General features: G+C 36.9%; 2 protein-coding genes, 2 long non-coding RNA genes and 1 pseudogene across 7 annotated transcripts; 3 read left to right on the top strand and 2 right to left on the bottom strand.

Annotated features, from left to right (window-relative positions):
- Positions 1–160,924: 160,924 nt before the first annotated feature.
- Positions 160,925–167,135, bottom strand: LOC148108424 (uncharacterized). Of its 3 annotated transcripts, XR_015727903.1 has the most exons (4): positions 165,558–167,135; positions 165,274–165,444; positions 165,017–165,089; positions 160,925–164,843 (listed from the first exon to the last, which is right to left on the bottom strand). It is a non-coding gene; the product is annotated as an uncharacterized LOC148108424 (long non-coding RNA). The 3 variants fall into 3 exon arrangements; XR_015727902.1 differs by having other exon boundaries at positions 160,925–164,330; positions 165,017–165,103; positions 165,274–167,135; XR_015727901.1 differs by having other exon boundaries at positions 165,274–167,135.
- A 9-nt stretch (positions 167,136–167,144) lies between these two features.
- On the bottom strand, positions 167,145–495,041 carry LOC123801944 (uncharacterized). 2 transcript variants are annotated; one of them, XR_006782380.2, is made up of 6 exons: positions 494,795–495,041; positions 493,566–493,660; positions 492,191–492,282; positions 386,619–386,687; positions 167,696–168,070; positions 167,145–167,297 (listed from the first exon to the last, which is right to left on the bottom strand). It is a non-coding gene; the product is annotated as an uncharacterized LOC123801944 (long non-coding RNA). The 2 variants fall into 2 exon arrangements; XR_015727900.1 differs by lacking the exons at positions 167,145–167,297; positions 167,696–168,070 and adding an exon at positions 383,913–384,420.
- LOC123802822 (U6 spliceosomal RNA) lies at positions 355,032–355,121 on the top strand (annotated as a pseudogene).
- On the top strand, positions 426,314–481,370 carry GPR149 (G protein-coupled receptor 149). Its single transcript, XM_045812251.2, has 4 exons — positions 426,314–427,330; positions 428,269–428,461; positions 433,533–433,990; positions 480,798–481,370. The coding sequence occupies exons 1-4, from the start codon at positions 426,314–426,316 to the stop codon at positions 481,368–481,370; spliced, it is 2,241 nt and encodes a 746-aa protein (XP_045668207.2).
- On the top strand, positions 495,017–547,562 carry DHX36 (DEAH-box helicase 36). The gene is made up of 25 exons (XM_045812242.2): positions 495,017–495,339; positions 502,443–502,567; positions 503,298–503,529; positions 506,451–506,489; positions 510,388–510,558; positions 512,521–512,600; positions 513,316–513,390; positions 513,536–513,702; positions 515,111–515,192; positions 518,653–518,793; positions 519,025–519,127; positions 519,508–519,595; positions 522,650–522,705; positions 524,297–524,361; positions 525,494–525,637; positions 527,609–527,726; positions 528,345–528,443; positions 536,088–536,261; positions 536,418–536,504; positions 537,519–537,602; positions 540,162–540,261; positions 540,358–540,448; positions 542,830–542,950; positions 543,842–543,994; positions 544,396–547,562. The coding sequence occupies exons 1-25, from the start codon at positions 495,085–495,087 to the stop codon at positions 544,579–544,581; spliced, it is 3,036 nt and encodes a 1,011-aa protein (XP_045668198.1). The 5' UTR covers positions 495,017–495,084; the 3' UTR covers positions 544,582–547,562.
- The last annotated feature ends 1,753 nt before the right edge of the window (positions 547,563–549,315 follow it).

Below are 549,315 nucleotides of genomic sequence, written 5' to 3'. Positions count from 1 at the left end.
TTTGGGTGGACACATTTAGTCCATAACAGATTTTCTCTTTTTGGCTCAATATTGTCTGTAGTTTCTGTTTGTTCATTCCTATTATTATATGGTATTTCATTGTGCTCACATATCACATTTTTTCCCATTTTGTAGTTGAAGTATTTGAACAATTTCCAGTACGGATGTGCTGTGAGCATGTTTTATATGTCTTTTAGTGAATACCTGAATACATTTGGAAAGCACATGAATATAATACCCATGTCGGGTATATATCTAGAAATCAAATTGCTGGGTCATGGAATATACATATGATTCAGGTTTAGGCGATGGACACTGCCGAACAATTTTGCAAGATGGTTGAACTAGTTTATATGAGCAATTTGTGAGACTTCTGATTATTTTAGACCCTTGTCAACTCAGTCATTTTTATTTTAGCCATATGTTTGTCAGACAAAATATACTCATTGAAGCCTTTAGCCCATTTTCATGTAGAGTGAATTTCTAACGACGATGTAAGAGAGCACATGGGCAAGGTCACCTATCTGTGATTGCTCATAGCCGGACTTCATTCTTCCCATTCACGAATAATGAGGGAAATGGTATTCGTACCAAAGCTCTACGGAATAAAAAATTTGGTCTCCCTAACATGGAAGGAAGACAAGAAGAACATATCAAAATTATTTAGGACCAAAAGAAGGTTTTGACAAAAAATTCAAATGAGTAATAATGAAGGCAAAAAGAAATGGCATGAAAGCTACATAAAAGCACTGTAATAATAATCATTAAAGAAAGGAATTAGCATTAACGAAATTCTAACAGATTAAATATATCATAAAAAAAAGAAAAGAACAAGGTCAAAGAGATGAAGGAAATTGCACACCGCATTAGGTCTAGCCTGGAGCCGCCATAACAAACGACCACAAAGTGGGAGACTTGAAACAACAGAAATCTACTCTCTCACAGCCCTGGAGCATGGCTTCTGGTGATTGCTGGCAATCCTTGGCATCTTCTCTATCTGTGAACCTATGAAACTAGACAACAAGTTATCTGCTTTCAAAATATAATGATAGGCCAAGCATGGGTTAGACCTTACCATTACCAAGGGAGAAACTGGAAGGAAAAAACGGGCCAATGGTCCCAAGCAAGTCTGAAACCCAACGGGGCAAATTCCCCTAGAGTCAAGGCCTGGGAATGATCGTCTAAGGCTTGACGCTCCCTGGGCCTGTAGCAGTGACCTTACTCTCTCTGGCCTCTGCCTTTGTATCTGTACCTCTGCCCTTGAAACCATCCTGTTTTCTTGAAGGTTAGCACCTATTTGCAGCCAGGTTGTTCATCAGTTTTTGTTTTGTTTTGTTTTGTTTTGTTTTGTTTTCTTCTGGTAGAATCTCAGAAATCTGACAGCCTTCCTTCATTTAGTCCCATCTCTGTCCCTTTTTAGTCAAGGCTGGTAGTGTTTCTGCAGGTATAACATTCTCAGAAGGCTTGTTGGTCTCCCATGTAATTCACAGAAGTCTATGCTATCATACAAGAAAGTCCTCCACAGATCTTTCCCGGTTTTGGTTGGGATGGTTGATTTGACCCATGAGTTATATACCTAATCTATTCAGCAAAAGGTTTTCCAGAATCCTTGGTCCTGCCTCTAGAGCATACTATCTAGGTAGGCTGAGAATTTTCCAGATCATCAAATTCTGGTTCCTTTTTGATGAATAGTTCCTTTCACATTTGACTCTCAGCTTGAGCAAGGAGACACCAGGATGAACCTAACACACTTTGCTCAGAATTATTCTCAGCTAAAGATCCAAGTTTATCACTTATAAATTCTGCTTTGCACCAAGCTGTAGAACATAACTCAGCCAAAGTTTTTGGCCCTTCATAACAAAAATGATCTTTGTCCCATCTGACGATAACAGATCCCTCATTTCCTCCTGAGACCTCACCAGAAGCAACTTTGATGTTCATGTTTCTACCCCATATTCTGTTCAGGACAATAGATGTATTCTCTAAGATGATAGAAGCTTTGTCTACCGTGCTCTTTACTTCTATCCGAGCCTTCACCTGGATTGCCATTAACATTCAAATTTCTGCCAACTATCTTTTCAAGGCATCTAGATTTTTCTTTTTTAAAAAAGATCTAATTTTATTTATTTGAAAGAGAGCAGGAGGGAGAGGGAATCTGAAGCAGACTCCTCGCTGAGCACGGAGCCCAATGCAGGCCTCAATCTCACGACTGCAAGGTCATGACCTGAGCCAAAACCAAGAGTCGGATGCTCAACCGACTGAGCCACCTAGGCACCCCAAGGGATCTAGATTTTTCTTTCTTCCAGACTCTACCTATTTCTCAATTCCAAGGCCACTTCCGCATTTTTAGATATTTGTTACTGCACCATCTCACTTTCCAGTACCAAAATTGCTATTTTGGGTAGTTTCCTAGTGCTGCCATAACATGTTATTATAAACTGGTGGGCTTTGAAAAAACAAATTTATGCTCTCACACTTCAGGAGGCCAGGAGTTCAAAATCAAGTGTCAGCAGGGTTGGTTCTTTCTGGAGTTTGAGGGAGAAACTCTCCCATGTCTCTCTCCTAGCTTCTGGTGGTTGTCAGCAGTCCTTGGCATTCCTTAGCTCAAAGAACTACTACTCCAACCTCTGCATCCATCTTCACATGGCCTTCTTCCCTATGTCTCTTTGTCTTTTTCTGTCTTGAATAAGGCAGTCTCATGGGATTCAGGACCCCCTTTAAGCCAGCATTATTTAATCTCAATTATTGGTTTAATTATATCTTCAAACAGCCTATTTCCAAATAAGGACATATTCTGAGGTTCCAGGGTGGTCCTGAATTTTGGGAGGATACAATTCAACCCACTGCACACACCACGAGAGATCTGACCATAAAAGAATTAGGCAGAACATGATTTTGGGGGAAAAAAGGCAGGGGGGATACAAAATAAAATAACGAAATAGCAGAAAGATGAAATGGGAGACTTCAGGGCTAAGGAAACAAGCAAGGTGCTTAATACAGAAGTAATGAACAAATTAGAATCAGTAAGAATTAGAATAGGCATGTCAAAAACAGAGTTTCTGAAATGGAGGAAAGGTTTGGGATCATCACAGTGATTTTATATAAAAGCGACAAAGATTAAAGCAGTTAGAGGGCAGGTCATAGATGTGGAGAACAAAAGTCAATCCCACATGAAGGTCTTCAGTATCTGCGAACAAGATAAACCAAACACTAGAGTAGAGAAAAGTATTCCAAGGTAGAATAGTGAGTATTTTTATAAGAAAAAGGAAGAACTGAAACTATGGATTAAAAGGCCCAAAGGGTGGGGCGCCTGGGTGGCACAGTGGTTGAGCGTCTGCCTTCAGTTCAGGGCGTGATCCCGGCGTTAAGGGATCGAGCCCCACATCAGGCTCCTCCACTATGAGCCTGCTTCTTCCTCTCCCACTCCCCCTGCTTGTGTTCCCTCTCTCGCTGGCTGTCTCTCTCTGTCTAATAAATAAATAAAATCTTTAAAAAAAAATAAAAAATAAAAGGCCCAAAAGGGTAGACCTTTGAATTCTAGGATAAATTGATAACAGGGTATTCATTGGCAAGGGATATTGTGAAGAATTTGCTGAACTTCAAAGACAAAGAATTCTGCAAAAGTACAGATATAAAAAGGCTACATTCAGGAAATTTCTGATTTCCTCAGATTTTACAGTGAGGCAATCTCTACTGAGCTCTGAGGAAAGAGTTAATAAAAAATTTTATGCGAGCCTTGTTATGTAAGCACAAAGGCAAAAGTATCTTCTTTTTTTTTCTTTTTCTTTTTTTAAATAAGCTTTATACCAATGTGGGGCTTGAACTCACAACCCTGAGATCAAGAATCATACGCTCTACTGACTAAGCCAGCCAGGGGCCACTACAGCAAAGGTTATCTTTAAATAAATGCAAAAATCTCAAGAAATAATCTCACTATAGCCCATCTCTCCCACTGATCACAATGAAAAAACTCTGAACAACAAATGAACAAAAATGTACTCAATTGCTCAAGGACTCTGAAAAGAAACAAAAGCAGATAGATGGTAAAAGAGCAAACACTGAGTGAAATGTGCCACGTGGGGTGAGTTTCTCATTTATTTATAAACTTATCTTTCCTCTGTGGCCCTGCTCTAAGAGAGTAGGCCCCACAGAAATCAGGGGAAGGGGGCCGTCACAAGCTGAAGAGTGTGTGTGAAGGCAAGTCCTGGGAAGGAGGGGTGTAGAGAAGGGGATTTCTGCCCAGGTACGCGATCCTACACAGGTCTCAGCCTAGCTTCTGATCTCTGTGTGCACTCCTCAACCAGCACATAGCAAAGCTTCAAGAATGGAACTGAGCTTTAAGCCATATGCACAGGTCTCAGCTTCACCCTGGAATAATACCTCCCTGGAACAATGTCTATGCAGGAAAGACCCAAACAAAGGCTTAAAAAGATCTGATCTGAAAACTGGACTACTCGAAAAGTTCTCATACCAACCCATGAATGCATGGGCCAGACCTGAAAGAGATTAGCGAAATCTCAAAATACTGAACTGAGATTGGAATTCCCACTCACAGAAATAAGACTGACCTTACTGTCGAAGTCATATTAGTTTCTCCAGAGGATTACAACAGGACCTATAGCCTACAAAACATAACTTTCACAATGTCCAGGATGGAAGAGAAAATTACTCTATATACACAGAACCAAGAATATGGGTCTAACTCTCAAGAAAAAAAAAAAAAAGAATGAACAGCTGTCATCCCCGAGATATTCCTAGGTAGTGGAACACTTAGAGACTTTCATGCAACCATTATATATTAGAACTATGCAATGTGATATAGAGAAAACACTCCTAAAAAGGATGGAATGAGACGAAGTCTCATCAGATAAGTAGAGTCTATAAAAAAGAAATAAAAGGAAATTTTAAAATGCTAAATATAACAAATAAGTTAAAAAGGAAACTTACTGATGGACTCACAAGTTGAACTGAGACGACAGGGGAGCAAGCTAGTAAACTTGAAGATAAGTCCACAGCAATTATCCAACCAGAAGAATAGAGAGAAAAAAGATTGGAGAGAAAAAACAAACAAACCACTTCAGCTCTCAGGGACTAGTGAGACAATATCAAAAGGTCTAGCATGTAAGTAGAGTCTCAGAGAGTCAGTGCAAGAGATGCAGAGGCACGAAAGAACTGGCTGAGAAAAAATGGCTGAATCTTCTCAAATGTGTTGAAAGTCGTAAATTTATAGATTTAAGATCAGCATACCCCCAAGTAGGATAAACTCAAAGAATACCATGGAAAGTAAGGGAAATAAGAAAATACTTTAGACTGAATTATACTTAGAAGATAAAAAAACAGAATTTATGAGGTAATGCTGTGCTAAGAAGGAAGCTTACACCTTTAAATGCTTGATATTAGAAAAGAAGAAATCTAGACTCAATGCCTAACATTCCACATTAAGAAGCTGAAGAAAGAACAAAATAGAAGAAGAAGAAGAAGAGAGGAGAAGAGAGGAAATAATAAAGAAAGTTAACAAAGTCAGAAGCTGGTTCATTGAAAAGACCAACAAAATGGACACAGTCTTAGGTAAAGTGATCAAGAAAAAGGAAAAAGAAGATAAATTGTCATGATCAACAATGAAAAAGAGGTGCACCGGGGTGGCTCAGTTGGTTAAACGTCTGCCTTTGGCTCAGGTCATGATCTCCAGGTCCTGGGATCGAGCCGCACATCAGGCTCCCAGCTCAGCGGAGAGTCTGCTTCTCCCTCTCCCTCTATTTCTACCCCTGCTTGTGCTCGCTCTGTTTCTCTCTCTCTCAAATGAATAAATAAAAAATCTTAAAAAAAAAAAAAGAACCACATGCAAAACAACCTTCCTACAATTAATAAAATAAATTTTAGCAAGATGTTTGGTTTCAAATTAATATACCAAAGTCAGAACCTTTTTTAACAGTAAACAACAACATGTTGGATAATAAGGAAGAAAAGATCCCATTCACAATGGTTATAAAAAGATAAATACTTAATGAGAAATGTATACAATTTATAAGACTTTTATGACTACATTTTTGAAACTATTGTGATTGATAAAGGAAATGATACCTCATTTGTGGGTAGATAAGAAAAATGATCAATTAATGCTAATTTAACTTATTAATTTAAGTCATTCAATTTCATTAAAAGACCAAAAATTTGAGGAGGGGGGAATTAAACAAAATGTTACCAGAGTAAATTTGTGAAAGTAAACATATGAATATAGAAAGGATGATCCTGGAAAAGAAAAGTAATAAGAGAAAACTGGTCTACCAGATAATAAAATGTATAATCAAGTTAAAAGAGTTTAGTACCAGCAAAGAAATACACCTAGGAAACATAATAAAGGATCCAGTGATTGGTGCAACTATTTACGGGAATTTAGCATATTATGAAGGTGCCATATCAAATCAGTCGGGGGAAAAAAGGATTCATTAATAACATTGGAAAAATTTACTATTTGGAAAAAATAGTATGAATAAATTAGGAATAAATAAATATACTTGGAATAAATAATACGTAATATGAATATCAAAATAGTTTCTAAGTACATCAAAGTTTTAAAAATAAAATAATAAAATTACTAAAAGAAAAGTTGGATAAATTTATATACAATCTTGTTATAGGGAAGCTTTCCAAGCAGGACACCAAACACCAAAGCCATAAAAATTAAAATATTATACTTGCAAGAAGATTCTAAGCATAATTTTGTAAAAAAAAAAATTTAAAAAGATTAACTTGGAAAAGTATTTGTAAGAGATAAAGCTTACAAATGGCGATTTTTCTAAATTTCCAAATGGTTTATGCAAATGACCACATAAAAGAAAATGATTGCAGAAAAACATGCAAATATATGCAGAAGAACACACATAGGTGGTAAATACTTAATGGAAAAAGAAATGTAAATAGCCAAAACCATGAAAACACACTCACTTTCTTTCCTAATTAAAGTCAACAAAAGCAAAAAATGGTGATCTTTTTCACCTTTCAGATTAACAAAATTAAAAATGTTTGCTATCCAATGTTGGGGAGGGTATGAAGAAATAGACACATTCATACACTACTGGTAGGAAAACAAAATACACCATTTCTTTGAAAGGTAATTTGGCAACAGTTATTCAAATTGAAAAAAAATGTGAAGATTCAAACTCTCTCTGGTATATAATGTAATCTGTGTAAAACATTAAACACACATGTGTGCATAAATTTGTGTGTGTGTGTGTGTGTGTGTGTGTGTGTGTGTGTGTGTGTGTGTATCTTTCCCCTTCTCCCTGAAGGATCCATAAGAAACTGTTCTCATTAGTTACCTTTGGAGAGAAGGGCTGTGCATGACATGGGAAGAGAGATATTTTCTTTTTATCATATACAGATTTTTTACAGATTTTTCCTTTTCTTTTTAAACCATAGCTCTATAACTTTAAAAAAAATTTTTTAAATTCAACTTAATTAACATATAGCGTATTATTAGTTTCGGAGGTAGAATTTAGTGATTCAGCAGTTGCATATAACACCCAGTGCTCATGCCATCAAGTGCCCTCCTCAATGCCCATCACCCAGTTACCCATTCCCCCCACCACTTCTCCTCCAGCAACCCTCAGTTACTCTATATCTTAAAATAAAAAGAAATTAGCCAGACCCCTACCCCTCACACCCTCACAGAAGATGACCAGGCTGATGGAAGAAATTCCATTACAGAAATTCTCAGCAGCTAGTTTGCAGCCTTTTTTCGGAACTTCTCTGACAGAAGCATTTGAAAGAGTAGTTGGGAAAAGCTCTCCCTTCCTGAGTGTCTGTGCACATTATCTCAGTGAAGATGAAAGCCGGCATGGTCATTAAGACAGCAACTCCATTTGACTAATTTCTCTAAACTCCTGAATTGAAATACTCTTTTGTTAAAATAATCTTTCAAAGCTAAGTAGAGTTCTTGTAAAATGACAAAATTCAATTTCAAGAAGATTAAAAGAAGTGGTTCAATAAAAGTTTAGAAACATTTAGAGTGTTCATCTCTTTCCTCATCCCAGATAGAGATAGTATGATGCTCCTGCCAGTCTTTTTTTCTCTCTGACTCTAAATGACCATACCTTTTAGCAACTTGATACATAGCCTTTGGGTCTTTGGCATTTAAGATGTGGTACTTGAGAATTTTTTTTTTTCATTTTCATTTCCTTTCTTTTCATCTCTAGCTCTTTGTCTTCTATTAAAATTGAACGCCCTCTCCATTCTTTTCATTCATTTCTCTAAGACACCGCACCATGCACTTCTAGTTAGATAAAGACCCTGGAGTTTGAAGGCAATTTCCACAAGGGCTTTGGGCAGGCTGGTACGCCTTAAATACTCTGCAAGATGAGCTGAACCACCATCTCAAAGGTAAAAGTGACAGTTGCTTCTCTTGATTACTTTTCCTTATTAGCTTTATTTATCTCATGGCAAAATCCTTCTTTTCTCTGAAAACTAAATTTATGGCTCTTTTTAAAGATAAAAAACAGTTTTGTATTATAATAAGTGCAACATAGCCTTCTGCTACCCTTCCATATAATCCCTTCTGAAAATTCTCTGCTAGAGAAATAGCCAAGAAACTAAAGACACTGTGACCTTCGTAGGTGTTTAGCTTTTGTATGATCTTCACTCTGGAATCAGGTTTAAGGACCTCCCTGCCACTATATTTACTATTACCCGCCCAGGCATTTTGTGTCACATTGCCTACTTTTACATTGTTTTATTACTTATGACCATCTGGAAATATTTTTTGGTATAAGTGTATGTTATCTATCTTGTTCATAGATTGGAGGCCAATTTCCCATGAAGTCAATGAAGTTTAAGCTTCAGAGCCACTGTCTTGCCTGGGACCCCTGTGAATCCAGGCAGTTTCTGGAAGCTATGGAGTATTCAGGTTGAAGAGGAGGAAGCAGACTGCCATCGGGAAGCCTTAGTATGTAGGCATGTCTAGTAATTTGCTTACGGATATCTCAGAAGAAAGGGGCCTGAACTTCCACCGCCCAGAAAGTGGTGGAAATTTTCCCTCTTATTCCAAATAAGTATTGACTATTGTATCTAATTTTGCTTCCATGAATTGTAGGTTGTTTTTGTTAGAGAGAGCCTGCCAAATTATCTTTACTTAAGGTTCTACAAATCCCGAGTCCGTCACTGACTCAAAGGTAAGCCCGCGTAAAGGCCACATCTGCTTTCATTATTGTAACCCCTAAGGCCTACAACAGTGCCTGGCACATAGGAGGTGCTTCACAAGTCTTTGCTGAAAAAATATTGAGATGAGAGAGATCCAGGAGAAGAGCAGTCCAAGACTACTGAGCTGGGAACAGATACGGCTTATTTCAGGAGCTGTGGAAAGTTTAATGTGGTTGGACCATGTGGAATGAGAGGGAAAAGAGAGAGAGATGTTGGAGGCGTATGTGAGGCCCAGAAAATTCTAGGGCCATTGGAATATTTTAAACATTTAGACATGCATGACTTTATTTTTTTTTAATGACATAAACATCTTTTTTTCTTTTCCAGTCTAGTGTAGTTAACATACAGTGCTATCTTTAGACATCACTGCCTTTAAATAGATGCCCTTGGTTGCTGTGTGGAAAATGGTTTGGAGGGAGAAGCAACAGTGAGAGCAGGTCTGCAGGGGAGTGGTGGTGGGGACACGGACCAGAGTGACAATCAGAGAGGAAGACTGAAGTAACGGATTCAAGATGGATATGGGAGATCAAAGCAACAGCATTTTCTGTTGGGCTAAGTGTGGAAAGGAAGTAAGAGGAAGCAACAATGGTTCATAGAATTTTGTGTTGAATAAGATGCTCTTTCTTATGTTGCACGGTGCAAGGGAAAATGCAAATACAGAGGGGGTCTACAGAACACCTAGTGTAGCCATGTTCTTTCTTTATACTAGAAATTTACATCTCAGTGGCAGATCTCCCTAAGGCTTTGAGACACGGATTCAAAATAAACTAGCATCAGCCTTGCCTTGACTTCTTTTTCAAATATAAATTCTAAACAGTTACTCAAATTTCTAAATTGTCACATTATAAGACTATATGGATGAATCAAGGTAAAATAAAAAATTTTAGTAATTTGTCCAATATATTTCATTTCAGATACAGATCTGAAAAATGGTTGGCCAGTCTTTTTCTTTTTTTGAGATAATTTTGAACTTACAAGAAAGTTGTAAGAATACTCTAAAGGAATCTTAGGTATTTTTTACCCAGTTTCTCCCAAATTATTAACATTTGCTATGTTTGCTCTATTCTGTCTCTCTCTGTCTTGCTCTTATTCTCCCTGTCTTTCTGTCTAAGTATATATGCATATATACATAATAGATGTCATGTATATACACATACATCTATGTATGTGTATATATATTTAATTTTATACTTAGAAATTCTTTTTTTGAACCACTTGAGTGTAAGTTGCAGACATGATGTCCCTTTCTCTTATTTTTTAAAGATTTTAGTTATTTTTTTGACAGAGAGACAGCCAGCAAGAGAGGGAACACAAGCAGGGGGAGCAGGAGAGGAAGAAGCAGGGTCCCAGAGAGGAGCCTGATGTGGGGCTCGATCCCAGAACGCCAGGATCACGCCCTGAGCCGAAGGCAGACGCTTAACGACTGAGCCACCAGGCGCCCCTGACATGATGTCCCTTTCGCCCTGAAAACCTCACTGTGGATTTTCTAAAAACAAGAATTCTCTTCCACAACCACTGTAAAATGATCAGGAAATTACCTTTCATACAATACTATAATTTAATCAGTCAACTCTATAGAGATTCCTTTGGACATTTTTTTTTTAATTCGAAGATCTAGCTTAGTATCTTTTCCCAACAACGTTATTGGAACACAAGTGGGCATTTTAAAACTGAGAGGTACTTATTTAGTATCAACTGACTGAACCTCATTTTAAATATGATCATTACCCTCAAGCTGGTCCCTGGTGCTGCCGCCTGGCGATTCTACTTATCTCTCTGATCTACTGAATTCTCCCTCTCCTAATTGACATCTTTTCCATTTCTGTTGCGTTGCTACAACTTCTTTGCTTCTCTTTTCTCTCAGCTGATGATCTAGCTTTTTATTTCACCGAGAAAAGAGCAGCCACCAGAAGAGGACTTCCACACATTCTCACCACAAAGCCTATCAAACTACCTTGTACCCACATCCTCTGCCTTATTTTCCTGCCACTATGAAAGGGTTCTTTTTCCTCCAACCTACGGCGCACCCTTCCTCTTGGCACTGGGTCTGGTCCCCATCCTCAAGTGCCTCTTCCAGCATTTGGGTTCTGTGGTTTTCTCTCCCACTTTTGAGTCATCAGTATATTCTTTATTAGACCGTCCACTTGACCATGCAAATCTGACTTCATCTCCCCCCACCACCATCACTCCCAGCTACTACCCATTCCCCTTCCAACAAACACTGCTAAAGAGTTGTATACACTCACTGTCTCCACTTCCTCTCCTCCCATCGTCCTCTGAGCCCACTCTGGTTGGGCTAATTCTTCCGACAGTTCCACCACAATCATTCTCACCAAGATCCTCAGTGATCTGTGCTGCCAGATTCAATGATCATTTCCCAATGCTCAGCTCATTTGATTACCCAGCAGCATTTGACACTGTTGATTGCTCCCTCTTTCTTGAGACACTTTCTTCTCTTGGCTTATACATTACTCCTTTCTTGTGGTTTTCGTCTCTCACTCATTGCCTCTTTTCAGTCTCCTTTGCTGGTTCTTCCTCATTTTTCTGAGCTTTTCTTTCTGTCTTTCCCTCCTATGGAAAGTAAGTGTGTTGGAAATTTGTTTTGTTTCCTCCGTCTCTGGCACCTGGAATGAGGCACTCAATAAATGCTCATTAACTTATTAGTCATCTATAACATAGAATTTACATTATTTTTATATTTATGTATGCTTAATGCATAAATACCTTAAACATTAAGTATATTTATATTATATGTAATACATAAATTATAATATTATTAATATTAATAAGCACACAAATATGTATTGAATGAATGAATGAACGGATTTACTCTTGAGCCACTATACACACATATACATTTTATGTTTTCTCCCTTCTTGCTATGGAAGTTTTATTTTTCCTCCCTCATAAGTCCCTGAAACAATCATCTGTCTCCATCGTTGCTTGAATGTCTTCACGAGAGTCAGCAAATGCTTAGACGTGCTGTCACATTCCCTCTCGGAGTCTACTCTAAACATAAACCATCCATTCTGGTCTCTTCAGCGCTATTATGACCCCGTGAGTTTTGCCATTCTGCTCAACGCAGAACTGCAGACAGCCACCTCTAATTGATTGGATTTGGCAGGAAATATGAAACCTGTTTGTCATCCTAGATGTAAATTCAAACTTTCTTTGGTTGTTGTTTTAGGCTTGATTTCCAAACTGACCAAGAGACACGGACCCATGGGGTAAAATGGAAATTACATGCTCTTTAAAGTTCTTCCAGCTTTGCTGGGAAGGACCGGAGAGGCAGAGAGTACCTTAAATAGTAACTACTGCATATGTTATTAAGACTCTGGGGCTTTAGTTTAAAAATAAAACTCCCAGTTCTCCTTCATCTGTGCCTTAACAAAAATCTCAATTTAATTGAATCATACCCTTTCATAGCCTCCTAAAGTCTAATCAATCACAGATCTCAAAGGCAAGTACAGAAAACCCTACACATTGTTTGCTTCCTTGTAAATAATGAGAGCCCTTTATGAGCCTCACTCCGGACCTCTTCTGAAGCGAGAGGGACTCCAGGAGGCCAGGGAAACATTGTTTCCACTCTCTTGCTCCTAAAATCAAACTGATAGCAACGGTCTTTGTTTCTAATGAGGTTTTTGAATGTAAAGTAAGATACTTACTATTACCAGGGGATTCCCACCAGGACAGGAAAAGCAAATCTGAAAGGAAAAATAAATCTTCTGCCATGTGTCTGGAGCTCAGGAATTTACTGGTGACAAGTTTCTCTGATGGCTGGGGAACCTACTGCCCAAATCCTTCTTCTCTTCCTTTTTATGATCTCTGTCACGACCCTCTGGTACTTGCTACACGGCGAAAGTGTTCCTGTTTTCACTCCTCTCCAAAGACCAGTTCGTCAAAACTTGAATCTTATTTGTTAAGTTGAGAGGAAGATGGGATTCTTAGACAGGATTTTGGAGGTCATCTTTCTCCTCTGGACATTCTAAAAACCTGCCACCTGATTCTTTAAAGCAATTGGCCAAGTTTTCTGTATATATTAATTGAGGTACTGCTCTAATATTGATGTTGATATCTTTGGTTTAGGGAATTTCTTCCAACTTAGGTGTGATTAAATTGCATATTACCTCAAAATTATTCTGGCCCAAGGGAAGAAAGTTGTATGGGATTTTCATTAACATTTTAATTAGCCTTTTGGTGGTTACTGACCTCTGATAGATTAATTTTTTTTTTAACAGGACAAAGGTATATCTGTTCATTGTATTCACTACAAACTGAATCTTGTTTTTGAAGTGCCCATGATTGCTTCATGGCAGCATTTTCTTATTTGTTTCATCTGCTATCTCAGCCTTGAACAATGGATAGAATGTTTTCACATCAACAGGAAAATGTTAGGAGATAAATGTTGGAGAGATAAATGCTGCCTTTTAATGTTGTAATTGTCTGCTATTTTATCTTTAAACTTTAGAAAAAGTTCAAATAGTCTATATCCTCATCTAATTATGAGTTTTAATTTTATTGGTATTTATATCAATAAGTATTTTAGTATGATCTTTTGGAATTCCATAATAATGAAGCTTGTTTCCACCACAGTTTGAATAAATAAATTTTGGGGGGAAATATATTAATTTGCAAGTAAGAAAAAGCTTAATATAATAGACTTAGCCTCGATGTGGACAACATTGTTTATTCTGACATCACAATGTGTTAAGAGTGTCTACCATGTTTGCTGCTTATCATGTTCACAATGGCTTAGTGAGAGAGGATAAAGAGGTAATGATATCTAATGACTGTTTTACTTCAGCCTGACTTCTGATCCTGCACTTTCGAGACAGTCAATTCATTTAGAATAATTGTACCTTCCACTTCCACTTGTTTCCCCTTCTATAAAATGTGGATAGCCTTCTTTCAAGGATGTAATCCGGCATTAGGTTGAAACACAGAAAGCAGAAAGAATAATATCTGGTCCACCGTACAGTCCCCTTGCTAATAATGTACCAGCCACACTTACTTCCTGGTTTTTCCTCATTCCTGTCTTTACATTGCTCTCCTATCCCCTCTGCCTCCAGATCTTTCCATGGCTGGCTCCTTTTCAACATTCTCAGCTAGAGAGAGAAGTAACCACCCAGTCTAACCTCCATCCCTAATTAGTTCCAATATTACACACCATCCCATTTTATGGTCCTCATAGCCCTTATCAATAGACACAATTACCTTATGTTTCTGTCTGCTTGTTTATTTTCTTTCTGTTCTTAATAGAATTGAAACTTTTGGAGAGTAGGGATATTGTCTGTTTTTCTTTTCCCCAAATTCCCAGTGCCTAGAATAGGGAGTGACACATAACAGACAATCAGATGAATGAATAAATGCTGGTTGTCACCCCTTTCCTTTAGCTGAGTCCACTGACATCCTGAAAGAGAGGCAGAAGCATCTTTTCAGGGTGGCATTGACCCACACATAAATAGATTGCTAGAAATTAGTAAATAGATAACTGAAAACAAGGCAAGGAAGTACATCTCGCTTTATTTGATTGCGCTGATGGGAAGTAAAATTACACTGTAGGTAAAAGACTCATTTTATTCATTCACTCAATAAACCTATTATGTGGGGCGCCTGGGTGGCACAGCGGTTGGGCGTCTGCCTTCGGCTCAGGGCGTGATCCCGGCATTATGGGATCGAGCCCCACATCAGGCTCCTCCGCTATGAGCCTGCTTCTTCCTCTCCCACTCCCCCTGCTTGTGTTCCCTCTCTCGCTGGCTGTCTCTATCTCTGTCGAATAAATAAATAAAATAAAATAAAAAAACAAAACCTATTATGTGAGCACCTAGTGTGTGCCAAGGATTGGGCTAGTTATTGAGGTTAAAATGCTTAAGAAGAGAGCTCATATTTAAAAAGCCCCTAATCTAATTGGCATGGTAAACCCTTTCGTTGCCTTTAAAGAGCTATACCTTTATGCTATTAAAATGCTAAAATGCTAGATAAACCCAGGCCAGGGGAGTTCCGGAAGATAGCCTAAGGCAAAGAAATCTTCGCTGCAGTGACCTTTGAGCTGGACCTTAAAGACTGAGTAGAGGTTTTCAGGGTAAAGGAAGAAAGAAGGGCATTCAGAGAATGCAACTAGCATGAGCAAAAGCCCAGAAGGCTCCTCCTCCTCCTGTGTGGTGGGGATAGGGAGGTGGTGCGGAGGAATCAGCCAGTGGCCTCAAAGGCTAAGCAAGTATATTGGGGAATGGCAAGACTGGAAAGGTAAACTGAAACCAGGAAGAACCATAAATACCTTGCCTAAGGCTTAGACTTTAAACTGTAGGCCACAGAAAGTATAAGCTGGATTAGATCTGCATTTTAGAAAGGTCATCACGATGACTATGCTGGAGAGGAGAGGATATCTAGAAGATAGGAATGAGACCGGAGGCAGTGAGAGGTTAGAGTAGGAATCCTGTCTCGTAGTGCAGGCAGGAAGCCCTGAATCAGGGAAGTTCAGGAGTGAGTTTTGACGAAAGAGATGGATTGGAGGGAAATTCAGTAAGGTAGCACTGCTAAACCAAAGATGATTCTGGAAATGGCTAAATATGTTGACGAATATTAGAAATACAAAGAGAAGAGCTAGACGTCAATTTTTGGAATGTTGAAAGGGAGGTGCCTATAAGGTATCTAGGCTTACAGACCTCCTGGGAAGCTTAATATTTGAATGACTGTTTAAGTTCAAATTACTGTCTGAGGGGTCAGATGGATAGAATAAAGTACTGGGTCTGCTGTGAACTTGTTTTATTTGAAGACATAAATGAGGAAAGAGGTAGGAACCATCCTCAATGTGCCCCTGGACATATGTGTTTCTGTAACTTTATTTACCAAGCATCACACCCAGACACTGAGGAACGAATTAGGTGGTTGCTTAAGAGGCTTATTTTCCCCACAGGGAAGCAGGAGTCTGATTCTGCCATTGCCCTTGAGCATGGTGATGATAACAACAGTTTGATACTCAAATAATAATCATTTCTTAATTGCTGACTATAAGCGGGACCTGGGATGAGCTCTTTCCATAAATTAACTCATTGAATCCTCATTTTATGAGGCAGGTACTATAATTGTCCTCTCCATTTTACAGAAGGGGAAACAAAGGCACGAAGAGGAATTGGCCCAAGTCACACAGCCAAGCAGTGGTCGAGGTGGGATTTAAACCCTGGCACCCTGGCACCCTGGCTCAGGGCAACCTTTCCCATCAGACCCACCCTGCGGCATGCCCTCACGCCCCTGCCCACGCTACCTTTTGGAGTGACACGTTCTTGACCTCTTCAGTTCTTTTAGCCACTTGATTCTTCTCACAGATGAGCTGCAGGGGCCTCCATAAACAGACACTGGCCTGGGATAGCGCCCCTTGTAAGGACAAAACCAAACGAACACCCCCCCAAACCCTAGGCGTTCAAATCCTTGCAGTAGCGATTTCTCCAGAAAGAAGCATGGGGCATGCACGCAGTGGACCAAATCAATGCAGGTGCTGCCAAAATCAGTGTCCAGGGCCACACTGGCCAGAGGGGCAGAATCTGCCCTTTCTCTCCACGTAGGCTTTCCTTTGGGCTTGCCACTATCTCTACGGGTTGCAACACTCTGATACCTGGTGACTACTAATCTCGACAAAAATCTGACGCCGCCTGATATCTGTGTTGCCTCTTCTTTCACTTACACGTTTCCCCCAGTTGCTGACTTACTGTGCACCCCGGGGCCAGGTTGCAGAAGAACAGATCGCGTGCCCATCCCAGCTGATCAGCGAAGCAGAGGCTTTGTGTCCATACTTCCTAGTTTTGTGCGTCCGCTCTGTCGGGAGACAGGGGGCCGCCGCGGCTGGGTTGTGCACCTGGTACTGTATTTCCTCTCAGAGCCCGGAGCAGAGATAGGAGAGTCACAGACAGTCTGCTCCGTTTTTTTTTTTTTTTTTTTTTTTTTTTTCAGAAGGCTACATCATCATCTGCCCCTCGGACCACACCTAATCAGCCCCACCTTCTTTCTGCAGGACAGCCTGCAAAGACTTAGAGACGGCTATTATAGTCAATGGGTCTCGTTCTCCAAGCGGAGAAATCCCACTTGGTCGGCTACTCCTCTTGTGGCATGATTTCGAGTGGCCCCATGGTCCTTCTTGAGCTTCCAAACATACTTGCTGCCATTCCCCTCTACTTCCTATACCATTAGTCAGAATATTTTTATTTATGATATAACAGTCTCTGCATTTATGGTTTGTATACATATCCGTCTGCAGCTTCATAGGAATTGTATCCTGTGACAAACATCCCTGTTCCTATGTCACACTCAAATTCACACTCAAACCCTGGACTCGAATCACCAAATCTGGGCAATTATCAGTACAGAAAGTATCAACAAAATTGCCACATGTAAATAATACCAGTTATAACAGAAGAAAGTAAAATAATATCAATAAGTAAGATTAAGACCGTGTTAAAGAATGAAATTCCACTGAGTAAATTTGAAGATCTGATTGGCTTTATTGAGCAATTCGTGAATACCTTCCAGCAAATAGATGGCAGCTAGGAAGAGTTGTACAGGATGCAAGGTTTTTATAGGAAGGAGGATGGGGCAAGAATGTTGTTAGCAAGAGAAAAGAAAGGATGGTTCTAGGTAAGGTCATCTACTTTAGGTGGTAGAGCAATGGGTCTTGTTAAGTGGATTATCTCATCTTCTTTGAAGGATGGAGAGGGCCCCTGGGACGTATTACTTTATTGGTGCTGTTCAGAAAACTCCTGGCTGACTCCTTAAGACTACATTTCTAGGGGAGGTTGAAACTGCAATTTATGTTAGGCATTAAGCCCTGGTTTGGTGACTTGGCCTAACTAGGTCCATTTAGGCCCATGGTTTTCTTTTAACACCTGGATGACATTAATATTGTCCTTTCTTTACGACTTGATTGTCTTTTCTCAAACTACCCCCCTTACTTATTATTCTTGTGCAAACAACATGAATCATCACGTAGACCAAATTAAGCATGGCGGAAGTGGGGAGGGGTGCAGATTAGAAACAGTGTAAAGAGAAATGCTCACAGTGCAGGATATATCAGTGTGGATAAGATTCCAAGATGCCAAGTAAATTGAAACAGTTGATAATAATTAAAAACAAAAAACTAAGAGGCGCATGGATGGCTCAGTCGGTTACGTGTCTAACTCTTGGTTGGGGCTCAGGTCATGATCTTGGGGTCATGGGATCCCCCGCTGAGCATGGAGTCTGCTTCTCCTTCTCCCTCTGCTCCTCCACCACTCACGCATGCTTGCTGTCTTTCTCTCTCTCAAATAAATAAATAAGTAAATGAAATCTTTAAAAAACAAAACCAAAAAAACCCTGAACTATTCACAGTCAGGAGCCTGGGCAGAACAAACTCCTACAAGTTCACGTACAATGTATCCTTGTATATGCCTTGTGTTTGCAACAAGTCACACATCCTCAGGGCGCCTCTGGCCAGGCCACTGTGGGCACAAATTCCTGTCCAACAAGGAATCCCACTCCTCAATTTCCAGCCATGACGATCAACAACCCCAATTCATGCTCAGTGTGGGGGCCACGTCATTGTCCTCGATACTGAAAACCAGAGGGCTTTTACACTCCCACCGCATTCCAGAGAGTCCCAGCTCTTGTTAGCGGAGTAATTTCTAAGAATGCCTTTGTGTTCTTATCTCAGTGTCCTGTGTGGTTGTGACTCACTGCCCTGCACACTTACCCCACATAAACAAGCAGCTGAACTGTCTTGGGGGCAGAGTTTTACTTTCCTGGCGCTCTCCGTCCCTGCACGTGATCGCTGAGTTCCCTTGTGCGATGGCCTGACACCAGCGTGTTCCTTTTCTTTGCTGTGACCTTGCTCTCCTGTCTGGCCTTCTTCAGAACGTGGAGCCTGGCTGCTGCGAGAGGGATTCTCCACAGTCCCCTTCCCCTGAAAATGACCTTTTCCCCCAGGAAACGTCTTTCGCAAGTTACCCCCGTAATGTACTTTATGACTGGACTTTTCGCTCTTTTATTGTCATTTTTAATCTGGAAACTTTTTTTTTCAAGACAAAATAATACTGAGAGACTCAAAATGTTAAAGATATACTATTGAGGGGCAGATTTAGATGGTGGAGGACTGAAGTCCTTATCCCCTGCCCCCCACCGGCCAGCAATGCTCTACCAAGAGACCCTGAAAACACTCTGAAGAGGGACAGCTTAGCAAACACCTTATTAAATGAGTATCAATCGCCTTTCTCTATTCCTTCCTCTTTCCTCCCTCCCCTCTCTCATGTCCATAAGGCTCTACTTTTAGTTTATAGTCTTAAAACTGCCTCTCTGGTTCATTCTGAAAACATTTTTTGTCTTTCCTTTTTTAACGGATCCTTTAACTTTTCCTTTGTCTACAAAAATGCCGATTTTACTGAATTCAGAACATTTTCCAGCGTTTCCATCCAGCACTTTTACTTTTTCACTAAGTGTTTAGTGAACACTTACTGTGTTCTCAGTTCTAGAAAAGCAAACATCCTTGCTTTTGGGTGGTGCAAAACAGATGGTAAGCACAATCAATAAGTTAATTATTTATTAGACATTCATAAAGAGAAGAAAGAAAAGTAAATTAGGGAGGTGACTAGGAAGTGGTGGGGATGGTTGTTTCCATTTTAAATCTTGCACTTTGAAGGATGTGAGCAGTGACAAAATCTAGGGTAACAGCGTTCCAGGGAAGGAGGGAGGTGCTCAGGGGCAAAGGCCTCGGGGTGGCTACTCATTTGGCGTGTTGGACAAACAGCAAAGAAGGCAGAGTGGATAGAGCGGTGAACAAAGCTGAAAGCAGGAGATGAGTTCAAAAGGTCAGAAGCCAACCCCGTGGGATCTTATAAGCCATTAAGGGACTTTGGCTTTTGCTTTTCTTGAGGATGGGAGTCCTGGAAAGTTCTGATGATTGTACGCTCTGGGTTATACTTTTCAAGGATGACTTGGCAGCTGAAGGTGAAGAGGTTGCAGTAGGGCAAAGGTAGACGCAGGGAAGCCAGCTAAGAGGCTGTTACTTTAGAAAGTACTTGACTCTTTAATTTATCTCAACTAATACATTGTTGACCTCTTACTGTATTCCAGGCACCGAGTTAGGTGTGAGGGGGAAGAGTGTGGGGGAGTAGGGAGAGAATGGTGGTTAACAAGACTCAGTAATTTCTTTGATTAGCCTCCCTCCACACCAAGACTATATACTAGATTACAGACCTGTATATTCTATACATTCAACAACTCCATAATTCTTTAATCCTGCATTCCTGCTTCCAGGGAAGAAATGCAAGAAGTAAGTCAAGATGGCCGCTCTCCTTAAGCCAAGGAGAGACACCTCAAGAGAAACCAGCCCTGCCAGCACTTTGGTCTTGGGCTTCCATCCTCCAGATCTTTGAGAAAATAGATTTCTGTTTTAAGCCACTCAGACTGTGGGATTTCATTATGGCAGCCCCAGCAAACTAATGCAATACAGTAAGGAAAAGCAATCACCTGGATGATGGGAAATTAAGAGGACTTTAGGACACACACACACACACACACACATAAAGAGAAAATGAAATTAAAACAATGTCTTGATTACTGCATCTTAAAAATAGCTACATGGAACAATAAAGTGTATTAAGCGTAACCTTACAATGTCACAACAAAGCTTTTCTCTGGGAAGTGAAGCAGCTTGCCCAGTGTCACTCGGCAAAAAGATGGCGAGAGCCAGACCTCCTCATCTCACTTCAGGTTCAACGCTGCTTCTGGGCTCGCCTGTAACTTGGCATGGCAGGTTTGTTGCAATTAACCCGGCAGACGGCACACTCCTATTTACTGTGGAGTCGAATTTAGTTTATGCCCATCATTTGGCGTCATTTTCCAGAAACAACAACAAAAGCAGTGAACCCTATGAGAGCAGTTTTACTCAGTGTGGGTGGCTTTCTGAAGGGCTTTGCTGTTTAGACTGCAAGGAAGTGCGAGGTAAAGGCCAGATGATAGGAATAATTTTCACCCACGGAAATCTGCTTAACTATTCATAGTAAGGGGCTTTTCTACTTGTGGCAGAGGCCAACACAGCTAGACCTACTTTTACTTATCCCCTCTGCCTTCCTTCCTTACAAAGTAACGATTGTGAACTTTGAAACGATTACTTAAATATATGTGTGTGGGGGTGGAGGATTTGCAAATCAAATCCCATAGTTCAGCTAAATATAGCCTTTGTCAGGAGAAGGAATTTGTGAGCAAATAAAAATTAAGAACTAGAATCCACTGTGAACCATAACATGGAAATAATGTCTATTGTTCTCAGAGAATTTTCAGACTGTGACCCTTGTCCATTAAGGCAGACTGACGCAGGGAAGGACAACTCTTGAAAGAAACCACGACATCTCAGATGGAGGTGTCATTTCACCTTCCAGTGTGGTTCTTACACAGGTGCAAATAATCTCATGGAGCTGGAATGACTTTGGGGCAGAACCTAGGAACAAGAGAGTTTAGTGTTTTGTGAGGGACTCATCCACACATACCTGCAAAGAAGTGACTGACATTGTCTTTCTGGTCAAGGACATGCATGAACTATCCAATATGCATCCCACTTCCTTTCTAACATAGCATTTCCGGTCAGTGGTGAATCTCCATTTTGTGAATCAGCTTCCTCTCCACTACCATGCTTTCTTTCTTCAGAATCCCAGTATCCTGCCTGAAGTTGAATCTGTTGCTCAACATTTTGAATTTCATTCAAATATCATTTTTCCTCAATTTCATGGGCGCGTCTACAGGCACTCATGCGCATGGGTTTTAGCACTTCTTAATAGTTGGCTGTCTCTCCATGTGGACATTTCTGTTTAATTTGGCCCTCATGGGTCCTTTTGCACTTTTTGTTATCACATACACAAAATAGTGGCACATAAATACATCATCAAAACTCTGATAATCAGTATTTTCCGGTTTGAAGGACAAACCCGCTCAGTCTGAGCAGTGCAGTGTCCTGGGTCACGTGTCATCCTGGCTGCCCTGGCTAGGTGAAACCACACATGCTTGCCTCTCTTCTCACTAACAGCATTAACTACGACACCAATAATTGGAGCAGACCGATAAGTAGAGTACAAACTTTAAAATTCAAATGTAGGAGGTGCTTCCTGCCTAAACATAGCATTATAAAATATTGTATTATTCCATCAGGAGACATTTATTGGGCCTCCCTACTGTGAATAGGAGAAGTTCTGGGTACTCAGTGGTGAATAAAGCATGTTTCTTTTCCTCATGGGTTTATATTTTCGTGGGGCACTAAGCAAACAAATAAGAAGGAAATCAAAATAAATAAAATAATTTCGATTTTTAATGAGCTCTATGAAGCAAAGAGAAAGCATGCAGGGTTTAGATTTTATGCTCTGTGAAAGGCTTTTATGGTGAAGAGTAACAGAATACAATTTACATCTTAAGAAAATCTCTCGCTGGTTTCCTAGCGAGAATGGTTTAGAGGCACGAGAGTGGGAGCAGGACATAGTTGGAAGCTCGCGTAGTAATTTGGGCACAAGATGAAGGTGACTTGGTACCTAGTGGTTGGAAAGATGATCGAATATGGTGGCAAGGGGATGAGGGACAGGGAGACGTCAAGATTGCTCCTGGGGATCTGGCCTGAGGACCCAGGTGGATGGGGAAGCCATGTATTGAGGTGAGAGAGTTTACGGGGTGTGATGTGATCACATTGAACATGTTAGAACTGAGGTCTCTGTGCTCAGCAATTGTCGAGCTGGCAGTTGGGTCTGTGAGCACAGAGTTCCCAGGAAATGTCATGGTGGGAGGTGCAGAGTAGTGTTCATCAGCATACTCCTTGGAATAATGACCTCACCAAAGGAGAGGAAAAGGATAGAGAGAAAGAGAGGTCAAACAGGAAGAACCAGCTTGAAGCACGTGGTTTTGAGGAGGAGGGATAGCCAGTACTGCCAAGAGACCGTGAGAGGAAAGAAAGAGAGGTATCCTTGAACCTGAGAGGTGCCTCTGACTCCTGACTTCAAATGTGGATAGCAATAGTCCTTACCTCACTGGGATTTTGTAAGGATTTAAGGACTTTATACAGATAAAGCCTTTAGAGGTGGGCCTGAAACATTTCATTCAACAAACGTCTCTTGAGTACTCACTGTGTGGCAGGCACAGGACTAGGTGCGGAGATCTGAGAGTGAACAAAACCTCTGTCCGAGTGGGCTGAGAGAGGAGGCAGACAATAAGCAATGAGGTCTTGAGGATTATAAAGAAAAAGGAAGCACTGTAAAGGGGACGAGGCAGGCACAGAGTGGGTGAATCATCTTATTTTATTTTTAAAAGATTTCATTTATTTATTTGAGAGAGAGAGGGAGAGCAGGAGAGAGAGTGAGCACACACAGCAGGGAGAGACAGAGGGAGAAGCAGACTCCCCACTGAGCAGGGAGCCCGATGCGGGTCTCCGTCCCAGGACCCTGAGATCATGACCTGAGCTGAAGGCAGATGCCTCACCACTGAGCCACCCAGGCGTCCCTGGGTGAATCATTTTAAATGGGGTAGTCAGGGTGGGAAGGAGCAACACCTGCAGATATCTGGGTGATGGGCAGCCCTGGCAGGGGGGAAGAGACAGGAGATCCCTGATCTGGTCAAAGGACAGGAACAGTCTGGGTCAGGGGGAGAAGATCAAAATCAGATTTATCATGACTATTATTTGCATTGGCAGCAAGAACATCTAAAACGACTTCGACCAGGTTCGGTGTGGTAGTGAGTGTGTAAGCGGACGGAAGGATGTTAAGAAGACACTGAAGGAGGTGAGAAGAGAAGAAGAGTAAAGCTATGAAGGAGAGCAGGGAAATGTGGTGGGGCCATCATGGTTATCAACTCTGATTTCTTATCAGCAACTGAGAGCTAGAGGAGAGCAGGAATGAAGAGCTTGAAACAGAGCTAAGAACATGTTTTGTTTTGCTCCTTTGAGTGAGGGATACCAGGACATGTTCCTATGCTGAGGAGAAGAAGCTGCTAGAAAGAGAGGTTTGTGAAGGGAGGGAAAAGTGGGTGAGTGAGGGAGCAGCACCCTGTAAAGGTGGGGGACAGAACCCAGTACAAGGGGAGGGGCTGGCTTTCCCAAGAGAAAGGGAAGGTCTAAAATGTTTTTCTTGGGAGGTGGGAGACAACATCCCAGTGAAACATGCAAGGAATTGCAGAGTCCTACTGAATACCCTTTTGAGGTTTCAGATCATGCGATTAAAATAAAACAAGTCAATATAGTTTGCTTTAATCTTCTTTGACCTCTCCTCCCACCCCAACCAGCTTCTATCCACAGTTATTCCCATATCTTTTCTGAAAGAAATCATAAGTGGCGGTTGGAGGGGGTGCATGGGACTGAAGAGTAAGAATTTAGACCGCGGGAAAAATATACAAAAGCAGGGAAAAATAAACAAAAGCAGGAAAACAAGCAAAAACTCTTTTAAATTGTTGATTTTATTTTCATAGAACGCGGCATGCATATGCTTATCCACACCTTCCATGAGTAGTAATTAAAAGGAACTTTGGTATTTCATCAGCAGCGGGCTTTGTTCTCCTCCAGTAGCTTGAGGAGTGTTACCATATGTCTTGTGAAGATAATGACATTCTCCTTTTTTTAAAAAAGCACAAACAAAACTACGACATCGCTGTTGTTTTTGGCCTCCAGCAATGAGTCTTCTTGGTCAACTGATAGATACACCTACCAATAGCACAGGGGTGAGGCCGTCGTTGAAGAGCTATTATAGAGCTTCGAGAGATTTTAGGGGGCTGTTAGGATCAAAGAAAGTGCAAGGTACTTCAGGCTGGTTTTGTCCTCACTTTGTCACACATACATATAGGACATGCTCATTGATTCTTGGATTCACCAGAACATCTACTTTCCACATATTGCCAGAGAGCAAAGAGTTTCCAGCATTTTGTTGTGGGTTTCAAAGCAGATGCAGGAGAATCATGTTGGATGGGAGAAGCTCAGGTTATGGTGAGCCTGCTTCTCCAGGCTGAAAAGAGAAAGGACATTGAACTCATAAATTAGCTACAATTACGCCTTTGTACTATGTTACTAGATTCCATCAGATGCGTATCTTTGTTATTTCCTCACAGGCTCATTCCTCACTGCTGGCAAATTTATTAGACATATTACTCAGAGTTATAAAGAATAGCATTTTTTTAATTACTATGTTTAAGGGATGGAAATTCCCTTTATTCCCCTTGTACCACATGGAGCAAATCCAGGTGAATAACGTAAGTTGATCCAGAGGGAGGTTTAAGCAGAGTTCAGACCTGAGGAGCAAGAATAAAGGTGAGAAATAGGTCTGCATTTCACTTATTGATTCAAAACAAGCTTTTCCGTTGTTTCCCCTAAAAATCCTAAACACTGCCACTTTTTGCCTTCACTCTCACTTGTTTTGCATCAAATTTTCTGAATTCTCACCCCCACTCTGCAAGATTAAGCCAACCTTAAGTTTCGAGTTATAAGGAAAATTGAAGTAAGGCTACGACGCGTCCTGATTACGCACTCTGGAGCTTTGTTTTACCATGGGCTATGTTGGAGACATAGCGAGGAAGTAGCAGCTACAATGGACCCGGGTATCAGACACAGAGTTCAGGTGAAGCCTGGCGTTCTAAGGGTGTGGTAAAGCTTGTCTGTGATTGAGGCCACACCCCTCGGGGGTCCCCCCCAGGAGGTTGGAGTCCAGTTCAGATCTCAGGCTGTTGTCAATACTTGGTTGTCGGGTCATTGGGATGATCCTTCTGCAGGCGCATGGAATGATCCAGCCCTCAGAGGAGAAGGAAAAGTGGGATGGTTGCTCCCTGGTCCCTGAGGGTGAGAGCAGGGGGCTGTCACCAGCACTCCGGGTCAGAAAAATATAAGAATAACAACAAAGCAGAGGACCAGATGGGGAGTGAGGAAGACTGTAAGTCAGGGGCACGTGGACCCCAAAGGTTAGCTCTGTTAGCCCCAGTTTCTTGTCTGATGGGCAGAAAAAGAAACACAAGGAGGAAAATAGGAGCCAGGAAAGTTTCTAGGTTATTACATTGCGCTTATGTCAAATCGCGAAGAGTGTAAGAATAAATGCAAAACAATCCCTTATCTGTTTCATCAGTGTATTTATTGCTATGGTTTAATTTTATAGAGAGATACTAACATATATTAAGGACCTAATATATTCCTGAAACTTGAAACAGCGTGACTTCTCTAAATCCTAAGTGTGTTACTCCCGTTTTACAGAAGAAGAAACTGAGGTTCATAGAAGTTAAATGAGTTGTCTAAGGTGACAAGTTATATTGTGGAGCCAGGACACAGAGCCTTGGCAAAGGGTCGTGATTTTTCCACCAAACCATGTGGACACTTTTATCTGGTCATGTTCGCTGGTTTAATTTTTTCACGCACCCAGGGTGCCTATTAATCTAGTTCATTCAATTTGTTTGAGTGTCTGCTCTACTGTGGACCGCAGTGACAACTTCAGGATGTCCTTGAGGCAGAAGTGTCCTCTTGTGTCTTCAGCCTCGCGGAAGCCAGTACCCAAGCCACGTGGCTGAGACCCAAGGGTTGACTCCGCCACACTTCAGAGCAGTTGACAAATTGCTCACAGCTGTCTGGGGTGAAAGAACTCATCTCTGAGAACTGCCATGTTCTCATTCGCTTTTTAAAGAGACAAGCGCGCCTCCTTTTCCTCTTCACTTCTCATGATCGCTCTACTTCGAAATGGTCCCTGCACTTGCTGATTTGTCTTCCGAGCGTCTCCACGCGCCCATTCTTCTCAGGCTTAACCTCCGTTTTTAACCAGGACATCTTCTCACTCCATCTAACCTGTTTCAAACGATACAAAAGAAGAGATTTCATTACTTCTCTGCTGAAGCGAGATACTCTGCCACTTGGAAATGCTTCTCGATTATTGCATTTAATTGGAATGGGTGGCCTGTTAGCATGGTTGGTGGAAATGAATGACTTCTGCCTCCAACATGAAAATGTGTTGTGTGAACTCCTTAATGTGGATGACTTATCTCATGATTGAGGGTAACTGAGGTCACTGTTTTTCAGAGTGTTGATATCAGGAATCACAAAGAAAGCTAACTTATATATGGAAATATAATTAATAAATAGATGAAAGAGAGTTTTGAAGATCGCCAGTTCTAATGAACAAATAAGACCAGATCCTAATTTTATTCTCACCCAAGCGCTTGCACCAACCTTGAAATGCCACTGATGGGGACGTCAGTTTACTAAGACAATCTTTAAAAGTTTGCTAAATAAAAATTGTTTATTTGTGGCATTATTTTTTTAATTCCTCAAAACTACTGCTGCCACAGGAGGCCGTATTTCTTTTTTCTTCGAACTGGTTATTGTAAAGTACCTAGTTTTTAATTTACTCATGCTGTATAAAGTCCGCTAAACCACAACAATTTATAATTTATCTGGCCCACAACTGGGCACAGTTTAAGGAACAAACTGTCAAGAAGCCACATGACAATAATTGAACTAGTCCATGTCACACTGTGAATTTCCAAAGTATTCAACAACTTGTTCTACATAGGCGCTAAAAAAATAAATACGTTGTTTGGACCACATCAGGCGTTTCCACCTCTTTTTTTCTTTTGTTTTTTCCCCTCTGAATAAGCTTTTAAAAGTCCAAGGATTCCTGCAGAAATAAAGTTTAAAAAATTTCAGCAGATCGTAGTAATTGTAACTGCGCTTAGGGCAGTATAATTCTAGGCAAAGTGACCTAACCAACTTCATAGTGTGAAGATGTCACACTGCTACACTGTGCATTGAAAATACAATGCCAGACGCTCATGAGATTTAAAATTTTTCTAGTAGTCCCACTGAAAAAGGCAAATGAAACACATGAAATAAATTGTAGTAATATTTTTACTTAACCCAGTGTATCCGAGATATAATTTCAATGTATGATCAACATTTTAAAATGTTAATAAAATATTTTACTTTATTTGTACTAAATTTTTGAAATTCAGTGACTGTTCTACATTTATGGCACGTCCCTCTCAGTTTGGAGTGGCCATATTTCAAGGACTAAATACCCGTATACCGCTCGTGGCTACAGTATTGGACGTGGCAGGGTTATGCTGATAGTGGAGATAATCTGTTAAAATGAATTGAGAAGTTATTCAGAGCTCATCCTATATTAAACAACATTTCTAATACACTCAATTTTATTTGATTCTACTCTATAAATATTTCTCGAACCACTGCTATGTTCAAGACAACATTCTGGGTCCACAGGGTCTAAATATATTAAGGAAATTCAACTAATTCCTGCCCTTAAGGAACCTGCCATCCAGTGGTAGGCAGAATTCTATAAACTGTCCTATGTGCTGAACCGGTGCCAATAATAGTGCTGGGCACTATTGAACTTAATTCTTCCTTTGTTGTGAAAAACATCACTTGCCCATATTCTGTATAATGTAGAACCAAAAGAAAAATATTTCCGAGCCATATCTTTGCTCAGTGTATGGCAGGAATGATGATAAATTTTCAATGTACTTTATAAATATCTAAAAGGTTGGATTAGAATAATATAATAATCAATGACATAAATAATTCTCAGGGTGCCTGGGTGACTCAGTCGGTTGAGCTTCCGATTCTTGATCTCAGCTCAGATCATGATCTCAACATCATAAGTTCAAGCTCCGCATTGGGCTCCATGCTGGGTATGGAGCCTACTTAAAATAAATACATAAATAAATAAATATGGCGCCTGGGTGGCTCAGTTGGTTAAGTGCCCAAGACTCTTGATTTCAACTCAAGTCATGATCTAAGGGTTGTGAGATCGAGCTCCGCTCTAGGTGTGGATCTTGCTTAAGATTCTCTCCCTCATCCTCTGTCCCTCCCCCTTCACTTTTTCTTTCTCCTGCTCTCTCAAAAAAAATAAATAAATAAATTTTAAAAATAAATAATTCTCTTAATTATTTCGTATTTTTATAAATTTATTTTATACATTTATTTAATATATTTAATTTGTAAGTTTATTAATGTATTTATTAGGAAATTCTAATCAAGAGGTGCAGCCTAGCTTATGGTAGGTACTGAACCAAAATGTATTGAATAAATAAAAGATCACTTTCTGGAAGACATTCTGTTAACTACTATGAGTAATAAAATAACTGGACGCAGATCCCACTCTCAAAATACTTAATTTTTTAATAAGAAAAATGAAACATGTAAACAACTAAATATTGCCAGGTAGGAGGTGATCGGTGTTATGAGAGAGACAGGAAGGTGCTATACATGTTCATTAGTAAGAAAGGAAGCAGAGGAGCAAGAAGTGTTATGTTTTGAATTTCAAAAAACTATCCTGATATTTCATTTGAAAAAGTGCAAAAAATAAATATATTATTTACTTCAGACATCTACCACCTTCCCTTGATGACCCTTTCCCTCTCCTGCTTTTCCTGCAAAGACAGTGTCTAAACAAAAGAGGATGAAGGGGACTTAAGGCGTCTTCCCAGTGATGAGATAAAGCAGGGCTGTTGTGGGCTGAATTGTGTCCCCATCCCCAATTCAAATGTTGAAGCCCTAACCCACAATGTGACTGTGTTTGGAAAGAGGGCCTTTAAGGAGGTAATTAAGGTTAAGTGAGATCATCAGGGTGGAGTCCTAATCCATCAGACTCTGTCCTCTTAAGAAGAAGAGCTACCAAAGAGCGCTCTCTCTCCACATGCACACAGGAGAAAGGTCACGTGAAGACATAGTGAGGAAGCCGCTGTGTACAAGGCAGGAAGAGAGCTCTCACCAGAAACCAACCCTGATGGCACCTTGAGCTGGACTTCCAGCCTCTAGAACTGCGAGAAAGTAGGTCTCTGTTGTTTCAGGTACCAGCCTGTAGTATTTTTGTTATGGCAGCCCTAGCCGATTAGCACAGGGGCCTGTGTTAATGTTGACTAGTAGTAGCAGTTTTCACGGGTTTACTTTTCTAGAATGGTGGTAGGGCATGATGAGAGTGAGGGCATCAGTCTCAGATTCTTGGAAACACTGGTGGGTGGGCAGCGTCTGGAACTCACCTTGTTTAGACTTCTTTTCTCTATAGATATTCTTTCAACATCAGCAGGGGCAGCATTTTCAGAATGGCTGTATCAGGAAGGAGAAGATAAAAAGGAAAGCACAAGCTAGAGAAAAAAGCAAAGGGAAAGCTAGTAAAAGCTTAATTCTTGACATATAATGACTTAAACAAAAGATGTGTGATAGCACGGATATGTGATCACTACATACAGTAGGCATGCGAAATGCTACATGACTGGAAACCTAGAGTCTTCATAAATACCCAGCCAACTCAGACTATGCTTAATGCAAAGCATTTGTATATACTAAATCTCCGTTTAATCGTGACATTTATTGAGAATTTACTATTTGCCAGCATTTGGGTCAAAGACTTTACATAGTTCTGTTCATTGAATCCTTACAAGATGCTCATAAGTGAGTCACTGTTAGCATTCCGTTTTGCAGATGAGGCCTAACGGTGTGTAGAAATTTGTCCACGGTCACAGTATCCAGTGAAGTCTGAAGTCTAGGCCACTACAAAATACATTCTTCCAGAAACAAATGAAGAAATGAAGAATATACTTCATTTATTCTCCAAGTAAGGTGGCAACATTTGGCATCTCTCCTGCATAAAACTGAGCATTTTTAATTTGTTATTTGGATGATTGTAATATTTAGTGGTTGGTGTTTAACTTTTCTTTTAGAAGCACATTCTAAAAAAATTACAATTAAAGAAGAATGATAGAAAAAATTTGGTAAGTTTTGGGGCCATAAAACAAAGGGAAAAAAATAAACCTGACAACAGGAAATCTTCTCCTGGGATCCTTTTCAGGTTACACTGTTTATCAGCCAACATTTGGAGCATTATTTTAAAACTCCAAGGCAGAGTGAAATAACTTACCCACTTATCAAAAGGATTTCATGTTTAAATTATCTTTTTCAGAAATCATACTCTGGAAGACAATGTCTCTCAAATTCCATTTTTTAAAATTGTCTTTAATGGCTGGTCTTAAAATCTTTATTGGATCCTTTCAAAATCATTTTTTTCCAAAAGGGTATGCAACTACTAAGTTTACATGTACTTTATCTGAGTTTCGTTTGAGGATTTATCTCAATGACTTTGCCAGGATTTCTTTTTCATATCCTGATTGTCTTACCAAACTAAGGGAGAGCATGCCCTGTCCCCTGATTACCCAGAAAGGAAACGTTTAGGTTGGTTTCAGTCCATTTACAAGATGTTGTTAAAGGGAAAGAGGAAGCTGGTTATTAAAGACCGTTTGAGCGGAGTGCTATAAATTCTTTAGACCTTTGGAGGTAGCTTATGCATTTGGAGAAATTCCTACCCACAAACACACCATACCAATAACTTTTGTATCCCCCAAGACTTAGCACTACACTTATATATTCTCAGACCGAATCATAACAATATCCGGGACAGAAGTAAATTGACAGAGGAAGTAATTACCTTCAACTTAGCCTAGACCATTACTTCAGGGTGGCAGCTCTAAGTACTAACTGTGGAAATAAGCAAAGTAACAAACAAATAAAACTCTTGACCCTTTAAATAACCAGCATCTCCTAAAAGGTCTTCCGTTGAACAGAAGAAACATTTATCTTCTTTTCAGGCTCTTCTAAATTGGGGAAATACAACATACCTCCCCCTTCCCTTGAAGAGACATGACTCGTGGTACTGAGAAGGCCTATAGTAAAGAGACTACTTCAGCGTCATTTAACCTGAATCTTCTTGGGGTACAGAATTTTTTTAGTATCCTACTAACAGTATTCTCTAGAACATGCCTAGGGAAATGCTACTTTAACCTTATCTTTCTGACTCTCTTTTAGGAATATTGGCTCAAAAATACTAAATGAATTTAACCAAATAGTTTCCTTTTCCACTTGGGTGGCTTTTGATAAAAAAAAACAAAAAAAAACGTGACCCATTGGAAGTAGCTGTCAGAATTTGATTTTCCAAAGAAGAACTTTGTTCAATTCCAAAATTGTTACATCAGCAAAGGAATGTGTCCATACAAACAGTATTTAAAAAAAACAAACAACAAAACATGAGCAGAGAGAGGAAGTTGAGCAGCTAGTCGGAAGCCAGATCACTCAGAGCCTTATAAATAATATGACCATTCATTCAGAGTACGATTACACCCATTGTTCTTGTGTAATTATTAGTAATGTAATGTTCTCTTCCACTCTCAAAATGTCTAGGTACAGACAATAAGTTGTATGGCCACCCTACTTACATGTCACTCTAGAAATGTGATGAGTCTGTCGTATGCCCAGGATTCTGATTGTCTCTCTCTGGGGAGGTACAGTGAAGCCAGGGTAAGAGCTAATCTAAAATGTTAGGGACTCAAATGAAAATTTGGAAGAAAATTACGGAGAATGTTCTTAGATTAAGTCCACTGTCGAAACTACAGATAGCCAAGTGATAATTAAGAAAATGAAGTGGAAATTTAGTTACGTGAAGGAGTCTGTTGATTAAAGAACTAACAAATGGGGAGAGGGGGAGGATTCCAGGCCAAGACTCTGTTTGTCAGTATACTTTGAAATATGTTCATCTAAACACAAAACTCATGAACAAATGAATTCATTTGTATTTGTTAACTTTTTTTAAAAAGTGCATGATTTAATTTTCCTCCTCTGATTCCTAAAGCGTTTATTCAGGTAGGCTAGAGGTTGGCATGATCTGGGCATGTGACGGAGGCTTTGTTCTTGGGAGTTCTGGATTCCAGTGTTCTGGTTACCAAAGGAGAGTCCTGAGAGGATTTCTTTGGCAGAGGTGATCGCCCATGTGATTAGGTACCCTAAGCCTTTTTAGAGGGTCATTTCATCCCTAGTCAACATTTTTCCTGAAAAATCAAACTCTTCTCTAAGAGACCTAAGCCCTGCTTTTTGGTTTAATTAAAACTACACCAAAGATAAATAAACATTAGAGGAACTCTCACACTTCAGTTATTTTCCTCTATTGTGCCATAATCAAAGAGGGTCATAAAAATGTCTAGGGCTGTGGAAGCTTTCCAAAATCTGTCAGGGTTTACTATGAACACGTTGTACTTCCCTTTCAGCCCACGTGTGGGTCAATCGAGAGACCTATTTTATGTCAGAAAGTCATGAATGGGGGCGCTTGGGTGGCTCAGTTGTTAAGTGTCTGCTTTCAGCTCAGGGCGTGATCCCAGGGTCCTGGGATCGAGCCCCGCATCGGGCTCCCTGCTCCACTGCTTCTTCCTCTCCCACTCCCCGTGCTTGTATTCCCTCTCTCGCTGGCTGTCTCTCTCTCTCTGTCAAATAAATAAATAAAATCTTTAAAAAAAAAGTCATGAATGATGGCTTTAATTCTTCTTTTGACCGTGCTTTAATTCTTCGAATAAACACAGAATGGTCCTGGAGATGACACAGATATTCCAGAACTTTTCCTAGTATTTTGGGGGCAGCGGCTATCATCCGGGAAATTTGAGCTCTGCTGGTTGTCTAGATGGACGGCTTTATGTATCAGATCTCAGCATTAGCGACCAGTCACCCTCAAGGTCATGAAGACTATGTAGATAGACCAAAATGACATCTCTTATAAAATGGAGGTCTGAAAATGCTGTCCACAAAGCCAAAGGGAGAAGGATATTTCTTTTCTTTTAAGTTTTTATTTATTTATTTATTTATTTATTTATTTATTTATTTATTTGAGTAGGGAGAGGGAGAAGCAGACTCCCCACTGATCACGGAGCCCAATGCAGGGCTCAGTCGCAAGGCCCTGGGATCATGACCTGAGCCGAAGGCACACGCTTAACCCACTGAGCTACCCAGGTGCCCCCATTTGTTTTCTTTTTTTGACATCATGGCTGTCAGGACTGTGCCCCTACATCAGAGCTTTGATTTTAGTGAATGAGAAATGCAGACAATAATAAAACCAAAACCAAAACCAAACAACACAACAAAAATATAACCCTTAACAACTTCTCCTTCATCAGACCACATTCAGCCCTCATCAAGCGTTATCTTTAGGATGAGTCTTCATTCTTTTGAATCCCTACTGCCACTGCCATAGTTCACAGCCCGTCTTTTCTTGTCTATACCCTTAAAATAGCTTCCAGCTTTGTCACTGGACTCCACTTTTCCCCTCCTCAATACATCCTTTAGCATTTCACTGGGGATACTTTTTAAGAACAATTTTGATAATGTTACTTTCCTATTTAAGCACGTAACATTGTGACTGGTGCATATCTAAAGCAAACTACCACAAAATTATTTTATGTATCACCAAATTCTTATTTGGTGATATACAAATATATACAATTGCTAAGATAATTCTTTCTTATCACTTAGACTGTTTCTTTTTATACCTACAAACTCTTTTAGACTTACTTTGTCAGATTTTTATTGTCACTCCTATAAATGCATAGGAAGAAAACATAAGCTGCAAGGATGCTCAATGGTAATTATGTCATAATTCCTGTTGTGAGACACTATCCACTAAAAGATATAATGTAATGTCAAAATTGTCAAAAAGTGAAAAACGTACATCTTAAAATCAATAAAATATGGTGACTACTTACCATATGCTACAACAATCGCACTTTTTGGTATTTACTCAAAAGAGTTAAAAACTAGTGTCCACACAAAAACCTGTGCACGAATGAATGTGTATAGCAGATTTATCATAATTGTCAACTCTTGGAAGCAACCAAGTTATCTTTCAGTAGGTAAAGGAGCAAAAAAAACTGTGGTACATAGAGACAATGGAATATGACAAAAAAGAAATGAGCTATCAAGACATGAAAAGACATGAAGGAAACTTAAATGTAAATTACTGAGTGAAAGGGACCAATCTGAAATGGCTCCATACTGTATGATTCTGGAAAAGGCAAACTATGGCTCAGTGGATCAGTCATCCAAACAAAGCCATCTATCCATATTACTTCTGACAAAAACGGATTTCAAATAGGCCTTGCACGTGTAGGTGACAAGGCTGGCGTTTACTATTTTCTTTTTCCTCTGGAGCAAACTTGCTGGGAGAGCAGGCGTGACGTTCAAACTTCTAGGTGAGGAGAAGCGTCAGAGCGTCCTTGGGCTGCCTCAAGGTCATGGCTTTGGTTGGGCTGAGACCTTTTCCAGTAGATGAGGAACTGGGTCTTCCATGAGACCGAAGTCAATTATAGGTGAAATCCTGAGCAAGGGGACAAATACTCCTTCCATTCCTTATTCCTCTAAGGTTATTGCTCTGGAATATGGAGAACTACTGTGTTGCCTGCCATTGAAGGGTTTATTCCAAGGACTGTCTTCTTCTGCTTGTTTAATGCTTTTGATTGTTTTCATGAAACAATAGACAGAAATATTTCCCACAACAGTTCACCCCCCCTTCTCTCTTTGTGCATAAGGAGGGTTATATGTAGTCTGCAGTCTTGGTCTTGTTTTAACCCTTGAAAAATTTTGTCTCCTCTATATTTAGAAGCACATAAACCAATATCACATAATTGAAGTTAGACACGAGTAGCATTTGATTAAAGCTGGCATGGCATTTTTGAGAAAAATAGGTTTTTTAATGAAGCAAACTAAAATATACACACACCACAGACTCAATTGCATGTTTTTGTGATTTGCAGAGAATTATTTGAGGTGTTTCCTGGCAATTTGTCCTAATTTGTTCATTATTTATAGGACTAGTTATTGTCTTTGCCAGATACAATTTCATTCTCAGTGGCACTGAAAACATGTTTTGAATAAATCTTGGCAAGAATAAAGGCATAAATACTTGAACTTTGTTCAGTCAAAACAGAGCTGCGTGCTTCACTTGGAAACTAGAGCACTAGAGCGGCTTCGCTGCTTTTCACACCACTCTCCTGGTTTTAGAGTCGAGCTTCTTCCAAATAACACATCTCCTTAAGTTGGAAGAGTTAGCTGGCAGGTCCCCGGAGGTGTCCGAGAAGACAGAGGAGCAAGTTCATGAAGGCTAGTGAGCCAGTTAGTCTGTCATCCTTGCAGTTTCTATTGACATACATTCCTATTTGTGTATTCAAAGTAGAAAGCGCTAGGAATGAAGAGTTTGTCTTGTTTTCCAATAGAATTCCTTGGGAAACTTCTTTGAAAATGATATTTGTATTTATTTGAGGCATGTACACTGAGTCAAAATTCGTTAGGATAAACAAACAACAACAGAAACGGGCTGGACCAGCTGCTCCAATTATGTCCAGGGTAATCAGTGACATGGCTAATTTTAGAACTCAAGTGTCTGAAACTCCAGTTCACTTGATCCTGTGTTCTCTCACGCTAGAGTCTGAAAACCTGTGGAAAATTGCTATCACCACTGCATTGTCAGTGTGACATTGGCCCTGTTGCCAGGTGATGAAATGGCTGCCTGCGTGTGGTGGGTCTGAGCCCCATCCTGTCAGCGCGGGGAAGAGCAGTCAGCCAGTTCTATGCCAGGAAAAGACCAAGATCGCTTCTTTAAGAAAATATAATCCTCTAATAATTGTTTAAATAAGGAGGATACTTTTGAAGCACACTTCTGATTTATTTCTCATTTAAGGAATCTTAGATTTATTTCCAGTTGATGTGACATCTTAAAATAGCCGCTTTTCTCCTAGCTTACCGAGTATTTGTGGGTTTGTTGAACGGGGTGTTATTTCATTTCCCTCCGTATTTCATTTCCAAGTACCTCATGCAGGTCCTTGGAAGGGTATATCAATGGTGGTTGAATGACACTGTATAGGGCTCCTCCCCTCTCCCTCCCCTTTCCTTTCCTATTTTCCCTCCCTGTCTTTCCACATCTCTTTTTTCTCTCTTCACTTCTCTCTTTTTTAAAATAATAAACCATTTTCCAAAGCTGTACGGTTGATTAAATTTTAGCTTCTTATGATTTTCTCAGCAGTTTCTCAGTACACGTCAGATGGGGCAATTTTTAAGAAAATGTCTCTTTGCCCTGGTAAAGCTCAGCTTTATGCAACTCTTTATAGAAACTATGTAAATATTTACATAAATCATTATATCAATTTTAAAGTTCTATAACACATTTATATAAACTTTATATAAATCCTTAGAGTTAAGATTTTGATTCAGGAACCTTATTAGTGTTAATGATAGAACAGCTATCATGGCCAACTTTCAGCTCATTTGGCTACTTTGTGCTGTCAGCTAAGTAAACAGTTCTGCTGACCAGGCCAGTGACATCTGTTCTCCCTCTATGTATCCAGAGGTCCAGTGAGGAGAATGGAGAAAACTATTTTCTACTTAGCTTGTGGACATGTCAGCGTCAGCGTTATTTCATATCCCGGAGCACTGACTGATGACAACACGAGGGGCTGGATATGCTCTACTTGTATTCCTAGATAGGGTTAGAGACAGATGACTTGTGGAAATCTCAGAGTGAAGCAGGGATTTGTCTCTGTACAAACTCATGGTCAAGACACCAAGGAATTCGATCAATAGTTGTGGGTTGAGTGACTGACCAGGGATTTACAAGGCATGTTCATTAGATGGTTTAGAAGAAATAGAAATGTTTTGGATTACACTCTTAATGTTTATTGTTTGCAGTTAATTTCTTTTTAAGATTTATTTCTTTATTTGAGGGAAAGAGAGAGAGACAGCACAAGTGGGAGGGACAGGGAGAGAGAATCTCCAGCAGACTGTGTGTGGAGCATGGTGCCTGACGTAGGGCTCAATCTTACGACCCCGAGAGCATGACCCCAAGATCATGACCCCAAAATCATGACCTGAGCTGAAACCAAGAGTTGGATGAGTTGGGCCACTCAGACACCCCTGCGGGTTATTTTTCTTTATATCAACTATGCCCTTGAGGACTCTGCAGACAATAATACTTTACATGTTCACCGTGCTTTATACTTCGTCTACCACATTTCCACTTATTCTCTTCTTTAATTTTCACCAAAACCATATGAGGAAGAGTGCTATTTTCACATAAAGAGCACACAGATATGAGGTTTATGTGTTTTAGTAAGAGCCCTTTAGAATTTTGGCTATTTGGTATCACAGGACCTTAAGAATTTTGGGGTCACCATATACATATATGGATATCTTTCATAGGCAAAGAAGTTCTCATTCATCTATCATAAAAAGACTTGTTCTCTCCAGCCAGGTAGGGTGTTATAGTGGGTAAGCTACGAATTTGCAGTCCTGACTCCTGGTTCCATCACATATGAACAGTGTGAGCTTGGGTTACTTATTAATCTCACTGAGTCCCGTTTTCTCATTTAATAATCATAGAAATTATTCTATGTAATTCCTGCTAGGATTACATGAAATAATATAGATAAGGAGCCTGGGTTGCAATTGGCATCAGTAGGGTCAATTTCCCATCAGAATTACTCTGCACCAGTGCCTCTAGACTATCTTTCCCAATATCTGTATTAATGAATGACACTCTGAGAGATAATTAGTTAACAACTCTGTCTGTGGCTTTGTAAAATAGAAAATTAACTATTCATGATTCGGTCCACGCCAAAATCAAACCTGGAGCTCTGACCTCATGAGCAAAGAGTAAAGAAAGTTGATCAGTTGCAGACTTGGGACAGTTCATTGTTTGACCATCGAGAGTCTTGGGACTCTATCTTTCTTATGCCTCTGAGAAACCGGGGCATACTGAGACTCCTCTCAGCCCTGTTCTGTCATAATTGTGCCTCAGTTCACTCACCTGGTGCAAATGGAACAAATTTAAGCCATTAAACAACTTGAGCAACTATGGGACTCATTCAATTCTACCTTGGGGATTGTCTTGCTGATTAAAAATTGTCACACTGAGGGAGAGATCTGATTGTAGAAAGAATTGACATAAAGTTTAATGGAAAATCCTCCCTTGTATTTTATTGATGGCTATGAGGAGTTATCAGTGAAGTTTCAACCAGCAGTGGAAATACAGCAGTGGTATTACTGAGTAAGTAATTGGATTAGGAGGGATTTTTCATCTTTGCTTCTTTGTGCTTCTCTCTATTCAAAAAAATGAGGTGAGTGAAGTCAATCAGTCAATAGATTAATCGATAATACATGTGGAAAATAAATACTTTTTTGAACATTGGGGGGATAGAATAAAAAAACCTTCACTTAGCTCCAAGGAATTGCTTCTGTCCATCTATGTTCTGAGGCTTTTCTGCTCAGAAGTTAGATTTTCTTTCCCTGAAGCAGCTCTTTCTGCCCATCCATGGATCTCATCAGCATAATCTGTAGGATTTATATGCAGCTGGCTTTCCCTGTTTTTACTTTTGAATGGGTAGATTATTTCTTTCCAACAGTTCTGCGTGGTGTTTTTTTTTTTCTGATTGACCCAAAATGGGTGCAGATGTGGTAAGCACATGCTAAAAGTTGTTGAATATTATTTTCACCCTGAAGAAAGGCCTGACATAAGCAGTTTCAGACTGTGCGAATTCTTCATTTCACAGTGGCCTTCCAACACTGGTTCTGCTGCCAGTGATAACAGAAACCAGGGAGAGACCTTGGGAGGTAAACCACAGATTTACTTAGTTTCCAAGAACTGGTGACCTCATGTGTTCCTTGGTGTGTGATTCTGTGAAAGGCAGAGGTGTCAAATGAAGTTTTGATTTTCAGAATTGGTGCTGGGCGCTAAATCACAGTGTATGGTATTTTCCCTATACTTTTGCCTTTATTTTTCTGCGCATGCTTACAGATGCCAACCTCTCTTATTTGCTTATTTACACCAAGCTAGTCTCTTTGTGCCAATTCCAAATTCTGAATTTCTGTTTGGTTCTTTCTCATACCTTTCTGTTAGCTGCATGGCATACTGAAGAGCCGCTAACTGGGAATCAAAAATCTGCATATTCCCTCTTGTGTGTACAATGAATATATATTGCGAATAAGTAATTACTGAAAAATAAGGTAATGTCCCTTCTACCCGATACAACTGCAATCTTATTGTTCCTAAATTGTTTTTCAATACTTATGGAAACACACTGTGAAATAGCATTAGTGTGACTACATTTTATTTTTTCTTTTTTGGTCTGGAGCCTAAAATTATACATTCCAGAGGTCTCAGAGAGAATGTTTTCATGTTCCCACAGACGAATTTTTGTTAAACCTATGGAAATTAATAACTTCCTTCTTGATGGAAGATGGTCAAAGAATTGATTGAATTAGTATATTTCTTTATTGTCTAAACAATAAACAAGAGCTAGATTAATGCACTCATTCATGAACTTATTTAACAAAAATGTATTGAGTGCTTTACCACATACCTAGGTACTTGGCCAGAAATCAGGGATCCAGTGACAATCAGAGAAACAGTTCCTGCTGTCATGTTGTCTTCAGGCTCACGTGAAGATGGACAAATTAGCGATTGCCATAAGACATTGGAGGAACACTTGAACTTAGACTTGGGGATCAGGAAAGAGATTTGGGGGGGAAGGGGGGGGTCTAAAAAATAAGTGGGTGCTATCCAGGTCTTTGCCTTGTTGGCAAAGGGCAAGTGACGGAGTGTGCATGTGTTTGTGTGTGAAGGAAGAGGAGAAAAGAGGGGGCTAGGGAGCATCAGATAGCTAATTGCTTAAGTCTACATTTGGAATGAATTAAAATAACAATAAAAGCTGGTGGAAACTTACTCCATGATCATTAGGCTCTTACAAGCTTACTGGCCAGTTCCAAGGTTTGCTTTCTTGGAACACATAAAGAGAATTTAATAAATTTCCCCTTAGGAGGAGGAGAAAGTTAATAGACCACTAAAAGGGCCTAATTTACCTCCCAGGATTAGATTACTCAGAGTTAAAATAGGGCAATTAAGATGCAGAAGCCATGTTTAAAAAGCTAGAGAGTATACTCAGTGCAATGCTGAAAGACCAGAGTCCTTCAGAAAGCACTACAGTTTGTTCAATGCACTGAAGCTTTAATTTCTCAAGGCCCTCACACCTTGGTTTCAGCTAAAAAGGAAATGAAGCAAGTCACGCTGGTTCTGTTTTTCATTGTCAGACGCTGTCTTCATTAGATTGTTTGGTTTGGCTATTGCAAGGATCAAGTTCATGTCGTAAGAGGAAAATCAAATGATCTTTCTGAAATATGTCTTAAATTTCTTTTGCCAGCTCCAAATGAATGAGTCATATTGATTCCATATCACAGAGCCATGTTCTAAGCTCAATTGCTAACCCTAAGATAATCCTTCCTGATTATTTGGCCTGTTTTCCTAATTTTTCATTGGGACTGCCATGTAGTGTCATTTCTCACCCACCTCAGTGCCCAAGTGGACCTCTTGGTGGGGCTGGTTCTGGATGCCATGATACTCCCTTAGCATGTTGTAGAAAGATCCAATCCGGGTTCTAAACACACCTGATCTGGGACGGGTTTGAAGTTCTGCGAGACCTTTAAGATGCTTGAATGTCAATCATCAGACTGGGGCATGGATTAATTTAAACTATTTAAAAGACAGCGGATGCTTCAAGTGGTCCTTCAAACTTGGGATTTATTCGTCCATTCAAGACATATTTACTGAACATCTACTCTGCACCAAGCACTGTTTTAGGTATCCTATAGTGTGGCTGAAAGTCTAGACATACTTGATTCTGAGTCAGGATCTTAGGATCACGACACAAATTCTACGATCTTTCAAACGTGACAGAGACATCATAATCCTGGCTCTGCACTCAGCAGCTTTGCGACCTTCGACAGATCTCTTCTCTCTGAACTTCAGTTGTCACATTCTTCAACTGTGCCCAACAACAGCTACATTCACTAATGGGTTGGGAAAGGCTGGATGAGACCAGTGGAGCAGAGGGGGAGCTGCTTTGTGAGCTCTGGTCTCTCACCCTTCACCTGCCAGGTACTTACCTTCCAGGGCCAGCTGAACCAATGGGCGGCCACGGATATTCCCCTCAGGAGTCACTTCACAAACTCCTACTCTTACGTCAGGCCTGATCTTTAACAGGACTTCCTCCAGAAGTCTTCCTTGACATCCTCTATGACTCTATGCCCCCCCCCCCCCAGGGATTTCTCTGGGGCCTGCACTACCTCTGCTATAGCCCTCACCATGATTTACCATGACAGGTGTTTGATCTGTCATCTGTCTCTCTGCTGGAGTCCAAGCTGTAGGAAGGCAGGTCATGGATCTGCTCTGCTTTACGGTATAGCCCCAATGTTTAACACAGTCCATTTATCATTGTTAAATGAATGAATGAATGACTGTATCCTTACAGGCCTGCTAAAGAGGAGTTTGCAAAGGAGACCAGAAGGGAGCACACTTCATCCATATTGGTTGCTGTGCACTGGGACACCTGCAATTTCATTTTAAGTCACTGAGTTTGCATGGCCAGAAAGCAGGAGACCCAGAATTAGAACTCAGCTCAGTTTGATGCCAAATGCTTTGTTCTTTCCATTAAATCACACCATTTCTGAGCACTGAGAAACTCTTCTGGAACTTACAGCAAAGGCAACCAGGAGGAGGGCCACCTGGAATTTGATCTTTGTGGGTGCCTTCTCATATAGTTTATTTTTCATTTCTATCTGCTGCTTTTACTCTTATCAAATAAAGATACACAGCAGCTGCTACTGGAGCTGTTGATTGGGATTGCTATTTGAAAACGAAATCTTGGGCATCTGTTCTTTCCTGTTATATTTTACTATGGAAAAATCTATTTTGTTTTTTTAATTTTTTTTTTTTTTTAGGTAATGTGTGTCTATGGGAAAAATGTAAACAATACAAAAAGGTATTTTTTTTTAACACACAGCAGCATACTTACTTATCCCTATGAATTTTGCTTTTGTCAGTGAATAATATATCTTCGAGATTATTCCATATTTTACATAAAAATACATATTTCATTGTTTTAATGATTATATATAATTTCATCTTGTTTGTAACACATAGGTTTAATAATATGATAACCACACAAAAAGTATGCTAACATTAGAAGTTGCTCTATTTACCTGGTGAGCACAATACTAAGTGTTGTTTTAATGAACATAGGTTAAATCAAGAAATATGACTGATAGAAATAGAATTCTCATAGAGTTGGAAAGTATAGTTTATTTTTGTATTGAAAGAAATAAAAATACTTAAAAAGTACCATTCCTTTTATTGTTAATCATTGTGGCCAAGTATCACTTAGAGTCACAGAGTTTTAGAGCTGAGAATTACATTAGGGGTGATTTAGTACTGTGGTTTTAAAGAAATGTGTGTGTGTGTGTGTGTGTGTGTGTACATTTTTCTTGAAAAGTAAACTTATACAGAGGCAAAATAATATCTTGTTTGGTGAGCACATACTTTGGGCCTGGAATATTGTAAGCATCATCATCCTTATTGCTTACAATAATCTTAGACATGGGTACCATGATCACATTTATTTTATAGGTGGGAGAGAGAAATGCAAACTGATTCTAAATCCTATGCTTATACCTGTGGCACACCGTTTTGTCTACCAGCTGTAAAATGATTCAGTTCCAGAAATGGTCTCAGTGTCTACCTGCTTAGCCCCAGAATTCAACCTTGAAGGTGCCAGAAGGGGCTCCTCCAAAACTTTAGGATTTTTCGGAACATGTTTTGTTTTGTTTTCCCAACACAGTTCATTCATTTTTTTTTATTAGTTTCAGAGGTAGAATTTAGTGATTCATCAGTTCCACATAACATGCACTTCTCATTACAAACATGCCCTCCTTAATGTCCATCACCCAATTATCCCATCCCCCCACCCACCTCCCCTGCAGCAGTCCTGTTTGTTTCCTAGAGTTCAGCTCTTTTATGGTTTGTCTCTCTCTCAATTTTCATCTTATTTTATTTTTCCTTCCCTTCCCCTATGTTCATCTGATTTGTTTCTTAAATTCCACATATGAGTGAAATCATATGGCATTTGTCAGAACATGTTTTTAAAATCTTCATGAGGGTGCCTGGGTAGCTCAGTAGGTTAAGCATCTGCCTTCGTTTCGGGTCATGATCCTGAGGTCCTGGGATCGAGCCCCACATCGGGCTCCTTGCTCAGCAGGGAGTCTGCTTCTCCCTCTTCCCGCCACCCCCTGCTCGTGCTCTCTCTCTCAAATAAATAAATAAAAGCTTTGACAGAATTTTTTAAAAAATTAAATCCTCACAGAGTCTGTGCCCTGATTAATAATCAGTCACTACTCATTGGCATGGTTTTGGAAAATATTGAAATGCTTCCGAATGCTTAATAAATAAACCTATGGGACCCTGCCATTCTCTGAGACATGCTGGTTGTTATGGTCTGATTTGTGTCCTCCCCAGAATTTATATGTTGAAGTCCCAACCCCCTACCCAGGACCTCAAAATGCCTAATGTATTTGGAGATAAGGTCTTTGAAGAGGTGATTAAGTTAAAATGGGGCCATTAGAATATGACCCAAATCCCATCTGACTGAAGTCTTTCTAAGAAGAGGTAGAGACACCAGGGCTCTTCCTCTCTCTCCATGCTTGCACAAAGGAAAGGCCACGTGAGGACACAGTGAGAAGACCTGCCATCTGCAAGCCAAGGAGAGAAGCCCCAGAAGAAGAAGAAATCAAATGTGTTGACACCTTGATCTTGATCTTCCAATCTTCCAGAACCGTGAGAAAATAAGCCACTCTTGTTTTAGCCATCTGGTCTGTGGTATTTTGTTAATGGCAGTTTGGGCAGATTAATACATGGGTCCTCCTCATAATCTGGAAACTGAAGGGTCAACGCCTTACCTCCAGCAGAGGGCCTTTCTGTGGGAACTTGCTCTAGTTGGTTAATCCAGGTAACTGTGTCCTCCCTAGGAATGGACATGTTGCTTGTTGGCCACAAACAAGGCTGCAATGAATTTTCTCATACATGTGTCTATATGTTCATTATATTTTAAGACTCATTTCTAGAAATGAAATTGCCGGATTGGTTAATTTCAAAATAACTACGTGTATTTTAACATTCTTCATAAAATACTTTAAAAAAATTTCTCTGGGCAAAGCTGCATTGTGGAAGACACTGGTATATTGGTTGAGCTCATTCTGGCTTCTTGACAATAACCGCTACCTTGCCTTTGAAGACAAAAAAAGTTTCAAAGTAGGAAGCCTTTCAAATGCATTAGGGAGAAGGAGTTTGATATATCCCACCACCTGATAAATGAAACCCAAAGCCACAAAGGGAGGAAATGTCTAAGCAACTCTGACAATGGCTTTGGGTGTGAGCAAGGCCACGGAGCACCGCTGCTGAGAATAGAGGCGTAAAAGGATGGCTTTTCCCTTGGGCGTCCTTTGCCTACAAAACTTATCCATGATGACAGTTTACATTATGTTCATTCCTTCAGAAATAATTACTGTGCCTCCATGTGGAAGTTTTCTCATTCCAAAGAAGCAAGATCATCCATCGTATCAATGTGATATGGTTTTGCCAGATGCCAGATGAATTAGCAAATGGTATTCAATACACACATTCATCAATTCTGACTAGTGCTTAAATAAAATCATAAGGATACAGCTTTGGAAAATACTAGTGGGCTCTCACCATATTTTAAAAATTGTCCAGACAGATATATAGTTCTTTTAGTCACTTAAAAAATTTAGAATTAAAATAGCTTTTGTCAATAAAACTAGCTCTTCTTGAATTTAAATGGACAAAGGCCAGAGGCAGAAATGCTCAAACTTGAGAGTACATCAAAAACACCTGGAGAGCTTGTCAAAACACAGATTTCTGGGCCACACCCCCAGATTTTACACTCAGTAAGAGTAGAGTGGGACCACGGTTCTGCATTTCTAACAGGGTTTCAGCCGAGGCTGACGCTCCTGGTCATACTTGGAGGGGTGTTATTCTTGACGAGCCCTTTACAAAATTTAGGTCACTATGAATCACCTAGGGATCCTTTTAAAATGCAGATTCAGATACAGCAGGGCCTCAAAATTCTGCATTTTGCCAACCTCCCAGATAATGCTGATGCTGCTGGTTTGCGGATCGCACTTTGAGCCTCAAATTTCTAGACAATGTATAGCCCATCTTAATTGTTTGAGAGTTTAGGAGGTTCCTGATTAAAAGATAAAGGTAATTAAAGGAATGTTTGGACTTCCCCCAGTTTCTCTGTCAACTGTTAAAGAATGTTTTGAAACTGATTGCCAGGCCTTTTACTACAACTTGGCCCGTGATCCTCTCATCCAGGAAATGTACTCAGTCTGACCCTTTCTTGACACTTCCCCATTTTGCTGAGGCCTACTTTGATAGATTTTTTTCAACTACGTGTCAACAAATAGAAACTGGGCATGGAACACTTTGGTACGACACAGAGTGTGGTCAGACTCTGAAGTTTAGAAGAGATAAGCAATTTTCCTAAGAAAATTTGTAGCCCAGGGCAAGTGTGCTACTCTCTCGGGTTGCTTAGGAGAGGCAATATGTTGGAGACGGATTTAAAGGCTGTGAAAGGGAAGGAGGGAGGTACCTTCCTGGTCTGGTGCTCGTGACTGTTTCCTAGGAACGCTCATGGCTTTGCTGGAAGTTAGTGTTCCAGAGTGGGGCAATTACCCAGTGACCTAATCTCTCCAGCTCAGGGCTTTGAATTAAGAAAGTAGAGGTTCTCAGTTTCCCAGTCTCAAGGCAAAGGTCTCCAGGAAGGATGTTAGACTTTAATTATCGGATTCCAGGACCCATCCTCTATCCTACATGTCACAAACTATTTATATTCTAGGGACTTGAATCACAGGACCACAGAATCTTAGAGTGGAGAAGAACTTTGTTATGCACGGCTTTTCCTCCTCTGAGACTGATTCATCACTAACAAAACTCACAAGACGTATGTTTATAACCCATCTATCTCTAAGGTAACCTTTGCTAGATGTCAGCACACTTAATCCAAAATCTGAGGATGCTCTCACTAGTTTAAGACATCTTAGAAACTGAACGGCAAGTTTGATGAGCATGGAATCAATTAGAGCTGGGAGAGCTGAGAAGTTTTATGAGACATTTCACCCAAATACAGAAGAATCTGAGCGCTAACTTGTACCCCTGGTAACATTGCAACTGTCAGCGCTGGGTTCTCTGGGCTGGCTTTAGATTCAAGCTGATGCAGTTTTGGAATATAAGTGAGGTTCGGTGGGGTGAGGTCTGAGCTGACAACTAAGAAAAGAATTCTTGAAACGTCTTTGGTGAAAAATGGTGGTTTATTAAAGCACCGGGACAGGACCCGTGGGCAGATGGAGCTGCTGCGTGGGGGTTGTGAGGGGTGGCTGATTATATACTGTGGGATTGGGGGGGGGATAAGGAAAAGGGGAGGTTTCAAAAGAACTTTCATATGCTAAAGAGGACCTACAAAATACTGAGGCCTTGCCATTGTCAAGTTAAGATTGTTTTTCCCTTTAGCAAGACATTAACATTAAGATAGTTGGGAGCTCCCGGGAAGAATTGTCACACGTGTCCCACCCAGGAGTGGGGGGTGGGGGGAGGTTGCAGGGTGTCCCCTTCTGCTTTGTCTTCAGCCAGCCTCCTGCTCTCTCATCAAAGCCATTTCTAGATACATTCTATCTTTTACAGCTAGGTCTCCTTCTCCCACTGCATGTCACAAACTTTGGTTTGGAAAATGTAGTACGTAACTAAAGAGTTCACTTTCCCTGGGGTTGACATATCTTCTCTCTGTCCTGATGGATTCTGTCCGCCCCTCTCTCCTGGATCCCATCTCTGTGCTGACAGCCCCACTCTCCTTGAGGCCCCCAAGCCTCAGAATCAGACACTGAGGAAGCTTTCTGAGCCTCATGCGTATATGAGCCACAGTTTTTGTGGGTTCAGAAAGTTTAGCCTATAGTGCTAAAAGGAATAGAACACAGAGTTTGTTTTAAAAAATATTTTTATTACTTTCAAGTATCATCAGTAAATCACGTAACCTCTTATGGCTTAAAACAGACCATTAAGACTTAAAAAATTTATAGCCATTCCCCCCAAATCTTAGTTCCGGCAGGTCCCTGTCTTTGTTATCTTTTCTAAAATTATATAATCAAACTGTGTAAGTAAACTGTAAGCAGATATTAATATGTTCAAGCTTAATATTTTCTGATGTGTATAATAAAAACATAATTATTCATTGTTTAATTATTCCTTAATGGATCATTTATTCAATGAGCATTTATGTTATTCTGTACCCACAATGTTAGATACAAGGGATACAAAACCAATGAGGCATGGCCTCCCCTGAAGGAACTCAGCTGTCTAGGAGGTAGGCATTCATTTTTTCATTCTTTCATTCCAAGAATATTACTAAATTTCTATCATGCTCCAGCCGCTGTTCTAAGCATGGAGGAGCTTACACTTTAATGACAGTGACTGGGGGGAGGGGGAGGAAGGAGACAGACAATAAAAAAGTGAACAGAGATCACATTGGCTATAAAACACACACACACACACACACACACACACACACACACACACACACCAAAGGAACTAACAAAAAACATTAAAACAAGGTAATGGGACAGTGTGGTCAGAGAAGCTGTTGCTTACCAGGTGATAACAGCAATGAGACTTGAAAGACCGGGTGGTGGGATGGTCTGGAGGAAGAACATTCCAGGTGGAAAGAATCAGTGGTAAAAAGGTCCGAAGTCCAGAAGAAACCCTATACCTTCCAGAGAGCGAAGACGAGGGAGCATGAGAGTCAGGACACTTAATGGCAGTGGGAGGAGCTAAGACAGCATAGAGAGTTCTGGAAAGCTGGGTGTGTGTAACACTGAGAAGGTGGCGGGAGGCTCTGTCATGGGAGTTTTCACAGAGGAGATGGCTTTTGCCAAGTCTTCAAGAGTAGGCGCCTGCAGTGCTTCCAGGATGCGTCTGAGATTCTTGCTGGAGGAGACTGAAGCAGCGCGTGGGGACGGAGCTGGGTGGGAGAGGGGAGGTGGTGGCTGGGGCAACACAGCCAAAGGCTTCTTCCAATTTTATGCATGCCCGTAAATGAAGATGTCCCCAAACAACTTACATACCTAAAGATGCAACTTTCTAATGATTTTACGTAATTAGATATACTTTGGCTCAGTCCTTTTCTGAGTGATCACAAATACCAACTTAGTCAAGTCTACAGTAATGAAATTTTCCATCGTCATACGCTTTTGTCAAGGAAATGGAGATCTATGCCAAAAAAGCTTTATCTTTATTAAGCTTATCCATCTTTAAAAAAAATAGTGTGTGTGTGTTGTGCATTTCTTCTTCTTAATAGAGGTGTTTAGAGATAAGAAAAAATAGTGAATTTAGTCATCTTGGTTAGTCCTTCCTGATAAGGTCTGTGAGTTCTCTAAAAACGTTACCTACTTTGTGGTTGGAAATGATGTAACGATACTAACACTTGAAAATAAAAAGGGATTTAACGTGATACAAGATTAAATATCAGAAGTATTCTTATGGAAGTGTGTGTGAGAGAGAGAGAGTGCGTGCGAGTGAGCAAGCAATTGTGATACTTGAAGACAACAAATGATCCAGGTGCGCCCGTGGGTTTGAGCACCACCATCGCCCCAGGATGATACTCTTCCTCTTTTCTAGGTTCTCAGCACATCTGGGGCTTTCTGGATAAGAATGACATGTAATGAAGCTCATTTAGTATCACCCTAAACCATCTGATACATTCAAACCTCTCTTTCACATTCTGAGAACAAGGTGATTCTGGATTTTACAGTCGTGCTGGAGTCCGTCCTTGCCTTTGTGAGAGGAACCGCCGACAGAGCTAGCGTGGTCTGCTACCAGCTCCACACACAGGTGACGGCGTTGTGAAATAAGTTTTACAATTACTTAAACATGCATTCATCTACGCTTCCTTGCATCGCTGGGCAGTCCCCTCAAAGACTTTATTTTGAACTAAGAAGATTTCAAAGCTTGGTATTTTCGAGAATTGCAGTAGTGTTTGTGTTCTTTAAAAAATAAATTACATTCTTATGCATAAGCTAAGGTTAGGAAAACATGTAATATTTTCCCTCATGCATTATCTTTTAATAGAAAGATTAGAATAATAGCACTTTACATTCAACTCAGATAGCATTTTTTTTAACCAGGTTTTAGGAACCATATTTCTCGTTCTATCCTTTCTGTACACATTTGAATTACTTTTCAACTTCCAAATGCACCATAGACCCCGGAGGTTACCTTCATGGAGGACGGAGCCTTTTCCAGTTAACCCTGCCTAGTGGCTGAAATGGTTCAGTTTGTTTAAGATTGCACCTGAATTAATGCAGTGAGTGAATTATATATTACTTTTTAAAATTCAAGACACAATGCAACCTTTTCAGTTATTCAGGGCCAGCATGAAAGTGGAGTAAATGATGTGACAGAGGATTTCAAGAGAGATGCTAAGAGACACTCCTTCCCATTCCCTACCCCTTTCTCTCTCTGCAGGGGCCAAAATCTCTCTATTAGAAGGACTTTGTGCCTGGAAGTATGAGAACAGAATGCACGTACCTATATAAAGGGTTCAATGCAAAGCAATGATTAATCTACGACTTGTCTGTGGAAATGAAGTCCTCAGGTTACTTAGAGAGAACTTGGGGGTGAGGGATAATACTGGCAAGTGTTTTATTTATGAGAATAGTAGAGGACAGACAAGTCCTAATTTCCTTACCCCCTTTTTAAAAAATTCCAGAATGCATGTGAGGAGTTGGGGCACTCCAAAGGGAAAAACAGGATTGTTCCATTAACTGGCAGAGGGATGAGGCCTCCTGATGTGTCTGTTTGACTCGATTCCTCGTAAGACTCTTTTCACTTCTGCACATTCGTTCCAGTTTTCAGATTGCCTTTTCCGACCTCCACCCAGCCTCTTAATTGCCAGAGAGAGAGAGAGAGAGAGAGAGCACAGGTAGGGGGAGCAGCAGGCAGGGAAGAAGCAGGCTCCCCACTGAGCAGGGAGCCTGATGCGGGGCTCCATCCCAGGACCTTGAGATCATGACCTGAGCCGAAGGCAGACACTTCACTGACTGAGCCACCCAGGGGTCCCCCAACCCAGTCTCTTGATGGAATTCTTCCCTTCTTCAAATCTCAGTTTCAATGCTGCTTGTTTCCAGAACTCTTCTCCCACTGTGATGCCCTTCCTCCCCTCTTGATCAGTTAAGTGTTTCCCCCTCTACCTCCAGAGCACGACGAGCACCTCTCTTGCAGTTAGCTTCCCTTACAAGGGTTTGTTTGGTTCTCTCTCTTGCCAGATCGTGAGCTCTTCAACAGCTGGGGCGAAGCGTCCTTTATTCTTTGGAGGACCTGGCATAGTCAATAAATATAGAATAAATGCTTTTCAGTGCTGCTCTCACAGGTTTCCTTCCTTGTTATGTCCTGCATTGGAAGACAAACATTGCTAGACCATCTTTCATTTCAATACCTTTACTTTTTTTGCAGGCTTTTTAGTTGTTACTTTGTTTTTTTCACTCTGAGTTCTTCACACTCTTTATAAAATGGAAATTGCATGTATACGGTCTAATATTATATTCATCACTGTCCTCTGGCTCTCTGATCAACACCAGCCCATTCCCCTTCCCCAACGCGTCTGGAATCGGTGAGTGACGGCCGATCCCTGCTTGATAGAGGAAGAGCAGCTAAGCGCTTGAAAACCTCCAGCTCCTGACCTCCTTCGCTTGTGAGGTCCTGCTTCCCTCTTCCTTTACAAAAAACTTCTTCAGCGTGCCATTCTGCATTTCATTTGTTCTGTGTCCTTTGAGAGATCATTCCATCATGCTTCTCTTTAATTTTTATTTTCAATCACTCCAGTGAATCCTCCCCCCCAGCATGTAAATATACACAAATCTCTTTAAATAAAAAAATTCTGATCACATGTTCTTACATCGCTGTTCTTCCTTCATCTTTATTCAAGAAAGTAATAATCATGACTTGCAACCCTAATCTCAATTTTCATTTACTCCTAAACTACTGAGTCATCCATGACCAGTACCAAAGTGAATGTTCATTTTGGTCTTTAATCTTATTTTTATCCTTGCTGCATTTGACGATATAGGCCATAGTCAAATTTTGGAACTTTATGCTTTTCTTTTTTTACAACTCCCTGTCCCTTCCCGATTTTCACTTACATCACCGGCCAGTCTACTAAGCCTACTCTATGAGCCTCTCGTTTTCCATTGCTGCTTCACTGCTGGTAGTTCCCAAGGCTCTGCTCTTGGCTCGCTTCTCTTCCCACTTTGCACACTCTCCAAGGGTAATTTCTTCACACGCACAGCATCCACCACCAGCTATGCTGACGGATTCTCAACTATCTATGCCCATGCAGATTAAGCTCAGCATTCCCACGGGTCCAGTCTGGAGCTCAGGAGTCGTCTTAAGTTTTTCCTCTCTCGTCGTCCTGTATCTAATGGTTTACAACCAGTTAGGGCGTAGAAGCTGAGGATGAATAGTATCCTTCTCCCTGTTTTCTCCAAAGGAGTGGATGGAGTTGAAGAGCAGTTTCTCTCTTGTGGGAGAAACACTGCCAGAGACTGAGTGTTTCAGGAGCGCCATGTTTGACCCTCCCCGGGGTGGGGGGGGGTGGGGGGGGAGAACAGTGTCCATGGGGGAGGTCTTTGCAGGATGTGTTCTTCCCTTCAAGCGCTGAGTTGAAGGTTCCCAAGGGAGCCACCTAATGGCCATATGACTCCTCTCCTGTCTTCTCCCTCCCACTCCCATACCTTCTCCCTATTCTCCCATTCCTTCCTTTGCCTTCTTCCCTTCCCTACGTGTGACTTTCTTCACATTGGAGAACACCTGACATTTTTGAATGGACTAGAGGTAGAGGGTCTTTCGTCCTGCTTTTATTGTAGATTTTTAGGATTGAACTTGCTTGGTAACAGGAACCCCTCTAGGAAATAGTTCACAAAATCTTTCTACTGGCTTTTGAGTCAACATCCCCAGATAGAATTAAAGGGGGTCATTTTTATCTTGCTTTGTTCGCTGTGTATATATATTTTCTTCTGGGAATCATAAGGGGAGGTAGGTAGCCAAAAACAGGATTCAATTATGCATGGGCCTCTAGTCAATATAATTTTATTTTATTTATTATTTTTAAAAGGTTTTATTTATTTATCTGTCAGAGAGAGAGAGAGAGAGCATGACCAGGGGAGCAGCAGGCAGGCAGAGGGACAAGAAGGCTCCCTGCTGAGCAAGAAGCCCGATGCAGGGCTCAATCCCAGCACCCTGGAATCATGACCTGAGCTGAAAGCAGACGCTTAACGACTAAGCCACCCTGGCATCCCAAGTCAATATAATTTTAATGTCAGCCCTCCCCTTCACCAGCAACCACCAACTGTTTGGATTGCACCTCCTAACTATTCCAAGAGTCCGTCTCTGTGCTGGACTGCGAGAACGATCGCAGTTCTTCTATCGCCCTCATATCCAGAGGCACCATCTATTTCTCTAGTCCTTGAATTGGGCAGGACTTGTGACTCGCTTCAGCTCATAGAATGAGATGGAGAGTGTGAGCATTCTGAGGCAGGGACTCGAGAGGACTTGCACTTTTCTTCTTGGTTTCTTGGAACCCTGCCTTCACCACATGTACAATTCTTGGCCAACCTGCCGGAGGATAAGAAATGACAGGGGTCAGAGAGGAGGTCACCAGAGTCACCTTAGATCAGCCAGCTCTCAGCTGCCAGCTAGCTGACCACGCGTGCATGAATCGGCCTGCCGAGACTGGAGTTGGCCCCAGTCGGCAGAATCCCAGCTAAGCTAGATCAAACGGATGACCTTCGGAATCATAAGCTAATTTCTCAATCTCAACACCACTGACATCTCGGACTGGAAGGTTCTTGGGGGCTGTCCCATGATGGGTGGTTAGCAACATCCCCAGCCTCAATTCACCCATAACAATAGCACTGCTTCTCACTATGATAACCCAAAATATCTCCAGACACTGCCAAATGTCCCCTGATGGTGCTGGTGGTGGGGGGACATACCCCCCCCCCCGCCACCACCACAGCTGAGAAACAATGAGCTATCTCAATCGTTGTTGCTTTAAACCTCTAAGTTTCGAGGGGTAGTTTGTTATATAGAAAAAGCTAATTAATGCAGTTCCTGTCTTTCTAGCTGCACTGCCATTGTCTTAGGTCAGGTCCCTATAACTTTGTTTTGCCTAAATCACTGCCAGTTGCCTAATCAGGCCTCCTACTTCCTGTGGTTTGTTCCTTTAATCCGGCCCACACATTTCCACCAGTGGTTAAACAAATAAACATACACATACAAATCTGATCATAGCATGTCATACTTAAACAAACTTCCCTGGTGCCTCATTGCCTGCTTGGTACACATCCAAACTCCTGGCATATAAGTCCTTCATCATCTGGGCTCCCTGCTACAAATCTGATTTCCCATCTCTCCCATACACAACTTATTTTCTGTATCATAACACTATTTGCTGCTCTGGAATGTGTTTTATCTTTTCACGCTGTTGTACCTGAAAGTTAAATTGAAGTAATTCAGATCCTGCTTTCTACTACCTGTATTCTGAAGGATTTTATAGTATACAGCTCATCGCTTCTTGCTAGACTCTTACTTTTTGTGTGTGTAACAAATCTTGGATTAGGCATACACATACACGTATACAGGTATAATTACATACACGCAAGCACTTACATAGAAAGAAAATCTGGTGAGACTGAAACTCAAATTTCAACATTTTTAGTTCTGTGGAAGTTTGTGGGCACTCCTAAAAAGTATTTTATTAACTTTACAGCTCTTCAGACTATATCCTAGTATAGTAGATATTAGTTTTAGTAGGCATGTGCTATTTTATCTTGATTTGGTAAAAACAACCCAAATTCTTTTCAGAAAATTACCTTCCTCCCTGGTGTTCAAGACTAATGGTACAATCAATCAGGATATCTTGACCCTCTCTAGCTAAGGGGTGGGAGCGTGACTTAGATTAGGCCAATCAGTATCACCTCCAGGACGCTGACTGTTGAGCAGAATGATGCAAAATCCTAAAAATTAGTTGGAGCTTTGGGGTACCTATGGCTGAGTCAGTTAAGGGTCTGCCCTCAGGTCAGGTCATGGTCCCATGGTCCTGGGATGGAGCCCCTTATTGGGCTCCTGCTCAACGGGCAGTCTGCTTCTCCTTCTCCCTCTGCTCCTCCCTCTGCTTCTGCCTTTCCTCCTCTCCCTCTGCCCTTCCCTCCCCCACCCCCTAACCCCTCATGCTCTCTCTCTTTCTCTCTCTCAAATAAATAAATAAATAAATACTCTTTAAAAACATTGGTTGGAATTTCCGCATCCTGTGGTGGCTGATTGACGCCTGCATGCCCCAATTCCTGTTGTTTTTCAAGCCTAGTGCATGCTTTTCTTTGGTTTTGTAAGCTACCTGTGATCCCTTCAATACATTCTTTTTCTGCGTTTCTTACTTGGAGTTGTTTTCTGTTACTTGCAGCCTAACAACCCTAAATGATATCCCAGGTTACCTAATTTATTCTTCTCACAATAGAAAAATAATAATTAAAACAGGGAGCACCTGGGTGGCTCAATCGTTGAGGGTCTGCCTTCGGCTCGGATCATGATCCAGCCCCGCATTGGGCTCCCTGCTTGGCAGGAAGCCTGCTTCTCCTTCTCCATCTGCCTGCTGCTCTACCTGCTTGTGCTCTCTCTCTCACTCTCTCTCTGTCAAATGAATAAATTGATAAAATCTTTAAAAGTAAATAAATAAAGCAAGAATGAATAACTATCGTCAATGTGTCTTTGATGACTTTAGATGCATTGCCAAAGCTTCCATTGCTTTTCAAATGAAAGTTAGTTTTTATCTCTTTGAAGTATATTCCAAACACAGAGTTATTGTAAAACTTCATGCCAAGCTACCTGAATCCTTTCTTGGTCCAAGGAAAAGTTAGACTGCCATGAAACCAACAATTCGATGGTACAGACATCAACGGGTCTAGAAGTCCATGACTATGATATGCTAGATGTTCAGGATGAATTACATTCTGATTATTTAGGTTCAGTGTATCCAAGCTAGCTCTGATTATGTGGCATTTTGTATGAAGTATTTTCCCTTGAGTTTTTTGGAATAATGACAGTAATATCATCCTCTTAAGGACTTGGAAAGATAGTACTGACATTCATTCAGATGAATAAAGACTTAGTATTAGTGTTTTCCTTTGGCCAACTGTTTTTATACAGATGACATCTCTGTGACTTTTTGAAAAAGGAAATTGCAACTTATTCATTTTTTTAATACATGAGCTTAGCCCTTAACACATCCTTTTTTTTTTTCTATTGGAGGAAGCTCCTTGAAAGTCTTTCCCAATGATACGTAATTGCTCTAATTAGTTCTCATATTTATTTTAAAATAATAATATTGAATTAATTTGTAGACATTTAATAATGTATGTCTTTGAGCATTTCCTGAAGCCAGTCCATTTAATGAGAGTTTATTTTATCTCTGCTACACACACACACACACACACATATTTACATGCTCAAACTTTATCATAAATGTGTCAGAAATAGGGAATGAGGTAGTTTAGAGGGTTGGGTTTTTTCTTTTAATTCCTGTATGTTACTTCCGTTTTAACCCCCCCACATACAAGTAGAAACGATGCTATGAGTTTTCCTCTTCTGGCCTACTATGAGGCTCCACTGGACTTGCTTAGAGTTTTGAGAGACCAGAGAATGTCCTCTTGAGGTAGTTATTAGTGATGTTCTCCTAATGTTTCCTGTTATCTCCTGTTCTGGGCACCTGGGGTTATTACTTCCCATTCCCATTGTGGCTCAGTGGGACTATGTGGTTGATTTTGGTTAATAACGTTTATGCAGAAGGAAGGTATGTTACTTACAGGAAAATCACTTAATCGCCAACATGGGAGCTTTTAGTATTCTCTTTCTCTCTGGCACATTTGAGATGGCGGAGTGCTCTCCGTAAGTGTGATGTGGTGGGTGCTCTGTGAGTGAATGCTATGAGCAGAGTAGGTCAGTATGTCGATGGAACAAGAAGCAGAACTTCAGTGTTTTAAACCAATAAGATTTTGTTGTTTTTGCAGCATAATGTGGCCTTTTTTGCCTGATATGCCTCACCATTTCTAGAGTGTCATTCTCCCGGAATCTCTACCTTTTCTTCTAATGATAAACTGTGTTGAACAAGAAAGAAGAAAAGCAGAAGCTCTGTCTCCCTTACAAATATCTAGAGTTTTCATCTTGGCCTTCCATAGATTTTTTGAAAACACACACAACCTTCCTGTTTCTCTTTCTACCCACTTCCACAGATCCATAAATCTCCTGAAAGCTTGAAAATGTCTTAGGTAAATTCCCATCACACAAAACTCCACTCCCAAAAGGTAGAATGGAAGAAAAAAAATCTGCCCTCAACCTCTACCAAATTTCTTTTTATCTTTTAAAATTCTTTCTTCTCACCTAACAAAGTTTCTAGTACAACCTGTTTTATATCTTCTTGCAAAAGAAGAGGGAATCGTATTTGCCACCTTTGCTGACCCCCAGATTTAATAAATACTCTTGCTCTTTCCCTCAGTCTTTACATTTCTATCGCTGTTCACTTGATCTTGCTGCCTGCCATGTCCTCATCCTGGAGAAGGCTTGAGTAAAATGGGGATGAGGACACAACACATGCTTTCTCTAACATTTTTTCTTCCAGCATAAATCATGCCCTGATTTAGAAAAACTTGCTCTTAGAACTGGTAGTCACACTGGGACGGTTCTGATGGCATTTATGAGATTGGAGAGCAATCACCTGTAGGTTTTGTGATTCTAGCGGGGTTATACATCTGCAAGTTGACAAGAGGGCTAAAGAAAGCTTCTTTCTTCATTCTTTCTGTTGAGCTGGAGTGAAGTGGCCCAACAGAGACCAATGAGAGCATGGGAGCAGAAGGGAACGATAGGTCTTGGGTCCCAGGTAGTGAATGAAGGAGAAAATAGTGCACAGTCTGCAGTTTCATACTTTCCACTGGCCACAGTGGGACAACGAGATGTTTTATTTTGAAAATTCAGGTTGAAGTCTTTTTTTTAAAAACACTGATTCTGAGGAAAAGTAAATTTCTTCAGGATGTATTCTTTTTTCTTTATAGCTTTAAAAAATTTTAATCTATTGCTTTTACAGAAAAACTGTCTTCTTTTTTCTTTTTAACAATAATTATTTTGAGAGAGAGAGAGCTGGTTGGGGGGGCAGAGGAGGGGCAGAGGGAGAGAGAATCCCAAGCGGATTCCACGCTGAGCATGCAGCCTGATGCAGAGCTCGAGTCCAGGACCCCGAGATCACGATCTGAGCCAAAACCAAGAGTCAGATGCTTAACTGACTTCACACTTAGGTGTCCCCTTATTGTTTTTGATGGAAAAGGATGGTATAGAAATAAAATTAAATAGTTCATGTAACTCTGATTTACTCACTGAACTGCCTGGAAAGTTCTGTAGGAAAACATTCCAAGATTCTGGTTTGACTCAGTGGTGACTGAGTAGCCATGACAGCCAAGGGTTTGGGTGCTCTAAATTTGTCATCCTCATCCTAGAAAGTACCTGTGCGATAATGTCTTATATTCTTGTACAACAAGGAAGAAAAGGGACATGCTCGGTTCTCAAAATATAATTGTCTGTTTTCCACTTTATCACCTCTAGAGAAAAAGTTGAACTGGACATTTTTGCCTCCCACAGGTTTTTTTTCAGTCCAGAGCTGGTGAAAGCTGAGCTCTAGGCAGCCTTGTGTAGTAGAGTGTCTTTGAAGCTTTCTCAGGAGAGTTTTTGTTTGCCTGTTTGTTTTTGCTGAAATCTCACACAGATCTCCAGTACAAAACAAGCAACAGTGGAACTATTTTGTTTAAAGAGGAAACAGTGATCTAAGACCCAAATTCCCTAGGCCCCTCCCCCTTGCCCTCTGGCACACTTAAGGATCTACCGGGCTTTCTCGAATAAAGTTGGAAACTCCAACAAGTGACCTGTGAGCCAGACAGACTTGAATTAGAGTATCTCGCTTGCTTTCAACTATGTAAAGCCTTGGACAGGTTGTTAGCCCACTGAAGCCCTGTTTTCTTTATCAGATAAGTAGAGATAACAGCCCTTAGTTTGCAAGGTTCTTGTGACATTGACTTGAGAGGGCAGAATGTGCTGGATGCTCCACCAGGATGGTCTGTATTTCCTCTCCTGCTTGAAGCTAAAGCCAATGTAATGTATCAAATTCTTCATAATATTCTCCATAACAATGGTTAAAACTAATTTCTTGCCATTATCCTTCAAATGTTTGTAGACTGCTATGGATTTTTCTTCAGTTTTTCTTTGTTGCCTCAATCAGCCCTAATTTTGTGTCTTTTTAAATTGATGTTATTATTTATTCATCTGGTGAAACAGTGCATAAAATAGCTTCTCCTTTCTATTTGTCACATTCTCATCAATGGTAATATTTTACTTTTACGAATTCAAATAACCGATACCACCAATAACCAATGCCAGTTTTAGAATTACACTGTTGGATATAATTTAGCTGGCTTTTTATTTTTTAATTTTTTTAAAGATTTATTTATTTATTTATTTGGGTGGGGGAGCATGAGCAGGGGGAGGAGCAGAGGGAAAAGCAGACTCCCCACTGAGCAGGGAGCCTGAGGTGGGGCTTGATCACAGGACCCTTGGATCATGACCTGAGCTGAAGGCGGATGCTTAACCAACTGAGCCACCCAGGCGCCCCTTAGCTGGCTTTTTAATAAATGGTGTCCAACATATACTTGGCTAATGTGTATTTTGGTAATTTTCCTCTTCCCAAATTATTTGCTTAGAACTTGCCTTTTATATATACACTAGGTTCATGAGTCTCAAGGTTATACATTGTTATATCATGTGTACATATGTTCTTGATGTGAAGAAAAGATCAGTGAAAATATAAAATTATACCTTGAAGTACTTTTCTCTACACAAAACTAGCCCAATGGATCATGGGATGCTATCTATAAAGCCTGCCCGTTTGCTTTTCCTTCTACTCCTTAGACTTAACTGTTGCAAGATGCTTTTTCTTTCTTCATCTTTCCTTCCTTTACCTTAGTCCATACTTGGCACCTTTGCTGTGGTCATTAACTATTGCAGGTTTTTAAAATATTGGGCATCATTTTATCTTTGCAATTTTTGTTTTGAGTCCGTGCCTACCCCCTGCTTTCCAGTAGACTTACTTCTCTAATTGTTGCTGCTTAAATGTTAAGAAATGTGGGAAATGGATTCTGTGAAGAAAGTTAACAGTTCCTAGACTGATGTTAAAAAAAATTATTGTCCTGTTTATTTATGGACTTACAAAGTACTGGTTCTCATAGGACTAGCCCTTGAAAAAGTCCCATCTATATAAAAATGGGACAGACTGGAACAGCATTTATTGTAAATTACAACAAATAAAAAAATATTTCTATCTTTTTCATTAAGTAATAGATTATTTTAATCTGAATTCCCTGCCTCATGAAAGCACAGTCTTTGATACTTTTCATTTTATTATAATTTTTCATCAAAAGGGAGTACATAAATGAGAGAGATTTGGAGTGATTTTGTTGACCATGGTGATTACCATGTAAGATAAAACACCTTCTATACATAATGCAGAAAGAGGAAGAGTTTAACAAAAAAACAAAACAAAACAAAACAAAATCCAGCTTCAAAAATGACCAGGGAAAATAGGATGAGAAGAAAAAACTTAGCTTAAAATGAAATTACGAGATTGGGAAGATCTACAATGAAAAATTTTTAGCAACCAAAATCAAGTTTACATTCCTGACCCATTAGCTAAATCTAGAAAGGAACTTGACATTCTAATATGAGGAGTTGCTTGAAGAGTTTAGACAACCAACTTTCTTCAAGTAGATATTTAGATAAAAGAAAATTAATGAGCATGTTTTTCCAAAAAAAAAAAAAAATTCTCTGTGACATAGATTTTAATCGAAGAAATGTATTCTCTAGAAAAATAGACTAAAGGCAAACAGCTGGAATTTGTGTAGGTTATACATGAAGTGCCTGAAGGAAGCCTTAATATAGTTTGCTAACTATTGCCAAAGAGTTACCAACAGGTCTCTGCATCTTTGAACTAAAATACACTGAGTTTATTTAGGAAACTCAAAGTAAGATCCAAGCTGGCACAGCGTTTCCGGGCCATGTGATCCAATGAACTAAACTTCAGTCATCACTTCCTAAACAAAGTGGAGCTGAGGTTCTCGTGTGGGCAAAATTTCCCCCTCTCAATGGTCAGGGCTGCTTTTGAAAGGCCCTGTGATGGGGCCCAAGGGAGTTTTGATTAGAGAATCACAGGAAATGTTTTTTCCACCTTCCAATAAAATTCAAAGTTTTTAGAGTATGACCATTCAGACTTTCTGTAACTGTTTTGCTTTAATAACCTATTTTGTATGGTGGGGTAAATAACTCACAGCATAGAATGAAAAAGGAATGTGCGTGTGTAAAACTATTTGCAAGAAACTTGTATTAGTAATTACAGCCTTTTTGCAATGCCTCTGCAATGTACTAGAGATGAATCATTTAGCTGAGGATTTTGATGTTGCTTAATTAAGGGGCGAGCTGTTTACAAAATTATCCTGAAAGGAAAAAAGTCTTGTGGTCGAGGCCCTTTCAGTTAGCAAAACACACATTGGCATTTTACTACCGGATTGGAAAACATCTGAGAAAGTCTCTCTCTGTCGTTTTAAAATTACTAGCTTTATTTCACAGGTGAATTTTTTAAAAATTTTCTATATATGTGCATTAATATTTCATATTTAAATATACAATATTTAAATATTTATTAAAAACCCTCGGTCTTGGAATCAGGAGACCAGTTTGACCAAAAAAAACCAAAAACAAAAACCAAACAACCAAACAAAATCCCTTTTAAGCTTGTGGCTTTTACTAGTACTTCTAGTATTTAGGAATCTCAACTCCTTTATGAATTTTTAAAGTCTGTATCTGAGACCATTTAATAAATGAGTTATAGATATTTTTTTAGATCAGAAAAAATGAAGTCAATTTTACGTTAAGAAACTATGGAGTGGGGGTGCCTGGGAGGCACAGCGGTTAAGCGTCTGCCTTCGGCTCAGGGCGTGATCCCAGCGTTATGGGATCGAGCCCCACATCAGGCTCCTCCGCTGTGAGCCTGCTTCTTCCTCTCCCACTCCCCCTGCTTGTGTTCCCTCTCTTGCTGGCTGTCTCTATCTCTGTCGAATAAATAAATAAATAAAATCTTAAAAAAAAAAAAAACAACTAATGATGTATGATGTACTGTATGCTGGCTAGGTGAAAATAATAAATAAATAAATAAATGTTTAAAAAAAAAAAGAAACTATGGAGTGTCTTCTACAAAATTTCGATCCCACACCCCAATTAATAAAATATTTTGACCCCACAGGATTAATACGCATTTATTTATGTACATTATAAAATATACATGTAAAGTAAGGTAAAAGTATGATATAAAAATAAAACAGCATTTTCTTTTTTTAAAGCTTTTAAGATTTTATTTATTTATTTTATTTATTTATTTGTCAGAGAGAACGAGCGAGCAGTAGCAGGGGGAGCGGCAGGCAGAGAAACAGGGAGAAGCAGGCTCCCCACTGAGCAGGGAGCCCGATGCGGGACTCGATACCAGGACCCTGAGATCAAGACCTGAGCCGAAGGCAGATGCTTGACTGATGGAGCCACCCAGGCGCCCAAACAGCATTTTCTTATACTTCAAGGAGTGAATGCAATGACCACAGATTGGAAAAATTAAGAGAGGCGTAATGTAGCAGTTTCTGTCACGGTTCTGGAGAACCTCTCTGAGGCAGGTGGGGAGGGGCGGCGCACGCTGCGGGGCTTTCGGGCTAACAAGTGACACATGGCAGGGAGAGGTAGGTGTTCCCCCCACCCGCAGGGTGGCCCTCAACACTCGCTTGAATCAGAGTCACTTGTGTGTTTTTTAAAATTACTGATGCCTGGGTTCTAACTCCAGGGATTTGGCTTCAGGTAGTCTGATGGGGGAAGGGACTAGGTACTGGAATTTAAAAATTTTCCGGAGAGCATAGCATAACGTATAGATTTGTTGAATCACTCTGTAGTACACTCGAAACTAATGTAACATTGCATGTCAACTCTATTTCAGTAAAGAAAAAAAAGACAGAACTTGTTCCTTTACGGTTAAGAAGATAAGCAAAAGGGGCGCCCGGGTGGCTCAGTCGGTTGAGTGTCTGCCTTCAGCTCAGGTCATGATCCCAGGGTCCTGGGATCTGGATGGAGCCCCACATCTCATGGGACTCCCTGCTCAGCAAGGAGCCCGCTTCTCCCTCTCCCTCTGCCCTTCCCCTCATGCTCACGCGCACGCACTCTCTCTCTCTCATAAATAAATAAAATCTTAAAAAAAAAAAAAAAAAAGCAAGAGAAACATAGTTTACACAATGTGTGTGAGAAAGAACTGGTTTAAGAACTGGAGAAACAAGCCACTGTCCAATAAATAAAGTGAAATAAATCTTCCCAGAAGTTAGCGTACAGCTGGGATTGAGAATTACCACCCAAGACCCGGGGTAGCTCCTCTCTCCTTGTGTGGGCTTGGGTGGCCATTCAGCAGGAAGTGGCTGCAGCTCCAACCACAGCACTGGTGGGACAATGCAGTGGCTGAGAGACCGTGGCCGAAGCCCTGATGTACGCAGTGGCATGTGACGGCAGTGTCCTGGGAAGGTGTTTATTTGAATCAGGAGAAGCTACAGCCATGCCCTCCAAGACAGGGCCCAGCCCGAGTCCTGCAGCTGAGGAGAGGGCCAGACTGGCTTAAGAGCTCTGGGGAGTCCTCAGGAGAACGTTGCAAGGGCTGAGATCCCGAGTGGGCAGGAGGGAACAAGGACTATCTATTGCAGCTTAAATTAATGTCATTCCTATGTCATGAAGCCTTCCACAGCCAGAGGACGCCTAGGGAAACTCAGGTTACAGCATTAATATTGAAACAATAACCAACTTTTACAGAGAGCTTCACAATTTACAAAGCTCTTTTGTATATATTATGTTACTTGATCCACGCTTCATCCCTCGGAGGTACTAGGGTAAATGCTATTAGTTCCATTTTATAAAAGAAAATAATGAAGTTCAGAAATGTTAAATATTTGCCTGGGGTCATGCAATATTACAGGGCAGAGCCAGAACTCCAACTTAGGTCTCTCAGCTCTCAACTTTCTTTTTCACCATAACTTGAACTGGTAGAAAATGGTCGGCGATGCACGGAGGAGGATTCCCTTGAATTTGTGTGGTTATTGATTGCCTTAGCAATGGGGTTAATCTCTCTCAGGCCTTCATCAGAGCCAAAGCTAATATTTAGCCATACCAGTTGTTGAAATGGTGAAAGGCCTCCTGCTTGTTTAGTAAATAGTTATTGTCCTGAGCCCCCTAATCCCTCTGCCGCCACAACCCCTCAACCCCAATTCTTCCCCTGGAATCCCCTGGACCTCCCAATGATCCAACTATTAAGGGGTTAGTACCTGGCAAAGTGAAGGCACTCCTGGCTCTGATACAGTGTTGAAAACCAGAATGAGTGCCTGGGCTGTTAAATCCGTGGTTGTTAAATATTAGAAGTAATTACCCTTCTCCATAGGCCTTCACTTGTAAATTCAGGTGTTTCGCAAACTGATTTCATGGATAATAATAGGTTATAGAGAATGGATCAGCAAAGCCTTGATCTACCCCTCCATCCAATGATTGGTTTAATCCGTGATCAAGTGTTTTGGATTCTACCTCCTGAAAATCTCTCTCTGTGTTTCTCTACTCCCACGATCAATACCTGAATTCAGATTTTCACCACCTTTCACTTCGACTTGCTAAGTCTGTATCTAACCCCTACCGTTCGTTCTCACACTGCCTCCAGACTTTTAGCTGTAAAATTCAAATCTGATGGTGTCCCTATCCTTTGAGACATTATCAACGGCTGTCCTTTATCAGTCGAATTTTTCCCCACTTTATTGTTATTATTAGCATATAACATTGCTTAAACAGAAGGTATACAGTGTGATGATTTGAAACACATATATATTGCAAAATGATTACCACAATGGGGGTTAATTAGCACCCCAACACCTCACCTGATTACCTCTTTTTGTGTATGTGGTGATAACATTTCGAATCTGCTCTCTTAGCGACTTTCAAGTATTTAATATAGTATCGTTCACGATAGTCACCATGCTCGACATCAGGTTCCCAGAACCCATTCATCTTATCACTGAAAGTGTGTACTCTTTAACTAACATCTTCCCGTTTCCCTCACCCTCTAGCCCCTAGCAAGCACCATTCTACTGTTTCTGAGTTCACAGCAATCTGTTTGATACCAGACCCTCTACTCTGGTTCACGCTCTCTTCTTCAGCTTCATAGCTCACTGGACCCAATTCTTGTGCTCACATCACAGTGAAATGCCCCCAGTTCTCCAACTGGTATCCCTATAAATGTCAACTGACAGATACTACTAAATGTTTTTCAAAGCAGTAGGAATCCTGAATCTAAATACGTTTGCCAACTACCAAACCACGACTGCGTATCTGCATATGGCAATTGATCATTGATTTGGAGCTGGTTAATCTGCAGGAACGGAGACATCATTTTCCGGCAAGGACTAACACCGAGTGAGTTCTGGCAGGTTTCTCTTTTGTGTACAGAGGGATTTTATATTTTGTTTTTATTTTATTTTATTTAGAGAGGGAATTTAAGCATCACTTGGATATTTAAATAGCTAGAAACACATTAATTTCAGCCATTACTTGGGAATAAGCTTGTCTTGTAATTGGCCTAAACTTTTTTTTTTTTTGCCAGAGTCTGATCTGGCAAGTGGAATTTAAAAAGGGCTCCACTCACTGAGATTCTGTGAAAAGCCACACAATAAGAGGAACAAAGAGAAAAATAATTCAAAAAAAATTTCCCATTTCTTAAATGATGTGAGGAATTCCTATTTTAGAAATCAAAAAGAAAAACCCCTCAATTTATAAGTGCTTGTCTAAACATGTAAGTCTCATAAGCATTTTATGGTTTGTTTTTGATACTCTTTAATTGCTAAGATATAAACTGGGACATTTCAATAGTCTCTTCATTATTTATCCTAGCTTATAACCTTGAAAGAAACAGACTGTCCCAAAGCGTTTTTAGTTGAGCTGGTATGTGTGGAATCTTTTCCTTAATGGATTTCAGGGTTAAGGGCCATGCTCCGGATCTCTTAAAGAAGAGGCAATAAGCATTTCTAGTATTTTATCCACAGTTCAGGGAATCAAGATGTGTTCAGTTCCATCCCCTCTACTCTTTGCACTGAAATGCCCATATAGCTTCTCTTACCCTTCAAGTGCAAACAAGGAATTAGATGTCAAGTGATGTATCAGCCCATGTGTGCAAGCCCTGTGTGCAAGCCATGTGTACATTTAAACACACTTAAAGTTTGACAGTTCATACAACATGGCTTTTAATGTCTAGTCAGAACAGGAATGAAAAAGCACGGAATAAGAATAAAGAAAACTATTTATATATATTTGCTTTTTAAATTAAAAGCCATAGCCATGTTTTGCTTAAATTCGGAAAGACTTCACATAATTTCAGGGAATTTAGAATATTATCTACCCTTTCCTGTACCCTGTTACTTGGTGAACAAGGCAATTGGTGGGGTTAGAGAAGGGATACTAGAGGACCAAAACTTTCATTATTTGCCAATGGAGAGATGCTGGGAGTACGGTTCAAAGGGAGTTTCACCAGAAACTTGGGCACGGTGAGCGTGCCTTTAGTCCATGGGACTCCCATGTTGGTGTAGGACTGCGTTTCCCGGGCTAACTTCTGTTATCTGCTCAAGGCTGATGCGCAAACCACCTTCACTTAGTTACTTTGGTTTCAGAGACTCTCCCTCAGTGTAGCTTAGGGCTTCTAAACTAAAAAAAAAAAAAAAAAAAAATCAGGTTAAAAGATCTGGCAGGTTTGTGTGTGTGTGTGTGTGTGCGTGTGTGTGTGTGTGAGAGAGAGAGAGTTGATTGACACAGAGCACTGAAATGAAATCACATTTATTCCTAATCTGGTGAACAATGTAAATTAGAAGAAATAAGGCTGTATGAAATTCGGACTATTTTGAAAATTCTAGGACATCTGTAGGCATATATTTTTCAAATATCATCTCAACCCTTTGAAAATCTTGTCCAGGCTTTCGATCATTTTGTTGCTGGCTTCTCGCCACCTAACGGTGTACGAAGATCCTCTCTTCCCTTTCTTGAAGGTCCTTCTCTCCTCTTAGAGTTTGATCGTACCAGATGGGAACCAATATACTCAACTGTAGGAGGCAAAAGTTTATCCACTCCCTGTATTGCTGAAACTTTATTGGAAATACTGACATCCTTTGGTATGAGAGAGAAAAATATCCCAAAAGCCACAAATGATAATACCTGATTCAGTTCTAATTTAAAAATACTGGAATTTGCGAAGGAAGGACATTTTCTACTAGCAGTTCTAACTGCAGCCATGCTATCCGTCTCACGTATTTTCCAGGTGCGCTGTAGGTTGGATATAGGACAGGTACTGCTCCTGGTTCTGATTCTGAAGCTTGCTTCAATGCTGCATGATCCTACGTGACTTCTCAGGGCCTCAGTGTTCTCATTTGCCAAGTAAGAGATAGAGCACGCACCCAGTTTCCTTTCAGGGCGGTAGAGAGGATCACGTGAGTAGATACCCCTAAACGCCCTCGCCTCGCTATGGGTGTTGCAGTTCCACTGAGGAACCAGCAGGAGGCACAGTCCAGGGCTTGGCAGGAACACGGTCTTTGCACCTTTGCTTCCTCACGCTCACAGCTGCTTTTGGAATTGGAGCCTGCTGTCCATCTCCTTTCACTAGAGTAGGAGCCTCATTTCAGCCTTTGGCTTCCAGGAGTGAGTATTTCCGTTGCCTTCTTGCCTGGAGTACCGTTGCGCCCCCTTTCTCAGCGGTGGCTCAACTCTTGGCTGCTGATGCCTGCTGGCGTTGTCCCTGCTTCTCGCTTTGCGTTTCTGTCCAATCAAAATGCTTATCTTGTTTTTGAGATGAGCTCTGGTTTTGTTGTTGTCTCTATCACCAATATATGTATGTGTGTGGGCTAGAGAGTGCATCAAAGCCTGAACTTATGCAGCCAACTTGACTTGAATGAGGGCTTAGCTGGTGCCAGTGTTTTATAAACTGTATGTAAAGTTCAGTCCCTTATAAGACATCATATTGTTGGGTTTAAGAAAGGAAACCTAAAGTTCCTCATTTTGTGAACTCCATCTGGCATCATCATTTACAGTTCAATGATGAAATGACCTCTAGGGTGGGAAAGTTCGGTAACACTCAAAGCATGGTTGATGACCTCAGCTGGTCCGTGAACTGCTACTGGTCCAGGGCAACATGAGTTCAGGAAGCACTGGGAATTGACAAAGTAATTTTGCATTTGTTATATCTAATAATTTAAAGAATTAGCTTACATTTTTTTCTTCTTCTTCTTCTCTTCTTCTTTTTTGTACTTTACAAAATACTTGTAATGGATTTGGGGCACCTGGGTGGCTCAGCTGGTTAAGCATCTGCCTTTGGCTCAGGTCATGATCACAGGGTCCTGGATGGAGCCCCACATCGGCTCCCTGCTCATTGAGGAGTCTGCTTCTCCTTTTCCCTCTGCCTCTTCCCCTGGCTCATGCTCTCTCCTTCTCTCTTTCTTTGTCAAATAAATAAATTAAAAAAAAAACAAACAAACAAAACAAAATACTTGTAATGGATTAGAAATTAATACAATTAGGGCTTTACTACAGATAGTTTAAGAAATACTGGTTTACACTCTTACTTATGCTTATTATATTTCATCAAATATATTTTCGTCAATTTAATTCATGCTATTATTTTATATATCACAAAAGAAGAAAACAATGCAGCCAATTAAGCTATATACAATGTCTCTATATCACTAAGATTCTTTATTTTATATTTACTGAAAGAGCTCTTTTAGACTTTTAACGTAATTTTAAAAAATCGTTGATCACTCGCATTTAGGTATAAAAAGGAAAATATTGATGCAATAAATTAATGAAAATATTTTTTAAACTTCTTCACATTCAGAGTCCAATGTTTCTGACTCACTCTTCAACTTAGAGTTATTGATATCAGTGTTTTTCTACACAGTATTGCCCTCTGGCTTATCAAAAGTGTTGAGGACATGGAATTTCTTTAAAGATTTTTTAAGTATAATTTGTAGGGTTTTTTTAAAAATCCCCAAATGACTGATCTTATTAGAAAGTGTCAATAGACAGTTGCATGTATTTCAGGAATAAATCTGTCATAACATTTCATACTTGTATCATCCTTTCTCAGGTTTATAAAGCATTTGATTGTTGCATTGCAGGAAAAAAATGGAATCGTGAATACCCCTTCAAAGATGAACATCTGCCTCTTTAGTACCAAATGTATACTCAATTGCTCTGTCTTCCTGCCTTCCTGCAAGCACAGTAACCTTTGGGTTTTAATACCGAGTTATACTGTAATCTTTTAAAAGACATTCAAAAAGGCAGTTAAACTCAACACATATAGTATCAACCAGGCATTTAGCTCAACTGAAGTGATGAGAACATGAAAGCTAAGACTGAACCCTGGATCAGAGTGAAGCCTGGCTGACATGATTGTGGTTTGCAGTCACAGATTGTAAAATGCTTCCTAATACCACAGATGAAAAGATGTGTCTTTAAATTGATAAAATATGGTAATTTGGAATTAATAACTTTTAAGAGTGACTTGTCATTTTACCTGAGTAACTTAGAGACATGTTAAGTTCCTCATTAGTATTATTTCTTAGGGGAAGCTCTAAGTTTATTTAACTCATCTAAATTAAATTCTTTGAATTTAAAGGAGTATCTGTATGGAGACTGCAACGTCCCATCAACTAATTCAACTGGCCGGCTACAGAGTTTACTAAACATCTAAGTGATTTAATTTACCGAATTACATACAGACAGAGGGTGTTTAGTGCTCCATGACCAACATTCAGCACTTACTGTGTGTATGGTAGTAATCATAGCAACCTTTTAAATTAGGTAATTATTAGTTTCTCCATCTGGAAGACTGGGCAACGAGGGCACAGAGAGGAAGTGTGTTATGGGGCCAGGACTCAAACTAGTAGTATATTTGGCCCGAGAGTCCAAAGTCTGAGCTTTTTCTAACTTACACTAGACCCTCAATAAGTGAAGTTATTTTGGTTACATCTGTGGTTCTCAAAAGAGCCCATAGTTGATTAAAAAAAAACAATCCCCTAAAACTTTCCAGATCTTGAAAGCACATCGAGGGGGAAAGAAGAACTCTGAATTTAAACAAACCAACCAACTGGGCTGGTCAAGGTCTTGAATATGAGCAGAACCAGCTGAAGAAAATGTAGCCCATTTAGAGCCTTTATCAAGTCTTAATAAATGCCTTTGGCCAACAAACACAATCAGAACAAAAACTACTTTCCAGTACCACTGAAGGGAAAAAATGTTGGCAGGGACTATGGAAATGTGGTGATTAGTAATTATTCAGTTGGAGGGGAACATAAACTGGGACTTACGTAGAATTTGGATGCCAAGCAAAACTATTACAATGAAATTATAGGAAGCCAAATGTAAGCCAAAGCTATTCAGGCTATAGTGTTTCCCCACTATTTTATATACAAAGGTGAAATTGAATCACCAAGGAGAACAAAGCAAGCAATGACACAAGCTATTTCTCAGAATGAAATCCTAATAAAAATGAAACCGAGTTTGTTAAAACTCAATTGTCTTAAGTAGAACCATTTCCTCTTGTGAGAGGATTTAAATAGTGAATTCTTCCTTACCCAAAATACAGCACATAAAAATATCCATTGGCCAAATATGAATGAATCTTAGACTTCTCTGAAGGTCTTTATTTAAGACATACAATGTATAAAATAATTAAACAACAGGTGATTTTACATGTTAGAAAAGGAGGCATTTGTATTTCACAGAAAAGTTAGTTTCCCATGAGTTAAGTGGCTTTCCAAATCATTGTTTGATTAAGAGGTTGGGTTCCAAGAAACTTGAAGTGTAGGTAATGACCAAGTATAGATAAGTAAAATAAATGAATAAAAAGAATTTGGAATGATGACATCAATCAATACCAACGATTTTATTTTACCAAATTGTTGAAGACATAAATTCACTTTTATTGGTACTGCTTTTTTAAAAATTCCCTCATTATTTAGAAAAAAACACAGTGGGATATTAAAAGATACCCACTTTGGCTAAGAGATAATATTACAACTTTTATTTGTATTTTTAAATATTTAAATTATACTTATATATACATATTATATATCATACTTAAATTAAAAATTAAGACATTATACTTTATTAATTTTTGAAACCTGTATTGGCCCAACAGTCCTCACTTGGTCAATGTATCAGGGTTGGGGGAGGGCTTCCTGCCAAAGGATGGGTTCCACCCTATGATGGTTAATTTTATGTGTGTTTTTGGCTGGGCCAACATGCCAGATATTTACACGTGTGCACACACTCACACACACACATACATACACCTATATCCTGTTGGTTCTGTTTTTCTGGAGAATCCTGGCTGATATACATCCCATGAGGGAATTGAGAGTGATGCTGTCATTCCTCTGCTGTCTCCCCCCAAAATGGAATATTTTGTAATTTATGTGTGCTCAGCTAAATGGACTCACAGAATATATTAATTATTTTAAACTAATATCACCTTCACAAAATGGACAAATAGCCAAAAGAGATTCTCTCTCATATAGAAAACTCAAATCAAGATTATATTAAAATCAAGTACAAATAAAAGTCAATTCTTCATAGCTATATTTCAAGGATAAAAATAGTCCTGATTCAATTAGATACAAGCAGCCTATTGTAGTAGTTCAATTATCAGGAAGTCTACTTGAAGCATGGATTTACATTAATGATGGACCTTGCCCTAAGTATATATAGGCTGGGAAATAATAATGCATGATTTTTAGAAACTACTTGGGCAATTTGTAATAAATAATGGGGGATACATACAAAATATATTTTAATGAAATGGATGGTTATTCAAAACAGTCTACAGATTAATTCCAGGTGATTGTCAAACGGAGCTTTTTTTTTTTTTCTTTTAAGTTAACTGGTAAAACCAAATGTGTTAAAACTGATCTTTGCTGTTTGAAGTCAGAATAGTGGTTAGTCTTAGAGCAGGTAGGTAGTGACAGGTGCACGAGAGGCTTCTGGTACTGGTAAGATTCTGTTTCTTGATCTGGATTTGGTTACATGGGTGTGTTCAGTGCATGAACGTTCATTGAGCTCTATGAACAAGCACTTTTCTCCGTGTTTGCCAAACTTCATAAAAAATTTAACAAAAAATGTTCTCAAACCTGGAAAATGTATCCCTTTACAAGTTCTAAAGGCAGAATGAGGCTGACTGATATATAAACCAATTTTGACTATAAAAGTGAGAACATAGGGAGCAATGACTTTATAACCATCAAGGAAATGAGCTAGGACTTCAGATTGCTTGGAAATTTTGCATGTACATTCAAGAGGGATATTAGTATGCCATTTTTCTTAGTGTCTTTTCAGAATTTGGTTTGAGGGTCATGCTGGCATCATAGAATGAATTGGGGAGTGTTTCTTTTCAACTTTCTCAAAGACTACTCTGGTAGTATTTCTTCCTTCAATATTTGGTAGAATTCCATTTTGTGGGAAAGTTTTTAACTATAATTTAATTTTAAATAGATATTGGGCAAGTCTAGTTATTTACTTCTTGAGTGAGGGTTGGTAGACATTCCATGCTATTTTCCCTTTTATCTAAGTTAAGTTTATTGGCACAAGTTGTTCATAATATTCCTTTTTTATCCTTTTAGTGACTGTAGGATGTGTAGTGATGTCACCTCTCTCATTTCTGATGTTGGCAATTTGTGTTTTCACTTTGCTTTTCCTCATTAGTTAGTCTGGCTAGAAGTTTATCGGTTTTGTTGATCTTGAGAAAAAACCAGTTTTGTTGTTGTAGTTTTTTAAAGATTTTATTTATTTATTAGGCAGAGAGAGAGTAAGAGCCCACACAAGCAGGGGGAGTAGCAGACAGAGGGAGAGGGAGAAGCGGGCTCCCCATGGAGCAGGGATTCCGATGTGGGGCTCGATGCGGGGCTCAATCCTAGGACCCTGGGATCATGACCTGAGCCAAAGGCAGACGCTTAACTGACTGAGCCACCCAGGCGCCCCAGGAAACAGTTTTTTATCTCATTGATTTTCTCTATTGTTTTTCTGTTATTTATTTTATTGATGTTTGCTTTGATCATTTCCTTTCTTCTGCTTAAGTTGAGTTACTTTGCTTTTTTCTAGTTTTTTGTTTGTTTCTTAATATATAAATTCAAGTTATTAATTTGAAGCTTTTCAAATATAGCCATTTTTGCTCTATTTTTTCCCTAAGTACTGCTTAAGCTGCATCCCACATTTTCATTCATTTCAAAGTATTTTCTGATTTTTAAGAATTTCTTCTTTGACTTGTGGATTGTCTAGAAGTGTATTATTTCTTTTCCAAATATTTGGGATTTTTCAGATATCTTTCTAATACTAATACTCATACCCATCTAATTTAATACCACCAAGGTTATACAACATATTTTGTATAACATGAATCATTTCAGGATGATTAAAACTTGTTTTATGGCCTTGAATATAGTTTATTTTGGTGAATGTTTATTTGCACTTGAAAAATATTTATTTTGTTGTTTATAGTAGAATGTTCTATAATTTCCAATCAGATCAAATTGGTTGATAGTGTTGTCTCCTGCCTTCTTACTGGCTTTCTGTCTTCTCATTATATCAATTATTATGGTTGATATATTGAGATCTCCAACTATGATTGTGGATTTGTCTATTTTTCTTTGCATATTTATCATTTTTTACTTCATGTAATTTGAAGCTTTTATGAGATCCAAAAACATTCTGAGTTCTGGGTCTTTTGAATGAATCGAGTCCCATATCATTTATTAAATAACACTTTTTATCCCTGGTAATATTTTTTTTGCTCTAAGATCCGTATTATCTGATTTTAATATTAGTGACCAAAGCTAAGATGGTATGTATTTTCCCATCTTTTAACTTTTGGTCTATTTCTCTTTTTATATTTAAAGTGGGTTTCTTTTACATATATATAAAATAAAATAAAGTGGGTTTCTTCCAAGCAGCATATATTTGAGTCTAGCTTTTTAAAAAATCCAATTTCTGTCCTTTAATTGTAGGATTTAGATAATTAATAATTAATGTGATTATTGATACCATTGAGAGTAAATCTACTATCTTGTTATTTGTTTTCTATATTTCCACATGTTCTTTGTTCTTCTTTATTGTTTTTTCTGACTTCTTTTGGATTAAGTATTTTTTTATTATTTTATTTTACCTTTTTTATCGGTTTGTTAGTTATAGCTCTGGTGTGTGTGTGTGTGTGTGTGTGTGTGTGTGTATTTAGGGTTGTATCAGGGCTTAAATACACATGTTTAACTTACCCCAGTTTGCCCTAAATGGTATACTACTTCATGTGTAGTATAAGAACTTCACATTTGGCCAGAACATTCTTTACGTGCAGATGAAGACATGTTAATAGTAACAATATGGGCTATATTCAACTCCCTTGGGTCTCCTACCAAATTAGTTTCATGAGCGGAAGACATTGGTCTGAAATATTAACACTTGTATTACGTTCTTAATTTCCAGGTTTAGAAATAGTATTTCTTTCTAACTATGGGTGTTCTCAATTAGTGTTGTGTGCACTCATACCAAGGCTTGCCACATACACACACACACATATACAAATTGAATAGATAGGAATAGAATTTCGGGTTTTCTGGGCATCATCTTAGTTTTCTAGCTATCGTGTCCATGAACAAAGACCTCCTAGTAACAATCAAAATATTTATGCAGACATTAAAATTTATTATCAACATCAGTTGGCAGATTGAGACATTTTTGCTCCCAATTTAGCATGAACAATCCGTTCTTCTGCGTTTATATGAAGTTTTCTGATTCAGTTCACGTATCTATTAAACAACTACATTACAAATCCTGACACAATTGACTCATTATGTTAAAAAAAAAAACCTGAGTTTACACCAATTTATTTGAGCTATATTTTAATATATAGATAGTGTACTGTATTATAACATGAGACATGCATTTCCCCCTCTGCATGTGGCAAGTAGTGTTAAAAATAGAACAAGGTAAGAACCCAACCCATTTATGTCAAAATAACAAGATTTTATTTGAAGTTGTTGAGAGAGTTATACAATTATATTCATATTTTATGTGGAAAATTCCTCTGCAGATAGCATACAGTTAGTTTCATATAGCTTGAGTCACTCCACTGAAAAATGGTTAAACATATTTGGGAAATCTTTCGTACTAAATCCCTTTTTTGGACATTCTTAGTGAACATTTATACATTAAGAATCTTAGGTATTTGTGTAAGAGGAAACTTGTTTTAAAAAACTGTTATTTAGGGGCGCCTGGGTGGCTCAGTCATTAAGTGTCTGCCTTCAGCTCAGGGCGTGATCCCAGAGTCCTGGGATTGAGCCCCACATCAGGCTCCTCTGCTGGGAGCCTGCTTCTTCCTCTCCCACTCCCCCTGCTTGTGTTCCCTCTCCTGCTGGCTGTCTCTCTGTTAAATAAATAAATAAAATCTAAAACAAACAAACAAACACCTGTATTTAGGGGCACCTGGGTCACTCAGTTGATTAAGCGTCTGCCTTCAGCTCAGGTCATGATCCCGGGGTCCGGGGATCGAGTCCCACGTTGGGTTCCCCGTTCAGTGGGGAGTCTGCTTCTCCCTCTTCCTCTTCCTGCCACTCCTCCTACTTGTGCTCTCTCTCTCTCTCTCATATAAATAAATAAAATTAAGGAAAAAAATAAAAACCTGTACTTAACTTGGCATTTTCCAAATATCTCAGTGAGTATAGGCAACAACTCTGTGTGCCCTAGGTTCAGTATTTTACAGAGCTAGCTTTAGGAAACCCTGAGCTAGCATATTTATGTGAATATTTATTTCTTATCAAATGAATACAAGGGATTAACTCCCTTTTATCCTGACCTGAACACATGGGAAATATGTGGATAGGTAAGTGCAGGGCTTTACAGTTGATGGCATGTGCTTCACCTGTGTTCTGTCTGTTGGAATAATTAATCACCCTGTTCAATATGTCAAATGACTCATTCTACTACACATCTCTTGAAGTTTCTGCCTAATCCCTTTCTTCTCAGAACTCATGCTCACAATACCAGTGGGTGCCCGCGAGTTACATTTATCTTATGTGACTGAAATTCCAGCAGAGTTGATTAGATCAGAAGGAGGCACCTGACCCAACCTGGACTTGTCCATTTCTTATAAGAGTTGGGAATCAGGCTCTGGAAGGGACAGTTAGTCTCTGTGTGGGATTGGAACCATACCATGATGACAGTCTGCTATGTGAATGAAGAGGAGACAGCCAGTTTTGAGAGGGAGAGTGGAGAGAAAGACTCTTACTAGCTTCCTAAAGGTTTTTATTTCCTGATCCCTGATCCTTTCCGTTTTCCAGCCGCATTGCTGCTCTTAGGTTTTAGAAGACAATGTCTATGCATCCATGTATCTAACTATGCATCTAAATATCTATTATCTATCGAACTTCTGTCTCCCTATCTATCTAGAAATGCCTACATACAAATCAATGAATCATTCATGCATACATCTTTTGACTTTTGGTTAAATTAAGTTTGACTTTTGTTTAATATTTCTTACTTCTCCCAACCAATGACATCACATGACTCACACCCTATTTCTTTTAATCTCAGTTTAGAAATTCAGATTAATCCAACATTTCCAATCATTTTCACGTTTACTCAATTCTCACTAAATGTTCGAAGTGTTTTCCGTGCCGCTCTGTAGGAAAGATCCTTAACTGCTTTGAGCTTCCTGAAAAGTGACCAGAGTAAATAAACGTGAGGCTATATTCATATTTATTCTTGAGTTGGAACATGGAGCTGGAGTAGCTATAATGCTTTTCCAGAAGTCTTTTTGTTACGGCAGGTGCAAGAAGGCTAAGGTGTCAAGAACAATGAAAGTCAAAGATTTTACCCTACCTGCAAACTAAAAAATTAGGTCTGAGAGAAAATATTTTATTTTAGTAGTATCAAAATTATTTCCTGCCCGTCCTCTGAGCCCCAGTTCCCACAAGATAACATAAAAAAGGTTAGGTGATACTGCACACGTGTGGGTTGCATTGTCAGGGAAAAATCTTGAGCTTAGAGAAACCTTATATAATGGGCAATAAGCATGCCTGCTTTTTACTCTGCTGGGGAACACTACTCCTATCTTCCAAGGCTATTTGCTATACAAATATCCATGATAGTCCAGACTCTTTGCTTACAAGAGTGCAGAATCATGAGAGACCATGAATTGTCTTTAACAGGGGGAATATTGGTTTGGAATTCCTTCTTCGAAATTAAGTCTTGTAGAATAAACAGGCAGATCAATGGGACAAAAATAGATTCTTCCCTATTAAGGATAGAGTTTATTTTCACTGCTGAACTGACATTTTTATTTGCTGTTATTTTTGCGATGCGATTCTGACATTGACTACCCAGAGTTAGTATGGAATTCCCAGGTTAAGGACTGTGTTCTCCATGATTCTTTCCTCACTTCCCTTATAAGGCACAGCCTCCAGTGTTCTCAGGTTACCCACGCTTCTTTTTTTTTTTTTTTAAGATTTTATTTATTTATTCAACAGAGAGAGAGACAGCCAGTGAGAGAGGGAACACAAGCAGGGGGAGTGGGAGAGGAAGAAACAGGCTCATAGCGGAAGAGCCTGATGTGGGGCTCGATCCCATAACGCTAGGATCACGCCCTGAGCCGAAGGCAGACGCTTAACCGCTGTGCCACCCAGGCGCCCCAGGTTAGCCACACTTCTGATCAACTACAACTCATGTTCAATAATTCAATAGAATGACTCACAGAACTCAGTCGAGCACTCTACGTATGATTACAGTTTTATTGTAAAGGATACAGATGAGGACCGGCCAAAGGGAGCAATGCATAGGGCAAAGTCTGTCAGGGTCCTCAATGTCAAGCTTCCTTGTCTTTAGAACGTCACTCTGTTGACACATTAATGTATGATAACTAACCAGGGAAGTTTACCCAAGCTTCAGGTGTCCAGAGTTTACTGGGTTTTCATTAGATAGGCATGGTTGCTTGAATCATTGACCACTCCTCCCTTTCTCAGAGGTCAGCAGATCGAGTTGGTATCATGTGGCTCAGAGCCTCAACCCTCTAATGATGTGGTTGGTCTTTCTGGCATGATCACCTCCCATCCTGAAGCTAACTAGGGGTCCTCCCTGAGTCACTTCGTTTGCATAATTCAGGTGTCATCATGGGTACAGCATGAATAACAAAAACATTTTTATCACTCAGGAAATTCCAAGGGATTTACAGCTCCCTCCTAGGACCCAGAGATAAAGATCAGATAAGTTCTTCATTATATAACAGTTTCCTACTTATTTTCCCATATATGTATCGCAATAATTTTGTAAAGTAGAAGAGAAAGAGGAAGAAGAAGGAGGAGGTGGAGGAGAAGGAGGAGGAGAAAATAATATAGAAAGGAAGGAAAGAAGGAAGAAAAGACCATAGATTGGAACTGCAATAAACCAATAAATTGCTTGATAAAGAATACATGACTTTCCAGTTATTTATTTTTCCAACCTGAACAATGATGTCTTCTATGCCACTCTCTCTGATAGTTTTTCTCTCGGATAGTTTTTTCAAATGGATCTTACATTTCCTACCTATGTAGGCATTTTGTATTTTTATTATTATTGTAAATTATATTGTCATTTGATTTTTCTATTGGTATTAGTTATGGGGCTCCTATTAGCTGACTATATATCCATATCTAGGCATTTTAATAGCTTAATTATTTCTAACAATTTTTCTGTTTCCCATCCTTGTGCATAGTCAGAATTTCAGGAACAGCATTAAGTAATGTGGGTGACAGCGAACCTCCTGTTTTCTTAGGGTTTTTTATGGGCATTCTGCCAAAATTTTGTCATTTCATCGCCATGTGATTTTGCTCTTACCCATTTTATATTTGATCTTCTGTGTAACATTTCAGTTAATGACTTATGTCCCATGGCCTAGTCTCAACAGAAGCACTACCGGCATTTTGGGTAGATTATTTCTTCATTATGATGGACGGTCCCACATGTAGCAGGACATTTAGCGTACGAAATAACAACAGTGCCCCTGATACTCGTGACAACCTCCAAAGTTTCCACATATGCCCCTTTGTCCCCAAAGGGGCAGTACTACCCCTTTTCGAAAATACCTGCTTTAGAAAATGTAGAAAGGCCAACCCATGTTCTAGGCCTGTGAGAAATTCTCCTACAGTGGCGTCACCACATATTGTAAAGGGCAAATGGATGTTGGGTAGGAAATATTCAAAGGTTTACCATACCATTAATAGGATATTGAAAGTTCTGGCATCCAGATTTTAAAATTTTTGTGTTGGAAAGACTGTGACCCTTTAGGGAATGACCTCTGTTCAGATGCATCGTCTTGCACTGGCCAGCTGCCTGCCGCTGTGAGCATCCAGAACACTCTCTTGCCTCCTGCTTCTACCCCTCTTCTCAGCCTTGCTTTACCCTCCACTTTGGGAGGAAGGTCTGTGGCCCCAGCCCATTGAAGGTACACTTCGGGTGCCCCATGGTTTCAGAGGCAAAAAGACATTTGAGGAATATGGTTTTCAACAGTTCCAATTTATCTCCTTCTTCCAAATCAACATGCTTTTGTTGTCCCTGAGTCGAGGACCATTAGAGGGGTCTCAGCCTGGTTCAAGAGGTTGAATGTGCCAGTCAGAGCAATTCATTATGTCTTTGTCGACTCAATTCCTCAACTAAGAAACACTGGTTTCTTGTAAATGATTGGCCTTTTTTGTTGAATTTTATTTTATTTTATTTTGATTTATTTTCTGGTCCTGATGTGATCTCTGCCCTGTATTTTTATATCTCCCTTTAATAGCGTAGGGAAGGAAACCTTTTTTCCCTTTACCCATCTTAGATTCATTGATCAAGACCCAGCAAATAAGACTGATAAAGGACAGATGAACAAGAGAAAAATAAACAGAAACTGATGAACTGTGCATTGCACATACATATGGGAATACTCAGTGGTGAGTAACCTAAAGGGCTTACAGAGCATCTTAACAAAAGAAAAATAAATTCTTAGAGAAATGACAAGACAAAGGAAAAGGACTGAGTTTCTACAATGGCGCATGTGGGAAGGTACAGGTATGGGGAACCAATGGAAGATAGGGCTAGTTAGTAAGATTCCTTATACAGGTTCCCCTGGTGCCCTCTCTGGGCTGATAGGGGTCCAGAGCTGTCTTTGGGGATAAACTTCTGTCCTTTCTGGAAGAGACAGGAGAGGGGCACCTTTATAAATTTATGTCCTGCTTTTAGGCAAATGGAGGAGGGCAGAAAGTTTTCTCATATCTACTTCTTCTCAATTGCCTTCAGCTCAAAATCATCTTTATGCCGGAGTGGCGTGTTTTGGGGTGGCATATTCTGCTACCCTTAATAGGAAGTTGAAAGGGAAACTCAAGTTTTCATGTTATCATGATCAAAGAAACAAACTCTGCTTTTTGCTTACTTGGCAAGATGTACTTATTTATCCATTCGTGTAAGAAATACTGGTCAAATTCAATCATTTTTGGGGAAACTAGATTCATGACTCTGAAGCTACTCCCGTGGGTGTTGATTACATGAGAATGAATCTGCTAAGATATAGGGAGATTGTCTTCATGTGCTGATTTGTAAAAATACATTCTTTCAACATTTCAGCTGATGCAGTGTTTAGTAGAATACCTCCTGCTACGGGAATAAAAGCAAGTTATTATGACAAGTTTTGCTGTTGAAACTAATAGCCCTGGACTTAGGGATACACGGAGTAAGCATAAGAATTATTATGCTGGTATCATTGCTCACCTAATATATTTTAAAGCATATTATTGTTAAAATGTATTTTGTGTGTTAGAAATTGATGTCTTTGCTAGGACAGGCATATCTCTAACGACTGAATGGTATTGAGTCTGTGTGCTGAAGACCTAAGTCAAATATTTAAAATTTATCCTTAAACAAAGCACATCAGTTGGCATCTCTCGTAAATTTATTTTTTGCATGCAGCATAAGGACTCCGACTTCCAAGGTCTTCATCGGAAAGCTAAAACCGATTTTTTTTTTCCTCCAGCGATATTTTTCCCCTAAGAATTACATTTTAATATCTTGGTGGATATTTTTCCTGGCTCTGTTTAAATGTTTAGTTCATAATGATACTTTAAAAAATTATATTTTGATTTTAATTGTCATCTTGTTATTTTGATAGTATGTCATGCTGGCTCCCTGTCTTTTGATTTTTTCCCCATCCCAGCCCTGCTCGTGAATTCGACTTGTTCTCTTTGGTGCATCTAGTGAGTCAGTATTGATACAAGAAATGTCTTGTTCTAGCTCCGTGCGGAGAAACCAGACACGACTCTTGTGCTCTTGAACACATGGAAGCACAAAGAAGAGAACGAAGAGACAGCGCAGCTTAGTGCCTCCGGACTCCCTGGCTTGGAACACTTGTTCTCTGCGACTGTAAGCTGGTTTCTGCATTTGGGTTTCCACATCCGAAAAATGGAATTTATAGTAAAACTCAGCTCACAGTCTTCTTGGGAAGATTAAATGTGTTAAAATATATGAAGTGTTGAAAACAGAGGCTGACTCATAGTAAATGCTGTGTAAATGTTTATTATTATATAGCTTTAAATTCAGTTTTATCTTTTTCCTTACTGTACTTTGAAAGAGTTCCTTGTATCTTTACTTGCCTTTTGCACTGCCGTTCTGTGTGCTGGGACAGGAAGTTAAAAAATCACCATTTTTGTTAAGAAAGAGCGGTATCTATGGCGCTATCATATTACATTTTAAAATTTTGCAATGTCAGGATGTACTAGAGAGACTCTCTTTAAATTTCACAAACATTTTTTTTTTTTCTCATGCGGGTTCTGGAATAAAACCTCCAGTTACAGAAATCTGAGTTCCTTACTAAGAGGTTGTGTTTTTTCTCAAACTGTTGCTTGTGAGTGATTGTTATGGGATTCTTCCTTTTCTCGCCTCTGAATCAGGTCAGTGCCTAGTTCATGGCTAGATGTGTAATACATCCTGTTGATAAACTGACTGCAAATGTCTCCAACATTGTGTATTCCAGTGATTTCTACAGGGCCATCCTATGAGGGCACATTAGCTGATGAAGGTTTCTCTGTGTTTAACTTAACCATCTCTGCCACACCAATGAACGCCTTTAAATACATTTGTCCTATGCAGGGGCGCCTGGGTGGCACAGCGGTTAAGTGTCTGCCTTGGCTCAGGGCATGATCCCGGCATTATGGGATCGAGCCCCACATCAGGCTCTTCCGCTATGAGCCTGCTTCTTCCTCTCCCACTCCCCCTGCTTGTGTTCCCTTTCTGGCTGGCTGTCTCTATCTCTGTTGAATGAATAAATAAAATAAAATCTTTAAAAAAAAAAAGTTTAAATACATTTGTCCTATGCAAACATTTTCTGTGCATCTCTGACAGAATATGGGCAAGAATGGGTTTTTGAACTTCAAGGAAGAAAAAAATTTAAGGAAGAAGGTTTTCAGAACAAAAATAGGTTCTTAAGGAATACTTGGGGAGAGTTCAATTCCATTACTTTATTATGTTTTTTGAAGGGCATACCCCTGCCAAGATATGAAATAACCAGCAGGAATATTACTGAGGTGATGACAAACTTTTCCAGTAATAGCTACAAATGATATCATTTTCTTCCAAACCAAACTATGCAATATTTTTAAAGGGAGGCCTGGTAACATTGCAATATCTAGAGGAAAATAAAAAGGTAGGGAGGCATCCTCCGTAGTGACTGATTACACCCCAGAGACTATAGAAGATTGAAAGCTATCTAGATAAGTGGTTTAAGGTCAGAAGTTTCAGATGTGGAAAGAATGTTGAAGTGCCTGATAAAGAAAACACATTAAAAGAGTGATATGTAATTAGAGCTTTAAAAGTTTAAGTATCTCTTTATGTTAATTCAGTTAAAAATAAGAAACATTAAAAATTATAAAAGAATAAAAAGACATTAAATCAAAACTATTATTTTGGGATTAGAGTTATAATGCGATGAGACATTTTCAGGGTGAAGAATATGAAAACACAGTCGATTTTATAATAAAACTACAAATACTTGCAATATAATATTGTGTGTTAGAACTGTTTTTATTCAATGGTAACATTGATATTTTTATGTTAACTAATGAACTATCTGATGCTAATTCTGATTTCCAAAGTATAGTTAAAAGAACCATATCTAACTCGGTTTGGAACATTTTAACTCTTATCAACAATAACTGATAGGTGAACATTTTCCAAAAGCTTTGCATCCACATTATTTGGGGAAAAATATAGCTTTAACTATGATCAAGCAGAAAAGGTTTGTCCAAATCAGGTGAAATAGAATCTGGATGATGAATTTCTTTATCAGTGTAACGATTGACTTCTGCCAAAATGATGCAAAATCAGTCACACCCCATAATATGCTTGTCCCTGCTGGGTGGGGCTGAAACAATGGATTCCCTTCCTTCCTTCCTTCCCTCCTCCTCCTTCCTTCCTTCCTTCCTTCCTTCCTTTTTTTTCTTTCTTTCTTTTTCTTTCATGTTTTTATTTAAATCCCAGTTAGCTAACATACAGGGTAATATTAACTTCAGGTGTGTAATATAATGATTCAACATTTGCATACAACACCTGGTGTTCATCACAAGTGCCCTCCTTAATCCCCATCACCTGTTTAAACCCCCCCCCCCCCCCCCCCCGCTCTGGTAACCCTCAATTTGTTCTCTAGAGTTAAGAGTCTGTTTCTCGATTTTCCACCTTTTTTTTTTTACCCCACTATGTTAATTTGTTTTGTTCTAAAATTCCACATGGGTAAAATTATAAGGTATTTCTCTTTCTCTGACTGACTGATTTTGCGTAGCATAATAACGTCTAGCTCCCTCCACATCGTGAAGCAATGGAATTCTTGGTTCCACATTGACGGAGGAGTGTGTTTTCCCCTGACAAAGGTGTCTCTTGGTCAGGACAACAGTGACAGGAAACAGTTAAGGGAAGCACAGAGGAACAGCCTGGGTGTCCTCTGGCAGCCCCTCAGCTCTCTGGCCACGGGACCAGTGGGCCATGGGACACATGAAGCAACCCCAGGCACGGAACAGTAGAAAAGAGGCAGAATGCTGAGCTTCGTGGCTTTTTCACTTTGAGAACTGTAATTGGCTTCATATGACTGCAGTAAGCTTTTGAATTTGTATCGTTTTGTTGCGAACATAATACACACAGACACACCTACACATACCCCTATTTGGTTTATATTCTCCTAATACCTACTCTATTAAATTACTGATTGTATCTTAACAATATTGTTAATTTACTTAAATCTTTTAGCCTCCAGCTTAATCACTCAAAATCTATTTTGTCTTTTCTTATTAATATATACAATTGGTTTAATCTAATTTTTTCTTAAGCAGTTCATTTAGTTTTCTTTCATAACTTCTGTTTTCACTCCATCTTGTTCATTTTTATTCTGGATTCTTATTTTATCTTTTTATCTGGTAGTATCTTCCTTCAGCTTACTTAATTTTAAAAAATACCAGCTAATGTATTATATCTCTTCCCTTTAAACATCTTTTGTTAGTCTCCTCGCTTATTAAATTATAGGTAGGAAACACGGCCCATGCTATAAAGTTAATTTGTCCTTCAAGAGGGGAAGCTGATGGCTTTTGTCTATGTCTCCTTGGCTTTTTTAACATAGCCAACCTCTTGCCTAGCTTAAAGGGACAAAAAAAAATTGGTAAATGAATTCAATAGTAAAAGTGAATTTCACTTATAAAAAGTATTCAAGTCAACCGTAGGCTTCAAATGATCACACATGTAAATGCAGGCCTCGCTTTTTATATTAACTAGTAGTGAAATTTTCCTACAAATTCTGCCCAGCGACTTCATGCCCTTATACATCCCATACTGAGGGCTTGTCAGAGCGTGTTTTATATATTTGAATTTTGCTTCCATGTGTTAATTTTATTTATTTTTTATTTATTTTTAAAACTGAGATATGGTGGACATGCAACATACATTAGTTTCAGGTGCACAACAAAATAACTTGGTATTTGTATATATTGCAAAATGATCACAGTAAATGTAGTTAACATCTATCACCATACATAGTCACGGATTTTTTTTTCCTTGTAATGAGAATCATGTGTTTATTTTAGAACCAAGGGAACAATGTACAGGAACGTACAGGGTATCCTTTCCAGCTTTCAGAAACCAAATAGTCTCAAACAAATAGGAAAATGGAGAATTCACGACTGGGTCACACATTTCCTTTTACCTGTAAAGTCATACAATAGCTTTTTCTAATTGAGTTTCTATTTGTCCTTTCGTAATCGAGTCTTCATTCTCAATGTACAGCAGGAGCAAGTTTGTTCATGAGGCCGTAGGGAACTCACCAATGTTAACAGAAGAACCGAACAAAGCCCAAAGCAAAAGTACAAAATAAACGTAGAAGCTGCACATTAAGAACTGGAATATGGTTGAGACCCCATGAGAACTGACACAAATTTTCACCCATTCATATATAATGATTTTTGCAGATGCTAGTTAATGATTTTCACTTCTGCATTTTTCGCAAGCCCTGGAATTCATCAGATCTGGAAGCAAATGTTTCAACGGTTCCCAGAGAATTTCTGGCCTACCCATATCCAGGAAGTTATGGGAGTCTCATGAGGAATCCTGTTCTTGTAATAGTTACGGCCCGTTGTGCAAATTCTGAAGAGTTGAATTCGGGTCAGCAGCAGCCACTATTTATTTGTTGCTCGCCAAGTACCAGAGTGCTAAGCACTTTCTATATAGCATGTCATTTATGTCTTACAACAGCCCTATTAAATAGATATTATTTTCTCCATTTTCTAAGAATTCTGAAGCTCAGTTAACTTACCTCAAGGTCACACAGCCAGCCAGTAGCAGAGATGGGACTGGAATCCAGGTCCTAAAGACTATATATATATTTTTTTTCTTTTAAGACTGATTTATTTGTTTGAGAGAGAGAGAGCACTCGATGGGGGGGGGGGGGGTAGGGAGGGAGGGAGAGAGACTGCACGCTGAGCACAAAGCCCAACATGGGGCTTGATCTCAGGACCCTGAGAGCCTGACCTGAGCTGAAATCAATAGTCGGCCACTGAACCCACTGAGCCACCCAGGTGCCCCAAGGCTATATTCTTAACTACCAGTTAACACTGCCCCAATACATACAGCCAAATTCTGAATGCTTATTTAAACTCTAAGAAGAATCTTTAATGGGGAAAAACTGAGAGCCTTTCCCCTAAGGTCAGGAAAAGACAGGAATGTCTAGACTCACCACTTTTATCCAACATAATACTGGAAGTCCTAGCCACAGCAATCAGACAACAAAAAGAAATAAAAGGCATCCAAATTGGTAAGGAAGAAGTAAAACCTTCACTATTTGCAGATGACATGTACTTTACGTAAAAAACCCAAAAGACTCCACCAAAAAACCACTAGAACTGATAAATGAACTCAGTAAAGTCATAGGATACAAAGTCAATATACAGAAATCTGTTGCATTTCTATACAACAATAATGAAGCAACAGAAAGAGAAATCAAGGAATCAATCTCATGTACAGTTGCACCAAAAATATTGAGATATCTAGGAATAAACCTAGTTAACCAAAGAAGTGAAAGATCTACACTTGGAAAACTATAAAACACTGATGAAAGAAATTGAAGATAACACAAAGAAATGGAAAGACATTGCATGTTCATGGATTAGAAGAACACATATTGTTAAAATGTCTATACTACCCAGAGCAATCTGCACATTTAATGCAATCCCTTTCAAAATGCAACAGCATTTTTCACAGAACTAGAACAAACAATCCTAAAACGTGTTTGGAACCACAGAAGACCCCAAATAGCCAAAGCAATCTTGAAAAAGAAAAGAAAAGCTGGAAGCATCGCAATTCTGGACTTCGAGCTTTATTACAAAGCTGTAGGCATCAAGACAGTGTGGTACTGGCACCAAAACAGACACATATATCAATGGAACAGAATAGAAAACCCAGAAATAAACCCACAACTATATGATCAATTAATCTTCAACGAAGCAGGAAAGAATATCCAGTAGGAAAAAGACAGTCTCTAACAAATAGTACTGGGAAAACTGGACAGCAACATGCAAAAAAAACTGGACCACTTTCTTACACCACACATAAAAATAAATTACAAATGGACGAAGGACTTAAATGTGACACCTGAAACCATAAAAATTCTAGGACACAGGCAGTAACGTCTTTGACATCAGCCATAACAACTTTTTTCTAGATATGTCTCCTCAGGCAAGGGAAACAAAGGCAAAAATAAGCTATTGGGACTCTATGAAAATAAAAGGCTTCTGTACAGCAAAGAAAACCACCAACAAAACTAAAAGGCAACCTGCTGAATGGGAGAAGATATTTGCAAATGACATACCCAATAAAGGGTTAGTACTCAAAACATATAAAGAACTTATAAAACTCAACACCCCAAACCCAAATAATCCAATTAAAAATGGGCAGAAGACATGAACAGACATTCCTCCAAAGAAGACATACAGATGGCCAACAGACACATGAAAAGATGTTCATCATCACTTATCATCAAGGAAAGCAAGTCAAAACTACAATGAGATATCACCTTACACCTGTCAGAATGGTTAAAATCAACAACACTAGAAACAACGAGTGTTGGTAAGGATGTGGAGAAAAGGAACTCTCAGGCACTGTTAGTGGGAGTGCAAACTGGTGCAGGAAAACAGTATGGAGTTTCCTCAAAAAGTTAAAAATAGATTTATCCTGTGATCCAGCAATTGCACTAATGGGTATTTACCCAAAGAACACAAAAACACAATTCAAGGGGGTACATGCACCCCTATGTTTATGGCAGCATTATTTACAATAGCCAAGATATGGAAGCATCAATTAAGTGCCCATCGATTGATGAATGGATAAAGAAGTAGTGTATATATGCAATGGAACGTTATTATTCAGCCATAAAAAAGAATGAAATCTTGCCACTTGCAACTACATGTATGGAACCAGAGAGTATAATGCTAAGCGAAATAAGTCAGTTTGTTTTTATTTAAGAAAAGTGTGAAGAAAATATCATATGATTTCAGTTATATGTGGAAGTTAAGAAACAAAACAAACGAGCAAAGGGGAAAAAAAAGAGAGAGCAGGCAAACCAAGAAATGGATTCAACTATAGAGGACAAATTGATGGTTACCAGAGGGGTGTGGGGAGATGGATGGAATAGGTGTAGGGGATTAAAGAGTGCTTTTTTTATAACAATTTTTAAAAAAATTTTAAGTCAACTCGCCTCATGTCATCATGATGAACACGGGGTGATGTATAGAGTTGTTGAATCACTGTATTGTACACCTGAAACTAATATAACCCTGTATGTTAACTAACTGGAATTAAAATAAAAACTTCAGAAGCCCTCCCCCCAAAAAAGCCGTGAAAAGAGCAGGCATATAAAATTGTCAAACGTTTTCAAGTTAACTTTGAATTGATTGGGAGATAAGCAGATGGATATGGAAAAAGTTCTCCATTATCATTACTGTGATATTATGAGTATCATTTAAAACTTAGTGATGTATGGTACCGTATTGAGATCCATGGGCCAAACCAGCATAGAAGCCATAGTTACCAACTGCAAATGATACATCGAGTGATAAAGCCAAAAATTTCAATCTGTAAAGATTATATCAAGTGTAATATATTAAAACTGCACAAATCACAAGAAGTTAATTAACTACATGCATAACTTTTCGTTAGAACTCCAGGCCTGCCCTGGCTTAAGCATCCTTGGGGTTCTGTCTCCCTTACCTTGGCCTTTCCTTACCCCTTTGTTGTCAGTCCCTTCCCTTCTATTTTAATGACAATTTGCACAAGAAACTTGTCTTAAATAAAAACGTTAAATGTTACTATAATTCTGATTAAAATATCTGAATTCATAAATAGAACCAAAATATTTTCTGTGTTAACATCTTGGATTCAAGGACAGGGTAGACCTTCTGTTAGCCTCTGGTTTTCACGTCATGATTTACTAAATTCTAACACATTCTTTCTTACATCTCTAAAATAGGAAATTACCTCTTTTATTTAGGTCTTTGTTTCACTAGACTTTCACTCCCTCTTCCTGCATGTCTACTAGCTTTCTACAAACCCACCCCTTTGATCTCATACTGGCCATGTCTAAGTAGGACGGTTTCCCTTGTCCTCCATCGGAGGGCTGGCCTTGGAGGCTCTCTGGCAAGCAGCATAGTTTATTTTCACTCAACCACCATTTATTGAGGGATTCTATATGCCGGGCAGTGTGTTGAGTGCTGGCTGGGGTATAGACACAGGAAAAGACACGTGCCCTTTCCTAGGGCACTTACTGTCAATGGATGAGCTTTTCCTACCTGACCAACTCTTCCTTTCTGGTTCCCACAGTCCATCCAAACCAAATTTTCCTCACTGTTGCCCTGTGTGCTCAGTTATCTTTAGTTTAACCTGGAGACATTAATTGAGAGCAACGTCTGAATATCTGCATGGAGTTTCTACCACAGCCCTCTGTGGTTTTCCCTGGAAATTTCCTTCTCAGAACATGCACTGCTTCAGCAACCTCCTAACTCAGCCTCTCTGGCCAGTGTGCTCCATGATGGCTTTTATTGGACCCTGCTGGCACCCAGGTTAGATCATTCTCTTTCACGGAAGGAAGCAGATAATAAACAGTAAGTTAACATTCTATTGGGGGAAGCTTTGCTACTTTTCTTTTCTGCCCTGAGAGCTGAAGAATTTCTATCTTTTCAGTGGCTGGTAGTAGTGAAGCACGAAGGTCCTGGAGTCAGGTCGCATGGGTTCGAATACTGACTTTGAGCATACCTAGCCATGACCTTGGTCCACTTATTTAAACTCTCTGGGCCTCACTATCCTGTTCTGTTAAATTGGGTTTTATTTACTTATTTATTTTTTTAAAGATTTTATTTATTTATTTGACAGAGAGAGACAGCCAGCGAGAGAGGGAACACAGGCAGGGGGAGTGGGAGAGGAAGAAGCAGGCTCCCAGTGGAGTAGCCTAATGCGGGGCTCGATCCCAGAATGCTGGGGTCACGCCCTGAGCTGAAGGCAGATGCTTAATGACTGAGCCACCCAGGCGCCCTTAAATTGGGTTTTAAATAGTACCTGTCAGGGTTGTTGGGAGGAGTAAATGAGATTCAGCATAAAATGGATTTAGAGGAGCTCAGGTAAAATGCTAAATTAATTATCTATTATTAAAATGGCTTCACATTCTTTCATGGCTTCAATGAAGATTGACGTGAAATTGGCTTAGGATTTGCTATAGTCCCCTGTATCAATATCCCCAAATAATTATAACACACAAAAAAAGTTCTAATGACTTGATCTAATATTTCCACTTGGGAAATATGTCCTAAGGAAGTAATCCAAGATGCAGGCAAAGTTAGGCACAGAAATATTCACCACATCAATTATTTAAAAGAGCATAAAACCACCTCTATCCCTTATATATTAGTATATTAATATTTAAAATTAAACATATATATGTTTAATATGTAAAATATATATTAAAGATAAAAGTATATTTAAATATATATGAAAATATATTAAATAGATACTTTAAATAAAAATATATTAAATATATTAACACATAAAATATATATTTAAATATGTAATTTAAAATTTTTTCTTGAATTTTCACAAATGTTTATTATTTTATTTACTAGTATATCATCAGTTACTTTTTATTTAATAGACATTCATTAAAACTCTCCACATAAATGTTTTCTGATGAATGGAAATGCTCATAAGTGAAAAAACAGACTAGAAAAGTGTGTGCACGATACAGGCACAACTCTGAAAAAAAGAGCAAATTTATTTGAGCAGTTAACTTTTGGTGATAAGACTATGGGTGATCTCTATAGTTATTTAAACCAGTTTTTTTTTTTTTTCTGCACTGAGCTTGTCAATTTATAATCTTAATGAAAAATATTTTTTAAAATTGACAGGGACAAAACAGTGGTTTTGTAAAATGCCCTTTGCAAATTGAAATCCAGTGAGAATTTTAATTTTTGTAAGTCCTTTGGGGATTCTAAAATGTCTGACGAAGGGGACTGCCTGTTTTTAATAATGTTCCTCACTTAGTAGAAGGCTTTGTACTCTGTGAACATTTGTTTTGTGATTTTTGACATACCGACAAACTGGTTGATGAAATCTTTGAATGTTTAAATTTTAGTAATCAAGCAGAGCAAATGGAAAAATTACAAGAGTTCTTTATTATATATATAAATCTTTTCCTGATTCCTTCTTTCTTTTTATGAGGCTATTGGGTCTGATAAAAATCAGCACACTACGTGTTGTGTGTTTTTACAGACCCAGCAACAGATATAAGGGGACAAAAAGAGAGAAGCCTTGAGGGACTGAGGAAGGAAAATGTGAAGAGGCCATCAGAAGCTATTGTAAAAGCCTTTTGAGTGATCATTGGCAGCATCCGGGACACATGGAAGTTGTGCAATTTCTAAGGCCACAGAACGTGTCCTTGGAGAGTGAGGGTGTGGACCTAGAAAGGAGGGTGAAACTTACTTGGCCTACCCCTACAACAGCTTCCTCATAATAAACTCATCGGCCTTGTCATCACCACTTGTTGAGACAAGGCTCTAAGACGGCACCTGAATATTCTGGAACAGACCCAAACTGGTAGAACCAGGAGAGAGTTACAAAGCTGCAGACCATTGCTGGTTGTCATTTTACCCGGAGCCCAGAGCTCTACCTTGGTTTTCTCCCTTCCTTCCGGGAGTAGAACTGCCATGTTCAGAGAACTGGTTTCCTGGGACCACCCCAACTGTGATGTGAAACCACAGCACTCTCTCAAAATTCCCTTGTCCACCACTCTCATTTCCTGCGCTTGAGCTTCAAGCCCTCACCTAGAAGTTATGAAAAGAACTGTTGTTTAAAGAAAAACAGAACAGTAGCAGAAAACCTCCAATTTTGGCAGGAGAAAACACAACAAAGATTTTCAGCAAAGATGGCTGAGTTCTCTGGAGACTTTGGTGTGGTTTGAGTCCTTTGCGCTTTTTCTTTACTGTTTTTTGTTTTTCACCATCATCGACATCATCATCACCATCACCATCATCAAAATCTGCTGTCTAATGCCTTACAGTAGACAAAATGCTTTCATGTATATTATTCCATTTAATCTTCACAGGAACCTTACAAAAATTATTATTATCTTTTTATAGATGAGGAAACCAAAACTCGGAGATTAAATGATTTTTTCCAGCTGGTGACCAGAAAGCTACTCAAACTCATATTTTCTGACTCTTGTTCATCCATTTGGTCCTAGAATTGACATGCACTATCATGTCACTTGTCCCAAATGACAAAACCTTGGGGCTGACTTTATTCACACTCAAGCGTGTCCCAAATTATGGAAAGCTTCCTTTGGGCACCTTGGTATTCTACTCGTCAATGCTTAGGACACGCGGCAACCTGCGTGGGATAGGAAGGATTCTGACAGAGAGCTGCTGCTCGGGTTTGGGACATTATTTTAATCTACTTGCACTATGCTGAAGTGGCAGACTGTTGGCAATATTCTACCCTTAAGGCTTTCTTGATATATTCTCCATAAATACAGTTTTTCCAATGCTTACCTTTGGTTGTAAAAAAAAGAAAAAAATGTTATTTTAGGCCCAGAAGCAAAGACTAAGAAGGTTATGGGCAAAAAAAATATATTGTCACAGTTCTCCAAATCTAACATAGACCCCGTAAACATTTCCAGTTCCCAGAGCCCATGTTGGCTCTCTTCAAAGAGCTCCATGCCCTATTTATAACTCAAAAGACCTCCTTTACCCTGATAACACCTTGGCGTCAGACTCTGAAAAAACAGAGGTGTCAAGGGTCAACTTTCTGTGGAGAGGGGTCAAATTAGCATTTCCTCCTGAGAATTTTCTCTAGTTTTTCTGTTGCTGGCTCTGGCACTCCAAGAAAGCCAGGTTTTCTGTTTATTATTCCTTAGACCTGGATGAGAAAGGACGACTCTGTTGCTCGCAGAGGATGGTAAAACTATTCGATGGCAGAAGTGCAGAGGACATGAAAACTCCCAACTTTGGCAGGCTCTCATTTTTTCCTGTCTATGTTGGCTTCTTCAGTACGATACGACAGATCTTAGAAGGTTGTAGAAAAGGGTTAGTGAAATTGATCAGTTTGAGTTTCCCGGAAACGCATTTTTATAGGATTTCATGTTTTTGAGTCAAATATTTGTTGAGCACCTACTCTGCATAAGTCCCTGAAGGAGGTAAAAGGACGACTTACTCAATCGTATTCTTCCTTCCCTAGACCAACCCCAAGAGCAAGTGATCATGCTACATGCTTCAGTGCTAGGCAGCAATTACCTTGATCACAGCGGTCGTTCAAAAAATACCTACTGAAGGTCATCTAAGCGCCAGGCGATGCGCAAGGGCTCGAGATACAACGGCCCCCCCTACTAAGCTGCCACCCGAGGGCTAAGATTTACACAGAAAATAAAGGAATTAAGATGATACCACATAGCTCTACTGAACTAACGGAAGGTGGAGAGTCAGGGGAAGACAGGAACGAGGAGTCCAGGTGGCAGGAAATGGGGGGGCAGTCTCTTCCATCCTAAAATCAAACACCTCTCCAGGCTTTAGGTCTTTGAGTTTTGACTCATGATTTAAAGCCCTTCGAAGGAGAACCCAGTTGGTTTAGCTTGAGTCATGGGCCTGTCACTTGACTACAGGCACTTGGAGAGATGATCTCAGCACACACATGAATGAAGTGGGAACACACTCAAAGGGATGAGAATGTGTCATCAAGTCAAGAGGAACAAATGCAGACAACCAAAACCCAACAAACATATGCTATGCGTGGCAGCACACAAGAACCTTTTGTGTCTGGTTCTGGAACTTAAAAGGGGAATCCTTACGGTAGGTTTTCTCCAGAAAAATTAACTCCCCTCTGCTGTCTGATTCCTCGCATTTATCCTGGTGTTCACTCAGGAGGAATCTAGAAATAAATGCCTGCAAACCCATTGCTGGTGTGTGGTACTAAATTAGGCAGACTAAGAATGGGTAAGGCACAGAATTCTTAAACAATGAATGCTTTTGGCTTTGTGGTCATCTAAGGATTCGTTTGCTTTTTATCTGTGTGTCTGTGCCGAATTTTGTAGTTTCTACAAGTAAATGTTTTCCCTTGTAATTCAGAAAATGCATCCCCCACCTCAATCCTCGTTCTTTTGCACAGTATGATAGCTACATCACGCAACGTCTTTAAGCCTCAATTTTCCCACTTATCAAATGGGCACTAGGCCAATCCAGGTAAAATGGTCTCTTCTGGTCTACATACTTACACAGACCTGTAAGTTCTTTTTTTCCTTCATAGACCTTAGCTTTCAGTCTGATTGCCCAAGGGAGAAAAAAAAAATTGAAAGTAAGTCAAGTTTAACTCTGGTGCTTACACTCTTTTCCTTTTTTTGTTCTGGGTTTTCTTTTCTTTTTTTTTTTTTTTCCTGTTCTTCATACCCATTTCCACATTAACCTTTCTCCCCCTTAGCGAGCTCAAGAGTATAAATGAACAGGGGCACCTGGGTGGCACAGCGGTTAAGCGTCTGCCTTCGGCTCAGGGTGTGATCCCAGCGTTCTGGGATCGAGCCCCGTATCAGGCTCCTCTGCTATGAGCCTGCTTCTTCCTCTCCCACTCCCCCTGCTTGTGTTCCCTCTCTCGCTGGCTGTCTCTATCTCTGTCAAATAAATAAATAAATAAAATCTTTAAAAAAAAAGAGTATAAGTGAACAGACACATTTTTTAGGATAGTAAGTCTTAGGATTACAGACATTACATCCTGAATCCCATTTTTTTTGAAAGATCTTATTTATTTATTTGAGAGAGAGAGACAGAGACAGAGATAGAGACAGAGACAGAGAGCATGGGCGGGATCTGACATGGGTCTCGGTCCTGGGACTCCAGGATTATGACCTGAGCCAAAGGCGGACACTTAACCAACTGAGCCACCCCGTGTACCCCTTGAATTCCAGTTTTATGCAGGTTGCTCAATTCTCACTGTAAATGTGGCCACATATTCCAGGGCCCGTAACTGAGGTTTAGCTTTCAACCATGAGGAAATGGACTCTTCCACATATTCCATGAATCTGATGCTTTCAAGAATTGTATCACAGGCCTCTTCCACGTTCTGAGGATTCGGTCACTTATTCCTCAGCAAGAAGGGGGATTCCAGAGTGCTTCACATCACGTAGTACAAACCACATCTGATTATGTAATACATCATGAATTTGGCTCCCTAGGCAAATCAAGATTCCATATAGTATTATAGTCATGTTTTTATGACTCATAGAAATTTTTCTTCCTTGTAAATTTAAATATAAGTGATTTTTAAAAATTCCTAAGTAAGTCCTGGTGGTCCCTAGACATTTTCTATTCCTTGCCCTTCTGTCTTGGGAAAGAATGACAAAGCCCTGCTCTTTTATCCTTGGGATGCCTTCCAGATCGTTTGCTCACTTTCTCTCCCATCACTTGTGTGGCTGATTAGGTTTCTTCACCTAATACCAAGAGCCTTATTTTTGGAGTGAAATCGTTTTATTTATTTGGAAAAACGATTTCACTCCAACAATGATTTCTCTGGGTATCTCTGGTGAGCAACAGAATTTCCCCAGATTGGTATTTTATAATATTTATGACGACTGATAACAAATTATGAATGTGACAATATCTCTAGCTTCACCTGGCTTCAGTGAATTTAAAAAAAAAAACAACCTCTTTGTTTAAGTATTCTAGCACCCAACATCTGTATTAAATTGCTTTTGTCAATAGTTTAAGATTCTTTTTTTTTTTTTTAAAGATTTTATTTATTTATTCGACAGAGATAGACACAGCCAGCGAGAGAGGGAACACAAGCAGGGGGAGTGGGAGAGGAAGAAGCAGGCTCATAGCGGAGGAGCCTGATGTGGGGCTCGATCCCATAACGCCGGGATCACGCCCTGAGACGAAAGCAGACGCTTAACCGCTGTGCCACCCAGGCGCCCCAATAGTTTAAGATTCTAACATACTTAGGAGGACCAAAAGCAAAGCCTCTTATAAAGATTTCATAACCATGAATATCGATGAGCTACCTTGGGAGAAATATTAATAATAGTTTTTGAGAAATGACTCTTCAAAAAACTTATTATATTAAAAAAATGAATAAAAATAAAAGTAAAAAACTTACTATGTCGAAATAATTTGGAATTTTTTAAAATTTATTTTTATTTATTTTTAAAGATTATTTATTTATTTATTTGACAGGGAGAGAGAGGGAGAGCACAAGCAGGGGGAGTGGCAGAGGGAGAGGAAGAAGTAGACTCCCTGACGAGCAGGAAACCCAACGTGGAGCTGGAGCCTGGGACCCTGAGATCGTGGCCTGAGCCGAAGGCAGACGCTTAACCGACTGAGCCACCCAGGCCTCCCAATAATTTCAAATTTTAAGAAGTATAATGAAATAGTAAAAGGAACACTAATGTCATCCTTTTACCCAGGTTCACCTCTTGTTATTGTCTTCTCTCATTCATTTTATCATTTGTCATCCGCTCTCTCATTGAGTACCTACTCTTTTGCCATGGTCTTTACCTGCTTGCTATTTCTAATCTTCACCCGAACCTTAGCCAGTATCTTCCACATTTTAGATATAAAGGAACTAGGCTTTACAAGATAAAGTGGACATGTTCTTTTTTGCCTCTTCTCCTTAAAAGTATGTCCTAATTTTCCTTTGGAGAACTCTTACTCTCCATCCACGTAGTTCAGCTGGTTGGCTCCCTCCCTGGCTCTGTGGGGCGTCCCGTTCCAGGCTTAGCTAGAGAAGGCAGGGCATCCTTTTTGCTGCAGCAGTTGGTTCAGAGATGGGCGTATGACCTCCCTCAGGTAAGTTATAACCAATCGGCATTAGCCTCAGCACATTGTTCGGGAGCACACGGGAAAGCAATTCTTTCTCCCTTGGAGCTGTTAAGCTGTAGAACATGAATTTGGAGCTGTTAGGAATCTATTTTCCTACCTTGAAGACAGATATTGTGAGACTGAGAATAAAGTGAACAGAAAAGAAAGGAGGACCGACAGAGAGAGCCGAAGATTTCTGGAATCCATATTTACAAGATACCATCTTGGAAGCCAAAACTTTCCCCAAACCAGGTTGATTTGGGATTGTGTCACATGCCACTCAAACCAGTCTGACTGATCAAGAAGCTATGCCCTTCTCCAAGACTGTAAGACTATTAAGTGATCAGGAGCTGGGATTTGAACTAAGTTCTATCTTAGGTCAAACTCCTCCCCCTTTCAAGTGGAGAATATGCCTTTCAATTGCTACTGGGAGCTGAAGAATAAGGAGGAGAGAATTGCACACATGCAACTTTTTAAGAAATATTATCTCAGTACACCAGTTTGGTTTTCAATATGTTTGGCACATCTGTCCTTGCAGAATACCATGCTCATTTTAAAATTCACTGAAGAAAGAAGTAGAAATCAGAATAACTTCCTGTTTAATAGTTACAAATTAATTGGGGGGGAGACATAAAAGTCATAAAAAGTAAAACAGGAGAAAAAGACAAATTGAGAAGTTTGATCATTTTAAAATGAATGAAAAATCACTGAAAATTTTCTGTCTGAAGTAAAAAATTAAAGACCACATCACAGAGACACCTGGGTGGCTCAGTCAGTTGAGTGTCTGCCTTCGGCTTGGGTCGTGATGCCAGGGTCCTGGAATTGAGCCCCAAATTGGGCTGTCCGCTCAGTGGGGAGCTTGCTTCTCCCTCTCCCTCTGCCTCTCCCCCTGCTTGCATGCTCTCTCTTTGTCAAATAAGTAAATAAAATCTTAAAAAAAATAATAAAGGCCATATCATACACTCAAATCATTGTTCATTTCTGGTGTTTCCAACACTATCTGAAGAGTGACTGGCCTCAGATCCTTTAGGTACATAACACCAGAGTTATCTTAGCTCTCTCTTTCTTGCCTCCATTAAAATGTCCCTAAATAAATCCCAATGATTTGGTTTCTGAAACATTATTCTGTCTTTAATATCTCCATCGGCCTGGGCATTTAAAATCAAGCCAGGACTGTTGCAATAATATATTTGCTATCCTTCTGCTTTCAGGCAGGGGGAATTTGTTGACCAAGAATGTACTAAACTAGTGTTTTTTAAGGTATGGACCTCTATCCACAAGTACAGCATAGAATTAATTTAGTAGGACATGACCAGTATTTTTAAATGGAATGAAATAGAATAAAATAAAAAAGAACAGAGGAGGAGTGTTGCAAGGATAGGTATTGCAGTTGAACACTTTCATATAGACATGGGAACGAGTATTGGTACAGGTATTGAATTAGAGCCAGGTGGCAGTGTGAATGTGTATGCAAACATGCGGGTCCTGAGTTGTCGGATAGAATATATTTCTTTCAGTGGGTTATGAATAGAAGTGTTTGAAAGTCAATGAACTGGACAGAGCAGTAATCAATCAAATCAATCAAAGAGAATGTATTAGCAAAATTTGTAGCTTGTGCACACATTGCTATAGGAATTATCATTATAAAATACAAATTTGCTTTTGCACAATTCTCACCAGGAAAATTACAGTTGAATGCAAATGTCCATAAGTTCTAAGCATTTTCACATATGCTTCAAGGTTGGCCACCAGATGATACTTTCTGTGAAATAATCTTTATCTGCCATTACTCTCAGAGCACTACTCCCGTCCTCTTCTCTGCCAAGCGATAATACTACTTCCCTTCAGAATCTTGTTCAAGACATAACTTCTCCACAGAAGGTTGGGAACTTTGTTCTTGGACAAAGTTAGCTTATATCTCATTTGATCAAAATATTTTTTACTTATTACTAAAACAGAACATGCTTATTATAGAAAATTTAAGAAATACAGAGGAAAAAAAAGTATAAAGAGAGAGAAAGGGAAAGTCACCCATACTGATCTAGAAGGATCCATCATTATCATTTGGGGTAGCTAGAAATCATCTCCAGATGGTCACAGAAAATTTTTCCTTTTGAGATGTTGAAAGGGGAGTCATAATAATTCCCCTCCATTTTTCCCATTGAAAGCTTAAATAAAATATAAACAATGTGGGCACAAATCTTTGATAATTAAACAATTAACAATTATCACTTTTGAGACTCAAGTACAAGAAGAACAGGGATTTAATCAAGATTTCCGGTGATTACCTGTGATTAAAGGACATTTATAAGAATTGGTGTAACATTATAATGTTCCATTGATTGAGTCAATTTCTCTTTAATTCGGAAAAGCTAATTTTTAGTGTCACAATAATGTTTTGGCTTGGCAGAAATACGATATACACAGTAATTAAACCTGGTGATATGTTGGAAAATTTGTGAAAACAAAACATGTGGGAAATGCTAGACTAAATCCTTCAGAGAAAACCAGGTTTGGACTTGTAGTTCTAGTTCAAATTTCTGTAGTCTTCCCCCTCCTCTTTGATAACCATCCTTCCAAATAAATGAATGATAAGGCTAGCAAAAATAACGAGAGTTTTTTTCTTTAATGTGGATATATTTTCATTCCCTTACTTGTATATCATGGGAAGGAAATCTGAGGTTATGACTATTAAATTTCTTGGTCTGGTTTACAGTCTCATCTCTGTGTCTTGTGCCCGCATTTTGGGCCACATTTGAGCTCCCATTCACGTCAAATGGTGCTTTGCCCCGAGGCAGGGAACTGATGGGTTTTAGGAACAGAATGAGGGTTTGCCCCATTGGGAATAAGTAAAGGAAAAGAAAGTTAGCTTTTGTTGAAGAAAGCAAAAAAGTCTGTCCAGAAGTTGGAATAAAAAAAAATAAAACTTTTTCAGAAATCTTTGTTATTTGATGTAGAAACCAAGGCGATGTTTGAAGTGAACAATTTAGCAGTTTTTATTCAGTGCCTTCCAGAAACACTAGTATCTATCTGTAAGCAGCAGTGTCCTGGGGTCTCTGTGGTCTTCTCTAAAAGTCTCTTCTTATCACAGGTCTTGAAAACTTGTGATGGGAATTTAACAAAACACTCAGTGTTTAAGAAATTAAGATTTCATCTTAGGCTTTCCTGGGCGGGAGGGGAAGATTAAAAAAAAAAAAAACATTACTGCATACTTCAGCAAATATGACGCTTAGGGAACTGGAAAATCACCAAAGAAGTGGAAAGAAAATCATTTTACTATATTCCTCTAGGAAAGTTCTATAAAAGATAGGGCAGAGCCTGCTTTTGATTGATTTTCTACCCAAACTAACAGAAGCGAAAACTCAACCACCTTAGATGGGTACAGAGGTTAGTATCCTATGCTTACGGTCCACCTTGTTTCCCATGGACATTGCGTTTCATCCCAAGCAAGTCATTTGTCCTGTAAGTCCCTGCCTGACTAGCCTCTTCCCAGGGAAAGGATGGAAGGCAGCGTCTGTCACACTGAACTGTTTGGAATTGCTTGTAATAGGTAGTAGACATTTTAGATACGTTATTACTTTACCCCCTGCAATTCTGCTTTGAGGTCAGCACTACTATCCACAGGAAGCTGATGAGAAAGGAGGTCAGAGGGCAATGTAATTTGCCTAAATGAGGGTCACTTGGCTTGTCTATGTGGGAGTTGGGGTTCAAATAAGGTCTGACTCTGACAACAGTGATGAGTTCATCAGGAAACAAAAGTTATAAAGACATCCCTGAAATGTTTCCTCGGAGGTTCAAAGTTAAAAGTGACTCACAAAGCATGTTCAGGTGGGAAGAGGATCTCTTCTTTCTGAAAGAAAAGGGGAAGATGGGGAAAGCTAAATGTAGAAGATCAAAATTAACTACTGCAAGGAAGGGGGCGCCTGGGTGGCGCAGTCGTTAAGCGTCTGCCTTCAGCTCAGGGCGTGATCCCGGCGTTATGGGATCGAGCCCCACATCAGGCTTCTCTGCTAGGAGCCTGCTTCTTCCTCTCCCATTCCCCCTGCTTGTGTTCCCTCTCTCGCTGTCTGTCTCTCTGTCAAATAAATAAATAAAATCTAAAAAAAAAAATTAATTACTGCAAGGAAGAATAGAGTCATTTGTGTACGACATGCCATTTACCTGGGACAAAATAAAAGCAGTGATCTGCCTCTTAATGAAGAATGGCAAGATGTAGAGTATAAATGCAATGGCGTTTCAGAATCAAAAAGGAAATTTAGAAACTCAAGGGAACACAGACCGTTGATTTTTAGAAAGTCTTGGAACCCTTCATCATAAACAGCATTAGAACACTTTAATAGTGTCTAACAAATCGACCCAAATTATGACTCTAGGACTTTATTTTTGGTTAGCTGGGGAAACGAGCGCATGAAATGAGTTTTCGGAGTTCAGATACTGAGGGGCAGATGTACTCGGGTCGTACTTTTTTACAACCTGGAATGTTTCCTCTGCTCTCTAAAGGACTTAGAGGAATTCATTCAGCCAGTTGGTTTATTACGGATAGTTCCTCCTTTATGAGATTTAGACCAAATACACTGAAGAAATAAATTTTTCTGCCTCTGAGTGAGCTTATTATTATGTACGTAAATGATCAGCATTCTTTTTTTTTTTTTTTTTTTTTTTTTAAGAAACATTCACTGAGGGGCGCCTGGGTGGCACAGCGGTTAAGCGTCTGCCTTCGGCTCAGGGCGTGATCCCGGCATTATAGGATCGAGCCCCACATCAGGCTTCTCCGCTAGGAGCCTGCTTCTTCCTCTCCCACTCCCCGTGCTTGTGTTCCCTCTCTCGCTGGCTGTCTCTATAAATAAATAAATTAAAAAAAAAATTAAAAAAAAAAGAAAAAAGAAAAAAAAAAAGAAACATTCACTGAAAGGCAAACCTTGACTCTATTCTCTGCATAATTCTCCAGGCCACTTAGTTGAGTAAAATGTGCTCAGTCAGTCACTCCAGAGGTAGTCTCTTCCTCTTGGAACAGTCTAGAAGTGAGGTTAACCAGGGTCCTTATATTACCCATGGGCTCTGCATGTACAGTGACAAAACGTCACAAAAAACTATTACTGTTTTTTAAAGAGTTCAATACTTTTTCTTTTAAAAATTGTATTTCCTTTAAATCTACACTAGGGATCTAATATATAGAGCTGTGCTTAAATAATACAGTGGTTATACAAGTATCTCTCAAAATACAAAAGTGTTGTAATGCACTAAATAGCAAATTCTTAAATGTTGATCAAAGTACAATTAAACAATTCTCAATGCCACGAGTGAAAACTTGTTAGGGAAAAAAAAGTTAACTCTCAAACATTAATATATTGCCTTTTTATTGTTTTATTTTGTGTTGATCTTCATTTTTAAAATTCTTTTTCCAGCCATTGTCTGACTTTTTAATCACCTGTTACCCAAGAAAGGTACCAGAGGCTTGGTTCAATAATCAGGCTGGATAGGAAAGAAACTTTGAAACTTATATCAATCTTAGATTAATTACAATAATGGACAAGACCGAGCTGGGATTAGTGTCACTTGCCTTGGAGCAAAATTTAGGGGGGCATGAAAAAACTCGATAATTAAAATAATATTTTATTTCAAGATTTTATTTATTTATTTGAGAGAGAGAGAAAGAGAGAGCATGAGGGTGGGAGGGGCAGAGGGAGAAGCAGACTTCCTGCTGAGCTGGGAGCCTGATGTGAGACTCGATCCTGAGACTCCAGGATCATCACCGAAGCCGAAAGCAGATGCTTAACGGACTGAACCACCCAGGCGTCCCTTAAAATAGTATTTTAAAAATAAATACAAATTAACCCCCAAATCCATGATGAACAACATCGAAATTTTAAATTTTTTAAATGTTACCACCCTGCGTTATTGTATAACTGGAACAGTTGTTTTCAATCAGCCCGTAATTCTCAGCCAGTGGGGGCCTCATAGCGTCTGCCAGCTGGGTGTGAGGGTTGACAATGGCGTGTGAACAGTATTTTGATGGTAGAACTTCCTTTAGCTTTTTCTACTTGGTTTAAACTATGAGAGGATATTTTGATAAATATATATAGATGCGCACGTATTTTTTCTTTTTTCTTTTATTTTGCCCCCACATATTTTTTTCTTTTGCCTCACTTCCAACATGGCTCTGCCCACCACTGATAATGGAGTGAGTTTCAAGCATCTGACAATTCAGAATTCATCTACGTACAGTTAGGTTTGAAGATGAGCTCTGGGAATTTGCCTCAGACAAGCTAGAGGTTATTTCAGGGGAATCTAAAAGAATTATAACACGAACTAGTTTTCCTATGAACATTTTGGAATGCCAAGGTCTATCTTTGCACTGCTTCAAGCAAATAGATGTATGCCCAATCCCTAGTAGAGTACTTGCCATGAATTAGCTGCCCAATACATATTAGTTCTCTGAGCTTGCAAATTCCCACCGATGGAAAGAATACTGGGGTTTTAATTGTTTAGTAATAGTAGTAAAAGGGACGCCTGGGTGGCTCAGTCATTAAGTGTCTGCCTTTGGCTCAGGACGTGATCCCAGGGTCCTGGGATCGAGCCCCGCATTGGGCTTCCTGCTCTGCTGGAAGCCTGCTTCTTCCTCTCCCACTCCCCCTGCTTGTGTTCCCTCTCTCGCTGGCTGTCTCTCTGTCAAATAAATAAATAAAATCTTTAAAAAAATAGTAGTAATAAATACTAATCATTAACATTTATTATGAATACCTGATAATCGCAAAAATAACTCTTCCTCCTCCTCCTCCTCCACCTTCACCTCCTCCTCCTCCTTCTTCCTTTTTTGTCGGCCTTCTAGATTACCTTTCAAGGCTAGGATGCCTTAAAAGGCTGGGTCCCATCTCTCAAAAGCAAAATTAAATATAACCAAATAACTATTTCCCAGATCCTTTTCCCTACAGGCAAAAACTAATAAAAGACATGGCACCTAGATTTCTCTTTGATTCTGCCTTATCTCAATGTGTAAGACTCCTTGAGGTCATGTTCAATGCCTTGAATATCATACATTTTTTTAATAAATGCTTACTGAATTAAGTGCCATGAATCTGAGTTGCAGCAATGGCCTGACTACCAATTTTTGGCTTGTTTGTTGCCCAGGTTTCAGGGGATGGTGGCTTTCATGTGCCTGGCTAATATCTGTCTCGCACAGCACAATGCTTCATGTGGGGATTATCAAAAGTACTGACAAAGAGCCAAGTCCCCAGGAAACTCAACCTACACCATACTCTGTGGGGTCCCAGGAAGAAGTTCAAAAGATTTCTAGGCAAACTAACCTTGTTGTTTGGTTAGAAGGGTTCAAGGTAGCCTGAATCCCTCACCTACATAGTAAAGACCTTTTTTCTGCATAAAATATCAGAATTAGAGAAAAATGAAAACTTGTGTATTGCAGAAAGACCCAGAAATATAGGGTAAGAGCAAGCTGTAATGCAACTTTTCCGAATGGAAGGTTAGAGAGGAACTTACCATGCAGGTAGCTTGAAGATCTACCAATAAATTCTAAGTTTCCGGTGTCCCCTTCATTTCTCATAACCCAGAATATGATGGTGAGAATTTTAATCTCATTATCAGGCTGGTAGGCCATAGATTAGGGGATGGGGAGTTTCAAGACTCATAAGCAACAACCTTAAGTATGTGTAGCCTTAGAAACAAGTCAAGGAATAATAATCTAGATCAAGTCATGTAGAATGTTTTCATATAGTATACACATCTCCTGGTTTTAAGGGCAGCCCAAGGAAATATGTCTACAGGAACTCCTTGAGGATAAATCATGATGGTTACACCGCCCCCCTCCAATATGCAATTAGTCTCCGAGAAAACAAAATCAACCATATGATCTGCTTAAAACCTAATGAGGTGTTATGCATAGAGTAGGTATTTAAAACTTTGGAAGTGAGAGTTCAATATTGGTTATGTTCATATGCAAACCCCTTATCAACAGTATGTTATATGGTTTTGAGTTTTGCTCAGTAGAGAAATGTATATATTTTTTCCCCGATCAAAATAATTATTTTCCTTTCACTATGTGGTCATTAATAATCCCATTAAATTTAAACGTATTCTTCAATTCACAATGTACAATATAAATGATGACTTACTCTTGTTTTCTTAAGACATCCAAAATCTGAAATGAAATACTATTTTGTCTACTTGCAAAAACAACAACAACAAAACAAAACAAAATAAAAACCAAACTATAAACCTTATAAAATAGTGTTAGTTACAGAGGATAAAAGTTTGACCATGTATTATTGATTTTACACAGGTAATCTTGAAGAGTATAAAGCTGGCTTAGAGTGTCCTAAAACATAAAGTTATTAGAGGAAATATTTTTGGTGCCTTGAGCACAGAACAATTTGACCTGGATCTTGAAAGCCATAGAGCCTAGTTTTAAAGTGATAGGTAGTGGCAGAGCTGGTATTACTGCTGCTCTAAAGGGAAAAAGAATTTTAGTAGCATTTTGCACTTGAAGTCCATTGATTGAAATAGAAGGAGGATCATGAGAGAGACTGTGAAAGTGAAGGATCAGTCGCATTTTCTTTCAATCTAGTTGTCTGGCACAATAATAGGTCAAACACCTGAATGTACAGCATTTGAAAATAGAAACTTCTAGGACTTCCCGACCCTTTCCGTGTATTCACAATAGAGATGTCCATGTTGTGATTCCAGTGGAAGAGAGATGGCCGGCATACTCAGGCCAGTGCGTTGCTTAATGAGAGGAGAGACATCTCTGGCTTTCACTTGTTTTTAAAGAAGTCTCTGAAAATACTGATGTTCAGTTTGACTTTCAGCTGGACATTGAGCAGATGTTAACTTCCCAGATCAATCTGAGTCATGTTAAAAGCAGTCTGGTCAGTGTGGTTGGTTAACTGCAGGTGTTTGGCTGTGAAAGTTGAGGAAGCACAAACATGCAGCTAGAACATTGTGGTGATGTGAGTAGTTCCTAATGATGTGAATGGAAGCTCAGAGAAAACATCATTTATTACCAATTTATGTCCTTTTCAGAAGTGTCTCTGTGATGCCAAACATCTGGATGAAAAGCAAGAAGGCTCAGAGAATCCTTTGCAACGATTGTTTTCCTCATCCATCCAGCCATTCATTTATTCAACAAACATTTATCAGGTATTTATTGTAGACTCTCTGAAGAGCTTGGTCAGGCAGGAAGCTACGTACACATCCTAATATTATTATAGGACTTAGAAAGAAATGGGAAAGTGCCACAGGAGAGGTGTAACGAAACCATCACACCTGAGCAGACTACTTACATATAGCTGGGAGGCTCAAGGACACCTCCTGGATAAGACAGCGTCGAGCTGAACTTTAAACTGAATGTTTTTATTCTAATTAGAGTTTGAGCTATGTGACAGATACTCTTTCAGTTGCAAAGTGTGGACAACACAACTAAAACTTGACTTAAGATCCTGGGGAGGGCAAAATCCACGAGCACGATGGTTCTCATTCAAGCCACGTGACCGGGAAGCAGTAGGAGCATTTTCTCCTACTGAAGGGGAAGGGAAGGGGAGTGCTGTGCTCGCTCCAGAATGTGAGGAGAGATTGGCTTATAAAGCTGGTATTTATTAAGCAATAGTCTAAGGTGTGTTGCTATAAAGACAGGTGCAGCTGTAAATGTCAGAAAGAAGAGAAAGAAGTAGGGGTAGGAAGCTATTGCAGTAGGAGAGGCAAGGAAAGATAAAAAGGGCTTGGGATTTTATCATGACAGTGAAGTTAGAAGGGGTGGGTGTGTATTCTAGATCTGTGTGTGTGTGTGTGTGTGTATTTTGTGATTTCAACCTCTCCATTTTCACATGGTCTTCTTTTTTGTGTCTCTGTGGACAATGATTTTAAGACAAACTGCTGGTGGACTCTCAAGGAATGAACAAACCCATCACATGGATACACTCTCTTACCCTTCTCTGTAAGTAAATCCGTAAGACACACCAAAATCCACTTTCAAAAAGAACCAATTTTGGTTAAATGCTTTAATTTTTTTTCTTAATGCATCTGACCCTTAAAAATTCAGAGAACTAACTCAATGTTTGGGAGCTGTTTCTCCTCTAATCAAAAACCAAGGAGCTAAAAAAAATACATACTTTAAGGAAATTTTAATTATGTATTTTTGGATTACCAAAAATTCCTTACGCACACACATGTTGTTTTGTAGAAACTGGAAAGAACTCCTTGAGCCTGTTGTCGTCTTAAGAATAGGAAGTTTCATTTTGCCAAGTATAAGGGAGTGTAGATGCCAAGAGTTTCAAGTTTTACTTAAAATTAAGTTACAACTCATGTTTGAGGAACCTTGACAAAAATCTGGCAAAATGTCATCATTGGAAAACAAAAGCAGCTTATAACTGATGGATTTCTTGGTACCTAACAAAATAATCAAAAGGACAATACAGTGAACGCAGATGGAGACCTGATTCTTCAAGACTGGCAGCTAAGCCATCATGAATCTCTGAAAAAAATCCTTGCAAATTGGGGGAAATTATTTTTTAAACATAACATTTCCTCACAATTACATAATCATAACCACATAACTTAAATTTCTTAAATGCCAGGTGCTTTGATAAGGGCTTTGCAAACTTAATTCAATGCAGTCCTTTCAACAGCAGTAGAAGGTAGGTGAATTGTGACTTATAATCATTTCACTGTTGGGAACTCTGAGCGAGAGAGATGTTAGGTAACTTCTAGCTTATACAGCCAGCAAGAAGTGGGTCTGGGATTTGAACCTCAGGATCTGATGGTAGGGCCAGGCTTTCATCTGGTTATTACGATGTGGACGGCTAGAATACAAATGTGTGTTTTCTAAGGAAAGAGCATGAGTACTAATACCAGTTAGCCTCTCTCTGGTGAAAAGGACTTTTGGTATTCCTTTGGTTCAGTGTGGAAAGTTCTGTAGATTAAATTATGGAAAATTTTCTTAATTCTAATTTATTACCTTTATACCTGTACTACTTAATCTTTTCTACATCTCTGCTTCAATTAAATAAAAGCTAAGGGTGGGGCGCCTGGGTGGAGCAGTCGTTAAGTGTCTGCCTTGGGCTCAGGGCGTGATCCCGGCATTTAGGGATCAAGTCCCACATCAGGCTCCTCCGCTGGGAGCCTGCTTCTTCCTCTCTCACTCCCCTGCTGTGTTCCGTCTCTCGCTGGCTGTCTCTCTGTCACATAATAAATAAAATCTTAAAAAAAAAAAAAAAAGCTAAGGGTATTCTTTCCATTAAAAAAATACATGCACAGAAACCACTGCTTAGAGCTTCTGAAGATTTATGGGTTCCAAGTAACTTAGAAGTTTAAAGCCTCATCTTCCCCTGTAGCATCCCCTTCTTAGAAAATTAAATTTTGGTTAATTACCAGACTGGAAGAGTTCCCTGACCCGCAACAAGCTTCACTTATTTATTAGATGTGTTACCTATTAGATCAATAAAACTGTAGTGCTTAATTACTCTTGCTCTTTTCTAGGTATAAAGAGAATTCATTGACTTGAGCAGGTCTCCATGGTGGAGGGTAGATGTTTGAATTGAACTGGGTAATCTCATACGCCGCTTGGAAAGTTGACCTGAATTTCAATGATGCATTTGAATTCTGACTGTATAAATGCCTGAGTCCGAGTAACCAGGAGCTCTCAAACTCCAAAGGGCATTAAACGCACGACTTTAAAAAGGTTAAATCTACCTTGTGTCAGTCAGCCCTTGCTTAGTCTACTTCTGTCCCTGCGAGTAGCTGGTGCATTCCAGCACTCCCTCGGCTGGGATGCCAAACCCCAGAACTGAAGAGCTGTCACCTTGACAAGATATTGGTAATTTTCATTCCTTCATCAAGTGGGGGTAGTTAAGCCTGACTTCTCTACGTAGAATTGGGACTTTTCTAAGTTGCTATTGTCTTTCTGACATCAGGTCTTTCTGACACCAGAAAAACCCAGTTTCTGATTTTTCTCACTGCATCCCGGGAGGATTACCAGCTCCTGCATCTGGCACACTTTCTTTGTTCCATACGCTGCACTCTTGGTCACCTCTCATAGATGGGTGGCCTCTAACTCATAATGAATCCATTCTCCTCATGAGTTGGTAATTAACAGCCAGATCTTCCTCAGTGAGAGTCTGCGGGAGGAGGAACCGTTATTACCCTTGTCTTCACATTTCCCTCACTCCTACAGCTCTATGTCTCAGTTTCATCTTCCACAAAATTAGGACAATAATCTTAGTGACCCACAGGATTATTAGTGAGGACCAAATGAGTTAATGTATATGAAAAACGTAGAACAGGGTCTGGCACTATCAGAATTTTGGCCGTGGTAGTTCTAACAGTATTGGTAGTGTTTTTATTGCCCTGGCTCGAGCTCAGTCAAGAATGATGTGTGGCCAGTCTCCAGCTACAGTTAATGGTAGACTACGGTTAATAATAGCCAGTTTGAGAGGAAAAACTCAAACATATTTATTCAATAAGTTTTGTGATATCCGTGATGTGCCAGGCTCTGTGTTATCTGATGACAACTCCTACGACCTAATAAAGTCAGAGGAGTTGGGTTAAAAAAATAACTGGAAGTGTCCCAAAGACATATCCAGAATATAATGTGACTCATGCCTAGGAACTCGGTCAGTGGAGTGAATGGTAGTTTCTTGTCTAGCATGACCGAAGCGAAGATCCCTTCCCCACAGAGCTCCCGCCCTTATAATTGACAACACTTACTCTTCGTTCTCTTCTCTGCTCTTCTTTCTTGTCTGGGCTTCCCATGGACAACCACAGTGTCTCACTCATTTAGAGCCATTTAATCATTTCTCAGACACGGTGAACAGTGATGCTTTGCTCCTCTGACCTTATTTACCACAGTTCTTGACTCTCCTATCAGTTCTGTAAGTTGATTCAGTCTAATGGATTTGTTTGGTGTCTAAGTTGTGTTGGGTATTGAGGTAAAAAGGTGAATATTAAGCTGTTTTGGTCCTTTGAGGAGCATTTTAATTCCATGTGGAGGAGACAGACCCCAAAGCAGGGCATCTCACGATGTTACGGGGAGTCTGAGTCCACAGGGTACCATGGTACCCAGCGATGTTCCAGCTTGCCCTCCACCCCCCGTTTCTCATTACAGCACGTACCACCCATTATGTGAAAACATGGTGTTCCTGACTCACAGTCTGTAGGAGTTGTACTCTGCCTTTTATATTCTGTTTTTTCCAGTACTGGTAATGGGTTGTACTGAATCATTTATTTACACTTTCTTGGCAGGTTTATTTTGGCATATGACATGGATTTACTGACGGAGAAAACACATGTAGTTTGTGAGTGTGGTGCAATGTTTTTTCTTTGGAAATAGAAGCAAGAGAGACGTCAGGTAAGTTTTACCAGGAAGAGTTACCTGGATGTCCTTCAGTGGGTCCCAAGTAGTTGTGCATTATCTGCATTACCCTTTCTGTGCGTACACGTGCACGCACACATGTGGTGGGGGATGGGAACGATGCGATAACATCGACACCACGCACCTATTTGAATAGTATTTGGGGCAAAGGCAAACAAGTGGCACGTCACTAATTTGGACCCTTTTCCATGTTTATTGCCACATTTATTTCTCTGGACTAAGCATCTGTTTTTTCATTAATCCTTAGTGTTTGTTATAATTTCTTGTTTCGTGCATTTTTAAATCAATCTGGATCCAGGTTCAGTCAATATCTCATATAGTGCAGGAATTGCATTCACTTTATCGATTTTGCGCTGCTCACCTAGTTCTGAAATAACTTTTATTTTCTTATCCTTACTGTGCCTGCAGTGCCGGCTGAGAAAGCAGCCCCACCTCCACGCTGGGGTCTCCTCCCAGCGCTCCTGATCGGTCTTTCACCTTTCCCCAAACAGCGTCTGCCTGTTTATTCTTTTCCATTTTGTTCACACTGTTTATTCTGTCTGGAATATCCTCTCTCTTCCCGATTCTCTGCCTAGAAAACTTCTCATCTGTCAAGGCCCATCTCTGATTTGGCCCACTTGAGAAGCTTCTCCACCCTTCCTGCGCTGGGTTTCCGCTGCTCTCTACGCCAACCTTGGCTGTGTGCAATCCCCATAACTCAGTACTTTAAGGACTCATTTCTGTTTGTTTTCTTTTTTAAATCAACACAAGTTGAACTCCATTTGAATAGGAAACTTCAGGTCATCCGACATTTTCCTATTACCTAACACAGTGCCTGCCATATACAAGACTCTCAGCCATGAACCAAATGAGTGAACTTTGTAGTAATATTTAAAGAAATATCAAGAAGAGTATTATGTGGCTCTTTTCTCATAACCGTACTCAACTGTGTCAATCATTGATTCATTCTTCTTTGGACTCCCTCATTCTTCTTTAATATCGATCTCCATCTCTCTTACACATATACTTGCTTTTAGAACTGCAAAGCATTAGCACTTGATGTGTTGATAGTTGCCTGGCAGTTTGATGTATTAATATTTTAAGTACTTTTGGGCTTAATAGCCTCTCTTTCTCTAAACTAGATGCATCGGTGAGATAATGCTGAATGCCTTCTCAGTGCTCCTGTCTCTGAAATGCTCTAGCTGTTCAATCCTTCTTGAAACTATTTTAAAGGCAGAAGTGGCTTTTTGTTATTCTGTCTATTAATTTAAGGGGTGATTCTGAATCATGATCTCCTTCCTTACTGGTTCCACATCTTCATTTTTTTTGGTGATCAAAATTCATGAATAAAGATCAGGACGCTTAATTTTTCTCAATCATCCTAACCTGTCAGGATCCTCTTTTTCCAGTCAAAGCAAGACTTTTCTCCCAAGTTGTGATTCTCACTCTACCAACTCCTCCCTCCTGATGGAAGAAACTTCTATACATTGAAGACGCTTCACGGATTCTGTTATTATTTTTAAAGCTAGATCTTTCTTGTCAGACACCTGCTTTTTGTTCACAAGGAAGCACTGCCATTCTCTTCTGAATGTCATGGGGGTGGAAAATGACCTTCCAAGCAAAAACATAAAACAAACTTTTTTTTTAACATATGCTGATAGAGAACATAGTGTCAAAAAAGATTTCCTTTTCTGATAAATCAAACTCCAATTCATGAATTATTAAAATTATTCCTTCCTGCTGTGGACATGAATTTCTAAAGTAAGTGTGTGTGTGTGTATGTGTGTGTGTGTGTGTAGACATTAATTACTGACAGATTGGGGAGTAGAACAAATCATGGCAACAATTCCTTTTAATAATAATTTATATACTAGAATGTAAATAAATATTTGGAAGAAAAAAAATTATCTATGTGTCCTTCCTTTTCCTAATCCTGTTCCCTTATTATTTTAATGGTGTCCACCTTTACTACTAATGCATGAATGTGCTTTTGCTAAATTGTCTTTTCACTTGAAAAATAAAAGCTGTGAAATACAAACACACTTTCAAGTTAATAATAATAAGCTAATATTTATTGAACACTTATCATGTAACAGGCACTCTGGTAAGGATTTTCTCATTTTGGTCATGAATTATAATCAAAATGGAAACACTAAATGAAATACTTGAAAGCAAAGTAGAAGTAATACATTTACAGGCCACAGACATACCCTGATAATTTCTTTTGTCTTTCTATAAGCACAGCCCTCAGTCTGTATTTGATCTTCGGTCATCACAGACAAATTAATCTCCCTCTCTTTTCTTGCCTTCATTTTAGACACAGAACATTAAAGAAATATTTACTGTTTCTGGGATACCATGCCAATCAAACATTCTTAGTGTATCAGTACCCCATATACACTCAGGGAGGTTGTGAATATTTACAAGAAATTAGACCTAGAGAAACAACGACTCATTTACTCACCCTACTTGTTAACTATTTGAACCCTGAAAATAAACAGCATTTTTTTTTTATCCTGAGTTTTTAAAATTTCCGGTATAGCTAACATACAGTTGTATACCAGATGCAGGTGTATAATATAGTGATTATATATATTTCTCAGTGCTCATCATGATAAGTGTACTTTAAACCCCATTCAACTATTTCACCCATCCTCCCACCCATCTCCCTTCTGGTAACCACCAGTTTATCCATTATAGTTAAGAGTCTGGTTTTTTTTTTTTTTTTTTAAAGATTTTATTTATTTATTAGACAGAGATAGAGACAGCCAGCGAGAGAGGGAACACAAGCAGGGGGAGTGGGAGAGGAAGAAGCAGGCTCATAGCAGAGGAGCCTGACGTGGGGCTCGATCCCATAACGCCGGGATCATGCCCTGAGCCGAAGGCAGACGCTTAACCGCTGTGCCACCCAGGCGCCCCAAGAGTCTGGTTTTTTAATTTGTCTTTTTTTTTCTTGTTTATGTGTTTTGTTTCTTAAATTCCACACATAAATGAAATCATATGGTATTTGTCTTTTTCTGACTGATTTCACTTAGCATTATACCTGTTAGATCCATCCATGTTGCTGCAAATGGCAAGATTTTGTTCTTTTTTATGGCTGAGTAATATTCCATTGTGTATAAATGCCACTTCTTTATCCATTCATCTATCAATGGGACACTGGGGTTGCTTCCATGCTTTGGCTATTGTGAATAATGCTGCAACAAACATAGGGGCACTAATATCTTTTTGAGTTAGTATTTTTGTATTTTTTGGGTAAGTACCAGTAGTGGAGTTACTGGATCATAGGGTAATTCTTTTTTTAATTTTTTGAGGAATCTCCACACTGTTTTCCATAGTAGCTGCACCAGTCTGCATTCCCACGAACAGATCATGAGGGTTCCTTTTTCTCCACATCCTCACAAACACTTACTGTTTCTTGTATTTGATTTTAGCCATGCTGACAGGTGTGAGGTGATACCTCATTGTAGTTTTGATTTGCATTTCCCTGATGATGAGTGATATTGGACATGTTTTCATGTGTCAAAACAGGCAGTATTAAATTAGTACTTTTGCTATTTCAGTCAGTCTAATGTAGCTAGTTCTTGATTTTTAAGTTTTTGGTAGTAAACAACAGTAAAAGAAGAAACAAAGAAAGGCAAAAATATCTTCTTTCAAGGAATTTGAGAAACTGAAGTGATCTTACACTTCTGAGGCAAAGTGATTTTACAGAGTTGGAAGTGAAACCCAGGAAAATGCAATATCCTGCCCAAAGTCACAGAACCAGTTAGCTATAGGTGAGGCTGAAACCCATGTCTTCTGTCTCCTGTGCAACTCTCTCTTGACCACATAGAATATTTTTTTCTAGAATTTTTCCTTTTGATTTCCTTATGTCAATTATTTTATTTTTGTATCAACATGACACATTTTATTTTTTTTTCTACTTCAAGATTGTATTGTTGGTTTCTCTATACCGTCTTGCCTTATCCCTTCTCTTGGTTTATAAAAAGTTTTATTTTCCCTTCAGAATTTCTTTTTTTTTTTTTTTAAGATTTTATTTATTTATTCGACAGAGATAGAGACAGCCAGCGAGAGAGGGAACACAAGCAGGGGGAGTGGGAGAGGAAGAAGCAGGCTTATAGTGGAGGAGCCTGATGTAGGGCTCGATCCTGGGACTCCGGGATCACGCCCCGAGCCGAAGGCAGATGCTTGACGATTGAGCCACCCAGGCGCCCCCTCTTCAGAATTTCTTGGCTTTTACTATTTTACTGACTGAATTACCTCTTACTTTTTCTATTTTCACTCAGAGACTCTGAGAGGGGTTAGAAATTTTGAGATGTTGAATGTCAGTTTTCCAAATCAAATTCAGCCAAAATAACAACAACCAAAAGCCAATAATGAAGAAAAATGTTGTCTAGCCAAGTATGTTCATCTTAGGTTTGTATTTGCTTTTTTTTTTTTTTTTTTTTTTTTTTTTTTTTTTTTTTTTAGTGGTACAGCTGTTGCAGCTGAATCCTGTATGTTGAAATTTGGATGGTTTTCATTTTGGGAAGATAGTGATGAATCTGAGGGTAGAATAGTTATTCCAATAAAAATGTTTTTAAAAAGTATTATTTGCATAGGAGAAAAATAAATATAATATTATTGGTTATTTATTGCTTTTAGTTTGCAATTTAGCAGTTAATTACCACACAATCTTGTATTTATTCTCTGGCTATTTTATGCCGGTTCTGTGTTTTGCACGTAGAGTGCCATAAGACACTACTGTGCCCAGTTTGTATGCTAATGTTAAGTTCTAAATGTACTGGTATTGTGTATATGCATTTTAAAAAAGACATACATCTGCTCAAATAAACTCTGCTTTCTGTCTTGTCTAAATCACTTGTCAGGATCAAGTTCAAATAAGAGGGCAGAGACTGACCCACATGCCCTCTTGACTAAAGAAGTAGAAAGTGTTTCTACACACGAGAGCTGAGAAGTGGTGAGATTCCCTTTATCTTTCTCTGATTTCCCCGTGGTGATCTCTTCTGACCTTCACCAGTGACCTGCACACGTGAGGCCCATGATGTCACACAGAGAAGTAGAGATGGGAGAACGATAAAGGGAGGTTTGGGGGAGACCTGTTAGGAGCACGGGCACTCTGCGTTTTAGTACCTACCCCCATTGCCATTAAAATGCAATGTTTTGTTCAAGCTGCCTGGGGAAAATTTCAAAAACACAAAAACATTTAAAAGGCATTCAAAAGCCCTTCAGCTGTGTTTGCATGTGTATTTAGTTATTTTGTTTGGCCCAGAGAGGATTAAAGAAACCAAGGGAATGTTCACTCATCCTATCCAACTTTGCCATTTTGCAGCAAAGTGTCATTTCTGATCACTGGCTTAGTTAAACATGTGCACAGAGCACAGAATTGTTGTCCAGGTTGATCTGAACAACACTTCCCCAAATTTCTGGCAGGAGTTATTACCAGAACACAACATCCATGAGAATTCGACTTGGCCCACAACATGCTCAGTGCACAGAGGAATCCAGGCAGTGGGTTTAGTAGAAATGAGGAAGTGGCTGTAAGAGAAATGTCACATATTCACTTCTCCTTTGTATTCCTTTCAATGGCGATTTTTACAGGAATTTTTTGTTTCCTATCCACCTGCCTTTAATAATGCCTCTCCCCTCTTAATCGTTCATTCAAACCTATACTACAGAACGATACTGAAGCATCTATAGGGCCTAGCTGGGAAAATGGATTTTAAAAAGATAAAGTAGGGGCGCCTGGGTGGCACAGCGGTTAAGCGTCTGCCTTCGGCTCAGGGCGTGATCCCGGCGTTATGGGATCGAGCCCCACATCAGGCTCATTTGCTGGGAGCCTGCTTCTTCCTCTCCCACTCCCCCTGCTTGTGTTCCCTCTCTCGCTGGCTGTCTCTGTCTCTGTCGAATAAATAAATTAAAAAATCTTTTAAAAAAATTAAAAGATAAAGTAAATAAAGAACAGTACGTTGCCTACTACTCCAGGCCACATTGGTTTCTCCCTTCCTTGTCCTCTGTAATATTTTACTCTGTTCTACTACATAAGTCCTGCTTGTCTGCTCTACCGTATTTATGCCAGTTCAAAAGAGAGAATAGTACATAATCATAACGTAGTGTTCGTGGTTACGCTTTGTAAACTATCGAGTATTGTGTAGTGTTTTTAAACTTACTTCATATGTTACTTCTGGTTCTCAATTTGTGTCATAATTACTTTAAAAATTCTCTCTTATCTAGCACCATGCTGGAAAAAAGGAGGGTCTTTATTATTGGCTCACTTAATAATCAATAATTATAATTTTTGAAAATTATTCTCAACCATTGAAGAGCATACTGACTCAAGGCCAATATTCTTCAGAGATGACTCCATTCAGACCAGATACAGCTTCTGAGAGAAACACTCAGTTTGAAAGAGTTCAGCTTCCTTTATTCCTCAATACCTGTTTCTTTTCCCCTTTGAATGGGTCAGTCAGATTTTTCTATTTGAGAAGGATGATTATTTCTACATTGGTACATAGGTTCTAGAGGTAGCAAAAGACTTTAATAAAAAGAAAGCAATTAAAAAATTGATTTTAATGACGAATAATAATCCCGGAACAGTGATCTCCTTGAAGACAGAGAGTCTTGGATATTATTTTTGAATAGTTTTTAGCACATAGCAAATGATGCCATAGAGGCTTAATTAAGGAATGTTGTATAAATGAATAGAGGTCTGATAGTAGGGGAGTACATCTGTGACCAGCAGACCTTGGCTGCAACTATTGCTACCGGAGGAGAATTAACAGCATGAAAGGTATCTCATCATCAAATGAAAAATAGCATGAAAATCCCTTTTAATTTAGGAGTCAGACGTCTGGGTTAATCAATGAGCATAAATTTGTCTATAATAAAAGGAAATTTCCTATGAAAATGATTTGCTAACATTCACTTCATGATGGAGGTTTTATCCCACAATGCCTAGGTTCACTCCAATAAGGATATCCAGTTGGAATTTCTACTTTATATGTTATCTTAATAATGGAAATGTGTTTACATTAATTGGGAAAGATAAAGCACATACAAAGTAGAGAATGAAGAAACATCACTGATGGCAGGAAAAATCTGTAACTCGAGGTAAAGGATCTCTTGCTATTAAACCCAATAGAAAACACTTTAAAGGAAACACACAATTGTGCAACACTCCATCAGTTATCTTTCTGTCTCCTCTGCTAAATCCAGCTCCTCTTCCTCCTTGTAACTGCCTCGCTAGGTTTCTACTCCTCCCTCAATGTGCTCTATTTATCCCATTTCTCATTGAAGCCGCCATGGGAATTTGAGTGCAAGGCTGTGTTTGCAGCTCTACGCAGAAGCTTTCTGTTTTAACATCCTATTTTCATCTCAAATTCAAGAACAGAAAATCTGAACCCACTCACTTTAAAATAACTCTCTTACCTGACTTTTTTATTTTCTTCTTCATTTAGTCACCTGTGAGGGGAACTTGACCTTGTTCTTCTTATTTGCTGTAGCCAAATTCTCTCAGAAACGTATTTTTTCAAACACGTATGGAAAATTTGTAGGCAAAGAGCACATTTACAAGAGTTCTCCTCCCTCATACCAGTAAAGCTAACCAAAAGAACAACAAAAAAAGAGCAACAAAAATTATCTGTATTGACCTTTATAAAGGTCCTAACCTCATAGTACAAATCCAACAATTATTATCAAGACACAAGTTCGATCTAATGTGTAGTTTCACAACACCGTGCAGCAAGTGCCATTTCTGCAAGTGTGGCAGAGATTAAGGTGTTACAGAAACAAAAAAACAAACAAATATGAAAGCCCCCAATAACAGCCACCAGCTAGAGAGGCATGGGCTATACTCATGAACAAACTGTGGAAAAGAACACAATTATTTTGTCTTGAGCCAATTCTTCAATTGCCGCTCAGCCAGAAGAGCTCTGAACTAAGCAGCTTCTTACTTGGGTAGACTAAGATTTGGAAGCAGGTCTCTCGTGAAACAAACTTCAGACAACAAATGACCAAATACTCAAGGACCTAAAATCAGGAGCCTGGAGTGACAGTCTAGTTGACTTTTCATCCAGGGGTGAACACACTGAAGCAGGAGAACGAACCATTTCCCAGCAACACTGTATGTGCTGTTGTGGTACCAGTTGGGCCCTCCACCGGACTTCCTGCATGTGGAGCCCGAGTTCCAACAATTTTGAGAGAAACGGCAGGAGAAATCTTTTCTGCTGAAGTCCCTACCTCCCTTCCTTTGGTCCTCAGGAAGATGAATGAACGCATGCCAACAGCACTCAGACCCCCATGTTGTTCATGAGGAAGAAGGGCTGAAGGGAGTCAAGGAGATGTCTCCTGCACAATTTGAGGGAAAAGAGCCGAACATGTAGGTCTGCCCCAGTCACAGGTAAGGAAGTTGTGTGAAAGAAGGTATCATGTTGGTTTTGTTCATTATTCTTGGTCAAAACCTGCTATAGAAGGGGCTCGAAAACGATTTCATAAAAAACATTGTCGCAGAAGGTAGGAGTCTGGATGTTGAAGTCAGAGATGGTTAAGAGGCTGAGATCAGCAACTTTTTAGCTTTGCATCTCTGGACAAGTTACATAATGCTTCGTATCCTTATGGGTAAAATTCAGGTAATAGTAACACCTATCTCACTGTGGGGGATTAAAACACATAACGTAAATTTAAGGTGTTCAGCACATGACTCAGTTGCATATTCTCCCTTTGGTCCCCCAGCGGGGCTCTCTAGGAACGCTATTTTCTCCTCTTACCCCTTCAGGCCTACAGAGTGGTAAGACTTCCCCAGTGCTGTTGGTCTTTGTAAGGTCTACTTACATGAAAATGTCTTCAAACTTCTGAATCGGATTTTGTATCCTGATAGTATTTTGAGTAAGATCGAGCCTAGAAAAGAGCAATCATGAGAGAGGATGAACTTCTGGTGGTGGTGTTGGAATGGTCATGGCAGTGGTAACCAGAGTAGTGCTGCAAAATGCATGGTGGTAACTGGTACTGTTACTCTCTGCTGAGGGCAGAGAGACTGAAAGTATGACAGGAAATCTGTTACAGAAAAAAAACCAAACGTGCACACATTCAATATAGTACTCCCTAAGATGAGAGGCATTTTTAGACAATAACAGTTTTGCATTATCAAGAAAATCAAAGGGGTGCCTGGGTGGCTCAGTCAGTTAAGTGTCCAACTCTTGATTTCAGCTCTGATCATGATCTCAGGGTTGTGGGATCAAGTCCTGTGTTGGGCTCCATACCCAGCATGAAGCCTGCTGAAGATTCTCTCTCCCTCGCCTGCTGCTCCTCCCCCACCTTTCTAAAAAAAAAGAGAAAGAAAATTAAAGAAAATGTGTGGAATTTTTTGATACAAACTATAAAAATTTTTTATATAAAATGATTAATTGATATATTAACTAAAAATAACAGTACTAAGAATGCAGAAAATCAACGTCGTTACAAAATATGAGAATAAATTTTAAACCAAAACACATATTAGCAATCTAAAAAATAGAATCATTAACAAACCTGAGAACTTAATTTTAAAAATTCCAAGGGAAAATTTTTTTAATGAGAATTGGAAAACCAATATGAATATTGGAAAATAGATACTAGAATTGGAGCGCCTGGGTAGCTCAGTCGATTAAGCAACTGACTCTTGATATCTGTTTGGGTCATGATCTCAGGGTCATGAGATCGAGCCACGTGTCAGGCTCCTCTGCTAGGAGCCTGCTTCTTCCTCTCCCACTCCCCCTGCTGTGTTCCCTCTCTCCCTGGCTGCTGTCTCTGTCAAATAAATGAATAAATAAATAAATAAATAAATAAATAAATAATAAAATAAAAATAAATATTAGAATAAAAATACGTTAATAAAGTGGCATGATCCTATAATTCAGAAAGTCTCATTGCCCATGAAAGAGAGAGAGAGAAAGAGGCAGAGACAAAAAGGGAGATAGAAAAAGAGAGGTTATCCTGGTGAATTATTGATCTTTGTTATTTAAAAAGATTATTCATTATGTAGGTAAACAAATAAGCTTACATCAGACTTCTCATTAGCAATTTTAAATAAAAGAAAGCAACAGAACAATGTTATTAACAAGTATTGAATATGAAATTGTGAACCAAGAATTAAATAATCAAGTTTTTGATGTGTCAAAGCTTAGGAAAATAGACTCAAATAATAATTCAAAAAGTCCATGTGTTTCTGGCCTAAAAAACTTTATTTGGAGGTGTATTCTAGCCACGCACACACACGTAATGCATTAAAATAAGGAATTTGCAAATGGGCAAGCTAAGGGACTAAGCAAATGACTACTGGTGAGTGCAAGGTAATAAAATGGCTTTAATTTCTTTATCTTTTGTGGTAAAAACCAATAAATGTATCATTAGTCTCATTTATAAATGGAGAGATGTACTTAAGTTTGTGAAGGCGACTGCCAATGGAAAATGTTAGAGTCTGTATCTTGCAGATGACTAGGGTAATGTGTGTGAATTTGGGGTAGGGGCTGAGGATGTCAATAACACAGTCACAGGGGTATAGAAAAACAAAACATGGGGGCGCCTGGGTGGCACAGCGGTTAAGCGTCTGCCTTCGGCTCAGGGCGTGATCCCAGCGTTATGGGATCGAGCCCCACATCAGGCTCCTCCGCTATGAGCCTGCTTCTTCCTCTCCCACTCCCCCTGCTTGTGTTCCCTCTCTCGTTGGCTGTCTCTATCTCTGTCGAATAAATAAATAAAATCTTCAAAAAAAAAAAAAAGAAAAACAAAACATGGATCATATAGAAAACATAGAAAGCAAAAGAAACAAAAATAAGATGGAGGATGGAAAACAAAATATGACTGTTTAGTAATAATTACAAATGAAATAATCTTTAAAGAGATAACGATTCTTATTCAAAGAACTAAAAATGACGTGCAATCCACAAAGACGATACTGAAAATAAGTGTTTCAGGAAGTTTGAAAATAAAAAAATGGTCCAAAGAAAATTAAACAAGAAACTAGTAGGAAGAATGTTAAATTCAACAACTGGCTTATGATGTGCCTTGACCTAGTTTTCTTCATCTTTCTTCTTCCTGGGGTCCACTGGACTTCTTGAATCTTGGGTTTGTAGTTTTCATCAAATTTGGAACTTTTTTGGCCATTATTTCCCCCCTTTTTTCCAGGACTAAAAATATGCATGCATTAGGCTGTATAAGACAGTTCACTAAAACTCTAAATTTGTTGTCTTTTTTGCCTCCATTTCATTCTGGTAGTTTCTATCACTTTGTCTGCAAGTTCCCCCATCTTTCTTCCACAGCATCTAATCTAGAATTACAGTATCATTTTCATCTCTAGAATTTTGATTTAGATATGTTTTATATCCTTCATTCTTCTCCTCATCATGTTCATGTTTTTCTCTACCTTCTCAAGCGCATGGGAAATTTTTAAAATATACGTTTTAAAGCTCTTATTTAATTTTCTTATCTATGTCATTTTAGGGTCTGTTCTATTGACTTTCCCCCTCCTAATTATGGAAGACATATCTTTGTCTCTTTGCATGCATGTTAAGTTTTGACGGGATCCTGGATGTTGTTTCCTTTCTGTCTCCCGTGCTGAATCTCTCTCTTTTTTGGGGTGAGGGCTTTTTTCCGGGGCTCAGTAAGTTTCTTGGAAACCATGGATCCTTGCATATCTTGCTTTTAAGGTTTGTTAGTCTAGGACTAATTTGGCCCCACTACTGAGGCAATGCTTTCGTGAGGACTGACAAATGTTCTGTGTTAGGAAGCCTTTCCACTTGGCTGGTGGGAGCACAAATTATATTTGGCCCTGTTTGAGCTCTGGGGATTGTTCTGCTTATTCCTTTCCTGTGGTTCTTTCCTAAGTCTTGGGCTGTTTTCTTATACCCAGGTGCGTATCAATACTGAGCCAAAAACTTGAGGGACCCTTCAGTAAATCTCCCAGACTCTTTCTGTGCATCTTTCTCCTTCCTGAATATCTGCCGTGAAAATTCTATTCATCCTGGCTTTCATAAACTGCAAACTCTGTTTCTTCAACTCAGAAGGACTGCTGGGCTCTGGGTTTGTCTTCTTTGTGGTACAGAAACTTGCTATAAGCTGGAGTGCTCGTAGGTCTAAATTCACTTGTTTTCCTTCTCTTACAAATCACTATCCTGTGTTGTTTGTTGCTCAATGTCTGAAAACTATTGCTTCACATATTTTTGTAGGGTTTTCTATTTGAACAATGTGGGAGATCAGTCCCCATTCCTGTTACTCCATTATGTACAGAAGAGGATGTCCTCCTGCTAAATTCAGACAAACTTGAATTCAAGACAAAAGGCATTAAAATGGACAGTTATTTTTATTATCATTATAATCTGTATAAAGTATGTTTGTCTTATGCTTTTTGCACAGAATTAATTCTTTCAGGGCTCCCGGGTAGCTCAGCCGGTTAAGCTTCTGCATTTGGCTTAGGTCATGATCCCAAGGTCCTGGGATTGAGCCCCGCATCGGGCTCCCTGCTTCTGCCTCTCCCTCTGCCTCTTTCTCTCTCTGTCTCTCTCTCTTCCAAATAAAGAAATAAAATCCTTTAAAAAAAAGAATTAATTCTTTCATCCATTCCACAAATTTTGACTATCTACCACATGCCAACACGTTTCTGTTACTGGGCAATTGAAAAAGAGAGTCAATGTTCCTGCTCTCAAAAAGCTTCTAATGGAATGCAGAAAGATATTAATAAATAAACACCCCCAGATAAAATGATCAATACTGAGTGTTGTAGAGAGAAGTAAAATAGGGTAATACAATAGCAAATATCTATCATATCAGAGATTTCTGAGACAATGCTAATTTCAGCTAAGATCTGAATAACAAGAAGGAAACCTCCATGCACAAAACAGGACGAGGAACATTCTGGAAAGTGGAGTAGTTAGGACACACACTCTAATATGTGAGTGAGCTTGTCTTGTCTGAGGAAGAGACAGAAGGCCATTGTGGCTGGAGGGTGCTGGGATAGGCCACAGAGAGAAAGGCTCAGGCCTATATACTATATACATATATTATATACATATACTATATACTTTGTGAGCAGAGTTAAAATGCGGATTTACTCTAAGTGGAGTTTGGATAGAAAACTTTTGGGAGGTTTTAAGCAGAGGTGCAAGAAAGTTAATTCTGACTTCCATGTGAGATTCAAGAATGGAATGAATCAGAAGATTACTTGAGGGCTGATTTCAGTAATCCACGCAGGAGATAACTGACTTGGACTAAAATAGTTTTAGTAGAGACAGTGGCAAGTGGATGGATTTGAAATTTGTATGGAGGTAGACTTAATAAGACTTACTAGTGAATTGGATGAGGAAACTCTTTTTATTTTTAGTTTGAGTAACAGGGTCAAGAGGATAATGGAAGAAAATCTAATTGGGGATATAAAATAAAAAATAAGAACATAAAAAGTAACAAGAAACAGAGATACACACCAAAAGAAGAACTTTGAAACACTTACTTCAATTTTTCACTGATCAAGGAAAAAAAAAGTAAAAATATAAAAAACACCAGGTTCTGAGTAATATAAATACATATTTAACTTCATACCACTTCAAAAGAGAATGTATATTTTTTTCAAAGCCTCAAGAGACATTTACATAAATTATCTATATATTAGTCAGGAAAGGAAATGTCAACAAATTCTAACATATGGACATAGTAGATACCAATTTTATTATAGTAAAATAAAATTATAAATAAACTAGGAAATGAAAATGAACACTCAAACACTTGGAAATTTAAAAAGTATTTTCTAAATAATTCTTGAGTCAAAAAGGAGTACAAAACCACAGTGTAAAAAGAAAAAATATTGTTAAAAATCTACATAATACATATGATGAATCCAAAGATGTGCTCAGGAAAACTGAGCCTGGGAAAGCCTTAAACTTTTTCATTATTAAATAAGAAGAAAAAAATAAACAAATCAGTACTCAACCCCCAAAATAGAAAATGGTCAACAAAAGCTTCCAAGCGTATTGTGTGCACTCATGCATGAGGGAGAGAGTGAAGGAGGCAGAGACAGAAACAGAGAGACAGAGACAGAAAGAAAGGAAAAGAAGAAAAACATAAAAGCAAGGATGAACAGATATCAACAAAATAAAAATAGAGAACTTCTGACCTGCAGAAGTATAATACATGAGTTTGAAAATAACCTCAGGAGCAAGGAAAAATATTTGCAACATATATAATAAAGAGTTAATTTCTCTATTTTAATAAATAGATTAACAATAAGTTTAAGAATATACACACCATGATAGGAAAAAGGGAAAAAGAGTGAGAGGCATTCAGAAGGGAAAAGTGTAAATGACCAATGAATATTTGAAAGGACATTCCACCTTATCAGTAATCGAAGAAATGAAACTAGCAATGAGCATTTTGAAGAGTGAAACACATTAAAAAACTCAGTATTTTGGAAACCTGGTTTCCAGGTTTAAATATTTATCAAATGTAAAACACATCTTTTTTAGTCTGGTGATCCAACCACTATCCATAAAACCAAGAAAGTAATCTGGCAGGTGCGTCAACACGCATAAATGAGGAGGGTGTGTGGTTTTACTTTGGTGTGCTCTGTCACTTTCGACATTGGTGTCCCGATATCTTCAGCCAAAGAATTCTGATTTTCTTCTTTCTTTATGTTCTGAAATATTTCAGGAAAAAAGTAGAAACAACTGAAATGTTTTATCAAGAAAAGCCAGTGAATTAGGCACAGGACTGTAAATGAAATGGGTGAAGTCGGTGAAGGGGATTAAGAGTACACTTGTGACGAGCACTGAGGAATGCACAGAATTGTTGAATTACTATACTGTACATCTGAAACTAATATAACACTGTTAATTATACTTCAATTAAAAAAGAGAGATCATTACATCGTCAAGATCGATGATGTAAAATATTACTGACTTTGTTGAATCTAAAAAAAGCAGGTTAGAAAAACAGTATGTACAGTGCATTTACATAAAACGATGAGTGTATATTTATGAAAAGAAAAATGTCAGGAAACAGATTCAAGTAAGAGTTTGTGGGCTTTTTGCCGTGAACTGTGGGATTTGGAGTGATTTTCATTTCTTCTTTGAATTGTTTGATTTTTTTTTTTTTTACAAATACTATGTATTACTTTTATAATTACTAATGTGAAATATTTAAATTTAGGGAAAAAGAGGTATGTCTATATAACTTAATTTTAAAGTGGAAGAGAAAGAAAATAATTATAGAAAAGGCCTTCATATTGAGAAATTAGCAGGTCACCAAAGTCTATAATCGTTTCAGAATGGAGAGAAGCCAGATTGCAAGATGTGTTTTAAGATTGTATTTATTTATTCGAGAGAGAGAGAGAGAGAGAGAGAGAGAGAGTGCGCATGAGCAGGGGGAGGGGTAGATGGAGAGGGAGAGGCAGAACGAGACTTCCCGCTGAGCCAGGAGTCAGGACATGGGGCTCGATCCCAGGACCCTGAGATCATGACCTGAGCCAAAGGCAGACGCTTAACTGACTGAGCCACCCAGGCGCCCCGCTAGATTGTAGGATTTTCAGAAATGAATAAGAGGAGATAGAAGGGATAAATTTGGAACTAAGACAATTCTACTTTCCTCCTATTTCATTACCTCTTTTGTATTGCTCCAGTTTTCTCATCGCTTCTCTGCATCTTCTGCATTTCAATATTAATCTCCTCTCCTGCCTTACCTTAGAGATGGCACTTGCGGTATGACATCTAGCTCCCGATTTCCTTGCTCACATCGCACTACGCGATCTGCAGCACTCCTTCACAAAGAGAAGTGCAAGCACAGGAAATGCCTATGTAGGTTAACAATGCACAATCTGGGGCGCCTGGGGGGCTCAGCCATTTAAGCACCTGACTCTTGTTTTTGGTTCAGGTCATGATCTCAGGGTTGCGAGATCAGGTCACGGGGCTCGCTCTGCACTGGGTGTGGAGCCTACTTAAGATTCTCTCTCTCCCTCTCTAAAAAACGATGACAAAAAACAATGCACAAATAGGATCTTGGATAGAAATACCGTGCATTGAAGCATGAAATATACTGATTCAAATGCAACTTTGCTGGGTTTTTTTCTTCAAAACAAATCCCTACCTTTTTAACACTTTGTTATCCTTATGGTTTCTGTCCAGTTCCCCAGTTGCTTGCTATTTTTTCTATGGCCTGAAGACTTTCATCCAGCTCTTACACTGAGTCCAGCTCTTCTCGTTCTTCCTTTCTAGCACTGTTTCCTTCCTTTATGCACCTTTGTGACATAATAAAACTGGAGACCTAGAGTTGTTCTTCTGAGTGTAAAGGGTATTAGGTAAAATACGGTAATTAATTTTTATTTATAGTAAACACAGCACATCAAAAAAGAACAACAAAGGGTGAACTAAAGAAACAAGACCACACAGAGTCAATACCACTTCATAAACAAATACCGTACACTGGAAATTTAACCAAGTAATGAATGAGTTGTGCTTATACTTTAGTCCTTCTTTAACAGTACCCATTTAAGAATTGCCATTTTGTGGGGAGGAGAAGGCGTCTGTATTACATAGTAGTATAGATAACCTTTAAACACTGAGGTGGGGGTTAGGAAGGTTGACCTCCTCCTTCTCCTGCACAGTCAAAAATCCTTAGGTAACTTTTGAGTCTCCCGAAACTTAACTACTAAGAGCTGTTGTTGACTGGAAGCCTTATTGATGATATTAACACTTCATTAACACATATTTTGTATGTTACATGTATTATATATTGTATCCCTTCAATAAAGTAAGCTAGAGAAAAGAAAATGTTATTAAGAAAATCATAAGAGAGGGTGCCTGGGTAGCTCAGTCAGTTAAGCGTCTGCCTTTGGCTCGGGTCATGATCTCAGGGTCCTGGGATCGAGTCCTGCATCGGGCTCCCTGCTCAGTGGGGAGCCTCCTTCTCTCTCTCCCTCTGCCCCTCTCCACCACCCATACTCTCTCTCTTGCTCTGCTCTCTCCCTCAAATAAATAAAAATCTTAAAAAAAAAAAAAAAGAAAATCATGACAGAGAGAAAATACATTTGCATAACTGTGCAGTACTTATTGAAAAAAATCCCCCCAAAACTGTGTAAGTGAACCTGAGCAGTTGAAACCCGTGATGTTCGGGGGCCAACTGTAATTAGTTCTTATTTATAAATAATCTTAGTACGTTGTCTCCTCCTTTCCTTATTTCCTCCAAGTCCTGTTGCTTCTCTCCCTGCAGGTGATGCTTTGAATCATTTCGTTTCATTTCATCTCCCATCACCACTCACTGGGTTTACGGCAGAAGCCTCCCAACAGCCCCCCCACCCATCTTTAGTCTGGATCCCCTTTAAAAGCCGTTCTACACACAGCAGCCAGTTACTTTTAAAAAATATTTGTGTAATCATAGTAATCCTCCCTTAAAACCTTTAAATGATTTCCAACGTTACTGAGAAAAAAAATAGAGTCATTAAATTTAAATTTTAAATTGTTAACACTGTTCACGTGTCGTATGAGGTCCTGTCTGACCTGGCCTGGGCCGGCTTCCCTGGCTTCCTCCCAACGCTATGCACTTCACTCACTGACCTCCAGACTCGCTGGCCTTCTTCTAAGATCTAGATGTGCCGACTACTTCCTACCTCAGGGCCCGCATGACAGCTGATCTCTCTCTGACATTCTTTTCTTCCCACTCTTCACCTGGCCTACCCTCTTCCCTCAAGTCTTTGTTTCCTTGGGAAGGCCTTCCCTTACCCCCGTGGCAGATATGGCGGTTCTCTTGTTCATTACCCCTCACAACCTGTTTCGGTGCAGCCTCCTGACTGCATTACTCATATGGCTTTGCTGTCTGAATTCTGGCTGTGATTTATATTTACCAAATAGAAGCGCTCACAGAAGGCTTGAATTCAGAACTGAGTTGCCTGGAGAAAAGCAGGGTTTGAGGTGTCCATTTTTATGGAGCAGCTCTTAGCCCAGGGGACGTGGTTCTGGAGTCAGCAACAAGAATAACAGTTCTCAGGTCCTGGCAGAAATAGTAGCTCCTGTCATGCTCCTCATCTGTGGTGCGGCTTGGGGACCATTCATCGCAGCTCATTCTGGGGTCTGGAGCTGAACCACTCATTCTGAAGGCTATTTAATACTCTGCAATGGATACCTTTGTGTTTACGCTGCCTAACACAGATTCTGCTAGCTATGGCTGAACCTTGACTGACGCATGGTCCTTCCTCAGTCTAAATCAGACTTCTGTTGTATTCTTTTACTGTATTTGACATTTCTTTCAGAGACTTGTCCTAAGTTGCAATTACATATTTACTCATGTGTTGTTCTCTCTCAATTGTTAGATCCCCAGCCTCATGAGATGATAGTAGGTGCTTAACACATAATTGTTGAGGAAAGGAATAAAGCAAAAACATATTAAGATTCTTCTTTGCTTACTGCTTGATTACCTGCTTTCCTTAGATTCTAGAACTGTAGATATATTAGTTGTTTGGATGTAACTACTATTGGCAAGTGTCCTTATTATTCATTCTGCGTCCATCCAAAGTAATCTTGTATTATTTAACCTTCGCTCCACTAGCAGTTCCTTCTTCAATCTGATCTCATTACAATGACTAGGATTAAACCAAGTTTCCCTAACATCCCCTCTTGGATACAAAAGAATGTATGTTGCAGAGAAAGTGTGTAAATAGTTGAGTGCAAGAAATCGGATATGAAATTTGGACAAGTAGATGAATGTGTTCTTGCTATACAAAGTCTTCTTTGGGTTGTTGATATCCAACTAGAAGAAGAAAAAAAGGCTAGTGACAGAAAAGAGCAGAATTATTGAAATGTATTTTCCTCAGTTGTATCATATGTCTTTCTATTAGACAACTTTGTACAGATGTTTTATGTTCAAGGAGGAAACATATTTAGACTTAGAAAATCATCCATTATGTTCTGTCTCCTATGAAGAAGACCAGTGAGTAGATACCGCAAGATGAAACAGAAGGAAATAAAGCAGCTAAATCATGTGAAGAATGAGCTAGCAGACTCCGAAGGCTTACCTGTTATGACTGGCATTTACAAGTGTTCTCACATGCACATCTAAGTCATCTTTTGTGACCTTTGAAGAGAGCAAGGCTGCTTCTCTTCCTGGACTCTATATATCAGCAAATGAAATTATCCACCTGGGAACCCAGATGTTCACCTCAATTCTTCCTCTTTCTCATGGATTCATCGGCTTCGCCCAATTGGATCAATAACCACATTCTTAAAATTTCCCTTTCCTTAATCTTTCTCTTGTTCTACTTTTATCAGTATTATTAAAACAGCCTCCTAATTGGTTTTCCATCACTTCAATTTAGAATGATATGTCTAAAATCCAAATATTATTCCATTACTCCCTGTTTAAAATCCTTTAGTGGCCTCCCTTTTCAGTCAGGCAAGACACTTTATGACCCCTTCTCATGCCTTACCACTCCCCCGCCCATGACCTCTTCCTACTATCTTCCCTGAAATATTTTAAATTCCCAGAATGCACTGGATCCTCTCCCTACTCCCCATTGCCCAGGTTTTTGCACACACTGCTCTGAATCCCTGATACCTGCTTTCCATACTCTTTGCTTGGCTGACTCCAACTCATTTTACAGGATTCAGTCTATTTATTTATTTTTTTAAAGATTTATTTATTTATTTGAGAGAGAGAGAGAAAGAGAGTGTGCGGGGTAGGGGCGGGGAGAGGAGCTGAGGGAGAGAGACAATCTCAAGCAGACTCCCTCTGAGTGTAGAGCTCCATGCAGGGCTCCATCTCATGACCCCAAGATCATGATCTCAGCCGAAATCAAGAGTCAGATGCTCAACCAAACGAGCCACCCAGGCACCTCCAGGATTCAGTGTAGACATTACTTTTCTAAGAAGCCTTTCCCAAACCCTAGCGCCTGGGGTACATTTGAACCTCATTGTTCTCTAAAAATTCTATCCCCGTTATAATTTATCATCCTCCTGAATCTGCCTCTTTACTAGTCTACTTGTCCATTAGGATTAGGTTTGGTCTAGTATTAAAAAATAATAACAGTGACTTAAACAAGTTAGAGATTTATTTTTATTTATGTAAAGGAAATCCATAAACGGGCAGTCCTGGGCTGGTGTGGCAACTTCAAAGTCATCAGGTTTCTAGGACGCTTATATCTTTCTGAACTGACATAGCACATGGTTTCCATCTCTAAGTTGCCACATGTCCAGGAGAACTCCAGCAATTACATCTGCCTATCAGACAGCAGGAAGGAAGACAAAGCAATGGATAAAAGATGGATTTAGGCTGTTTAGTTTCCTTCTATAGCTCTTTCCTGAAGTCTCACACAACAGCTTAACTTACTTTTTATTGGCTACCCCTGGCTACAGGGGTGACTGGAAAATGCCATCTTTTAAGTGGGCACATTGATGCTTGCCTTTACATTATAAGCAAGAAGGGAAGGAAGGATATTGAGTAGACAGCCAGCAATCATTACTACCATGGGCTATTTCCTCTTCAAGGACAGGGACTGTCTCTTTGTATCATCTTCAGGCCTGAGCACCACACCATACCCTGAGTGGATGTTCAATAAGTGTTCACTGAGCCAAATATATAATAAGTTTAAAAAGTAATAGTATAATATTGGGCATGCTGACAGACTAGATTGTGGTTCCTCAAATATGAAATAGAGAATCTCCAAAGTTTGTTCCTCAAGCTGTGTACTTTTTATTTTCTAAATAAAATCTTATCTAGAATCCAATATGAAGCAATAAAAGTGGAATGCGTGGGTTGGAGCCAAGCAGCCTGCATCCTGACTTGCCCTCCCGCTCTAGATTCCCCAGGAAGGGCCCTGTACTATCTTTTTGATACTTCAGGGCTCCACAAATCACACTTTGAAAGCAACTGGACTCAGGATCCCACTAGCACAGGCATCTCTGAATCAAGGTACTAATGTATCATCAGGAAATGATCAACCCAGGTTGTTATCAATAAAAATTAAGGCAACTCTCTTGTCCCTGACAATGATGTCACCCATTCCTGGAACACTGAAATTCTGTATCAGAATGCTGAAGTAAGGGAACATGTAATTATGACAGCAAATGCAAAACAGAACTTGGCGGTCTATGGACTACTGAGAAGTAAACATACAGTCTTTTTCTATTTCAATTTTGCCTGTCCTCAAGATGTAGCTCATACCCTAGTCCATCCACAAAGTTTCCATGGATGTTCCCTGACTACCCACTTCTAAACTAGTTGCAGGGATTGGGTGGAACTTGCCCATTGGTTGCAGATCATGGAACCAGGGGAGATAGAGGATAGAACCCTGAGGAGTAAAGCTGGGATGAAAAAGTCAAGCAGACAAGGGAGCCCAATTATCCTTCAGATGGTCAGAGAGGAAAAAATAAGTATGAGGCAAAAAGTTAAATACTAGCACAAAGCCAATGGATTTGAAAAGGAAGAGAGAGAGAACACTAAGCAGCCGGAATATAGGGACTTTTGGGGGGCTACTTGTGACCACCATTGCAGTAGCTACAATTTATCTTAACTCTAATATGTGCTAGTACTTTGATATGAATTTTACCTAAACTATTCTTAGTCCTCATCCCAACCTTGAAAGAATGCTATTATTATTCCCATGTTTATCAACAAAGAAACTGTGGCTTAATAAAGATAAATAAATTCTTCATATTTTTGGTGGGAAAGGAGGAGCTATGAAACTGTGGTTCCATATGTCATATTCCAGGGCTACTCTATGTTCTTTCCAACAGCACGATGTTGCTGTGATTGCTGAATTATAGTGCTTTCGGATAGGATCCTTCTCTTTCATCGGTTTGGCTAATGGCTCTTCAGAGAGGAGCTTAAGCCTGCTTCTGTAAATACAGCCTTTAGTGTGAGGACTGCAAAGCTTGGTATTTAATGGTAATTATTTCTATTTACTCTCACCTTATGAACTCAGAAGTCTGCACAAACATTGACTCACAAGTTGTGAGGTAATGGGTGCTAAACAATATTGGCATTTATTATTTTCATAGTGCAGTCTATCTCCTTCCTTGATCATCTCCAAAATATGCCATCACATTTCTACTAGAAGAATCTCCTTTCATTGCTCAGAAAAGGTCCCATCTCAGAGGGCAAAAGGACTTTCTACTGGGACCTCCTATTGGGGATTAAACTATGAATTTAAATCGTAGTTAATGAAGGAAACAAGATGCTACAGTAGTCCTTTCCCCCCCTTGACCCTTTCAGTTAAACTTCTTTCTCATCTTACCTTTTTCTGTTTCCTCATTGCCTGGATCTCTACCCCCATCCATCACTGGAAACCTGGTTGACCTCAGCAGTGACTAAATGTCTGAACCATCTCATTCCAACTAATTCACTGGTTGCTGATTGACTGAAAGGCCAACTTCTCCCTTTTAGACTATTTCTGTAAAGTTCACCAGTGAATCATGCGTCTTCAAATGACCATTGGGTCTCCTTAACAAAGAGATAAATGTTACCAACATAGAAGCAGTTGTGCTGCTTTTTCCTGGGGAAGTTATTAGAAAGTCCTACAAAGCTGTACAGGACTGCTACTGGAGTGGTTCAAGGCTCTAGTTTATCAGTTTTCTGAAATATTCTTCTGGTTCAACCTCCTTTCCAGAGGAGGAATGCCTTGGGCTCCTTCCCCCCAGCATCTCTTTCCTTCCTCCCAGCTGAGCACCTTTCCCAGCCTTCTGGGCTCTGAGACCTTCAAGAGCAAAATGGCCTGGGAACTAAGAAATGACTATCTCAAGATTTTAAAATTAAAGAATTAGATCAACTAATCATGTAATTTAAAGTGAATAATTTACTTTCATCTGAATTATTCAAATGTTTTAAATTTGGTAGTTTTTTTTGTAACTTCAATTATATGTATCATTGGTTCAAATTATCCTGGGTGAGTAGAGATTGCCCACATTTTTAAATCTGATAGATCCAACATATAAGAATTTGATTTTTAAATCCTCTACTATGTGAATTTCAAGCCCCTCTCAGGAAAAATGGAGCAAGGTGAAAAAAGGACTCATTGTGATTTTGAATAGTTCAGCCAGTCCTCACTGGATTGTTAGCATTTTTTTTTTTTTTGCTAACTGTAATGATTAATGTTTTTAGATGCAATCATTTCTTTGGTTATCCTTACACGTTTAGCATAGCATTGGGCACATCCATGGCACTCAGTAAAAATGTACTTTGAAATTGAATTTTGAAAATAAAATATTCTAGTGGGTGGATTAAATAAATACCAATTTCTCTGATTGACCACTAGTGGTAATAGTGTGACATATTCTCATGGAACACTTAGAGTAGGACTTAGTTTCACCACGCATAGACATTCTTAAACATAAGCAAATAATGGGCTATGAAAAGCTTCACACACTTATGTTGAATACAGGTGTTTCTTAATTGCCCTGAAAATCCCTCTCAGTCCGGGTGTTGTAAGTGGGGCTTCCCTAAAAATAAGGAAGAGTTCAAAATTGGCCACAAATAAGCGCACACAGAATAAATTTAAAATGTGGCTCCCTGCCATCTTGCGATGTTCTTACAGTAAATGGGAAGTGCTGTGGCCCCTCCCTTAACTATTCTTTGGCAGATGGCTTTTCATGGGAATGTATTTTCCTAGAGAAATCCTGAGAATGGTTGTTTCCCTGAAAGGATGTGTGCTTTTGCTGGTAAATATTGATACAGGAAGAAGATGAAAGAAAGGTGAAGGACTAGAAAGGCCCCGAAGTTAGTGAAGGGGAAGGCAGCAGGCAGAGATTCGTGTTTGCAGAGTCCCTATTTTGGCTAAGTGTTAACATCGAACATAATTTTTACTCTGTTTGATGATATTGCCCATTTTATTGATGAGGGAATCCCTGAAAATTAATCAAATTGCCTAAGTTCACCTTTCTTTTAGGAAAAAAAAAGAACTTGAAGTCAATAGATTGAAACAGAACAGTAAGTCCGTTGAGAAGGACCTCTGCTGCTCTCTTCATCGGCCTCCGAGCAGATCTACCCAGGGCTGGATCTCACCGGGGCAGGCATGGGCCCTACACTTCAGCTTCCTCTCCTTAACCCATGTCTAATTAACAGAGAATTATGTCTTTACTACCATAATCAGAGAGGAAAGTTCACATGCGAATATCCCTGAGAAAGGCAGCACATAGCTTTCAATTAACACTCAAATGTTAATAACAATTATGCTAGCACATTTGTCGAGCACGTGTCAAGCACTTTACATATAATTTCTATTTAATTCATAATAACCTTAAAAGTGTTATTATTTCCATTTTAAATATGAAGCAATTATAACTTAGAGTAAATAATTATCACATGGAATGGAAGGGCCAGTATTTGATATCAAGTCCGTATTCTTAAATGTAGTAGTAATCATGTTTCAGTGTCACATGTGAAATTAAAAATAATTGTTATCTGGACATTTATTGTTTGTTTGGGGTTTTTGTTGTTGTTGTTTTTGGTTTTGGGGGTTTTTTTGGCCACCTGAATGCAAAGAGGTAATGTTTTTTGGTAGCCTTACCCTCATTTCCCTTAGCCCAAGTGCTTTCAGTGGTTGACTCCATTTTCAGAAATAGAAGTTGGTCCAGATTAGTCTACAACTGGTCAGCATGCCCCATGTTCTTGGCCATAGTTATGGATTCAAGGTAGGCATGTATGGGAATGAGAACCAATGAAACACAAAGCTAACGTTCAGGCTTCGGGGAAAGGGAAACTCTCTCTTTCCTGCAGATTTGATAGTATGAGTGTGAGGTCTGGAGCTGCACTTATTTTGTGATGGTTTCCCTGAGTCCAAAGCTGCAAATGCCCATCATCTGGAGTATGAGAATGAAGAATGGCGCCCCCTCTTCTAAGCCAGAATAGAGAGATGAATCTTGATGGTCATTTGTCCCTGAATCCAGCTGTACCAGAAGATATCATTACTGAAAGACTTTGCAATTATATGAGACAATGCTTTCCTCTTTTTGTTTATGGCAATTTAAGTTGAGTTTCCTATTGTTTGGAAGTGAACAAATCCTGATATTCTAATTTTACTCAAAAGAACTCACCATAAAAGCAATAATTTTTTTTTAATTTTATTTATTTATTTGACAGAGAGACAGCCAGCGAGAGAGGGAACACAAGCAGGGGGAGTGGGAGAGGAAGAAGCAGGCTCACAGCGGAGGAGCCTGATGTGGGGCTCGATCCCAGGACCCTAGGATCACGCCCTGAGCCGAAGGCAGACGCTTAATGACTGAGCCACCCAGGTGCCCCATAAAAGCAATAATTAGACTAGTTAACTAGACTACACTAAAATTAAACACTTATGTATGTGAAAAGTCATCATAATTTGGAAAACAAAGTCTCCCATAGTAATAAATATATATAACACATAAAATTGAAGGACTAGTATCCAGACTATGTAAAGAATTTTACAAATCAAAATATAATGACAGAAAAAATACATTTATTTTTATAATAAAATTGCATATATACACAAAAAAAATTTTTTTAAGGATTTAAATGAAAAGTGATTTCCTATTAGCACTCCACCTCCATTCTCATTACCTAAAGATATACCTTTTAATCTTTTTCTCTTTGTATTATTCTGGTGGTTAAACCAAAAATATATACTACATGTACAGTTTATATCATTAAAACTATGTCATGGTATGGGTATGCAAATGAAGCAGGGCTCCTCAGCCTGGCTGTTTCATACACAATACATAGCCCATCGCCCATCTCCCTCTAAACATGCTGACTTAGAGATTATGGGCTTTCCCTCAGCTGCAGGACAGTAGTCTCTGTTTCCTCAATTCAGTCTTCAGCCTTTCAATGTGATCTCCAGAGTCTTGTCAAAATGATTAGTGAACCAATTTCACCAATTTTCAGTGTTGCTATGGATTCAATGTCAATGGTACACTTTTATTTTTATTTCCATGGGCTCTAGGGAAGAGAGGTAAACATATTTCCTCAGTCTTTAATTTGGAAGCTGTGGTAGGCAGAATTCTTGGATGACCCCCAAATTCCCATCCCCTGGTATACACGCTCCTTCTGGTTATCAGTCAATACGAATCTAGGTGTCGTTGGAAGTGATTACGCAGATGTAAAGTCCCGAATCAGCACACTTAAGATTGTCTGGATGGGCCTCATCTAATCACACCAGCTCTTAAAATTTGAGTCTAGAGGTCAGAGACAGAGGAGGCCAGAGAACTGAAGCACGGGAAGGAGTCTATGCACCATCGCTGGCTTGAAAATGGAGGGGGCCATGTGGCAAGGAGTACAGGTGATCTCCAGGAGCTGAGACTGGTCCCCAGCTGAGAGTCAACAGGCATACAGGGTCCCCAGTCCTACAATCTCAAGGAATGGAATTCTGCAAACAACCTGAATGAATTCGGAAACAGATTCTTCCTCAGAGCCTCCATGAGCAAGGCAGCCCAGCTGATCTCGATTTCAGTTTTTAAGCCATGAACAGAAAACCTAGCCACATCATGCCTGGACTTCAGAACTGTGAAGCTGGTAAGTGGGTGCTGTTTTAAGTCACTGAGTTTGTGGCAATTTTTACACAGCATAGAAAATGAATAAGAAAATACTTCCACCTCAAAACTTCCGTACTTTCGAAAAGTTCCACCAGTACTTCCGGTACCTTTGAGGTTTAAGTGCTGGAATTGCACTCTACTGTCCTTTGTTTATGCTTATTTCCTGAAAGCAAGTCTCCTGTGGTAGACTGGTTAATGAGGAAGCACCATGGGGACTGGATCAGGGTCACGATCTTTTCTCACAAGTGGAAATTTCTCAGTAATCTTAGAAGCCTTGAAGGTTCAGAAAAGCTGAGAGTCCCGCCCGGATGGTGAACTTTCTGTCAGGTTAAGTTTTAGACACCCATTCATTCAGTAAGCATCTGTGAGCATCGACAACATCCCAGGCACAACAGTCTATTGGATAAAACTTGTGCAAACAAGTATCATAGCACCGTGCAGTAAATATTATAATACCTCGCTCTTTGAAGTGTGATGTACTTGGGAGTATCTTAGAAGTATTGAATCTTGGATCTCACATCACACTTACGGAATCAAATCTGCATTTTAACAAGACACCCAGAGGGTTTGTAAGCACATTTAAGCTTGAGGAGTACTTCCATAATACTCTAAGGCTGAAATTTAAAAAGCTCAGGTGGACAGTGAGGATAACTAACTCCACCTATAAGAGCTAGTCTTATCCCTGCAGGGGCACAGGGACAGAAGTTGCTTTGCAACAACATTTCAAGCCTAGATTGCTCTGAGAAATAGCTGGATTCAAATTAGACAAAATAAGACAAATATCCCACGCAATGGCTATAATAAAACAAAAATGTATTTAAAAGTCAGCTTCAGTCCTATAAAGATAATATTACACATAGTCCAAGGAAGAGATATTCTCTATCTCTTAGAAATTAAAGGGATGTTATTGATTACTAATAGCATAATCATCATTATCTTTGGCTAGTGGGTAAATATTGAAGTTTATCCACAATAAAAAAAAAATGTTTCTCTTGACATCTCTGTCATGCTGTCCAGCTTGCAGCACATTTCATACGTTCTTCATATGGTTCAGCTTATCTTCGGACCAGGAAATTATTTTGATTTATCCTTAAATAAAGAATAGAGGGAATTCTGGGAAGTGAAGAGATGGAAGGGGAAGATAGAGAGGATGTAGGTGAGCAGTAATGGGATAGATCTTCAGAAAGGTAAATCAAGTAAGACTAAGGGCATTATTACAATATGATAGATGGGTTGGTGTGATTTACACATCACTTCTATACCAAAATTACTTGGAAGTTATTGAGATCAAAACCTGGTAGGATGAACAGTTGTTGAATCTGAACCATCAAATTAAGCGAACTCTCTCTAATTGCTTCTACCTAAAGTACCTAAGTCAGCCTTTGCAGATGCACTTCTCGGATCAAACATAACTATAGATCGATGAAAATGTAATTAATTTACAATACTCCTAACCTGAAAGATTACCGTTCTACATCTGGGATGATCACAAATTTCTCGGGAATAGATGCTGATATTTCCTTCGGGCTCCAAGTAACTATGTACCATACGAAACGCATGCTTCCAATAAATGCTTATTGATTAATGAGTAAATAACAAAATAAAATGGAAAAGACATAAAGATGATCATTTCAGCCTCTTAATAGATGCTTCGGCCCTAAACATCTGACTTGCCTTTGACTCTCATATCTGCCAACTTATGAAATTAAACCTTGGGTTTCCAAGGGTTTATGGTAATTATTCCAAGGGTTTATGGTAATAATTAAACTCATCTCTCTTTTCCCAGTTATTCCCACAGTGACGAAGCTCATTCTCAGAGGTTTCAGAATTGTGCTGCTGGATTTTGGGATCGTTTTGATCGGAACACCCCCCTTCAGGTGGTCCTCGGAAAATGAACCTCTTGTCCTGGCTTGCCAGTTGACACCTAATTCAACCTGCTAATTTCGTATGTGGGAGGAGGATTGTTTGACTTTGGCAAACTCTTTTCAAGTATTTTAGCTTTAATGTGCTTGTCAATGTTGATTTTATTTTATTTTAAAATTTATTTACTTATTTTAAAAGATTTTATTTATTTGACAGAGAGAGAGAGCACAAGCAGGGGGAGCTGCTGGCAGAGGGAGAAGCAGGCTCCCCACTGAGCAGGGAACCTGATGCGGGGCTTGATCCCAGGACCCTGGGATCATGACCTGAGCTGAAGGCAGACACTTAACCAACTGAGCCACCCAGGCCCCTCAATGTCGATTTTAAAGAAACATTATTATTAAAAATCAATAGCTTTGGAGAAGTCATGGGTAAATCTTTCCCCTTCTACATTCATCCAGATACATGGATATCGTTAGAACCTAGGGAAAAAACTGCCTTTGCTAGTCTTGTAATATCTTGATTTCATTGCCTATGGAATTTAAAATGGAGAGGCCTCACTTACACTTCCATTTTTTTTCTCTCACTAGCTGACAGTTAAACTCCATAGCTTCTTTTATTTTGTTTTGTGGAAAGGTAATACAGTAGAAACACGACAACTAAAGGCTTCCTTTGAAGAGATGGAAATGATTTCTACCAAACATACAGACATTTGATCTGCTATGGTGGTTTCCTGCCATTTGTAACTCCATAGCCTCTGTACCTCACTGAATTCGGTTTGAGTCAATGACTGGATTAAGAGTGTAGTAACATTGAGTTAAACTACCTCTAAGGAAGAATATTGTGTTTCATGATGTGGGAATTAACTGTTGCTCAGATTAGTAAAGCAGTTAATCATACAACGACTACTTTAGAGTATAATATGGATCCCTCCCTATCTCTGCCACCAAGTTTTAATATGAGTGAGACACATGTAACTTTGAATCTCACATTTGAGTCATAAAAGTTACCAAAAACAGTACCTAGCACAATTAAAAAGTCATTTTGAATTTTATTGTAATATAAACCAAAGATTCCAATATATCATAAACTCAACTTAAATCTTATGCTAGTATTGTGCCTTCTGTTTTACATATTGGCTCCCCTCAGTCTGAAAGAAATGGTTTTGCTGTGGGATAATAATGAAGGCAATGACATAATGACTTCACGACTTCCTGGCAGAAACCTTAGTACAGGAGCTTACTGCAATGAAAATCGGATTTTTATGCAACTTAATTAACTGTTATCTCCCTTTCTCTCCATGTAGTAAAATTAAATGAAGTTTCTTCCTTAAATGATGGAAATACAGTCTCTGTAATGGAAAAGTCTGGGACATCCCCTTAATAAATGTAAAACCGCATACTAATTTCTTACACTTTGTCAACATTTAAAGAGTGTGTATTAGGACCATCTTATAGGGTTATCCAGAAAGATGCATTCAATTTAGAGAGAAAAAAAGTCTGCCTTTAGATATGAAATTTGCTAGTTCATAAAAAATATGGACTATGTGTTCTTCTCCCTAAAAACTGATCTCTCAAACTACATTATCCTCACCTCAGAGTCCAGTTGTTTTGCATATTGAAAGAGTTTATAAAAGAGATGTAAGTTTTCATTAAAAGAATCTTTGACATACCTTAGCTCAAGAAAAAAGCAACTTAAAAAGCATTTTTAAGGTAATTGTAATGATTAATAATTGTTTGGGTAAAGGATTCATTTCTCAAATCCTACTACTTCTGCTGGTTTAATAAAACAAAGATATTCAGAAGAACATCATATGTTTTCAATAATATGTTTGAACATCACACATTTTAGGAGTATACTGATAAGCATAATAAGGTAGGGAATAAATAACTAGTGTAAATATTTGAGAAGAAGAAATGGAATTATCTTATTTTGCAAATTACATTATGTTATAATTATAAATCTGAGGGACTCTAGTAAAACTAACTCACAGAATGATAAGACTAGATACATTTCTGTATACCAGTTGCCTGTATACAATGATTGATAGTTTTTCTGTATACTAGTAATAAATACATAGAAATCAAAATTTAAGGGGGATTAGGAAAAAAAAAAAAACTTTTGGGTTTAGTTTCTTGGACTTCCATAATGTTTCCAAAGCTCATCCATGTTGTAGCATGTATCGAGTTCATTGTTTTGGAGTAAAATTCCATCATATGACTGGTCCTAGAGATACCTTCTTCATCTATTATATTTTGATGGGCACTTAGGTTGTTTCTAGAATTCATTCCTTTTTATGGCTTAATATTTCATTGTATGGATATACCACGCTTTGTTTGTCTATTTTTCAGTTGGTGGACATTTGGGTTGTTTTTGCTTTTTGGATATTATGAATAATGCTGCCATGTACGTCTGTAAGCACTTTTTATGAACATGTTTTCAGCTTTCTTGGGTATATTCCTAGGAGTGGAATTTCTGGGTCATATGGTAAACCCTGTTTAACTTTTTGAAGAACTGCTAAACTTTTCTATGGTGGCTACACCATTTTATATCTCCAGCAGCAATGTATGACTGTTCCAATTTCTCCATATCCTCACCGATACTAGTTTTTGTTTGTTTGCTTCTTTTTTTTTTTTTATAGCCAACCTAATGGGTATTAAGTGGTATCTCATTGTGGTTTTGATTTGCATTTTCCTGATGATTAATGATATTGAACATACTTTCCATATGTTTATAGGCCGTTTGCGTATATTCTTTGGAAAAAATGTCTATTCAAATTCTTTGTCTTTCTTCAAACTGGGTTCTCTTTTTATTTTTGAGCTCTAAGTGTTCTTTATATATTCTAGATACTAGACCCTTATCAGATGCATTGTTTACAAATATTTTCTCCCATTGTAGAGGTTGTCTTTTTACGTTCTTGACAGTATCTTTTAATGCATAAATGTTTTTAATTTTGATGATGTTTAATCAACCATTTATTTTTAAAGAAATAAGATAATGAGGAAAAAGCATTTTACATTTACCCACATATTAAATATTCTAGTTCTCTTCATTTCTATGAGTAGAATTCAACTTCCGTCTGTTAACATTTTCCTCCAGCTCGAATCTTCCTAATATTTTTACTTTATAGTTCTGCTAGTGATAAGGTCCTTCAGGTTTTACTTGTCTGATAATGTAATGGAGGGAGGTGAGATAATTAGCCTTATTATTTAAAATCTCTGTACTGTAATGTTTTATTTTTTACAACAAGACTCTTTTAGTGGTATCAAACAATAAGAGTTTAAAAAGAGGAAACCATTTTCAATTTCAGCAAGGGTTGAATTTATTCTTTAAGGTGATCTTGCTCTTATATTAGCATGTTATTTATTACAAAGAAAAGAGATAATAAAGTTTAATGTTTGATCTTGTAATTGTTTCCAGAGTAGAGTTTTTTGTCCTTCTATGCACTAAATGTTAGCTATTCCTCAGGAACCTCAGGAACTCAATATAATTATTGAGTATATTCTAAATAAGAAATCCACGGAGGCATTTCTGAGAGGTGCAGATAAAGTCAAAACAGAGGAAAAAAGATTTTAAGAAAATTAGGTCAACCAGTTCTATTATTACGACTATATAGGTAGAAAGGTTTCAGAACAGAACCTATTTTCTAACTTAACTGTTCTTTATTGCCAAATTTTCTTACATATATTCAGTGATAATTGTAAAAGTATGGAGTAATGTTGATAATATAAAGTTACTTTTCATTCACAAATGTGTAACTTTAAAGAGTCAGAGAAGTTCTACAGAGAAAAATGTTGAAAGCAATATAAAAATATCATGGGCTTCCCAGACACTTGAGAATTATTCTATAATGCTACTTTTCATGATGCTATCATGATGCTAATTATTCATGATGCTATCACAGACATTCTCTGTATCCGGTCTGGAGGAAGAAGTGGAAAAGTAATTCAGTATTTATTATCTGAGCTGTTTATAGTTTTAGGTGACCAACTGGTATTTCACAAAGTGAGCTGGGTTTGGACAACTTGAGGTTCTTTATATAAAGTGATAAAAAAGATAATTAATTTATAAAAATGAATTTAATCCACACAGGCAACTCATTCATACGTTGTAATTTAGAGGAGGAATGGTATTGTGAGGTGAAAGATTAGTTATTTCCGTCCTCTGTAGCAATTGGACGATTTATTTTTTGAGTGTGTGTTTTACCTATAACATAGCAGCCCTGGACGTGAAATTAGAATACCTAAGTTTGAGTCTTAGACTTGTCATTAACGAGTGGGATAACCATAAGTCATTTAAACATTTCTTGAGATTCTCAAGAAAAGTAATCTCATTACTCACACCTAAAATGGGAACACACTTATGACTCTACCTATCACATAAGATTAATGAGAAATCAAAAAAAGAGAATGTTTATAAAAGCAGCTTATAAACTATAAGGTTCTATACAAACGTATCATGATCCCCTCAGTCATCACTGGACCCTTTTCCTCATGGACTTAGTTTTTAATGATTATAATCTTTGCGATTTTTTTTTCTGAATATAAAAGTCATATTTTCTGTAAGCAAACATACAAATAATTAAATCCCTTCAAAAAATAATAAATGTTTTGTTACATTTCCATCTAATTATTACTGGTAATTAGTTTTTAAAAATTGCTTATTATTAAGCATATGATCTTCAGAGCATTTTATTATGTTTTATTTGGCATTATACTATGAATATTTTCCCATGTCGTTAACTATACTTTAAGCAATTTAATGACTGTCTAGTATGGCTTTCACTTTGGTTAGACATTTATATTTTAAGACTTTTGTGACATACTCCCAAATTATTCTTATTTACTATTTCATCATCAACATTTCACAACAATAAAAGAGATTTGTTTCCTAATGCAGGCCCCACCCAAACTGGGTATTCTATTATTTTTTTTCTTACTACATTGTTATCTTAATTGATTTTAATAATTTATGTGAACATTGCAATAGCTTCATAAATTATTTTTTCTTTCTACACTTACTGTCAATAAATTCTCATAACAGTAACTTTTTTTTTTTAAAGATTTTATTTATTTATTCGACAGAGAGATAGAGACAGCCAGCGAGAGAGGGAACACAAACAGGGGGAGTGGGAGAGGAAGAAGCAGGCTCATAGCGGAGGAGCCCGATGTGGGGCTCGATCCCATAATGCCGGGATCATGCCCTGAGCCGAAGGCAGACGCTTAAACTCTGTGCCATCCAGGTGCCCCAACAGTAACTTTTAAACTATGAAATATTGTAACAGATATTAATTTAGATAGAACTTACAACATGAGAGACTATGGACTATGAGAAACAAACTGAGGGCCTCAGAGGGGAGGGGGGTGGGGGAATGGGATAGACCGGTAAGGAGGGCACGTATTGCATGGTGCACTGGGTGTTATACGCAACTAATGAATCATCGAGCTTTACATCGGAAACCAGGGATGTACTGTATGGTGACTAACATAATATAATAAAAAAAAATAGATATAACTTACATATAAAAGTTGCAATTTCAAGTATACAATTCAATGGTTTTTAGCATATTCACAAGACTGTGTAACCATTACCACTATCTAATTCAAGAAAATTTTTATCAGAAGAGCTTCTTACCTATTGGCAGTCATTCTCCACTCCTTTTTCTTCCATTCTCTTGTCAATGACTAATCTAATTTCCATCTCTATGGTTTTGCGTGTTCTGGACATTTCATATAAATGGAATCATAGAGAATGTGGCTGGGCAGGAAAAAGCACTTCAGGCTTATGTTACTCCAACTGTGCACATGACCAAGAAAGGTCTATTTTCAGAACTGGCCCTTGGCCAGCTCCTGGATCCTGAGTTCCGAGCCCCCGAAACATTCAACCTGATAACCGTTTTTGTACGCCGAAGGCCTTGGACCATGCTGTATCAATTTGCCTGTATACTTCATTTTAACAATGTGATGAATGGGAACACCTATTTTTTGCTCTGCAGGTCTGCAGTCCGAGTAGCTGAATGCGAGTAGAGGAGTAGCTGAATGTGAGTAGTCTGTGTGACTGACTCCCAGGAAAAATCCTGGATACCAAGGCTCATGTCACCTTCCCTGATTGACAACACTTGGCACCTGTTGGCATCTATTGTTGCTTGGAGAATTAAGTGCATTCTGGGTGACTTCGTCAAGACAGTACACCTGGAAACTTACCCCTAGTTTCTTCCAGACTTCCTCACATGCATTTTTTCCTTCTGCTTTCAGACAGCATCCTTTTGCTGTAGTAAATCATAACCATAAACATAACAGCATCTGGTTCCTATGAGCTTGTCTAGGAACCATCAAGTCTGAGGATGGTCTTGGAAATCATCAAAACAGGGGCTTGAGTGTTTGGCTTCTTTCATTAGCATAATGTTTTCAAAGTTTATCCATACCATAGCATGTATCAGTACCTCATTTCTTTTTCATCGCTGAATAATATGCCATTGTATGGATATACCACCTTTGTTTACGAATTTAACTGTTAATGGACATTTGGGTTATTTCTACTCTGGTGATATTATGAACAATACTGCTATGAAAATTTCATGCACAGGTTTTTTCTGTGAACTTATATTTTCAATATTCTTTTGTATATAACTAGGAGTAGAATTGCTGGGTCATCTGGTAACTCTATATTTAACTTTCTGAGGAACTACCAAATTATTTTTCAGAGTGATGCATCATTTTACAACCCTACCAGTACGAGAGTTCCAATTTCTCCACATCCTCACCAACATTCATTTTCCGTTTTTTTATTATAGCCATCTTAGTGGGTGTGAAAAAGTATCTTGTGGTTTGGATTTGCATTTCTCCAATAATATGCTGAGCATCTTTTCATGTGATTATTGGTAACTGTATATCTTCTTGGAGAAATGGCTACTCAAATCCATTGTCCATCTTCTAATTTGGTTATTCGTCTTTTTATTGTTGAGTTGTAAGAGTTCTTTGTATATTCTGCAGTCTAGACCCTTATTATATATATATATATCTCATGTAGATATTATATATATTTATTAATATTTATATATTAATGCATATTAATGTATCTCATGTAGATAGATACATATATATGATTTACAAATATTTTCTCCCGTTGCATGGCTTGTCTTTTCACTTACTTGATGGTGTCTTTAGAAGTACAAACATTTTTAATTATGATGGAGTTTAAAATATTTTTTTCTTTTGTTTCTTGTGCTTTTGATGTCATATGCAAACTATATTAAACATTCAGAAAACCCCCCAAAATAATATGGCATACAACTATGTACAAAAAAACAGAGACAACATATTTACTTATTCTGCAATATTTGTGTATTTTTTAGAAAGTAATATGTGACTTAACATCTTGCTTTTCTTTTCAGTCAGAGTAAACACAAATCCTGAGTCTGGTATGTACCATCTCCACGTAAATTGTTTTTAATAATTTTATGATATAGGTAAAAATCTTCAGTTAATTATAGCATTATTATATTATTTAAAACGTTTAGATTAATGGTGTCATGTACCTCGTTTTTATAATGTTTTTCTCTATGGTAATGTTTTAAAAATTTATTCATGTTCTCATGTAGATCTAATTATTCTCACCTCTGTATCATGTTCAATTATGTAAATAAGTTAATTTGTGTTTTCATTTTCTACAAATGTAAGATTATGTTGCTTGCAATTTTTTTTTGCTTTTGTAAATAATGTTTGGATGTGCATCTTTGTACATGTCTCCTAGCACACAAGGAGAATTTTTTTTAATGTTATCTACCTAGAAGTAAAATTGTTAGATTAAGAAATATACTTTTGATAATTTTACTATAAATTGCCAATTGCTCTGTTATAATTGATCTCCAACCAGCAAAGTATGAGTCAAGATATTTCTACTTGTTCATATCAACATTTTGTTAGACTTGTAAATTTTTGCCAATGAGATAGGTGTAATTTGATATCTCATCAAATTATAATTTGAATTAATCTGTTTATTAGTAATATTGGTCTTCATATGTACTGGCTATTGGATTTCCTTTCTTGTAAAATTTCTGTTCATATTATTTGACCATTCTATTATTGTTTTTTCTCCTGACAGCTTATAATAGATTTGTTAGAGTTTTTAATATATTCTGGATATTAATGCATTACCAGTTGCATGCATTGCTCATGCCTGCCTTTTTATTTTTATGTCATCCTTTACAAAGAGAATTTTTAAATTTTAGTTCAATTTATTAGTCTTTTCCTTCATGCTTTGTTTTCTGTGTCATATTTTGAAACCCTTCCCTACCCCACTTTCATGAAAATATTATCTTCTATTTCTCTGAAACTTTGAAAGATTTCATTTTATTTTGGGTTATTAATCCATCTTGATTTGAATTTTACATATGGTATGCATCAGGAAATTAATCTTATTTTTCCATAGAGATAGTCAAATATTCCACCACTATTTATAAAGTAATTTATTATACATCTCTGCTGATATGTTATTTCATTTATATAAGAAATTCTTGCATGTAAATTATCTGTTTCTCCATTAAGTTCTTGAATAACATACTAAATCTATCTTTGGATTATCTATTTAATTGTCCTTGTGAATGGCAGCTTGTTTCTATTTTATTTTTAATGGGCTTTGCTGCTTATAATTTTGAATGCTTAATTTGCATTCAAAAAGCTATTAAAAATTTCTTCCTAAAGTATATATCCTTTAATAATACTGACGGTGAGGGTCTATGAGTGGCAAATTCTCTTAATTTTTGACTGAAAATGTCCAATTTCATCCTTATCCTTGCTATTTATTTTATCTGTGTATAGAAATCTTGGTTGATAGATTTTACCTTCTGCACTGTCAGGATATCAATCTATAATCTTTTGGGTTTTTTGCGGGGGCTATTGAAAGGCCGTTGCCAATCAATTTTTTTTTCTTTGTTAGTTATGTGACTTTTCTTTCTGGTAGCATTTATGTTTATCTCTTTACCCTTTATCTTCTTGATATATGTAATTTCACTAAAATATGGTCAAAGTGTAATTTCTTTTTAATCACTATACTCAGGGCTTTTTAGCTCCTTTAATTTTAGGATTCATACATTTTATTAATTGTGGAAAATTCTCTTCCATTATTTTGAAAATTATGATTTTCATCCATTTTGCCATTCTCTCCTTCTGAAATTTCTATTTTAATATGTAGGTCTTTTCATCCATTCTTCAATGTTTCTTAATCCCTCTTTCGTATTTTTCATCTCAACTTCCTATATCGCATTTATGAGTAATTTCCTCAGATATTTCTTCTAATGCATTATCATTTCAGCTATGTGTAATCTTCTTTTAAACCAATCCACTGAGTGTGCTAAGTTTTTTTATTTCTGTAACTACTTTCAGATTTCTGGAAATACAATTTCTCAAAATCTGCCGATTATTTTTAAAATGTACACCATTTACTTTTACCATTTATTTATTATTTGTGGTTTATATTACTTTATTTATCTTCAGTTATTTTAAACGTTCTTCCTTTTGAAGCTCTCAGAATATTGTTTTATGTTCTCAAGTTCAAGGGATGCTAACCCTCCTATTTGTTGTCTCTGCTGACTCTTGCTCATGGGGAATTTTACTCATTTTTTATTGCATGCTCATTTTCAGTATAGACAGTTTTTCCTTTAGCAAACCCACAACATTTGAACTGTAAATTTCTCTCCAGAGAATATTTTGCGTTTACTCTACTGGGAAATAAACTGAGAAGAGTTTATATATTCATTTCTTGGCTTGAGGATTCCTCAACATTCAGCTGATAGAAATTTCAACTCCACACCCACTAATGGTACAGTGATTTTTACTTTCTATTCTACCTAGAACCCTGTAGCTTCCATGATTCAGTGGTTGGAGGTTAAAAAAAAAAATACCCTTTTTTAGGAAAAAAACATTACCACTTTATCATTTGGGAGCCCAAGTCCATAACTCTTATTCCAATTGGACACTGATACTCCAGGCTTATGTCCGTGTCCAAGTTTCTCCTAAGTCTATTCTAGTGACAAATCCTGAACTTATATTACTGATTTTCAGTTCACTTGACTTCTATCACTTGAGGATATTCCTGTCTTTCCTTTGGACTGTTCCATATATTTCAAATTTTGGTTTGTTTTAGCTCAGCATTTCTATGTGTTGTTATCACAGTAGTCCAGCATTCAGTCAGTGTTAATGCCTTTAGTTCTAAACAGAATAGTTCTCGGAGCAAAGCATGTGTAATTTCTCTATTTATAAAACTATTAACTGCTTCCTTGTGGGCTACTATAGTCAATGTTTGTAAATGATACATGGACTATTTAAAACAAAGAGATCTCTGTACATTAATATCAGTTCATTTAACTGTTAGGTATGCTTCCCCAATTCAATTTTATGACTTTACACTTGATTTGCTAAGCTGAGAATTCTATTAAATTCCCTTAGCAAAATCACTATATCTGTGTTTATTTCTCCTTGTATTTTCAACAGCTTCTGCTTTATACTTTATTAGTATACTTTACTGAATGTTTTCTTCGTAAAAATTACCTTGTATGTGCCATTTATGTTCAAAACCTAAATTCAAACCTGACTTACTCTAATACTCTGAGCCCTTCTTTCTTTGTGCTTGCATTTGTTTGGTAGATATTTAAATACCTTTAAAGATCCCAAGTCAAAACTAAGTGTGTCTTTTATAGACCTAATATGGTTCTATCTGTTTTTCGGACCCTAACTGATATGAACGTACATTATTTGTGTGTTTTCTACTGTTATGGCAGATGCTTAGGTCTTTTGTCATCTTATTTTATGCTTAACAGATGGACTTCTAAAATTTTTCACTGCTATTTCCTTTGATAAATAATTATTTTAGGGGCGCCTGGGTGGCACAGCGGTTAAGCGTCTGCCTTCGGCTCAGGGCGTGATCCTGGCGTTATGGGATCGAGCCCCACATCAGGCTCCTCTGCTGGGAGCCTGCTTCTTCCTCTTCCACTTCCCCTGCCTGTGTTCCCTCTCTCGCTCGCTGTCTCTCTCTCTGTCAAATAGATAAATAAAATCTTTAAAAAAAATTATTATTTTAATTTCTTCACTCTGCTAATTTAGAAGAAATATGTACTACAGTTTTATATATTCCAATAATGTATATACCCATATTTCTGGATTCGTAAATTAAAAAACCCAAACAACATATCATGTCTCCTTGTACATCTTTGTAGAGGTTATACTTTAACACCTTTTATATACCCATGACTATTTTTCTAGTCAGATACAATTCTTTTTGAGTTAATGCTGGTAATTTGTATTTTCCCCCAAGTAAAATAATTTCTTAATATTTCCTTCTGTATTTTATGTATTTGTAGGTTTTTTTCTTGATTAGACTTGCATAGGGGTCTATTATACCACCTTTACTATTGTTTTCCCATAAAACTCTGATTCCTAGATTTGTTATTTAAGTCTACAGCTTTTCCTTTAAAAATGTATTTAGCATTTTCTCCTTTTATTTAAAAAAAGTTGTTTTATCCCTCTCGCTTTCCCTGGGTTTGTATGCTTGTTTTTCTAACTTCTTCAGTTCTATGCATATTTCATTAAAGGTTAAAATGTACTTCAGAAGAGCTTTGCACTCAATCTACCGAGTTTTGATACATATTGATTGTATTGTTGGCACTGATATTTACAGTTTGAAATTTCCTCTTTGGCCAAACAGTTATAAAAAAATAATACCTTTACCTTTCATGTAATTTGCTTACTAAAAACTAGTTTGTTGTGTATGGCTAGAATGTGCAATCCGCTCACAATTTCTGTTTTGTGGAATACATAAATGTTTGTCAACATTTTAAAATCACCTGAAAATATTGCCTGTTCTGTCAGAGTCTGTCTTCTTTCTAATGATCTACATTAACCAAGATTGTGTAAGTGCTTGAAAAGATCAGTAATGGTAGTGGCTTAACTGAAATAATGAGGTTTATTTCTTGTTCCTACAACAGTCTGGTGTGGCTCTGATTGGTCTGGTAATCTGCTCTCAGGATTCAGGGATCCAGCTTCCTTTCACCTCCTTAGGGCACTACTACTCAAAGAATAACGATCTATAAATTATTATCTGTCAGCAACAAAATAAGGAGCTTGTAGCGGAATATAAATCAACTGCATTACTTATCACAGTGTTCGTATTGTTCGTAGCCAGATTTTCTCAATGAAGGAAGGAGTGCCTGCCTTGGGATCTTAGAGTGCTCTACTGTGTTGTCTATATTTACTGGAAGACCAGGAAAAGGGACAGCACAGAGAATTGTTAGGAGACTGCTTTTAGGGGCGCCTGGGTGGCTCAGTTGTTAGGCATCTGCCTTCGGCTCAGGGCCTGATCCCAGGGTCCTGGGATCAAGCCCCACATCAGGCTCCTCTGCTGGAAGCCTGCTTCTTCCTCTCCCACTCCCCCTGCTTGTGTTCCCTCTCTTACTGTCTCACTCTATCAAATAAATAAATAAATAAATAAATAAATAAATAAATAAATCTTTAAAAAAAAAAAAGGAGACTGCTTTTAGTAGTAGGCATGCCTAGAAGCGGCATTTATCATTCTGTCCACATTTCCCTAATCACAACCCATTTGACCTCATGCAACTATAAGAGAAGCTAGACAAATACGGAAAAGCTGAATGCCCAAGGGAAAATAAATGATTTTGTGAACACAGTAGTCTCTGCCACAACTTTTTCTGTATTTTCCTTTCCCTGTGCCAATCATAGGAATATCCATAGCACTTTTTGTTCTCAATCCATTATTAGCACACTACATATACATGCATTTCTTCATACTCAAGACTTAAGGAGGACTTTCAATTTACACTCATTTTAAGACACAATATTGGGCTCTGTTCTGTTTTCTTCATCTGACCTTGTTTTCTCAGTTTATGCGTACTTTTTAAAAGACATCATTAGGTTGGTTCTCGGCCAACAGTAAGTAACAGGACTAGCTGTGTCCACCCTGCGTTAAAGACTTTTTCCAGTTCTGATCACATGTCACACTGTTGCTGTTGGTACATTTTAGAAATGGACATGAATCAGATGCTTGGCCAGTATTATTTTCTAAAGTTTTCAACTTGTCAAAGGCTTCTGAATGGTGGAAATAAAATTTTTAAATTCTAATCTCACCCTGATTTGTATCGTTAGTTCCACTTTACACAAAATTGTGTAGTTTCCTCTAGATTTTTAGAGTTTTGGGGTTACAAAAGATTTCTTGATTTTTTTCTTATAGGACTGACAATTTTCTGGAATAGAAAATTTCTTTCACTCATTCAGACACATGGTTTAATTTTTTCCCCTTTTAACGGCCCAACATGAATCTTCCACACCAACTTGAAGAATACATTTTCAGATTCCTGATTTTTAAAGAGCCACCCCAAGAATCTCCAAGCACAAAAACAAACCCATTCTATAGAATCTCTGTGATAACTCAGCTTAAAGCCAAATATAAACATGAAAACATAAAGATCGGAGGAAGCACGTTTATTACAATCAGACTTGCAGGAGTGAGTAATTTATCTCCCAGTTCATTTCAAGCAATTGTATGCTTACTTTATGCTTACTTTATGCCTATTTTGAAAAATAATTGCAATAATTTGTCTAACTTGCTTTGCTGCATTCTAGTGGGTTTTAAATTGGCTTGCTTTGCCTGAGTGGCTTTGCCAATAATGCAAACTTCTGATCTGTGGCAGAATGTACCTAGACTTGGCTCCAAAGAAGATGTGGTGAAGCTCATATGCCTACTTACTCGGAAAAAAACATAAAAAAGACAAAGTAATTACTCTATGGCATCTGAAAGGTTGATGATACCTGTGTACTGTATATTGCACATTTTCAAAGGTGTGGATCATTTCTTTTATTTGCTTTCTGTAAAACTGGACTAGGATAGCTATATTTGGGTGCCTACCACTGGTTCTTTGCTGTCATTACTATTAATCTTAACATCACAAGTGATCATGTTTGTAAGTGTCACATTAGACCTACCTGTCTAGTAACATGTGGGGTTTTTTTTAAGTACTTGGGACTATTCATAGTTATTACAAGGACTCAATTTTCATTGGATTATCAGTGTGTCTCCCTCATATGATCAATGTATGTTTTACTACGTTATATTTATTTTATTGCCCGTACCACTTTTTAGATGTAGCAATGATAGAAGATTACTCAAGGGCATGGGACTTGAGTTCATTTTCTTCAGCAAGAACTGTCCAACCTTTTAGCCCTCTTCTTTAAAAATCAACACCTTCTTTCCCATAAATACCAATCTTTGGTAGCCATGTCTTTTCATTCTCACCTCAGAAACTAGATTGGAAGGCAAGTCCCTATAGTTGGTCAAATTTCTGGATCACCAAGGGATGAACAGAACTTAGTCCTGTACTCCTATGGTATAGACTGTGATGACAACACATTGGTATCCAGCACATTTAATCTCAGAAACGTTTTCATCGTTTTGTTTATATTTGGTATTAGTACATGGGCAAATGTTTTATTTTTTTGGTGGCTTTCTCTTTAGATTCTCACAAATCTATGTTTGAAAAGAGTTGAGAAAAATCTGCAAGACAACTTTGAAACTAAAAAATAATGAGCATTGTAGTATTTTGTCACTGTCCTTCCTAATTTGTTTCTTTTATTCTATAGCAAGACCCAGTTAGATTTTACTTTAAGATGGCTTATTTTCTCTATTTATAGCATCCTATAGCAACTAGCATAGCATTTATTATGTAGTAGATATAAAATTAAGTATGTTTCTAAACTCATTTGTGGGGGAAGGATAGTCTTATTTTAATAAGCAGTCAGTAAGTTCTGATGCCTTTATTCAAAACTGACAACAGAATTTCCATACCGCATAAGTAATGCTCAAGAATGCTAGTGGATAGCCTCAAGGGCTCTGGGATGTGTGTGTGGGGGGGGCTCTGTACATCTCAGTGACATAGTGACCACAGGGTATAATAGAAATAATGTTGAGTCAGCAGGACTGGGTGGCAATGCTGGGGTTCTGTCTCAATCCCTTGAGCTTGGTGTTCAACTATGACCTGGGAGGCGGGACTAGATTGTCACTGAGAGCACTTTTTACCTCTACAATCATTCAGTTTATGATGGGCTCCTGAAATGTGTCATTTCTGAAGCTGGATATTTCTCAGTCCAATTCTAAATTATGACAAATACTCTAAATTAAAATATTTCATTAACAGAATTGCTGGGTGATCCATGTATTCATTATTAAATATCTGATCTACTCATAATCACTGAGTATTCTCTGGTGAAGACAGTCAGCCTTTCTAAACTGCCTCACTCACGAAGGTTGATGATATTTCCCTTCCCTGTGTAGGCAGTTGACATCCTTGGGTACTTTTGATTTTCTATTCTGACTTTAATGCATCCTAATGTTTCTGTGATACTGATGAACAATCTGGATTTCTATCTCCTTAAAGAGCTACACTGGATATTAGATGCATTTTCCTGAGACTTGTAGCTTGTTCTCTTATTAAGGCATATCTTTGGAGTATAAATACGTACATACATACATCCTTCCGATCTGTCTCTGTAATTCCCATTCCTCCTTTCTCTCATTGCTGGCCTCATTCCGATCCATTTCCTGCCTTTCGGAAACTTAAAGTCATGCAGCCATTTGCTAGGTGCCTATCCTATTCTTAAAATATAACTCTGGGGGCACCTGGGTGGCTCAGTCAGTTAAGCCTTCGGCTCAGGGCACGATCCTGGCATCCTGGGATCGAGCCCCACACCGGGCTCCCTAATCAGCGGGAGGCCTGTTTCTCCCTCTCCCTCTGCCACTTCTCCTGCTTGTGTTCTCTCTCTGTCAGATAAATAAATAAAATCTTTTTAAAAAATTCAAAAACATAACTCTGAAATATTTGCCAGTTATACCAAAAAAGGAGACTTTAATTCGTTTCACTGAAAGCTTCGATCTCCTTTTCTTCCTTTCTCTCTTACCCTAGAGATAGCTCTACACTTTGACTTTTTCTTCATCCCAACCACCTGAGAGACGCCCCCTTCAACTTCCTGTCCCCCTCCACTGCACATACGCTTTCAGGTACCAATGTGGCAAAGAACTCTCATGTTTAACTGACAACTGTAATTAATTCATAGTGACCAACCATCAGACGTGTATGGCAAAAAATGAGACGCTGCACTCAGGCTCCTCAGAAAGGCAATCTAAGGTCAATAGTTGAAGTTTTCTGTTGGCATGGGGTGGCTAAGTGAGGGGAAAGAGGTGTGCGTCCAGAGGCTTCTTATTCTGCTTGAGGACCATTCACTGTGGACAGTCCACTCTGAGTGCTTTAGGAGGAATGAAGTGTTATGTGATGAAATATATCATTTTCATTATCATTTTACCTCCTTTGTAATAGGTAACGTCTATTTCTTGGTGAACTGAAAGATTTCAGTGATGGTATTTTATGGTATAGATATTGTAGCTTTCATCTTGTTTTCAATTATATAAGCAACAGAAACAGTAACTTGAATAGAATCTATCTACTTGTCGGGGGAAGCATCTGACTAATGTATAAGACTCAATTACTCTGAAGATATTCCCTCATATTGAGATACTATGACTCTATGACAAATTTGGAGATATATTTTCAATCATTATCCAAAAAGGCAGTGCTTGCTTGCAGATCAGGGGTCTGCAGACATTCTTTCATACAGGGACTTATAGTAAATAATTTCAGATTTGTGGGTCACTTAAGAGATCCTGGTTGCATATTATTCTCTTTTTTAAAAAAATCCTTTAAAAATGGAAAAGGTATTAGCACGTGGTCCTTACAAAGTTCACCAACTTTTTTTTTTAAGATTTTATTTATTTATTTGACAGAGAGAGACAGCCAGCGAGAGAGGGAGGGAACAGAAGCAGGGGGAGTGGAAGAGGAAGAAGCAGGCTCTTAGCGGAGGAGCCTGATGTGGGGCTCGATCCCAGAACGCCGGGATCACACCCTGAGCCGAAGGCAGACGCTTAACGACTGTGCCACCCAGGCGCCCCGAAGTTCATCAACTTCTGGTTTAGATTGCAAACATCAGAGAAATTGCCATACATAGATCTTTATGAGCTCCCTCTCTTAGACAACAATATTCTCACTAAAATGGACTAAACTTAAATAATACAATTACAAAACTAAAATATAATCCCATGACAAGGTGATGGAAAATACAGTTACCTAATGGTTAATAAAACTTTGGTTTGGGTCCTCATTGTGAGTAAGATAAGGAGAATATAAGAAAATGAAAAATGAAAAAATAAAGCCATTTAAAAATATTCCTATCTGGACAAGTTCCAGAAGACTAGGAGTTTTAAATCACAATGGAAAAATGATTATCTTCACTCTAACTCAATTTACTCTTTACTTGAAATGCATTGTTGTATTCATACCTACACCATCTTACTATATATATCCATTTGCAATAAAAAACAATTTATTAAAAATTCCACTGTGAACATAAAAAACACCTAGCACATATCAAATCAAGAATCAAAATGCTGATGGTCAATAGTAAGAATCAGATGCCATAAAGAAGTATTCCCTTTTTAGAGATCAGAGAGAGTCTTTTTATCTAGGGAAGAGAAAACAACGGATGCTTTCAGAAACAGTATGATTAGTTGGTAGAGTCCATGTATTCATTAGATATGACCTAAATAGATAGAAATAGGTTGATTTGTAGCTGATTTTGTCATGGTGTTCAATCATTCATATTTGTGAATAAAAAGAATGCACTACTTGTAAACTGAAGTTTTATATTAACTTTTATATGACCATAGGTGACCAATTGGAGAATAACCCACTCCTTGCCTTTTCTGAAACTCTTCCTCTTCATATGTGGTACTGATATACTGGTAAATCATTTAGTGATTCTGAAACCAAAAAGAATTATTGGTTTAAGTCTTCTCAATTCTGAGAAAGAAGGTCTTTTTTACACGAGCAGAATGTCCATAGTAGGAGGGAAATATAATTTTGCTGTGTAGTGTAAGTAAGGCTAAGAAATTTATCACTGAATTTCTCAAACCATTTGGTGTTGGAAAGCCTAATCAATCATTTGTGAATGTGGTTTATTATTTTTGTTTTACTTCTTTTTTCCACATATAAAAGATAAACAACTTTTAAGTAACCTGAGTGAAGATTCAACGTGAGTCACAAATACACATTCCAGAACAGGAACTGTGCCATATCATTTAAAAACTCCTGGACCGAAAGTTTCTATTACCTTTTTGTGCTCCCAAGGAAAACCAATGTACTCACATCTCAAAAGTCTTTTGGTGCAAACTTGTGTTTCAAACAAGTGGAAAAAAATCAATTGCATATTCTCTTTTCTAAGGGAGTTTCTGTTTACTTAATGCTTTCGATATTATTAATTTCTTCTCAATTATAAATTGCTCTATTTGTGAGCAATTAATCTGGGCCAAATACTAAAGCAAGTGTTTAGTATGGAAAGGCAAATAAATGGGTTTCAGTCTCATGAATTTTGTTTTCTTTTACTTGGCAAGATGTATTTCCATTCAATGAATTTTAATTACTCACCAATTGTATGTGAGGTCCTATATTATAATAGGTATATTATAGGATACCAAGATGGATCAAGGATGGCCCTTGTTCTGAAAGTCCTTAGCTCTAGAGAGTATGACAATCAGGATATCCAAAACAGCATGAAAATAAGCACACCTATCATTTGAAATATCACAAACAAAATAAAACTGTTTCTATCCTGATTGTTCATGCTGGATATCTTGGCCTTGCTATAGAATGATTGAGCAGCTGTCATCTAAATGTGTCCTTCATAGCTTTCTTGTTACCTATGTGATGATAAGGAAGCCTACTCTTAAAATTAGTTGCTGACATAAAAGAAGAGGCAGGCATACTGATAGATACAAAGCAAGAAAGTTGAAAACTATAAATAGATTGTCAAGAACTCTGAAGCCAATTATGAAAATGGAAACTTAATAGAAATGCTTTGCAAATACACTACATTTCTAAGGTAAATCATTCAATCTCTTTGAAGATTTGCTAATGCACTAGTGCTTTTATGCAAGGTATTTACATAAAGAAATCTGTGATTCTCTTTTATTTAGAAATGATTTTCTATTCTGTAGAATGTGTAAGGTATGATTATACATTTTGGGAGCAATTAAAGCTCTACCTCATTATTACAGTGAATCCTTCCAGACAGAACCATAAACAAACAGCCTAGTCCTCTGTGGGAGACAAGGATGTACACGTTTGATTAATGGTTGGCACTGATGACACCTGGAATCCAAACAGTTGGAGTCATACCTCAGGAAATGCTTCAAGGACACAAGGAAGTACCATCTGAAGCAACACAGATGCTGATAACAGAGAACAGTTATATCCAGGATGAAAACTGTGAATAAAGGAAGCAACTGAATTTAAATAGAAACCAGAGGGCAGAATGCAGAGCAGGAAAGGGGCGAAGAACAAAAGCAGTGGGCGTGGCAAGCGGCACCTGCTCTCGTGAATCATATGCCTCTTTCCTCACCTTCAGGGTCTCTCTTGAGCTGGCTCCTCTTCAGTCTCCCTTCCTCCAAGTGGGGTCTCCCAATGATTCTCTCCTTTAGCCTCTGCTCTTCCCGTATCTTTTAGGTATACATTCAGTTAGCCAACATACAGTACAGCGTTCGTCTCAGATGTAGCTCTTCCTCTCTTTTAACTCCATCCCCAAGTCTTGCTCATTTAAACTTTTGTTTTTCCTGCTTGCTTTTTTTCCCCATTCTTTTTTTTCCTGAAAGATAGGACCCATATTTCTATGATTTAAATAAATATGGTTTCTTTAAAAAAACTGGATATTTATTTCTGGATAGTGGTATTTATACCGTAACATTTTAGTGAGTCAAGACTCATTTATGAAGAGGATCTGTAACTGCAAGTCCCACGTGGCCACAGTGGTCACGGTAGGATTTCCAAGGAAATAGAGGTCACAGTTGCTCATCGAGCCTTGTGTTCAGGCACCTTTTCCGAGGCTCAGTTTATTTGTATCTAAAGTGAAGCTGATATTGCCTTTTTGAGGGTGGAAATTTATCTCGCTGAGAGCTGAGATTCTGAAAATGACTAGTTATGAAGAAATTGCTTTATATCTACGTTTCTTAAAAAAGTTTTTGTTCTTTTGATATGTTTTCAAAATTATGTTCTGATGCAGCTCTGACATATATTTCCCAGTCCTCAAAGAAGGTTTTTATCAAAAGAAAGAAAAGCACGTGACCCTACTAAAGATGGCTACTGAGAAAACAGACAATATACTTATTTTATATGACTCTCAGCTGAGCTAGTGATTTGACGGTAGGAGAAAAAGCTTGAAGCAATTTCCTTCAGAATATAAAGACAGAGAAAAGTCCAGATGGATATAAACTACACTCTTAGTGAAAGACACACAACTACCAATATTCATGTTGCTGGTGAGTGGATACACAATACAGGTGTGCTTTCTTGTCAGCCTCATGAGTAAAAAGGCAGCTTCTCTTCACAATAAAGTTAGGGAGAGACTAAGTGTCAGTAAAGTGAAAAAGCCTTTGCCAATCGAAGGCTTTTTGGTAAGAGAGTTAAAGCTCAGAGTAAATGGAGAATTCTGGAACCAACGAGGTGGACAAGCTTCAGGAAGACCCTAGTCACTTAGCTTACTCAAGAGTAGAGTCACTCTGTTATTGCACCGATAATAGAGAAGGACTTATGATTTTTACAATTACTTTTTAGAAAGTTATGTTATCTGTATTTTAATACATAAATCATTGAATTTAAGTCAGGGTTCATTTTTTTAGTTGACCATCAGAGGTCACGTTCACTCAGTGAATTACTACCCCTGGGGACAACATACTTTAACTCTAGTTACTGTACCAAGGGGAAAAAGATTCACCTTCTAAGTCCCCAAGCACTGACTGTGCAAAACACAATTAATTTGTTCGGTCTGTTATTAACGTCACAAAAATTTGAGTTTATGCCCTAGGCATTGGGGATGCAATAATAAACAAAAAGACACAGTTTCTCCCCTTACAGAAAGGGAGAGAGAAAACTATTAACTTGATTGTATGTATACCCTAAATGGGAATTTCAATCATATTTAAAAAGCACATTTTTCTTATAATTTTTCCATTTTTAATTTATTTAAACACAACATTTTAAAACAATGCATATTACCAATCTTAGATAATCTGTCTATAACAGGAATTCTAAATAGGAAATCGCCACGTATTCATGCAAAAACCAGTTGTAGCCTCTACTAATTTAGGTTCAAGGGGTGGGAGGTGGGGGGGAGTTCCATAACAACCAACTAAGCAGTTCACTTGGAGTCACTGAAGACAGCCATGACATAGTTACTTTAACTTGCCTGATTGAAAAGTTTCCTGGGCTATTGATGAGCAAGCTATAGTCAATGAACTTTCAGATACAGTGACTTAATTAATTTTAGCTTCTGTTAAATCTTTTCCTAACATTTTGATCTAACTCATCATCAGTTTGCTCATGATTTCCCAATGTTTCTCTTTGACCCCTATTTATCTTTTGAACTCCAGATAAATTGGGTAAAATAATATTTTGAGATATGATTTAAGATTTTCTCCTCAACATTTTCTTATAATTTTTTCTCTGCCACCAATTCAGTCATAGTAATTCATTACCTCAGGGGAGGGATAATGCAACAGAAAGCAGAAGTAAATTTGGGGGCTTTTCGATTTCAACAGCCTATCTCAAGAGAATGTAGGGAAGAACTCAGAACATAAAGAATGGATTTGGAAGGATATATGATTACTCAAAGGACACAAGTTTTCCATTTGGGAGACTGGATTAAGAGTCTCTTGGCTGGCACTCTGGAAAACAGTGTGGAGGTCCCTTAAAAAGTTAAAACTTGAGCTACCCTATTACCCAGCCATTGCACTACTGGGTATTTAACCCAAAGATACAGACGTAGTGAAGAGAAGGGCCATATGCACCCCAATGTTCATAGCAGCATTGTCGACAATAGCCAAAGCGTGGAAGGAACCGAGATGCCCTTCAACAGATGACTGGATTAAGAAGTTGTGGTCCATATATACAATGGAATATTACTCAGCTATCAGAAAGAACGAGTTCTCAACATTTGCTGCAACATGGATGGCCCTGGAGGAGATAATGCTAAGTGAAATAACTCAAGCAGAGAAAGACAATTATCATATGATTTCTCTCATCTATGGAACATAAGAACTAGGAAGATCGGTAGGGGAAGAAAGGGATAAAGAAAGGGGGGGTAATCAGAAGGGGGAATGAAACATGAGAGACTATGGACTATGAGAAACAAACTGAGGGCCTCAGAGGGGCGGGGGGTGGGGGAATGGGATAGACCGGGGATGGGTAGTAAGGAGGGCACGTATTGCATGGTGCACTGGGTGTTATACGCAACTAATGAATGAATCATCGAACTTTACATCGGAAACCGGGGATGTACTGTATGGTGACTAACATAATATAATAAAAAAAACATTAAAAAAAAGTCTCTTGGCTGGGAGAGAAAATGAATCAGAGGAGAAGCAAAGAAAGCTGAGATATTGATGGATCCCTGAGAGAGGTCTTTGTGCCTGCCTCTCTCCCATGCACCTCACTGCACCCAGCCCAGGACCAGGTCCCAAGGCAACGCCCGGAATCCTAGATAGACAGAACTTGTTGCCCAGACCCTCTCCAGACTTATACTACTGTACATCAAGACTTACTAAAAAGCAACATTAATTAAAACAATGAAATACTGACTAGTATACATCAGTGATACAGAATAGGGAGACAAAAGCATCAATGCATACACTGCACTCAATCCATGACTATACTGGCACTGTAAACCGGTGGAGAAAAGATAGTCTCGCAATAAAACGACTGGGTCCATGAAAATATCAATATTGGGAAAATTAGGACCTTACTCCTACCTCAAACTAAAATTTCAAGTCCAGGTGGATTATTTATCTAGATGTGAATGTTAAAACAATAAAGTTTGTAGAAGACGATATAGGAGAATATCTACACAACCTTAAACTTAGAACAAGGAAAGATTTCTTAAACAACATATAAAAGCACTAAACATAAAGTACAGTTCCAGTCTGAAAATGGCCTTGGCACACTCAACAAAGATCCTTCAGCTCCTCACAGGCTTTTTCAATTCACTGGGCAGACCAATGGCAGTCACTATGGGTAAGACAGCTTCCAGAAACAACGCTGCAGCAGTTACTGATAGAGATTCTTTGAAGAACTCCTTATCTCATCGTTTTCTGGAGTGAAGGCTGGCTTTGCAGGTTCAGGGACAAAGGTAACTATTTCAAATCTTTCAGGGAAAAATCTTAAAGGCACATCAGAAGAGAATTTGGGAAAGGGAAGGCTAATTTTCTGAGATCCAGGAATCTTGTGTTCTATGCTGCCTCTGCTGCTAGCTTAGAAAATGTCAGTGTTTCTGGGCTTTATATTCATTCCCAAGTGGAGGATAATAATGTCAACTTATGCTTGACTATTCAAGGGGGTGATAAAGATAAATGCAGTATTAAAGCTCTGTGAATTCTGCATAGAAAATAAATGCAATGTAAATCCAGCAGTGACATGATTAAAACATACTTTATCTTCTCTATATTTCTAGACATAATCCTTCCCCTATCTAGAAGGGTTTATGCCCACATTATATCGCTTAAATTGACTGCTCTGCAGAGGCCCAGATACCTGCACTAGGTTTTCTTGAGTAACAGAACCACTGTAGCTCAATTAGCATTTTTTTGAGAAGGAGAGTTTAAAAACAGTGTCTTTCTTAAATGGGCTAAATTTAAATTTCAGTGAATGAAATTTGCCAAAAATCCATTAAGTCAGGAGAATTCATTGTTGTACTGGAAGACTCATCAGTATTATAAAGTAAAAAGGAGAAATAAAGATGAAATGGTCAGAATTTCAGATGGTGGGATATTATCTATAGAAAATTCAAACAAATCTATAACTAGATTATTAAAACTGATAAGTGAGTTTTACAAAGTCAATGCTGGCAAAAATTAAATTGTATTTTTAATACTGGCAGCAAACACTTAGTTAAATTTGAAAAACAGTGCTTTCGTAAGAGCATAAAAAAATAAATATATAGGAATAAATCTCACAAATGATATCCAAGACCTCTATCCAGAAAACTATAATCATTACTGAAGCACATTAACACAGGTCAAAGTAAATTAAATAATATGGAAATGAAATCACCGTCTCAAAAAATATCTGCACTCCCATGTTCACTACAGCATTATTTACAATAACCGAGACATGGATACAACCTGAGTCCAAGGAGAGATAAATGGATAAAGAAGTTGTGGTGTACACACACACACACACACACAGTGGAATATTATTCATCCATAAAAAAGGAAATCCTTCCATTTGTGGCAACACAGGTAAAACGAGATATTATGGTATTATGGGTATTATGGCAAATGAAATAAGTGAAACAGACAAACACCGTATGATCCCACTTATATGCAGTATCTAAAGAAATCGAACACATAGAAATGGAGAGTACATTGGCAGTTGTCAGGGCTGGAGTGGGGGAGTGGGAGAGATGGCTGACGGTGGACAGAGTTCAAATTTCCGTTTATAAGACGAACCAGTTCTGGGAATGTAATGTACAGCACGATGACTATAGTTGACAATACTGTGTCGTATACTAGAAAGTTCCTAAGAGAGTAGATAAAAGTTCTCACCAGACACACGTGAGGTGTGGATGTGTTAACTAACCTTATTTTGGTAATGATTTTGCAATGTATATGTGTATCAAAATGTCACCTTGTACATTTTACACTTAAACAATGTTATCTGGTGAATTATATCTCGAAAAACCTAGGAAAAAAATTTGTCCCTTAAGACTTTGAAATAGTTACTTCTGTCCCTGAAACTTCAAAGTGAAACCTTCACTACAGGGAATAATTAGATCCGGAGGTTTTCTTAGAAGCTACAATGTTGCCTACCACAAGACGTCTTTCCCCACAGATTGCTACATGTGTGCACAGTGGAATGGAAAAGTCTGAGTAGCTAAAGGCCCTTTGTAGAGGGTGCCAAGGCCATTTGAGGATTTGTGGCTGTATCATCAGTTGCTAGACATGTTTGAATCTCTATCACACTCACATTTTCTCCAGAAAGTTCTTTTTTTTTTTTTTTTTTTTTTAAGATTTTATTTATTTGACAGAGAGAGAGATAGCCAGCGAGAGAGGGAACACAAGCAGGGGGAGCGGGACAGGGAGAAGCAGGCTCCCAGCAGAGGAGTCTCATGCGGGGCTCGATCCCAGGATTCTGGGATCACGCCCTGAGCCGAAGGCAGACGCTTAACCACTGAGCCACCCAGGCGCCCCCTTCTTTAAGCATATCCTCCAGAAAATTCTCCATTGCTGACTGATTCCAAGCACATTTGGCTGTTGTTGTAATGCTATTGTTTCTTCATTTTTTTCTGCTCGTTTTATGAAGCTGCTTCAAGATTGCTATATAATGTTTTCTGACCCTCCATCTCTGCGCTTGGTACTTGATACTCAGAGTCTGTGGAGAAATTTAAAAATATTTGGTATCTGTAAGTTCTAAAGAAGCTTATGGTAGGGATTAAATTGACAGTTCCATATGTGAATTTTAAGCCTAATTCAAATTATAAATTTGACATTTTGCTGTTTTTTCAAAACTTCCTTTCTTTGGGTTTTTATTTTCAGTTTACTTTTTTTTTTTTTTTTTCTAAATCAAAGAAAATTAGTGCTGTGGTGATGTCTTCCCAGGAAGGAGACTGCCCACAGAATGCAAACTACTGCAACATCAAGCAGGGCATGTGAAACCACAGAAGCTAAGGATACCGTTAACAGTCTGGATGGGAGGTCTGGCTCTAAGAAGCAACAAAGTCTTCTACTCTCACTTACAGTTCTAGATAGCAACATAAGCCAAGAGCCAAGATGATTTGGGTTTCTATTTTCAATGTAGAATTTGGTTCCTTGAGATGATATTGAACTATTTATATAACAAACATACAGACATTGAATCAATACAACTTCTCTGTGGCTGTTGCTGCTGTGTTGGGAAAAAAAGAAGTTGTACATTGGCATTTTCAAAAATGTAGTTCTATGCCAACAACCAAGTAACGACATAAAAACAATATTTCTCCACCTCCTATTTTTATCATTGTGTTGTATCAGGATATAGCATGATGTAAACACAAAAGGCTCTCCCTCTGCAGTTTATACCTGACAGTGATTTCTAGGGAACCCAGCAGGATGGTGTTCCACTGGCCAACTTGCAGGAGAGACCAGAAGACATCTGCAGGAAAGAAACTGGAAGTACACAAGTTAATTCTTAGATGACAGATACAGGGAGTACGGCAGTTTTGAACACAGTGGAGAGTCTGTCTTGTTGGGGAGGAGTGGGAGAGAGGTGGGAAAAGGGCACTCAGTGAAAAGGACTGCCAACCATAGAAGAGAAAAGTACCTTTTGAGAAATTTACCTCCTTGGGGCACCTGGGTGGCTCAGTCCATTAGGCATCCAACTCTTGGTTTTGGCTCAGGTCATGATCTTGGGGTTGTGGGATCAAGCCCCCAGATTGGGCTCTGTGCTCAGTGTGTAGTCTGCTTCAGATTCTCTCTCCCTCTCCTCCTCATTCACTCTCTTTCTCTGTCTCTCAAATAAAGAAGTAAAATCTTTAAAAATAAGAAAAAGAAAAAAGAAATATACCTCTCCTTTCCCCACTAAAATCAATCATCTGGGTATGTGGGAGGGTCCTTTACTCACTTATGGTCCCTGAGAAGAGCTGACAGGATGGAGCAAAGCAGAACATGGACGAATGTTGGGGGTGGGAGCAGGATACAAGACCAACCGAGACTTGGGTAGAGCACTGCAGCTCCCAGCCATTACCTCAGCAGTTAGGGCAGAAAAAGAAAGAGATCTGCTCCCATACACATACGAAGTGTCCGGAGCATAGTCAAGAAAGTTGACCCAGAAAATCAGCGTTTGTTTCTCCTCTCCATTCCTATTTTTAGTGCCAGGCCAATATGACCTGGGAAATGCAGATTACATAAAAATTGAAATACTCTCTTGAGAAAAAGCAAACATACTCTTCAACATTCCCTTGGCCCATACTCCTTCACAATTTTCCATCTTCTCAGATAACAGAAACATTTCTCGGCTTCTCTGCTGCCCCCACCACTTACTCGTAATATAAGTCAAGGTGTAGTAGCCACGTAAAACCAAATTCTAAGTCATATCCTTTATCACAATACGCGTGGTTTCCTTCATCCGCTTCCTCATTTGTATTCCTTTTCCTGGTTAATTTCACCCCTCTGTCAAGTCACCTCATGTAAGATCTTCCTGCTTCGCTCTCATCCTGCACTCTGCACATTTCCTCTGCCCTCCTCCACTCTTCGGCCCTCACAGCCAGCCCCTTGTGTTCAGCCCTAAACTGCTGACTCAGCTTCCTGCCTGCAACCACTGTCCCCTCTTCTGTCCTCTGGAAGCTACCAGAATTATGTCTGCAGAATGCAAATCAGATTATGTCATTTCTGTAACTTAAAATTGCCTGTGGTTCTACAAAGAATACACTAGATTTTTAAAACCAGGAGTTGGGGGGATGAAGAGATGCATGCTGGCTTTCACAGAGGTCTATGAGCCCTCTGATACAGTACTCAAACACTTGTTTCATGAGCATGAAGTCTGTCTTTCATAAGAAGAGTGTCATGGATGGCTACAGATTTTCAAGAGATTCTGTGCTGTGACACAGCCTGGGCTCCCCACCCAGTCAACTAAAGCAGGGTAGTGCAAGGAGAGGCAGAGGAGCATGGGATGCTGGGGGTACCATCAAAGTTTAGAGTCAGGCGGTCCTGGGCTTCAGTTCTGGCTTGATCATCTTGCTGGCTGATCTGGCAAATGGGTGCAATTTGTGCAGGACTCCATCTCCAATTTTCTGTTATACTCAGCTCTGTCCTTCCCCGCGCATCAGCTGCTTCCCCGGCCTGGTTTTCCTCATGGTGACAAAGTGACTACAGCAAGTTCCTCCCTCACAACTACATTTCATGTCATCTAACAAGTAAGAGTTTTTGTGTCCTGGAACTCCCAGCCGACATCTGAGATACCTTCTGCTTGGACCGAGACCCCCCCCCTTCACTGGCCCACCCCTGAGCCTCCTCTACTGCTGAGGTTACATCTTTAGTCTTAAGTATCTCTTAAGCCAGTTGAATCCCCAAAGGAAATTCAAGGCCATTGTGAAGAACAATAGCTACAATATTCAATAATTAATATGACACAGACAACTATTCTGAACACAAACAAGCCTGTTCAGAACAGACGGCCGTTGGAAACAACCTGTACTTCCGGGCTGGTCTCAGCTCTGCCTGGGGGAAGGAAGGAGGCGAGCTGGCACCTCTCAGGGGTCCACTGTGCACACCTACTCAAGAAGGGGCTAATCTTCATTCCTCAGATCAGTCTTTATAGCCAGAAAATCAGGATTCAGCTGGTGCTACTGCTGACAGCTTCCACCTAGAAAACAAGGTACATACAAAGAGAGAAGAAAAGGCGGCTGCTACATCTCCCGTTCCCTAGAAAGGAAGACACCCATCAGAGAGAAGAAATACTCGTTGTAACGCTAAAAAATGTTTCTTAAAAAATCCACTTTAAAACTTTGGGTGAGTAATTTCTACCACTCTCACACATAGAAACACTTAGAAATGTATCACTTGATCTTAATTATTTCACGCCATTTTCAAAAGTTTAGCAATTCCGAACCAGGTTTTAGTCTACAGCAAGAAGACCATTTAACACTGCTTGCTATGGTTTAGTCATTTCATATGAAATTATTCACAAATCCCTTCTCAAATCCAACCCAGGAATCCGAACTGTTTTCACAAAACAAAGCCTCACATTATGGAGAAGCATACCCGGGCAACTTGGCTTCTCCTTTGCCTCCAAGTTCTGCTTTTCTCAGCTATGGGTCTGGAAGCTTTCCAAATGCCAGCAGGGCGGGGGAGTCATAACACGGGCTTGGCATGTGAACCTCACCACGGATTCTTCAGCGAAACGTCAAAGCAATAATGTGAGTGTGCTGGAATGTGGGGGGAGAGTGGCAGCTGTTCTTTAATCTTAGGTAGCATTTTCTTCTGAAAAATCAAATTAAAAAGAGAATGTGTGTCCAATGTAGCTGGTTTGCAAACCCTTGGTTCATTTGAAAATCTGAAGGAGCATTAACCGCTCTCCAAGGCAAGGGTAAATCTGTCAGTGTTGTGCTTCTTTTGTAGTCAAAGGACGCAGTCACCCTGGAGGAGTTCGACAAGAAGAATAACTCATTTTAGAATTTCACATTAAATATATTAGGGACACATGTCACCGTCTTGTTTCACTCATTCATTTATTCACTCATTCATTTCATTCAAGACATGTCTGCTGAGCACCCCTGGTTGTCAGTCAGTGTCTAACTCCTGAGGCTACAGGATACAACCAGATAGACTAAGTCCTTGCTCTCTTGGAGCTTGGAGCCTGTTTCCCAGTGAAAGGTGGACCAAAAAAAAAAAAAAAAAAGTTTAAAAATATAAAACAAATAAACACAAAATATATATCAAATGGTGATAAGTGATAGGAAAAAAATCAGTAGAGTTAATGAACACCAGGAGGCAGGGATCACTGGGGGGACATTTTAGAGGCTCCCTACCATAAGAAGGAAAGCATAAAAGTAGAAGATACATATATTCATATAATCATTGACATGGGTAATCTATGCAATATATTTTTAGTCTTTTTAGTACATTCTTCTTCCTTGCTTTCCAACAATCTAAAATATGCATGTCAGTGTTTCTTCCATCAATTGTTTTTAGCATGGTGTCCCTGTTCTGTATGCCATCTATTTTTATTCTATGTTAAGAAATAAAATTTCTTTTTCAAAAGATCCTATTCAGGATTTTCTTCCTTACATGATTAATTAGAATTCTACTTGCGTACAGGTAGAAACATCCATTATAGATATTATTAAAATCCTTGACATCTTTTCTAGAGGTACAAGGAACACCATAGTAAGTGGCCTCAAAAGTACTCACAAGCAAGTTTTGTGGCCAAGATGAAAAATACTTTGGACTATTCCTATGTTTAATAATCTACATCATCCATTAGTCTTCTGAAGTTACCTACTGAATGATGAAATTGAGTGTATTGAAGAAGTTTGTTCCCCTATCTGTATTCATCACCAAACTGTAAGCTTCTTGAGGTCCACCCTTGTATACACAGTGCCCAGCACACACAAGTGATCTGCAAACACATGCCAAATGAGTGATCAGCGGTGGCTTCAAAGGGAACCATAGGAAAACTCTGCCAAGACAGCCATATCTAATTTTTAAAAAATTATTACAGTCTTTATTTGATAACATACTTCAGGGAAGAATTCAAGGGTTTATGTATCAGGTAAGAGTTCCAAAGTCTCCTAGATACCAGATATCAGCTCCTGCGCAAGTGCAACGGTATAGATGGAGAGCTCAGTGAATAGAGTCCACAAGTTACTCTAACGAGCTACATATGTTCTGTGACTTGGCACTTGAAATAGATCGTGATGACACCAAGAAGATGGAGTAGAGAGCCTTCCATCCAACTGCAGCAGAAGCATTTTTCAACGATTTTGCTTAGTTTACTGCTCATGTTATGGGGATTGAGTGGGATTGGGTGGAGTTCCAAGATTAGGTTCCATCTAGAGAGCAGTGCTTTTAAAATGCTAGCAGAGGGCAAAGGGAAGGAAATTATAAGCAGGGAGATTTAAAGAACTAAAAGAGATGCTGGAACAAATGTGTCAGTCCAAATAGTACCAAATTTTGGCTCTTTCCGCCTTCTCCTGGACCGTTAGAGAAGGTTGAGGAAGGGAACCATACCTGGCTTTTGGCCTCCCAAGTCCCAGATCTTACTTATCATCCTGAGATGCCACTAGCTTTCCCAGTCTCTCACCAGATATTTCCTCTGCCTTTATTTTAAATTAAAAGATTGTGAAGGAGTGGATTATTGAGCTAGCAGAGATGACCACCAATGGCTAAGCTTGGCTTTGCTCTCCAACCACCACTGGCCTCCTTGTTCCTGCTGTGACCACCTGCCACACACGGGATTTACTCTCAGGCATGGTAGTAGCTGACTAGGTTAGGGCTACAGGTTTTTTGCTTTTTTGTTTTGTTTTGTTTTGTTTTGTTTTGTTTTGTTTTTTAGCAACTATTTTTTTACAAAAATAGTCTGAAGCATTCAGATGCAATATATTGCAATACATCAATTCTGCAAAGCGTTTCCTGACCAACCCCCAACTGATTTAAATGACCCTCCTCCTGCCTTTCCTGCCCTGAGTATCTCTACCCCAGTACTAATCACGCTGCACTGTCCTCCCTGATTTACCTGTTCCTCTCCCCACTAGGGTGACCATTAGGATCCCGGCATATTAGATATACTGGATGCCACAAGCACTTAATATTACTTGACTGAAACGGTGAAATGAGTGAATGAAAGAAATGAGGATTTAATCAGGGGCATCATACTTCTCCATTCCTAACTCTGCTTATGCACTAAGCTGAGTGGGAAAGAAGTGGATAAGAATTTCTGGATGGTCTCTCTTACTTTAGTAATGTTAAGAAGCAACTTCTTCCAACTCCAGCACTACTATCACGAGGCAGGTTTTGTGGGAATGCTCACATTTGTCAGTTTGGAAGCTATGGACGCTATACACGTGTACTTTGCTGAACTTCGGGAGAGTTGAATGCAGAGAATTCGGGCAGAGATTGAATGCCAACTGACCTCCCTGAGCCAGTATAGCTGTCACTGTTTATTATGTTATACAGGGGATTATATAGTATTTATAGTATATAGTATTTATAGTACCATATTACATTCATAGTATTTACAAAGATCTTGGTGCAAGGCATGGTTTTCTCCACTTGGAGTCACGTAATCTTGGTTAGACCACTTAACTGTCTGAGTTTCTCCATTTGTACAATAGAGATAATAATTAATAATAATAATAATAATAATAATAATAATAAGAAGAAGAAGAAGAAGAAGAAGAAGAAGAAGAAGAAATACCATCAACAAACACAGCCACACTGCTTTTCCTCTGTGGTGCAGTTGTTGTGAGGACCAAGGTGATGAAGATTGTGCAACTACTTCCTAAACTATAAAGTACTGTGCCCATCATTTCTGCCAAGAGCCTCTTTGAGGAGCAAACACAGGAAGCAAGAATTGACTGATGGGAATGAGTCCAAGATGTTAATATTCTTTGTTTTAGGAGAGGGACTTTCCAAAATCACAATGTCTTTATGAATCAGCAAAGGGGTCAAGTTCAAACTCTCCTTTCACATATGAACAGCTTTATCTTTATTTAATATCTCAAGATGTTGATGGGGAACAAATTCTGAGTAAACACACCAAGTAGAGTCTTATCTCTGGGGCTATTAATGAATTTTAAGTTCCAGGCATCTCTTAAGATCTTACAAAGGCCAAAAGCTCTTGAGTAAAGAGGAAAGATTTTAAACAAATAATCCAAGATTACTGCCAACATTCTCTTTTTTTCTTTCTTTTTTTTTTCTTACTGCCAACATTCTTAAGAAAGACATTGCATATTTCTACATCAGTAGATGTGCCTGCTTTAGCGTGCTATATGCTAGACTTCCATGACAAAATTCCACATCTCAGTGTAGTTGCATTCTACTGGACCACAAATATCTTCTCTTGCTGGGGCACACTCCATCCCCAAGGCATCAAGTGTTTCTCAGAAAGGAATCAGAAACTCTGCACTCTTTCTTAGTTTTTTTCCTATTGTTTTACCATAGACTCATTGCAAACAACTTCCCTAGAAAGAAAAAGTAGAGTGGGATTTCCAAGAGAAGAGAACCTGGCAGCTCAAGAGAGGTGACTTAATGCTGTGTGAAGTGTGTCTTCTATATATTTAGGCAATTCAAGCACCACTTTTCTTTGACTTTCCTCTCTGAAATAGGCAAAACAAGAAGAAATGGCTTTTACTGGGGCACCTGGATGGTTTAGTCGATCAAGCGTCCGGCTGTTGATCTCAGCTCGGGTCTTGATCTCAGCTTAGGTCTTGATCTCAGGGTCGTGAGTTCAAGACCCATGTCAGGCTCCATGCTGGGTGTGGAGCCTAGTTTAAAAAAAGAAAAAAGAATTGACTTTTACTCATGAGCACTCCACTGTTAAAATCAGAGTGGGAAAAATGGGTGGGAAAAATGGATGAAGGGGCCAAAAGTTATAAACTCCCAGTTATAACATGAGTAAATCATGAGGATGTAATGTACAGCATGGTGACTATAGTTAACAATACTGTATTGCATTTTTGAAAGTTGCTAAGAGAGTAGATCTTAAAAGCTCTCATCCCAATTAAAAAAAATTTGTAACTGTGTATGGTGACAGACATTAACTAGACTTACTGTGGTGATCATTTTGCAATATACACAAGTATCTAATCATTATGTTGTACACCTGAAACTAATATAAGGTAATATGTCAATTATTCCTCAATGAGAGAAACAATGAGAGATTAGTTAGCTTCTGCTCATTCTTAAATTATCAGCAGCCATTGACCAGGTTCCCCATTTTTCCAAATCAACCATTATATGTTCTTGTAGCCTTGTAGCTCTCTTCTTCATAATGCTTAGCCTAGTGGTGATATTATAGTTCTGTGTGATTCCTTTGTTTAAGAGCACAGACCCTGGACCCAAACTACAGGGGTTAAAGTTCTGACTCTACCACTTACTAACCTGGGTGACCAATCACCTTACAGCTCCGTACTGCTATTTCTTCATCTGTAAAATAGGGACAATAATAGTCCCTACCTCACAGAGTTGTGAAGATTAAACATGGAGAGATAACATGGAAAGCCCTTAGAACAATGCCCTCCACAGAATAAGTGCTTAATAGGTGTTGGCTAGTCGATCTGTTTTGTTGTAGCTCTGCCAGCTTCAAGTTTTATGAGAGCAGCATATCACCGCCTACCATCTCTCCTGGTGTCATACCAAAGAAACTTTTGAAGTAAACATTTGTTGAATAAATGAATAACTTATTCTGCAAGATTTAATCCAGGTTTACAAGTATCCCATTTTTGTAGTAACTCCAGAAAATAAGTAGAAAGCAAATCAATTATGATGGAGGTTGATACTAGAACACTTGACATTTCAATTACTTCTTAGGTTAATACAGGGTAAAATGAATAAAATGTTAACACTGTCGACCAAGAATAGTATTTCAAAGAAACTCATGCCTATTTGTTATATTTAGCATTATAGCTAAGTAAGTCATTTGTTTTGGGGGGAACGAAAACCATAGGAATGCATTTTAAATATTGATACATGATATCTTCAGGATCTAGTACTGAAAATTTATGGAAACGTTGAAGATCTACACTCTTAGTAACTTTCAAATATATAATTCAGTATTATTAACTATAGATAAAACATTAAAAGATATAGCAGCACATGGTTCAGATTGGCCTTGCCCAAAACAGGCTTTGATGACTTCCCTACAAAGAGCTTTCTGGGATAACAACTGAAAAGACCATCCTTATTATCATTAAATAAAAAATTATGAGGTTATTTTAAAAAATCCTTGGTTATAACATCATCTTGAAGAGAAATAACTCTCAGATGTAAAAGCTGAGAGAAAATAAGTCAATATACTAAGACCATTGTATACGATCCCAAATAAGTGATTTATAAAAATGAGCCCTCAACAAACCTCCCAAAGGATTATTTAATTTTTGAAGCTTTTCCTGAAAGTACCTCCTTTACATTTTGCCATTTCTGTGAGCAATGATTAACTGTATAAGCCCCATTTTGCTATACTGGAGGAAAAGAGCAGGCAATTGGGAGATCTGGCTTTCTTGTAACATACTATTAGGGGCTCTGGGAGGACTTCCTTGAAAATAGTTCTTTTCCCATCTCATTGATGATCTTAACATTTCTTTAAAGACAGAAAGTCTATTTACTCAATGATTGGAATGAAGGCATAAAATGCAAATACTCTAACGACTTCCAGTAAAAATAATGTGTTGATGACTGACGTGGCCACTTTCTGAATAGATTTTGATAGGAGACAAAAGAATGGGGAAGCATTTTGGTGCAATAAAATAGATTAAATATTAGAAAGGGGAGGTTGTTGACCTCAAAGGCAAATGTCAACATAATAATTTGGGCCAACAAAACCTCTGATTAAATCTGAAATTAAAGCCTTAAATGCTCTCTGAAAACATACTCTTTGTTGGAAAATATCTTTTTTTTCTTGGATTTTCTTAGGGTTTCCTTCTCCTTTATTATTTTTAATCTGCATTATGGAAAATAAAACACAATATTGTTATGGCTTGTCAAAGAAAGCTCAGCTCTTTTGCTTCTACTGTTTTTGGCAGGGATGAGAAAACCTCAGTAACATAAATATTTTCATTGCATTATTGAAACAACAGAAATGACAAGTCATAAATGTTTATTTACTCAATTAATGGATAAATGAATGGATGGATGAATAAAAGAATGATGAGGGAGGAAGCAGATATACAGTTTTTGGAACGGGCGCAGCTTTACACTTAAGCAGTCACAGAAAGAAGGGTACTAATTTGCAGAGAGGAATTGGCACACAAAGACTGTACGTAAGCATTACTTCTTTCATAGTTTTTTTTGAACCAACGGTGGTTTATACTGGCAAAAAGGGTTTGACTTGTGCTGATATTTTTCCAGTTTACAGTGTAAGTCTAGAAATAATTTTCTATTTAAGCCATTGAACTAAATAGCGGATGATTAAGAGGCTGTCAACGCTTAGGCGCACTGCTAAAGCCACATTCTCAAAGGTCACCGATTATTTCCCGATTTACAAGTTAATTCATCTTTTCTTTATTCCTTCCCTCCTTGACCTTTCTCAAGAACTGACATTCTTGACTACCCCATCATTGAAGACATCTCCTGTAGCTTCTGCATCACCTCCCTCTCTTGCTCCTTTTTACCGATGGCTTCTCTTTCGAGGCTGCCCTCTAATGGTAGGTATTGCTTTGTTTCAGTCTTCCATCCTGCTCACTTCTATCCCTCGGAGCACCTCACATTTGGATCCAACTCCGTCAGTAAATTCCTCTAGATTCAAGCCTGTATTCCGTAGTTTTGATCTGCCTCCTAAACTTCTATCCCACCCTTTCAATACTGGGATGAATATTTCTGCCTGGAGATTGCACTGGTGATTCACAATGAACAATGAAATTCATTATTCTCTGTGAATTGGCTGCTCCATTCGACTTCCTTTGTTTTTCTGAATGCTGCTTCCAGAAGATATGCTTGTAGCAACAGAAGAAGCTGCACTAGAAGAAAGCTAAACGTGGTGCTTGGGGAGGCGGGCAATAGTCCAAAAACAAATGGAGAAAAGAAGTTTGGCCAAACCATATTCTATATCCTAGTGATACTGAAAGTCCTATAAGATGGTCTCAGCTTAGGGTTTAGGGATTTTTGGTTTTGATTTTGAAGTTTGGAGGTTCTTTGGTCCTGGGCAGATGATCGTATCTCGGGCACAGGCAGTAAGATAAGGATTCTGTCATAAGAACTGAAGTAAAAGATCAGGGTCTAAGTCAAGGCAAGTTACTTAGTTTCCCTGAATATCATTCTTTTTATCACTTAAAAAATGGGGCAACAGTTAACTTGAAGGTTTTTTTATAGGTATTAAAAATAATACACCTCAAACATGTGACTCATAGTAGTACTCAATACGTACTAGTCATTATTACCACCATTACTTGATTTTCCCAATTTGAACTTGAGTTGTTTTTAGTTGTTTTCTTTAACCAACAGCCCCATGTCTCATTGAACACTAACTCTGTCAGTTTCACAGTCTCTTTATGATTTTTACTGACTCCACCTGAGGGCAAGTCCTGAAATGCACCAGCAGGAGCCTTCCAGTGGTATCAATGTTCAAATATGTTTCTTTCGATGGCACAACTCCTATTACAGTAATTCCCTATCCAAATGTATTGCCATGGCCTACCTTGCTTTCCAGATATGATCTGTTATTATCAGCACAGCACAAAGAGCCACGCACAATGTGGCCATATCCACATCCTCATTTTCCAATCTAGCATAATTTGTCAACTCACTGTTGTATTAACCCTACTCGATCCTGTTTCTATGCCTTTCATCACATTTTCCCCTTTCCCCAATACCTTCTCCTTTGCTCTTTAGCTCTGAAATCCTAGATACTTTTTTCCATATTGACTTAAATTACTCCTTCAAAAACCTTCACCAAATCACTCTAGTTCACCAAACAGTCTCTGCCACTGAATTTATAGCTCTTACTCTATAAGCATTTAGTTGGCCATTAGTCATATACATGACTTGTCAGTTTGTGGCCCATATTATTAAGTGCTTCCACCATCATTTGTGCCTTTCATGCCAACTATTTTAAGTCACCAACATTGTTGACTTTTCTTTAATTTAGGGACCAGTGAAGAACATGTTTGATAAACTTTGGGGTCAATACTAAACTTTTGCATTTGTTATTCATTCAATATGTCTACTTTACAACCTAACCTGTACAAGGCATACTGCTGGTTGCAGGATATAAAATGAATCAGATATAGGCTCAAGATCTCACAGTCTAATGAGAAATATGGACAGATGAATAACTGTTTAAAGTGCAGCAGAAATCCTATAGAAGACACATGCACAAAACCAATGTTATCACAGATACAGGTTACTTAACTCTGCTTTGGTAGAAGAGAAGGCCAGAGGAATATTCTCAAAGTAACTAATTCTTGAATTGCAGTGAAAAGATGAGCATGGGTTCTCCATAGTGGGAGGCAGTCAGGGAGAGCTTTACAAAAATAGCAAACAAGAAAAACATGCAAAGATATGGATCCCTAAGTACAATTTTGTATGACCGATTCATGCATAAGGTATATAGTAGTGGGGTTCAGAAATAAGATTGAAGAGAATGACCCTAAAACCAAATCATGAAGAGACTACATGCTAAGAGTTTTGGTCATCAGCTAGAAGGCAAGAGTTCTGAGGACGGAAACAATGAAGGGTTTTCGAAGACCTTTCAGAGGGAAATGATTAATTTGTGTTTTAGGAAAATCACTTGGAAAAGGAGGGAGTGAGAGCCTGATGACAAGAAGACCCAATAGAAATCAATTTCAACAGTCCAACAAGAGACTACAGCATTGGTCGCACAGAGAAGCCATCAGATTCAAGGGATGTTTTAGTGGCAGATTAAATCTGGGAATATTTGGGCATAGGTGAAGTCATGGAATTGGGAAAATTTCGAGTGATCCAAATTTTCTAAACTGCAGATAAACGATGATGCCATTAGCCAAGAAAGGGAAAAGAACACTCATAGTCCAGTGTTTGTTTTATAATACATTTCTCTTCCACTTCTTTTAAAAGGCTATATGTAAACAGAGAAGCCAAAACCATCCGGGTGAAAAAGGTGATACTTTATATTTTATTCACATTAATTCTTGGGAACAACAGAAAGCAATTATTAGTTGGAAAGAATGTATTAAGCATAAAAATTTTATGAGAGTGACTTAGTATATACAGTAATTTATGATAACATTACATGCTGGCAGATCTGTTTTCAGTTCTCCATTTTTAATCAAGACCAAAGAACTTTATGGAAGAGAAAGTAAACCTTTGAGAAAACTTCACGAATTGCTTTAATAACATTATATCACATAATTACATATTCTTACACTACTATTTTGAAGTTCATCCAGTTCTTAGGAAAAGACCATTTAAGCAACAATCTATGATTAAAGAAGAATCTATCCATGAGTAATTCTTCATGCTAAATAAGAAAAATATGTCAAACTTAATATTTTGATGCAATGGAAGTTGGGAGAATTTTAATTTGCTTAGTATTAGAACTATATAACCAAACATTTTAAAACCTGGAAAGGGGCTAAAGAATTGTCTGGTTCTGCCTTTTTATGTAACAGATGAAGAAACTGAGCATTATTAATGTAAGTGACACAAACAGGGCCAAAATTGGTAAAACCACTGCATAATCCATTAAAAGTTTCTTAAATGTCAATGTGGTACAGCTGAAAGGGAAAACTATTTCAAATCAAAAGAAATGTATTTCAGTTCCAGCTCTGACACTAGCTGTGTGGTCAGTGGCAAACCATTTAATCACGGTGACACCCAGTTTCCTCATCCATAAGACAGGAATCATATTTTTTTGTTTCTCAGGATCTCATGGGGAATAAATACAATGATGTATGTAAAAACCCTTTGTGTAAACTATAAAACCCTCAAAACAGAATAGATTGTATTTGTAGAGTGAATATTTAGCTACAATTTAACGAAACAACCTAATATTTATTGAGTAGATGCTCTACGCCAGAATCTTTTTTTGTATGCTATTGTATTTCATCCTTTATCAACCCTTGAAGCAAATGCTGTTTTCCAGTTTTGTAGATGAAAAACACAAGGGAACTCAGGGAGAGTAAATAACCTTCTCTAGATCACACGGCAGGCAAGTAGGGGAACGAGGATTTCAAGCTACCCCTGCTTGGTAATGACGTTACCAATGGACTTTCTACTACTACCCAACTCTGGCAGTCATGGAAAAGAAAACCACTTCCGGTGTTTGGGATAGCTGGGATGAAAAAGAATGAGGGCTGGGGGACAGAAAGAGAATCTGATGGACTGGAATGTAGGCATGAATTTTACTCCAGGCAATAAGAGATAATCCAGGTGAGGCAGGATTATATAGCAAAAGATTTTGTAATTCATGGTCAGAAGGAGAGCTAGATTCAAGGGCACCCAAGAAGGATGATAAACCGGGCTCTTGGGTGGGTTCATAACTGGTGTCCCTCAGACTCTTCCCCCTTAAGTAGGTGTTCAACAGTTTACAGTCCTGCAGCTGAGAGCTGTGTGGAGAAGGGAGAAAGAAGACCCCAGGCAGTAGGGATCAATCTCTCCTCTCTTGTCAAAAAACCCTGAGAGTTTGCCACAAATGAACATGTTCCTTTCAGCAAAAGAAAAACACTGAAATTAGCCAGAGCAATTTGGATTGAGATAGTTAGAGGGGGAGGAGGTGTGTGTGTGTGTGTGTGTGTGTGTGTGTGTGTGCGTGTGGTGTGGAAGTATGTGTGCGAGCACCTGTAGGAGGGAACATCTGGATGAACTTCTCTCCTTTCACCTTATTCTAAACGTATTTTAAAGGTACCTTATTTTGATTTCCAGGAGAGGAGTTTGGATAAACACATTTTATTTTAGTATGCCACTGATACTCCACCATCTCTCACAGATGAGTACTCCAACAATTCCTTATTTTACTCTTCATCTGGCGCTTGTCAAAAATTTAGTTTGATCCAAATGAGATAAAGGGAATATTGGGAAGGCTGGCAAGCAGAATGGGATGGAAGGTGATTTTATTTAAAAAAATTTTTAAGTAAACTCTATGCTGGATATGGGGCTCAAACTCATAACCCTGTGATCAAGAGTCACGCGCTCTGCCGATTGAGCCAGCCAGGCACCTATGGAAGGTGATTTTTAAAGTGAAACATTGGGCAGGTTAGAACAGAGAGGAATGGAAGGTAAGAGCCATCCACAGGGCCAATAACTAGCAAAACTTAAATCGAAAAAAATAAACAACTTTCCCAAAGTTTAGACCTAGTTCTTCCTCTTACAATGTAATTTTAGGCAAAACCCTTGAAACAGTTTCATCATCTGAAATCTGGCGTATTTACTTAGTTTTTTTTTATATATGTGCTTACATGTAAACATATGCCTAGCATTTGTCAGACACACACACACACACACACACACACACACACACACACACACAAGCTTTTTTTTGGGGGGGGTGAGCTTTGAGAACAAAAGGCCCCAATAACTGGACAGCAACAACTAACAGACAAGATGGGCTCCCTCATGTCAAGGGAGAGAAAGTAAAATTTTAATCAGGTTGAATGACCATGAGGCTGAATGACCAGTCAGCACAATCTGAGGGACAAGCTTGCACAAAATTCTGCAAAATTCGCAGAAAAATCCTTGCAACACATCCTACCATGCTCTTCAGTCTGCCGCATTCTCAAGCTGCTATCAGAAACAGTGAGCTGTATTCCGCTCGTCACTTTGCTCCTAAAGTTGCCTTTTGGAACACGAATCTGACCAACCTCAATAAGGACATAAAACCTGAAGGTTTTGCCTATTTAACCCCCAGCCTAAACCGTCCTTCCCCTTTGGAGGATACTTTTGGTTTGTTGCCAAAGGCTGTGTCTCCCTGGTCTGCAAACTGTATGGCAATAAAGTTTTCCCTTGCCTCTGACCAAATCTCTGCATTCCAGGTATTTTTTGTTGACATTCCTTAATGTCAGAAGTGGGATGTAAAGTGACTCCTGGACCCCTCTCCACATCCTCCCAGACCATTGCATCAGGTACCTGCAAGAGCCCCGTGAGCTCAGGTGCTCCTCAGCGGGAGATATTCGGGAGAGTCCTCTCACATCCAAGACCACACACATTTTCTGGTTGTGGCCTCAGGAGGTTTTTTTTTTTTTTTTTTGCCTGCGTAGGAATCCTACTCTCCAGGAGGGTCTTCTCTCATTAAGGTTGTGATATCTCACACTCCAGAAGGGCTTATCCCTCATTCAGGCTGACCACCAAGGCACAGAAGGATGTTGTTGTTTGGGACCTGAGCCTGACCGACCTCAATATGGGCACAGAACTTGCGGTTTTTGCCTATTTAACCCCAAGCCCAAACCTTCCTTCCCCTATGGAGCATACTTTCGGTTTGTAGCCAAAGGATGTGCCTCCCTGGTTTGCAAACTGTATGGCAATAAAGCTCTCCCTTGTCTCTGACTAACTCTTGGCAGTCCAGGAATTTTTGTTGACAGCTTTTAATAAATATACTTATCACATAGCAAGCACTTTATAAGTACTAACTCATTCATTCCTCACAGCAACCCTATGGGGTGGGTACTATTACTTTGCATATGGGTACTATTACATTTTGCATATGAGGAAACCGAAGTAGAGAACATTAGGACATAAAGCTAATAAGTGGCAGAGATGGGATTGGAACACTGGCTGGCTGTTTTCAGAATCTGCGTTAATCTTTCCACTACGATACTTAGCCAATTTACAGAATTACCGTGAAGAGTGAAGCAGAACAGTTTACCTTTCCATAAGATAATTATTTTAATAGCCTTACCTATCACTTTCAACGTTTTCAGTTTTGTGGACTGCTTTGAGAATCTAGTGAAATCAATGATATTATACCAGCATAGATACATATAGCATAAAAATTCTTGTGCCATTTCCAAGATCTTATAGACCTTGAAAGTCCATTCATGGACATCAGGTTAACAAAAAAAGTCTGACAAACTTGGTTGGGTCTCCTAAACCTCAGTCTCTTCCTATAAGAAATAAGACTGAAAATACAGTGATCCGTTTCCCAGCTACCAGTTTCAGGACTGAGAGATACACATATAATTTAGAGATAAATTCTATACCACTTCGGATTTCTTAACTGTGTGTTACACAGAAGTCCTGGTTCAAATTTCCTTTAATAGTATATATTCAGGGTTAAAGATGGAGTAGGGGAAAAAGAGTTTGGCAGAAGTGTTTAGTTTTTGTGGAATCCAAAATACAGTATTTGAAAACTAGTCTGGAGGGGTTGGTGGCATTTAGCCATCCCGAGTTCCAAGAATCACATCTTGTCAGCTTTCACAGATTTGCTATTTGACTTCAATTATCTCTACATCCCTTCTTCATTAGAATACATTGGGTGAGTCAAAAAATGGCGCTATTCAGAACCACGTTAAGAAAAATCTTCCCACAAGATGTACATTTCTCCACTTTTTCTGACACCTAAAAATTCTGAATAAGGTTATTATGTTGTTGGAAACCCATTGTGATTCAAATCAACAAGTTCAATAGAGAAAGCCCAGTAAACAATTAACTGTGGCTTACAATAGCTGTTCATATTCTTGCTAGCAGACCCAACAGCAAACCCATATTGTTTACCACTGATTACTAAGACCAGGAAGCAAGAAAGCAAAGGCATTGTCAGCTGTTTTGGTTTCCAGTTGGTCGTTTCTCCGAAAAAGACGCAATTGTCTTTTAAATCAAATCCTTACTTTTTTTTCTATTTCGTGTTGATAGGTCCACTTATAATTAATGAATAAGTAAAGAACAGTTGTGTAACTTAGCAATATTTTAAATTTTCTCTAGTTGATTCATGAGCAGCTGCAAAGATACTGACAAGATTATTTTATGATTTTAAAAACTTAAGGTGAAATGTTCTGGTGTATGTAAGAAATGCCAAAAATCACTCTTAGTAGCCCAAAAAGACTATCAAGGAAGTCATAATTTGCATTCTTAAAAACTGATGTGAGCCACTTAAGTCAGGAAGAGAAAAATCGGAGTGTGCATGTGTGAGCGCGTGTTTAAACTGGTCAATGAACCAACAAAGCCTAGTTCTTTACTCTTTGAGACAATTTTACCTATTAAGCTTTCACTCCCTGGTCACACACGTTCTACCAATTTCAATTCTATTTCTGAATTAGGGTTTTGCTTAACTTGAAAGAATATTCATCAAGAATTGGTAAGCATTGTTATCTATGTATCAAGGAAAGTAGAGAGAGACAAATTAGCTCAACCAATAGTGGAATTTAGCAGGTTTTGTTCCAACTAAGAATTCTCAAGGAAACAATGTGAATTTAGTAAGTTGCATGTCATACTTTCTAGTTAGTCAAAACTGTTGGCCAGTGATAGTCAATGAGATGGTATATAGAAGTACTTTTGTCCTTGTCCTTTTCCCCTAGAAGAAAAAGTCACTATGCAATACTAAGCTGGTGGTCTGATTAGAATACTTACTAAAAAATAGGTATTTTTTACATACATCAATATGATAGAAACAAGAATCATAAAAGAGAAAATTTGCTTGGCTCAAAGAATGTCTCAGATTCCCTAATATGTTAGTGCTTTCTCTGCCACACACTACTGGCAATAACTCAATTTGTTTATTCATTCATTCTTCCATTCCTTTACTCACCCAATACATATTTTGTATTAACAGGCTTTAAAGTAGGAGTCCACAAACTTTTTCTTTAAAGATAATAAATACTTCAGGCTTTGTGGGATATAAGATCTCTAACATAAATACCTAATTCTGCAGTTGTAGTATAAAAGTAGTCACAGGCAATATTTAAATGATGGGGTGTGGCTGTGTTTCAATAAAACGTAATTTATAAAAACAGACGGCCAGTTTCCTGCAGGCCACAGTTTGCACCCCCTGCTTTTAAAAAGTAGATGCTTATGTTCTGGGTAAAATGCAAAGTTGTTTAAAACATGTGACTTGTAGTCAACAAGTTCACAGTGTCCTTGATAGAAATAAAGGACTCAGTCCAGTTTCTTCAAACTCTATAAAATGACTGCCTTAACTTAAATGCGTTTATTTTCATTTTACACTCACTGAAGATTGGTCATTTCAAAATAAAACAGAAATGTTATTTTCTCCATCAAATAAATAGGCAATTTAACTAAAATCTTGTTCTGGATGCTGAAACTGCTTAGTATATTGTACAAGTTGAACAATGACAGAATTCTGTTTTAAAGAAAATGAAGGACATTTAAAGAACAATTAAAAGACTATGAACATCAGCTCTACTCTGTGAAATTAAATGCCCATAAAAATGTTTTTTCCATTATCAAATTAGGAATATCAAATATCCACTTGGGACCAGAGGTAACAGTACTTTGAGGAAAACTTTCAGTTCATCAAGTAAAGAAGTTACTTGGTAAGTACAATTTATTGGTAGAAAATGAGAATATTTTGGAAAGGTTTGTGCTTTTTTTTAACATGAATAACAGAGGTCTTCTCTTGTTTGTCTACATTTCTGCCATAATTTTATGTAAAACCAGCTCCCTCTAGTGATGACAATCACGTTTTTCACCAAGAAAGCAAGAGGCTTTCTTCACTATGCAAATAAAACCCTTTGGAATTGACTCTCAATATACATCTGAGGAGATCAAGTTTTATTACAAAGAGACTCAAAATTCTAATAACCTCCTGAGCCATTCTTTAACAGTCTTTCTTATTTTAACACTATTTCAAAAACATAGTAATATGGGGAAGACCTGGCGTCCTCTGATTCAGTTTGCTCTGTTTGCTCCCGGGAAAGGCAGGCCCGGACAACTGAATCAACTCTTTTATATCCAATAGAAATCAATTCAGTTTTTAAAAAATCCAATGCAGAAATTAATGATTCAATGTAAAGATATGAATTTTTGTTATAAATGCTGATTTCTACATAAAAATATAGTCCTTTAAATTGACTTTTTTTTTTTAAAGATTTTATTTATTTATTTGACAGAGAGAGAGCCAGCGAGAGAGGGAACACAAGCAGGGGGAGCGAGAGAGGAAGAAGCAGGCTCCCAGCGCGGAACATGGAGCCCGATGTGGGGCTCGATCCCAGGACCCTGGGATCACGCCCTGAGCCGAAGGCAGACGCTTAACGACTAAGCCACCCAGGCGCCCCTAAATTGACATTTTTAATATCCAATTGTTTAGATATACTTTGATATCATGAGGATGAAAACTTAAATGTGTACTTTAGCATCAGACAGCTATTGAAAAATGGACTCCTCACCGGAAGCCCTTAAATTTGTCTATGGTTGATATGATGTAGACCGGACGTTGTAACTTTTTTCTGCAAGAGAAGAAAAAGGGGGGGGCAAATAATGCAAGAAAATGAGTTTTAAAAACTAATACATGAATGAGAAAATATATAAGTAGAAAATAGAAGAGTAAGATGGTAGGAGGTGGGGAGAGAAACTGGTCCTTTGAAAGGCTAAAAAAGAGCTACCAGCTCCCTGAGTTTTAAGAAAGAAAAGAGATAAAACATATTCACAATTAAGAAAAAAACTAACTACAAAAATACTTAATAGAATTCTACACGCAATTTTATGAGAAAGATTTGAAATTCCAGAAGAGATGGCTCATTCCTAAAAATATTAATTACAAAATTGACTTAAGAGTAAGTAGAACTTAGTAGCCCAATTAACACAGAAAAGACTGAAAGAGTAGATCGTTTTACCACTAAAAAAGACAGTAGGATTAGATAATTCTACAGGTGGATTCTAAATAACTTTAAAAAGAAAGATTATTTCAAATTAATTCAAATTATTCCAGATTCTAGAAAAAAGATGAAAACATCTTCAAATGATTTTATGAAGCTAACATAATATTAATACCAAAATGTAACAAAAATAGAATGGAAAAATGCCTAAAACTATAGTTCAATTTCACTTGTAAGTTGTAAGTAAAAAACTTAAAAATATACTTAAAGATACAATTCAGCAAAATGTTGAATAGATACGACAACACTGAACTTATGGGTTTAATATAAGGATAGTTTAATATCAGAAAATCTATTAAAGACAAATTAAAGCAAAAACATATATCTAATATATTCTGAAAAATATATTTTCTACATTAAATGAAGTAAAAGAAAACTTCCTAAATATGATAAAGAACATAAACCCAAACCCAAAAGCAAACTGCCATTCTAATTTGGGCATACTAAAACTTGTCTTTTATTTTTTTTTTTTTCAAGCTGAAACTTGTCTCTTTTTTAAGATTTTATTTATTTATATATATATATATTTATTTATTTATTTATTTGAGAGACAGAGAGAGAGACAGTGTGCACGAGCACACAAAGTGGGAAGGGGTAGATGGACGGAGAAGCAGACTCCCCACTGAGCTGGGAGCCTGACGTGGCGCTAGCTCCTAGGATCCTGGGTTCATGGCCTGAGCTGAAGGCAGACGCTTAACTGATTGAGGCTCCCAGTTGCTCCTAAAACTTGTCTTTAATATCAAAAATAAATAAACGAGCTTCCTTTAATATTAATTGTTCGACATCTTTTTGGAGATTTTTGCAAATGTATATGACAAGAAGATGAAAAATGGACATAAGTATTGGAAAAGACAATATAAATTCACCCTTTTGCTGATGTACTATGATGGGTTTACCTAGGAAATTCATGGGAATATAAATAAAAATGAAACAACCAGAATTAATAAAAGAATCAAGTAAAGTGACTAGAAACCAGAAACATTACAGAGACCAATAGCATTTCTTTACCTGAGTAATAGACAGATGGGGGTGAAATCACACATTCCATTTACTCCAGTGGGGGAAAAATCATATAAAATACATAAGAATAAATTTAAGAAGAAGTCATGGTACATATGGGATTGTGGGGACTCTAAAATCTTAATGACATAAAACTGAAAGGAAAAAGGAGAAATAGACATTTAATATCCTCCTTTTTGTAACTTATAAAGCAAATAGTAAAGATATAGAAAAGTTGAGCAATTCTATCAAAAAAGTGTGCATATTTGAAACATATAAAACAGTCTACCCAAACAGAGCAGGAGATACATATGTCTTTCAAGTGTACATCAAGGGAACACTTTACCAAGATTTAGCATACACTGATTGATAACACAAGTCATAAAAATTTTTGAAGAATTTAAATCATAGAGTATATTCTCTGATCATAATGAATTTAAAATAGAAATCAATAAAAATACATCTTAAAAATCTTCAAATATGACCACATGCTTCCAAATAGCACAGGGAAGTCACAAGGGAAACTAGAGAAGATTTGGTGGTAAAAATTTCATGTGGTGCTACTTATATAAGCTACATACATATGTTAAAACACTGAATTTACAGATTTTACTATATCTAAATTATAACTCAATAAAGTTGATTTTTTAAAAATACTGATGAAGACAAATTTTGTATTGCTATCAATTCTATAAAAGTTATGATTTCAAGTTAGTGTTTAAGACGAAAATTTGGTATGCTTAAAATATAAATATATCTTCTGGGGCGCCTAGGTGGCACAGAGGTTAAGCATCTGCCTTCGGCTCAGGGTGTGATCCCAGCGTTATGGGATCGAGCCCCACATCAGGCTCCTCTGCTGGGAGCCTGCTTCTTCCTCTCCCACTCCCCTGCTTGTGTTCCCTCTCTCGCTGGCTGTCTCTATCCTGTCGAATAAATAAATAAAATCTTAAATATATATATATATATATACATATATATATGTATATATATATATATACATATATATATGTATATATATATATAAATATATCTTTTAATGTATGCTTCTTGTACATCTGTATACCTTTTATAAAGAGACTAAGAAAAATAGGAAGAAACATGAATAGAAAATTCAAATATAATAATAATGGCCCTTAAACATATGAAAAAATGATCAAACTCACTTATAATTAGAAAAATGTAAAATAAAGCTCCACTGTTTTTCACATGCCATTTTTACCTATCACATTGCCAAATATTAAAATGTAAGATAATTCATCCTGTTTGTGACTCTGTAGGTACTCTCATTCACTGCTGGCAGAAATTAAAACAGATACCAACTTTTAGAAGTGAATTTGATAATACTTAACAAAACTACATATGCATTTATGTTTTAATCCAGAAATTTCACTTCTAGGAATTCACCCTAAGGACACACACTTCAACAATAAGAACATACATATGCACAAAGTTACCCATGGCAGCACTATTTTGTAATTGCAAAAGAAAGAATTTAACTGCCATATGTAGGACTGTTGTTGAATGAACTATGGTATAACCATACAATGGCATACTATGCAACCATAAAAAAGAACGAGGAAGCTCTTTATTGAACTGATTTAGAATAATTTCCAAAAAAAACCTAAAAAATGCAAAATGTGAGAGTACCTATAGTTGCTACCTTTGTTTAAGAAAGACTAAGGAATAAGAATATATACGCATCTGCTCATTTGCTCAAAAAGAAACAAAGGAAACATAATCAAGAAACTAATGAGATTGGTTACCTACAGGATATCAGTGAGAAAGAGTACAAAGAATGGAGGAAGGAATGGGGTAGAAGTGATGGGGTAGAGACACTTTTATGAATGTAACTTTGTGCATAGATTTAACTTTTAGAATTTCGTTTTGTAAACTAAAAAAAAGGAAGAAAGAAAGAAAGAAAAAAGAAAAAGAGAAAACCCCAAATACAGAACACAAGCAGAACAAGTGAATCTAACTCTATTTCAAATGAAATACCATAACCACACTGAAGTGAGGAGATGGGAAAAGAGTTAACCTAAGTCACACTTGGCAACAGTAATTTGATTAATTTCAAACTAAAGATAAAAAGAACTATAACTTAATGTTGAGTTCTAATTACTAGATTTGTTTTTCAAATGTTACAAATTAACGGTTCTGAAATTAATGTGTAGTTTAAGATTGAAGAAGTAAAGTATATAATGGGATTGAGGTTTCCCATTGTCAGAAGAAAGGGGGAAGGCTGAAATACACCCTTTTGTGTTGAATCAGAACTTGAGTTATACACATGGGTATTTTTTAGTATTACAGATACAGAGATATAGACAGATAAATACAGATGTGTGTATTTTCTACTCTCTGCTGAAAGGACCGAGTTGTAATGACATTCCAGTAGCATTGAGATTACTTAATGCCTACGTCCAGGTTTCTGAATACCATTCTCCACTAAAAGGACCCACTCTTTGAAGAAATGGCTGAGTCCAGCATGGGGCTGATCAAACACAAGATAAGCCAGGAACATTTTGTTGTGTCAGAAAGGTAATAATAATAATAATAGTAGTAGTAGTAGTAATAATAATAATAATAATAATAATAATAATAATAATAATAATAAAATGGCCACATGTCAAAAAGACAGGAGTCAGTTTAAAGGAGCTCCCAATCTAGTATGGGACGAGTTGAACAAAAAATTATTATTATAAAAAATTATAACCATTTAACAACATAGGAACCTAAGAGTTCATACAAATATAAACAAACAAATAAATATGTATTTTGGGGAAAAGGAAAAGAAAAACTCTTCCACACAATAGAATGCCAACTAGTACAAGTAAAAGTAATGACAGAATTAGAAAATAATCATTGGTCAAACATCATGGTAATAATTGATTTAGGCAAGAATCATCATTGCATGCTAATTAGTGAGGGACAATCTGATGATAAACAGTACATTTACAAGGTCACAAAATATCCCTTCATAAATTAACAATGACAAATAGAAAAACAGCAGCTACAACAGAGAAACTTGGGAGACAACACCTTAAAACCACATGATCAACGTTAATCTTACCAGAAATAAGACAGATATCAGGAATCTCCTAATGACATGTATAGAGAAAAACATAGTATCATTTCTCTGGTACTCTTTCAAAGATGTATTACCCGAATATAATTATAAGTAAACGTTAGACAAGCTCAAATTAAAGAATATTCCACAGAACATTTGCCCTTCGTTCTTCAACGATATCAATGTCATGAGAGACAAAAGACTGAGAGACTGTTCCAGACTGAAGGTGACTAAAGAGACATGGAAATTTTTGATCCTGGACTGTATATTGGCCACAATATTATTTTTTATTTTGCTAATAAATACATTCCTGGAACAATTGTGAAAACCGAATAAGGTCTGTGGATTAGATAATAGTACTCTGTCAATAATGATTCCCTGATTTTGGAGACTTGTACTGAGGTTATTTAAGAAATATTCTTATTTATAGGAAAAGAGGCATTGTGTATACAATATACTCTTGAAAAGGATAGAAGTGTGCTTTATATATACATATATATGTATATAAATACACACACACACACATACCAAGAGAGAGGAAAGAGAATGGGAAAGCAAGTGTGGTAACATGGTAACATTTGAACCCGAGTGAAGTTATACAGCATTTTTTTTTTTGACAATTTAAGTTTTCTGCACATATGAGAACATTTATTTTAAAAAGGTTTTTTAGAAGTCCAATCAGTTGGAATGTTTTCAGCTGCAAATTGGCAGATAATCTCACCAAAGTAGTGTAAAAATAGTTTTTTTAATCTCCTAAACCAAGCCTCCCAACTTTTACTCCTACTTCAGCTCTCCATTTAGATGTCATCACCTTAGCAACAGCCAATTGTTTCAAGACTTTCATAGTTTAATTTTTTACAATGTAGTTATTAGAGTCAAGATCCAAGCTCTGTCCACATTAATTGCCATTGGTGGATTTGTCTCAGGTCTCTTTTAAACAAACATTCATTTCCCCCCTTGAATTGGGTGAAGGTGCGAAGAGTAAAAGCCCCTTTCTGTTTGGTTTATTCTCCCATCACATGCAGGGAGTAGCTGTGCGCTGTCTCTCCTCCCACTGGGTAGTGATGCCTGCTCTATCAGAGGCAACTTCCCAATCACAGCTCAGTGAGAAGATGCTTGAGAGGGAAACTTGCCACCCACAGGGTTTTTGTTTGCTTTGTCTATCGCCCTGCTTAGAGGTTAGTATCTCTCACCTAGCTCTCGGCCTGCACTTACCCCTATCCCTTAGCACTCAAATTAAGAAGTCACACATTTTCTGTGAAGATCCCTGTCAGGCTCCCCAGGACATATACTGCTTTCTGAACCTCAATTGTCTGGCCTCATGTGTATCATATATAGCAGATGTCCTTGAAAGTTGGTGGCATGTAGATGGTACATGACTTCTACTGATGACAGACTTTCTTCTATTTGATTTTTCCTTGTCATTTCGGTCAAGTCTTAGAAAGGAAGTGTGGTTTTTGGTTTTTGTTTTTTTTTTTCAGAAATTTTATCCGTGGTTTCTGCTACCCCTATAACCAAAAAGCATGTGGTAAAGAATCCAAAATACTATAGTTGGAAAGAATTTAAGATCATTTCATACATTCTCTCATTTTATAATGGAGAAACCAAGGTCCACAGTAAGGAAAATACCTTGACTAAAGATGAACCCATATTTTTGCCACCTTATCCAGCACTCTTTTTCAACACAGTACATAATATCCAAGTCCTGCTGCAATGGGGGGCTTTTTCTAGTCAATATTCGTCTCTCTTCAACATCTATGAGAAACTATCACATTTTTAAGTTTTCTTACAAATAGTCCTCTTCTCAACTTGAATTGGTTTGCCAGATTTCAAGTTTAAACACAACTTTATCATTTCAGTGTTTTAAATCTTTGAAAATAGATGGTTATATCATAAACATGTTCATACAACTTCAATTATATGCAAAGGACACTGAAGCACTGATGATATTATTTTAGATAGCTAATGTAATTAGTTTCTTTTTATAAATTACATATGCTCAGATAAGAATGATTAAATGCATGGTTTTTGAAAAGGTGTGAGAAAATCCAAATCCTTTTGTCAGGGTAACCTCATTTTCTCATTAATCTTTTCTGAGAAAAGCTATTATCTTTTATCACCCTTTTCTTCACTTGATAATGTTGAATTAGCCAATACCATATGGTCTTTATCATTTATGCCAGGTAGTTTTATGTAATTGGAGTTGATTGCTTTAACTTTAGAAAAAGTCCAGTTTTAAATAATGTACAATATACTTATAACATATAAAACATATTGTAGTAAATTATACTATAAATATTTAGGCAAATTTTACATAAGAGAGGTTCAAATGCATAATAAAAGAAACATCTTTTTGGTTGCAATGAATAAAAAACATGGTAAAATTAAATTATATGTTAAAATTTCGATTATTACAATCTATTAAAACATGTACTATATTGCTATAAAAACTGTAAGATTCAATACTTTTACATTCAATTAAACCCACCAAAATATCACAGATCTAGATTAGTTACAATTGGAAATTGTCCCAACAGCATAATTTACTGGCATTGCTCATAATATCAAGTAGTATTTTATTGTATTTTCTTTTTTACTATATTCTTAAAATGGAATAAACTTTATCCACTGGAAATAAAGGAAACTAATTAACTAATTACTAAAGAAAAAATAATCTCCTTTACATTTTTTTAAAGAAGTAAAGCAAGTACACAGGAAGGAGGATAGAATTGAAGAGGGAGAATAGAGACGATAAATAAATACTAACTGAATAATTAATTAGATTTTTAAACAGTTACGTTATTTGGTCAGTATAATTTTCAGAATGAATTTGTATTTATGTGCTAAGTTAAAAGATAAATGATGGTAACTTCTATTGAATAGAAAGTCCCATATTAAAACCAAACTTTTCCATTTCATACTCAATCTAAAGCTAACTCTCCACTATTTATGCTGTTGGTATATGCTTGCAAAATTTAACTAAGGTTCTTATTTAAGACACAAGGGGTTGTCTTGTTTTCTTTTGCAGTTTCAACTATTTTGTTTATTTATTTACATTTTATGTTGTTTTTACTTTAATTCATGTATAGTTAATATATGGTGTTACATTAGTTTCAGTTATACAACATAGTGATTCAAGAATTCCATACTGTTTTATTTCTTTAACGAGTCATTAATTTCAAAGTCCTCCACACCAAATATTTTTCCAGGACTGATAAAATTGCAGATTAGACTGATTAATGTTTGACTTCATATTACTCTTCTTTTTCATCAAGTGATAGTGATTCATGAGGAGTGAGGTAGTGGAGAGAACAGAGGACAGGAATAACAGAATTTGCTAATCAGGCCTTAAGTAATGGAAGCTTAATTGCATTTGAAAACTGATGTAATGATGGAGAAATTTCAAAATGCTGATTTTTTAAAGAATGTTGAATTGGAAAATACAAAGAGATATTCTCTCTGGCAGTGCTTAAATAGATGCTTATTTTTAGCTGTAATTTTTCCTAAAAACACAAGTATTTCTGATTTAAAATTTTAGTATATGGAATACATGCTGGAGTACATAAATACGTTGCCCTTTAGGGCATTTGGCCAGTCTATTAGAGACTGAATTATCTGTGCTTTGCTTTCTTCTAGTTATATCAAAGGAGGGAACGGTTTCATGGCATCTCATGCCTTTTCACAATTAATTCCAAATTAACAGAATATAGTTTACTCAGGGCAATCAACTCAAATCAACGTGATTACTGACAAAATACATTCAGAGAGAAAATGTTAAGTCAGAATTTTTACTTCAGAGAATAAATAAAAAATGGAAAGACACTCAGAAAAAAATAGCTTTATATTAGAATATAAACCTCCCATTCCATTTTCGTATCTGGTTTAGATAGGTTTTCTTTCTCTTTCTCCCTCCTTCCCGCCTCTGTTTCCTTCACAGATCCTTTGTATAGGTTTTTTTAATAAAATTTTTTTTGGTAAAATATGAAAAACAAAGAGCCGTCACACACCATTTTATTTTGAAAATAGCGAACCTGGGTGCCTGGGTGGCTCAGTTAGTTAAACATCTGCCTTTGGCTCAGGTTGTGATCTCAGGGTTCTCGGATTGAGCCCCACATCGGGCTCTCTGCTCAACGGGGAGTTGGCTTCTTCCTCTCACTCTCCCTCTGTGCTCTCTCTCAAATAAATACATAAAATCTTTTTTAAAAATAGTGAACCCACCCACAGTCTGGAAGGGTTTTTTATAAATGTTAGAGAGTTCATGAGCAAATAGTGCTTGAATGCCCATTTTAGTATATCAACAAAAATAAGACTACTCTTAAAAAATTAACAACACTTAGTGGCAGTATGAAAGTCCAGAGTGGTTTCCTATGAAGTCATTTGTAGATGTCATCCTTCAAATTTTCTAGTAGTAATTCTGGACCGCCAAAGAGTCATCTGCTGTGAGCCCAAAATTAAGATAAAAAGGGAAAATTGAACAAACGGAAAGTTTTAGAAAGGGAACACTGGTAAGACTTTATGTAAGAGAAAAGTTCAGAAATATAAAGTTCATTGGGATCACCACCTCCAGACTCTAGAAAAAGTGTGGGTTAATCTTTAGAAAACTTTATTGAGGAAGAAAAATGAAATTTCCCAAAATTTTTTGCTTATCACCTAAAATTCAACACACACCAGTGTCTTTCTCCCAGTAATAAGTTAATGAAAAGAGCCAGTAACCTATCAACTTAACAAGAAATCTGAGACGAATTCCAGATTAATCCTTCCTCTTATTCCTCCCATTTCTAATGACTCCATAGATCTCTTGTCCATTTTACTTCCTTAACACTGTTAATATCTGCCCCAGCCTCTTCATTCCCATTGTTTTGGTGCAGACTCTCATTATCTGCCTGGATTATTGAAATTTCCTTCTAAATGATTTAACTTTAGTCTGTACCTTGCAATCTATTTGTCACATGATCAGCAAAGTAATCTTCCTGAAAAACATAAATAAGATCATATTGTTATCCTTTTTTTTTTTTAAGATTTTTTTAAATTTATTTATTCGACAGAGACAAAGACAGCCAGCGAGAGAGGGAACACAAGCAGGGGGAGTGGGAGAGGAAGAAGCAGGCTCCCAGCAGAGAAGCCTGATGTGGGGCTCGATCCCATAACGCCAGGATCACGCCCTGAGCCAAAGGCAGACGCTTAACGACTGAGCCACCCAGGCGCCCCCATATTGTTATCTTGATTAAAACATTCCCTAAACTATTTGCATTGCATATAAGGTCCTCTAATATTTGGCCCTTTTTTTCTTTCCCCAATTTCAACCTCTATTGATTCCCCTCCTATACACACACCTTATGCTTATCATATTAAACTATTTCCAGCACCATATATACAATACATTCTCTAAAAAGTGTTCTTTCATGTTTCCATGAATTTGCACATAATGTTCCCTGTACTTAGAACTCTTTTTTCCCAGCCCCTTCTAGTAAACTCCCAGTTACTGTTCAAGACCCATGCAATTATTTCTTCCTCTTGGAACCCTTCCCTGGCCCTTCTTATCCTAAATAACCTTTTGTTCTACCCTGTACCCCGAGTACCTATGTCATATTCTCAATATACTAAATTGTAATGACTTATTTATATATTTCTCCCTCTTCCCAGACTGTGGATTTCTGGAAATGATGCCTTTTCATCTTTATATGTGGGCACCTGATGGTTACTCACAATGTTGCATCAATGAATAAATGAACAAATAAATCAATGTTCCAATGATGCTAAGACAGAGAGGTATTTAGAGATTTGTCCAAATATACTGCATGAATCAGGGGTACGTCCTGAAATAGATTCTGGTTCCTCCCATTCCTTTCTATTCCATAGACGCCCAGACCATGATTCACTGTTTCATTAACAACAGAAGATGGAAAGATTTTAATTTTTCTTACATAAAATTACCCACCCTAAGAAACTATCCACTGTGCTCCACTGTGTGGCCTTTAGGAGTAAAAATGGGTCTTGTGCTCTAGTTGCATTTTTTGGGAACGTTCTTTCATTCTAGGCACAATATGCCCAGAATAGATTCCTGCAACACTGGTATTTGAATAAGGGAACTAAACTAAAAATGTCATAAGTAACTCAAAAGAGAATTGATGTCAACAATCAACTGTCGCCTGTTTTTCTTTTTATTCTTCTAAAATAGCAGACTAAGCATTCCTCATTCTTAATTGCCTTGAATTAAAAATTTGTCTGGATTTTTAGCTAGGGTGTCCCTTGAGCTTTCAAGTCAGGGGGGGAGGGAGGAGGGTGAAAAGCACTTACTTAAAAGTGGTAGGTTCATAATCTCCTTGAATCATTAAATATGTTTAAAATTTTTGCATAATGTAGTTCAGTTTCTAAAGTAACTATGACTTGAGAAATCTGTTATTCCAAACAATTTTTCTGGACTCTCTACAGAAGCACTCAAGAAGCATTTATCGGGAAACCTGGGCGACTCAGGATTAAGTAGCCAGCTCTTGGTTTTGGCTCAGGTCCTGATCTCAGGATCCTGATCTCAGGGTGGGGAGACCTAGGCCCGGAGATCCAGCCCCAAATCTCGAAGGACTCCATGCTCAGCGGGGAGTCTGCTTCTCCCTCTCCCTCTCCCTTTACCCCTCCCACCACTCATGCTCAAGCTTGCATTCTCTCTTTCTCTCTCAAATAAATAAATCTTTTTAAAAAAAGAAGCATTTATCACGTGATCAATCTTGTTCTTCAACTACATATTATGAGGCAGCAAAATACGTTTCATTTTCTCATGAGTAAAAATAAGGAAGACATCAAAACCCATGAAGAGTTAAAACATTCGGGTAAGTAAAAAAGTGCAATTTTTTTTTTATACAGTATAGTTTTTGCAATCTATTTGTATTTCTTTTTCAAGTTTTTATTTAAATTCCAATTAGCTAATGTACAGTGTAATATTAGTTTCAGGTATAGAATTTAACGATTCATCACTTGTATACAGCACCCAGTGCTCATCACAAAAAGTGCAAAATTATCAGCAACTTTTATAAGCCTTATAAACCTGCATTTCCTTGTGCCTTATCTCAGTGTATTCAAAAGAAAGACACATCTCATTTTGATAGCCTTGAAAAATAATGCTATTCTTTCAATAGGTTTTCTTGTGGAAGTAGCACAGGAGATTAGATAACATCATGCGTTACAAAATTTGCTAAATATCATCTGGTATTTCAGATTCCCTCCAGGATTTCACTTTCGTGGCAGCTCTTCTATTGCTATCCACAAAGTCCCCTCACTGCCATAATTCCCTTCATCTTCTCCTTGTTCTCTGTCTTCTACCATCTGTAACTCACACTTACACATATGACCCTCTCCACTGAGCAGAACCTCCAGGAATGTGCTTTCAGTTCCTTGCTCCCATTGCTTATCATAAAAAGAACAGCTCTTCTGAAATTCAGGTGGGTAAAATTCCACATTCTGTTAAATATCAATGCAGAATATGATTGACTAATTATGTAAAAAGAAAAATAGAAAAAATGTGCTATGAAACTCACTATTGAAAAATCACTCTGGATTGAAATACTGACCTAAGACTTCGTGGAAGAAGAGAGAATCTGCTCAGTCAGAGGAAGAAATAAGACATGGCTAAGATGAGACAAGCAGAGAGGAGGTGGTCTAGGTGAGATGAACTAATGAGTAATATCACATGGATCAGGGATGAACTTGCGGTTGGGCCGCCAATTCTGATAAGTTGGAGGATTTGAGAAAGGTAGTCATGGTAGACAATATTAAAAAGTTATCTGGAAAACTAGAATGCCCAAGACATTATCCTTATCTCTTATCCTTTAGGTCATAGGCAATCATAGGCAGGTGTTCTGTTGCTAAGTGACACAATGGAGATAATGAGATGAAAGAGGAATTAGAGGGGACACATGAGAGAGGGATATCTTGAAAGTCAGGGGAGTTGATTCAGACATAAAATAATGAAAGACAGCTGGCAGATATGGATGGGAATGGGAAGGAAATAATTTGAAATCATTCAGCAGATTCATTTAAATTAGTCGTTTTTATAAGGACTCAAATAATAAAATGACAAACTTGTTTATTTACTTTTTTCTTTTTGGCATTCCCCTTGCTACCCAAGGAAGAAACAAGAGGCATAGAATAATTTGATAATTAAATGTGTCTATAATTTTTACATTTTCAAGGTATTTTTTATTTAGAAAAGTTGATGAAATTCTGAGGCAGACACTGACCTAAGTCATTTTTAAATACAAAACATTTTAATAAACATCTGTAATGTTCTAAAAATGTTTTAGTTCTTTAAGTATTTGTGCAATGTTTGAGAATATTTAATTTTTTAAATTTAAAGCTTCATAGTTCAAGACTGGGAATTTTGAGAAAAAAATAACTATTTTCTGCGTCTTTTTTTTTTTTAAAGATTTTATTTATTTATTTGACAGAGAGAGACAGCCAGCGAGAGAGGGAACACAAGCAGGTGGAGTGGGAGAGGAAGAAGCAGGCTCCTAGCAAAGGAGCCTGATGTAGGGCTCGATCCCAGAACGCTGGGATCACGCCCTGAGCCGAAGGCAGACGCTTAATGACTGCGCCACCCAGGCGCCCCTATTTTCTGCATCCTTTAATTCTGCTAAATCATTCCAAAACAGGCCACAAGTCTAGTGGATATCCTTAAAAGACATAAGCTATTCAGTAACAATTTTACTATGACAAATGCTAGTGCATATTTAAAATATTTTGATTAAAAGCCTTAGAAGGTTTTCATTCATTTTTCTATAGGGAAATATAGACTCTCTGGGTTAATGACCAACAATGCAGTAATTAAGCATCACTTCAGTGACATATGAAAGGGAAATATTTTGCTTTCAACTAGAAAGCATTTTAGAACTCAGTCAGATGTGGGTGTGTATGCATATGCAAGCATGAGTAAAGAGGAGAGAGCCAGATTTTAGAGAATTTTAGATTCCTTTTCGAATTAATACCATTAAGTCCACTTATAAGAATAAAATACGGAGTACCTGAAGGTGTTATGCTCAGCTGGTCACAGGAGAGTGCTACAGCACCATTAAATTACCTGCTTGAAAATAACTGAAAGAAATCATGCACTGGAGAATGACTTAATGTGCCTGAGCGAGCTTTGCCTTGCATGGTTGATTGAAAGAAATAATAGCACACGCTGGTAGAAATTAGAGTAGAATACCAAATCCACTTCATAATATCTCCAGATGTTAAGAACGGAATGATAAAGTGTGACAGAACTCTCTTGTGCTATAATTATTTTAATCTTTGCAGGGCTATTATAAAAGATTTCAATTTTGTCAAATTACCCTGTGCATTTTAAAGTTCCCTTTCAGCCAGCTCTTAATGTTTCCACTAAACTGTTCTACATTCATCGCAGGCAGCGTCCTCTTGAGCCAGTGGGAATGCAATATGTGGACAAGATCACATTTAAAAACCCTGTTCTTCCTTGAAATAAAAGCTAAATAACAGAGATGTGATTCTAGTCCTTGACAATGGGAATACTTTACAGTCAAATATTTCTTTCACAGAATTTCAATAACTTTACGCATCACAATTCGTTTTTAGGACTTAAAGAAATGAACAATATATGATTCCTATCTTCTAGACAAAAACACTGTATCACCTCAGAATCCGAAAGAATTCATGTCAGTAACTTCAAGAACTGCAAGCCAGATTTTTGGACATCTAGATTCTACAAGCGAAAATAAAGCTCCTTTGTCCAATTTAATCATCAGTTTTACAAGGATCACTTTCTAATACAAATTCACACTTGAGAGGGCCAAGTAACATAATCAAGCATGATAATTCACTAAGCATAGAGAATCCTTGGAGGGATGATGCAATTATGTCAGACTCCTATGGAAATTTTGAGATATTAAGGAAAGCCATAGACATATTCCCCAGAGCAATTAAGAAAACCCTCACTGTACTCTATAATTTCAGAGGGTTGGGGGGGGGGGTTACAGGCTCCAGAGTGAGATCTTCAACTATAAGGCTATTGTCCCTATGCCACATGGATTGGGGTGGCTGCGAGTAGTTTCTACAGAGTTCTGGGTTTACTATCAGTCCAAGCCACATCTCCCACTTTTCTCCAATGCTTATGTCGGGTTATCTTAACTTAATATCATGCTTATTACACTACAGATTAAAGGAGAAAGTAATATTAAACATTTTCTAGTATTTGAGAGGCTTAAAATCAAATGTAAGAGCAACTAAATTTGTGACCACGTTCATCCAGAAAGATTGCCAGTAAAGTCAGTGAGAAACTAAAAACCTTATTAAATTAATTTTTTTCTAATCAACTGTATTGGAACTTATAGAAAGAGCCTAAGATAATATTTTGAATTCTACCTAGTTTTTAATATTTACCTAATAGTAAATATTAAGACCTAAAATATAAGAGCCAACAGTATGGAAGAATTATTTATTGAACAATTAATTTGTATGCTCCAAGCATAGCTTAGAAGCATTGAAACTATGGAACAGGAAGGGATCCTGCAGGGCAGGGTAGCACAGAAGGTATCTTGGTGATGAAATGTGTGGAGAGTACATTAGTGACTTTAGGACCTCCTTAGAATTTTGGTCCTGCATGAGGCCCAGACATTAGATAGCCCAAACTTGAACATGTCATCAACTCCGAGAGATAGGAACTCAAAATTAAAACTGTAGATTTAAACAAAATGGAAAAAATGTTTTGTTTTGTTTTTCCTTACACACCTGAATTTCTGTCAAGGCAGGTTTAACTTTTCTTCTCACTCTGTTTACTTCCATGGTCGACTAAACTGAGCAACCTATGCCATCATCTATACAAGGTGCAATCAGTTCGTAGGGCTCTAGAATATGAACAGTCCATAAAGTCCCTTTCAGCACCTACAGGTCATTTCCTACAAGATGGTTCTGTTCTTATCATAAGGGGGGAATGTCAGAGTGGCAGCAGACTCTAAGAAGAGATATTAGAAATCAAGAAATAGATCTGACCCTTAACCATAAGAAACAAACTGAGGGCTGCTGGAGGGAAGGTGGGTGGGGGGATGGGGTAACAGGATGATGGGCATTAAGGAGGGCATGTGATGTAATGAGCACTGGGTGTTATAGCAACTGATGAATCACTGAACTCTACCTCTGAAACTAAAAATACACTATATGTTGTTAATTAATTGAATTTAAATTAAAAATAAATAAATAAATAAAATTCAAAAACAGAAATAGATCTGGAGAACAAAGGCAAAAGGATGGCTCTTTTAGTTACAGACTCCCATTCCACTGTGAAGGAAGGGACAGGAAATACCCCTTCTTGGACTGGCCAGACTTTCATCGGCCTCTCCTCAAAGGACAAGAGCACCAAATTCTCACTTGAGAGGATGCAAAACAGAGAGGACGGCATGATGTTTAAATTGGTTCTCACTTGAATCCAGTACCTCATATGGCCCACTCGCACTCCTCTAGCTCTTTCTACAAAGGACCCCAATCTACCTTGACTACTCCTGAAATAGCCAACGCTCTGAAAACCACCTTGTCTCATCCTTAATCCTTCCCCAACTCCACACTCACACATCACAAAAACTACAATTTCTGCAATGCATCTTAACTAACTTAAAAAAGAAAGATGTATAAACTAGTTTACAGTGTGGAAATGGCTTCCAAGGGTACTTGGTAAACAAAAGACATTTTATTGCTGATATTTCAGGGACTAAGGATACTCTGTGGAGGCAAAAGGCAGTGTACTAGTGGCTAAGGCCATGAGAACATTAGAATAGCTTTCTGTTCTACAGAATCTCCCACCACTCATCTTGTCCTCCTAGCTGGAAGAAGGTATCTGAAAGTCATGATTTTTGTCCCTCTTTCCCCCATCGGAGAAGGCCTTTCTTTTATTTATTTGTTTGTTTATTTATTTATTTTTAAATTTTAATTTTTTAAAATTATATTATGTTAGTCACCATACAGTACATCCCTGGTTTCTGATGTAAAGTTCGATGATTCATTAGTTGCATATAACACCCAGTGCACCATGCAATACGTGCCCTCCTTACTACCCATCACCAGTCTATCCCATTTGAGAAGGCCTTCCTTAAGTGGAACACATTGGTGATAGAACTTGAAGACATGGATTTTGGAAGAAGAAAGGGTATCCAGTAATCTTCAGAGATACTTCAGAATAACCTCCCTTGTTTAGTTTTCTTCTTTTCTTCTGTTGTCTGGACAAGTTGTTTTGGCAAAGTAAAAGCCTTTTAGTCATTTAAGCTAGTTGTCTGCCATCTATGTCCAGTTACTATAGTACAAAACATAATTAAAATAAATAATCAAGGATGAACTTCAAGTTTATTTGGTTATAATACTAAACTTTCTTTACCTAAGCATGTCTCATTTGTACATATTGAATGGCTCTCCAATCAAAACCTCAAAATTTAAAGCATAAACATGGATTATGATTTTAAATCCATTGGTAAATGGGTTGTTTGGAACTCAGCATACATCATCCCACAGAAATGGGAAGAAATGTTTAAGTACAGTGAATCCCCTAACTGCTGTAATTCAATACAGAGTGAATATTCAAGGTCTAAAGAGGAAATTATGGGATGGGCCTGTATATCTAGAAGGAAATGCAAGAGGTATAAGAGAGCAAAGGGATTAAGGATTTAAGGAACATGGAACACAATTCCAGATTTGGCCAGTAGGGATGATCTCACTTAAAAAAAAAAACTCAGAGTTTTTATGATGGGCCTGGGTTCATAGCACGCGGGCTGGGCTAAGTTTGGTAAGAACCTGGAATTCTGGATTTAGGCATGTGGTATACCAAAGTATGAAAACCCCATGTTTGGGAAGAGAGAACTTATTTACAATCTGGTTCTTGTAAACTAGAGGCCAGTATAGTATCAGTTTGTAGATTCAGGGTGATCAAACTTCCTGGATAAGGAGTATGAGCAAAGCATTGCTGAAAAAAGTGTGAGATTGATGGGGAGTCCACAGTAAATGCTCACGTATCAGTTAAAATTGCTTCATAACAAATTCAACACACAAATATAATACGGATAGCTAGCCATTACACCCGGGTGCTGTGCCATACTGCTAATTGATAAAATCGACTTATTAACAATGCATGGAATCAATCATTCATATCTGTGGCTCTTCTGCAAAGGCTTATGTGATTGCATACATCTTGTTGTCTAGTTGTGTTGAAACACAAATTTGTCAGAAACCAGTTAACATACTAAATTATATCTTTTATAATTTTTTACAAGATTCTTTTTGTAAAATTTTTTTATTATGTAATTTTTTTACAAGATTCTAAAATGAAATAGCATCGTTTAAGTTGATCTAGTTTTTCAGGGTAAGTAAACTGGCATTTGCCATAGCAAGGGTATATGTGAACTTTTAACAAGTTACTCGTACCTGAGTAATGGAACAATATCTCTTCATAATGATTGTGTAGTGTAATGAGTTCTAAAAGAGGTATTAGTTTAATGGTTTTCCATTTTCTGTAATGTGTTGAATCTTCTCAGGTGTCAATTTTTTTTAATGCTAAATATAGTTTTCAAGAAATCAGGATTTCATTAAAATTTTAATCAACTTCATGCAGACTTTAAACATGATTGTTTCCTTCTTTTGGAAAACAATCCTTTCTTATTAATTGAAAACCCACTTGCCTTAAGTTTCTCTCATTAGATGAGTATTTTCTAATAGCCAGTGAATTATTTTTGTTTTACTAGTTGTTATGTCCCCTCGAAAAGATATGCTGTATCCCAACTACCTTAGAAAGTGACCTTATTTCAAAATAGTGTCTTTGCAGATGTAGTCAAGTTGAGATGAGGTTATTAAGGTGAGCCCTAAATCTACATGACTAGTGTACTTGTAAGAGGGAAAATTTGGGCACAAACCCAGATATGCACAGAGGGAAGATACTGTGAAGACACACAAGAAAATGCCATGCAGAGACAGAATAGACCTACAAAGCATGGAAGGCCAGAGACTACCAACAAACTACCAAAAGTTAGGAACAGAGAAGGAAAGATTCCTCTACAGATTTCAGACAAAGAACAGCCCTGCGAAGCCCTTCAGTTTAGACTTTTAGCACCTAGACCTGTGAGACAATACATTTCTGTTATTTTAACTCATCTAGCGGTAACTTGTTAATGCGGCACTAGGAAACGAATACAGCAGTCAGGTTAAGACTTTTGTCAACTAAAGAACGTCTTTGTACACCTTTCTTAGCAAAGACACTACCTCCATGAATTCCTTTACCTCTGGAGAGGAGCCCAAACACAATACCCAGCTGTGAGCTGTCATCTTACCTCTTTCTGCCTTTCTGACATTTCCCCCCACAGGATTGCAACACAAGCAAATTACCAGAAAGGATTACAGAACAATCAAAATCAGGTCACCTAAAGCAAACCTAAAATAATCTTAAAAGGGCAAACATTTAATTCTCCAGAGGTCCTTGATGACCACTTCGTGTAATATACCAAATGGATGATAAAGTAATTGTGGAAAGAAAACACACACAAAAAAAAAACCTCAAAGAAATAAATTTTACAGTTTCAAAAGTAAATAGGATAGAGAGGATTAAATGGTATTTTAACCTTATCTGTTTTGGTTTTTCACATAGATAACGTATTCATGTTTTAACATATAATTTAAAAGTAATTTAAAAAGAGTGAATAGAGCGTTCAGCTTTGTTTATAATTATAATTTTTCACATTCAGATAAAGATTAATCCAAGAGAACATTCTATTAGCAGGCTGGTCACAGACAGTTATCTGTTCATTGAAGAAGGAAGAAAAATGCAGAATGTTCTCCAAGGGCCTCTGGTCATCTTTACTTGTTTCAGAAAATATCAAAACTATGTGAATTATCTTCTTGATAACTAGGTATGTCAATATTGAGCTATCAAGTCCTCATCTCATCTGAGAGATAGGTGGGCTTTATCTATTCTTACCACCAACCTCATCTTGCTCTTTTTCCATGCTGGGCCTAACTTTCAAGGATGTGTAAGTAGATTAAAGTAGAAACGACTGTTCCCTCATGAAACAGAACCAGAACTGTGCTTAGTAGATGGCTTCCTGGTATGTTCCCATGGAGCTCCTGCTGCCCCCACTCCCCACCATGCCATGAGTGAGAGACCAGGGTTTCTTGTCCATCTGATAAGAGTGGTGGCCAGGCTCAGAAATGTTCCTTCTTCAGCCTCCATAGTTCCTTCTGGGTCTTGAACAATGCCAGAACATTCATTCTGGTGGCTTGGGGGCTGAGGGCTCTGGTATCCGTCACTGCAGGCCTAGGGCTGCAGAGTAGAGGTAAGAAGGGTGATTATACACTTACAATTTATTAAAAGTGACATGTCTAGGAGCACCTGGGTGGCTCAGTCAGTTGAGCAGCTGACTCTGGATTTCAGCTCAGGTCACGATCTTGGGGTCGTGGGATCAAGCCCAGTGTGGGGCTCTGTGCTCTGCACAGAGTCTGCTTGTCCCTCTGCTCCTCCCCTGCTTTCTTTCTCTCTCAAATAAATAAAATCTTAAAAAAAAATAAAAATAAAAGTGGCATGTCTACTTCTCTCCCCGCCCCCCCCGCCCCCCCGCCCCGCTCTCCTCTTTACTTTTTGCATCTTTCATCTTTTTGACTGTAGAATAAAGCCTGAAGTCTCTGTATCGCAAACCAGGGAAGATAAAGAGAAACAAAGTACCAGGGCCAGGACTGGATCTGATCTCTGATCAACTGGGCCAGGTCAGGCAGGGAATGGTGGAACGCCTACAAAGGCAAGGCATGGTGAAGAGAGAGCACAAATATACTGAACACATTCTAGAAAGTAGGTGGCGCCTAGTAGGGGGTTAAGGGTCTTAGCAGATGGGCAGAGCCCACGGTGGGATAATCTTGGGGCAGAAGCTGCTAGTTATTTTCCAGGTGTCTATCTACAGAAAATTAGAGTTCCAGGTACCAGAATTGGTTCAGGGACACAGCTCTGGGTTGTGAAGAAGCAGAGCTGCATCCCAGGGAAGAGAGAATGACAAAAATTTGGGGACCAGGTAAGAAGTTCATGTCTGAAAAATAAGATGTAAGGTCCAAGAAGAGTTGCAATTCAGGGAGGAACACAAGTAATCATTTCTGAAGCACTTAGCTCTGAATCTGAGTCTAATCAGCAGAGGAGTCTGGGAGTGGTCAGCAATGAGACTTTCATACCACTGGGTTAAGAAATGCTAACCCTCACCAGACTGGAGATGGAAAGACTAAGGTGGCTAAGAATGCCTCACTGATGACTGGCTTAACATCTTACAGGATCAGATACAGCTTGTAGGAAGATGGCATTAATTGAAAACTTAAAGAAGTAGAAACATGGGCAATGGTGTTAGTTTGGGGAGTGATACTACATTTAGAAGATATCTCCTGAGTTTGGAGTTTTTTTGATATTGAAAAAAATTTTCTCAAAGTTTTTCATATTATGACAATCATAAAATGTCTATTATTAATTGTCCAGTGCATTATAAAGTGTAATGGTGGGATTTCACCAGATCCATCCTTTCTAGTTTATAGTTTTTGATATAACAGCATACTACCAGCCAAGTTTCCTCATTTTACTCTCTTATGGAACTCCTTCTGGTAAAACCCTGAGGCTTGGCAGTATATTTCATTTTATTTGAGCCTCCTCTAGCAGACCCAAATGACTGTCTCCAGAATCGACATCATCACCACTCCAGACTCAGCCTCTAAATTACTCCAGAAGTTGGAACTCTTTAAACAAGGTAGACTTTTATATTGCCATTTTTAAAAAAAGGATTTTGGCCTAACAGAATCGTGGTTAAAATTAAAATCTAGATAACATCTACTTTGCTTAGGCTATTTCCAAACCCAATAAAATTTCATTAGCTGGTAATTTTTTCCCCAATTATCCATATAACTTTCTTGGACAAAAATTACAGACTGTACTTATGAACACGTTGTATCTGTATGGTGTTAGAAACCATGTAGGGGCGCCTGGGTGGCATAGCGGTTAAGCGTCTGCCTTCAGCTCAGGGCGTGATCCCGGCGTTATGGGATCGAGCCCCACGTCAGGCTCCTCTGCTATGAGCCTGCTTCTTCCTCTCCCACTCCCCCTGCTTGTGTTCCCTCTCTCACTGGCTGTCTCTATCTCTGTCGAATAAATAAATAAAATCTTAAAAAAAAAAAAAAGAAACCATGTAAATCTACAACTGCCTCTCTTCTTATCACAGTGAGTCACCAGGAAGGCTCTACATTTTCTCTTGCTTTCTATGAACCTACAGTGCCTAACTCCAGCTCTCCCCATTCTTCACCTGAACTTGTCGTCCTGACTAGTTTCCCTGCTTTCAGTGTCTTATACTTTTAATCCATATGTATTCTGATTACTTTTCTAAAACATATCTGTATCAACTTTTATTTTCTTTTTTAAGCACTCACTAGCTTCTGCTTATCCACAAGACCAAAAACGTACTCCTTAGTGTGGCACAAAAAAAGAAACCTTATCTAAAACACCTTAGCCTTAACCAATTTATTTTTCCTGCTGCTTCCTTGATGTTACCTACTCTGGTCACATCAAAATATTGCTGTCTCTCAAACTTGGTATGCCATAACGTTGCTTAGATTGACTTCTCTCTCTGAGAGCCCTTTATCCCTCTTTTCTTCTTGTTACAAACCCATTAAAGTCCAGATCAAATGGCACCTCCTCTGGGAAGCCTGCCATGTCCTACCCCTTCCTCCCTCTCTTGCCCAAATCAAGTCATTCCTTGTGTTCAATGGCTCTTTGTGCAGATCTCTCATAGCATTATTCATCATCACATCACATCAGTTACATTTCAGACATCCTTTCCCTCCAGTAGACCAGATTCTGAAGACTACGCCTTATTTATATTTGAAGATTTCATATTTAAAAGGTACTTACCACCAGCTAGGTACTCAGTGTGTATTAATTAACCGAGTAAAAAATAAATTCACATCAAAGTTAATGCCATGAATGTGATGGTATTAGCTCTTTATCTTATTGTCATTCATATTTAAACAAATTGAGGAGGAATTTTATAAACACAGAGTTTCATGATCTTCCACTGAAACAGAGATTTAACAGCAATGTAAAAGCTGCCCTCATACATAACCTACATCTGCACGATTACTCTGAAGAAGGTCACGACAAAGTCAAAGAGATTATAATAGGTCTTCACTAAGGAATGCCAGTAAAGTATTTCTAGAATCATTTATATTCTTCATTGCTTTCTGTTGATTTTTCATGTTGTTTATTTTCAAATAACCTTGAATTGGTATGTCCATGGTAACCAGAACTGTGCATAAAGTCTAAGAAAATGTTATTCGTTCTCTCCTTGAATTTCAAGGAGTACTTCTCTATGATGCTAAATGCCGCAATTACTAGATATTCCCCCTTGAAAGTTTCTTTTAAAAGTTAACTAATATGGAAATTTCTAATATGGAAATTATTTCTTTTAAAACTGCAAAAATTACAGCAGAGATTTCACATTTACAGTGGATAATCTATTAGCTGCAATCACTGATAAGCTTCAGGTTCTTATTTGTTAAATAATACCTCTTTTGATTTTTCAGTAGGTTTAGTAAAATTATCTCACTTAATAGCACTTTTTTTAAAATTGAAGTACAGTTGAGACACAATGTTACATTTCAGGTGTATAACACAGCGTAATTGCACTAACTCACAGAAACAAAAGATGAAGGGGCCTGGACTTTAAAAGGTGGAGGGGCACCTGGGTGGCTCAGTCAGTTAAACATCTGACTCTTGACTCCGGCTCCGGTTATGATCTCAGGGTTGTGAGATAAGCCCAGCATCAGGCTCCGGACTGGGCATGGAGCCTGCTTAAGAGTCTCTCTCTCCCTCTCCTTCTGCCCCTCCCCCTTTTCCTCTCTCTAAAAAAAAATAAAAATAAAAGGTGGAATGGGGATTCTTTTCATAGTCTATTGTATGGACTTTCAAGCTCAAATATACCAGCCAGAATAACAAAGGCTCCAAGAAGAAATATATATACCTAAATGCATATGTGTACATATTTAAATATATGTGTGTGTGTGTGTGTGTGTGTGTGTGTACACATACAGAAAACACACACACAGGGGACTCAGAATTTATCACAAAATCACATGATATTAAGTACACTAGCCACTACTTAAGAAGTAAATTATGAATCTGTTTATTATAAAGAAAACATGGAAATTAAACATTCTCAAAAATCTGGGGCCTAAACGATGTGCATAGAACTAGAAGGTATTATGTTAAGCAAAATAAGTTAGTCAGAGAAAGACAATTATTATATGATCTCACTGATATGTGGAATTTAAGAAACAAATCAGAGGATCATAGAGGAAGAGAGGAAAAAATAAAACAAGATGAAACCAGAGAGGGAGACAAACCATGAGACTCCAATCATAAGAAACAAACTGAGGGTTGCTGGAGTCGAGAAGGGGGTGAGGAGATGGTGCAACTGAGTGATGGACATTAAGGAGGACACAAGATGTAATGAGCACTGGGTATTATAAAAGGCTGATGAATCATGGACCTGTATCTCTGAAACCAATAATATATTATATGTTAAGTAATTAGATTTAAACTTAAAAATGTTTTTAAAATATCTGGGGCCTATCAGAAAACAAAACCATCCTCATAGTAATCAAGAAATGAGCCCACTAAAAATGGTGCATTGCTGGTCGAGTTAGTTAAATGTACTCCCCATCTGTTTTTACTAATTTGTCAAAGAAATCATTCCGGCAGATGGGAGAGGTTGGATTTATGGTATTTGCTTCAGGTCACTTGGGATGGTGAGATACTAGGTACATTTTTAAAGATTGCTAGTTTTTAAGGATGAAAGGGAATTTTCACCAGCCTGTATTTTTTCCAGCTTTACTGAGATAAAATTGACAAACAAAATTGTATATACTTAAAGTGTACATGATGATTTGATGTATATATACGCTGTGAAATGTTATTACAATCAAGTTAATTAATACATTCATCACCCCACATAGTATGTGTGTGTGTGTGTGTGTGTGTGTGTGTGTGTGTGTGATGAGAACGCTTAAGATGTGCTCTCTTAGCAACTCTGAAGTGTACAATAAAGTATTGTTAACTGTAGTCATCATGGTGTACATTACATCCCCACAACTTGTTCTTCTTATAATTGGGAGTTTGTACCCGTTGACCAACATTTTCCCATTCCCCCCTGCTTCAGCCCCTGGCAACCATTATTCTAATCTCCGCTTATGCGTTTGATTCTTTTCTTATTTTACTATTCCACATGCAAGTGAGATCAAACAGTATTTATCTTTGTCTGTCTGGCTTATTTGATTATCCCAATGTCCTCCAGGTTCATCTATATTGTTGCAAATGGCAGGATTTTCTTTTTTATGGCTGAATAATATTCCATTATATATATTATATATATAATGGAATATATATATCACATCCATTATATATGTGATATATGACATATATATCACATCCATTATATATATATATATATATATATATATATATATGATATATCTATCACATCTTTTTTATGTACTCATCTGAAAGTGGATACTTAGATTATTTCCATTATCTTGGCTGTCGTGAATAATGTTACTAGCCTCATAACTGAAAACTATTAAAATGTGTCCTGTTATTAGAACACATGTATTCGGGGCACCTGGGTGGCTCAGTCAGTTAAGCAACTGCCTTCGGCTCAAGTCATGATCTCAGGGTCCTGCGATCGAGCCCTTCCCTGCTGAAGCTCTCTGCTTCTCCCTCTCCCTCTGCCGGTTGCACTGCTTGTGTTCTCTTTCTCTTTCTCTCTCTCAAATGAATAAATAAAATCTCAAAAAAAAAAAAAAAGAACACATGTAATTCATGTTTTGCCTTAAAAACTTAATTTGCAAAGCCACTGAATTAAATGTCCCTTCTTGAAAGGTGAGTTGGTTGGTTATAATATCTCTATTCCCGGGATAGTTTTTAGTCAATGAAAAATATGTCATCGTCCTTTGTTTTTCTCAAGGAAGAATAATATGTAAAATGTCAGTCATTGTTAATATCAAAAAACCCTTCAAATTGTGTTAAATAAAATTGCACTATTCTGCTAATGGAGAGACTCATCTCAGGGTAGGAAATTCAATTTCTTTAATCAAGTTTGCAGTGGAATGTCAGTCCACAATCTAGTTGCCCATTTTCTTTCTCTTTCTTCCTCCCTCCTTTCCTTCCTTCCTTCCTTCCTTCCTTCCTTCCTTCCTTCCTTCCTTCCTTCCTTCCTTCCTCCCTTCCTTCCTTCCTTCTTTCCTTCCTTCCTTCCTCTCTCTCTCCCTTCCTTCCGTTCTTTCTTAAATAATCCTGTAGTACAAACAAGGATGCAATAGACTAATTAAACTCTTAAAAGTCAGGCTAAGGCTCTGCCTTTGGAGGCATCCATGTGAAGGAAAGGAGGATTTCAGCCCATTCTGCCTCTTATTCTAGACCTGTTTATTCTAGCCCCTGTGAGCCTACACAGTGGGGCTGGAACCTTCATCGGCCACCTCAGTGGTGGGAAATGTGGGAGATCCTCTTCCTCGGTACAATGAGAGCAGCACAGCTTGTGTAAAGGAGTGGTAACAAGGGAGGGAAAGCTGACATATCACCCAAGTACACCAAATTACCACATAATATGCTGCATCTTGACTCCTTTGAGCAAAGGAAAGTGATTGAAGAATTCATTAATTTGATGTGCAAAGATAATTTCCCTTAATAATACAAGCACAGTTTGGTGCTTTAAAAAAGAGGCGATAGGATAGGAAGAGAGAAAGTGATTGCCCTTGACATCATGAGCCAGTATATTATCAAATTTTCTGTAGTGTTATTCATATTAAATATCAATTCTTCATTATCGATTTTAATATAGTCAGATGCCAGGTATCGTTAGAAAAAAATCATTTTTCTTCCTCTGACTTTCATATGAAGTACAGAAGTCACCCCCCATCTAAAAATGTATCCTTCAAAATTTTGTCACAAATGAAATATAAAGTTCCATAGTTACATGAAGCAACACAGAGGACTGAACTAGAAACAAAACCAAATAGCTCCTGTGGCCTAGAGGTCATCACTGAACATTCTGACATGGATACACAGTGCTCACAGTGTGCCGGGGTGGCCCGGCATCAATATTATGTCCTTTACAAATTCTAGAACATGTTTCTTCCAAAAGTCCATGCAAAAGGCACACTGTAAGTTCACTGGGCCCATTGTCAATTCCTTGTGATCCTACCTTTCTAACTTCAGTGTGTCCGTCCTCTTTGCAATCCCCCCTCCCCTGCTCCACTTCCTCACCTCTGATCCACTAGACCCTCACCAGACAGAGTTATAAAATGAAGAGACCTTGGTTTAGTAGCGAAAGATGTAGGTCTGATTTCTGGCTCCGCTTTACTCTAATTGTGTGACCTTGGATAAGTTATTTGTTGAGCCTCTAAAATGTATTGGTGGCTTTAATTCATCTTTTCTCATTTAATTCTCATAACAACTCCACAAGGCAGGTTTTCCAGATTTGGGAGGGGATAGGCGAAGCAGGGGAAGGGGAGGTCACTGATGCACTGAGAAATTCCACAATTTCACCAACCTAGTTAGCCAGACTAAGCCACACTGTGAACTCGGCTTCCTCAAGACTTCAAAATCTGCTGTTTCTAACATTCCACAAAGCTTCACCCTTGGTCAAACTACTTCTCAAGGCCAAGCTTTAATTTCTTCATGTAGAGAATTATGCTGATGCTGCAATTCCCCATGTAGTAGATATGTTGTGTTAAATAGGAAACAAGATGATGTGAAAGTAGCAAGCATAAATACTCAATAACAGCTACCTGCCCCTTCTTCATTCATCCTAAATGTTCTCCTTCCCTCCTATCCCTTGCTTATCCAATCCATTCTAAATACCATGGCTAGATTAATCACCCATCTTTTCACATCACCATTTTCAAAGGTCTTCAGTGTTTTCCCACTGATAGAGGGTCCTGCTCAAGCTCTTTCCTCTGGCATTCAGTATCCTCAACACAGGGTGACAGTTATTGCCTACCACTCTTCTCAAAAAGAACTATAAGTTCTCCCTGCCTTTGGGTATGCTACTCTTCTGTGTTCAGTGCCCTTCACATGCTTCTGCAAATCCACATCATGTTTTTCTCTCCCCTCATGGAGTCTTCTAATATTTCTTTATCAAAGTATCTCCTCATAGCCTCTCCCCACTCTGAATTTCCTTACCATTTAGGTAACTCTTTTCTGACACTTACATCATCTGTCTTACGTCTTGTTTCCTATAGGTGTTCTATATCTTCTTAATAGTTGACATTCTTTGAGAACTGGTTCTACTCAGGATTCATTTTTTTAATACCGCTTTACAGTTGTTTTTTTTTATACACCTCAATTTGCTTGAATTTCTGAATAACAGGACTTATCCTCTAATTTAAGAATTAAATTGTAGTGAAATATTTTTCCATGCTTTATAAAACACATTACATAAACTACATAAACATATTACAAATAAACGGCCAATAGATATTTAGGCCATAATGTGACACAAATATTGAAAACCTCAATTGTAAGGACCCATTTTCTCATCTATTGCCTGGATGGTGACACTGTATTCTTTGGTTTGTTGCTGATCCACATGGCCCAGCTATCTTTTGCACAAGCAAAAAATATTGTTTTCTGACTTATATTTTAAAAAGAAAAAAAATCCCCAAACTTTAATTTGTGCATTTGAGAAAACCCTAGAAATAAAGTCAATCTCAAATGTGGGGTATTTCCAGAAGATTTTTTAGAATATTTTCTCTGGATGGCTCTAAGTTCAGTAGACACTAGAGATTTAAACAACTGAAAAAATAAAACCTTAGCTGTACGTTAAAGGGAAGAGAGGAAAGAAACTCAGTTACATTTTTCAACGTTTTGAACTTCCCAGACATTTATTGTGTGGTCTGAGAGATATAGGCACATTCTATAAGAAAAAAACAATAATACTAAATTCCATTCCCTTGAGATTAGAATTGGGTCTTCACTGCTATGTTTTTCAAAAGTTGTGCATGGAGATCTTTTCTGCCTTTTGATAAGACTTAAAATCAATTCCTCTAGGGCATGGGGCATTTATATATGGAATCATATGCTATTTGCTGAGAGTGCATTTCACAGTTGATGGGATTACACAGACATGGCATGAGAAAGGGTAAATTCACAAGCAAGCAGTAAGGAACTTTCCATTTGGGGACATGCAAAGAAATGACTAGGACATCAGACTAGCTAAATGGACACTTAGCAAATGGCAGACTACGTATTAAGTACTAAGAACAAGGGGAGAGTCTTGATTCCGGAAGGCACTATAAATAAACAATTGAGCATAGTGAAACTGAGGCACTTGTTTCTTTTACCACTGGTAGAAAGGGAAAATGAATGGTGTTTCAAAAAGGTTTATATGCACTCATATATGAAAGTGTTAAAATTGGTTACCAAAAGAAGACATGATTAGAATAAAACTGGACTATTGGCTGGGATATCTACACTTGATATTAATGAATGCTTAATAAACGCCTAGCACTACTGTTTACCCATATTAGCTCAATTCAGCCTCAAAATAAATATTGCAGATAAAATTTATTGTTATCTCTATTTTACAGAGGAGGAAATGGAAGCACAGAGAGGTTGGAGACTCTCCCAAGGTGAGGTCTCTAATAGTTAACAGAGCTAGGATTAAAACCTCCATATATAATAGTTGCAGGGCCATTGTAAGAAAAGATGGAAGGAGGGAAATTGAAAATTTAACATTTTCCTGAAGGTCAGTAGTCTTCTTTTTTCAAGTGTCTCTCCACCAAACTTGTGGTCCCTTAAGATAAACTGACAAATGTGTGTGTACTCTTTCTTTTCATCAAGGTACAGTTGAATCTTTGTGCATAGATATCAGGACAGGTGACCCCACCTCTCCTGACTTGACTCACATCAATAGATGGGGATCCCCCAAGCTTGCAAAATCATGCAAAAATGTCAAGAATTCCAGCCCTATTTAAACATACCTCTGCCTCAAAAAACCTGCAGAGAACACAAGATATGAGAGATTGGTACTATGACATATGAATTGTCCATGTGAACAGAAGAGGAGATGAATGCAAACCCAAACACCAAGGTCAGCTTTATATATTCTCTGTGATAGCCAACGATAAAGGGTATAAGACATTACAGAGCAGGGACAGCATTCTTTAGGAAAACAAAGAAGAGTAGAATGCAATCCAACTTAGGTTCAAAATATCCACTCACATTGACCGATTCTGTTGATTTTATCTCTTCATCCCTTCAGTCCCTCAACCCCTTTGAAGTTTCTCCAACATGATCATCTTTTTGAGAGGATGACATTAAGGTTATCTCTGAACCACCAAGCAGAACCTAGTCTGGTTGTATTTTATGTTTTATTATATAAAGCCAATTTATAGAATTATGGTTATATTACACACTTTCCTCTGATGAGTTATCATTGGCTGATCTAGTCTGATTATGGAGTAATCGCATTTGCTGCTTCTATTCCAAATGATTAGTGCTGGCTTTGTAACACAATACAGTGCTATGATGGTTCTGAAACCACATTCATTATTAATCAAGGATGGTCATATGCCTGAATGACTCTATTCCAAAAGCATAAATAATCTATCAAAATTTACCAAGGGGTGATTTTGCTTCCTCCATTGTTGGAATTATTTATTTTAAGATTCTTTAGAAGCATGCCATTTCCTTCATTTTAATAAAGATCATTTATTCTCTCTCATGAGCCACCATTTTATAAATAACCTTCCTTAATGGTTAAAAATGGACCTAACATGGCTTATCTTCTTCCTCTGTACTGAGTATTATGTACAATTTATGTCTCTAAATGATTGAAAAATGGAAAAGAACCTCATCCGTAGGCAGACTAATCAGGAGCTGGTGCAGTGTATGTGCTTACATATACTACTGAAATGATCAAGGGGCAGACGAGATATTGTCCATTATTATAATTGTCTTTCTGACATAGAAAGAGGTTTTAATATGAATTAAAGTAAAAAAACCATATTTCCCTGGTAAAGTAAATATGGTCTCACAGGATTATAATTTTGGAATGTTGGACTGAATCTACATTATAGGTACAGTTGTGGTCTCTGGCAACTACAAGATGCTTTGCAAGCAAACTTTCCTCTTCTGGAGAAAGTGTTGTGTAATGTTCTCTGAAAGAAAGTCTTTTCAGCTAATAATTTATAAACAAATAATAATGAAGGACCTGAGCCTCTTAAGGAATTCTAGAATCACATATTCTTTGAAGGAAAAAACCCTAAGATGTTCTTTAATGAAGAAATGAGTTAAAATAACATAATGAAATATTTGCATAATTTTGTTTATAACAAAAAAATAGAAGCTGAATAAAGCCTACTACTTTTAAGTCATCTGTGGAAATAGCATCTGAAGTGAAACTTTTTCTCTACAAATCACTTGGAAAAATGTTAGTTATTGTCTTTAGTTACTGTTTAATTTTGCTAAATTCACTGTATGTTTCCTTGATAAAAAGTTTTTTTCAAAGAAAGAATTTGAACTAATAACCTCATGCTCTCTTGAAATAAAAGGAAAGTCAGGAGAATATTAATAATTATAATAGTAAAAATAATATATGATTTATAAAACAAAAAGTAACTTTCTTGTCTAAAATACCAAGTTAACTATATATATATATAACTATATATATAATAATTAATGTTAGCATTTTTATATGCTCCTTATGGAGAAATTGAAGAATTGAGGTAAACCAATTATGAAATAAAAATCTCTGCTGAATAATACATGCACTTTAAAATATGTGAAGCATTACAAGAGGCTAATTACAAAACCTCTTTTACAATAGTCATATTACTCATTACAAGTGCATGTTATTCTTGTATTTGGGGAAGTCTATTCAAAAGACTTTAAACTCACTACCCTTAGAATCCCATCATCACTAGGATAACTTTTACATTTATTGAAAATAAGAATACTAACTTCTGCCACTTCTCTCTAAAACAGGAAGAGGTCCATTAGAATGACTGAAACAGGATAACTGTCATAAGCACAGAATATATTCACTGATGTATCAGGTGTGCAGATATTTAATTTTATTTCTCTATATATGGACTTGGTTTCTATTGAGTCCTCATCTCTACCTGAAGGTAGAAAAATTAATCTAGTCACTGTAGTAAACTACTCAAATTTACTGTTCTCTTAGTCATTTAAATTTGAAACTCAGTCATGGAGGATTCTTCCTGAGGGTGATTCCCTGCTGTGAGTGTATTCAGTGGTGTGAAATTAATGGGTGAGAGGTACACATGTCTTAGTCTTTAACTTCCCCACACTGGGATCCACAGGGAGGCAGCATCTACCACCTGGCTTGCAGCTCACAGCCCACACCACCCCATCTGCCACTTCCCAGAATCCTTTTCACCTTCCAGCATTCACTGTCAAATCTGGGCCACTTTTGGTCTCACCAGGAAGTATTGAGCTATTCAACTAGCTCTTTAGGGGATGTGGATTCTCTAGGGCTACTCAGACCTCCATCTATGCTTTCACACAGCCAGTTCTACTCCACTACCCACTGAGGAAAAGGAAAAAAAGGAGATCAGGTTATTTGTCCCTTTAATGCTCAGATCCATGCGTTGGTTTTTTTTTTTTTTTAATTATTATTATTCTTTATTTTAGGCCCAAGGAGGGAATGGGGCAGCCCTCTCCTCTGCCCACCATACACATAAATGCCCTTATAGACTTCTCTTCCTTCCCAGCTCAGAGGGCACATATATATTTGAAGGACAAATGAAAAAAACAAGATGTCAGATCCCATTTCCATTCAAATCTTTCCATTTTGATTTTCCAAGCTAATAATGTGGCTTCTTTTAGTTTCTGATTTTGTACTCCTTCCAGGAGATAGAGTCTCTCATCTATGAGCTCAGATAAGGAAGATCACCATGTGAAGAAAAAGAAAAAAAACAGAATGCTGCCCACCTGTATTTCACTGCATTGTCATACAGCCACTGCCTACAACTGTCAACTGTACTAGCTTCCTTCTTCTCTAGCTGCTCACAAGTCAGTCCTCCCCAAGACAGTCAAGGAATCAGATACCAAGTCACTGGTAGTTAAAGAACACACTGAAGTTAATTCCCTAAATGGATAGAGCCCTCCGAACAACCTCTTTTTAGTAAGTCTCATTTAACCTACAAACCTGAGGGTTTTCACCAGCATTGGTCCCAGCCCCAACCCACCCCCATGGACTGGCTCAGACTTTTGCTACAGTTGGGGTTCCATATGCTGGCAAGTGGGGAAGCAGAAACATGAGCTACTGACTGCACTTCAGGTCTTGGAGAAGGCTTAAATAAGCTGCAATGTGTCTGTGGAGAGATTATGAGCCCGCATAGCTTCATTGTGCTAGGTAGGCAAGAAACAAGATCAAATGCCATAACTTTTTCTTTATCTCTTCCTATTTCATTCAGGGCCCAGAATGAGTGCCAGTTCCTTGATAGCCACTCAGCATTCACTTGTACTCTTTAGCCATATTGAAACTTACAAACTGAAACAGAAACAGTATGTTTCCACCTACCAAATGCAACTATCTCTTGTGTCAGATACACTCATCATCTCCCTAAAAGAGAAGACCTCAAATCCCACAAGTCACTGTTTCTATCTTGAAGTAATGCTCATTTCTTTTCCAGTAAAACCACAATTCCCCTTTGATATCTTCAACTTAAAGAGTATTAGATTCACAACTACCAACTCACCTTATATTAAATAGTAGGGAAAAAAGAGATGAGAAAGATTAGTTAATATAAACAAATATCATAATAAAGCAAAGAAAATATATTCATAACTCCTCTAATCTTCATTTTTGCATTTGATTATAAGGTTGTAGTTTGTAATTACAGTCTGTTTGTTAGTATCTATTGCATGTTCTCTTTTATCTCTGCCAGCCCCATAAATGGACATTTATTTTTATGATTCATATCTTTTTATGATTCATATTCATACTAAAGAAACCAGTTGTCTTCTCTGTAGTATGGATATACTAAAAGCACTCCAGGAATGCTAATTTCTAGACTAGATCTCCTCATTCTCATTGTGAAACACAAACACTATTTCTTTCTTTTTTTTTAAAGATTTTATTTATTTGACAGAGAGAGAGGGAACACAAGCAGGCAGAGTGGGAGAGGGAGAAGAAGGCTACCCTCCAAGCAGGGAGCCCAATGCAGGGCTTGATTCCAGGACCCTGGGATCATGACCCGAGCCAAAGGCAGACACTTAATGACTGAGCCACCCAGGCGCCCCACAAACACTATTTCTCTTTGATAATCAGGATCAAGATCCCCAGCTAATACACTAAACACCTTCTTTACCTGTGGTTACTGAGGGACTAGAAGCTCCAAATGGCCAGAGGGTAGTCTTAACACCTGGTTCAATGGAACCAATATTATGTTTCCTCATGAAAGCCTATATTATCTGTTAACTAACCCCTCTAAATCAGTATAATTCCAAGTTATAGGACTAGAAGCAGAAATTCTGTAAGAGATTCATAATGATAATAGTGAGAGGAGCCACAAGTACTTCTACTCCTTGGCTCTAGATCCATGATTTCTGGCTAAGAAAGAAATAATACCATATACCGGTAGGTAGTTATACTACTATACTACACCTTGTAAGAAAGGAACCCATCCTATGACTGCATAATTGATTCTTTAATAAACCATTCCCCCATGCTACCATGCCATCCACTGCTGTATGATAAATAATTTGTATTAATTGCCAGGGAATTGTGCTGAGTGAAAAGAGCCACTCTCAAAAGGTCATATATCATTTCATTTACATCACATTTTTGATATAAAATTATAGAAATGGGAAAGAGGTTAGTGATTATTTCAAGAATAAGGGATAAAGGTGTGGAAGATAGGTGGGGATAGCTATAAAAGGGCAACATAGGAGATCTTTGTGTTGATAAAAATATTCTATATCTTGATTATATCAATGTCAATATCCCAGCTGTGACGGTACTGGTGGCAAGAACATGACACATGGAAAAAGCAAGTCTGGATCTGTAGCAACCATCTATTCCAGGGAAGCCAAATTGCTGTTCTCTTAATGAAAGAATGGTGCAGTGCAATCAACCTGCATCAGATGATTGGCTGGTACTCCAGGGGGAATGATACCATATCGAGGTCTCAATACTAGACTCTGCTGTTGGCAGGTTAGGCACTCTGCAGAGATGTTATTCAGATTAGCCTTAGTGAAGGGAAATTCCCATTGTAAGGCCATGCAAAATCTTCATGCAAATGTTTTACTTAAAGTCCACTGAGCAAGCATTACAGTTAATAAGTACTGAGTCTTATCCATGTAATGGGTCCCCTTGTCCACCTGATTATTGAGAATCTCGTCTGCAGTGCGTGTCCCTTGCTATGCTGTTTTCTTTCTGCTAGCATTTAACTTTTTTTTGTTGTTTTTAATTTCTGTGTGTCATTTTTTTTCTTTAAGTCGTTTTCATGGCTCATCCTATTTTCATTTTGTTTTTACTCAATCTGACATTCTTAACTTTTAATAAGGAAACCTTACTCATTCACACTACAGTGAATTACCAAAAGGAAATAAAGTAAATAAATGTAATAACAAAAACATGCTAACATGGTTTGTGCACCAACAATGCCCCAAAATAGCATCTTTGTAGGAGCCCACAAAATGTGCCTAATTTAATGACTCTAGCACATCTAAATATAAAGCTATTGAAAAAATGTTAGTAGGTTAGTTGTTTAGTTTTGAACACAAAATATAGTTATTATGGAGTTTAAATAATATATTGCATATTATTAAAATGTTACAAGATAATTATGGCTTCATATTTGAGTCACCTTTGGAGTTTTCTAACATCATTCACAAATTCATTTTCATCATCAAAAATTGAGACAGCGCAGACAGAATGGTTTTACCAAACTCATTTTATGAATGAAAAAACTGAGATAAGATCAGTTAGATATTTGTGTGGGAGATTCAGGAGTGAGGTCTGGGCTGAGCCTTAAGATGGGAAGTGATCAGCATTAAAATGGTACTTAAAGTTATGAAAATGAAAAGGATCCCAAAGGAATGAATGTAGGAAATTGGGAAGTCAAAGAACTAAGCCTTTGGAGCATTGTAAAATTTAGGTATTGAGTTGGGCAGGAGACTGAGAAGAAGCATCTAGACAAATAGACCAGCCTCCTGGAAGGTATGTGCAGAAACGTTTCAAGGACGAGGGGTCAGCTGTGTGAAGTGTTCATTTGACATGTGAGAATGAACCAGTGGGTTTAACGATGTGAAAGTCTTTGATAAATTAGAAGGAAGAAACCTGGTGTCCTCCCTACCAAACTTCCCAAAGAAGACACACACATAACAGCTATCCCCCATATACCCTTCCAGGGAAGCTAGTCACTTAATTTCAGATTGTGACAAATAGTAAATAACAACTCTGGCCTGAGTATTTACTCTGTGCCTAACACTGTGTTAGGCGTTTAGAAGACATTGACCTCTTGACAAAGAAGTTGTAACCATCAATTTGTAATAGAAGAAATTACCTGCTGGTTTGCCTATGAAGAAACTGATATTCAGAGAAATCAAATGATTTGCCCAAGTCATTCAGTTAATAAATAGTAAAGCCAAAATCTGAATTTGGCTTTTCTTGATTTCAAGGTCCATACATTCTACTACCCCACAATTAAATATTGATAGGAATATGCATCTACTCATATGCGTGTGACATTATAACAGTAATTCCAAGAAAACAAGGAGGATAAAAAGAGAGAAATGGGGGGGGGGGTTATACTAGAAGAGCCAAAGCCTGCAGGAAAACCTGTGTCTAAACCAATTAGTGTTGGTTACTGTCCAAACAACCTGGACATTTTGAAGCAAAAATAGTTACGTTTATAACTATAAACCACTACTGAGAATCTTACAGTACATTAGTCATTTTCTCATTCTAATCTTGCTACCAATTCACTGAGTAGTAATTTTGCTTTGCTTTGCAGTTACTTACTGCTGAAATTTAACTATTTAACAACAAATACAACCCCACTCATGAACAAATGAAACCAATAAAAATGTTTTTTCAGAGCTTTTTTTCCAGTTGCAAATCTTATGCAGTGTTAGAATGCATATGGATATTGTGGATATGACTTACTGACCTTTCTTTTCATTATTCCTGTAAGTCTACTTTTAATTTATTATTTATGTTTTTTCCAGTGAGCAATCACTTAGTGCTATTGTAAATATGAAACTAAAGAAAACATAAACTGAAAATATAAGCTTTAGAAAATCACATTCGACCACATCAAACTTAATTGTATCACAGAGAAAAATGTTCAGTCTTGGCTTTTATACAAAATATTTCAATAATATGAAAAACCAAAGGAAATAGTTTAAGATTATAAATTTGATATTGGCATTGTTTCTAAAATAAAGAAAAAAGGGAACTAACATTTGATTGCCCATAATAAGCTGTGAACTTTGGTAGATATGTCATTGATTTATTCAACATTTATTTATGTAGCTTCCACTATGGACCAGGTGCTATGCCAGACATTAAGAGTGCATCAAAGAAAAAAGAAAAAGAACCAGAAAAACCCACACTTGTGAAGGTTCAATTCCCAAAACAACCCCTATCTTCAGTATTATTATCTCCATTTTTTTTTTTAAAGATTTTATTTATTTATTTGACAGAGATAGAGACAGCCAGCGAGAGAGGGAACACAAGCAGGGGGAGTGGGAGAGGAAGAAGCAGGCTCAGCGGAGGAGCCTGATGTGGGACTCGATCCCATAACGCCGGGATCACGCCCTGAGCCAAAGGCAGACGCTTAACCACTTTGCCACCCAGGCGCCCCTATTATCTCCATTTTCTAAATGAGAAAATGCAAGCATAGAGAAATTAATCAACGTGTTCAAATTTGCATACCTAGTGAGTAAGGGGGCAAGAAGAAATCTGAATCTAGATTTCTCCAAAATCCTCTCTCTTTTCCACTGTGCTACAAAAGCTCCTCATTACATACATACCAACTGTCTAAAATTAATAGATTTATAGATCTGCTTACTCGCTCTCTAGAATCAATTTTTTACTCCCCACAAATTTAACACAATACTAATAAAAGCAAAATAAATGGATTTTTTTTTCTGGACTTAGAAGAATTGGTTCTATAATTCAAAAAGAAAAGTAAACAAGCAAGCATAGCTGGGAAACTCCTAAACACCAAGTACAATGAGGGTAAACTAGCCATATCAGACCCCAAAACATAAAATTTCTGCAATAGAAGTGTGGTATTTGTGATTAAATAAATCCATAAAAGAGAATAGAAAATTTAAAAATAGACCTAATTGCATGAGGATCTATCATATGAAATACAATTACCTGTTTATGGAGATGCCTTCTTTGGAGAAATGTCTGTTCATGTCTTCTGCCCATTTTTTTTTTTTTTTAAGATTTTATTTATTTATGTGACAGAGAGACAGCCAGCGAGAGAGGGAACACAGCAGGGGGAGTGGGAGAGGAAGAAGCAGGCTCGTAGTGGAGGAGCCTGATGTGGGGCTGGATCCCATAACGCCGGGATCACGCCCTGAGCCGAAGGCAGACGCTTAACGACTGCGCTACCCAGGCGCCCCCTTCTGCCCATTTTTAATTGGATTATTTGGGTTTTTTGGTATTGAATTCTGTAAATTCTTTATATATTTTGGATACTAGCCTTTTATTGGATATGTCATTTGCAAATATCTTCTCCCATTCAGTAGGTTGTCTTTTACTTTTGTTGATTGTTTTCTTTGCTGTGCCAAGATTTTTATTTTGATGTAGACCCAATAGTTCATTTTTGCTTTTGTTTCCTTTGGCTCAGGAGACATACCTAGAAAAAAGTTGCTATGGCCAATGGTAGAGAAATTACTGCCTGTGCTCTCTTCTAGGATTTTTATGGTTTCAGGTGTCACATTTAGGTCTTTAATCCATTTTGAGTTTATTATTGTGTATGGTGTGAGAAAGTAGTCCAGTGTCATTTTGCGCGTAGCTGTCCGGTTTTCCCAACACATCTGTTGAAGAGACTGTCCTTTCCCATTGCATATTCTTGGCTCCTTTGTCTAGTATTAATTAACCGTGTAATTGTGGGTTTCTTTCTGGGCTCTCTATTCTGTTTTATCAATCTATGTGTCTACTTCTGGGCCAGTACCATACTGGTTTTTTTTTTTTTTTTTTTTTTTTAAGATTTTTGTTTATTTATTTGAGAGAGATCAAGTCAGTGAGAGAGAGCATGAGCAGGAGGAGGGGCAGAGGGAGAAGCAGGGTCCCTGTTGAATAGGGAGTCGATGTGGGGCTCGGTCCCAAGACCCTGGGATCATAACCTGAGCCAAAGGCAGCTGCTTAACTGACTGAGCCCCCCAGGTGTCCCAGTACCATACTGTTTTGATTACTACAGCTCTATAGTATATCTTGATATATGGGATTGTCAGTTTTGTTCTTTTTTTTTTTTTTTAAGATTTTATTTATTTGACACAGAGAGAGAGACAGCCAGCGAGAGAGGGAACACAAGCAGGGGGAGTGGGAGAGGAAGAAGCAGGCTCTCACCGGAGGAGCCAGAACGCTGGGATCATGCCCTGAGCCTAAAGCAGACGCTTAACAACTGAGCCACCCAGGCGCCCCTGAACCACCCAGGTGCCCCAGTTTTGTTCTTTTTCTAGATTGCTTTAGGTATTCAGGGCCTTTCGTGGTTCCTTATAAATTTTAAGATTATCTGTTCTAGTTCTGTGAAAAATGCTTTTGGTGTTTTGATAAGTATTGCATTAAATCTATAGATGGCTTTGGGTAGTATAGACATTTTAACAATATTTGTTCTTCCAACCCATGAGCATGGACTATCTTTCCATTTGTTTGTGTCATCTTCAATTTCTTTCATCAATGTTTTATAGTTTTCAGAGTACAGGTTTTTCACCTCCTTGGTTAAGGTTATTCCTAAGTATTTCATTATTATTGGTGTACTTATAAATGGGATTATCTTAATTTTTCCTTTTGCTTCATTATTAGTGTATAGAAATGCAATAGATTTCTATATGGTGCCTTTGTATCCTGGGACATTAATGAATTCATTTATCAGTTATCATAGTTTTTTGGTGAAGTCTTTAGGGTTTTCTATATGTAGTTCCAGGTCATCTGCAAATAGTGAAAGTTGTACTTCTTCCTTACCAATTTGGATGCCCTTTATTTCTTTTTCTTTCTGACTGCTGTGGCTAGGACTTCTAGTACCATGTTGAATAAAAGTGATGAGAATGGACATCCTTGTCTTTTTCCTGACCTTAGGGGAAAAGTTCTCAGTTTTTCATCATTGAGTATGATGTTGGCTGTGGGTTTTTCATATATGGCTTATACTACGTTGACGTATGTTCCCTCTAAACCTACTTTGTTGAGGATTTTTCTCATGAATGGATGTTGTACTTTGTCAAAAGCTTTTTCTGCATCTATTGAAATGACCATATGGTTTTTATCCTTTCTTTTGTTTATGTGATGTATCACATTGGTTGATATGCAAATATTGAACCACCCTTGCATCCCAGGAATAAATCCCACTAGATCATCCTGAATGACTTTTTTAATGTATTGTTGATTGGGTTTGCTAATATTTTGTCAAGGATTTTTCCATCCATGTTCATCAGAGATATTGGCCTGTAGTTCTCTTTTGTTGTAGTGTCTCTGTGTGGTTTTGTTTTTTGTTTTTTTTAAAGATTTTATTTATTTATTTGACAGAGATAGAGACAGCCAGCGAGAGAGGGAACACAAGCAGGAGGAGTGGGAGAGGAAGAAGCAGGCTCATAGCGGAGGAGCCTGATGTGGGGCTCAATCCCACAACGCCGGAATCACGCCCTGAGCCGAAGGCAGATGCTTAACCGCTGTGCCACCCAGGCGCCCCTATGTGTGGTTTTGTTATCAAGGTAATAATGCTGGCCTCATAGAATGAATTTGGAAAAAAAATAGGTATTAACTCTTTTTTTAAATGTTTGGTAGAATTCACCTGTGAAGGCATCTGGTTCTGGACTTTGGTTCAGAGTTTTTTGATTACTGATTCAATTTAATTGCTGGCAATCAGTCTGTTCAAATGTTCTATTTCTTCCTGATTCAGTTTTGGGAGGTTATATGTTTCTATTTCTTCCAGCCTGTCCAATTTGCTGGCATATAATTTTTCATAATAATCTTTTGATGTTGGATGTTATTTCTCTACTTTCATTTCTGATTTTATTTATTTGAGTCCCCTCCACACACACTTCTTAATGGATCTGGCCAAAGGTTTATAAATTGTGTTGATTTTTTCAAAGAACCAGCTCCTGGTTTTATTGATCTGTTCTAATGGGTTTTTTGTTTTGTTTTGTTTTTTAAGTTTCTATTTTGTTTATTTCTGCTCCAATCTTTATTATTTCCTTCCTTCTGCTGGTTTTGGGTTTTGCTCAATCTTCTTTTTCCAGTTCGTTTAAATGTGAGTTTGTTGTTCATTTGAAATTTTTATTGCTTCTTGAGATAGGCCTGTATTGCTATAAACTTCCATCTTAGAACAGCATTTGCTATATTCCAAAGATTTTGGACCACTGTGTTTTCATTTTCATTTTTCTCCATGGATTTTTTAGTTTCCTCTTTGATTTCGTGATTGACCCATTCATTGTTTGGTAGTATGTTGTTTAAGCTCCATGTATTTCTGTTCTTTCCAGATTTTTTCTTGTGCTTGATTTCTAGTTTCATAGCATTGTGGTTGGATAAGATTCATGGTACCACTTCAATCTTTTTGAATTTGTTGAGACTTGTTTTGTGGTCTCACATGTGAACTCTTCTGGAGAATGTTCCATGTGCACTTGAAAAGAATGTGTATTCCTCTGCTTTAGGATGCAATGTTCTGAATATATGTCAGATCCATCTGGTCCAATACATCATTCAAAATCACTGTTTCCTTGTTGATTTTCTGTTTGTATGATCTATCCAGTGATGTAAGCAGGGTGTTAAAGTCCCCTACTATTATTGTGTTACTATTGATTTCTTCCTTTATGTTTGTGATTAGCTGTTTTATGTATTTGGGTGCTCCCATGTTAGGTGCATAAATATTTGTAATTGTTATATCTTCTTGTTAGATTGTTCCCTTTATGGTTATGTAGAGTCTTTCTTTGTCTCTTGTTACAGTCTTTGTTTTAAAGTCTATTTTTTCTCATATAAGTAGTACTACCTCAGTTTTCTTTTCACTTCCATTTGCATGATAAATTCTTTTCCAGCCCTTCACTTTCAATCTGCATGCATGTTTAGGTCTGAAATGAGTCTCTTGTAGGTAGCATATAGGTGGGTCTTGTTCTTTTATTCACTCCATCACCCTCTGTCTTTTGATTGGAATGTTTAGTCCATTTACATTCAAAGCAACTATTGATAGGTATGTAGTAATTGCCATTTTGTTACTCGTTTTACGGTTGTTTTTGTAGTTCTTTGTTTCTTCTCTTGCTCTCTTCTCTCCTAGTTCGCTGGCTTTCTTTAGTGAGGTACTTGGATTCCTTTCTCTTTATTCTTTGCATATCTATTATTGGTTTTTGATTTGTAGTTATCATTAGGTTTGTATATAGCATCTTATGCATACGGCAGTCTGAACTAAGTTGATGGTTGTTTAAGTTCGAACCCGTTCCTTACTCCTCTCCTCTCCACATTTAGGTATATGATGTAATTTTCATCCTTTTGCTTTGTGAATCCCTTGATTGATTTTTATAAATATGCTTAATTTTACTGCTTTCCTGCTTCCTATTTTTCTTACTCCTGCTTATGATCTTTCCTTTCCACTCAGTTTCCTTTTGCATTTCTTGTAGGACTGGTGTAGTGGTCATGAATTTCTTCAACTTTGGTTTGTCTGGGAAACTCTTTATCTCTCCTTCTATTCTGAAGTATAGCTTTGCTGGACAGAGTATTCTTGGTGGCAGATTTTTTTTCTTTCTGCGCTTTGAATGTATCATGCCACTCCCTTTGGGCCTGCAAAGTTTCTGCTAAAAAATCAGCTGATAGCCTTTTGGGGTTTCCCATGTATGCAACTGTCTTCTTTTGTTAAAATTCTCTCTTTATCACCACTTTTTACCATTTAAGTTACTATAAATTTTGGTGTGGACCTTGGGTTGATTTAGTTGGTGGTTCTGTGCCTCCTACATCTGAATTTCTGTTTCCTTCCTTCTGAAAACTTCCTTGGGAAGTTTTCAGTTACTCTTTCTTCAAATAAATTTTCTGCTCCCTTTTCTTTCCTTATGGGATCCCTATAATGCAAATGTTATTATGCTTGATGGTTTGGTGAGTTCCCTAAGACTACTTTCATTTATTATTAATTTTTCTCTCTCTTGTTCAGTTTGATTACCTTTCAATACTCTGTCCTCCAGGTCACTGATCAATTCTTCTGCTTCTTCTAGTCCATTATTTATTCCATCTAGTTTATTTTTAATTTCAGTTATTGAGTCCTTCATCTCTGATTGGTTCTTTTTTATGTTTTCTATCTCTTTATTAAGCATCTCAGTGAGGTCCTCCACTCTTTTCTCAAGTCCAGTGAGTATCTTTATGACCATTACTTTAAATTCTCTCAGGGAAATTACTTATATCTGTTTCATTTAGCTCTCTTGCTGTGATTTGTCCTGTTCTTTCATGCGTCTGGGGTCTGGTCCCTCTTTTGTTAGTGAGCCAGTTTGGGGCTGCCTTGGGCTTGAGTTGAGTCAGACCACATGCTTGCCATTATGATCTTGAACTACAAGAACTTTTGATCTAATTCAGGTGAGAAGATTAAAGTCATAAGATAGTAAGAATCAATGGAATTAAAAATTAAAATATTTGGTGGAGATTATAGGCATCCAGAGGGGATTTAAATTCCCAAGGCCTGGAGAAGTTAGAAGATAAGAGATTCAAGCTGGTATTTTGAAAGATGAGACGAAGCTGAACAGATAAAAGGAACAGAGAAGAGTTTGGGCAATTTACTAGATTCTGTAAAGGTTAATAAATAAAAATCTCCTCTTACTATTTTTCTTGGGATATACTTCCCAATAATCCACCCCTGGGCTCTGAAAGGTAAACTAAGAAGGTTTAGATTTAGGAATTCTTCCTTGAATTAATCTCTGAATATTAAGTTATGGAAATTTCATCAAGTACACATAGTCCTTCTGTCATCATATTTTAAAGGTCATCTCTTATTCTTTTGAAGAGAAACTGTCTCTTCTCAGTAAAAACCAAAAGGAAACACACATTTCAAATAAAAGTAAAGATGGAAGTCTTTCCCTGCACGTTCTGCCACTTTCCAAAGGAAAGCATTACACAAGTTAGCCAGGAGTTAAATACATCCTTAAGAAAAAGGTATCATCTTGTTTGTTGAATGCTATGCTTCTAATTGAGCCTGGCACATTATAGGCTATAAGTAAATATTTGTTGATTCAATTCTGAGTGAAATTAAGGAGAAAAAAGTCAACTCCACGGAAGAATGAGCAAGGGATAGTTCAAAAATTAACAAAATATAAAAAGATGTTTATAATTAATATATGCAAAGAAGTTTGCAAATATTAAATAATTTGACAAAATGTGATGAAGCAGGCACTTTCATATACAGGAAGTAGAAGCACAAACTGAAAAGCAGTTTGGCTCTATTTATTAAAGTTAATACTCTTTCCGCCACAATTACATATTTAGAAATTTTACTATTATATTCACAAAAGGACACAAAAATGTATATGTATACATAGATGTGTACTGAAGCATTGTATGTAATAACAAACAAAAACTTAAAACAACCAAAATGTTGAGGATTGGTTACATAAATTATGGAGCATAATGCAGAATTTAACAGAGCCATGTAGATCCATAAGATGATAGGGAAAAACATCCTAGTAATATGATTAAGTAAAAAGCTACGTTCCAAAGAATAGACATTGTAGGACATTGTTTTTTTCTGAGAGCACACACAAACCTACATGGTCACATTTACATATATGTAAAACATTTCTGAAGAGATATAAACCCACTTTTCCACATAGTGTGTGAGTAAGTCACACTAGGAATGGTTTATTCAAATTCTTACGAGTTCTAGTGATTATTTGATCCTTTATAAAATGTATGTCAAACTTACATTATGAGTAGCCTCTAAGATAGCAACCACGGTCATATTTGGGTTTCTGAGGATCTTTTTAAAATCTAAGAAGATGTTTATTGTCAAAACCTTTTTTTAAATTTCCTCAAAAAAAGATCTTTTACATCTTCAGACCCTACTGTTGTTTGACTGGAACCTTCTCCCCGCTACTTCTCTCCCTCCCACACTGGGTCACTAGTGACTAATGCTGACAACAGCAATACTAATGCAACATTCGCAATTCACGTATCTGAGAAAACTTTTTTAAAAACTGTCACAATTTCAGATATTTAGAATTATTTTATTTTAGAATTATTTAAAAACCCCTAGAAGACCAAATTATTTAAAATATTGTTTACTTATAAGAAAGAAAGCACTATCAGATCACTACCACATTTTTTACTACGAGTGGTAGGTTCTTCAAATTTTGTTTAAAAGTACTTACTCTCTGGTTAACATCTGTTTCAATCTAGCTACATTCTAGTAGGACTGAATAATTGAAGAATCATCAGAATGTTAACTTTTGTTAACATGGCAGCTTTATGCCATGTTAACAAGGGAAGTGAATGAATAAGACATTCTGTGCACAAGATGGAAAGCTATAATTGTAGTGCTACTTTTTCACTAAACCGGTTATAAGAAATAGTATGCTTAAAGCTAACATTCAGTATTATATGCAATAAAACACATGTAATGGAAAAGTCATGAAGCATGTAAGGGATTCCAAATAACCTATTTGGAGTTGCCTATTTTCTGTGTACCATGTGATTTTGATAACACTGAATGGAATGACAAGGTCATTTTTGCATCTTTATTTAGATTTTTACCCTGAAAAGGTACTAACACTTCTATTCCCACTTCTTAGCCTAGCTGATGGTTGATAAAATGTCACAACCTATATACAATCTTTGCTGGTTTGGCGAAAGCACTTTTTTTTTTAAACTGCCACATTATAAAGTAAAACAAATTACATTTAAAAATTACAGCTATTTCCTAGCTCACGCCATTTTCGTGAATTTTGCTCAATATTGTGCCTGCCTTGTTCAGCTGTAACTTGCAAAGCTAGTGTGGAGGAGACAAATAGCTGTTTTATGAGGACTGCAGGAAGTGATGTCATGTTGGGTAAGTAGAGAGAGATTATTCCACTCCAAAAGGGCTTTCAAATGTGAAATGAGAAGGGAAGTGAATGAACAAGACATTAACTCTACAAAGAAAAAAACCTTAACAAGGAACTTAAACAGAAGTTTCTCAGAAGAGAAAAAGTGTTGCATTATGAGGGTTCACAAACAGATGCCTGAAGCAAAAAGCACCCTTCCACTCCAGAGTTTGTGAGGGTCAAGGGCAGAGGTCTACAAACAGCTTATGGGCAACATCCAGCCTGTGGGCATGATTACTTTATGTGTTTAATTGAGCAAGTATTTTAAAATTAGATTTCACATAAAATGCTATATTTTAGCTTCTTTTGAAAAAAAATCAATGTTCTTCAATCATAGAATGACGTTTGATATGACATAGAATGGCACTAAAACAACTGATTGCCATGAGTAGCAGTTGCCCCCCCCACAAAGAGGATACCTTCCTCCCATTGTCCATTATCCATAGTCCATGCTCTACCACTAGCCCAAATGATTCCTTCATGTAAATTAGAAAGGGCTGCCTTTTCTCAAGATAATTTACTACTATCATCCAGAAAATTTTCTTAATAGATACACTCATCTACTACTAATTGTGATTTGTAATTACAAATATGAACAGAGTTCCCTGGAATTGCTTAATGCAAAGTCTGCACAATGGTATATGGAGGCATAAAGCTGCTTCACTCACTTATGGCACCTGCTTTTAGGGGACTTAAAATAACATGGGATGAAATGAATGACAAAACCAGATCAGTACAGGATCTATTCTTTTGACTCTGTCATCAGGGTTAGCACTTCTCTCTTTTCTTTCTCTTTTCCTTCCCTCCTAATATCCTCCCTTCTTCCCTCCCTCCCTCCCCTCATCCCTTTCTTCCCCCTCCTCTCTTTCTCTCTCTCTCTCTCTCACACACACACACACACAGACACAATGGTTTTAAAGTGTTACATTTGTTAACTCATTTCTTGATAATAGCTTATCTGCTTATTAACAAAATATTTATTAAAAAGGTAAAATATAATTGACCTATAGTTCATTTACATTTGCTAGGAGACCAAACCAAAACATTATCAATAGTCCTGATTGACTCAAAGATCATGAATAAATAAGTTTCCCTCTAGAAATTATTTCAGAACCAGGAGGAGAAAAGTATGTAAAGTATGTCTCTCTTTATATAGGACCTCAAAGAATATCAATTTTTCTTTCAAACAATTATCAATATGCTTTCTAAGGGAGTATCTGATGGGACAGGAAGAAAACATTTCCCTGAAGTGTATCTACCGCAACTGCAGAGTACTCAAATCTTACCTTCCAAAACGTTAAGGACAAGGAATAAGGTTAAAAAAATTAGAAGAAAAAAAAATCAATATTCTTTGACGTATTTGTTTTGCTTTCTTCTCTCTTCAATCAGAGCTAACATATAAGCTTTCCAGTGAAAATTTACCCAGGCTAAAGTTGATCTCCCATTTTTCTCTATGTCATGACCCTACTTGTTTACTTCATAGTTCTGACCATGCATGTATTTGATCAATTCACTCAACTCATTTATTGATTGCCTGCCACGTGTCAGAAATTACTGTGGGCACTGGGAAGACCAAGGTAAATCTGCCCGCTGAGTTCTTACTATCTACTGTGAAGATACACAAACAACAGACAGGCACATAAGTAAAATCATTACCCACTGGGGTAAATGAATCCTTAGTTCATATTTCTATTTTTCGGTCCCACTAGCCTGTGTCTACATGTATTTTGTCTTCTACTATATCCCAGCAACAAGGAATATTCTGGCACATTCCCTGAGTGGCTGAATGATTTTACTAACATTTTTATTTTAGTGAAATGAATTTCTGTGATAACATACAAGTAGGAGGCCCAGAATATTGGCGACTATAGGTAAATATAACCTATGTGAGAGTGGTGAGGGGTTTATACCTGACACATTTGAGTTCATGTAATGGTTAATTACATCGTGAAAAACGTTTTTGGAACATAAATGAGAAAATGTTTCTACTGCTCCAACATCACCACTGCTAAAACCTTAGTGCTTATCTTTCCAGATCTTATTGTGAGAAATAAATATTAATAAAGACATGCATTTGTTTAACAAAATGATGTTATACTGTAGATGCTGCCTTGAAACCTGCTTTTTAAAAATCAATAATGTCTACTTTTACATTTCAGTATATATGATGAGGTTTTACTTTATTTCCCCCTGAACACTTGACAGTTCAGTGAGTACAATCTAACAGGTAATAATTCTGAGTCATAACCAAACCAAACAAAAACTTATGAGCCATGATCTGTTTGTGCCTTTGAGATTTTAAAATAGTGTACATTTTTAAAGGGAAAGGGGGAGGAGAGGAGAGAATATGCACCCACTCTAGCAAATCAGGGAGCAAACTAATACTATTTCTATTTCATGAGAATAACCGACCCCCAGGCACTCAAGTGGCTATTATCCCAGATGGAATATCAGTTCTAACATTTCTCTATTTGAATTGTTTCATTTGTTTATTTGTACCCATATTGTTTCAGAAAAAATTTCTAGTGAAATGTCACCATCAATACTTCTCTAATTGAAGCATTCTCCTTTATAATTTATCCATATGCCATATTTTCTGGGAAAAAAAAGCACTTAGGGTGAGTAACAAAGACGTGTACATATATTTTTAAAAAGTATAAAGAAGAAAAATAGAGGTCAGAAAAGAAAGAGTCAAGAATTAAGTTAGAAAACAAAATCTATTCTAGAAACATCATGTCAACAATGTTATTTATAAAATAGAAGAACAGAAAAATACATTTTATTAATATTGTTAGACTGGGTATAAGATATGGGTATTCTTTCCTAAAATGTTGCTCATGTGTTTATTAACATGAAACCAGTGGGGGAAAACCTCATGTATTACTAGAATGAGTAACAGTGGAATATACTTTGGGGATGGATGACATATTAGGATCTCTTTCAGATCAAATTGCTTTCATTCTCTTTTGCACCCTGCCCTTGATTGCCTGGCCTTCCCAGAGGATTTTCCATCCTGAGAGTTATTATTTCTGTGTAGCTATGGTCTTTCATCTGAAACTACCAAACTCCCCCATGCCCTCACTTAGAAGAACTGCTGGCAGAAGGAAAGCAGTGACCATGCAAAAGGAGCGACTCTTACAAAGGCTTGACCCTGCCAATCTCCCTTGCCTTGGAGTCTTCTTTATCCCATCTACTTTTGTTCTAACTTTTGATAAATCTCATCTCTGTTACCGCTGATAATTGCCAGGTGGAATGAAAGTGGGGACGACTGGACTATTAAAAAATCCCACTAGCTTCTTGACCCTGATTGGTTGGCCCTATTGGGAAATAGGACTTCAAGGACCTATAGTAAATTTTACCAGGCATAAGTGGGATGCTATAGACTGAATATTTGTGTCCCCCTAAACTCATATGTTGAAACCTAATCTCCAATGTGATGTAAATTTATGGAGAGCCTTTGGGAGGTGAGTAGGTGAGGAAGGTGAAGGCCTCATTAATGGGATTAAAAGAGACCCTACAGAGTTAGTTCCCTTGTGCTTCCTGCCACGTGAGACAGCAAAACGACAGCCCTGTATGAACCAGGAAGCAGGCCTTTGCCCAACACTGAATCTGCCGGCACCTTGATCTTGGACTTCTCAGCCTCCAGAACCGTGAGAAACAAATGTTTGTTGTTTATAAGCCACCCAGTCTAGAGACTTTGTTACAGCACCCTGAAGTGACTAAAACAGGGCGGATGTTCCAGATCACTTCTTACACTATGTTGTATTCTTACTAAAAGTAAGGGAAAAAATTAATACATACAATGCTAATCAAATTTATTTTCATAGTTGATATAGATAAGAGTGTGGCTGAAACAGCAATGAGAATACATGTCATACTAGTCACCTGTAAGGGGGAATAGGGAGGATGGAGGCTGATGGGATCCTGTTCACTGTATAGTTTCATTTTATTTTTTTTTTTTAATTTGAAGCAACTCAAAATTAATAAGATCTAATAAAGAAACAAAGAGGGAAGGTGGGAGGAATGAAAGATGGAAGGATGAAAGGAAGGCACAAACGAAAGAGGGAGGGAAAGAAAAGAAGAGAGAGAAAGGGGGCAGCTATAACATACAGAAATTAAATATCTCTAATGTGGAAAATGGAAGTAAAAGGAGAAGCTTTTATATATTTCTTACCTATTGTCAGTGCCAAAGTCTCATTTTTGTGACTAATTATAGTATATAGTATGTAGATTACATCCGCTAATCTAAAATGCACTTACAATCAGAGACAGAAACTAAAAAGTTATTCCTGTTCAGAATGGAAGTGCCAGGTCACATTATAAATGTATCTATTTATGAATGGCTTTCTACAGACCAGTATGCCAAACATTGTAACATTTATGCACTCAGAATAAATCCAGTTGAATTGCAGGATTAACCTTCAATTTCTACCACAGAGACTACAATTTTATGCAACATTCTTAAATTAACCCTTTTCTTCAGATTGTACTCCTTTTGTTTGTCCACATTATTAAACGCAAAACTTCAGTTTGCAACTCTAACTATAAACCTTCTGAGCCAATACAAACATGTGTGGCAATTCACGAGCTGCCTGAAACTGCAGAGACTTGCAGGAGCCTCTTCGGCACTTTTTTCCAGTCATGCAATAACCCCCAAACCTAATTCTTTTCCTCTTTCTTCTTGCAAAACAGAGAGAAAGGATGGCTCTTGTGAAAGAGTCCAAGTAATTAAAATAACATAGCCAGCTCGATCTCTCAGTGCCACTAATAAACGACTGCTTTTACAAACCAAAGAAATGTGGAATATAACTTTGTTTCTATTCCAAATATTTTCTCAGTGATATGCTAGTAAATCTTTAAGAAGGACTTGGGGAAGTGGCTGGGGAGCCAATTCCTGTGTTTGCCAATTTCTGAAATGTAAGTATTCCCCCCATGACTGATTCCAGACAACCAGCTCTTTCCACTCTACTCGCAGACAAGTTATCCTCTTCAGCATTCCTGGTCCCTTCTCTGCTTTGTGCTCCTATCACTTCATTTCAGCCATCAGTGTTTGTCATTGAATATTGCAACCGCTCCACCCCAAATTCAGTCCCTGAACCTTCCATCTGTCCTCAGCAATGCAGCCAGAAATAACCTTTCTAAAATGCAAAGGTTCTTGGGGAACCTGGGTGGCGTGGTTGGGTAAGTGCTAGACTCTTGGTTTCCACTCAGGTCGGGATCTCAGGGTAGTGAGATCGAACCCCTCACTGGAATCCATGCTGAGCACAGAGTCTGCTGAAGACTGTTTCTCCCTCTCGTTTCTGCCCCTCCCCCTGCTCGCTTGCTCTAATAAATATTTTTAAGAAATAAAATGCAAAGGTTCTGTATCAATGTGATTCACTGTCTTCAGACAAAGCCCAAAGACCTACCGCAGCTGTAGATGGTCCTTTTTGATTTGACCCACATCTGTATTTTACCTAGCCACACCGATTGGCTTGAAGTTCCTTGAAAATTCCCCTCATGTCTCCGTGCATTTGTGCAACCTATAGTTTATTTTGTTACTAGTGCCTTTGTTTTGGTTATTTCATATCCTCAAAACATCTTTCCTTTCTCCTCATCATGGGAATTCAAGGATGTTCTGTTGGAGTACACTCCTTTCAAACTTTCCCAAAATACAGTTCCTAAAACAAACTTGTGCTGATACTCAAAATCCTGTATTGCATCTATTTGTTCACATATTTACCTTCTCAATAGACTGTGAGCTTCTTGGGGAAAGAAGCCATGTTTATTTTTCAGTTGTAATGGAACATAGTTGAAATATTGATGTCATGTCTATAAACTGAAAATACTGTCAGTTTTGAGAATCTATCTTTATAGTGTGTTATCTGACAGAATGAAGGTAGCAGGGCGGAGTATAAAATAAATATTTTAAAATATTTATAATTTTGTTATTTTGTGTCAACTTAATGCTTTTCTTGCTAATTCCTTAAGAAAATAAAAAAAAGTGTCTGAAAGTACACATTAGATTTGCCGATGATCCTAAGCTAAGAATACATATCATCCTGGACTTATGCTTAGAATTCAAAACAACTTTAATAAACAGAAGTCATCAAAAATAAAACTTAGCAAGGACAAGTTTAGTGTGGCATGCTTGGGGATAAAAAAACAAAATTGCACGAATTGAAGAAAATAGAAGAATCATAATAATATATATGCATAAAAGCATTGCATTTTAAAAAGCATAAGAACTGTATAAACAATTGTATAAACAAGAATAGAACTTTAATAATCAGTCATGTTTTGATTAATTCAACAAACATTTCCTGACAGTCTACTCTATGCAAAGCACCAACTGAATACTGATCATTTATGAGTTGATACTGAGGAAGAACTATGTCCATTTAATCCACTTTTAATAGACCCCACAACAGTCCTTTTAAGAAATACTCCTAAATGATGAGAATGAGGAAATGGTAATAAACCATATAATAAGAACTGGTCAGATGTTCCCTTCTGCTTTGTACCCAAATTTGGACTCCGTAACTTTAAAAGAGATGTAAAGAATTTGAATAAAATTCAAAAGAAGTCATAAGGAATCCACAACATTGATTTAAAGGTTAAAGCAATTACCTTAAAAAAAAAAAAGAAATAAAAAAGAATTGGTATTACTTAAATGGAGAGGGGAGGAGGAGGACCACAATCTTTTATCTGAAACCCTTAGAAACAAATATGTTTCAGACTTCAGAAAATCTGAGATTTTTAAAAGTTAACACCTGTATATTGATTATAGCACATAAACCAACTCTATGGTACAACATCCTCCAGCAGGGTCTAGGGCGGGACTCCAAACACTTCCATTTTTCTGTAGTCAAACCTATGAATTGTCTTATCAAGTGGGATAAAGAAAGACTACACATAGCTTCATGTAGGTTCAGGCCAGATCAGATTTTGCCATCAAATGAGTAACCAATAAAATTTCAGCTTTCAGAGCTTTTTGGATTTCAGACTTGTCTTTGTCTTGCAGATATATAGTATGAGAGATTTGGGCTCAGGAAAGCTTTTAAGTGTTGAAAGCTTTAAGAAGGTTTATTTGTACTTACTTGTAAATGGAGTAGTTTCTGAGAGAACTTCTCTATTTAAAGTGCTTCTGGATGTGATGAGCACTGGGTGTTATACACAACTAATGAATCATTAAACATTATATCAAAATTAATGATGTACTATACGTTGGCTAATTGAATTTAAATTTTAAAAAAGTGCTTCTTCAATTCAACATTAAATAAACATGACAGAGAGGAAATATCGCCTCCCAAGATCTCATCATCTCACAATTACTTTGCATTTTCCTTATGTAACATCATTTCTTCTCCACTCTTGCGTAGAATGGTTTTTCCACCTCTCTCCCACTGACTCACATTCTTCATAAAACCACTTCAAATCAGCACCTCTGGATCTATGAACTGTAAACCCTTCAGAATCTGCTTTTCCCTTTCTCCTTCTTCTAGGCTTCGACCTGGACTTCGGTGCACTATGTTATGTCTCCACATACATGCCACAGTTCCTTCCTCACTGATGAACTGAGGTTTCACATGTGACCATAAAGTAAAGAAAATTATGTGTGTTTCAGGACAGGGGTAAATTTTAAGTTGAGATATTTTTGGTAGAAAACATACTTTTATACATCCTTTTCATAAGCCATGACTCAAATGTCTAAACCACTTTTTAAAACATACATTTAAGATTTGAGCAGACCTTTCAAATCACAAAAGTCACAATTTACCCGAAAAACTAAATTTCCTTTTACTTCAGATTCAAAAAGAGCTTTCGGAGTTTCTAAACAAGCAAACAAATTAACAAATCAGTCATAATTTTCATACAACCCTTAAAATATAGCTCATGTTAGAATGTTATATTCTACATTACGCATATATATCTATATATAATATAGATATAGTGTCTACAATTACAGCTGTGACTATTTTTGCCATATTTCTTTATATAAAAATATAAGTTAATTTTAATCAAGCGAAAAACAGATATTTTAAAAGTGTTTTTATTATTGCATAGATTTTCTTACTTTGTATCAACCACAGATTTTTTTAAAAACATGAGAAGAAACTTAATTTATTTAATCTAATAAATATTCAATTTCTTTTGTTTAACTCCTTTCACAATATGTTTCATTCTTTCCATTATATCACAAATATTTTAGAACCTAACATCTAGCATACATGGTATAAAAATTTACCCATCATCCTTCTTCTCTTTCTTCTTTCCCTCCCTTGCTTTTGTTTTCCTGCTCCAAAGGAAAAATTTCAATGTTGACTATTAAGAAGCAGTGCTTGGCCTCGCTCACAAAAAATTAAAAATTAAAAAAAAAGTTAAAAGGGTTTTACTGTTTACCTCAGAAATCAGGTTTCTGATGCTGTTATTTTCAAACATATTTTTTGGTTTCTGTGGTTTTTGCTATAAATAATTTTGAATTATTTATTAAGTATTTGAAACCATTTTTTTTTTTTTTTTGCAAACAGAGGGATGATAAGATTCTTAAATGTGCCAAATTAGAGGCAGACAATCCAAGCCCAAGGCTGAAAAGGCATATTGATGTTATTTCATTTAGCAGAAAACAACAGATGTTTTCCCAAAGGATATATATGGAGCCCACAGAACCAGTTTTTAATTGTGTTAATGAAAGAATCAGGAAGTGAAGGCTATATGGACAATATACACTCTTATTCTTACATATCTTAAAAATCACTTTTTCATTAGAAAACAATAAACATGTTTGTTTATTTTGTGAAAGCTGTATGTATCAGCATAATGTATATGTGAAAAGAATTGACAGCAATGTGAAATTCAAAATGCTCTCAAGGTAGCAGTCTAAAGGAACAGAACACTGTGTTTTTTTGGTGAAATTTCTGCCAAGAAGTCTTGAGGCCAAATGACTATTTTACTTAGATTTTTCTCACCACAGGAAGTTGAAAACTTTATTCATTTTCTAGCCCAGGCTTATACTCAACAAATCCATTTGACTTTTGAATAGATCTAAGTAGATTCCAAAATTCTCATTGTATTCTAATATTGTGGTAGGCATTAAAATAGTTACTTATAATCAAACATTCCAAACACCTGTTGTAGAAAATGGGCATTTTTTCTTCCTTAAATAGGCTATTCATGTATAGTAATGGAAAAATTCAGAAGTAGGAATCTTTAATTCTTATCCTGTGACCATGATAATGGTTATGGCTGAAGAGAATGTTTGATTTGGAATTTTTTTGGAGTGGGGAGTTGAGACTGGGAGGATTCGTTTCTGATTTGTAATCGTCTATAGACAATGAGACATAGATGAAGATGGGGGCAACAGAATTATAAATGAGGCATGTATGTCAATAATAATTCATTGGTAAAGCCTGTAGGACCTAATATATATTAGATGTGAAGTACTGAAAGAAAATGAAGACTTAAAGACAATCCTTAAATTAATCCTGATCTGAATTTAACCTTTGTTACTTTCCCCTTGCTCACTCAACCCCAGTCATATCAACCTCCTTGCCATTATATAAAAAAATCAGGCACACTCTTATATTAGTGCCTTTGAACTTGATATTCCTTCTTCTCTTCCACCAGACATTTCCATAGCTTGCACCTTCTGTCAGGTGTTTTTTCAAAGGTTATCTTCTCAGTGAGGACTTACATGACCTCCTTGTTTAATACTGCAACTATCCCTAACCCCCAACATAATGGTGATCAAGAATCTGATGGAGTTATTATAGATATAAGAGAATGAAGATAAGTTCTCTTTTGAACACATTAAAATTTTTTTAAAAATGTGTTGGAGGCAGTTACAAAAATAAATCTGTAACATAGGAAAGATATAAAATTAAATGGTATACTCTTAGAGGTACTAAAAATAAAGGTAATATGGTTATTAGGACTGCTGCTTCGGGGCAGGATGAAGTATTCTTGGAAACTAAAAGAAGCCAGGCAAATTATAAAAATGCTTTTTTAAAGGTATTAGAGAGCTGCCAAAGCAAAAAGTCTTAGGAGAACTGAAATTCCAGAGAAAACAGAGGTAAATTCAGAGGTAGACTAAAGATCTATAGTTTCCTTTTCCTCTGGGGACATTTGCTGATGCTGGGTATAAACAAAAGGCTTAAAATATGAGCACAAAGATGGAGAGCTTCTGCTAAGACACAGATAAACAATCACAGTTTTGGAAGTTATGTGGGTTAGAGTGACAAAATCAGAGACCCAAGAGACCTCAACACACAGTCAATCCCCATCTTAAGACTATGCTATATTCTGAAGATGTGCAGAGCAAAATCTTGAAGGTCTAATTCAAAAAACTCTGAAAAGCAGAGGGGAAATTCCAATTTCCTAGTACTACAAAGACAAAGACACTAAATTCAGAATTAAAGGCCTATTGAAGGCCATACCAGAGGAAGAGATACAAAGCATCAACAGACTGAATCTTACCAAAACTCAATCTCAACTGCAACTCCCTGACCTTAGTCCATAACTGAATGAAAGTGGTCAGTTCTCCATTATATTTTTTTATTAAGACATAACTTTTTTAGAGCAGATTTAAGTTCACAGCAACATTGAAGGGAAGGGTAGAGAAGAGATTTCCATGTACCCTCAGTCCCCACACATGTACAAGCCTCCCCCATATCAACATCCCTCAACAGAGTGGTACATTTGTTATAACTGATGAACCTAGATTAACACATCATAATCATACAAAGTCTATGGTTGATATATATATATATATATAAAATTTATATATATATATATATATATATATATATAAAATGGTACACTCTTGGTGTTGTATATTCTACGAGATTGGACAAATTTACTGACGTGTATCCATCATCATGATATCATACAGAGTATTTTCACTACCCTAAAAATCCTCTGTGTTCCACCTATTCATTTACCCCCTACACTCATCCCCAACCACAGGCAACCACGAATCTTTTTACTGTCTCCATAGTTTGTTTGTTTGTTTGTTTGTTTGTTTGTTTGTTTGTTTTTGAATGGCATATAGTTGGAATCATACAGTATGTAGCCTTTTCAGATTGGCTTCTTTCACTTAGTAATATGCACCTAAGATTCTTCCATGTCTTTTCATGGCTTGATAGCTCATTTGCTTGTAGCACTGAATAATATGCCATTGCCTGGATATACCAGTTTATTTTTCCATTTATTTATCCTACTGAAGAACATCTTGGTTACTTCCAAGTTTGGCAATTATGAATAAACCTGCTATAAACATTCATGTGCAGGTTTTTGTGTGGACATAAGTTTTCAGCCCTTCTGGTTAAATACCAAGGAGCATGACTGACATATTTTTGATAAAAACTGGAAGAATTCATTCCCAGTAATGCTTTAAAAGGTATATTTAAACTGACATAGTTACTATACTAATATTAGGGAAAGCAGTCTTCAAGGGAAGAACCATTAGTAGAGATCAAGAGTAGCACTTCACAAGTAAAGGGGTTAATACAACCATAAGATATCAAAATTCTAAATCTATATGCATCCAATAGCATGGCTTCAAAATATATAAAATATAATCAGCAAACTGAAAAGTAGACAAATTCACAATCTTAATGAAAACTTTAACACACCTCTTATGACAGTTGATAGAAAAAGCCAAAACAAACAAATATAAGCAAATAGAACGTATATGTACAGTATAATTAAATCTGACCTAAATATAGAATGCTGCATCAAATAATGTTGGACTTCACACTCTTTTCATGTTCACATTATATGAAATTGTCTTATGCTCTGTATTGCTCTATATTGGTCAGAGTTCTCCAGAGAAACAGAACCAATAGATTGTGTGTGTATATATCTCTCTCTCTATATACAGGCTGTATGTATGTGTGTATAATTATCTATAACATAGATACATGTATTTTCTATTTATATAAAATTTATATATATCTATGTATATATAATTTATAAAACAGAACTAATAGGATATATACCAAAAGCAGTAGAACATGTATATTCTATTTTCTGTATTACACACACACACACACACACACACACACACACAAAGTGGTTTATACAAGGAATTGGTCATGTGATTATAGAGGTTAGCAAGTCTAAAATTTGCAGAGCCAATGGTCCAGTTTGAGTCCAAAGGCCTGCAGGCTTCTATAGAACCAGCAAAAGCCAGTGTCTCAGTTTGAAGACCATTAGACAGGAGAATTCCCTCTCCCTTGAGAGGCCCAGCCTTTTGTTCTATTCAGGCCTTCAGATTGATTGGATGAGGCCCACTCATATTATGGAGAGTAATCTGATTTACTTAGTCTATCAATTTAAGTGCTAGCTCATCCATAAACAGTTTCATAAATAAAAAATGTTTAATAAAAAATCTGGGCACCCCATGCCCTAGTCAAATTGATACATAAAATTAACCATAACATGTTCATTATGAAGAAATACTCCTTGTGGTCAAGTCATAATATAATCATGCTAGGAGTCAGAAAAATAGAGAACACAAATTATCAATGATAGGAATGAAAAATGATACTTTACTATAGACCCTAAAGATGTTAAAATAATAAAAGTATGCCTGATGATTTGAATAAAATGGATAAATTCCTAAAAACACAGTTTCTAAAATTGACAAGAAAATAAATAGAAAGTTTAAATAATAAATATCTATGAAAGAAATTGAATTTGTTAAGTTTTTCCTACAAAGAAAATCCTATTTAGGTAATGTAATTATTGAATTCTTCCAAACATGAAAAGGAAAGTAATAGGATTACTTACAATCTTTCAAATAATAGAAACAGAAAACTTCACAACTGTTTTTGCAAAGCCAACATAACCTTGATTCCAGAACCAGGTATTATAAGCAAAATTATAACCTCAAAGAAAGCAAGGGCTTAGAAGAGTCAGAAATAAAAAGGGATGGGGTGCCTGAGTGGCTCAGTCGTTGAGCGTCTGCCTTTGGCTCAGGGGTGATCCTGGAGTCCTGGGATCGAGCCCCACATCAGGCTCCTCCGCTGGGAGCCTGCTTCTTCCTCTCCCACTCCCCCTGCCTGTGTTCCCTCTCTCACTGGCTGTCTCTCTCTCTGTCAAATGAACAAATAAAATCTTTAAGAAAAAAAAAGGGAAATCAATAGAGCAGAAAGAGAGCAAATAAGGGGAGCAGGGGATAAAATTGGAGAGAAATAGGGGCCAGCCATGTAGGACTCTACAGGCCATGGAAGAAGATTATGAAATTTATTAAAGTCAGTAGTCAATAGTTTATTTACATTCATATATTCAACCTAATCATGAAATCTCACATCATAATTAAATTTAACTAGGAGAATCTTCACTGAATATCACCTCAATGTGATATGAAAGATTATTTCTTAAATTTTTAAGAACTATGCTCATATCACTTTTGAAACAAATAAAAATATAAAAGATTTAATATTTCCATTTGGAAATCATACTATGGCAAATTTTAATAATTAATATTTATTTAACAATAAAGAGTGGTTCCTCTTAAAGGTACACATAAGTTGTATTATCAAAAAGCACATTGCTATCATCTCAAACATCTTATTTTATTGACTGATTTCCCCCTCTCGGCACTACAAATTAAAAAAAAAAGCGTCTTGTAAAATTTCCTTCCTTTCTTCTCTCATCTGGCATCCTCTCTTTTAGTCCTTCCCTATCTTTTTCTTTCTTTCATGGAATGTATACTTGAGGTCAAAATGTAGCCAAACATGTCAAAGGAAACTTCTTTCACTTCTCAAGTATAGTTCAGTTAGGATTTTTAACAAGTCAAACGAGAAAAATGTTATCATATTAGCACATGAAGATAAAGTGGTTCCAAAATTTGAGTCAATTTATGACTACAATTCTGAAACCTCAAGCTCTGTTGACAAAATTCTATAAAATGTATGATTGCATTTGACCGCAAAAGTATATTCTCCTTTTTGAAATTGCTAAAAATAAAAATCATGACTACTACCAATGAGCTATTCTCAGTATAGTCTATGCAAAGCTAGCAAATAAAAGAAAAATACTCAGTTTCTTAACATGGTAAGAGTTTATCTCCTGCTTTCACAAAGTATGGTGCAGGCCAAGAGGGTCTTCTACTTATTTACTTTCTGAGGTGACTCAAAGTTATCCGGGCTTCTAGCTGTGTCTGCCATCTTGGGAGTCCTTGTTCCTCACCATGTGGATGAGTGAGACTAAGATCATGAGGACCTTTTAGAAGTCAAGCCAAATATATCTTTCCATTCATATTCCATTGCCCAGAACTAATCATATAGCCCCATCTAAATGCAAGTCATCTGGGAAATGTCTTCCTGGGTACCCAAGAGAAACAGAAAATGGTTTGGTGATCACATAGCATTTTACTGGCACAAGCTGAAAAATGCATATTCAAATAGTTAATAAAATACGTAAGTCCATACTGAAGGCCTCACAAATAAAATATATGACTCTGCTCATTAAAAAAAAAAAATTCATCCTGGGGCACCTGGGTGGCTCAGTAGGTTAAGCACACAACTCTTGATTTCCGTTCACATCATGATTCCAGGGTCTTGAGATGCAGCCCATGTTGGGCTCTTATGCTCAGCATAGAACCTGCTTGAGAATCTCTCTCCTTCTGCCCCTCCCCACCTCACCCACATGCATGCGCATGCACACTCTCTCTAAATAAATAAATACATACATAAAATCTTTCCAAAAAATTCATACCATAGAAATAGGAGATAGAGCAGGGGAAGTCAAAGTGAAGAGACTATGCCTCATCATTGTCAATTAATTGCCTGACTATAGGGCTACCTATATCACACAGATAAACAGAGTAAACAATAACATATCACTTACTTTGCTTCTAGGCTATTCATATATCCAAACTGCAACTCTTAACAGGCTTTTCTCTTCTCTGGGAATATCTCAGACTGTTTTGCAAAATGGGACAAACCTTGGACGAAAGTGCACAAAGGTCTATTATCTTACTCAAAACAATACACACACTGAGTTTTTTCAGTAGCAAATTATGGAGGACTGTACTTCAAAAATAACCTTTTCTTCCAACTACATTAAATACACACACACACATACATATGTGTGTATATGTATGTATGCATATATTTCTAGGAATTATGGAATACTTGAATCTGCTTTAATTTGCTAAGAAATGAAAAGTTATAATCTCTGGCTCAAACAAATAAACAACAATGACAACAAAAAAGATCCAATGCTTGGCAAAATAATAATTTAATAGCAAGGAGTTATCATGTAAAAAGTTATTCCCTTATGAAAAGCCAATTTCTTTCTGCCCTCTGCAAGGGATGTCTGGGTTAGTTATTCAAAGCACTAATTGCCTGAGTTTAGAAACTCCTGGGATTTATCAGAAGGTCGAAATAGCGGGACAGGTAAGTGAAGGCTTGTTAGCATGAACTAGCAATTGGGTTCTGGTGTTGCAGATATTTTCTGTTAAATGAAAGGATGAAAAGGGAAAATAACCCAAGGGAATGCTGAGTTAAAAGCTGGTGGCAGCAGGAGGGCTTAGAGCAAAGCAATCATTAAAAGTCCTTTGGCATTGGCTTCTTTAAAAGAGCTAACAACACTTGCTAATGACAGTCTTCATGGTCTTACCTAGTTTTTTTTTTTGGTTTTGGTTTCCCTTTGGAGACAGCAATTCACTGCTGGCCCTACTTGTGCACCCAATATGCACTTTTCCAAGCAACCCCGTTACACATGGAAGGCACAGGCAGACGACTCTGTGAAACACAGGTCTTGCAGAATACCTTCTCCTTTCTGTGCTTGACCCTTTATACATTTCCGCGGAAATTCAGAACTGGTTTTCTTATCCACCCCCTCTCCTCCGTTGTTTTCTTTCTCTCTGATGTGCTCAATTTACAGCCAGCTGGGTAGTGCTCTGTCCTTCACAGTTTCCCTAGCCCCAGGGGGAACAAAGCCAAGTGACCTCCTCCAGAAGAGGCATCTCTGTCAGAGTTGGGAGACAGAAGGGCAGTGTTGGTAGGGAGCACCTCCGTCCTAAAGCATTGAAAACCAGTGACCTTCAGGATTCAAACTGCATTTTAAATTTACCTCTTGATGTTGTTATAAGAGTAATATGCTCATAAAAATTAAAACAGAGAATGAAAAATATTTCTCCTGCATCCTCCCCCAATCAAAATAGTCTGATGTGGTCTTTTCCAGTATTATCCTATACATATGTCGTCATGTATATGCCATACATACATGCATCTGTGCACACATATTTGTAAAGTGAGTTATAAATTATATAAAATGGAACACATACATTTTAAGTGTACAATTCAATGAGTTTTAACAAACATATATTCTTGAGTAACCATTACCCTGAGAAGATACAGGACCTATATCACCACAGAAAGTTCCCTCATGCTCTTCTCTAGCCAATTTCAGCAGCCCCAGAGGTAACTAATAGTCATTTTTCAAACATCATAGATTAGTTCAGCCTCTTCTTAAACTTTGTATACCTTTTATTTATGATTTCCTTTGCTCAATATAATGCTTTTCGGTTCTCACCTTGATGAGGACATGGAATACTCGCGAGGTTCAGTGGGGTGGGGTCCGGAGCCGACGACCAAGAAAGAATTCTTGAGGCGTCTTTGGTGCAAAATTGGTGGTTTATTAAAGCCTGGGGACAGGACCCCTGGGCAGAAAGAGCTGCTGCCCCGGGGTTGTGAGGGGTGGCTGATTATATACCATGGGGTTGGGGGAGGTAAGGGAACAGGGAGGTTGAGGAAATACTTTCATATGTTAAAGAAGACTCACAAGACACCAGAGGCCTTGCCATTGTCAAGTTACGGTTGTTTTTCTCTCTAGCAAGGCATTAACATTAAGATGGTTGGGAACTTCCTGGAGCCTGCAGATTATAAGGACATTTAATTGTATCTACATTCCCTTCCGGAAGCTAGGTTATTGATAGAAATGGTTTGTTCTTGTAAACTGCTAAAACATTTGTAAACTGAGGGAGACTTAAGTCTTGCAGGATTGTGGTATCTATAGGTTAACTATTTCTTTGTCCTTTAGGGCAGCCAAGAGTGCCTGAGAAATGTCACATACATCCCATGGTGGGGCGGCGGGGAGGTTGCAGGGCGTCAGTTTCTTTGTCCTCAGCTTGTCTGTTCCCTCATCAACCTTGTTGCAAAATGTGTAAGTAGTTTATTCCTTTTTTTTTTTTTTTTGCCAAGTAGTATCCCATGTTGTATGAATCCACAAATTTTTAAAGATCTTCCAGCAACGGAGATGTACACATATATAATTTTCTATACACAAAAGCGGTTGCACTATGCAACAACTTCCATGACTCTCTTTTCATTTTTCCACTCAGAATTACATCCTGGACATGCTTCCCTAAATGTCCCTGGGACTCAACCGAGTCTTTACTAAGACTGCATAATCTTCTTTCACGGGGATATGCTACATTTTATATACTTGATCCCCTATTTATAATTATACACTTTCAATATTAAAATAGTTTCATAAATTAAAGTTATCCTTGCAAATAGTTGCAAAAATTACCATGGCAAAGATTTGTCTAAGACACAATACAGAATGTCTAAATCAAAATCAAAATTCTCTCACTTTACAACTCAATTACCAAGATAAGACCATATTTGACAGTTTTTTTAAATAACAAACTAGTAGTTATGAAACTATTACTTTAAATAAGAATACATAGTCTTCTGCTGGTTTTTATCAACTTTAGAAATATATCTTGGCCCTCTGATGTGAAAGATGAGGATTTGGGTATTTTTGTACTCGTCTCACTTCCTTTCCCTATCTCTATGTCCAGATTTATATTTTGGTTATGTTGTTGCTTTTACATTACAAGCATCTTTACATTCTCTTCTACAATAACAATTAGTCCATTCTATCTAGAATTTGGTTCTGTAAACACATATAAGAGCATTTAAAATCTATCAAGATATAAATTTTATTCACTCAAAAAGTAGTATAAAAAGGACAAAAAAAGAAATAAATGTAATATTGTCTCAATAAACCCTTATTACTTAAAGGTGAATATTCCAAGTTCGGAGAGTGGAGTAATCCATTTTATCTGCTTTTGTAAGCTTTTCAAAATCTTCTCCACCATAATCAACTAGAATTTGTATTTTATTTTAACTTTTTTTGGGGCGGGGGATTCCAGTTTGACTTTGTAGAAATGTTTCCATACAGATTTTTTTTTTTTTTTTTTTTTTTTTTTGCCAGGTATGATGAGGTTGTGGAATATACGTGAGGTTCAGTGGGGTAGAGTCCGGAGCCAACGACCAAGAAAGAATTCTTGAGACGTCTTTGGTGCAAAATGGTGGTTTATTAAAGCACGGGGACAGGACCCGTGGGCAGAAAGAGCTGCTGCCTGGGGTTGTGAGGGGTGGCTGATTATATACTGTGGGGTTGGGGGAGGTAAGGAAAAAGGGAGGTTTCAAGAGAGTACTTTCATATGTTAAAGAAGAGTCATAGGATACCTTGCCACTGCCTAGTTAAGGTTGTTTACCCCTCTAGTAAGGTGTTAACATGAAGATAGTTGGGAACTTCCTGGAGGCTGCAGATTATAAGGACATTTAATTGCATCTACATTTCCTTCTGGAAGCTAGGTTACTGATAGAAATGCTTTGTTCTTGTAGACTGCTAAGACATTTGTAAACTGAGGGAGACTCAAATCTTGCAGGATTGTGGTCTATATAGGTTAACTATTTCTTTTTCCTTTAGGGCAGCCAGGAGTGCCTGAGGAATGTCACATGCATCCCATGGAGTGGGGGTGTTGAGGGGCATCAGTTTCTGCTGTGTCCTCAGCTTGCCTTCTGATTCCTCATCAGGTCATAATTAACTTTGCATCTTTGCATTTTCAAAATATGAATTTGCCACATACTTGATATTTTGTGATGAAGTGCTGAGAACCAGAGGTCTGATGTCCTCCATCTAGTTCTGTCTCCTTCACAGGGAACCTCCCTTTCCTCTCTGAATGTTTTTGGGGTTTTTTCCACTTCGTTCCGGGTGTTCTAAAATTTCCAGCACCTACTTCTGTTGGGGCTTCATTCATTTGTCCTGTCTGCCACTGGTGGACTATTTTTATCTACACTCTACTTTCTTTTTCCTTATTTAAAATATTATTTCTTTTTCATTTTCTTTGCAACCAGCCTCTGCATCTCCTTTAAAAAGATGGTAGAGCATCTGAATGGATTGCCTTATGTCATGTTAATGTTACATTTTCATTCTCTGTTTTGGGTCTACGTTCTGAGCAACTTTTCCTATTTATCTCTCAGGTCCATTTTAAGGCTCTGCCTATTGTTTTATTCAATTCATTCACGTTCTTTTTTAATTTTAGCAGTCATATTTTAAATTTCAATAGAATTGTTACATGATCATACTTTTTACAAAGATATGTTATAATATTAAAAGTTATATAGGACTTACCATGTTTCAGGCATGTTTTAAACATTTTGTATGTCACAACTCACTTATCCTCACAGCAACCCTGAAAAGAGTTTCTATTCTCAACCCCATTTCACCGATTTGGAAACAGAAACACAAAGTTAAATGTCTTGTCCAAGAACACAGCTGGCTTCAGTGCCCATGCTGAACTTTCTCTCCTGGTTTATTGCAATATCTTCACAAATCTTTCTGAAAATACTAAATCAATGATTTAGTAGTGGTTTGTTGTTGTTGCTATCTTAATTACCTTTCTTTTCCTTCAAGACTAAAACTCTTTTATGTTTATATTAACTTTCCCTAATCAGTTAATTAGGTTGAATGCATTAATGTAAATTCACCATTGACTATTGATCCTAAAATATAGAATCTCCCACCCATAACCTGTGGGTTCCTGGAGGGCTGGTCCCTACTTCCCTCCAATCTTATTTCCTTTCCCCTTATGTTTGTCATGCTTCTGTCCTACTGGCCTTCATTTTTCTTGTTGACTCTTTTAAACCCTTGCCCTCTATATAGATGTTGTATAGATGTTGTATAGATGTTGTTCTCTCTGCCTGGAATCCTCATTCCCCAGTTCTTTGTGTAGCTGGCTTTTTATCATCTTTCAAGTTTTTCTGCTCAAATGCCATCTCTTCAGAAAAGATCACCCCAAGCTTCCGATCCAAAGTGGACTCCATCTTGACACCCTGTTTCATTGATAATACCATAATCCATGATAAACATGCTAATTTCTTAGTTTACCTGTTTATTTTTATGTCCTATCTAGAAAGTTATGGCAGAGACTTTCAGTGCCTTAAACACCATTCACTATCCCATGCACCCAGCACTATGCTTGGAGCAGAGCAGTCAGTCTTAACTTGATTTGAACTTAAGTTGGATTGATAAAAACATCACTGCTCAGAAAACTAGTGTTCCAACCCAACTAATTTATGAAACATAACAACAAATCTCACATCAATTTGAATAGATAAGAAGAAGAAACAAGTGCAGAACGATGGCAAAAGCATTTTACAATTTATTGAGCCCCATTTTAACATTTAAAAAAAATCCACAATGATAAGATTTATTCTCTTATCTATAAAATCAAGCAATATGTTTTAAATGAAAATGCCTCACTGCAGCTGAATGTGCATTGAGTATAAACTCTATTTTCCTTTCCATTTTCTTTATATACAGTTGTGTTTTAATTAAGGACAATATCCTACACTAGCAGCCTTTGGATAGATCTCATTGATCAAAGGTGAGAAACAAATAGGCGACATTTACAAGGACCCCAAGGCACATATGTCTTTCATGTGAAAGGAGACCAATTTAAAGTCTCACAGTGTGGTGTTACTAATGGTCCTCAGCTGGGCAACCTTCTGAAAGTACAGTTTTGATTAGAATGCAATTATTTTTCTGTAAGTAATGGAGAAAGGATCGACTCATCAGAGAATACAGGAAAGGAAATGTGGGGGAGGGAGGGTAAAGAGAGCAGCTGTTAAGTGAAATGTAGAAATTGGAAACACAAACCTTGAGAAAATGCTTCAGTTACCACACATAAATATTGCAAAAATACTGTCTTCAAAGCCATAGTTTGAAGGGGCTGTTTTTAAGGGCAATTTTTTTTAAGGCTAATGGGTAAGCCAAATAATTTAATATCTAATATAGCCAATGAACTTCATATATTCTAAGCTAAAATAGCTTCATAATAATATGACAATATCTTTGGTAACTACTACCAGACATCAAGCAATTAAATAAAAAAGACTCCAAAACTTCTCTTTTACATAGTCACTAATTAGCTCATAAGATAATCTTTTGTTTTTCCAAATTTCTAAAATCTAATTTCTCATCCTAATGAATGACTTCAAGTATAGAGCTGATGTCATTTAAAAAATACTGTCCAGACAGTCTCTTTTTAAAGGTTATTAGAAATCCCACTTTAACCAAAGTAGTCAGGCAAGAGTTTGCTCCCCTAACCCCTGAAGAAAGTAGATTTATTCCTGCGACATAACAAACAGGAAAGGATGTGGATTTATGCATACCAGACCCGGCAGAGGGTGAAGGCAAGGAGCCACACTGAGAATAGGGGGATCAACTGAATAGCTCCAGGCTGAGCAGTAAGTCCCTCCTCCATCCCCTCCAGTTCCCTTCTTTGCCTGGCTTAAAGAATATACCAATACATACATATACACACACGTGTGTGCACATGCACACACACATGCACACACAGCAGATCCCCGGAAGATTCATCTCTAGAGAAACTTCATGGGTCCAGACAAAAGACCTATGGATTTGTATTCTATCCAAAGAGAACAAAGCCCAGAAGAGAAATTCAAGAGGAGAGCAACATTTAAGGAACTGATAGGAAAAAATAAAATTCAAGAAAAAAAAGAAAAAAAATGAAGGGAGGGAAAGAGGGAGGGAAGGAAACAGAGAAAGAGAGAGAGAGAGGAAAGAATGATGGGTGGAAAGAAGGAAGGAAGGAAGATAGGAAAAATGGATGGAAGGAATGAAGAAAAGAAAGAAAAATGAGCAAGCCAGGGAGGCAGTAGAAGCACCAGAAGAGTAAAGATGGTGCTGTATAAGCCAAGAAAAGATGACACTGTCCAGTATCGAATGTTGAGTAGAGGAAAAAACCAAATGAGATTGGAAGCGTGCCCACAGAATGTCACCACTCCTGTATGTGTTTTGTTTTGTTTTGCAACCTTTTCAAGAGCATTTTCATTAGAGTACTATGAGGGGAAGCCAGATTGTGGGTGGAGGAATGAGTGGGAAATGAGGATAATCAGAAAAGTGATGTAGGCAGTTCTTTCAAAATGTTTAGCTATAAAGGAGAGGAGGAATTTGGAGGAGGGGCTGGAGGGGATGGAAAGGATGAAGAGTTGTAATGAATGAATGGTTGGTTGGTTGTTTGTATTTGGCATTTTGTTTTTAAGGAAGAGGCAGTAGCCATCTAAGTCCTCACTGATAAATGAAAGGGGCAAAGAAGTTGACAAAAGAAAAAAGAGATGGGTAGTTAATGAAGATAAGTTATGGAAAGAGACAGAACCAGAGCCTGGGTGGAAAGAAGAATCCAAGCAAGAGGAGGAATCCTCTTCTAATTGCACAGGAAGGGAAGAGATGGAAGAGTTATGGTCAGAAGTACATTTATAAACTTTGTAGTCGGAAGGCCAAGGGGATCCTTTTTCATATTTCTCTTTTCTCTGTGAAGTAAGTGGTGAGGTACACACTGAGAACCAGGAACAGTAAGGAAGAGATTTCAGGATAGTCAAGATGGAGAAGAAAAGCAAGAATTGACAGAGAACTAGCCAAATTGCCAACGTTGAGTTGAGATTGGAGATTGGATGTATTGTGTCCTGAATAAGTTTGTGTGGTATTTCCACAGTCAAAATGAGTAGTTTGGTGAATGTTTCACCAGACAGATATAATGGGAGGAGAATGAGGTAAGCAGTTTGAATGTTCATAGATTGGTGGAAATAATGAACTATGGATCCAAGCTTCATAGGGAAGGAAATGAATGCAGGGTAGAACTGACAGGGAAATAAAGAGCCAGTGTATCAGTGGCCAAAATGAGATAGATGAATTGGCATATTGAAAGTAAACCGAACAGAAAATAAGGATCTTTGGAAATGGCACCACCACACACCTTGAGATCATCCTTGATTCTACCCCTATTCCCATATCTACTCCATAAGAAGTTCTCATTAGCTCCACCCCAACTAAAGCATTTCCTGAGTCTGTTCATTTTTCACCCATCCTCTGCTGACACCCCTAATGCACAGTTAGACCACTATGACATCCTGCTAACATCCAGCCCCCACTTTGTCTCCCCGGTTTTTTCCTAATGCTGTCTCTACACAATAGCCAGAGGGATTTGCTCTAAGTTCAGTACTCCCTTAACTGCTCCCAATCACACTTTAAATAAAATCTTAATTCTTTGCCAAATCCTCTGAGATTCTAGATAATCTGTTCCTTCAGGCCTTTCTGATTTTTGTCTTCTACCTTACTTTTTACTGATGAGGAAGTCAATGAACTGAAGAGACCAAGATGGTGGATGGGTCATTCACCTGGCACTGAAGCCACATACATGTGAGAGGTATGATGAAATAAACAGCTCCCAAGTAACTTGGACTTTTGGGTGCCTGGGTGGCTCAGTTGGTTAAGCGTCTGTCTTTGGCTCAGGACATGATCCCAGGCTCCTAGGATCAAATCCTGCTTTGGGCCCCCTGTTCAGTGGGAAGTCTGCTTCTCCCTCTGCTCCTCCCCCCTGCTCATGCTCTCGCTCTCGCTCTCTCTCTCTCTCATGCCTTCTCTCTCTCAAATAAATAAATAAATAAAATCTTTTAAAAAAGAAAAGAAACTTGGACTTTTGTTTGATCATTCATTTTGATAAAATGATTAAATTAATTACAAAAGTAATAAAAATATCCTGTACTGTAAACCCTTTAAAGATATGGACTACAACCTATTTATATTTTTATACCCAGAAATTAGCACATGGCCTGGTAGAGCAGGCACCCAGTATTTTTGATTGGTTGAATAAATGTAGGAATGTATAAACATAGATGTTTATAGAATGGATGTATTAGAGTCTGTTGTTTTTACTTGCTGTGCATCTATCTATTCCCCCCAATTTTGCTTTGGGAAGTAACCCAATCTTTCCTTCATGAAGTCTCGTTAAACCTGTCAGTCAGGGAGTCCCATCCACTCCTGGCATGTGGCTCAGTGAAGCTCATCATTCTTCTTCAGGGAATTTCAATCTTGACCAGAACGATGTTGAAACAGGAAAACTGTTGGAGCTGGTCCATGGCAAAACACTAAGAAGATTTTCCCCTTAATTCCTGAAAACCTAAATACCTGGGACAACCTGCTTTCTTTGCCTTTTGAGAGATAGCTCTTTGACTTTTCCTTCACTATTGTGAGTTACATCATAGATTTCTAATAAATTATTTCTTTAGCATAAGTTAAGCACAGTCCTTTTCTCTTGCTTGCAACCAGAGAGCGCTAACTAAAAAACTAGAAATGTAACACAATTAGGAGAAAGCATATTTATTTTAATAATTATAGAGTACTGCAATGCACAAAATAAAATAGCAGAAATTCTTCTGATCAAAATATATAAAAATTCTTTAAGAAAGAGTTGTCTTCAAGCAATTTAAAGGAGATAAGGAAAATTATCAAATAACTTTAATTCAAGATAAAATGAGATAGTGGCATAAGAGATACAGGTGAAATGCCAAAGGAAATTGCGGAACGGGATTCCTCCAGTTGGGGTAATTGTGGTAGAACCAACATCTGGTCTATGTTTAGGATTTGGGCATGCTGACTTAGGAAAGGCATTCAGGATCAGCACAAGCAGTGCAGAAAGGTAGGAAAGCATCAAGTATGTGTTATGGTCAGTCAGTAGATCAATTTGCTACAGCACAAGGTTCATGAAGGAGAATAATCAGTAGTTTCATAGAACTGAAAAGCCAGGCTAGGAGAAGTCTGGCTTGGAGTTTGAAGGCAATAGGGAGCCAAACACACTCTCTCTGCAGAGTTGTGTGGAAAAGCAAGGTGTGCAAAGTCATGTATGATGTGCTGGAGCAAGGTAAAGAACAAATTAAAGAGACAAACTTTCAAGGTATCGTGATAGTTCAGTCAAGGCATAATTAGTACCAGAATGAAGACAATTTCAAATACTTTCTATTTAACTGATGATGGAAAGGTAAGAATCAAAAAAGACAGTGAGGCCTTGAACTGAATAAGATGCTGAAATTGATATAAAAGATTCCACAGCTCTGTATTTCAAACTCTCATTCTTCTGCCTTCCCTCTCCCAAGTTTCAGATCTCCATCTCCATCTCCACCTACCCACACATTTTCACTGAGATAAGCCAATGTTACCATAAACTAACAGACCTAGAAACAAATGTCTTCTTGGATCCTCTACCTCATAAATCACCTTCCTTTCTTTTTTCGCAAACTTAGAAACAGCTCTGCCTCTTCCTGTCCTTCAATTCCCATTCATCTCTACATTACAGCACTTAGGGAAGACCCTTATTCATTCACACCTGGTTCACTGCAGCTTCATCCTGATAACTCTCGCTGTTCCCATTTCTCCCCACTCTATAGCAAGACATCAGTAAACTCTGCCTAAAGTTGATAATTTAATCTGGGAAGCAGATTGCAGCTTTCACTGCCATACGGACATGCTGAAAACACTTAAAAATAGTACTATTACTTCCATACTCAAAAAATCATAACGGATCCTATTTGCTCCAAATTTTGGTGGGTAAGAACTACCTTTTCTATTCTTTCTAATTTCTTAAGATCCACTATGCGATGTGTGTGTGCCTGGGTGTATTGTGCATGTGGGGGAGTGTGACTGTGGGCATGTGCACACATTAATGATAGAGCCAGAAGACATAGGAGATAGAAACTCAGATTCCCCAGGGGGAAGGCCATATTACCCAAGTAGATGCCACCTTTTACCTTTCAATTCTGAGGGCCATGACAGGGAAAGGAGGAAAGTAGAAAGGTAGCAGCTCTTCTTGTGTCTACTTGGGTGAGCTCTGGCAGGTTAAAAACCTCTGCTTATCTGTTCATGTATTCAGCTGCTTCACCTGCAGAGGTTTCTATTGATTGAACCTATCCACATAATGTCCAGCTTTAATCCACATTATTCCAAAAGGACAAACCCTGTGTACCGGTAGATACTTAAAGAAAAAAAAACAACATAAAAACAAAACTGGTTCAGTCAAGTAACTGCAGGTACTGACACCTAAAAATCACCAAAATACTAGAAAAGAACTAGATTCATTCATGTAAAAAAGAGCCAAGGGAGTTTAGTATGATTTTTATTATATACTTAGTGCTTATTTTGAGATTAATGACCTGAGAACAAGAAGACATAATCTCAGTGTCTCCAGCTTCAATTAAATACTCATTGAAAAATATACTTTAAAAATGTTGTGTAATCATCTTTTAGGAATGTCTTTAAGGGAACAAGGTCTTTGTTTGATAGTAGGGCTGAAGTGCAGTCCTGTCTGAAGTCAGGCTGAGAGACACATAGAATGGGAAGAGAATGAGAGGTTTCTCAGCTCAAAGCCCTACTCTCTGACATCTTGCTACAATTCTGTACACTCAGGAGAGGGTTAAAATGAAATGGCAATTTTCCCAAACGTAATAAATTCAGAATGAAGATTTGTGGGTATTTCACGCTGGCATTGATTGCCATGGGTGCAGGATGACAAATGTGGTTATTATAAGATAAAGTGTTTATCTGAATGCATGCATTTAGTAATTAAGAGACTTTGAAGTATTTATTCTCTCTCTCTTTAAAGTATACTCTTTTGAATTTAGTGTTGATAGTCCGTTTAGAGATATATTTTTTACAAAGTCTTGCAATAGATTCTGAATAAACTCAGGTTAGAGCCCATGGCTCACTGCTCAAATGTCTCCATGTTGGCAGTTTCTGACTTCATCGTAATTAGAAACTTGGCATTGTTCCAAACATCTGGGCTGTCTTAGCATGAAAATAAAAGCTACAATGGAAACTGTGACTAAAACCACTTAAAAAAATACATATTGGATTTTTTACTAGAGCATATGATTGTTATTTTTCATTCTGCTCTTTGAGCCTTGTTCTTTTCTTATCTAATCACCAAAACATAATTCATCAGAACTACAAGGATGGACTTCACTGCAGTTGCATTTTCTCCTGAGAAAAAAGACACAGCTCGCTGTGGCTGTAGTAAACTTGATCTACAGTGCTTTTCCATGTAAATTTATGTTGTGTGATAATGAAGCTTTTTTTTGACTCTTGTAGTCAAAATTCCCTAAAGCTAATATTCATTTATTTTTTCACTCAGCAAGTATTTACTGAGTATGTACTATACGCCAGCATCGCTGATACTCAATGATTAGCATAAATTTGTCCCAGCCCTCAAAATTATATGTAGCATGTATTATTGAAATTCTTGACTCAGTTATGAGCAAACAGGAAGGTCAGTTTATTCTTTCAAATACATAAATATTCATAAGAATTCATAGATATATGACTGGCTTTAGCTACTGGTATCCTTTATATCGCTGGGGACTCTTAACTGCTAATGTCAAGGATAAGTGCAGGAGACAGACTTTTGTTAAATCACACAAAGATATTACAATTGTTATGTAGATGAAGAATGGCACTTGAGTTGCTGTAAAATCATATAAAAGAAACGGGGGATAACTTGCTCCAGGAAGTAGTTTTTATATTAGAAGCTGAAGGATAAGTAGGGTTAAGAAGGTGTACTGTGGTGAGTTTCAGAAGAAAATCTGAAGCAGAGGGTACACGATTTACAAAAGCCCTGTGGTAAAAGGGAGTGCAGTATCTTCCAGCACCTGAAAGAAATTCAGTACAGCAGGACAGAAAGAGAAAAAGAGCTGGGAGCACTGGGGAATGTAAGATTGGCACATTTGCTGCTTGCTCATCTTTCTCTTCCTATGACTCCAAAGTATGGAGTCATCTGTAGCAGAGGAGAAGGATATAGAGTTCATTAGCCGGTTTGTTGAGTGAGTTCTACTAATGTGTCCCTATTTGCCTAAAGTGTGGTAGGACCAAAAAAAGTGGTGAATGGCACAGTGAGGACCACTGTCCTCAAACTTTCCCCCTTTTCCCTGAGGTAAGGTTGGACAAGCAGGGAATTTTAAGTTAAGTAATGGAAACCAAATTTAAAATATGTCTTAAATCACCTACTGCCCCTGCCACACTGCATATAGCACATACACACACACACACACACACACACACACACACACACACACACACACACAAAGTCCTCCAGCATGGTGGGGTAAGAGGAGCAAGCCATACCCCAAGCTTCTCTGAGGTAAGCCAGGCCACCCACTAATGATCCACTAGGCCACAAGAGCAAGCCAGCCCCCATGGTGTCCGCACCACCAGCAGCAGACATCAGAGCTCTAAGGTTACCAGCCCTTGGAGTCAGCTCCTGGTATGTTTATGAATATATATGAATATATTGACTCTTCTGTTTAACCATAACTGAGTAAAGAATGTCAGGAATACCTGCTACATATAATTGCGATTAAAGAAATTACTGGGTAATTACTTGTTTAGTATCTCTGTTACCTTCTGGAACACAAATTCCCCTGGGGGGGGGCATGTCTTTATTATTCGTTTTTGTAGGCCCAGTGGAGCACCTTGCATGTGTCTATCACCCAAAAGTGTTCTGGTTCTGTTGATGACAGAATGGTGTCGTTTCCTTTGATGGAGGACAGTGAAGAAAGAGTAATGTCTGAAGGGAAAGATCAGAGACCTGGAGCTCAGATGAGAAATCTAGACCCGGGCTATCAAATAGGATCACTGAATTAAGGATTATATTTTGAGCCTCAGGATTAAATAAGACTGCAGAAAGGACAGGGTGAGACAAAAATAGACAAAAACATAGAACCGATAAAAAAATAAACCTGAGGCAACCAAGAAGCGAGAGGCACTTCCTTCCCTAGGGGTGTGTAGGACAGGTTAAAGTGATCCAGGAAGTGAAGGGTGCTAGGAGCAGAACAAAAGCTATGAACAAAAGCAAGGGGTTGGGAGGATGAAAAGGGTGTGTGTGTGTATGGAACAACGTACAAGAAGCAAAGTGCCAGGCAGAGGACAAGACAGATAGCAGAACCTAGACTGCTGAGCCAGAAGTGTGTTTTAGAAGGATCTTAGATGGATTATCAGAATATAATATGGAGGCCAGATATAAAGGGGACATGACTTACATCAGGGAAGAAGCTAGATGGTGAAAGACTACAGAAACAAATGGCTGGTAGAAGGAGAGACAGGATTCAGAATCTTGAGTAGTTCCTATAGTAACCCCTTTAGTGACTTGGGCAAATATTTGTTGAAAGAACGAAGGAAGGAGGAATCAATTAATCAATCAATGCATCAATGAATTAATGACACAATTTCAAGGAGATTACATAATTAGAATAAAAAAGATGGAACTGCTGACTATTTGAGAAATGAAAACAATTTATATTTCTTAAACAAAAGGAAAAAAGTATTTTTAAATTGTCATACATGCCATGTAAATCACATAAAAGACTTTTTTTCTTTTTTTTAAAGCCTTAAAGCAAAGTAGTGCTCTTGTGACTCTACAAAAGGAGATATTCAAAAGCTTGAAATAATATAGACCAACTTTGGTTTTCTTAATGACTCTTTTATTTGTATTTGTGATATTCTTATCTAATGGCTCTGAAACTACTGAATTTCATATGTAGTCAGATCTCTAAAATTATATTTATTTCAAACTCCTAGTTATAATGCTCAATTTCTAAAAAGTATAATTGACTATAACCCTCTGCTATGAGAAAAGCCTGTTATTGTGATCTACAAAAAACCCAAGTTCAACACATATTCCTTGAGTTTGATTGGTTTAGAATTCTTAATGTACTGAAAGGGCATTTTGCTTTCATTAAGGTATTCTCCAATGTATAGCCAGAAAATTATCTCCAACTTATAGCCAGAATTTATAAGGCCCAGAAAAAGTAAAAATATAACATAAAGATATGTAGCTAGTGAGTAAAAAAGCCGGGACAAAAACTACTTAGCATTGTTCTTGTTCTAGCATCAAAGCACTGCCATTGTGCTCATAACATTATAGGTTTTAATAAAATTAGATTAATTGAAAAATAAATGCTTAATTATCACCCTTCAAAGCTGCTCAGGAATCTTCCCTGATTTCAGACATGAAAATGTTTGTACTTTATTAATATTACATCACACAAATGAGCATTTATAGCTTTGAAGAGCATAGCACTTCATAGCTTTGCTCTTTTGGAAAAATTTTAAACCTCCTTTAAAGTTATTTACTTAAGGCAGATGGCATTTTCTGCCCTTTCTTTTTGGTAAAAGATTATTTGATCCAAGGTGAGAAGTATCCCTTTGAGGTTTGAAGTCACATTTTTCCCCCAGAGAGAGGCATACATCAGAGGCACATTTCAGGACTTTGATTGCTTGGTCAAATAGCTTGTGCATGGTGAATGTTTGTTGGTTGGCTGGTTTATTAGATTTATTGATTAATTGAAATATAAATTGAACACATTTACAATTCTAGGTAAGATTAATGAAATGAATAGAAATAAATTGGTAATGAGCAGCCATGGGATCTTGAGTTTTGCAACTTTTACTTTTAGAAAGTGAAATCTTTATTTTTTTTTAAGTTTTTATTGAAATTCCAGTTAGTTAACATACAGTGTAATACTAATTGCAGGTGTAAAATTTTGTGATTCAACACTTACATACAACACCTGGTGTTCATCACAAGTGCACTCCTTAATCCCCATCACCTATTTAACCCATCTGCCCACGCACCTCCCCTCTGGTAACTATCAGCTTATTCTCTATAGCTAAGAGTCTTTTTCTTGGTTTATCTCCCCCTCTTTTTTCTCCCCCTATGATTGTTCGTTTTGTTTCTCAAATTCCACATATGAGTGAAATCATATCATACTTGTCTTTCTCTAGCTGACTTATTTCGCTTGGCATAATATTCTCTAGCTCCATCCATGTCTTTGCAAATGGCAAAATTTCGTTCTTTTTTATGGCTAAGTTATATTCCTTTGTATATATATGCCACATCTTCTTTATCCATTCATCAGCCAATGGACATTTGGGCTCTTTCCATAATTTGGTTATTGTGGATAATGCTGCTAAAAACATCAGGGTCCATTTACCCGTTTGAATTAGTATTTTTGTATCCTTTGGGTAAATACCTAGTAGTGCAATTTAGAGATCCTAGGTTAGTTCTATTTTTAACTTTTTGAGGAATCTCCATACTGTTTTCCAAGCGGTTGCACCAGTTCACATTACCACCAACAATGTAAGAAGGTTCCCCTTTCTCCACATCCTCACCAATGCCTGTTGTTTCTTGTGGTGTTAATTAAAATGGCTAAAATTTTAGCCATTCTGACAAGTGTGAGGTGATACCTCATTGTAGTTTTGATTTGTATTTCACTAATGGTGAGTGATGTTATTGGAAGTCATAGCCACAGCAATCAGAAAACAACAAAAAATAAAAGGCATCCAAATTAGCAAAGAAGAAGTAAAACTTTCACTGTTTGCAGATGACAAGACACTCTATTTGGAAAAAAAATCTTTCGGGAAAACTCAAAAGATTCCACCAAAAAATTGCTAGAACTGATACAGGAGTTCCGCAAAGCCACAGGATACAAAATCAATGTACAGAAATCTGTTGTATTTCTATACACCAATAACAAAGCAGCAGAAAGGGAAATCAGGGAATCAATCCCATTTACTACTGCACCAAAATCTATAAGATACCTAGGAAGAAACCTGACTAAAGAGGTAAAAAACCTGTACTCTGAAAACTATAAAACACTGATGAAAGAAATTAAAGATGACACAAAGAAATGGAAAACCATTCCCTGCTCATGGATTGCAAGAACATGGTTAAAAAGTCTATACTACTCAGGGGTGCCTGGGTGGCTCAGTCATTAAGCGTCTGCCTTCAGCTCAGGGCGTGATCCCAGTGTTATGGGATCGAGCCCCACATCAGGCTCCTCTGCTGGGAGCCTGCTTTTTCCTCTCCCACTCCCCCTGCTTGTGTTCCCTCTCTCACTGGCTGTCTCTCTCTCTGTCAAATGAATAAATAAAATCTTTTTAAAAAAAGTCTATACTACTCAAAGCCATCTACATGCTTCTCTAGAGCTTAATTTTAATTCATAATGTGGAATAATGTTGTTATTAAAGTAGTCCAGAAAGATAGTCTAAGAAGCTTTATTTTTAGCCTAAAAATGAAGAAAATAAGTTTTAAAGACCTGAAAATAATTTGTCCAAAGTTATAACTCTAAGAATAAAATCCAGGTCTTCTGAACTGTTGATACAAACAAATGAGGTATGAACATATACTGGAAAGCAGCCAAGACCAAGTAGTTTTGATCTTGGGTTCTGAGTCTCATTTTTGCCATCAGATTATGAACATCTTGGAAGTCTTTTTCAAATTCTGCAGTCCAAGTGTATTACATACTTCCTGGTACACACTAGACACACAATAAATGTTGAAGAATGAATAAATGAATGAATGAATATGATCCGTATTTAACCATGGGTATTCACTTAAACCTTCTAAGATTCAAATTCTCCAAAGATGAGTAGATGATTTCAAAGCTCAGTAGATTTGTAACTGGACTATCACTGGAGTAATTTCTTCCTCTAAAGTTCAATGGCTCATGTTGAATATTACTATGATGTTAAAACTACTGTCTAAGTTCAAATATAAAACAGTCTTGTTTTTAACAAGTTTGACTATGTCTTCGAAATTTAGGAGCCATAGTTCTGTCATTTAATGTTAAATGCTTAAAGACTCATTTGCATGTTCATAACTATACTTGAAATTAAATAGTGTTGAGTGTGTGTGTGTGTATGTGTGTGTTAAGGGAATATTTTTCTTTATTCATTGCAGTGATGTTTCAAGATAGTTTTATTAAAGATTATGAAGATAAGTTTTAAATAAATGTAGTATAAAAATATATTTAGTTTCAATATTTGGGAACCCCAGTTTCAATTTCTGGTCAGCCAGAATCAAGACAATCAGATTGAGTGACAGATTTATATCATACTTTTTAATATCTTTCATTCTGGGAGCAAGATATTCAATATCCTTTACAGATGACTCTTTAAAAATATTTTTTGACAGTAAGACATAAACTTAACCTTGGAACAGCATTCTCTTAGGCCTTCTTCAACTTTAAAATTTTTTGAGGTTCTGCTTATCTAACTAAGCTATGACGATTTAAAATGATTAATATTAATAACAATTCTATTCATCTTGAGTCTACATAGGAAAAAATCTAAATCAAAGTCTTTATAAAAAAGTATAGTAATATCTCGCTGATCTTAAAGTCATGTATTGATAACCTCAGGTGTTCAGACCCTGAAAATACATTTTAAAAGCCATTTAGCTGGTGAAATATTCCTTAAAAATATCATATCTCTCTGCTTCTCTCTCATAAGGACACTTATGATTGCAATCATTTAGGGTGCACTTGAGTAATCCAGAATAATCTTCCCATGTTAAAAATTTTAATTTAATTACATTTTCAAAGTTCCCTTTTTCCTTTTAGGGTAACATATGCACGTTCCAAGGATTAGAACTTGGTACCTGTGGTTTCCATCACTCAGCCTACTACAATAGGGTAGGTGAAAATTAAATGCACAAAAAATTCTTAGCGAAGTTGTCAGCATTTAGTAAAAAGCTATCACTGAACACTAAAAAAAGTTGAGTACCTACCATGCATGAAGGCTTACAGATACATCAGTAAAAAAACAGATGGATGGAATCCTTTCCTTCAAGGAGTTCTCATTTTAGTCTGGGAAACATATAACCAAAAATAGATAGGCAGACACACAGGATGAATGGATGAATGAATGGATGATGGATAGATAGCTAGATAGGTAGCTAGCTAGCTAAATAAATAGATAAAATGATGGGGGAAATAAATCAGAGCAAGGAGGCTAATATACACTAGAGGTAAGAGGGATGAGGAAGGCCACACTTATAAGGTGACAATTAAGTAGATACTTGTGCATGGAAAAAAAAATCCATCAAAGTTAGCTGCTATTATTATTATTATTAGCATTTATCACAGTTTCTAATTCTGTATTTATCTATATCATGATTTGTTTAACATCTGGTTCCCTAATTAAATTTCCATAAAGGCAGAACTGGGTCTATTTGAGAAATTGCTGCATTGCAGAGTATTATACATAGGAGACATTGAACAAATATTTGTAGAATAATTGAATAAAAATAACCAGATTAACAAATATTTTTATTTAAATACAAGATGACATTACTATAATGTTTTTTAATCTCAGACTTCCACTTCTGGCTCTGATTACAGCAGCTTGAAGGAGACTAATGTTTCAACTATATTGTTATGTATAAAACAAACAACAAAAACCCACATCTATTTGAAAAAGTGGGAGGCCAAATAAGAGAGAGAACAGAATATCAAGAAAGATGAACTGACATTCTTTGAACCACTTTTTCCTTTAAGGCATTTGCCAATTGTAAACATAGGATGAGAGAAACCAAGCAGAGGAACTATAGCTAAAAGTCAAAGAATTCAGTAGATATTTGGACAATTTCAAAGAAATAAAAAGATATTACAGGGATTTTCCTACTGATACTAACCAATTCTCTGATTGTCCAACACCAACTCGTGTCCAACAATTCAATTCAGTTCTGACACAAGCTATCTGGAGTTAGCTCAGATCCCACAGGTTAAGGGCTCAGTACCATAAGGGTGCTCCCACTTCAGGAAATAATACTCTTACTAATAACAGGATAATTATAATAATAATTATATATTATATAATATAATAAAAAGATAATAGTAATAAATACTCTTATTTCTGCCCAGCTGCCTATAAATTCTGGGGTTCCCACAACTCCACCCCAGGGTCAATAATTCACTAGAATGACTCACAGAACTCAGGAAAACATTTACCTTACTTTTACTCATTCATCATAAAAGATACAACTCAGGAACGATCAAGTGGAAGAGATATATAGGGCAAGGTATGGGGGAGGGGCACAGAACTTCCATGCCTTCTTTAGGTACACCACTCTCTCAGTACCTCAAAGTATTCACCAACTCAGAAATTGTCTGAACCTCATCATTTAGGGGTTTTTATGGAGGTTTCATCACATAAGCATAATGGGTTATTAACTCAATTTTTAGTTCCTCTTTCCTCCCCAGAGGGTTGGGGCAGGGGGCTGAAATATCCATGTTTCTAATCAAATCTTGGTTTTTCTGGCAACCCGCCCCCATCTTGAAGCTATCTAGGCACTCACCAAGAGTCCTCTCATTAGAACACAAGACACTCCTATCATTCCTATCACTCAGGAAATGCCAAGGGTTTTAGGAGCTCTGTGTCAACAGGGGCAAAGATCTGTATCTTTCTATGACACCACAGTTTTAAAAATTGAATTTGTGATTTAATTTCCACTTCCATGAATAGGAAGTAGATGGAATTTACCCTATCCCACCCACTAAAAGCTCTGGACATTATAAATAAAACCAACTTTAAAAGACTCCTATAACCATATGACCCACATGACCTAGCCATTCTACTCCTAGGTATCTACCCAGGGGAAGTGAAAGCATGTGCCCGTAAAGATTTGTAACAAATTGTTCATGGCAGCTTTTTTGTAATAGCTAAAGTTGAAAACAACCCAAATGTCCATTAACATATAAAGTGGATAAATAAATTGTGGTATAGATATATAATGGATTAGTACTCTGCAATAAAAAAGAACACAAAAAAGAACACAAAAACATAAATGAATATCAAAACAATTTTGTTGAGTGAAAGACGCCAGAGGGAGAAATACTACACATTGTATTCCATTTATATAAAATTTTAGGAAATGCAGATATTATGACAGAAAACAACAACATAGTGGCTTGGGAACTGGGAAGGGGTGGGAGAGAACAATTAACAAAGCAGCAGGAGGAAATTTGGATGGTTTCACATATATATACATGTATCAAAATTTATCAAACTATATACTCTGAATATTTGAAGTTTATCTTACATCAATTAGACTTTGAGAAAGGTATTAAAAATTAATTCCATATTTTTCCATGTGTACGTGCAAACTGTAGTAAAGGGTCCACAACCTTACACATCAGAATGATATACAAGGTTCTACCTCTGGGAAAAAGGCTGGAATTGGGGTTGATAATCAAAGTGGAGTTTTTCATTATCTGTGGTATTTTAATCCACAAAAACCACACTTTTTAAAAATATATAAAACAATGTAATAATTTTATTATCCTGTGAACCCAAATTAGAAAGTGACTAACTCTATAAGAGAGGCAGAGATAGAAGAGAAAATGACTTTCAGGGAAAACTTCACAGAAGAAATCATACTTAGTCTGAATCTTAATGAGTAAGTAGGATTCTATGAAGGAAGACAATCTAGAGATAATAAGCAGTTATCAGAGAACACTGCCTAAGGGATCAGTGCTGCACAGTGCTAGGGTGTGGAGTGCAAGCTGGGAGGGGTTGAGGTCTGTGCCAGCCACAGAGGAGCTTGCAAGGGATAGTCAAGAGTGTGATTGGGGTTTAGAAAGCAATGGACAGCCATTAAGAGGTTGTGTGTGTGTGTTTATGATTTATTGATTTATTTGAGAGAGAGAGAGAGAGTGGGGGTGAGGGGGCAGAGGGAGAGGGAGAGAAAGAATCTCCAGCAGACTCCCCGCTGAGCTTGGAGCCAGAGGCAGAGCTCGATCTCAGGATCCTGAGACATCGAGAGTTGGATGCTTAACCAACTGAGCCATCGAGGTGCCCTGGCTATTAAAAGTTTTAAGCAGAGGGATGCCTGGGTGGCTCAGTCAGTTAAGCATTGGACTCTTGATAGGCTCAGGTCATGATCTCAGGGTTGTGGGATTGAGCCCCAAGTCCGGCTCCAAGCTGGGTGTGGAGCCTGCTTAAGATTCTCTCTCTCCCTCCCTCCCTGTCTCTCTCTCTTTCTCTGTCAAAAAAAAACAAAAAAAGAAAAGTAAAAAAAAATCACTCTGGTGGCACTATAAAAAAATCGTGATGATTTGTGTGGAAGAAGAGTTCTCTAGCTCAGGCATGGGAATGCAGAGAAAGAGATGAACTTAAAAAATCACTGAAGTGTAAAAGGATCTCATGGGTTTTAGGGAAATACAGCAATTAAGAGATTAGGTGATTGGGGAAATTATGGAACACATAACAGAGGCAAAGAATCTTTGTCGTGTTATTTTTAGTTTTATTTTGCTTTGTTTGTAAGGGATTTAGTTTTACAGAGGTGGAAGTGGTTGGTTCTAGGCAGCTATAGGCACAGAGATTTTTGAGATTTTTGCAACATCTATGGTTGAATATAAAAGCCCAACATTTAGGGGAGAGGTTGGGTTATCAGGCAACAATATGAACATATTTAGCTGACACCAAGAGACTGGTCAGAATCACCCAAGGAAAACATTCAGGAAGAGACTAGAAATTAGTTAAGGTAGTTTTTAAAAAGAAAAAGAAAAGGAGTTGATTGAAAGGTGGGGTTGTGGCAGCTAAGATTGCAGAATATTTAAGAGCATGGAGAGGTCAAGGGTTTCAGCAAAGAGAGAGTGGGCCAGGAGGGTGAAGAGTAAGAGGGATTATTGGAACTGCCCATTGAAAGTCATGAATGGTGACCCTGGGCAGAGTCTTTTTGACAGTGTGAAAGTAGAGACCAGATTAAGATTCATGTGAGGGAAACTGAATATAAATTAAGCATTCAGATGGTCTGGAAGAGAAGAGAATGAGAGAATTAGGGTGGCAGCTTGAGAAGAAGACCGAAGAAAGGAGAAGCAGCCTGTGGAAGCAGGAATGGAGACAAGAGATGGGGGACTGACTTGAGCAAAGTCCTAGAAGAAAGAAGAGGATAAAATCAAGGTCACTAGCTCTGTCAATTGAGAAGGAAGGAGTGATCCAGGAGGTCACTGGTAAGTGACAGAAATGGAAGAATTTCACTCTAGGTGTCTTTCTTTCTTTCTTCCTTCCTCCCTCCCTCCCTCCCACCCTCCTTCCTCCCCCTTCCTTCTTCCTTCCTTTCTTTCTTTCTTTCTTTCTTTCTTTCTTTCTTTCTTTCTTTCTTTCTTTCTTTCTTTCTTTCTTTCTTTCTCTTTCTTTCTTTCTTTCTTTCTTTCTCTTTCTTTCTTTTTTCTTTCTTTTCTCTCTCTCTCTCTCTCTCTTTCTTATAGAAGGTAAGACCTATCTGTTAGGAGTGAGGACAATGAGGGTGAAATAATATGATGAAGACTTATAAGGGTTTAAAGCCTCCATGACATATGTGAGGAACTAAATAAAATTGCATTAAAAATTGTTCAGAAACTCGCATGGCCCAGCTGGGTTGGAGATGTATGTTTATAATGGCACGCATCAGGCCCTTTAATGACTCTAACCCAATTAGGTCTTATTAGTAAGCATGGTTCTCAGTCATGGCTACACGGTGAAATCACATGGGGAACTTTAGAAAGCACTTTTGCTTGGGTCATATTCCCAAATACTCTGATTTAATAGGTCTGGGGTGTGACCTGGGTATTAAGAATTTTAAAAGCTCATTATGTAATTCTGATGTTCAGCCAAGCTTGGGAAACACAGCACTAAACCCTCATGTCTTTCATTCATTATACCCAGAACTGAATGGAATACATGGAACGTAGTTGGATTTAAACTAAAAAGTGAAACGTGGGTCTCAGAGGTAATAATAAATAAATGTTCATGAAAGAACTTCAGAAATTGTAACATCTTCATGCTGCATACATTCACATTTTACAAGTTTATGTTTTGAGCACCCAGGCTTGCATGCTTGATGGCATATGCACATCAGCAAGACTGCCATAAAATCTAAGGAAATTTTTAAAACTTATCAGCTACCTGAAAAATAGTGAACCAGGGTGAATGATGCCAGGTCTATATTGTTCATCTTTAAGTCACTGATTCTGCATATATATTGAGCAAAAGTATCATCTTCATTGTTTTGAGCTTTTTTTTTTTTCCTTCTCTTGCTTCTTATACTGATTTTTAATCTAAAACAAATGCCATATGTAGCAATATAGTGAGTGAGACAAGAAGAAATTTCAGCCTGGGCTTTACAGTCCTGTCACTCAGTTTTGCAGGTTAACCTATAATTTTATAAACCTGGCAAGTTGAGTCATTCTTAATAGTTTCAGGAAAAAATAAAATTGTAACACAAATTAATAGTTTATTAAATTATAACGAACATGATTTCCATCTGGGCCACATTTTTGTTTGGGCAATCGACCCATTATTCTCTTTTCATGAGGGAAGGGAACACTTCATTTACATGGAGGTCACATGATTCCATCTTAAGTATCTGGAACAAAACCAAAATTTAAAAAGTCCTCTGAGCAGTCAGAACAGATTTTAGAAGGCACATATACTAAAGCTTGGATAATTTTGTCATTCAAACATATGTTTTTTGGATTCAGAACACTAATTCTAATTGGGAACACCCAGTTTGAATCAAGCCACAGGTGACTAGAAATAGCGAACTAAAAGCAAAAGGAATTACTAGAAGGAGTCACACCACCACAAGAAACCGAGACACGAAAGACTGCCTCCCACTCCAAAAAGAAGCAGACATAAGATCTCACAAAACAGGAGTCATTTCAATTAAATACAAATGGACTGACATACCTCAAGGTTCTCTGAGGCCTAATACAGACTCTGAAACAAGGAACAATTTATTTATTTATTTTTAAATAAATAAGGAAACACGTGTGAATACACATATACACATATATGTGTGTTATTTGAGGGCTTAAAATTACTTTTTTTTAATTTAGAGAATTAATATATTTGGCTTATCCATCTTGGGACTAGTTTATTTGAATCATGTTATGGCAGACTGAAATCCTTGCCTCTGATAAAAGAAGATGTGATGTCAACCTGTTAGGGGACACTTTCTTCTGTGGTCTGCAAAAAAAACCCCACTCTGGTCTCAATCGTTCGGATCCATGAATCAAAGCATCATCCCTCTTCAGCCTGAGAGACTTTTATCACCTGTTATTATGAGTTCACATTACTCTTAGTTCATTTGGCAGGATAAAGGGTTATTCTCTTCTAGTCTACATCAAGTCAGCATCATTTATATCTTTCCAGTGAGTTAATTCCAAATCAAAATGAAAGATGAATTATTCCTAGGGAGACCTCCCTGCAGTCAGTTAATGTCATCCATGGTAAATAGCATCAACTGACTTTCCTTCTCCATAGATTTGGAGATGCAAGTTTTTCAGGGGAACCTGGAAATTTTTTTTTTTATTTTTTTAAAGATTTTATTTATTTATTTGAGAGAGATAGAGACAGCCAGCGAGAGAGGGAACACAAGCAGGGGGAGTGGGAGAGGAAGAAGCAGGCTCATAGCGGAGGAGCCTGATGTGGGGCTTGATCCCACAACACCGGGATCACGCCCTGAGCCGAAGGCAGATGCCTAACCGCTGTGCCACCCAGGAACCTGGAAATTTTTACCCATCAAATTTATTAGTGTCCATAGTAATACCATCAGTATGCATGAGATGCCTAGGACCTTCAAGCAAACACACAATCAGTCCAAAGTGAATAGAGTAATATATGGCCACAGAAGATATTAAATTTTTATTAAGGTGTATGGTACCATCCAAAAATGCCCATACTCCAGCAAGTTAAATATAAATTGATTTGTAAACCTAGATGGATCACAAGGAACAATTCACCTCCAAAATTGAGATCTTAGTAGCATTCAGAAAGTTTTTTTTTTTCCAGGCAAGATAGGGCCCAAATATAAAAGAATTAAGCATACTAAAGAATTTCTTTAGCGCTTTATAAAAAGCATCAATATTGATTTCCAGAAAAATTATAGAAAAGGCAAATGCCCTAAATAAAATCTAATAAATATCTTTTTAAATATATAGGTGAGCTCACAAAAAAGAAAAATCCCAGGGGGGTCAAAGGAAAACACCTCCCTGGAGAATTAGGCATCACAGACCTGAGTTCAAATTTATAGCACTGATCTGGTCAGTAAGTTTAACTAGCAGAGGGTCTAATACAAAATACATTTTAAGAACAATGATGCTCCTAGGACTACAGGCAGAAAAAAATGCAACTTATCTCAGGAAACACAGTCCCTTAACTCAGGTGAAAAGTATCACTACCTATAAAGTTCTGCTGAAAATGAGTTTATCCTCATCCTCCCACAAAAAATATAATGAAAGTCTTACCTTTAAAATAATGTGCCACACCGAGTAGCTGTTCTTACACTTATTTTCTCTATAGTCACCCAAGTGATAAAGTTGGTTTTGTTCATGTTACTTTTGGTTTTAAATTCTAATCACTGTTCCTTTTTCTCCCTGTTCAGACATAATCTTTCCATACTTTTTATATATTATCATATCCTCAAATCTTATCATGCTTGTGAAGTAGAAGGAAAGAAACATGAAAAGACATAGAAATACAGTCTTTCTTTTAAAATCCAGACTTATCCCAAAAAACAAGAGTCCAGGGCCTTATAGATTCCCAGGGGAATTCTGCCAAACATTCAGAGAAGAAATAATACCTATTCTCCTGAAGCTGTTTCAAAAAATAGAAACAGAAGGAAAACTACCAAACTCATTGTATGATGTCAGAATTACCTTGATCCCCAAACCAGGCAAAGACCCCATGAAAAAGGAGAATTACAGACCAATATCCCTGATGAATATGGATGCCAAAATTCTCAACAAGATCCTAGGTAATAGTATCCAACAGTACATTAAAAGGATTATCCATCACAACCAAGTGGGATTTATTCCTGGGATGCAAGGGTGGTTCAACATTCAGAAGTCAATCAATGTGACAGAACACATTAATAAGAGAAGAGACAAGAACGATATGATCCTCTCAACTGATGCAGAAAAAGCATTTGACAAAATACAGCATCCTTTCTTGATTAAAACTCTTCAGAGTGTAGGGATAGAGGGAACATTCCTCAATTTCATAAAAACCATCTATGAAAAGCCCACAGTGAATATCATTCTCAGTGGGGAAAAGCTGAGGAATTTTCCGTTAAGATCAGGAGCACAACAAGGATGCCCACTTTCACCACTATTGTTCAACATAGTACTAGAAGACCTAGCATCAGCAACCAGACAACAAAAAGAAATAAAAGGTATTCAAACTGGCAAAGAAGAACTCAAACTCTCTCTCTTCGCAGAAGACATGATACTTTATGTGGAAAACCCAAAAAACTCCACCCCCAAATTACTCGAACTCATACAGCAATTCAGTAATGTGGCAGGATACAAAATCAATGCACAGAAATCAGTCGCTTTCCTATACACTAACAATGTAACTGTAGAAAGAGAAATTAGGGAATCAATTCCATTTACAATAGCATCAAAAACCATAACATACTTTGGAATAAACCTAACCAAAAATGTAAAGGATCTATACTCTAGAAACTACAGGACACATATGAAAGAAATTGAAGAAGGCACAAAAAGACGGAAAAATATTCCATGCTCATGGATTGGAAGAATAAACATTGTTAAAATGTCTATGCTGCCCAGAGCAATCTACACTTTCAGTGCCATCCTGCTCAACATACCAAAGCCATTTTTCAAAGTGCTGGAACAAACAATCCTAAAATTTATATGGAACCAGAGAAGACCCCAAATCGCCAAGGAAATGTTGAAATAGAAAAACAAACCTGGGGTCATCACGTTGCCTGATTTCAAGCTATATTACAAAGCTGTGATCACCAAGAGAGCATGGTACTGGCACCCAAACAGACACATAGATCAATGGAACAGAATAGAGAACCCAGAAATGGATCCTCGGCTCTATGATCAACTAATTTTTGACAAAGCAGGGAAAAACATCCAATGGAAAAAAGACAGTCTCTTCAATAAATGATGTTGGGAAAACTGAATGGCTATATACAGAAGAATGAAACTCGACCATTCTCTTATACCATACATAAAGATAAACTCTAAATGGATGAAAGATATCAGTGTGAGACAAGAATCTATCAAAATCCTAGAGAAGAACATAGGCAGTAACCTCTTTGACATCGGTCACAGCAACTTCTTTCAAGACACATCTCCAAAGGCAAGGGAAACAAAAGCGAAAATGAACTTTTGGGACTTTATCAAGATAAAAAGCTTCTGCACAGCAAAGGAAACAGTCAACAAAACAAAGAGGCAGCCCACAGAATGGGAGAAGATATTTGCAAATGACACTACAGATAAAGGGCTGGTATCCAAGATCTATAAAGAACTTCTCAAACTCAACACTCAAAAAACAAATAATCAGGTCAAAAAAAATGGGCAGAAGACATGAATAGACACTTCTCCAAAAAAGACCTACAAATGGCTAACAGACACATGAAAAAATTTTCAACATCATTAGTCATCAGGGAAATTCAAATCAGAACCACCCTGAGATACCACCTTACACCAGTTAGAACGGCAAAAATTGACAAGGCAGGAAACAACAAATGTTGGAGAGAATGTGGAGAAAGGGGAACCCTCTTACACTGTTGGTGGGAATGCAAGTTGGTACAGCCACGTTGGAAAACAGTATGGAGGTTCCTCAAAAAGTTAAAAATAGAGCTACCCTATGATCCAGCAATTGCACTACTGGGTATTTACCCCAAAGATACAGACGTAGTGAAAAGAAGGGGCTCATGTACTCCAATGTTCATAGCAGCAATGTCCACAATAGCCAAACTGTGGAAGGAGCCGAGATGCCCTCCAACAGACAAATGGATAAAGAAGATGTGGTCCATATATACAATGGAATATTACTTAGCCATCAGAAGGGATGAATACCCACCATTTGCATCAACATGAACGGAACTGGAAGGGATTATGCTAAGTGAAATAAGTCAAGCAGAGAAGGACAATTATCATACGATTTCAATTATATGTGGAACATAAGGAATAGCATGGAGGACATTAAGAGAAGGAAGGGAAAAATGAAGGGGGGGAAATCTGAGGGGGAGACGAATCATGAAAGACTATGGACTATGGGAAATAAACTGAGGGTTTCAGAGGGGAGGGGTGGTGGGACGGGTTAGCTCAGTGATGCGTATTAAGGAGGGTATGTATTGCATGGAGCATCGGGTGTTATAATCAAACAATGAATCATGGAACACTACATAAAAAACTAATGATGTACTGTATGGTGACTAACATAATAAAATAAAAAAATAAAATACAATTTTCTTATAAAAAAATAAATAAAATGCAGACTTATTCAATAATCTATCAACTAAGAATGTAATTCAACGAATAGGGTAAAGCAGTTACATATTTCCAAAGGAAAAATAGTCAGTAAATAGCTAAAGGCAATTATTTTTTTGAAACACCTTTTTTTTTTTGCAGTTATGTCACAGAATTATTACGTATTTGGTGTACCTTCTTGTACTTTCCTCATGCATGTATGAGTAAAATGATAATGAATTAGATGTCCCAGGATCTTGAAGGACTGCAGAAATCTAAACATTTTTCTCAGTCATCAGAGGAGTGAATTGCTGGCCATATACAGTTTAAGTTCAAAGCATATTGTATGTACTCAATTTGCTCAAACATCAGAAATCCCTACAGGGAATTCTATTTACTAAAATATATTATTTCCTGACTCTGACAAACTGGCATTGTTGCATATAGATAATTTTACTGACTGAAATTTTTCTTAAGGAAGGTATATGCAAAGCTTCTGGGTGGTCAGCTACTCTTATGAATAACAAAGATAAATTCCTTGGAACAGCAGCCCTGAATGTTATCTGAAGCAAGAAAATTTCATATCTGTCAGAAGTGAGGGCTTTTGTGGCAGAGTCCCCTCTTTGCCTATGGGTGAGTGTTCTTCAAAGATGATTCTAAAAGTCGCCCCACGAAGACATTCCAGAGTATTCCAAGAGGCAAGTTCACAAAAAGTTCTGCCTCCTTTAGCAACTTCCCTGGAGAGAATCTGTTTACAGAATAGCCATCCACCTTAGTATATTTCAGAGGCCTGAAATTTTAAACCAATCCTGTGAACACTTCTTTTATTTAGCTTTGTAGGGCGCTTAAAAAAATATATGAAGGCTTCATACATTAATAAGACCGAACAGAGACTTCCATACTTCAAACTACACGCAAAGAAAAGATCAGATATAGTTAATGAGTAAAAGGACAGATATTTGGATTTCCTGACACGGATATCAAAACTTACTTTATATATTTATTTATATTTTTTTGCCAATTAAAAAAAAATATTTTATTATTTATTTGAGAGAGAGAGAGCACACAAGTTGGGGGGTGGGAAGGGCAGAGGGAGAGGGAGAAGCAGGCTCCCCACTGAGCAGGGAGTCCAATGCAGGGCTCCATCCCAGGACCCTGGGATCATGACCTGAGCTGAAGGCAGACGCTCAGCCGACTGAGCCACCCACGTGCCCTGTATTTATGTATTTAGTTAGCAAACACTTACATCACAGCATTTGCCAGACACAGTGCTGGGCACTGAGGGAATCGAAGGTGAGTAAGACATTGTCAGTGCTCTCAAGAACTCACGGATTAACGTAAAGAGAACACTGTGAACCTTCACTTGGAATAACTACGATTGATTTTCTTTTGGCTTCTCCCAGTTTCTGCAGGAAGTGAGTTGCTTGGAATACCTGTACTCTTTGTTCCATATCATAGCAGTAGCTTGGGGCAAAAAGTGCTTCTACAAACTGTTGCTATTGAGCAAAATGTGATCAGGACAACTTGTGCTCCATATTTTTAAGTCACAGGAAAGTGACAAACAGTAAGAAAGAAAACTTAAGCAATGATTACCTGATGCTAAAATAACTATTTGATTTGGTACCAAAAAAGAAAAATATTCAGCAGTTAGTTCACTCCCAGGCTGGGAGGTTGGAAGATGGTAGGAATAATACCAAGCCACTTCTTACACATTACAGCACTTATAGAACCCCGTTTATTTTTACTACATCCAAATGTGGTCCTATTTCTTTATTCTCAACAGCCTGAATCTCTGACATACACTTCTTGCATTCCACAGACTTTCTATACCTCAGGCCAAAGTTCCAGAACCATATCCTCATGATTCCTTACCATGCCAAGTCCATAATGGTGTCTTCAGTGCTCCTGCAGTATTCAGAGTCGGACCACCCACTCTCAAACTCTAGTATGGTTGCCCTGTGTGGTTCTCTAGCCACGGTAACCTCTGTGAGAACAGGAATCATGTCTTTATAACTCTTCTGCACCTAGCATGGCCCTGATAAGGCAGGTTCTCATTAATGTCAATTCAATTAGATTCCTCAACAGAGTTTCTAAATTATAAATATTAAATAAGGGGAAAAACCTTAAATCTTATCAGAAAAATACTTCCTCCAGATTATGCAATAACTTTATAAGCAAGGACTTCTGATCCTAACCACCCAGCATGATGCTGGACAATAGAAATTTAATAAAAGTTTTTTGGCTCATGGATACATAGTAAGTAACAAAATAATATGCTACTAAAGTTGTGTGAATTAGTATATATCTAAAATCATCTTATATTTTCAAGGCAAATGGTAATCTTAGTTTGCTCAGCTAAGTAAATCTATACCTGGAGAATTATAGGTCAGCATCCACTACAGGAGTAAGTTATTAGAACTTCCATTTAATTAGTGCATTAATATCTTAAATGTCATCACAATATTTACATATAATGGACAGTAACATACTGAATCAATGAGCCACAGTCTCTAGGATTGCCCTAGAGAAACTGAAATATGCTCAAGAGCCTGGGTTTTTATGACATACGATAAGTGAATATTTCAGCAACAAATACTAATAGTATTTATTCTCAAAATCCCAAAAGAAAGGATAGGGGTGAGTTTGAGCATGAAAAAGAAATTCTGATTTTGTTGGGAGTCTTTCATATTACTCCAGTTTTACCAATGAAGTAAGCAAGGGTTGTATTTGTAGCTACCAGTGATTCACTCTTTACTGACTTAACTTGAATCTCCCTTTTTATGTTGTGACGCTGACATTGTAAAGGCCACAGAAGATGAACCAGTGCCTCAAACAGGCATTTAATTTTGCATTTGAATATGTTCTGATTTCATGATCATATTCCATTTTTAAAGTGTTTTCATTAATATTTTTTGGCTTCCCTGATAGAACTTATCTGGTCTCTAAAAGTTAGAGTGTATACAGCTTGTTCTTCCATCAGAAACATTAAAAAAAATGTGATAATTGATTTGATTTCGTGTGTTATTAGTGTGTTTTAGAACATCAGAAAACCTTTATTTCAAACCTTTAAAACCCAGCATTTTTTTCTCTTTCTTGGAAAATGTTATTCTTTATAAGAATATTAACATAATATGAAATGACTTGAGGAGGCATAGCTCACTAACACTTTAATACTTAAATGTTGACCTTTTAAGAAAGATTTTGCTTATTGTTAAGCAATGTCTAAAATGCCGATTCTTGCTTGAACTAATGCTTCCCACATTGAAGTCCCATCCAACTCCACCATTCAGATTTTTCAGCCTATAGATTTCCCATTCTTTAATGCATCCAAATATTAGCCAGAGGTATTGTTTAAACCTGATTCAGATCATGTCACTAGTCTGCTCAAAATACCAGTAACTTCCTATCTCCTTCAGAATAAAGGCCAAAGTCTATATATTTCCCTACCAAGATCATGGAGTCTTGTTGCCCATGACCCCTTTTTGACCTCATCTCTTACCTCACTCCCCCTTGCCTATTTTTCTCCAACATCTTGTTCCTTAAATATGCCCATCCCACTCTGCCGAGGGTCTTTGCACTCACTACTGCCTCTGTCTGGAATGTTCTTTGCCCAGATATTTGCAAAGTTTCTCCCTCATTTCCTTCAGGCTTCCACTTAAATGTCATCGCCTCATGAAGGTCGTCCCTGGCTACCACATAAAGCAGCAACACACCCTGCCAGTATTTAATCCCCTTTCCCTGCTTTATTTTTCTCCATAGCACTTATTACTAAGTGATCCCATAATATATTTACCTGTCTGCCATTTATTATCTTCCTCCCCCACTGAAACACGAGCTCCCCCAAAGCAGGGACTTTTTGTCTTTTTTGTTCACTGCTGTGCCTCCAGTACCTGTGAGAGTGCCTGGATATAGCTGGAACTCAATAAATATTTGTTGAATTAATGGATTCATTGTTGTGAATAGAAACACTTATTAATACTTATGAAACTCCAGCATGCAAATGTAGCATGACATTTCTCTCTGAAATCAGTTCCCTACAAATTGTATCTACATTAAATATAACCCAGTTTTCTGTCATTAAAGAATTAAACCATCCTAACACAATAAAAGAGTAGAAATGGAGGTCGATTTGTCATATGTCTAAATATTTGAGAGTTATTGAGCAAGGTAAAATGTTAATATATAATATGCCTTTCTACCTTGATAAATATGCCTCATAATGGCAAAATCTTCAAGCTAGATTTATTGGAAATTAATTTGAAATAAGTGAAAATTCAGTTCTCTTTCTTTTTGCTTTTGTTTTAGGTTGTGTGGGGGAGGGAGGCGGGGGAGACACTGTGTGTTTTGTTTATTTTTGCCAAGAATTGACAGTTGTCCTTAAAGTGAGAATTTGAGGTGTGGGCTTTTTGAAGATGTTCTCATAATCTCATCCATAAAACCAGTAGCCAACTTGGTTCTAATAGAAACAAATTTGAAGTAACTTTTCATGTTGGCCCAACAGCCTTAGCTGTTAGTCATTGTGCAAGGAAACTGGGAACTGATACTAAAAATACTTTCAGTATAATCCAGCAGCTTTTGATGCCCTTCTCTCAAAATAAAAACTGAATGATTAAGAGAACCCAATATGCAAGTGAAAAAGAATGAGAGAGGTTTTAACTCATGTGAGAGAGAATTATTAGTTCCTTTGGGAAATAACAAAATGTGGACAACATGACCTAACCCCAAAGGACCAGATAATCCAGATGCAAAAACAAGACACAGAGATATGAATAATTCACCCAACAATATAATTCCAGGACAATTTACAAATACAGCATTGAAGTGTGGTATAGTTCTAGTTACAAATCTTGAAATAAATGTTAAAAGTAGAGCTCAAAGTATTAGCTTTCACAAGGAAGACAATAATAATAATAATAATAGGAATAATTTTATACCATTTATTTTGTCTCAGGCATCGTTCTAAGTGCTTTTCATATACAAACTCATTTAATTCTAAAACTGATCACTTTGAGAAAGGCACTATTGTTATCCTCAACTCAAAGACGAGGAAATGGAACACTTAAAGTTCAAGTCACTTGCCCAAGGTGATGTAGTTGAAATTTTAATTTAGCCACGTGGCTCTTGAGTTCATGCTCTTAACTACTACTGATACTCTACATTGCCTTTAGCCTAAACAATATAAACATCATTAAATAATAATAGTACTTTAGTTGTATAAAGTGATTTATGATACACAAAGTGTCACTCTGCATTCATTATCTTATTATAGAATTTAACTACTCTGTAAGTTGCACGTAATTGTGTTATTCCTGTGTTACATGTAAGGATTTTTTAAGGCTTTGCTTTTTGAATAAGCAAGGCAAGAAAAAATAGTCCACATGTGAAGGAAATATTAAGGATGTGCAGGGTTAGTAAAGTAATGGGGTCTCCAGTCCTAATCTCTTCGGGGCATCTCTTGGACAGAGCACATATATAGTTCCCAAGCAAAAGCGATTTTTCAGAGCCTGTCCTTTATACACTCTAAACTAGAAAACACTGTCCAACAACTGTCTCACATGGGTGTACACATTTCTCTAATCTTGAAGGGCACTGTTTTGTGAATAGAATCATTCTCCCCATTAAACAAAACACTTAAATTGTCAGTCTGAAGGAGTATCCCCCGAAGCTGTGTATATAGTACTTTCAACCAAAATGGATTCACCTGAATAAAGGGAATTCGTCCCCCCCCCAACCCGCACAGTGAATTCAATTTTCTCTCCCAGGTTAGCCAAAATGATTGAAGCTTTAATATAAGAATTTTTAAATTAAAACAATTATAAGTGTCACTACTCAGGACCAACAGCTGATTCTATGTTTCCTTTTTGTCAGGCTCTGTGCTAAGCATTTTAGATGCATAACCTCACTCAATTCTGGACAATGTGAGATAGGAAACCTTTGCTATACCCATTCAATAGATAAAGAATCCAAGTCTTAGAGAAGTTAAACGATTTCCCTGAGTTTACACTCTTGTATGGGCCCTCAGACCCAAATCTCTCTGCCTCTTAGCCCATGCTACCCTATTACCTATTAGAAAACTATCTGAGGTGGTTTGCTGTACAGCAAAGTGGAAAGAATAACTATAGAGGTCACAAATTCAAAGATTAAAAAAAATTAATAGTGAGCTTGTCTTATAGTAACTATAAAGAGGAAAGTATATTCTGTGGTGAGTCACTTCTCCTTATAGAGCTATATTTAGTTAAACCATGTGAAATGGCCATTTGTTTAGGTCTCAAATAAATAACTGGTAGTTCAATATTAATAGGACATGAAGTAAGGAGAACTGATTGCAAAGACTGCAGTGTTAAATTCAGTTAGCCCAAGTGTCTGAAGTGAGGAAAGTATTTATTCACTTGTGTTGCCTTTGGCCTCAACATTCATTCCCTTTCTTCATGAAATAGCAAACTAACTTTTGCTTTGGGAAAACTATTCTTCTGTTGGATACGGTCTTATGGTACATGATTTTGAGCCAGACCAATTATGCATTTGAAAGCACTGGAGTTGATTCATGCTTCCCTCCCCCGGCCGAAAGAAAAAACAAAAAAAAAACAACTGCCTATGTATTTCTGCTATATTTGCTTTAGTTCCTATCTTTTTGAAGCTTGGTTCTTAACCTCTCCTACTGCTTAAGTTCTCTCATAAGCAGAACCATTTTTTTTCTGATTGACTTGAATCAGCTTAATTCTAGTTAATTCTGTTTCATTCTATTAAATAAATTTAACTCTAGCTAATTCCAATGAACTAGAATCAATTTCTGTTGCTTGCAACCAAAGAATCTTAACAGATCTTTTCACTTGTTTATGTCACCATTTTTTAAGGTTTTTAATTTAAATTCCAGTTAACATACAGTGTTACATTAATTTCAGGTGTACAACATAGTGATTCCACAATTCCATACAACACCTGGTGTTCATCACAAGTGCTCTCCTTATTTCCCCAACCCCCACTCACCTCCCATCTGGTAACTCTCAGTTTTTTCTCTAAGTTAAGATTCTGTTTCTTATTCCCCTCTCTTTTTTCCCCTTTGCTCGTTTGTTTTGTTTCTTAAATTCCACATGCGTGAGACTGTATGGTATTTGTTATTCTCTGACTTATTTCACTTACCCTAATATTCTCTGGCTCTGTCTACATCATCCCAAATGGCAAGATTTTGTTCTTTTTTTTGTGGCTAAGTAATATTCCATTGTATACATATACCACATCTTCTTTATCCATTCATCAGTCAATGGCCATTTGGGCTCTTTCCATAATTTGGCTATTGTAGATAATGCTGCTACATACATCAGGGTGCAAGTATCCCTCTGAATTAATGTTTTCTGTATCCTTTAGGTAAATACCTAGTAGTGCAATTGCTGGATCATAGGAAAGTTCTATTTTTAACTTTTTGAGGTACTTCCATATTGTTTTCCAGAGCGGCCACAGCAGTTCACATTCCCACCAACAGTGCAAGAGGGTTCCCCTTGTCCACATCCTCTTTTAGCAAGACAGAATTTGTAGACTAAGGGCAATGGATGGAACAGGATTATGGTGAGGATGAAAATGAAGATAAGAAAGAAAAGGTGAGTGGAGGAGGTAACAGGTAAGTGTATGATACAAGGTGGGTTGAGATCATTTGGAACAGGCTAGTAGAAGACTAGGTGGATGTTAGTTCTTATTGACAATTCTTGTTTTTTTGATGGGTGATGGGTTCGTGAGTGCTTATTTTATAATAAACAAACAAATAAATAAGAACCTTACATAAACTAATGATGCAAATATGTCATGAAATAAGAATTATGATTATCCTGGGGCACCTGAGTGGCTCAGTCAGCTAAGCAAGTGTCTCTTGGTCTTGGCTCAATCATGATCTCGCAGTTGTGAAATCAAGCCCTGTGTCAGGCTCTGTGCTCAGTGCAGAGTCTGCTTCAGATTTTCTCTCCCTCTCTGTCTCATTCACTTTCTCAAATAAATAAATAAAATCCTTTTTAAAAAAGAATTATGATTATCCTAATTTTGTGAACTTTAGGTAAAAAAATTTTTTTGAAGGGGTAAAAATTTTAAAGAAAGTTTTAAATTAAGAAATTACTGAAAATAGAAATGCAATTTGCAGTTCAACCAACCCCTCCAAAAACTTCTTTTAGACAAATAATTGTAGCACTTAAACAAGAAAAACTTGAAAGGAGTTCACTCCAAAGGCTATTTGATAACAGTCTAGACCCTAAAATAATTAAGTAGTGGAAACTTGAAAAATAAATATTGAATTAAATTAGGTTCATTGAGTGTCCTTTCTGGTCTTTTTATTCTTCCAGGGCATGATTCTTTGATTCAATAATGAAATGCACTTTAGCAATCATTTCAATAGGGTCATCACCAAAAATCTTATGTTCTTCATTTTATTTAATTAGTTTTAAACATAGTGTTATCCTTACATAAGCCTACATCCTATTTTTAAAAAAGAAAGTGATATGCAAATAATGCTTCTGATGGAATGAACCAGTGAGTAGTGAATGATCACTATCTGGATAGACCCCAAATCACGATAAATGTGAAATGCAATGACAAAGGCAGCTAAGGGGCAGATTTCTTCAGACACTATCACTGTTGAGCATTGATCATAATTCCAAACAAGGTCTTGACTAAAATTCTAAGGAAAATACTTTAAAAAAATATCATATTTTGTCAACTTTAAAAACTTGCGCTGTCTAGCAAATATACAGATATAATAATCACAGAATAAATAGTGTGAATTCAGTAGAGAAAAGAAATAATGTGTAAGGATTCCCAATCCCAATAGGTTTTTGTACATATTTCTAAGTGATTTCTTAGACAAATTAAAAGTAAGCTATACATCAAAAGACCTAGATACATCAAACTTTAGAATTGAAAAGGATTCACGTGCTCATTTAGTGTGATTCTCTCACTTCCTTATTTTAAAAATAATGGACACGAAAATTCTCTGTGGACTCTATAGTTTTGCTATTATTTTAAAACATGAGAATTCTTAGGTCCAGAAGAGTTAAGTAAATTGCTATGTCACCTGGCTAGTGAGTGACCAGCCTCAAAATGGAACTGAGGTCTCCTAACTAATAGTACGATGCTCTTCTTCCTTCCTTTCTTTTTTTTTTTTTTAAGATTTTATTTTTTTTGGCAGAGAGAGACAGCAAGAGAGGGAATACAAGCAGGGGGAGTGGGAGAGGGGAGAAGCAGACTCCCTGCTGAGCAGGGAGCCCGAAGCGGGACTTGATCCCAGAACCCTGGGATCATGACCTGAGCCAAAGGCAGAAACTTAACAACTGAGCCACCCAGGCACCTGTATGGTGCTCCTCTGACAAATTTATTAAACACCAACTGTATACCAAAGGGCACAGTTACTGTAAAGAAAGACAGGGTCCCCTGAAGAAAACAGTAAACAAGCAAACAACAACAACATCAGTAATTTAAGTAATAATGAAGGTTGTTAAAATGTTAAAAAGTGGAGAAAATGGTAAACAGTACTTTAGTGGAAACGGGGATATTAAATAGGGTATTCAAAGAAGGTATCTCTGAGAATTCAGCGCTGGGATATGAATCATGAAGAGGAGTCAGCTGTGATAAACTCTGTTGTAAATGAGGAAAATGTCAAAGGCAGAGCCATGGATCTCTTTCAACTTTGATATAAAGTATAAAATAACATCCCAGAAGGACCTTCTTTTAACCTCCATTTGATCCTAAAAGTCAAGTTCCCTCCATTACACCACATTGTTTCCATGTGACTTAGTTTCTCATGAAATCTTGCCAAAAGGGAGAGATCATATACATTAAACACATATGCACAGAATTTTAGTCTTGTAAAATGCTTCCAAACACGTTATTTTATTTGATGTTTACAATATTCCTACACAGTAGGCAAGGTAGATATCACTGAGAGAAACCCACGGTGGAATGAAATGAACATCAGTTTTGAAAATAGTGTTCAAAACCTGGTCTTACCACTAAAACAACTTTAATCCTTGGGTATATAACTTTTAAACTCTCTGAAACTAGGTTTCTTCATTGGTTAAATAAAGCATACCTTTTTCTTAATAGGTTGTTGTAATAATAAAGTTAAGATATTCTCCAAAATATATTTGACTTACAGGAGGTACTTAGGAATTTTATGTTATTTTATTTTTAAGTTTTATTATTTTACAAAGGCATTTATTTTTTCAGTAAGAGAGAGAGAGAGTGCACCACATGGAGGGGGAGGGGCAAAGGGAGAAGGAGAGAGGGAATCCCAAGCAGATTCCTCACTGAGCACAAGCCAGACTCAGTGCTTGATCTTACGACCCTGAGATCACGACCCTACTTGAAATCAAGAGTTGGATGCTTAACTGACTGAGCCACCCAGGCGCCTCAGGAATTTTAAATAATGATTCTTGATAAATGACATTTTCAGTTAGTAAATAAATTCTGGAGCCCTCAAAATTTTCAGTGGTATATTAAAGTTGTACTACAGAAATGTGTTGGAAATTTAAATCTTTGACTTTTAGAATCTCTATTCTTCCTATCCTTCTAACCATTGCCTAATAACATATAAACTCTATTACATAAGGAGACTTTATGCTACTGAAACATGGCAATGTTAACGATCTAAATTATTTCTAAGTATCTGTTAGTTATGGCTTGGGCTTGGCTTTTTGTTGCAGTTGGTGATGGTATTGGTAATAGTTTTTTTGTTATTCACCTTGGAGATCAGTTTGTTTTTTATTTCATTTTTCTTTGTTTTACTTTAGGGTTGTATGATATTTGAACACACAGGAAGAATGGGAGAAGTGTGACATTAATAACCAGTGGTACTGGTTGTTTGGATTTTGTACTAATTTAATCTTAGTCTAGAGGATTCTTTATGAAGTTAGGGAAGACTAACATGTTATAAGTAAACTAGAAAACAAATATATGAAGTATTCTCTCCATATTCTCACTTAAGCTTTTATATATTCATCTAAATAGTCCAACCACCTTTCTTATCACACTGCTATCTGAGGGAAGAAAATTATTCTGTTTTTAAGATTTAATCAGAGCTTTGAATACCTTCAACCCAGAAATAACCCAGCTGCTCCTTGGAAACTTCCCTCAAGTGAACTCAGATTTATGCAAGAATAATCCCATAGAGACAAAAGAAATAAGAGTTTTCAAAGATAGAACCACATTAAAAGCTGTATATCTTGCCACACGTAGACACCACAGTTTATACTCTTTCTCTGACAATTACATTATAGACTACTGATTATCTGTCCTTGATCTCTGCATCAAAAGGTCAATGTTAACCCTTTGGAGGCCAAAAGAGATGTAGAAGAGAAGATCAAGATGAAGTTCTAACTTTATAGAGCAGCATACAAGGATGTTCCATAATCCTCACAGTCATTTCTAACAGAATAGAATCCATGGATATCTACGACGAGAAAACTGAGATTCAGAAAAGATAATCTGTTTATCCAAGGCCACACAAAAAGTGACAGAATCAGGATTTGATCCCCAGTCTCTCCACAGGGGATCTTTCTATTATAGGGTCTCTCCGAGTTAGAGCATCTTAAAGATTTCATAGCAATGTTGCGTACATTAGCTCATCTCCAACCTAAACTGAGTTCATTTAATTGGCAATGATAAATACAGGAGGCCAAATGCTAAATAGAATCAATTCAGTCAAACCCTCCCATACTTACCATTTTCTGTTTATACTGCAATTACTCTTTAATCTCATAATTTCAGAATACAAACTCATTTGTTAGGGGGAAAAAAAGGAGTTGGGGAGGATTTAAAGCACTGATTAATTTTTCAAATATATAGCTGAAAAAGGCAAATTGCTTTTCTGCTTCCTTATTATGCTAGCTAATGCTTATCATTTCATACACATGTCAAACGCTATTTGATTAAACTTTGAAAGAGGAAGGGAAAGAACAGTATCTCACTTTGAAATATCTTTGAGAACTTCAAATTAAAATGAACATAAGATAATCGGGGGTGGAGGGAAACTCATACTCTCTTCATTTCAAACCAAGAGCTCACAAAAGATACCAATTCAAACCTCCCACCAGCTTGGCAATTTGAGAAAAAAGACCAATTTACTAATATGCTCTTTTAGTTAATTCTAACATCCTGATGATAAGTGAGCATCTGTTTACTTGTTCTCATTCAGTAATCTCCTATTTGCATCAGTTTCTACACGATAAGCCCACCACTCAAAGCAAGTTTGATGTGTGTTCTTAATAAAGCTAATTAGGCAGCAGACAGTTTGGAAGGCTTCTCTGCATAGCAAATTAGCAGTTAGGTAATTTCTCCAGGGAAGAGTGGGAGAAGCCCTGGGTCTTTTAAAATGCGAAATAGTTCATTATTGTCATCATGTCTTTTTTCCTTAACAAAGTTAACTTCTTTAAGTGCCACTGAGAGAGAACTAGGGTCCTTTTGAAAATGAATGCGGATTCCATGGTAGTGAGCTCAGGATCATAGGTCCATGGCCAGAAACTAAACTACATTTCTGACCAGCTACTTGGTAAATACACAGCATTATGTGTAATAGAGAATTGCCCAAAGTGTGAAGAGCTCAGGGTAAGCCCTCACACTGCAGAACACACAAAAGTCATTTCAAGATCCCTATTGCCTTGATTGCTTAGTGGAAGCAAAACACTTATTTAATTGGAGAAAGGACCAAATTTCTATGAGTATTGAACACTACGGCAGTCACTAAGTCTTCCAGGCTTTGCAGAAATCATTTAACATCACAGGGCTCAGTTACTAGTCCACTGTTTCCATTTCCTTTTTTTAAGATAACTGAAATGTTGCAGTGAAACAATGGTACTCCAGCTGCCTCAAACAATTAACTTATTTCTAATGTCTTTCCAGTAGAACATGATTTAGCTATTAGCTTGATTGAAGGCTTTTATTAGTGTCTTCCGTCAGGAACTAAAGATCCTTAGAATGTCAGAGGTTTATAAAGACTATATCCTTGCAACATTCCATTTTATACCTATATCTATCTGACTTCTTTTAATATTGCAATTGTTATTTAATACAGACAATTAGCTGAGTAGTCCAAAATCAGTTCAAGTCTGAAGAATTCACCAATTTAAAGGAAATGCAATTTTATTACTTTAGTAATATATAATTATACCAACAAATAACAATCAAAATCTTAGGCAGAGATTTTCAGCTAGAAATCAGCTTTTTATTTACTCTCTGTAAAGAGTCAGTAAAAATTGACTGAAAACAGTTGCCTTAAAGAAGCTATTCTTTTTCTCTGATTCCAGCTTAAAAGTTACCAAAAAAAAAAAATAAATAAATACAATATGTTAATAGAAAATGTAAAGATAAATCTCATATGAATCCAAGAAGAACTACCACAAATTTGAATTAGTAAAAACTTAGATTTTACTTTAAAACTGGGTTTAATCATCTTTTTATCATTTATTGAACATTTAACATCTATGCAAGCCCCTTTAGTAAATGTATTCAATACATTAGTGAATAAAATAATCTGTGACTGAGGGAGAGAGATAAATAATAAGAATGTGGGATAGTGCTAAGTGCAAACCAAATTAAAAAAAAAATGATAGGATAGGGGAATTGGGAGTGTTTGAAAGTACAATTTGTAATTTGAGATGACCCTGCCAGCTTAGGCCTCATACAGCAGCTAATATGTGATCAAGATTTAAAGTAAGTAAGGAGGGAACCATGCTGCTTCAAGAGTTTTCTGGCAGAGGGAAGGCAAATGTAAAGTCCCCAAGTGTAAATATGCTGATAGTTTTGAACATCATCAAAGGGTTACTATGGCTAAAGCAGGTTCAGCAAAGGAGAACATAGAAAGAGAAAAGGACCGAGAGGCAATTTGTGGTGGGAGGACACAATCATGAAGGATTTAGAAGGACTCCGGTTTTCACTCAGTGAAACAGGGAGCCACTGGGGGGTTTTGAGCAAAGGAGGGACATACTCAACACATTTTTGAAAGTATCTTCTGGCTGCTGTGTTGAGAATAGATTACTGGAAGCAGGGATTGAAACAGGGGGACCGGCTGGGGGCTATTCTGCCAATCAAGGTAAGAGGTGATGGTAGCTTGAAGCAGAAAAGATGTAAAAGGTACAGGCTTCAATGACACCTTCAGTCTCTTTGCCTCAAGTACTTTGTTGTTCCTATATAACAGGATTTATTGTGCTATATTGTCATGTATCTTTTTATAATATTTCTCCCTCAATAGACTGTGAACACCTCAAAGACAGGGACCATATCTTATTCATTTTGTACTCTCAAAGCTTGGCACTCTGCCAAGCATATGAAATTACAATATACACATTTGTTGAACAAACAAGCTCAAATTAATCAAAACAGACAATATTGGATTTTTCATTTCAGAATAATTTTTTTAAATGTGATTGAGAGGTAAAAAAGAGGTTTCAATATTAATAAGCAAGCTAAAATTACTAAACTGTGAGATAGCAAAAAAATGATGTATTTTGTGCCTTATCCCACTGTGAAGTAATTCCCATTTAATGGTGATCTGTGGTTCCTTAATAGTATCACACATTTTCTACAAAAGTATAAAAAAATTTACATTCTTTAAATTTGGCTATTGAAGAAAGAATGCCAAACCCTTCAAAATCCTAACTGGTAAGAAATATGACAATGTTTTCAGAAGTAATTACTCAGGAAAGAAACAGTTCTTAAAAAAAAGAAACCACAGATTAATAAATGGAGTTACATTATAGGATTACAAATAATATATAAAAGGATAGAGAATTACATTAGTGCTCAGAGTGCCTCTAGCCTAGGAGAAGCTATATTAACATAGAATCATTGGGTTTGCTTTGAAAAATGTTTCATGGGACACAAAGAGTATAAAAATGCCAAAACCTTTCATCGAAAATGACTAAAAGGATGAACTGGAAAATAATGTTTTTTAATCCTTATTTATATCCTTAACAGTGATATAGAAAAGAATATGGATTTCCTTTCAGTATAATTTATTTTTTTCTGATCATAAAACTAAATCACATAATCATTTGCCAGCAAAACACTTTCTCTATTAACATTTTGGAACATTTCTAATCTTTTTTCAGTGTAAAAATTCATATTTTTGTATTTTACAAAATTAAACTCACACTGTATACAATCCCATAGCATGCATTTTTTTACTTCTCATTATATCTGACATTTTCTCATATCATTTAACATTTTTGAAGATAGGTTTTGTGTTACCAATTTACTATTTGGTAACTAGGCATTTATGTTACCAATTTACTATTTTTTCAGTTGATCAAATACCTACTAAGCAGTAGAGACAAACTCGTGAAGTTCTTACTCTTGCAGAACTTACATTCAACCAACAGTGCCAGTAAAGTGGGTTGATGCTATAGGATGCTATGGAAACACAGTGGATCACCCAACCTAGTCTAGGGAAATCAGGCTGCAATTAAGCTAAGACATGCAGGATAAGCAGGAGAGTAAATAGTATGTGTTGATGGATTTCTGGATTGTTTTCCAACCAAAGGAAAACATGTGTACAAAGGTCTGTAGTCAAGAAAAACCATAACTTGTTCCATATATTGAAAGAAGTTTGTTGTGGCAAGAGAAAAGAATAAAGGGGTTAGGAAAGGGGTGTGGGTCTTGAGGACCCATGATATTTCCAAATGACAACTTCCATTAGACAGCTTAATATGTAGGTCTGATGTTCAACAGAGGTCAATGACCTGGAGATGAGGATTTTGAGAGTCTTTAGTATAAACATGGTGATTATTCGCCACTCTAAATTATGTGACTATTTTAGGAATGCAAAAATCTACTATGCATGTGGATTATGCATTATAATAATATGTTTTAATTAGTAAATCCAAAGGTATGATTGGAGCAATAAACATTTGCTATTTGAATATTGTAATTATTATTTGGGGTTGCTGTTGCAGTAACTAAAACTGGTGAACATTAAAGAGCCTAATTTTTCTCAGATCATCAAAATGGAAGAAAAATTGAGAATACTAAAAATTTAAGAAAACACTGAAAATTATTTTCTTTCCAGGAGTATCTTCTATCTAGATTTTACTTGCAGATAATAAACACAAATAAATAAAGTTTAGAACACATTAAAGAATGGTAAGTGTTACAGAAAAAAAAGGAAAGAAGGAGAGCAGAATTATGAGGTGTGGGTGGGGTAGCAATTTTGAATTGGGTGGTCAGGAAAGGCTTCATGGAGAAGACTTTTAAGGGAATAATCCATGCAGGGGAGGGGGCAAGCCATGTAGATATCAGGTTTCCAGACAGAAGAAAAAGCAAGGAAATCAAAGAGGCTAGAGTAAAGTGAGCTCAGCAAGGGGGAGAAAAAGTCAAATAGGTAAAGTGCTGGTGGGGGCTGGGGAATACTGTGTGGCCTCAGAGTCCATTCTAAGGACTTTGGGTTTTACTCTGAGTAAAATGAAAAAAACTACCACAAGGCTTTGAGCCAAGGAGTAATACATCTGACTTACAACCTGCTGTGTGAAGAACAGGCATAGGGAGCAAGGGTGGAAACAAGAAGATCATTTAGAAGGCTACTGTAATAACCAAGTCAAAAAATGATACTATCCGGTCCATGATGGAAGTGATGAAGTATATGATTTACTCTACAAAAAGAAATACATAAAATAAAAATACTCAATTTGCTAATATTATTACAGTTAATTATTGCTATTTGTGGTTACTTATGTTCTATTAAGTCTACACAAATACAACGGAGAGCTGTATTAGCAAGTACTCAAACACTGATCCTAGGGGAAATACAGGGTTAGTTCCTATGAGCTTCTGGTCACAGTATTTGCATCAGCTGATGAATACATAACTTTCCTTTTTATGTGTGTTTCTGTGTCTTTATTTAATATATATTGTTGATTCATTAACAACGAAGTCATGGTCGAGAGTAGTATAACTCATGCCTGAATACCACTTACCTAACATGTATTTTATCCAGAAGTCAATCACAGCCTTCTTATGCTTAGGAACTTACACAGCACATCAAGCACTATGCTTGGGGGCCACTTTAAATAGAAAAGTCAACCAAAAGCAAAAAAAAAAAAAAAAAAAAGTCAAGAAACATGACACAAAAAAAGACTGAAAAGGACACACTTGTTTACAATATCAGCACTGAAATAAGAAGGCAGAACACTACCTCGTTCAACCTCAGCTGAAAACATGTGCAATGGGCAACCTAAATTTATTGTTGCTCTGGGAGTATTCACAAATGACCAAAACTGTGAGTACTGATTTTGGAGTATAAATAAATTTTAATGCATAGGTGAATTAGGAAATATGAAATCTTCAAATAATGAAAATCAACTGTATTTTTTAAAATATACTTCTCAGTTCATACCATGTTTTAGAAAGATCTTAGAAAGTAAAGGCATGATAGGAGGAGAAAAGATGGCAGAAGAATAGGGGACCCCTTTTTCAGCTGGTCCCCTGAGTTGAGCTGGATATCTACCAGACCATCCTGAACACCCACGAAATCAGCCTGAGATGCAGGAAGATACATCTGGATCTCTACAAATGAACATCTCCTGCTGAGTATTGAGGTACGAAGTGGGGAGCCGTGTATCCACGCACAGATATCGGAAGATAAATGGAAGAGGGAGAGAGCTGCCAAGCTCGGGCACCGGGAAGCAGTACCACCTGCACTGGGGAGGCAGCCGGACTCACGGACCAGCACCGCAAAAAAGCAGACTAAGACCATGAGCCTGGGAATGTGAGCGCTACCAAACTGAAAACCGGAGCTCTGGAGCGCACACTCGAACTAGACTGAAACTGGGAGCTCGGGAGCACATGTTCGACCAGACTGAAAACTGGAGCTCAGGAGAGCTCACTGGAGCCAGACTGATACCAGGAGCTCAGGAGAGTGCACCCGACCAGACTGAAAACCGGCACTCCTGAGCACGCGTGAACCACACTGAAACAGGGAGCTCGGGAGCGCGTGCGGGAACTGGGGGCGGCTGACGGTGTTAGAAGCACAAAGGACAAAGATGTTTGGGCCCTGGAAGCGAGGGCTTTGGAGAGCAGCTGTGGGGCGCACAACCTTGGACACTACAGGGTTTTTAGCACCACCGACAGAAACAGAGTTAAAGTGGGCAAGAGAGCTCAGTGGAGAGCAGACTGCGATCTCTCTGTTCTGAGACAGAGGCTAGGATACGGCCACTGCTGCTCTGACTATCAGAAGAGTCACAGAAAACCGCCAGGGAAAGCCGCCAGAGAACAAAAGCCCGGAAATACCAGCTCACATTGTGCCCATCCCCATCCCCCCTCGCAGGGGACAGGGGGACTCTATTCAAACAGGGTTGCCTGAATATCAGCGCAGCAGGCCCCTCCCCCAGAAGGCAGCCTGAAAAATCAAGTAGCCCACATCCCTAAGGTCCCTATAAAACAAGTGCACACTGCCTCAGTCCTGGTCAATAATTTGGGCTCTGGGCATCTCTGCAACCTCTCCTCATTAGAATGACGAGGAGGAGAAATCCCCCCAGCAAAGAAAAGATAATGAGTCTGTGGCCTCTGCCACAGAACTGATGGATATGGATATAACCAAATTGTCAGAAATGGAGTTCAGAGTAACAATGGTCAGGATGATGTGTAGGCTGGAAAAAAAATATTAACGAAAATATTAATGAGAATATAGAATCTCTAAGGGCAGAAATGAGTGCGAATCTGGCAGAAATTAAAAATGCTATGAATCAATTGCAGTTTAAACTAGATGCTCTGATAGCCAGGGTGAATTGGAGGATGGGATGGTAGAAGAGAAAGTTAAAACAGAAAATTGGCTCAAAAAAATCCAATCTCAAGAATGTAGATTACCGGAGATTACTGACTCAATGAAACGTTCCAATGTCAGAATCATCAGCATCCCCAAGGGAGTGGAGAAGGAGAGAGGTCTAGAAGAGATATTTGAACAAATTGTAGCTGAGAACTTCCCTAATCTGGCAAAGGAAACAAGCATTCGTGTCCAAGAGGCAGAGAGGACCCCCCCCCAAGGTCAATGAGAACAGACCTATACCATGTCATGTCATAGTGCAATTCACAAATATTAGATCCAAGGATACAGTATTGAAAGCAGCCAGGGGGAAGAAAATCCTTACATACAGAGGGAAAAATATCAGAATAACATCAGACCTGTCTACAGAGACCTGGCAGCCTAGGAAGGGTTAGCAGAATATATTCAAAGCACTATCTGAGAAGAACATGCAGCCAAGGATCCTTTATCCAGCAAGGCTGTCATTCAGAATTGACGGAGAGATAAGGACCTTCCAGGATCGGCAGAAATTGAAGGAATTCGTAACCACCAAACCGGCCCTACATGAGATATTAAGGGGGGGTTCTATAAAAGTAAAAAGGCCCCGATAGTGATACAAAACAGAAATTTACAATCTATAGAAACAAAGACTTCACAGGCAACATGACATCATTAAAATCATATCTCTCAATAATCACTCTCAATGTGAATGGCCTAAATCCTCCCATAAATGACACAGGGTTGCAGATTGGATAAAAAGACATGACCTAACCATTTGCTGTCTACCAGAGACTCATTTTGGACCTAAAGATACACCCAGACTGAAAGTGAAGGGATGGAAAACCATTTTTCATGCCAACAGACCTCAAAAGAAAGCTGGGGTAGCAATTCTCATATCAGACAGATTAGATTTTAAACTAAAGACTATAGTTAGAGTTACAGAAGGAAACTATATTATTCTTAAAGGATGTATCCAACAAGTGGATATTACAATTATAAATATCTATGCCGCCAACAGGGGAGCAGCTAGATACACAAGCCAACTCTTAACCAGAATAAAGAGACATATAGATAATAATACATTAATAGTAGGGGACCTCAACACTCCACTCTCAGCAATAGACAGATCATCTAAGCACAAAATCAGCAAAGAAACAAGAGCTTTGAATGACATGCTGGACCAGATGGACCTCACAGATATATACAGAACACTATACCCCAGACCAACAGAATACTCATTCTTTTCAAATGCACATGGAACTTTCTCCAGAATAGACCATATACTGGATCACAAAACAGGTCTCAACTGATACCAAAAGACTGAGATTATTCCCTGCACATTCTCAGACCACAATGCTTTGAAACTGGAACTCAATCACAAGGAAATATTTCGAAGAAACTCAAACACTTGGAAACTAAGAACCATACTGCTCAAGAATGATTGGGTAAACCAGGAAATTAAAAATCAGTTTAAACAATTTTTGGAGACCAAGGAGAATGAAAACACATCGGTCCAAAACCTATGGGACACTGCAAAGGCGGTCCTAAGGGGAAAATACATAGCCATCACAGCCTCACTCAAAAGAATAGAAAATTCTAAAATGAAGTTTCTATATTCTCACCTCAAGAAGCTGGAGCTGGAACAGAAGAACAGGCCTAACTCACGCATGAGAAGGCAGTTGATCAAGATTAAAGCAGAGATCAATGAATTAGAAACCAGGAGCACAGTAGAGCAGATCAACAGAACTAGAAGCTGGTTCTTTGAAAGAATAAATAAGATTGATAAGCCACTGGCCAGACTTTTTCAAAAGAATAGAGAAAGGACCCAAATCAATAAAATTATGAATGAAAAGGGAGAGGTCACAACCAACACCAATGAAATAGAAAGGATCATTAGAAACTTTTATCAACAGTTTTATACCAATAAATTAAACAACCTGGAAGAAATGGATGCCTTCCTGGAAACCTATAAACTACCAAGACTGAAACAGGAAGAAATTGATTATTTAAAAAGACTGATTAATTATGAAGAGATTGAAGCAGTGATCAAAAACCTCCCTGAAAACAAGAGTTCAGGGCCTCTTGGATTCCCCAGGGAATTCTACCAAACATTCAAAGAAGAAATAATACCTATTCTCCTGAAGCTGTTTCAAAAAATAGAAACAGAAGGGAAACTACCAAACTCATTCTATGAGGCCAGTATTACCATGATCCCCAAACCAGGCAAAGACCCCATGGAAAAGGAGAATTACAGGCCAATATCCCTGATGAATATGGACGCGAAAATTCTCAACAAGATCCTAGCTAATAGGATCCAACAGTATATTAAAAGGATTATCCATCAAGACCAAGTGGGATTCATCCTTGGGATGCAAGGGTGGTTCAACATTCGCAAATCAATCAGTGTTTTAGATCATATCAACAAGAAAAGAGTCAAGAACCATATGATGCTCTCAATTGATGCAGAAAAAGCATTTGACAAAATACAGCATCCTTTCCTGATTTAAACCCTTCAGAGTGTAGGGATAGTGGGAATATTCCCCAATTTCATAAAAACCATCTATGAAAGGCCCACAGTGCATATCGTTCTCAGTGGGGAAAAGCTGAAAGCCTTTCCCTTAAGATCAGGAACACGACAAGGATGCCCACTCTTGCCATTATTATTCAACATAGTACTAGAAGTCCTTGCAACAGCAATCAGACAACAAGGGATAAAAAGTATCCAAATCACCAAAGAAGAAGTCAAACGGTCTCTCTTCACAGATGACATGATACTCTATATGGAAAACCCAAAAGAATCCACCCCCAAACTACTAGACCTTATAGAGCATTTCAGTAATGTGGCGGGATACAAAATCAATGCTCAGAAATCAGTTGCATTTCTATACACAAACAATGAGACTGAAGAAAGAGAAATTAGGGAATCCATTCCATTTACAATAGCACCAAAAATCATATGATATCTCGGAATTAACTTAACCAGAGATGTGAAGGATCTATATTTGAGAAACTACAAATCACTCTTGAAAGACATTGAAGAAGACACAAAAAGATGGAAAAATATTCCATGCTCATGGATTGGAAGAATAAACATAGTTAAAATGTCTATGCTACCCAGAGCAATCTACACTTTCAATGCCATCCCAAACAAAATACGAATGACATTTTTCAAAGAGCTGGAACCAACAGCCCTTAAATTTGTGTGGAACCAGAAAAGGCCCCGAATCACCAAGGAATTGTTGAAATGAAAAAACAAAGCTGGGGGGCATCATGTTGTTGGATTTCAAGCTATACTACAGAGCTGTGATCACAAAGACAGCATGGTACTGGCACAAAAACAGACATATAGACCAATGGAACAGAATAGAGAACCCAGAAATGGACCCTCGTCTCTTTGGGCAACTAATCTTTGACAAAGCAGGAAAAAACACCCGGTGGAAAAAAGACAGTCTTTTCAATAAATGGTGCTGGGAAAATTGGGACAGCTATATGCAAAAGAATGAAACTTGACCACTCTCTCACAGCATACACAAAGATAAACTCCAAATGGATGAAAGACCTCGATGTGAGACAGGAATCCATCAAAATCATAGAGGAGAACATAGGCTGCAACCTCTTTGACATCGGCCACAGCAGCTTTTTTCATGACACATCTCCAAAGGCAAGAGAAACAAAAGAAAAAATGAACTTGTGGGACTTCATCAAGATAAAAAGCTTCTGCACAGCCAAGGAAACAGTCAAAAAACTAAGAGGCAGCCCACAGAATGGAAGAAGATATTTGCAAATGACACTACAGATAAAAGACTAGTATCCAAGATCTACAAAGAACTTCTCAAACTCTATACACGTGAAACAAATAATCAAATCATAAAATGGGCAGAAGATATGAACAGACACTTTTCCAATGAAGACACACAAATGGCTAACAGACACATGAAAAAATGTTCAATGTCATTAGCCATCAGGGAAATTCAAATCAGAACCACCCTGAGATACCACCTTACGCCAGCTAGAATGGCAAAAATTGACAAGGCAGGAAACAACAAATGTTGGAGAGGATGTGGAGAAAGGGGATCCCTCTTACACTGCTGGTGGGAATGCAAGTTAGTACAGCCACTTTGGAAAACAATGTGGAGGTCCCTTAAAAAGTTAAAAATTGAGCTACCCTATAATCCAGCAATTGCACTACTGGGTATTTACCCCAAAGATACAGACATAGTGAAGAGAAGGGCCATATGCACCCCAATGTTCATAGCAGCACTGTCCACAATAGCTAAATTGTGGAAGGAGCCGAGATGCCTTTCAACAGATGACTGGATTAAGAAGTTGTGGTCCATATATACAATGGAATACTACTCAGCCATCAGAAAGATTATACAACATTTGCAGCAACATGGACAGGACTGGAGGAGATTATGCTAAGTGAAATAAGTCAAGCAGAGAAAGACAATTATCATATGGTTTCACTCATTTATAGAACATAAGAAATAGGAAGATGGGCAGGAGAAGGAAGGGAAGAATGAAGGGGGGGTAAACAGAAGAGGGAATGAACCATGAGAGACTGTGGACTCTCGGAAACAAACTGAGGGTTTCAGAGGGGAGGGGGGTGGGGGACTGGGATAGGCCAGTGATGGGTATTAAGGAGGGCACATATTGTATGGTGCACTGGGTGTTATACGCAAATAATGAATCATGGAACACTACATCAAAAACTAAGAGGTACTATATGGTGACTAACATAACGTAATAAAAAATTATTATAAAAAAATAAAAATAGGGGCGCCTGGGGGTGGCACAGCGGTTAAGCGTCTGCCTTCGGCTCAGGGCGTGATCCCGGCGTTGTGGGATCGAGCCCCACGTCAGGCTCTTCCGCTATGAGCCTTTTTCTTCCTCTCCCACTCCCCCTGCTTGTGTTCCCTCTCTCGCTGGCTGTCTCTATCTCTGTCAAATAAATAAATAAAATCTTTAAAAAAAAAATAAAATAAAAAATAAAAAATAAAAATAAATTTAAAAAAGTAAAGGTATGATATCACAATATGATTCTATTGCTTTAAATGGATTTTTATTTATATATTCATAGTAATATTCATTATATATTTATGATGTTTATAAATATAAAATACAACTTTACCATTCTACCCACTTACTATGATCAGTTTTGTTTTGTTTTTTTTCCCTTTCTTTTTCCTCCTGGGATCTTTATATCTCCATGAAGGTATTAAAAACAAAACTTATCAATTGTATGTGTAGTTTTAAAAATTCAGTCTTTGTCTTCTGTAAATATTTTACTTTGTTTAGTGTTTCTGCTAAGACAACAGTCTTTGGAAAGTTGCAATATTGTTAGAAAAAGGATAGGTAGGCCTTTGGATGTGCTCATAACGCACTTGTAATCGATAGCTGTACACCCATTAAACTGGAATTTCTATTGCCTTCAAGTAAAGAAATTCTGTAAAAGCTCATATTCAAAACTTCCTATCAAGTAAGTGAACAATTTTCATTTTGAAGATGAGAAGCATCTTTCTTAGAAAGATGAAATGTCTAATCGTCTCATTCCTCTAGGCTTTATTAAACTAAATCCTACCTATTTTTTTTCAGAGCTGCCTCTTCTACAAATTGTTCTGACAGTAGCACAGCACATGGATGTCTTCCACTATTCTGTTCTTGCTTCCCTATATACGGTGCTATTCAAGACTTGTTTACTAATTATTTCATTTAGGTTAATCTTAAATCCTCAAATATCTATACACACCTCAACAGGAGATGTCATACCTCTCTCATACCCTCTTTGAGGGTTTCTTAACCTTGGCACTGCTGACATTTTGGCTAGATAATCTTTGTTGTGGGGGGTTGTCTTGTGCATTGCAGGATGCTTAGCAGAATCTCTGGCCTCCGCCTATTAAGTGCCAGCAGCAGAACTCCCTGCCCTATACCCATCCCCCCAAGTTGTGGCCACCAAAAATACCTCTAGATGTTGCCCAATGTCCCTTGGGGGACAAAATCATGCCTCGTTAAGAACCACTGCTCTATATAATATCCTATAGTCTGGAGTAGAAGTTTTAGTCAATTTTAGAGAATTCAGTCAAAATTATTCCATCAGTAATTAACACACATATGAACTAGATTCAGATCTCTGGAAGGCTGCTTGCCCTTTTAGTCCATGTTCATAAAGAAACAAAATATTCTAGCTGTTAAAAGAAAGCAATCACTATAAGATTGATACAAATTAATAACTCCCTAAGTAATAATTTTTAATGTTTTTATAACAGAAGAATTTCTAAACAACTCCATCTGCATAACTATCTTTGTTTTTGATCCCTGACACTCAAAGCATGGTCTAGGGACCAGAAGTTGGCATCAGCTGGGAGTCCATCACAAATTCAGAACCTTAGGTTCCACTCCAGGCCACCAAACCAGAATCTTTACTTTAACAAGATCTCCAGTAATTTGTATACAAAGTAAAGATTGAGAAAGAGTATGTTAGATGAATCTTCTCTCCTGCTACCCACTCTAAATTAGTAAAACACAATTTTTTTCTTTTTTTTAAAGATTCTATTTATTTGAGATAGCCAGTGAGAGAGTGCGAGTGGAGGGCAGAGGGAGAGGGAGAAGCAGGCTCCCCACTGAGCAGGAAGCCCGATGCGGGGCTCAATCCCAGGACCCTGGGACCACGACCTGAGTCAAAGGCAGATGCTTAACCGACTGAGCCACCCAGGTGCCCCAATACAATTTTTTAAATCCATATAGAAAATTTTCACATTTTATGCAAATAATGCTTTCATTTTTAATTTCTTATCTCTTTATTTTCAAGTAAAAATTAGATATATCCAGTAGAATAACAGTGTCTTTTTTATAAGCACTTTGAGCATCAGCTGAGTCATATAATACGTTTACATGTTTTTAATGACAAAATTGATGACTTCAGCTGGTATGTAATTAGAATTTCAATTAAAGTGGCTATATGTAGATAAAAATATCTCAGAGAATTCTTGATCCTTATCTTCAGCATTTACTTTCTTTTCAATATAATTATATACTACTCCCAGATATATCACTGTTGTACAATTTTTGATTTTTAAAAATACATATTTTAGACTTTGGAAAAGTAGGTATGCCAGTGGTTTCTACTGTTAAATCATTTTTATATCATGTTTAATGTTTTAGAGTTAATAAATAAATTTTCAAATATAAAATCATTTTAAATAACTTACTCGCATCATCTCTTCCCTTCCTTCCTGATATTTTTACTCTCAATTTAGCAATAGTGAGTACGGTAAACATGACGTTGAAAGTTAAAGGAGAAGGGAGAATAATCAGAGCATATTTTTTTCCTGTTTTCTTTTCGTTTTCAGCCAACAATTTAAAAACACAGTGACTTTCAATAGGACAGAAAACATCAGTGACATAGTTAAAGTTGCAATTATTTCTTTCTTACCACTGATATCTATAAAAATGGCTTTGCCCAAGGCTTCATATCAACTGAAGAAGAGATAAGACAGAAGTGATATGCAAATTTGAAGGGTGACATTTTAGGATCCTTTGCAGTCCCATTTTTGGAATTAAGAATCCAGATGATGAGGGACCAGACAGCCAAACCACGACAGAGCCAGGAAATCTAACAACCTTGTTTTCCTGTCCCCCCTGAACGTTCAATTAAGAAATCAAAACTCAGAGGAAGTGGACTGATTGTAATGAAAGGCAGTTCCCCAGAGACAGAAGTGTAATTGCTCAGTGTCTTACCTGTGCTTTTATCAGCCAAAGGGAAAAAAACAGACTGTTCCTGCACTTATGTAGGTCTCCCTCTGCAAGGACAATACGCATTCCACAAAGTGCTGGAAAAGCTAAATTCCTATCTTAAAGAAGGTAGGAAAAGAAGAGACACTTTATGATATAGAAAGAACATAGTTCTTTATTTTCTGCCCCAAGAATAGATGTATATACAAAGCAGAAATACACAGGGGAGGATCATGTGAATATATACAAATGATTTCAGCATTTGTCCTGATGTAAACATTTCTTTTGAGTGATGGGTGCAGAAAACACTGCCTCCCACACTAGACAGCCAGAGCTTTTCTTCTGCAGATTCACACAGGCTCAATAACCCATCCTTTCTTCATCTCACGATCTGATCTGACCTTTGTAAGCTTTGCTTCTTTTATCATCTCTTATTCTCTGGTGTCTGGCTGCCTTTATTTTATAGTTCTACCTTCCACCAAACTGAATTCTTCTTGCACATTATTAATCCTTTCTCCCACTATCTACACAGCTGTAAATCTATGCATGTTTTTAAAGAACATTTCATTAACTGAGCGTTGGCTGACTTATTAATTATAGCACATACTAAAAGAATATGTGTGCTTCTTAGAGATTTTGTGTATGCCTTTGAAGTCTCCTGGTAATATGTTTTTCATGGAATGGAGAGATTTTTAAAAAAATATTTAAGAAGAAAAAAGAAAGACATTAAACCAAGAGAAAACATGAAGGAGATAAAGCCACTAACTTGGCATGATGTAAATGCACTGCCCAGAATATCCGTGGCTATAGAAAATGTCTTTAGTATTTTTTCTTCTTTGAATCCTTATTTCTGGTGACTTGAGCTCTCATTTAGTGATAGTAATAAGTGAAAACTACCTAGAGAGGCTTTGGTTTTCTGCCCTCATATTTGGAATCCCCCAGGAATTTCTTCAACTCTTCTAAATTAAATGTTTATCTCCCTCTAGAAGTAAATATTAACTTCATATTGGCTAGATTTATGTTTCATTTTTTCTACTTAATATTTTAACATAGATGTCTTGTAAAGACATAATGAGTTCTGTCAAATCCTGGAACATTTCCTTTGGCTCCAAATTATTAGGTTCCTAAACAGCTTGGGCTATAAAATGCTTTACTTTTCATATATTCTGAGACTACGGGGAATTTTGAAACTCCAGTGGGGGTGAGGAATAGGCATCGATCCCCACTTCTGTCTCTAGAATTACAGTGGCACTACAGGCCTCAGCTTTTTAATTACAGCTTTTTAATCTGTAAATCGAGAGAACTGAACTAGGTGATCTCTATGGCACTCCAGTTTTATTAGTCTTTGATTCTATTGGCAATGTCTTTTAGATGCCATTTAAATTGAGTAAACACAAAATGTAATAATAAAAAGGCTTAAATTCATAGAACGGATAATTGTTCGATATATCCATTTTGTGAGAGCTTCATTAAATAGCCCATTAGCACCCCTTTCATGAAAGCACTTGCACTACATTTAAGGTTGCCAAATTAGCAAATAAAACTACAGAACACTCAGTTGAGTCCGAATTTCAGATAAACAACAAATAACTTTTTAGCATTGTCTTCACTCAAGTTTAACTAAGAGTCCTGTATTTTAAAAGGCACCCTAACTACATTTTCAACCTAAAGTTTATTATAATTGCTCAAAAATAGGCAATTTTTTACTCCTGTACAACAGCCTTTTGGCATTTTTGCCAGTGAATTGGCATATTTTGTAAACATTATTTACAAATTCTTCTTGTTTTGTGCTCCTGAAAAATGCAGTTAAGAGTGAGTGCAACCCCACACTAAACTTCTGTAATTTAACATATTGCTTCAATATGCTCCCGCTTATTCACGATGGTGAGGGAGTGGTTGTTCTGGTTAATTTGCTATTTTTTCACTGTCCACCTGTCTCTCACATGGATTTTTCCATTTGTCAGAAAATTACAAATTATACACTTAACACTAAAAACTACTTAATGACACCAAAAAATCATACATAAAGGAAAAATTGATCATCTGAACCTCATCAAAATGAAAACCTTTTGCTCTGTGAAAGACTATGTAAAGAGAGTGAAAAGAAAAGCTGCAGGCTGAAGAAAATATTTGCAAGCCATATATCTGACAAAGGCCTTGTATTAAGACTATATAAAGAACTCATAAAACTCCAATTAGAAATGGATAAAAAAAAAAACCATGAAGAGGAGACATAGCTGATAAATAACATCAGCCATTAGGGAAATGCAATGTGATGTCCTCTTTTATTGTTTTGCTTTGTTTTGAAAGTGGAGTGAAACAGATCAACATGCAAGTAACCATTTTAAAGCTACATTTCAGGGGTATTTAGTGCATTCACAATGTTGTACAACTATTACCTCTCTCTAGTTTCAAAACTTGTTCATCACCGCCATGTGATGGTTAATTTTATTTGTCAGCTTGGCTGGGCCATGATGCCCAGATAGTTGGTCACATATTATTCTGGGTGTTTCTATAAAGGTATTTTGGGTCAGATTAACATTTAAATCAGTAGTTTGAGTAAAGCAGATTGCCTGTCATTATGTGGGACTTCATCTAATCAGTTGTTGTCCTGAGTAAAACAAAGATTGACCTCCCTGAGCAAGAGGGAATCCTGCCAGCAGACTTAAACTACAACTCTGACACATCCCTGGGCTTTCAGCTTGCTGGCCCACATGAATTAGTTTCTTAAAATAAATATCTTTCTATGTATATGTACACATTATTCCTTCTGTTTCTCTGGAGAGCTCTAATACACCCTGAAGAATATCTCATAGTCTTTAAGTAATCATTTCCTATTCCTCCCACTCCCCCATCCTCTGGCAAACACTAACTTGCTTTCTGTCTCTATGAATTTGCCTCTTCTGGATATTTGGTATAAAACGAATATACAAATGTGCCTTTTTGTGCCTGGCTTCTGTCACTTAGCATAATGTTTTTGAGGTTCATTCAAGTTGTAGCATGTATCAGTTCTTCTTTCTTTTTTATACTGGAATACTATTCCATTACATGTATATATGACATTATTTATCCATTCATCTATGGGTAGACATTTGAATTGTTTCTACCTTTTGGCTTTTATGAATAATGTTGCCATAAACATTTATGTACCAGTTCCCGTGTGGACATACATTGTCATTTCCCTTGGGTATATACATAAGAGCAGAATTGCTATGTCACATGGTAACTCTATGTTTAATATTTCAGGGACCACCAAACTGTTTTCCACAGTGGCTGCACTCTTTTACATCCTTACTGGTAATATCCAAGAGTTCTTATTTCTCCACATACTCATCAACACTTGCTATTGTCTGATTTTTAAAAATTTATTATAGTCATCCTAGTGGTGTGAAGTTATATTTCATTGTGGTTTTGATTTGCATTTCCTTAATGACCAATGAAATTAAACAGATTCATGTGCTTATTGGCCATTTGTGTATCTTTGGAGAAATGTCAAGTCCAGTGCTCATTTGTTAAAAGGGTTATTCGTCTTTACGTTGTTGAATTACAGGAGTTCTTTATATATTCTGGATACTAAACCCTTACCAGAGATATAATTTGCAAATATTTTCTATGTTTTTTAGGTTATCTTTAAATTTTCTTCTTGGGGCGCCTGGGTGGCTCAGTCAGTTAAGCGTCTGACTCTTGATTTCAGCTCAGGTCATGATCTCAGAGTCACAAGATCAAGCTCCACATTGGGCTCTGTGTAGCTATGCAGGGCTGGAGCCTATTTGGGATTTTCTCTCTCCCTCTGCCCCTCCTCCCCCTCCTGCTCTCTATCTCTCTTGCAAAAATAAATCAATAAATAATAAACAAACAAACTAACTAAAATTTTCTTGATAGTATTTTTAAGGAAGAAAAGTTTTTATCTTTTTTTTTTAAAGATTTTATTTATTTGACAGAGAGAGACACAGCGAGAGAGGGACCACAAGCAGGGGGAGTGGGAGAGGGAGAAGCAGGCTTCCTGCTGAGCAGGAAGCCCGATGCAGGGCTCGATCCCAGGACCCTGGGATCATGACCTGAGCCAAAGGCAGATGCTTAACAACTGAGCCCAAAAGTTCTTAAAATTTATATATCCAATTATACAGTTCAATTTATATATTTTCTTTTGTTGTCCATAGCTTTGATATAAAAAAATCTATTACCAAATCTGAGGTCATGAGGACTTATTCCTATGTTTTGTTGTAATACTTTTATAGTTTTAGTTCTTATATTTAGGTTGTTGATCCATTTAAAGTAACATTTATATATGGAGTGAAGTAGGAGTCCACTCTCATTCTTTTTCCTGCAGTTATTCAGTTGTCTGTCCAGCATTTGTTGAAGAAACTATTCTTGCCCCACTGAATGGTGGTGCCACTTTTGTTGAAAATCAATTGACCCTCGGTTTGGGTTTTTTTCTGGACTCTCAATTCTACTCTTTGATCCACATGTCTACCTTATGTTGGTACCATACTGTTTTGATTACTATAGCTTTTTAGTAAGTTTGAAATTAGGAAGTATGAATCCTCTACCTTTGTTTTTCTTTTTCTTTTTTTTTTTTTTTAAAGATTTTATTTATTTATTTGACAGAGAGAGGGAGAGCCAGCGAGAGAGGGAACACAAGCAGGGGGAGTGGGAGAGGAAGAAGCAGGCTCACAGCGGAGGAGCCTGATGTGGGGCTCGATCCCATAATGCCAGGATCACACCCTGAGCCGAAGGCAGACGCTTAACGACTGAGCCACCCAGGTGCCCCTGTTTTTATTTTTCAATATTGTTTTGGCTATTTTAGACCCCCTGAAATTTAATATAGATTTGAGGATCAGCTTTTCCATTTTTGCTAAGAAGACCATTGGAATTTTGATAAAGATTGCATTGAACCTGGGAAGGTATTGCCACATTAACAATATTGTGTTCCAATCCATGAACATGAGATATCTTTCAATTTAATTAGGTCTTCTTTAAGTTCTTTCAGCAACGTTTTGTAGTTTTCAATGTACAAGACTTTCATCTCCTTGGTTTAAATTTATTCTTAGGTATTTTATTCTTTTGGATGCTATTATATATGGAATTATTTTCTTAATTTTCTTTAGTTTTTTTTTTTCTGGTGTATAAAACACAAATGTGTTTTGTATGTTTATCTTGTCCCCTTCCACTTTGCTGAATCTGTTTATTAGTGCTAATAATTTTTTTTGTTTGATTTTTTGGGATATCCTATATATAGAATCATGCTCCTTTGAATAGAAATAATTTTACTTCTTCCTTTTCAATTTAGATATCTTTCATTTCTTTTTCTTGCTCAACTGCTCTGGCTAGGACTTCTAATATGATGTTGAATAGCAGTAGCAAAAATGATCATCCTTATCTTATTCCTGATCCATGAGAGAAAGTTTTCAGTCTTTCACCATTGAATATGATGTAAACTGAGTTTTTCATAAGTGCTTTTATTTTGTTGAGGGAATTTCTTCTATTCCAATTTTTTAATGAGTTTTTATCATGAAAGGGTGTTAGATTTTTTGAATTTTTTTCTGTGTCTATTGAGATTATTCTTTTTAATTTAAGCTAGTTTAAGTGAGATTTTCTCTTACTAACAATTATAAGCATCTTCTACAATTTTGCTTTCACCTTTGTTTTTGTTCTCTTCTCACAGAAATTGATTCAGCAAGTGGAAAGTTTTATTTTAATGAATAATAATTTACCATTGGTTTGGCAAGGAAGTGCTGAGAAATAACTGTTAGATCACTCTGATTTTACTGGCTTTAATGTCACTATTATATGGATCTTGATTTATATCAAGCTATGAAAGGTGGCCTTAAACAGTGAGAAGTAAAAATGAAATAAAACAATAAAAAAACCCTTATTTGTAGTTTTATCCTAATATGCAGGAACAACACTGATGCGAACAGAGCTGAGAAAATGCATCACATCTTATTTTAGGTGAATTCTCCCTTGAAGTCCCTACTGGTTTCTAGCAAATCTTGTCCAAAGTCTGAGCCATCTGTTCCATAATAATTAATTTTTCTGGGAAAAGAACTATTGAATGGGAAGGTGAAATGTTTCATGCAGCATAAAATAGTAATCTATGAAGATTGTAACCAGAGAGACTTTAGCTTTCCTTTTGCTCTCCCATTTGGAAGCCCTAAGACTTTCTTTCACTACTTGGTATTTTGAGAAAAGATTTAAAAGCTGTAGAATGCACGTGTACAAATTCAGAACAAGATCAAGAATGGGACCAGTTCTGTCCAGTCAGTGCTTTCAGGATCTCCAACAGTTCCCTGTGCTTTCTCATGTACTCCCTAATCTTCAAATGTTTTTATAGAACAAGGGACATAATCAGATTGAATGTTAATGCGACAGGTAAGTATCAGATCAGCTAAGCTGTCATTACCTTGAGTTTTCTTTCTTTCAATTTCTTTTTCACTTCTTAAAATTATTGAAAAACCATTTATGTCATCATCAATGTTATTTATTCTTTAAATGAGAAAAGAGCGTGACATTAAGAACTAAATGAGTAAGATTATCCCAAGTGTCATTGAAAAAGACAGGAAATTTGGAAATGATCACTTGACTAAAGAGCCAGAGTGAAGAGGAATGAAATGTAAAACAGAGAAGGGGAAAACTACTGCACACACACTCAGGTGGTTGAATTGGGCAAATGCTCAGGGATATTTTGGAGGAGAGAAAGTGAAGACACTTCTTTACCACCTCCACTCTATAAAATATCTTTACAATTATATGTCCATCATTTTGGTAATTCTGATAGATTTATAAGATTCTTGTAAGAAGAACTGTGATGATTAAAAGAGATGTCATTAGTCTGTTTACAACAAAGTCCATTATCATCACTACCAGAGCTTTGGGAATAAGATAAGAACATCAGAGTGCTTTCTTCCAGTTGCCAATAGCAGACCCAAGAGGCTCTTGTTTCCACAGGGAGATATGGGCAATTACACCATTGTTCACCACCCTCCGAAAAAAAATGCCAAGTAATTTCCGGTAACAGACTTAAAACCTATTTTCCCTCCTCAGCCATTCAGTATGATAAATTCAAAGATTTTTCATAACAAGAATGTACAAGAAGTCCTAATTGTTAAAATTGGATTTTTAGCAAAGCTTTTACATTTTTTCAAGTGCTCAATAAGATTAAATATTCATCAGCTGAAACCAAGAAATGCCTGTAAACCCAGTGCCCTGTGTACTTGCTTCAGGGCTCCTAGAACATTTACATTGATAACAAGCTACTTATTGTATGACTGACTGTTAGTGGGATTTGAAGTGTCTGATACTTAACAGCCATTAATGAGAGTTCTAGCAGAGTGCTTGAAGGCTGGGCACCCTATGCGGTATTTTGGATTAAGAGAAAGAGAAAGAGATTAGTTCCATTGACTCCTTACGCTATCCTTCCTATGCTGCTGCCTACCTCTCATTTCCAACAGAATCAGAGAAAGCAACAAAGCTCAGACTTGAGACCACTAGAAAAAGCATCAGCTAAAAATCATTAATAAATCAGTAGATGCAACATGCAGCAGGATCCACAAGACTGGCCTTAACAATGAATGGAGTAAACTAACAACATACTTAAAAAGTAATAGGATACACTGCTATCCTGTAAGGTTTTTATTGTTATCATCCATAAAACCTCACTAGAAAATACCCATTTTTTTCATAATCACTTGATCTCAATTTAAAAATATTTATGTGTGTAAATACAAAATAGGTGGGTTTTTTGCCTTACAGATTTATTTATTATTTTTTTTAAGATTTTATTTATTTATTTGACAGACATAGAGACAGCCAGCGAGAGAGGGAACATAAGCAGGGGGAGTGGGAGAGGAAGAAGCAGGCTCATAGCAGAGGAGCCTGATGTGGGGCTCGATCCCATAACGCCAGGATCATGCCCTGAGCCGAAGGCAGACGCTTAACCGCTGTGCCACCCAGGCGCCCCTACAGATTTATTTTAACTTAATTTTGTTTAAAGTTTTTATTTAAATTCTAGTTAGTTAACATATCGTGTAATATTAGTTGCAGGAGTAGAATTCAGGGATCATCACTTACATACAACACCCGGTTCTCATCACAACATGCCCTCCTTAATCCCTATCACCCATTTAGCCCATCTCCTGCCCACCTTACCTCCAGAAACACTCAGTTTGTTCTCAATAGCTAAGAGTCTATTTTATGGTTTGCTCTCTCTTTTTTTTCTTTCCTCCTATGTTCCTTTGTTTTGTTTCTTAAATTTCATATATGAGTGAAATTATATGGTATTTGTCTTTCTCTATTTTTCTTAGCATAATACTCTCTAGCTCCAACTACATTGTTGCAAATGGCAAGATTTCATTCTTTTTTATGGCCGAGTATACATACACACACACAATGGATATATAAATATAGATATAGATATAGATATCTACATATAGATATATATCTCACATCTTCTTTATCCATTCATCAGTTGATGGATGTTTGGGCTTTTTCCATAATTTGGCTATTGTTGATAATGTTGCTATAAACATCAGAGTGCTGTTCTAAAGAAAAAACACATGGCAGCCATACTCTCAGTTTCAAAGGGGGAAAAAACACTTTATTGATATTATAAAAATTTAATAGAAACAGAAAGAAGAAAAGGGAAATCTATGCATAGATGAGGGCAACAGTAAGCAGTAGAGGAGAATAAGACAAAGTTACATCAAATTGGGTACTTAAAGCATCCAACCTCATTAGCTGGGGAAACCCCATGGAGACAGCCAGGCTGGAGTCCCAACTGAGATGCCTGGGCTGAGCATCTTCCCCTCAAGTGAGACTTCCAACTGACCATTCCCATAAGGGCCATTATTATAGGGCAAATGACGGGGTCTGAAGTTAAACATTTGCTCACCTATGTGCAGTTTGGAGCGAGCTGCATTTCTATGTTACCATGTCTTTATATATTCAAAACGCCTGGGCTATGTGTGCTTGCCTCTCCTCCCAGATTCCATTCCAGGAGGCCAGCCCAGCCTGGAGATGGAGGGGATGTAGGCAAAATTTATAGCTCTTGGCATCCAGACCAGAAGGCCCAATTCTGACCTGGAGGCCAGCTAATGTCAACTAACCAGGCTCCTGAGGTCACTTGTGTGCAGCACAAGTCTCACAAACAACATTCCTTAATCTGCCTGCGTATGTGAAGGTCGGGCTGGTCAGTTACGCAGGACGAATCACGGAAACCTCCATCCATTTAGAACAGGTACATGTGCCCTTTCAAATCAGTACTTCTGTATCCCTTGGGTAAATACCTGGTAGTGCAGTTGCTGGGTCATAGGTTAGTTCTATTTTTAACTCTTCGAGGAACCACCATATTGTTCTCCAAAGTGACCAAAATAGTTTCCATCTAACAAATGACTTAAGTTCTAAAAGGTAATTAATAAACAATATTGTAAATCAAGGCTGACATTCCAAGTCAGGTTACAAATAAAGTCACACTTCCTAGAAATGTAATAGTAGTTTTCCAAAATAATTGCTGCATTTTCCCCCAGCATTGAATATTAATGAACTCTTTAATTAATGTGGAGCTTTATATCACAATTGCTTAATGGTTTTTTTATCTTTTTTAAAAGAAGTCATTCAAAATTAAAAAATATTCTTAAAATATCTGCTATGATTTACTCTTTTTATGACTTTGAGCTATTATGAGCATTCTCTTTGTGATATACTGATAATTTTTCAGATGGCATGGGGCATAGGATTACATAGGCACTGCTTACTCTTCTTATTCAGCAACTGTATCTTTTGAAATTGGAGTAAGACAAAGGTAGCTACAAAATCTCTACAGCAAAACCACATGAGAAAAACCTTTTTAACAAAATTACTTAGTAAATTAAAGCTAGAGCTCCTCTTCAAAGCGCTAGTTTTACCTTCTGAAATGTATTTCTCTTGGGGTGCTTGGGTGGCTCAGCCATTAAGCATCTGCTTCAGCTCAGGTCATGATCTCAGGGTCCTGGGATCGAGTCCTACGTCAAGCTCCCTGCTCAGTGAGAAGTCTGCTTCTCCTTCTCCCTCTATCCCTTCCTCCTCCCCTGCTTAGGCATGCTTGCACTCTCTCTCTCAGATAAGTAAGTAAGTAAATTAATTAATTAATTAAAAAAATATATATATATCTTTAAAAATAAATAAATAAAATGGATTTCTCTTCTGTTGTTTTCAGTGATCTTTGCCTTCACAGCATTTCTCCCAACATATAACTGGATTCTAAATGGTTAGAAAAACTCAGAAATTGATGAAAGAGAGATTACTAAGTATTCTTTAAATACAATACTAACCTTGGCTTTCTATTGACTGAGCCAAATCTGTAGAGGAAGAGGTTAACTTGTAGACTTTTGTCCAGTAGAGATGAAGATATACAGTATAATGTCCCCCACCAAAGATGGCCACATCCTAATCCCTGGAAACTGTGGATATATTATGTTACACAGTAAAAGAGACTTTGAAGATGTGATTAAGTTAAGCATCTTGAAATGGGAAGATTAGATTGGATTATTCAGATAGGCCTAATGCTCAGAATCCATGATACCATATCTTGATCTTCTGGAAGTTTCATACAATGTTGGATTGAACAAACCAAGCATATAAAATGCTGACGTGTGTATTTAATATCTTGATATATACTTGAAATCCCTGTAGAGGGTAATTCAGATGCTTCAAATTTTAATTATTTAACAAACATTTTATGTTTATGCTTAACATTTATATTCAGTACTTCAGAGGGTTTGGGAACAGGACTGTGCTTGGTGGGGAGTTGAAGCCAGAGAAGTAGTGGTTATACAATTTTCTTGCCAAAGAGTAGATGCCTTATGATTCACTTGATATTAGCACAGTACATTCATATTCATAAAAGAAATCCAGTTGTAGGTGACTTCCTGTGTGACCTCATATTTTTTCCTATAGTCTCCTGGGTTAAGGGTATATTTACAAGGGCCTCAATTATTTCAGTTATAAAATAAGAAAACTGAAATAATCCCCAAGGTCATTTTTAGCTCTAAATTTCCACATACCACTTTTATTTGGTCCTAGCAACAAGAAAGTAATCAGAGAGTTCAAAACTGTAATTCACCAACAAACTCATTTAACAAACATTTATAATTTAGTGTCTGTTACTATGTGCCAGGCAATGTTCTAGGCACAGAGAATATGGCGATAAGCAGCAAGTTTTGTCAGAGGGTTTAAATGTTAAGTGGGTAGAAAGACAATAAACAAATATACAAATTAATATAACTTTAATGGAAAGTTATGTAACTGCTACTGAAAATATTTAGCAGGATAAGGAGAAAGTAAGAATATACTCCAATATATATCAAACATCTCTTTTTTGGAATCAATTATTCTTAATCTGTATTGTTTCTATACTCTTTCAAATTTTTCATTCGTTATAGCCTGAGATTGTTATTTATTCTTTCTGTTATACCAGTTCCTTGGCTTCTTAAATGGAGTTGCCACTTGCATTATTCTGAAATATAACTAGTTCAACACCTTCAGAGAAACTGAGTATAGTAAGTAAAAACTAAGAAGCTTCAATACAAAAAAATTCTACCATCTGTTGGTGCTCTTAGCAAAACAGATGAAGAGGCAAAAGCTAGTGGCAAAGTAAAAAAAAAAGAAAAGAAAAGAAAAGAAAAGAAAAAGAAAAGAAAAAGAAAAGCACAAACACTAGTTCTATGTTAGCATTTCCTATTGTTCTTTGTCCTTTGGGGCAGAATACTGTTAGCCTACAATGATTCTTCCTTCTTTGAGAATTGTCCCCAGAAAACAGGGGTAGACTTTCAATATCTATGACTTTTACTACATGACCCCACATCCTTACTTTAGGTGAATGGCCCAGCAGTGGACACCTGATGTGAGATGGGCCACTCAGATTCCCTTTTTTTCTTTCTCAGGACTATGTCTGGTATTTATAATAAAGGGACCTAGAAGCAAAACATTGTTAAAGCTAAGTCATTTTAAAGGACAATTGTCTAGATAGGGTCTTTGGGATAACGTACTTCTTGTTTCTTCATTATTTGTCTCTTTTTTTGGTTCCATGAGATACCTTAACGTTATTTTTAAAACTTCACTTTCTAATTTAAGCTAATGAGAATCCTTTACACTGCTTGCTTTGCAACAACTGCATCAGATTGACTTTTACAATTAGAGTGCCATTGCAAATTTGGGTCTCATGTATTTGAGGTCCCTGAATGACTAGATATGCAAAACACATTCTTTTGATCGATATTATTATTGTTCCATTATGCACAAGCCTGAGAAGCTTCTGTTAGACAAAAGCTGAAGGGGTGAGAAGTAAATGACATAGGTAGTGTAATACTCCATGTCCTCCATAATCAGAAAATACCTGTTGTGAGTTCATACATGAAAAAATGTAAAAAAAACTCTGATGCCCAAAGTGGATTCAGGAAATAAAATGAAATAAAATAAAACAAAGTTTGCTTCAAAACACTAAAGAACTTCTAACACTGTGCTATCCACTATGGCTGCCATTAGCCACACGTGGCTATTGAGCACTTGAAATGTGGTTAATTCAAATTGAAATACACTGCTAGTATAAAATATATATCAAGTTTCAAAGACTTATTATGAGAAAAAATCCCAATAATTTTATATTGATTTCATACTAAAATGATAATATTTTAGATATTTTGGGTTACATAAAATATGCTATTAAAGTTAATTTTACCTTTTTGCTTACTTTTTAAAATGTGGCTACTAGAAAATTTTAAATTAAATATAAGGCTCACATTATATTTCTATTGAATAGCACTGCCTCTGGACTCTGTGGAGGATATCATCCTACTCATTAAAGGGAAAATGGACAACTCTGAGTCCACTGAGTCCATAGGGAGTCCCACAGCTTCCTCAGTATAGCTATTCAATGATTATCAATGTAAAATGCTGCAAAATATAGCCAAGCTGAACATGCATACTAAATTTAGAACACTCTATTTAGCTGCCCCTCATCCTGAAGTAGTCAATGTGGGGAAAATTGTCCTTCTTGTCTCAGGCCTTCTGCCCCTGAGGGTGCATTTAGCACTTTTTTTAGGTGCATTTAGCATTTTAATCCTTGGGCTACTAGAAATAAAAGTGACAGAAATCTGTGAGTGATTTATATAGCTGTCATGAACTCTTTGGGGGCTTTTCCAAGATACAAAGAATAAATTTGACTCTTTTTATGTTATGTTTAGATCAGAAAGTATAACAATGAGGTCTCTAAAATATCTGGGACCTTAAAAAGGGGGGGGGGCTCCTGGATGGCTCATTCTGTTAAACGTTTGTCTTTGGCTCAGGTTCTGATCTCGGGGTCCTGGGATAGAGCTGCACATCGGGCTCACCACTCACCATGTAGTCTGCTTCTCCCTCTCTCTCTGCACCTTCCCCTGCTCGTGTGCTCTCTCTCTCTCAAATAAATAAATTTTTTAAAAAATCAGCAACCAAATGCCTTAGAATGCACATTTTATAATGGAGAGCATTTAAGCTGAACAAAAGAAAGAAAAAAGATTATTAAAAAATAAGAATAGAATCTGGAAACTCAGCAACTGCATCAAGCATAACAACATTCACATTATAGAGATCCCAGAAGAGAAGAGAGAGAAAATACAGCAGAATTTTTTTTTGAAGAAATAATACCTGAAAACTTTCTTTCTTTTTTCTTTTTTTTTTTTAAAAAGATTTTATTTATTTATTTGACAGAGAGACAGCCAGCAAGAGAGGGAACACAAGCAGGGGGAGCGGGAGAGGAAGAAGCAGGCTCCCAGCAGAGGAGCCTGATGCGGGGCTCGATCCTACAATGCCGGGATCACGCCCTGAGCCAAAGGCAGACACCTAACAACTGAGCCACGCAGGCGCCCCTGAAAACTTTTTTAATCTGAGAAAGGAAACAGAAATCCAGATCCAAAAGGCACAGAAAGCCTCCAGTAAAATTAACCTAAGGAATTCCATACAAAGACACATAGTAATTAAAATGGCAAAAAGTACACAGAGAATTTTAAAAGCAGCAAGACAAAAGAAAGCAGTTATATACAAGGGAAACTCTATAAGGCCATCTGCTGAATTCAGCGGAAAACTTTGCAGACTAGAAGAGAGTGGCATAATATATTCAAAGGCTGAAAGAAAAAAAACCAAAAACCAAAAACCAAAAAAACAACCCTGCAACCAAGAATACTCCATCCAGCAAGGCTATCATTCAAAATAGGAGAGACAGAGAGTTCCCCAGACAAACAAAAGTTAAAAGAATTCATTACCACTAAACTAGTCCTACAGTAAATATTAAAAGGGACTCTAAATAGAAAGGAAAGACCATAAGCAGGAGTAAGAAAAGTGGAAGCACAAAGGAATAAAATTAAGTATATCTATAAAAATCAGTAAAGGGATTCACAAAATAGAAGGATGTAAATAAAGTATGACACTATATACCTAAAACATGGAGGGAAGAGGATTAAAAATTTAGTGCTTTTAGAATGGATTCAAACTTAAGCTACCATCAACTTAATATAGAATGTTACAAGCATAAGATATTAAATATAAACCTAATGGTAACCATAAATTAAAAACTGTTAATAGATATGCAAAAAATAAACAGAAAGGGATCCAAGTATATCACGAAGAAAGCCAGCAAACCATGAGAGAAGAGAGCAAGAGAAGAAAGGAACAGACAACTACAAAAACAACCAGGAAACAAGTAACAAAATGGCAATAAGTACATACCTATCAATAATTGCTTTGAATATAAATGGACTAAACACTCCAATCAAAAGACACAGGGTGACAGAGTGAATAAAAAAAAAAAAAAGACCTATTTATATGCTGCCTACAAGAGACTCATTCTGACTGAAAGAAACCTGCAAGTTTAAAGAGGGGATGGAGAAACATTTATAATGCAAATGGATGCCAAAAGAAAGTTGGGGTAACAATACTTATATCAGACAAAATAGACTTTAATACAAAGACTATAAAACAAGAGACAAAGTAGGACACTATATAATAATAAAGAGGACAATCCAACAAGAAAAGATCACAATTGTAAATATTTATGCACCCAACATGGGAGCACCCAAATACATGAAAGAGCTAATCACAAACATAAAGGAAGAAATCAACAGTAATATAATAATAGTAAGGGACTTTAACACTCTACTTACATCAGTGAATAGATCACCCAAACAGAAAAAAAATAAGGAAACAGAGGCTTTAAATGACACATTGGACCAGATAAATCTGACAGATATATTCAGAACATTACATCCTAAAACAGAGGAATACACATTCTTTTCAGGTGCACATTCTCCAGAAGAGATCACATGTTAGGCCACAAAACAAGTCTCAACAAATTCAAAAAGACTGAAGTAGTACCATGTATCTTTTCCAACCACAATGCTATGAAACTAGAAATCGACTGCAAGAAAAAATCTGGGAAGAACACAGATACACGGAGGTTAAATAACATGTTACTAAACAATGAGTGTGACAACCAAGAAATCAAAGAGGAAATAAAAAAATACATGGAGACAAATGAAAAGGAAAATACAATGGTCCAAAAGCTTTGGGATACAGCAAATGCTGTTCTGAGAGGGAAGTTTATAGCAGTACAGGTCTACCCCAAGAAGCAAGAAAAATCTCAGATAAACAACCTAAACTTACACTTGGAGGAGACAGAAAAAGACGAACAAAGAAAACACAAAACAAGTAGAAGGAAAAAAATAATAAAGATTGGAGCAGAAATAAATGAAATAGAAACAAAACAAAACAAAACCCAAAAGAACAGATCAATAAAATCAGGAGACGGTTCTTTGAAAAGATCAACAAAATTGATAAACCTTTAGCCAGACTCATTAAAAAAAAAAAGAAAGGAGCGAGGACTCAAATAAATAAAATCAGAAACGAAAGAGAAGAAATAACAGTAGACACCACAGAAATACAAAGGATTATAAAAGAATACTATGAAAAATTACATGCCAACAAATTGGACAACCTTGAAAAAATGGGTAAATTCCTAGAAACCTATAACCTCCTAAAAATGAATCAGGAAGAAATAAAAAATTTGAACAGACTAATTACCAGCAATGAAATTGAATCAGTAAATCAAAAACTCCAAACAAAAGTCCAGGACCAGATGGCTTCACAGGAGTATTTTACCAAACATTTAAAGAAGAGTTAATACCTATCCTTCTATGAAGTCATTATATGAGGCCAGCATTATTACCCTGGTACCAAAACCAGGTAAAGATACCACAACAAAAGAGAACTACAGGTCAATGTCTCTGTTTAACATGGATGCAAAAATCCTCAACAAAATATTAGCAAATCAAATCCAATATTACATTTTAAAAAATCACTCACCATGATCAAGAGGGATTTATTCCTCAGATGCAAGGGTGGTCCAATATTTGCAAAGCAACCAATGTGATATATCACATCAATAAGAGAATGGATAAAAACAATATGATCATTTCAATAGATGCAGAAAAAGCATTTGACAAACTACAACATCCATTCATGATAAAAACCCTCAACAAGGTAGGTTTAGAGGGAACATATCTCAACATAATAAAGGCCATATATGAAAAACCATAAAAATTCTAGAAGAGAGCACAGGCAGCAATTTCTCTGACATCAGCAACATTTTTCTAGATATGTCTCCCAAGGCAAGGAAAAGAAAAGCAAAACTAAATTATTGGGACTACATCAAAATAAAAACCTCTGCATAGCCAACCAAACAAAAGGACAACCTACTGAATGGGAGAAAATATTTGTAAATCATATATCTGAGAAGGGGTTAGTATCCAAAATCTATAGAGGATTTATATAACTGAACACCAAAAAGCCCAAATAATTCAATTAAAAATGGGTGGAAGATTTGAACAGTCATTTCTTCACAGAAGACATACAGATGCCCGACAGACACATGAAAAGATTCTCAACATCACTCCTCATCAAAACCACAATGAGATATCACTTCATACCTGTAAGAATGGCTAAAATAAAAAACATAAGAAACAGCAAGTGTTAGTGAGGATGTGACGAAAAAGGAACCCTCATGCACTGTACAGCCACTGTAGAAAACAATATGGAGGTTCCTCAAAATATTAAAAATAGAATTACCATATGGTCCAGCAATTCTATTACTGGGTATTTACCCAAAGAATACAAAAACACAAGTTCAAAAAGATATGTGCAGCATTATTTACAATAGCCAAAATATGGAAGCAACCCAAGGGTCCATCAATAGATGAATGGATAAAGAAGAGGTGATATATACACAATGGAATATTACTTAGCCATAAAAATGAAATCTTGCCATTTGTAACATGGATGGCTCTAGAGGGTATAACACTAAATAAAATAAGTACAATCAGAGAAAGACAAATATGAGACAATCTCACTCATTAGTGGAATTTAAGAAACAATACAAATGAACAGAAAAAAAAAAGAGAGACAAATAAAAAAACCAGACTCTTAAATATAGAGAACAAACTGGTAGTTACCAGAGGGGATGTGAGTGGAAGAATGGGTGAAGTGGGTGAAGGTGATTAAGGTACACTTATCGTGATGAGCATTGGATAATGTATAGAGTTATAGAATTTCTATGTTATACATCTGAAATTAATATAACACTGTATATTAATTATACTGGAATTTAAAAAAAGAATGAAATTATAAGGTGTCCCATTTTTATACAGATTCCAATATACAGTGCCCCTGTCCAAATGATACCCCCTCTACGTATGTAGATTAAAATACTTGAGACTCTTAAACGGCCTTAGATGTCCCATTGGGAATTTTGTCAACTTCATTTCAAATGACTCCCCTTTGACTCTTTATCTCAGAACCCAGTTTATTTTTCATCATGACACCCATTACTACCTGACAGTACAATACATATTTACTTATTTCTTTAGTGTCAATCTCCCTCTCTAATTCTAGAGAAGTTAATTGAGGACAGGGACTTTTCTTTATTCACTGCTCTATGCCTCCATTAATAATAGTATTCAATGCATATTTACTTCTCAATAAATATATGCTAATCAATGAATGAACAAATATTAATTGTATGGAAATCACTATGTTTCTTTACTCGAAATTCACTACCTTACTATGGTGGTTTACTGGTCTAAGCATTCTAAAATCCACCATATTTATAAACATTTAGAGACTGAATTAAATGTCTCTCTTCTTTTGCTTTTTGGAGCATTCTCTGTGGTTGTGGGAAAACAAAACTCTTGGCATAAAGAACAAAATTATCTCTGGGCATTGCACAAAAAGGAAAGGAGGATGTAAAATAGCAGGAAAAAGAAAAACCTAGTTTATTGGTTAAGAAATTTTACTGATGAAAATTTTGTTTTTAAATAAAGATCAGTTTTAACATTTTGCTTGCTCTTACTTTTTTCTCGATGTTGCTTTTCAACAAACTCTTAAAAGGATCCAGGTATACCATTTTAGAGTTTATCTTCTCTTCTTTGGTCTTCTCCATGCATAATATTAAGTATTTAAAATTTCTGTATTTATTGTTTATTCTCTTAAAACCATCAGCCATTAGCAGTCATCAAAAGATTATTGTGTGTGTCATCAGAGGTGTTGGCTTGTGGCAAAGTAGTTTGTACCAGAAGCTCCCCACCATCCTGCAATGGATGCCAGCTAAAGAGAACACAATTTGGCTACTTGCCACCACAACTCCTTGTCTTAGGACCTCTAAGATCATGCCAGAAATTTGGGGTGAGATATGCAATTACTCCTAGAGGACTTCTCTGACGTTCTTCTTTTCTAAGACAACAGCTTGTATCCCCTTATCTAGATCACCTTCCATATTTCACCCCCATATAACAATTATGTATTTCTTCAAGATTACTGTGAGAGAGTTTTCCTTCTACCCATGATAGATGGTATTAAGTACCCACAAAGAGAATAAATATTGATATTATTTTTATCTAGTCTCACCTATAAATTTTCATAGAACAGTTTCTAAAGAGAATTGAGATTTCGACCTTGGTTAAAAGTTATTAGCTCCTATATTTTAGCACTTTATGCATTTCAAAAAAACTTCACTCATTAACTCATTAAACATTTTTATGAATAATGTGTAGATTTATGAAGAGTGTGTAGGGAGTATAAAATGCATAAGATGGATGGTTTGGAAGAAGTTAAGTTGACACCCTGCAGACCAGTAAGAACAATAGTAGGTAGTCCATGAAAGAAATTCCAAGAGCCTGAGCTACTGCAGAGATAGTCAGAACAAGGAAGATTTAAGTAGGAAAGTGACTTATACATGGGTTGGATAGGTGATAGAGAGGATGTAGTTGAGCATGACTCCAAGATTTCCAGGTGGGTAAGTGGTGGTTCTGTTCACTAAGATGAGAAGGGGAATGCAATAGAAGGTGGTCTATCCCTTTTCATTCCACAGACATCCTGGGATATCTTCTCTACAATCATAGATTCACTTACCATAAACATGCTATTGATTTCAAAACTTGCATCTCTTGCCCACATTTGTATTTAAGCCTTTAGACACATATGAGGCAGCTAATGGAACAGCTCCATTTAGATACTCCACAGGAGTCTCAAACTCAACCTTTCCAAATAAAGTCACCATCTTCTCTCAAAGGCCCTCATCCTCCTGCATCCTGATTTAGGGAATCCCTTTATCATTTAATAAGTAACTAAAAATCTATTATTTCCTCTTCCCATTCATGTTCTACTTCCACTTCATCATCAAATCATGTTAATTCTATATACTATATCTTTTCAATGCTTCCATTTTTCTCCATACTTTTTCTACCTTAGTTTACCTAAATCATGTTCTAATTCTAGGATTGTGCAACAACCTAATTCCCCTTCCTTCCAGTATTGCCCTGTTTCATTTTGACATGCTATCTAGTCTTGCCAAGTTCATTCAGAATTATATTTTTAAAATATGACTTTCCCTATTTAAACCTTTTATACAGCTTTCAGTTGCTTTCAAGCTAAATTTGATCTCCTTAACATGGCCTACTGATTTCTATAAGACATGGCCTTAGTATACTGTTCCAGCCTTGTCCCTCAGCATTGCTCTTTTCCTAACTAAGCCACCTCCATTCATTCATTGCCATTAGAACCCTCTGCATGGCAACCACAATGAATTACCTCTAACATCCCATATACTTTAAATGTTAAGTTAGATAAGAACTAAAAATTGTCTATGAATTTGGCAATTTATATTACCCAGAGCAATTTTAGATAATTAATGGAGGCAGAAAGCAAAATACAGTGGCTTCAGGTATCAGGCATCAGAAGTAATAAGGAAGTGGTAACAGAAAAAGTAAAAACAACTCATCAAGTTATCAAGTATCAATTGAATTGACCAGGTACCAGTTACCAGCATATGACAAAATAGATGGGTGTATGACACCAAACCGATCCGTGAAATTTAGGTAAGAGTTAGCTAGAAGAAACTGTTAAGGATATCCCAGTCCAAATCTGGCCAAATAGTATCACAAAAACAAAGTTTGGAAGAAAGACTTCTGTTGACAAAGGAAGATGATATCAAGAATCTTGTAATACTAGCACATAAAATAGGAGGATAGAAAATAATAAGAGATGAGACCCATAAATAGGAAAGAATCAGACCATAGAGGGTTTTGCTAATCATGTCTGTCCTTTGATCTGATTTTTTTAGCAGATAAAATGCCACTAAAAGTTTAAACAGGAAAAGAAATTTCATTTCTGATTGATCATTCTATCTGCAGGATGGAAGTGAGTTTTCAGGGGAATAAGAACTGGAGGCAGGGAAGAAGACTAGCTATGAAGGACAACAGAGAAAGACACTGACAGAAGGTGAGACAGAACGAAGACTTTGATTAAATCCCTGAAACCACCTGGTGACCTAGATAGGGCAGGCATTGTTATTCCACTTTTATAGGTCAGGAGGTAGAAAAGGAGAGATCAAGGTGATACACTGGTTTCTAGCGAATCTGGAAACATAACACACATTCTTCATTTAGAGTCTGGTGTAATTGGAGCTGGAAACCTTGAAAATTTCATTTTTCAAGGTTTTCAATTAGAATAGTTTATATGATAATTAAGCCTGCCAGGTGGTTGAAGTATCAGTACGAACTTGCGTTTGTTTAATAGATAAATACAGAAAGAAAGAAATACAGAAGTGTGTATGCATGGATTGGTATACATATATATTCCCAAGATTGTCCACTGAGAGGGCCTAGGAGCAAGGATACACACCTATCATCCAGATCTTGGTTTCTAAATACCATTCACTAAAAAAGAAACCAGGGTTCTTTAAAAGTGATTAATACCAAGAATGAGGCAGGGAGAACACAAAATGAGCCTGGAGCATCCTGCGGTTCTAGGAAGTAAAGAAGTGTGCTCAAAAAGGAATGAGGGCAGATCAAAAGGACACAGGAGCTAACCTGAAGGAGCTCCCAATGGCCAAAGCTGAAATAATAGTAAAAATAAAATAAATAATAATGATATTGGATTATAACTCATAGAATAAAATAAATATCCATGAGTCCATACTGATAAATATAAAAAATTGAATAAGTAAATAAATCTGGGAAAGGGCCATCTCTTCCATACAGAAGAATTCTAATTAATAAATGTAGAAGGAATGAGGGAAATACAAAGTCACCATGAAGCCGACACCACAGCAATCATTGTTTCAAACAACACCTACCAACGGATACTAAAATAGTGGATAAAAGTTTCAGAAAAAATAGGATATTTGCATAGTCTAAGAGTGTTCTCCCCTCTAAGATATTTATTAATTACAAAGGGAAAAACAGTAACTTTACAGTGGAGAAAGCTGGTAGGCATCACCTTAACTAAGTAATCAAAGTCAACATCACCAATAACAAGACAGTGATATTATGTACTCTTTTTTTTTTTTTTTTGGTAAAGATTTTATTTATTTATTTGAGTGGGGGGATGAGCAGAGGGAGAGGGAGAAACAGACTTGCCACTGAGCAGGAAGCCCAACTTGGGGCTCCATCCCAGGACCCTGAGATGATGACCTGAGCCAAAGGGAGATGCTTAATCGACTGAGCCACCCAGGTGCCCCGACATTACGTACTCCTTGATGTGATTCACTGAGAAGGGCACATCATCACTTTGGTGGTATTCTTGTCAAAGATACATCAATCTAACTATGAATAAACATTACACGAACCCGCATTGAGGGATATCCTACAAAATAACTGACCAGTCCCCCTCTATAATGTCAAGATGATGAAAGAAAAGGAAACACTAAGGAATTGCCACAGATTAGAGGAAACTGAGGAAACCCAACAACTAAACACAATGTAGGAAGCAGGACTGGATTATGAAACCGAAAAGGAATGTTGCGGGGAGAACTGATGCATAACTAAAGTCTGTAGTTTACTTAGTAGTAATCAGCTATATTAACTTACTGGTTTCAATCAATGTGCTATGGTCATGTGACATGTCAACATGAGTGAAGAAATAAAGGAGCTTTAAAATTATTTTAAAGTTAAGATATTTTTTAAAAAGTGATGGCAGAAATAAATTTCCAGACAACACTGAATTGTGTCCAATAAACATAAATCATTTTTTAAAAAAATTCGACAATATATCAAGTTAGTTTTTATTCTTTTTTTTCTGTTCATCTTTCTCTGCACTGGAGTTCAAATTCATCTAAATAGGAGGCAGCCTTGTGGCTGATGCATGGTTTAAATTAGCTTTGTGAGGCCATAAGAATTCTCAGAAGGCACACCAGAGGCCCCTGGAATGGAGACAGGATCTTTTACAGATTAGGCTTCCTTGTAGACAGGGATCTGGACTCAAAAGACAAACAAGTACATTCTAAAACCATTGAAAAAGTAAAATGACCAAAGACTTTAGCATCTGAAGGCTTATGTTTGAATATCAGTTCTTCCACTTGTAGATCTATAAACTGACCCACTTGGGGCCTCTGGTCTCTTACTGGTTAAATGGAGATGCCAATTTAAAATAATGACTTCCTAGGATTGTTGTAAGAATTTTGTTAATATTTACCATAAAATCACACTCTGTTCATACCAATTAGATGTTACTAATAAACGATGTAAAGGTCATATTTAAAACGCTCTTTGGGATGCCCAGGTAGCTCAGTGGGTTAAGCGTCTGCCTTCAGCTCATGTCCTGGGATCAAGTCCCACATCTCCCTCTGCCTGCTGCTCGCCCTGCTTGTGCTCTCTCTCTCTCTGAAAAATTAATAAATAAATCTTTAAAAAAAATAAAATGCTCTTTGACATATAGATCTGAATGAAACGTAGTCTTTTTTAAATTTTATTATTGTTGCTGTTTCTCCCTACAGTTAAATGAACATTTGGGAAAGCTGCTAGCTTTTCTGACTTGCACAGAGCTCATGGTCATATTTCTATTTGGCAGCTAATGAAAACAACTGCTGGGATTTAGAAGCCTCCTACTTAAAAGGGCTATGATAGATTGCTAAAACCAAATTTAAATGTTGTTAATAAGTGTCTGAAGATAACTGTAAGTTGGTAATTCATTACAGAGAGTCTCTGGAACTATGACATATTCACATTTATCATCACTACATTCCTGAAATAACAGGATGATGCTGATAAATTAGCCTCATTATCCATACAAACTCCAAGACATCTCTTAGAGAGTCTCCCATTAAGAAAGTTTGCTCCAATTCCAGTTCCTGATATTACTATTGACCTATTGACAATTGACCAAGTAATTGTGATAACTTAGTGAATGCTATGTCTTTGCTCTGTTTTAAAAAGAAAATCACTACTTTATTTTAACCTAACACAAACATCAAAACACTTTTCTCCCCAGGCACATAAGTAATGAAGTGTAACATTTAGTTTTGGACTCCCCTTCCAAAAGATCTCCTGGTTGTACTCCCACCACTCATTCTAGGCTTCACTGTGGGTTCTCTCTCTTCAATCATCTCTTAAATGTTATTTTCCAAAGAATTTCAGACCCTCTTCCCCTTGAATCCTACACATTGTCTGATAAGTAGACCTATCTATAAACTGCCTGTACTTACTATGGACACCATCATCTTTGCTTGAATTATTATAATAGCTTCCTAACTAGTTGCTATACTTGCGGTTTCTCTGTAATCCATTCTCTGCATGGCAGCCAAAAGTGATCTTTCTATGATACTAATCTATTCATGTTAATCCCCTGATTAAGCCCTAGGAGTTTCCCACTGCCCTCAAGATTAAGCACAAACTCTTAGTTGTCACCTTCATGATCTAACTCCTCTTAATCTATTAAGCTCTCCAGGTCCAGATCTTAACCACTCCATCTGCTACCAATACATCCTGCAAATCATGTGTATTTTTCTTTTCTCTTCTATTTCTCCTGAACTGGAAAGTTGTATCACATTTACGGTGCCTAAAACTGTTCTAGGCATGTAAGTATTCAATAAGTCATTGTTAAATGAATGAATGAGAGTGAAAATGTCCACCTTTACAAACAAGGCAAGTCACTGCAAAAATTAACAACTTAAATCCAAATATACAAAAAGAAATAACTGGGCAATATAATTTTATAACAATAATAAAGAAAGGGAAATAAACATTAAAATGATCATCCTCAGGGTGCCTGGCTGGCTCAGTGGGTAGAGTATGTAACTCTTGACCTCTGGGTCATAAGTTCAAGCCCCACATTGGGTGTAGAACTTACTTACAAAAATAAAAATTAAAACAAACAGATAAATAAAATGATCATCCTAATGTCATATTTTTAAATAGGTTTAAAAAATAGTAATATATTTTTATTATCAATCTATTATTAAGAGAATGTGCAATTTCATTCTCTGTAAAACAAGCTTAAATGGTTTCAGGACAACTTATTTTGTCATCTAAAATATAAAACATGTGTTACTGACATTTATAAAACTGCATAGTTGAAGAAACCCACTGCCTATTCAGTTTTATAGAGGAAAAAAATTTTTGCTTGCTTCATAAGAAATTTGAAGAAGTTACTGGCTCAAGAGATGAAAAACAGCCTCTTGACAGAATACTAAGTACTGCCTGCTCTATTATACAGCATTTCTATAGAAATATGAGAGGATTCCATCAGCATTTCATGAATCTCTATGGACATGTGAGAGTTTTCATTTGTTTCCAAGGAAAGTTTCTTATTAGAAAAAGGCTACTGCCTAAGTTAACTGTCCTCTATTTTCCTCTTTAGAGATAGGCAGCTGGCATCCAAATTCTTATCCCAGTGACCCTCTGATTTTAACTCATTCTAAATTAATGACTTTACTTTTGATATCATAACAGGAGATAAAAAAGATAAGAAGACTGGATGACTCAATATGTAGTTGTAGCCCTAGTAGGAATATGGAGTGGAAAATTTGTTCCTACTACAACTATCCACACTTTATTTCTTGATAAGCATTCATATCCAGGTCACTGAAGACATAAATCACATTAATAATTTCTCAATCATTATCACTTTAAATTTTAATAGGTAAATGCATGGGCTCCTATTCTTCCTGTGTGAATTATTCAAATGCAAAGGCTACAACCTCAAATAAAATAATGTTATATAAATGGGACATAGACCATAGACAGGAAACAGGTCAACCATAAAGTAAGAAGTCATTGAATTGACAAGTCCCCTTCAATAACAGTCCTAGTCTCTATGTATGTACTTGAAGATTTAGAGGCTACTTTGGTACAAACTGATTTGCTAAAAGGTATTCCAAAAAGTTCTATAGTCTAACCACCTCTCTGGTGTTATAACTTCTGGTCTTGAACTCTTTTCCTAGGCAAACTCCTGATACAATATGAAGTATAATTAGGCAACATTTCTGCATGTAGCAAGCCAATCTTGCTACTATATTTGAATTTCTAATTACTGAAATGTAATTAATTTCAATGGGAAACTATTTGTATGTGAACAAAGAACATGTGGCTCATCACCGCAGCTACACTAGTTAGACCACAGCCTATCATGCTGTGCTTAGTCCAAGCAAGGCACTTAAGAAGAAATTAACCAATACAGAAATCTCACTAAAGTGATAAAGAGGGATACCTGGGTGGCTCAGGCAGTTAAGCATCTGCCTTCAGCCCAGGTCCTGATTCTAGGGTCCTGGGATTGAGCCCCACATCCCGGCTCCCTGCTCACTGGGGAGCCTGCTTCTCCCTCTCCCTCTACCCCTTCCCCCACCCTCTCCACTCTTGTGTACTCTCTCTCTCTGCTTTCTCTCTCTCTCAAAAAAAAAAAAAACTTTAGAAAGAAAGAAAGAAAGAAAGAAAGAAAGAAAGAAAGAAAGAAAGAAAAAGAAAAAGAGTATAAAAATTTGTAATATAAGGAACTTTTAACTACTTGAACGTAAGCTCCATGAGGTCATGGTCTTTATTTTTCACTGTAATGTACTCAACATGTAATACATTCCTTGCACATAATAAGTGCTCAATAAATATATGTTGAATAAATTAACAAATGAATATGAATGAAGAACTGAAAGAGATATACTTAACAAAACTACAAAAGCTATCTTCAAAGATTTAAAAGCTATGAAGTGAAAAAGAAAATATTAGCTATATCTTGCAGAACTTCAGACAGCAAACCTAGAAACTACAGATAAGAATTACAAATAATTTCTAGTAAATAAAGTTGAAATGATCTACCAAGAAAACCAGAAGTTTCCTTTTGTGACTGAGAGTTTAGATTATGTGACCTTTACTGTCCTTTCCAAATTTAACTCCATAAATACAAAAAATAAATTTGTTTTCCAGTATTTTTTAGCTGATTGCTAAATCTGCTGTTACAATTTTATAAAGATGGCAATACTTGTGTAATTTTTTATCTGTCACTTACAGATTATAAACTGTATATATTTGTTATGAAAGAAGTCCATCTAATAATATATATAGTGTTCAAAGTATTTGACCATTTTACCCAAATAATAAGAGTTCCAATAGTAATATAAATCACATATCAAAGGCTTGGTGATAAATTTTCTCCAAATTAAAAAATATATACCATAGATTCAATGCAATTCTTACCAAATTCCAATGACATTTTTCACAGAAATAGAACAAACAACCCTAAATTTGTATGGAACCACAAAAACCACCAAATATCCAAGGCAATCTTGGGCAAGATGAACAAAGTTGGAGGCATCACACTGCCTGACTTCAAACTATATTAGTAAGCTATAGTAATCAAAACTGTATAGTATTGGCACAAAAACAGACACATAGATCAATGAAATAGAATTGAGAGTTGAGATACAAACCTTCTCATAAATGGTCAATTAATTTATGACAAAGGATGTAAGAATGCACAGTGGGATAAAGATAGTCTCTTCAAAAAATGGTGTGGGGAAAACTGGACAGCCACATGCAGTAGAATAAAAACTAGGTCCCTATCTTCCATCATAACAAAAACCAACTCAAAATGGATTAAAGGTTTGAAAATAAGACCTGACACCATAAAACTCCTGGAAGAAAATATAGGGTAAGCTTCTAGGCATCAGTCTTAGCAATGGTACTTTTGGATTTGACACCAAAGGCAAAGGCAACAAAAGCAAAAATAAACAGACAGGACTACAAAAACTAAGGAGCTTCTGTGCAGCAAAGAAAACCACCAACAAGATGAAAAGTCAATCTAATGAATGGGAGAAAATATTTGCAAATCATACAACTGATAAGGGGTTAATATCCAAAATACATAAAGAACTCATACCACTCAACAACATAAAACAAAAACAAAGCAAGCCATCTGATTAAAAAATGGGCAAAGGACCTGTAATAGACATTTTTCCAAAGAAGACATACAAATGGCCAACAAGTATAAAAAGGTACTCAACATCATTAACCACCAGGGAAAGGCAAATCAAAACCACAATGAGGTATCACCTCATACCTGTTAGAATGGCTATTATTAAAAAGACGGGAAGCAATGAGTGTTGTCAAGGATGTGGAGGAAAGGGGACCCTTGTGCACAGTTGGTGGGAATGTAAATTGGTGCAGCCACTATGGAAAAATAGTATGGTGTTCCCTCAGAAAACTAAAAATAGAACTACCATATGATACAGCATTTCCACTTCTGAATATGTACCCAAAGAAATGAAATCACTCTTTCTAAATGAAATCACTACCACTATGTGCATGGCCAAGTTGACTGCATCATTATTTACAATAGCCATGATTAACTCATAGATACAGAGAAGAAATTGGTGGTTGCCAGAGGTAGGGGATGGTAAATGCTGAGAATGGGTAAAGGAGGTCAAAAGGTACAAACTTCCAGATAAATAAGTTCTGGGGATATAATATACAGCACTGTGATTATAGTTAACACTATTGCATTGTAATTTGAAAAGTTGCTAAGAGAATACACCTTAAAAGTTCTTATCACACACACAAAAATTATAACTATGTGAGATGGTAGATGTTAACTAAACTTATTGTGGCAATTATTTTGCAATTTATACATATATCAAATCATTATGATGTACACCTTAAACTAATACAATGTTACATTTCAATTATATCTCAAGAAAATTTGGGAGGCTGGGATACATAAATAGTTCTCTATTTGATGGGGAAGGCACACTATCAAGGCTAGAGCTTATAAAGTCAAATAAAGGGACATTTAATTACAAAAAATTAAAACTCTGCATGGCAAAAGAATACATAAACAAAATTAAAAGAAAAACAACACACACAATACATATTACAAAGCTTTGATATCCTTAATTTATAATGCATTCCTACAAAGCAATATAGGAGGAACAATCTAGGGTGCCTGGGTGGCTCAGTTGGTTAAGCATCCAACTCTTGACTTCATGGCCTCAGGGTTTTGGGATGGAGCCCCTGGGTGTGCAGCCTGCTTGAGATTCTCTCTCTCCCTCTCCTTCTGCCCCTCCTCCTACCTCTAAAAAAAAAAAGAGAGGAACAATCTAATAGAAAATTGGGCAAATACAAATAGGCAAATTATGGATGATAAGGGAATGAACACTCCAAAAGATATTCAGGTTCTAATAATAAAGAAGTACACATTAAAACAAAAGGGTGCCTGGGTGGCCCAGTAGGTTAAGCACCTGACTCTTGGTTTCAGCTCAGGTCATGATAGGGTCCTGAGATCAAGCCCTATGTGGGGCTCTGCACTGAATGCAGAGTCTGCTTAAAATTCTCTCTCCCTCTCCCTCTGTCCCTTCCCTGACATGTGCAGTGAGAGAGGGCGCCCACACATGTTCTCTCTCTTCCTAAAATAAATAAATTAAAAAAAAAAAAGGAGACTTTTTATCCTCACAATAGCAAAACGATATAAGTGATGTATGGGGTTTGTTCAAAGAAGAAGAACCTCTATGAGAGTCATAAGGAATTTATTACAAGGGGTTGGGTTTGATGTGATTGCGCAAGGTGGTTAAACAGGTTAAATCAGCTGCCACTGAACCTGTTGCTGGGTCTGCAGTCAGCAGGGTTGGCAGTCAGAAAGAAAAAAGGATATGACAGCAAGGAAAAACTGGGATCTAGGAAACTAGTAGGAACCCATGGATGGCTCTCTCTAGAACTGCAGAACCTCTGTCTCTCACTGCTTCCAAATCTCTAACTTTACTGATGGGGTGACAGCAGAAGCATTAGCACATTTCCTCAAGAAGTTAAACATGCACCTGGCACTTGGTCCAGAAGTCTCAGAGCAGGAGCTGGGGGCTGGTGGAGAGGGAGGGTTATGGACAGGGCAGCCACCCTGCCTCAACAAGGTGAGGCAGCAGAGCCCTCGCAGTGTGCATGCACAGCAACGGCCTCTGTCTCGAACAGAGCTGCTGCTTTACTCTCCTCTTCCAAAGGGCAAATAGATTTTCCTGTGGTCAAAAGAACCCACATCATGCAGCAAAGGGATTCTGGAAATCATGATTTCTCACTCAGCGGACACACTGCAAAGCCACCACAAATAACTATAATAATGATAACGATAAACATATAGAATGCTTTCTATGTGTTAAGCACAGATTTAATTCTCAACAGTTCTTTGAAGTAATTCCAGTATTATCCTTGAAACTCAGATACAGAAAGTCAAGCACAGAAAGATTAAACAATGTCTGAACCAAGGCAGTCTGACTTCAGAGCTGTACTATTTACAACTACTCTATTATTATTAACCAGAGTTGATGAGGGTGTGGTCAATGAACTTTCTATTGTAAAAGGAGGCTTTGGGTCACATTTGCATTTAATAGTGCCAGAAGCATTATTTATTTTGAGCAGGCACAAGGTGAAAATTAGACCTAGGAACCATCTGAGGTTTTTTCAACATCAAAGCAAAACAAAAACAAAAACAAAACAAACAAAAAAACCCCCCACCTACACAATTTATATTGTGATGGATCACAGTTTCTTTTATAATTAATATTTTAAAAATTCATTTTCTACAATAAATCTATAGCTAAAGATTTTAAAAGAGCACTGTAATATTTTACAAGCTTTGGGCATTCCTATCCTTTGTGATTGGAAAGCTGCATTCCTAGATGATTAGGAAAAAAAACCCAACAACTTTTTAGTTAGGCAATGAATATCCCACAATGAAATAACAAAAATTAGAATGAATCTGCTCTATATAAGCATAGCAAGAGAGAGACAGATCACGTATTAATTTAAATTACATAAGGTCTTTCTACTACCTGTTTTGTCTTGGAACAATGTTTTCATTTCACCTAGTTCCCTTGACCTAGGGGCATTTGGATATTTATGAAAGTGTTTTCTTTGTCACAGTGTCACTTCAGAGCACTTGACAGTAAGGGGCTAGATTGATATATTCCTAAAGCGCACAGATTAGTCCCACAACACAAGAGTCCTGTCCAAAATGCCAATAGCACCCCCATGAGAAACATCTAACCATTTCCTACTTGTCCAGCCAAGGAGGACAATTCCAACTACTCTACATTACATCCACAAGGTTTCAATATTAAATCTATTTTAGCTTACTATTTCAACTAAGATCAGTTTGTGAAATTATTTCTGCTTCAACAATATACTGCTTAGCAAGCAAAATTTTATATGACCTTTCTGGAGACAAAAACTTCTCTGTATTCCCATATACAAAATGAGCCTACATGCCTTTTGATGAATCAGTTTCATATGTATAAATTTACCACAAGGAAAAATTAAACAAGTGTGTACAAAAAAATGAACCTGTTAAGAATTCATTGTAACATTGTTTATGAGAGCAAGTAGGTGAACACCTTTACAACCATTAACAAAATATTAGTTAAATCAATGACAGCCTGATTGAGACATTACTACTTCATGTAGCACTAAGAAAGAAACAAAAAAACTGCCAATTAAACTAACAATGATTTCTCTCTTACAATTTTTATTCAAAGGGTTTCTTTAGATTTATTTAGGCATAAATTTCTATCATATATATACTCCTGACCATACTTAAAAAAGGATAAAGTAAAGTAGGCAGGCTATAGTATTCTTTCAACTATCTTCATGATTGGCTTGACTCCTCTGAATCACTTTTCAACTCAGCATGATGAATGTCTCTGTTTTTCCATCAATACAACCCTCTGTGCCACCATGAGCATGGGTGATACAGCATGTCATAGAGGAGTGCCCTTCTTCTGTCTTAAGAATTTTCTTCTTAGGAGAGACTATGGACGATGAGAAACAAACTGAGGACCTCAGAGGGGAGGGGGGTGGGGGAATGGGATAGACCGGTGATGGGTAGTAAGGAGGGCACGTATTGCATGGTGCACTGGGTGTTATACACAACTAATGAATCATCGAGCCTTACATCGGAAACCGGGGATGTACTGTATGGTGACTAACATAATATAATAAAAAATCATTAAAAAAAAAAAAGAATTTTCTTCTTAGACACTGACACCCATTTTGCAAGTTTTGATGCTGGTACTTTTTTGATCTTGTAAAAAGATACCAATAAAAGGTTTCAGACAACAACCAGGACACATGTCTCTTCCTTTTTTGATCCTTAAGTTGTTTGTTGACTGAATCACTAATGGCTTGTAGTTGTCTAACCGTGACAGCAGGAACCAAGTTTGCGCATAGGCAGACAGTTAACTGTGTCACAAAACCTGCTTGGCTTGGCTCACTGAAATGACAAGATGCCATCAATTTCCATCTCTATTTCAGGGGTGGCAAAATGTAAACAAAAGTGCTACTTGCAATCAATGAAATGTAGCTTTGGTACTGTCATTTTATGGACGGGAACGTAGGATGCTTAAATCTCTTATTGCCCATAAAATCACATTGCCAGTAAGTCAACAAGCCAGGGTTTCAACCTGGGTCTCATAAAATACTGTTTCAGATCCCCTATCTGGTATTCAGTAGATATAACATTACGCTTTACTTTTTTAATCTCAAGAATTCTTATAAACTAGATTTGTGTGAATTCTTCTTCTCCATCCCCCACTCCCAACCATGTCTTGCTCCCTGTTTTTCTACTAAAATTTAATGTCTCCTCAATAGACATCTTCACTTTGTACTTAGTACTTCTAATTTTTTCTGCTGACTGACAGAAGATATACAATCATGTACAAATAAGATTAGTGCTTTTAACCAGAATCACTATGTTAGCTTTAATGTATTGACTCTTGAGTTTTCTGTTAGGTCCCTAAAGAAATGTTCTTTTAGTTTCCTCTTCATCTCTAGCTATTTTCTACATGGCTGTGGATGCCAAATGCACATCCTACACATAATATATTTTTAGTGTCTAATTTTTTATGTATTTCATATGGTCTTATAATTCTTTGCTAATTTAGTCTGTGCTATTATATTTCTCATATCTTAACCAATAAAAGGCTAACTGGTAACAACTACTATTGCTATGTTATAGGGGTACTTAATAATTTTAACCAGACAAGTTATCTATAATTTATGAGCTTCCAAAAAACCCCAGAATTTTAAGTATCACATTACTTCTATAATTATCCAAGTAACCAAAAGAGGATATCATATATTGTAATTTTTAATCACTTGGCTTTCAATTTATTGCACATTTTCTCTTAGATAGATATTTTTCCACCACTAATGAATGCTCCCTTTTCCCTTTCCCCTGGAGTTGGTTGACAAGCTATAACAAAGCTTGTCACAACAGAACTCTAGGGTAAAGAAAGCTACCAGGGTTTTTACTTCTATTGAAGAAAAATATAAAGAAAAAGATGAAGAAGAGATTTATCTCAAACCCAGCTTTGGCCACATCTGTCTTATGTAGCAGAGAGATCTTTTCTAACTTACCAATGTAGTCCTGCTGAAATGGCATTTCTGCGTTCATTTGTCAGATGGTTCCCCAGTCTTAAATTGTTTATCGGCTGCTGCCTATTTTCCTATAAGTTATTTTCATCAATCTGAATGCATAGTTGCATTATTGGTGTGTCTCATGTTGGTTTTACTCCTCCCCTCTCAATGAAATGCTAATATGTTGAAAGCTGTGCCTGCTGTTAAATCTCAGAGTCTTATGCTTTGACAAAAGCCCCAGAGCCGCATCGTTTATAGACAGTGACTCCTCTTAGGCACACACAGATATCTGACACGCTTGCCTTGACATTTATGTGCTAACAGATGGGGCTTCCCATTTAACGGTAAAGCGGCAAACCCCGAAGTCACATGGAGTGGTTTGCTTCTCTGGATGAAACACAAGACTAAAGAAGAACACACTTTAATCATTCAGCAAGCACATCATGGATCTTTTATGCTGTCAACTGTACTGGTGTCCTTGAAACACAGAGAACCTTCTCACGCAGTCTGAGAATTTGCGTATTTACTGAAGGCTGTTTGTAAAATTAAAGAACAGCCTTCCTGTCTAAGGGATAGATCTGGAACTCAAATAATGTGATTTCATCTTGTCCTGGCCTAACTTGAGGAGAGGGGCATTTATTCCAATATTAGGTTATTGTTTTCTGTTTCTTTTTATTTAGTATCTAAAACATCAATGCCCTCAACTTCTTTACAGTCATGTTTTTCTGGGTATATGTCACAAATCCCCTACTATATTTCTCTACTCCTAATATCAGAGAATGAGAATAACTTTTTAAAAAATCTTTTAAACCTGCAGTTTGGTAACATTATCAATTCATGATCATCAGGCTGCAGGGACCCCTCAATAGTACATAGATACTTTGAAGAAATTGTGTATTATGAGTTGTTTCTTCTATATCACATCTGAAGTCCAATCTATTCAGTATCCAATCCCCACTATTCCACTGCAGTTCTTACCAACCTAGCCATTACCTCTAATATATCCAATTCAATGGATAGTTTGCAGTTCTTAGCTTTTAATTCTATGAAATCACTTTCTCATAATAGTCTTCCTATCTCTTCAGTGACTCCTTCAAAGCCTGCTTTGCAAACTTCTATTCCTTTACCCAACTCCTAAATGCTGGCATCATCCAGGCTTCTTTCTCAGCACTCTTTTCTTCATACCCTCCCTCTCTTCCTTGGCCATTTCTTTCCCACATATGGTTTCAAATACCACCAAAATATTGATCATAATGTCACCTATAGCTTCAGAATCTAATCTTTTACCTCAAATTTTCTTTTGACTGTCAAATCCACGTTCCTAACTTCCTACAAAACACCTTCACTGAATGTATCACTGCTATCTCAAACTTGGCATGTTCAATCTGAACTTGTCATCGCCCCTATTAATCTGCTCTATTTCTTTGTTCCCTATTTCAGAATATAGCTTATCAGTTGCCCAAGCAAGAAATCTGAACATCATCCTTATCTCCTTTCTTGCCATGATCCCCTACAACCAATTAGTCACTGAGTCCTAACTTTACTATTTCCTCAATACTTCTCAGACCTGCTCTCAAAGTTCCATTTTTTTTAAAGAGTTTATTTACTTATTTGACAGAGAGAGAGAGACAGCAAGAGAGGGAACACAAGCAGGGGGAGTGGGAGAGGGAGAAGCAGGCTTCCTGCTGAGCAGGGAGCTTGACTTGGGGCTTGAGCCCAGGATCACCTGAGCCAAAGCCAGACGCTTAACTAACTGGGCCACCCAGGCACCCCTCAGAGTTCCATTTCTTCAGCTCTGTGTGTGAGTTCAGCCATTGTCTGTTCTTGACTGAATCTCTACACAATGTCCTAGATCCTTCTTCCGTCAATCTTCCACATTTCTCCAGAGTGACATTCAAATGCACAAACTGGATCATATCATTCCACTGCTTAGCATCTTTACTGGCTACCATTTGACCCCAGGAGGAAAGAAATATAATATCATACAGGATCTTTCAGGAATGAAATCTTGTCTTTTGTGCAGTTGTATCACTCTACATACCTTCAATATCATATACACGTTTTGTGGCCAAGCTCAAGTGCACTCTGAGCCCTCAGGCTGAATTAGATTCTCCCCAAGGCTGCAATCACATCTTAGGATATTTGCCTAGAGGAGTCATTATATATGTTATCATAATTATTTTTCTCTCTTCATTCCAAGTCTCTTAAAAGGAAGAAATTTATTTCATTTTTGGACTCCATAACACCTGGTCATAATAAGAATTCAACAAGTTTTTCTTGAATTATTATAATTGTTTGTGAAAATACAAAAATTTTGTCTCTTCCTAGTATAGTCTTTATTGTCTATTCTTGCCTATTCTTTATTGAAAAATATGGCTTAAGGAAACACCTTAAGCAAAACACCTTGTTGCCAATACAAATGAATTCAGAAGTTTGAATAATCACAATGGAAGAAAAATAAAAAAGTCCAAGTGAAAATCAAGAGAAAGGCTGAATGATACCCTAAACCAAATTATGAATTACACAGTCTTTGAGAATAATATTTTAATTCTAAAGATGCTTTTAAATAGGTTTAATTGGCTTATGCCTAGAGGTGATATTTAATTTTATATTTGAATATAAAATGTCAAGAAAATAAGGTCTGGTATGGTCAAGGCAAGAAAAGGGACAAATGTCACCTATTCCACCCAACAACCATTTTACAGCCTTCTAGAATTGCAAAACTCGATGTGGAGTTTCAAGGACTTATATGTAATAAAATTTGCCTCCAAATTTTGGATGGTCCAGTCAGACAAAGACAGAGCAAGAAATTCAATACATCTGAATTTCAATAGCATTAGTATTTCTACTTCACTTTCCACAAACATCAACAAATAGAAAGGTCTGAAAGTGTAACTCCCAGCTAAGGTCATACATCATCTCAGTTGTACTTAAAATAAACTTCAGGGATGCCATAACATTTTTTTTTTAAAAACCTAAACTAGAATTCCACTTTCATGTTAAAAATGGATATCATCTTTTAGATTTTGTGTTGAGGACTGGCAAATCCAACAGTGATTTGGGAATATAATAGGCAGGAAACCTAAAGACTCACACTGAAAATACTATATGTGATAAGACTTATTTGTAAATGAGAGGAATTTCATTGTTTGATTTCCTACAAATCACATTGTATATTGATCTCAATATTCTAGATGAGAGCTGAATAACCAAAACAGGCACAAAACTTATAATTATGAATAAATTTCAGTGATAGATAGCTATTAATATAAATGCTTTGATATACAGAATAACTCAAAGCTATTTCCACAGAGAAAAAGATCAGTATAGCACTAAAGAGTAAATTATACACTTCTTCCTTCTTAAATATATGGATAAGTAATAAAATTCCTAATTAAATTAATTATTCCTTGTAGATTAGAAAATAAAAAACAATGTATCAAACATTTTAAAATGTTAGAAGAAATTAAAGATGCACTAAGTAATTATCATAGAAGAATCATGCACCTAAAAATGTATGATGGAAAATTAGAGAAATGGCTGAAGTCTCTTGAAGTAGGTTAACATGACACAGAAGACTGAAAATTATTTACTATATAAGTAGAGTGACAGATAGAAAAGGAAACTACTTTTAGTAACAATGAAATAAGGAATCAAAAGAGAAAAAAATGCTATTGGAAGCCATGAAAGTTTCTGGTGAGTAATTGAAATATATATTGCCTTACAAAGTACATGCCTTTGAATACAGAAATTCACATCTAGAACTTGATCTTAATTAAATTTGGGGTAAAATATGCAAATGTGTTTGAAGAAGGCTATTTACTATTTATAAAGATGGAAACTGAAACTATACTTAGTTCCATCAATAGATGATTTATGCAACAAATTGTAGTATATACATATAATGGAATGTTATCCTATCATTAAAAGTTACTCCAAGGTTTATATTTATTTATTTAAAATACATTTTCTACAATCATTATGACTTACTCTTTATAAAGAAATTATCAATTTTTAAAAAATGTACCATGAAAGAAATAGGCTAAGGTTAAACTGGATTAACTAAGTAGGTAGAACCACATGAAATAAAAGCGAGTAATAGATATAGAGCTCAGTAACATCTTAGATGTAATTAATGAATATAAGCAACATGAGCTGTGCTGTAGTAGTAGAAGTAGTAATAGCCTACAAATCTGGTGAGTGATAAAGGCATGATTCAAACCTAGGCATTGTGGAGACTATATACTGAACTGCTTGCTATACATGCTGCTTCTCTGCAAATAGATATTCAATCAGTTTACTAGGAAATAAAACTATGCACCTAAAATCACACAACTAGGCAAGAACTGAAAATTACTGGGGCTCCTGGGTGGCTCAGTCAGTTATGTGTCCAACTCTTGACTTCAGCTCAGGTCATGATCTCAAGGTTGGGAGATTGAGCCCCGGAATCAGGCTTCACTGGGCATGGAGCCTGTTTAAGATTCTCTCTCTCCCTCTGCACCCCGCTCCCCGCTCTCTCTCTCTCAAAGGAAAAAAAAAAAAAAAAGAATTGAGAATTATCAAGAGGAAAAAAAGCTGCTACATGAATATACAGATGAGTATATAGGAAGTAGGCTTGGAAATTAAAGTCATAGTAGATTTAAGAAGTTGAAAGCAACTTTTGTAATTTATGAAAACAGAAATTAAGGTGATATGGATATAGAATCTAGTGGTAAACAAACAAACAAAACAAGCAAAAACAAAACAACAACAACAAAAAACCTCACACCCCATGCAGGGATCTCTTCCCTAGGAATATTTGCAGTCAGCCAGCCCACTCTCCTGGGTATTTTTGGTAAGTCAGTCCTATTTCACATACTCTTCCAATTCTAGCTGTAGAGTTCTAATTTTTGCAAGTTTCTTAAATTGAACAAAATCCCCTTTTCCAACTTCTACACATTAAACCCAGGAGTGTCCTAAGAGGAAAATGTTCTATCTCTTCTATGCAATGGTACATAGTCATTGAAAATAACTATCTTGGGTATTTCATTTTAGCTGCTTCTTCTCACAAAATATCTTTCAGTTTCTTTCATAAATACAACAACTGTTTAGTGAGTATATTCTATTCTCTAGGCTCTAAAGAAACAAAGTCAAAAAAGGAAGCTACTGTTTTTCAGTAACTTACACTCCAGAGTAGGAAAACATTATATGAAAGATGTAATGACTGAAGATGCTCTTTGCTGCTAGGTCAGAACAGAGTGTAGCGGGAGTACAAAAGATAGAGTAACTAACCTTGACTCAGAGAAAGCCAAAAAAGCTTCACAGTGAAGGTGAAATTTCAGCTGATGCTTAATTAATGAGCTTTTCTAGCAGACATGACACCAAGCACAAAGACTACAGTGGAAGAGTTTAATTTGTTTGTAGAACAGAAACTATTGTGCCTGGGAAGTCACCAGAAAAAAGAACGGTTACAGAATGGGTTGAAGAGATAGAAAAAAGCAGATCATTGGGTCTTTTGGGCTGGAGCAAGGAATTTGGATCTTAGTCTATGAAGGGTCTGAGTGGGAAAAGGTGGTTTTCTGACGAACATTTTTAAATGAGCACTCTGGCAGATATGTAGAACATAGACTCCAAGGGAATGAATGGAAGTAGGGAGATCAGTTAGAGGATAATGCAGTCATGCAGCTGGAAAGGATGGTAGCTTGGTCTAGGCTGGGGGCAAATGAAATCTAAGAGAAGTAACTAAATTCAAAAATTGTTCTAGAGGTAAAATTGACAGGACTTGCAAATGCATAAGGAAAGAAAGTAAAAAATCAAGATTTGTAAGAATTTGGCTTAAGCAATGGTGGTATCTTTCACTGAGATGAGAAAATTGAGGGTGGTACAATTTTGGAGAATAAAATCAAGACTCTGGTATTGAATATGCCTCTGTGTGTGTGTGTGTGTGTGTGTGTGTGTGTGTGTGTGTGTGTGTGTGTGTGATGTCTATCAGACATCCAAGTGTGGGTGTCAGGCATTAGAATTCTCAGAGAAAAGTTCTTGGATAAAGATATGAATTAGAGAGTATTGAAAGCATCAAACCAGAAAATATCATCTAGGGAAGGGAAGAAGACCAAAGACAAAGCTCTGCTTTCTACGTTTTTTTTTTTTTTAATTTTAATGTTTTTTAAATTATATCATGTTAGTCACCATACAGTACATCCCTGGTTTCTGCTGTAAAGTTTGATAATTCATTAGTTGCGTATAACACCCAGTGCACCATGCAATACGTGCCCTCCTTACTACCCATCACCAGTCTATCCCATTCCCCCACCCCCTCCCCTCTGAAGCCCTCAGTTTGTTTCTCAGAGTCCATAGTCTCTCATGCTTCATTCCCCTTTCTGATTACCCCCCTTTTCTTTATTCCTTTCTTCCCCTACCGATCACCCTAGTTCTTATGTTCCATAGATGAGAGAAATCATGTGATAATTGTCTTTCTCTGCTTGACTTATTTCACTTAGCATTATCTCCTCCAGTGCCGTCCATGTTGCAGCAAATGTTGAGAACTCGTTCTTTCTGATAGCTGAGTAATATTCCATTGTATATATGGACCACAACTTCTTAATCCAGTCATCTGTTGAAGGGCATCTCGGTTCCTTCCACGATTTAGCTATTGTGGACAATGCTGCTATGAACATTGGGGTGCATATGGCCCTTCTCTTCACTACGTCTGTATCTTTGGGGTAAATACCCAGTAGTGCTATGGCTGGGTCATAGGGTAGCTCAATTTTTAGCTTTCTATGGTGTTTAGAACTCAATTAGAGAGGAGGCATTCGCCAAAGGGCATGAGAAGAAACGGATGTTAAGTACGAAGAAAACTGAAAGTGTGAAGTGTCACAAAAGACAAGAAAGGAGAGTGTTTCAAGAAGGTGGAAATAGTTGTGCCCAATACCACGAAGAAATAGACAAATGGCTACTGGGTTTGTTAGGATGGGAGTTACCAGTAATCTTGACTGACTAGGGTAGAGTCAGTAAGGCAGACTCATGCCCATTTAAAATAAAATAGGTGGGCCAGACAATGGAAATGAAGTGATGGAGACAATGTGGATACCTCTGTGGGTAAATTTTGTAAATTCTTTCCTGAAACTAGAAATCTATTCTCTATAATCTCTTAATCTACTACATTATATAGACTATCTCAGAAAAAAAAAGATGCTAAGTTTAACATATTACCTGGCACATACTTGCACTGGATAGTCTTTGCCTTTTCAGATCAATTCTGCAGCCTTCTCTATTCTGCTCTGTACTCTGGCTTCAGCCAGGGTCTATTACATTCAGCTTTCTAGTTGGGTTTAGTGGATGGGAGACACCAGTAGGAAAGAGGGTAGAAGGGGGCAGAGAAGTTAGGGTTTTTATTCTCTGCATTTTGCCTGGTCGTCCAAGGTTTGGAAGTAGTTTTCTGTTGTACCTAAGGTCTCAGCAGGTGCTGAGATCTTGTACATACGGTCACTCACTGGCTTCCAGTAATAGCTACCTTTCCTTGTCCTTTCAAGCATAAGGAGGATAATGGCATCCTGCTATTTGCCAGCCTGTCCTTGGGTATTTCACTATTCTTGATTGATTCCTGCAGCCCTACCTACACTTTGTAAACAGCCCCATCACTCAAGTTTTTTCAATTGCCATTTGGAGTGTGCTATCTCTTTCCCACCAGGACCCTGACTGATACAGACCTCAAAAAGGGTTTGTTGAAAGTATATGAACTATATTTTTCTTAGAGAACATGTACTTTATGAACATGGTCAAATATTTCAGCCTTTTCTGGAATAAGGCAGGGCAGTCAGGAATAATGGGAAAAGCAGAGAAGAAAGAAAGGGAGGGAAAGAGAGGAAGACCAGTTACCTTCTTAGCCATTAGAATTTTTCACTCTGTCTTCAACTGAGTGAGCTGTCTCAATTTTCTCCAAGTCAATCCTGTTTTGGCACAAAAGCCAGCCTTTCAGGATGCAATCTCCAACATGTTAAACTCATCTCTCTTTCTGGGATTTCAGGTCCCTTTATTTTAAGTAGACTTAGATACATAATAGTGTGTTATATTCAGATAACACATTAAAGAATAAAATTTCCTTGGGTCCCTTGGTTGATAATACAATATCTCAGCTCCCTAAGCCAGATGTATAATGCCAGGTATTTGGCTTCCTGACAAGAGGTTTTATATCAAGACAAGTCCTGAGAAAATTTCCCTGACTGATTTAAATTCTCATGCTATAGCCACTGATCTCACTCACAAAATTTTGGGGGAGATAATTTTTTTCTCCAGTTGTTGAATTAATTAAAAGGATACAAGGACTCTTTTGAGTATTTCCTTTCAGTAAGAAACCACGCTTTGTAGACAAAACTATTTAATTTTTGTCAGAGAAACAGAAAAGTTTCTAGGGTAAAAAATCTATATTGAAAAAGCCTAAAATATATTAAAGTCCTTCTGTGGTGGACATGCCACTTTGCCAGTCACATCTAGTTTCCCCTTAACCTATGTTTCCTTTTCCAATCTCAACATCAAAGAAATTCAGTTCAACAACACTAGATTCCCCCCCCCCCCCAAAAATACCCTTACATGAGCAACTCTTTAAAGGTATTATCCTAATTATCAAAAGCATCAGAAAGTTTTGTGTCCATAGCCTAGGAAACTAATTTTTAAAAGAAACTTTGGGTGAATGGGTTGGGGAAATAATTTCATCTATTATCTAGCTAGATATTGTTATCTAGCATTCAATAACGATGTTCCTTTGGAGTAAGCTTTCATCAGAGATGTTCTCAGCCAGTACCAGAAATAGAGCATTTTCATTTGGAGGCTCCAAAATTGGACTTAGTACTTTAGAAATAGATATAGACAGATGCATTTGCCAGCACATTGGTTTTCCAAATAATTTCTGAGAAAGCTTTCAGGCCTCGTACCCTATTATCCAACTTTTATTTAGACTTTGGGGGATATTTGGGAGAGTAGCAGCAATGTGGAGGCTAACAACAAAAGAGGCATAGGAATTTTGCTTTGGTTGTGATTAGGCTGCCAGCATTCTGGCCATGGGTTGTACGAATTGCTGAAGAGACTTATCAGGACTAAAACAAAAAGATAAGTTGGTTTTACCAGTAAGAGTTTTTCTTCTGGAGCTCCAGGAATAAGTGACTATATGGGCTTATCTAATTTTCCTACAAAGTGTCTCACAAATGCCTTAAATTTGTGTTTTTAATAAAAAGAAAACTACCAATGAGTAACATTTTTCATCTCCTCCCCCATCCCAATTGCTTACAGGAGTAATGATTACTGGTTGTCTTAGTTCATTCAGGCTGCTGTAGCAAAATACCCCAGACTGGGTAGCTTTTACAAACAGAAATTTATTTCTCACAGTTCTGGATGCTGGAAGTCCAAGACAGAGTGCCAGGATGGTAACCTCTTCTGGGTTGTAGAGTGCCAAACTTTCTCTGTAAAATCACATAGTGGAAAGGACCAGAGAGTTCTGTGGGGAGATCTACTATAAAAACACTAATTCCATTTGTGACACCCCACCTTCATGAGCTAACCACTTCCCAAAGACCCCACCTACTAATACCACCTCCTTTAGGGGTTAGGTTTCAACATATGAATTCTGTGGGTGTTGACAGAGGGGGGACACAAACATTCAGACAATAGCTCTAGATACTCTATGATAGCGGATTAGAAAGAATATGCTGAACACATAGGGAAAGGAATGAATGAGAGACTAAGAAGAAAAAAACATTAACAGGTCACAATTAATAGTATTTAAATTACTATACAAATATTTATATATATTTTTCTCTTCCACAGCCTCTCCTTCAAATGGTTGCCATGTAAACTGTGAGTTTTAGAAGACTGAAGCCCTTGAGATTCAGTGTTTATTGGTTAAAACTATGCATTTTAGTCATTTGATTAAGGATAGTGCTAAACTCATTCAAATAGCAGCTGGCAATTGTCCTTGGAGTCACTGTCATTGTAGTCACTGGTTAGAGAAACCTGCAAAAGTAAGCCCTGAAAGATTAATAGAAGTAGACAATTCCTCAGCGATTATGGTACAATAGCTACAATACTTTTTTTCTATATTTGAATGAAAGAATCATAATAAGTCAAGGATGGAATTTGAGTCTTGCACAGAGTTATCAAAATATGTTTGTGTGTTTGTGTGTGTGTACATACATATAAAAACAGAAAAAAAATCATTCCAGAAGTTTGGAATCAAAAGGAAGAGTTATAATGGGACAACATCATGAGATTAAAATAAATTCTATTTTTTAATGTTCACAAATGAGTCTTTGGGTCTTACTTTAATCACTAACTGAGATTTAAAATGTGAATTATCTTTAATTCCACTGCTATACTAATTTACCAAGGGACAAATTCCTAAATTATACTATTTTCCTCTTTTATTTTGTGCAGACAGCATCTGTCCAAGTTCTACTGCTCTGCAGACGGAGCACTCTCCAATCTACCAACCTTTCCTGTGCAACCCACAGGCCTCTGCCTGAGTTGAAACTTTAATCACAGAAGCAAGTATTCTTAGAACCTCAAGGACATGAAATGGCATCTGAATCAACCCAGGGTAGAAATTCCCTGTAGATTAGAGCATCCCTGACTGCCAGCCACCTTGTCTCAGCAGAAACAGTTGTAACTAAAGGAGTGAAAGAGCAAGATCTAGTTTACCTGTGGCTTGCTAACTGGATGACTATGAAATAATCGCTTGATTTTTTGTCAATGAAATATAAACCAATGCCTATTTACATAGACTTTTGTGTAAAAACTCTTTATAACCTCTAAAATACTACAAAATGTGCTATTATAATTTAATTCTTTATTATTTCACAGGTCAAAACCTATTCCATTTACATTTATCTCTGGTTATAAGTTTTCTTTCCTCCTTAAAAAGGGTCAAAGGTGTTTCCCTAAGGTTCCTCCTTGAACAACACAGAAGAATCTGCTGGTATTGTTGCCCCTGAATGTCATGAGAAATAAATGGATAGGTCAGTAAGGTCAGGCATAACTACAACATCAGTAAGGAACAATATTAGATAATTACAAGCTGTTCAATTATTTCAAAATCTTGATGGAATATTACATATTGTACCAATATGTATCTCTTAGTTTCTGAGTTCTTCCAGCCAAGGCCTACACCTTTAAGATTAAGTACACAAATCTGAGGTATGGAATAATAAATATGGAATAATAAAGTTTCTGCTTTAAAAGGAGCCCAGGGGCTCCTGGGTGGCTCAGTCAGTTGAGTGTCTGACTCTTAATCTCAGGTCTTGATCTCAGGGTGGTGAGTTCAGACCCCATGTTTGGCTCCATGCTAGGTGTGGAGCCTACTTAAAAATAAAAATAACAAATAACAAATAACAAATAAATAAATAAAAGGAGCCCAGGCAGCTAAATCTTGGACTGATCTGTTGAGGGCTGCTCAAGCTCCACAATATTCTATTTTTCATAATATTAGGACCCACATATGGTAGATACTTCTTTCTGATCTCATATTCTTTATTGGCTGCAATAAACCAGTTTGGTAGACTTTTACTTGCAGACTGGTGGTGATTTTCTTACACCAAACTTCAAATCCTGGCACTCCAATTAGCTGCGTGTATATACGGCTTCCTCCATAAGGCCTTTCCCATTCTACATCTCTATGTTCACCTCTCCCTGCACTCCCACACCAGGATTTTCATCTCTGTTATAGCACAGGTATTCTGTCTTACACTGTGGTAAGCCATTTTCTTTCCTAATGAGTCATAAACTCCTTAGATGGTTGATAATGTGATAAATGGATGAGGTATAGAATGAAGGAATCATTTCAATAAATGGCAATAGAAAGAATACTCTTTTTCCCTCTGTTGTGTAATACTTTAAATATTTTCTGTGTTCTCTAAATAGGATAATATTTCTGATCCTATCGATCAATCAAGAAGTCTAAATTTATTATCACTTAAAATTTTAATATAATATTTCAGAACGAATTCAAGCTCATAGAAGTTTTACATGAAGAAGCAATCAAGATGCTCATAGTTGAAAAGTGGGCTTTGTTTCCAGAAATGGCCTGTTGTTGAAGAGATATAGCTTAGTGCCACATTTATCAGTCAGAAGTTATAAAAATCCATAAGATAAATAAAATGAATATTCCTGGACTAATTTAATTAAAGATTTAGAGAAAAAAAATCATGTTTATAATCAAATAAATATGGAGAGATTATATTTATATATAATTTATAATGAAATAAAGATGGATAATAGGAAATTTCACATTTTTAAAATATGAAACATAAAAATATTACAACTATGACAATCCCTTCAGACTAACCTTCCTGCCCCTGGGGTCTTTGTTCATTCTGTGTTGTTAGGAGAACTTTGGTAGAAAATTGTAGTCTATAAAGGGAATGAAAACAGTTGTAAGAGCAAATGAATGACAAGTAATTTGTACATCCAAGCAAGCTGATACACTATGTAATTACACAAAAGATTATCTTACTTGCCTTTCTCATCAGTTTGTTGTCTCTCCTGAATTTAAACCTGGGATCAATTTATTCCATAGATACATTTTCCCTCACTATGAAGCAGGCACTGACCACGCAATGAAAGTACAAAGACAAATGTGACACGGCTGCTTGCCTGAAGGAGTTTCTGATGAGTCAGTGGGAATGGACATTCGTCCAGTGGCACAGGGGTTATGATACAGTGAGCCCTAAGAAAGAGGGCAGTCAGGATAGTCTTCCAGAAGCAAATATCTATGCATTATACCTTGGGATTTTAAAATTGAGCAAATTAAAGAGAGCATGAATTCTAAGGTAAGCCCCAGAGAAATCTTTTCTGAATTCCTAGCATGTTTTGTGTATAAATATTCAACAGTTAATCCGCTGCAGATAGGATTCTGTAAATAAATTCAGACATGACCTTCATTTGCTTTGTGCTCTGGCAAGAGTAACAAAGCTCCTATAGCCACTGAGAGCTCCTGGTTCCATTATAACAACAATATAGAAAAGCCACAGACCACGGAGAAAAGATTTTGAATACCTTAATACTTCTTTTGAAGCCATGGCAACCATGAAACAGTTGTAGAAATAAAAAGTTTTGAATTCTTGACATATTTTTAAAAAACTCTAGTGTTCTAGATTTGCACATACTTAATATTACACTTAAGACATTATGAATCTGAAGTGGTCAAAGGCCCCTTTGTCAAGGATTCACTGAATAATTTCAAGTTGAATAGAAATTTTTTAATGCTTTAAAGTATTTACAATACTTCGCAAAAAACCATTAGCCATTCAGACATTGAGTAATGTCATGGGCTTTTGTAGATTTTCTTCCATATCTTAATATGAGCTGTGAGCAAGACAAATCACTACATTAGTGAAAAGATTTTTATTTCACTGAAAATAATACCTGGATTTTTCAGACTTTAATTTTTACAGACCATGGCCAATGGCCTCAAAACAGCACCTAGGTCACTGAAAAACATTTCACTAATCTATTTAGAAGCATCAGTATTATCTTTTCATGATTGAAACTAAAAAATGAAATAAATTTCCTTTTTGTACAAGTTTTTTCTAGGATTTAATACCACAGTGTCTAATATTAGTTCAGTGACCTTTCTTGTTATATTTATTCACAATGAAGGAGGATAAGAGTGAATTCTTAAACAGAATAAAAAGACAGAATTCATTTATCTTTAAAAAAAGAAAAGAAAAACACATATTTGTCTTTAGTTTTCTTATCATGAACAGCCAAAATGTGTGCATGTCATTTAGCTCCATAATGAAATTATATATTGCTCAGACCACTCTGTACAAAGATTTTATTATTATTAATGATTTTGACATCACAAAGACTAATGTATTATTACTGAAAATCAATTGCTTAAAATAAGTTTTGAAAATGATTCAGTTGAAAGATAATTGAGCTGCATCTAAACAAAATGTTTCAGCTCCAGTGAAGCATGAATCATAATTTTTAAGTAAAAATGTATGTTTTTACATTTTTCACATACTCTCTAATAAGATCAGCATTAAAAATGAATGAGTGCAAGTTCCATCTCTATACCCAGTACTGACAAACACTGAGAAATTTAGGTTTTTATGTCATCATGTTCATAGGAACTTTCCAAATCTTAACTACAGCAACATTGCATCTGCTGATTTCCTTGTAAGCACGAGCCACTAGGGACATTGTTTGCTATAGATAGATGGCTCAAACCGTATCCATATATAAGTTGTTGGTCATGAACTAAGTCTATCACAAAGCTTGAGAACAGAATCAATTCAAGATGGATGCCCTCCTGAGCAGAGTCTCCTAAATTATGAATTCCTGGCAGGGAGGATCAATATTACCTTCTTTGTTGAATCCTCAGTGCCTGGCACAATAGTTACAATGAATAGATTTTGTAGAATAAAACTTCACTTACCATTGGTTAGCCATATCAACATGAAATATGAAGAATACCATTGGTTAGCCATATCAACATGAAATAAGAAGAAATATAAACTTAAGGTAACTGCTGCCCAGTTCTGTCCTTCCTCTGATTTCTACAGCACTTGTCTAAAAAGCACAGATGGAACTGCATTGCCTTAAATGAGATAATTTTTTCTCTCTTTTCTTCTCTTTCTTTTTAAATTTGATATATGCCATTCTTTAAACAGGCTTTAAACACCCAGAGAACAAGAACCCTGTCATATGTTTCTTTCTATTCCCAAACAATCTTGTAAAACAAAAAGTTCAAGAAAATTCAGATAAAAAATAATGTTCTATTTTCTTCCTGAAGTAGACTTATTCTTTTATGATCTTCATAGTTTTATCAATCTTTTTGACAACCTACAATAAGGGCAATCTATTAACTAAATGTACTGAATCCACATGTATATTAAGATAAGATTAATAAAGTTCTGATCATTTTAAAGATATTTGGCATAGAAAGAGCATTTTCAAGAGCAAATTCTTGTAGCATAGTGACCTAAATAGAGTTCCCTCCCTCTCCCCATCCATTCTCAACTTTAAGCTATTTCTCTTTCCTGGAACCTATAGGTTTGTAGACTTTGAATTCATTCTGGTGTAAGTGGGACTTATGGGACAATGTGGGACTCTATCCAAGTGTCAGGCCAAGGACAAAGAACAGAAAGCGACAGGAACTGGGAAGATCTTGCCACTTAGAGTTCCCAAGGCAAAGTTGCCATCAGCATTTTATGAACGTGGACCGTGTTCCTGACACTGGAAAGACCAATAAAGAATGAATGGGAGAACAAAACTTTTCCTGCATTTGAGGTTTGGAGAGCACAGGAACATCGCAATCAAAGTGGATTTGTCAGATGCCTCAATAGGCAACTAACAGCCCTGCCTCTACAACAGAAGGCCACAGAGGTAGAAACCTCTCTTCCACACCCCACCACCTCTGGAATTCCCACAGTTTCAAATACCACACACCCAGACCTGAGCTGTAATGAGCCAACAAGAAAAAATCACATCTATAAGAAGCCATCAGCCAAAAGAATCACAGAACAAATTTCCAATGAAACAGAATGTCTGTAGGAGAAAATGTAGCCTTGAATTAAAAAATAATAAGAAAAACACCAAAGAGATTTCAGAATTTGACCCACTTCTCAGTACCTCCACCACAGCTACTATATTCCATGCCACCACCCTCTCTCGTCAGTGTTATTATGATACCTCCTATTGCTCTCCTTATTGTCTTCACGCAGAAGCCAGATTTTTCTATCAAAAAAGGAAGGCAAAGAGGAGGCACTGTGGAAGATTTTGGCAGTGAGGACTTGGTTTATGAATCTCCCAAGACCCTGCATAAAAACAGAGAGCAACTAAGAGAGCAAAAACAAAGAGCCATGGATAACATCAATAACAAAACTAGGCGATAAGATATCCCCACAAGTAAGGAGGTGGCAAAAGCCACTAAAATCCATGTGGTATCATGGTGTATGGGAGAAAGTAGAGAGAAGGCACTTAGGCTTTAGCTAGTCCTGAGCATGGGAGAGCCCTAAAATCATGAATAAGTACCGTCTGGAAAGCACAGTGGACCAATCTAAGAGTCACAAGGAAACTTTCAATTCACAGTGAGTGAAGACTATTATGGACTATACTATAATCAGGACTAGAGCAGTTTGGGTCTTATAACCTCCTGACACTAACAAATCAAAACTGCCTTTCAAGCCAAAGCCCTACACTATAGAAAAATTACTTTTAGCACAATATAAATTGAACAAGACAGGAAAATATAGACAAAGAAAGAGATGATCCATATAACATCGGAGGAGGGAAATAAAGGAAGTAGATTGCAACTTTCTCAACCCAGGAAAAAAAAAAAGGAAAAAGAAAAGAAGAGCTTAATAAAAAATATAAATCACAAACATAAAGGCAGAAGGAATAACCCAAGCAAATCAGGCATTACACTAAATGTGAACATTAAAATCTATCATTAATCAGACTGGGTTAAAACAATAACAACAAAAAAAACATTGAGAGAGAAGATCCTAAGAGTTCTCATGACTGGGATACTTTTTTTCTTTTCTTTTTATTGTATTTATAAGAGATAGATAATGAATGTCAACTAAACTCTATGATATATAATATATGTGGTAATCATTTCACAAACCATCATGTGATACATCTTAAACATATACAGTGAAGTATATCAGTTATTTCTCAATACAAAAAAAAAAGACAGGCTATTTGTTACTTCAAAGAAATACATTTATAATAAAGTTATGGTGGAAAATAACAAGTTAGGAAAAGAAAAGAAAAAAATACCAGACAAAGGCAAACAAAAATGAAGTCAGCATAGAATATCAACAGGGTGAAATTTAAAGTTAAAAGCAATAAATAGGATACAAATAGATACTACATCAAAATAGAATTTCTTCTACAACTTATGAAGAAAATACAATAATTATAAATATGTACAAAACAATTAAGTAATTAATTATATAAAGCAAAAACATTTGAAATGGAATAAGAATTTGATATGTATAATATTAAAACAAAAGCCTACAATAGGTTTATTTCATAATGAGACAGGTCTAGACAACAAAAAAGATACAGCATATATTTACTGAATTGATGATTTGTCTGGCTATAAAGAAAACCTTGTTGTCAGAATAAAATCCAATTAAATTAGAAACAGAGTTTTTTTTTAATTGATTTATTTATTTTAGGAGTGGGGGAAGGGCAGAGGGAGAGGGAGAGAGAAACTCCAAGCCAACTCCAAGCTGAGCACAGAGCCCAACTTGGGCTCTCTCTCTCTCTCTCACAACCCTGAGATCAGGACCTGAGCTGAAAAACCAAGAGTTGGAGGCTAAACTGACTGTACCACCCAGGTGCCCCAGAAACAGAGTTTAAAAAAAAAAAAAATCCTCAAGTACTCAGATATTAGGAAACGCTCTCCTTGAGAGCACTTGCATAAGAGAAGATACAAATGTGAAACAAGAAAGTTTCAAAAGAGAACACTTTATAGCAGATAAAGTAGTATGCAAACTTTACTAGAATGTAAGCACATTTATGGCAAGAATTTTGTGTTTACATGTTCCCAAATCAGTGAACACAATAAGTGTTCAATAAATATTTACTGAATACATACCAAAACTAATGAGGTACAACAAAACACTATTCAGATGAAAACTAAAATATTTGGTACTCACCATCAAAATTATAAAAAGAGTAACAAAAAAATTATGAAGATGAAATTAATAAGAAGAATCCCCAAGTTAATTTTTAATGAAAAAAATAAATCCAAAGCTGGTTCTTTGAAAATATAAAGATTAGTGATTAATCTGATCAAGAAAAAGGGGTGCCTCGGCTCAGGTCATGATCTCTTAGTCATGAGATCCGTCCCATGGCGGGCTCCATATTCAGCAGGGAGTTTGCTTAGGGTTCTCTCGCTCCCCCTTTCTTTGCCCCTCCCCTGGCTCATGTTCTCTCTCTAAGATACATAAATAAATCTTTTTAAAAAAAGAAAAAAGAGGGAAACACACAAATGAGTATAGAAATGAGACTGGAACCAGAGACAAAGGAAAATGAAAATAATTATCAGAAAATATTGTATGTAACTCTATAATTTTATAGACCTCTCAAGAAAGATGATAAATTTATAAACCTCTCAAGAAGGATTATTTCCTAGCAAAAGAGAAAACTATTAAATTTGACCTCAAGAAGAAACTGAAAATCTGAGTAAATATATTACACTAAAGAAACTAAAAAGGTAAAAAAAAAAACAAAAAAAAAAACCCAAACACTTGTATTATTAGAAATTCAATTGCGTGAGGGGATTCAAAAGAGCATAGTTGTAAGCATTGATTCGAAAAAATATATAACATTTTTATGTTTGTATCTATCTAAGTAGGAATCCCTCTATAAAACAGTTAAAACTGCCAAGAAGAGTAACTTTCCCAGTATCTAGAAAAGTGGCCAATGGGCATACCCTAATACCTAACAACTCCTTAGAGACGCTTTCCCACAAGAGCTTAAGCAGATATGATCAGAAACATTGACTTGTAATGGCGAAGATCTGAAAATAATCTAAATGTCCATGGGAGGGGGATGGATGAACACATTATGATACATTCAAACAAATGACCTTATGCAGCAGTTAAAATGGTTACAGCTCAAAAATATGTTGAGTGAAGAAAACAAGTTGTAGAAAATTATTTGTATATGAAACCAGTTACATAAATTTTTAAAATTGACAAGACAATGACTATGCATGTGTTTCAGACACATATGTATGTAATGAAAGTGTGGAAATGTGGACTGGATACATGGTAACATCACAGGGATTGCCTGCAGAGAGAAGCAGCAGCGCACACCCTAGAAAGGGAAAGATGGGAACCTCAACTTTAATTTTCACCACTTAAAATGAGATCTAAAATAAATATGACAAGCTCTCAATATGATTTAAAATTCTGGAAATATGCACAATTTTGTATAACAGTCAAGTTTTAAATTTATATTGCCTGTCAAAAGCTCTTTTCTGCATTTCTTTTGTCCTGGATGTTCCCAGTTTCCTGAGAGGCACACAGTACTGTCTCTTTCCCCATACCAACTCTCCAAAAGCAATCCCATAGCTGCTGTTGGTATTTAGTGTAATTTAAAGAAACTTATTACTCTCACAGATACCTAATTATTAAATCTATATCTGTATGTACTTTCCAAATATCAAAATATCAGAACAGGGAGTTGCATCTTTGTAATTGAAGTGATGTTTTTCTGGGAAACGAGTTTTCCCCGGGCTCCCAGAATCACATCTGCTAGGCAACCTTTTATATGCCTGTGTGTATTTCAAGTTCAGCTCAATGAAGACAATTAACTTGAGCATTGTTTTATTATTACATTAATGCAAAAGACTTGCATAGGGACATTCTAGTATTCACAATACTGCAAATTATTGCATAAACACATGTCTCAGTTCCCTAGATGGATAGGGTGACCAAATACATGACAAATCTGTTTTACTTAGACTATTGTTTGCTAGTGAATATGTGTTTAGAGAAATACAGGTAGGGGAGATGGCTGAGTTTGGAATTAGGCACTTGATACTCTCAAGGCTGCTGCTTCTTCTCAAGGCTTCTTCTTCAAAGAGACCAGAAGGCTATTTCTCTATAATGTACAAGCGGCAGAGCAGGATACAACTTTTTGGCTGTGCATATACAGGCAGATTGCCACTGGCTGGAACCGAAAGCTCAGTAACTTCCCCATTAGCATTGGATTTAGACTTTTACCTTCAGCTTGTTTTAAATAATTTTTTACATAATCCAAGATTCCTTTAAGGAGTACAAACAACATATGCCTTCTAATAAATCTGATAAATGTATTTAGATTTCTATACCACTTAGTATCAGGTAGTACACAATTTATAATATTAAATAACTAAAAGCTTGGTTTCCTATAGTTTTATTAGTTTTTTTCTTAATTGGTCTATTATAGTCATTTAAAAACACTGAACATTTCTTATAAGAATTAGAAACTTCTGTTTCTACTATACTGAAGTCAGATAAATGACTCATGAAAATGTTAGAATCATACTGGTAATTTAAATATATATGTATAAGCATATATGCTTAATTTAAGTATATATATACACACACAAGTCAAATCTTTAATTACCTAAATTTAAACCATTGTTTTTGGTAATACTGCATTTTAATGTATAATATGCCCATGTGCCATTGGTTCTTAAATACCAATATCCATGCTTCATAGTAGAAAAATTGCTTAAATAGTTTAGGAATAAAATTATATTATATACTAGGGTCATTTGTATTAATATGTGTGACTTTTTGGTTCAGAAATATACTCATATAGGCTGAACTTTCAAAAATATTTTATACTCTGGTTTAATATCAAGAAGTTTTAATTTTGCAATATGTTAACACAAAACACTTGATAGCTCTGTGAAAACTTTTGTAATACAGAGAAATTATACTAGTCACTCACATTACAGTTAAAAAATTCAAATAGATATACTTATTACTATAATCAGTTATTACAGAATCATTGTTATTTGATATATAGTGGGAATAAAATATGAAATATTCCTCTGAAGGCAAAGGTATACAATCACATTTCCATAAAAGCGAGGAAGCAAAATAAAGCATTTACTTCTGAACTCTCCATATATGTCCAAAGAATTTGGAAACTTTAATTTATCACTAAATCCAAATGTAATACTTAGGAAATAAATTTATCTGAATATCAAATGTACCCCACAAAATGTAACTCTTACTTAGACTAAAACTCTGATGGAATTAAGTAAAGGCATTTCTGTAGTTATTCAGAAAGATGAATGCCTATTAAATGAAATCTTAATGACAATGGGCACTCTGGCTCTGAATAAATGTAGTAATAATCCCTTTTCCCTTAAAAAAAAACCCACAGAATTCTTCTAAAGCACAGTGTGTTAGTGCTCACTTTAGTAGCACATATACTAAAATGGGTTAGCATGGCCTCTGTACAAGGATGACATGTAATTCCTAAAGCAGTCCATATTTTTTAAGATATGGAAGCAACCCAAAGGTCCATCAATAGATGAATGGATAAAGAAGATGTGTATATATATAATATATATAATATATATGTAATATATATATTATATATATTATATATATTACATATATACATATATTACATATACAAACATATATATATTATATATATATATTACATATATACACATACACATGTATATGTGTACATATATTTATATATGTATATGTGTGCTAAATATATACCTACTTACTGGAATATTACTTAGCCACAAAAGGAATGAGATCTTGTCCTTTGTGACAACATGGATGGACCTAGAGGGTATTATGCTAAGTGAAGTAAGTCAAAGAGTTGGAAGACAAATACCATATGATTTCACTTATATGTGGAATCTAAAAAAAAAATGAATAAAGAAACAAAAAGCAGAACCAGACCTATAAATTCAGAGAACAAACTGATGGTTACTGGAGGGGAGAGGGGCAGGGGTATGGGCAGTAAGGGTAAGGGGGAGTGGGAGATGCAGGGTTCCAACTGAGGAATGAGTGGGCCACCAGAATGGAGGGGTATAAAATAAGGAATGTAGTCAATGGCATTGTAGTAGTATCGTATGGTGACAGATGGTGATTTGCTCTTGTGGCATGCATAGCACAAAGCATAGAGATGTTGAATCACTCTGTTGTATACCAGAAACTAGTGCAGCACTGTGTGTCAACTATACTCAAAAAAAAGAGGACAGTGCATCATCAAGATTGAGATAGGCTATAAATAAAAATTTACCTTGTTCCCATAAAGATTTTAAAATAAATAGTTCTAAAATTCTTTAGATTTATTTATTTATTTATTTATTTATTTATTTATTTATTTATCTATCTATCTATCTATCTATCTATCAGAGAGAGAGACCACGCAACAGCAAGCAGAGGGAGGAGAAGCAGGCTCCTTGCTGAGCAGGGAGCACAATGTGGGACTCGATCCCAGGACCCTGGGATCATGACCTGAGCCGAAGGCAGACACTTTGCCAACTGAGCCACCCAGGTGTCCCTACAATAAACCTTTTAAAAGACTGAGATCTTGACGTTGGTGGAGAGGGCATGGCCATGTCTCACTGAATGGCAGAGAAGTCACTGTGGTACTGTGTCAGCAAAACCTTCCAGAAATCTACTGTCTAGGGTGTCAGAGAAAGCTATTCACAGGGAGACATCTCCCCAGAGGCGTTCTGCTACAATATCACCAGGGGAAGCTGCTGGCAGCTGAGTGCTGCTGACCACCAGGCACCGTAGGAGGCAGAAGATGGAGAAGCTGCAAGAATGAATTTGGCTTTTTCTTCTGAGTGATTTTTCTATCCTCTGCATGCAGTATTCAATGCTACAATGCTTGGTTATATCAAATCAGTCAAAGGAGAAAGATCATGAAGAACTTCACGAGAAAGGTTTCTTTTTTTTTGTAATAATAATTTTTTATTATGATATGTTAGTCACCATACAGTACATCCTTAGTTTTGATGTAGTGTTCCATGATTCATGAGAAAGGTTTCTAAGGGCAAGGTCTGGAAGTGGCATCTATCATTTCTATTTACGTGTCAAGAACTCAGTCAGTCATATGCTCACACCTAACTGCCAAGACAGGATAGGAAATGTAGTTAAGCTGGTGCCCAGGAAGAAGAAATGTTTTTTGTTGTTTTGTTTGTTGGGCTGGTTCTTTAAAATTTATTTGAGAGAGAGAGCAAGAGAGAGAGCGAGATTGAGAGATGAGGTGGGGGAGAGGCAGGGGGAAAAGCAGACTCCCTGTGGAGCAGGGAGTCCCAGTGTAGGACTGGATCCCAAGACCCTGGGATCATGACCTGAGCCAAAAGCAGGTGCCCGAAGAAATGGTTTTGGTGACTTGTTAGTCTGTCATACATTATTTCTCTTAATTTATTATTTTATTTTTCCTGAGAGCAATGCATCTTACTGCTGGTCACCATTACATCTGGCCTGGATGATAGTAATGTATGTGTGTAATATCCTCAGATGTCAGTTGGGGCCCCTCTAGTCCACTGAAATCTGATGATGATGGTAATGTGTGTACACATATATTGAGATGCCAGCTAAGACTCCTCTGTCCATTGAGTTCCAGATAAGATGTGCTCCAGTTTCATGCCCCCAGAGAGGTCTGCAAATTCCCAGAGTCCTTATATTCTTATAGTCTTCTCCATGCCTAACTTCTGCTTTCATACACACTGTCGCCATTCCTCACTGCTCTGATCCAGATATGAGATGCAAATCTTTTATCAATTTCCATTCAAAAGTACTTGTTTAACCACAACACTTGTGGGTATGGAAGACTTCACAGAGGAGGTTTAAATGATAGCAGAAGGAATAATTTTAAACTACATACTAGGCAACCTCTCCTTTAGTACCAACTTCTGGGAAATTTCTGAGGCTCTTGACTTCATCTGGTTTCCTTCTTCACATCATCTCGCTGCTCCGTTTCTCCCCAGAGTCTCTTTACTCCTCAGAGGAAAACAGATCCCTTTTGCTTTGTCATACAGAACAACTCGACCATTTTTATTAGTTGTTTCTTAAGTTCCTACTGACACCAGTGTTCTTGGAGTCTTATTTTCCATCCCCAAGGACTCTAAGTGTACTTTAAGAGAAATTCATGTGCTGTTTGTTAAAGCTAAAATTTTCACATTATTTTATACAAAGTCAAATGACTTGATACTGACTACATTAAGTGAGTTCTACCAGATCAGGATTCCCAACATGTGTTCTATGATGTACCAATCCTATGAGATAATCTGTAGACATAAATAAATAAATAAATAAATAAATAAATAAATAAATAAATAAGCGAGATCTATGATCAAATAATTTTACGAATCCTTGCATACTATACTCCCCTTTTTGGAAATTCACAATGCATATCAAGCATATTGAAAGCTGGGAAAACTCATGTACCTGTTTAGCTGTGATAGTAGCTAACTTACTTGTTGACATACCTTTTTCTTTTTCTTCCACAAAATGCCCTCTAATGTACAGAATGTAGAAAGTCCCTTCTAGCTATAATGTTCTGAAACACTATAATTCTTAAGCACCCATATGACTAATGACAAAACAACCATAAAAAACAACAACAAAAAACCACAAAAAGCAAAACAAACAAAAAACAAACATCATTTCGACAGCCTGGCCGGAATGGGAGTTTCATACACTTTCTTACTGTCAAGAGCCCTCTTGGGTGACCAGTGCCTCTACCCAAAGTTTTAAGTCATCTGGTTATTCTAAGAGGGTGAGGCAGAGGCTCTCAGAGACTAATCAGAAACAAACAGGAAAAAGAAAAAGCAAATTCCCCAGCTGGTGCTAAAAGCTCCCTGTTTCTACACTTTCACCTTCACCAAGGCTATTTTAGGCAGGGCTTTGGCTGTCTGCCTGACGAACATCCCTTCCCTCTTTCCTCTTTGTATTCACCCACTCTAGGATTCCTGTGTTCTCTTGAGATAGGCTGCTTCTGCTCCCTGCACTCTTCCCCAGTGTCTCCCCCTATATTTAACCTTTCACTAATCCTGGTCTTGACTCTTGATCTTTTTAAAGGCCTAAAGGACACTTGGTTGTAATGTAACCAAATTTTATAGCAAGTCAGCAGTCTAGACAGTAGGTGACTTTTATTGCCCCTTCTAACCTTGAAACTATGAAGTAGTTAGACTTTTGCTCTGGTAGAACATACTGACTAGCAAATTTTTAAAAATACATCTTAAATGAGAAATACTGTTGGGTAGCACAATTAACTTGAATATTGTCACCAAGGTACAGGCCCAGATTTTTATCAGTTTGAAAGTGTCTTGAAAAACACATAGTGTGATACACAGTAAATCATTAGTATTTTCTGCCACTTTCTTTGAAGAAGCATTTATTTCTACTGTTTGAGTAGACTCTGAAATAAATGTATCGAAGTCTCCTTCCTTCAGATAAATTAACTTTTTAAAAAAAGGTAGAAGTCTTTATATTTACTGACTATAAGTTCTTTGCCTGATACATGTGTTGCAAGTGTTATCACCCAGTCTAATGGCTTACCTTTCATTTTCTTAATGGAGTCTTTTAAATAGCAGTTTTAAAATTTTTTAAGTTCAATTTAACCATTTTCTTCCAGAATATTTAGATTTTTAACTTTTATGTTTAAGTCTATAATACATCTCAAAAGAAAGTTTGTGAAAGATATGAGGTAGAGATCAAGGTTAATTGTTTTTCATATATTTATCCGGTTGTTACAGCACCATTTGTTGAAAAAGTTTCCTTTCTCCATTGAAATTCTTAGTGCCTTCATTAAAAATCTATTGACCATAAATGGTGGATCTATTTCTAAGCTCTTTTCTGTTCCATTGATTTATTTTTCTATCCTTATTTTTCTATCCTTATTCTAATATCACAGCCTTAATTACTATAACTATATAGTAAGTCTTGAAATCAAGTAGTGTAAGTCCTCCAACCTTGCTCTTTTTCAAGATTGTTCTGTTTATTCTACATTCTTTTACTTGAAAATAAATTATAGAATACTTTATTTATATTTACAAATAAATAAATACAGGTCTATTGCTGCTTTAAGTGGGATTGCACTGAAGTTCTACATTAATTTGGAAATTTACAACTTAAAAATATTAGATGATATCATCTGTAAAGATAGTATAATCCTACATTTGCTTATGTTTTTTGAAATTTCCCTCTGAAATATTTTTCATTTACTGTGTAGAAGTTATGTGCACTTTTATTAAATTTATTCATGAATATAAATTTTTTTTAAGATTTACTTATTTATTTATTTTAGAAAAAGAAAGAGAGAGAGAGAGAGAGAGACAGTGAGCATGAGCTGGAGAGGCAGAGAGAGAGGGAGAGAAAATCTCAAGCAGACTGTGCCAAATGCAGAGCCTGACATGGAGCTCGATCTCACAACCCTGAGATCAAGACCTGAGCCAAAACCAAGAGTCTGATGCATAACTGACTGTGCCACCCAGGCATCCCTAAAATGTTTTTAATACTATTACAAAGCATACTATTTTAAAGTTTTGTTTTCCAAATGTTTGCTGCTAGTATATGGGAACACTAATATCTCCACTATCCCAGATTCACCACATGAAAAAAACTTTTAATTAGAAAGTCAGTCAATAAATTCAACTATGAGAAATATAAACGAAGTACAGTTTACTTACACATAAGACTGATTGTTCAGAATTTATTTCCCAGTAATATCTTTATAAGTTGATTGGCTCTTCATCCATGATAAAACTCCTGAGAATGTGACAGATGGCACCAGAAATAAAGACTCTTACAGACTTTAATTAAATGCCTCAGTTTCTATGTTCTCTGCCCTTGGCCTACCAACAAAACTTTAATGTAGTAAACTTGAGCATGGATTAACTACTAGATCAAAAGACTTGATTAAGTTAAAATTTACTACATTAATCTAGTAGTTAATCCATGCTCAAATTCACATTAGAATTTAATAGAAAGCATTTTAAGCTCGTCAAAAATGTATTTGTAAGGCATAAAAATTAATTAATAAATCCAGTGTTGATGATATAAAATTTATACACTGCCACTTCAACATCTTTTAAATACTGTAACTATCTTCTTTTCCTTTCCAAATCTCTGAAGTTCTTGTTCCATTCTTTTTCTTTTTCTCCCTAATATTTTTATTCTTCTTAATGTCTTCCCAAACAATGGTTATCTTACTTCTATTTTAAGGGTAACTAGATTTTTTTTTTTGTTGAATGAATCTTCATAAAAGAGGCTTCCTCTGGCCCACGTCATCTTTTTCTCTTGGCTAAGCCCCTTGAGTGTCTTCATCAGGTACTCACTATACAAACTTCCCATATTAGTACATGCCCAGAACATAGAAGCGGTTTGGATAAATACTTTAAATGAACGAGTAAATGAATAGACATACAAGTGAAATAAATCTGGTTATATTCTCAACTTCCCCTAAATTCCCTAACATTAATAATTCAATAATTGTTTTTCAACCTAACTCTTGCTGAACATTTTTGCTGCACTTCGTATCACTGACTCCTTCCTCCTTCATATCTTTGTCTTGTGTTTGCTTTAATCTCTTCTTTCTTTTCACATTATGCTTCCATCATATTATCCTGTTCCTTATCTTCCTCCTACTCACTTAAATTGACCTATTTCTTTTACTCTACATGCATTTCTTAAGAGTTCATCTAATTTCCAGTTTAAATTGATTTTATGGATCAGATCTGCTACTACCTCATAGAGTGCCAGTTTGAATGCAAAAAAAAGCAGACTTTCTGCACACACACAGCTCTGTAGATGCACAGATTGTGACTATAAGCCACTTTTGTACACATTTGAAAGATCTGCACCTTCCTTGGATTCAGCCAGGTACACTATACACGGAAGTCCTGTGAATGTCTGTATTCTACATTCCCAGCCAAAATACCAGGATTATCTATCTATAAAGGGTTCATATGAATACTCCTAGGTCATGTGGGATTTGACAGGTCAAAAAATCAAAATTAGTCCTTTCATCCAAATTTCCTGTTCTTTCTAACTTCAAGATTGTATTAGTTTATCAATGACCAAGCCATTCTGATACATACTTAACTTTATAACTTGTCTGTTCATTTTCTTTCAGAGACTACCACACTAAAACAAGACCCTAAAATCTGATCATTTCACTATTCCAGTGGTCTCATGTTGGAGGTGTTTATCTTTCAGTCTCTCTATTTGGTGACTTTTCATTGCACTCAGAATAAAATCCACTGAAAGCTCATAGGACTTGATTTGATTGCACTCACTTCCCTTCTCCACCTTCATATTAGAATTAGCATCCTTGATATCTCATAAACTTGCATTTTCCCTTGACAGTTTATCATCATTTAAATTAAACAAACATTTGTAAAGTCATGTGTTATATTTGTCTCCTTCAGATTCACATTCATCTAAGAATATACGGAGTTTATCAACTTATTCAATCTTTATTCCCAGAGACCAGTATAATACCTAGCACATAGCAGGCAATGTGTATTTGTGAAAGAATAAATGTAAGTATCAAAAGAGTATCATTTTAAAAATGGAAATGGTCTGGTTAAATATAGCCTATATTGAAAAAGCCAGAAATAATAGAGTTCAAACTGTGCCATGTAAACTGAAGATGAAGTAACCATTAATCATTCCCACAGTTTTCAGAGGTCTTCTTTCCTCCAAGAACACCATTAGTTATTGCTCCTGGAGTAGACCTGGTATGTATCTCCATATCTCACAAGGAGAATCATCCCTAGTACGCACCATTTAACATTAATGTTTTAACTAGTCCATCTCACTTTATTAATGAGAGCAAGCACACTGATACAAACAGCTGGAAGAGCTGCTTAAAAATGAAGCATAATTTTTATTCATTTGTTTAGTATTTTAAAGGGAGAAATGCAGAAAAGTAAACAGAAATACACATGAACAAAAAGTATAAGAGGAACAAATCATATAAAGGAAATGAATGTTGATTTATTTATTTCTCCCTAGGTATGTGAAACAAAATGCCAGAACTAAAACTCCCCTAGCCCACCTAGTCAGATGGTCCTCCACCACAAAACATTTTGTTATCTGACTTCTCTACTTACTGAATAAGGATGTAATGACATACTTGTGCTTCATTTTGCTCATTTGTAAGATATAATACTATTTGTAAGGGATAATACTAATATTTACCTATTTACATATAATAAGATAGTGCACTTAAGATATTAGTGCACTTAAGATATCTATGACAGTGGTTAGCACATAGCAATGAATCAATAACTTCTCTCATTATTATTAATATATAATATTTATGGATGGAGATTTGATAAAAATCCTTGGCATCAAATTTCAGTGCCAGTCACCAGTTCTATCAGTTCTTTTTTCCAGTTAAACCTAAAAGTTTTTATCGGCAATTCAAACTCATCTGAACCATTTACAAAGCTATCATTTAGTTCCATTCACATCAGTCACAGCCCTTTTGTTTGTTGAGAAGATCTTGGCTCAATAGGCTGTCCAAATTACCTGGCCTTTAGCCCTAGCCCATATTTTGCATCTTGGTTTTCCAGGGTGTTATTTTAAGCCCTCCACTTTTGCAAACACCTGTCTGCTACTCAACACTTAAAGAGAGATGGCCGGCTGATGCACATAATCAGGACAAAAATATTTTACTCTTCCACTGTTTTTGTATACAATGCAATTAATCCACACCCAAGTCACTGTAGGATGTAAATTCTATATTGAACATCCTGCATCATAGTCATTTCCATCTTTTCTTCTTTGCAATTTTTTCCCAACAACATGGACACCTGGCCAGTATCTAACAGAATTAAGGAATTTTTCCTCTGTTAAGAGAACCTCTGAAGCAGACTATAGCACAGGAAGAGCCAAGTACCAAGAATATCTAGGAAAAATGATATCTGCCTCTCCTGACATATATGTATTGCTCATCCATGCCAAAATCACAACCCCACCCACTCTGAAGAGTGTTTTCTGGTCCTGTCTGACCAAAAGGACTGGCAACAATTCATGGAAACTGTGTAGCCCCACAGCACTTAAGCCAAGAGGCAGGTGAGCAGAGCCAATCATCCCTAGAGTAGAAAGCCAGCACCAAGCACAGAACATTTCTGTGTTATGCATATACAGGGGGTTAATTCTTAGCCAAGTTTCTGAGGGAAGCTGTGGGCCCCTCCCAACCAGAGAGCCTGTTAGGGAAACAGAGTACCCTGAAGTGGCCCCTTTTTATTCCGTGCAAGCAAGGGAGCAGAGCCCACCCACTATCGATACTGTCTTTCAACCCCACCTAACCAGAAGGGCTCTGGACAACTCCCGGAAGCTGTGTAGTCCAGTGGCACTCAAGCTAAGAGACAAGCAGGCAGAGCCAATAGTTTGCAGAACAAAGCCAGTGGTCTTGTTTGGTCAGAGAATTTGGGGTGTGGGTCAGCTTGAGTTAAGATAATAAACAAGGAGCTTTAATGGCTTTACAGCTGCTTTCCCTAAGCAGGGAATCTACTCTGTAGCCCCAATCATCCCTGAAGACAGCCTTCAGCATGTCCTATCAGGGAACCTAACCAGAGAACACAGGAAGCTACATAGCCCATTCAACAGTCACATGTACAGTGGTACTTGAACAGAAAGCATGGGCCATGGCTTCCCCCATCTACAGAGCAAAACTAGTCACCTCACATGACCAAGGAATTCAGTGTATACTGGCCTGATGTGGGTCCTCATACTAGGGGTTATACCAGCTCTGGGCCCTGTCTTGCTGCCCTGTCAGAGGAAGAAAGCTAATTCATAGCCTCATCTACTACTGAATATAGTACCTAGTCCTGACCATCTAGTAAGCCTTACCAGAGAATCCAGGCAATCATGGAGCCCATCCTACATTTTAACTTGGGTAGAGAACCAAACCAGCAGTCCTACCCAACTGTTCTAAACTAGTGGCATACACTCCTATCCTCATCTTCAGAGCTCAAACAGTTGCCTCACCCAAAAATAGAGTGTAAGTGCAGGCCCCACCTGCACAGGAATACTGCCAGCAGACCACACCCAGAAACCCAACATAAGCTGACCAGTAAAGAACTGTCTTTGCCAAACAAACAAACAAACAAACAACCCTGTAAAGTCTGATAGAAGAGCCTGATTACTCAAATGCACGGATAACATATGAAAAGGAAGATCACAAAAAATCAGGTAAATATGGCACCACCAAAGGAAAGTAATAAAGCTCCAATAACGTACTCTAAAGAAATGGAGATCCATGAACTATGAACAAAGATTTCAGAATAATCTTAAGGAAGTTTAGAACAGAACTATAAAAAAACACAGACAACTAAAAGAAATTCAGAAAACAATGAATAAACTAAACAAGAAGTTCAAAAAAGAAATAGCAACCATAAACAAACAAACAAACACAGAAATCCTTGCAATAACTGAACTGAAGAACTCAATAGAGAGTTCAAAAGTAGACCCAACTGAAGAAGGAATACTGGAGGATAAAACACTGGAAATTACTCAGAGTTACAAAAAAGAATAAAAAATGAGAAAGACTGAAGAGAGTCTATGGGAATTACAAAACACAATGAAAAGAAACAATATGCACTTCATGGGGATTCCAGAAAAAGAGAAAGAGACAGAAAGTATATTTAAAGCAATAATGGCTGTAAACTTTCCAAACCTGCAGAGAGAAATGGACATCCAGATCCACGAGGCCCAAAGGAGCCCAAACAGGTTGAATCTGAATAGGGCTATACTGAGACACACCACAATTAAATTGCCAAAAGCCGAAGACAAAGAATTATATGAGCAGCAAAGAAAAAAGATAAGTTACGTACCTCCATAATAAGACTATCAGTGTATTTCTCAACAGAAACTTTTGAAGTCAGGAGAGAATGGGACAACATATTCAAAACATTAAAAGACAATAACTGTCAACTGAGAACACTATACCCAGTGAAGCTGTCCTTTGGAAATGAAGGAGGGATAAAGACTTTCCTGAACAAAAGATGAGGTAGTTTATTATCACCATGTACTGTATTACATGAAATGCTAAAGGGACTTCTTTGAGTGGAAGTAAAAGAATGCTAATTAACTCATAGAAACATAAAAGGGTGGTGTAAATCTTGTGGTAATGGTAAATATATAGTCATATGTAGACTGCAATAGGGCAACAGTGGTGCTTAATTCACTTACAATTCTAGTTTAAAAGTTAAAAAAAAAAGTAGTGAAAAATAACCATAACTACAATCATCTGTTACTAGTTACACAATGTAAAAAACTTTTAAATTGTAATAGCATTAACCTAAAATGTGAGAGGGAGAAGTGAAATTGTCTAATTTACAAATTCTACTGAAGTTGAGCTGTTATCTGTTTAGAATAGGGTGCTATAAGTTTAAGACATTTTATGTAAGCCTCATGGTAACCACAAGAGAAAGTCCTGTAGTAATTACATAGAAGAATACAATAAAGAAGTCAAAGCATACTAACACCAAAAGACATCAAAACATACACACAGAAAAGACAGCAGGATAAGAAACAAGGAACAACAGATCTACAGAGCAGAAAATAAGCAAAATGACAAAAATAAGTCCTTACCTATCAGTAATCACTTTAAATGTAAACAGATTAACTCTCCAATTAAAAGACACAGAATGGCTAAAAGGATAAAAAACAAGACCCAACAATATCCTTCCTATAAGAGACTCACTTTGGCCTTAAAGACACACACAGATGGGACTGAGAGTGAAAGGAAGGAAAAGGACATTTCAAGCAAAGGGTAACAACAATAACAACAAAAAGCAGGAATAGCTATATTTATATAAGATAAAATAGACTTTAAAACATGGTAAAAGGAGACAAAAAGGGTGATTGTATAATGACAAAGGGTCAATTCATTAAAAAGATAAAACAATTATAAATATTTATGTACTCAACATTGGAGCACCTAAATATTTAAAGCAAAACTAATAAAACTAACAAAAAATAAATGGTAATACAATAGTTGAGAACTTTAATACCCAGCTCTCAACAATGAATAGATCATTCAGACAGAGCATCAATAAGGACACAGAGGATTTGGACAACACTATAGACCAAATGGACCTAACAGACATATATAGAACATTTTATCCAACAACAGCAGAATTCACATTCTTCTCAAGTGCACATGGACTATTTCTAGAATAGATCATATGTTAGGCCACAAGACCAGTCTTAGCAAATTCAAGAGGACTGAAATCATACCAAGTATCTCCTTTGACCACAATGGCATGACACTGGAAATTAATAACAAGAGGAAAACTGGAAAATTCATGAACATGTGAAAATTAAGCAACACTCTCCTCAACAACTAATGGATCAAAGAAAAAATTAGAGGGAAAATTAAAAAGAAAAATTTTTAAGACATACAAAAATAGGGGCACCTGGGTGGCTCCGTTGGTTAAGCGTCTGCATTCAGCTCAGGTCATGATCTCAGGGTCCTGGGATCGAGCCTTATGTCAGGGTCCCTGCTCAGCAGGGGAGTCTGCTTCCCCCTCTTCCTCTCCCTCTGCCCCTGCTCATGCACTCTCTCAAATAAATAAATAAAATCTTAAAAAAAAAGACATATAAAAATAGAAACACATCATAGCAGAACTTGTGGGATGCAGCAAAAGCAGTTCTAATAGGAAAGTTCATAACCATAAACACCTATATTAAGAAGCCAGAAAGATCCCAAATAGACAACCTAACTGTATGCCTTCAGGAACTAGAAAAAGAAGAACAAACTGAACCAAAGTTAGCAGAAAAAAAGGACATAATAAAGGGGAGAGCAAAAATAAATTAGAAAACAGAAAACCAATAGAGAGTACTAACCACATTAAGAGTTGGTTCTTTGAAAAGACAAAATTAACAAACCTTTAGCTAGACTAACCAAGGGGGAAAAAAGACCCAAATCAAGAAAATTATAAATGAAAAAGGAGATATTACAATAGATACCACAGAAATTCAAGAGATATTAAGAAGTTACTATAACCAACTATACACCAACAAACTGTTCAACCTAGAAGGAATGGAAAGATTCTTAGAAGCATACAACTTACCAAGACTGAATAAAAAAAATAGAAAAATATGACTAGACCAATTAGTACTAAGGAGACTTAACCAGTAATCAAAAGTCTCCTGATAAAGAAAAACAAAGGACAAGAGGGCTTCACTGGTGAATTTTACCGAATATTTAGGGAAAAATTAACATCAATCCTTCTGAAACTCTTCCAAAAACTCGAAAAGGAGGAAATATTCCCAAACTCATTTTATAAAGTCAGCATTTTCCTGATACCAAAACCAAAAAAGGATATTACTAGAAAAGAAAGTTACAGGCCAGTATCCTTGATTAATATGGATGTAAAAATTCTCAATAAAATACTATCAAACTAAATTCAGCATCACATTAAAAGGATCATTCAACATAATTAAGTGGGATTTATCCCTGGGATGCAAAGATGGCTCAACATATGCAAATCAATTAATGTGACATATCACATTAATAGAATGAAAGAAAAGAATCATGATCATCTCAATAGATGTAGAAAAAATATTTGACAAAATTCAACATCTGTCCCTGATAAAAACTCTTAACAAATTAGGTATAGAAGAAACATATCTCAACATAATAAAGGTTATATATAACAAGCCCATAGTTAACATTATACTCGGTGAAAGATTGAAAGCCTTTCCTCTAAGATCAGGAATAAGTCAACAGTGCCTATTTTCACCACTCATATTCAACAAAAGAATAGAAGTCTTAAGTAGAGCAATCAGGCAAGAAAAAAATAAGATATCAAAATTGGGAAGGAAGAAGTAAAATTGTCTCTTTTATAGATAAGATTTTATATACAGAAAATCCTAAAGACTCATCCAAAAACTGTTAGTTCTAATTGACATATTCAGCAAATTTGCAAGATACAAATTAAGCATACAAAAAATCTGTAGTATTTCTATACACTAATAATGTATTTTCCAAAAAAGAAATAAATCGATCCCACTTACAATAGCATCAAAAACAATAAAATATTTAGAAATAAATTTAACTAAGGAGGTGAAAGACCCCTACTATGAGGACTACAAGACACAAGACACCATTTTATCTGGTCCTGATGGGTCCCCTTTGAGTCTTCTGGACTACGAGGACTTCTAGTCCTACAATGGCCTACAGAATCTGAGGAGAAGGCAGAAACAATTCTTATTATTCTTATTATCCACAGTATTTTTTTTCTTTCTTAGATTTACTGAATCTGTAATCTTAGATTTACTGGCAATCATGCCAGATAGTTCACACTTTATTTTTTCCCCAGTTTTGTTAAGAAATAGTTGACATATGTTACTCTATAAGTTTAAGATGTTATAGCATAATGGTTTGATTTACATATATTATGAAATGATTGCCACAATAGGTTCAGCTAACATCCATCTTCTCATACAGATACAATAAAAAGAAGAGACAAAAAAAGAAAAAATTGTTCTCCTCGTGATGAGAACTTAGAGGATTTACTGTCTTAACAACTTTCCTATATATCATACAGCAGCATTAGCTTTAGTCATCATGTTGTACATAATATCCCTAGTAGTTATTTATCTTATACCTAGAAATTTGCACCTTTTGACCACAATTTCCCCTCCCCCTACCTTCCACCTAACCACAAGTGTGATCTCTTTTTCTAGGAGTTTTTTGTTTTATTTATTTATTTATTTATTTATTTATTTATTTATTTATTTATTTAAAGATTTTTTTATTTATTTGACAGAGATAGAGACAGCCAGCGAGAGAGGGAACACAAGCAGGGGGAGTGGGAGAGGAAGAAGCAGGCTCATAGCGGAGGAGCCTGATGTGGGGCTCGATCCCAGATCGCCGGGATCACGCCCTGAGCCGAAGGCAGACGCTTAACCACTGTGCCACCCAGGCGCCCCTGTTGTTGTTGTTTTATGTTTGTTTGTTTTTTATCATACATTATTTGTCTTTCTCTGTCAGACTTATTTCATTTAGCATAATGCCTTCAAGGTCCATCCATGTTGTCACAAATGGTAGGATAGTCTCATTTTTTATGCCTTAATAACATTCGTGTGTGTGTGTGTGTGTGTGTGTGTGTGTATCACAACTTCTTTATTCATTCAGCCATCAATGAACACTTAGGTTAACCTGTTTCCATGTCTTGGTTACTGTAAATAATGCTGTTATGAACATGGGGGGTGCAGATATCTTTTTGAAGTAGTGCTTTTACTTCCTTTGAATATATACAATGGAATATTACTCAGCCATAAAAAAAGAATGAACTCTTGCCATTTGTGACAACACTGATGGACCTAGAGGGTATTATACTAAGTGAAATAGGTCAGTCATAGAAAGATGAATACCAGGAATCTAAAAAGCAAATCAAAACAAACAAAAAACAAAAGAGACTCATAAATACAGAAAACAAACTGGTGGTTGCCAAAAAGGGAGAGAGTGAGACCATGGGCAAAACAGGTGGAGGAATTAAGAGGTACAAATTTCCGGTTATAAAATACATAGGTGATGGAGATAAAAATTAAAGCATAGAGAATATAGTCAATAATGTTATAATAACATTGTATGATGACAGATGGTAGCTACACTTGTGGTGAGCATTGTGTAATGTAAAGACTGTCCAATCACTATGCTGTACATCTGAAACTAATATAACATTGTATATCAACTATACTTAAATAATAAAAACAATTTTTAAGTAATTAAACCAAAACAATAAAGGGAACAAAGGATGTATTTTCCTACTTTCTTATATTAATCTTTGAAAGACACTTATGGCACTTATTAAGTTATCACTTATCAACCAATTCTCTTTAAATAGAGCTAAATTCTTATATAATTTTAATTTAAAAACAAATACATACTTTAAAAAATGTTTTCTTCTGGACTTCCAAATTTCTTTATAGCCCTCTTTTTAATTTCTATAAAGTAAGACATGTATATAACTTGGAGTCAAATAGTTTCATAAGGTCTGTGGGCAGGGGGAAGGGGATTGTCTTTCTCTATTTCTTGCCCCACATAAGCAGGTATTTTCAACTCTCTGTGATGATTCTACTGCTAAATATCAAGCATATTTTTGTCTTTCTGTTTTAGATATTTTTTCTATTGATTTATAAATAATTAATTGACAGTTGTGCAATTTTGAAGAAAGGTTTTACCTAACATAGTAACTAGAATATAGGTTTTCTATTATAAACATTTCATAAATATTCCCATTGTACAATTGAGTGATATGGTATAATTTAATACTTTTCTCTCCATTGGATATTTATTTCCAACTTAGCATAGAGATAGAACTATATAAAGCAGAAATTAAAATATAATCCTAATTAAGGAAGGCAGGCAGAAAGAGGACATTAACTTTCTCACAGAAGGATTTTCAGCCTTGGAGTGATAATTCTTTTTGAAGTCTTGCAAGATGGGCATTTGCTTCAAGAACAGGGTTCTATAGAGCTGTAAGATTTACTAATGTGTCCTTAAGATCTATCACCCCAAATGCCAGCTGGCTGGGAAATGTGACTCCTGCTGTCTTGCTGGAAAACAAAAGCAAAAATAACTATAAATATAACCTATTGTTAAAGAATACTTTGAATATATCTGATTCAAAATGTTTATGAAATTCAAGGTTTGTGTGTCAGTAGGAAGACTATAGAAGGTGATGAATCATTTCAAAGATGGCAATTCTTCCTCACTGACAACAGAATGAAAGCCATCCATAATTGCCAGGCAGCTGCCCTGCCTTGACATCCAAAACATGAATGGTCTGCAGGCAGAAGAGATGAGTGATGATGAAAATGACAAGCACTGACATCATAAGGCTTGTTAAAGGTCAGAAAAGCCAGCCAAGAAGCTGTCACTTAACCACAGCCATCAGACGGCAGACTTTGAGTTCAATAATTTTTAAAGTCTTTAAAATTTTTTTAGATAGGAGGATGTTTTGCCTCTTAAATTTTTAAGAAATAGTTATAACTCCTATCACTATTGGCATCTAAAACCACTTTTCAACTTATTAAATAAAAGTTAAAATATATAATGCCATAAGTGATAACAGTAGTGGCATTAAACACGGGCCATGGAAACACTTTCCCAGAGTAAATACACAAACCATCTTAAGCCTCTGTGCTTTGCATATTCAGTTTTGTCTACCTAGAGATTGCCTCCTCCCCCCAATACCTCCCTATTTTGTCACTGGCGGGTGAAGTGCATTTAAGAACCAGGCTCCAGTAGTCTCCTCTCCTTTGGGTTTTCTAGTAGCTAATTCTCCTCTGTCCAGCCGGCAGAAGCTGTTTTACACCTCCTTTGGACCATGCAGCATGCATCTGCCCAAGAACTTGCCTGTGTTTCCATTGCCCAGCTGCCCTTGTTCACTCTTGTCCCAACATTGTTGTCCTGGTCTTAACAAGCTCTTCCCACATCTCTATGAATTTCTCTGAGAACCTCTTGATTGCAGCTGGAGAGGACCTAAGCCAGACAGCTAATACAGGAGGCTCAGTGGGCTATTCCTATTATACTCTGAGTTGAGAGAACCACCAAAGGCTATGTTATCCACCTCACTGCAGGCACAACTTAGAAGTGTCTAGTTCAAAGACTATGTCCTAACACCAACCAGGAGTCTATCCTCAGCACAAGACATTTTAAAGAGATATCTGACAGCTGCCCTTTTGAGTAATGCAAGGTTTTTTAAATGATTATTCCCATCACCTCGCCCCCACCCTCCCACAGGGATAGAAATGGAGCGGGGCTTCTTTCCCTTCCCAAAGTAAAGGAAGAGGAATCCAGGAACATTACTAATAATATAACTAGAAATATAGCATACATTTTTATTTTCTTAATTTGGGTTCTTCTAGAAAGAAAACCTTGGGATAAGAATTCAAATGCAGCCTACATAGGCAGCAACCTCTACGACATCGGCCAAAGCAACCTTTTCCATGACACATCTCCAAAGGCAAGAGAAACAAAAGATAAAATGAACTTATGGGACTTTATCAAGATAAAAAGCTTCTGCACAAGGAAACAGTCAAAAAAACTAAGAGGCAGCCCATGGAATGGGAGAAGATTTTTGCAAATGACACTACAGATAAAAGACTGGTATCCAAGATCTACAAAGAACTTCTCAAACTCAATACACGAGAAACAAATAAACAAATCAAAAAATGGGCAGAAGATATGAACAGACACTTTTCCAATGAAGACATACAAATAGCTAACAGACACATGAAAAAATGTTCAAAATCATTGGCCATCAGGGAAATTCAAATCAAAACCACACTGAGATACCACCTTATGCCAGTTAGAATGGCAAAAATAGACAAGGCAAGAAACAACAATTGTTGGAGAGGATGTGGAGAAAGGGGATCCCTCTTACATTGTTGGTGGGAATGCAAGTTGGTGCAGCCACTCTGGAAAACAGTGTGGAGGTCCCTTAAAAAGTTAAAAATTGAGCTACCCTATGACCCAGCCATTGCACTACTGGTTATTTACCCCAAAGATACAGACATAGTGAAGAGAAAGGCCATATGCACCCCAATGTTCATAGCAGCTCTGTCCACAATAGCTAAATCGTGGAAGGAGTTGAGATGCCCTTCAACAGATGACTGGATTAAGAAGTTGTGGTCCATATGTACAATGGAATATTACTCAGCTATCAGAAAGAACGAGTTCTCAACATTTGCTGCAACATGGACGGCACTGGAGGAGATAATGCTAAGTGAAATAAGTCAAGCAGAGAAAGACAACTATCATATGATTTCTCTCATCTATGGAACATAAGAACTAGGAAGATCGGTAGGGGAAGAAAGGGATAAAGAAAGGGGGGGTAATCAGAAGGGTGAATGAAACATGAGAGACTATGGACTATGAGAAACAAACTGAGGGCCTCAGAGGGGAGGGGGGTGGGGGAATGGGATAGACTGGTGATGGGTAGTAAGGAGGGCACGTATTGCATGGTGCACTGGGTGTTATACACAACTAATGAATCATCGAACTTTACATCGGAAACTAGGGATGTACTGTATGGTGACTAACATAATATAATAAAAAATCATTAAAAAAAAGAATTCAAATGCAGAAGTCATTTACTTGAGAAGTGTAGGAAGTACTGGTAAGGGAGATGGGAAGAAAGAAAGGGAAGGGAGGGTAACACGAGGCTAATACTCCCAGGGAATTTAGAGTCAGAGTCAAACACATGCCTGAAAGTTTTCCCTGAGGGCAAGGGAGCTGGGGTATGTATACACAACTCTAGTCAGGAATCTGTTGAAGGCTACTTGGGGAAGGGGTGATGGCGTTATTATCATGACACTCTAAGTCTTCCTTAGGAGACATAGAGATTGCAAAGTGGATTCCAAGGCAAGAGAGAAGGCCCTCGGGTGGTTAATTAGAGTTCTACTAAAGGTGTTACCCAGTAACTGAATAGGAGTCCAAGTCTCCTATATTCTAGCAGTGCCTCACCTACACCAATTAACTACTTTCAATTTTTCCATATCCATTGATTTATTTCATTTAACTTCTTTCTACATATGGAATAATATTTCAGTCAGAGAGGAAACTGAATCATATACTCATAAGTTTTTAAAGGAGTCAGAGCTAGTGGCAGTTTTAACTTAATATCCAAGACTCTTAACTCTCAAATCAGTTCTCTTTACAACTGTAAACCTCCTGAGTCCTTCCTTGACTTTTAATCTTTAAAATTCTTCAGAGCCCATGGACATTCTGCCAACTTTAACATCAATATATTGCTATATTGCTACTGCCCTGAATATGATATTGATTTTTTTGTCAAACTGATGTTCACTTGATGATACCTCTATTAAAGCAATACACCCATAAACCTCAGACATGTTAGGATGAACTGGAGGATCCACCTACTCAGATGAGTTGTGTACTACATTTTATCAAAGTATGCAGTACCAACAGGATGCATTACACTTTCGGAGTGGGTTTTAGAGCCCTCATTGGAAATTTAAAAGGTAATAAACTTTGTTTTCTCTATGTTTCCAGATATTCCAATAGTGGGAAGAAATACCATCACGAAACGGATGGAAGAACACTGTCTATATTAAGAGTCATGCAAGAGTGAGCAAGTTAGGTGAGCTTCCTCTTGCTCAGGCATTTTCCTACATTCCTGAAAAGGGGAATTCAGGGATGTGGAAAATGGAGGGAGAAGCCCAGACCATAACCCTGCTGTAGTCAGTAAAAATTTCCCTCATGAGTAAAAGTTTTTCTTTTCAAAGAGCCAGCACAGAAGCTTTGAATGAATGGTTTCTTCATTTCTTCCCCTTCCAGTGTCTTGGTTTTTATTTTTTATTTTTGGCTTTTTGGAGTTTTTCACCTTAGGAGTACAAGGGGCTCACATTGGCTTTCTGCCCGTAAACATTTGATTTCTTTTTGGTATTCCACTTAAACCAATATAATGATGATTGATAGTTGTTTAGTAAGACTAGAACTCAAGAGAATGATTCATGGATGGCTATGTACTTTCAAGAGCTTCAATCATTATGCATCTGAAGGAAAGACAACAAGTACCACAAAGAGCTATAAGGCACATATATTAATGCACAGATTCTGCTCAGTTTCTGGAAAGGAAATAAAACAATTTTTGGAAAGTGGTTATCACATCTATCAGAAATTTTCTTAAAACATTAGAACATAATCTGAACCTCTATGTACGAATGGGAAGAATGTCAAAATTCCTATCCTTCAAAGTTGAAGCTGTTTTTTGTGGTTTGATTCATAATAGTCTCCTAAACAAGACTGCCTGGAGGGTGGCAGCTCACTATGATGGCCACAGAGCATGAGATTTTTGGGAACAACATGGTAAATCATTTATCCAACAAATACTGTTGAGAGGCACAAGGGATATTATGGTAAAAATTTCATAGTCTTTGGCTTTTTGGAGCTGAGTTCAAATGTGGAAGGCAGTTAACTGAACAGCAAGTATAATATAAAACAAGTACAAATTAGGGTGCTGTAGGAATATGAGAGGCACAGTAAACCCAGCATTTGGGATTCAGGGCAGGCTAAGAGTTGGCGTTGGGGGATATGGAGAAGCTAAAAGGATATATCAGCAAAAACACTGCTGCAGAGGCAAAGGAAAGTACAGCCCCTTTGGGGAACCATGGGTAGTTCCATTGAACTGCATGGCAGTGAGCAAAGGCTGTAAACGGGTGACAAATGGGGCTGGGAAGGCCAAGGCCTTATAAGTCATGTTAAAGAGCTGGAAATTCATCTAAATATAATAATTAATTAAGAAGGCTTAAAAAAGAAAGTATTATAATCTTATGCACTTTTGAACAATTGTTCTGGCTGTACCATGGAGACTATTCTTAGAAAACGTAAGACCCGTAGGCAGGAAAATCTGTAAGGATCCTCTAGCAATAGTTCAGACAAAAGGCAGTGGTGGCCTGAACTACAGTAGTGATGATAAGTACAGGGACAGATAAATTTGAGAGATATTTAAGAAGTCGACTTTGTAGGCCCTGGTGATTGTTTAGAGGCCAGTAGAAAGGACAAGGAATAATCAGAACTTCTGGCTTGGGCAACTGAATAGGTGCTGTGCCATTTACTGAAAACTGAAAACTGAGGAAAAGATGCAGTTGTTATGTGTATTAGCCATTCTGCAGAAATTGGTATTTTCATCATAACATTTATAATTGTTTTAAATTACCTCCAGGTCCTTTACTTTGCCACCAATTACAAATAATATACATTTTACAGATGAAAAATTCAAGGCGTAAAGAAATTGAATGACTTGCCCTTGATCACATACATCATAAGTGGCAACATCAGGACTGGGGCAAGATCTTATGTTTCTAACACCATTGCTTATTGCACTCTGACTCTCTTCCCTGGAAGCTGCATTAACTCTTAAGAACCACAGGGATACTATCTTTAGTAGTATTATCAGTGATTACTAAATGATGTTCTGATGACCTGAAAGAGATGATATTGCTTTCCAAGCTATTCAATCCACTCATCCAGCAAGGCAATTTCAGCCTCCCAGAGCTTTATGTCTTTTCGGGGATCTTATTTTTAGAAAGAACAACCTTGAAATAGTCTTCCTACCTTTCCCTTAAAAGTATTCCACAATGACATTAGAAATAAGATATTTGTTTCAAAAGAAATAAACATTCAGAAGTAGGTCCTCATCAGATAATAAAATCATCATATTCTTATGATATTTACGTGGCAAAAATATCATGGAGTATATTTTCTGACTATAGGTAGATTATTTACCCTGGCTGCTTAATGAATTGTTTTATTTTCTACAACTGTTTTCCCTGTATTACTGTCTTAGCTTCAGAGAGGTTTTCTGAGACCAATATCCACTAACAAAAGCTGCTCTGCTGATACAAATAAAATAAAATGCAATTTTCTGAAGTTTTCAAAATACTATTGCTAATAAGTAATGAAAAGAATCTTCTCAATCTTAATTTTCTTCCATACATGTTTATTAAAATTTGGGACCTGCTACAAATTATTTATACCAAAATCTAGTGTAAGAAGATTCTGGAAAGATGGGACAACAACAAGCCATGACTTGCAAAATAAAAACAGACAGAGGAACCATAACCATACTAAATAAGCCATGGAGAACATTAGGTAACAGACTATCCTCATGAACCTCAAAATACAAAGTGGATGAAGACAAACAATAGCTACAAGACTTGATGGCATTAGCACTTGAGCAAGAGAAAGCAGAGGAAAGAAGTAGGGAATCTGATGGATCCCAGAATAAGAAAACCCCGAAAAAGCCAACAGCTAATCACCAGAAAGCACATCAAGCTGATCTGGAAACAAGAGTTAAAATCAGGAGAGGTTTTGTTCAATTCAGTATTGGATGAATAAAAAAGATTCCATGAGGGGAAGTAAAGGGGTTGAGAAGTTTAGCCCCTAGAAACTGGGTACTCTTGAAATCAACTTGCCATGGCTCTTTTTTAGAAGAGAGTCCACACTGAGGACTACTTCCACTGCTGGAAGTAGTATCAAAATCAAGCAGGGTATGTGAAACAGAGATGAAGGAAATTGAAGGTCTAGGCAAAAGCGGGGAAAGGGAAGAAAACCAGGAAATCTCAGAAAGTAAGTTGCCGTCTTTTGGAAAGCTATGCAAAAACAAGAGATGAGAGCGCGCTGTGAAAGGAGAAAAGCTATTGGGGCAAAGACCCCTTCAAAAATCACAGGGAGACAAATTTCACATTAAAATGTGAATGATGAGGCTGGAAAGCTTGTCCAACTATACAGTGAAAAAGCTATCAAAAACTTGTTAGTCATGTCAAAAGGACTCAGAAGACTGCTTGGTCATTAAGCATTGAGCATCTTCTAACATCACAAAAAAGACATAAGCTGACGTTACATGCCTTCTAATGAAGGAATACACCAGGACCTGGAGTCTTGCCAAAGGGATCCAATCTGAGTTCAATCCATTGATTGACAAATGGTACCAGTTACCATTTTATGAGGACAGAGGTACATGATGATTTTTATCATGAAAAGGAAATCAGCCAAATCCACACAGTGGTAAACTTTACTAGTTGGATGTCCTGAGTTTTTTACGATATATGATGTAAGTGGGAGTTGGGGGACATAAAATGAAAAAACTGCAAATTAAAAGACACTTTAAAAACATTTCAAGTAAAATTTTTAAAGAGGCAAGACAAAACTACACTTTCTAGGAATTCACACTTGGGTAAGAAAGCCATAAAGAAAAGAAGGAAGTGGTTACTTTCAGAGTTAGGATAAATGTTTTCCAAGTCTCTAAGTATTTAAATAACTTTTATAATGAAACCATGATTCATATGACCCACAGAGACCTCTGTGATTCAAGTTTTGAGATAATTCATTACCTGACATTTGAGAACCACATTAATGACCAAGAACTTCCCCCACTGGTGATATCTTGCTTTGTGCTGACATTCCTACAACCTGGCATGTAGTAAATAGTCAATAATATTCACTGAAATAATCATGGCTGCTTTTCAAATTGCACATTTGGTTTTGAATTTTAAATCATCTTGAAATAGACACTTGTTCATTTGCCAGCCTCCATAAGACAACACAACTATGGTATCAGAAATTCGGCTCATTCTTTGTAATTTTACCATTAATCTGGGGACAATTCTAACATTTGAGAAATAAGTATTAATATTGCTTTCTTGCATGAAAATTTTCATAGAAAAACAATATTAATTCATTTTAATATTTTAATCCCTTTAAACGTATAAATAAGTAAGTAAAGGAATGGTAGGTAACATATAAATATAATACCCATGATACTAGACATTTAAAAATAATTTTTTTTAGTTGGAGAATAGGGAGTACAATAAGAGTAATCTTCCAGTTATCACCTGAAAAATGCACATCAAGATTTTATAAAGTAGAAAAATGATAACCAATATGAAACTTGCAAGAAAAATAATGTGTACTTATGGCTGGTTTGTTGTTAAAACCGTAGAATCTGTTTCAGGTATAGATTTGTTTTTAATTATGACCTGAGATCATCCTAGTAACTTTCATCATGGTTATTGAACTATTTTCTACACTTTTGTCTCTACTTTGTTCTTTCTCTTTAGAACTCTGATTTCATTTTTGAAAGTGTAAAATCTATCTCTACTTCCTGAATATGGCAATTACATTTAGATATTTTTTAAAGGAAAGCTATTTTGAGCTGTTACATTTACTTTTCAAAATCATTACCTTTGTCATGGACAGAGTAACTTCAGAATAGTCAGTCTCTAAAAAGTAACTGTCCTTGAGTTTTTTTCCTTGAGAATTCAAAGTCATTTTTATCCTATGCCCTAGATAATGTCTCCTGATCAATTCTATTTTGCTGTTTCTGGCATTATTTGTTTCTGAGATTTGACAAATTTATACCATCCCTTCTAGAAACAGCTTGGCAAATTAAAATAAAAAATATATTTTAAATATATTTAAATAAAAAAATAATATTTTAAAGTTTAAAATCACAAACTTTTCCAGTCCTAAGTGCTAATTTTGCCAGGTAAGAAGTTTTTCATACCCTCATGTTTGTGACCACAGAATATCATCCCAGCAGACCTCAGTAAATAGTGGTCAATTCAGAATAGGCAATAAATTTACTAAATTTATAATTATTAGCATTAAAATTAAAGCTATTAATTTTACTCACCCATGAAAATTTTAGATAAATCTGGAACTTAGGAACACACAAGTGGTAATAGGTAGGTAATATATTTACTTTGTTTTAATACTTGGCATCATATAAACACAGGTGATGGAAGGGAGTTAATTCTGTACAGCATTAAAACATATCCAATGGAAAAAATAACTCAGAAGTTTAGTTTTCCCAATACAAATATACACAGTGATCAGAGAGGCAGAGGCCTATAGCCAACACTCATTTAAGGAGAGCATTTAGTACAATGGCACCCCTAACTATGATACAGAAAGAGGATTTTCAAGATGCTAAGACTCAGGGCTGCTTATTGGGGCCCTGCACAAATGTTTGACCAAAGAGGTAAAGAATGCTAAAATCCATCCCATGCTCTACTTGCCAATCTCCGCACCCTGGCTTGGGATGGCTTACCCCAATATGTGTTATGATAGATAAGATGAGTCATGCCTCCAAGCAACAGCATCCTCAGAGATGGGTCTTTTCCTACTGTCACAAAAGTAATGCACCTCTGCCCTAGAACCACTGAATTAAAATATACAGGAGTGGGCCCCCATCACTTTTTAAAAAAAATTTAAATTCAATTTCCAACATATAGTACATTGTTGGTTTCAGATGTAGAGTTCAGTAATTCATCAGTGGCATATAACACTCAGTGCTCATCACCTCACGTGCCCTCCTTAATGCCTGTCACCCAGTTACCCCATGCCCTCGTTAATGCCCATGACCCGGTTACCCCATCCCTCTACCCACCACCCCTCCAGCAACCTTCAGTTTGTTTCCTATAGTCAAGAGTCTCTCATGGTTTGTCTCTCTCTCTGATTTCTTCAGTCCCTTCAATAGCTCAGCTGGTAGAGCAAAGGACTGCAGGTGACTCCCCCATCACCTTTTATTTTTAAAATCTCCTGAAGGGGGCACCTGGGTGGCTCAGTCAGTTAAGTAATGGACTCTTGATTTCGGCTCAGGTCATGATCTCAGGGCCGGGAGATTGAGTAGTCCCACATTGGGTTCCATGCTCAGCATGGAGTCTGCTTGAGTTTCTTGTCTTCTCCCTTTGCCCCTCCTCTCTTTCTCTCTCTCTCTCTTAAATAAATAAATAAATAAATAAATAAATAAATTAAAAAAAAAAATCTCCTGATGATTCCTAAGGACTTCCCATAGCTAAGAGAAATTTTAGAAATAGCACTACTTCTTATACCATATCTTTTCAATACACTGGAGTTAGTGTAGGGTGGCAACATAAATGAATGAATGAATATGTTCAGCTGAACCAGAAATCTTGTATTAGAGTGCTTTATCTTCATAATACATGGGTTAAATCTAGGCAGCACAAAATCAACCGAATGACAGTTAAAAAATTAAGTCATTCTACAACATGCTAGATATACATATTATTTAACAGATAATTTGATTTTTCACCCATGGATTATATAACAAATTGGTCATTCTGACACTGTATAGGGAAAACTTTAATCACAACTTACAGAAATTATAACACTGAGAGTAATATAATGTAAGAGAGAAAAAGGAAGACACATAAATTTTGGAATACTCATAAGTAGAAGGACTTGGGGGAACATTTTATTTACATAGTCTCAAAACTGAGATTGCTGGATCAAGGAAGATAAACAAGAAGGAAAAAAGAAAAGAAAAAAATTAAGGCTCAACTAATTTAATAAACTATGGCAAAATTAAGTAAGATAAGAGCATGGATGGATTTTTCCAGGGAATCATCAACAATGGCCATAGTTAGTCTTGTGTATAAACATATCCTACAAACAATGGTAAAACAAGAGTCCTGAATGAGGTAATAGCATGGGGGAAAAATGGTTTATAGTCGGACATTTCTTTAAAATTCCAGCTTCATCAGGTATACCTGTGTTAATCTTGTTAATTTCCTTCTTCAAGCTTCAGTTTATTCAACTACATGTCATAGGATTATGTGAGAAAGACACACAAAAATTGCCTAATAGTACAGAGTACAGAGCAAACACAAAGTAAATACTAACACTAAGCAATTGTCTTACTAATTTGCAAGATTGCTACTCTGTAACAGCATCAATCTCAAGAATACTGAGAGGGAAGCCAACTCCCTCTCTTCAGGAAAATCAGAGGCAGAGAAGATGATGCATGGAGGGTTGGGCATGGAAACTTCGCAAGCAGACAGTTAAGAAAAGAGGGCCCGATTTTAATGTCAAAATTTCAGTCGTAAGCTTAGAAACCTCCCTAAAATATTCACTTGCTTCTCACTCCTTTAAACTATAATTTCTGTTAGTGTATTTAAGATATTTTTTTTATTCTCTCGACTCTACCTTTTCTCTCTCTAGTTTATTTACTGTAGCGTCCCTCACTCTACAAATTCACCCACCTTGTGGAAACCCCCTATCCACTGACTTTACCACTGACCATAAACTCCTTTATGTTCTCACTTCTCTCTTTATCCAGCTGGGTATTGGGAATCCACTTCTGGTATCACTCTTTTATATAGGTTATTTATTTTCCTCGCTCCTCTCTCCCTTCACCCTTCTCTTTTGGAAACTCATAATTCTGTTTAATTCAACTCTTGACTTTTTCTGCAGTGTTGGGAGTGAGTAAAGATTTGGGTACTGTTCTGTTCTGTGCAGATGAACAGAGAAGGAGAAAGACACACAATTGTGGTCTACCTTGAAATCTGAAAATACAAGTGGGCATTCAGCACTACCCTGCAATCTAGCGGCATTCTCCCAGTAAATTAACTTTCTTCTTCTCTTGGAAAACTAATTCACACCTTCTCCTAAACTCAAATTTCCATTATCTCCTCCCTCCTTTCTCACTCTCTTGATGAACTTGAGATCTGTATCACTTAGAAAATTAGAAGCAATAGCACAAAATCCTCTCCAGTGACAAATATGCTCAACCCCCTGCTTCTGTAGCCATATACTCTGCCTTCCCTCCTGTTGCAATAGTATTCTTAACCTTGTGTCTGTGTGTGTGTGTGTGTGCCTGTGCATGCGTGTGTGTGCGCACATATGTGCCATGAGACCCTTTAGCAGTCTGGTGAAGCCTATGGATTCTTTTCAGAATAATGTTCTCAAATGCATAAAACACAATGCTGAGGAATACAAAGGAAACCAATTATATTAAAATTCAACTATCAAAATGTTAAAAACCTATTGTACAGTAATACATGTGTTTCCTTACTAATGTATTATACAAGATTATCTAGAAGTAGTCTAATAACTACCATATCTTAATATAGTGAGGAGAAAAATACTTAAGATATTTCCAACAGTTGTTTTGTGATTTGAAAATATCTATATTGGGGGCGCCTGGGTGGCACAGCGGTTAAGCGTCTGCCTTCGGCTCAGGGCGTGATCCCGGCGTTATGGGATCGAGCCCCACATCAGGCTCCTCTGCTATGAGCCTGCTTCTTCCTCTCCCACTCCCCCTGCTTGTGTTCCCTCTCTCGCTGGCTGTCTCTATCTCTGTCAAAGAAAGAAAGAAAGAAAGAAAGAAAGAAAGAAAGAAAGAAAGAAAGAAAGAAAGAAAGAAAGAAAGAAAGAAAGAAAGAAAGAAAATATCTATATTGGTAGCCAAATCTGATATGTTGATTCATTATTGAAGGAAACATTAAATTTCAGTTAGAGATCAATAAAATAAACGTAGTTTTTTTGCCCATCTGAGCTCACAAAATTTCTGAATTCTTACCTATGGGCTTCTTGAAATCGGTGGATACCAAATTTTAAATTTCACTTATACAAAAGCTGACTATATATTGGGTGAAAAACAAATTTCAAGGGATTAAAATCTGACTCTAGTGAAGCTAAAACATAGAAATCAATAATAAAAAGACAACTTGCAAATATCTCTAGATTTGGAAATTAAGAAATACTAAATAACTCATGTGTCAAATAATGAATTAAAGTAAAAATTAGAAAAAATTTAAATCTAAATTATAATTGTAACAAAAGATGAAATACCCAAAATTTTTGTGATGTAGATAAAGAAGTGTTAAAGGACATTTATAGCCTTTAAATTCAAATACAAAAACAGAAAGGAAGGGTTGAAAATTAATAAACCAAGTATCCATCTCAAGAAGTAAGAAAAAGAAAAACAAAATAAACTCAAAGAAAATGGAAGAATGGTAGGAGTAGAAAATAATGAAATAAACAAACATACATTTAGAGGGAATCAACAAAGCCACAGACTGATTTTTTGAAAAGATTAACCTGTTCATAAAACTCTTGGAAGAATAATCAAGAAAAACAAAAGACAACACATATCACCCAAGGAACATCACTACAGATCCTACAAACATTAAAAATACATATGAGCATGTTATAAGCAACTTTACACTGATAAAATATTGAAAATTTAAGTGGTGTGGACACAATTTTAATAAAGAATATTTACAATGTGAACAAAGAAGATACAAAAATGTGAATAGTCTTGTGATTATTAAGGAAATTAAATCCATAATTAAAAACCTCTTAAAGAAAACTTCAGGCCAAGATGGCACCTGGTGAATTTTTCCAAGCATTTAAAGAAGAGTTGTCCTCCATTTTACAAAAACCCTTAGAATATAAAGGGAAAAGTGAAAACTGTTTAACTTGTTTTGGCACCATAAACTTCATATCAAAATCTGACAAGAAAACAACAAGGAAAGAAAATTAAGTCCAACCCCACCCATGCACATAGACACAAAAATCCTAAACAAGATGTTAGCTAATCATATTCAATAAATACAAAATAAATAAAATATAATAATCAAGATGATAATAATCAAGGTTGTTTTAACACTTTAAAATAGCATAATTCACCACATTAACAAAATGAAGAGGAAACAAACGTGATCTCAGTAGATGTAGAAAAAAGTTTCATAAAATTTGACATCTATTTTAATAATTTAAAAATAGCAACTAGGAGCTTCTTTAATATGATTTTTTAAATGGACAACAAAAAATATCTACAAAACATAAAATTTATCTAAGTTAACGAATATAAGATATTCATAAAAGAACTTTTTTTTTCAGAATATCAGCAGCAACAATTTAGAAAATAACCTGTGCAAAGTAGTATCACTAAAGATAGCATCAACAAATATCAAATAAGCACCTTTGTTCCCATTTTCTGGTCAAGGGGAAGCCTAACGCACCCAAGGAGAAATGAACAGAAGATGGAGGTGGAGTAGGAATGGCACTTAAAGCAGTGGTGGAAGGGAGGTTGGAGCTCTTTGATAAGGAAGTGCCATAGACTGTCTAACCAAACATGAGGAAGGATTGCAGCTGCTGCAAAGATGGTGGCAGCCCTATGGCAGTGCTTCTACCAACATTTTACGTTACATTTCAAACACTAGAAATAAAAATGAATTCAAGTTTAGGAAATCAATTTGCAGGATCAGAATTATACATAGCTGCATGTTCTATAAAATCTCCCAGAACAAAAGAAGCATTTTTTAAAATAAATGTTAGGTTTATTTAGGTATAACGTAGATACAGTAAAACTGATTCCTTCCTTTGTATATGAGTTTTGACAAACATGTTCAGTCATGTAACCAAGACTACAACCAAGATAGAGAGTATGGCTGTCTCCCTCAAATTTCTCTTGTGCCACTTTGTGGTCAATCTCCTCCTCTCTTCCCTAGCCTTTGGCAAGGATTATTGATGTTTCATAGTTTTAACTTTTACAGAGGGTCACATGCCTCTTTGCTTCCAGAAATATCTTTTAAATGAATATAGGTACTGGGCAGTGGGTGGTACAGTTGGTCAAGTATCCAACTCTTGATTTTAACTCAGGTCATGATCTCAGGGTCATGAGATTGAGCCCAGAACCCATGCTGGGCACAGAGCCTCCTTAAGAGTCTCTCTCTCCCTTTACCTCTGTCCCTCCTTCCACTCTAACAGCTCCCACAAGTGCAGTCATGGGTTCTCTCTATATATATTTAAAAAAAATTTTTTTTAAAGAATATAGCACTGGGATGCCTGGGTGGCTCAGTCAGTTAAGCGTCTGCCTTTGGCTCAGGTCATGATCTCAGGGTCCTGGGATCGAGTCCCTCATCGGGCTCTCTGCTCAGCAGAGAGCTTGCTTCTCCCTCTCCCTCTGCCCCTGCCACTTCCCCTGCTTGTGCTCTCTCTGTCTCTCTCTCACAAATAAATAAATAAAATCTTAAAAAAAACATAAAGAAAGAATATAGCATTAAGGAGGGCACATGAGGTGATGAGTACTGGGTGTTATACGCAACTAATGAATCACTGAACACTACATCAAAAGCTAATGATGTACTATACGTTGGCTAATTGAATTTAAAAAAAGAATATAAGTATTTATAAAACACTTCAAAATTTTCTCACTACAACAGCATTTTACTATAGAAATTTCTGATAACTTCATATTCTAAGTAAAACTTTGAGTAAAAATCCTATGCACAGTATAGTCATGTGTATTAAAACAGACAAAATATTAAATACAGATAAAAATACAGTAGTCCCCCCTTATCTGTGGAGAATATGTTCCAAGACCCCCAGCAGATGCCTGAAACTGCAGATAGTACCAAGTCCTATATATACTATGTTTTTTCCTATGCACACATACCTATGATAAAGTTTAATTTATAAATTAGGCATAACGAGAGACAAACAGTAATAACTACTGATAAAAATAGAACAATTATAACAATATACTGTAATTAAAGTTATGTGAATGTGGTCTTTCTCTCAAAATATCTTACTGTTCAGTATTCACCCTTCTTGTGATGATGCGAGATGATAAAATGCCGATGTGATGAGATAAAGAGAGGTGAATGATGCAGGCAGTGTGACTGAGCGTTAGGTTACTACTGACCTTCTGACGATTCGATTCATCAGGAGGATCGTCTGCTTTTAGACTGTGGTTGACTGCTGGTAACTGAAACTGCAGAAAACAAAACCACAGATAAGTGGGAACTATGATATATGAAAATAAAGTTTAAAAGCATTTATATAGTCTCTTCTATGTGCCAGATACTTTTCTAAATACTTTAACGTGTATTAAGCCATTTCATCCCTAACTATTTTTTTAAGATTTATTTATTTATTTTAAAAAGAGAGAGAGTGAGCAAGGGGAAGGGGGGGAGCAGAGGAAAATGGAGAGAGAACCCCAAGCAGACTCCCCACTGAGCAGGGAGCCCAAGGCAGGACTCAACCTCAGGACCCTGAGATCATGACCTGAGTAAAAATCAAGTGTTGGTCATATTTAACTGACTGAGCCACCCAGGCGACCCCATCCCCAACTCTTATAAGTATTTTTACACATAACTCATTTAATCCAACAACACTATTAGGAAGCTATTATAATCCAAACTTTATGGATGAGGAAATTGGGGCTCAAATTTGCCCAAGGCAAATTTACCAAATGACTGGTAAGTGGCAGAACCGCTTGACAGACAAGTTGGTTCTATATTTGGTCTCTAAAAACAAAGTGAAAAAAAACCCCAAAAACTGAAGAAAAGAGAATATAAAGTTCAACCAAAATAGATTGGGTTATAATACCCCGGAGACAGCATCTATGTATACACACTAGTAAATTAGATTAATCACGTCAGCACACTGTATATGGAAAGGAACTTGCAGCCATCACATCAAATTCCCTCACTTGATCGCTGGGGAAACGGAGGTCCAGAGACAAATAAAAGTTTGTCCAGTATTACTAAGCCAATTTATGGCAGTAAAATACAGGCATTCTCTTCTACACTCTTTCAAAATATCCTTAATCACTTTGAAGTACATACTCCATGCTAGTTGCCTGTCATGTACAGGGCCCTCTTCTGAAAACCCTCAAGTGTCTTCATTCTCACAGACCCATTCTGAACAAAGTTACATGAGATATGTTACACAGAGGTGATTGTGGCTTATTCCACATGGCCTTGCTAGTTCAGGATCTTTGCATGACCAAAGGGGCCTGTGAGGTGTTTATTACAAGAGCTGTACCCTATAGGGTTACTGAAGAGTAACTGGAATATCTCAGGGGGACTTTAAATGAGAGAAACAGACATAGTTGACAGGTACAAATGCAGAGGGAAACAGAAAAAGCAGAAGTCTGGAGACACTAAATTCTCTTGAGTAAGCCAAGGACTTGAGATCAAAATAAGAACTGGTATCAGAATAAAACGAAATAGGAATATGGAAGCAAAGTTGAAGGAACCAAGTACTAGCCCTAGACTGCCCTACGGTAAAACACACCGACTTTGTTACTAGGCCAGGGTGCTTAAAGTACGGACACAGTCGAGCAGCATCAGAATCACTTGAGAACTGGTTGGAAGTGCAGATTCTCAGGGCTCACATGGATTTACTCAATCAAAAATGGGGCGGGGTCCAGCAAACTGTGTTTGTAATAAGCACCCCAGATGATTCTGATGTACCATAAAGTTCAAGAACCATAGCGCTAAGTCAGCGACTATACCCTGAATGGTAGTCTGAATGACATTCCATTTCCTTACTTTCTGACTTCCCCTAAATCCTTTAAAATAACATCTTGCGTCCTGGAGTCACCCTGCAGTTTTTGTTCCTTGCAGCGATCTAATTAACACTCACCTTCAAGTGTTAGAGAACTGTATATAATTAATCTTAATGAATTGTTTGAGCTTTAATTATTCAAATTATGCTACTCTTTTGCATATTAATTTCTTCTTTCATTCATTAATTAATTCAGTAAATATTTATTGATTGCTTGCCATGCGCTAGACAGTACACAGCAGTGAACACACAAAAATTCCTGCCTTCACAGAACCTGGACTATGGGGAGAAGAAACAGAAAATAAACAGATAAATAAACCAAATAGATGAGATAAGCTATGGGAAAAAATGAAGCAGAGGGTAAGGGATAGGGAGTGGAGAGCAGGTTTTATGATTTTAAAAAGGGTGGACAGGAGAGCATCTCTAAGGTGACATTTGAGCAAACACCTGAGGGCTATATGGGAGTAAGCCTTGTGGATATTTGGGGGAAAAAATATTTTAGAGGCTTGTAGGAATAGCAAGGAGGCCGGCATGGCTGGAGCTAAAGGAGTGATGAGAGGTGCAGCAGATAGAAAGCCTGAGAGACTAAAAGGAGGCTAGACGGCTTAAGAGTTTATAAGTGATTGTAAAGATTTGGGGTTCATTCATTAGTTTTGTAAGGCATGGATATGTATTTCCCTAGTCACATAAACTTTGGGGTTCTTTATTTGATAGGAATAAACTGCCTCACTTGTTAACCAACATGCAAAGTATGTTGGCACCATTTGGGAAGGCCAGATTGACCTAGTAGTTTTACGATCATAATTCCTGGCTGGCTCTGGAAAGAGTAATACCAACAGAGGGGTCTAAACCACTCGAAAAGGGAGAATCAAAAAATAAATCTCTTCTACTGATCTGGAGATAGATGAATTCTGTGCAGCATTTTGAATAAAGTGACCTTTTCAGAGGTGAAAATGACTCTACAGAGAAAACAATTCTCTTTGGGATAGTTCATCTTTAGGTTGGGAGGATGCATGTGGTACTTTCTGAAACCTTTTGCTGCCAAGCACATAGAAAGTTACATGAAAATGTTCAGCTCGACACATCTCTAAGACCTAAATGCATTTGAACAGATGTACCTAGAGACAGGAGTGATTGTAAATAGCACATTCCTTCATTGTACATGTTCCGTACTTTGGGGGGTCAGCAATGAACACACAGACAGCAGGCCCAGCCATGTGGAGCTCACACTATAGGATAAGGAGGCAGAAAACAACACATAAACCATAAGTAGGCAAATTTCAGGTAATCACAAGTGATATGAAAAGGGAAGCAGGGCAAAGAGTGACTTGTAGAGGTTGTGGATTTCTACTTTAGATTAACTGGTCAGGGAAGCCCTTTCTGAAGAGATGACATTTACGTTAAAACCTAAAGGATGGGGGCGCCTGGGTGGCTCAGTCATTAAGCCTCTGCCTTCAGCCCAGGGGCGTGATCCCAGGTTGCTGGGATCGAGCCCCGCATCGGGCCCCCTGCTCCGCTGGGAGCCTGCTTCTTCCTCTCCCACTCCCCCTGCTTGTGTTCTCTCTCTTGCTGGCTGTGTCTCTCTCTGTCAAATAAATAAATAAAATCTTAAAAACAAAATAAGACAAAACAAAAACCTAAAGGATGAGAAGCCAGCCTTGCAAAGATCTGGGGGCCAAGAACAATTTGAATGGTTTATGGTCCACAATAATCCTTAACACTTATATTGTGATCTGTGGCTTTCACTTCTGTTTCATCTACACTGATATGATTTTTTTTATCCTCACAATATTACTGTAGACAATGTACAGTTGATATTATTTGGCCTATTTTGCAGATGAGAAACTAGGTTTCAGAGAGGTCTAAGGGCTTGCCAAAGACAGGATCAGTAGATGGGCCTTGGCAGGCGTTGCTTCCTGACCCAGTTTGTCACTACTGTGATTCTAAAGAAAATGAATATTCTCAAGTTGAGTAACACCAATGTTACATAGAGGACAAAAAACAAGAACAAAATTACATTTAGGTTTCAGTTATTTGTAAAAGATAAAAGCTAAGTAATTTTTTAACTACATTTTTTAACTGCTCTTTATTTTTCATTTAAGAGTTTTAGTTTTGGTCATCTAGGTTTGAGGGGTGATAGTCTTTTCTTAAACTGCCTTAATTTGAGGGTGCCTGGGTGGCTCAGTAAATTAAATATCTGCCTTCAGCTTAGGTCATGATCCCAGGGTCCTGGGATCAAGCCCCATTTTGGGCTCCCTCCTCAGTGGGGAGTCTGCTTCTCCCTCTCCCCCTCCCTTAATACATGCTCTCTCTTGATCTCTCCATCTCTCTGAAATGAATAAATAAAATCTTAAAAAAATAAATAAACTGCCTTAATTTGCATTTCCTTCTAATTTAAAAAATAGGTACTTAAATATTATGTACTAGATGCTGAAGGATTTAATAAGATTTAAAAAAACAAAGATATAACCTATACAAATTTCTGCTACATTTTGACCTCACGTATTCCTTATATGGATGGATTTTCAGAATAAATCCATGCGCAGTTTCCAAATGTAGGGTTACCAGGGCAAGAATATATTTGACCAAAGGAGTTAAAATGTTTTGAAAAATATAAATATTATACTCTATCATTGATATTAGTATTAAGATCTGTGCAATGGTAAGCTTTTCTTCAAGTCCTAGAGGACCTATATCACAGGGAAGACCATATTTTTCTGAGGACTCTTTTGTTCCCTGGCATTCTGACATCAGCAGTATAAATAACAAGATTTTTTTCTAGCTATTCTAGAAATGCGTAATTCTCTTTGTCATTTTACAATGATAAATTTCAGGGAATAAATTTAAGAAATATTCTTGTCATCTTTTCGTGAGATGGAGAAATTCTTTGTCTCATGGATTTCAGAGGACTACAATTTTAAGTTCAGCTACTATGCACCACAATTAAGTGAGAAATATTTCTAAAATTTACTGAAACATAATATTTTGAAATTATAGGATAAAACATTATCTCATTTAACATTAAAGCTGATTTTACCACAGTGCTCTATACCAGTACATGATAGGCTGTTTGAAAGTCACAGCACATGGCAGGAAAACAGAGGGATAATGACAAACATTGGTAGCGCTAAAGTCAAACAGTAGATGCAAGTTTTGCTAATAAGAGTATTACAATAAGAGAGAGTATGTGCCGGCAGTTGCAGTATACCCAGGTGCCAGGCTAAACACTCCGCTTACTCTATCTTATTTAATTCTAACAACAATTCTATAACATAGGGACTTAGAGAATATTGCATCGATTTTATATATGAAAAAACTGACTTGCAAAAGATTGAGCAACTTGCCCAAGATCACATATTTATTGTAATTGTATAGGAATTCTGTTAAGCATATATGGCACATTTATATACTAGTGCAGCATTGGTATCCTACAGGCTCTGTGTTACCAAATCAACATCTCACAAAGTGAACTCCACAGAGTATAAGATCCTCAAAATGCACTTGCTATTTTAACAATGAAAAATATTCCAGACAAGAAAGTAAGAATTATCCTGGATTAAACAAAATTAAACTGGTTCCTTTACTGTAAAATCTGTGAATTATGAATCTATCAAAGCAAGACATATTGTGCAGAGTTTCAGAAATTTGTCTGACCATGAAGACCAATGATCAAAGAGCATCTCATAGTCCCAGAATTTTTTAGAAGTCATTTGAAGAACTGCTGACCCAAAATTAAAAAAGCAAGTTCTTATGCCTGGTTTCAAGGTCATTATTATTTGGCTGCATCCTATTCTGATCAACCTTATTTCCCAAAACTCTCCTTAATAAATCCTTCATTAAACCTCTCTCTTTACTCTATCCCAAATGTGCTACACTTATTAATGCTTTTTTCAGTCACTAAATATTTATTGAACATCTATTATATATAATGCACTATGAAACACAATCCTTGCTTTCCAGTGAGAGAGACAGATAAACAGATGGGATTTGTGCATAAAAAGGAGTGCTCTGCTGTTGGTAGGAATGCAAACTGGTATAGTCACTCTGGAAAACAGTATGTAAGTTCCTCAAAAAGTTAAAAAGAAAACTACCCTACAACTTGGCAATTGTACTACTAGGTATTTATCCAAAGGACACAGAAGTGATGATTTGGAGGGCCACATACACCCCAATGTTTATAGCAGCACTATCGACAACAGCCAAACTACAGAAAGAGCCCAAATGTCCATCAACTGAAAAATGGATAAAGAAGATATCTATATATATAGATATACACACAGTGGAATATTACTCAGCAGCCATCAAAAAGAATGAAATCTTGCCATTTGCAACAACATGGATGGAACTAGAGTGTGTTATGTTAAGCAAAATAAGTCTGAGAAAGACAAATATATAATTTTGCTCATATGTGGAATTTAAGAAACAAAACAGATGAACATAAAGGGAGGGAAGGAAAAATAAAATAAGATAAAAAAGAGAGGGAAGCAAACCATAAGAGACTCTACAGTTAAGAGAACAAACTGAGGGTTGCTGGAGGGGAGGAGGGAAGGGGGTGGGCTAAATGGGTGCATTAAAGAGGGCACTTGCTGGGATGAGCAGTGGGTATTAAATATAAGTGATGAATCACTAAATTCTACTCCTGAAACCAATACTACCCTATATGTTAACTAACTTGAATTAAAAAAAAAAAAAAAAAAAAGGAGTGCTCTGATGGAGGTGAATACTGGATTCAACAGAAAGCACAGGCAAACATCTAGCCCAGCCTTGAGAAGGCTTCTCAGAAGAGGTATCATCAGAAATGAAGAAAGATGAGTGAGTGAGCAAGGTGGGGATAGCAGGAAACATTGCAAGCCAAGGGCATATGCAGAGAAATGAGAAAGACCATGTAGGATTGGGTACCATCAAATTGATCATATGGCAGTAATGTAATCTAAGGGGGCAGAGTGCGGAGCAATAGGTTGGACAGATAGTATGCTGGTCCCGGCATACCTTCCTAAAGAATTTAGATTTTATTCTATTGTATAGACAAGAGATTGGCAAAACCTTTTCTGTAGAGTTTAAGAGTAAAAATGTAAGGTTTTGTGGGCCATATGGTCTCTCAACTATTTAAGTGTAGTGTAAACATAGTCATAGACAATAGGTAAACAAATGGATGTGCCTGTGTTCCAGTAAAACTTTATTAAAAAGCAGATGGTAGGCTAGATTTGGTCAATGGGCTGTAGTCTGCCTCATCCCCAACCCCTCTATCTTGAACCTTGTTTCTCAAAGTTTCATCTGAGGTACAGCAGGAGCAACAGGAAACTTGTTAGAAATGCAGAATCTCAGACTGCACTGCACACCTACTGAATCTGAATCATTTAATTGTACGTGCATGTTCAAGTTTGAGAAGCACAACTGGTAAACACTGAATGCTTTTAGTATTTATTTATTATTTTTTTAACATTGAATGGTTTTAAGCATAAAAATGATATAATCAGCTTTGTTCCAGCTGTAATGTGAATCTTTGGTTTGGTCAATGTGAATATTCTCCATCTAATATTTTCCGTATCTGTTAACCCTCAATATTGTTCAAGCCCCAGTGTGAATCTATCCTACTTATAAAACCATTTGCATCCAACCTGATATGATCACTTCCTTCTCTGATATCTTAGAGCACAAAAACATGTTTTATCACTTCATTGTTTCTGTGAATTTTCATAGGTCATAATCTGCTCAAGAATAAGAACTATATCCATATATCTGTATTTACCACAAAACCTAACAAAAAAATTTATGGAGTAAAAAATGTATTCCAAAAGAATGTGTTAGTTTAATAACCGGTGTTGATAACTCAGACTAGGGATACAGAGTTGTTAACTGTAGCACTGGTATTGCCTTAGCACTGGAATACGGTTTCATATTCCACAGAAAGCAGCTATCTATCATTGGGCTGGGAAATTCTCTAAAAAGTATACCTCTAAGCCATGAGTACTCTTAGATGCAAGAAAGCTGGGTCAGAGGAACCGTATGATTCAGAACATACTCATCAGAAGTTTTGGCAGAGGAAATCAACTCTGAACAAGGGTATCATCTTTGGATATTTCTTTAACTCTTAAAAGTCTGATCTTCAGAAACATCCATCAAAACTTTGTTTCACTATGTCAAGGGGCCTGTGCAATTCCAAATCAAGGCCCTAAAGCATTCCAGTGTCACCTCATTTTCTCCTGGTTGGTGAAGGGGTGTTGGTGGTTAAGTTGACCCTGAAGGCCTCATTCACACAACTTTGGGTCACTCTACATAAAAATGAACATGAACTTTTAGTTCTTCAGGCAAACCTCTACACTGGAATACTCCATACTTAGGGCACTTGCTAACTCCCTATCTCTGGTCAGATAAAGACTACATTCTGGGAAAATTTACCAGAACCAGGGTTCTGGGGCCAGGACCAGGGATGGAGTAGAATAATGCTGCTCCATGGGCTGTAGAACATAGAACCCAAGAGGAAGAACTAAAAGAGAGATCATTTAAAGGTAAAACAAGAATCAGAATGACTCTCCTGTCCAGTACAAAAAATCTGGATAGTTACAGAAGAATGTGGAACCATAGAGCAGAACAAACACATGACTAAGGGAAAGTGGAAGGCAGAGCCAGGAGTGATTCTCAGAGATATGGGAATATAACTATAAGACTTTATGGGGTGCCAGAAACCTTTCTTGTGGAAGAGAAGCTGTTACAAACACACAGCATTTTGGAACAACAGGAGTTTGGTCTAAGTTGAATATAGTTCATCTAGTTCTATACAGCAGAAGATGAAGAAGAGGATAAATGTCACTCTATTTAACCCCTAGTTTCCTCTATATAATGACTATCACAATATTTTTAAAAAGCCTTTCATGAATGATTTTGGGAAGATTTAGATTCATTAACTTTTAAAAGGAGACAGCTTTAAAGTCCCTTTTCTGGCCAAGTAAGACCTTCCTCATGCTCATATAGAATGAAGATTGACACATAGAGAAATCCCATCAGAATTGAGATCTGGCAGCCACAGTTCAATTTAATGACTAAATATTATCAGGTTTTCTTCAAAGAAATGCCATTAGGGAGGCATTAGAAAAGCAATGGTTTAGCATTTCAGAAACTGTCTATGAAGATGGTACCATAAATTATAGTAATGGAATAAAAATTAACTTCGAGCACTTATAATATACTAAATCTCAGCACTCCATAAAGATGATTTCATTGTTTTATCACAGAACCCTTTTAAGTGACAATGTACTCCCTATTTTATAGATGAGGAAACGGAGGTACCAAGTGGCAGGTTCACACAGAGTCAATCTGACCCTCTGCTTTTAGCCAACACATAGAATGGTACCCCACCATGCTATGTACTCAACAGCCTATAGACTCCTGTCTTCTTAAGTGATTATTTGTTCAATGTAAAAGAACATCATCAATGGCACAAAAGATTGTTCAAGACATTCCCATTTTATGAATAGTTTCATTGAACTAAAATACTTTTAGGTAAATTTACAAACTTTACAAATATCAATGAGCTTTTTTCTCACAAAATCAGCCTTAGTTCTGAAACTCATAAGTTAGTTTGTTTTTGTGTTTATAATGCAGATAGGCCTAAATGTTTCTCTAAATATAACATATTTCCATCAATTATCTTTAGATATCTTCCTGGAAAAAACAAACTTAAAAAGTCTAATAATACTGAATTTAATTAGCATGCAATGATTTACTGAACATTTCAGCATTTTAGCCCACAGTTTCTATGTGAATATTTAAGACTGGAATATGACAAACCTCAATGAAAAATAAAGATGAAGGTACTGAAAATATAGCAACTAATTGATCTAAAGAAGCTCATTTTGAACAGAATGAAAATGTTTTATTCCCTATAGAAGTCTATAGGGAAAATGGTTAAGAAAATATATTAAACTGACTTTATTAAAGAAAGTGACTATTTTTAATTAATTTATTTTTTTAGATGGGGGATGGGGTGGGCAGAGAGGAAGAGAGAGAATCAAGACAGCTCCACACCCAACACGGAACCTGACACAGGGTTTACTCTCACAACCTGAAATGATGACCTGAGCCAAAATCAAGAGTCTGATGCTCAACCGACTGAGCCACCCAGGCACCCCAGAAAGTGACTATTTTTAGCAGTATATGTAAGTTTACTTAAGTCATCCTTAAAAAACATAGAAACTGCAAAATTCTGTGTACCTATTCTGAGTTACAGATCTTGCTTGGAATAAAAAAAAAAACTACTTTAAGACAGCTCATTGTCTTATTCCTTTCAAATCACTCTTCTTAATTGTATAATCCATCTTTTGCAAACTGTTTTATTTCCATAAACTCTGTGTAAGAGAAATATGGATCACTTAATAAAAACTTTTACTGTAAGTATGTTTAAAAGTCCTTGGAATATTCTGAGCTTTCATGATGAATAAACTAAGTTATTATGTATAAATTATGTCATTGGTATTTGTTCTTTTACACACATTATCAAAGAAACTGTGTGATACATATTGCTATCTCCATTTTATAGATGAGAAAGCTAAGTGATTTACTCAAGGTCACATAGCTAGTAAATAAAACTCAAATTACCATTTGATTATTTTTCTTCATATCCCAAATATATCCACATTCTTATTGACATCAAGAAGAAATCTTTGTATCAAATAGATCTACAAGACTCTAGAGTAAAATGAGAACGAAGTCAGAAGAAATGGTAATGATTATAATGATGTTGATGCTATTTAAAAGCTTATTACATGCTAGTCATTATGTTAAGCATTTTATATGCATGATTTCATTTAATCTTAAGAATATCATATGAAATAAGTAGTTTGACTATCTCCATTTTATAAATAACAGAGACAAAAAAAGTTAAGAAACTTGTCTCACTCCAAAATTAAATATCTTAATCTCCCCAGAATCAGTCATGAAAATGTACAGGAAGATTTGTCAAATTAATTTTATATAGTACATTATAAACCTATTAAATTTATGGTTATGAAACTTAATAATAATAGAAAATGTTTGTGATATGATAGAGTTGGAAGTAGGGTATACATATCTAATTATACTACATTATTATAACTATATGAAAGCAGGCTTAATTGAAGGACTAGAAGTAGAAATATATATGGTTGGAAGAATTCTAAAATGATCTCCAATGACCCATGCCCTTGGTTAAACTATGAATAGGACAGAATTTCACTCCTATGGTTGTATTATGTTATATGACAAAGGGATTTTTGCAAATGTAATTGAGGTTCCTAATCAGTTCAGTTTATCAAAAGGCAGACTATTCAAATTCATTATAATCAGATCAGCTCTTAAAAGGGGGTCTCGATACAGAAGAGTTTTCCTGATGGTCCGGAAAAAACAAACATCTGTGTTGTGAACTGCCTGTGGAAGCCAAGTGGCAAGAACTGTGGGCAGCCTCCAGTAGCTGAGAATGGTTTCTGGATAACAGCTAGTAAGAAAATGGGAATCTTCATCACAGAGCTATAGGGAACTGAATTCTGACAACAACCTTAAAGAGCTTGGAAGAGGACCTTGAACCCAAAATTAGAATTGTAGCCTGGGACAAAACCTTGATTATAGCCTTCTAAGACATGAAGAGAGAGCAGCTAAATTGTCCCCAGACCCAAAACTGTACTTCAGTTTTCTTAATCTATAAATGGGGTTTAAAACAGTGTCTAACTCATAGTGTTGTAAGGTTAATTAGTTGATTCATGTGAATTGCTTGAAAGAATGGGTTTGAATTATATATTGTTATGCAGCAAAATATATCTAAACTTAGTAGTTTAAAAACAACAACTATTTATCATCTCACAGTTTCCAGGTGAGGAATCCATATGTAGTTATCTAGATCCTTTAGCTCAGGGTCTGTTCAAAGGCTGCAATCAAGGTGTAGGCCAGAGCTGGAGTAAAGGCTTGACTGGGGAAGAATCAGCTGTCAAGTTCACTCATGTGGTTGTTGGCAAGATTAGGTTCCTCTCAGACTGTTGAACTGAATAACTTAGTTCATTCTGGCTGTTGGTTGGAGGCTACCCATAGTTCCTTGTCATATGAGCTCCACAGAGCAGCTCACAACATGGCAGCTTGCTTCATCAGAGAGAAGAAGCAACAGAGTGTGAGCACAGTGGAAGTGACGTTCTCTTTGTAACCTAATCTCAGAAGTGACAGTCAAACACATTTGCTGTATTCTGTTCATTAGAAGCATGTTACAAAGTCCAACCCATAGTTAAAGGGGGGATTACACAAGCACATGAATGGCAGCAGGCAGGAAACATTAAAAGGCATCTTAGAAGGCTGATGCCTGAAATAGTAGTTCTCAATGGTATCATTGAGTGCTTTTTAAGAATAAGCTAAACACAAAAATAATAATTGCAAGATAGCCTTAATGAATGTTTATTGAGTACTGTGTGATAGACACTATTTTAAAAAGTTAAGATACAAAGATGAAAGGGGCATGGATTCTTATCTTTCAGAGAGTTCAAAGTCTAATGGGGGAGAAAAACTCCCATTTAATGTGATGGAAATAGCTATAAAATTCAGTGGGGTTACAAAGAAAAGGGTAAATGGTCATCTTAAGGAATGAAGTGATGCTTGACTTAAGTCTTGAACAATAAGTATGTGTTGACAAAATTGGGAAAGATCATTCTAAGAAAGACAAAGATATGGATAATGACAAGAAGGGGCAAAAAAGCACAACACATTTGGGGAAATACTGGTTGCCAATATGACTGGAGAGTAATAATAAGCAAGTGTACAAGGAAAACATAGATTTCCAAATGACAATTTTTTCTAGATGAAAGAATTATGGTTTAGCTCTGAATGTGAAATATGAAGACTTAGAGGTGGGGTGTCCAAGTGTAGAAGCTGAGGAGGCACTCACATATAGGTATCTAACTGAAGGGGGATATATCTGACCTGGAGAGGTAGACTTCAGCATCGTCAGAAATCAGGTGTTAACTGAAATCCTAGGAATAGATTAAGTCACCTGGAGAAAGTTTATAGCATAATTAAAGAGTAAGCCTGTAGTAGGAACCTTAGGAAATCAATATTTAAGATGGAGGATAAGAGCACAAGAAAGAAAAAGATTAGTCAGAGGGGTAGAAAAAAATCAGGAAAGAATGAAGTCTTAGAAGTTAATTAAGTAAATATATTCAAGAAATGGAAAGTGGTCAACAATGTCAAATGACACAGAGAGGTCAAGTAAGAGTGACCAAGTAAAATGTGGATGGTCAAAAGAAATCCACTCAGTAGGCAAGAAGAAAAAGGTCAATTATCAATTCACACCAAAATTCTTACATCCATCAACTCTCTATGATCATTTTTTCTAAAGACCTATGTATTTATTTTAGAGAGAGTGACAGAGCCGGCGAGTGGGGGGAGGAGGAGAGGGAAAGAACTAAGGAAAGAAGCAGACTCCTGCTGAGCATGAAGCCCAATGCAAGGCTCTATCTCAGGACCCTGAGGTCATAATCTGAGCCAAAATCAAGAGTCAGTTGCTTAACCTACTGAGCCACCCAGGTGTCTCTATGATCACTATTTTTATTCTTAGTTTCTAAATGTATGCACTGAACTAGTAACTTGCCAAATATCACATAGCTAGTGGGTGGTGGAGCCAACACTTAATTTCACAGTTTATAGATACCAAAGCCTGTTTTTGAACTCTAAACATAAAGTTTGGGTAAAGTTATTACAGTGGTGATGGTGCCTCCCAAAATGATATGTTTACATCCTCATTCTTGGGACCTGTGAATATTACCTTATTTGGAAAAATCATCTTTGCAGATGTACTTAAGAATCTCAAAATGAGAACATTCTGGATTATCCGGTAGGCCTCAAATCTAATGACAACTTCTTTTTTTTTTTTTTTAAGATTTTATTTATTTATTTGAGAGAGAGAGAGAGAAAAAGCAGGGGGAGCAGCAGGAAGATGGAGAGGGAGAAGCAGGCTCCCTGCTTAGCAGAGAGCCTAACACAGGCTTGATCCCAGGACCCTGGGATCATGATCCGAGCCCAAGGCAGAGGCTTAACCTACTGAGCCACCTTGGCACCCCATGACAACTGTTCTTAAAAGAAACACAAAGAGGAGAGAGACACAGAGAGAAGAGGCAGCCATGTGAAGACAGAGGCAGAAGTTGGAGGGATGCAGTAACAAGCCAAGGAATGCCTGGGGACACCAGCATCTGGAAGAGATGAGGAAAGATTCTCACCTAGAAGCTTTAGCAGGGAGCACAGCCCAGCACGCATTTTGATTTCAGAATGGTGAGAATAAATTTCTGTTGTTTTAGACCATCAAGTTTGTGGCAATTTGTTATTGCAGCCTTAGGAAACTAATGTAGTTGGTACCTTAGCTTGGACTACTATAAAAAGTACCAAAAATTAGGTGGCTTATCAACGACAGAAATTAATTTTCTCACAGTTTTGAAGGGTGGAAGTTTAAGAACATGGTGCCAGCATGGTCAGATTCTGGTGAGAGCCTTTTCCGAGACAATAGCCAGCCAACTTCACCTTTCATCCTCACATAGCAGAAACAGTGGAGAGCTCCTTGAGGACTATTTCACAAGGGCACTAATCCCATCCATCCAGCCTCTAACCTCATGACCTTATCACTTCCCAAAGGCCCTACTCCTAATACTATCACACTTGTGGTGGGATTTCAACATATGTATTTTGTGAAAACAAACACATTCAGTTCAAAACAGTTGGTAATGGTATTTTTTGTTTGGTTTTTGCTTTTGTGTTGTTTTGGCCACATTTTAGAAGAAAGAATCATTCCCAGGAAAAAGGAATTTCACTAATCAAATGAACCATTTTAAAATAAAAACTTCTTGATTATTGCTATTTAAAAGACCATTACTATGCACATTCTTTAGAGAATCAAAAGTGCTTTTATCATTTGAACTTAATATCTATCATTGGTATAGCAAAACTTCATAATAAACCATCAGAACAATGGCTTTCAATTAAAGCTTTTGATAAATAACAAATGCTTCCAGAAAAGCAGAATGTTTTAAAAAGTATTTTAGTACTTTACAGGAATAATCAACTGCATCTTCTTAAATCAGATTTTTTTTTAAATTTTATTTATTTATTCGACAGAGCGAGAGAGGGAACACAAGCAGGGGAGGAAGAAGCAGGCTCATAGCGGAGGAGCCCGATGTGGGGCTCGATCCCATAACGCTGGGATCATGCCCTGAGCCGAAGGCAGAGGCTTAACCGCTGTGCCACCCAGGCGCCCCTAAATCAGATTTAATCAAAACTTTTCCAGAAAAATTATTTTACTCAACAATATTGAGATATTCTAGCATCATGCAAAACTGACTTAGTTTGACTATAGAAAGTATGTTGGTGATCTAAATTAAGAAGTAGTAAGTGGTGATCCTCAACCAAAATTTTCCCAATGACTCGAATTCAAGATTTCTAGCATTTAATTTTTCAAGTTTATCACAACTTCTTTTTTCTGTGTCAATATATTTTCATTGGTGGGGCACCAAAGATACTACGTTATATTCTCCAAAGGTATTTTAAGAGTACCTCATTAGTACTCTTTTCACCATATTCGTAAAAGATAAATTATTTTACATTGTATATGTGGCTTCATTCCCTTTTGTTATTTGACATTATGACAGTACTTGATTTTAAGTACCATAATGCATTCAACATAATTATGCCCTATTTTATAGTTTGCTAAATTATATTTTAAAAGTACATTACTCATTGTAGTCTGAAAACTTTCATGGGATAAATGTGAATGTATTAATTTGGTTAACAATGCTTCAAGCAAAGTAAAGATAATACTAAAATTGATGTTTCCTCTGACTACTAGAATATACACATTATGGCAAACATAAATGAAATTACTTATTTTGAAGTCATTATACTAATTTTATTAGTCATTAGTCAATTACTAATTTTAGTCATTTCATAATTAGTCATTAGCCAATATACTAATTTTATTAGTACATTATATTAACATAGTATATTATATTAATATACATTTATTAGTATATATACTAATTTTATTTAGTCATGTTACACTAATATCTAACAAGAATGAGGTAAATATCAGAAATTAGATTTTATTTTAATGCAACATAAAGTAAAAAGGAATAGGAGATAGGGTTAGTGCATGAAAAATAAGTATGTTTTTACCCTCTTAAGGCAATTTCAAGATAGTGTAGTGTTAATGGAAAGACTATGAACCTTTTACTCAGGCACTATGATTTTTAATTTCTGCTCGATCACTAACTAGCTGGATGATACAGCATATAGTAATTAACTTCTGTGAGACTCTATTCTTATCTGCATAATGGGAGATTCCCTATCCTCTGGGCCACTGTGAAAATCAAATGCAGTAAATGAGTAAGGTTAGTAATAGTGACTGACAGTAAGTCATCACTACATGATTGATATTGTTATTGTTGTTGTTGAATTTACCTTTAGGATTTGATTATGCAACTGCATGATTTGTGAATCTTCCTAGACACAATATCATTCCTTTTCTTACCATCTCTTCTCAGATTCTGCTACCATTTCTTTGTAAATTCACCTCATTGGTTATATGTTCTATCACAGAGAATTAATCACAACTTTGAGATTCTTATATAACTGACTGTATCGTTATCATGTGGCTTCTTAATGTTTTTAGGCAACCAAGCTCACTGAGGAAACATGGAGTCCATAATGAATGAAGAATAACACATTTAGGAAATGCTTCCACAGATGTTTTCCTTTTACCTGATGTAAGGCAATGATAAGTTTTTTGTACCTCCTTGTGTACAGTAAAGTATCCAAACATTAGAATACAATTCAAAGTCTGAATAGCAGACTTAGTCAGATGTAGCACTTCTTCTTTAAAACAGTCAGAAGTTATAAGTTTGGGAGATTTCCTTCTTTTTTCTGTAGTAAAAATTATTCTTGGGGTGCCTGGGTGGTTCAGTTGGTTAAGTGCCCGACTCTTCATTTTGGCTCAGGTCGTGATCTCGAGGTTGTGGGATGGAGCTCTATATTGGGCTCTGCACTCAACGCGGAGTCTGCTTCAAATTTTCTCTCCCTCTCCATCTCACCTTCTCTCTCTCTTTCTCAAATAAATAAATAAAATCTGAAAAATATATATATTCTTAAAAAAAAAAAAAACTACATACAGGCTTTTGGTCCAAGATAGTATCTTTCTTCTCTCAAAAAAGACCCACAAAAACTGGCAAAATCATATAATACCATCTTTTCAGGTGTACCAGCTATTGTCATATTATAATGTTGACAAATATTCAAATTCCTCCATAAGAGTAAGAGAGAACAGAAGTCTACCTAGGCTGGGCTTCTGAGATGCCAGCTTAAACACAGAATGAAGTGTGGCCAAGTACACCCTGTGTAGCAAGAACCCTAGGCAGAGGTTGAGGCAAGCTTCCAGGGAGGAGGGCAGCTCAAGAGCCAAATAAACTACCCACAGAAATAATCAATCCCAAAGAACCAAGGCAGAGAAATGAAAAAAATGGTTTCAGGGTACTAGGTCTATAGATAGAGCTAAATATATAAAGAGGACAGATAAAAAGATGAGCCTGATATATAGACCCAATAGGTAAAAACAGGGACTTTTTTTTCCCAGTTATCTGTGGTCTTATCTGTCCACATGAATGGAGCCATTAAAGGTATCAAATCAGTCCAGAGAATACAACCAGGAATGACCATCTCCCTCAAAAGCTCATTTCCCAAATGCTGGTTTAAAAGGGGGCCTTCAGTTCTACCTTCACCAAATATTTTTTGAGCACCTGTATGGCAGGATCATCTATTAAGTGACTTTCATTAGACACTTCAAATTGACACTAAAACTTTCCTTTACTAAAAATAATAGTAATATTATTCATTGCTATATCTGGAGTAGAAAACATATAAGATAAGCCTAGAATATTACTTTTTATCCATAAACCAATATGCTACGAAACTATCAAAGAATACTAGAGTTGTGTGAAAAGGATTCAAGGGCCAACTTTAAGAGGCTCTCACTAGCCAAAGATGGGAAAATTTGAGTATCAATAAAGAAAACTCTAACTGATAGAAAAATTAAAAATTTTATATCCTTAAGTTCATGATAGTATTTTAAAGATAATAACAACTGGTCACCTTTGGAGGATCTTAAGATATTAATTCACTATTTTGAAAACTTGTAAACAAAGGGGAAAAAATCCAGAATTTGTTCTGCTGTTTTAAAATGTACTATACCCCAGGATAATACAATAGTTGATGAGGGAGTTTCTGTTTATAATTATTACAGTTAATAAATGAAGATGAACTGACAGATTTTTGTAACCTCTAGTGAATTAATGAATCTGAGAAGTGAGCATGAATGGCTAATGGCTTTACAAAAAGAGAGACATCCAATACTATGCATCTCCTGATGAAAATACACATCAGTTATGCAGTATTTTTAAAAAAGGGAGGGGACGCCTGGGTGACTCAGTCGTTAAGCGTCTGCCTTTGGCTCACGTCATGATCCCAGGGTCCTGGAATCAAGCCCCGCATCTGGCTCCCTGCTCAGCAAGCCTGCTTCTCCCTAACCCTCTGCCTGCTGCTCCCCCTGCTGTGCTCTCTCTCTCTGTCAAATAAATAAATACAATATTTAAAAAAAAAAAAAAAAAAGGTGAACCTGAATCTTACCAAACCTCTAAATCTAACTACCAATTCACAGAGGATAGAAAAATTTGTTAATTGGAAGCATGTGAAGCAATCTGATATTCAAAACCTAGACTATGAAGAAAATCTACAAGACAAAAGATGTGTTTCTTCAACAAATAGACTTCAAGGACAGAAAAAGAGATTGAAGGAGAATCTATGGATTAAGAAATATTTAAGAGACATAGCAACTAACCTAAATGCATAGATCTTATTTGGATCTTGATCAAGCAATCTGTTAAAAAGAAAGAAAAAGTGGGGAGTGGAGAGAAAAAGTATTAGGCAATTAGGAAAAATACAAATCCAGTCTATGTACTTAATATGATAAAATTTCTTAATATTTTTTATGTTAGATATGATAGTAGTATTGGGATTATGTTTTAAAAAGCCGTCTTTAGGGGCACCAGGGTGATGCAGTCAGTTGGGCATCTGACTCTTGGTTTTAGCTTGGGTCATGATCTCAGGGTCATGAGATCGAGTGCCGATTTGGGCTCCGCACTCAGCATGGAGTCTGTTTGAGATTCTCTCTCCCTCTACCTCTGCCCCTCCCACTTGTGCTGTCTCTCACTCTTTCTCCCTCTCTCTAAAATAAATAAATAAATCTCTCTCTCTTTTTTTAAAGCAGTCTTTATTCTTGACAGTTACATACTGAAATATTTACTCTTGCAAATCATAGTTGCCCAATAAATAGTGGTTATCACTATTAAATGTTTGACCAGGGAAGCATCCAAAATTAGTACTGAGAAAACAAAGGAGAATCTTCTTGGAAATGTGGAAAATTGAGATTACCCCAGAAGAATCATCACTGCACACAACAAAGAAGTAATTCCCCCAAAAAGGAAAAATTGGGGTGTTTCACCATAGGTAGGAGAACAAATACTGGATAGCAAAAAACAAACATCTACCATATGGAGAAAACAGAAAACTTTTGTTTTAAGCCTAGTATATGACTTTATATAAACTAAGATTCAGATAGAGTAACATTGCCATTTATAAATTTCATTACATCCTAAATCACAACTAAATTTCTACCCATGCCTTAGCAAAGCATTGATCAGACACTCACGTACTTTGCCTTCTTAACCTCTGTATGCATGTGTGTATGATTTGGTTAACAGTGTAAAATTTATCCCAAAAGGAACACTGAATCAAGTAGTACCCTTTTGGCTTTTACACTAAGCTTGTGTATAAGGATTATTTATGTATTGACAAAAAGGAACATGTCGAGCTAACATTTTGATCTAATATGATCCATGTATTTAAGAAGAGAGAAATGTATCATTGTGTCACAAATTAACTTAAATATTAATTTATTTAATGATCCTGAAGTATGGGAACCTAGATTTAGAATGATTCTGTGGCAGCTTAATAGCAGGAAACCAACGAATAAAGAGGATTTTCAAAATATTGGTCTTTATAATGGCTACCATGTTGTACTTGGCTTATTTTCTTGAGATTATTATAGTCAAAAGTGTCACTTGACTTCACATCTTGGCAAAGGGCTTTCTTCACTCTCATTCTCCTTGAGGTATAATTCAGAGAAGCGTGATAACCCATCTTTCCATACAGTTTTTATTATTATTCAATAATACAGAGGTTGCAACAAAGATATAATAAATGGTTACCTCTCTCTTAAGTGTTGAAAAACTAGAGGGAATAAGTCCCCTTTAGGAATAGTTGAAAAGTTTATAGTGATGAAACAAAACAATTAAAAACAATTTTTGTATGCATCTGAATCACTCTGAGAATTTGTTACAGATGCCTGTGCCCCACCCCTAAGAGATTCTGATATGTTGTGTTTGGGTGTGGGGCAACTTGTGAATTATTATAAGTCTGGTTGATTCTGATACACATAAAAGTTGGAAAATCACTTGAATAAAATATAAATCAACATGTGAAAAAACCCTAAATTTCTACTCAAAGATTTAGAGTATATGTAATATGATTAATTTTAGTCAGGCCCCACAATTTAGAGTTTTAAGTTGAGCTTTTAAAAATGTACATCATTATCTTCTTTCTAATGTCAATTTGAGAATGTGTCAATTTCTCACAATTTATATAAACTGAATAAAGTTTCACTGCCAAAGTTACAGGATAATGTTTTGAATGGTATGCTTAATATCATAAACACATCCCATTACTGAAAGACCACAATTTACTCTGTATGCACATACAAAGCATATCTGACTATAATGAAGAAAATAAAAACTTAAATATTTTAAATTATGTTCATACAATGACTTACAACATTCTGTTCTGGAAAAAATCTTGACTTTTTTAGATGGTTAAGATTTCAAAAGCTCTCAATTTCTTTCAGAAGTCAGTCTGTATCAGAAAACATCACTACAGGGGAACCTGGCTGGCTCAGTTGGAGGAGTGTGATGTGTTTGAACCCCATGTTGGGTGTACAGATTACTAAAAATACATAAACTTTAAAAAAAGAAAAATGAAAAGAAAAAACCACCACAGTGATAATTACATTGGCAATGATCAAGTATAAGTTTCTGTTTACTTAAAGCCTCACTAAAGAATTTTCCAAAAGGTTATTAGGAGAAACTTGGAGTAAATTAGTTTACAAATGCAACTAATTCAGCAGATATTTATCAGACTCTTTCTTTCTCCAAGCACTGTTCTAAATCCTTGGTATACAATGATGAATAACACACAATACTATCCCCACCTATTACACAGTGAAGAAGGGAAGACTTCTGTCTAAATAATCACTGTATGACCTATGAATACTATGACAGAGGTACAGATTCAATGCTGTACAAGATGGAAAAGAGGTGCTAAGATTTTCCTGGCGGTGAGGAAAGAACCAAGAAAGTTGGCTAGAATATGGAATAAGTAGTAGAAATACAGGTGACTATAGAAGAGTCATTGGATTTCACACTTCAAACAATTCGAACCTGTAGAGTCATGGTCCCATAATACACATATTTTTAGAAAGATTACTCTGGCAGCAATGAGGAAATGAATTGGAGTGGGTAAGACTGAAAACAGGAACACAGGACAAAAGCTATTTTAAGAGGGGAGAATTAGGCCAGAGACAAGTGAATGGAAAGGAAACCTGGATGTGAGGATATTTAGAAGGTAGGATTCAGGAAACTTTGTGAATGATCAGAAAGGGGGTTATAAAGTAAGAGAAGTGGTTAGGCCAGTGGTTCTTAAAGCAGAGCACCTGGAACAGAAGCATAAGTATCTCCTAGGAACTTTGTAGAAATATAAATTCTCTGACCTCACTCCAGACCTTCTAAATCAGAAACTCTGGATATGGGGCCCAGCAATCCATGTTTAATAAGCCCTCTAGGGGATTCCAGCGCATGCTAAAGTTTGAAAAGCACTTGAAGCTATTGGTTCCCAAACATAGCTGCACATTGGAATTGCCTGGGAAGCTTAGAAAAAGAAAATTCCCACCCCAGAGATTTTGGTTTAATTGGGCCAGACTCTGACCCACATACCAGGATTTTTAAAATTTTCCCCTCAGGTGACTTCAACGAGTGCCCAATTATGGTAGACTGTCGGTTCTGGTTGGGTAGGTTGAGTGGATAGTGCTGATACTAACCAAGGAAAGGGGGAAGGTTTAAACAAAAATCTGATGCCATTTTCCCAGGCTGTTTTCTGTTGAATCTCAAAATAAGCACACTAGACCTTTATCTAATTAGCTTTTCTATAGTTTACTGTAGGCAAACAGACCAGCACATCAAATCTTCAAAAGTTCTCATAGTACCCTTTTCATTCTCTGAATCTTTTCTTAAACTAATTTCCAGAAGTTCTAACGTCCTTCTGTTCTCCTCCCCTTTTTATTACTAAAAATGGAATTCATCAGTGCTCCCTCTTCATTTGAACCTGGGTTCAAATCCTAATTTCACCACTTATTAGCTCTGTGGGCCTAGACAATTTACTTAACTTCTCTGTGCCTATTTCTTCATCTTAAAGTGGGAATAACCATAGAACCTACCTCTTAGGGTTGACAGAAGATTGAATGAATTACCAATTGTAAAGTTCTTGGAATAGTGCCTGGCACATGGTGCTGTGTGTTTGTTAAATAAAAATTCTAAAAATTCGTATGGAATATCTGGTGTGAACCATGAGGCATTCAAGGGCTTCCTAGTAGGAGGGAGGTAATTTGCATCAGGTGAGCCTCACCTGGGCCTCCAGGAGACATATAAAACATTATAACACCTGTAACTAGACTGTCAAGTCCTTGAAGGCATGCAGCATGGATTATTCATTTTTGCATCCCCACTTCCTAGCACAATGTCTGGCCCACAGTAATGGCTCAATGAATACTTGTTGAATAAATAAACTAATGATGGATTATTCATTTCATTTATTTATTTTTACTCTAGATAGAAAATAAGATCTGAAATTATTATCTTCTAAGAACAAATAAACAGTTTTGAGATGGTGGTTTAAGCCAAAGTGTCCCTAACTCGAGGCAGAAGGTAAACAAAACTGACTACATTATACATCTTACCTCATTCAGATCTAGCCAGAAAATCAGGTGGGTCTGGGCCTGCAGAAAAATCTGTTAGAGGGGATGGGAGGTGCAGAGGCAGGGAAATGAAGTTGGATGGACACTAGGAGTGGAAGAAAAAGAAAAAAAGACTCAGAGTACCAGAAAGTCATTTCTTAAACAGTTTCAAATGGCCTAGGAGAAGAACTGGGAAATTTCATATTCTTAAAATGCTGCCAAATAAATTAAAGCATTATTTAATTCTTGATGGGCTTAGAATCAGGGCCAGCTCTACCATTAGCTAGCTCCTGACCTCAGATGAGTCACTTGCTTCTCTGAGCCTCAGTTTCCAACTCTCCAAAATAAGGCATTGACTAATGAATCAAAAGGTCCTTTGCAGCTCTATAGTTTTTTGATTATAACAGCAGATTGAGAATTAAAGCTCTTCCAAGGAAAAATAAAATACTTTCTTCTTAATTCATGGGGCTTTTTCAGGGACCCTATACCTCTTTTCTGGGTATAATAACACTATCTACTCTTAAAATCCATTCATTCTGCATTTTAGACTTTTATTTATAATGATATGGACTGACACCCAGTTTAAGATAATTACCAAAAAATAGAGCTTAATGCACTAGACCAAATTTATTTTTAACTTTGAGTCACCCATCACAACTCTGTAATAGCAAAATGCTATGAAAATCCTAACAGTATCTAAAGAGTCTTTGTAAAAACTAGCTTGAAAATATCATGATACCAATTTCGTTCTTGAACAATTTATTGGTAAAACTTAAAAGGCTGTACCCATCATCTGGGTTATAGTTGCTCTCTAGACTTATAAAAAACAGTTCAACCACTAACTTTGGATAGGTAAGAAGAATGAGTCATGATTCTATGACTTTTATGCTGAGGTAAATTGCACGTAGCACATCTAGGGATTTGTGTCAAACTCAGGTTTAAATGGTGGAAACTGATTTATCTATTTACTTGGATTACAAAATCTCAGTGCCTCTAGGCAATCAATCTAACTCTTTGCAAAAGATATCAGTTATTTGAGATTTTTATCACAAAACCTACTATGCCCCCAATGTGCTATCTCTGATTATTCTTAAATGAAATCTTGGTTGGCAAAAAAGTTAACCATACTAGAGATCTTGACAGCTTCAGAGAAACATTTCATTAGATTCTAAAGCACTCAAGCCATACCTCCAAAGCACAGACAAACCTCCAGAGTCTCCTTCAAAAATCACTCACAACCCAGCTTCTATTGGGGCCGTAAAATGCACAGAAACACAGAGTTAAGGAAGAAACCAGTTCTTTATTCTGCTAACTTCACAAGGAATATTTTCCATGTTATCAAGATCTCTAAAGCCCCATAAAATATCATGTTCCTGTCAACACCAACTTCAGATAAACATTCCAAACATGAAAGCAGTTCTGAGCAACTGAAAGTCAGTTCTTTCTTTGACACATAGCTAGGGCATGTCATTCCCAATGCAACATTCATCATGTTGAGTATTTCTAAGCATCCAAAAGGTTCATGCCAAGTATTAATTTATCAATAGTTTTACCCAATTTGTGCCTGACAAGTCTTTTGTGTAAGAGTGAGACATTTAGCTAGTGAGTATATCTAGCTGAACACACAGCATCTCAAACTCTACAAATTTTGTTGAAATTGATTTGTAATCACAGAAACATTGTTCTTTATATTTAAAATGTTCTCTGAAAATGAAATGTTCATGATGGTGACTAACATTCAGAGAATCATAAGCTTTCCAAAAAAGAGATTGTTTTTGACCAGAAAAAGAAAAAAATCTATGAGGGAAATTATATGCCATAGTAATTTCTTGTACACACTGAAAATTTTGAAATGTAGCTACACATGCAAAAGGCAAAAGATAATGAATTCTGGTAAATATCTGTTAAATCAGCTATACTGTAGTGGGAGTAAAGACAATCACAATATAGGTAAAATTGCTTAGTAAACTGTAAATCACTTTACGAATAAAAATATTAAAAGTAATGTAGAGAAAAGTACTAAGATGCATCATCATTTAAAGATGCTAGCATGTAATAAAAGATACAGAGTCCATTTCTGTAATCCTTCTGAGAAAACAAAAACATTCTAATTATATTTTGCCTCTATGCCATTTCTGTTTCCAAAAGTTCCTAAAAGGAAATTCTGTGTTTGGAAGAATTACATGAGAAACAAGAAGAAAGAGACAGAAACAGACTGAGGGAGGAGGAGGGAAGGAAAGAGAGAAAATCTAAACTAAAGAGCTTTATTTATGCATTGAATGTATTTAATTGTGGATAAGTGGAACTATAAAAATAATATTTTCATATTGTTGTCTTTTCAATAAACTAATGGGAGTTGTACGTTGGTTATTGGCTATGTTAACAATAGAGTAAAACTCTCTTCTGGGGCTACATTTTAGAGACAAATGTGTTTTATTGGTTTTATTAATCAAATACTAACTAGCCTGCAATTTACTATTTTAATGTGTGTCCCAAAATCTTCTAGGATAAGATTAAATTTGCTGTAACTTCAACTTCTCAATATCAAAAGCTTGTATTTTTATTTCTAAAAATGCATTACTTTCCTTAAAGAGATCCAAGAAATGGAACCTAGAACCACAGATTTTCTGAATTGGAATAGGTTTTCTATGTCACTCAGTTTAACCTTCAATTGGAATTAAGAATTATCTCTAAAATGTCCCAAGCCAGTAAGAACCCAGGTGCTCTTTGGACACTTCCCATGATAGGGAATCTCACTACTTTGGGAGATCTTCATTTCAATTGCAAAGAGTTCTGGTGGTTTCCTTTTAAAATTCATATATTCACTTTAAATCTGCCTCTTTCTAATTTCCACAGTGTGGTCCTAATTTCTTCAGATGGAGAATCAAAGAATAAATCTAATTTCACTTCCATACGAAAACCATATAAAATGTTCAGTGACGCCTATCATAAGTAAAGCATTTGGAAGAGACTCTAGCATGTAATATCCACTCAATAAAAGTGAAGTATTATCACTTTTACCATCAAAACCCTAAAAATGTTTCTTTCTCAGACTTTTCCACACCCAGTTTTTTCAAGAGCCTCTTATTTGGAATATTTTAAAGACTCCTCTCAACCTCAACTTCAAGACATACTCAAGACACCCAGATTTTTTTCAGAGGTTGAGAACCTGACCTAAAATGATAAGTTGCTATTACTCTACCTTCATCTTTATTTCTTCACCATTGTTTGTTTACAAAGGCGGTTTTAGTTCAACTCAATAAAACAAATACTCAGTGCTTACTCTGTGTGTGACACAATACAAGCTGAAGTCTTCCTAGCAGGTGATTTTGAAAGAAGAGAAAATCATCAAGGAGGGTTTTTTTCTTGTTCATAATTATTATTTATATAACTGTTTACCCATTACCAATATATATTAAAATCCATTTTTATTTATTTTTCAGATGTTATTTATTTGTCAGAGGGAGGGAGAGAGAGAGAGAAAGTGTACAAGCAGGGGGAGGGGCTGGCAGAGGGAGAAGCAGGCTCTCCCCCTGAGCAAGAAGCCCAATGCAGGACTTGATCCCAGGACCCTGGGATCATGACATGAGCTGAAGGCATGAGCCACCCAGGCATCACTAAATCCATTTTTATAATTAAGATTAATCAGTTCTCTTACCGACTGAGAGTATTCATTGGTTTAGTTAAGAAACTTGACTGTAATGTTTACATTAATATTATAAATATTTAAAAAATACAAATGTTAGGTTTTTTAATTGGCAAAATCCCATTATAACCAAACTCTATAAAAATAAATAAATAAATAAATAAATAAATAAATAAATAAATAAATAAAATAAAAAGACATCAGGCTTTAATCTAACAATCTTCTAAGGAGATTCTAGGAATCAGAATCTTTAAGACAATAAAATTTTAGTATAAAGAGAGAATTGGAGGAGTGTTGTGAAGTATTTTAAAGAATTTTTACTGTTGAACATGAGTGTTAACGCAGGCTCTCTGCTTTCACTTGAAGCAAATGAATTCTTGAGCTCTATGTATTTAACTTGGGCTTCATTATCATTATCTTCAAATTTTACTTTAAAGTATTTACTAGGGGGATTTCTAATCAAAGATAATAGTGAAAAGGTTTTTCTACTCAACTATCCTCTATAAACTAACCACCCCTCCCCCAAAAAAGGAAAATGAAAAATAGAGAATAAAACTCCATCTTTAATGAAGGTGTCCAAATCAGTAAATTTTGTACTGAAGGTGGTGGGAAGAGGACAAGGCAAATACATGTTTCCGTTGTTAAATTAATCAAACGAGGAGGCCATTAATTGGAGGTGGCTCTAAAGCCATTGTGGCCTACAGAGCAAACCAAAATCTAAATCTGTAAATGCCTCCAGGCTTGGACAACCTAAGGACAACCAATAATTACAAACAGCCAACTGGGCTTCAAGCCATAGGCAATGGATCATTGCCTTTCTTTGCTTCCATACCTTCTCCATGCAAGTAGCTACCCCAGCCCCTCTCAGTGAAGCACTCCTAACCAATTCTGGTTTGGGACTGCCCAACTCAAATCAACTTTTGCTAAAATAAAACTTTTAAAACTTAAAAAAATTTTTATTATGCCTTAGTTTATCTTTTAACACTATAGTCCAGAGCAGTTATACAAAAGTCTATGGAGTGCTATATCTTAAAACAGAGAATATATCTTCTTTTTAAGTGCCCATGGATCTTCCATAAAAATGAACTAAATATACAACCAAGAAAACCTAAATTCATTCCAAAATTAATAAATAATGTGGGTCATTTTCTCTCATCCAATATAATACTACTAGAAGTATGTAGAAAATATTTTTAAAAATCCTCCTATCTGGAAATTGAAAGAAAATTCTTTCAAATAATTTGGGATCTAAACGAAAAACAGACCAAAATGCATATAATTTTTTAAATGATGATAATGAAAGTAATATGAATCCCTACATTCTCCTTCATCTTCTCTCCTGTGTTGCTCATTCTATGCAAATCTGCTGCCCATTCTATGAGGAGGCGCTGAAGAAGACTCTAGAATTCACCACAGCCAGGGCAAAGCCCAATGAAACAATCAAAATCCAAAACAGAAAGCTATTCATTTTCAAGCAGCAGATAAATCCTATTGTGATCAGTAGGGCTTGTCATTGAAATTAGAGAAAGAGTTTAATTTGGTGGTCATTCAATGAAATAAACATATCCACAAGGTTGGAAACGAAGGAACAAGATTAATTTGAGCTCAAAAGAGAAGATGCTTCTCCAGAATTATTCTTCCATAGACAGCAAAATATTCACAATTGGAAAATACCATCTGGTTCCAGCACATTTAGACTAATACTTCTGTTCTCACTCCAAATCAGAACCTATGAGATGTAGCTATAACAAAGTATAGACTTTAAAAAATAATTTTATACATGTATATTTTTTAAGCATTCACACTGCTAAGCAAAAACAAATGTAATTAACTAATTATTCAATCCAAGAAGTTAAAAAATAAAAATAAAGTCATTTTTTAATTTAATGAATAAAAGAAGAAAAACAGTGAATTCGTAAATAAATCCAGAAGCTGGTGCTTTAAATAAAGCAATAAAATAGATTATCTGCTAAAATCTAATCAAGAAAGTAAAGTGCCAAAACAAAAAATATTCAAAATGAAACTTAGCAGGAGAGAAATAGGGGTGCCTGGGTGGCTCAGTCATTAGGCATCTGCCTTCGGCTCAGGGCCTGATCCCAGGGTTCTGGGATCGAGCCCCGCATCGGGCTCCTCTGCTGGGAGCCTGCTTCTTCCTCTCCCACTCCCCCTGCTTGTGTTCCCTCTCTCGCTGGCTACATCAAATAAATAAATAAAATCTTAAAAAAAAAAAAAAAAGGAAGGAGCCAAGATATGAGAAAATCATAAAAATCACTGGAGAATGACTTGCTCAACTCATGCAAATATATTTGAAAACCCAAATGAAATAAATTATTTTTCTTTTTGTCTTTTATTTCTATACCACAATCCCACTTCCCTTACTCCTTAGGGATCCAATGTGTTTATCATTTACAATACAGTACTGTTAGCCATTTCAGAGAGATATCTGCACTTCCCCGTTCATTGAAGTGACATTCACAACAGCCAAGATGTGGATATGATCTAAATGTGCCTTGGTAGATGAATAAAGAAAATGTGATCTAGGGTGCCTGGATGGCTCAGCCAGTTAAGTGGCTGACTTTGACTCAGGTCAAGATGTCAGGGCCCTGGGATGAGCCCTGCAGTTGGCTCCCCACTGAGCGGGGAGTCTGCTTGTCCCTCTGCCTCTCCCCAGCCCCTCCTTCTACTCTCTTTCTGTCCCTCTCACATAGATAAATAAAATCTTTTAAAAAAATGTGATCTATACATATAAGGGGATATTATTCAGCCTTAAAAAAGGAAGGAAATTCACCAATATGTGACAATATGAATGATCTTAAGGACATTATGCTACGTGAAATTAGCCAGTTACAGGTGAAGCTACTACTTCTAATAGACATTAATCATCTTCTGTTTTTCTTTGGTTTTAGCAATTATAAAAAATAGTCTTTCCTTTTGTAAACTCTTTACAAACCTTGCTCATGGTATTTGTTTTTTTAGCAGAAATACTTAATTCTTAATTTTAATGTAAAAAGCTTCATCAAAGTTTTCCCCTTTTGATTTGTATGTGTTCAATTTTAATTAGTAAGACCTTCACTGCTCTGGATTACAAAAGATCTTAATAGTTTGCCTTTTACATTTAAGTCTTTCATTTATCCCAAATCACCTCTAAATGTAGTACATGATCAGGATCCATTTTTATTTTTTCCATAAAGTAAGCCATCACCTACTCTATAGCTCATCCTTCATGGGGACATGTTTGTAATATACGTTGTCAGATATGCACAGACCCATCTCTGAACTCCCTGTTCTGTTGCATTGGTAGCCCATGTGTTCTTATACTAATATCACACCACCTTTAGAACAATGGCTTCATTTTATGCATTATTTCTCTTTAATAACACTGACTTGGCTATTCATGGACCTCTAATCTTCCAAATAAAGTTTAAGCTGTTTCTTGAGTTCTTTAAAAAATTCCACTAGAATTTTGATTGGAAATGCATTGTACAGATAAATTTAGAAAGAATCTATATCGTTGTAATACTCTGTCACTTTATCCAGAATCATGTAATATCTCTCCATTTATTTAAATCATCTTCTTCAGCCTTTTAAAATTTTTCCTAAGTAGGGCTTGAGTTTTATGGTTAAATTAATTCCTTAGACATTTCATGATTTTTAGTGCTTCAAGGGCTGAAATTATGAAAATAAGTATTTTATTACATTTTCTAGTTGGTTAGTGCTGCTATTGATTTTTAAAAATTGATCTTTTGCCCAAAAGATGAATTTTCATAATAGTTGTAATAATTTGTCTGTAAGTTCTTTTGCTTCCTAGTTTTATGATCATATCATATGCACATAAGACTAATTTTCTTTCTTAACTTCCATCCCTTCCAAACTCCTGTTTGTATTCTTTTCCTCATAACATTGGTTAGGACCCCCAGAAACATGTTCAACAGTAACGGTAATAGTGGGTATACTTGTTCTGTACTTATTGGGTGACAATTATCCGTGCAGATCTCATGTTTCTGAATGTCTTACAAGCAGAGAACTGACTACCTTTCTATATTCTAGTTTCAACGATGTCTGTATCCAAAGTAAAAGGCAGGTTTGCTTACAGCCTTGAAAGAAAAAATAGTGTCTCCCTCCAGAGTGAAGGGCAGGCATAGTTACTGACCATGATAAACTATTTGTATTTCCTAAGCTAGTTCAGGGTTTCTCCCCCATAACACAATCTCTATTGTGTGTGCAGGTGGTCATTTGGCCTTCTAGTGTTAATCTGTGGAAAGTTGGGCTTGGGAAGCACACACAAGAAAATACTGATATTCTACTGCTATTGCTATAATAAAGTTATTTACTTCTGATCTAGGAATCCCCTGTATTTTGCCATGAAATTGTAGCAAGCTAGTTTATTAGCTTGCAACTAGGGTGAAGTCTACAAGCATTTGTTCATAATAGCCCCCAACTGGCAACAACACTAACGTCCATCTCTGGTGTCATTGACAAATTATGGGATATTCATAAATATGGAGAACTATACAAAAGAGAAAGAACCACTATATTAAAAAACATGGATACATCTCACAAACATGGTGTTGAGCAAATGGAGCTAGATACATAGGAATGCATACTTTATCTTTCCAAGGAAAACTAGTCTACGATTATAGATTAAATGTCAGAATATTGGTGACTCGTGGGGTAGGGGAGAGGAGCAACTGGAAGGGACACAAGTGGGCTTCTGACATTTTGGTAATGTATTTCTTCATCTAGGTGCTATTTACACAGGTGAGCTTACTTCGTGAAAATTTGTTGATTTGTACAATTATTATTTGCACACTTTCCATATGCATGTTATACTCCAATGGAATTTATAAAAAAATATTATTTCATGGAAAGAAATCAACAGAAAATAATCTGTGAATAGAGAATTAGAAAGAGACATAGTTCATATGGGGAATTATTACATCTGTACATTGGAAGCGTCATATCAAATCAGTTGGGAAAAGATAGATTATATAAAATAATGTTGGAGCAACTGGATAGATACCTGTGAAATAAAAAATCAAGCTAAGTCCTTTTCTAAATCCTTGTACCAAATATATTCAACAAGTAAAAATATAAATGTAAAAAGTGCTTCCATACTAGTTCAAAAAATGACAAAATTTATTTTATGCTTTTGATGTGAAGTATTCTGTGACACAATAATTAATAATTAGCCTTAAAAGTAAAGATTTCTTTAAAAAAAACATAAATAGGTTAACAAGTACTCTTAAGAGACTATTTCTTAGATCTTACTTCTCCCAACTCATGAAGTCTTTGATTTCCTCTAAGTTGTTCAATGACAAAATTTATTTTGAACAAAAGGAGTGTATAACAATGTTGAACTTTATTTGAGCCCTTTACTCCAAGAAAACAGTAATGGTTGAGAGATTCCCACCCTTTATGTTCTGGAAATGACTAAATACAAAGGGCCACCACGTTCTGGCATTTTTCCAGATAAGACCACCTCCAACTTTATCAGTAGTTCCTTTGTTTACTTGCCCCTGTACAACCGAGGCCCCCTTCTTTTTGAGTTGTTTCTCATTAATGAATGCTCTCCCAAGTTCAGCAGCCTAAATAAAATAATCTTTTTAAAAAATAAAAATTAATCATCAAGATCAAAATCTAATTGACAAATTTAGAACAAATATCTGAACGTATAAACTTTTTATTTCCTTCACGCACAACAGCCACTTATAAATCCATATTTTTTAATCTAGTAGATTGACCAAAAAAATTTTTTTTCATAATGCTCAGTACTGGTGAGAATGTGAGAAAAACAGGCAGTCTTTTCTTTTTTTTAATTATGTTCAGTTAGCCACCATATAGTACATCATTAGTTTTTGATATAGTGCTCAATGATTCAATAGTTGCATATAACACCCAGTGCTCATCACAACACATGCCCTCCTTAATACCCTTCACCCCACTACTGCATCCCCCAACCCTCCTCCCCTCTGAAACCCTCAGTTTGTTTCCTGGAATCCATAGTCTCTCATGGTTTGTCTCCCTCTCTGATTTCCCCCCTTCTGAAAAACAGGCAGTCTTAATAATATTTAGGTTTATGCTACTGTTTTTGGTCTAACTTCTTGGTGGGCACATAGTCAAATCTGTCAAAACTTAAAAGTGAGTTTGGCCTAGCAATTCCAATGTTAGGAATTTATCTTGTATACGTACTTATAAAAAGATGCTTTGATATATGTATAAGGATGTTCATTCAATATTATTTTTAGAGCTAAACAATCAGAAAAAGTTTTTAACATGTTCTTCAATAAGAAACTAATTAATTATAGCTCATATAATCAAATACAAAACAGCTGTGTAATAGAAACGAAGTGCTGGTAAGACGTGATCTCCAAAGTGGTTTGATCCATGAAAAAAACAAAAGATTTAAGTATGATTACATATGTATATAGATTCCATTTGTGTGTACACATGAAACTGCCAATAGGAATTAACTTCTGCATAGTGAGAGCATAGTTTTCTTTCGTTTTATTTGGGGTTTTTCTGTCATCACTTTACAGTTATATCTGACCCATTTTCAAGCCTGACCTCGCTAGGCTGGCCATATTCCTCCAACCCCCATACCTACCACCACCAGTACCACCACGTATCAGCCTCGCTACCTCAGGTCTACTATAAGCCCCACCCTCCCCCCCAACACGCACTCCTTTTCTCTTTTCTCTTTTCATTGCACACTTTAATTTGAGCATCAAATGGGAAATGGTATAATGGCGAGTGACTTGGTGGTTCTGATTGTGTATCAGGCGTGGAAGGAAAGGAAGGAGATAAACGCTTCCTCACAACTGTTTTCCTGTCATTGTCATCTACCAGAGAACCCAGAGCTGGTGATGTTTTGAAGATAACTTTCAGTTATGAAGATAAGCATATCAGAAACTCATCATTATTTGTTCTAAGCTCGTATGATGCTTTTCATCTGAACTTTTAAAGTTCCCCCAGGATAGGTATTATTATCCTGTCTATGAAGAGCTGAGGCATAGATAAGATTGAGTGGCTTGTTGAAGGATTCAAAGCAAGCCTGATGAGATTTAGAAATCATATCCAGGTTGTTGGATCCTAGCTTTTCTACCACAGTGACCAGAGAATTGATATCACTTTTCACTTCTTTAGGATTATTATTTCTAAGCCCATACCATGTCTCTCTTTCATTCAAGATTTTATATGTTCTTCATAAATAAATTTTCCATTCAAATACACCCAAAAACATAGCTCAGAGACACCTCTGTCCTTGTGAGTAAATAACAAATGAGGAAAAGAAGGAAGGTCGATTTTTACCTTAGTCACTTAATTATAGTATCACCTTGAATACATGATTTTGCTTGCATGCTCTAACTGTGGAGTCTGGATAAAACTTCACTACTCCTTGGGGAAGTAAGAGCTACTGAGATAATTTCTTTAAAACCCTTGGAGCTCGAGGATACTAAATGAAAAGAAACAACAGGCAGCCATCTGCATCATTCTATTTACTGAGTTAGGACCTCAGAAATGTGTGTTGCCTCAGGGCTTTCTCTTCCCTAGCAATCCCTCTGATTTATTGAAGCTCCCAGGATGTTTGCAAAGGCAAGAAATCTGGAGAACAGGGCAGAAAAATAAAGCACATACAGTCCTGCCTCTATAAACCAGGGTCTGTCTCTGGATTACCTGGATTCAAAAACTAATCCCTTCACTTAGCAGCAGTGTGACTTTAGGTGGGTTATTTATCCTCCATGCCTCAGTTTCTTTGTCTGGAAAATGGGGCTAAAACTAATACATCATAGAATTGTGAAATTAATTAATACATGTAAATAAATTTGAAGAATGTCTAGCACATTAAGAACTACATTAGCCATAGTTATTATTGTTATTGATATTATTACTAATTACATATAATTACCTATAAATATAATGTATAATTCATTATATAATACAAATTATTATATATCTTAGAATACATAAGATATGGATGTGCTCTCACAAATGACCCAAACATTTTACCAATTTGAGATTACTTTGCATTAAAATGCTCCTCTTTTAGATAAACTAAGGATCAACAAATTTTTTTCTGTAAAGGGCCAGATAATACATATTTTTGGCTTTGTGAATTGCATAGTCTCTGTCACATTACTCAGGGTTCAACTCTGTTGCCGTAGCTTAAAAGTAACCATAAAAAGACTTAAATGAATGGGTGTTGCTATGTTCCCTTAAAACTTTACTTATAAAGACAGACCATAGTTTGCCAACCTCTAAAACAAACCAAGAAATCTTTCAAACTCATTCTCTTTACTTAATGAAGTAACCTAGGACCTCAATAAGGAAAGTACTCTTCCTGCCCCAAGATATGAGATAAAACATATTTCCCATTTCCATGTCACAGATATTATCTCAAGACAAGACAATGACACCCCTATAGGGCAGAGGGCTTAGATGAGAAAGTAAAGCCACAGCACTGAGGCACAGAGGAGCCATTCCTAGGGAAACAAGTGGCATTCATTTCACAAAGGACTGGAAAGAGCAACCATCTTTGAGAACATGGTCAATGAAGTTTAGGTACTTACAGCAAACCTTAAGCATTTATAGATGTAGAGAGTGAAAAGTTTCTGAAAATACTAAAAAAAGGCTTTACTGAAGCAATGGCCCAGCATATGCTGGTATGGAACAGGAATAATGGTGGTGGGGAGAGGAAGGAGTGGTCATATAATAATTGAGGATCAGCATAATATTGGCTAATTCAAGATGAAAAGAAATCTGAACCAGACCAGAACCAAGAACTAATCTCATAGCTACTCATGAGTTTTCATCAGCTCCCTAGTGAAAAGAAACTAAAAATTAATATCAGATTCCTTTGTACATCACTTATAGTGATAGCTCACTTAGCTGAGGATATTATTCTATCCTTGAGATACTGATATGTTGAAATAATTTCTTTGAAACCTTGTAGCTCAAAGGGACCTTGGGAAAATTAGGTACAGGGGTCTCCCTGCATTACCAATCTAAGCTTGTTCAATTTGTTGTGCAGGAGGACATTCTAAACCTAAGCATTAAATATTTATTGTATTGCATCTCTTGGAATGAAAGGTTAATCAGAGGGGAATTTAAGGAAGAAGATAGGATGAAAAATGACTGGATCATAAGCTACACAAGGGCAGAAAGCATGCACACTGGCCTTTAGACATCAAATAGATGTTGAATGAATGAATGAAAGTTTATAATTACCATTATGTTTAGGGTAGCCAAATATTATTTGTTTATATTTTTAAAGATTTATCTATTTATTTTAGACAGCGTGAGTGAATGAGCAGGGACGGGGGGTGCAGAGGCAAATAATTTCAAGCAGACTCCCTGCTGAGTACAAAGCCCAAGGCAGGGCTGGGGTGGAGGCCCACACGTCCCAGCTCCTTCTCAAGACCCATGAGATCATGACCTGAGCCAAAACCAGGAGTCTGACACTTAACCAACTGAGCCACCCAGGTGCCCCAGTACTTATATTTTTATTCTACAGAATGGGTTGTTATTCTCAATCCATTCAACAGCTTCACACAGTTTTACATAAAAACTCCCCTCCAGATATTATCTTTATTATATGGTTAGTGGACCTTACATAACTATCATAGTCAAGGTCCTTGCCCAAAATGAGTAAACACTGAGTAAGCAGCAACCCTTAATAACAAACCTTATTTCTTTCTATAGCTAATCTACAACAACATATTGCATATATTAACATTCATCATTCATATATTAACATACATTAACATATATACATACATACATACTACCAAATTTTGTCTCATCCAAGGTATAGGTTTTTAAAAAATCATGCAGTTTGCCACTTGAGAGACCTCTGAAACAACCCCCACAAATATCAAGGGGCATTTTGGGGTTGACAGTGTGTTGAGCAGGTTTCTAAAGATTAGATTCATGAAGTTAGTCTCTGACTTAGAGCCATATTAAATTATGCCTTTATTTATAATTCTTAGATAATATTAAATATAGCCAAAGGCAGACACTTAATGACTGAGCCACCCAGGCGCCCCATGATTTTTAAATCTGGTTCCACCATTTACTGTGTGGGGGGCAATAGTTTACCTAACCATATTAGGATGAGCTAGGCTACCACCCAGTGAAAATCAGCCCCCCAAATCAACTAACTTACACAATAACTTTTACTGCTCATTCATACAAAGCTTGTATCGGTTCACTCGGATCTCCAGGGCAGCCATGATCCTTCAGTTGGCCCAACATTCCAGGCTGCTTGAAACTTTTACCATCTTCACATTGGTAAGGGCCTCCACCCCATCATAGCAGGGGCAGAGAAAGCATGGTGAATCCAAGCATCAGGTCTTAAAGGCTTCCCCCTTTTATTTTATGACAATATTGATTATTGTGAAGTAGGCAGAAAAGAAAATTAAGATAAGGTTAACCTGATTTTAAAACTGTATCTAATTTTAGCACTTGAAAGGACCTAACAATACTCCCATCAAGCCACCTTATTTTACAGATGTGGAAACAGACACAGAAACAGAAGAGAAGTAGCCTGAGATTACACAGCCAGCAATAGCAGGGTCTGAAGTTCACATTCAGAAATCCTTCCTAGCTCCCTACTGGCTGCAATTCTACCACCAACCTTTGGAAGTGTGCTAACATTCTTCCCTCTTCTGTCATATCCTAGAGACCAGGGCAACAAAGTGGTTAGGTGTCTCTTTTCCAAATTTATATTGACTAGAAAACCCCAAACTAATGGTAATGATAGAGGAAACGTCTCTAGGCCTCAAATGGTATTGCAACAGCTATTATCAATTTCTAATCATTGTATTTTAACAGTGTCATACTTATTGTCCAATTCAACTGAAAATCCAGGATTAAATAACATGTTGAAAAGAATTATTTTTGCTTATAGGAGGAAAGAATAGGTCTCAGAAAAGACACAGAAGAGCATACCACAGAATTTCAAAAATGATTTTAAAAAGAAAGTCCTGTTTATCACTTTGTGCTTTCTGAAGCAACATTATTTTAACATGAATTTATCCCCAGATTCTTTTAACCCACACTGCCCTGCAAGGTCTATTACTATCAGCAGGGAGAACTGGAGGGCTGACCCAGCTGGGACAGGTGGGTTTTGTTTCCATTTGCTGAGCAAACAGCAAATAAAACAACAAGTCCAGATAAGCAAAGTGCCTACTGTGTTTACTGATGGGTCTGGCTGGCAATGACTAATACAATCATTTTCCACGTGAGCAGATTCAGGTTTGAAATGTAGCTTCAGTTACCTCTAAGATGAAAGGAATGACCAGAGTTCTATTACCACTTCCATTCACTTAGATCGTTATCATATCAACTTTTTCCTTTCCCTTCCCTGCTTTCCTTCAGACCCCAGCACTGGATGCGGAAAGGCACCCTCAGCTCCTGAGGCTGAGCTGAGGAGTGCTACTCTAAAGCGTCCTGGGGAATGCCTGACCAGAATTGAGACAGTTAGGGACCATGGGAACAAGCCCCATGCGAAAAACATTATGCACTTGGGGCACTTTCTGTTGGCTGTTATTGTTAGACTGTTTCTTTTACAGAGCAAAACTGGGATGCGTCTCCATATACAAGCTGGATTTAAAACGGAGGACCCGGGCTCCTAAAAGCACCGAGGAGCTGTTTGAATTGCCTGCCAATATCAACCAATCAGGATGAGCCTCCTCCAACCAATCAGGAAGAGGCCCTTATTTATTTATTTTTTTTCCTTTCCCTTATTAGTATATTGGTCTGGGCAGGAACCTGAGAGGGAACTTTCTCTAAGCAGGGCCTCTACTACATTGGGGAGGCTGACAACTATTCTCTGTTGGTGGTGTCTCACCCTTCAGCTGAAGCCATGGCCCCAGTAAAGCCTTGCCTGTGCTTTTGATTTTGGGGTCTGGCCTCGTTTCAGTTGTTAGGCTCAAATACCTGACTCAGGTAACAGAACTACTGTTGTCTGTTACTTCTTTACTAAGTATCTCATCTTGCAAAACTGACCATTTTTTAATGAGTTCAGAGATTCAGTTATTGTATGCAACATCCCAAATACTCTGGTTAAAAATGTTTTTGTGGGGTAATCTCCCTTTAGACCCTACGTAATGTCATCTGACTTTAACAACTAGAAAACATTATTTATTCAAATAGCAGTTTGCTTACTGGACGACATTGACAGGAAACAGTTACACGTCTAAAGATAGTATGGCTCTGCTAAAAAACTGCAAAATTTTGTTTAGTGTAATGAAGACCATTATGATATTCTTATTAAGGACAATATATATTTTTAAAAAACAAAGCTGGTATATCCCGTTCTCTTAAAACTGGCACTGAGACTATTCTTCCTCTAAAGCATTATCAATCAGAGAGGTCTAGATAAGAATAAAAGCAATCTCTTAGTGGAGTAGCTCAGACCTCTCAAAGATGATATTTGTCATTCACATCAAGTCTGAGCAAGCATCTGGGCTAGTTTTATATGTCAAAACCACAAAGGAAGGCTTAGCAAGGACATTGTTTCTTGCTTTGGATGAGGCAGGCTGAGAAGATGTACATCATTTTGCTCATACACTGAACTCCCCTCCCTTTTGTTCCTGCTTCTCTCCTGCTTGGAGTTGACTCCTCCTTCCTGCAGCTCCGAGGATCACAGGCTGATTGAGGAACACAGCGGTTCGACGGGGAGCTGTGCTCAGTCTCTCTCTTTGTGTGTGTGTGTCTCTCTCTCTCCTTTTTGCCTGTGTGTCTCTCTCTCTGAATCTGCAAAGCTGAAACCTACCTGATAATCTCTCTGCCTTTGAATCCAGCTCTGGAACCAAATGCATCGCTTTACTGCTCTTAAAAAGTGAATAGAGTTTGATTACCTCAAGCTACAAGCTGCTTTGCTCCATAAGAAGGACATAAAAGGAGCCAGACATCATTGTTTTTTAATCTACCTGAGGAGATTTTTGCTTTTATGCCAGAAACTTACTGGTTTCAGAAGGAAGTTTTTGGTTTGTTTGTTTTTAATTGGAATGTTGAAAAGTTTCTTACTGATGCTTTAAATGGAACCCAATTTTTAAATATGGGTTGAGTCAGATCTAAAGGAGACATGCCTGATCATTTTCTGCCGGACTGACAGGGAAACATCTAGAGGGAAACTTGGTGGGAGAGAATAAGATCTGATTTGCAACTAACAATCATGCTTTGTTTTGAGAATATTTACAGACTCATTGAAAGGGAAATTAAATATTAACCAAAGACAATGTCTGGATATTCCAGTAACTTATCAACAAATGACTCTGGCCCGTGGAAAGAAAACAATAATTCGACGAACCTTTTAAATCCACCAAGAACTTTGAATATCTATCTTTTTTGCCTGACATGCTTAATGACTCTTGCAGCCCTGGCCGGCAGCATTTATTCACTAGTTTCCCTGCTGAAAATGCAGAACAGAACCGTTGTATCCATGCTTGTGGCTTCCTGGTCTGGGGATGATCTCATGAGTGTCCTGTCGGTGACCATCTTCATGTTTTTGCAGTGGCCAAACGAGGTCCCCGATTACTTTCAGTCTCTATGTACCACCTCTGCCTTACTGTATTTATGCCAGGGCCTCTCGAGCAACTTGAAGGCGACTCTCCTAGTCTCCTACAACTTTTATTCCATGCACAGGGCTGTGGGGAGCCAGGCAGCCTCCAGAAGATCCGGCCAGGTGCTCGGCGTGGTGCTGACCGTGTGGGCAGCCAGTCTGCTGCTCTCCGCGCTCCCGCTGTGCGGCTGGGGCACCTTCGTGCGCACGCCTTGGGGTTGTCTGGCGGACTGCTCCAGCTCCTACGTGCTGCTCCTCTTCGCTGTGTACACTTCGGCCTTTGGACTCCTCGCCGGCCTCTCGGTGCCTCTCACTCACCAGTTATTGTGTTCGGAGGAGCCGCCGAGACTCCACGCCAACTACCAGGAAATTTCCCGCGGAGCTTCCACTCCTGGGACCCCTCCAAGCGGGGGGAGAGTGCTTTCCTTGTCCCCAGATGATGCTCCGGGCCCTGCGCTTCGGTGTTCTGGGGGATGCTCTCCGAGCTCCGACACTGTGTTTGGACCGGGTCCACCAGCGAGGGCACAGCACGGGCAGGGGCCGGCACACGAGGCTGCCGCTGTGGTTGGAGCCTGCCGGCGTGAGAACCGGGGGACTCTCTATGGCACCAGGAGCTTCACCGTGAGCGTAGCGCAGAAGCGCTTTTCTTTGATCCTAGCGCTGACAAAAGTCATCCTTTGGCTGCCCATGATGGTAAAAGTGCAGTTGCTCAAGCGCGCGGGGGTGTGTACCAGACAGTGTGAATGCGTGTTGGGACTAGCGTCCCTGGTTGGGAGAGTCCCCAAGAGACGCGCAGTTAAGTCCGCTTCCAACTGTGTCTCGCTCGGTTTTAGAGACGCACTTGGAGGAAGGCAGCTCACGGGTAGAGCTGGTTGGTTGCGAAGGCTTTGCTACTAAGTGCTTTTCGTTTCAAAATCGGGGAGGAGGGCAGGGAGTGCTTTTGGCCGCGGGAGACAGTTTTCCGAGATCTATCGCGGCCAAGGGTGTTCTCATCTCTTGTAGCAATATCTGGGAATATTCAGAAAATAAGGAAGGTAGTAGAAGGGTTTCCTCCCCCCACCCCTCCAACCCTCTGTCATCCCTTTTCTCTCCACTCCATTTCTGCCGAATAAGGACGCCGCCCATCCTCCGCTGGGAGATTGGAGAGGCACGATCAGAAGTAGAAAGGGAAGAGAGGGGGCCAAACAGGTTTTTTGTTCAAGCCTTCAGGAGGGAGCCCAGTTTTGACGTGGGAAGGTGGCACCCTGCTGTGACATGCAGACTGGTGGGGGGGTGGGTGAGGGTCCAGGGATGTGACAAAGGTCATCTGGAGTACCAGGTGCAGGTTTCCAGTTTGCCTGGCTGTTTTCCTGGTACTACCCCCAGCACTGTAATTTGTGCTTCCTGGAAGAGACCTGAGGTGGCAGGGGACACAGACCAGGCACCCAGGAGTGGAAACCACCCTGTGGTCTATATCATCAGGCCTCATCCCAAGGGATCCCAGTGGTGCACCACCAAAACAGAGCTTCTGGCTCTCAGGCAGGAAGGGAGCCTGGAGAAGGGTGGGGGGGGGGGCAGCATGCTTGGGGGAAAGGCTTGGCAAAGTAGAAAATTTTATCCTGGGATAGGTCTGAAGCTCTTTGCCTTTGCAGATCCACATGATGGTTCAGCACGTGGTGGGGTTTCAGAGCCCTCCCTTCGAGACACTCAGCTTTCTACTAACCCTGCTGGCCACCACTGTAACCCCAGTGTTTGTCTTGTCCAAATGCTGGACCCACTTGCCCTGTGGCTGCATCATCAACTGTAAGCAGAACGCATATACAGTGGCATCTGATGGGGAAAAAAGTAAGTCCTTGACAGTGTGGAGGTTGGGAGCAATAAGCATACAGTCAAACACAGAAAAGTGGTCTATTGAGTTGTCTGAGTAGGGAATGACAAATCCAAGGACACATATAAATGGTAAATAAAGGGAAGAAATTATAATGTGAAACAATTCCTAGCACAGTGTTGGGGTAAGTTTTAAAGGTGGCAGGTTTAAAATAACTCTGTGAAGTACTTGTACATTGAATAATTATTTTAGGAAAGAAAGGAATAGACAGAATTTACTCAACACAGTATGAAGTCAAAAAAGCCCTTATATGCTATATCCACCTTAGTTCTTAGCCCAGAGTAGAAAATAAATTCCCTTCCCAAGTTTATGTATGAGAGACTTCATCTCTTTGAAGAGTTAAAAACGCATTATATTATAGCCTATTGTTATTTAATGGACCAGAATTTTTATTATTTTTCCTTATTGTATTCTTCCAGGGTTTTGGAAAGTTTTCAAACTAGAGTCCCTGAAAACAGTTCAAGAACAAATTTTAAGGGGCGCCTGGCTGGCTCAGTTGGTAGAGCATAAGACTCTTGATCTCAGGGTCTTGAATTTGAGCCCCACAGGGGGTGTAGAGATTATTTAAAAATAGAATCTTAAAAAAAAAGACAAAAAGAAAACAAATTTTAAGTGTATATGTCTACTTTCAGAAACCACAAAAAACTCAATTTCAAGAAGGGAAAATCTGGCAGAATTTGTCCATGTATGTTCATATACGAATATAGCCATGCCAGTTACATTAAACAAACAAACAACAATAACAACAAAAAACTATGTTCTAAAGAGTATACCTAGAATGGGAGTGGGGTCAATTATATTATTATAAAACTCTCTAGAGTGTGATTGTTTCCATACTGAGACAGGAAAAGTTGAGGAATCACCTCTATACTTTGACTCTGCCAGGAAGAAAAGAGTATATTAGTATGTTCTACCATTTAATAAATCTAAAAATGCATTAGTGTATGCTGAATTAACTGTTCCATTAATTGTCCTTTGCTCAGAATAAGCAAGTATATTACTCTTTAACAGAGGAAAAAAAGGTAAACAAAAATAGTTCATCTCGGACTATTCCAGAGGTATAGAAACTGGAGAATATTAAAGTATATTCTGAAATCAATTCTACAACAGGGTTATTTCATAAACATTAATTAATCGTGAACTGGTTATTTTCCATGTATTGATAACATTTAAATTTTAATATGTCTAGATATTTTTCAAATGACCAGAAGATTTCTTTAGTTTTAAGGATGCCACAAAGTTTTATTGTTAACAGATGCCAAATTCATCTATGTCTTTAAAATAAAATAATCATAGAACGTATATAACAATTATGTGTTTCTGCAGATTAATGTCTAGAGCAATAGTGACACAGAAAATTAATAATAAATCCTTTTGAGTCACATAGAACATATATAAAAATCATTTACAAGCCTGGAAGTTCTAACATTCTATCAAATGTTAACATTTTGCCACTGAATTAGTGAGCCAGCATTGTCTTATAGTATTTAAGATTGTGAGAGAGACAATGAAATTTCAATGTCAGAGAAAATGAAAAGTCTTAGTGAAGTGATGTGGGGGCAGTCATTTTTAAGAAGTAAAGGACACCTGTATCAGAGCTGAAAACAAAGCAATGCAATAGACCTGTCACTGCAAATGGTCCAGGAAGTATTCTATCTTGTACTGCACAAGATAGAGGAGCCTATGGCAGGCTGACAGAATCAATAATTACATTAATGTCTCACCTCTGAAATTAAAACCATGCCTTTCAAGATCAAAACAGTATTTTTCCTTGAAAATTGCCATTGCTCTTAATTGCATTTAAAATTTCCGGGAAGAAATTCCCTGAAATGTGTAGCTTTATAAAAAGAGGCATGGCTTCCAAAATCAAACATTGTGAGAAACATTAGTTTAAAATGCTTGTAGTCCAAATGGCTCCATTCTCTTTTATGATCCCAGGTTCTGCCGCAGGGAAATTCTGAGAACAAGAATGATATATTTTCACTGTCTGAGAACCCATCATATATTTTCCTATTGCTAAGATGACACGAGAACAGAATTTCAAAATCCCAAAAATGTTCATCCTCAGGTAGGCAAGTGCCTGATCAAGTGCCTTGATTCTTTGGGAATATGGCTTCAGTTTTATATTTAGGCTTTTCCCCCTTAACAAACTAAGATTCCCCTTTTACATTCTTTGTCAGGGAACTCCAGAAACAAGGAAGCTTCCTAACTCATCTGCCATAGCTTCATTTTGCAGATGTAAATTCTACATCTTAGCCTTAGTGAATGGAAATGAAGATACATGCAATCAAAAAACGGATGTCAGTAATGGGAAATAATCTGCAGATTAATAAATCTCTCCTATTTCTAACATTAACCTGTATTCCTAGTGTCTCAAAACAAAAGTGTTAAAAAAATGATTTTAACACAGAGGTCTCAGGTGGAAAATATATGGGAAGGATATGGCTTTCACATTCATTTTGTTTGCATGAGATGATATTTTCTTTTTTAATGAAACAGTTAAAGATTTTCCGTAAAATCAGATACTGTTTTTATTTTAAATAAAATCAAAATATCTGGTGACATATTATTCTGAAGAATTATTTTTATAAGCTGATATAATTACTTATGTTTCAAATTGCAATTAGCAAGATGTGGTTAAAAGCAAAAGACTTTTGTCCAGGCTTTAGCTTTTCAGAATACATTACATTGATTTCTTTGTAAGTATATATAGACTTCAAAATATCCTGACTATTCTGAGGGTCTTTAAGTTTCTGGTAAGTTATTAGTCCAACATTGTCAACTGTTATATTGTTATAACCTACTATCTCCATTAGTTATCTCAGTCAGAATTTACCTTTAGTTATCTCATGGGTCTAATTATCGGTAAAGCAATTTCACATATAGGTTAGTAACTCAAATTCTGGAGTCAGTTGGCTTTTAAATTCAAATCTCTTTACCAGTTAAGTAATCTTAAGTGGGTTTCCTCCTGTAAAATAGAATCAAGAAGCCTTTTTTTTTTAAAAGTAATTCTTCTTCTTTTTTTTTTTTAAGATTTTATTTATTTATTTGACAGAGATAGAGACAGCCAGCGAGAGAGGGAACACAAGCAGGGGGAGTGGGAGAGGAAGAAGTAGGCTCATAGTGGAGGAGCCTCATGTGGGGCTCAATCCCAGAACGCCGGGATCATGCCCTGAGCCGAAGGCAGACGCTTAACCGCTGTGCCACCCAGGCGCCCCTCAATAAGCCTTTTATTATGTAGGGTTGTTGCTGTGTTAAATGACATGACCTATGTGCATAACTTAGCCCTGGAGTTCTCTGCTTCTCCATGGTGTCCAACACAATCTCAGTTCCTTCTCAGAGCCTACCTCAGACTACCTCTCGCATTTCATGACATGGAGGCAGATTCTCCATAGACAGCCTACACACTCCTTCAAAAACATTACTCACTTTTGCTTTACAAATTTCATAATTATACTACACAGCTATTAAGATACATAGCCGCAGACATCAATTTTATTGTGTTACATGATAAAATTGGGATTTATAAGTTTTTGTTTGCTTATTGCCCTTGAATTGACAATTTGCCACTTTGTATCTTTTTTTAGAGAAAAGGGAAACCCATCAATAATTAAAACATCCTTTTAGTTCCTTCAGCTTTCACACTGTTGAAGTAGGTTAAAAATCCCAGTTTAATTTTACTGGACTATATTACTAGAAAAAGTAAATAGAACTATACATAAGAGTGTATAAAATATTAACATATGTTTCTACTTTTCCATTTTCTTTGGACAGAAATTCTTGTTTTTGTTCTGGCTCAAACAATGAATATTTTGGCTCAAATAATGAATGATACCTATAAATTCAATTTTCAGTCAGCAGAATTGCTTTGTAAATCTTCAGTTCTGAGAAAATTTCAGTAATAGAATCAGCATGTGAATGACACTAGGATATACTGTAACATGAATCAAATTTTATCTGTTGTTCCCATAGAAATTTTATAACTTTTCATAGATTTTTCCACCAAGGATAGCTAAATGTCTGGTATATGACGCAGCTATCCAAGAAGAAAAATACTTTGAAATCAGCCACGTTTTGAAAGATGAAAACCAAAACATTAAATTGCATTTTGTCTATCACCTTGATGTAACTTCATTCTTAATACATAAAATGATCTAGTATTTAATGACATTCACACATAAAAATTATATCATTTTCTTTCACATTCTCACTTGTTATTCTACTAAGACTTTGTACCATATCTACCAACTAGTAGTACTATATTAGCATTACAGTAGCACTGCATTTTGCTTGGCTTCAACCATAAAAAGCTTTATGCATTCCTGCTAAATTCATCTTGTAATTAATCAGGTTTAGAGACCTGCTATAAAGTGCTTTAGATCACAGAAGTATAAATCTACTCATTACTTTTTACAATTCACTCCAAATTTATTGGTATCAGAAATGAATGTTATTTTATAAAGTTTAAAAACTGTATTGCAGCATTTTCTAATTTTTAATGTATGCATTTATAAACATATAGGTGTTAGGAGTGGCATACATCAAAATATTTAATACAGTCATATCTGTTGGTGATATTGTCAGCTGAATAACTTATATAATATTAAGACCTTATTAATAATTTCTAGCAAAATAAAATTTATAAACAATATCTTTTATCCCCAAATAAAGAAATGTACAGATAATTGGTAGACTGAAAAAGCTAAAACTAAAATGTATATATGTGAGAATTTTCAAATTTATGGTTAAACTTTTTTCATTAAACTGCTTTAAAGATTGCAGGGTTCTTGGAATTCTATGTATTTTAAGCCCCTCATTGCACAGGTGAGAAAAGTTAGGCCCAGAGTGATAAGACACCCTGAATTGATAAGGTATAATTGCTTTGCATAATTGACAGGAAATGAAGATAGTTTTTAAATTCTTGTAATCAGTTTGACTGCACTTCCCTATTTTTATTCACTACATATATCCAATTGTTGTTTATATCTACCTTCCTAACCATGGAACTTTGTTTTTGTTTTTATTTAGCCAAGAGGAGAGGCTTTGAATTCAATCTATCATTCCAACGGAGTTATGGGATTTATAAAATAGCACGTGAAGATTACTATGATGATGATGAAAATTCTACATCCTATCACAATCTCATGAATTCTGAATGCAATACTACAAAAGACTCTCAGAGAGACACTTGTAATATCTTCAATGCCATAAAAGTGGAAATCAGCACCGCACCCTCGCTGGACAGTTCCATGCTAAAAGGGATCAACAAATGCACGAATACTGATATTACAGAGGCTAAGCAGGATTGCCACAGCGAAAAGGGCATTGATCCACTGCTTTCTGAAAAAACAGGAGATGATATTAACTATGAAGAAACCACCTTTTTGGAAGGGCCAGAAAGAAGACTTTCTCATGAGGAGAGTCAGAAGCCAGACCTTTCAGACTGGGAATGGTGTAGGAGCAAATCAGAAAGAACCCCTCGTCAGGTACAGTAAAGGTTGTTCTTTCTGTGAATTTAAAAGTGAGATCAAATATGATAGGCATGAAAAAAATGATCAATTGTTTATTTCAATCAAGTCCAAGGTTAATTTCACTTGCTTTATTTCCATAATATTATATTTTATTTCAAGGTGTTCCTTTGAGGGACTTTTAAATTTTTTAAATTATACATTTTCATTCATGTTCATGTTTTCATTCATCTATATGTTTTGGGATTGGCAGAATTAAACAGGTTCTTTAAGAAGGCTAGAGCTTTCTAATTTAACCTCAAGTAATCTGTGTAAATTCCAACTAGACTCTCAGAACTTGTTTCAAATTAGTTAACTTGTAAGTTTTATTTTTCCCTCTCCCACCCAAAAAGTATTATTCTACAAGTGCCCAAGGGAAGTTTTCTTTTTTACATAAAGGCAAATATTTATATAGCTAGTGGTGAGGAGGGTAGTCCTGCAATTATACTAGACCGCTTGCCTATTAGTCTTGCTAGAACTAGCCCCTCCAGTACTCAGCAGGGGGAAAAAAAATCTATTCCAGAATATACCCAAGTGAGCCCCTGCAAGCTCTGCTAAATGTCCTATCCCTTTCAGGACAGAAGAATGGCTTCATGTTTTATAAAACTGAAAGAATTTGCACCTTAATTTTGTCCCATTTTCTCCTAGGTTCCAGCTTGCCTAAATGATGAGGAATACTTCTTATTTTATTGAAACTGTGTTGTAATATTGATATGAGATTGTTCTTTTCTCCAGACTCTCAAATCTGGCAATTAAAATTGCCTTTGCTTCCCACACTACTGACTGACTAGGGAGAGGAGCCTTTTTCTACAAGATTCAATGGAAATCAAAGTCCACTTGTCAAAACAAAAACATAATTCCACAAATATGTGCAAGGAATAATGCATTCATTGATCAAAATATGACCACATAATACCAAATATGCATATGGGCAGAATACTCCGAGACTTCCTTTATTCTCAGTGATAAATTAAAGCTACTAATCTTACTCTAGTATCACCATCTAAAAAGTAAGTTGGATAACAGCGCCTGAGTGGCTCAGTCAGTTAAGTGTCCGCCTTTGGCTCAGGTCATGATCCCAAGATCCTGGGATCGAGTCCCACCCAAAATGGTACCCCAGCTAAGAGAAAAATTCCTACAGTTTCATCATCAATTTATTCCTGAATAATGTAACCCTCCTGGTTTTCTTGCACTTAAAAATTATTAGGTAATATTTATGACACAATGTTTTGTGTGTTTATGTGTGTGTGTCTATGTATGTATGTATCCCAATAACTTGCAACTACTTTGGCGTGCTATTTCTCTGTCCCATCCCCAAGCTTACCCCTTAAGAATTACAGCTATCCTGAATCTTGTTCATGCTTTTTGTTTTATTGTTTTATCACAAGTGAGTGTATTTCTAACACAATATATTATTTAGTTTTGCTTATTTAGAACTTTCTAAAGGTGGTGTCATACTGTCCCTAATCTGGGACTTGCTTTTTTCCCCACTTAACATTACTTTAAATGACTCCATTTTTTAAATGTATTTTGTCAAAACATTGGAAATTATCATCTAAAATATCACAACTTATAGTCCTCATTTAAAAGTCTTGATTATAGTTTGGAGCGTTAACTACCCTAGAAACTTGTGAAAGGATCAGACACTTTACACATAATATACTGTAGTATGAGCATAATGAAACACAACTTACCCATAGGCCTCTATAAATAAAAAAAGAAAATGATATATAGAAAGCACAAAATTTTAATCAATCCAGAACAAATACTAATCAATAACTTTCAACTATAAGAATTTGCTTAATTAAGTATTAATATTTTAGTATCTGTGAAGAACAAGTAGTTTGGGAAATTGATCTAAAATAGTGGTTGTGAAAAAATGATTAGTGATAAAATAGAGAACATTCAGGAAAGATAAAATTTATATTTTCAGACTGACTGAAATGAAATACTGTTATAAATTTTCAAACAGCAGTAAGAAATTCTTAAATTATAGGCTGATATTATTGATATGACTTGCCTTTAGCAAAATTGCCTCCGGACTTGAAGGTTAACACATAACCCAAATAGATGTAGGGTCGAAAAGCTTATGAAAACCTTTCCATGACCAAAGACAGGTTTTAACATGTAACCTGTTCTTCACCAGCAGATATTTCATGGGAGTAGATGGTGATTTAGAAAGCACTTTCATTTCATTTTTCTCCCAAGTACCTTCTTTGCTCTGAAAGCAATGTTAACTTATGTATCTTAAAAGTGATACATTAGACTGCAGTGGACACTACAGTAAGTTGTTTTTTTTAAATACTATCTCTTCTGATTTTCTACAATTGTACTTTCAAATATTTAGGCTCCATCTATCAGTTCATATTTAATTGCTCTACAATTTATAGTGTGTATTCTTTGTTCTTGGGGTTAAAAAAATTAGGTTTGATTTAAAATATCTTTAGTGAGCCTTATTTTGACAATACACATTGCTATTAGAGTTTATATTAGTAAACAAATTTTCAGTGTATTCTGTTGGAAATCCTGGAAGTGAAAGCATCAGATCGAGGTTAAGGTATAAAGAAGATAGTAATAGAATGGCTTCAGTAGGTGTAAATGTGATCCAATAAAATTTATCAGTGTGGTAAGTGCTTGTAAGACTGAAATTTACTGTTAAACTTAACCACACAATTACTTCTTCTTGGATCCCTAATAGGTAGAATCCTAAGAAGTTCACTGTTAAAATATTCATAAAAAATAGAAATGTCAGAGCTCTTCAGTTATGAAGTTTTTTTTTTTTTTAAGATTTTATTTATTTATTTGATGTAGCCAGCGAGAGAGGGAACACAAGTAGGGCGAGTGGGAGAGGAAGAAGCAGTCTCCCAGCAGAGGAGCCTGATGTGGGGCTCGATCCCAGAATGCCGGGATCACGCCCTGAGCCAAAGGCAGATGCTCAATGACTGAGCCACCCAGGCGCCCCACAAAGTTTTAATATGGTAGCCGTGGTATGACTGTTCCTCAAATGAAATAATGATTTTCCAGAACCTAAACGTTTTGTCATCTATAAATAAAGAAAATTGGACTTATAAAATAATTTGGTGGCTTGATGGGTGATCACTCTAATTTTCTAATACAAAGCCCATCAATGAATTCCATTTTCTTTTCTTTTAATGTGTTCTCTTAAAACTCTAGAAACTCATTTAATATAATAAATCAGAAACAAAGATATGCTGTAACTATGCCAAATTTTATTGTACAAATTAGTCAAATGGAGATCTTGTTAAAAGCTAGATTGTGACTGAGTAAATCTGAGGTGGGCTCCAAGAGTCTGCATTTGTGACAAAGCCCTAGCTGACTCTGATGGAAATAAAAAGTCCTGTCCCAGACCTATAGAATCAGAATCCCCAGTTGATGCAAATGCACATTATAATTTAATTAGTACTGCATTAGCATCTAATCACGGGGAGGTAAATACTAGTTTAAAGGGCAGGGCAAAATTAATTCCTTCCACTATAATATATGCCTCATAAAGTAAACTAAGACTAGAAGAAAATATTCCCATACAGTAGTCTCCCCTTATCTATGGGGGATATGTTCCAAGACCCCCAGTAGATGCCTGAAAATGTACATAGCACAGAACCCTACATATACTATGTTTTTTCCCTGATACAAACAATCTAGATACAGTCTAATTTATAAATTAGGCACGGTAAAGATTAATAATGATAACTACAACTACAATATACTAGAATGAAAGTTACGTGAATGTGGTCATTTTCTCAATTTCAAAATATCTTATTGTACTGTACTCCCCCTTCTTGTGGTGATGTGAGATGATAAAATGCTACATGATGAGATGAAGTGAGGTGAGTGATATAGGCAGTGTGATGCAGCATTAGGCTACCACTGACCTTCTGATGATATCCCAGGAGGATTATCTGCTTCTGGACGGCAGTTGACTATGGGTAACTGAAACCACACAGAAACTGATACCTGGATAAGTGAGGGGGCTACCTGTACACATATCTCTTACCTCTCCTAAAAACAGTGCCTCTTCTCTTTTCATTAAAAAAAAAAATAGACTATTATAAATTAAATCAGGCATAAAATATTAGTGTTTTCTGTGACATTGTTAACTTAATAACTGCAAATGCTTAAACCTGTTCTCTGAGTAATTTTTGACATTTTTAACTGAAGTGACCGTAGGAGAAAAATTCACTCATCAACTTCTATTTGTAGCCTGAAGGCAGTCATTCTAACCCAAATGACCGTCTGCAGTATACATATTTTATATTTAGCTAAATCCATTTGTTAAAGCAGTCAGTTCATTACTCACTGTTATACTGCTTTCTTTTTTATAAATATTTATAACTTTTATTATTTTGTGATTATAAATATAATTATTGTAGAAAATTTAGAAATTGCTGGTGAGCAAAGAAAAAGCACTAAACTTCAGGCTCTTTCCCATGCATATATTCTTATTTTTGACAAAAACAGGATCACATTGCTTATACTCTTTTGGAATCTGCTTTTCTTTGTATAAGAGTATATTTTCCACCTGCGTTAAATTGTTCAAGCACTTTTTGAGATTATCTGGTACAGTTTAGAATGGCTGCTTGGAGTGCTGCTGAAAACTCATCCATGAATGTAAATTTGTTCTCAAGTACTTAAAGTCTTGATAGTTGAAGCTAAGGGGGTTTCATTGTAAACTACTTCAAATACTTCAAAACAATTTGTAATTGTCACAGCATGTATTATTGCTGAAATGAGGTAAAACTGAGCTGTTTAATTGCTGACTTTCTACAAATTCAAGGGGATTACCATCGGATCAAGGCTTGTGTGGAATTTTATAATTCACCTTTGTTTTATTTTTTATTTTTTATTTTTTTTAAAGATTTTATTTATTTATTCGACAGAGATAGAGACAGCCAGCGAGAGAGGGAACACAAGCAGGGGGAGTGGGAGAGGAAGAAGCAGGCTCATAGCGGAAGAGCCTGATGTGGGGCTCGATCCCACAACGCCGGGATCACACCCTGAGCTGAAGGCAGACGCTTAACCGCTGTGCCACCCAGGCGCCCCTAATTCACCTTTGTTTTAAACGAAGAATTTTGTTAACATTCTCAAAAACACCTCATGGTTTAAGGAGACCTTAAAAGGTTACATACTGGAACTTCCCATTTATGGCTTGAATCTCTTCTACGACGTCCTGTTGAGTGGTTACCCCTTACTTGAACTTAAACGCCTGGGAATTCACTACACTTTTTAAACTTTTTATTGTGAACTAATTTTAGACTTGCAAAACAGTTTCAAAAATGGTACAGAGAGTGCTAATATACCCTTCATTCAGCTCCCACTAATGTTAACATGTTATATGGCAATAACGTAATTATCAGGAAATTAATTAATTTATATATCTTATTTCAATTTTGCCAGTTGTCCTGCTTATGTCCTCTTTTTAGTCCAGAATCTAATCCCAGATCCCATATTGCATCTGTTGCTATTATGCCTCAGTCTCCTAATCTAGAGCAATTCTTCAATCTTGTCTTCTATGACTTTGGTACTTCTGAATTACTGACTAGTTTGTTCTGTTTCTGGAATATCCTTCAATTGTGTTATGTTTTCTATTGATTCAATTGAAGTTATGCATTTTTGGCAAGAATATCACAGAAGTGATGTTTGCCCTTCCCAGCTCATTAGATCCAGAGGTACATGATGTTGATATGTCTTATGATCCTGATTTCGTAAAGGTGATGTATTCCAGATTTCTCCAAGTAAAGTACTATTTTTTCCTCTGTAATTTATAAGTATCTTACAGGGCAACATTATAAAACTATGCAAATATTCTGTTTCATGTCATACTTTTGCCCACTAGTTTCAGCTTTCATTGATGAATCTTGCTTGCAACGATTATATGAAGGTAATTTTCTATTTCTATCATTCTCTCTCTCTCTGTCTATATATATAATTCCAATAATATATATATTGGAATTCTCCTGTAAGAAAAAGCTATCTCTTCTCCTTCATTTGCTTATTTATTTATATAAGTATAGGCTCAAAGATTTTGTTTTAATCTGTAAGTTATAAGCCATACTATTATTCTTTATTTTGTTACTTCAGTTGTCATAGATACGACTATTGGAAGCTCTTTCAGGGTGATGCCTATATCCATCCAGGGGCTATCCTCATCTTTTTTAGCACTTCTTTACTTTCTAGCAGCACAAGATATTCCATCCTCATCTTGTATTATTCCTGACCCATCCTTAGAATCAACCATTTTTCCAAGGAGTTCTGGTTCCTTCTATTGGAAAATGGTATTTAGAAACCAACATTGGGTGCTAGGCATGCTCATTGCAACTGGGGTGTCTTGCTTTTAGACCTTATCATTGGAAAGATCTAGGAAATGGCTATGTACGCACCTATATTTCTATAACAGTTTCTCTATATAAATAATTTAATACCATGAGTTTGCACTGAAACCTCCACGTCCAATCAAATACCATTGGATTCATTCATGCCTTTCCCTTTTCTTATTCATTACTTCTTTTTCTGACAGTGAGACAACTGGTTCTCACTCTCCACAAATGTATTTACTTATTTGCTCAATCCTGGTATACATATAAAATAGTTTTAGAATTGTGAACCTACACTCTTGTGGGGGAAAAAAAAGTATTGACTGGAGTATAATAACTGTGTACAGTTTTTTTTCCCCTCTTTAACCTTACAGTTTGTAGTCAAAATACAATCGTCCCCATTTACTTAGGTTAATTGTTTTCGTTTTATTTTACATTTTGTTCCTCCCACTTTCTTTTTGATTTTGATTATTTATGTTTGGGTATATGAAACGTTACCATGATTCTAAGAGTCAGAACTACATAAAATATATGCTTTCCTCCCTCATTCCTTCTTCCCTGTTCCCATTTTCCCAGTCTTTCTACCTTGTACCTACCTATCCCCTGTGAATAACCAATCTCATAGTTTCTGGTTTAACTACCTGTATTTCTTTTTGCAAAATGAGCAGATATATGCATACCTTCTTATATCTCCTTCTTCCTTACATATACTCTTTTGCACTTTACTTTTTCTACTAAACAGGATATCATAGAAGTCCCTTCATATCCGTTTATAGAGATATTTCATTTTTTATAGCTGCATAATTATCCATACTGTGGATACACCATAGTTAATTCAATCACTCTCTTATATGGGTCTTACAACATTTCTAATATTTTTCAATTTAAACGTATTGCAGTAAACGTTATGCATATGTATTTTCATATTGCTGGAGGTGTATCTTCAGAATAAATTCCTAGAATTAGGATTTTTGTTTCAAAAATAAGTGTAGTTTTGTTAGGAATTGCCAAATTCTCTCCCAGAAGGGTCATGCCTGTTTGCACTCCCATTAGCAATATATAACAGAGAACTCTTCCTCACAACCTCAGTAACAATATATTATGGTGTTTTAAAATTTTTGTCAGCCTGAGAGGAGACAATTTCAGAATTGTTTTAAATTATATTTATGTAATTATAAGTGAGTTTGAATAGTTTTCATATGTTTAAGAGCCTTTTTTGTCTTTTTTTTTTTTTTTGGTAAATTGTCTGTTCTTATCTTTTCCTTATTTTTCTATCAGGTTTTTGTCCCTTTATCCTTTGATTTTTAAGAGTTATTTATATATTAGGTATATTAGTCCTCTGTGATGTATATCACAAAGATATTTTCCCAGTTTGTCATTTATCTTCTGTTTATGGTGTATTTTTTGTTTTTTCTTTTTGTTTTTTGTTTTAGAATGCATACTTTTAGCATTTGTTTACAGTAAAAATTATCAATCTTTTATTTAATTGCCTCCGGATTTTGAGTCACAGTTAGAAAACCAGTGTAAAATGGAATTCACCCATGTTTTCTTCTAGTACTTGTATGGTTTCAATTTTTACACTTCAATCCCAGATCCATTTGGAATTTATTTTCACATTTGGTGTGAGGTATGAATATAATTGTCTTTTTTCTAAATGGTTACCCGTCATTTATTAAAAAGTATAATTTATTTAAAAATCCATCATAACTCACAGTGTTTTGAGATACCATTTTTATCTTATACTACATTTCTATACCTACTTGGGTCTATTTCTGGGCCTTCTATTCTATTCCACTATCTATTCATGCACTAGTATCTCACTGTTTTAACTGCAGAGGCTGTTATAGTGAGTTTTAATGTCTGGTAGGGCTGGTTCCTCCCCCCCACCCCCAGTATTCTTTTCTTTTTCAGTATTTTTCATACTATTCTTGAACTTCTGCTTCATATCTAATTCACTTTAACTTGTTCAACTCCATAAAAAAGCTTTAGCAAGGTGTGTTAAATTTATAAATTAGTTCAGAGAGAACTGACATCTTTATAATGTTTAGTTGTCCTATCCAAAAACAGGGGATGTCTTCCCGTTTTCTAGTCTACTCTTGTTATCTTTCTCCTGAAAGATTTTAAAGCTTTCCAGCTACAAGTTTTATACCTTTTCATTAAGTTTATTCCAAAATATTCAATCTTCTTTGTTTTCATTGTAAATGAGGTTTTTCTACCATTATGTCTTCTAACTGGTTATTGTTTGTATATATTAAGGATATTGATTCCTGCCTGTCAATATTGTTTCTCCTACACTACTGAATTATTCTATTGTTTAAGTAAAATCATTGATTATCTAGGGTTTTCTAGGTATGCTATCACATCATCATCAAATAGAGATAGTTTTACTTTTTTTTTTTTTTATCAATTCTTATACCTGTTTTTAATTTCTCTTGTTTGGTTGCATTGGCTAATTCCTCTAGAACAATTTTGAATAGTGGAGGAGACAGAGTATCCTTGATTCCTGATCTTAGTGAAAGGTTTCTGATGCTTTCTCATTAAAGAAGATATTGGCTCTCGCTACTTTGTAAAGCAGGTAATTTAATCTTTTGATGATGATAATGATGATAACTAATACTTACTGAGCACTTGCTATGTATCACACACAGTTCTAAGCACTTTACATATAATTGCTCATTTAGTAGTCACAAAAACTATCTGGTTGATGTTATTATCCAATTCTACACATGGAAAAACTGCAGCACAGAAAAGTCTATCAGAGCCTGGGAGCACACTTAAGCTATCTGACTCCAGAGATAGTCCACAAATGCACTATCATAACTGCTTCAGAGAGATGATTTTCATAGTTAGCAAATCATTTCTTACACTAACTCCTATTCATTGTCCTCACACAAGCAGATTAGTATCAACTAGGGAACATTTAAAAATGCCCCTGTCCCACCCACAGAAGTTCTGATTTAATTGGTCTGCCATAAGATTTGGGTAATGTTTTTAAAAACTCTTGTGTGTAGATATTTGCAAAATATATCATCAACAAAGTACTTGCATTTAGAATATATTTGTAAAGAACACCAATAAATGAACAAGAAAATGACAGACAACTCAATAGTATACGACCAAAGATTTAAAGTCATATCTCACAAAAGAGGAAATAAAAATAACCATACATAAATATATAAAGTTATACCACATCATTAATAATCCCAAAATCTCAATTAAAATAGCAATGAGACACCACTGCACACTCACAAGAATAGCCAAAATTAAACCATCTGACAATGCCAACAGTTCATGAGAAATAGTTTGGGAACATCCATAAAAGTTAAATGTACACATGCCTAACACCCCAACAATTCCACTCTTGGGCACACACCCTAGAATCGCACTGTTCAATACAGGAGCCACTTGTCACATGTATTTACTTAAATTTAAATTAATTAGGGGCACCTGTGTAGAGTAAGATAGAGAAAATAATTATTGAGAAAATCATAAGGAAGAGAAAATACACTTACAGTGCTGTACTGCATTTATGAAAAAATCCGCATATAAGTATACCTGTGTGATTCAAACCCATATTGTTCAAGGGTCAACTGTACTTCTCTTAATGCATCTTAAGATCACATTCACTTACTAAGCAGTCATATTGCACTGCTGGTGTGTTTAATATCAGCTAACATCCTTATGCTCTTTTTGCTCATGCTGCTGCTTAGCCACTTTGTACATTTGTAGTCTACTGTTTGGAACCAATTATATCTTATCTCTGTTCAATTTCATCTTGTTCCAGTTAGCCTACTCTTCCATTACTTTTGGTAGCCTTTTGTAGTGCTATCATAAAATGCCTTCAGAAGATTCTAAGACCTGAATTCTATACTATCATTCCCAAATTTGAATCACCCATGGATTTAATAAGTCACCCTTCATATTTTTATTTAAACTGTTGATTAAAAATGTGAAGCGAGACAGGGTCAGAGAGGACTGCTACGCACTACCAGAAACAAGTCCCATTGTTCATTTTGGTTTATTTAGAAACACCTTTAGTGTTTAGGTTTTGGAGCCTAACAGATCTTTTTCTGAATGTGTTCTTTCCCATTTTAGATGGCGAAATCCTTTAGGTCTCTCTCCATTTAAATACTTTATACTCTGGGAAGTCTTTCCTAGGTTTCCAGTTAGACATTCATATTATATCCTCTACTTATTAAAAACTCATTTATTTAAACTTTCTATGTTGGGAATTAACTTCACAATGACAGAGTGGGTATTTCTTTTGTTAATTGCTTTATTTATCATTGGCACAAAGCATAGTGCCTGGAACCTAGTGTGTATGCAATGATTAGCTGCTAAATGAATGAATGAAAGCAAGCAAGCAAGCAAGCAAGCAAGAAGGGATAACATAATAGTATCAAATATGGTGTGTTTATTATGCCTTATACACTGAAATAAATATTTGATGTACATTATCTTACCTAATCTTCACAACATCAGTTTTATTATTTCTCTATATTATAGATGAGGATACAGGGGTACAGAGGTAGAGGCAATACTGAACTCTGGCCTGCCTATTTCTAAAGCCCATGCCCCATCTGCAACATTCCATAAGAGACTAATCACTATTAGAGTACAAATACATTATAATCCATGATTAAAACAAAGGGTATTACATATCATTTTATTTAGAATAATGTTTGTTTGAAAATGAATGGTTGTCAGTGAAAGCAGCCATGTTTCAAGCTGAAGTGTGGAGGTGACTGAGTTGTTTTCCTGCTCTCTAGTAAGGAGAACTCAGTGTGTCAAATAACAAGGACTTCTTACTAATAGTGCCACAAAATACCTCCGGCCATGCCTTCAAGTACTTTTAACACTCTTACCTGGGCAAATGGACCATCTATCTTTGCGACAGAGGAAAGCTGCCAACAACTCTGAAAACATTTATGGGAATTTTGACTCTAACATGGAGTTAAGTTCTAGGAGGGATTTGGATTCAAGATAGGATCCGGAGTGATGAGAAAGGAGTCCAAGACTAGTCTAAGGAAAAAGGTGATATTTATTACACTAAATAGATCTGTCACTTTTAAAACATTTGTGGGAATCTTAAAATAGACACTACTCTTTACTGTAAATTCCACATAGCCCCCATAGTTGCAACTGACGAATAGATTTAGTTCTATTATGAACATTGGCTATTATTCTCATACATTAATAAGATGAAAGTGAAACAACAAAGACATATGTTCTCTTTTGCAGTCAATGACATAAGTAACTTTTATTGAATCAGTTTTCAACTTTCTGTGCTCTTCACAACATAATAGTTATGTGTAAGAAACACTTTTAATTTTAATATCCATTATGAACCTTTTGCCATTACTTTCTTAAGTCTAGGCAATTCATAAATATAAAAAAATAAAGCACTAATTTGTTGCATTTTCTCACTTCTACAGTATAAATACTCTCCCACCATGGCTGATTTCAAGCCACCAATGTAACATCACTGAATGCACAGTTAGGAAGAAATGTGTAGCAGCACATTTTATGGTATTTCCAATATGTACATATAATAGGTGCAAAAATTTCAAGAGCATATATAATAACAAAATGTAATAAAGTAAATGGGAACTGGTGAATTCTGAGTATTCATTATCTTTCTAATATAATTTAGTTTAAGTTTATACTTTTTAACAACTGGCTCTCAAGTTTGCTGAAATTTTTATGGGTCAGTATAAGCCAGTTTCAGTATTCCACTGGCATATTTCATTCAACACAAAACACATGCAATAACACCCACTGTCTGATCACATAAGCCATAGTGTCCAAGTTAGCTGTCCTGCACTCTACCTTCCCTGTCTGCCTTTTGGGGGGGGGGTATATTTCACTTTATCTCTTCTTAGAATCTGATTCTTTCTGTTTTACCATTTATGAGTCTGTCCTTCAGGCACCTCACCCCAGAATTGATTTAGGCATTTGGTCTTCTTAGCTTGACTCTCAACTTTTCCCAAACAATAGGGATTGAATTTGCTTCCATTTCAAATGCAGTGTCTAAATCATAAATACTTACTTTCCTCCCCCCACCATTCCCAATGGACATACAAAACAGTGGGAAAGATGCAAACACCCAAGTTACATGGCTAGTATTGTAAGCTTAAAACTCAAGGCTATACGTATTGGTTCAGTGTTTAATGATCTTTTTAAAAACTATATTCTTTGAAATAAGAAGGAACTGACAGAAGAAATTGTTCTCTCTCTTTTTTTTAAACCTGTCTCCTTCCCTATCACAGACTGGTGGAAATGATTGATGGAGACTTAAAGGGTTAAAAAGACAGAGAAGAAAGAATCTCTATCCACTACAAAGTCCTTATGTATATAATAAAAATCTGATCTTAACATTTATATTTCTAAAAATATTTTAGTAGTGTCAAGCTCTCTTTGAAATTGTGTTGATAGAATCATAATATTTTATCCACCTTCAGACATAATTTAGATTTTTAAACCATCTGAATATGACATCTTATCAAATTACATAATGTTCAACTTAGATGGATAGCTCCTATACTGTGTTGCAACAAGTTTTAGGGTGGGAAGCCTTTCAAGCAAAAGAGGAGTAATAAAATCCACTCATTATAGACAGAAACTATTTTAAGTCTCCCATTATAGTTAAAAGTCACACACAGACACACACAGACACACACACACACACACGCTATATATATAGAGAGAGAGGGAGAGAGTTGCTGTTTCTTTAGATGTATCTTGAAAATATAAATTCCTAAATATAGAAACCAATAACATGTGATCTCTACTATTCCTTGACAATTAATTAACTGCTTGACTTTATCTCTTAGTGTATAAGTTAACTCACTTATAAAATGTTAATAGTTATATTGATCCCATACTAAACAAAGATTCCCAAATAAGAAATGGAGGTTACTATGAAGAAAAACATTAATTTAATTTATAAGTTGAAGTTCATCTGCGCAACATTTAAAAAAAAAAACAAACAAACTTGCTTGCAATGAAATATTCCAGTGAGACTCTTACAAAATCCTAACCACTTCAGTATTATTTAGATTTAGGTTCAAAACTAGACACACATGAGCACATTTATAATTCTTGATAGCTGCTGCCCCTATCTGAGCCTAAGGAATCAGGGAAAGTATAAATAGTCAAGAAACATACCACTTTCAAATATTAAATAAATATTCTGAATCCTCTGGCTGTGTATTTCCATCAGGAAACAACTTTTACAGGATTTTCTAATTTCCCACATCTGGGTTTCTTGGCTGTACACGTCAAGGTTTGGAAAATACTACCTTTAATTGACAGAGTATATGATTTTTTTAGGCAATCATGGTTTTAGTCTTGGTCTAGAAATTATTGAACAACCTGATTTAAAAGATATTTCCCCAAATCTACCTCCTTACCTTTCTGTTTGCATCCTAAGAATAAGAATACCTCTTAAGGGTATTGCTTTTTTAGGTCAGTATCTTCAGGCCTATGTTAGCTTCCTATCAGGTGAGTATCCCTGCACTCACTTTTCCTTCTAAAATATTCCATTTTAAAAAATTTCTTCCTCATTATAGTTTTTCATATATAAGAATTACAGACTTGCTGGATCTAAGACAATATATTTCAGACATGCGATTTATAAGAAAGCAATTACTCTTCTTACACGGCAGGAAGGGAGGACTCAGATCGAATGATAACTGGTAGACAGAAACTAATCATTGGGGAGTTGGAATGCTAGTTAGAAGACAATTATCATAATGCCTCTCACAGCTGACTGGTTAATGTTAGTCAATGAATTTCTGCCTATCTATATAATTGGAATGTTTAAAACACTTAGATTTGGGCTTCAGCTTTATAGTATATAAAACTTTCTCCCAATTGTATTTTAAAATAACTCATACTTGTTAATTTAGTTATTCTCAATTGGCCATTCCATCTAGGTTTTCTGGGATCAGGTCTTCTATGCTGTAAAGATGCACTCCCCAGTCATGTAGCCACTAGCCTCATATGGCTAGACTTAAATTTAAATTAAAATTCAAATAAAATTTAAAAATTATTTCTTCAGTATCACTGACCACATTTCAAACGGCTTGAAATCTGGCTAGTGGCATGTGTCTAGTGGCTACTTCATTGGAGTGTGAAGTCATAGAACATTTCTATCGTTGCACAAAGTTCTGTTGGACGGAGCTCCTCAATAGCATCTCTGTTCTAAAGCTTCTTTAAATAGCTGAAATGCATTTTTTTTTCCTTCACATCCATTACTGCCAAAATCAGGTTATTATAAAGAAGAAATCAGAGACACTCCGGGACTCAAATTCCATCCTACCCACTCCCAATCCAAGATTAGTGCCAACCCGAACCCAGGAGGCTTTAGTCTTCACTAAAACATCTACACAACATTTGCTTTTCTATATGATGATCCCAGCACACCCACTGTCTCCTGTTAGAAGGGAAGACTCATACGAGATAAGGGCATTTCCAAAAATGACTTGGACCATTTCCCAGGTGACTCCGGTAAGTTTGGATGCACTCTACCCCTACCATGTTTCCTCTGTGCCTTTTTAAATGCATCTCTCTCTCTACCCTGTCTTTAAGTATGTGTTTTTGTAATTATATATTTGCCACCTTTACAACTGAATCTTTGTGTCTCCCAGAGTCTTGTATGGTGCCTGCTGCGAACTTAGTACTCCATAATGATGAAAAAAGAATATGTGATCTGGGGCTCAACCACTCTCTCCCAGATTTTCCTACAAGTGGTTACCTTTTCTTGGAACTCTGAGGAAACCCATTTGTTGTTCTTCCTCTCCTGTGTTAACTCCCACTCTCACTCACTAGGTAGTGCACTAATAAAGACAAATGGTTCCAATACTTTATTTAAAATACATGTTTATATTTGTAAAGTGTTTAGCTTAACAGTGATTCTATTCTACTTTTCCTGACAGTGTCAGTCCATCAGGAAGAATTCTGCTCTTCCTCCATCTGTGCCATGCAGGATCTAGTTCTGTTGCTAGTATAGTCAACCTCCAGGTCACATGGATTGGTGTCAAGATCAGGTCAATTGAGTTGGGTGAAACAGAGTCAGGGGATGGTTAAGTGAGATGATGGCCCACCTGATCCTGTTCTGACTGTTAACTCCACAGCCAAGTTTTCCCAATGTCACTTCCAAGGTGCCAGAAAGTCATTCCTAAGTGAGTCCTCAGGTAAAAGCATAGTTGGAGACCCAGGTATCTAGAAAACTAGAAAATTGAGAAATAAGAGCTTGTAGTGTGGTGGAAAACTAGGAAGAGACACAGACAGAAAGAATTTGTTTGAATTCCTGATAACACTCAGGAAAAACAAAAGGAAAACTGGATTTCAAATGGGTACTTTTCCCACAAATTATAATTCTTAAGAATATATATATTTTGGAATGTTGCTCTTCACTCAGCAATTCACAATTATTTTGTGCCACAGTTCATTTTCATAGATGAGAAAAACTAAATGTAAATGTGCTTTCAATGTAAGGTAACAGAGAATCATTGGTATTTTCCAAATAATTTAATAACTGAAACATAATTTTTCAAAACCATCTGAAAAACCAGTGGCATTTTTTAATGCACTTTATTAAAAACTGTGTATAGTTCACATATCAGCATCCTTTCTTCCAACTCAAAGTGCGCAAAAAATTATTATTTATTTCAAATACTTCTGCACACTTTGAAGCAAGTTACAAAAATCAGTGCTCCACAAAAGTAATGTTTGGGCTTATTTTTTTCACATTTGCCTTATCCTTTGCTTCATTCTTCCAGAATCATACCATAGGGGTTCACAGGATGTGTACTGTTTAATAATAGAAAACAGCACTGGTAGAATGAAAATGTTTCCAGGTTGTTTTTTTCTTCTCAGGGTAGATTTTTCAGCACTCAGGAGAGCTTGCTTGATGTGATAATAATAATGTACTCTCTAATAAGAAACCCTGGCTCTTTAGATGTGGTCTTATTTATTTTCCACAATTCCCATGAAGTAGGAGAAGGTGCAGCTTGAAGTTTAATAAGATGTCCAGAGATGGCAGATGATTGAACTAGGAAAATAATTTAGGCTCACTGACTCCTACTCTACCAAAATGAAAGGAGACATGAGATCTGACCAGTGCTTGAGTCCAGTCAGGGTTGAGTCACTGAATCTCAACCTTAGGTAGCGTGGGGAAAATGTGAGGGTACCTCACTGTGCTTATATCATTCATTCAACAAACATTCATTGAGACCAGGGCTTAGGTACTAATATAAAATTCAAAGGCAATAAGATAACTTGCTCTCAAGTTATTCAGACAACTAGCAAGGGCGGGAGGGTACAGATAATGACAATATTTCAAGAAAATTGATGACTGCAATTTGTGCAAAAGTGCTACAGACATGGCTAATTCTGCCCAAGGGAGAGCAGAAATCATCACAACTTTCACTATGAGCCATGAAAGGATCTTTAAGAGTCCACCCTGCAGAAAGGGCTGGAAGGAAGAGAGCACATTCCAATACACAGAGACATGAAAAGTCCAGGAACTTTCCACATTACATTTTAGTATAAAATTTTGGTTCAAAAATTGCAGTGGTAAGTGTTGTTTATATATCTATTCAGTCACCCATTTTAAAATTTAACATGTGGTTAGCATAATCCTGAGATTCTCCTGGATATTTCTTTTAAAGGAAAAAAGAGAAAAATACACTTCAACTCCTTTTTCTAAAACAGAAAAGGTGAATTTATCCCAGATGATTAGGAGGGAAATACATAGATTATTATGATATTTTAAAAATATTGACTCTCTTATTCAGATATCCTCAACTTATTAATTGGAAATGCCCTTGCAAGAAAAATTATAAATTAATGTTTTTTTAAATAACCAAACCTTTGTGTCAGCTCCATGAGGATTAAACTGGTAGTGGCCATGTTTCTTTTTTGTCCCTAGTCCTGTATTTTCTTCAGCAACATCTTTGACAGGGATATCTTGCCCATATAGAATGCACAGTCTCTCTAAGGCAAGCCCCAGCTGGAATCAAAGAGTGAGAGGTGTTCTCTCCATAGGAACGATGCACATTGCTTAAGGAATTGGTTTACACTACAAAACGCTTCCTGTGTAGTCAGAGAGATGAGTACAGGCTCCATTGGAACTCTAGTATCTTAAAACATCTCTACAAATAGCACTTTCCTGTGATCATGGAGTTGCACCAAGAGACAGCACCATCCTCCTCCCACAGTAGAGTATTCCTTTGAGGTCAGATATGAATCATTTTGGTGGGAATTTGTCATGCTGAGCCTATACTGTTACAAAGATGAACCTTATTTTTGGGTCTTCAGAAATGACATCTAGCTCTTTGTAGTTGTATGGTTGCAACTGTGGGTCTCTGGAGTTAGAGCCATATGCTTCAAAGCTGGCACTTTCTAGTTCTGATCCATAACTATTGCTCAACCTTTTTTTGACCCTCAATACCCTCAAGTGAAAGGGGAAATAAAAATACTCAACTCACAAGGTATTGAGGTGAAACAAGCTAAAAGTACAAAGCATCTTTCAAATATCAGGTGTCTGTTGTTAATGAAATATGTATGTATTCATGAATTTTTTAAGTGATATTTGTTATGAGCCATTACTCATTCTGCTTATCTGCACCAGAGTCAGAAAGTTACAGAAATTTGTGACAGTTATTGTCTTGGAGATGCATTGGAGGTCTTCAGATTTATGCCTATCTCTCAACCAGTTCCTAAAGGGAGAATCTATGTGTAGATTTTATGGTAAATAGACAAAACAGGAGCTCCCCCCATATCACACAGCTGGTAAACAGCCTAGTCAAGACTCTACCCAGAGTGTCAGACTCTAGGACTCACTTTTATCTCTCTTCTTGCCCTACTCACTCCCCCCCACTATCTGTGAGAAGACCAGGCAGTAATTCACAAAGAGGACACTGTTTGGTTTATTGAAATTTTTACAAAGAATTTCCTGCCTATGTAAGAGTTCCTCTTAGGAGTTTTAAGCTTCCTACCACTCGGCACCATTATAAAAAATATGAAAGCCTACTCTGGATTTTCCATCTTCAAAGGGTCCCCAAGATTAGGGTACAAAAACCAAGTGAAATAACCTTCAAATTCATCATCCTTTCCCCATCATAAAGCAGACATACTGCAAGTTCCTTTCCAGTAAATAACTTCTCTACCTAACAACATCTAAACACCAAGTTCCCAGACACAGAATGACCCATATATAACACATAGCTCAGATATATACTACACGCTCACATCCTTTAAGAAATAGTATTTCTCAAAACACAAGCATGCACATGACCACTCTCACAAAACAAATAACAGGCATTCAAAATTGTAGTCTATTTGCATGCTCATTTGAGGAAGTTCATAGAAGAAGTTGGTAGGAGAGAAGGTGAAAATAAAGTCAGCAATGGCTCATATATCACCCTTCCCTGCCTTTTAGAGAAGCACTAAAAACTATTCCATAGTTATTCTATAGCAAAAAAGAGTCATCGTACTGATGACAGAGTTCCAATCATGGACCCTACATGACAGAATAATCATACAGAAAGGCACATGAGCCCAGAACCTTGAATAGCTTTCTTGCTGCTGGGCAGAATTTGGACTCTAGCTCTGGTTCTGTGACTGATTACATGACACCGGGCAGGCTTTTGCCTTTGTTTTCTCATCTGAAGAATGAGAAATTTGAGGAAGAACTCAAGATTGGAACTAGGTTCCAATCAAGTCTTTTCCAGCCCTCAAGTCTTTTCCAGCCCTAAAATGCTATGGTCTATAACTCTTTCATACATCGCACAGTCCTCAGATTTCACTTTAAAAAGGTTCTCTCTCCAGAGTACTAGGGTTTTCCCTGTTCCAGTTATATAGACCCAACTTTTGGACTTCCACAGCAACTATGTAATTGCCTCAGGTGATACTTCTTTTTTTGTTTCCTTTTTTTTTTTTTTAAGATTTTATTTATTTATTTGAAAGAGAGAGCAAGAGACAGCACGAGTGGATGGGGAGGGGCAGAGGGAGAGGGAGGAGCAGAGGGAGAGGGAGAAGCAGCAACCTGGGACTCCATCCCTGGACCCAGGGATCATAACCTGAGCCGAAGGCAGATGCTTAACCACCTGAGTGCCACACAGGCGCCCCCTGGGTTGGTCTTTCTTATTGAAGTTGTTTATATCTACTATAAAGCTATGTGCCTTGAGGCAGTATTGAATAAGGCCAACAGATTTTGGTTTTGAATAATTTTGTTTAAATGTTTGAGGTGTTCCTAACTGTGTTATATAATTAGAGCTTGGAAATATTTCTACATGAGAAAATGGCTACACCTTTGCTTTACTAGTAATAGTTATTTATACATTTACTTCTTTCAAGTTTAGTTTACTAGAAATAAAATCACACCTGAGGCTTTAGGGAAGCACCTGGAGATTTCTAATCTTCAAGAATTTCTAAACCTTTGAATTTTCAGCACTCTGAGTGCAGAGAACATGGTTTCAGTCAAGTATCTTGAAATGTAACCATTTCCTCCTCAAAGGTCAAAGTCTGACTGTAGTACCTCTGTTTCTCAAGCATATGCCTATGGAATATGGGATTCTGAGTACTGGAGAATTTGCCATACAAAGCATACATCAGAACTTTGCCATGGGAAAGCCTCAAATGACTTGACAAGACTTTTCAAGAGTCTACATATTATTATATCAACAAGCATTTTTTTAACCTACTTCAGTGTGCCCAGTACTGTGCTCCATATTCACTGCCAGAGACTGAAACAAAACAAGTGCAAATATGCTTCCTTTCAAGGAAAGAAATCTGTATAGAAGCAGGTGCTTGCAGCCTCAGCCAAATCCTACTTGCATTGCCGCCTATCTTGGGATAACCCATGAGTTCGAGGAAGCAGAAATGATAGTGTGTGGTCTGAGATGGTTTAAATGTGGCCTGCTCAGTGGAATTTCTCAGCCCCATGCCTGTTTTCTGAGCTTCCACCTTCCCCAGTTCTCTCACAGCTGGGTCAACTCATTTCATCTTCTGCAAATCCAGCCTCACTATTTATTTTCAGAGCAATCTGGGTTTTAGTTGGCTATAAATGTCTCCATTCATCCAGGCTTATTATAGTATCCCTTTTCCTGCAGGCTGGCCCTAGGCACAGGGCCTGGGCACTGTGTCCTGAGTTGCCCTCTCTACATTCTAAACTAGAGCCATTTTCTACCCTTTTCAGATCCTGACACCCCTATTTCAGCCCTAATCCTACCTCCCAATTTCAGCTCATACAGAAGACTGAACAATTCACCAAAAATTAATTCCCTGAAGGAGTTATTTTCTGAATTGACTAATTCACTGAAATTAATATTTATCAATATATCAATAATTCATTTTAAGTTACATTCTTTTTGAATATAGTAAATGAATGTGGAAATATTGAGACTATATTCAAGAATATGTCTTACTTAAATACGATCAAGAATATATTCTCCTTGAATATGTTAAATTCTACTTATGAAACTATTCTTCAAGAACATACTCATAAGAAAACTTAACGACCCATATGACCCTCAGCATTTAATGAGTTGAACATTATTTAAAATACAGCTAGAGTAAAATTTATTAATTGAATATATTCAAGAGGACTATTTCTCAGGATCAGCACTTGATAATTGATAAATCTGATGAAATCATCATTTGACAAATTGATCTTTTTATAAATTGGCTTTCTGCAAAATGATTTTTGGCAAAAGGATATGGAACTTCTTAGGTGCTGTGTATGTGCTTCCATAGACAGACCTCCTATGCCGATGATCAGCCTTCCTGGATTTCAGAGTATTTTCTATACCACCTACCCCTGGCTAAGCTCTATTACATATGGACCCTGGTGTTGACTGCAGAATGTCACTTCCTGGAGTAGCTGGGTCTTACTCATGACTGAAATGCCATTGCTGACTATCTTATCTTACCCAAAAGAAGACATAAAGACTCAACTCTTCCTACTCTTGTTCAGCCTCATTGACAAATCTCAAAATAAAAAAGGGCCAGAGGCCTGTCTTCTTTTTCTAATACCCAGTTTTTAAATGTTTCCTTATCTTTCATAATACCAGTTATAAGAAACCTTGAAAACCCACATGGAAATATATTAACTCCCTATGTTGAAAAATCTTACTAGCTTTTAACAGAATAACTTCCAGTGGAAGATTTCTTGTTTGGAGCATAATAGAAGTATTTGGGCAGCAAAATGGGCAATTTTAACATCAATTTGATTCATTTAGGTTGAGAACAATATTTCCCCCTTACTCTCTTGTAAAGACAAATGCATACTCTTAATAAGTTTGTGCTAGGCAGTAATCACATCTTAAAAAAAAAAAGGTGTAACTAACTGGAATTCAAATAAAAACTTAAAAAACAAAAATAAATAAAAATAGTCACTCTCTTACACACAAAAAAACAGTGTATATCAACAAATTCAATTTTCAATGCTATGATTTAACATATGACTTCACTGTTTCACATAAACAGACTTCAAGTCATTACCTTTATTTCTCCAGTTAGATCTTAGTAAGTTGTTAGGTTAGTTCCACACCATATATCTTAAAGTTTGTTTTATTCTGCAGTTCCCCACTCGCACCACCACCAAATATAATGACTTTATATTCAATATCTATAGCAATAGACACTTCTGGTATTGTAGGGAACATTTCAAAATAATTATTGGTTATAAGAAAAACTAAACCCTAAGTATATGGAGACCAACAGAACTGAATTAACTTGAAAATATAGCAATTCAAACAATAAAACCTTATTTTGTTGGCACTCAAAAATAGACTAATGCTAACTGGAAAAGCTCAATTTCTCAAGTCTACATGATATAGCTACGGCTGATCTAAAAAGTCATGTGAAAAGCAAGTATTTGATGAGTGACAAGAACATATCAATTTTTCAGATTGCTTTCTATTAGATCATGGCAATGTGAATGAAACAGATAAGCTCACACAAATAGCCATAGGTATCGAGGTCCAGTGAATCATCTAATGATGCTCAGTCCCCAACTAGACTAATTAAATCAAAATTTCTGAGTATGGAATCCTGGTATTTGTATTTTAAAAGTTTTCCTAAAGAGATTCTGATGAATACCTAGACTTGGAAACTACTGGTTTAGAGCATAGTATCTGCTGGACCCCAAAAATACAAATGTAGGAATTTTCTTCCTACTTTTCCTGCCCCAGAGCTCAGTCATTGGCTTTAATGTCCCTACTTTAAAATCCTGTATCTGATATGGACTTAGCTCAGATGATGTTGGATTTGGGTTTCCTTGAGACTTATTTGGACACACAGCCTAATAGCAGGTGGTTAAGCTAATGGACTTAATAAAAAAAACTCTCTATATATAGTCTAACCCTTAAAAGCTTTTATAGAATTGGATATTGGCAGTTTGGATTTAATTTACTTAGGCACAACAATTTTGAACTTGAAATAATTAATTTATGTTAATCATTAGTTCAGAATATTAAATTTGAAACATGTTAACTTCTAAAAGAAGGATAGGAAAAAGAGAAATTGATCTGGGAAGGCATTAAAGGGATATTTGCTGAATAAAAGAGCCTATTTGCTGACGCACATGATGAAAGAGTGACCTCTATTTTTCTCAGCCATTGTAGGATTCTCATCAGTATAAATGTTTATTTCTATTTTTAAACTTTAATGAGCTATTATCTCCACATTTTAGTTAAATTAAAGTTCAAAGAGAATCGCAAAGTGGGGGTGCCTGGGTGGCTCAGTGTTAAGCATCTGCCTTAGGCTCAGGCGTGATCCCGGCATTCTGGGATCGAGCCCCACATCAGGCTCTTCCGCTGGGAGACTGCTTCTTCCTCTCCCTCCCCCTGCTTGGTTCCCTCTCTCGCTGGCTGTCTCTCTCTCTCTGTTAAATAGATAAATAAAATCTTTAAAAAAAAAAAAAGAATCACAAAGTGCCTCAAGAAGATTCAGCAAATAGATCTGTCTTAGTTCTTTGAACAAACCTGATAGTAATGAAGAGAGCCATCTAGATAATAAAATCACTACGTTTATGAGTTATCTTGTTATTCATGCTTTAATATTTCCATATTGTGAGAGAAGCACTAAGTTCATGTTTGATCTCCTACCAGTAAACTGAATATGGCATATTGTATGTACAAACTGGCGTGACAGGTAGAGGAGAGCACAATAAGAGAAAGAATGTATCATAATAATCTCTTAATTTTTTTCATGTAAAAGGGAGTTTTAATGGAGCCTTAGATGAAATAATATTAGTTTTGTTTTTATTAACATATACCGTTATATTATTTTCAGGAATACAATATGATTAAACAATTCTATACATTTCTCAGTGTTCATCAATCTGCTTTATGTTTCACCCATCCTCCCACCTACCTCCTCTCTGGTAACCACCAGTTTGTTTTTTGTGTTTAAGAGTATGTTCTCTCGTTGTCTCTTTTTTTCTTGGTTTATTCATTTATTTCTTAAATTCCACATATGAGTGAAATCATACGGTATCTGTCTTTCTCTGACTGACCTATTTCACTTAGCATTATGCTCTCTAGATCTATCCCTGTTGTTCCAAATGGGAAGATCTTACTCATTTTTATGGCTGAGTAATATCCCATTGTGTGTGTTTGCATGTGTGTGTGTGTGTGTGTGTGTGTGTGTAGCTATTTTATCTATTCATCTATGCATGGTCAATTGGGTTGCTTCCAAATCTTGGCTATTGTAAATAATGCTCCAAAAACATAGAGGTACACATATCTTTCAATATATGGTTTTATTAATATCAATATTAATTGTATTAATTAATATCAATGTTGTTTTATTTCTATAAATCACATAAATAATAAATTTAATATAATCACATAAATATAGGAATAAATAGTATAGAAGCAATTCCCTTGCAAAAAGGACAACTCTCCTAGTTCCTTAATTTAATTTTGTTTTGTTCCTTATTTGCATTAAATGATTGTGACAACAGAGGGGTTTTGGGGGGAAAGGGCATCAGTTCAAATAGTAGAAAAATCTTTCCACCAAACAATAATTTTGCAATTAATAATTACTTGGGTTTCTGCAGTACAATTTAATGCATGCAGTTAACTCTCTGGAAGTAGACTGCCTGAATAAAAGTTCAGTTTCCTAGGAACTGCCCACCCTTGATGCTTACAGGTTTCACCAACAGTAAAACACACACACTTTATCAGAGGTGTTAGTAAAAAAGAACTAACTAGGGGCACCTGAGTGGCCAGTGAGACAAGTGGTTAAGCATCTGCCTTTGGCTCAGGTCATGATCTCTGGGTCCAGGGACCCAGCCCTGCATTAGGCTTCCTGCTCATCAGGGAGTCTGCCTCTCCCTTTTTTTCTTTCTCTTTCCCTCTGCCCCTCCCCACCACTCATTCTCTCTCTCTCTCTCAAATAAATAAATAAAATCTTTTTAAAAAAAGAACTAGTGTAAACTATATACCTAAACAAAAACATTTATAGTCATTTACCATTTATGTTTAATCTTTATTTTCTAAAAAATAGAAGAGGGTTGAGGGGTGTTTTATTTTTTGCCATTTTGTTGTTGATCTTGTTGTTGGTAGATGGGGCTGGGAAATTGTGGTAGTAAATTTAGTTTTTAGTAAAACTAAACAGAAAACACACACACACACACACACACACACACACACACACCAGGATTGATTTTGTGTTTAAATCTTCTACTTTTTAAATGTAAACAATGCTATAAATAGCACAAAAGGAAGAACAATTTGGAGGTCTTGCACTATCTGATTTCAAAGCTTACTATAACGACACAGTATTCAAGACAGTTTGGTACTGACATAATGATAGACATATAGGTAAATGAAACAGAATTAAGAGTCCAGGAAAAAAATTACATTAATGGGCAACTGATTTTTGACAAGAAGTCCAAACAATTCAATAGGTAAAGGATATAGACTTTTCAAAAACAGGTGCTCACAATTAGATATCAGTATGCAAAAAATAAAAGAAGAAATTAGACCTTACTTGAGATCATACATAAAAATTAAAACAGATCAAAGGTATAAATACAAGAACTAAAGCCACAAAACTTGTAGAAGAAAACACAAGAAATAAATATTTATGACCTTGAGTTAGGCAAAGAGTTCTTAGATATGACACCAAAACAGAATTCATAAAAGAATGAATTGATAAAATGGAACATCAAAGAAAATAAATAAATAACTTTAATTTATAAAAGTGGGTAAGTAAATAACTTTTATGTTTCAAAAGATACCATTAAGGAAATTAATAAATAAGCCACAGACTGGGAAAAAATATTTGCAAATGATGCATCTGATAAAGGATTTGAATCCATAATATGTAAAGAATAATTACAAATAAAAGAAGAAAAAAAACCCATTTTTTAAATGAGAATAATATTTGAATAGATAGTTAATCAAAGAAGAAACAGAATGGTTAATAAGCACATGAAAAGATCCTCAACATCTTTAGAGAAACACAAGTTAAAACCATAACGAGACACCACAACACACCCACTAGACTAACTACAATCAAAAAGATGCACAGTCATAAATGTTGACAAAGAGACAAAGAAACCCCAACATTCATACACTGCTAGTGGGAATGTAAAATTGTACGCATATTTTGGGAAAATTTTGGTGGTCTCCAAAAAAGTGAAACATAATTACACAGCACAGCAATTTCACTCCTAGGATTATACCCAAGAGATGAAACACATGTTCATACAAAGCCGTGTACATGAATATTTACAGCAGCACTATTCATAATAGCCAAAAACTACAAGTAATCCAAATGTCCACTGAGCAGAGAATGGATAAAAGACATGGTATACCCATACGATGGGACTCCATGCAGCAGTAAAAAGGACTGAACTACCAATACATACTACCACATGGAAACACTTCAGAAACATAAAGCAAAAGGAGAGAAGCCAGACTCAAAAGACTACATATTGTATAATTCCATATGGAATGTCCATTAAGATTTAAATCTATATAGACAGAAAGCAGAGTAAGGGTTTCCAGGGGCTGGAAGCCAGCATAAGTATTAACTAACTATAAATGGGCATGAGGAAAGTTTTTTCCAGGGGGATAACGGAAATGTTCTAAAACTGGATTATGGCAATGGTTCCACAACTATATAAATTGACTAGAAATCATTGCATTGTACATTTACAGTGAGTGAATTTAGCAGTATCTACATTATACCTTACTAAAGCTGTTTATAAAAGCAAAAAAACAACTGCAGAGCACAGCATGAACATGTTTTAGCCCAGAGCACACTGCTCATACTGGCCTGCAGATATGCTTTATAAATTTAAAACCAAAACATCCTTTACCTAAAATCTCTTTTCTTTTAATACTTTATTCTTGTTCAAGGGCCATATTATCAAATATTAATTAAGTAATGATCCAACCTATTTTCTCCCCACTTACTTTAAAATATATTCCATTGCCAATTCACATCTTTTTACTTTTTTTCTTTTTTTCAAAGGAGAGAACACTAGAGAGAGAGGAGGAGCACAAGCAGGGGAAGCGGCAGCCAGAGGGAGAGGCAGAAGCATGTTCCCCACTAAGCAGGGAGCCCCTGCGGTTCAACCCCAGGGTCCGGGGATCATGACCTGAGCAGAAGGCAGACGCTTAACCAACTGAGCCACCCAGGCACCCCAGATCTTTTTACTTTCTAAATTTGTGTCACAATTTACTACCCCTATCTACCCTATGTATTTTACTGATTGCTATCTTCGATGTCTTTTTTTTTTTTTTTTTAATTCAGGACTACCAATATTTAGAGCATACAATAATGTTTCTTGAAACATACACTCTTCTGAATACATATATGTTTATTTCTTGCTTTAGTTAGTGTAATTCTCAAAATAATCCTATAAAACAGGCATTATTATTATCCCTATATTATGTTAAAGGAAACTGAGGCAAGGAGAAATTGCCTAAGGTCACCTATGGTCTAAGGTGGTGGAGCCAAGATATAATTTCTAAGCCCAACCTTTTAAACACTGAGCCGAAGAGCTTCTCAGAAGCACTGCAAGAGAGAGTTTTGCATATTATCTTCCATTTTTATTACAATAGCCTTGTTGCAATGTGTATTTTTAGATACAGCTCCTTAAAACAGGAATGCTCTGTTCAATATACTGCTCCTTTCCTCTAGCTTCCCTAAGACAAACCATGAAATATGTGGACACATCATATGAATTTGCTATCCATTTCTCCAAAATAATATTTGTTTGTTGTAAACAACTGGGAAAAGTTATTAAAAACACACACAAACAATCTCAATAACACACACACACACACACACACACACACACACACACACACTTAAACACTGTTTATTTTACTTCCTGATAGAACTTTGAATTTTTATCCCAATAACTAATCTCTTTCTACACATGGCTTCATCCTGACCTGTATAATCTATATAAGGAGGAGAAATTTGAACAGACAGAATTGATTTATAAAAGCACAAAGCTACTATAGATGCATTTTTAGAAACTTTGTAGCAGAGGAAATGAGTCTCTAAGAAAACTGAAGCCCTGACTATACAACTTCTTTGTAAACAACGAGAATACCTTTATAGGTTTTGTGAGCAATGCCTCTTTCAGCAACTAAAGTTGAATTAAGGAGTAAACGATAAAAACAAGAAGGTTTTTACACTTTCCATAATCAGAGATATGAATATATACAAAGTTCACAACTCATCTTCTACAATTTTTGTTTAGACTGCCTGCCACTATATGAGCAAATATAATTTGATTCATATTAACTTTCAGATTAAGATCTGTTCAGCATTTTAAAAATTAATGTTCTGGCACATCTAGTCCTCTGGTGAAAATAATGTCCTAGTTTCAAGTTGACAAAATAGCCTAAAGGTATTTTGTACAGGAATTTATACAGATTTAATACTGACAAAGATGTCCTGGGGTGAGCTTTGATGATGGCATTGAATAGAGTTCAATGGAGAGAAAAAAACTTTGAAAAAGATGAAAGTCATGTGAAAAAATACAATATTTACACAATGTCATGTTTTTGCATGGAACTATTGAGGACAATGTTCTCAAATCATTTAAGGTTTTTTTTTTTGAGGTAATGTTTCCTACTTAACACAAGTAAAATTGCATATTAACACAGATAGTGTACCCTTACTAGGAAAAGGAAAGGAAGCAAGCAATATTAAAAAGTGACTCTTGGGTGAACATTTGGATTAAAATTTCATATTGAATATTTCCTAAGGAGCACAGGATATTAGAATTTCTACAAACAAACCTTTATCAAAAGCAGCTCTGCAGCTAGTTCTATTTATCTTCAAACTGTATCACATCATGTAGACTTGGAAGGCTAGCCAGAGAGAACAAGGCTATTAAGTGGCTCTGTAATAACATTCTGTTAGAAAGGATGGGTGGGTTGTTGGAAGTGCCAATAAGTTTGCTCAGCCCATTCCGAGAGTTTGTCTGAGGACTAAAACCTGCATCTCCAATGATGGTATCACAAAAGCAAGAGAGAGACCAACGGTCAACTGCTTTTCAATCTTTTCCTGCTTCCTAAGATTTGCCAAGAATAGTTTCTTTTATTAAATTATGCCCTGGGGGGTATATACACTGATTCAAACAAATTTGACATGTCTGTGTTCCTCTCCTTTGATATTCGACCAGACCTGGTTTGAGTCAGGAAAACCCCTCTATTTCTGAGTATTGTGAGGCGAGTCCTTGCCACCAACACTTGCCATTTGGGGACTCCTGAAGAATGTTAAGACTTGTGTGAGCCACTTTAGATATGTGGTCAAGCTCTCAAAGAGCTCATATTTTGGGGGGGAGGGGAGAGGAAGCATAATTTTTTAAAACTGATCAGGTAAAAACTCTAATTAGGGTATTTATGTAATAGGTTTTTTTTCTTTTTCCCCCTTCTCTTCTATTAGACATAAATATTAAAATTGCTTCCTCCCTTTTCTTTTCACTCATTGATTTGATAAATATTTATTTAGGGCCTACTAAGTGCCAGGCATTGTCTTAGGCACTGAGAATGTAGCAATGAATAGACATCTACCTCTTTTCATGGCATATCGTTGTTACTTAAAATCCCACACATTCTACTGGTGTGGAAGAGTTAAAGTATAGAGGCCTGAAAAAAGGAGTCCTGAGGGAAGCAGGAAAGGATACAGAATTGTGGAACCAAGCTATGTATGTTCTCTTTAGGCCTTTGGTATACAAGAAAGTGGAAGGCAGGATGAACTGTACCTCTTGTTCTCATCATATCTATTCCTAAATATTTCCTTGAATAGCAACAACAACAACATTCACTTCTGACAAAAATAAACATGCATGGCAAGAAAGGCTTTTTTCAAACTACAACTGTCAGATAAAACCCAGCTATTCGATCAAAGCATTTGGCAATCAGTGTTGAAAGCTCATGGGCTTCTTTTAAAATTTCCCAGGGGCTCTTCACTGTGGCTTTCATCAGCTACTGTCCTTGTATTGGGCCGAGAGGAGAGGGCATATATGGGCATCTTCGCATTGACTCCATTTGTGATGGCTTGATTCTCCATCTTGTATTCCCTACCTGTCCAGGCATCAATGAACTTTTCAGTCCTTAGCCTACCTGACATCTCAGTAACATCTGACACTGTTGTATCTCCTTCTACTCTTTCCTTGGTTTCCATTACATTTTACATTTCTGATTATTCTCCTACCAGTTTGGCTTACTCCCTGGACTCCTTAATGATCTCCCCTATCTCTGCCCATTCCTCAAATGTTCATGTTCCTCAGGATCCTCTTCTCATTTCATACACTCTCCTGATTCAATTTCATCTCAAATATATACCCAAACATATACTCAAATACATATTCCAGGTCAAATCTCTTCTGAGCCCAATATCCAACCTCCTGCTGAATTTCTCTAGTTGGACATACCACAGGCACCTCAATTTTAGCTTTCTAACACCGAACTCCTGATCTCCTGATCCCCCAATCCCATTGCTCCAAACTTCCTTTCTCTTCTGTGTTCTCTCTCTCTGGAATAACACCGTCACTCATCCACTTGCCCAAGTCAGATACTTGGTCAACATACTTGACTCTCTTTTTCTGTCACAACTCATATCAAGTCAGTCACCAAATCCTATATCCTAAATATGTCTTGCTATTTCCATGTCTCACCACAGCCACTGTGTTTCCCAATTTAAATCACCATTCTCTCTCAATGGCCTCTTTACTGGTCCTCCTGCCTCTGGGTTTGAGCCCTTCCAATCTATTTTACTGATTATAGTTTAGGATAAATTTGCAAAAATGTAATTTTCATCCTATCAGACCCCTGTTTAGAACACTTTGGTGGCTCCTTTTTCATTCAAATCAGGGTTGAAAATCCTTAATGTAGCCTAAATGATTGGTTCCTATGGCTTCATTTCTTCTCAACCTCCTCTTGAAATTTTTGCTCCAGTTTTCTAGGTATTAATAATTTCACTTCGTCAATGATGCAATGCTTTTTTCCCCACCAGACCTTTGCACCCTCTGTTCAAGTCCCTCTTAAAGTATTCTTCAAAGATTATCTAGTACTGTGTATTATTAAGTGATCTCATGTCTAATGCTTCTCTAGTGGTATGTCTCTAAATAAGCCTGATATTCCTGCTGTGATTCCTTTTTTTTTTTTTTTTAAGATTTTATTTATTTATTTGACGGAGACAGCCAGCGAGAGAGGGAACACAAGCAGGGGGAGTGGGAGAGGAAGAAGCAGGCTCCCAGCGGAAGAGCCTGATGTGGGGCTCGATCCCATAACGCTGGGATCACAACCTGAGCCGAAGGCAGACACTTAACGACTATGCCACCCAGGCGCCCTCCTGCTGTGATTTCTTACTACTGACTGACCCTTGAGACAGGCATTCATACAGGTTATGTGGGACTTGGATATTATATCTTTTGGAGGACACATCTTTTTTTTTAAATATACAAATCATGAATATAAAATTAGGTATAAAAATGAATATTTATTTAGAACAAGAAAAGAAATCACAGCAAATGTACTGGTGCCTTGGAGATTGAGGTGTCTTTCTTCTGAGATCTCTTTAGGCCACTTCCCAGATACACTTACCTAGAAATGCCTTCTGATTGCAGCTTGGCTTCCTCAACCTTCCAAAACACTACAGCTTCCAACAATAATCAGCACTCAGGTTAGCCCATGCTTGTGAGTGGCTCTGGAATTGTAGCTTCATGATGAATTTGTGTCTTCCTGTCTCCTGTTTTAATATTTTGAAGTAGGGGCGCCTGGGTGGCATGGGGCGCCTGGGTGGCACAGCGGTTAAGCGTCTGCCTTTGGCTCAGGGCATGATCCTGGCGATCTGGGATCGAGCCCCACATCAGGCTCTTCTGCTATGAGCCTGCTTCTTCCTCTCCCACTCCCCCTGCTTGTGTTCCCTCTCTCGCTGGCTGTCTCTATCTCTGTCGAATAAATAAATAAAATCTTAAAAAAAATTTTTTTTGAAGTAGTCTTCAAATGTTCCACTTCGTACAAATTCCCATTTGATTTTTTAGTTATAATTGGGAAATCAGAGAAGATATACATGTAGCAAGATATTTCTTAATGTCCTTTTCTTAATGTCTGTAAATTAACCAGGAAATTATTTAATCTGTGTGACATCACAGCTCTATATTCATTTTCTAGTATCTTCCTAAGTCAATGGTTCCCAAACCTGATTACATATAAGCATCATCTGGAGAATCCTTTACAAATATAAGTTCTTGGTTCCAGTTCTAAACCTACTGAATTAGAATCTCCCACAGAGAGGCTAAAAATCTGTATTTCTAAAAAGTTCTGCTGATGATTCTTATGTGGTCAGTTCAGCACCAATCTCTGAGTGGCATTTGAGAGCAGCTGGTCTAAAGAACTGAACAAGCCAGGCTGTTAGCCTGATTCACTGAAGTCCAAATAGTCTCAATCCATGGATTTAAGTTTTTTCAAACACTTTTATGATATAAAGAATCATTGGATCTAAGAACCTGGATGGCCTATTGCAGATTCCTAGAACTGCCACATTACGACAGCCAACTTATTCTGAAACATTAGTAATTCCTGATAGACGGGGAGGAGGAAGAAAAACACTATTCACTGCCCCCCCGCCAAAAAAGACTGGAGCATCATCAGTTTTCATCCTGTGAAGTTAAAACAGGTATTTGTGCATATGTTTGTCTCATCCACTACATAAATAACTAATGTGAATTAAAACCAAAATCCAGAAAAAATTAAATGTAAATATCTTAGTAATTCCATCAATTAAAAAACACTATCTTGCATGTTACAAACATGTCAATCTTATTAAGACAAGGACTTTTACCTATTCCTGGTATTGCTATATATATGTATATTACCCTCTCCCCAGGAAGAAGAAAGACTAGCCAGATATGCTATTTTTACTTTCACCAGACTTATTTCCTCTGAAGGCAAGAGGTTAATTTCCAGAGTGTGCATATGGGTGATGTTCCATGCATAAATGCATCATTAACATTCTCCTTTTAGGAGATCCAATGATATCACTAAGATTTTTAGTTAATTTTTTCTAAAGAACCTTTGTAATGTTTTTAAAAAGAATTGCTTTAGTATTTGCTGTGTGGGATGGGAAGATTTTGGAGACCTTGCCTTCTAAATCAGTCTTAGAAAACAATTTCCACATGTCATGTTCTATTCCTTTGTAAGTACTGAGAAGAAAGAAAATTTAAGTGTGAGAAGAAAGAATAGAGTGGTCTTTTTATACTCCTTTGAGTTTAAGATTTGAAATTTTACTTTGTATTTCTTCAAAAGAGCAATGAGTTGCAGCAGGTTTCATCTTAAGAATAATGCCTTTATTGTTTTTATAAAAATAACATGCTCACTATTTTTCAAATTCAAGGAAGTACAGAAAAGAAGAGAGAAGCAATTAACCTATAATCATACTACCCAGAAAGAACCATAGCTCTCTAGGCACATATACAGAGAGAAGTATGATGGATGGATGGATGGATGAATGGATGGATGGACAGACGGAAGGAAGGAAGGAAAGATGGAAGGATGGAAGGATGGAAGGATGGAAGGATGGAAGGATGGAAGGAAGGAAGGAAGGAAGGAAGGAAGGAAGGAAGGAAGGAAGGTCATTTTATATCCCCAGTCCCTGGAATAGTGTCTGGTTCATATTAGGTACTCAATAAAGAATACAGTGAATGAATGGATTATGTAATTTTTTTCTAGAGCCTCACTGGCCAGATTAGAATCTCACTTCTACCATTTAGTATCTGTTTGACATTGAAAAAAGTACTGAGGGGCACCTGAGTGTCTCAGTTGGTTGAGTGTCCAACTCTTGATTTTGGCTCAGGTCATGATCTCAGGGTTGTGAGATCAAGCCCCAAGTTGGGCTCCGTTATGCATGGAGTCTGCTCAAGATTCTCTTTCTCCCTCTCCCTCTGTCCCACCCTTGCTGCACACGCATACAGGCGCTCTTGCTCTAAAATAAATAAATATTTTTAAAAAAGAAAAAAGTACTGAACATCTCTGCACTTCAGTCAACTCATCTATAAAGTCAGGATAATAATACTAACCTTTGCCAGGGACATTAAATAACACTGGACTGTGTGTGTGTGTCTGTGTATGCACACACACATACAGTGAGCAAACATACAATGTCTACTGAATTTGATGCCACTGCCTTGATTCATGTTAAAGTGCCAGCAATTTTACCCATCATTGCTTTTGCACCATCAGTGAACATGTCAAAACAATGAAAATGTCAAACAAAGCTTTAGTATTAGTATTACAATGAAAAATGTTTTGACTATATAGAATCCCTCACGTTGAGAATCTCTGCTTCAAACCACCTCTTGTCAAAATGGAATCTATAGCCAGAATTCTCAGGATATTTTCAAGTCATCTTCTTCCTGGACAGCTGCTTATAGAAGTAGATCATCATTTGTCTCTTTTTGTGATCACTACCTTCAGAAGATTACACCTGAGGCTGAGTCTTTTATTCAGTTGCTGCTTGAATCTGTGGCTATTCTTTTTTTCTTCATTTAATTGTTAGATGAGATTCTGTGATTGGACTACATGCATTCTACCACCTTTAACCATAAGTACATTTGGATTTTTGAATTAATTAAAAATCACTGTTTTTTTTTTTTGTTTGTTTGTTTGTTTGTTTGTTTTTTACTATGAAGCTTGAGATTTCTCTTCCTTTGAATAGGACTTTGCTTCAGTCAGGATTTAGTCAGGGGAGCAGAAGAGCTATGAGTGTTATGGAGTAAGAGACTTATTTAGAGTTGTGGGAAAAGCTAGGGAAGTAAAGGTCTGGAAGAGAAGCTGGAAAGTCCGAGATGGAGTAACCAGTCAGTCATAATTTGAGAGGCCAAGTATATCTTAGCCACCAACGTAGAAACATGAAGGGGGAAATCTGCGTAGAGGTCTATGAAAAACTACTGCCTATAAATAAACCATGACCTCAATGAGTTCACAACCAAGCACCTGGGGGTGAATCTGTGGCCTCTGTTGGTCAACAATGCCAGTAGTCAGGAAGAAAAGCTAGATGTGGAGCAGGAAAGGGAAATGACAAGCTGGCACCTGCCAAGCACCTCTTCTGCCCGTCTCTGTATCTGCCTGTGAAAAGAGCTCCAGATTGCTATGGCCACTGCCTTGTTTCTACTTTCCAAATACTGAGCAAGTTCCTATCTTGGCCAATTCTAACCTGGAAGCATATAAGGAAGGAGATTTTGGAGAATGTAATTCTCAGCTTACCTACACTCACAGAGCACAAACCACAGAATCTAATGGCATGTACTGTCTTTTTTTAAGGTATAAATTTTAGCCTTACCAAATGATCTTCCAGGTAAGAAGTATAATAACTTTCTATAGAATTTTGCCCTTATTTTGCAAAAAAAAAATATTGCAAAAATTAGAAGAAAATCCCTTTAATTTTGATAACTCCTAATATCCATACAGGCTATATAGAGTTGAATGACTCTTTTTTCAAAAGGATTAAAATTCTTAAAATTATAGTCACATGGAAGTCATTCTTAATTTGTGGTAACCTAGGGACTGGTGCATATTCTTCAGATATAATTTCAGTTGCAAAAATTAAGATATAATGTATAATTTTTATCATCAGAAAAAACTACAAGTTATTATACGCACACATATACACATATACACAAACCCATACACACACACACACATAAATACACACACACTCACATATGCAAAATTCTATGTGGTCTCTTACCTATATCTAGTGTTCAATAAATGTTTCCTATGATTGGAGATTTAAATCAGAACTATATAAGCATTGTTAAACCCGCCTTACAGGTTTCTTTCTAAACATTGGTTTATAAACTGCTTCACTTTCTTTCTTGTTATTTTATCTTCCTACAACAGACATTTTTATTGTACAGAGTGCATTGTAGCTTAAATTTCATATATTCTGAAAGAAAGAAATGTTCTATCAGCAACAGTGCTTTATTGATTTTTAAAAAGGGGGTCTTTTAAGGGTCTTGGATGTATAATTTCTTTCGGCAAATTTTTACAGTAAATTTTGTGATCTTAATTTCTTTCAGAAGAGCATTCCAACTAGATATTTTTCAAAGAACAAAAGTGCTTTCTTTGAGGCTAACTTTGCCAAAATAGAGTCACAGAGTATTGAAATGTAAAGAGACAAGAGATACTTTAGTGTTCATCTGCCCAACTACCCCTTTATATAGATAATGAAATAAAGGCTTATAGTGAGTACACTACTTGTCTAGGGTCACACAACTATTTATTTAGTGGCAGAACAAGCACTGTATTTCAGGGTGTCCTGAATATCAGTCAGATACTCTTTAAAAAAAAAACTTTATTGAGGGATATTTTACACATCATATAATTCTCCCATTTCAGGTATACAATTGAATGATCTCTAGTAAATTTACCAAGTTGTGCAATCACCATAAATCATTTTAGAAAATTTTCATCACATCAGTTAGATCTCACGTGCCCATTTACCCACATTCTATCACCAGTCCCTGTCCCAGGATACTCTAATCTATGTCTGCACAGATTTTTTTGTTTGTTGTTTGATCTTTTTACTATATTATGTTGTCTGATAAAAACATTTTTGTCTTCTATACTTTTATGAATGCCATCAACATGGATTTTACACATTTTCTAGAGTCATCTTACCAAAAACACTGTATTTAGCCTTTGAAACTGTCTTAAAAATGAAAATATGTATCTTCTTTCCTGACCTAATTCTGGTCAATGAGGTATAAGAAAATTTTTTCATGCAACCATTTTTAGTAGGATATTTCTAACTGACATAGCCCCCAACCGAATGAATGCATATTATTAAGAAAAACCATTTTATTTCTTAGGATTCATTTATTCCTGATAGAATTTTATTTCTTTTCTAAATAGAATCAATGTGTGCTTCCTTTCAAGCTACAGTTTATTCTTTATTTTGTTAGACAAACAGGAAGAATTGGAACCACATGAAAATAAATTTGGACATACCACATCTGAGTTGAAATGTCATCAGCAGAGATAAGAGATTTTAGTTTCTATTAGACCAGGGAATAGAAAAACCTATCTCCACTAATCCCAAGAGCAACAACACATTTAAATTCAAAATTCTCACAGGATTTCTTGTAGCCTGTGACGGTTGTGCTCATGGGATCAGATAAAGTCAAAAAGTATGAATTGAAAATATGAGAATGCCAATTTCCATAAATAAAAAATAAAATAATTTAAATGCAATGATATATTCATTTCAGAACCTTACATTATGGTAATAAGATTAATGTAAAATGAAGATTGATGCTGAAACTTGATCATTTTTCATTAGAATGTTTCACCAATTGAAATAAGTGTCATTTGAATAAGGCATTAAAATATATTAAAGGTATTCAAAAAGATAAAATTTGGTTTTTCATACTGTTCATCTATAAAGTTGGCTTTTGGGGGGGTTTCTGTTATTCCTTTAACTGAAATTGAATTCTCTCCTCTATTTCTTTAAATTGCTAACATGATAAAATAACAAAATCTATTTACTCATGAAATCATGTAGTTTTAGAATCGTAAGGAGCCTTCTATATATATGTATTTTTTAAAATTTATTTTCACTTAAATTCAATTAATTAGCATATAATGTATTATTGATTTCAGAAGTAGAGGTCAGTGATTCATCAGTCTTATATAATATCCCGTGCTCCTTACATCACATGCCATCCTTAATGTCCATCACCCAGTTACCCCATCCCTCCATCCCCCTCACCTCCAGCAACTCTCAGTTTGTTTCCTATGATTAAGAGTCTCTTATGGTTTGTCTCGCTCTCTGATTTCGTCTTGTTTTATTGTAAGGAGGGTTACAGCCTGTATGTTCTTTGCTCCTCAAAAAGTGTAGTCCATGGACCAGCAGCCTCAGCATCATCTAAGTGCAGAATCTCAGACCACAGACCTACTGAATCTGAATCTGCATTTGCACAGAAGTTTTTAACTTTGCTGAAGTCTAATTTATCAACTTTCCTTTTATGGATCATGCTTTTGCTATCAAGTCTAAGAACTCTTTGCTTAGCCTTAGATCTCAAAGATTCTCCTATGTTTTTAATAAAAGTTTTACAGTTTTACATTTAAGACTGTGATCCATTTTGAGGTAATTTTTGAATAAAACATGAAACTTAGTTCTAGGTTTTTTGTTTGCCTATGGATGTCCAATTGCTCCAACACCATTTGTTGAAAAGGCTATCTTTCCTCTATTGAATTGCTTTTGCACATTTGTCTAAAAGCAGTGGGCGTATTTGTGTGGGTCTTCTATTCTGGATTCTGTCATTTATCGCTCCACCAACAGCATAGTCTTGATTATCATAGCTTTACTGAAGTTAGGTAGACTGATTACTCCCCCATATTCATGTTTTTCAAAATAAGTTTATTATTCTAGTTCATTTGCCTTTTCATATAAATTTTTGAATAATCATGTCTATATCTGCAAAAAAAATCTTGATGGGATTTTAATAGGACTTACATTAAACCTACATATCAATTTAGAAAGAACTGACATCTTTACTATGTTGAGTCTTCTAGTCCATGTACACAATATGTCTCTCCGTTTATTTAGATCTTTGGTTTCCTTCATGTAGATTCCAGCTTATAAATCCTATACAGGTCTTGTTAGACTAACACCTATTTCACTTTTCTGAGCAATTGTAAATGGTAATGTATTTTTATTTTGATGTCCATATGTTCATTGCTACTATTTAGAAATACAACGTTCAACTTGAAGGTAACCTTGATTAGTTCATTTGTTAGTTCTAGGCATTTTTGTATTCTTTGAAAATTTCTAAATAGGTCAATCATGTCATCTGCAGTTTTATTTCTTTCTTTCTGATCTACCTTTGATTTCCTTTTCTTGACTATTGCACTGGCTAGAAGTTCCAGCAGTATGTTGAATAGGAGTGGTAAGAACTGACATCCTAACCTTGTTCCTGATCTTAAGGGAAAGCAGTCACTCACCATTAAGTATAATGTTAGTTGGAGGGTTTTTATAGATGCTCTTTATCAAAGTGAGAAATCTACTCTCTATTGCTACTTTTGTCATGAATTGATGTTGAATTCTGTCAAGCTGTTTTTCTATATCAATTGATATAATCATGTGATTTTTCTTCTTACCCTATTAATATGGTGGATCACATCCCCAGCTTATTTCTGAATATTGAAATTAGCCTTGCAGTTCTGGAATAAACCCCACTTAATCATGGAATACAATTCTTCTAACTGACTGATGAATTCCATTTGCTAATACTTATTAAGGATATTTGCACCTATATTAATAAATATAGATCTGTAGTTTTTTGTTTTTGTCTTTTTGTTCATACCATTTGTCTAGTTTTAGTAACAAGGCAAAACTACCTTCATAAAGTGAATTGAGAAGTGTTCCATCTTTTATTTTCAGGAAGAGATTGTGCAGCATTTATATTAATTCTCCTTTAAATGTTTGGCAGATTTCTCCAGTGAAACCACAAGGGCTTGGTGATTTCTTCTTGAGAGTTTTAAAATTATGAATTATGAGTTCAATTACCCTAAAAGTTATAGGGTTATTCAAATTATTTATTTCATATTGGGTGTATTGTTATAGTTTGTGATTTATAAGGAATTGGTCTATTTCTTCTAAGTTGTCAAATTTAAATGTGTAAAGTTGTTTGCAGTATTCTCTTATCTTCTGTGTGGACTGTGGCAATGTCCTATTTCATTCCCAATATTGGTAATTTGTGTCTTCTTTCTTTCTTTGTCACTGTTGCTAGAGATTTGGCAATTTTATTAATCTGTTAAAAAACAAAACCCCAGTTTTTGCTTCACTGATTTTTCTCTATTGTTTTGTTTTCAATTTCATCAATCTCTTCTCATCCTGAGGATTTCTTCCCTTATTCTTGCTTGATTTTATTTTGCTCTTATTTTTCTAGATTACTGAGGCAGGAGCTTACATTATTGACTTGAGACTATTACTGTTTTCTAATGTATGCATTTAGTGCCTTAAATTTCCTTTTTAGCACTGCTTTAGATGCATCTCACAAATTTTGATATGTTGTATTTTAATTTTCATTCAGTTCAACTTTTTTTTTTCCCTTAAGACTTTCTCTCTGACTCATGGATTATTTATAAGTGTCTTTACTTTCCAGAGGTTTGGAGATTTTCCTGTTGTCTTTCTATTATTTATTTCTATCTTGAATCCACTGTGGCTAGAGAACACATTCTGTATAATTCTTTTAAATTTATTGAGATTTATTTTATGTCCCAGATATGATCTATCTTGGTATATGTTCCATGGAAATAATCTGTATTTTGCTCTTGTTGGATAGATTTCTATAAATAAAAGTATTTTTTTCTATAAAATTTTCTATAAATGTTGATTGGATCATGTTAGTTGATGGTATTTTTCTATATCCTTGCTGAATTTCTGTTAACTGTTCTATTAATTATTAAGAGAAGGGTAGTGAAGTCTCTAGCTGTAATTGTGAACTTGACTATCTCTCCTTTCAGTTCTCAGTTTGCTTTACATATTTTGCAACCCTGTTGTTTGGTGTATACACAGGATTGCTGTATCTTCTTGGTAGACTGATCTTATCATTACTAAAATAATCCTTCCTATTTCTTGTAATATTCTTTGCTCTGAAGTCCACTTTATCTGATATTCATATAGCCAGTTGTGCTTTCCTTTGATTGATATTTGCATGCTATATCTTTTTCCATCTTTCAACTTTCAGCCTGCTTATAGCATTATATTTGGAATGAATTTCTCATAGACAGTATGTAGTTGTCATGTTTTTAATCCATTCTGGTAATCTCTGGCTTTTATTTAGCATATTTAGGCCATTAGGATAAAATACTGCAGAAGAATATGCTGCCTGATTTGGCGATGAAGACCACAAAAGTAGGATTACCTTATGTACATCCTCCTAAGCGCTTTATCTCACTTACTGGTACCAGATACTAGCACTAGAAATCTCGAAGACATCATGGATTTCTCTCTTACTCATCTTCTAATAATACCTAATAGCTAATACTTATGGAGCACTTTGTGTGAAACACTCAGCTAATCATTTTACATCCATTAACTCATTTATTCTTTATATTTTATAAATGAGAAACTGAGACTTAGAGAGGTGAGGATTATAGCGATAGTGACTCAACTGAGTTCTACGGTAGGTGTATGTGATTCAACAGCATTATTTTACCATGACCCTGTCCAGTCTCAAATTTTGCTCTGCAATTCCCCTAGAGTCCATCCCATATTTGCCATTTCTACTACGAGTATTGAAACTCAGCTTCCCTTTCCTTTTGCACACAATGATTTTAAAAACCTGCTAACGGGTCTCCCTGACACCATGGTCCCCTTCCTCCAATCCATCTTTCACAGGGTCCCCCATCATCTTCTTAGACTTTAAGTGGCATAGTGGAAAACATGTGGAATCTGAGCTGAATTTAGATCACAGTTCAAAACTTAACTTTGTAACCTAAGCAAGTTGGTTAACCTCTCCACACCTCACTTTGCTTACCTGTAAAATGGAAATAATTTTACCTCCCTTACAGATTGTATTAAATTAGATCTCACATGTAAAGTGCCAAGTGCACTGCCGGCACATAGAAGACTTCCATATATCTTAATTTCTTTCCTTTCCATAAATGTGAAAACAAAAATCACATTTCCCCCTCACCTATGGAATATAATCAAAACTCTTTATCCTGGTGTACAGTGTTCTTCACCCTGGGCCCAACCTCTATTTCTTGTCTCATTTCCTTGTACTGTGTCATTACCCCCAAATTCCATTTGCCTTCGCTCTTACAACTCCCTCATCCTGGAATACATTTTTCTTACTTTATGTTTACTGAAATCATCTTTTAGGACCCTATTTAGAAATCATTTTCTCAAGTATCTTCTCTGAATACTCCTTTCACTTCCTAATGTGAATGAATTAATCCCACCTCTCCCTTGTTCCCATAGGACATAGTGGGTTCTAGCTGGATTAGGAGAATGAGGTATTATTATTTTATCACAAACATTATGCCTTGAAGTAGCAGAATGGCTAAGAGCAGAGGGTTTGAGACATCTGGATTTGAGTATCCGGATTTGACTATGCCATTAACGGACTTATATCCTCATGACTCAATTATGTTACCTATAAAATTGGGATAATGAGTGGCTCTATTTTATAAGGTTGATAGGAAAATCAAGAAAATACATATAAAGTACTTATAGTAAGAAGTCTGACTTATAGTACTTATAGTAAGAAGCTTGTGTTTAGTAGAATCAGTAAATATTTGTTATGATAAATATCAATCCTAAATTTGTTACTCAGTTGTGAAACTTTTCATCATTTAAAAAAAAAGCTTAATTGACAGTTTGAAGATCTGTGAGGATTAAATGGAACATATGTTAAAACACCTAGCACTTTCTATGATACATGCTGCCCTTTATAAAGGCCCTTATTTTCTTGCCCTTCTCTCTTTTCCTTGAGTAATTCATGTGTCCTCCTTATTCTAGTGTACTAAACATTTAAATAAAGGTGGCAAAATGACACAAGGAATATTTTAGAAGTTGAATATATGAAAATATTGCAGTTACACAGTTTTAAATAAAATTTCAAAATATTATTTAAACTACAGTTTATTGTTTTTCTCATAAAGTTCTCATTCTCTCTGCTGTTTTTGTTTGTTTTTAGTGTCTTTATCTCTTTTCCCCTAAACCATCTTAGATGGTCTGTTTGACTTAATTTCTCAATGTTTGTACTTTTAGATGCCTTAAAGTCACCTAAACAACCCAAAAATCATCTGTATGATTTTAATTTAGATTAAAATTGCCAGTCACTTGGATTATTCACGAGTTAGTGATAGAATTCTAGCTTCCGGGGCAGAAAACCCATGATCTAATCCTGGCTAAAGCAGATTGATTCTAAAGTGACAACATGGCACATTGGAAAAGAGCACTTAACTGGGCATTAAGACACCTGTCTTACTACTATTACTTGCGTGACCCTGGGAAAGTGGCTTCACCTCTCTGGCTGTCAATTCTCCCTTTATAAAATGAGAAATCAGAACTCTGTGGTTTCTGGTAAGTGCTACGATTTTACATGTTATAATAGGTCTTTCTTAAGTTGAGTGATTCAGATAACACAATACCTCACCTTGTTAGGAGAGAAATTTGGAGCAACTCTTTTATATTATAATTTCACCCTGAATTCACCTAGAGGCTTATAGTGAAGAAATAAAAAGTTCAATATGCCCAAGGTCAGTAAGTCTGAATCAATTATCAGAGCGGATTATTTGTGCTAATGTGTTTACATGGCATGTTCTCTCCTCCTGAAGCATCTGTGAGGTTTAGAGACTGCTTTTCATTTCCAAATAAAAAAGCTCCCAGCCACCTACGCTCAGGAGTACAGCAATAATGGATTAACATTATTCCTGACAGCATATGCTAATTCATAGCCTATTAAATGGAAAGAAAGCAGAGAGTATGAAATGCCTAGTTTTATGCTCTCTGAATCTTATCATTTTTTTTTAATCATGCAGTAAACGTTCACATACAATTTGGTCCCATAATATTCTATTTTATTTTTATAAAAAGGATATGTTCTAATATCACCTTTTGATGCATTTGTAACTATCATCATTTGTTATATAGGGCTGTTAAAATATAAAAAAATAAATTTTAAACAGCAATACTTTTGAACGATGATATTTTTTCTGCTTTAGAAGTTAAAATATGGAATCTAAAAAATCTACAAGGTCAATGTTGCAGATTCATTCATTCATCCACACATTTATTCATTCAACAAGTATTTTTTGAGGGCCCACCATGTGTCAGGCACTGGTATAGATGGTAGAGAAAATAAAGACCCACAGGGAAATGTTCCTTTCCCTGGAGGAGATTCCATTCTACATGGATTTGATAAAAATACCATGCAGTTCCATTCTCCAGAAGAAAAAGGACAGCTGCAGAACTTTGCAAATGTTTCATTACTGTGTTTGCACAAAACATTGTATTAATTTCCTAGGGCTGCTGTAACAAATCACTGCAAACTTAAGACAGTTTAAAACAACAGAAATCTATTGTCTCATATTTCTGGAGGACAGAAGTTCAAAGTCAAGGTGTCAGCAGGGCCATCCTTTCTTGGTTTACAATAGAATAACTCTTAAGTGCTATCTCCTTCACATGGCCATCTTCCCTCTATGTGAGTCTGTGTTCAAATTTCTTTTCTCAAAAGGATACCCCAGTCACTGGATTAGGGTCCACCTATATCCATTATGACTTCATTTTAGTTTATGTTTGAAAAGACCCTATTTCCAAATAACATCATATTCACAAGGTACAGATGGATATAAATTTTGGAGGGGACACACTAGTCAACCTAGTACAAAGATGAAGATAAATTAAATCAATAAAAATAGGGTTTTTTGTTTTATCTCCTCAAAATTAATGTTAATTTTCACTTAAGATCTAATGCTTTTAGTTTCATTTTGAAATTATTCTTCAACTTTTTGAATGGCTTTCAAATCTGTGGATTACACTGCAGTTTGTAACTCAAATTACATAATTTTTTTTTTTCCTGAAGTGGGATTCTTTATTTGAACTTAACATATACATTGACAGATTTTTGGACTCAAATATTTTTAATAGTTTTTGCAGTAAAATTAGTGAGGAGAATCTGACTCATTACAGACCCTGGTCACTTTATTTTGTCTGCTGAGGACCAGATGATCCTTTTCCTTTCTGATAATTTAAAATATTTATTTTTCTTATCGAAAGTGCCATCTGCTACTCTTTAAAAATTTGAACAGAAAATAAACTCTACCCCAATTGGGATTTTTATTCTAAACAATCAAACTATCACGGCAAAATTTTGAGACAGTCCCCTGCACCCACCTTGTCTCCTCACTCCAAACCTAAAAATATCACAAACCCCAAATGCAGAGTGTTGATTCACAAACCCCAAATGCAGCACAAATTCCAAACTGAGTACCAAACTGAACTCTGAGCTATCATCACAGACAACACACACTCAGTACCCTACCCCATTCCCTGGATGCCCTTCTAGTAATATTTTGCACTCTCTGCCTCCTCTATTACCTAATAAACTTCCACAAGCAAAATCATCATCATCATCGAACAATTTAGATATATAAAACATAAAAGTTAAAGTCCTCCCCCCATCCAGTTTCAGAGGAAATAATTGTTTGTAATGCAGCCTTTCAGATCTTTTCTGTGCCTAGTATATGTGTGCTGTTTGTCCATACATCTTTTATTCCTACACATGTATAATTTGCTGAGCTGTTTTCTGGTAGATGTTTTTCTACAAGAAAATTGGATCATACTTTACATATGTTTTGCAACTTGCTATTATCACTCAAAATGTATTGAAATTATTTTATCCAGGCAGAACTTATAGCTTTACTTCATTCTTTCAAGTACATTTTCCAGTACATTTAGGTTATTTCTATTCAGGGACTTACAACAGTGCTGAAATAAACAATAGTACGTGTTGATATTTGATGGTGGAACTGACTTACAGAAATAGGATTGCTGGTAAATATATGTAGTTTTATTTTCAAATCAAATAAATCAAAATGTACTCTAAAGATAGGTCCAGATACAAAATGCCCAAGGCAAATAGGGTGACCAGCTATCCTGGTTTTTCTGGAACTGAGATGCAAGAATTTCAGTGCTAAAGCTGGCACAGTTACAGGCAAACAGGAAGACTGATCATCTTAAATTGGCAAAATACCATGAGCCCTCATGCCAATCCCCCTGTAAAGACACATTTAAGGCAATCCAGTTAGTAACTCAGCTTTTTAGGTAATTGGCACATGTATAAAAAGTGTCTGTTAACCAACTTCCTTCCTCTTCTTTTTCTGGACTACAACATTTCTTTAGTTAGAGATTGCAAACCTTACAACACAACAGAATCACTTAGACAGCTTGTTAAAATAGATTGCTGGAACCCACCCCCAAAGTTTCTAATTCAGTAGGTCTGGGATAGGGCTCAAAACTCCGCATTTCTTACAAGTTATCAGGTAATGCTGATGACACTAGTCTGGGGACCAAGCTTTGAGAACATTGCTCCAAAAGTTTGGTATCTTCTGAGACTAACATGTAATCAAAAAAGAAAGCAAATCAACTGGAAGTATGAAGATGTGAATCAATAATATAAAATATAGGCCATTATAAGATTTAGTCTGTTTTCTCTCATTTCTTAAGCACTTATCAGTGGTGAGTACAGATTTTTAAAAATCTTAACATACGAAGTTTTAAATAAAATATAAAAGGTTCTAACCTTCAAGAAAGTTTTTGCAGAGATGTGGGGGAGTTCTCTGTTATTGGATTTACTTTAATGACTGTGATTTCTTCGTGGAAAAGTAGGCACAGTGTAGCAGCATTCTGGGGAAATTTGGTTCCTCTTCTGAATGCTCAAACCTAGCAGCTGAAATATACTTTATACTTAATCTGAATCATAGTTTCACAATTATCACTCTCTGTGACACACTAAACAAGAAAAAAAAGTGCATTTTGATAACACAGTCTGCATTTCTTTCTAACTTTTTAATGTGACAAAACCATAAAAGCAATTCCAGATTATAACTAAGCATTCAATTTTATGCCCACATTCTGCCTTTGGAAGCATCTACTGCTGCCCCCATCAATACACAAATTTGGCCTTAAACTAGGGGAATATGTCCTTTATCTTCAAAGAAAGGTTTCTGACTGTCCTCATGCAGATGTTATATTTGACTTGGGAGAAACTGAACTATATTGCTTTGATGGCAAAATTTAAATCCCATTGCTAAAGGTTTCTAGGGAAATGGGTCTGAAATAGAAAAAAAAAAAAACTCTATCATATTGATGAATAAAATGAATTTCTAAATGGCCTAATTTCAGAAACTAGTTTTCAATAGTAACAATTTTGTTTTTATCCCCAGCGCACTGGTGGTGCCCTTGCCATTCCCTTGTGCGCATTCCAGGGGACTGTGTCTCTCCAAGCGCCTACAGGGAAAACCCTCTCTCTTTCTACCTATGAGGTAAGTGCAGAAGGACAAAAAATAACCCCAGCCTCTAAGAAAATAGAAGTCTATCGATCCAAAAGTGTTGGCCACGAACCAAACTCAGAAGATTCTCCCTCCACATTTGCCGACACCAGTGTGAAAATACACTTGGAAGTTCTTGAAATTTGTGATAATGAAGAAGCCTTGGACACTGTGTCAATTATTAGCAACATCAGCCAGTCCTCCACACAGGTCAGATCTCCATCCCTACGCTACTCACGGAAAGAAAACAGATTTGTTTCTTGTGATTTAGGGGAAACAGCCTCATACTCTCTCTTTTTACCCACGAGTAATCCCGATGGTGATATCAACATCTCCATTCCGGACACTGTTGAAGCACACAGGCAGAACAGTAAAAGGCAGCATCAAGAGAAGGATGGCTACCAGGAGGAAATCCAGTTGTTAAATAAAGCTTACAGAAAAAGAGAGGAAGAAAGCAAGGGTAACTAGTGATCATTTGGTCTAATAAAGCAAGAATGGGTCTGCAAGTTCCAACTGCTAAACTAACACTAGAGGCAAGAATGGGTCTGCAAGTTCAAACTGCTAAACTAACACTGTTGTTCTGAGGTTATTTTACTTCCTTTACTACTTGTTGGTTTACATAAGCATTACAGATTTAGTAGTTAACTGTTTCTAGGGCAAGCAGCTGGAAATAGCGTAAACACTTAAGTGCTTTTGATGTATTACCTGTAGATCACACACTGTGGTAATTAAAAGATCTGTTTCTTATCTAATTCCTAAAGCTGTTTTCTAGATTAAATATCGGCCTCTTTTACTAATGTTTTTGCCTGTTGGTCATCCTCAGAGTAAACAAAAAATTGCATAAATTCAATGAATATATTGTTCACGTGCTCATGTTTCAACACATAAAGCTGGCCTTTATTGCAAGGGGTAAGAAGATATTTTGCGAATGGAAGAAATGTAGCCAAACTCGGAGTTGTATTTAAAGAGACTTTCCTACACGTGCCTGGCAAAACAAGCTTATTACAGTTACTGCTTTAGCTTTACACCCATGTCTAAGAAATATATTTTCATATAAAATGGCAAACTAACTAGCTTCCAACTTTGAAACATGCATGCCCATAGTCTGTAAATAGTTGTTCCTTCATTTCTATAAAGTACAAATCGCTTACTAAATGTTTTTCTTCCTTTCTCTCTTAAATGTATTTTCCTTTCATCTTTTCATTATGTCAGGACTTCCCCTGAAACAAAATGTTGTGTGTTACAAGTGGAATTAGTAGTCCATAACTCAAACATTATTGGAAAAGGTTGTAAATGTACACATTATCATTTCTAGAATTGTTTAATTTGAATGGAAATTGGGGAAAAGTACTGCCAGATTAAGTTCTGTGAGGTATGCTCAATTAGATTAACAAAGTTCTGGGTAAAGCAGAGGAAAATCCACTCAGTAAAAAAATCAAAGTGTGTTTCTAAAGCCGCAGATTTGGCGAATTTTCTTAGCCATTCTTGAAGTACAGAAAATTTGTATATTGTTCTAATTTTAGGTGCTTTTTAGTTTTTTTCTCAAAGGCATGTGTATCTCAAGCAAATTCAATATATTTTATTAAATGAGTGTAAGGTATACATTTCAACACCAATTTTAAAATGTGTTACATTGCAAAAATGCAGGAATCACCTTGTCAGAATATTAGTAATGTATATTTCAAAAATTATGAAGTGATTTTACTTCAAAATGCTTTATTCTGATTTTTCTTTAAACATACATTAAATGTGTTATTTAAATGTTTATTTTCCAAAGTTATTGGGTTGACATTTTACATGGTATTTGACTTTGTGCACCACCACACCTCACTCACATATCTTATTTACTACTTACAGACTGGGTGAATTATTTTTTAAATGATTTATTTTGGTTTCTATTTTATTATACTGAATCAGAATTCTAAATAACTTGATATGGGCTTTCAGATGGTTTCATCTTCAGAAGATCTTTTTTTTTTTTTTGCCATCAAGAACTCATTTTCAAAGCAATTATTTCAAAGGACTTTATCTCTAATCTCTCAATGTCTCCTCTTCTAAGCTTGGGAAGCAAAGGTAACGGCATTAGTAAAGTTTGTAAAACAAACCTCAAATAATGCATAACATACAAATTCAAATTCAAATATTTTATTTAATAGGATTTTTATATCCCTAAAATTGATGGCTATTTTATTTCTTTAAAAGATTTATTAATTTTAGAAAGAGAGCAGGGGGAGGGGTAGAGGGAGAAAGAGAGAATCCTGAAGGAGACTCCCCACTGAGCTCAGAGCCCAACTCTGCTGTAAGCTGGGCTGGATCCCAGGACCCTAAGATCATGACCGAGCTGAAATCAAGAGCCAGCTGCTTAACGGACTGAGCCACCCAGGTGCCCCATTATGGAGGGCTATTTTAACACAATGACAAATGGCCTGATCAATCAAATACTATAAATTAATGGCACTGAATGCCTGTTCCAAAAGCAAAAGCTGAATATTCTAATAATGCTTTGTAAAAGGTAAGCTTTGATATATCAAGTTTAGATGTGTAATTTTATGAAAGAGAAAGATGATTTTGTTGCTTTAAAGTACAATTTTTGGCAGCAAGGAAATTAGAAACAGAATCATAATAAAACTGAAGAAAATAATAAAGATTTCAATAGAAATAAATCCTTTATAACTGGCACAGCTCTTTAATGCATAGGAGAAGATTATGGAAATCAAGATTTAAAGAGCACAAGAACTGGACTGGAAGACTGTAATACTCCTTTGCCCTCCTGTGTACTATTTTATTTTCACTGGACTTGGGCCTATGCTGGGAGAACTGGAAAAAAAAAAAACTAAGATATTCCCATTTAACTGCCCTTAGCTATTGAATTAACCATACACTGGATACACTTAAAAGTTCTGCTGGATTAGGTAGGGATGCCTGGGTGGCTCAGTCCGTTAAGCATCTGCCTTTGGCTCAGGTCAGGGTCCTGGGATTGAGTCCCATATTGTCATCGTGTCTATAGGGGATATGACTAAGCATGAATGGCTCCTCCGAATCCTTGTTTAGAAAGAGTAAGGGTAAGTAAGCTACATCAGTATAAAGTCTACTTACTCTTTAAAGTGATTATGATTGTAAAAATGTGTTTCTGATATAGGAAATACCCACACAGAAATCTTCTGCTATATTTAAATAGCTTACCCTGTTATATTTTATTAGCAGTAAGTACTATATTTCATATAGTTGATTTCTTTTCTCCATAAACTGATGAATCTGAAGATGAAAACTACTTATTATCTAATAAAAATATCACCATCTGGTGGTGACTCCTACAAACTGAAAAGACATAATATCTACGACTCCCAGTTAATATAAAAAAATGTATCATTCCAAAGAGTTGTGACTGGCAGAGGCAACCATTTTGAAGACCACAGCATTATTCAGAATATAATAAAAACCATTTAGTTATACATTATTTGGAAGCTTTTTGTCAACATGGTTCTTTACTACTAGATTTCATTAGATTTTCTCTTAGTTTCTTATTATATTCAACTACTTCCATTAATTTATTCATTATAACATTTAATGAATGCCTACTATATGCCAGAAATTGTTCTAGGTACTTAGGATCATGACTGTGAACAAAAACAAAACACACACTGACACACATATGAAATGAGTTTGAGCCAACTGCAAATTTAGAGAACACAGGCCACACAAGACTTCCCTCACTTCCGATACCAACTGCAAGTTTAGGATATCCCTTAAACCACTATAAGTTTCCATAATTCCCTAGAAGGACCCACAGAACTTACAGAAAGCTGTATTCTCACAGTTATAGTGCATTACAGGGAAAGGATTTAGGCTAAAATCAGCCAAGAGAAGAAGCACATACAACCGAATCCAGAAAAAGTCTAAATGTGGAACATCTGTTGTCTGCTCCCCATGGAGTCATAGACAGCATTATCTTTCCAGACATCAATGTAAGACAACATATAAGGAGTACTGCCAAGAAGGAAAGCTCATTTGAATCTTGGTGTTCGGAGTCTTTGTTGGGACTCCATCATGGTAGGAGTAGTGGTAAGCATGGTTCACTGCTCACATGACTGATTTCCAGCTCCTAAAGAAGTCAAGTTGAGAAGGAATAACACAAAGCCCCTACCCTAAAGCACACTGTTACTACTTGGCTGATCCATGGTCCCAGACAAACAAAGTCACTCTTACAAAGTGACATGCTTCGGGGGCCTACAGGCAACCTCCCCAAAAGGGGAGAGACCTCTTTTTGCACGGGGTTAAGGTCCACACTATACATTTACACACCATACGTGTGTACATGTATGTATCTCAGGTAATGCTAAATGTATTGACAGAATGTAGGTAGCAGAGGTAATAAAAATGATAAGAAAAAAATGAAAATAACGGGACAATGATGGAAGGAGTGCTTTTTCAAATACTTTAGTTAGGAAAGGCTTCACTGATAAGGTAATATTTCATCAGTCAAATAAAATGATAAAACATACTATGTATCTAGGGAAATCATAGTTCTAGCAAAGGTAACATCAAGTTCCCAGAAGTGGAAGTATGCCTTTTGTATTTTGTGAAACCATTGAGGAGCTCAATGTAAATGCAGACAAGTGTGAAAGAGAAAAAGTGATTGGAAATAAAGACAGATAAGGGCAGGGAGAGGCAGATTATTAGTGCCTTGCAGACCAGGTACAGACTTTGAATCTTATTCTAAATGAGGTGGGAAGTGATCAGAGGGTTCTGAGCAAAGGAATGACACGTTTGAATACAAAATCGCTGTCTACTGCTGTCAAGGAGAAAAGACTATGCAAGTACAAATACGATTACAGAAGAAACAGGAGGCTTTTTAGCATCTGAGTTAGAGATGATATTTGCTAGGATTAGGGTGATAGGAGTGGAGATGCTGATGGTATTGTATTCTGATTCAATAAATAGGAAGGATTTCCCTCGTAACTAAATAAATTACACACTTCTTAAATATTTTTCTATGGAGCCGGTAACTTAAGGAAAAAAATTACCTCTGGCATCTATTTTTTGTTAATACCTTGGAAAATCCCAATGTTTCTAATGTCTTCTATATATCACAGACGCTAGAAGCCTGAAAACTATATTTTCCATTCTCTCTTGCCGGCAAGTTTTATTTCAGGTTTAGCATCTGCCAGAGAGAGGCATCTGTGCGAGATTTGGAAGACAGAGTTGAAGAAAAGCAGCAGCAGTGAAATGAATGTTCCTTACCAGTTGAGGCTTTCTCCTCTAAGATATAGTTCAGGGGTCTATCTATCTCTTTCTATCTTGCAGTTCCACCTTTTCATTTATGATCATTACCCTCATCTGTATTAAGCTGGCAGGAGGAGAAAGGGCCTGGAAGATCCTGCAAGGACTCCTCCAGGAATGGCCTGGAAAAGCAGCGCCTCAGCCACTGCAGCTTCTGCTACATTGGAGACATCTCAGTATACAGCCATCCCTAACTTCAAAAGAGACTGAGATATATATCTATCGGAGCACAGGAAGAAGACACCTAAATTTGGTGAACAGCTAGCAGCCAGTCTCTGCCACATGCTATGACCCCAACTAGATAATCATACACCATACTATAAAAGAACGTAAATGGTGCCCCCCCACCACGGTGTCGTCAGATGCATACCATAATCCAAGAATGGTACATCTTCCCAAGTTTGAGTTATTTGGCCTTGACTCTAGACCTTCTATACTGTTCCAAACCTAGGTCAATTTGTTTATATGATCTCATCTCCAGTTACAATACAAAGAAAAATCATATTTAGATGTCTTTCCCAAAGTCTTGGGATCTCAGCTTCAAAATGCATAAAGAATACATGAACAAACATTGACATATACAAACACACAAGTTCTTCTCAAGAATAAGCAGGAACTTGCTGCCATTGGGCAGTCAAAATCCCAGTACAAAATGACCACAAATGACAATCTTTCGCAATATTATGCAGAACAATTTAGATTCCTGGATTCACATCCTCTTGAAACACTTTATTACAGAGGAAAATCTTTACCTTCACATAAGCATAGTCTCACTGAGTAATTTTTCCGGAAAAAAAGAAAAAAAAATATCTAGGAAGCAAATTTTAGTTTCTACCACTTGGCAGAAATACAATTCCCAGAAGCTTTAAAATGTGAGGGTCAAAAAATATTAGGGTTTGGACAAATTCATGGTCACCTGGTTACAGTAGTAAAGACACATATCTACTTGCTTAATAGAAGCCTTAAGACTTGACATTTTCATTATTTAGAAGAAAATTCATTGATTAAAAATTTTTTTCACAGTACTCATTCACATCTTTTTTCTAAATTCCCAGATTGTCTGCTTACATTAGACAGAGAAAAATCCACTAATTTAATGAGATTAAGTAGTTTTCAAGGGAAAGAATGTTATGCAAGATGCTCAAGAAAATCTTTATAATATGGATCCTGGAATCCATTTTTTTTTTCTTTTCATGAGAAACAGATGGAATTAGCAGACAGTGACAATAATTCATTGTTACGATGACAAAATGTCTGGTTTGCCTGGGATAGTCCCAATTTACAACTGTTTTTCTGGCAAAACAATTAATAGCATCCTCTTTAAATTTACGGACTTGGAAAATAAATTACACAATCACTCTATAGTTGTGAAGCAAGTTATATCTAATCTATATGTTTCTTTTCCCAAAACACAGGATGCGTACGTTAACTAAAAAGGAAACTAGGTAATGCCTATTCACTTCCTGCTAAAAGTACCTCATTTGCTTTTTATATTTCTATTAGAGCATTTTAAAAAATTATCTTTCAGGGGCGCCTAGGTGGCTCAGTTGTTAGGCGTCTGCCTTCGGCTCAGGGTTTGATCCCGGCGTTCTGGGACCGAGCCCCACATCAGGCTCCTCCGCTGGGAGCCTGCTTCTTCTCCCACTCCCCCTGCTTATGTTCCCTCTCTTGCTGGCTGTCTCTCTCTCTGTCAAATAAATAAACAAAATCTTTTTTAAAAAATTCTTTCAGTATTTTGAGTGAAATAAGAAAATTATGATTGGATATCATCAAGACCTACCCTGAAAGAAGGTAATAAAAGGAGGACAAGTATGTCATGCTTTCAGAAACTTAACTTAAAGGTGAGGACCCCCCCACTCCTACTGCTACCTGTAAAATACCCCAGATCACAAAGAAAGCAGTGCCTCTGGAGCCATTGAATGTTTGGACAATTAAATTCAAAGAGGAGGCTGAAAGCAGATAATATCTGCATTTGATAGAGAATAAAGGGACAGAAAATTCTCTGATTGATCTCTGCCTCTTATTGAAATATTTACAGTTCACTGCAACTAAAAGCATCAAAGTATGCTCTGGACCAGAGCACTGATTATGCAAATTTCTCTACTCTTCTCCATCCTACTCTCTGCACCAAGAGACCAACTTGCACCAACCATGTAAACAGACAGAAGCAAATTCTCTCTGCTTGCCACTCGGTTTGGCCAATGGGGACTTCCAACAAGAGATCAGAGACAAGGAAGAGGGTAAGGCCAGGATATTTATTCCTCCTTCCCTGAAAAATCACCTTGGACTGGATCTTACCCTTACCAGCAGACACTGCATCTTATAGAAAGCTGACTCTATACCATTTTCTTTCAGGATGCTGGTACTCACTCCCTTTTTTCATCCACCTTTGGCCTAGAAATAGTTACATCTCTGTTGCTACTAACTTCAGCTTAATGAAATCTTTTATAATCCCTTTAAAAGATCTTTGGTACTTGTATACATACTTTTAACATGTATATATATAAATGTTCCCTGAATTACCTTGTTTTAAGATTGCTATTTTCTATAGAGACTCTACCTGACATATCCACAATCTATAACCTTTCAAGTGTGTAAATACCTTGGCTGTACAGTGGAAAGAGCATTGGGCTAGGAATCAGAAGGCTTAGTTTCAACCTCTGATTCTGATTCTGACCCTACCACTGTTTGATCTACACTTACTCTGCAGAGCTCAGTTATTCTTGAGTGGATGTTAGAAAGATTAGGGATTAAAAGAGAGCCCCGGCAGATAAGATTATCTGTAAAAACTTTTAGTCATACCACTATTTATAAAATTGTAAAATACTAAATGAAGGTTAAGGATCTACAACTTCTCTGTGTTATATGGAAACTACTATGATGAAGATATGATTCTCTTTTTCATTCAAGAAGATACCCTTGATGGATCTGGGTAGAACACAGGTTTGGTGTTCTTAGATCAAGACAGTTTATCAATTCTAGAATGAAGACCAGGAAAAAATCCTGACTTGCCTAAAAGATTCTGTAAAAGTCAGAAAAGGAAACTGGTGATAGGAGCTGACAAAATTGGAATAAAGAAGGACAGATCAATTTCAGATAATGAAAAAGTAAAATCTCCCAGAATTCCAGGGGAATGCAGGGATTCAATAATTAACTTTTCTCTTTAGCACTAACACTGGCTATACTAAAAACTATAACCAGAGATTTTTTAAAAATTCAAAATATGGTGTGCTTTCAAAGCTGTAATTGGGAAATGTGTTGAAAGCTGAGCTGAAGAAGGGAGGTCAAAATTTAAACATATCTTCCCCTCCTTTCCACCCCCCACCCATACTCTCTTATAATAAGACTTCCTTCTTTTTTTACTTCCTATGTATTAGGGATTTTAATTCCTTCAAATGATCTTTCCTAAGGCAGACTTCACACTCTCCCCTCTCTGGAGTTATAATTGTGAAATGTCTACTGGAGAACATAACTTATAGGGGAGAGGATTGAAAATATGTTGATTTAGTATTTCAAAAGTGTCTCTGATAAACATATAAATGAAGTTTCAGTGATTGAAAATGGAAGCTTTTAAAGCAAGGAGGAATAAATAATGCTGCAGACACATAGTTTTTTCTAACTTTCGTAAGACTACATTTTTCTCATGAAATATATCAATGACAGTGGTATCCTTGCCTTGGGGAGGTCTCATTCTTTTTAATCCTTTCATCCCTTGACTTTCTAACTGTAATAAAATAGAGAAGAAAATATGCCTATTCGTAGTACCTGACATATAATAAGCACTCAATAAATATCATCCTTTCTCCTACTTCTAGTTGTCATATGGATAGCGGCAGATGTGTCTGTGATACAACATAAGACATCTGTAAAACTGTCAAAATGGTGGTACCATGTGGTTTGAAGAGGGCCTGCATTAGCACTTAGAGCAGATTGTATCTTTTGAAGATGGACACAATATCTCCCATCCCACATTCTTTTCTTATAATTTGACCTTCCATAGTGTGATGAGACCTAACTGCCCTTAAACTTGGGTGGACATCTATTACCATCTCAACTAGTAACTAGTTGCTATGTGACTTCTGAGGCTAGTTACTAAAAATATCAGGTACTTCCACCTTGTTCTGTGACAATCGTTCTTGGAACCAGGCTGCCATACTGTGAGGAGGCTAAAACTAGACCACACAGAGAAACTAAATGGAGAGGCGGAGAGGCTATACATAAGTGTTCCAGCCCATTGCCAGCTACAGTCCCAGGCAAAAACCAGGATCAATGGTCCCTCTCTCAATGAAGAGGTCTCCAAATGATTCCAGCCCCCAGGTATTAAGTCTTCCCCTAAGAGAGTGGGAACAAAGAAAAAGGCCTAATAGAAAAACTTCATAATTACCTGAAATAAGGAAAATTAGCTAGCAATTCTAAGATGTTTCCACTATTGTTGCCTAGCAAGAAGGGAATTTAGACATTAGATCAGTAATAAATAATGATGATAATGATGAAATCTTACATTTTCCTTGTCCATCTGAGTTGTATTTTAAGTAAATTTATAATTTTATTATAAATAGTCAGGAAATGTTCTCCACAAATTCTCTTTCCATGTAACTAATATTTTCCCAATTTGAGTTCCAAAATTTTATGTGACAAGATACTCTATTGCGCTATTTAATAATTCTCCTGTATTTTTCCTGATTTGAAAAGAGCCATTTTCTCCATGTCCCCTACCCCACCCCAAAACAGCCAGATCTTTATACATCTAGGATTACTCTTATCAGCATGTCTCCTCTCCCCACCACCAAGAAGAGGTAAGAGCCCATTAAGGATTCCATTTTCCAAGAGGAACACTAAAAAAAACTCCCACCCAGTCCCTCATGAACATGAGACCCATGAAAAATTACACTAGAGTTGTTGCACAGGGTTGGGGAAAGGAAAATGGAGAAGAGATTCCCTAAGACTGGGAAAACTGTGGTCATTTCCCATAGTGGTGTTGTCTTGTGTGGCTCGCCCTTGCTGCATTTCAGAAGTGGCTGGACTGGGAGGCCCATGCCTGTGGGCCTAGATACCAAACTCTGTGGGTTTGAAAGCAATGGTTTTGCATTCTGTGCCCAGCCCATGATCGGTGGAGAGCACATTTAAGAAAGACATCTTTTGGCCTGCCCAGAGCACAGGACAAAGCGGAGCATCAGCAAGAGAAACGATGGCAATTATAATGAGCCAGTCACTCCTTCTGTTTTCTGGCATTAGGTAACCTAAGAATTCTTGTTGGTTGCAAGCAAAGCAGGAAAACAAAACAATACAAAACAAAACAAAAACCGAAGTATCAACTGATACTTTTCTTCCCACTAATATCTTTGTGGTCTTTCCTTAATCTTCCTTTTGCGCAGATTTTTACTCAGTGACATTTGTTCTAAAGTATCTGCCTCAAGCAATAGCCTCAAGCAATACTATATTAATTCATGCTAAAGAAGTCAGGAAAAATTAATAATTTTAAATTGATAACTAAGATTCTGCTTAGGATCAACAAACATGAAGTGAAGAGAAATAACAGAATTTATCAGTAAATAGGGATAACACTACCTCACTATGAAATTCTCTTCTGCCTCTTTCTTCCACTTTGCAGGACACTTTTAATTATATGCAGTTCATCTAGATAATCTAGGATAATCTCCCCATTTTAAGGTCAGCTGATTAGCAATCATAATTTCCCTTGGCCACGTAACTTAACATATTCACAGTTCTAGGGATTAGGATGTGGACGTCTATGGGAGTCATTATTCTGCTGATCACAAACGTGAACTGCCTAGCCCAATACTTAGCAAATGCTAGGCATTCCCAACTTACTCTCTATTAGTCTTATTACTCTATTAGTCTGTTCAGGCTGCCTTAGTAAAACACCACAGGTTTCAGTGGTATTAAACCACTTTATTGGTTTAATAAATAAATACTATTTATAAACAAATAAGTACCAGTTATTTATGGTATTATTCTGGTTTAAACAACAGAAAGTTATTTCTCACAGTTTTGAAGGCTGGGAAGTCCAAGATCAAGGTGCTGGCAGATTTGGTTCCTGGTGAGAGCACCCTTCCTGGCTTGTTCACACATGGCCTTTCTTCAGAAGAAAGAGAGAATGAGCTCTCTGGTATCTTTTCTTATAAGGACACTAATCCTATAAGATTAGAGCTCCAACTTCATGACCTCATTTAATTGTTTCCTTAGGGGCCTCATCTCCAAATGCAGCTACCCTGGGGGTTAGGTCTTTAACATATACATTTTGAGGAGAACCATTCAGTTCATAAACTCTCTCACCTAACAATCCACACTATTTTCTTCAAATTTTGCCCCAACAATCCCCAATATGCCTACCCAATCTTACCTACGGAATAATTCACATACTTATTGTAGTAGGTATGCCCAATGAATTCCAATATATTTATTGGAACTATTCATTCCTATAGTCTTAATCATATTTGCCAAGGACTACCAAAACGCATCTCAGTCTTCTCTCTCTGTGCTTTCAACTCATGTAACCAACCACTTTCCAGACATCTCAATTTGTATGTTTCATGGGCTCCTCAAACTCCACATGTATTATTTAAATGCATTAACTCAACTCTTCTTCCAGTTTAAAAAAAAAAACAAAAAAACCTCCTCATCCTGTGTTCTTCATCTCAGGATATGGTATCTCTTTATTTGGTAGTCATTCAAATCTCAAACTCAGGAGTTATCTGACCCTTTCCTCTAATTGTCCACATCCAGTGAATCATCAACTCTGACATTATTTATCTCCTAATATCTCTTAACCAGTCCTTTCCATATTCCATCTTTCCTCCCCTAAGGGAAGGCCTTTTAACTAGCCTCTCCATATCCACTCTTGCTTCTTCCATTCCTTTCTCTTCAAAGCAGCCAAAAATTATCACTCTCCTACTTAAAGTTTACTGCTGTTCTCATGTAAGGTCCTCCATGATTAGGCTCTTTTCTACCTCTTTGGTCCTCTCCAACAGTCTTTAAGTTTAACGGTAGATTTTTCTCACTCTACAATATATATATTTTTAAAGATTATATTTATTTAATTGAGAGAGAGAAAGCAAGAGTGAGAGAGAGAACACAAGCAGGGGGAGGGGCAGAGGGAGAGGGAGAAGCAGACTCCCCGATGAGCAGGGAGACCAACATGGGACTCGATCCCAGGACCCTAAGATCATGACCTGAGCTGAAGGCAGATGCTTAACTGACTGAGGCACCAAGCGCCCCTCACTCTCCCAACATTTTATCATCTCTCTTCACACACATTGTTCCTTCCACCTATAACAATCTCTCGACTCCCCATTAGCCTGGCTGAAGTCTACTTATCTCAAAAGTCACTGCTTAACCTCGCATTCCTTAAAAAGGACTTACCGGACTCTAAAATTAAATTATTTTGCTGTAACATCTAATGGCTGTTTGGAAAGAAAATCTTTTCCTCTACTCTCTTAGGTTTATTTCCTGGGGGCCTGAAAATTAAAACAAGAGACAGATTAGCAAGAGAAGAAACAGATTTAATCACATACCTGTGGGACTTCATATAAAAATGTGATTCAAGGAGAAGGTTGGAACTTGGGGCTTCTATATTATCTTAATAGGGAAGGGGAGGAGGAGAAAGATACTCATGGGAAAACGACTTCTAGGAAGGAAAATCAGGCTCTTATGAGAATAGATGGAATATATAATAGTCTTGTGACAATTCCTGCTTAGGTGTGATGCTGATTTCGTTTCCAGTGATAAGAGTCAATTTTGTCAGTTTCTCTCCCAGGGGAAGGGATTTATGACAATTGAATTCTTTTGAATTCTTTTGGGAGGTTCTGCTTTTAGGCAGTTAAAATATTTCAGGAACTCAAGCCTCTGCTCAAAATAACTTTTATGCCACAGAGATGTAGTCTGGACCGCTTCAGAGCACACAGCATTTTCCTTTCTTACTCATTGCACAGTCATTTCTTCTGCCTTTCCAAAACTGTAAACAAATGAAAGCTAATGCCACACTTGTCTTGTTCAGTATCCCCAGCACCTTTAAATCAGTTAAAATATGTAAATGAGCTGGATGTCCCCTGGTGAACACTCAGGTCTGTGTGGCCCAGTCACTTGATTTATTCAAGAACAGCTGTGCTAGACACTAAGTGGCCTGGTCAATCAATAATAAATGGCTTCACATGAACATATCAATCTTCAACTGCCTTTTTATTTAAGTTGCCTAAGAGCATTTTTTTAAAAATATTTTTGGCAGCCATGCTCCTTGTTACGCTGTTGGATAAAGGCAATAAGTAATGACAATCCTTTAAGAGAGGCAGGAACAGTTTTATACTTATTTGAAACAGGTGTCAACCTGTTTTCCAGAGGCAGCTACCAAAAAAAAAAAAAAAAAAAAGAACTCCTTTCTTTCGAAACTTTTAGGAGAAAACGCCTCCATCCACAGGTTCTTTGGAGACTTTTAGGAGAAAACGCCTCCAACCCCAGGTTCTTTGGAGACTTTTAGGAGAAAATGCCCCCATCCACAGGTTCAATAGTACCTCCTTTCCAGAGCCTAATTGGAAGCAAACTTCGGATTTCACTACGGGTAATAAGAAAGTAAAAACAAAAACCCATTTCCTCACATGTTGGGCGTGGGTAAAGGAAACCTGCGAGGCTTTTCTCGCTCTCCGTCCACAGGTACAAAGGCAGACAACAGAGGGCAGATCAAACGGGACTTCACCTTCGCCACCTTACTGATCACGGAGGTCGTCCGCCCGTGACGTCACCGGAAGCAGCTGCTGTGACGCTCCAATGGCCCTCCCTCTCGCGCTGGGCGCCGGAAGCAAAACGGAAGCGGACGTGCACCCGCTTCCGGGCCCGGGCGCCATTTCTAGCGGTTGCAGGTTCTCACGAGTTGTAGTCCGCTAGGACAATGAGCTATGATTACCATCAGAACTGGGGTCGGGATGGTGGGCCTCGCAGCTCCGGCGGGGGCTACGGAGGAAGCTATGGTGGGGGCCATGGAGGAGGCCGTGGAGGGAACCGAGGCTCCGGAGGCGGCGGCGGCGGAGGAGGAGGTGGTCGAGGCGGCCGAGGCCGACATCCCGGGCACCTGAAAGGCCGCGAAATCGGCTTGTGGTATGCGAAGAAACAGGGACAGAAGAACAAGGAAGCGGAGAGGCAGGAGGTAAATCTGAGACTCGATAGTGGAGAGGGATAAGACAGGACAGACATTTTTTCCCCTTCCGCCGCCCCTAACCTTTTCGTTGCCTTTTTTGTTGTATCTTAACTGGTGCATGTGCTGTGTGAAGTGGAAAGAAGTATGCAAAGGTATTCTGCTAAAACTTCCGGTAGCGGATATTTTGTCGTTTTTCTTTAGCCATGCTCATCTGACCCGAAGCAGTTAGGATTTATGCAAGCTGAATTTTGCTTTTAAGGACGTGAGAACTGTGAACAAAACAGATGTTAAGTTCAGGTCCTACCCGAAATTAACTTTATTGGGGTGTCACTGTCATAGTATCCCTGGCCACCCTTTCTATTAGCAAAATTATGGCCACTTTTATTTAAGTTATTTGCTTGAAGAGCTCGAAAACCGCGGCCGCCTTCATAACATATACGTTTGCGCAGAATAAAAGCTGTCAAGCACTATTTTGAATGTAGGTCGTTCAAAAGAATAGTCTAGCTTTCATTTTTAGTATTAAAATAGCCCTAAACCCAGGGGATTTTTTGTTTTTATGTTGAGCTGGGGAGAGTTCTATTGATTAGCAGCTTCTCTTTGAGAATGAAACTTAGGATCCTAGAAATAGAAGAAATTTCAAAACATGGTTTGATTTAGTCTCTTCAGGTTGGTGATTGCCCATTTGATTTGTATCTTGAAGATCTGTAGTAAGGGAAGCATTAAAACTCCCTTGGTTCGGAACTTTAATTTTTTAATCTTTTTTTTTTTAATTAAACAAGTTTTCTTGCTATAAGTCTGAGACGTCTTTAGTAACTTCTTTAAAAGCACCCTTCATATTAGATACAGAATGTATGTAATTAAATCGTCATTTAGGCTTCCGTTTCTAAATCATTCTATTTTATCTATGTTGTTTTCATTGAAGTGTTTTTTGGCGTTATCCATTTATCTTCACACCTTACCACATTCTTCTCTTTAAAAAAAAAAAAAAATATATATATATAGTCAGCCCAAAATTAACTTGTTCATTGAGCAAACTTTTTTTTTAATGAAGGGGAGCTTATCTAAGTCATCTTGAAATTGGAAGAATAATAGGCTGATTGCTATAAAAGGATGTACACAGTAACTAGAAAGTTACTCTTCATTAAATTTTGTTTAGCCCAGGGGCGCCTGGGTGGCGCAGTCGTTAAGCATCTGCCTTCGGCTCAGGGCGTGATCCCAGCGTTCTGGGATCAAGCCCCACATCAGGCTCCTCCACTAGGAGCCTGCTTCTTCCTCTCCCACTCCCCCTGCTTGTGTTCCTCTCTCGCTGACTGTCTCTCTGTGTCAAATAAATAAAATCTTTAAAAAAATTTTTTTTTTGTTTAGCCCGTTTCCCAGAAGGCGTTTTGCATATTGCCATGGGAATCTGGAGAAATAATGATGTTAGGAAATATTGGTTGGGAAAATAAGACGTAGATAGATGAAAAGTTTAATCAGGAAAGATTGTTCATTATTATTTCCATCTGTAGCTAGTTGCGTGATGGGTCATTGTGAATGGAACTCCGGATTTCTACCCTCTCCCCAAACTATTTTAGTAAATGTTACTACCATTTACTCACTTGCAAGGCAAAAACAGGATTTATCTTTGATATTTCTTTATTTCAGCAAATCTGTCTGCTCTGCCTTCTTAATATATCCTAAATCCAACCACTTGTCTCTACAACAGTTATTGCACAGAGCAAGCCACTATTTTGTTCAGTGTTCTTGGCCTCGTAATGAGTCTTCTAGCTTCCACTCCTGCTTTCCACTGAGTCTGTCCTTTGTAGAACCACTGATGGTACTTTCAGAAGCAAAAATTAGGTCATCTCATTCTCTCACAACTTGGGAAGCCAGATCACTTCTGTCTGAGTTGAATACATTTCAGTTGCATCCTAACTAGATGTTTTACAGGAAATCTTGGTAATATAGCTTCAGTATACCAGGTTTCCTTCTGTGTACTGAGCCCATGTCCCCAATATGGTGTAATTATAGCTTTTGTAAATATACTTCTTTTTTGTTTTTTATCATACCATTCTCTCTGAAATTCATCTCTACCTTCTCAATCTAAATAGGACCATTTTTCAAAGATTGGTTTATCCTACCTTTTCTTTTTTTTTTTTTGGGGCCCACTTTCAGCCATATGTGATTGCTTCCCAGTCAATTTTCTTAGCTTTTAGTTACTTTTTAAGTAATTTCTTTGTTTACCAAGTTATTGTATTCCAACAATGTCTTTTTTTTCTTTCAACTTTTTTTTTTTTTTTTTTTGAGTATCCGAAATATGTGAGACACTATCTTAAGCACTGTCGCTACCTTACAGAAATTGTGGCGTGTTAGGGGCTGTTAGAGGGATAGAGTACAATATTAAAGTATTATAATGAGAATATGGGCTATCACCTAACTCAAACTAAGAGGATTCTAGGTTTTCCAGAGAAAGTAACCCTTAAGCTGAAAGTTGAAAGATAGCAAAGCATGTGTTTGCAATTGGGGGATTTGGAAAGGGATTTTCAGGCAGAGGTAGCAGCATGTGCCACAATTGAGAGGTTAAGAGGAACATGTTCAAGGAACTCAAAGAATAGAGAATAGGGTGTTTAGTGTGGTGAGATGAAGGTAGAGCAGTGGCTTTCAAACTTTTTGACCACTTTCCACAGAAAGGAATATACGTTAATTTGCACCCAGTACACACACATGTATAACTGAACAAAAAGTATCATAAAATAATACTTAATTATCTGTATTTTGCTCTGGGTGTGTTGTTGGTACCTTTTTGCTCTTTTTTTTTTTGCTAATACTGGTCATGATCCTTTAATTTTATAAGCAGCAATTTGAAAAGCCTAGGACTGGGAAAATAAGCAGGGCCTTGAAATTCATTGACTTTTCCATAAGAATTCCTATAAGCCATTAAATCATTTGAAGCAAAAAAATTAAATGACTGAATTTGTGTTTAAATTCATTGTGGCAGCAGTATAGAGAATGAATTGAAAAGAGGCAGTCCTGGGACAGGGAACCAGTTAAGTAGCCTTTGCAGTAATTAAAGTGAAAAATGATAGCTTGAATTAGGACATCGAGAGTGGAGATGGAGGAAAGTGGACAGATTAAAGTGATTTAGGAGATAGATTCAAAAGCACTTTTATCTGGAGCAAAGGGAGAGCAAGTATTAAATGACATGTTAATGATTATATAAGAAACAGGCTTGATGGAGGAAGATGGACACAGCTTAAGAACAGAGTTTGATTTTGTTATAGGGCATAAAAGGACTTCGGGGCGCTGTCTGGGTGACTCAGTTGGTTAAGCATCTAGCTCTTGATTTTGGCTCAGGTCATGAGCTCAGAGTCTGCTTGAGATTTTCTCTCCCTCTCCGCCTCCCCCCCCCCCCCCCCCCCGCCGCCACGTGTGCGCTTTCTCTCTCTCTCTCAAATAAATAAAATCTATGAAAAGAATTGCGAGGATTTCAGGGAGGTAGAAGACCATGTGAATCTGATGCCTAGAGCAGTCTAGACTTGCGGCAGTTTGTAGTTCTGTGGATAATAGAAAGTGATCAGAGAAGATGAGGAGTGGGTGCAAGCCTCAGTTTTAGAGACCATTGTTTTCAAACTTGAATGTGCCTAGGAATCTACTGGTACCTTGTTAAAATGTGGGACTGGAGTGGAGCCAGAGATTCTGTTTTCTTTACAGACTCCCAAATGGTGTCAGTGGTGCTAGCTTGTGGATCACGAGGTTTGTTCAGTGTAGAGCAAGAAAATTTAAGGGATGGAGTAAGAGAATCTTCTTAGATTTTTACCTAGGAAGGAGCAGCCAGAGACGAGGAAAGTAAGATTAGTGTTGTTTTGGAATCCAGCACCTGTGTTTAAGAGAGCAGAGTATATAAAGGGAAAGTAGGCAAAGTGGCAAATATTACAGAGGGGTCAAGGAAGGTAAGAGCTCAGAATGTCTATTGGATTTAGCAACAAGATCATTGGTAAACTGTATGAGCACTTTCTGTGGAGTGGTGGAGGTAAAAGCCAGATGGACAGTGGGGTGGCTAGCAAAGAAGAGATGAAGAAGTGGGGTACTTTCAAGCAGTTTTACTGTGAAAGGGCAGTAGCTGATAAAGTTGGGAGAATTCAAAAGATAATTTTTTGTTTAAAAGTGAAGAGATTTGACTATATTCTTGTTCATGTACTGGTAGTAAGGAGTCAGTGGAGAGGAAACATTTATCAGGTAGACGAAATTATGCCATGCTGTAGTAGTAAACAGCCCCCAAATCCTAATGGATTATTAACAACAAAGGTTGGTTTTTCTACTTAACATTACTGGACCATTGCAAGTTAGGTTGGGAGTCCTCCTTAAGAGAATGGCTCACAGAGCACCCATCTGAAAAGCAGCTGGTTTTGGTAGTATGAGAGGGAGTACAGTAAATTGCCCTGATTCTTTGAGACTCCCATTCACATTTCTCTGGCCAGTAAGTCACATGTCCATGCTTAACTCATAGATAGAAAAATGCAGTTCTGCCATATACTTGGAAAGAGGCAAACCAAAATATTGATCAGCAGGCTAATGACTACCAGAGAGCTTTAGGAAGGGAAGGTAAATCTCAGTAGAAGGATTAGCCCTGAGAAAGTGAAAGAGGAATTGGGCTGCAGAGTTTAGGTAGAAAGATTAACTTGAAGCAGGAGAACAGACTCCACTTACCTTTTAATAGGAAGGAAGAGAGCAGAAAGATTCAGATACTGGTGGGTTTAGGTTTGGTGGCAGGCAGTTGAGGACCTTCCTTTGGTTTTTGTTTTCTTTGTGAAATACTGTGTGTGAAATGTTGAGGGTGAACCGAAAGGTGGTATTGGTTTAAAATAATTGCTGATAACTAGAAGCTGATAAACATAGACAATTTGCTGGAAATCACAGAGGGTCTCCTTTGCCAGGGATTTATGACTCGAAGCAGCAAGAATATTTAACGATGTCCAAAAAAGGGAAAAACAAAAAAAAAATTAAATACTGTCATAACATAGTCGTGAACCACAAAACGTGACTGAGATTCTCCATTGTTTCCAGGGACTATTTCATTTTTTAATCATCCTGCCTTTTTGTGAATATCTAAAATTCATACAGTAAGGTAAGGAGAACTTTTGTTCTGCTAGTAGAGGTTTTGATTGGTTCAAGTAATGATATAGTGTGAATTTCATTTGGAAATAAATTGTTCCTCAGACAAAAAGTGCTTAATCTTATCTTTCCCAATTTGAAAATGAATGGAAGAAACAGTGCCTTTAGGCCCTTGTGGTGTTTGGAAAAACTAAGGAGGCTTTGCTTAATAATGGCTTTATGTTCTGGGGGTTCCTTCCCAGTGTAGTTTGTAATCATTAAAGTGTTGCTGCAGATTCTAACTGCTCCGAAAAATCTTAACTTGATAACCATCTCATTTAGGTAAGCAGAGCCGTAAATGTTAACAAGTGCTGAAGGCATTACAGAATTGAAAGTATAGGACAAAAATATTCTGATAATGATCCTCTATGTTGGGCGTCCCCAAGACCACTCTCAGGCTCTGGTGTACTCACAGTAATTACAGTAGATTACAGATTAAAATCATCAGAGGTAAAAAAAAAATGCATGGGGCAGAATCTAGGAAGAACCAGGTACAAGCTCCTAATCCTAATGGAGTATATCCTATGCTATGAAGAAGAGATATGTTAGTCTGATACAGAAACCATTTAAAAAGATTTTCATGCTGTAAGGTTAAAAAAAAAAAACGAGGGGGCTTTAGTATCTGTCAATAAGCAGATTTTGCTACACCCTGTAATTTCATAAGGCTTTCCTATAAGCCAGAGTTTTACTATATTGGACTTTTTTTTTTTTTTAAAGATTTTATTTATTTATTTGACAGAGATAGAGATAGCCAGCGAGAGAGGGAACACAAGCAGGGGGAGTGAGAGAGGAAGAAGCAGGCTCATAGCAGAGGAGCCTGATGTGGGGCTCGATCCCAACGCCGGGATCACGCCCTGAGCCGAAGGCAGATGCTTAACCGCTGTGCCACCTAGGCTCCCCAATATATTGGACTTTTAATTATATGATAATGATGCTTTTTGTAAACACTTCAATAGGTTACAGAATTTTTCTGGAATTCCCCAGAAGAGTATTCTTTTTGTTTATTTCTTTAAAGAGAAAAATGGTTTTAACACAAAAGTCACACATGCTCATTGTAAAAGATAAATTCAGCCATTCTTCCATTTGACAAACTTCACCGCAGCATCTACCGTGTGTCAGAAATATATCTGGAAGAAATACTGCAGAAATGTAGAGTGTAAAGTCAATAACCTATTTCAATAATAATAATGAAAATAAGATCCTGCTGCATATATTTTCTGCAACTGGCTTTTTTTTCATTTAATACCCTGGTCATCTTTCCTGTCTGCACATTTAAAGAAAAATCTATCCTGTCTTAACTGCTGGGTTTAAATCCAACTAATTATAATGTACAGCTATAAAAGAACAGTTTTAAAATTCTTGTTTTTACTGTGTACAGTGTAACTTCTATCTTCTCTGGTGTTTTTTTGTTTTATTCTCATTCTGTGAAGTAACTGCATCATTGTCACATTGGACCATCTGCAGGAGTGTTCAATTTTATTTATTCCATCTCAGCTCAGCCGTCTTCCCCAAATATTCATTCTTTTAGTGTAAGAACTTTAAAATGCTCATTGCAGCCAAAATATTTCCAGTTTTCAACTCAGCTTTTTTTTTTTTAACCAACCATTTGTGTTTTAATAACTTATAATTGTGAGTATCTTTGAAAATTTAAGATAGGGAAAAATTGATGGTAATTAGTATGTGAGAGGGTAGAAGACAAAGGAACCAAAGTTTTTACTAAGTAAGGGACATAAATGTACTTTTTTTGCCAGTCATATTAGAGGTAATTTTATAGCTACATAGCAGAAAAAGGTTTAGAAGGATATATGCAAAAATGTTAACATTAATTAGGTTTATGAAGTGAAATTGAACTAGAGGGCAAGTGTGGGGTACTTTAAAATTTAAATATGTTTGTTGGACATATATTTATCGTTTTGTTAGGAAATAATTTTGCACGTGCTTTTTAATGTTGATTAGGATACTTTTTGCCTTGCATGAAATAGAGAGCTGTAGTACACATGGATGAACGGCGGGAAGAACAGATTGTGCAGCTGCTGCATTCAGTCCAAGCGAAGAATGGTAAAGACTCAGAAGCCCAGATCTCCTGGTTTGCTCCCGAAGATCACGGGTAAAACAAAACATGTTCTTTGACAGAATGGACAGGGTAACACTTCCTTCACAGCATTGGCTAGGGAAAGAATAGGGTAAAAATAACATCTTTAGACTCTTCAGCAAGTAAAATTCAACTTTGAAGTAAGATGTAGGCTGAGCATATTTGGTGAGAGATTGAACAACATATTCATTACACAGAAAACTAAGTGGTAAGAATAGTCTATTTGGATATGAGATTTATAAATTTATTATTTGCTTTTGTACTTGTCATCTTTGTATTTCCAAAATTTTCCTGTGGGAGAGATCTGGAAGAAGTTAAATTGTTGCTGTTTTAGGATGATCACAGGAGCTGTATCATTCAGTGGAAAGATTAGTAGAGGTTTTTCTGGAACTGTGTAATGTAGCATCCCATTTATAGCACTCAGAAAGGGTGGCAGGAAGAAGGTGAAGGTGTGAAATAAAACAAAGCTTAGAAAATCAGAAAAAAATACTGTAAGTTATTCTAATGGAGGGATGATATTGTGTGAATTTGAATTTTTCAAACTATCACAAGGAAATAACTTATCTGGTAATACCTGTTTACAGGGAAGGAAAAACTTGAATTCATTTTAAGAATCTATTTTCTTAATTGACCTAAGAAAAAATAGGAGCTGGTGATTTTGAAATAAGTAGCATATTATTTTGTTTCAGGGCTTGAGCAGCTTTTCATTTACCCTTTTATCATTTTTTTTATTTTGTCAAAATAGATATGGTACTGAAACTCCTACTGAGAACAAACCCAACTCAGAGAAGAAACTTGAGAACCAGGAAAAGAAATTGATAAGTCAAGAAAAGAGAACATTTAGAATTAGGGACAAATATATTGACCGAGATTCTGAATATCTCTTGCAAGAAAATGAACCAGATGTAACCTTAGACCAACAACTACTGGAAGATTTACAAAAGAAAAAGAGTGACCTTCGGTATATCGAAATGCAGGTAATGGAAAAGCAAGATGTGAAAAAAGTTTTTATTTGTCATTTCTTCTCACATTGAATAAAAATAGATTTATGTTTAGAGGTACTACATGGTGTACATCAGTGGTATTTCAATAGACCATCCCCTGTGGGAATTCTTTCTTGTATACTAGGGAAGAGCAGTGGGGATGGACTTGCACTACAGTATAAGCTAAGGTAGCCTGGCTCATCTCTAGCAGCTTATATTGTGAGGAGAAGAACTTAGTTTAACTTTTCTAGGCCAGTTTAATGAGATGTCATAAGAAACAAGGTGGTTAGAATTGTAAGGTTTCTAGGCCATTTTATCCAACTCCCTTCCTTTTACAGATGATAAAATTAAATCCCCCGAAATTATGATGTGCTTATGTTCAGCATTTTAAAGAGAGGACTGTGACAAGAGCAGGAATTCTCCTCAGTTTTTCAGTATGTTCTTTCCATGCTAGGCAAGGTATTTTAAGGTCTCTTTCTGTTAAAACATATAACTTATGCTTTGTGGATATTCTGGAGATAGATGTAATAAGATGTTCACATGTATTTCTTTTAAGAGAAAATACTGAGGAAATTTTGAGGGCCATACCTTTAATATGCACATATGTACCACCGTTTGTGAGAAAGCCAGAATATCATCTCATCTTCCATAGGAAAGAAAGGATCCATTGACTGTCATTGATCAGGTTGGATATTCTGATTAGAACAGGTGAGGTGAGGTTGTCCAGGGGTGGAATTCTGTAGCTCTTTGATGCCTATTCAGTGAAAATAAGACTCAAGGGCAGGAGATTTCAAGCTGAATTATTTCAGAATGTTGTGTTTGAGAGAAGAGCTTCTCTTAAAGCCTTAGGAAGGAGAGTTAGGTACTCTCTGCTTTGTATGGAGGACAGAACTCAAATATTGAAGATGAGTGAGTGATCAAATTCAAAGGAAGTTAGAAGAAATGTGTAGAACATAAAAATAGTTGGTGATATTCCTCTTGGCTAGACACTTGCAGACAGTTGACATGTGCCAAATCATTTAAACCTCCCAACAACCCTGTATAAGAGATTACAAGTCTGTTACAGAGGAGGAAAAAGAATCTTAGGTTAAATGACCTATCTGCAGTTGCACAGCTAGTAAAAGAATCAAGTCTAAAATTCAGATGTGTTTAAAAGCTCAACTTTTTAATCCTTTTTGGTAATATGCCATATTTTTTTGGTTATCATTCATTTAATAAACATTAATTTTCCACTTGCTAAGTGCCTGTGATTGTGCTGTTTTCTGAAGACTAAGACATTCCCTGCCCTTGGACAGCTTGTAATCTCATTATCTCTTATCTCAGGGTTACAGCCCAAAATTAGGAAATTAGAAATTAGGTTTGTCTGTCTTGGGAAAGAATATTGGGTTGTAACTGTCTTCATCAGTATTTACATATTTAAAAAGCAAAAGTGATTAATGCTAGTTTCAAGTTTAATGGGTTAGCTTATATATACTTAATATATTGAGGTGGTTATGTTTGAGTACATGAAGTACTTTTAGAAATCATTGAATGGTTTTAAATAAATATTATAATAAAATAAATTACTAAAAATTGCAACTTCTTATTTTAAATTGCTAGAATTCATTTAAGTCATTGCATTGACTCATTTTTTATGGTGCTGATAAGAATTACATGATTGGCCATAAAAAGCATGATGACTGTAGTTAATAATGTTGCATCTTATATTTGAAAGTTGCTTAGAGAGATCTTAAAAGTTCTCATCTGAAGGGGGGAAAAAAAGGTAAATATGTGGTGATGGATGTTAACTACACTTATTGTGGTAATCACTTCACAGTATATAAAAATACTGAATCATTTTGTTGGTACACCTGAAAGTAATATGTCAGTTATATCTTAAAAAAAATACTGGGGGATTTTTTCAGTCTCCTGTTTTGACAAGTAGGCAAAAAATAAGGATGATGTTTCAAGAAATAAAAATTAAGGGAAAATATGATGGCAATAATGTACTAGATTACCTAGGGCAGTTCTAATTTTACGTGTTTTGTTTTTCCCTTTCCAATAAAGGGAGTTTGTTAAAGCTGTGGTTTATTTTTTTATACCATTGAAGGTTTTTCATGTACATAGGTCATTGTAAACCATAGCACTCTTAAGTATATGTCATTTTTATGTAGTGTAGGTTTGAGATTCCATAAAAGTTTTCAAAATTAGAAATCAAATAAATGATATAGGAGTTAATCATTTCCTCCTTAGTATTCCAGTTATAATTCACCAAAAATTTGTTGAGTAGCTTTTATGTATCAGAAACTGCCACTTGCTTTTTAAATAAAGGTTTTTTCATTCATATTTCTCGGCACCCTGTGAGATAAAACCTTTGAGGGATTCAGGATCCAAGTTTGACTTAAGATCACAGTTCTTAAATGGCAGTACTGGATTTTCCTGTTTCAGATATTACTTGTTTTAAGTTTTCTTTTATTCTCAAAAGCCAGTACCCAGAAATAATTAATCTGCTCCAGTGCCTCATGGATTAGTAAAATGATGGATCAATGGGTGGGAAAATGAATGTGATATGGAAAACAAATCTAAGTTGAATATGTAAAATAAACAAAAAAAATGGTAAAAGTACCTTAAGGATTGTAAGAATGCTATTAGATGACAGATCAGATTTCATTTAACTGCCACTTTAAAAAATTATCTCCATTCTGTTGAATATAATCGAATTCTCCTTTTTCAATGTTTCAAAAATAAAGGGGATTGCTAAGTACATTAGTTCTTTTTATAAAAATTCTTTTTTAAGTCTTGGTACTTGACATAAGCTGTAAAGTAATAAAAATATTTTGGGAATCTAGCATATTTATGATATATTCTAATTACCATGATTATAATTTGATTACATTTCTTTTGTGAAAATTAAAAATAATTTTTTAAATTTTCAGCATTTCAGGGAAAAGCTGCCTTCATATGGAATGCAAAAGGTAAAGTGAATGTATACTATTTGATTTGCAAAATACTTAAATACAATTTTTTTAAACCTCTCTGTCAAAAAATGTACATGGACCTTCCCCTAAAGGGTATTATTGAAAGTTCATTTTAGTCTTGAATTTTTGAAGGCCCAAAAGAAAAAAATGGTCATGAAACAATTTCCCTTTTCTCATTTCTCTCTATAATAGAAATCTTTAAAATGTCGAAAACAGAATTTTTATATATAAGTTTCTTTGGGTAAATACCCTTGCTCTTAATTTGAGACCAAATGTTTTTTTTTATGTTTTTTTATTATATTATTTTAGTCACCATACAGTACATCCCTGGTTTTTGATGTAAAGTTCGATGATTCATTAGTTGCGTATAACACCCAGTGCACCATGCAATACGTGCCCTCCTTACTACCCATCACCGGCCTATCCCGTTCCCCCATCCCCCTCTCCTCTGAAGCCCTCAGTTTGTTTCTCAGAGTCCATAGTCTTTCATGCTTCATTCCCCCTTTTGATTACTCCCCTTTCTTTATCCTTTTCTCCCCCTACCGATCTTCCTAGTTCTTATGTTCCATAGACGAGAGAAATCATATGATAATTGTCTTTCTCTGCTTGACTTATTTCACTTAGCATTATCTCCTCCAGTGCCGTCCATGTTGCAGCAAATGTTGAGAACTCGTTCTTTCTGATAGCTGAGTAATATTCCATTGTATATATGGACCACAACTTCTTAATCCAGTCATCTGTTGAAGGGCATCTCGGCTCCTTCCACGATTTAGCTATTGTGGACAGAGCTGCTATGAACATTGGAGTGCATATGGCCCTTCTCTTCACTACGTCTGTGTCTTTGGGGTAAATACCCAGTAGTGCAATGGCTGGGTCATAGGGTATCTCAATTTTTAACTTTTTAAGGGACCTCCACACTGTTTTCCAGAGTGGCTGTACCAACTTGCATTCCCAACAATGTAGGAGGGATCCCCTTTCTCCACATTCTCTCCAGCAATTGTTGTTTCTTGCCTTGTCAATTTTTGCCATTCTAATGGGCGTAAGGTGGTATCTCAGTGTGGTTTTGATTTGAATTTCCCTGATGGCTAATGATTTTGAACATTTTTTTCATGTGTCTGTTAGCCATTTGTATGTCATCATTGGAAAAGTGTCTGTTCATATCTTCTGCCCATTTTATGATTTGTTTATTTGTTTCTCGCGTATTGAGTTTGAGAAGTTCTTTGTAGGTCTTGGATACCAGTCTTTTATCTGTAGTATCATTTGCAAATATATTCTCTCATTCTGTGGGCTGCCTCTTAGTTTTTTTGACTGTTTCCTTGGCTGTGCAGAAGCTTTTTATCTTGATGAAGTCCCACAAGTTCATTTTATCTTTTGTTTCTCTTGCCTTTGGAGATGTGTCATGAAAAAGGTTTCTTTGGCCGATGTCGTAGAGGTTGCTGCCTATGTTTTCCTCTATGATTTTGGTGGATTCGTGTCTCACATCGCGGTCTTTCATCCATTTGGAGTTTATCTTTGTGTATGGTGTGAGAGAGTGGTCAAGTTTCATTCTTTTGCATGTAGCTGTCCAATTTTCCCAGCACCATTTATTGAAGAGACTGTCTTTTTTCCACCGGATGTTTTTTCTTGTTTCGTCAAAGATTAGTTGCCCAAAGAGCCGAGGGTCCGTTTCTGGGTTCTCTATTCTGTTCTGTTGGTCTATGTGTCTGTTTTTGTGCCAGTACCATGCTGTCTTTGTGATCACAGCTTTGTAGTACAGCTCGAAATCCGGCATTGTGATGCCCTCAGCTTTGTTTTTCCTTTTCAACAGTTCCTTGGCGATTCGGGGCCTTTTCTGGTTCCATACAAATTTAAGGACCATTTGTTCCAGTTCTTTGAAAAATGTCATTGGTATTTTGATCGGGATAGCATTGAAAGTGTAGATTGCTCTGGGTAGCATGGAAATTTTAACTATATTAATTCTTCCGATCCATGAGCATGGAATATTTTTCCATCTTTTTGTGTCTTCTTCAGTGTCTTTCAAGAGTGATTTATAGTTTCTAGAATATAGATCCTCTACGTCTCTGGTTAAGTTAATTCCAAGGTAACGTATGGTTTTTGGTGCTATTGTAAATGGGATGGATTCCCTAATTTCTCTTTCTTCAGTCTCATTATTCGTGTATAGAAATGCAACTGATTTCTGAGCATTGATTTTGTATTGGGCCACATTACTGAATTGCTCTGTAACTTCTAATAGTTTGGGAGTGGATTCTTTTAGGTTTTCCATATAGAGTATCATGTCATCTGCGAAGAGAGACAGTTTGACTTCTTCTTTGCCAGTTTGGATACCTTTTATCCTTTTTTGTTGTCTGATTGCTGTTGCAAGGACTTCTAGTACTATGTTGAATAATAATGGCGAGAGTGGGCATCCTTGTCGTGTTCCTGATCTTAAGGGAAAGGCTTCCAGCTTTTCCCCATTGAGAATGATATTTGCTGTAGGCTTTTCATAGATGGTTTTTATGAGATTGAGGAATGTACCCTCTATCCCTACACTCTGAAGGGTTTTAATCAGGAAAGGATGCTGTATTTTGTGAGACCAAACATTTTAATTAAAATTGAGACACTACTGAAAATAGTGTTTTAATTAATATATTATTTGTAGTGCCCAAGCAGCTTAAAGATATAATATAGTCCCCCATCCTTCTCTGTTTTCTCGGCCTCGCTTTGTTTTGATTTGGGTTTGGTTTTCATAGCACTTGACTACCACCTGCCACAGTGTGTCTTTCCCTTCTAGGCCATTTTAAGTTCTTGAGGACGGTGTGTTCACTATGTATTATTACTTGACTTGGTACAGTGCCTGACATTCTATCAACCCCCAGTAAATACTTGTTGAATGAATAAACCCCATACTGCTTCTCTGTATTTACAAGCTATAATTTCAGTGTTCAAACTTGAAACTTGTTCTGATATATATATAGTGTGTTAGAGTAGATGGAAAAAGTTTTGCAGGTGGGTTTTCTAACTAAACTGTTTTGTAGATAAAAGTAACCTGTAATACCTCTTTGAAGTAATAAGATGGTTTTATTAATACAGTGAATATTTCTATTAAAAATATTAGTGTTTATAATTTTTAAGAAAGATCTTGCCCAAATATGAGGTTTTCCAGATAACTGAAGTTTGCCAGTTTGATTTAGGTATTTAAAAACTTTATTGTAATTTTCTTTTTTTTTTTTTTTTTTTAGAGATTTTATTTATTTATTTGACAGAGATAGAGACAGCCAGCGAGAGAGGGAACACAAGCAGGGGGAATGGGAGAGGAAGAAGCAGGCTCATAGTGGAGGAGCCTGATGTGGGGCTCGATCCCAGAACGCCGGGATCACGCCCTGAGCCGAAGGCAGACGCTTAACCGCTGTGCCACCCAGGCGCCCCTTTATTGTAATTTTCTGAAAGGAAATAATCTTAAGATAAATTATACTCTTTCTTGTTCTCTAAAACAGTATACAAAACTTGTTCTGCAGATAAAGCCATATTGTATGAGTTGTGATATCCCTCCTTAATGTCTATAGTGTTATTATTTAGGTATTGGGATTTGTCTTGTACTCAGTAGCCTTACACATCAACATTCTTTTTAATTAATGTTCATTCTTATGCATAAAACTTATTTGTTGTCTCTTATTCTTGTTGGTGTGTTTTTCTTTAACAGTGCCTGGCTTTGTTCCTTTTATAATTTGGTGTTGCTTTTCTCTTAAAAACTGGTGGATCCGATACCCAAACTGCCAGCATTGCATTTAACAAAATTTTTAAAGCATTAATATGTTTGTTAAAAGCAATTACCTTCAGTTTGATAGAATTTTGATTACTACCTTTTTGGACTTCGTCACCATATGATGTCCTTCACTTATTTTCCATTTTGAAATAGGAATTGGTAAATATGATTGATAACCATCAAGTAACAGTAATAAGTGGTGAAACTGGATGTGGAAAAACTACTCAAGTTACTCAGTTCATTTTGGATAACTACATTGAAAGAGGAAAAGGATCTGCATGCCGGATAGTTTGTACTCAGCCAAGAAGAATTAGTGCCATTTCAGTAAGTAATGTCTCACTTCTTTAAATTTCCCACTTTTTATTTTCCATTCTCCTAGTCTTGCTAGAAATAAACTGATTTTGAAGGTTTGTAGTGATTTCTTAATTAGGTTTAGGATATGTTGTTATGAAAGCAAATATTTGGTAGTAAACACCAAAAGCTAAAATGACTCTTACTGATAATAGGTGTTTAAGATAAATTATAAATCCAGGGAAATTTTAGTATAAAACTAGAATAGAAAGCTGATAAATTTTTATAGGATTATAAGCTCCAAAATCTGTCCATCCATATAGATGCTTTAAATTTTACTACTTAATTCATTCAGTATTATTTTTTGGTTCTCTCTGTTTTTTCAGTTAGTACACTGGTAGTGAAGGTAGGAAGCCTTGCAGTATTTTAAGCTGCATTTTAAAAAATTTTTAATGCAATTATTCAATAAGAGAATATATCTTAAAAAAAGTTAAGGCATTGTTTTAGGTTTATCCCGTTAACAGTTCTAAGTACATGTTTAGTGCAAACAGCATTTTTGTTTGTTTCGTTAGTTGACCCAGTTAAATGTATGGGTTATATGTTCTTTAAAGATGTTTGGGTTTCTTACAGCATTTAATATGTATAGTAAATTTATTTCACTGTTATTATAATTTTATATGTAAATTTCAATTGTAAAAATTTATGGTTGTGTTTAGTTATATGATGGTGCTATTTATTATCTCTAAGTCATTTAATACAGAATCTGGTTAGGAACTGCATTACCAATTATGGCCATATTTTGGAGGAAATACAGTATACATTTTAAACTGATTTCTAAGAAATACTGTTTAAAAAAGTACAGTAACAACCTTTTTGGTAGAATCATATTCCTAGAAATTACATAAAATCACAGGACAGTGAAAAACAACCACTTTTGTCATAATACAATTACAGAGTTAGATTTAAGTAAGTTAAAAATATCATCTTACCATTTTCATTAATACAGCATTACCATATATATTGACAGTAGGAAGATAACGCTAACTAGGTTATTTTTTTATTTTTCCAACATATGTTAGTACTTGAATGGGCAATTTAATAAGTAATAAAAAGTGAAATAATGGTCTTAAGTCCATGAATACAGGATGTACTGATGGAAAGTTTTATTTCTGAAGTATTGTTTTTTAATTATGCCATTTTCTGTTCCTAATCTCATAAATCACTGTTCTGTCACAAGATGACTGTTGGTTACTTTTAGTTACATAAGTCAGTATTGGATTATAATAACAGCTCATCAATTCCAAGTTGATCTTTGGCAGCCATAACTTTTAGAACACAGCAAAGAACCAGGAATTAAGCAACACCAGTCTCTACCCAAGAAGAAACAAACAAAAAACTGGAGGAGAAAAGTATCAACATGTATTTAACCTCAAATTACACACACGTTTTATAAGTTTAGACCATGATTTTAACTTTTTTTGTTGTTGTTGTTAAGATTTATTATTTATTTATTTAACAGAGGCGGGGGGGGGGGGCGCGGAATACAAGCAGGGGGAGTGGGAGAGGGAGAAGCAGGCTTCCTGCTGAGCAGGGAGCTGATGCAGGGCTCCATCCCAGGATTCTGGGATCATGACCTGATTTGGAGGCAGACGCTTAATGACTGAGCCACCCAGGCGCCCCCCCCCCATGATTTTAAGTCTTAGGAAAAGTCAAAAAAGAAAGGTGGAATGAGTAAGAGGATGCTGTAGGAAGGCACTTTGAAAATAATGATGAGAGAGAATTTGGCCTTGGAGGGCTTTATGAGAGGAGGTGAAAAGTTAATTAAGAAGCAAGTAGTCTGCAGCTTTTAAGGGACAACACAGTTTTAGATCCCTAGGATTTTAGTATCTGTCTCTCTTTTTTTAACTCAGGAAAAACTTATGAACATTTTTTCAACAATCCCAGATTTCATGGAAATTATATTTTCTTTGTAAATGTCTTTTATTTTGATTAAAGGTTGCAGAGAGGGTGGCTGCAGAAAGGGCAGAATCTTGTGGCAATGGTAACAGTACTGGATACCAGATTCGTCTCCAGAGGTAAAGAACATTCACCTGTTGTGTACCAGGTAGATTTTAGTGAAACTGTGAAGTTAGAAATTCAAGAGAAAAATGTTCCCTGTTGTTATGCTGATTACTATTAAAATTAACATTTAAAGTAACTACAGCATAAGAGGCTTGCAACTCACTTTTTAAATACAAATTCATATTTGGATTGCCTTTTTAAAATGCATTTTACATTATGAAATGTCTAGAGAAATAACTTTTTCCTGGATGTGTATCAGTAGACCATCAGTGCATGCGAAAGGAGTGGTGTCTTGTATCTTTTGGTACCACCACCCCAACTGACTGTTGATTTTGGTATCTTTAACCCCCTATTCACTCCACTGTATTTCTGTAGTCCTTTTCTGGAGCTCAAGATTCCATTTACCTTTTGAAGTGAACTGAGTTTCCAGTCACTGAACAAAAGTTTAGGCCCCCGAGTATTAAGTTGTGTTCTGAATATTAATGTTTATGCCTTTAAAAAGACATCATTAATGTTGTATCATGATAGTGAAAATAATGTATAGTGAACTTGAATATAGTATTTCACATTACTCTTTTGCAGTAGGCATTCCTATGACCAAAATTAACTGAAGATTTTTTCATTAAACCTGTAAGCAGTTTTTAAATTGAAGGTTTTCTTTTATGTGGTACTGAGCAATTTGTTAGTTAAGAAAACCAAAAATTGTTAACTCATGTCTTTCATTCACAGTCGGTTGCCAAGGAAGCAGGGGTCTATCTTATACTGTACAACAGGAATCATCCTGCAGTGGCTCCAGTCAGACTCGTGAGTATGTTTCACTTCAGGACAGACATTTAGTTAAACATTAACAAAAAGTGTAATTATTAAATTGGGTTTTACTGATGTTAAGGTAGAATAGTTCAGTTTTTATATTTCGTACTAAGTTACATACTTCACACTTTTACTTTAGGCATTTGTCCAGTGTTAGTCATATTGTGCTTGATGAAATCCATGAGAGAAATCTACAGTCAGATGTTCTAATGACGGTTATTAAAGATCTTCTCAATTTTCGACCTGACCTGAAAGTAATATTGATGAGTGCGACTTTAAATGCTGAGAAATTTTCAGAATATTTTGGTAAGTAAATTTTATGATAATTGCTTTAGAAAGTTACCACAAAGCCACTGAATTTAGAGTTATTAAAAAAAAAAAAAAACTAATATGTTGCTAGGTACAAAAGTAGTTAAAATGAGAGTTTAGCAATTCTTTTAAACATTCAGGAGAATATTTTGTCTTAAATAGTTGAGACTGTCCTTCTAGTCAACGGATTAGAGAAGTTGAGCCTGTTTTTAAAAGACAACATCATCTGTGTTATAGCAAAGACATGTAGATTTTTGGTGCTACCATCAGATAATTAAGGTGACATCAATGACGTCAAACCACAGGTTTGAATAATTTTTTGAACATTTTTTTGTGATTGTTCTGTGGCATTTATGTGCCAGCACAAGCTAGGATGTCTGTTTGTAATCATAATAGTACTGACCACTTATGGAACACCTTTAGTATGCCAGATGTGCTCTGTTTGACACCTTGTCTTCATTAATCTACATAACACCTTGTGAGGTAAGTGCTACTATTCCCATTTTTATAGATGTCTTTCCCAGTATGCCTTATAATGGTTACATAATTAAGAGAGGGTTGAGAGGATTTGAAACTAAATTTGACTAGCCTCAGAATACATATTTTTAAAAATTATGCCTCTCTTGCCTTACAATCATGGAGGAAGGAGAGGAAAATGGCTGGGGGGGAATGAAAATGGAATAGAGCAATATTTAAATATTCTTACATTCAGCCCAGTTGACTTTCAAAGACCCGTGAAATTAGTTGCTTGTATTATGTCTTTGTGTGTGTGTGTGTGTTTGTGTGATGAGCTATCCAGAACTAACATTGAGTAACTTGCTCAAACTTGGGAAAGGCAGAGCTGTGATGCAGTGTTGGTCTTTGTGTACAATGTGTACTGCTTGTTTTGCTTGGTATGAAATAGAAGTAATATTTAAGTACTAGGAGACAGTTATTTTAACTGGTGATTCTAGAATAGTAGGTAACAATTTAGTATTTGTTAGGTCTTGTTTTAACTACTTTTTCTTTTTTCCTGATTCTGGGTGCCATAGGAGTAGTTCTTCTTAAGTTGATTTCAATAAAACTTGGGTTCTGATGGTACCATCTTGGCTAATGGTGGATGGGAAATAGGCCTCAAGTAATGAGTATTGAGTCCAACTTGAAATGCTCTATTTGTTGATATTCTGGGTTATTTTGTAGAACTGCGAGGTATGTGTACAGTTTGGTAGCAGTAAAATGGTAGTGAGTGAAGAGTAGACTGCTAGTTCTCATTAAGCTCATTATGAAAAAATAGGGTAGAACTGTAAAAGTGCCAGGACCATTTTTGAACTTAAGAAAAGTAAGAGAGTTATTGGCCTCTTTACAGTCTGTTGATTTTTTTTTTTCAACATTTGAGTACAGATTTATGTTTTGTCTGCCATAATAGGTAACTGTCCAATGATACACATACCTGGTTTTACTTTTCCGGTTGTGGAGTATCTTTTGGAAGATATAATTGAAAAAATAAGGTAAGTAAATATTAGGAAATAAAAAAGATTTAAAAAATACTAATATGTCACCTTTTGTTCTGTTGCACTAGTCTCAGAAACTCTTTAACTACTTCCTTCTAAGACATTGTTTTTCCTTAAATCAGTGATTCCCAAACTTGGTTGCACATTAAAATCGCCTGGAGTCTTTTAAAATCCAGATGCCCCTTTCACACTCCCTACCTTAATTGCATTACAAGTCTGGTCTGGTAGCCAGACATCAGAATTTTTTAAAGATCTCTGGTTAAGCCTCTCTTCTGGTTCTCCTTCCTGGTTTTCATTCTTCTTTGCTGGCGTCCATTGCCTACCTTTTAAATAGGATTTCCCCTGAGGGTTCTTAATCATCCTTTTTCAGTCTTTTATGGTTTCACTGTGCAATCCTGTTTCCATGACCATAGTTCTGTATTTTCACAGCTCTCAGAACTACAGCTTCTGAACTTAAGATCTTCCTGAATATTAAAGTTGGACTCTAACTCTATACTCAGCAGCGTTCTAGTACCTTAGATACCCGAACCTCACATTTTTCCAGCTAAAAATGTTACCTTATATCCAAAGTTAAAACGAAATAATGTGTCTTTCAGTGGTTACTGATATGATCCTCCACCCAGTGTCTAAGCTGTGAATCGGAGCTAATGTCAAGCAGTTATGTACCAGGATATGTTAACTGCTTTACATGCTCAGTAACTTACTTAGTCTAAATCATTCTGTAATCCCGCCTGCCCCACAATGCAAATCTTGTGAGCTTTCTCCTTGAACATGCCTTCTCGTTTTTATTTCTTCTACTTAAGGTCCCCAATATCTCTTATGTGCTAAGAGTTCCTCTTTCGGCACTATGGTCTTCACTGTCACATATATGCGAGAGTGCCATATAGTTCCCTATATGGGAGCATTCTCCCCCTAGTCAAGCCTCCTGAGATTTCTCTTTAAAAACTTGTTAAAGGACCTCTGTGCTTTGTCGTGGCCTGCAGCAGAAAACCTCAGCTGGTATGCCCAAATTATTGATCCCTTCAGTAATCAGGCCATTAGCTACTGGCAGCCTTCTCCAGGAGACTATACCAAATTATATTTGAATTTCTTTTTTTTTTTTTTTTTTTAAAGATTTTATTTATTTATTTGACAGAGAGAGAGAGACAGCCAGCGAGAGAGGGAACACAGGCAGGGGGAGTGGGAGAGGAAGAAGCAGGCTCATAGCGGAGGAGCCTGATGTGGGGCTCGATCCCATAACGACGGGATCACGCCCTGAGCCAAAGGCAGACGCCCAACCGCTGTGCCACCCAGGCGCCCCTATATTTGAATTTCTTGATGAGAGAAGGGTTGGGAAAACACATAGGATCAGGTTCTAGTTTCTTAGCTAGTCATCCCAAGGCTCTGTGCAATCTGGCCCCATCTTTTTTTTTCTAGCCTTATGTATCTCCTGGCCTAGCCATGCTAAATGTACCAGTCCCTAATATGCCAGCCAGTGCCCTTTCATTCAAGCACTTTGTTCTTTATTATACACTTTGTTCTCCTTTTAGACTTACATATTCCACCTTCTCCTCCCTTTATATTTATAAACTCAGTTATGTAAGAACAAATCCCAGCTTCACTGCCTGTTAAGCCTTCCCTTATCCCTGTCACAGAGGGAGTTGTTTTCTCATCTGGACTCCTTTATCACTTTTATCATCTCTCTTGCAATACTTAACATATTGCCATGTAGTATATCTTTATATTTGCTTCTTGCACTAGACTGCAGATTTTTGGAGGTCAAGAATTTTGTCCTGTTCATCTCTGTAACTAGTGCACAGTACAGTGCCTGGCCTGTAGTAAACGTGTGAATAAATATATAGACAGCTGTAAAAACACTTGTGATGAGATTTTTCAAGACCACAGCTTACTTGTTAAGTGAAAAAGCCAGGAAGTGATAGTGGGAAGGTGAAAACAGATCCTAGAGTTTCAGGAAACAGTACTCTGAAGTTATTTAATGATGAATTGCACTCTTAAGCTCCTGAGAAGGCAGGGAATGTTCAGGGAACTGTAGCTAAAGGGTCTCTTGAAGCAAAAAGATGGTGCCTGTGCATTTGTCATCCCCTAGTCCTAAGAGGGGAGTTGAAGGAAGGTAGTCCTTGGACAGAAGGTTTCAGGCAGAAGCCTCTAGCTCTCTATTCCCAGAAGAAGAGCTGCTCTACATGAAAGTAAGAGGGAAGGAAGCAGGGTGAGATGATACAGAGGGTTGTCATCAGGCACTCGGGCTCTGGGGGGTTGAAGGTTACCTCTGTTTTTTGGAATTGCTGGGAAAGGAGACAACTGTGGGTCCATCCTGCTGACTAGGACTAATCTCTGTCTCAGGTTGCCTTACCTCAAGTTGATGCCTCTATATGTATTGAAGACTTAGGGGAATCCTGGGTCACAGGTACTGAATAGGGAAGGGGATTAACACTTTTTGGGTGTCTACTATGTGTCAGGCACTGTGCTTTATTTTATTGGATTTTTCTTTTATTCTCATGCCAGTACAATTATAAGAGTATTCATTTCTCAAATAAGCAAACCAAAGGGCAGAGGCTTATACCTTATCCAAGGTCACACAGGTGGTCAGTGGCAAAGCAAGACCCTCAGTCCAGTTCTTTCTAGTTTAAAGCCCATGCTCCAAACCCCCCATTGGATCTAGGTGCTCTTCCCTAGGCAAACTCTGAGGGGCTTTGGAATTCAAGTGCAGTTAGTTTCTTTCTTTTTTTTTTTTTTGGTCTCTTCCCACCCCCATGCCTCTCCAAACCCACTTAAATTAGGTGGCATTCTTAGGCAGATGCATCTCTGTTTTTATCAGTCACTGCAGCATGATTGGAGTATAGTACTGGACTGACACATAAGAGACTTTAGTACAGATTCTGGCTCTGCTGTTTAGCTCTGAGCAGAATTAAATAGTCCTCAAGCATGGGTTTATAGGTCCATAGATAAATTATCTGAATTTCCTGGGGCGCTAATTAAAATTCCTAGATTAGCAGACCCCCAACCAGACCTACTGAATCCAAATTACAAAGGATAGGATTCGGGATTCTATATTATATAAGCGCTCTGTGGGATTCTTATGTGCACTCAGGTTTGGAAACTGTATTCAAAATCTGAGTCTTCCACTAGGCATTTACTATTATTTTGGACTTATGTTCATGTTAACTTTGTAGAGCAAACTTAAAAGGTGAAATTGACTGTAGTGTTAATTTTTTAAATTTTGACTGCTAATGATCTTAGAGGGTTTTATATACTTTGGTAGAAGGTTTATATACTTTGATAGATATCTAAAATGTCAGATTTTATATGTTAATGAATAGTTGCAGATAAACTTTAATTAGCATTCACTAGAAAGCATAATGAAAATATTCTTTAAAATCCGAATGTAGAGTCATAGATATTTGCTAAAACCAGAAGAGTTTCCAAAAAGCGAAGCTATTTAAGAATGTTTTTATTTTAGATATGTTCCAGAACAAAAAGAACACAGGTCCCAGTTTAAGAGAGGTTTCATGCAAGGGCATGTAAATAGACAAGAAAAAGAAGAAAAAGAAGCAATCTATAAAGAACGCTGGCCAGATTATGTAAGGGAACTGCGAAAAAGGTAAGTGGGGTTTTTTTGTTTTAATTCGAGAGCACAGAGGCTAAACTAAAACCAAAAAGCAGAGATTGTCTTCCTGAATTTGTTCATAACTGTTGTTATTCCAGTAATTCTTTCCTATATGTTAGTTGTGTTTCCACATTTGCCGATTGAGTTAATTTTAAGATTTTATAGCAAGTTGAACCTTGGGAAACTTTTTCAAGTATTTCATGATTTTCTGTTTAACTTTGATAGGTATTCTGCAAGTACTGTAGATGTTCTAGAAATGATGGATGATGAGAAAGTTGACCTGAATTTGATTGCTGCCCTTATCCGACACATTGTTTTGGAAGAAGAGGTTAGTTTTTTGTTTTTTGGTGACATAATTTTAATTGTATTAATGTAACAAGATCCTGAGTAAGAATAATTTTCTTAAATGCTTTTTAAAAATAGCATATGGAAGAAATTGCTTTGACACCAGAAATAGTAATCTCAAAATAACTAAGATTTAGGCATTTGATCTATTTGAAGGAAAGACTAAGCAAATGAAATATCTGAATTTTAAGTCCTGTTTTTTAAAAGTGAGCTTGTGTTCTTCAGTTATAATTAAAACAAACAAAAATCAGTAAATTTCCTAAGCTAATAAAATTTTAATGAAGACTTAAGTGTGCACAGAAGTTTACTTTTATTGTGTTTTGTTACATAATTTTTTGTAATGGTTATTTCCCCGCCATACAGGATGGTGCAATATTGGTCTTTCTACCAGGCTGGGACAACATCAGCACTTTACATGATCTCTTGATGTCACAAGTGATGTTTAAATCAGGTATTATAAAAATGTATTTTATTGCAATTCCAAGAATAGTACTTAAATCACATATAACATGGTTGTTTTCTTTTGTTTCTAGAAGTATTGCTTCGAAGGCTACCTTACTATAGGAACTTGGTGGTCTTAAGCCCAGGCTGGGTTTTTTAAAAATTTAGATCTTTAGATCTCTCTCACTCTATTTTAAAAATAAAGTTCTAGGTCACAAGATGTTAGGTATATGGTAAAGTTCTTTCCTTGGTATTATGATAAGAATGTTTTACCCCTTTTCCTAAATTTGCCTAATAATATATAGAGCCCTTAAAGTTAAGATGTTGGAGCTTGAGGTGTTTTTTCATTCAGTGCTGCATTTTGTTGGGCAGAAAAGCAGGTTGAATTTATCGCTTAGCCCAGTGTTTCTCAGCACGGACTATACCACAGAGTCACTAGTGGTGCTTCTTTAAAATTCAGATACTCAGACCCGTCCTCACCCCAAATCTAAGAATGTGACTTGAACATCTGTAGTTTTTAAAAATTCCTCAGGTAACTCTGATGCTTTAATAGCATGTTTGAGAGATGTGATATTTCTCCCATAAAATTCAGCCAGAGCATTTTCAGAACTAATTACTAACTTCAAATCAGTAAAATACAAAGCAAATTCTATTTAGTATTTGATAGTTCTGTTTATAATTTCTAACCTTAATCTTTGAAGTGCTTTTGACACATTTTTACAAGACACTAAAAATATTTTGATCTAATTGTATTGGTTGAATTAGTAAAGCTGTATTTTTTATTCTTTGTTAAATCCCACTATAGTGATGCCCTCCACACATTATCTGTAATTAAAGTTATTTACTGTTCTCTAGCTGGAAAATGTTTGTATCTGATTACCATGACTTCTCTGTAATGAAATACTGATTTCTCTTTTCCTGGTCAGTGACAGCCTTTTTCTATAGAAAAAGTATGGTCATGATTAAACAGGGCAACTGAATTTTTTTTTTTTTTTAAACAACTGGAATTTTTTTTGGCTGAACCTTCTAATGTTGGTCCCTTTTACCCCAAAAATAAATGCTACTGTATGATCTATTTTTAATTTCAAAAAATGTGAGTATATATATGTATTTACCAAGAAAAATACGAGGAAGATATACCAAATTGTAATACTATAATTTTGAGGGAGTGTGGAAAGGGTGTGATAATATAGATTATTTGTAATTGACTTTTTATTAACTTTCTAATTTAATTATTCTCAAGGAAGGAGGTATTAATTTATGCTTTGACTATCAGCTCAATTCTTTTTAAAGAAAATCTGGCCAGAGTTTAATAAGAACGTTTTTTCTCAAGTTATATTTTTAAAATTTAGACTTCATAATCAGTTATACTGTGTTAGCCATTGTAGAAGGGGTATAAAATTGGTGTAACTCTGTACTGACTGAAAGGTAAATCATGAAACTCAGTTTCCTGAATGCTTACCTTCTTTCTTATTTCTTACGAGTATAGACTTTGTTCCCACTGACTACTACAGTTGTGCAATATCAACACTATAAACTGTTTTAGTTATAGTCTTCAGCAGAATTATTTTCACTTTCATTGTTTTATGTGGCTGCTGATTTTTTTAACTTGTAATGAAACATTTTAAACTTACAGAATACTTAGAGAATCATAATGCACATCATACTCCATTGACTTCTGTGCAGCAGTAATTTTAGTGATCTAATTTTTTCCTTTTTAAAGTAAATTGCAGCTATCACATTATCCAAAAAAATATGTATATCTCTAAAAATAAAGACAGTTTTCTATATAACCACAATTCCATTATCATGCCTGACTTTTTAATATCATTTAATAACCCAGTCTGTAATCAGATTTTTCCCGGAAAGTGTCTTTTACAACTAGCTCGTTCACACTACAGAAAAACGTAAACCAGATAAATCTTTTACTCTAGGTAATTACTTTCAACCCTTTTCACTTTCCCCATGGTAACGCCTTGTGGAAAAGACTAGGTCCACCTAGACTTTCTAGATTTGTCTGAATCTGAATCCTTATAGTGTCCTTTCTTTTGATCCTTTCTTACCTGTACTTTTTATAAACTGGAAGTTAATCTTAAGGCTTAATCCAACTTGAGAAGTATTTTTGCCTAGAGTATTGAGTTGACATATTTCATATTGTGAGATAAGAGATAAGTAATTCAGAGCATCCTTTTTAGCAATGTCAGTTGCTTGACCACTTTTTACAACTTTTTAAGATTTGTAACCCTTATTCAGAGGGTCCTAGAGAGTCTGGGACATCATATCTCCTTTGAATAACAACAGTTTTTTTCTGGGAGAATATAGCTATCTTGAGTCATTTGGACACTTGCTAGAGATTTAAGCGAGGTTGCGGTTTTTTTGTAACCACAGCTAAACATGAAATCTATCTTTAGTTCCTTAATACTCCCTCATTTCCATCGCTGATCCTACACCAGACTTTCTCCCTATTGGCTAATAACCATGAATGGGCTGAGCTGTTTCACTTTGAAACTTAAAAAAGTAGGAATATGATTTCTTAAATTTCTAATGAAATTATGTTTAAAAATGTGGGTCACTTTTGGAATGTGTATTATATTTAACCAGTGCTGTTTCTATTATTTTTAGCATAAAAATGGACATGGAAATTTCATAAGTATTGTGCTGTAAAAAATGACATGTTCTCTGTTAATTAAAATAGTGAGGATCACCCAGAGTCTACAAACTTAACATTCATATTAAAGCAAAATTTTTTGGTCTTCAGTTAAGTGATGGGAATGGAGTTAATGATGTTTTTCTAGCATAATTTGAAAAGATTGCTTCTAACTTTAAGCATTCTTTAGGAATTTGGGGAATATGCTTATCAATGTGAAATTGACAGAGTAAAATGTGAGCAAGAACTTGGAGCACTAAGAAGAAAATAAAAGGAGTAAAGTTGCTCTGATAATACATGAGAATATAAATTAAGAATTATATGGCTCAGCATCTTAACTCATTGTTCCATGTCTGTCTGCTGGAGCTTTTCTGCAACTATTTATCTTGAAGTTTAATTTTCTTTTTTAATTTTCAGACAGATTTCTTATCATACCCCTACATTCACTAATGCCTACAGTTAACCAGACACAGGTATGTTCTTAAATTTATTCATTCTCTGTCTTCCAAGTCGAGACAAGCTTTAAGGGCTGCTTATTGTGTGTTTTATTTTATTTTTTTGAAGGTGAATTTTCTAGTAATCCATATATAAAAAGTACTTCTTTGAGAACCTTTTGCAAATGAGTCTTCAGAGGATAATTGCACAAAAATTTGAGTAACTGAGGGTAATTAACAAATATTAGTTTTGTCAACATTAGGGAAAAGTTTAAAGATTGGTTTCACCAGTAACTTGTTTGGGTTTCAATTATCTGTGACATACTACAGCTTGATATTTGAGATTTTGATTTAACAAAATTAGTATATTTGAGACTTCTGTTTTATCAATAATATCTTGTTGTGATTTTGAATATTTTGTCTCTGACACATTCAGGGATATCCCTAGTTAGAATGAACACTGCATTCTCAAAGGCAAGATAGTTTTCAGGACTGCAGTGTTTGTAGTCTCAGGTAGAATGAGATGGATGAGAAGAAAATCTGTCTTCCCTTCTACTTTTTCTACTTCTTTTCTAAGAATATATCAAGACGGGGGTAGCTGGTTTGCTCAGCCAGGCACCTGACTCTTGATTTGGACTTAGGTCATGATCTTGGTGTTGTGAGATCAAGCCCCACGGTGGGTTCTGCCCTGATCGTTGGGCTCTGCACTGAGCGTAGAGCCCGCTTGAGATTCGTTCTCTCTCCTCTGTTGCGTGCGTGTCTCGCGTGCTCTCTCTCTCAAAAAGAATATAGTAAGATGTTTTTTATTGAGGCACTTCTAATGTCTTTTCTGCTGATACCATGGTCTAAGGCTTAGCCAGTTTAATTAGATACAGAGTGCATACCTAAAGGAAGACAAGAGTAAAGGGAGAAGGCTCTTAATTCCAAAGACCAGACAGAAAAGTATCCAATGTGGAAGTGCTTCTTCTCTGACACCGTAATAGCAAATTATGTATTCCTTTGCTAGAGATCACATGACTAAATTGGAAAACAGTTTGATCATTTTTATAAATGAGGAGACAGATTTTTGCATTTCTTTGCATTATAGCCAATTGGTACTTGGCTTTTTGCGAAGGGTGCTGTTGTTTGTAGGATTCAGCATTTGAAAATTTATTTTTTATTTTAGTCTGATTTCAAAAGCTTATATACAGTGGTACAACCAGACATCCATTCTCTTGAGTTTGGCATTTGCCTGGTTAGTTGATGCCCTTACTAATATAGTTTTGGATAATTCGTAATTGTTACAGGTAAGCTCAACTCTCTCTCTCAAGTTTGACAACACAAAAAGACATTTATACTTTTCAGCTTTTGTTAAAGATTCTGTAAATTCAAATAATCATATTTCATTTGAAATCTTGTTTGTGATAAGGTCCTAAAATCTGGGAGATTTCGTTTGTTTACCAAAAGGGAATTTTATAGTATTGAAAATGATGTATACCTATAAAACATATCTATACATATTAGATGCATATGTAAATGAGTAAACACAGAATGCTAAAAATGAGCAGTATCTGAAGTAATTCTTCTAATTGCAAGAATGATATATTAGAAATGAATTACTTTTGGGGTTTTGATTTATTTATTCTTACAGGTATTTAAAAGAACCCCTCCTGGTGTTCGGAAAATAGTAATTGCTACCAATATTGCAGAGACTAGGTAAATATCAACTACTGATGATTGTATTAGTTTTGAGCCCCATAAATTATTGACATACCTTAGACTCTTTTCTCTCCAAAAGATACTTTATAATTTCTTTACATAAAGTTATTTTATTTATTTTTTTTAAAGATTTTATTTATTTATTTGACAGAGAGACAGCCAGCCAGATAGAGAACACAAGCAGGGGGAGTGGGAGAGGAAGAAGCAGGCTCCCAGCGGAGGAGCCTGATGTGGGGCTCGATCCCAGAACACAGAATCAAGCCCTGAGCCAAGGGCAGACGCCTAACAACTGAGCCACCTAGGCGCCCCTTCATAAAGTTATTTTAATTTAGTCATGGCATTGAGCGTAGGGTTTTGGTTTTGTTTTTTGATCCTATAATGGTTTAGCTCTCTTTACAAACAGCCTTTTTAGTGTTTTTTGTTTTTTTTTTTTTAAAGGTTTTATTTATTTATTTGACAGAGATAGAGACAGCCAGCGAGAGAGGGAGCACAAGCAGGGGGAGTGGGAGAGGAAGAAGCAGGCTCATAGCGGAAGAGCCTGATGTGGGGCTCGATCCCATAATGCCGGGATCACGCCCTGAGCCGAAGGCAGACGCTTAACCGCTGTGCCACCCAGGCGCCCCTAGTGTTTTTTTTTTTTTAAAGCCTTCTTAAAGAAGCATGGGAGTTGAGGTCAATTTTGGTTTTGCCTTTTTCTGGTTGGGGTTCGTGTCGTTTGATAAATCATTTGTGAATAGCCTTTAAAATTTCTTGTATTCCCTTGGAGGTATTAATATGTCTATACAGTCATTGAAACCGATTTTTCTGTGGAAGCTGATATTAAACCATGGCGCTGGGTCCCCTAGAGCTAGGTACAAAAGTCATCAAGTAAGCTGTGAAGTTTGTGGGCAGATAAATTCCTCGTGTGATCTCTAGAATTGGCTGCCACTGCAGCTCCTGATGCTGCTTATACAATTAGGTGCTTGATCCCTGTAATGTTGGTAAATGTGGCAATAGTGGTGAAAATCCCAAACTGCTAAAGGCAGTTGGACCAATAAAAAATTCTTTAAAATCCCTATCTGTCGGCCCTGTTAGAGGTTATATGCTTTTGATGTATTTTTAATATTTCATACATCTGTTTTCTAAACAGCATTACCATAGATGATGTAGTTTATGTGATAGATGGAGGAAAAATAAAAGAAACACACTTTGACACCCAGAACAACATCAGTACGATGTCTGCTGAGTGGGTTAGTAAAGCTAATGCCAAACAAAGGAAAGGCCGAGCTGGAAGGTAAGATGGAATCTTTGTCTGAAAGTTGTTTTAGTCATAGTTTCTTTGGAAAAGTATCTGCCTAGTTTTCTATTTCATGATTTTTCTACTTTTAATTCTTCAGTATAGTTAATTATAATTATTATTCTTATTCTATTACGTATAATTTTGTTTCTCTTCTTTTTTTAAAAGCACACATTACTAATAATCGTGATAACTAGTAATAATATTTGAAGGTCATGTTATTTCCTAAACACTTTGTATATATTAACTTGCTTAATCCTCACTACATATGCAGTAAGGTAAGGTATTACCTCCATTTTAAGGGTATGAGGAAATTAAGGTATAAAGAAATTAAAAGTCCCACAGCTGTGCAAGTAGCAGATTCAAGATTTGAACCGATACAGTCTGGCCCCAGTCTGGGCTCCTAATCCTGTATTTTACAGCTATACTGTTTTTTCACTGTTAGTTACCAGTGAAAACACAAGTAATATACCTTTGCCCCATTGATGTGAAGTAGCATAAGAAATAAAAACATCTCTGTCTTAATGGTAGGAATAATGATTTGCCTTTAACACAAATAATTGCACTTATTCATTTTAGTGCATACTTCACAGTATTTTTACACCCTTACTCATATGAGTGGTAGAATCATGTCTGGAATCATAGAAGAGAGTTTTTCTTTTGCCTCTTAGCGTTAGAACAGAAAGGTTTCCATCAATCTTCAGATATTGACTTAAGTAAGGAAAGGAGAGTTGAGAGAAGACTAACCATTTTGTTTGGAAGAAAACTTTATAGATCATTTTATCAGTGCTTTGTGTTACATTTATATATAGTAAAGCTCTGACTCCCTGTAATCTTTGCAGATTATCCCATTGTAACTTGGAGACAGTTTATTAGATTATACAGTTGGTGCTCTTGAGGCAAGTTATGACTTATTCTAAGAACTGTACTCTTCTGATGAGCTGTTGGGGGATAACTTGATTTCGGGATCCACCAATACTAAGGTTTTCTCATGCGGACTTACCACCACTGGATACTGATTCAAGAAGTATTCACCATTTGGTACACTCACATATGAATAGTAAACATACTAGCCTTAGGTTTGATCCTTAAAATAATTATAGAAATAAAGTAAACAAAGTATTATATTTCATCTGATTTTTCATATCCGCTAGCTTGGTAGAAGTTAACTATAGAATTACAGTGTTTTAATTCAAATGGAATATAGTTCCTTGTAGGGTCTATAGATGTAGGTTCCTTTAGCAAAGCCTGATCAATAATTATTTTGAAGGCCAGGGCAAACTATCTTATAGGGTCGTCAGTGGGGGCACTCTTAGTTTCTACGGGCATGTTATATTAATAGATGATGGGTCCTTGTAGACTTGTGACAGAAATAGCTAAAATTTTTGGAATTTATTTTTATTCCTATAGGAAATGGGCCTCCCCCCTTCTGTAGTAGCAAGATCCCATAGAAATACTTATTCTGCTTGAAAATGTGTGAATAGCCACACCTCTACACATCTGTCCTTAACATTGTCCATTCACATCACTAAAGAAAATTTAACAATTAAAAAATCTCTAGCATCCCTCTGAAAGTTCGCTAAATAGCACATACTTTTTAAATAATAAAGACAGACTAACATGCTAGGATTTGTTACATGATATGGTCACAAGGCATATAGAACTAAACCTCAGTAGACTATTACTAAGTATAGCAATCTGGAACCTGTAAGTTAGAAATAGGGAACCGGATTATTGTTTGGGGAGGAAATTTTCTATTTCTTAAAACTAGTACATAGGGATGGTGATCTAGGGTTATTCAAAAGCGGGGAGAAAGGATATATGATTAATAAAAATGAAATATTAAGTATGTTAGTTATGGTGTAGCTTACATGAAATAGATATTGTTTATTTTCCCTGCTTCCTGTTTTCTCTGGAGTTGTAAAGTAAAAAGTCATTAGTAATGCTCTTTTTTATTTATTTTTAAAGAGTTCAACCTGGTCATTGCTATCATCTGTATAATGGTCTTAGAGCAAGCCTTCTGGATGACTATCAACTGCCAGAAATTTTGAGAACTCCTTTGGAAGAACTTTGTTTACAAATAAAGGTAAATTAGATGGGAGAATTAAGAAAGTAAATGGAGGGTAGCGTTGTAATTTTCAACATTAGTATAGAAGAAAGTAGCATATTAAATCTGTGAAGAAGAATTATCACCATGCCATTTGTCTTTTTTGTGTTAGTAAACTGTTTTTAAGCTTCTTTGAAATGTTTACTAACCACATTTTTATCATGTACACTCTAGAGCTGTATTGCCTATGTTTGAATCCCAGCTCCTCCCCGACAAGCTAATTCTGTTAGTTGGCAAGTTATTTAAATTAAGCTTTTATAAAATTCTTAGTGCCTGGCGTATAGTAAGTGTTCAGTAAATGTTAGTTATGTGTACTGTTACTACATCTTATGGTGTTAGCCCTCATGATAAACTGCTCAGCCATTTTCACCACCTTCTATATATTTTAATACAATTAACCTATTTTGAAGATAATTGGTAATCAATTTAATTGTTGAGATTTTAACCAGCTCCTTTTTCCATCAGTATAGAGTTGGTGAGTGATAGAAAGTAGTAACTTGAAAATTGTGTATGGGTGTGATGCTTTAAGTGATTGACAGCCGGGACGAAACTGTTACTGTCAGCATATATATGTTTAATTGTATTTGTCTTCCCCAGATTTTAAGGCTAGGTGGAATTGCTTATTTTCTGAGTAGGTTGATGGATCCACCATCAGATGAAGCGGTGTCACTCTCCATAAAACACCTGATGGAACTGGTAAATTTTATTTTTAAAAATTCTAACTTAGATTTATAATGTTAGTGCACATAAGCCACTTGATTAAAAAATTTACTGTCATTACTGCAAGGTTGACCAATGAATACGTAGTGCCAAATTTGATTTACTCTTTGGCTGTTCAGCTTAGTATATGAAATGTGAGTTAGAAAGATATAAAATGATACCTTTGTGATAGTGTTATCATTCTGGGCCCTTTCCACATAATTTTTTTCATTATACGCTTGTTCGAAAATTACATAAAATCTTGAAATCTTTCAATTTACTGGTCTTTGTCTTCATTTGTATTCTTCAGTGAATTTGGTTGGTTTATTGACTCTTCTGATGACCGTAATGTTTTTAGAGCTTTTGTCAAATTCAGGTAATTCAATGACAGTATGGACATCTTTTAAAGGCAGCTCTTATTTTTGAAAGAATACTAACAGGTGCCTTATAGTCCCCTGCCTGTCATTCTGTTCTAGAGTTTTTTGTTGTGATTTGTTTTCGTTTTTTTTTTTTTTGTTTGTTTTGTTTTGTTTTGTTTTATGAAGTCAGTGTTTTGAGAAACTAGTTTCAGTGTCTTAGGCAAGTGACTACCAAGTTGTTAGCCATCCCTGCACAAGACCAGGTTGAGAAGAGTTACAGGACTGGCTTTGAGTTAGTGCCCAGAGTGAGGAGAAGAGCGCTGTGAGGTAATGCTCAGAGTAGAGAGAAAGTGGTTCAGGTTGTGCTGTCTAGTAAGGTGGCCACTGGCCACATGTGACAATTTAAATTTAAATTTTGAAGTAAATTACAAATTCAGTATCTCTCCTCACACTTGTGCATTTCAGATGCTCAGTAGGCACATGTGGCTGGTGGGTATCACATTGGACTGCACAGAAATCGAACATTTCAGTCATTGCTACAAGTTCTGTTGGTTAGTACTGTGTTAGAGGTTGCTGAAGATGTACTTTACATATTTCAGTTTTATTTAAGCCATCTAGACAGTTAATTTTGAGAATTTGGGCCATATCAGAACATTGTAGTAGCTTTTGACGTAATAAGTTGTTTAAATAAAAAAGCACTGTAAATTATCTTGTTGGAATTTGTATTAATGAGGTTACTTGTATTTTAGGGGAGTAGTGAGTGCAGTTTTACCACTGACTTGTCTGTCTTCCCTCCAGGGTTTTATCTAATAGAATAGGGCTTTGCTGCTTTTTTATCTAATAGACTAGAGCTAGGTGGCAATCAGAGAATCAGCCTAACTATTTATGGTGGAGATGGACAACCAGAGGATAGCTGGACTCTGAAGCCTGAGTAGATGACTTCCTCTCTCTGAGCTGAATTGAAGAGCCAGTCTTAGCCATTTGCAGACAACAGAATCATGAAGAGGCCAGCAAATCCTTGCCAGCAGTAGGGTCTGAAGCCTGCATTTCATTTTTAAGTTTTCATTTAAAATAAATTCTAGTTAGTTAATATACAGTGTAACATTAGCTTCCAGTGTACAGTATAGTGATTCAGCACTTCCATATAGCGCCCCGTGCTTATCACAAGTGCCCTCCTTAATCGCCATCACCTGTTTAACCGCCCCCCCACCTCCCCTTGGTAACCATCTGTTCGTTCTCTATGAGTCTGTTTCTTGGTTTGCCTCTTTTTTTTTTTTCTGTACGCTCTTCCGTCTGTTTCTTAAATTCCACATATGAGTGAAATCATATGGTACTTGTTTTTCTCTAACTTACTTTATTTCACTCAGCATAATACTCTCTAGCTCCATCCATATCGTTGCAAATGGCAAGATTTCGTTCTTTTTTATGGCCAAGTAATATTCCATTCGAGATATATACCATATCTTCTTTATCCATTCATCAGTCAGTGGACACTTGGGCTGCTTTTATAGTTTGGCTATTGTAGATAGTGCTATAAACTGGGGGTGGTGTATGTGTGCCTTTGAATTCGTATTTTTGTATTCTTTGAGTAAATATGTAGTTAGTACAGTGGCTGGATCGTAGGGTAGCTCTATTTTTAACTTCTTGAGGAACCTCCAAAACTGTTTTCCAGAGTGGCTGCACCATTTTGCATTCCCACCAGTGCGTGAAGGTTCCTCTTTCTCTGCATCCTCACCAACACCTTTGTTTCTTGTGTTGTTGATTTTAACCATTCTGACAGGTATGAGGTAATAAATCATTGTAGTTTTGATTTGTATCTGTGTCATGATGAGTGATGTTGAGCATCTTTGCATGTGTCTGTTGGCCATCTGTATGTCTTGGGAAAAAATGTCTGTTCATGTGTTCTGCCCATTTTTTAATTGTTTTTTGAGTGTTGAGTTCTAGAAGTTACTCATGTATTTTGGATACTAACCCTTTATCAGATATGTAATTTGCAAATATCTTCTCCCACTCCAAAGGTTGCCTTCTAGTTTTGTTGATTGTTTTCTTCACTGTAGAAGCTTTTTATTTTGATGAAGTCCCAATAGTTTATTTTTGCTTTTGTTTCCCTTGCCTAAAGAGAAATTGCTACGGCCGTTGTCCAAGGGGTTAACTGCCTGTGTTCTCATCTGGGATTTTTATGGTTTCCTGTCTCACATTTAGGTCTTTAATCCATTTTGAATTTATTTTTGTTTATGGTGTAACACACGAAAGTGGTCCAGTTTCATTCTTTTGCATGTTGCTGTCCAGTTTTCCCAGCACAGTTTGTTGAAGAGACTGTCTTTCCCACTGGATATTCTTTGCTGCCTTGTCAAAGATAAGTTGACCATATAGTTGTGAGTTCATCTCAGGATTTTTCTATTTTTGTGCCAGTGTCATACTGTCTTGATCACCACAGCTTTGTTTCATAGCTTAGAGTCTGAAATTATGATGCCTCCAGCTTTGCTTTTCTTTTTCAGGATTGCTTTGGGCCTTTTGTGGTTCCCCTGCAAATTTTAAGATTGTTCTAGCTCTTGAAAAATGCTGGTTGTATTTTGATAGGGATTGCATTAAATGTATAGATTACTTTGGGTAGTATAAACATTTTAACAATACTTGTTCTTCTAATCCATGAGAATGGAATGTTTTTCCATTTCATTGTGTCCTCTTCGTTTCTTTCATCAGTGTTTCATAATTTCCAGAGTACAGATATTTCACCTCTTTAGTTAGGTTTATTCCTAGTTATCTTATTTTTGGTGGAGTTGTAAGTGGGATTGATTCCTTAATTTCTTTTTCTACTACTTCATTATTGGTGAATAGAAATGCGACAGATTTCTATATGTTGATTTTGTATCCTTCAGCCTTACTGAATTCATTTGTCAGTTCTCGGCAGTTTTTTGGTGGAGTCTTTGGGTTTTTTCTAGAATATCATGTCATCTGTGAACAGTGAAAATTTGACTTCTTCCTTGCCAATTCGGATGCCTTTTATGTCTTCTTGTTGTCTGATTGCTTAGGCTAGGAATTCCAGTGCTGTGTTGAGTAACAGTGGTGAGAATGAACATCCCTGATTTGTTCCCGAAGGTAGAGGAAAAAGCTCTGTTTTTTCCCTTTTGGGATATTAGCTGTGAGATTTTCATATATGGCCTTTATTATGTTGAGGTGTGTTCTCCCTAAGCCTACTTTGTTGAGGATTTTTATCATGAATGGATGCTGTATTTTGTCAAGTGTTTTTTCTGCATCTGTTGAAATGATCATATGGTTTTAATATTGTTTCTTTTATTAATGTGGTGTATCAGGTTGATTGATTTGCAAATATTGAACCACCCTGGCGACCCAGGAGTAAATCCTACTTGATTGTGGTGAATGATTCTTTTAAAGTGTTGTTGAATTTGTTTTGCTAGTGTTTTATTGAGAATTTTTGCATCCATGTTCATCAGGGATATTGGCCTATAGTTCTCTTTGTTAGTGGAGTCTTTATCTGGCTTTGGTATCAGAGTAATGCTGGTCTTATAGAATGAATTTGGTTATTTTTCCTTCCTTTTCTATTTTTTGGGAATAGTTTTGAGAATAGGTATTAAACTCTTTTTTAAATGTTTGGTAGAATTCACCTATGAAACCATCTGGTCCTGGACTAGTTTTTTGAGAGATTTTTTATTATTGATTCAATTTCTTTGCTGATTATTGGTCTGTTCAAGTTTCCTGTTTCTTTCTGTTTCAGTTTTGGCAGTAGTTTATGTATTTCTAGGAATTTATCCATTTTTTCCTGGTTGTCCAATCTGTTGACATACAGTTTTTCATAATATTCTCTTGCAATAGTTTGTATTTCTCAAATAGTGGTTGTTAATTCTCTTCTCTCATTTGTGACTTATTTATTTGGGTCTTTTATCTTTTTGATAAGCCCGGCTAGAGGTTTATCAATTTTATTAATTTTTTCAAAGAACCAGCTTCTGGTTTCATTGATCTGTTCTATTGTGGTTTTTGTTTTGTTTTGTTTTTTAGTTTCTGTATCCTTTATTTCTGTTCTGTCTTTATTTCCTTCCTTCTGCTGGTGTGAACCCTATATTTTAAAGAAGTAAAGAACATTCCCAGTATCCTAAAAGGTCCCCCTTCTACCATTTCCCAGTCACTCTGCAGTCCTCAGTCCCAAAGACAGCCTCTATCTTGACCTTAATGGTAATCTCTTGTGTGTTCTCCTTGATGGTTTTATCATATAAGGGTACATTTCTGTAAAGAGCTTAGTTTAATTTGGTCTATTTCATGAACTTTACATGAACTGCTCACACTGGATATAAGGGATGTTTTTGAAGGGGGGAGCGGGGTTCTGGATTCTTTCACTTAATATTGTGAAATTCATCTGCATAATTGCTTTTAGCTGAAATTTATTCAATTTCAGTTCTTTACCATATTTTAGTATATGACTGTTGAGAGACATTTTGCTTATTTCCAGTTGAGGCTGTTGTGTGTAATGCTGGTGTGAGTAATCTTCAGTATTCACTTTTCTTGGTGCATGTATTTATGTATTTTCATGGGCATATACTTAGGAGTGAATTCACTGGCTCTCAAGGTGTGTGTTTATATATATATAAATATATATATCAACTTTGGTGGATAGCTAACAGTTCTCATTGCTTTGAAGCTGCACCAGCTCTTGGGAATCTTTTATTCTGAGAATGCTGATAGGTTTGCAGTAGTTCTAATTCGTAGTAGTTCTAATTTGCATTATCATAATGAATTTGCCGACAGCTTTTTGTAGCCTTATTGCTCTTATAAACTATTGATGCGTGTTTTTCTGTTAGGTTGTAAGGAGTTCATTTTATACTTCTTGTATACTCTTGATCTGAGCCTTTGTCGGCTTTGCATGTGTCTGTATTTTTACTTTTTTACTTAATAGTACTTTGATAAGTAAATTTCTAATTTTAATGTAGTCACATGTATCAGTCTTTTTTTATGTTAGTAATTTTTGTCTTTTAGTAAGTCCTTAACCCCAGAGTCATGAAGATATGTTTAAATTTATTGTTTAGTCTTTCACATTTAGATATTTAATCCATCTGCAATTGATTTGTGTGTGTGTGTTTGGTAAGGTAGGATTCAAAATTTTTACATATGTAGATCACTTGACTAAATGCTATTTATGGAAAAGTTCATCCTTTCCTCTTTGTTCTACAGCTTTTGTCCTAGATCTAGCGTCTGGGTTTGTAGACTCTGTTCTGCTTTACTGCTCTTGTATGTCTTTGTTGAACCAGTGCCATGCTGCCTTAATTAACAATATTGAGTCTTACCAAACAGGAACATGATTTATCCCATTTGTTTAGGTATTTAATCTCTCTTGGTATTTTGGTGTTTTCTGTGTAGGAGTTTTATGAGAGTTTTTTAAAGATTCATTTCTCAGTGGTATTTTTGGATTCTGCCATAACAAATTTTTCGTTTTTTTATCACACTGATATACAGAAATGAAACTGGTTTTTGTTTTGTTTTTGAAGATTTATTTATTTGAGAGACAGAGAGCATGTGCACACACAGAGGGAAGGGCAGAAGGAGAGGGAGAGAATCTCAAGCAGAGCCCAACTCGGGGCTTGATCTCACTACCCTGAGATCATGACCTAAACCGAAATCAAGAGTTGGACACTTAACCTCCTGAGCCACCCAGGCGCCCCTGAAATTGGTTTTTGAATGTTGAGCTTGTATTCAGTCACTAAAACCACTTATTCTGATAATTACATGTAGAGTTTTTTCTGCATACACAGTTACATCTATAAATATAGTTTGTTTTTAAATAGGCTCCATTCTTAGCGTGGAGCCCAATGCAGGGCTCGAACTGATGACCCTGAGATTAAGACCTGAGGTGAGCTAACAGTTGGATGCTTAACTGACTGAGCTACCCAGGCGCCCCTATAAATACAGTTTTATATATCCTTTTCTAATTATCTAGGACCCCTAGTACAATGTTGAGCAGAAGTGGTATGATAGTGTGCATTCTTATGTTCCTATTCTTAAAGGGAAAGCTGTCAACAATTTGTTGAGGATATTTATTGAAGATTTTTTTATGGAAACTATCAAATTAAGGAAGTTTCTATTAGTTTACTAAAAGATATATATCATGCATGGAGAATTGATTTTGTCAGATTCCTTTTCTGCCTCTGATAAGATTATGATATAATTTTCTTTTTCTTGCTTAATTTGCAATGTATTGAGTTACATTGATTTTTTAAATGTTAAACCAACTTTCATTCCTGAAACAAATCTGACTTGCTGGGATTCAGTTTGCCAGTATTTTGCTTTGGTTTCTTGTGCATAAGATATTCAGTAGTTTTCCTTTCTCCAAATGTCCCTGTCAAGTTTGGTACCAATATTATTCCAGGTACAAAAAAACAAGTTGGGTGCATTGTATATATTTTTTTCTGTTCTCTGAAAGAGATTTTTGTAAGATTAAGGGTATTTCTGCCATAAATGTTTAGAAGTCTGTGTCTAATGGGGTACATATGTGTTATAGTTCTTTTTTTTGTTTTTATTGATATCTTCTTGTATACCTAGTTATTTTAATTGTATACTGGATATTGTATTTACAGAATTCTTAGTAGGTACAAATTTGAAGCCTGGGATGGTGATAACTTTCTCCAGACAGGATTTATGTTGCTTCTGCCAGGAAAAGAAACACCAGTGCTGGGCTCATCTCCCTGGACTTCTTTTTTCTCCCAAATTCTGGATTTATAATTCTTGTAGTTCTTTTTTTTAACTCCTCAGTGTCTTCAAGCAGCTTTTCTAGCTATGCTCAGTGGAATGATTGGACCAAATTACCTAGATAATCAGAGCAGTAGTCCACCCCCAGTTTTCAGTGTTCTAGATATCCCCATTATTTCTTGCCTTCCTGTCTGATGTCTCTTAAACTATTAGAATCAAGGGCTCTGCATTATATATTCCAAATATATAATAGTTGTCTCTTTTTTTGTTTTATTTTTTCCCCACAAGTCTAGTGGGTGATTTTATTTGATTGAAGGTTTGCTAATGTGGTATTTCTCTTATTTCTCTCCTAACATTTAGAGTAAAGTGGGTTGTGGATTTTTTTTTTTTTTTTTTTTTAACTGAGTTTCTAACCTTTGCTGATCTCAGAACTTAGTTTTGAGGAAGAAACAATATTGAACAATATTAGGGCATTTGGGCCTAAGAGAGTGAGCACTCTTCTGCTGTTTATTTTAAAGCAAACTAAAATAGCTTTGAAAGTGATGCTTTATAATGTGTATTTTAAACATAAATTCTTGCTTTACAGAACGCTTTGGATAAACAAGAAGAATTGACACCCCTTGGAGTTCACTTAGCACGATTACCAGTTGAGCCACACATTGGGAAAATGATTCTTTTTGGAGCTCTGTTCTGTTGTTTAGATCCAGTACTCACCATTGCTGCTAGTCTCAGCTTCAAAGATCCCTTTGTCATTCCATTGGTAAGAAAGATATAAATAAAAGGCTGGACAGTTCTATATACACAGACTAGTTGTTGCTTAGATCATTTTTCATTAGCTTTTTATTAGAAGGCCTTTCTGTGTTTATTATCAGGGCAATTTAAGTTGTCTTCATTTTTTTCCCCCTCCTTTCTGAAGGGCAAAGAAAAGATTGCAGATGCAAGAAGAAAAGAATTGGCAAAAGATACTAAAAGTGACCACCTGACAGTTGTAAATGCATTTGAGGTAAAAAAACAACTTGTCCTAGATTGTGACAGTTCATTCAGGTTAAGAGCTGATAATAGAAGAGGAACATACTCACTTATTAAAATGTGTTTCATTATCAGGATTAAATTAAGTATTTGAAATTAGGTTAACATTAAAAAAAATTGTTGATTTTTCATGAGTTTTCAATTTTCTGATAGTTCATTACGTTTACCCTTTTGGGGGGAAGAAGTCTATATTTGTGTTTTGATAACAATAGAACAAGTGAACAGTTGATCTCAGAAATCTATTTGATGTTATTTGATACTATTCATTTGTACTTTTGTGTTACTGACTTTCATGAAAGATGGTCTCATTCTGTTCATTAATAAACTACAACTGTATTTGGATTTAATATTTTGATAGAGTATCATAATCATGTACATTATTTAGACCGTTTCTCCTTCCAAAAGTCATCCCTCATTTGAGGAAAACATTTATTACCCATCTTTGCAAAATTTAAATATAATTTGCTTTTTAGAGATAGCATTTTTTTATTGTAGTTCTAGATCCAGTTTGGTACTACATATTATGGGAAAGTTTTTTTTTTCCTTTGAGTTCATCTAGTAATAACTTTTCTTTTTCCCAATCTTCCCTTCTCTATTTAAAAATATATACATATTTATTTATATTTGTGGAAGTTAAAAATGTACAGTAGCATTGGACTTTGTCCAGTGGTGTTCTTTTTGTTTATTATATACTATATATGTTGACATTTTGTATAAAATACACAGTATGTTACTATAGAACTTACTTACATGAAGAAAGGTCTGGAAATTCATTGGTGGCTATCACTTCACAACTAGAATCATGGGGAGTTTGTGGAGTTTTTTTGTTTGTTTTTTAGTTTGTAAATTTCAAAATTCTTTGAATTTTTTTTTACAAAGAAAATGAAATATCAGAAGATTAAATTATTACCAAAATAAAGACAAACCAGTAAGCATCTTTGCTTTGAGTAACAATATAAATAGTTTTCTTTATTTCTTTGCCCCATAGGGCTGGGAAGAAGCTAGGCGACGTGGTTTCAGATATGAAAAAGACTATTGCTGGGAATATTTTTTGTCTTCAAACACATTGCAGGTAATGGTGAATGTTTTGAAATGGTTCCCAAATATGTTAGTATGTATGTACCTATTTTGTGTTGTTAGATCTGGAGCAAAATGTTAATTGTATGAGTTTGTCATATGAAGTTGGTTAAGTGATTATACAAAATAATCATTTTGTATAATTGCCCCTACCCTCTAGTTGCTGTTTTGATGATTCAGCCTGAAATTTTTCATTAATACTTCTAGAATCTATTTTAAAATATCAAACAGTATCTTTATTTTAACATAATATCTGTACCTTAACTTTTGGGTAGGTTAACTGTTTTGTGTCATGAGAAAACATTGGACAGGAGGCATCTGTGAAACAGAAGATAATAAATAGGACAGATAAACATCAGACTTAAGGCTCTACACAGAATTGGAGAAGTTAAGAATAGGAATTCCTCACTTTGCCCTATTCATGTACATTCCAGCTGTGGCATGAGCTCTGGTACTGGACATTTAACAAATCTACAAGGGAGTAAAAGAATCAAGAATCTAGCGTGTCTAGCAAATCTAATCAAAACTGCTCAAACATTAACAAAATGAAGAGTTAGAAAATTCTGAAAGTTACTACATTGAAAGGGAAAAAAGAATGGAACATAACATACCTCAAAAGAAAATACCTTACCACTCCTTCATAGTAAGGAACAGTTTAAGAAGAATCTGAATTCAGTAAAGCAAAGATAAGAAAATAAACCAATAGAATGGATCACAAGACTGCTGACCTCCTTAAGACACGATGACCAAAAGAATGACAAGGAGCAAAGTGGAGGTCCCTTTAAAGTATTGCCGTAGAAGAAAGGCTCTAATCACAGTTTGTAGGTTCAGCTGCAAAAGAAAAAAAGTTAAAAGGAGTAAGTAAAAAGCTTGTAGACAGGAAGACAGGACTGATGATCCACCAAGAAGACAAAAGATGTCTCTCCGTAGGAAAGCCAAGTGTAATTATGAATATCTATTCAGAGATGTGTACAAGAACATTTCCCTGAAATAGAAAAAATGAACTACAAGTATGAAAAGATACCTGAATCCAAGTGTTGAGAATATTATATCCAGTCAACCCATTAATCCGACTATAAACACAGGACAGGCATTCAAGAAAGCACTTAAAATACTATACCCATGAACTGTTCTTGAAAAACTCACTGACAGTGAAATGCTGCCTATTAAGAGATAAATCAAAAAGAATTTCAGGAATGGAGAGTACATGCTAAATCAGTGAGTGATGTGTGTTGATAGAACACAGTACAAAACAAGTACAAAACAATATTGGCATTATAGATACAGAATAGAATATAAAGGTTTTTGTCTTGAACAATATAAAGTAATGATAATAAAAAACCAGGAGGTGGTCTGAAGAGTCAGTGTGAGAGAAATTAAGTAGGGAAGCTTAAGTCACACAGTTCATAAAAGGGACATACAATGAAATAAGACCAACTTTATGTTTCATAATCTCTTATTTTACATTTACAAAGATCCTTTATTATCTCATGATTGTGAAAATTTAGGATTCATCAGTTTAACTTTTATTCCTATTTAACTTTCTTTTTTAAATTGAACTAAAATTGGGACGCCTGGGTGGCTCAGTCAGTTAGGCGTCTGCCTTTGACTCAGGTCGTGGTCCCAGGACCCTGGGATCAAGGCCTACGTCTGGCTGCTTGCTAAGCAGGGAGCCTGCTTCTCCCTCTGCCTGCCACTTCCCCTGCTTGTGTGCTCTCTCTCTCTCTGAAAAATGAATAAATAAAATCCTTTTAAAAATAGATAAATAAATTGAACTAAAATTAATTTTAATACTTTCCTTAAAACAGCTTTTTTACTGTTATCCCATTGTTAGGATAGCATTTCTGTGCAGTTCTGTCAGTATATATGCAGAAGTGTCTGCAGTATTATTTACTTGGTTAATGGTTACTTCTGACAGTACGAACTTTAGAGAAATTTCTTCATTTGTACTTTTCTGTATTCCTTGTGTGCTTTATAATGAGCCATGCATCATTTGTGTTCAAATTATGATTCTTCTTCAAACAAAAACCAGATGCCAGGCCTTTGTGCCAGTATGTAGTAGCAGTTAATTCTCAGTAGTAGAAATATGGATGTGGGTTATTTTATTTATGCTTTTCTGAATTTGTTTTTCCAAAATATGGGGTGGAGAATAACTTTTAAAATTATATTAGTGAATCTTTTGCAAAATGGAGCAGTACTTAAACATCAGTGGTTATTCCCTAGAGCTGGCAAACCTTTTCTGTAAAAAAAAAAAAAAAAAAAAAAAAAAAAAAAATCAGACAGTAAATATTTTAGGCTTATAAGCCATATGGTGTCTCACTTCTGCCTTGATAATGTAAAAGTAACCATAGGTAATAATGAGTGAGTGTGACTTTGTTCCAATAAAACTTTATTGACAAAAACAGGTTTTTGCAACCTCTGCTCTAAAAACCTATTTTTGCCAGTGTTTTATAAAGCCAGGAAAACTTACAGCTGTTGGCGGGTATATGCTTTATAGCCCCTATAAATCTTTCTGAAAGGTATTCTAGTTCTGTTTGTTACCATTGCTCCCTAGATGCTGCATAACATGAAAGGCCAGTTTGCTGAGCATCTTCTTGGAGCTGGATTTGTAAGCAGTAGAAATCCTAAAGATCCAAAATCTAATATAAATTCAGGTAAAGCAGAAAATGCAGTGTACAAATTGGCTTGCTGACATTGTTTGTTATATCCGTGTTTTACTTTTTTTTTCTCTATCTTCCTACCCTCAATAGATAATGAGAAAATAATTAAAGCTGTCATCTGTGCTGGTTTATATCCCAAAGTTGCTAAAATCCGACTAAATTTGGGTAAAAAAAGAAAAATGTAAGCATTGAAGATTATTATAAACTACTTAATTCTCTCCTTAAGCTTTTGAAATCCTCTTAATGCATCAGAGCTTATATTGTAAACTTGTTCTTATTTATATTTGGACCATATTCTTCTTTACTTTTTGATCACTTAAGGCAAACTGTTTGCATGGGCATCACTTTCCTTCACAGCACATACCTGGTATCAGCTATTATTCACAAAGAATGTTAGTAAAATATAATACTAGGGTAAATATTAGGAAACTAAGCCAACTATAAAACAATGGTAGATGGACATTACTTAAGATTTTTTTTGGATTTCTTTTCCTCTAAGACGTATAATTTTATAATTTATCTCCTTGATGAAAATTATGGTGGGGGCGCCTGGGTGGGTCAGCCGTTAAGTGTCTGCCTTCGGCTCAGGTCATGATCCCAGGGTCCTGGGACGGAGCCCTGCATCAGGCTCTCTGCTCAGCCGGAAGCCTGCTTCTCCCTCTCCCACTCCCCCTGCTTGTTTTCCCTCTCGCTGCCTCCCTCTCTGTCAAGTAAATAAATAAAATCTTTAAAAAAAAAAAAATTATGGTGACTTCTCTGTTTTGAAAACTAAGGTATGACTTTTAAATATTTATATGTGTGTGTATATATATGTATGTGTGTGTATATATATACACACACACACACGTATATTTATACGCGCACACACACACACACAAATAACCAGCCTCAGTAATTGCAGACTGCGAGGCATGTTTTTTGCCTACCAAGTGAGTTCATTCTAGTGAGGAAACAGAGAAACTAAGTCTCAAATGAATAGCAGTATGTGAATTGGTACCACCCTCTTAAAAGGCACACTAGATTAGAATCAATTGTCAAGGCATTAAAATAGTGGCTCAGTGGATTCATAAGTGAATATATTAATTTGAGCACCGTGTCTTAAGGAAGTAATTCCACCCCGCATCAGGCTCCCTGCTCGGCGGGAAGCCCGCCTCTCCCTCTCATACTCCCCTTGCTTGTGTTCCCTCTCTCGCTGTCCTGTCTGTCAAATAAATAAATAAATAAATAATCTTAAAAAAAAAGAAGTATATTGTAAAGAACATAGTTGTCCAGTAGCAGTGGGCAGATTATTTGATAATATATTATAATGGCATATAAACGCATTGGCTTATAAAACAGTTACTGTGTAGTAACAAAATAATTCTGACATTAAATGAAAAAATTTGGATACCCTATGATTATAAATATGACAGAGTACTAGATCTGAGGTAGACTAAGTGCAGACATTGTTTTAGGGCAGAGTTTCTCAATTGTGATGACTTCACCTGCCGAGGGACATTTCATTTGGCTGTGTCTGGAGACATTGGTGGTGGGTACAGCTGGGGCAGTAGTATTAGCATCTAGTAGATAGAGGCCAGAGCTGCTATTAAACCTTCAGTATCCAGGACAGCACCCACAGCAAAGATTACTCAGTCTAGTATGTCAAAAATGCAGAAGTTGAGAAACCCTGTTCAACATACGAAATTACGGGTTACGTGAATTTTAATCATTGTGGCTGGATTATCCTCATTTTAAGTGATACAGGTACTTTTTTGAAATCAGTACTTTGTCAGATTTCTTTTCCTATCTATTCCTGACTTTACAGGTAGCTTAACAGAGAGACTCTGAAATACATATTATATATTTCTCTTGCCATCCTAGGAAGAATTTATGGAAAAAATGTAGTTCTGTTTGTATCGGTGGTATATTTTGGTCTAGACCAGGGTTCAGCAAATTTTAGTATGCTAGCTTGGCCAAAGTCTTGTTTGTGTAAATTTTTATTGGAACACAGCCATACCTATTCATTTACGTGATGTCCATGTCTCCTTTCCTGCTACGTCAGCAGAGTTGAGTAGCTGTGACAGAACTCGGAGCACCCACAAAGCCGAAAATATTTTCTCTGTGGTCCTATACAAAAAGAGTTTGCCAACCCCTACTGCTCTGTAGGGTGGCATTGGTTAAATAGACCGTGGTGAGGAAACATCATTTCTGATTGTACTCTGAATAATGATTCGTCACCACGATTCATGATTTTGGTTAGAAGCATTTATGAATTCCTAGAACTACGGAAAGGATGTTCTTAAAAACAAATAGGAAGAAATGAGGGATTAGCAGCATTTAGGCTGTCATTTAATACAGGTAATTACCAGTGACTATTTAAAGACAAACTACCAGACATCTCCCTGCTGAACTATTTTAAAGACTCCTACAAATTGAGGTAAATTGTTTTGTTCGCAAATAGAGATTTGTAAATTTGTATCACAAAAATAAACTGCCCTCATCTGGAATTTTTTTTTTTTTTTTTAGATTCTGGGATTGGTTTGGAATCTCCCAGATTTTAACTGCATTTTAACTTTTTTAAAGGGTCAAAGTTTACACAAAAACTGATGGACTGGTTGCTATTCATCCTAAATCCGTTAACGTGGAGCAAACAGAATTTCACTACAACTGGCTTATCTATCATCTGAAGATGAGAACAAGTAGTGTAAGTGAATATTTAAAATAATTATGAATTTGAATATCAGTCTTGCTGTATTTTACTCTTGTGTACTTTTCACAAAAATAAAATTTGTTCTGAAATACTTTTTTTCTGACATGAATTATAAGTTCTTTAAGCAAATCTATACTTTTAATGTGCAGCATGTCTGTCATGATGGGTCTTTGAATTTCAGTTAGTTGGGACGGTTATTTGATTTGCATAGTTTTCCTTCAGAGCCTGCTTTCAAGAAATACTGGCATTTTAGGGTATACAGGAGTTTACACCGTACCGAGAATTTTGTGGACATGTCACTATACCTTATAAGTACTGGTCAGAACATTGAGTGAGATTCTGCTTATGTATAGATAAAAATAATTTCAGATACATTAGTGCTTTCTTTTTGTCACTCAGAAAATATTTTATTTAAAGAATAGTGCTATTGTTTGAAACAAAAACGTAGAAACTCCTGTGTTCTCTGAATTAATGAAGACTGGCCAGTTTAAAATGGTATGTCTTTGGGGTGTCTGGGTGGCTCAGTTCTGCTAAGCAACTGCCTTTGGCTTAGGTCATGATCCCACAGTCCTGGGATTGAGCTGCGGATTGGGTTTTCTGCTCAGTGGAGAGCCTGCTTCGCTCTCTCCCTCTGCTGCTACCCCTGCTTCTGTTCTCTCTGTGTCTTTGTCTCTGTCTCTCTCAAATAAATAAATAAATAAAATCTTTTTAAAAAATAAAATAAGATGGTATATCTTCAAAATTAGTCTCCATATTAACATTAGCAGAATAATACCTAATTTAGAAGGAAAGCATTAATAGATCAATACCGGTGATAGTGAATTAATGTGGCAATAATCCTTTCAGACTTGTGAATGTATTAATTTGCTTTAATTCTCATTATAGATATACTTATATGACTGCACAGAAGTTTCTCCATACTGTCTCTTATTCTTTGGAGGTGATATTTCCATCCAGAAGGATAACGATCAGGAAACTATTGCTGTAGATGAATGGATTGTCTTTCAGTCTCCAGCAAGAATTGCTCATCTTGTTAAGGTGACTGACTTTACATGGTTATCTTTGAATCTACATGCAAGTTAGCATGTGGTCTTGTGGTTTTGTACCAAGTGTTATGTATGTTATATTAAACATTTCTTGCTCTATTTCAGCAGAGCAAACAGTGTTGAGAAATTTATGCATAGTTTTTCCAGATTGTTTTTTGAGGTATTTGTAGATCAGCCATTCTAAGTGGCTCAGTGTGATTGAAGTTTGAAGTTTTTAACTTTACTTAGTTGGCTACTCACAACCACACTTTAGTTAGTTGCTCACTAAATAGTTCAGTCTTTTGTACAGTAGCTTACGAAATTTTTTTGTAACAGCTAAAGTCACTTTTATGTATCACATTGCTTAATAGTATATCTTCCTTTGTTGAACATATGTGATTTTTCCAACCTTAGGAATTAAGAAAGGAGCTAGATATCCTTCTGCAAGAGAAGATCGAAAGTCCCCATCCTGTAGATTGGAAGGACACTAAATCCAGAGACTGTGCTGTACTGTCAGCTATTATAGACTTGATCAAAACACAGGAAAAAGCAAGTCCCAGGAACTTTCCGCCACGATCCCAGGATGGATATTACAGCTGACAACTTTCCTGTGGTGGTCTGAAGATTTGACAGCCATTTTCCATCATAGTTTAATTTTTGGCTAGATGCCAAACCATGGGACATGAATATTTCCATATGTAAGGTAGAGACCTTTAGTAGGTAGTAAAGACAGAATGTGCATGATTTAACAGTGTTATCTGTAGCTATTATAAATACATCATAAAAAGCAATATGTTCTCTGATTATATATTCGTTGTGGTCATGTCCACACTTTGGGAGGACTGTTCTTATATATATTGAGTGTTGTACCATTTGAGAAATTCCTTTGTTCTGTTATGAGAAGTTAATCTTTCTGCTCATAGTGACTGAGTATGGAAACGAGTAAAAAGAGAATGATTAGGCAAAAAGTGTCAAGTTAAGAATTTGAACACAACCACATTTTTAAATGAAACTTCTCTCTGAAGTAAATTAATTTGTTGTAATAAAGCCCACTATTTAATAAAATGTACAGTGTATAAATCTCAGCTAACTTTTTGGCTTGGTTTCTACATCTCTGTCCTTTGGCTTATTTGATTTTTTTTAAAAATGTTTTTAGAATATATTTGTACCCCTTTTACATTAGCATAATGTAGCACTTGAGAAAGTGAGTCCAGGCTTGACCACCTAAGTTCAAACTTCAGCTGTGACTTACCTGCTCCCTTTAGCAAGGTACTTGGCTTCTCTGTTTTTTATTTATCTGTAAAATACAGGTAACATTGTGAGGATTAAACTTGTTGATACATGTAAAGTGCATAGACTAACGTCTGGCACATAGAATGTACTCACTAAATCCTAGTTTTTATTTGTCCCTGAATTTTTTTTTATAACAGTCCATTATCTTACACTCATTCCTATGCTCTGAGTCCTGTTTTACCCTCTCAGACAGTGGAAGCTAGTGTGATTTTAGGGCTAGTGAGTGATAGGCTAGTGTTTACCGCCTTGTCGGACTGATAAATACCGTTGGTTGCTATCCCAACAGCCATTTGTCCCCATTTGCTTGATTTTTCACGTGTTCCCCCTCTGTGTGGCTTGGTGCCCAGGGATGTTGGACTCTCTTCCCCAAGGATGAATCGGATTGTTCTGAGCCAATCGTGTATGGTCTTAACTCTCCTTACAAGTAACTGATGAGGCATCAGTATGTGAACCTGTGTTGTCCATTGCATCTGACAAGAGATCTACAAGGGGACATCTGAGAAAGATTTTCTTCACTAGTAGACTTAGAGGAGGAAGTTTTCTCCTTTGGACATTGTCTTGTCTGAATCTGGCACTGCTGTAGCCATTTTGGGATTGCAGAGGATGATTAACTGAAACACATAGTCTGCATCAGTGAGTGTTTGTTGAGGCCTGTTTCTACCATTTCTTTTGTGATCTAACAGTTTGACCCACATGTCTGACAAAAGGTGTAAAAGTAGTAGTCCTGAACATTCTGCAGAAAGAAATGTAGGAAGAACATCCTGCTGCATCCTTAAAAATACACATTTTCTTGTGCCTTCCAATAAATGCAGAGAGACCAAAGGAAGAGTATCAAACAGTGACTGATTTACTGATAATGCTGGGATGATCTGTGTAACACCACTGGTTCAGGTACCGCTCCCATTTCTGGGAATGTATGTCAGCCTATCCTTGCCTTCTAAAGGTTTTGAATGTACTGTGTCCTAACTCCATTCTCTTGGCTAGTCTCCCAAAAGTGATCTCTTATTGAATTCTTGTATTGAGTCATCTCACAATATTGTGGTTTTGTCCCTAAACTCAAGGTGACCATTAGGTTCTCTCTGCTCTGTAAGTGTGTTTATGTTTGTGTATGTGTTTTCTTGCCTTTACTCTCCAGTTTAAATTCACAGCAGGCCAAACTGGTCTTGGAAGATAGCATTTAAAGAGGGGGGATTATTAGTTAATTGGTCCCATGTTCCCAAACCAATATTTAATCTCCATAAGAATGAGGAAAATGTTCCTGAAGAATTGTTTAAATAGAGCTATTGAAAGAGGTTAAAGCAGTCACTGTCACCCCCAATTTCTGTCTTCTGTACAGCCGATCAGGATGGAAATCTTGATTGAAGGTGCTATTTGTGTTGTTTCTTTTGTTTACAAAATAGTGTATTACTGAGCAGAAAATTTATTCCAGGTCTAAGAACTATTTGTTATATTTAGCAGTTTTAAGAAATAAGACATTAAAAAGAAAAGTCTATTTGCCTCACCATTCTTAGTGATACCTAGAATAACTCTTAAAAAAACAAAACAAAACCCTGAAACAAACTAAGAGGGGGAAAAGCAAAGAAACCACTGAATAATCTTTAAAAAAGTTTCTTTGAAAAGTAAGTACATGTAGTGCTTCCTAATTCATTAACTTGGGCAAAAGCTCTAGATACGTTTATACCTATTACAACAAGTAATTTTCTGTTCTTACTGTAGTTTTAAAACAAAGTCCACCCTGAAAGCTAGAGCTTATTGAAAAGCTTTAGAAGGAATTTATTTTAGTACCCCCCTCACCCAAACGTAAATCGTAAATTTCCTTCCACTCTTTTAGCTGAGTTGTGTATATTTATTTTTAATTGTCAAGATCATGTGGTATAATCATATAATATGCTGATTGTTTTTAAATGACTTTTTTATTCTGATTTTAAAACAATATACCCTCATTGTGAATATTTGGGAGTTAAAGAAAAGCATGTTACCACTGTTACATTTTGTTATATTTCCATGATGTATTTCCATTCTTTTTTTAAAGGTTTAAGATATTATTTTATGTATAATAAAACTTGCCAATTTAAGTATATAATTCAGTGAATTTTGTCAAGTGTATAAAGTCATGTAATTGCTACCACCACAGTCTTGATCTAGAACATTCCCATCATCTAAGTTTCCCTGTACCCCTTTGCAGCCAATCCCCTGCTTCTACTTCTACCTATTGGCAGCCATAGGTCTGCTTTTTGTCATTAGTTTTGCCTTTTCTAGAATTTCCAATAAATGGAAAATCATATTTAGTCTTTTGTTTCTTTTACTTAACATAATGCTTCTGAGATATTCATGTCGTTGCATGTATCTGTAGTTAGTTGCTTTTTTATCGTTTAGTTGTATTGCCTTATATGGTTATACCACAGTTTGTTTATTCATTGACTAATTGATGGACCTTTGAGTTATTTTCAGTTTTTTTTTTTTATTATAAATAAAGCTGCTGTGAACATGTGTGTATGAGGCTGTGTGTAGATAACGGTTTTCATTTCTTTGGGGAAGATACCTATGATTAAGATCATTGTGTCATGTGGTAAGTGTGTTTGACTTTATAAGAAACTGCCAAACTGATTTCCGGAGTGGGCTTGCTAGTTTACATTCCTGCCAGCAATGTAGGAGGGGTTCCGAATGTTTCAAATCCTTGCCAGGACTCCATATTTTGTTATTTGGTGTTTTTTTTTTTTTTTTTTAAAGATTTTATTTATTTATCCGACAGAGATAGAGACAGCCAGCGAGAGAGGGAACACAAGCAGGGGGAGTGGGAGAGGAAGAAGCAGGCTCATAGCGGAAGAGCCTGATGTGGGGCTCGATCCCATAACGCCGGGATCACGCCCTGAGCCGAAGGCAGATGCTTAACCGCTGTGCCACCCAGGCGCCCCTATTTGGTGTTGTTTTGTTTAGTACTAGCCTTCAGTGGGTGTGGAGTCCTAGATCATTGTGGTTTTTAATTTGTGTTTATTTCTGTAATGATTACTCAGGGATATTGATCTGTAGTTTCCTTTTTGTGGGGTAATGCTGGCCTCATAAAATGAGTTGGGAAGTATTCCTTTTCAAGTTTCTGGAAGAGGTTGTATAGAATTTGTGTTAATCCTTAAATGTTTGGAAGAACTCTCCTGTGAAACCATTTGCACCTGGACATTTCTTTTTCAGAAGTTTTTAGACAAACTCAATCTATTTAATAGTTATGGGACTATTTAGAGCTTTGATAGTTTGTGGTTTTCCATGAATTGGCCCATTTTATCTAAGTTGTTGAATTTAGGAGTCTCAAGTTGTTTAAATATCCCGATCCTTTTAATGTCTAAGGAATCTAATGATGATAGCCCCTCTTTCGTTCTTGACACTGGTATTCTCTTCTTATTTAGTCTTGCTAAAAGGTGTATCAGTTGTATTTATCTTTACGAAGAACCCATTTTTTAATTGAGTTTTGTTTTTTAAAGATTTTATTTTAGGTACTCTCCACACCCAACCTGGGGCTCGAAGCCACAAGCCCCAAAACCCAGAATCTCACGCTCTACCCACTGAGCCAGCCAGGCGCCCCTAATTGAGTTGTTTTCTAATTGTTGAGAATTAAGAGTTATTTGTATATTTTGGATGCCAGCCCTTTATCAGATACTTAGTTTTGCAAGATTTCCTCCTGCTCTGTGGATTAACTTTTCATTCTTCCGTCTTTCACAGCGCAGATATTTTTTATTTTAACAAAGTTCAATTTATCATTTTCTTTTTCATATATCATGCTTTTGGTGTTGTCAAAAAAAGTCATTGCCAAACCCAAGGTCACCTAGATTTTGTGTTACCTTCTAGAGAGTTTTATAGTTTTGTATTTTACATTTAGGTCTAAGTTTCCAAGTTTTATTTTTGTCATTGATTTCTAACCTAAATGTAGTCATAGAACTGTTTAATTTCAGCCCTTTAAAATTGTTGAAACTTGCTTTATGACCCAGGAAATGGTCAAATGTTTTAATATCCTATGTGTTCTTGATAAGAATGTATATGTTTAAATTGTTG

The sequence above is a fragment of the Ursus americanus genome, chromosome 20 (assembly GCF_024610735.1).
Source record: "Ursus americanus isolate L20-20 chromosome 20, mUrsAme1.1.p, whole genome shotgun sequence".
Taxonomy (NCBI): domain Eukaryota; kingdom Metazoa; phylum Chordata; class Mammalia; order Carnivora; family Ursidae; genus Ursus; species Ursus americanus.
The sequence above is the reverse complement of the archived record's forward strand: the minus strand, read 5'-3'. Positions and strand labels throughout refer to the sequence as shown.

Excerpts from the sequence above, each read along its gene's own strand:
- DHX36 (XM_045812242.2), top strand. The coding sequence starts at position 495,085 with ATGAGCTATGATTACCATCAGAACTGGGGTCGGGATGGTGGGCCTCGC. Across the intron at positions 503,530-506,450 it reads TTCGGTATATCGAAATGCAG|CATTTCAGGGAAAAGCTGCC; the intron begins GTAATGGAAAAG and ends TTAAATTTTCAG. Across the intron at positions 519,128-519,507 it reads ACATTGTTTTGGAAGAAGAG|GATGGTGCAATATTGGTCTT; the intron begins GTTAGTTTTTTG and ends CCCGCCATACAG.
- GPR149 (XM_045812251.2), top strand. The coding sequence starts at position 426,314 with ATGTCTGGATATTCCAGTAACTTATCAACAAATGACTCTGGCCCGTGG. Across the intron at positions 427,331-428,268 it reads TCCTTTGGCTGCCCATGATG|ATCCACATGATGGTTCAGCA; the intron begins GTAAAAGTGCAG and ends TTGCCTTTGCAG. Across the intron at positions 433,991-480,797 it reads CAGAAAGAACCCCTCGTCAG|CGCACTGGTGGTGCCCTTGC; the intron begins GTACAGTAAAGG and ends TTTTATCCCCAG.